We start from the raw sequence: 569,265 nt of genomic DNA, 5'->3' as shown, positions 1-569,265 counted from the left end.
CTTGTACCATTAATTGGCATCCTCCATTTCAACAATTCAAGTTGCCTTTGCTCAACCAAAGAGAATATTCTATTTCGCTTTAGCTACGCACAACCGCTTCTGCACTTCACTTTGTTTAACACTCTGAGCATTCATGCATGAATCATTCTCCTATTTGCTATTTGGATAATCAGAATCATAACGCATAGAAAGAAAAGTTTTCTGATCAAATGTTACATTACCAGCCATGGTGAATGAATACCATAAGATCATAAGACCATAAGACATAGGAGCAGAAATTAGGCCATTTGGCCCATCGAGTCTGCTCCGCCATTCAATCATGGCTGAATACTGCGTTATATTATTGATTCATTGTGTTTTGTAAATGATGGCCTATATACTTTAAATATTATAAAGCAGAACAAAATGTATTAACTATAGGCCTAAGGAAAATACGTATAAATCATTGTGTGCAAGTGAGGAAAGGAAGACTTGCATTTATATAGCACATTTCATGATCTCTGGATGTCCCAAAATGTGTTACAGCTGATGAAGTAAGTTTGAAGTGTAGTTATTGTTGTAATGTTGAGACTTGTAGCCATTATTGTAATATAGCCAATAACGACATTACATTTTTGACTCATCTTAATTTGAGTTACAGAATTGACCAATGTTTGCATTTGGGCCTCTTTTAAGAAGCAAAAATGCCAATCCTTCAACAGAGCAAAGAAGAGTCTACTGATTGAGATTCCAACAGTTACGGGCCAGTTGAACAAGGAACATGTGGAATAATGTGCTGGACGTCTTCAAATAAAGAGGATAGCATGAAAAAGGACATTTAACCCATTGTGCCCATGATGATTCTTTGCAAGAGCTATCCAATTGTTTCCATTTCCCTGCCCTTTCCCCATAGCCCTGTAAATTTTTATCTTTCAATTATTTATCCAGTTCCTTTTTGAAAGTTATTGAACCTGCTTCCACCATCATTTCAGGCAGTGCATTCCAGATGGATAGTTAAAAAAATGTTCTTCTAACCTTGCCTCTATGTCCTCTAGTTACCTATCCACTGCCACTAGAAACTTTTTCTCATCATTTATTTCAATGAAATGCCTCATGATTTTGAACAATCCAATCAAATCTCCCCTTAACTTTCTGTGCTTTAAGGAGAACAACCACAGCTTCACTAGTCTTTCCATGTAACTGAAGTCCCATATTTCCGGCACTATTTTAGTAAATCCCCTCTATAACCTCTCTAAGACTTTGACGTTCTTGCTAAAGTGCGGTGCCCACAATTAGACACTATACGCCAGCTGATGCTTAAATAATGTTTTATAAAGGTTTAGTGTAACTTCCTTGTTTTTACACTTTATGTCTCCATTTATAAAGTCAAGTACATTTTTAACCTGTCCTGCTAACGTCAAAGATTTTATATACATCCCTATGTCTCTCTGTTCCTGTATCCCCATCTCCCATAAAGTTGCACATTTGATATTCAGGAGAACAAGGTTTAAAAAATGGGGGAGGCCCAGGTGAACAAGTGTAATTCAGCACTCAATTTAAAGTCATACTTTGTATCATAATTTTTAAATATTATTTTGATTTGATACATATAGTATAGCAAAACCTTTGGCAACTTAAAAGACACTGTAGCAGAGGGTTTTTTTAAACACCTGAGATTGCAATACAGTCTAAGGTGCTGCGAAATGCAAAACTGAATTGCTACAGTGCCACCAGAATATATAGAATATTTGTACCACATCAAGTTTATATGGGCAGTTTCCACTATAAATTTGGACATAAGAATTTAAGACACTCCTTAAAACCTACCTCTCTGGTCAAGCTCTTGGTCATCTGTCATAATTTCTCCTTATGTGGCTCTTTTCAAATGTTGTCTGATTTTGTAAAGTGTCTTAGGATGTTTTACTATGTAAAGGCTCTATATAAGTGTAATGGAAAATATAAATTTTCTACAACTAGGATCGTTATATTCTGCCATCACCAAAACCAGGTTTCAGTCGAACTCCTGACTCATTTAAAGGTGATGCAGTTGCAAGATAATTATTAATGAGGAGGATCATTTGACCAGTATTAATTGATCCATTCAGAAAAAACCTGCAGTCACTTCATTGCAGCATCCAGTTGTTTCTTAAAAGCACCCAACGTTTTCATCTGCAGTACTCTACTGAGAAGTCCATTCCAAGCAGAGCTGAATGAAGAATTCTTTGAGCCCTGGGTACAAAGAATATTCCAATTCTCATTGCATCCTCTACATTACACTCCCTGCTCCTGATCCATTAATGTAGAATCTCTGGTTTGTACCCTTCTTACAGTAATTTTAAATGTTAAATTATTTTGATCCAGCAATTATATGCAGTTATTCTGGACTATGGTGAGCATTAAAAGTGGCCCCATATTTGGCTGGGGTTTCTGGGCAAGGGATAAATAGGTCCAACGGTTAATCAGTTCCTGATTTCAAATGTTGATCTTTCTTGTGTAAGAACTTCCTGATATCAGTTCTAAAGTTACCAGTCACTAGATTTAACATTTGTCTGTCCCCTTGTTTTACCCTATAATTTAATTTGAAGTAATATTTCAGATGTATTTTATATTTGCTTTCTTAAATACTTCTAAACAATCACGACTTGCTTACTTCCTATGGATAACATCACATAGAAATACAACATGGAAACAGATCATTCAGCTCAACCAGCTTGTGTTGTTTTTTTTCCCCACTTGAAAAGAAATCCTAATTCCTTGCTTAGCTAGATCAATATTATAATATTATGATATTTCAGGTTGGTGAACCTTAATCAGAATTCATGAAGGGTCACCAACCTGGAAATGTAACTTTTTTTCTGTCTTCACAGATGCTGTCAGATCTGCTGAGTATTTCCAGCATTTTTAATTTCAGATTTTCAGCATCCACAGCACTTTTTCTTGTATTAGTGATTAATTTACAAAGGTAATAGGACAAGTAAAGAAATAAAAGATGAATCTAGAGGAGGAATAATTGTTTACAGCAGAATAGCAGAGGGGGAGGGAAAGATGGAAGATCTGGCGAGGAGGAGAATGTTCTCATGCTCCAGTAATGTGTTGAAGGATGGTTGATAGACTGCAGGAGTGCCAACCACCCCTCCAGCCATGGACTAGTGATGAGACCTTCATCCCAAGCACCAAACTCTTCCACTCCGAGACTGATACATTACTGGCACAGTGGTACAGTGCTTAAAATGTAAAGCTGTTAAACTCGACGTTAAGGGCAGAAGGTTCTAAAGTGACTTAGAAGAAATAGAAACAGGAGTAAGCATTTGGCCCCTCTAGCCTGCTCTGGCATTCAATAAGACCATAGCTGATCTGATTGTGGCTTAACTCCGCTTCTTCATTCCCACTCCTAACCACCCCCCCCCCACCCCCCACCCAATAACACTTGACTCCCAAAGAGATCAAAAAGTAATTATTGAGAAATGAGGCACAGTTCCTTGTATTTGTGTTGAGCATCACTGGAACAGTGTAGGAGACCAAGAACAAAGAGGCCAAAGTCAGAAAGAGATCGAGAATTAAAGTGGCGAGTGGTCTGAAGCTGAGGGTCACACTTGTGGTTTGAACAGAGGTGTTCATTGACTGTAAACCACGATGGGAAGTGCTGAAGTTGTCAAAGGCATTACATAAATGCAAGTCTTTCTTTTCAGCAAAATGATCACCCAATCTGCTTGGTCTCCCTGATGCAGGAGAAACCATATTGTAAGCAGTGAGTACAATATACTAAGTTGGAAAAAGTACAAGTAAATTCCTGTTTCATCTGACAAGATTGTCTGGGGTCCTGGATGGCGGGAGAGAGGAGGTGAAAAGGCAAGTGTTGTACCTCCTGTGCTTGTATTGGAAGGTGCTGAGTAATGGAAGAGGGTATTGGAGGTAGAGTTGTCATGGGTGGTGCAGAGGAAACAATCCTTTCAGAATGCTGAAAGAGAAGGGGACGATGTATCTGGCAGTGGCATCATGGTGGAGATTGCTAAAATGGCAAATCCATTGAATGTGGTGGCTGATGGGGTGGAAGGTGAGGACAAGGGAAAACCTATCATGGTTTTGGAAGGGAGTGGGAGATGTGAGGGCAGAAGTGAGGGAAATGGGGTGGATATAGTCAAAGACCCTGTCAACCACAAAGGAGCGGAATCTTTGGCTGAGGACAGAAGATCTTTTGGAATCTCTGGTTGCACATATTTAGCACTGAGTGAATTACCCGTTAATGAAGTGGGTGCATTATTATTTTTCTGTTCAGTGTTTATTCATTTGCACTTGTGTGCAAAATTAAATTTCATGTTCATCTGCCCATGTACAGGGAAATCAGTAAACTTCAAACTTGTGATGCCAAATAACGGGCAATAAGAGTTGCATTATCTTCCTGGCCACATTTGGATAACAAAATTCCACAGATATGGCAAAAAACCGGACTCATGGTGTCTCGATTTTTTAGACATTTCTTAAACAACCATCGCAGTAGAAATGAGGCATCCACAAAAAGGAGGTAATTTTCATAATGCACTTGCAATTTATTTGGTTAACAGCAATGATCTGACATCGTGGTAATTGTGGAAAAACCATCTCGAGGGAATAACAGTGTTATCAACTGTGAGCTCAGACTTGGAGCATTTGTGCTGCTGCATAGGAGCTGCTGTCAATCAATCCAGGGCCCGCCCATTCACGGCAACGCGGTTCCGCTCGCCACCGTTGTACAAAATGGCGAAGATTGCCAAGACGCATGAAGGTAATGGGAGATCATTTAGGGGTCTATTGATCAGATTTTTTTTGCGGCGAGTTAGAGTTATAAGAATGTTTCTGTAAGCGTGTTTGCGATTCTTCATATAGCGAGCAGAGACTTGGGGTGGAGGAATGTGGCCGCCGCAGTTTGCTGTGTGGTGGTTCGAATGGGTCAGGAAATGGCGTCTCTCTCAGAGCGCAAATGGGGCCGAGGGAGAGGCCTGGACCCCCAAGCGCTCCCCTACACTCACATAGCACTGACTAGTCTACAAGATGGGCGTATTTAAACAGAAGAATCCTCACCACGCTACGTTAATGGGCTCTCAGTGGCTGAGTTTTGTAGAGGTTTGATTCAGGCGGGGATACGCAGTTGGCCTGCGGCCTTGTCAATAACAACTATCCACCAACGCCGTCAGCTTCAAAAGCGAGCAGCTCTTTGCATCTCTACAGAGTTGCTGGATTTAATTTTGAGAGTATTGGAAAAGTAGATCAGATTTCAACCCAATCATCCCGAGTTGTTTTACGTCGCTACTCACGTGTTTTACTAGTGAATGGTCTTGAGTGCCATTCTTAAAAGTATCAAAAAATCATAATATCAAAACTTTGGAGTCAAACACACAACGAGGCAGCCTATTTTTACATTCATTTGTCTTACTCTTAAGCTTTGTGAACTGTTTGCAAAGACTAGATTGCTGTACACTGCATTTTTCTGCATCATCACTGTTGCTGCAATGAGGCAGCTTATACAAGTACTTAGAGTTCTGCCCCTATTTGACAAATTGCTAATGTTTTCAAAGTAAATGATGGGTGTCAACACACTCAAGACATTAAAATAAAACTTTGCTTATAATGACATTTGGTCCCTTCAACACATAACTCAAGAAGAGTGTTCAGTCTAATTGTTATCTTGTATCTCTGTGAGCCGTAAGTGATATAAGAACAGAAAGTACTGAAAATGCTCAGGTCTGGCAGCATATGTGAAGAGAGAAACAGAGTTAATGTTTTCAGTTAAATATGACTTCAGAATTGGATAGTTATTCTCTGATCTATGAAATACATGTGAGGTTGCATCTTATTCAGTTGTTTAGATTAATATGGGTTAACATAAGATAGAGACAACAATGGAGTTCTTTAATACAACTTTTAAGTATATCAGTTACTGGCAAAATCTAATTTGAAATGTCGCTATCTTGTTTGGATTAAAGGTTGAATGAATGGTCATAAATGGTGTTTGAAAATTGGTGAATTTTCTGGTTTTAAGTGAAGGTGATGCTTGATATGATTGGAACCTACAGGTTATATCAGACAAATTTTTGTTTTGTTAAGGCATTAGTAATACTCGATACTTTAAAAATCTGTATTCATGAGAATCATACCTGTTTGAGGTACTATTATCTTGCATTTCATTGCAGCATAATTCACACCTGATTTCTTTTTTAGCAGTTTTATTTTTGATTTTGCCTTAATACTACCATAGTTTTAATGCTGAATTACTACCTTGATTGTGGACATGACAGTTTCTGAGAGTTAATTTTTTTGAGACGTTTTCAGCTCACAAATCTTGACTAACAAATAATACTTGAGTAGTAAAGTTCCCCAGTGATAGAAATGTTTTACTCTGTAACTACCAAAATAAACTATTAATTTCTTAATGTGTATTAAAATGTAAATACTACTTATTCTGGTCCTTTTTTCTGTCAGATCTAAATCAGGTGCATTGACAATAGATTTTACCTTTTCCATTTCTACATCAGCAACCCTAACTACTTATCTCACTGAGCATACTAATTGCTTCTGAATAATTAACATTAATATTAATAATTAACAAGACTCTGCACCCTATAAATGGAGGGGAAAAGCTTCATAATAATTACGATGAATTGCGTTCAACGGCATGTCAAGGATCAAAAAACAGTGTTACAAGCATTACTATTATACAGGGCGCCTCACTGCATGCTATTTTATCCTCTTCTATCTTTTCTCCCTTTTTTTAACACTGTCACATACTATTTTTAGTGCACTTTTAGAGGCTTTGGATTTGTGACATATACTATGGTTTCACTTAATCATTTAAAATGCAAAACATTAATTCCAACTGCTGTGCAGTAAGATTATATTTACATTCGTTTTGACATCTCCAACTTTTCCCACCTTGACTTTTTATATTGCAGATTTGTCAATTCAGTTGATGACTTCCCCACCTGTACTTTATGCTGTACTTGACTGTCCCCAAATTCTGTGTATCTACAATTTATCTCAAATTTGTCCTCAACTCTGATCTTCAAAGGATTTTTAAATTTTACACTATTTTATTACGCTCAAATCTTAGCTTGATTTGGGACCAATACTTGTTTTGTTCAGTTTGTTGACAAAGAGTAATATTGGAATAATAGGATTACATGGGATATACAGCACAGAAACAGACCATTCAGTCCAACCAGTCCATGCCGGTTTTTAATGCAGCACTTGAACCTCCTCCCATCTTTCCACACATAAATCTATCATAACTCACTGTTCCATTTTCCCTTTTATTCTGGTTTAGCTTCCCCTTGGATTCATTTATATTATTTGCTTCAAGGGGAGGTGATAGCATAGTGATATTGTTGCTGGACTAGTAATCCAGAGACTCTCGGTAATGCTCTGGGGAATCCCGCTGCGGCAGGTGATGGAATTTGAATTCAATAAAAAATCTGGAATTAAAAGTCTAATGATGACCATGAAACCATTGTTGATTGTTGTAAAAACCCACCTGGTTCACTAATGTCGTTTAGGGAAGGAAATCGACTGTCCTTACCTGGTCTGGCCTAAATGTGACTCCAGACCCACAGCAAAGTGGTTGACTCTTAAATGCCCTCTCGACAAGGGCAATTAGGGATGGGCAATAAATGCTGGCCTAGCCAGCGATGCCCACATCCCATGAATGAATAAAAAAACACTCCCAATGGTAGCAAGTTCCACTTTCTCACCACTCTAGGTAAAGAAGTTTCTTCTGAATTACCTATTGGATTTCCTGGTGTCTACCTTTTGTTCATGGCCTTTACTTATGCTCTTCCCCTGAAGAGGAAACATTCTCTCCACATCCACTCTGCCAAAATCTTTCATTTTTATAGACCTCCATTAGGTGACCCTTCAATCTTCCTTTTTCAAGAGAGAAGAGACTTTGTTTTTTTCAGCTTTGATGTTGGTCCAACTGGCAGTTGTTCATGTATGAGCTGGACATTGAGTCAGGAGCAGAATCAGTACTAATCATTCTAATTAATTGGACTAAATATGAAGGGTCAAATAATTCTTCTTTCACAGATTCTTCTATAATTCATAACAGTCTGCTTTTTGTGATGTGAGCTAGTGCCTGTTTTGGCTTTCTGTTTATTCGGGGAATGTGGGTGTTATTGGCAAAGCAAGCATTTTTGCCCCATCCGTAATTGCCCAGGAGAATGAGGTGGTGATGATCGACCTTTTTGAACCACTGCAGTGTCTGTGATGAAGGCGTATCCACAGTGCCATTAGTTAGTGTTCCAGGATTTTAACTCTGCAACAACAAAAGGTATGGTAATATATTTCCATGGTGTGTTTGACTTGGAGCTGGTGGTGTTTCCATGTGCCTACTGCCCTTCTTCTAGGCAGTGGAGGTTGTGGGTTTAGAGGGGGCTATGGAAGGAGCTTTGGTAATTTGCTGCAGCACATCTTGTAGATCGTGCTGTTTACAGCCATGGTGCGCTGGTGGAAGAGAGTGGGAATGTTTACGGTGGTGGATGGGGTGCTAATTAAGTGAGCTGCTATGTCCTTAATGGTGTCGAGCTTCTTGAGAATTGTTGGAGTTGCATTCATCCAGGCAAATGGAGAGTATCCCATCACACTTCTGATTTGTGCCATGTAGCTGGTAGAAAGGCTTTGGGATACAGGGAGGTGAATCACTTACTATTGCAGCTGCAGTATTTATGCGGCTGGTCCAGTTAAGTTTCTGATCAGTGGTGATTCCCCTGGATGTTGATGGTGAGGGATTCAGAGATGGTAAAGTTGTTAAATGTCAAGGGTAGTGGTTAGAAACTCTCATGTTGGAGATGGTCATTACTCAGTACTTGTGTGATGTGAATGTCACTTGTTACTTAGCAGCTCAAGCCTGAATTTTGTCCAGGTCTTGCTGCACGCGGACATGATCTGCTTTGTGTTCTGTTGCAGATAGAATTGAATGTTGTATCAATAATCAGCAAACATCCCCCCTTCTGACCTTGTGATGAAGGGATAGTTATCGATAAAGCAGCTGAAGATGGTTGGAACACTGCCCTTAGGAACTCCTGCCATGCTTCCTGGAGCCAGAGATAATTGGCCTTTAACCACTATAAACATAGAAATGTAGAAAGGTTTACCGCACAGGAGGAGACCATCTGGCTTATCTTGTCCATACCTTCTAAAAATGCGAGGTGGCCGAATCCCATCATGCAGCCCATGGTCCATATCCCTGTAGGTTATGGCACCTCAAGTGCTATCCAAGCGTTTTTTAAATGGGATTAGGGTTTCTGCCTCTACCACCATTTCAGGCAGAGAGTTCCAGAGCCCTATCACCCAATGGATGAAAAAAATTGCTTCTCAATTCCCTTTCTAATCCTTCTACCAATTACTTTAAATGTATAAAACAAAAACAGAATTACCTGGAAAAACTCAGCAGGTCTGGCAGCATCGGCGGAGAAGAAAAGAGTTGACGTTTCGAGTCCTCATGACCCTTCGACAGTTCTGTCGAAGGGTCATGAGGACTCGAAACGTCAACTCTTTTCTTCTCCGCCGATGCTGCCAGACCTGCTGAGTTTTTCCAGGTAATTCTGTTTTTGTTTTGGATTTCCAGTATCCGCAGTTTTTTTGTTTTTTACTTTAAATGTATGTTCCCTGGTTATTGATCTCTCTGCTAACAGAAATAGACCCTTAGTATCCACTTTATCTAGGCCCTTTGATTTTTTTTATGCTGGGTATGATTCGAGACAGTGGAGAGTTTCCTCCCTGATTTCCATTGACCTCTAATTTGCTAGGGCACTTTTGTGCTGCAGTTGGTCAAATTCTGCCTTGTTGTCAAGGCCAGTCACTTTCACCTTTTGTTCCTGTTTAAGCCAAGGCTGGACTAGGGTCTGGATCAAGTGACCCTGGCAGAGTCCCAGCTGGGTTTCTGTGAGCAGGTTATTTAAAAAAAGAAAGACTCACATTTATATAGTACTTTCAGGACCAACGGACCATCGGACGTCCAAAAGAGCTTTACAAGCAATGAAGTATTTTTGAAATGTAGTCACTGTTGTCGTGTAGGAAATGCAGCAACCAATTTATGCACAGCAAGCTCCCATGAGCAACAATGTTATAATGACCCAATAACTTGTTTTTGCGATGTTGATTAATAAATATTGGCCAGCTAATTCCCATGTTGTTCTCTGAAATGTTGCCATGGGTACTTTTATATAAATATGAGAGAGCAGCCAGGACTCAGTTTAACACCTCAACTGAAAAACGGCATTTCCACCAACTCCGCACTTCCTCAATTCTGCACTGGAATGTCAGCCTTGATTTTTGTGCTAAGTCCTGGTGTGGGACTTGAACTTACAATTTTCTGACTCAGGCAAGTGTGCTAAAAACTGAGCCATGACTGCACCTAAATACAGCAAAGGCTACGAATCCAGACAACATCAATCTAGTGCTAAAGACTGACACTCTGGATCCAACTGTGCTCCTAGCCTAGCTGTTGCAGTACAGCTACAACAGTGGCATCTACCCAAAATGGGAAATTACCCGGGATGTCATCGAGGTCTACAACACAGAAAAAGACCCATCGAGTCTGCGCCGTTCAAACAAGGACCTAACTATTCTAACCCCATTTTCCAGCACTAGGCCCATAGACTTGTATGCCATGGCATCCCAAGTGTACATCCAAATACTACTAAAACGTTATGAGGGTTTCTGCCTCTACCATCCTTTCAGGCAGTGAGTTCCAGATTCCCACCATCCTCTGAGTGAAAAAATTCTTCCTCATAACCTCTCTAAACCTCCTGCCCCTTACCTTAAATCTATGCCCCCTGGTTATTGATCCCTCCACCAAGGGGAAAAGTTCCTTTCTGTCTACCCTATTTATCTCCCCTCATAATTGTATACACCTCAATCATGTCCCCCCTCAATCTCCTCTGCTCCAGAGAAAATAACCCCAGTCTACCTAATCTCTCCTCATAACCAGAACTCTCCAGCCCAGGCAACATCCTGGTAAATCTACTCTGCACTCTCTCTAGTGTAATCACATCCTTCCTATAATGCGGATTCCAGAACTGCACGCAATACTCTAGCTGTGGCCTAACCAATGTTTTATACAGTACCAGCATAATCTCCCTGCTCTTATATTCTATGCCTTGGCTAATAAAGGCAAGAATCCCATATGCCTTCTTAACCACCTTATCTACCTGTCCCACTACCTTAAGGGACTGGTGGACACCAAGGTCCCTCTGATCCTCGGTACTTCCCAGGGTCCTACTATTCATCGTGTATTCCCGTGCCTTGTTTGTCCTGCCCAAGTGCATCACCTCACACTTATCCGGATTAAATTCCATTTGCCACTGATCAGCCCATCTATATCCTCCTGTAATCTAAGGCTCCTCTCTATTTATCACCCCACCAATTTTCGTGTCACATGCGAACTTACTGATCAGCCCTCCTACATTCAAGCCTAAATCGTTTATATATACCACAAACAGCAAGGGACCCAACACCGATCCCCGTGGAACCCCACTGGACACAGACATCCAGTCACAAAAACACCTTTCAACCATCACTTTCTGCTTCCTGCCACTCAGCCAATTCTGGATCCAATTAGCCAAAAGCCCATGGGCTCTTAACTGGTTATCAGCCTTCTAATGAGGGACCTTATTAAAACAAAAACAGAATTACCTGGAAAAACGCAGCAGGTCTGGCAGCATCGGCGGAGAAGAAAAGAGTTGACGTTTCGAGTCCTCATGACCCTTCGACAGAACTTGAGTTCAAGTCCAGGAAAGAGCTGAAATATAAGCTGGTTTAAGGTGTGTGTGTGGGGGGCGGAGAGATAGAGAGACAGAGAGGTGGAGGGGGTTGGTGTGGTTGTAGGGACAAACAAGCAGTGATAGAAGCAGATCATCAAAAGATGTCAACGACAATAGTACAATAGAACACATAGGTGTTAAAGTTAAAGTTGGTGATATTATCTAAACGAATGTGCTAATTAAGAATGGATGGTAGGGCACTCAAGGTATAGCTCTAGTGGGTTTTTTTTTATATAATGGAAATAGGTGGGAAAAGGAAAATCTTTATAATTTATTGGGAAAAAAAAAGAAGGGGGAAACAGAAAGGGGGTGGGGATGGGGGAGGGAGCTCACGACCTAAAGTTGTTGAATTCAATATTCAGTCCGGAAGGCTGTAAAGTCCCTAGTCGGAAGATGAGGTGTTGTTCCTCCAGTTTGCGTTGGGCTTCACTGGAACAATGCAGCTGGCCAAGGACAGACATGTGGGCAAGAGAGCAGGGTGGAGTGTTAAAATGGCAAGCGACAGGGAGGTTTGGGTCATTCTTGTGGACAGACCGCAGGTGTTCTGCAAAGCGGTCGCCCAGTTTACGTTCGGTCTCTCCAATGTAGAGGAGACCACATTGGGAGCAACGAATGCAGTAGACTAAGTTGGGGGAAATGCAAGTGAAATGCTGCTTCACTTGAAAGGAGTGTTTGGGTCCTTGGACGGTGAGGAGAGAGGAAGTGAAGGGGCAGGTGTTGCATCTTTTGCGTGGGCATGGGGTTGTGCCATAGGAGGGGGTTGAGGAGTAGGGGGTGATGGAGGAGTGGACCAGGGTGTCCCGGAGGGAGCGATCCCTACGGAATGCCGATAAGGGGGGTGAAGGGAAGATGTGTTTGGTAGTGGCATCATGCTGGAGTTGGCGGAAATGGCGGAGGATGATCCTTTGAATGCGGAGGCTGGTGGGGTGATAAGTGAGGACAAGGGGGACCCTATCATGTTTCTGGGAGGGAGGAGAAGGAGTGAGGGCGGATGCGCGGGAGATGGGCCGGACACGGTTGAGGGCCCTGTCAACGACCGTGGGTGGAAAACCTCGGTTAAGGAAGAAGGAGGACATGTCAGAGGAACTGTTTTTGAATGTAGCATCATCGGAACAGATGCGACGGAGGCGAAGGAACTGAGAGAATGGGATGGAGTCCTTACAGGAAGTGGGGTGTGAGGAGCTGTAGTCGAGATAGCTGTGGGAGTCGGTGGGTTTGTAATGGATATTGGTGGACAGTCTATCACCAGAGATCCACCTGGACCCCTCCCTCTGGATTCTTACCTTCTCTCGATCTTTTCATTGAGAACTGTTGGCGCGACATTAGTCGTCTCAATTTCTCTGCTCCTCTCACCCATTCTAACCTGTCTCTCTCTGAACTTACTGCACTCCATTCTCTCAGGTCCAACCCTGACATTGTCATCAAACCCGCTGACAAGGGTGGTGCTGTTGTTGTCTGGCGCACTGACCTCTACCACGCGGAGGCTGAGCGTCAACTCGCAGACACTTCCTCCTACCTCTCCCTGGACCATGACCCCACCACTGAACATCAAGCCACTGTTTCCAGGACTGTCACTGACCTCATCTCCTCTGGGGATCTCCCTCCCACAGCTTCCAACCTGATAGTCGCCCAACCTCGGACGGCCCGCTTCTATCTCCTACCCAAAATCCACAAACAGAACTGCCCCGGTAGACCGATCGTCTCAGCTTGCTCCTGCCCCACAGAACTCATTTCTCGTTATCTTGACTCCCTTCTCTCTCCCCTTGTCCAGTCCCTTCCCACCTACATCCGTGATTCCTCTGACACCTTACGTCACATCAACAATTTCCAGTTCCCTGGCCCCTACCGCTTCCTCTTCACCATGGACGTCCAATCCCTCTACACTTCCATCCCCCACCAGGATGGTCTGAGGGCCCTTAGCTTCTTCCTCGAACAGAGGCCCGAACAATCCCCATCTACCACTACTCTCCTCCGTCTGGCTGAACTTGTTCTCACGCTGAACAATTTCTCCTTCAACTCCTCTAACTTACTCCAAATAAAAGGTGTGGCTATGGGTACCCGCATGGGCCCCAGCTATGCCTGTCTCTTTATGGGGTATGTGGAACATTCCTTGTTGCAGTCCTACTCCGGCCCCCTTCCACAACTCTTTCTCCGGTACATCGATGATTATTTCGGTGCCGCTTCATGCTCTCGTCAGGACTTGGAAAAATTTATTAATTTTGCTTCCAATCTCCACCCCTCCATCATTTTCACGTGGTCCATCTCTGACACTTCCCTTCCTTGACCTCTCTGTCTCAATCTCTGGTGATAGACTGTCCACCAATATCCATTACAAACCCACCGACTCCCACAGCTATCTCGACTACAACTCCTCACACCCCACTTCCTGTAAGGACTCCATCCCATTCTCTCAGTTCCTTCGCCTCCGTCGCATCTGTTCCGATGATGCTACATTCAAAAACAGTTCCTCTGACATGTCCTCCTTCTTCCTTAACCGAGGTTTTCCACCCACGGTCGTTGACAGGGCCCTCAACCGTGTCCGGCCCATCTCCCGCGCATCCGCCCTCACTCCTTCTCCTCCCTCCCAGAAACATGATAGGGTCCCCCTTGTCCTCACTTATCACCCCACCAGCCTCCGCATTCAAAGGATCATCCTCCGCCATTTCCGCCAACTCCAGCATGATGCCACTACCAAACATATCTTCCCTTCACCCCCCTTATCGGCATTCCGTAGGGATCGCTCCCTCCGGGACACCCTGGTCCACTCCTCCATCACCCCCTACTCCTCAACCCCCTCCTATGGCACAACCCCATGCCCACGCAAAAGATGCAACACCTGCCCCTTCACTTCCTCTCTCCTCACCGTCCAAGGACCCAAACACTCCTTTCAAGTGAAGCAGCATTTCACTTGCATTTCCCCCAACTTAGTCTACTGCATTCGTTGCTCCCAATGTGGTCTCCTCTACATTGGAGAGACCAAACGTAAACTGGGCGACCGCTTTGCAGAACACCTGCGGTCTGTCCACAAGAATGACCCAAACCTCCCTGTCGCTTGCCATTTTAACACTCCACCCTGCTCTCTTGCCCACATGTCTGTCCTTGGCCTGCTGCATTGTTCCAGTGAAGCCCAACGCAAACTGGAGGAACAACACCTCATCTTCCGACTAGGGACTTTACAGCCTTCCGGACTGATTATTGAATTCAACAACTTTAGGTCGTGAGCTCCCTCCCCCATCCCCACCCCCTTTCTGTTTCCCCCTTCTTTTTTTTTCCCAATAAATTATAAAGATTTTCCTTTTCCCACCTATTTCCATTATATAAAAAAAAACCCACTAGAGCTATACCTTGAGTGCCCTACCATCCATTCTTAATTAGCACATTCGTTTAGATAATATCACCAACTTTAACTTTAACACCTATGTGTTCTATTGTACTATTGTTGTTGACATCTTTTGATGATCTGCTTCTATCACTGCTTGTTTGTCCCTACAACCACACCAACCCCCTCCACCTCTCTGTCTCTCCGCCCCCCACACACACACCTTAAACCAGCTTATATTTCAGCTCTTTCCTGGACTCGAACTCAAGTTCTGTCGAAGGGTCATGAGGACTCGAAACGTCAACTCTTTTCTTCTCCGCCGATGCTGCCAGACCTGCTGAGTTTTTCCAGGTAATTCTGTTTTTGTTTTGGATTTCCAGCATCCGCAGTTTTTTTGTTTTTATATTTTTTGACCTTATTAAAACCCTTGCTAAGAGTTCAAATCTCACAATGGTAAACTATGAAACAATGTAACTTCATCTGAATAGGAACAGATGGAAACGTGTTTGTACTCGAAAGAGTTATATGCAAAAGGCTGCAAGCTTAAAACCCTTGCTGAAGTCCAAGTAGACTACGTCAAATGCATTGCCCCCATCTACACACCTGTTCACCACTTCAAAAAATTCAATCAAATTGGTCAGACATGACCTCCCCTTAACAAAACCATGCTGACTGTCCTTGATTAATTCCTGCCTCTCCAAGTGTAGATTAATTCTGTCCCTCAGAATTGCTCCCAATAGTTTCTCCATCACTGAGGTTAGATTGACTGGCATGTAGTTCCCTGGTTTATCCCTTCCTCCCTTCTTGAATAATGGTACCACATTGGCTTGTCCTCCAGTCCTCTGGCACCTCCCCTCTGGCCAGAGAGGTATTGAAAATTATTGCCAGCGCCCCTGCTATCTCCTCCCTTGCCTCACTCAACAGCCTGGGATACATTTCATCCGGGCCTGGAGATTTATCTACTTTTAAGCCTGCCAGCACACCGAATCTCCTCCCTTTCTATTCTAATTTCCTTAATTATATTACAGTCCTTCTGCCTGATTTCCATGCCCACGTCGTCCCTCTCACTTGTGAACACTGACACAAAGTATTCATTTAGAACCCTATCTATGTCTTCTGGCTCCACACACACAGATTACCACTATGGTCCTTAATGAGTCCTACTCTTTCCCTAGTTATCCTCTTACTCTTAATGTACTAACATTTAAAATAATTTTGGATTTTCCTTTATTTTACCTGGCACTGTTTTTTCATGCCCCTTTTTTGCTCTCCTAATTTCCTTTTTAAGTTCCTCCCTCCACATTCTATACTTCTTTCAGGCTTCCGCTGTTTTGAGCCCTCGGTATCTGCCATAGGTTTCCCTTTTTCTCTTCATCCAATCCTGTATATTCCTCGACATCCAGGGTTCCCTGGATTTGTTGGTCCCACCCTTTATTTTTACGGGAATATGTTGGCCCTGTACTCTCCTTTTTTCCATCTTGAATGAGTCCCACTTATTAAAATTGGCCTTCCCCCAGTTTAGAACTCTGATTTCTGGCCCAACCTTGCCTTTTTCCATAACAACCTTGAATCTAATGGAGTTATGATCACTAACTGCAAAATGCTCCCCCGCTGATACCCCTGCCACTTGCCTGGCTTCATTCCCTAAAATTAAGCCCAGGACCTTCTACGTACTGGCATAAGAAGCTCTCCTGGAACGCTTTTCAAGAATTCTGCTCCCTCTAAACCTATCACACTATGACTAACCCAGTTAATGTTGGGGAAGTTCAAATCCTACACTATTACTACCCTATTATTTTTACACTTCTCTGAAATTTGCCTCCATATCTGCTGTTCTATTTCTCTCTGACTGTTTGGGGGGCCTATAGCACATGCCCAGCAATGTGATTGCTCCTTTTTTGTTTTTCAGTTCTACCCATATGGCTTCATTTGAGGAGCCTTCTAAGATGTTATCCCTCCTTACTGCTGTAATTGATTCCTTGATCAATATTGCGATACTCCCTCTTTTACCTCCTTCCTTGTCTCTCCTGAAGAAGACCCCATACCCTGGAATATTGAGCTGCCAGTCCTGCCCCTCTCAACCATATCTCTTTGACAGCAATGACATTATACTTCCATGTATTAATTTGTGTCTTCAACTCATTTGCCTTATTCGTCAAACTCCTTGCATTAAAATAAGTACCATCCAACCTTGCCAAACTTCCTTGTGCCTTAACTGGCCTATAATTTCTGTGCCTTCCAGACTCACTTGCTCTCTCTCCTAATTTTGGCTGTGCATCTCCCCCTGCTGAGCCTCCTCTCAGGATCCCATACCCCTACCAACTTAGTTTAAACCCTCCCCAGCAGCACTAGCAAACCTCCCTGCGAGGATGTTGGTCCCAATCCGGTTCAGGTGCAACTCATCCGCCTTGTACAGGTCCCATTGTCCCAGAAATGGTCCCAATGTCCCAGAAATCTAAAGCCCTCCCTCCTGCAACATCTCTCCAGCCACTCATTCATCTGGACTCACCCCCTATTTCTATACTCACTAGTGCGTGGCACCGGAAGTAATCCAGAGATTACTACCTTTGAGGTCCTGTTTTTTAATCTGCTTCCTAGCTCCCTCAATTCTGCTTGCAGGACCTCATCCCTCTTTCTACCCATGTCGTTGGTACCAATATGTACCACAGTCTCTGTCTGTTTGCCCTCCCTTTAGAATGCCCTGCAGCTGTTCAGTGACATCCTGGCACCAGGGAGACAACATACCATCCTGGAGTCACATCTATGGCCGTGACTCAACAAACAAACGCTTGTCTGTTTGTTCCCTTACTATTGAGTCTCCTACCAATAATGCTCTTCCCCTCTTTTTCCTCCCCCATTGTGCAGCTGAGCCACTCACAGTGCTATGAGCGTGGCTGCACTCCCCAGAGGAACCGTCACTCTCACTGCTTTCCAACACAGAAAAATGGTTGTCGAGCGAGATGCACCCTGGGGATTTCCTGACTACCTGCCTGACACATTTCTTCTGACTGATGGTCACCCATTCCCCCTCTGTCTGCACTTCCGTAAGCTGTGGAGTGACCACGTCCAAAAACGCGCTGTCCACGAAACTCTTAACCTCGCGAATGCACCTCAGTGCCTCCAGCTGGTGGCACTTCCTGCACACGTGGTCGGTCAGAGTGCAAGGAGTGTCTAGGACTTCCCACATGTTGCAGGCGAGACATAACATGGGACTGAGTTGGAAAACAAAACCTTTACTTTAAGTTAAATACAGTTTTTAAAAAAAGTTAAATTATTTATGTACTTTAAGTAAAAACTAGAACTCTTACCTTTCCTTAGCTTGATCTGTTTTAAACTGGAGAAAAACACTCACCCACTACTCACCAATCAGCTCTCACCTTTATGCTGACGTCACTTTTTGAAGTTTCCCCACACACACTGGCTCTGACTTCTCCACCGCTCTCTCGCGCTGTCTTGTGACGTCACTCTTGTTATTTTCAACAAGAACTGACAGCAGGACACTCTTCCTGTTCACAAAAAGCAGGACATATCCAATCCAGCCAATTACCATCCCATCAATCTATTCTCAATCACAGGCAAACTGATGGAAGGTATTGTCAACAATGCTATCAAGTGACACATACGCACCAATGTGTCCTGTGAGTCACAAGGTTCGGGTTCAAGTCCCACTCCAGGGCTTTAGCACAAAAATCAAGGTCTGATAACCCAGTGTTGTCCTGAAGGAGTACTTCACTGTCAGAGGTGCCGCCTTTCAGATGAGGCCTTACAGTTACACCATCTGCCTCCTTGGGTGCTATATAAAAGGCAAGTCTTTTTTTTACCCATTGCTCTCAGTCATTTCTTGATGTCACATGGAATGAATTAAATTGGCTGAAGACTGGCATCAGTGCTGAAAGAGATCCCAGGAGGAGGCCAAGATGGATTATCCACTCGGCACTTCTGGCTGAAGATGATTGCAAACACTTGCCTTTTCCACCCACCTGCTGAACTTTGTCATGATTGACGATGGGGATATTCATGGAAAGACCTCTTCCTGTTAGTTGTTTCATTGTCTACCATCATTCGTGAATTGATGTGGTTGAGCTGCAAAGCTTTGATCTGGTTTGTTGGAAGTGGGATTGCTTAGTTAGTCTATATAGTCAATCCCTTTTAGAACTGTGGTAGTGCCGCACGACACAAAGGAGTATGTTCTCCTTGTGAAGGCAGGAATTCGTCAACAGCAAAGAATTTTACGGTAGTCACTTGTACCGCTGCCATCATGGACAGATACATCTGCAACAGGTAGATTGGTGAGAATGAAGGCAAGTTGGGATTTCCCTTGTGTTGTTTCTCTCACTTCCTGCTGCAGACCCAGTCTGGTACCTATTGTCCTTCAGGACTTGGCCTGCTTAGGCAGTAGTAGTGCTACCAAGCTATGTTTGGTAATGGACATTGAAGTCTCCGCCCAAGGTGCATTCTGTGCCCTTGCTACCTTTAATGCATCTTCAAAGTCGTGCACAACATGAGAACGCTCAGATTTGTTAGCAGAAGAAGGGCAGTAAGTGGTAATGAACAGAAAGTGTTCTTGCCTATGTTTGATTGCCATGAGATTTTGAGGTCCGGACTCAGTGTTGAGGATTCCAAAGGCTTAATGGCTGTGTACTACAGTGCCACTCTCTCTAGCAGGTCTGTCCTGCTGGTGGGACAGACTGTACCCAGGAATGGTGATGAACGAATCCGGAACATTGTCTAAAAGGTATAATTCTGTGAATGACTATGTCACGCTGCGGCTTGACTAGCCTTTGGGACAATTCTCCACATTTTGATGGAAGTCTCCAGATGTCAGTGAGGATTTTACAAGCCGTGAGCCTTTGTTACAAGGATGAGAAATTTATGCCATTTGGTGAATTTCCAACTTTTCAAGAATGGAATTCTTCCCTTGGAAATGATTTTCCGATCTCCGTCTTTCTGTACCTCAATCTTGTGCTTTTGACCAATCCCTGAAGTACGGGCAGCCCAGGCACAATTCGTGAACTCCAGAGTGAGAATAGACCAGAAAACAATCGCAGCTCACGCCCAGACCTGACTCCCAACTGTCGCTATTCAACATTGTGCCAGCTTGGACATGGCTGCCATCACTTATCCCACCGGGAGGGCATGCTTTGCTGCTGGCTGCTTGGTGGAGCTGCAGACTCCGGCAAGTGTGGTGGATGGTGGGGAGGGAGGAGAGAGCAGCTGACCATACAATAGCTGACCTCTTGTTGTAGTTAATTGCAGCTGTTTTTCAGTCACAATGCCCTGGACATCAAGGGGCGCGGCTGAGTATTGCTGTAAAGCTGTTGGAAAGGCCAGGCTGCCAAGTGAGTGGGAAGGGAGGAGGGTTAGGGAAGAGGGGTGCTGAGTGGAGGCAACGGAGTTGGGAAGAAGGGCTGCTGAGTGAGTGGGGATGGAGGTTAGGAATAGAGGCTGCTGAGTGAGTGGGGGAGGGCTTTGGGAAGAGGGACCGGTGTGGGTCGGGGTGAAGGGTGGTTGGGATGAGCGACAGCTGATGAGTTGGGGGGGGCAGGAGTTTGGATTGAGGGGTTGATGTTTGTGTGTGGGGGAGGGTGATTGGAAAGAGGGGCTGATTATAATGTGTGTGTTGGGGGTTGGGTGGGGGTAGAGTGGCTTCATTGAGTGTTCTGTCACTAGGAAATATAGAGAGCTTGGCTGAAACCTTCAAGGGTATATAAAATAATGTTTTTACAAAGTACTTCAAAAAACAGACTTTCATTTTTATATGATGTATTATATTTTGAACTTTAATATGCAAACTTTACAAACTGAATGTTATGCTGCTGCTTAATTGTTTTTGCTGGCATCTGGGGTTACCTTAATTTTGAAGAGTTTTTATTTTCGTTCATTGGATGTGGGCTTCACTGGCAAGGCTGTTATTTGTTGCCTATCCCTAACTGCCCTTGAGAAGGTTGTTGTGAGTATAAATGGGGTCACGCTGGAAAATAGTTTACGAAGCACTGCAGTAGTCCTTTGCTTCGCTTCTCATGTACGTAATCTAGTGACAGTGGCAGGTAGCCAAGTGAGGCTCTTAAGGCAGTAGAGCCCTCTTTTTTGATTTTGCAGATTTTACATGCAGAGGAAATGACTTCATAGTGGGAGGTCGGAAGCTCAGCAATAGCAAATGAAAAGACTGCCGTATTTCCATATTGCAGCTTTGCCATTGAGTTCTTAAATAGCGGAAACAGATGTCTCTGATGTCTGTATGCATATTATTTTATAGCCGCTCCACACACATGAATGGCAGCTGCGATGCCTTCCTGCCGCTCCATTGATTTAGCCATGCCGGCCTTCATTGTAAAGAGCTGCGATTATTGTGCTCTCGCCTTGGGAACTCATTCATCTTCACTAATTAGATCGCAGTGTGGAGACATCCTGTTAATTGGCTGCTTCCTGTAAAATTAGGCCATCGGACAAACATCTGAAGTGTAAAACAAAAACAGAATTACCTGGAAAAACTCAGCAGGTCTGGCAGCATCGGCGGAGAAGAGCAAAGTTGACGTTTCGAGTCCTCATGACCCTTCAACAGTTCTGTGTTGAAGGGTCATGAGGACTCGAAACGTCAACTTTGCTCTTCTCCGCCGATGCTGCCAGACCTGCTGAGTTTTTCCAGGTAATTCTGTTTTTGTTTTGGATTTCCAGCATCCGCAGTTTTTTGTTTTTATATCTGAAGTGTAAATGTGTGGGGTTGAGAACCAAAAATGATTCCCATTCAGCCCCAATGTATTTTCCATGGACAAGTACAAAAGTGTCAGTGGACCTTCGAAAAATTATTGATTCACTTGTAACTACTTTGATTTTTTTCCTTTTCCAAAGATATTGAGGCACAGATCAGAGAAATCCAGAACAAGAAGGCAGCTCTTGTTGTAGAAGGTGATGCCGATGGAGTTGGTCTTGATTCAACTGGTTACTATGATCAGGAGATCTATGGTGGAAGTGACAGCAGATTTGCAGGATATATGACATCAATTCCTGCAAATGAACAAGAAGAGGTGAATAACTTTGCTTAAAATACCTATATTCAGTTACAATCTATTGTATTAACATTGTTGTTCAATCACAATTCGTTTCCAGACCTTTTTTAAATTGTATTCACTGAAATAATTTACTAGTTGAAGTGCTATTTATGAAAATTGGAAACAGATAGTGTGAGGCATGCCATCTTAATTGATATCCTGAAATTTTAATTTTTTCCAGAAAAAACAGAAAATAGTCTTCTAATTATTTGATGGTCTGATGGACCACTTGGAGTGATTTTTTCACTCTTTGGTTTACTGTCAAGCTTGAATTGGGACATACTATATGGGTTAATGTTTAATGGAATTTAACAAAAAGGTATTTGGGCACCTTCGGTTTGTTTGCTTTGCTGAATGATAGACCGTGATCAAATGACAAAGTGGGACTGTATCCTGACCTGATAGTAGGAAATGGTGAAGAATAGTAATTTTATTCAGCCCATGTTTTAAATACAATTTTAAATAGTTATCATAGCTGTTCTCCAGAACAATCCAAAATAAAACCCACTTTATTATTCTTCCTACCAACCTTTTATAACTATAACTTTGGCAGTATTTAAACTTTCTAAGATGTTTTGCAACCAACTTTGCAAGTATTTTGATCCTTGGCAGAATCCTGGATATTAGCAATATCTCTCAGATGAAGTTGACATTGTAGAGATATGATAACCAATTGTTCCTTGCACCCAATTGTGCAAAAGATTCTGTTTTTAAGGAGGAATAAGAGCAAAACAAAGCTAAACAAATGCTTTTTTGTTTAAAAGCTGAAGTAAAAGGAAAATGGATTCATCACCAGAAAAGGAGTATTTCACTTTATATTATATATGTTTGCTTTCATAGGATGATGATGACTATTCGTCTCCAAGTTTGCTTGGTCAGAAGAAGCCTGGCTATCATGCACCAGTGGCGTTACTGAATGATATACCACAGTCAAATGAACAGGTAGAATTGTGTTCCACTCAATTTTTTGTGATTATTGACCATTTCTTTAGTGCTAGACTGAGAAGCAAAAACTTCCTTTGCTTCCACTTGTTGGAAATTCTTTTCAATATTTAAATTCTGTGTAGATTGGCAGATATGCAAACCTGTCTACCATAAACCTGCAAATGGAATGGGCAATAGATGTCATTCTTTTTCAGCGATGCCCATAAAGAAAAAAAAGGTTTTGTTTTCATCTTTTTTGGAAGTTCAGCCTCTCATGATGAGAAAATTTCCATTCAGGCAAGATTGCTCAAATCATTTACAAATATATCGTTCTTTATAAAAACTGTTGGGACTATTCGCATTTTGGATACTTGGTTTCTTTATGAGCAGAATATTTCTATACAACCTTTGATATATTTTCCAGTAAATAAATGGGCTGTGAAAAATGGTAATTTGAGCCAGCATATTAGATAAAATTTAAGATTTTGTAAGTTTACTGCTTAATTTAGTTATTTACACCTGTTTTTACTTTGTGTATTTAGTATGATCCATTTGCTGAACATCGGCCGCAGCGAATTGCGGAACGGGAAGATGAGTACAAAGCACGTAGGAGACAGATGATTATTTCCCCCGAACGCCATGATCCGTTTGCAGATGGTAATTTTTTCAGATTGTGCTGCTCTTCAACGAGGGTGTATAACAGTTCAGCCCTTGAACTTTATTTACTATGCTTATTTTACAGTTTGAACTATTTAAAGCATCTTATTTTGAGAACTTGTTAAAATTAGATTAAATTATTAAAGACACTTCAAATCTTGCATATCAGTACACAAATGCATGCAGGTATGCAACATGTGAAGGGTTACTTTTACCTGTGTTTTGTTGTCTACACAGCAGGCTGTTGAATCAGTGTAATTGAAAAGTTAAGTACTTAAAATGTGTTCGGGAGTGTATGCCCATTGCCTTCCACATTAAATTCATGAGACTTTCTTTTGTCTTAAAGGAGACTTGTTGGCTAAATTTTTTGTTCTTTTATGGAGTGAAAGATTGCTCATGGGGACTAGTGATAAGTTATTTTTTTCTGGAAGAATATAACATTTGTAAACCATACAAGAACAGCACTTTCAGCCCTGGTCTTTTGTGGAAGGCTGTGGTACATGTACAAAAATAATTACCTGAAAGATTAACTTTGAAACAAAAGGCCTTTCCAAATATATACTGAGGTTTGCTGGCCCACCAAACAAGCCATCTCCCATGGAACACCTTGCAAATGGAAATTATTAAATTGCTTTTACCCTGCCCCGTTCATTCGGTCTACCAGTACTGATGAGATCAATTTCATACGGGTTCTTATATTCAATCTAGATGGACATCATCTTGTAGCATCTTCTAATCAGTTTTCAGTTTAATTATTTGTGAACCATGATTCAGCCAATCATTCTGAACAGTTGTCTCAAATCCAACTACAGATATTAAAAATCTCAAATTTGAGACTGGTCTGCAGTTGTGAAACTGGTTTAGGTGCATTGCTATCAAAAAAAGTTATTTTGGACACTTTTAATAATGCGGCACAACTTACTGCTAGAAAGCTGTGTAGTCCAGACATTAAATAATTAATTGTGCGCAGCTGTGTTTGAAAACTTTTCTGTAAAAAAAAATCTTAAATTAACTAGGTTGAATTTTTCAGAAAGCTTTCAATTGATGCATTGTGGTACAAGCTGCACACTTATGAATTGGCTTGCACATTCATCCATTACAGTAGTTGACAGAGTAACATTTCAATTTTAACAATCAGAATTTAATGCAAACTGTTAAATTGAAAGCTGCAAAATCTCTCTTTTGGACAAATTATTCAAAATTTTGATTTTCCCCTCTACTCCTTTACAGTTAACTAAAATGATTGGGCTTTTGTTTATTTTAAGTGGCAGTTTCCTCTAGAAAATGTTGCAAAGCATGGATTGTTGCAGAACTTTTTGAAGTATATCAATCCTTTGCTTCTGAGTGATATTCTCTTGATGAAAATAACACTTGAGTTTCCCCAATAATCTAGCACCTTCACCATGTAAGACATATAGATCAGGAGATACATTTCCAACCTTTTCCATGTTAGCTGGAGCCAGACTTGGACTCCTGACATTGGCCTCTGCTCCTGGGCTAGGGAGAATGAAGAAGTCAGTTATTACTCGTGCTTCTCAAAGCTATTCACTGACCTCACTGAAAAGCCCACATAGTTGAACATCGGATGATAACAGGATTGGCCTTTTTGCCACCTCCCACCTGTCCTTCCCTTCAGATCAACAGTAGACCTACGCATAATGAGTGGCCACCTGAGTGTGGTACAGCAGGGTATGCCTGTGGAACCATTCTTCTCCAAGAGTCTGTGGGTTTCCATAAAAAATAGAGAAAGAATGTTTGGAAACGGGAGAATCTGGCTGTTCCACAAGACCATAAGATGTAGGAGCAGAAGTAGGCCATTCAGCCCATCGACTCTGCTCCGCCATTCAGTGAGATCATGACTGATCTGATAATCCTCAACTGCACTTTCCTGCCTTTTCTCCATAACCTTTGATTCCCATACTGACTAAAAATCTGTCTCTCTCAGCCTTGAATATACTTAACAATCCAGCCTCTACAGCTCTGTGGTAAAGAATTCCACAGATTCGTTACCCTCTGAGTGAAGAAATTCCTCCTCATCTTTGTCTTAAATGGGTGACACCTTACTCTGAGATTATGCCCTCTGGTCCTAGGCTCTCCCACAAGGGGAAACAACCTCTCAGCGCCTAATTCCAGTTCTTGGTAAAGACAGATTTCCTTAAGTTCCTTTCTTTATCACAAATCTAGGTTGGAGCTTGTCATCCTCTGAATTAATTTGGAGTGGCCTTTTAGAAACTATTTTTAATGGTAGTTAGTTAGATGCTAGTCATGTGGTTGCTGCTGGGAGGCATAGTGGGCCAGATGGAAGTTTTGTTTTTTTCAGGTGATTGAGTTTACATTTAACAGTGAGACAGGAAGTATTGCTCTATGTAGTACATTTTCAGTTTAACTAGTGATGCAGGTTTAATTGAGAGAGGTATCAGACCTACAGTATGTATGTTTTATCAGGGATAGAATCTGACATTTTTGTAACTGTAATTGCTCTAAATATGTTTGCCGGAATTCCACGGGCCCATACTAACTGTCCTTAATTTCTTTCCTACAGCAGTACTGCTATGACAGTCCTGTCTGCATTCTTAAGGGTGCAGTGCAACAGATCGTGTGTAGGTTATGCTGAAAAAGTAAACCAAAAGGAAATCCAATGAAAATGGCAGTATGCCAGTGTAGCATGTTTTTAGACAAACCCCAACAGCATAATCCCAAATAAAAGTATCCTGTTGAAGTAACTTTTTATGCTTAAATAGTTGCATTTACAATTATTTTTTTAATATGGTTAATATTAAACAGGTAAAATTTGTTTTCTCCTAAGAAGTTTGTTAGTACACATATTGAGTGAGATTTTAAAAACTAACACAAGGTGTGATGTTTTGAATTTTAAAACCCTTTCCAAAGTGTTACTAATGGTAAAGAGATAATTTTCTAGGCTTCTGTTCTGCTGCTTGAAGTCAGAACTGCTGATGGACACACAGGCCCGCCAGTGTACGTATTCCGGAACATCAACGAAGGAAAACCAACAATAGTGGACACTTAAATGTGTTTTGATGTCTTGCGTATGATTTGCTTATAACTGCACTTAGGCATTTATTTTTAGATTGTTGTAATTATTACTGTTTGTATTCAAGCAGGTTAAATTGACCATCAGGTTGCTTCTCTGTAAGTTGCTGTGATTTGAACAAATATAAAAATTGAGAAGTCAGCAATTTTAAACTTAAAAGTTGAACCAAAATAAACTGTAGATTGTTAATGCAAAAATATCACAACTAGATAAAATGAAATTGACTTTTCTCTTATGTTTGCACTAATTGTTTTCTGGTCTATTCTCACTATTTTTGTCCCTCAGGTGGAAAGACACCAGATCCTAAGGTCCATGCCAGAACTTACATGGATGTTATGCGAGAACAGCATTTAACAAAGGAAGAGGTAATGCACTTTCTTGGGTTGAAATGTTAGTTTTGCATATGTGTAGCACCTCATCTATCCATGTAAAATGGTAGCAACTTGGTTTTATGTTAAACTTTGGTTGATCTTTGTGTTTGTTTATTTCAGCGGGAAATAAGGCAACAGCTAGCTGAGAAAGCTAAAGCTGGAGATCTTAAGGCAGTCAATGGATCAGCTCAGCAGCCTGCTAAACGCAAGCGTCGGTGGGATCAGACAGCAGATCAAACTCCTAGTGCCACACCCAAGAAAGTATCCAGCTGGGACCAAGCAGAGGTGAGAGGGAGGGCTAACCTTCCCCCTAACATAAAAGCAAAATACTGCAGATGCTGGAAATTTGAATTAAAGCAGAAAATGATGAAAATATTCAGCAGCATCTGTGGAGAAAGAAACAGAGTTAATGTCTCAGTTTGCTAACCTTTCATCAGAATTCTGGCCTGAAACATTATTTCTCTTTCCATAGATGCTGTTGGGTATTTCTGTTTTAGTTTTTTCCTCTTCGCCTTTCTCCTCTTAAGTGATTCCACAAGTGTTGACAGTCCTTATTCATGTGAGGGAGGTTTCGTCATATGTGAACCATGGCAGAGTATGCTGGTGGGTATTTGAATATTTGAAGGTCATAAAATTTGAGCCAGATTGTGTTGTCCTTGCGGAGGTTGCTGAATAGTGACCAGAGCCATAAAGCTAAGCTAACTTTTGTCCAGGCTTGATGCACTTACGTGCAGATTAACTAACTCAGAACGTATCAGAGATTGAAACTGACTTCCTCCCAGTTTTAATGCCTAATGTGCCAATGGGCGGCAAACTTATTCGCTAGCCAGTGGAAATGGTAAAAGAAGTTTTGTATGGTATACTCCTTTCATGCTTTATTAACATGATCTTTTAGGCTCAATAAGGTTTATTTGTAACCAGTACTTCTGTTTTCCCTCCCCAAATCATTTTGTAGTCTGAACCTTCTTTGATCCATCCATCCTTAGGTTGCAGCTACAGGGCCCAAGTGGGCAGGGCAGGGGGTGTAGCGAGTATTACTTGAACAGGAATGTAGTTACTTTATCTATTTATCCTTATTTTCTTTTGAAATACTCTTTAAAGATTTCTTTAATGGCGGATAGATTAATTTCTCCTCTCCTCTTAAAAACCCACCAGTTTGAGGCTGAACTTGGTGGACTATTTTCTCAGGTAATTAGACAATTTTAAGTATAAGTTTAAATTACTTCTTAAGTCGAATGCATTAATTACCGGAAAAAAATGTCAACAGTTGTTAGCTGGTTTCCTTTCAGTTTTCATTTATCAAATCAAGCCAAACTTTCTAATTGTTGAGCCAACCATTTAGCAAGCTGCGAGAGAATTACTGAAGCTTCATCACCCTCACCTCCAGTAGTTTTTGTACTTAGCGTTCATTTTTACCTACGGGAACTACAATGCTCTGTCAGGAGACCATGATTGATACAGCAGTGTTCCTCTTTGGTTCACAAACCAGGAGGGTGACCTGCTCTTTCGCTTTTTCACCTCCCAGCAACCTTCAGGTTACAAGTACCTTTGGAAACACCAATGTAAATCCCAGCGTAAATTGAGGCGCTGGTCAATTGATAATCCAATTGCTTCCATTTGATTGCTAAATCAACCTTTGGATGCTATACTTAGCTGCAGATTCAAATTCTTACACTGTAAAGCAAGCAATTTGTGAAGTTCCTATTTTTACGATCTGTGTTATTGCGCATTATCCAGTGAAAGTTTATTTGGCAATAGTTAATAAGTCCACATTGATAAATTTAACTTATTTACATATTTTCTTTTGTAGACTCCAGGCCATACTCCTGGACACACACCTGGACATACACCTGGACACACTCCAGGGCACACCCCTGGTCACACACCTGGAAACACTCCTTCTCAGAGCCGCTGGGATGAAACACCTGGTCGTTCAAAGGGTAGTGAGACTCCTGGCGCAACCCCCAGCTCCAGAATGTGGGAGCCCACTCCTAGTCACACACCAGCAGGGGCTGCTACACCAGGACGTGATACACCTGGGCATGCTACACCAGGTCATGGAGGCGCGACTTCCAGTGTGCGCAAAAACAGATGGGATGAAACTCCAAAAACAGATAGGGGTGAGATTAATTTTCTGTGAGCAAAATTGCATTTCTTCTCTAGTGATTCATGTTGAAGTAAATTATTAAGGAAAATATGGCTGTTCAAACTTCTCTGGAATATTTTTGTGCATATTAGTTTGAGATCATAAAGATTTCAAAACTCAACGCAATTACTTTAATTGAGTGTACTAACATATACTGATAGAAACGGAAATGATGGAATTAATACCATAATATGTCCTACTGTGAAAAGGCTAAATATTTTTTCGGTTATTAAGATGTAAAATTATCAAGCTGGTGGATTCCTTCTGGAAGTCAGCATATTGGGAAAGTCTCATGCATTCAGTTAATTAATTCAAAGCGTTTTTTTCTTTCCAGTTTGAGCTACTTGCATGTCTCCCAATTGCCTTGACTCCTTGTGGGGATATTACCACTGAACCTGATCCTACCAACTACTGCCATAGATACTAATGCATTTGAAACAGGGGCCATAGGTTAGAAATTAGTCATATGAAGTTACAATGAATTTTCTTTTCCCTAACCAGCGAAATTATTCCAATTAGAGCTCTGAACTTTTTTACAATTCAGATCAACCAATTCATGGTAGATTAGGGATCAAATCTGGGACTGTCTTTGTTGACCTTCAGAATGGTTGACCTACTCTTTGGATAACTTTGCCGAAGCATCAGACAACCAAAATGTTTGACTGCAACATAACTTATCTTTTTCAGCTTTTTCACCAAAGTCAGTTAGTCACTAGCTGTCACAAGGCTGATGATTCTTTTAAAAAATTGTGTTCAGAAATGTAAGCATATTTGGCCATTCAAAAACACATCTCTAAATGGCTTGTGAATTTGGTAGTTGTAAAATTCAGATGTTTAGATTTTCTATACTAAAAGAGATAGATGGAAACCAATTAAAAAGCAAAATACTGCAGATGCCAGAAATATAAAATAAAAACTCAAAATCCTGTAAATACTCAGCAGGTCAGGTGGTAGCTGTGGATACAGTAACAAGAGTTAATACTTAAGATTAATGAAAGGTCATCGACCGGAAACGTTTACTCTGTTTTTCCTTCCACAGTTGATGCCTGACCTGCTGAGTATTTCCAGCATTTTCTGGTTTTATTACATGAAAACCAGTTGTCTTTTCCACAACAACTGAATTATCCCAGTAAGTTTGGTGGTTTACTAGGACTTTACGGTAGTACAAAACTTGAGTATTGCTGAAAAAATACTTTATGAATTGATTTTCTTCAAATCAATTAAGTTGTCTTTTCCAAATAAGATGTTAATTTTGTCCAATATTTTGCTGAGAGTATCATCATGATATAGATTTGAGAAATAAATTGAATACGTATGTTATAGTCCCCAAAATTAAAGATCTAAAAGGACCAGAGCAGAAGCACAATAATATTGGAAGAATTAAAACTATAGCCGGAGAAACAGTTAAGTTAGTCTGACAAGAGAGCAGACAGAGTTGATCTTAGTAAGAGGGAATTTTCATAGTGGATGGGGGCTCTATTTCTCAAAGATTTGAATGAAAGAGAAACGTATAAAGCCCGCTTTGAGTAACATGAAAATGCCAAAACTTGAAAATGTGCAGTAAAATGTGATGTGCTAAAGTCTGTTCTTAATTGTTTCTCCAAACACTTTTTTTAAAAAGGAAGAAAATCCAATTGTATTTTTGAACCGTGTGTTTCTTACCTGATCAAACTAATATTTATACTGTGAGTGCTTTTAAAATTTCATGAAAATAGGCATACATCAATATACTCAAAGGTTATTAGGTCCATCATAGTTCCATTGTTAGTGCAATGTTGCCCCGCCCCCTAACAAATTGCTAGTGATGCTAATATATGTGTAAGGGGGAAAAAGGTGTTAAAAACTGACCAATTTGTGAAAAAAAATCTCTTTAAAAGTATTTCCCTGACTCCTTAAGACAACCAAACAAACTTGGAGAACTAGGTTACCCATGATGCATCACTAATTGCAGTTAACTATACCTTTCTCTGAAATTATTGCTGCCAAATCAGCAACTTTGAACCAGGTTCCCTCAATTGCTATATTTTTCAAATGTCATACAACTGATCCATAGATACTTATAGTTAAGATAACTTTATAAAATTACTTAAATCACATTATTAGTCCTGCAAAGCCACTTGCTCCTTCTGACAGAATAGTTTCCAAGCACATTCAGCCCACCAGCCAAGCCTTTTGCACTCTAGTTCTTTGAACTCAAGTCTTAAACTACAAACTCAAGGAACCAGAAATGACATTTGGGACTTCATGATTAAGTATTCTTGGTTATTGATTACTCAATGGAGCTGCAGGATTGAAATCTCCGTTGGTATATATTGATAACTGAGATAGAATTGATGAATGGTACTGTAGTAATTAGAAGAAAACATTTCTAAATATTCTGTACAGATCAACCAGCATCTGAAAGGACAAATAATATTTTATATGGAGTTCATTTATCAGAGCTTAGATGATCTTAAAGGAAAGTTTCTATCTGACACGTTAACTCGTCTTCCAAGGATGGGGACAGCAGCTGTGTTTCTCGTAGTAAAATAAAAATGTAACCGACATTACAACCCATTCCAACAGTAAATAAAGATCACCCATGCTCAGTCTATCATATCGCTCAGGAGGCTATCCAGCTGTATCTTGAAACTGCTTGTGTTATCTTTCCGCTTTGTTTTTAACTCAACCATCCATGTCTCTGTTTAATTGGTATCAATTGGATTGGTATTAATGATTCTTAAACTAGTTGTAGATTTTTACTTGGTTTGTGCAAATAGAGTAGGTGCCATCATGTTAATATTGAATAATATTTCTTTAACAGTTATTGTGACTTTTTTAAGGTGATGTAGAACAAGAAATTTTCCTGAATGGTTTCTGCTTTCAAAGTGTCAATCTTGGGTACTTGTTCACTATTTAATTTCTTATTTAGAAACGCCGGGACATGGCAGTGGCTGGGCTGAAACACCACGGACAGATCGTGGAGGTGACTCTATAGGTGAAACTCCAACCCCTGGTGCAAGCAAAAGAAAGTCTCGTTGGGATGAAACACCAGCTAGTCAAATGGGTGGCAGTACTCCATTGCTTACCCCTAGTGGAATTACACCAAAAGGCACACCGGCAATGGCTATGGCAACACCAACACCAGGTATGTGGTGATGAAGCAAAAGCTGTATTTTCACTGAGTATACATTTATAGAATACTTCTGATATAAAATGCTGTATTTTTAATTTTATCAGATAGTTAGACCGTAGTTCAGTAACCACCAGTGACCCTTTTGGTGCTCTCCCACATGGTCTATTTCCTTGTCTGAGTCTAGATGATGGAGGGGAGGGAGGCAACACTGTTGAGGTTGGTCCTGCTCTCATCCTTGTGCAAACGCACACTTGTAATGGGGATTGAGCTAGTGGTATGATATTGGCTCAATAAATTGCATTATTTAACAGTTAAGGAGCATGGAATAAGTTAGTTGAACTACCAAATCAATTTATTTCTAATTTAAAATTGGAACCAGCAAAAAGTATGGTGTAAGGTCAGGTGCTTTACAAAAGATCATTTTTCAATACTGATATTTAAAGAGATAATATCATAAACAGTGGCATTTAAGCATTTTTTCCCCCTATCAAATAAGAACAAACTCTGGGAACTAAACTAAATTACAGATTGTGGAAAGGACAGAATTCTACAAAGGTATTGTACTCTGTTAATAAGAGTAGAATGTATTTAACCTTTCATGTTCAGGTAAACTTTAGAGAAAAGTATTTAAATATCTAAATAATTCAACTTTTTAGGTCATTTGATGAGTATGACACCTGAACAACTACAGGCATGGCGTTGGGAGCGTGAAATTGATGAAAGAAATCGCCCACTTACAGATGAGGAACTGGATGCAATGTTCCCTGAAGGCTATAAGGTAACGCAGTGTAAACCTGATGCGCTATCTGCATTCTGTAATGACATTTCATTTTTAAATTCATTACCGGATGAAGCTGTGTCCTCTTAGAACTTATTCAGTGGAGGAGAGAATACTGTTGAAGTTACCTGAGCCAATGACAGGAATATCTGTCATAAATAAAAGTGTATCTTTATTAAGGATGAGTACTGTTGTTCACTTGGTATTGTTGGTAATGCACAGGTTGAATAACATTAAATTAAAAACACAGTTGCCAAATAAAACTGTGCAGATTGAAGCTAGTATTGCTTGACATTGTGGGCTAGTTATTCAGATTGCTAATTTTTTACTTAAGTTGCTGCGCTCCCACCAAAGAGCTTTTCTTCCTATATTTTGGGGGGCTGCCCCATCCAGGTGTCGCATTCTGGCCTATAGGCAATTAACCTCAATCTAGGCTAGCTTTCACTCAGTGCTGCAATATGCACCATGTCCTAGGTAGCCACCATTTGAATCATAACTTTGCGCAACTGGCTGTCCATTTCTTGGGTGCATCAGTTAGAGGCAAGCTGGTGGCATTAACTATACGAGCAGATTTTGAATAATGGCAATTGGGTGACTTTGAGAGATTGAGATTGGGGGGGCTGCATTTTCTTACAACAATAATTACTTCTAAATGAGGCTTCTATAATTTATTCATTCCTGGACAATGGTGTTGTTCTATTTAAGGGTATATCTCTGGGGAAATGGGAGTTGGGTTTTGAAGAGGGTGCAAAATGAATGCCAAGTGAACCACTCAAATGTGAGCCTAACCAAATACTATCATTACAGTCTTCATTCACAGCAGAAGAGTGATATGACTCAGTTGTAAGTGGTGTGTTGTTGGCAGCATTTTGCAAAAGGTATTCAGTATTTTCTTCTCAGTTCAGTAACTGCCAATGAAACGGTGAAGAATTGATTTGTAATGATATTGGCCCTGGTTTTAAAATTTGAATACATGGTCACTGAGTGCTGTTACCCCAAAAAACATTGAAACTGAAACTGGTTTGTGCAGAGGAAATGTTGTTAATCTTATTTTGTTATATCTAAGTATTACCATCATTTATTCAGTGAATATAAATAGCTTTCTTTTAAATGCTCTCAGGTTCTTCCGCCTCCAGCTGGTTATGTCCCAATCCGAACACCCGCTCGTAAACTGACTGCAACCCCAACACCACTTGGAGGCCTAACTGGATTCCACATGCAGTCTGAAGAACGCTCTGCAAAGAATATGAATGACCAGCCTTCTGGAAACCTTCCATTCCTGAAGCCTGATGACATCCAGTACTTTGACAAATTGCTGGTAATTGTGGTTGAGAATTTTGTAGCTGTCGGATTTGCCCCAGTATAAACATGCGAATTACAGATTTTATCTGATAAAGAGTTTATAGCTTGTAAGTTACACTGATACCATACAGGTTGTATGATTGTCTTTTTGGAAGTGAAATAACCTCCTATTCTTGTCATGGTGTATATGGTTTGCACATAAAAATGCAGACTCACGAACTGAGTTGGAAATAATAAGTGTGAAACTTTCAACAGTTAAAATCCTTTTGTGTTGTCAGAAGGATGCTGTTGTTACGTCCCAGAGCACTAAATATGTAAGCGCTGCAATATGGTTACATCATCGAGATGAGAAAATTATACCAACATAATAACTTTGTACATCTTTGCAGCATTTGTCATATAAAGGACAACTTCTGCCTCGAGTGCTTTGTAAAATGGTCACTAAGCAGGAGGGGGAAAGTGAGTTAAGGAGTGGTTGTGAACGCACAGTCAAAGGCAAGACTTAAAAGGAATATTAGCAGATAGGGAATAGTGGTGGAGAAAGCTGGAGTCTGTAGTGAAGGGTGTGTGTAGGAAGATACAGTTCGAGGCAATTATTATAGATGTAGGTTGGCAAGACCAAGGAAGAATTTGAAGACTAGGATCTTATCTACTGGAGTTTGGTAAGGATGGAGCTGGTAATGGTGTTTGAGATGCTATATTCTGAACAACTTGTGTTTATGGAAGTAGCAGACAAACCTATCCTCAAGGTGATAGAGGCATTGGTTAGGTTCTTGGAAAGAAAGGCATTGGTTAGGTTCTTGGGGAGAAACAAAATATTTAGTTGGAAGAAAGCTGTTGCAGTAGTAGTTTGGATGTATTTTTTCTCCCTGATGCCCTAGTTTATTTGGTTGTATGTTTCGTCTCTAATCCAGATTGCTGTGAGTTTAAACTGCACTCCGGGTTATATAATCTAGGCTGACACAGTATTGAAGGAGTGCTGTGCCTTTCAGTTACCTTTTGTCAAAGCTGAAAAGCTCAAATTTCTCATGTCTTTGCTCATAGCTCAGTCTCTATTTTGACCAAATGAGAATATACAAAAGAAAATGCACCATGAAATGTTGGTTATTTGTACAATATTTCACAAGCCTGGTATGGATCCATTTACCTTTCAATCTAGGAGTGCTATGTACTGGCACACATTTTTGAAAAAATGTTGAGATAAGAATTCCAAGTGAGTTCTGTAGCTTTTCATGAAGGAAGTTTTGAGAAATCAGATTTAAAAGTTGCAGCACTGGACAGAAATATTTGTCATCTGTATTCATAAGGTTGAAGTTGATGAATCGACATTAAGCCCAGAGGAGCAGAAGGAAAGAAAGATAATGAAGTTGCTTCTGAAAATAAAGAATGGCACTCCACCAATGAGGAAGGTAAGCATAATTTCATTGTGTGTTTTAACTAGCTGTGTTATACTGGAGCAAATATAATTTTTTTTCTCTTTTTCTTTCAAGGCTGCTTTGCGTCAAATAACTGATAAAGCCAGAGAATTTGGAGCTGGTCCCCTGTTCAATCAGATTCTTCCACTGCTGATGTCCCCAACACTTGAAGACCAAGAGCGTCATTTGCTGGTTAAAGTTATTGATCGAATCCTGTATAAATTAGATGATTTAGTTCGACCTTATGTGCATAAGGTATGTTTATATTTAAGTTAAATTTTTATTATGAACAGTTTAAAGATATGAGATCGTAAAACATAAAAAAAATCTCTGTACATGGACAGCACTGGCAAGGTGCATTTATTACCTCTTCCTAATTGCCCAAGGTGATTAGGGAAATCACCTCCATGAGCCACTGCAGTCCTGTAGTGGTGTTTCCACAATAGTTTTAGGTAGGAAGGTCTGGAATTTGCCCAACACTGAAGAGACAGTGATAAATATTCTATTGGGATCATAAGTAAATTGGAGGTGGTTATGTTCCAATGACATTACTGCTCTTGTCTTTTTCAGTGATAGGAGTTGTAAAACTGGCACGTGCTGTCATTGTAAGCTTAGTGAGTTGCTGCAGTGCATCCTGTGGATAGCACACAGTTAAGTCATAGTTGCAGCAATGCTGAACCCATTGTGACAAGGCACTACTGAGCCATTTCTTAGGTATCGTGTAATCATAAAAATTTACAGCACAGAAGGAGGCTGTTAGGGCCATTATGTCTGTGCTAGCTAACGTGTAGCCATCCAGCCCAATCCCACTTTCCAGCTCTTGGTCTGTAGCCTTATAGGTGGCAGCACTTCAGGTGCATACCCAAGAAGTTTTCAAATGTTATGAGGGTTTCTGCCTCTACCACCCTTTCAGGCAGTGAGTTCCACTACCCTCTGGGTGAAAACATTCCCCTCAAATCCCCTTTAACCCACTACCCTAAATCTGTCACCTGGTTATGGACCCCTCAACCAAGGGGAGTAGGGCTTTCCTATCCATTGTATCTAGACTCCTCTTAATTTTATACATTTCAGTTAGGTCTCCCTGTAGTCCTCTCTGTTCCAAGGAAACAACCCTAGCTTATCCGATCTTACCTCCTAAATAAAATTCTCCAATCCAGGCAGCCCTCTCATAAATCTTCTTTGCACCCTCTCCAGTGCAATCACGTCTTTGCTATAGCGTGGTGACCAGACCTGAACGCTATGGCCTAACCAGTGTTTTATCCAGTTCCAGCAAAACCTCCCAGCTTTTATATTCCATGCCTTGGACAATAAAGGCAAGTATCTGTATGCCGCCTTAACCACCTTATTTACTTGTCCAGTCACCTTCAGGAATCTGTGGACGTGCATTCCAAGGTCCCTCTGTTTCTCTATACTTCTCAGTATCCTACCATTTATTGTGCATTTCCTTGCCTTGTTACCCTTCTCCAAATGCATTACCTCACACTTCTCCAGATTGCCACTGTTCTGCCTGTCTGAGTAGTCCTTTGATATCTTCTTGCCATCTACATCTTTCTTCATTATCAACCGCACGGCCAATTTTTGTACTGTCTGCAAACTGCTTAATCAGACTCCTTGCATTCAAGTCCAAATGTTTGATAAACATCACAAAAAGCAAGAGACCTAGTACCGAGCATTGCAGAACCTGCAGAGTTTCTTGTTTATTGCAACTGCACTTGGCAAGCAGTAGGTATTCCATCCTACTCCTGACCATTGTTTTCTCAATCACGGAGAGGCTTTGAGCAATCAGGAGGTGAGCCAAATGGTACAGAGTACCAAGCATCTATCTTGTTCTTGTAGCTTTGGATGTGTTACAGCTGGTTAATGATCAGGGTCTCTCTCGCACTTTCTTCCTCCCTCTCCCTTCTGATTGTTGGTGGGGATCTTGGTAATGATAGATAGACTTAAATCTTAAAACTGAATTGTTCTATTTTAAGACCTTTGCGCAAAGGAGGAAACCAAATTGATTAAGTTACATAATTAGACTGCAGTATCACCCTGTTGTATTCTTTGCAATGATTTTGCTCTGTATTCAAAAATGCAAATTTCAAATAATTTTTTTAAGTTCTTGGTGGCTCATTTACCAAATACACTTTCCAAATATTAAGTTGTGTCACCTGGACCAAAAGGATCATCGTTTTGATCTGTACTTTGTGCTGAAGTTCCAGATATCAGCCAGAAAGGAAACTGGGAGGGAACAGTTAACCTCAATGTCCCTGAGATAGGAACTGGGGAAATTAAGTTACAGGTGTTAAATAGTTTTGAAATGATCACTGGAGAATGCATTTGTGTGGATATTGGATGAAGACAGAATGGAGCTTGTCTGATTGCCTTCTAACATGTAAAAAGATTGGCTACATGGTTGAGATATCAAAGGCCTGCTGGTGCCTTTTGTGTGACCATGTAAGCATGAATCAATGCTGCCAATGTACAGGCAAGAAAATTGGTGTTGAGGGGATGGGTGAATTTATTGCTTTTGAAAAGAACTGTTGGATTCTAGGACTTTGTGTTTGGAAGTGAGAAAAGTACAAGAGCTGTTTATGATCTTTGTACACCTGGCATACAGCATTTTATTTCCTGAACTCTTAATTACTAAATTTTTTGTGGTCCTGCAAGGGAGGGGCAAAGATAACAGTCATATAATAGGATCCTTTAATGTGCTGTCTCATCGAATTATTGGTCATGTGGTCATGAGCTCTTTCTAATCTGGCTATTGAGTGGCAGTGAAGAGTATGCGCTACTTCAATATAATTGCTTTATTTATTAATAAAGATGAGTTGACATATTTTTACAGATTCTTGTGGTTATTGAGCCATTGCTGATTGATGAGGACTATTATGCCAGAGTGGAAGGCAGAGAAATCATCTCTAATTTGGCAAAGGTATGTATGGAGTCACTTACAATTTCTGTTGAATCCGGTATCCAATTCTCAAAAGAATTGATCTGCTTGTCTGTTGGCCTAATGTGTTTTTCCTTCTGTTCTGTGTATTTTTAGGCTGCTGGTCTTGCCACAATGATTTCCACGATGCGTCCTGACATTGATAACATGGATGAGTATGTGCGTAACACAACAGCTAGAGCTTTTGCTGTTGTTGCATCTGCTCTGGGTATCCCATCACTGTTGCCCTTCCTTAAAGCCGTGTGTAAGAGCAAGAAATCGTGGCAGGCTCGGCATACAGGAATCAAAATTGTGCAGCAGATTGCCATCCTTATGGGTTGTGCCATCTTGCCTCATCTGAGGAGCTTGGTTGAAATTATTGAACATGGTATGTATTGATGAAGTAAGAAAAGGTCTACAAATTTATCTGATCTGACAATAATAACTTTTGAGAAGCCATTTAGTAATCTGTACTTTAAGTAAATAATCTGATTTGAAATTTATAAATTTCTACATACAATCTACACTGCAAACTATATTTTTTATGGTTTTAAGTGGAGACTTTAGTTGAGTATGTCATAAGTTAAAAGGTTGTGTAAGTTGATCTTATGAATTGCTCCTTTTTTCATAGGTTTGGTTGATGAACAGCAGAAGGTTCGGACCATTAGTGCTCTGGCTATTGCTGCCTTGGCTGAAGCTGCAACCCCATATGGTATTGAATCATTTGACTCTGTTCTGAAACCATTGTGGAAGGGTATTCGTCAACACAGAGGCAAAGTAAGATTGTCTTCATGAGCATAATTTTACAACTCATTGTGTTTTTAACTGTTGACAATGAACAGATGTTGCTATATGATAACCAATATTCAATGGAATAATTGTATGCAAGTGAAAGTTATCTACCACCAAAGAACTTAAAGCAGTCAACCTTTTTTGATTTATATTTTTAGTACCTGTGATTGATTTCTCATGATGCGAAACAAGAGATGTGTTTATCTCTTTATTAAGATAAAGCTATATTAATGTGTCCAGATGCAAAATTTAAGCATTGAATTTGAAGATTTTTGAGATCTTCCCCATTTCATGCAATGAAGCAGCATGCATCAGAAATCTCTTCATTGATGTAGCCATTGGGATTTGTTAACCTTATCATACACTCCTCGTTCCACATAGAGAACCTTTGCAACATGCTTTCCCCAGTAGCAAAGCCACCAAAGGCAACGTTACCAAGTAAAAATTAGAATTTCTCAATTTTGTGATTAGAAGAGATTTGCATCAATGCTTCCACATCAATTTCTAACCATCTAATATGACTATTGTCTGTTCTAGGGTCTAGCTGCCTTTTTAAAGGCTATTGGATACCTTATTCCTCTCATGGATGCTGAATATGCTAACTACTATACTCGCGAAGTGATGTTGATCCTTATCCGAGAGTTTCAGTCTCCTGATGAAGAAATGAAAAAGATTGTGCTCAAGGCAAGTTTGTAATAATCAGATTGAGGATATTTTTTTGAATGTGCTCACTAACAACTTTCAGTATGATTGTAGATACTCAAGAAAACTAATGCTGTTCTAGGCTTTCCTTCTGTAGTTTAATTTCTTAGTTTTCAGCCCCTGGATGTGATTCTTTGAAATTCATTGTCCCATGAAATGTAATTTTTTTTGGATTGGGTGCCTCTGGCAAGGTCAGCATTTATTGCCCAAGCCTAATTGCTTTTGAGAAGGTGGTGAGCTGCCTTCTTGACCCACTGCAGTCCATGTGGTGAAGGCGCTCCCACAGTGCTGTCAAGTTTGGTGTTCCACAATTTTGACCTAGTGATGATGAAGAAAGACCTACATTTATATGGCACCTTTCATAACCACAGGATGTCCCATGGTGCTTTACAGCCAATTAAGTACTTTTAAAGTGTAGGCACTTGTAGAAAATGTGGCAGCTAATTTGCACACAGTTTATGTGGTGTTGATTGAAGTATAATTATTAGCCACAAAGCCATGGATAACTCCACTACTCTTCTTCGAAATAGTGCAGTAAGATCTTTTACATCCACCTGAGGGGGCCAGGTGGGGCCTCAGTTGAACATCTCATCTGAAAGACAGCACCTCCAACTGCCTCAGGATTGCACTGGAGTGTCAGCCTTGATTTTTTTGCTCAAATCCTAGAGAGGGAACTTGAACCTGCAACCTTCTAAGAAGCACAAGTGCTACCAACTGAGTCACTGAGGAAAGGCAATTTATTTCCAAGTGTAATTTGAACGCAGTGCTGTTCCCATACCCCATTTTTATTCTTTCATGGGATTTTGGTGCCACTGGTAAGGTGCCTGAGCCTAATTGCCTTTGAACTGAGCGGCTTGATGGGTCATCGCAGACGGCAGTTAAGAGTCAGCCACATTGCTGTGGGTCTGGAGTCCCATGTAGGCCAGACCAGGTGAGGGATGTTAGATTTCATCCACTAAAGGGAATTAGTGAACCAGTTCGGTTTTTAAAACAATCAATGTTAGTTGTCATGGTCACCATTACTGAGACTAGCTTTATACTCCGGATTTATTACTTGAATACAAATTCCATTGGCTGCTCTGGTGGGATTTGAGCCCGTGTCCCCAGAACATTAACGTGGGCCTCTGGTCCCAGCGACATTACCATTACATCACCGTCTTCCTCCTGCTGTGTGTGTTCTTCTGAGTAGTAGAGGTTGGGGTTTTGGGATTCTGTCAAAGAAACCTTTAACAAGTTGCTGCAGTGCATCTTGCAAATTGTACACAATGTAGCCATGATGTGCTGGTAGTGGAGGGAGGGAATGTTTAAGGTGGTGGATGAGCTGCCAGTCAAGCCAGTTGCTCCATCCTGGATCAGGTTGAGCTTTCTGAGTGTGATGGAGCTGCACCCATCCAGGCAATCATATTCCACCACACTCCTAACTATATCTTGTTGTTTATGGAAGGGATCTGGGGAGTGAGGTGGTGAGTCATTCATTGCAGAATTCCCTGCTTCTTGTAATCACAATAATAATGTGGCTTGTCCAGGTACGTTTCTGGTCAATGGTGAGCCCCAGGAAATTAGTGGTGGGATATTTGGCAATGATAATGTTAGTGAATGTCAAGGGGTGGTGGTTACATTATCTCTTGTTCGGAGTATTCATTGCCCAGTACTTGTGTGGTTTGAATGTTACTTGCCGCTTATCAGCCCAAGCCTGGATGTTGTCCAGATTTTGCCACATGCGGGCATGGGCTACCTTCTTAACAAAGCTGTCAGATGTGGCTCATTGGTAGCACTCTAGCCTCTGAGTAACAAGGTTCTGGGTTCAAGTCCCACTCCAGAGTTTGAGCACAAAAGACAAGGCTGTCACTCTAGTGCAGTACTGAGAGCCGATGAGATTTTAACTCAAGGCCCCACCTGCATGTTCAGGTAGATGTAAAAGATCCCATTACATTATTTCAAAGAAGAGCAAGGGTGTTTTCCCTGGTGGTCCTGGCCAATATTCAGCCCTCAATCGCATCATAATAACAGATTATCTGGTGATTATCACTTTGCTGTTTCTGGGAGTTTGCTGTGTGCAAATTGGTTGCTGTGTTTCCTACAATTCAACAGTGGCTACACTTCAAAAGTACTAAATTGACTAAAGCATTTGGAACGTCCTATGATTATGAAATATACTGTATAAATACAAGGTTTTCTTTATTAAGTTGCAAATGGAACTGAACACTGAGCAATCAGCAAGGAATATCCCCACTTCTGACCTTGTGATGGAGGGGAAGTCACTGATGGACATAGGCCATAACCTGAGGAACACCTGCAGTGATGTAATGGAGCTGAAATGATTGACCTGCAACAACCACACCCTTCTTCCTTGGTGCTCGATATAACTCCAGCCAATGGAGAGTTTTCCCCGATTCCCAATAACTTCAATTTTACAAGGACTCCTTAAAGCCACATTAGGTCAGCTGCTGCCTTGGTGTCAAGGGCAGGCAGACACACTCATCTCTGGAAATCAGCTCTTTTGTCCACATTTGGACCAAGGCTGTAGTGGGGTTTGGAGCTGTGAAATTCTGAGAACCCAAATTGAGCATCAGTGAGCAGGCTAATTATGAGTAAATGTAGCACTGTCAGTGACCCCTTTCATCACTTGGCTGATGATTGAGAGTAGATTGATGGAGTGGTAATTGGCTGAATTGGATTTATCCTGCTTTTTGTGGAAAGGACATACCTGGGCCATTTTCAACTTTATTGGGCAGATGCCAGTATGGAAGCTGTAGTGGAACAGCTTGGCATAAAGTGCGGCTAGTCCTGGAACATATGTTTTAAACACTATAGCCGGGATGTTATCAGGGCCTGTTGCCTTTGCTGTACCCAGTGTTTTTTATCATATGGAGTAATTTAAATTGGCCGAAGACCGGTTTCTGTGACGATGGGGACCTTCGTAGTAGGCCAAGATGGATCTTCCGCTTGCCACTTCCAGAAGGTGGCTGGGGAAGAAACCTAATTTTACGCTGCAAGTTGTTATGATCTGGAATGAATTACCTGAAAGCAGCAGATTCAGTTGTAACTATTAAAGAAAATTGGATAGATATTTGAAGAGGAAACATTTCTTATGCAATAGGGAAAAGCTGGGGTGTTGGGTCTAATTGGATACCTCTTTCAAATAATTAGTACAAGTATGATGGGCTGAATGGCTTCTTTCTGTGGGATATGATTCTGTGAGAATGCTATTTCATGAGATGTCCTGAATTGTATTTGTACATTTGGGTGAAATAGGTTTCTCAGTACCTGAATTTATATTAGTTTTGGGGCATACTTTTTTTTGGTTAGAGATAGACAAAAGAATCAAATTCCCTTTTGGTGTAATTTAAATTTGCACAATTGTACAGCCAAGTGAGGCGAATATACTTTTACTGTTTTGAAAACATAAGTTCAGCATTCTTAACTGCTAATACTGTCTTTGCTCTGAATAACTATATTTTTTATATGCTGCCTACCACTGTAGTTAGTCAGTGTTATTGTTGTAACTATACATGGTCAAGACCTTTTTATATCGCACATGATATATCCTCATTATTTATTTCAACCCATAGAGTATCAAATTTAATGTTTCTCTGTAAAACGGGTTTAAGTCTATTAACTTATTAGTTAAACCAGTTGTCAAGAACTACGGTGACTTCCGGTAATAACTTGTACACATTATTTGTAGGTGGTGAAACAGTGCTGTGGCACAGATGGTGTGGAAGCCAACTATATCAAAACTGAAATCCTTCCTCCATTCTTCAAGCACTTTTGGCAACATCGAATGGCTTTGGACAGAAGGAACTATAGACAGGTAAGAGAAATTTTTGTTTTGGTACAGGTATTCAGCAGAGTCCAGGAAAATATATTCAACAAAAAACATACCAAACTAAACATGAACAAGACACCATGGATGAATAAAGACCTAAGGGAAAAATTAAATGTAAGGACAGCAGGCGAAAGTGTGACAAGGGAGAATACAAAGAGATTAGGAGAAAAGTCAAATAAATAGTTAGGAAGGCAATGAGGATCTATGAAATTAAATTATCAAGGAGTATAATACAAGTAGTAAAGTATGATAAAAACAAGCATATAAATAGGAAGTTGGGCCACAAAAGGATGGACAGGATAAAATCACAGGCCATGATAGCAAAATGGCAGAAATATGAAATAATTATTTTTGCTTCAGTAGGGAGATGGCTCAGCTAGACGTAGCTTCAGAAATAACAAAAATGATATAACCACTTTTAAAATGAAAAGAGGAGAAATATTAAATTAATCAACTCAAAAGACGATGTTACCAGGTCCAGATGAATTGCATCCACAAATTGTAAAATAATCTAGCTAAGAGATAGTTAAGGCACAATTACACGTATTTAATAATTCCTTAGAAAAAGTTGCAGTGTCAGAGGACTAGCAGATAGCAAACATTATACCTGTGTTTAAGAAGAGAAATAGAATATGTCCAGGGAACTATAGTCCAGTCAGTATAATATCAATGGTAGGAATCCCTGACAAAAGAGAAAATAAAAAAAAATTGAGACACATAAAATACAATAATTAATAGTAAGCATGATTTCAAAAGAGGTGGTGTTGCTTGACTGACATTGAATTCTTTGAAGAGATAACAGAGAGAGGGAGTAGACAAGGGTAATTGGAAGTAATTTATCTAGATTTCTGGAAGGCCTTTGATAAAGGTGCCACATAATAGACCAATGAATGAGGTCGGAGCATGCAGCTGGCTACAAAACAAATCAAAGAGTAGGGCTAAAGGGTAGCTTATTCAGTAGTAGAAGGTGCAAAGTGGGGTCCCACAGGAATCAGTACTGGGACCACTGTTCAAAATTTATATTAACTACTTGACTTTGAAATCAAAAACAATTTCTATGTTTGTGGATGACACCAAATTTGGGGTGAGTAATCAATACTGAGGAGTGCTGCAACAAATTACAAGAAGGTATTAATAAAACTTACAGAATGGACATAGAGTTGGCAAATGAATTTCAACATAGATAAGTGTGAGGCATTATTTTTTGGTTTATTTGGAAAATAAAAATCTTAATGTGCTTGAAAATCAAGAGTTCTGAGAGTTCAGTCACAGATCACTGCGAGTTATGATGCAGGCCAATAAGGCAAAAAAGCAAAACAAGTACCAGAGTTTATTTCTAGAGAAATAGAATTGAAATGTGGAGAAGTGGAATTTGTGTTGAACCTTGGTTGGGTCACACTTGGAACTATGTGCAGTCCTGGTCACTTAGAGGCACTAGAGAGAGTGCGAAAAAAGTATGATACCAGAACGGGAAAGGATGAACAGGCTGAATTTCTCCCCTTGAAAACAGACTGGGGTCTTCAAAATTTTGACAGCTTTTTCTAGAGTAGACACAGAGTGTGTTCCTACTTTTGGGGAAGAGCAAAACCAGAGGTCAGCAATGTAAGATAGTCACCAAAAAATCAAATAGGGAATTTGGAAGAAATATCTCCACCCAGAAATTGGTAAGGATGTGGAACTTTGATAGCAGTAGTTGAAGCATCTAAGGGGAAGCTATTTAAATAAATGAGGACAGAATAAGGTTTATGCTTGAGTTAGATGAGGAAAATGGGAGGAGGTTTAAGTGAAGCATAAATACCAGCATGAACTGGTTGGGTTGACCAGCTTGTTCCCACTACATATTCTGTGTAATTCCAAGCGTTTCCAGTGGAGGTGGGTAAGTAGAATTGCTAGCTATCAAAGTCAGCACCACTTGTTCTAAATGGGAAAACAAATATTGATCCCTTTAAATAGGTCATTTCAGTCAATTATGATGAGCTGGACCACATGGACTAGTAAGGCCCCGGGTACAAATCTTGCTGTGTGGTGATCTGCTGAAGAGTCTAGGCAGCAGCAGAGGTGTTAAAATGGGTTGGGGAAAAAAATAAGCTGGAGGGATCCGATCCCCCATTACGATGCAACAATTCCCTGTTTGAAATACTTGTGTACAAATAAATGGCGGCTTGGCTGTGATGCTGCCTGTCCTCAAGTAGCTTGCAAACACATGCTATTATAGCTATTCTAGTGAAGTACTATAGGACCGTGGAACTGTACTTCAGCAAAGAGGCAGCACATGGGAAGGACATAAATGAGAAGGAAGTAAAAATGCTGGTCCAGTAATAATCTAAAAGTCTTGACCAGAAAGTCACTCTGACCTATTAGATTGAATACTTCATAGCACTTAATTTCTGGGAGGTAGAATTGTGATACTGCCATGTAGTCTTTAAGTCACAAAAAAACATTGACCCAGATCTTCTGGTCTCCAGATGGTCAGAGACCGGATGTCCCTGGATGATGCACTAGGTGACCCGTTAAGTCCCAGCGCAAGGATTCCATGGGAATTGCTCAGGAAATTTCAACTTAACGGGCAATTATCCAGCTCTCCCAGACCCTCCGAAGAGGTCTCCAACACTGGTTTAGTGTTGGCTTAGTTACCTGAATAGATACCCAGGAAATTTTAGACAGGAAAAAAAACTGTTCTAACTCCTGGGCAAGAATAGAACTGTCCCCCGCACCCCACCCCTGCTTTTCAGTGTGTTCATGAATGAAGACTTACAAAGTATAGCTAGTGCTGTAAAAAGGGAGCGTGGCTTGGTTTCTCCTTAAGATCCTGCACCACAAAGGAGGATTCCCATACAGGCATGCTCTGCATTTTTCAAAAGGCCTGGTTCGAAGTCCAGGCCAGAAATGCGAAGCTCTGGTACTGTGCAGAAAAAAATAGAACAGAGTGGCAATCCGACAGCGCTTGCCACTTCTCGGAAGGTTCGGCCCATTGTAACTGGGCCAGAATTTGTTGCCAGAAGTCTGGCGTACTTTCCTGGGTGATAAATGTGTGGATTGCAACACACAATAAGAGGGGAAATGGAAATTAAAAACAAGCCTTTATTCGTAACCACCAAATTCTGTGTTGATTTGATTAGAAGCTGGTTGAACTGTCATTTGATCCATATCCCATGATACCCTGGCCTAATTTTTTAAAAATTGATCACAATTTTGAAAATTTTAGTTGACTCACCATTTACAGCCTTCAGTGGGTAGGAAATTTGATTTCCATGACCTTTTCTTTGAAGAAAATGCTTCCTGATTGCACTGCTAAAGAAGAACATAGGAATTAGGAGCAGGAGTAGAGCCTGCTCCACTATTTAGTAAGATAAATGTCTCTAGCTCCAATTCTGAGATTGTGCCCCCAAGTTCTAGATTTCATCCATCAGAGGAAATAGTTTATTAATTCTTTTGAACATTCTTATTATTTTGAACAGCTCAATTAGATTGCCCTTCAACTGTTAGGTTGCATAAACTTGGCTTGTATTCTCTATCTTCATAATTTGACTCTTTAAGCCCTGGTGTAATGCTAGTGCATCTGGGCTGTAATCCCTCCTGGCCAAAATAACTTACTGAGGCGCAATGCCCAAATGTGAATGTGGTACTCCGGATGGGTCCTGACGCATCCTGAATCGAAGAACTATTTCCTCTTCTTTGCATTTCAGACCCTTTGAGATGAAGACTAATGTTTCATTTGCATTTTCGATAACCTTTGGCACCTATTCACTAACTTTTGGCTATTTTGAGTACATGGACATTCAAACCACTTTATTTTTCCTCAGTTCCTCCTAGGCTCTCATAATTTAGAAAATACTCATGGGGCAGAATTCTTGTGGCACAGATTGAAATTGGCAGGTATGATGTGGTGGGCATCACGGAGACATGGCTGCAAGGGGATTAGGACTGGCAGCTAAATATCCAAGGATATACATCCTATCAAAAAGATAGGCAGGTTGGCAGAGGGGGTGGGGTTGCTTTGTTAGTAAGAAATGAAATTAAATCGATAGCAAGAAATGACGTAGGGTCAGATGATGTAGAATCTGTGTGGGTAGAGTTGAGGAACCGCAAAGTTTAAAAAACCATAATGGGATTTATGTACAGGCCTCTGAACAGTAGTCAGGATGTGGGGCACAAGATACAGCAGGAGATAGAAAAGGCGTGTAAGAAAGGCAAGGTTACAGTGATCATGGGGGATTTCAATATGCATGTAGACTGGGAAAATCAGGTTGGTAGTGGATCCCAAGAAAAGGAATTTGTGGAATGTCTACGAGATGGCTTTTTGGAGCAGCTTGTGGTGGAGTCCATTAGGGAACAGGCAATTCTAGATTTAGTGATGTGTAATGAGGCAGATTTGATAAGGGAGCTTAAGGTGAAGAAACCCTTAGGAGGAAGTGACCATAATATGATAGAATTTACCCTGCAATTTGAGAGGAAAAAGCTGGAATCAGATGTAACGGCATTACAGTTGAATAAAGACAATTACAGAGGCATGAGGGAGGAGTTGGCCAGAATTGACTGGGAGATGAGCCTAGCAGGAAAGACAATGGAACAGCAATGGCAGGAGTTTCTGGGAGTAATTTGGGAGACACAGCAAAAATTCATCCCTAGGAAGAAGAAGCATACTAAAGAGAGGACCAGGCAACCATGGCTGACAAGGGAAGTCAGGGACAGCATAAAAGTTAAAGAGAAAGCATATAATACGGCGAAGGGCAGTAGGAAACCAGGGGATTCGGAAGCCTACGAAGATCAACAGAGGACAACTAAAAAAGAAATAAGGAGGGAGAAGATTAAATGTGAGGGTAAACTAGCCAGTAATATAAAAGAAGATTGCAAGAGTTTTTTAGATATATAAAGGGTAAGAGAGAGGCAAAAGTGGACATTGGGGCCGCTGGAAAATAACGCTGGGGAGATTGTAGTGGGGAACAAAGAAATGGCGGAGGAACTGAATAAGTACTTTGCATCAGTCTTCACGGTGGAAGACACAAATAACATCCCCAATGTTCAAGAGAGTCAGCGGGGGCAGAGGTGAATATGGTGGCCATTACCAAGGAGAAGGTGCTAGGAAAACTGAAAGGTCTGAAGGTGGATAAATCAGCTGGACCAGATGGATTACACCCCAGAGTTCTGAAGGAGATAGCTGAAGAGATAGTGGAGGCGTTCATGGTGATCTTGCAGGAATCACTGGAGTCAGGGAGGGTCCCAGAGGACTGGAAAATCGATAATGTAACCCCCTGTTTAAGAAGGGAGTGAGGCAAAAGATGGGAAATTACAGGCCGATTAGCCTGACCTCAGTCGTTGGTAAGATTTTAGAGTCCATTGTTAAGGACGAGATTTCAGAATACTTGGAAGTGCATGGTAAAATGGGGCAAAGTCAGCATGGTTTCATCAAGGGGAGGTCATGCCTGACAAATCTGTTAGAATTCTTTGAGGAGGTAACGAGTAGGTTAGACAAAGAAGAGCCAATGGATGTTATCTACTTGGACCTCCAGAGGCCTTTGACAAGGTGCCGCACAGGAGGCTGCTCAGTAAGATAACAGCCCATGATGTTAGAGGTAAGGTACTAGCATGGATAGAAGATTGGCTGTCTGGCAGGAGGCAGAGAGTGGGGATAAAGGGGTCCTTCTCAGCATGGCGGCGGGTGACTAGTGGAGTTCCGCAGGGGTCAGTGTTGGGACCACAACTTTTCACTTTATACATTAATGATCTAGATGAAGGAACTGAGGGCACCCTGGCTAAGTTTGCAGATGATACACAGGCTGAGAGACAGGTAGTATTGGAGAGGATTTGGACAGGTTAGGAGAATAGGCAAAGAAGTGGCAGATGGAATACAACGTGGGGAAGTGTGAGGTCATGCACTTTGGTAGGAAGAATAGAGGCATAGACTATTTTCTACAAGGGGAGAGAATTCAGAAATCTGGAGTGCAAAGGGACTTGGGAGTCCTAGTCCAGGATTCTCTTAAGGTTAACTTGAGGGTTGAGTCAGTAGTTAGGAAGGCACATGCAATGTTGGCATCTCAGGAAGGATGTTCTGGCCCTGGAGAGGGTCCAGAGGAGGTTCACGAGAACGATCCCAGGAATGAAAGGCTTAACATATGAGGAACGTTTGAGGACTCTGGGTCTATACTCGATGGAGTTTAGGAGGATGAGGGGGGATCTGATTGAAAGTTACAGAATACTGAAAGGCCTGGATAGAGTGGACATGGGGAAGATGTTTCCACTAGTAGGAGAGACTAGGACCCGAGGGCACAGCCTCAGAGTAAAGGGAAGACCTTTTAGAACAGATGAGGAGAAACTTCTTTAGCCAGAGAGTGGTGAATCTATGGAATTCATTGTCACAGAATGCTGTGGAGGCCAGGTCATTGAGTGTATTTAAGACTGAGATAGATAGGTTCTTGTTTGGTAAGGGGATCCAAGGTTACGGGGAGAAGGCGGGAGAATGGGATTGAGAATCTTATCAGCCATGATTGAATGGTGGAGCAGACTCGATGGGCCGAATGGCCTAATTTCTGCTCTTATGTTTTATGGTTCCTGGGGCAGAGAGCTGCCTCAGGGAGATGAAGATATGTGAAAAAATATAATTAAAAAAATAAAAATGTAATGAAACGTCCCCTCATGTGACTCTGGCACATGAGTAGAGACATGTTATTAATGAAAAAAATAAAGATTTTATTTGATTTTTTTTTTTTTGCTTTTGGACATCTCATCCTGCCCGTGGATGAGGTTTCCAAAAATGTGCAAAGGCTGCTTGGCCTTTTCGCCTGCCCGCTAACCATAAGGTTGGATAGGCAGCGATAAATTAATTTTAATACCTTTCTAATGGCCTTAATAGGCTTTTTAATTGTCAGCGGGCGTGCTACCGACTCTGGCTCACCAAAATATCACGCAAGTGCACAATGATGTCACGCCTGACATCAACCCGTGTCATTTTATGCTCGGCTGGGTTGGGCACATGCCCGCTCGCTGAGCTAAAAACTTTACCCATGATTTTCTTGGATCCAGAGTGGATATCCTCACATTTCCTTACAGTGAAATCACCTGCCACAATTTTGACCACAAACTTAATTTGACGGATCCTTTTGTCACTCCTTGCTCCCATTTACAAATCTTGCTGTGCTTCATAATTTAGTGTCACTTCAAAAAGATCTCCCACTTATAATCTCTTACGCAGAACCTTATCAAATGACATTGGCAGTCCATATAGACAAGATTCACAGATGTTTTTCTGTCCAGCATGTTTGTGACCTCAGAAAATTCAACAGGATTAGTCAGACATGACCTACTGTTCACTGATCCATGCCAACTCTTTGATTAGCTCATACTTGTTCAAGTATTAAAGTTGAAATAACCTGATTTCTCTCTCCTATTGCTCTTAAATAATGAAGTGACATTTACAGTTTTTCCACTTCAAAAGGCACGCATCCTGAATCAAGAGCATTGAAAAGTAATGGCTGCAATTTCCCTATCTTTGTCTCTTAGTACCCAAGGATGGAAATCACCAGGTCCTGGAAATTTGTCTACTTTAAATCCCATTATTTTATCTATTATCATGTTATTAAATTATTAAATATGCACACTATTTTCAGCAGTATTTTATACCTTGCATTCAACAATAATTTGATTGTAAGAAGTCAATCATAGCGGTTAAAAGACTGAGTCAACTGATCACTGTAGAAATACTGCTTGGTGGCCTCAATGCCCCTGTGAAAAGGAGAGTAAAATTCTGCCAGAATTGCTTTTCCATGATTTCTTGGGATTGTGTATGTTTGTGCCTCAGATGAGGCATGGATTGAGCTTGGAATAGTATGTTAACACTTATTGTTTGGGTTAACATGTGAAGACTGGCCTTGTAATGGTATTGCCAGTGCAACTGTAGCTGAGCAAGATTCATTGCTTCAGAAAGCTGTGGGAAGATATAGGTTGAGAGGAAACTTTTGGTAACCTTTCAGTTGTTAATCCATTCTTTTATATATTCTGGAAAGGATCTGACAGTGATCAGCTTTTAAAGATCATCTGTTGACGGTTCAGGTAAGGATTTAAATACAGCAATCATGTTTAAGGTACATGCAATAACATTGTTGATATTTCTCTTCTTTACAGTTAGTAGACACCACAGTGGAACTTGCAAACAAAGTTGGAGCAGCTGAAATAATCTCTAGAATAGTTGATGATTTAAAAGATGAAGCTGAGCAATACAGAAAAATGGTGATGGAAACCATTGAAAAGATTATGGGTAACTTGGGAGCTGCCGACATTGACCACAAACTGGAAGAACAGCTTATTGATGGTATCCTCTATGCCTTCCAGGAGCAGACTACTGAGGTGTGCATCTATGATCAGATTAAACTGCAACTTTCTGCACATTTTGAGTGATTGAATGGAAAACTTGTTTCTTTCAAATAGCCATGCAATTATGCTGGCTACAAGTTTAATTTCTGCTCAGTTTGACTTGATTTTGCAACAACTTTTTCAAACGTTAGAATGCATTTTCACTTTGGTCGGACTTTTTTTCAATGAACAATTGTATAGGTTCAGTAAGATCAACCATGATCTTATTGAATGGTGGAGCATGCTCAAGGGGCTCAGTCCTGCTCCTATTTCATATGTCCGTAGGTCTTTTTGTGTATTATTTCCTTTATTACATTTGCCCTAGTATTCATGACCCTTGTGTTTTTCCAGGATTCTGTAATGTTGAATGGCTTTGGTACAGTGGTAAATGCATTAGGTAAGCGAGTGAAGCCCTATTTACCCCAGATTTGTGGTACAGTGTTGTGGCGTCTAAACAACAAATCAGCCAAAGTGCGACAGCAAGCTGCAGATCTAATCTCTCGAATTGCAGTTGTCATGAAGACATGTCAAGAGGTATTTAAACTTTTTAGTGTAATATTTGACTTATCTAGCCACTCCGGTGAATTTCATTTCAGCTGTATCTTGACTTTTTCCAATCCAAATCATGTGAATTAATATATGTTATTTTTATTTGTAGGAAAAACTGATGGGCCACTTGGGTGTTGTGCTATATGAATACCTTGGTGAAGAGTATCCCGAGGTTCTGGGTAGCATCTTGGGAGCACTTAAAGCTATTGTAAATGTTATAGGTATGTATATTACATTGGTAAATATACATTATAGTATGTAATGGTAAATATTATTTAGGGAGAACTAAAACATTTTGGATAATTAAAATTAATTTTTAATTGTTTTCCTGAAGATAGGTGAAGTTAAAAAGTCCATTGCAAAATATTTTTCATCAATTTTGATATACAGGTATGCATAAGATGACTCCACCTATTAAGGATCTACTTCCACGCCTCACTCCAATTCTGAAGAACAGGCATGAGAAAGTTCAGGAGAATTGTATTGACTTGGTTGGACGAATTGCAGATCGGTAATTGGCATTATTACAACTTGTCTAAATAATAGTAAACTGCATAGTTATGTTTTTGTCTTGTCAAGTGTAAGAGTCAAACCATACCATTGTTTCTGTTCTTATCTGACCAAATGTGAGCATGCCAGAATATAAGAATGGAATTTATATCCAGGTAACCTTAAATAATTTAAAAGAAAATCCCAACAAGTTATGGTCTGTTGTGTCTTGAAAAGTTGAAATGTGTAGAAATGCAATTCAAACTGGTTTGAGATTGTAATTTTTTTATACTGATCAGAAATTATATAGTGATGTCAATTCACTGTTTCTAAACATCACTGGGTCTTTTCTTCAGTGGTGCAGAGTATGTATCTGCTCGTGAATGGATGAGGATCTGTTTTGAATTATTAGAACTTTTGAAGGCACACAAAAAAGCCATCAGAAGGGCAACAGTAAACACTTTCGGCTACATTGCAAAAGCTATTGGGTAAGTTACATTTGAATTTGTTACGGCAAACAGTGGAGCACAAGGTTCTGCTCATTCTTTTTTGTTGACTTTTTCTATGCAACAGTAGTTATTGTTTGTTTCACTTAAATTAAGATTACTAGATGCAACTGTGTAAAAGCTGAAATGAGTGATACAAGGCCACTGTGCAGCAGCAAATCTCTGATTCACTATAGAGGACCTAATATTGTTTTTCTTGTGTTGCATCATTCAGTAACTAAAATAGATTTATGTTGGTATTTGAAAGAAAGTGTTTGATTTCTGTAATGATCTGCAGAAATGGTGTTGATATTTCTAGTATTGTTTGACTATGATTTGCCATCTGTATAAGTAGCACCTTTCAGGTGGCATCTCTCAACTTGTTTAACTTTCTTTCAGCCCACATGATGTACTGGCCACACTATTAAATAACCTGAAGGTTCAAGAACGCCAGAACAGAGTCTGTACCACAGTAGCTATTGCTATTGTGGCAGAAACATGCTCTCCATTCACTGTGTTACCTGCCTTGATGAATGAATACAGAGTTCCTGAACTGAATGTCCAGAATGGTGTGCTTAAATCTCTTTCATTCTTATTTGAGTACATTGGAGAAATGGGAAAGGATTATATTTATGCAGTTACACCATTACTTGAAGATGCTTTAATGGACAGGTGAGTCCAGTTTTGAATGCTGATAATGACAGATATTCAAGTAGTCAGTGACCACTGTTACTCAGACATAGAGCAAACCTCTTCATTCAGAATGGAGGTCTTAATTTTGTTTTCTTGTGTTATCTATAGTCTAATATAGATCTCACATTTTGCATTTGAAGTTGAATTTGCTAACAAATGCAAAATGTGTAAAAATAACTTTCTTATTAAAAGCCATTTAAATAAGTAATATAAGTTATTTTAAAATAATTAACATTCTAGGGAAGGATTATATTCCAGTATTATACATGAACACCTAAAAGTCATGCAGCATAGACATTGAATAGGCATCTGTGTCATACTCAGCAGTTAAATGAGACATTTGATAGCAAAATATAGTTACACACATGCAAGTAAATATTGTGTTTTGAAAACTGATGAAAAAGATAAATGGCTATACTGTTAAGTTTTAGCGACAAGTACTGTTCATCTTAAAATTTAAAAATGCATGCAAGTCTATTGAGACATGGAAACAAAGGAACGTTGGACTTAGGAAAAGGAGAAGGCCATTTAGCCTCTCAAGGTTGCTCTGCCATTCTTTAGGATCATGGCTGATCTGGTTGTGTCTCAACTCCACTTTGCTGTCTGCGCGCGCGCCCCCCCCCCAACCCTTGAATCCTTTGTTTATCAGAAATCTGCCTTAAATAAATTGAATGTCGCAGGCTAGGTACAGTACTGCGCAAAGTTTACTGATGCTCCCTATAGTCGTGTCCTACATAGAGAGTTCTGATTTCTTCTAAGATAGTACTCCGAAAGGAGGAGCAATCTGGGCTGTTGTGCCTTTATTGGTGAGTCTAATAACCAGCTCATTTGCTCACTCGTTCTTTCAAGCTGAGATGAGTATTAAATTGGAACAGGAATGGGAATTCCTTCAGTAAATCAAGGCATTATTGAAAAGTTTCCAATGCGATGCATTTGCCTTTCTCTGCTGAGTTAGCTGAGGCAGCACTCGGGAACTAGAATTGATAAATGACATTCCCTGCACATGATGCAGGATCCCACCTCGTGCTCCTTAATATAATTAGGATGGGATGGATGCTGAATGTTAGCCTAGCCAGTGATGCCCACACCCTCAGAATTTTTTTTTTAAATAGGTAACATCCTCTTCCTCTGGCACTGTGATCTCAGTTTCAATCCTACTGTCCCAGAGTAGCTAGTACATCAGTTTCTCCTCAGTTCCTGCAAGACTACTTTGGTTGTGTGGCAAGTTTCCATCCTTGGGGCCCTCTTCTATTCCTCATCCATATGTTCCTTCTTGGTGAAGGGGAGAGATGTTATATATGCACAAATAATGTCAATTTTTCCTTCTTCACCACCACCTTTGATGACGTGCCAGTTACTGTACTTATCAGACTGTCTGCATCAATTTGTGGATGATCCAATATTTCTTGGAGTTTGACTTTGAGAAGATTGCAGACATCCTTTTAGACCCTTGCCAGTAACTCTTTTCCTTAGTTACCGATTAACCCCCTTTCCAACTCAAGTTTAATCTTATACACCACCTCCATGTTCTGCCCTGAGCCACATCTACCGTTCATTAAAAAGAATGTTGGTATCTCCAAAGCATCATCCATCTCAACCGTGCTGTGGCTGAAACTTTGCAAGCTTCATGAGTTCTAACTTCCTTAAACTTTAACTCATGCAGAGTTCCACCACCTACATTCTTGCCCATTTACAGATTGGCCCAATCTATTGACCTCTATTGGTTTCTGTCCCTCAGCTGATCTCCCTGCCCCAAACTTCCCCTACTAAACTTTCATTGCTATCTTCAAATCCTTCCTCTTCATTATTTGTTGAGAAGATCGACATAAAATCTTTTTAATTAACAAGGCTAACTAATTGAACAATTTCGTTAATTCTCTTTCCTTTCATCTCCCAAACAAACTTGTTAATGGGAAATGGGGGTTTCTTACAAACAAGCATATGCTCCTCAATACAGTTTTAGTGGAAGATGTTTTTATAGCATCTTAGATGTTGAAGCATGAATTTTAAATGTTTTTGTTATAATATACATAGCTAAGAAACTTAAAGCACATGTAATAATTTTAATGACCAATTAATATTTGTTGTTTTTCCTACGGTAGAGACCTGGTTCATAGACAGACAGCAAGTGCAGTTGTGCAGCATATGTCCCTGGGAGTATATGGATTTGGCTGTGAAGATGCACTGAATCACTTGTTAAACTACGTATGGCCCAATGTTTTTGAGACATCACCACATGTTATTCAGGCAGTTATGGGAGCATTGGAAGGTTTAAGGGTTGCATTAGGTCCTTGCAGAATGCTACAGTATTGTTTACAGGCAAGTTCACACACTACTTCTCACCTTGTACTTGAATGAGATTTGTTCTGCATGCAAATGCTTGTCGCCTACTGCTTTCCCATGACCTTGATGTAATGACCTGCAGCTTCTCTTGTTGAAAGCACGGAGTGCAAACTTTCTCCTAGGTTGCCCCAGAGAACCTGTAAAAGTGACTTCAAAGAAGGTGCACAAGAGTAGCCAAGGTCCCCAATTTTTCCCTCATTCTCTAGGGAACTGCCCAGCCCCCTCAAAGTAGTAAAGCTAAGGTTAACAATTTGCCTTGGATGCAAATCCACATCCTAATATTTTGTGAAGCATTACAATCTTGGCTGAAAGTTACAAATTTATTTGTTTTGAAACTAATGTCAGATTAAATTGGAAACCATATAAAAGCAATCCAGGTTAACTAACTCAGCCTTTCACTGTTGGGCAGTCCCTTCCTCAGACAAGCAAAGCTATTTTAAGGAACTAAAGTGTGATAAATTGAAGAACTGAATATTGTTTATACCAAACACTCTCCCAATCTGATTTGATCCACTAGTACACCAAGTTCTCCTTTTTAAAAACAATAAATCCACTTTGTAGTTGCATTGAAAATGTTTGCATTATTGAGCAGAGGGAAGTATACTCCCAGAAGTTTTCTTGCCTTAAATTTCACAACTGTTACAATCTCCATAGAGACCAATAACATTTAAAAAGTAATTTGAACTTCCAATTAATAACTGAAAGAACATCAAGGTTTCATGTTTTAAAACTTTTACTGTAACAAATGACTAAACACAATATTGACTAAACACTTTTCTTTTTGTAGGCAACTTATACTTTAAACCACAGAGAGGAATGTACCCCTTTAATGCTCATCAGCCATCACAATCTCTCCAGAATTACAGTCCTTTTAACAAACGGTCCACAGTCGCTCCCAGCTTCTACGGCGTTCCTATATCCCCACTTCACCAAGTAGTAACTTCAAGTGACTGTCTCCAGACACATTCCTCAGTTTTCAGAGAGTTTTAAAAATCCACTACCAGCAGGAAAACCTGCTCTGATGATTCTTTCCCCTGGCCACGCCAAAACAAATCTCTCAGAATTTATAAAAGGCTGCCATGTCTCTCTTCGTCTGGAGAGCTCCTCCCTCCAGCATCTGGCTGTGGTAGTTCGCAAAGTCAAGCAATCTTTTCTCTCTATTGACCACACAGAATCTCTGCTGTCTGACTGTGATATTCATTGATTTGTAGGGAAGTCTGTAACCTGATCAAAAGTGGCTTCCCCTGCCCTCTTGCCCATAGCAACATGAAACACAACCTTGCATTGAGGTAGAAATGCTAATTAGCTATCTTTGTTCCCAGCTCCCTTTCATATTAGAAGTAAATGGATGGCTTGCAGTACAACTGTTTAAAACCCCATACCAACAACACCTTCCTAGGACTTTGGGAGAGTTGGAGTCTACTCATGGGACTCTCAAAGACTACTTACTGCCATCATCTTCAAGCGTAAATAGCTTGCATGTTATTCTCAGTAAAACAATCTAAGCCTTCCTTTGATCTCTAACAATCAAACCACACAGACTTACTGTCAGGCAGACTCCAGATCAGTTCACTTGACCATTTCATTTACTCTAAGTTTAAAGCTGCAGCCCCAAAATATAATTATCTTATAAGCCCTAATGCAATAAGTATTTGTGTTTAAACACGTTTCCCCAGTACTAATATCCCTATTGGTACATCAGCAGAGTTGTAATGTTTTCCTTCTTTGTTGATAGGGCTTGTTCCATCCTGCTAGGAAAGTACGTGACGTGTACTGGAAGATCTACAACTCCATCTACATAGGCTCGCAGGATGCCCTTATTGCACACTATCCAAGGATCTTCAATGATGAAAAGAATACACATGTCCGCTATGAACTTGACTACATCTTATAAAATGGGGTTAACATTCTCTGCATAGTCTTTGTTGTCTGCTATTTTGCTGAATTGTTATTCCCCAATCTTATGCTGTGCTTCAGATGTGACGTGATGAGAGTTTGAAATACAAATATTATCATCTTGTTGGAGCAGATTGTAAAGTAGTAAGTGGATAGGGCTAGTAGCACAATTTTATTTTAAATGGGACTTAGTCTTCTTGTCTCATTACTTGTTCTTGATGTTAAGTAACTAAATCTTATAGTGACCAACAGGATGATGATTGCTCAATTTACAATTCATTTAAATTTGTCTTTATTGAGATTTAGGTTAAATTCCTTGTGTTAAGGGGTTGTTTCTAACAAAAAATAAACATAAAAAGTCTAAGTCCAGTTTATATTTCTCAAGTTATTTTTGAGGCTTTTTTTAAGTAAGTTTCAAATCAGCTGGTTTTCAAGCAAGGATCACATTATCTTCTTTAATTTTTGTATGGTGGTTTCATTTCCCCACTTTCTTTACATGACCAAATGCATCTTTTCTACTTTTGCTAAAATATAATGGTTCACTTTGCACAGCTTTTTCTACAGTTTGTGACAAAGATCTTCAGAAAATATGTAAGATTACTAATTGTGCAAACACTGTCCTAATCGGGGGAAAATAGAGATCCCTACTCTGAAGTAAACCATCTGCAATCAAATTGACAGGCTGAAAACCATAAGTGAACTAATCCTTTTCTGAAATCCGTGTCGCTGCAAGCTTTTCAATGGCTGTTTATCCCAGTGGAGAGTTAGTGTCCTAACCATGTGATAAGCCTTCTGTGAAAACTGCCACTGTTAAGAACAATAAGGAGACTTACACTGTGGTTCCTGCCCATGAAGCTAAAAAGTAGGTGGAAAAGCAAATGGTTACCAGCTATAAAAAGCTCCACGAAGGTTATCTTTGATCCAGGTATTTTCGGATTATCTTCTCTACATTTTTCGTAACAACTTGTTAGCAGTGACATTGTGTTGGCTAATTCTTCCAGGTATATGGAGGTAAATTCATGAAGTACTGTTTCACTGCCATTAAATCTCTCCAGCTTATGTTGTAAATACTTTGCGTTCTCTACTGTGTAATATTTATAAATCCTTTGGTTACATCTAGTAGCACTACCCCGGTATAAATTTCAGGATTAATGTCATGATCCCACTCTGGCATATTGAAATTTGACGTCTAAATTCAACAACTTGTGAATCTAGCCAACATGATAAACTCGTCACTCGTTAGTTATGTGGTCAGGTTCACATATGATATCCACAACTAGCACGCTTGTACCTTCTGTTTCGTTTAAAAAATTTAGTGTAGGTAAACTTGGTGTTTTAATAAATACGTCTCTCTGTATTGATGCTTCCTAGTGCTTTTTTATTGGTGCAAATATTGTAGAGGTTTTTGTTGAGAATATGGGAATAAACATTTTTTGAAAAACATCTGCAGATTTTTATCAATATTTAATGCATTTTTACTTTCTCATGTCACAGTTCTCTGTGATTCTAGATGGGCAAAAACTAATTGCTCCCTATTTTTTGTTCTAATCCTTTAATCTTCCTCATATATAGTATATGTGAAGTCCCTCATGACTGAGTCTGTTTTGCTCAAGTAACTTTTTATTTTTATACGAACCTCAATATGTGATAGTGAAGGACAGCACAGTTGAGCTGAATAATGCTTTTAACGGGTGCTCATGTATATGCAATTCCATCAGGAATGAGAAACCTAACTGTTTTATCTTCACCCATTTAGTTGGAATATTGAGGCAAATTGTAGCATTTTATCACCACTACTTTAATGGAGGTCTAAATTGGTAAAGGTGACTGAGTACATGATGCATTCCCCTACTGAGCTGTTGGAGGGAGGGGGAAGGGCTCCACTTGTAACATTTTCAATTGAATCATTCTTGTGATTTTAAAAAAATTGTTCTTTGCTGTACTATATAACTTCAAATTGAAATAACCCAACTGTTGGGAGTCATGAGAATGCTGTTGGGAAAAACTGAGTAAGTTAATTTTTCAGATGTATATAATTCATTTGTTAGGCAGGAACATTGTCATACTGAGTTACCATCAAAAGTCCAGATTTGAAACCAATTTTTAAATGGAGTCTTTTGTTTGTGAGTGCTCCAATTTGGGGAGGAAATTTCAGGGCTGTTATGTCCACTAATGCAGAACATGCAGTAGTATTAACAGCAAGCTCACGATCTGTTGTGGTGAAGAAAAATAATGCCATTGCTGTTGTGCATCACCAGATGGGTGGAATACTGAAAAATATCATCCTCCAATTTTACCTTTTCCAAGTTATTTCTGTCAATTTCAGTGAATGTTGATTGTGTTGAGACTATAAATACAAAACTGCATTGGCGCAGGAAATATTTCAACCAAATTGTCACAGAGGCAAAAGAGAAGAATATAATCCATGTTATACACATATGCACAGGGGGTCAAGATTGTTGACCTCTGCATGGAAGAAATAGGTTCTATTTTGTGGTTATAGGAATTGTGGCATTTTGGCTAAATGTTTCTCCTTACTGTTATTTTAGGTTAAAACCCATTAAACATGGCATATAACTTGCCATTTATGCTGTATTATAGATTTATTGTAAAAATGGACCTATTTAAAAATAAGCCTTAATCAGGAATGTCTATATATGGAAACAAATAGAAAGTTAAAAATTGTTATTTCAAACATTCTCTTTTCAAAATAAGTAATCCAGTTCATACTGGTGGCTTCTGAGGTGAAATTTTGCATTGACATGTTAAGTTTCTTCATCTTTACCTATGTCTTGTGATGGGAAATAAAAAAAGATAGAATGCAGCCCAAGAGAAGAAACACTCTTTCCACCATTAACTATTGAATGTCTAAGGGCAACTTGTCATCCTTCCTGAGTACTTGATCAGCTATATGAGTAAAATATAAATGGTCATGCAGGGTTTGGGTCAGTGAGTCATGGGGCTAAGGAATGGGTTATCAGATAATGGGAAGGGGAGCCCAACACCTGAGCAGATTGAGTTGAGTGGTGTGTGAAAATTATCTGGGAGGGAAGATTCATGCAAGATGAAAAAGACTAGCTGAGCAAATTGGGACCCAACTTCACGGAAGGGCAAAAGGCATCAAAAATAAAATGTAGAAAATAAAAGAGCTGCCTAATAAAAAAATTGTTCCAGTTTCTCATGTAAGGCTGACTAAATCAGTAAAATTAGAGTCTCGCTACACTATTAATTGGATAGTTCTTTTTAAAAATGCACTGACCATTCTGTTGTGACGTGTACAGGCTGTTCTGATCAATTGTACTTTAAAGGTCAAGTGAGGGTATTTGGATCAGGGCATGCAAATATAATTCATTCCCCATTTTAAAGCCGTACATTAAGCTCTTATTTTTGTATATCGTAAAATCCTGTACAGTTTATTGGAAACCAAGCATTTATTATTGAGAGAGTCTCGGCTTATTGGGTAGCACTTGCGCCTCTGCAGCAGGAGGTTTCAATTCCCACATAGAGCCTTAAGCACATAGACCAGGCTGACACTCCAGTGCAGTACTGAGAGAGTGTTATACTGTCAAAAGCTATCCTTCCAAAGAGATGTTAAACTGAGACCTGGGTGTGTCCTGTCTCACCAGCAGGGCAGAGCCACCAGAGGTGGTGGCACAGTGATATATAGTCAGGAGGGAGTTGCCCTGGGAGTCTTCAACATTGACTTTGGATTCCATGAAATCTCAAAAATGAGCAAAGAAACCTCCTGCAGATTACCATCTCTCTCTCAGCTGATGAAACAGTACTCCTTCATATTGATCATCATTTGGAAGAAGCACTGAGCATGACAGCACAGAATGTCCTCTGAGTTGGGGACTTCAGAAGCAGAGTCAGGAGAAATTATAGGGAATGAGGAAATGGCAGAGAAATTAAACAAATATCTCTGTCTTCACAGTAGAAGACACAAGCTACATACAACTAATAGAAGATAACCTAGTGGCTAAAAAGAATGCAGAAGTTATGGTAATAAATAGAAAGAAAAAGTACTGGAGAAACTTGAGCAACTAAAATCTGACAGGACCTGATGACCTCAGCTATTTACAATCTACCTTAATGAAGAGACAGAGCAATATAAGTTTGTTGATGATACAAAGCTAGGTGGGAATGCTAGGGGGTCAAAAAAGGTGGAAAGAGATATGGGCAGGTTAAGTGAACGGGGAACAAGGTGGCAGAGGGTGTATAATGTGGGGAAGTGTGAGATTATTAAATTTGGTTGTTCTCATCTTTCAAAGGGATGTGGGCATTGCTGGCACAGCCAGCATTTGCTGCCCATCCTTTTCTTCCTCTTTAATCTGTAAATCCCATTGTTCCCACGTGTCTTTGGGATTTACTTTTCCCATAATATAAAAATCTTTTACATTGTCATTGTGGTCAGCCCTTTTGGGAAAAATCAACGTAATAACCTGCCTTCCTTATTTTGTTAATTGTAAGCATCCTACCACATCTCTTTGAAAACCAAACACTTCTCCACTTACCTTAAAATGCAAATTTTATTCACACCCTATCTGCTGACATTACCTTCGTTCACTCATTAGCATTCCAAATGCCCTTTTACACCTAACTTTTGATAATTTCAACCTTGTGGCCTATCCATTTTTAATTAAATCAGCCACAGAGACAGAACCATCCATACATACACAAACATAAGACTACAATACCCCACAATAATACTATGAAAAAAATGATACTTTTATGACAGTGGTAATCCTCAGGATGTTGATGGTGGATTCAGCAATGGTAGTGCCATTGAATGTCAAGGAGAAATGGTTAGATTTTCTATTGTTGGAGATAGTCATTGCCTGGCAATTGTGTGGTGCGAAAGTTACTTGCTACTTATCAACCCAACTCTGAATGTTGTCTAGGTCTTGCTGCATATGGACACAGACTGCTTCCATATCTGAGGAGTTGCAAATAGAACTGAACATCGTGCAATCATCAGTAAACATCCCCATTTCTGGCCTATGATGGAAGGAAGGTCATTGATGATGGTTGGGCCTAGGACACTACTCTGAGGAACTCCTGCAGAGATGTTCTGTTACAGAGACGATTGGCCTCCAACAACCACAACCATCTTCCTTTGTGCTAGGTATGACATTACAAACTGGAAAATTTTCTCTGATTCCCGTTGACTTCAATTTTGCCAGGGCTTCTTGATGCCACACTCGGTCAAATGCAAGTGAAGGGCAGTCACTCTCACGTCCCCTCTTGAGTTTTGCTTTTATATCCATGTTTGCACTAAGGTTGTAATGAGCTCAGGTGCTAAGTAACCCTGGTAGAAACCAAACTGAGCATCAGTGAGCAGGTTATTGATAGCACTTTACTATCAAGAAAAGGCTGACGGGGTGGTAACTGGAATGGTCTTGCTTTTTGTGGACAGGACATATCTGGGCAATTTTTCACGTCAGGTAGATGCCAATGTTGTAACTGCACTGGAACAGCTTGGCAAAAACCACTCCATCTTCTTCCAAACCTGCTCTGCAAAGGCTCATTCCAGAAGGATGTGGACAACAGTCTTTTCCCTACCACAGCCACCTCGAGGGTGATGTTCGGAGGGGCTGAGACTCCAAGAGTGTAGGAAAGGTCTGATGGAATGGTCCTTTTCACCACTAGCCATGCTACTTGGTTCTTGTTTGAAAGTTCTGGTGATGAGGCATTCTGCCAAATAACTGACAGTCTGTTCAGGGGACCATCCAACAGGATCTAGCATGTCCTTTTCCTGCAAGACCTCAAAAATATTACATACGCACCACTGCCTGATGGCCAAAGGTGCTTTTCTGCATAAGCTCCTTCACGAGGGATAGGTAGTATAGCATGGTCCATCTGAATGGAGCATTCCATGGGAATGTGACGAGACCCATCCTTTGCATTACAAAAACAAAAATACCTGGAAAAACTCAGCAGGTCTGACAGCATCTGCGGAGAGGGATTCAGTTGACATTTCCAGTCCGTAAGACACGGACTCATACGGACTCGAAACGTCAACTGTATCCCTCTCCGCAGGTGCTGTCAAACCTGTTGAGTTTTCCAGGTACTTTTTTTGTTCTAAATTTCCAGCATCCGCAGTATTTTGTTTTGATCCTTTGCATTACCAGGGATAGGTAGAACCTCAGCACGTAGCAATACTTGGTGTTTGGGTAACAAGGGTCCACGCACAGCTTGATGCAGCTGCACACGAAGGTAGTCATCAGGATGAGGGTAACATTGGGTACTTTTTTCCCCCTTGTCTAGAGATTTGTATAGTGTCTCTGTGGACACAGTCTATTTTTGACCTACAGACAAAGCGGAAGATGTTTTGGGTGATCGTCACGGTGCAGGAGTGGTTTTTGGGTCAGATCTCCAACATGTACAGCAACAGCAAGAGCGCCTTGTACCTGATGACCAAGTTGTTAACTGCAATGGAGAGGGAGCGTTTGTCACTCTGACATGTCCAGTTTTTGTTTTCAAAACATTTACATCTACTGATGTCCAATGAAAGTCCATTGTTAATGTGTTTTGTATTGCTGGTAGAGACTTAATGTAAAGAAAATTCTTTTAAGTAGATGTAACTACAACAATAGATATGATTCTGTGCGCTTTAAAAAATTGGCAAAACTATGAAACCATACAATTATGTTTGAAACTGGGTACTCCATTATTACTTTTGCCATATTTACATTGCTGAACCCATGTAATTATAGTATATAGATGGATTTTTGAAATCACCTGCTGATCCAGAGCTTCAACTGCTAGGAGCATATATTGCAAATTTCGGGCAGGTTGGCAAAGCATCCTGCAGGATTTTATGCCATAAGCACAAATTCATACAATTTACCTTAATATCTCTCAATTTACTTTGACTGGCTTTCTGAAAAACAATTTCAAATGCAATTTAGAAATCCGCCCATTATGTTATGTCAGTTGGACCACAAGATATCACATTTGTGAAATTCATGACTACAAAAAGGAAAATATTGACACAATGGGGTAGATTTTCATCTGGATTCATTTTGAGGCTGAGGCAGCATGCTCCCAAACCAAGGGGGCTGAATATGATCAGGAATTGGTCCTTGGGCCTCATCTAATATTTGCCTCCTCAGCATTTTTGAGGGGGAGGGTGGGTGTGATGGTCAGGATTGTGGAGTTAGGGAAGCACACTTGCTCTTCCTGGCTCCACAGAAAAGTTAAAAAAATTAGCTTTACTTGACATCTGCATAGACCATTGAAGAATCCAGAGTTGGACAGGCTTAAGCCTGCTCGACTCATTGGTAACAAATTTTACATTCAGGTCATTCAACAGGTGTTCAACTAAATAACATATTCAAGGGGCCTAACACCCATTTTATGAAAGCACTGTGGGCACCTCTAAAATGTGCCTCACAAATTTAGCAGTGGATCCAATGCCTGCACAGATTGGGCATAGACCGTCCCATTACTAAATTGGTATATTGTGCCCTACCACACTCACAAATTGAGTGCAACACCTACCAATTTCAACTTCAATGGCTTTTCCAGATAAAACTGTTGACTTACAGTTTTTACAGGCTTTGCTGACGTTCAACTTTGTGTTTGACAGTGAGCTAGGAAATCCGTTTCAAAATCTTTCCAAAAAATCATCAATATCCCTTAAATCAAAATAGTTCAAAACCATCGAAGAAGAAAAGGTCTGCACAGACCTGATAGCTGAAAATTGTGTGGATTTATACCCACAGGAGAGAAATAGCCCTGTTTTGGGACATTTGGAGACAAATCAACATTAAAAACAATGTTGAGACCTGATCAATACTTCAGGAAAGCTTGTGCTGTAGTAGATAAGGTATTTATCATTAGGAATAATTATCTTGCAAAAAAGTCAATCATTTTTGAACCGATTGCACTGAACTGAAAGCATAAGGAATTGAAGAGCTTGTAAAGTTACTCTGTACTTAAAATACTGAATTGAAGAATTTGGAAATACAGTCAAAATGAATTGATAATTGAAAAACAAACTCCTAACTTTGGAAACAATAAACCGCTACTTGCTTGTAAAGATACCAAAGAACTAGAGGAGTGAAATCAGGAACAAGAACTAAGGAAAATCTACCAGTAAAGGGCTGGAGACCTCTGACTCACTTAACCATAACCAAACACATTTTATACCATAGGAATAAAGAGGAGCGGCTGTTCACAATGGAGCCAAATATATAAAGAATTCAACGAAGGGAAGTAAATCAACTAAATAGTCATATAATTCTGTGGTTTAAAATATATGCACACTTGAGACAGTCAATTGATGTTAGAGTTTCAGAAGTGAAATAAGGGCTAATTCATTCCGCCTACTCCTTACTCTAGGACAATTGAGAACAGAAACCATGGAGGGAATAGCACATGAATCATGGATTGTGCAGTGGAATGAAAAAACTGGTCCATATTGAGAGCTATAAATGTTATACAGAAGAGAAAGAATTTCTATGTAACTGTTTAGTACTGTTCTAGCTAAACCAGAATAAGGAACTTATTAAATAAGAATGTTTAGGAGATGCTACAGAGCATTAAAGGCAATGAAGTTTCTGCAAGAGACGGTACAGTTATTTGAACTGGTTACTATGCAGTCAGCCACTTGATATCATCCTGACCCACAAGGCTTTTTGTAAAGTTAAGTATGTTAAGAAAATTGCAAGTTCCTTCCATATTAGTAAGGACCAGGTTGACAATGAAATAATAAGCACTCTTATACCACAGACATATACCACATTTTCTTAAAGACTCCATTCAGCAATGAATAGAGACTGAAATTCCAAAAATCACTTGAGATGAAGATTTTGCAAATGAGAGCTGAGATCAAGGACATGACAAGTTAAATCTGATAAAGATTGTAACCCAGTTTGGAAATCACGCCAACCCAGAGGAAGATAGCAACTTGTGAATTCACCGGTGAGGTTGAATCGCTGATCTACCTGCAGAAGTATATCAAGGCCAAGTTAATGTAGATAATGATGATATCTACTTGAAAGACTGCCTTGGTTGCCTTTCCATCTTTTATAATTTAATAAAGGCTTCATTCTATCACAGTGAATGAATTAAAATCTGTCTTAGTATTTTCAGCATGTCACATTTGGAGGGCAGAAGTACCAATGAACACACAAACATGAACAAGGGGAAGATACAAATGCTTTACAATGAGACAATGACCTCTCTAATGAGATAGTTTGAAACAATTCTGTTTTATGGAATTGTTACCAAATAGGCTTCAATCTATACTTTTAATTACAAGAAGTTATGGATACAACCTACAAAGTACCAAGAGTAAGTAAAAGCAACAGGGACTTCCTTACAAGTTCTAACATTATACATTGAAAAAAGCTTACATTGACAATAAACTGTTATCTCATAGCTTGGTAGCAATTAATGGGTGCATGGTGCTTTGAAATGTAGGTATATTGATTGTTCCCAGGAAACAACCATTGAAATCTTGATCACATTTTTTTATACCCAGTTACATCACCCCCTACAGCATGTCCCACCATTTAATTAGAACATGGCTGATCTGTACCTCAACTCAATTTATCCAACTTTGTTCCATATCCTTTGATAACATTATCCAACAAAAATCAATTGATAGCAATCTTAAAAGTTTCAATTGATCCAGCAGCCACAACCCTTTGAGGAGGAAGTTCCAGACACCAAAGTTGGGTTAAAGCAGCTTGATAGGCGTGCTCTCTTCTGAATGTGCACTACGATTGGCAAATTCTGTCAAATTGCATGACTTGACAAGGTACTCTTTGCTGTTAACATACAGTAACTTTAAGTTATCCAATAAGTTTTGAGAATGAACAAATTTAAAAACTTTAAAAATACTTATGAAAAACTGCCAGAATTGTTCTTGCAACCCTTGGTAACGTTTTTGGAATATTAAATGCTCGGTTGTACCCAATTACTCGGCAGCAAATGACAAGTGCAGTGGCACATTGTGAAAAGCCAGGATGGAAATGCCAATAATTTTGCCCTGGCTTTATATTTATCTTATTTAATTTGACATGGAAACTAAAGAGATAACACATGAGCCATACTATGAATTAATTATTTACTGGATAACATAACATGCTCTTGTACAAAATTCCCTGAGTACAACAGTAACTGGCAATACATCGGCTATGAATGGAAACATGCTGGGCGAAGAATTCAACCTCATGGTGCTCATTTCCTGGTTGGGGTGGGTGGGGGGTGGGGGTGGTGGTGGCTGTGGCGACAGCGAACTGAATTTTAGGCTGTGATTTCTTGCACCCGACCTTCCCTGGAAGTGTGTTGACTGCCAGGTTGGAAACCAGCACCTTCCAAATGTTCAGTGCACCTGCTGCACACAGGTGTTAGGCGCCTTGAATATGCAATCAAAACCACCTTTGGCTTTAGTACCCAAATCAAAAATCATCATCAAATTTTATATATCAATTATGCCCTGCTGATCCAGATATTTTCTATTCTAACTAATGGTGTTCAAAGGAACAGCTGGAAACTGCCAAGAAAAAGATTAAGTAAACTTTCTTATTATTACACTTCTGTTTCTGTGGAGCCAGAAAAAGCAGGAATGCTCCCAGCTCCATAGTAAAAGTGTGGGCTATTCCAGCCAGGTTTCACTTCTCTGTTGCCTCCTAGGATCTAGTTACAAGCTAGCTTATTGGCATTAGTCAAACATCCTAAGGCCCTGACCAGCAAACTACATCGTCTATAGGCAGACAATTGCCTTTTTCAAACTAAAATTTATAACTTCATTTGTATTTAATATGCACTAGCACAGCTGATGTGGACTTGTCAATATATGACAGTTGTAATCTTTAGGACATCTACAATTGTCTTACAGTACATCTGTATTGGAGACTTTTCTGTTGTCAGAACAAGTAGAATATGGTGATATATCTATCCATTCAGTATGATAAATATCAGCAAAATAGTGAACAATCTTTTTCATGCATAACTTGTGTAATATTGTGAGAAATAAAATGTAATATCTAAGATGATGACAGTTTTACAAGCTTTTCAGAATTTTTTACATATACTTTGCAGTACATTTTCATGGTATTGAGTTATATTTGTTTATTTAAAATAATTGTATATTTAGATATTTTCCCAGGTTCTCCTAATTTTGTAGTCTCAGGCTGGTACTATAACAAGCTAAATGATTATATTCATGGCTTATTTATTTTACTCTCCTTTGGAGCCCTTAGTGCAGTGTTAGGTTTTGTGTTTAACTAAAAGCTTGACTTCCTGTGGTTGCAGTAACTGGTGTCATGGGACTTTTATTTTTCTGTCAGTTTACTACATAAACAGAATCAATATTTCATGAGGTTTCTACACTGTTTCAACATTTAAAACAAAGTTTGACCAAAATCATTGCTGAAGGTTATGACATCTGAAACAAGCATCGGTGGAACTTCCAGCAGATCTGGGTGTTTAATGTATGTTCGCCACCTACTGAGTTCACTTTATGATCCGAATCTGCCATTTGCTCTCTAGAAACCCACACTTCCTCCATCTTGTGAATGCAGACAGGAAAGGAAATGAGCTCCAGATTTAATAGCAATTCTTAAATTTCAAATAAACATATTGTTGGGAAACCATAGAACGAGTGACATTTTGTGTAACATTCTAGTGAAAGTTACATAATTCCAGCATATTAAAAATATAAAGGCAATCAAATCTGCATTAGTTTTAATATATGATCATTTTAGTAAGAATGTGTAGGCTGATATGTAAATTAAGAGTAGATTTAAATGTCAAAGTAACAAATTATGGCACTCTTACTGCATGACTGCATACCTTTGAAGGCAATTACAAATGTATAAGTCACTGCAACTAAAACTATTGAAAAAAAGTAAATTTAGTAACAATTAATGGGGAAGCTTCATACAACAGGCAGTATAATTTTTCTTCTAATGTTTAGAAAAGTCAAAATAGTGTTATTAAAAATTAAAAAGCATATTTGTAGCAGCAAGAAGACGGGTACATAAAAATTCTTTGTGTAACCCAATGTTGCCTTCTTGTGCCTGAGTCAACCACTCTAGTCAGTTGCCACAAGGGTGCTTATTCTTAATTGTTTAAGTATGGAAATCTATAGGGTCAGAAATTTTCAATTATTTTTCTACTATATCAGAATAATCACAGTATCTCATTACGTGTTCAGGACCACATTGTGTAGTGTGTTTATCGGAAAAGCCACATTTCTGTTTTATTTCTACAGCATTTTGTTTACTTTTTGAATACTGTTGTCTAAATGGCAGCACAATGTTGCAAGAATTTGCTAATCAAAGATGTTATGGAGCAAACTGCTCAGTCGTCAAAAAAAAAACTTTTCCCAAACCAGCAGGCTGATTGTGCACCAAAGAAACGTAATTCTAAGCAGCTGTAGCAGAGATTAAATGAGAATTTTGTGATTTAAACTTATTGTGCAATTTGTACTGGTGGACAAATATCAGAACTGGAGAACTAAAAAAATTCCCAATGTTCTTCTGCCTCCACAATTTTCCTCAACAGTGAGGACTGGCCCTTTCTCTAACCACCATTAATTCCATGTTTTGATCAGCTCAGCTGTGGTCAGCAGATTCAGTGAATAAACAGCTGTACAAACATTCAGCCTTGAAATGATTAGTATGCTGGCTACCCTTAAATATAATCATTTTAATTGGTGGAAGCAAAGACTTTTTTGAAGAAAGATTTCAATAAGCTTGCTCAACAGCTGAAGGGGTAATGAATCACCCTGTGTGGTAGAAAGCCCCAAACTGCAAGATTCTCTCAAACATGCATGTTGGACTCTGACATCATCAGGTTTCAATCTACAATTTCAAGCTGACAGCTGAGTTGGGAAACAGTGATACAGTAGCTTCTCCGTCATGTCAAACATGCTGCAAGCTGGATTGAAAGCCAGAAGGGGTCCAACAAAGTAATTAAAACAAAAATGTAAGTTTCCTATTGAACTAGAGCTCATACTTCTTCAGGCCCCAAAATGAAACCTTGGGCCTCCCTTGCCTTGATCTTCACCCCACCAACAGCAATTGTGATAACTTCTGAAAACCCCTGCCTCACCACTTACCTGTCTGGTGAGGACTGTTCCCACTAATCCCTGGTGGCTCTCTCCTGCCATCTGAATCTCTTGTTCCGACCTGTTGACCAGACAATGATTTCTGCCATTTTTGTGAATACTTAATGTGGTAAGAGAGTCAAAAGGCTGAATCTTCATTATTGGCTTGGGAAACGTGAGTCGGGCCATTTCACGACGTCACATGCCTGAGTTCTGAATGAATCCACATGCACATGCAAGTTTCACCCAGGGAGTCAGGAGCAGGCTGGAGTCAGGTCCATCGCTTCCCGAAACAGGCCCGAGTTTGGCAATGGAGGCGGGCGGATTCCAAGGCCAACAGGTTAGAAGGCCTGCCTCTATTTACTGGGGCATTGGCCCAATTCTATGGATATGACCATTAATCCCCCCATCCTTCACCCCTCACCCACCCCCCATTCCCCCACCATACCTCTCACTCTGTATCCATGTTGGACGGAACTCATGAGAGCTATAGCACTGGGAAGTTTTTGAAATGCTTATGAATTGAATTTTAAAAACAGACAATCATCCATTCAAACCTCATTTGAAACAATTGTTCGGTTAGGAGCTCATAAAATTGGCAATCAATGCACAGCCATTCAAATTCCACAGGAAAAAATACTCAGTTCTCTCAATCAACTACCCTGAGAAATTCCTGCAGTGATGTCCTGGAGCTAAGATAACTGACCTCCAACAACCACAACTATCTTCCTTTGTGCTAAGTATGACTCTAACCAGTATTGACTTCAATTTTGCCAGTGCTCCTTGATGCCACACTCCAATAAATGTGGCCTTGATGTCAAGGGCAGTCACCCTCGCCTCAGTTTAGGAGTTTAGCTCTTTTGTCCATGTTTGAATCAAGACTGTAATGAGGTCAGGAGCTGAGTGGCCCCGGTGGAACCCAAACTGGGCATCAGTGAGAAGGTCATTGCTAAGCAAGTCCCACAGGATAACACTGTTGTTGACACCTTCCATTACTCTACTGGTGATCGAAAGTAGACTGATGGTGCAGTAATTAGAATACCTTTAAGACGGGGGTAGATAGATTCTTGTTAGGCAAGGGAATCAAAGGTTATCAGGGGTAGATGGGAATGTGGAATTAGTAACTCAAACAGATCAGCCACGATCTTATTGAATGGTGGGGCAGACTTGATAGACCGAATGGTCTACTTCTGCTCCTATTTCATATATTCATATGTAATTGCTCCTAAATCTGTCAAAATAAACAAACAGCAATTCAAAAACCTCAAATTGTCAGTCAAACAAAAATAATAGTCCCTTGCCCAGCTGTGTAAATAACTCTTGCTGAGCTAAATACATTTGTGGGTTTTGGAGCTCAGCCAAGCATTCATAATGAGATTCCATTGCACAACAGTATAAAACAGTATTTCCAAAACATTTTATAATTGTGACCCTATTTTGAGGCTTGAAAATCGCTGTAACCCTGGAATGTGAGCCGGGTGGATAGATCTATGAGAGCTTGAGGGGAGCCATGAAGGGCTGTGAAAGAAGTGCGGGGTGGGTGGAGAGCTTTGAGAGCAGGGAACTATTTAAACTTTTGGTTTTTAAGTAAAAAGCACCTACTTTTTCAGTGGCTTTTTTGGAACAGGAATCAGGCCTCAAAGATCAGTCAGATAGGCCACACCCAAACCAAAAGCACAAGTATTTAAAGGCGCCTCGCAGTTGTTAATGTTTGTTCAAAGCTCCACAACAGCCATTTTCACTCGGTGCTTGCGACTCCAAAACTGTGCCTTGTGACCCCAATGGGTGTCATGACCCACAGTTTGGGAAGCCCTAGTATAAATAAACCCTCTGGAGATCAATACTATGGTGCCTTTGAAGTTGCCTGAGCAGATGGCCATCTGTACATTTTTTCAAAGGTTCAACAGGTGGACTTTCAATCAAAAGAGGTCAGGCATCAGTTTGGCTATTTCAAAGGCACAACAGATGCCTGCGCATTAAGTTAATGTAAACATCACAGCACAGGGTCCAGGTGACACATTGATTTCAGATTTTTAATACTGCTGAATATAGAAGAGCTCCTTATCCACCAGAGAAAGTTCTCTAATGCATATGAAAACTACACAATATTGGTCAATTTAATGGCCATTCACCCTTTAAGGATAAAGCCCTATGCTCAATCACTGCCTTAAAAAATAATTAACTTATGATACAATATCTAATTATGACAGTTCAAGTTTTCTAGAACTTTTAACCTTACCTGTCAAATGGTTTCCAATTCCACAACAGGCTTCCCTCAAGGTTCACACATTGACTAATCTGACAAGTTTACCACAGGCTTCGGGAACCTAGCTACCTCACTGAAAATATCAATCTCAGGGAAATTTAAAATTGAGCAGGCATCTAAAAGGCTGAATCTGACATGATTTTGAGTGATTGTGGGTCATCACCTACCATGATTCCTGTACTGATCAAAATGGTAGCTGGTGAGAATTGGGTGAGAAATTTAAATTTAAGGCACCCCTGGGGCAACATCTGGACCAAAATCTCTCCATGTGAGTTTTCCACTTGCCCAGGTACCCCAATCCCTGGCAATTATCCTGTCCTATTTAGAATCAGGGCCATTGTTTCCTGATCATTTGACTTAGGTAACTATTTGTTATACTCTTTAGGGAAGCTCAACACCAGCATGCCACTTACTTTTAATTTGAAGTTGAAATGCCCAATCATGACCCAGGATAATTATTTTTTCTTTCTGGAAGTCTAGAAAAGGAACTTAAAAAGTGAATTTATTATTTAACATGGGAAATTGTAAACATCTGTTCATAAAGCTGATGATAAAGAGACTCTGTTCTCTTGCGTTTTCTCTAAAGTGAATTTTTTTTTACTTCCAGCCAGGTTTGCTCAATACAACTTTGTGCTGTTGACAAAAAATCATGTAATAATTGAAATGTTCAAAAATGTATATATTTCTCAGTATAAATTTCTATTTTTGCAATTCTACCAATATGATTATTATAAAATATTCAGAATCAGTGGAAGATACCACAAATTCTGTGCTTGGAAAAGTATTTATAATAAATTGCAAAGTAATAAACTGTAGGGCTCGCTTGATGGCTCCAGTGAGCAGCTGGGCCATTTAAAACCAGGCAAGTTTGAGTCCTGGTCTGCGTTAACTAATTTCAGATGAAGTGGCAGGACTGGTGCCACAAATTTCTTTAACACGCCTGTGGCTTAGGGAGGCACATTAGTCAGTTCATATTCCTCATTGCTATCCAATGTATCTATGTAAATGACAGAAGAGGTTAGGACTGTGATGCTAACAATTTTGTTAAGGTTCACACATAAACTGGGGTGGCTATTCCTTTTGAACATTAATTTTCAAAGAGTCACAAGGGGGAAAAATGAGACAAGAAAAACATTGATAATTGTATGTCTGACAATAACAACTTCTATTTAAAAGCTATATTGTCTAACAGGGCTTTGCAGAAACTTTATCAAATTTGACACCGAGACACATTGGAAGTTAGTTGGACAGGTGAGCAAAGCTTGTTAAAAGAGATAGGTTTTAAGGAACATCCTAAAAGAGAGGAGAGATGTGGAGAAGTTTAAGGAATTCAAGAACTTGGGTATAGGCAGTTGATAACACAGCCCCCAATGGTGGAAGGATGAAAATCAAAGAATTGGAAGAGTGCATTATCTTGGTGGATTGTAGGGTTGGCCTAGTTTACAGGGATGGGAAGGGGTGAGGCCATTGGGGGCTTTAAAGACTAGACTGAAAAATTTAATATCAAGATGTTGCTGGAACCACTACCCTATATCTACAGTCCTCTAATTCTGGCCTGTTGTGTATCCTCAATTTTAATTGCTCCACCATTGATGGCCATGCCTTCAGCTGCCTACGCCCCAAGCTCCAGATATCTGCCCAACACCCCTCTGCCTCTCTAGCTTGCTTTCCTCCTTTAAGACAGGCACTCCTTAAAACCTACCTCATTGACCAAGCTTTTGGTCATCTGGCTTACTATTTCCTTATGTGGCTCAATGTCGTACCTTGTTCTATAATGCTCCTGTGAAGAGCCTTGGGATGTTGCATTATGCTAAAGGCGGCATATAAATATAAGTTATTGTTGCTGTTGGATCAGGAGCCATTGTAGATCAGTAAGTACAGGGTTGATGGGTGAACAGGACTTGGTGCAAGTTACTTTCCAGGCAGCAGAATTCTGGATGAGCTCAAGTTTACGGAGGATGCAAGACAGGAGGCTGTCCTGGACAGCATTGGAATAATTGAGTTTGGATGTAACAAAAACATGGGTGAAGGTTTCAGTAGCAGATGAGTTGAGGCAGGAGCATAAGGTGGGTGATGGTACAGAGATGGAAGTAGGCAGTCTTTGGGACTGACAAGCTCAGATGGGACAGTGTGGGTGTTGCTTTTTCTTGTAGATGCAAAACAATATTAACATGCTGGATTCATTTGATCTGCCATCTGAAACTAACAAATCCATTCCAATCTGCAAAAGTTCCCAATGAAACAATAATTAACCAACAATTGAACTGAGATCTATTTATTGAACAACTGATGTTGTGACTTTGAAGGGACAAAGGTCATTCTTAGCTGAATACTAGATCTTTAATTGCAGGCTATAATAAATTTGTCTTTTAAAAAGAGCATTTAATCTATCTTATGAAAAACAATTCCACAGTAGATCTGCTATGTTCTTTTTAAAATGTACTATATTATGCTTACTTCAACAAGTTGGAAAGGAGATTTATTTTTTGTTTTCCATGAGAGGTGGGCAGGGGCTTCAACTCTGGCATATGGTAATGGCTGGTGAGTACATGTAAGTCGTTCAGGAAAAAAGGCCATGAGCTAGTCTCATACCACTTGGTGCATTTTAGTTTGTCCATGACCTGATCCATGTAGCTATGCCATCTAGATCAGGGAATTTTATACTTGGCATGTCAGATTTTTTTTCAAAGTACTTCAATGTTTGGATCTTGTCTTGCCATCTGACCTTCATTAGTTGTTGCAGGCAGCTTCAGTGAAAGTGATCTATTTTCTTAAAGTGACAAGCCTCTGTTGTCACAAGCATAAAACAGGTTGTCAGAACAACTCTGCATATGTTGAACCTGGTCTGCAAGCTATTGCCTATCTTGTTCCAGAGTTGCTCACTGAGTTTACCAAAAGCTAAGCTTCTGATACAAATGTGTGATGAACAAATCTTGAAGAAGATCTTTTATGGCACATTGACAACTTGGAAGCAAGTTCATGGTAGACACCAAAAGAGATATAAAGGCAATTTAAAAGCTAAGTCCAAAACAGGTGTCCTTAAGTGAGAAAGCATGATGAAAAACCATCCACAATTACACCTATTACTAAGAGGTCCATCGCATTTTTGATGCTGCATGTAAACATCAGCTGAGAATGTTTCATTTGAAAAATCAACCTGGTGTATCCAGGATCTACTGTTCAATCTATGAACACTCATTGCTGGTAAAAGTGGATCTCATTGGTCACCAAAGAACTCATTGCAGAAAAGGAAATTTTGCCTGTTCTCTTGAATGGCAAAGGATAAACACCAATGTGTATAACTATAGCCTGAGGTAAAACTATGCCTAAAAAGTTTTGAGATGGCTCCTTGGGCCACCCAGGAATTTTTAAAAAATCTTTTACTTAACAATTATTTTCTCCTCTCTGCACTTTCCTGAGAGATGTTTGTGGTTCACAATGCAATCTTCTCTACATCAGGGAGACCAAACATAAATTAGGTGGTTGCTTTGCTGAACACCTCAGTTTCATCCACAAGAGCAATATTGAGCTTCCTGTCATTTGCCACTTTAATTCTCCATTCCACTTTGACTCTGACCTATCTATCCTTGGCTCAAGGTTCAGCAATTAATCTTTCTACTCAGCACTTTGTAGTATCTGGCCTGAATACTGACTTCAACAACTTTAGACTTTAATTTAAATGCAGTTGCTGGTCAAATAAGATGAGTGGCACCTGTTCACATAGGGATGAGTGAGGGAACAGATTGGTTCTTGAGACGGGGATCCCAATTTGGTACACTGCTGGCAGGTGATCTGAACTCCTAGTCTTGACCTACATTTTCTTCCATCAGACTCCTGGTCCCCGAGAGCTTGTTCTTCTTTGGTAGGTTTTCATGCTCCCTGTCTCCAACTTGGTTAACCTGTGTCAACTATTCACACAGTCACTAGATCTCATTAAAATCATTTATTTCTCTAATTTCTCACATGATGCCTCCTGTTACCTTATGCTGCTAGCCATGTCTTGTTCTCCACCAAATCACTCTAATACCACTCATTCTTTTTCTCTTCTTGTGCCTTTGCTTCCTCCAATCTCAAATATTCCAGATCTTATCCAGCCAGCCTCCCACCTTCCACCCTTCGTAAATTTGAGTTGATCCTAAGCTCGACTGCCTGAATCCTAACTCACATCAAGTCCTGTTCACCCATCAACCCCATGTTTGCTGACTGACACAAATTCCAAGTCTCATCCTTGTGTTCATAACTGTAGCCTCACCCCTCCCTATTATTGTTAACTCCTCCAGCCTTGTAACCCTTCACGATCTCTGCACTGCTTCAATTATGGCCTTCTATGTATTCCTGATATTCATGACTAACTATTGGTGTCTGTGCCTGCAGCTGCATAGCCATTATTTTCTGCAATCTTCTCCCTAAATCCCTCTAACTCCCAATATATCTCTCATTTAAATCGCTTCTAAATACTCATTACTTTGAACAAATGTTTTCCCAAATATCTCTTTATTTGGTTCAGTGTCAAATTTTATCTGATAATACTTTTGTGAAGTACCTTGGGATTTTTTACTACATTAGAAGTGCATTATAATTGCAAGTTGTTGTTCTATCTGTTTCTTTCTTCCCAATTTACTTCCTTTGCTCCTCCTCATAAGTTGATTGTTTGTAACATCTTCCAGCTTTCATAAAGGATTGTGCTTGAAACACTTTCTTTACGGATGTTTTCTGTTTTTGATCATGGCAATGAAGATGCCAATAAAGTGTACCAACTCTCTTCCCCTTTTCATGTAGATTGGGAAAATTAAATTGGCAGAGGTACCATGAGCAAGAATTTAGAGTGTATTCGGGATAGTTTCCTAGAACAATATGTTGTGGATCCAACCAGGGATCAGGTTATTTTGGATCTGGTAATGTGTAATGAGGCAGGTTTAATAAATAAGCTCAGAGTAAAAGATCCCCTAGGAAACAGTGACCATAACAGGGTAAAATTTAGCATTCAGTTTGATAGTGAGAAACTTGGGTTGTAAACAGCTGTGCTAAACTTAAATAAGGGTAATTACAAAGGAATGAGGGCAGAGTTGGCTGGAGTGGACTGGGAAAGGAGTTTAGCAGAAAAAACGGTTGATGAACAATGGCAGATGTTTAAGAAAATAGTTCTTGACTCACAACTAAGATATATCCAGTGAGGAAGAAGGATTCAAGGAAGGTGATAAACCAACCAAGGTTAATGAAGGAAGTTAAGGATAGTATCAAAATAAAGAAAAAACATACAATGTGGCAAAGGTTAGTGGTAAGCTGGAGGATTGAGAAAGTTTTAAAAACCAACAAAAGATAACCAAAAAATAATAAAGAGGGAGAAAATAAACTTTGAGGGTGAACTAGCAAGTAAAAACTTCTCTGAAGAGCTCCTTTAAAAATATAAAAAGTAAGAAAGAGGCCAAAGTGAACACATGTCCCTTAGAGAATGAGGCTGAGGCTGGGGAAATAATAATGGGGAACCAGGAAATGGCAGAGGAGTTGAATAAATACTTTGCATTAGTCTTCAGGGTAGGATACGTTAATAGCATTCCAAAAATACTAAATAATCAAAGGACAAAGGAGGAGGAAATAAATATAATAACTATCACTAGAGAAAAAGTACTAGGGAAACTAAAGGCCAATAAGCTCCCTGGACCTGGTGGGTTCATCCTAGGATATTAAAGGAAGTAGCTACAGAGATAACGATCTTCCAAGAATTCTTAGATTCTGGATAAGTTCCAGAGGATTGGAAAACTGCCAATGTAACACCCTTATTCAAAAAGGGACAGAGACAAAAAACACGTAATCTATAGGCCAGTTAGCTTAACGTCAGTCATTGGGAAAATGTTAGAGTCTATTATGGAGTATGTAATAGCAGAGCATTTAGAAATACATAATATAATCAAGCAGAGTCAGCATGACTTCATGAAGGGGAAATCATGCCTGACAAATTTATCAGAATTCTTTGAGGAGGTAACAAGCAAGATAGGTAATGGGGAACCAGTAGATGCAATATATTTGGATTTCCAAAAGGTGTTCGATAAGGCACCGCAAATAAGGCTACTTAATAAGATAAGGGCCTATGGTGTTGGGGTAGTATATTAGCATGGATAGAGGATTGCCTAACTAAAAGAAGACAGAGAGTTGGGATAAGGGGGGCATTTTCAGAATGGCAACCTGTAATTAGTGGAATGCCACAGGGATCAGTGCTAGGGCCATTATTATTTCCAATATATATTAATGACTTGGATGAGGGAAGTGAATATACTATCGCCAAGTTTGCGGATAACACAAAAATAGGTGGGAAGGCGAGTGATATGGATTACACAAAGAGTCTACAGAGGGATATAGACAGGTTAAGTGAGTGGGCAAACAATTGGCAGATGGAATATAATGTGGGAAAATGTAAGGTTATGCACTTTAGCAGGAAGAATAGAGAATAGAGGAGCTGAATATTATTTAAATGGAGAAAGACTACAGAGAGCTGCAGCACAAAGGGATTTGGGGGTCCTGGTGCATGAATCACAAAAAGCTAGCATACAAGTGCAGCAGGTAATAGGGAAGGCAAATGGAATGTTGGTCTTTATTTCAAAGGGATTGGAGTATAAAAATGGGGAAGTCTTGCTAAAACTATACAAGGCACTAGTTAGATCATACCTAGAATTCTGTGAACAGTTTTGGTCCCCTTATCTAAGGAAAGACATACTGGCATTGGAAGCAGTCCAGAAAATGTTCACTAGGTTGATCCTATATGGAGGAATTTTCTTATGAGGAGAGGTTGAGTAGGTTGGGCCTGTACTCATTGAAGTTTATAAGAATGAAAGGCAACCTTATTGGAACATACAAGATTCTTAGGGGGCTTATCAGGGTAGTGCTGCGAGGTTGTTTCACCTTGTGGGAGAGCCTAGGATCAGAGGGCATAAACCCAGAGTATGGGGCCGCCCATTTAAGACAGAGATGAGGAGGAATTTCTTCTCTGAGAGGGTAGTGAACCTGTGGAATTCTTTGCCACCGAGTGCTGAAGAGGCTGGGTTGTTAACTATATTCAAGGCTAAGATGGACAGAACTTTAGTCAGTAAGGGAATCAAGGATTATGGGGAAAAGGCAGGAAAGTGGAGTTGATGATTGTCAGATCAGTCTGATCTCATTGAATGGAGGAACAGACTCAATGGGCCTAGTGGCCTACTTCTGCTCCTACGTCTTATGGTCTTACGGTCTTTTATGCATGCATTGCAAACATCGATTTGCAGTTTCTAGTGATCTAGATCACAATATGTGACATATCTGAAGTGTACATCAGTTTATACCAGCTGGGTATAATTTCAAAGATAACTTTTTGTACTATAATATGAAAGATTGTCATTATACAGAAAAGTGAAACTGATATGAACACCACAGGGAGCAAATGCACAAACTGGTTAATATTACAAGTACTGTACACCATTATGTGCTGCACAAAGACTGCATTGTATAACTGCTTATGCATGAAAAATATTCTGCTTCTGACACTAAACAAGTAACTTTTCATGTTCACTTTCCTACTGATGTTTTATAATTCATCCCTATGGATTGCACCTTGATGTGGTGGGAAAGTTATGTTGCTCTGATGCCCCTGAGCTGTGCTGGTACGAGTGTACCACCTGGTAGAGCCATCAGATTTCCTGGTGGGGAATTGTGAGTCAGGCTCATGACATCTTATGAAAACAACCTAGAGATAAGCTGAGTCTATTACAGGCTTGCAAATATAAACACTATCTGTGGAGAATTATGGACTCCTGAGACTCTAAGTAGTGAATTAACTGATAGTTTCTCAGTCAAAAGCAAAATACTACAGATGCTGGAAATCTAAAATGCAATTTTTAAAAAATGGTGGAAGTACTCATCAGATCAGGCATCGACCTGATTTACTCTGTTTCTCTATCCAGAAATTTTGCTGGATCTGTTGATAATGTCCTGCATCTTCTGTTTTTATTTATGATGATTTTTAAATCCAATTGTTACTCTACTTTGCTTTGGTGACAGATTGGACCTTGCACTTTCAGGCAGTTTAGCAATAGTGTATTGCGATTCAATGTGTATCATCTGTGTAACCATTTGTCACAAGGTTCAGCTCCTGTGGTGATTGGTCCATGATTACATTGGATATTTCACTGTTAATTATGTGTCTTACAAGAGTTATCTCACAAGTGTGTAAGACCCATAAGAAAGAAACATTATTGATGAGGGAGAATATTGATGTTTGCTTGAATTTGTGAAAGAGTATTCATAGTTATAACATTAATGTTCAATTTATTTTATGGGGTGTTGTGTCATAAGTGCTGGACATAATTGAGAAACAATTTAAATTATCTTAGCTATGATTAGATAGTTTTATGGCCAGCAAAGGTATCACTGCTAAACATACTTAAATTTGTAATCTCACTTAGATTTGCGTTTGCACTTCAGCTCCTAGCCAGAAACTTGTTTGCATTGCTTGGCTGTTGCCTGGCTGGAAGTTATCTGCCCAGTTACGAGAAAGCTCTGCGTATGCCTGGATATATTTATGGGCAGACCCATCTCCCCAAAGTTACAAAGTTATATCTTTAGAGGCCATTTAAACTAAGGGGTATAAAATAAGCCTAAATCAAAGAAAGAAAGATACATGACTAGCACCTTTCATGACTACAGGACATCCCAAAGTGCTTTACAGTCAATGAAATACTTTTAAAGTGTAGTTGCTGCTGTCAAGTATGTAATCATGATCATTTTTTCCTCAGCAATGATACAATTAACATCTTGAGTTGCCCACCTTGATCTTGAGTTAGGCTGGGGTGCTGGATTTACAACCAGTTTAACATAAGTACAAAACTGCAATTGTTCAGCATCCATGATCAATTTACAGTGTTAATGCCACTTTAATGACATGTACTGAAACATATTTTCATGTTACCAAAGGATACCCTTATATTTCTTGCACTGATACCAAATATCTAGCTAACTCAATATCTAACCAACAACACCACTAAGTCACTCATGATAACTAGATGTTGAACTTATGATGATTTCAACCAGAGTTCTTCATGTTTACCTTGTCAATTGCAGTGGATGTTACTTGTTACACTAGAATTGGCCTATTTCTGTTTTATTGCAATCTGAAGATTGACCGACAAAGGCAAAATGATAAACCAATTTTATATTTTATATAATCTTTTATATCCCAATTTCCCCTCCACCCTTGACATGTTAAAGGCCCCACTGCTGCCCAATCAGCTGTGCTGCTATGGACATCCAGTTATTCAACTATGATAACATGCAGGAGTTGCATCTCTCCCAGGGAATCTGGGTGGTGGGATTTTAGGATCACTTGAAATAAGGCACTTCACTCAGCCAATAGCATTTGGCATTTTTTTTGGTTTGCAAACACCTCAACTGCTTATGTGGGATGAGGGACTTCAGTGCAATGTATAGACTAGGGAAACTTGGATTGTTCTCCTTAGAGTAGAGAAGGGTACAGGATAATTATTAGATATGTTCAAAATTATAAACTGTTTTGGTAGAGAAAATAAGAAGAAATTGTTCCTACTGGCTGGAGGGCCAGTAACCAGGGGACTCAGATGTAAAATATTTGGTTGAAGAGCCCGAGGGCAGATGAATTTTTTAAAATCCCAATGAGTTGTTATAATCTGCAATGCACTACCTGAGAAACAGATGCAATCGTAACTTTCAAAAGGGAATTGGATATATCATTAAATATGAAACTTTTGCAATGCTATGGGGAAAGAACGGGCGTGCGACTAATTTCAAAGAGCCTGCACAGGCACGATGAGCCGAATGGCCTCCTTCTGCGCTGTATGATTATGTAATCTGCAACTAAACTGAATTGTTTCGGTGTCATTCCGATAACATTGCAGCTTTTCTGATTCTTCAACGACCAGAACGGCGTCCCTTTAAGCTTTGCTTTACAGTAACCCTTCTGGCGCTTTGTTTGCAACTCATGCATTTTAAAAGATGCAACTTGGGCGGCTGCATGCAGAATGGGGTGGGGTAACGCGGGGAATCCCAGAAACAATCGTCTGAATGAACGGATTGTCATCAGCCAGCTCGATGCACCGAGTGGCTGTTGAAGGGGTGATGTGAAGACAGAATGTTGCAGCGCTCGCGTTCGGATGACATCAGTTGATGGAATCCTATCGGGCTCGGGCTGCTCGCGCGACTTCCGCTCCGAGCGAGGGAGGCGGCGCGCGCGGGGGGAGGCCGTTGCTTTCTAGTCAGTTTTTTAAAAAAAAATTGTTTTTCATCATCAGCCGGAGAGGGGAAGTTTACTTAAAAAATCCACAATTGCCATCGGTGCTACTGTGAGCGTGCAGGACGCGCTGTGGGGGTGTGTATGTGAGCGGCAGAGGAATGGGTGTCCTCAAGCTGACGGAGCAGGTAAGAAGCCCGAGGATCCGGAGCAGGGGAAGATGGAGGGAGGGAGGGAGGGGGTGAAGATGGAGGAGAGGAGAGGGAGGAGGAGGAGGAGGACGACGACCTGCCAACTGGCACAAGCGCCGAGCTGAAAGGAGCATTGGGCCGGGACGTGAAGCACAAACATCCCCGATGCCCGGGACTGGTCTCTGCCTCCGACCTCCTCACCCTCCCCTGGAGCCGAGAGTTCCACTACGGGTCCGGGTGGAGTGGAGCGGCGGGGTGGGGGGAGGCGGGTTAGGTGGAGGTGCGCGCGGTGGGGGGGGGGGGGGGGGGGGGGGGGGAGGCGGGTTAGGTGGTTGGGGGACGGTTTCAAGGCGGCCGGGCACCGAGCAGCCCTGTAAGAAGCTACGTTAACCGTCGCACTTTAAACTAAAATTAGCTGCAGAGCTGGGCTGGCCGGTGGAACGAGAATAGCTGGGGATGGGTTTGATGCATTTTTAAAATATTTCTATTTTTAATGTGGAGTAATGCTGTGCCACGGCTTCTTTTTGCAAGGAAAGGAGCTGTGTTGCTTTTATGAGAACTGCCACTTCGGACCCTGCTGGGAATATAAAAATACATTTCACATATTTCTCCTTGTTTTGTTGTTTAACCTCGAGATTGAAATAATATCACAAGATTGTCCCATTTGCAGCAATGTAGTTAGATTAGTTCTGCCATAAAGATGAAAGCTTTTCATGAGCAATCAGCTGTTGGATCTAATGGGGAGGGGGGGGGGCAGTGGGGGAATGGAGGGTGTAGGAAACACTAATTGATTTAATCGCTTTTGTCCTTATTGTATCTTAGCAATTAAAATGTTTTCCCTGATGTAATTGCTTATTGATATATGTCAATTTAAGATGTCCGCTTCAAAAGAGTATGTGAGAAAAGGACAATGATAAAATCTCGAAGATTTATCCCTCCCTTTACCCTAGACTAAAATGTCAGTTATATTTTAGATGAAGCCTGTTCTGTAATTTACTTCATCTTGACTTCCTCATTTGAAATGTTGCGAAAACTGAGATGCGGAGTTTTTAGCATTGCAATCCCAGCAAGCGGAAGGAACTGCAGTGGGGGATTATTATAGCATTGAGACATATAATTTAGAAACAATAATGTATTTCAGTTGATTTTTTAAAAAACTTGTTCTTGTTTACATTACGTTCCAATTTAAAGCTTTGTAATATTGTTAGATACAGTTAGGAGTTGGAATGAATTGTCTTCCAGGTGCTTCTAATTTGACATGCCCCTTGTTAAGCGTTTCGGATCATTTCTTAAAAGCAAAATACTGCGGATGCTGGAAATCTGGAATAAAAAAATGCTGGAAAAAGTCAGCAGGTCTGATAGCATCTGTGGAGGGAGAAACAGAGTTAACGTTTCGAGTCTGTATGACTTCTTCAGAGCTCTGAAGAAGTCATACAGACTCGAAACGTTAACTCTGTTTCTCTCTCCACAGATGCTGTCAGACCTGCTGACTTTTTCCAGCATTTTCTGTTTTAGTTTTGGATTGTTTTTTTGTTTGGATTGCAGATTATTGTAAGCGGTCTCCTATGTTAATAAGAGCAGTTCTTTGTAAATTACTTTTTGCATTGTGTACAGTTGGTGCAAATCGCACTGAAAGCAAATACTGCAGAGTAACACCTTGCGATCAGAAATATAAAGTTTATTTTAACGAATTTGAAGTAAATTGTTTAAGTAGGCATTGCCGCCATCAGTTGTTTAACATTGTCAAATTTCTATATATAGTCATTGTGTCACATGCTCTGATGTAAAATTTGACAGCTCTTCGTATTTATATTGTTCTTCTGGTTGAAGCAATCAGATCAATAATAAAAGCAGAAAATGGGTGACTTGCTCAGCTGGTCAGCCAGCACCTGTTGAGAGAAGCATGTACATTACTGTTTTGGATGTGGACCCTTGGCAAAGTGCTTTGTGAAGGATCCACCTCTGAAATGTTCGCTCATCTGTTTTCTCTACAAATTCTGTCTCACCTAAGTACGTCCAGTATTCTCTGGTATTTGTTTAAGTTTTTCCGTGTTTGATATAAACAAAGCAGATATCTGTAAGCAAATTCTAATATCATTAAATAAGGAAAAATGCATTTGTAGAGTGACTTTCACAATCTCAGTATGTGCCAAAGTGCTTCACAACCAATTAAGTGCTTGAAGTACAGTCATTGTTGTACTACAAGGAACTACAGCAGCCAGGTTTTGCACAGCAAGGCCCCGAAACACAATTGAAGTAAGTGAACATGTCACCTGTTTTAGGAGCATAAAACTTTAATTAGTTTTACCTCCTATTAGTTTTAACTGTTACCAACCATTAGTTTTAACTGTTTGTCTGTACATATCATTGAAATGTATTTTAGTGTTTGTGTGACAACAACATTTCAGTCTGAGCTTTGTTACGTATGTAGTCTACCTTCTAAGGTCGGTCTTCTGAGAATGAAGGAATGGAGTTCTGAAAATTGGAAGCTTTTCATGTTCCATGATTTTAAATAATTTCCAGATGCATTCAAAAGCATCATGTAAATTATGTTTATATTCTTACATTATCATGCATATCCAAAACAAAAACAGAATTACCTGGAAAAACTCAGCAGGTCTGGCAGCATCGGCGGAGAAGAAAAGAGTTGACGTTTCGAGTCCTCATGACCCTTCGACAGAACTTGAGTTCGAGTCCAGGAAAGAGCTGAAATATAAGCTGGTTTAAGGTGTGTGTGTGGGGGCGGAGAGAGAGAGAGAGGTGGAGTGGGGGTGTGGTTGTAGGGACAAACAAGCAGTGATAGAAGCAGATCATCAAAAGATGTCAACAACAATAATACAAAAGAACACATAGGTGTTAAAGTTGGTGATATCATCTAAACGAATGTGCTAATTAAGAATGGATGGTAGGGCACTCAAGGTATAGCTCTAGTGGGGGTGGGGAGAGCATAAAAGATGTAAAAAAATAAATAAAATAAATATTTTTTTTTCTCTTTTTATAATGGAAATAGTTGGGAAAAGGAAAATCTATATAATTTATTGGAAAAAAAAGAAAAGGAAGGGGGAAACAGAAAGGGGGTGGGGATGGGGGAGGGAGCTCACGGCCTAAAGTTGTTGAATTCAATATTCAGTCCGGATGGCTGTAAAGTGCCTAGTCGGAAGATGAGGTGTTGTTCCTCCAGTTTGTGTTGGGCTTCACTGGAACAATGCAGCAAGCCAAGGACAGACATGTGGGCAAGAGAGCAGGGTGGAGTGTTAAAATGGCAAGCGACAGGGCAGTTTGGGTCATTCTTGCGGACAGACCGCAGGTGTTCTGCAAAGCGGTCGCCCAGTTTACGTTTGGTCTCTCCAATGTAGAGGAGACCACATTGGGAGCAACGAATGCAGTGGACTAAGTTGGGGGAAATGCAAGTGAAATGCTGCTTCACTTGAAAGGAGTGTTTGGGTCCTTGGACGGTGAGGAGAGAGGAAGTGAAGGGGCAGGTATTGCATCTTTTGCGTGGGCATGGGGTGGTGCCATAGGAGGGGGTTGAGGAGTAGGGGGTGATGGAGGAGTGGACCAGGGTGTCCCGGAGGGAGCGATCCCTATGGAATGCCGATAGGGGGGGTGAAGGGAAGATGTGTTTGGTGGTGGCATCATGCTGTCCTTGGCTTGCTGCATTGTTCCAGTGAAGCCCAACGCAAACTGGAGGAACAACACCTCATCTTCCGACTAGGCACTTTACAGCCATCCGGACTGAATATTGAATTCAACAACTTTAGGCCGTGAGCTCCCTCCCCCATCCCCACCCCCTTTCTGTTTCCCCCTTCCTTTTCTTTTTTTTCCAATAAATTATATAGATTTTCCTTTTCCCACCTATTTCCATTATAAAAAGAAAAAAAAAATATTTATTTATTTATTTTTTTTACATCTTTTATGCTCTCCCCACCCCCACTAGAGCTATGCCTTGAGTGCCCTACCATCCATTCTTAATTAGCACATTCGTTTAGATAATATCACCAACTTTAACTTTAACACCTATGTGTTCTTTTGTATTATTGTTGTTGACATCTTTTGATGATCTGCTTCTATCACTGCTTGTTTGTCCCTACAACCACACCCCCACTCCACCTCTCTCTCTCTCTCTCTCTCTCCGCCCCCCCACACACACACCTTAAACCAGCTTATATTTCAACTCTTTCTTGGACTCAAACTCAAGTTCTGTCGAAGGGTCATGAGGACTCGAAACGTCAACTCTTTTCTTCTCCGCCGATGCTGCCAGACCTGCTGAGTTTTTCCAGGTAATTCTGTTTTTGTTTTTGTTTTGGATTTCCAGCATCCGCAGTTTTTTTGTTGTTATTATCATGCATATGCCTTTCTAACCCAGCTAAGAGGGTGCAGGATGACCAGTCCCATACTGTTGACAACAGCACATTTCAGTGATTATTGAGAAGGACTGTGCTGGTTTTGTCATTTTTTATTTTAAGCCTTCCTTGTGCAAGTTGCTTGGTTGCCTCTCAGCATCTTTTATTGTTAGTATGGGTATCGTTCTGAAATAACTTGGGGCATTGGGATGCAAACCCAAAACTCCAGAAATTTAAACAAGTAGGAGTAGAGTTTCCACTTTGGCTCAGTTGGCAATCTGGGTGCAAATTGCATTTGAATTGTGCTAGTTTTCTGAATTGAATTTTTTGCTCAAATCACTGCTGAAACTTATTTGCATACCATTAAAGGTAAGATCTTTTATGAACCAGTGTAATTGGGCAGCATTTTAGAATGCAGTTGCATATTTTTCAAGTATTTAAAAATATTCCTTAATATATGTAAGAGTGGAAACTTGGTGCAGATTTACAGATATGGTTGAAAATGGGATTATCGCAAAATAAAAGCATCACCTGCATGGAACTGTAAACCATTTATTTGTCATTGATGTATAATATTTAAAATTATATTATTAACAATTTTAATATTTAAAACCTATTTAAAAGGTGCTTCATTCAAACATCATGATTGAATCTTTCCGATCAAGTTTCTCCCCCTGCCACAGTACTGAAACAGCTCTTATCAAAGTCACAAATGGCATCCTATGGGGAGATAAACTAACCCTCCTCTTCCTTCTTGAGCTGTCTCCAGTGGGTGGGACTGCTTTTGTTTAGTTCCATTCTAATCTAACCATAGTCAGGGAATTAATTGAAATGGCTTAAGAATATAAGAAATAAGAGCAGGAGTAGGCCATTCGGCCCCTCAAGCCTGCCCTGCCAATAAGGTCATGGCTGATTTGCCTCAGGCCTCAACTCCTCTTTCGTGCCAGCTGCTCATAGTCCATCTCTTCTGGCTCCTGCATCATTGCCTCTGGTGTCCCCCAGAGAGCCATTGTTGCCCTCACCCTATTTCTTATCTATATGCTGCCCCTTGGTGACATCATCTGAAAGTATGGTGTTATTTTAAATATGAGCACCGACAGCACCAGCTCTACCTCAACACCACCTCACTTGACTCCTCCATTAAGTTTAAATTATTAGACTTGTTACGGATAGCAGGAGGTTTAACTTAAAACAGCTCTGATTTCTCTCCTCACCACTGCTCTGTAACCAGAAGGATTTTTAATTTTTGGTTTCTCCCTTTATAAGTGGTTGTGTTTTTCCCCAACCCTTCGGTTATGGAGTGATCCAATCCTCTACTAATAACCCCACAGCAAACTCAAGATAGGGTAAAAAAGAGGGGCAGTTCATTTTACACATACACAAAACACAGGAAGGGGTTTTGCAACATCCACCCCTTTTTGCATTCATATAGTAAAAGAGAGATAAGGGAAAGAAAGGGGTTCAGGGCAAAGACTACATTTAAAAATGAGAATTATGATTTCACCTGAGTCCAGAATCAAAAAGTCTAATGATGCATTCCTTCAGGGGTTAGCAAGCTGAAACTGTTGCAGGGTGATCTGCTTTTCCAGAAGCAATGACTTCCACGATGGAAGAAGGCACTTAGAGATCACAGAATCACAGTGCAGAAGAGGCCCTTTGGCCCATCGATTCTGCACTGACATGTGAGAAACACCTGACCTACCTACCTAATCCCATTTATCAGCACTTGGCCCATAGTCTTGAATGTTATGACGTGCCAAGTGCTCATCCAGGTATTTTTTAAAAGATGTGAGGCAACCTGCCTCCACTACCCTCCCAGGCAGTGCATTCCAGACCATCACTGCCCTCTGGGTAAAAAAATTTTTCCTCACATCCCCCCTAAACCTCCTGCCCCTCACCTTGAACTTATGTCCCCTCGTGACTGACCCTTCAACTAAGGGACGGTGGCTCCCTATCCACCCTGTCCGTGCCCCTCATAATCTTGCACACATCGATCAGGTCACCTCTCAGTCTTCTCTGCTCCAATGAAAACAACCCAAGTCTATCCAACCTCTCTGCATAACTTAAATGTTCATCCCAGGCAACATTCTGGTGAATCTCCTCTGCACCCCCTCCAGTGCAATCACATCCTTCCTATAATGTGGTGACCACAACTGCACATAGTACTCCAGCTGTGGCCACACCAAGGTTCTATACAACTCCAACATGACCATGATAGGGTCCCCCTTGTCCTCACTTATTACCCCACCAGCCTCCGCATTCAAAGGATCATCCCCCGCCATTTCCGCCAACTCCAGCATGATGCCACCACCAAACACATCTTCCCTTCACACACACACACCCCCCCCCCCACCCCCCCGTCGGCATTCCGTAGGGATCATTCCCTCCGGAACACCCTGGTCTACTCCTCCATCACCCCCTACCCCTCAACCCCCACCTATGGCACCTCCCCATGCCCACGCAAAAGATGTAACACCTGCCCCTTCACTTCCTCTCTCCTCACCGTCCAAGGGCCCAAACACTCCTTTCAAGTGAAGCAGCATTTCACTTGCATTTCCCCCAACTTAGTCTACTGCATTCGTTGCTCCCAATGTGGTCTCCTCTACATTGGAGAGACCAAACGTAAACTGGGCGACCGCTTTGCAGAACACCTGCGGTCTGTCCGCAAGAATGACCCAAACCTCCCTTTCGCTTGCCATTTCAACACTCCACCCTGCTCTCTTGCCCACATGTTTGTCCTTGGCCAGCTGCATTGTTCCAGTGAAGCCCAACGCAAACTGGAGGAACAGCACCTCATCTTCCAACTACGCACTTTACAGCCTTCTGGACTGAATATTGAATTCAACAACTTTAGGCCTTGAGCTCCCTCTTCCGTCCCCACCCCCTTTCTGTTTCTTCCCCCTTTTGTTTTTTTTTTCCAATAATTTATATAGATTTTTCTTTTCCCACCTATTTCCATTATTTTTAAATCTTTTATGTTCCCCCACCCCCACTAGAGCTATACGTTGAGTGCCCTACCATCCATTCTTAATTAGCACATGCGTTTAGAAAATATCACCAACTTCAGCACCTCTGTGTTCTTTTGTTCTTTTGTCTGTGACATCTTTTGATGATCTGCTCCTATCCTAACACCCCCCCCCCCCCCACCACCAACTTAAACCAGCTTATATTTCCCTCTCCTTGTAAAGAAAGATCAGTTCTGTTGAAGGGTCATGAGGACTCGAAACGTCAACTCTTTTCTTCTCCGCCGATGCTGCCAGACCTTCTGAGTTTTTCCAGGTAATTCTGTTTTTGTTTTGGATTTCCAGCATCTGCAGTTTTTTGTTTTTATACGACATGACCTCCCTACTTTTGTAATCTATGCCTCAATTGATAAAGGCAAGTGTCCCATATGCCTTTGTCACCACCCCACTAACATGCCTCTCTGCCTTCAGAGATCTGGACGATGAAATGGTCCTCTAGGCACAGATACAGAAGTTCAGATGTTCCACTAGTACACAGTGTAGATGGGGCCCAGGTAATTTAAAACCTGGACAGAGCTCTGGTTCTATTGCTGTTCTGTTATGTGGCAAATAGCACACAGAGGCTCAGGCTGCTAGTCTGGAGTTCTGGGCATCTTGGGTTAAACAGCAACTGAAGATAAAAACCCAAAAGCTGTATAATTAAAGCAATTCAAACAGCTCAAGTCTCAGTCATGTGACAGGGTGCTTTTGGGTTGGGCTATGCAGCTAACAAGGCCCCTTGTTAAAACCCGCTATGTTTTGAGCAGGTAACTGTAGAACCATTAGCACAATGTTGGAGATGAGTCACAAATAGCTCTGCCTTTGTCCATAGCTGGCTAGTGCAGATGTCTCATCTGCTATCCTTTGTGTTGGCTTGGCTGGAATGTTTATACAGTGCAAGGAGTGTTACATTCCAGAGATTTGAGCCGTTGGTCTTTGTCCATTTTTAAACTGCTCAAACTTACAGAACTACCATCATATGGTCAGCAGTGGCCATTTTATCAGTCCAGCAATTAAACAATTTAAACAAGAGAATATGGAAGAGAAACAAATTTCTTTTAGATTTTTTTCCTCTCTTCTTCGTGCTGTCTTGGCAGGACAGGCTGCTTACCTGACACCCAGTGCTAGATGAGTGGACATTTTCTTCAATTAAGCATTGGAAAGACTGAAACCATTGTTTTTTGGCCCTCGCTCCAAACACCATTCCCTATCCACCAACTGCCTGAGGCTAAACAAGACTGTTCTCAGCCTTGGCTTTATAATTCACCCCGAGATGATCATCTAACCACACATTCATGCCATCACCAACATTGCCTGTTTCCACTCTAACTTCACCCCTGCCTCAGCTCGTCTGCTGTTGAAACCCTCATTCATACGTTTATTATCTCTAGATTTGATTATTCCAGTGCACTCCTGGCTGGTCTCCCACATTCTACCCTCCATCAATCTTGTGCCCGAGTTGTAACTCTTTCGAATACAAACACGTTTTCCATCTGTTCCTGTTCAGATGAAGTTACATTGTTTCATAGTTTGCCATTGTGAGATTTGAACTCTTGATCTTGGGGTTACAAACCCAGTACCATAACCACTTGGCTATTTAGGCCAAGTCATGCCCAAGTCCTGTTCACCTGTCACCCTTGCATTCTGCTGAATGTTATTGGATCCTGATCAATCAACGTCTTTGATCTTAAAATGCTCATCCTTGTTTTCAAATCCCTGCATGGCCTTGCCCCTTTCTTTGTAATCTCCTCCAGCCCCACAGTCCTCCTAGTATCTACACTCATCTAATTCTTGCCCCTTGAGCATCCCCAATTGTTATTGTTTCATCGTTGGTGGCTATGGTTTCAGTTGCCTTGGCCCTAAGGTCTGGAATTCCCTCCCCATATCTCTCCATCTGTTTACTTCATCTTCCTCCTTTTAAGACGCTGTTTAAAACCTAGTTTTTTGACCAAGCTTTTGGTCATCTTACCTAATAACCCTTAAGTGGCTCAGTGTCATTTTTTAATAATGTTCCTATAAAGCATCCTGATATATTTTTCTTACACTAAAGATGTTATATTTTAAGAACCTCCTTGGGTCCTGCACATGGGTGCAATTAGCATAAACCTGTTCTGGTGATTAATTTGATTTAAAGGTGTGACCAGTTTGTTGGCAGGACCAGCTTCTAGTGTGATGTTTCAGCACAAAAGATTTTGGTAATTTTATTTGCAGTGGTTGACATTTGCACTTGAAATTCCTGAATCTTTTGTATTGGTTGGGCCAATTTTTTGAATTGTGCTTAAAAGTGTAAACTAGAGGAAACTGTATGCCATACTCTACCTTGCCACTTCACTGAAATACTGCACTGTCAGAGGTTCCATATTTCAGTTGGGCAGTTAAACTGAGGTTCTATCTAACCTGCTGAAGTGGCACTATAGGAAGAGTAGAGGAGTTCTTCCAATGTACTGGTCAGTACTTATTCCTAGGAGAGCCTTGTAAGTTAAAATAGATGAAAGCATTGAATTATGAGTGAGTAAGTGACCTCTTTGTTTTAATTGTCCACCTACCTTGTTTCTGCAAGGTAGGTGGGATTAAATTCGACCCTATAGCGTCTTTCATCTACTTTATTCGGGAAGAACAAAACAAAAAATGAATTCAAGTATAACTATGAATGAGAGGTCTAACTCATACCTGCGTATGATCATTAATAATTAGAACATTTACTTACAGTTAACTGTCAGAAAGACACAAACTTGCATGTCCAGAAACCAATAGAAAAGCACCAGCTCCCTTTAAAAAGTCACTAACCAATGCTCCAAGACATTGGATTCCCCATGTTATTCTCTTCTCTCACCAAGAGAACTTTGCTGGTGTCAAATCATTTTTTCCACTCCTACTTGTGTCAAACCTCAGGTTCACTTTTCAGAATTTGGGCAATGCCTGATTCTTATGCTGCAGTAATAACAAATCCAATGACCTCCAACTCTTATCCCCTCTGTATTTTGACAATCTCCAGGACCTTCACCCAAGTCCTGCCAAACCCCAGGATCATTCCCCCAATGCCACTAAGCTGAGGACTGCCCCTAGGTGAAGCTAAACTTCATTGCTCTTCCCAAGTATTGCTAAATACCAGATATCTACCTTGAACAATGCGTCTTATCTGCCATTTTGTTCCTTCTGCATTTTAAAACTGCTAAGGGATTAAAAATAGTGTAGGTGAAGGATATAAAAAAAGTCACATTTTACAGAATTGTGGAATTAATTTCCAAAGCACTAATACTCATTAAAAACAAAATTTGAGATATTCAGTCATTACAAATTAGTGCTGCTGATACTCCTTATGTAACACCCTATTCTATAAAATCATCTGCATCACAGAGAAATACCATGAAAGGTACACATGTATTCTCTTGCCTGATTAAGAATGGTACAAAAACAGGACTTGCATTTATATAGTGCTTTTCACGACCACCGGATGTCTCAAACTGCTTTATGGCCAATGGAATACCTTTGAACTGTAGTCACTGTTGTAATGTAGGAAACACAGCAACTGACTTGTGCACAGTCCCACAAACAGCACTGTGATAAAGACCAGATAATCTGGATTCTGTGATGTTGAGTGAGGGATAACTATTGGCTAGGGCACCTAAATAGTGCTATGAAATCTTTTACATCCACCTGAGAGAGCAGATGGGGCCTCAGTTTAACATCTCAGCCAAAAGATGATACCTTCAGCAGTTTAGTGCTCCCTCAGTACTACCTTGATTTTAATGCTCAAGCCCTGGAGTGGGACTTGAATCTGGGACTTTGTGAGAGTGGGAGAGGTGAGAGTGCTACCAACTGAGCCACAGGTGATGCTGACTATGGCTTCTTGAAAATGCAGTCTAATGTTTTTCCATTAAACTACTACTACATTTTCCTTAGTTATTCAAGTTTGGTGGAGAAGTCAATTGAACACATATTGAAAGGACATGATATTGCCTTTTGTGCTTACCTGATTTTAAATGGAAAAATATAGCAATATGAAAAACTATAGCAATATGATTGAGCCTTGTTTTTTTTTTATTTTCAAATTTTCTTTGAGTTTTTAGAAAAGCATGTTTTCTTGTGATTTGACATTGATGCAGTACAAGGTTCCCCAAATGGCCAACATATCAGCTCTGAAATGGAGTTTGTACAGCAGCTGTTCCTGGTTGTTCCAGCAAAAGTCTGCTCAAGCATTTCCCCCTCCAGAACAGACAAGTGTCTTTTTCAATTGCATTGCAAGGGTTGAGTTTTTAAAAAATAATGTTATTAAAGTTGATTGTGATTTAGGTAACAATGCTTTTCGTCCTCTTTCCTTTTTTCCCATCCCCAAATAAAAACACATTCCTTTTTAAGAGGCAGTAGTCAGAAACCAGGACTTTGCCCCCCTTCCTGCATGGATCCTTTGTGGATCAGTGCCTGGGGGCTGCCTGCTATTTTCTCTCCCACAGATCAGCTTAGATTGGGATTGCTTTAGAAAATTCAAAGTGATAATGCTATAATGCTGTATATACGTAATTATCCAATTGCTGCACTCCTTGAACTTTGATCATTTGTCCCAGAGGATGGAAAGGATTGATGGAAAGCAGTTGGGTGAGTTGCTGAGGATTACTCTAAGAATCCTGGGAATGATGCTCCTGAAAAATAATATGGCCACTAAACACACATTCTCGCATGTAACCTTGAAATGTTTGTACGCATCTCTATGAATTTTTTAGATAAACAATTTATATCTGTGTTTATGATTTGTATGTCATGGCTAGATTGCTTCATTCTACTAACGATTGATGCTGTAAGTGCCCATGGTTTTATTTTCCATTTAGTTTGGATGTATCTGTACCAATTTGGCATGTTCAACTGAAACTAATACCTCAAACCTACAATAAAGTATTTCTTTGTAGAGAGTAATTTATCACTCTTTTGTTTGTGCCATATTTGCTTGGACACTGTAGGATATTATTTCTTTTAGGCTGTAGTAGAAAAACAAAATGTATGATTTAGCTGTGGCTTAAATTTTTCTTTTAAGTTGAACAAACAGATGCATATTCTGTCACTCAATTTAGGTTTTTTTCATGTTTTAGAAAAATGGTAGGCTCTTTCAGGATGTCACATCTAAGGTTGCGACACAAGATGAGAGCATATGGTGTTGGGGATAACATAAATTAGCATGGATAAAGAATTGATTAGCTAACAGGAAGCGGATAAATGGATCTTTTTTGGGTTGTGGGCAAGCTGTAACTATTGGAGTGCCACAGGGATCAATGAAATGTGAACTTGTCCACTTTGGCAGGAAGAATGGAAAAGCAGTATACTATTTAAATGGAGAGAGATTGCAGTTACAGTGGGATTTGGGTTGTTCTGGTACATGAATCACAAAGTTATTATGCAGGTACATTGACTGATTAGGAAGGCAAATGGAATGTTGGCGTTAATTGCAAGGGAAATGGTATATAAAAGTAGGGAAATTTTACTGCAGTCCTATGGTACCTTGGTGAGACCACATTTGGAGTACTGTGTACAGTTTTGGTCTTCTGATTTGAAAAATGATATAATTGCATTAGAAGCAATTCTGAGAAGGTTCGCGTAACTCATCCTGGGATAAAGGACTTACCTTAGGCAGAAAGATTGAACAGGTTGGGCCTATACCCTTTGGAGTTTAAAAGAACGAGAGGTGATCTTATTGAAACATATAAGATACTGAGGGGACTTGATAAGGTGGATATTGGGAAGTTGTTTCCTCTTTTGGGGGAGACTAGAATTAGGGGACACAGTTTAAAATTAAAAGGTCTCCCATTTAAGATGGAAATGAAGAGATTTTTTTTTCTCTGAGGATTGTTAGTATGTGGAATTCTCTTCCTCAAAGCACTGGAAGCTGGGTCATTGAATTTGTTCAAGCCTCAATTAGATAAATTTGATTGACATATGAGTCAAGTGTTATGGGGTTGTGGGAGGGGGGGGTGGTGGGGGGTGGTGATGGACAGACAGGAAAGTGGAGTTGAGACCACAATCAAATCAACCATGATCTTTTCGAGCCTGCATTGCCAATATTTGGGCCAAATGGCATACTCCTGCTGCCATCTTGTAGTATATATGGTAGAAACCTGAATTTTAAAACGAAAGTTGGTATATGACATTGGCTCAGATTTTGCATTAATATTAAGAGTGAGGTTAATAGCCCTCGCTGATATAATGGAGTAAAATGGCATCCACACATGCAGAGTTTAATACTGTAATCAGGAAATTGCTGTCAGGGACACCTTGCCCTTCCACAGGATATGCTATCACTATCCTCATTGATGATTTCAGTGCAGAGCTCAAAGTCATGGTGTGAAGTTGGGTTCTTCACCACTAGTTTTCCACTAAAAGGTGCCAAAAATGTTAGATTTGGTGCATTCAGGATCACATGAATTTTTAATGGCATGGTAAGTGATAATTAATGCCCAGCTATCTCTCTAGCCTTGGTTGAATAACCTCTGTTTCTCACCTTGCTCACAGATGCCATGGATAACCTGTAGAGGGCACTGTGCTGGTTCAGATGCCAGATTTGAGATTATCTCCACTCAGCCATGTAAAAATGTTTCAGGCAGCTGTTAGCAAGGTGAATAGTAAGCACTGTTCTTTCATCACTGACTGCAAAATCTGGGCCAACATAATTATCTGGGTGAACTCCTCCAGTAGTTTCAGGTATTGGACAAAGCTGGGGAATTAAACAAGCAAATACAATCAAATGAAAGTTTTATGAAATTATATAAAATAGCTTTTTTGCCTGTTAGGCTTTTTATTTGCATGTTTCTGGATTTTATATTTGAAAAAGAATTAATTTTTAAAGAGCTCGATGTGAATGCAATGATTCCCTAAATTTGCTATTTGAGGTTTTACTGTGCCATTTTTGAATTTTAGAGAACTAAAAACCTAACCGTTTTAATTTTGACATGTATGTTTCACAAGAATTGTTAGGGTGGCACAAATGGAGCATAACATTTGCGTTTATTGAAGGATAAGTTTGAAACCTGAAGGAGTGAGGGTACGAGCTGAAAAATGTATTCCTGTGACATAAAAGCGGAATGGGTTTTTAAGGCGAGAAGATGTTGGGTGTGTAATTAAAGAATGATTAGAAAGCTAAAATGGGTCATTCAAGTACATTTCCTGAAGTGTGAATACTTATCATGATCTTTGTCATGAATACTTGGCACAAAATGGTATCCACATCTATAGAACTTCACACATATAACCTCCCATTGAAGAAACAGAATGGTGGTTTTGCGAACAATTAGTGAATTGTACATCTATTACCTTAACAGTTATTCATGGTTTATTTGTAGATGATCAAAATTTTTAAATCAGATTTGAATGAACAAAAGTTTTGGTTTCTTATGATCAGTCTACACACAGGTGCACTGAACTGGAGTGCTGAATGTGCTGATCGATTGCTAATTTGATTGGAATGCAACTTTGAATCTGACAGCTCATATTTGAACTGAGTGGAGTGGGTCTTGAACTGTATTTTGTAATGGTATTGTCACAGGACTAGTATTACAGTGTAATGTTCTGGGACCTACATTTGAATCCCCCAACTGCAGATGGTGAAATTTGAATTCAATAAAAATCTGGAATTAAAAGACTGATGATTGTTATAAAAATCCACCTCATTCACTAATGTCCGTTAGGGAAGGAAATCTGCCGTTCTTACCTGGTCTGGCCTATGATTCCAGACCCACAGCAATTTGGTTGACTCTTAACTGTCCTCTGACCAAGGACAGTTTAGGGATGGGCAGTAAATGCTGGCCTAGCCAGCAACACCCACATTCCCTGAATAAAATAATATATAGTGAGAGTTTTCATACATATTTTTATTATGTTTAATATGTGGTGTTGTCTCCATAGTTTATTGGCATAATGTTCAATGATCCATCAGTCCCTGAGAGTCCTCTGTTCAGGATAGATGTGGACCAGAGAGGGTCAGTGGCTAAAAAGGTTCCCCATTTCCTCCTCTGTCCATTTCTAATTGCATCTCTGGCAACTATTTCTTCAGAAATCTGGAGGAAAAAAACAAAAGTTATATTTTTGTATTCTACCTTGTGAATTTTCTAAGCTTAAGTTGCAGTCTAAAAGCAAGTACTTGGCAGTTGCATGCACCACTTCCTGAAACAGATAAAATTACACTCAAGATTTAGCTAGCAGTAAACTTGATTTGCTGCAGGATTCTGTTTCCCTTTTGAAAAGATCTAGAGAAGGAGCAAATGGTTGCTGAATTGAATGAAGCCTTGCAAGCAACAAAGATGCAGAAACTTCCTGTTGTTGAGCCTTGTGGTTCATTGCTGACTTTGAATGAAACTGATGCTACATACAGCCTATAAAAGAAAACATTTCCTTCTAAAGTGGAGCATGATGGAATCTGTATTCTGTTGCTTTAACATAATACTTGTTTGTCTAGAAATTGTTTCGTTTTGTGAAGGACAATTTGTATACATGATTATAAACCTGTCATTTGATGTACTCCAGCTTTTTTCATGCTTTTTATTGTAGAGCCCACTAAGTATATTGGCCCATTTAAGTTTTGGTCACTCATAGGAAAAGTAATGCTATCATTGTAAAAAATGTTTATTGGTACACAGTGATATTCTGGATAAGTCAATAAGTACAGAAGTTTGTCTTTGAGGAACTTGCTTTGGTAAGATGTGTAGAGGGTTTGCGTACTATGTGAACTTGCATGTGGTAGACACTTTCTTCCCAACCTTCTCCTCCCAAATTTTCATTTGTCTCCATGTTTTAATATATACCCTCATGGTACCAACTGTACCTTTCTTCCAGCATGCTTGACAATCCAACTGCTGAACTGCCTGTTTTAAGTCTGCCTTGGTTGTCCCAGAAAGTTTTTCTGTTCAGCAGCAAGCCTGAAACCACCCTGCTTGGCTTCTGCCAAAAGCTTGTACCTCAAATGCTTACTCTATTTCCTTCCTGTTTGTCTGAATGAATCATCACTGCTACCACCAGTGAACTTGTATTGATATAGTACCTTAAACATAATGCTCCACTGAAACACCTATGTTTTATTATGGAACAAAATTTGACATCCAGCTGCAAAAGCAATATTGGACTAGATGATCAAAAGCTTGGTCAAAGAGAAAGGGTTTAAGGGGTGCCTGTTATGACTACAGCTGATGTTAATTGCTGCGTAAACTAAATCCTATAGGGAAGCTTGGCTTACCAAGATAACAGATAATTAAGATAAAAGCAAAATACTATGGATGCTGGAAATCTGAAAGAAAAACAGGAAATGTTGGAAAAACAGCCAGTCTGACAGCAGCTGTGAAGAGAAAAACAGAGCTAACGTTTTTAGTCCGTATGACCCTCCTTCAGAGCTTTGTAGTTCTGAAGAAGGTCATACGGATTTGAAACATCAACTGTTTTTCTCTCCACAGATGCTGTCAGACCTGCTGAGTTTTTCCAGTATTTCTGTTTTTCTTATGGGCCATACTGTTTTTTTTTGTGTATTTTGAAAATGAGAAGAAGTCGTACTGATCTCAGCAGCAAGAAATCCAGCAACACTTTTGAGATTTTATAAATTAAAAGTAAAAGTCTTGCTAACAAGAGTAGAAGAAAACTTAAGCACACAAGATTACAGTTACACAGTTAAACTCGGTCTTACAAAACATTCCTCCAAAAAAGACTCCGTACTTGTTAAAACCCACAAGTAAACACCTTCCAGGCAGCATTCCCTTATAGATGTTTAACTGTAAAAAGAAATCCAGTAATATTATCCAAGGCAAACTGCTGTAACTTCAATAACCTGCAACACTCTTTTACTCTGCTGTGAAAATACAAACTTCAGAATTAAACTGCCTTTTGCAGCCCAAGACTTTCTGGCTTGACTGGATGGTTGATTTAATATGCATCCTCACTCAGCCCACAATAGCTCCAGTTGCTACATCTTGCAGCTCCAGCTCAACAGCCAACACTAAAATACCTTTTTTCCCCTTTCATCTCAAGTTCCGTTGTTCTCACACCTCTTTGAAACTCAAACCCATCCATATATAAGATCTTTCATGTTTCCTTCTTAACTTTGTTTTCAGGTCAATAAAATATGATATCCTCCCTTCTGTTTAGCTATGGAACTCCTGAAAGATCAAGCATGTTTCTTGTCGTCTCTGACTTCCCTTTGACATTCAAGCAAACTCTCAATTTATCTAAAAATGCAAATATTAGATCTAACCTATTCACTTGTCCCTCAAACCTAACACTGCTATCCTTTTCATGTTTTTAATTACCCCCCCCAGACAACCTGTCTCCTATTAATCTCTGCCCAGCTTAATTAAATCATATACACGCACACGTGCGCACACACATACATATTATAGGGAGGGAATTCCAGGGCTTAGGCAACTGAAGGCACAACTACCAATCGTGGAGTAATGAAAATTGGGAACACTCAATAGATCAGAAATTAGAGTGCAGAGATTGGTAGTGAGGTGGGGGGAGGATGCAGTTGGAGATGGGGTTGTCGGGGTGAAGGATATTATAGATTATAAGGGGCAAGGCCCTGAAATGATTTAAAAGCCAGGATCAGAATTTTAAAATTGGCTCCTGGTCAAGCCTCTAAAGTAGATTATCAAACACAGGAGGTGAGTCAGTAGGTCTTGATGTGTGTTAGGTCATGGGCATTAGAATTTTGAATGACCTTAGGTTTACAGAGGGTACAATGTGGGAGGCAGATCAGGAATACATTGGAATAATCAAGTCTGTAAGTAACAAGGACATGGATGAGTTTAAGCAACAGATAAGTGGAGGCTAAGTTGAAGTCAGACAATATACCAAGGTAGTCTTAGTGCGGATGTCTGGTAGGAAGCTCACCTTGGTCAAATATAACATCAAAGTTACAAACAGTCTGGTTCAGCACTGGACAGTTGCTAGGAAAAGGAATGGAGTCAGTGGCCAGGAAATGGAGTTATGACCGGGACTGACTCTTGTTTTCCCAATATTTAATTGGAGGAAATTTCTGGTCATCCAATACTGGATGTTGGACAAGCAGTCTGACAACTTAAAGACAAAGAAGTGGTCAAGAGAGGTGAGGAAAAGTAGAGCTTGGTGTTGTCAGTGTACATTTGGAAACTCTTGCCATGATTTCAGATGTTGCTGAGTTCAGCTTGTAGATGAGAAAAAGGTGCGGGCCAAGGCTGTATCCTTAGGTAACACCAGAGGTACTGTAAGGGAACGAGAAGAGTAGCCATTGTAGGTGATTCTCTTGCTATGACAGGATAGATACGAATGAAGGCAAGTGCAGTCTTTCCCAGCTGGACGAGACTGGAGAGGCATTGTGGTATAATTTCATGGTCGGCTGTTTCCAAGGCTGCAGACTGATCAAGGCAGAATAGTTTATCTTTTATCACAATCAACTATGATGTCATTGCGAATTTGGTAAAAGTAGTCTCATTACTATGATGAGGTGGAAACCTGGTTAGAGGGATTAAAATCAATAGTTCCGAGGAAAATGGAAACGGATTTGGGAGGCGATATCAGGTTCAAGGACTTTGGAGAGGAAATGGAGGTTCATGATGGGTTGGTAGTTTGCAAGGATGGAGGGAGTCAGGTTGTTTTTTGACAATGTGATGATGACAGCTTTGAAGGATGGGGTCAGAATCTGAGGAGATGGAAATGTCAACAATGCCAGCTAATATAGGTGTGAGTATGCCCTGTCCTACAAGTATGACACACCCACCAGAGGTGGCACAAACTATATAGTTGGGTGGGAGTGGCAACATTAATTCTCAGCCCCTTGAAGTCTCATGACATTAGGCCAAACTTGGGCCAGGAAATCTCCTAATTACCACTTACTGCCTTCCCTCAGCTCAATTAATACTCCACATCAAACACCACTTCGAAGAAGCACTGTGTAGCAAGAGCACAGAACGTACTCTGGTTGGGGCAGGAAGGTCTCCAATGTCCAGCACCAAGAGTGGCTTGGTAGCACCATTACTGCCTGAGCCCTGAAGGACGTAGCTACCAGACTGGGTAGGTGGCGAGGGAACCAACATGAGGGAATTTCGTACTTGACTTCATCTTCGCCAGTCCACCTGTTGTAGTCACTTCTGTCCATTACAGTATTGGTAGGAGTGACCACTGCACAGCCTTTGAACAGATAAAGCAGTTTCTTCACACTGAGGACACCCTTGAATGTGTTATGTGGCACGGTCACTGTACTAAATGGGATAGATTCAGCAAAGATCTAGCAGCTCAAAAGTGGGCATTCAGATGTACTCATTTCACCACAATCTGTAACCTCATGTCTCAGCTTATTCCTCACTCTACCACTCCATCAAGCCAGGGCATCCACCCTAGTTCAAAGTGAAGTGTAGGAGAGCATGTCAGGAGCAGGCTTAAAAATGAGATGTCAACTTGGTGAAGCAATAACACATGTATGTTAAGCAACATGCTATAGAAAGAGTCAAGTGATCTCAATGAAAGAGATTGGAGTTCTGCAGTCCTGTGACATCCTTTTGTGAATGAAGATAGACAATTAAACAACTTATGGAAGGAGGAAGTTACACAAACCCCCACCCATAATGGTAAAACCAACAACGTGAGTACAAAAGACATACTTGAAACATTTGCAGTTCTCTTCAGCCAGAAGTGCTGAGTGGATGATCTATCTTGGCCATGTTCTAAAATCCCCAGCATCTCAGATGTCTTCAGCCAATTTAATTCACTGCATATGATACCAAGAAACAGCTGAAGGCACTGGATACAGCAAAGACTGTGGGCCTGAAAACATCCAGGCTGTATGAAGGCTTGTGCTCCAGAACCAGCTGTGCCCCTAGCCAGCTGTTCCAGTATAGCTATGGCAGTGGCATCTATGTGACAACGTGAACGTTGCTCTAGTATGCCTGGAGTTTAAAAAGCAGGAAAAGTCCAATTCAGCCAATCACTGTCCTATCAGACTACTTTCTGTCATCAACAAATTATAGAAGGTGTTGCTGTCAGTGCTATTAGGTGGTCCTTAATCACCAATAACCTGCACACTAATGCTCAGTTTGGGTTCTGCAAGAACCACCCTGATGCAGACCTCATTACAACCTTGGTTGAAACAGGGGAAAAAGAGCTGAATTGCAGAGGAGGATGACTGCTTTTGACATCAAGGTAGCATTTTACCTAGCATGGCGTCAAAGAGTACTGGTAAAATTGAAGTTAGTGGGAATCTGGTGAGGTGGCAGGGCAGCTCTGTTGTCCTGGAGTCATGTCTAACACAAAGGAAGAGTTGGTTGTCCTTGTTAGAGGCCTATCATCTGAAACCATTGTTGCTGCAGGAGTTCCTCAGGCCAGTGTCATAGGTTCAACCATTTTCTACTGCTTCATTGATGATCTTTCTTCTATCATAAAGTCAGAAGTGGGGATGACTGCTGATGACTGCATAAAGCTCAGTTCCATTCGTGACTCCTCAGATACTGGAGCAGTCTGAGCCTCCATGCAGCAAGCCCTGGACAACAGCAAGTCTTATGCACACCACAAGTGCCAGGAGTGACCATCTCAAACAAGATAGAGTCCAACCACCTTTACTTAACATTCAACAGAATTATCATTGCTGAATGACCCCTGGGGACATTCTGGGTATTACCATTGACCAGAATCTTAGCTGGACTAACCATATAAACACAGCCAAGAGCAACAGGTCAGAAGCTTGGAATTCTGCAGTGAGTAACTTGCTTCTGATCTCCCCAAAGCCTGTCCATCATCAACAAGGCATGAGTCAGGCGTGTGCTGAAATATGCCCCACTTGCCTGGATGAGTGCAGCTTCAACAACACTCAAGAATCATCCAGGACAAAGCAACCTTTTAATTGGCACCCCATCCACCACCTTAAAGGTGCATTGTGGCTGAGATGTGTATTTTCAAGATGCCCTGCAGTAACTCACCAAGGCTCCTTTGACAGTACCTTCCGATCCCACAATCACTACCACCTAGAGGAACAAGGGCCACAGGTGCATGGGAACACCATCTCCAGGTCCCCCTCCAAATTACACACCATGCTGACTTTGAAACATATTGCCATTCTTTCACTGTCATTGAGTCAAAACCCTGGAACTCTTTACCTAACAGCGATGTGCAGTTCAACCTATATCACATGGACTGCAGCAGTTCAAGAAAGTAGCTTTCTACCATCTTAAGTGAAATTTGGATGGTCAATAAATGTTGGCCTTGCCAGTGATGTTCACATTCCACGAATGAATAAAAGGAAAGGCTAACATAGGAGTCAGGGAGGGAAGTTGAGTGATCAGTAGTTTAGTTGAAGTAGGGTCGAGAGAGGCAGAGGCGTATCTTGTCAACAAGAGTTCAGAGGGCATGAAGGGGAGACAGAAGAGAAACTAGAGCAAGATGTGAGTTCAGACCAGGGATAGAGGGATTCAGTTGTGTGCACTGTCCAAGGTAAATTGGTTCCATGTTTATAAGTTTGTCTGATTTTTGTGCACGGGTTTCATCTGTGTCAGTGAAGGTTGGCCTCTGGTATTTTGTTGACGTGACCGTTTTACATCTGTAGGCCAAGCGAATTTTGTGGGTTGTTTGTGTTGCAGCTGTTATTGCTTTTTTCACAGCGTCCACATGCGCAGAGGGTAGAGGTCAGCTTTGGTTACCTGCCTGTCTTTTTTTTTGTTTCTTTCCCCTGCCCCTGTCCTGGTCAGAAACACAGCAGTTATAGTAGCTGTCACATTTCAGGATTTTTTTCGCCTAGTTTTTCCACAGAACATAGTTGGAAAAATAATTAGGTTTTCTGTAATACAGAATGCTCTGGAGTAATTCTGTTTTAACTTCCAGTTAAAATGGGAAATGTAATGAATTTGTGGTATAAGATGCTAAATTGTATTAATTTACAATAAATTTTGATCACACTATTGCTTCTTGTTCACCTAATGTGAAACAAAGCATCTTAATGTTTGGCATCAACTCTGATCTCACCAACAGATAGCTTAATCTCCTTGCAGAGAGATTAAAAAAATATTTGTTTAAGGCATGAATATCTGTCTTGGGTCACAAGGCCATGTGATTATTATTGTAGGTATAGGAAAGCGTGTGTCATCTCCCATAAAATATGTTCAGAGCAATTAAAGGAACAACTGCTATCAGTAAACCCAAACAGTATGGCAGACTCGAATGCTGCCAGAGGTGAATTTGGCTAACTTGGAATAGATCATGACTTGTGCAATAGTTATAGCAACAGCTACTTTTGGATTTTCAATTCTTCTTCTCTTTCATTTCATCTCTCCATTACCCCTGACTAAAAAAAATACTCTGCCTTTAATTCAAACCAGTGACCTCTACCACCTAAAAGGACAAAGGCAGTGAGTGTATGGGGACACCACCTGCAAGATTACTGAAAGCTGAAGTGCCTCATTATATTTGTATCAGTAGGTTGTGAACAAGCTACAGAATTGAAAATAAATTGCTGTTTCTTCATCGTTGCTGGGTCAAAATCCAGGAACTCTCTTCCTAACCTCAGTATGGGTATATCATCACCCCACAGACTGCAGCAGTTTCAAGGGTGGCTCACCACTGCCTTCTTGAGGGCAATTAGGAACAGCTAATGATACTCTCAGCCCGTGAAACAGGGATTCTTGTTTATTCGATCAGACTGGTAGTAGGCATGCCAGGCAATGACTATGCCCAACAAGAGAGAATCTGACCATCACCCCATGAAATTCAATGGCATTAACCACTGAATCCCCCACTATCGACATCCTGGGAGTTACTATTGACCAGAAACTGAACTGGACCAGTCACATAAATACTGTGGCTACAAGAGCTAGTCAGAGGCTGGGAATTCTGTGGCAAATAACTCACCTCCTGACTCCCCAAAGCCTTCCACCATCTACAAGACACAAGTCAAGAGCGTGATGGAATATTCTCCACTTGCCTGGATGAGTGCAGTTCCAACAACACTCAAGAAGCTTGACACCATGCAGGACAAAGCAGCCCACTTGATTGACACAATATTTACCATCTTACACATTCAGTCCACCACTGATGCATCATGGCAGCGGTGTGTACCATCTACAAGGTGACCTGCAGCAACTCGCCAAGGCTCCTTCACCTTCCAAACCCGCGACCTCCACCACCTTGAAGGGCAAGGGCAGCAGATACATGGGAATACCATCACCAGCAAATTCCCATCCAGTCCACACACCATCCTACCATTGCTGTTCCTTCATTGTCACTGGGTCAAAATCCTGGAACACCCTCCCCAACAGCACCTTGGGTGTACCTACACCACATGAACTGCAGTGGTTCCAGGTGGCACTCACCACCACCTTCTCAAGGGTATTTGAAGACGGGCAATAAATGTTGGTCTAGCCAGCAATGTCCACATCCCATGAAAGAATAAATAAAATTGTGGTTGTCACATCTTTGCCACGAGATATAGAGGTTGACACTTCTGTTGATTTAGTTCCTTTATGGTATTAATGTTGTAAGCAAGGCCTCAGAATGTGTGCAATCTAGTTAAGCTGGTGATGATGGATTGTTGCAATTTCACTTAAGAATGGGTGTTTTGGTTGGTGATGGGGCCTAACGCATGTAATTCTAAGTGTAATTGAATACAAACTGCATAGGTATTTAGTGAAGTCTCAAGTCTCTGTAAGAATACTTTGGAAACCTATTCCCGAGTGTTTCAAACATATTTTAAACCACTTTTTAAAAATGCATGAATTTCTGTTTAGGCGCATTGAGCTTGGTGTTAAACTATTACGATTCCTTTTTGATGCAAATTTAAAGAATAAGAGATCTTGTGTGGCATTGCATGTTGGTTTGGAGCCTGGAATGTACTCCTGGTGCTAGCTGTGAATACACAGCAACCTGAACAAGATAGTGGCTTCTCAGTTGCTGTAATAGGTTTGATGAAGAAAACATTGTCACCCGGTATGAGGTAAAAATATTACATGCATTGTGATACTGAAAGTTTAAGTGCCTCATTATATTTGTAGTATTCACCTATTATTTTGTAAAACATGTATAAGGTGCATATAATGTCAGAAGAAATGTATATCTTCACTTATTTATGTTGTAAATCTATTATCTTCCACCACAGGTGCAAGTGCTTTTTATTTTCCATTTTTCAGAAGGGAAGCCCTGATGAAACTGACTCTGCTTCCTGCCTTTAATTTTCTAGTGACAAGCATCTTGCTCAGTGGATCATTTGCCATGTTTCATGACTGACTGACAAATTCTGGCTGTGTTGTCTGAAGTCAACATTGAAGTGTCTCATATCTCCCTTTGGTCCTAGTGCCAACATTGAACACTTTGTGACAAAAAAATACTCTTTCCAAATGACATGTATGAGCTCATAGTTTTTATTGGCTATCACTCATACCTCATGGTAACTGTAACTTTTCTGCTTGATTTATATATGATGCAACTTGTCACATTGCATTCTGAGTATTGTGGGTTTGGGTGAGGGTTAAGGATATATATTATTTTTGTCTCACCTTGTGTGCACGCTCTCAACCACCCCAAAGTAAAAGTTTTGAAATTTGTCTCCTAAGTTTTAACACTTTAAAGAAAAAAAAAGCAACTTATCAAGAAGCGCTAGCAGGTAATAAAAGATATCTTGTTAGTATGGATGATTCATTGGCACTCATGCATCCCAGGAAGTTAGGAATACTGCACAATCTTGGACTGCACAATAAAAGTTCAACTCACAATCAGGAAAAAAATAGCAGATGCAACATTTCTAAGGTGACCAGATTTCCCACTGTGGCAAACTTACATTGGATATATTGTGTGTCACAGTTACTTTCCTAAGCACCTTTCAATACCAAATTCTGTTCAGCTTGATATATCTCATATATTCACCAAGGTGTCAACCATGAATAGATTGGTAGCATTTTCACCTCTGTGTCAAAGGGTTTCTTGTTTTAGTCCAATTCAAGGACTCAAGCACAAAAATCACGGCTAACACTCCAATGCACTACTGAGGGAGTACGGCACTGTCGGAAGTGTCATCTTTAAATTAAACTGAGGCCCTATCTGCCCCCTCAAGTGCATGTAAAAGATCTTATGGCACTATTTTGAAGAGCACAGGAGTTATCCCCAGAGTTCTGGCCAATATTTATCCCTCAATAAATGTTATAAAAATTATCTGGTCATTATCACATTGCTTGTAGGAGCTATTTATGTGAAAATTGGCTGCCATGTTTTTCACATTATAACATTGACTATGCTTCAAAAGTACTTCATTGTAAAGCGCTTTGAGACGTCCAGTGGTTGTGAAAAGTGCTGCATAAATGCAAATTTTTAAATGAAAATCATTTAGCTTCATCTCCCCACAGAAGAGCGCACAACTCTAACAATGTTGCCTATGCCCATTTCTCTCTGTCCTGTTGCTTCTTGGCGAGCCTTTCTCCCAGCGCCTTTACTAACTGTGCCATCTCCTCCTGTTACCCAAATCAGTTAGTATCAGCTGCTTTTTATCACAACTTGAGAATGTACTCAATTGTCCCAGCATTCCCAACATTAACAGCTCTTACCTTGACCAAAATCGCACTTCATTGGAGGCAGTTGATGGTTTAAATGGCTAGCTGCCTCCATAAACCCCATTTACCCCACCTTCACCATTGCAAAAATACAAAGTGCTATTTTTGGGGTCGTGACTTAAGATTTTCAGCCATTTCCATTATTTTCACCACGATGGAGAGCCTCTCTGTTGTGGCGAAAATCTTGGCAAGAGTCTGTCGGGCACAACTTAAGGGGAAATGGATTTGTAAGAGAGGCTATGGCAGGAAGATCTCAAGAAAGAAGAGGAAGGAAGAGCATATCAATGCTGGATAGCTTGGAAATTGAAGGTTATTGGCAAATGAAATGACTGGCATAGGATAGAGAGAATGGAAAGACTACTATGAGCCAGGCACCTGCCTTTGGGCAAAGCGCACACGATGATGATGAGCCTTGTGTATGATTTTTCTCCCCATTTTCTAAGCAAAAGATGTAATCCTAACCAGTAGAAATTGAGGAAAATGGAGAAGAGAATTAAAATTAAAAAGCTTTTGAAATAACATGCAGCAAGATTGTCACTTGTGATTATTCTGCAAGTGACAATCTACAAGGTATTGTTTTGGATCCTGTTACGTACTTCATATAAAGAACTTTGGTTTTGGAGGGGAGGGTTAAATTCAAATAATGAATTGTAAATTGTTGTTCTTGTGCCCAACTTTCAGTTTGTGGAAATTTTATGACATGTTGAAAAAGAATCAGAACGGCTACAGCACAGAAGGAGGCTATTCAGTCCTTTGTGTCTGTGCCGGCTCTCTGCAAGAGCAACTCAGCTAGTCCCACTTCTCTGTAGCAAAATCTTTTCTCTAGATTATCCAGTTCTCTTTTGAGAGTTATGACTGAATCTGTCTCCACCATACTCTCAGGCAGTGCATTTCAGACCATTCGCTGTGTAAAAACAAAAAGCTTTTTCCTCATGTTACCTTTGGTTCTTTGCCATTCACTTTAAATCAGTGTCCTGTGGTCCTTGACCCTTCCACCAATGGGGATATTTCTTCCCATCTACTCCTCCTCTGCCCTTTGTGATCTTGAACACCTGTACCTAATCTCCTCCCAACCTCAGCTTCTCCAGTTGGTCCAAGTAACTGAAATCCCTTATCTCATCACTGGAACCATTTTCTAATCTCTTCTGCACCCTCTCTAATGCCTTCGCATCCCTCTAAAAATGTAATGCCCAGAATCTAACATGATATTCCAGTTGAGGCCAAACTTGTGTTTTATAAAGGCTCACCACAACTTCCTTGTTTTTGTACTCCTGTTAGTCAGAATATAAAGCTCAGGATCCCATATGCCTTATTTACCACTTCCTCTAACTGACAGGCCACCTTCAATAATTTATGCCAGTATAATCCCAAGTCCCTTTGCTCCTGCCGCCCCCCTTTTAGACTTGTATCCTTAATTTCATATTGCTTTTCTTCATTCTTCCTACCAAAATTTATGACTTCACACTTTTTTACATTAAATTTCATCTGCCACATGTCTACCCCTGTCTATGTCATCCTGAAATCTATCATTATCCTCCTCCTCACATTTTACAGTACTTCCAAGCTTTGTCATCTGCAAATTCTAAGATTGAGCTCTTACTCCCAAGTCTAGGTTAGTAATATAGAACAAGAAAAACAGTGGTCCCAGTACAGACCCCCTGGGAAACCTTACTGTTTATCTTCCTCTAGTCTGAAAAAAACAGAAGTTCATGACTACTCTCCTTTTTATGCGCCAATTTCATAATGACGCTGCCACTGTCCCTTTTACACCATGGGCTTCAACTTTGCTGACAAGCCTGTTGTGTGGCACTTTATCAAAAATTATTTGGAAGTCAACCACATTTATGCATGTGACTGTTGATTTTTGTCTCAGATTATCCTTTCTAAAAGCCTTCCCACCATTGAGGTTAAACTATTGATGAGCTTATTCTTGCACCCTTTTTGAACAAGGGTGTGACATTTGCAATTCTTCAGTCCTTTGGCACCACCCCTTATCTAAAGAAGATTGGAAGATCGTGCACAGTGTCTCCACAGTTTCCACTGTTGCTTTCCCCACTATGCATGGATGCATTTCAGCTGGTCCTGGTGACTTACCAACTTTAAGTACAGACAGCCTTTCAAATACTTGGATATATTGCATTCTCTCTTACTCTGACTTCACCTGTTTCTTACTCTAGTGCTATCTGTCTCTCCTAGACCTTTGTGCATGTTCTTTTTCCTTTCTATTGGTTCCCGGACAGCTGCTGAGTTGGTTTAAATCCTCCTCAATAGCACTAGTCAATTACTCTGCAAGGACATAGGTTGCACCTCAGCAGAGTTGGGGGCCAATCTGGCCTGTACAGATGCCACCTCTTCCAGAACTGGTCCCAATATCCCAAGAATCTATAGACTTTTCTCCTAGACCATTTCTCCAGTCAAGCATTTTATCTGCTCTATCCTTCTATTTCTGTACTCAGTAGCCCATGGTACCAGGAGTAATCTGGAGTTTATCATCTTTGAGGTCCTGTTTGCTAATTTCCTCCCTAGCTCCCTAAAATTCACCTGCAGGATGTCATCCCTCTCTCTGCCTATGCTCTTGATACTGATATGGACTACAACTGCTGGCAGTTCATCTCCCGCCCCCACCCTCCACGGAGTGCTCTGCAGCCACTAATCTACAAATATGCAAATTGGAAGCTAGAGTATTCAGCCCCTCAAGCCTGTTCCACCATTCATTAGGATCATGGCTGGTCTGATTGTGGCCTCAACTCCACATTCCGCCTACCCCCGATAACCTTTAACTCCCTTGATAGTCAGGAGTCTATCTACCTCTGCTTTAAAAATATTTAGTGACCCTGCCAACACCACTGTCTGTTGAAGAGAGTTCCAAAGATTCACGACCCTCTGAGAGAGCAACCTTCTTCTCATCTCCGTCTTAAATGGGAGATCCTTATTTTTAAACTTGTCCCCTATTTCTAGTCTCCTCCTTTCAGCATCCACCCTGTCAAGTCTCTTCAGGATTTTAGATGTTTCAATAAGATCATCTCTCAATCTTCTAAACACCAATGGATGCAGGCCCAGCCTGTCCAACCTTTCCTCATGAGATAACCACCTTCCCCCCCCAACCAGTCACAGGTAACAGTTGACATCTTTGACCCTGGCACCAAGGAGGCAACATACCACTCTGGATTCATGTCTGCAGGGTTGGATGGAGACATCTTTTAGATTTGAGTTTGTTCAACATTTCATCAGTGATCCAAACAGTGAAGACAAACCAACTCAGATATGGAAGCATTTTGACGCTGGTTCTGAATGTAATTAAAGAGAAGGGCAAAATAAATTGGGTATTAGAACCAAATTCTGCACTTTGGATGCTAAAGAATTGAGACAATGATCTTATGGAGATGATCTGAGACAAAAAAAAATAAAGATTTGTTAGAATCACTGAGTTGCTTTTAAATGATGCTTTAAAATAGTTTAGGTACTTACCATGAAAATGAGTTAGCTTAAATGTTAGTTCTCCATTGACTATAAATACTATACAGTTTGTTGGACTATCTCATCAACCGGAAAGCACCACACATATATTGCATTAAAAGTCTGCAATACCATTTTTGGTTGTGAACGGAGGAAGGTTTATGAAACACACAGCTGCAAGTCAGCCATTCCCAAACACAATTGGTATTGTTATAACACTATTTTTAATATCAGAAATGAGTTTATTTATTCAGTGGGCTGAAACCACCAAGATAAGTTTTTGAAAAGACTGAACAACAGCATTTTGGAGCTTCCAAGATGGCCAAGCATTCACACAGTTGTATCCAACAAATTTCAAAGCCATCAGCAAAGTGCTGGGCTGAGGCCATCAACTTAGATGTGCATGAATGACCTATCTTCTGAATCACTCACAAAGCATCCAGACATAACCTATGTATTCAGCTGGGTGCGGACCAAGCCGTTAGACTCAATCACTTTAGACAGTGAAACCCTGGCTGAGAGGGGAATTCCACCAGCCATATTATTGTTTTTAAACAACGGACCTGAAATTAGTTTGTTAAGACCATGTTTGGGCAGACTGACCAATCATTTTAGATTTTCTGTCCCAGAATTCGGCTTATTGTCCTGCATCCTGGGTCTGATCTTCCTGGGGCACCATTTATCCCGGTTTTTCTTGTCTGAATCTTTTGTGTCTGTGCATGCGTACTGTGCTGCTCCATATGTGTAGACCCAAGTCCCCACAGCCACAAGGGACCACGGCTGGCACTCTTCCCTGTGGGTTGTTCAGTTTTGGTAGGTGGGTGGTTTGGGTTGGTGGGGGGTGAGGGTGGTCAAAGGGTGTACAGCAGGTGTTTGGGAGGAGGGGTCCCAGCAATGGAGGAAATCTCAGACCCGAGTCCTGGCTCGAAACTGAACCGAACCCCACCCACTCACCCTGCTTGTGCACTACCTGTTTTTTGACCAGCCGTATGCTGCAGGCAGCTTCTTAAATATGAACCCAATAGCTGCTGATTCCAGAAGAAAAGACAGAAATCATCCGTCAAAATCTTTGAATCGTCTTGACACAGAATCAAGAAAGACCATCGAGCCCAGTCTGAAACTATCCAAATCATTAATCTGCAGGGTCCATATCCATTTGATTTTATTTGCAGTCTTCAACAAGTTATCCTACCCTCCCAATTTGTAACTTACTTCTGTGTGCCCGTGTGTACTCTTCAGTGTATTGGTGAGTGGGAGTTGGAGCGTTTTTATTATTTTCTTTGCATCAATTGTTAAATGCAATAAATACTCTTCCCTTGAAGAGTAAAAACTTGAAGGAAATCTTGTCTGTGTGTGTCTTTTACAGTCACAGCACTTAAAACAGTTAACCATTCACTGAATTGGTAAGCAAATTCTTTTTTAAAAAAATCTGCTGTGGTCAACTGAGAGGTGGAAAGTGAGGGGAGCCATTCTACCATTTTTCATCTGGCTGTTACAGTATGCAAACAGAAGTCATCTTGCTTGTCAACTGTTGTTGGTGTTACGAGCCTGAGAGAAGGAATAAAAGGAAACTTACTTTTTTAAAAGCGAAAGTCGGGCCCTCGGCGTAAGGAACTACAGTTCCTGGTGGGCCTCAGTGAATGGCCGCACAATGGCGCAGTTGGTTAGGATCCTTGTTGTAAAGCCAGTAAATGGTCCTGCGCATGTGTGTTCTTTTCCATTTTTTTTGTGATTTAAAGGGAGCCCTGCATCTGCACAGAAGAAGAAATGAAAACAAAAGTGAAACAGGAGAAATAAGACAAGGGACTTTAGAATAATGCCATTACACAGGGAGGCTCAGAAGAAGCTGGTCCTGAGAGCGGGAGCTGCAGAGAGCAGCTTTCCCAGAAGAAAAGCAGAAAGTCCCAGAGTCCAGGGGGTGGGACCATCATCAGTAAAGTAATGGAAGGGTCATCAACCGTGCCATTGAGCAGCACTTGCTTAGCAATAACCTGCTCACTGACACCCAGTTTGGGCTCTTCCAGGGCTATTCAGTTCCTGACCTCATTACAGCCTTGGTTCAAACGTGGACAAAAGAGCTGAACTCCAGTGATGAGATGAGGGTGACTGTCCTTGACATCATGGCCGCTTTTGACCGGGTGTGGCATCAAGGAGCCCTAGCATAACTCAAGTCATTGGGAATTGGGGAAAACCGTCCACTGGTTGGAATCATACTTAGCACAAAGGAAGATGGTTGTGATTGTTAGAGGTCAGTTATCTCTGTTGTAGGACATTACTGCATGAGTTTCTCAGGGTAGTGCCCTAGGGCCAACCACCTACAGCTGCTTCATCAATGACCTTCCATCATATGGTCAGATGTGGGGAATGTTCACTGATGATTACGCAATGTTTGGCACCACTCGCGTTTCCTCAGTACTGAAGCAGTTCATGTCCAAATGCAGCAAGACCGGGACAATATCCAGGCTTGGCATGTGGCACATAACATTCGCACCACACAAGTGCCAGGCAATGACCACCTCCAACAAGAGAGATTCTAACCATTGCCCCTTGACATTAAGTGCCATCACCATCTTTGAATCCCCCACTCTCAACATCCTGAGGGTTACCATTAACCTGAAACTGAACTGGACTAGCCATATAAATACTGTGGCTACAAGAGCATGTCAGAAGCTGGGAATAATGTGGCGAGTAACTCACCACCTGACTCCCCAAAGCCTGTCCACAATTTACAAGGCACAAGTCAGGAGCGTGATGGAATACTCTCCACTTGCCTGTATGAGTACAGCTCCAACAATACTCAAGATGCTTTACACCATCCAGGCAAAGCAACCCGCTTGATTGGCACCCCATTCACAAAGATTCACTCCCTCCACCACCAAGGCACACTGGCAGAAGTGTGTGCCATCTACAAGATGTACTGCAGGAACTTACCAAGCCTCCTTAGACAGCAGCTTCCAAACCCATGACTGCGACCATCTAGAAGGAGAAGAGCGGCAGACACGTGGGAACACCACCACCTGGAAGTTCCCCTCCAAGCCACCTGTCATCCTGACTTGGAACTATATTGCCATTCCTTCACTGTCATCGGGCCAAAATCCTGGAACTCCCTCCCTAACAGCGCTGTGGGTGTACCGGTACTAGATGGACTGCAGTGGTTCAAGAAGGCACCACCACTTTCTCAAGGGCAATTAGCTATGGGAAATAAATACTGGCCGAGCTACTGATGCCTACACCTCAAACAAATAAATAAAAGTTATTTCACAGTCTTCCTTGGGAATGGGGCCATGCATTGTGACTGGGTATTGTTTTTAATTCCTGATATCCTGTTACCTTTTCTAATTCAAACTAAATAAATCTAGATTTTTATTTTGTTTCACTTTACTGTAGCTGCTTTGTTTTTGTTAAATACATTCAGTATTACTTGCAAAAAGAAGCATATTAATTCATGTGCAACCAGTCATTTTGAGACTACCACTCAGAAGGAAAAAGCAGATTAAAATTTTCAGATTGCAGTAAAAATTAATAATTCTGGCACCTGTAATACTGGAGTTTATTTTAATGTACACAAGGCCAGTTGGGACAAGTTTTACTGAGACACTATTCTACTTATTGCTATTTTTAACAAAATGGTATATATTTCTGCAATTTGCAATACCAATGTTGTACCCCTTATTTGACAATTGAATAACATGTAATGTACAGCTGAGACCAAAACTGAGTGCTTAAGAATTTTAAGAATTATTGCCTCAGCGATAGCTTAGGGCCATGTAACTTGATTTCATGGGCTAAATTTGAACCTTGAGTGTAAGGGAACCAATAGAAATTTAATTTGGTTGCCACTGCCAGTTCTGAATGGCTATGAATTGACACTCCTGAACCAAAGGAATGTACAACTCATCCAGTTAATTTATTGTCTGAGCAACAGTTCACAAAAGACTCTTCACAGGTGCTTAGGTCTTTTTGATTTTTTAAAAAGAAATCAGAAATAGTGCAGGCAGATCTCCAGCATGATCTGCTATTAAATCATTTTCTAATGTGGCCAGTTTCTGAGGTCTATTGTGCTGTATGGGGCAGCCTGTATAGAGGATGGAAAATGCAAATGAGAGCTACTCTTGGCTGTCACTGTGTAACTGCAAGTGGATTTTGAAGGAGCAAGGCTGTTGGATTTTTGGCTGTGAATAATGACTAACATAAAGAGCAGGGTGATGAATTAAAATTTAGCCTTTGTTCTCCAGTTATAAGTGTCACTGTGTCAGGATTGTTTCCATTCTGTAAAGGTAAAGATTTGCAAATCTGGCCTATTAAGTTTGTAAATGAAGAGATTTAAATGATTTTATAAAGCAAGGCTTGTTAAAGGATGAATTAGATGTGTACATGACTCACTAGTTTCATGTACATATATATAAACTAATGAGGCACCTCCTGCACATTCCTCCAAATTATTTTTCAGCTTTTATTTTGCATATCTTATTTCTATTGTGGAAAAATAGCCAATATTGTGTCATTTTGTGACCTACACAAGTGAAGAATGCCTCTGGTAATTGAACTATGGTGGCATGGTATTTCAAAACTATTACAGTTCTGCTTCTTGGGTCAAGAATACCTCTTCTGCATCATCTAGTTGGGTGGACTGCTCTGGCCTGATTCCATTCTTACCTAGCCATTAGTAGCCATAGAATCAACTCCATCTTTCTCCCTGATCATTGTCCACAGCTGAACCAGACCATTTGCAACTTTAGTGTCCTTTTTGACTCTGAGGTGAGCTGACAACCACATATCTGCTTATTCAGCAAGACTGCCTACTTCATAACATCACCTACCTCCATCCCAGTCTCAGTTCAGCTGTGGATGGAGCTCTCAACCTTACCTGTGTTACCTCTAGGCTTTCCTGGTTGGCCTCATGCCTTCCACTTTCTGACAATTTGAACTTATCCAAAGCTCTGCTGCCTATATCCTAAATTGCTTTGAGTCTGATCACCAATCACCAATGTGTTCACTGAATATTTAATGTTGGCTGCAAGACTAGCAGGATCTCAGATTTGAAATTCTCGCCCTTTTGTTTAAATTCTTCATAGCCTTCATTCTTCCTTGTCTCTGTAGCTTCCTGCAATCCTTTGAGAACTCTGTATTCCTCCAACTCTGGTCTCTTGTCCATCCCCTACCCCTTTTGTTCTTCAGTTGCTGGTGTGGCTTTAGTGTCCTTGGTCTGAAGCTCTATAATTCACCCTCTCCGCCTCCCCACCTTTCTCTCCTCCTAATGCCCTTGAAATCTACCTCAGAGTTTTTAGTCAGTCCTCCAGTGTTTCTGTTCTGATGAAAGGTTATCGACTGGAAACAGTAACTCTGTTTTTCTGTTCGTAGATGCTGTCAGACATGCTAAGTATTTCCAGTATTTTCAGTTTTTATTTCTGATTTCCAGAGACTTAAATATTTTGCTTTTGCCCCTGTATCTCCTAATTTATACTCTGTCAATTCTTGTCTGCTTTCATTCCTGTGTTATAGGCATGTTATTGTAATTTATTTTTAAAAGTTTTACATTTCTAAAAAAAACCTTAGTTGCAGCAGGGGCGATTTTGAAGGTAGAAAACCTAGTGCATCATAACAGAGTTATAAAGTTGCCATCCAGTTACAATTTTGCCATATTAAAACATTTCAGTGAAGATTCAACATATAAATTGAGGACAAGTAAAATTTTGGTAGTATGACATGTCTCCTGGCCATAAAGCAAGTTTCTTTCTAGCTTTGTAACTGTAATTTAATTTATAATCCCAATTTTAAAAAAAATTATTGGATTACAATGTCTTTGTTCCTGCTGCTCCCCGTTAGATGTATAGCTCCTCTGAGATGGTACTCTGTTTAGTTTCTATTTCTACTACTGTGATTACTTTTCTTTTCGTATTTGAATAAATGTAAATAAGATTAATGATTACAATCTTTCCATTGCTATTTTAGCTTTCCACCTCAGCTGAATGAATGTGTCAGTTTCTACAAACTCCATGCATGTGAAATGTTTCCATTGGCCACATCTGTGGTGTAAACGGCTGCTTGTAAAATGGCACAGTATCTTCACGTAGAAAATGGGCATTATTTGTGGATAACCCATTTGTTCTCAATATTAAAGTTAGACTTGGCTGAATAAAAATATGGAAAAGCTTACGATACCAGAAAGTGCTTAAAATTTTGTTAACTGTCTCTAAAATATTTGCAAGAATCTATTCAGAATGACAGATTGCAGAGCACTAATGATGCTGCTGTGTTAATTGGAGGGAGCAATGGCGGTTGAGAGAAGAGAATGCTTTGCTAACTTTTGCCTTCAGTGTCTGCATCAAACACCCTTGGATCAGAAATAAGGTCAAGGTGGGTACAGTTGCAGCGATAGGTTCAGTTCAAAAAGAGTACCTTTCACAATATTGTGACATTTCAGCAACACTGTGGCCTCTGCTTTGTCAATTTTGTGCTGAATCACATGCTGCATTAGCATCCAATACTTGCCCATGAAGTTGAAATCCTTTAACCTGGTTTCAGCGTAGAACCCAGGTAAATTGATTTTGTCATCTATTTCTTTGTTTATTTGAAGAAAGGGAGGGATAATATACATTAGGACATTGGTAATTGTTATATCTTGTGGTTTCCGGAATTTCAAAACAATCACACTTTTGGACACAAAACGCTGGAGCTTTCTTTGATATATTTCACAGATCCCGCCATGTGCTGGGGGCTGATACATTGTTGCTTGGCACCCGACAGTAGTACAACAGTGAATGAATGTAGCATTCTGGATACATATTTATATATATATGCACAGTATGGTCCCTAACTCTTTATGAATAAATAACAATGTAGCATCCTTTTTTTTATAAAACTGTTAAACATTTATGTTATGTCTAAACTAAAGATTAACAATTGAGTTTTATAATTAAACTGAATGCCTTAAGAGTCTTTTATAACTCGTTTTCTTTTCTCAAAAACATAATTCACTATCGCTTTGGTGGTAGGATGTTATGCTTCTATCTTGTGGATTCGGCATTCGTCTCTGTGATGATATGGCATGCTGATGGTGTGCACACAGTTGCTGATGTTGTGTCACTTGTTATTGATGTTGCTGGTGTTGTTCATGCCCTTTTCTGCTTTTCCAGTTCAGGTGTAGCTCAAATGTGGACTCTGTGTTTCCCATTTGCTTACTGGTTTCGGTCTCGATGATGTATGACCCTGGAGTCTCTGCTTCACCAACAACTTTTGCTGGGTTTCAGGTTTTCATGATTGGATCCTATACTTGTACAGTTTGCCCTCTGAATAATTCTGGCAAGGATGTTGAAATGTTGACTTCCTTCTACATGTGCATCATTAAGTTGTTGTCTTACGCCCTCCAAATGACCAGGAGGAAGTATCTTGCTTGGCAAAGTTGTAATGTACTTTCTGCCATATAGTAGCTCTGCAGGCGACTTCATCTCAGCCTTGAGAGATATAGCTTGGAGTAGCAATAAGACAAGGTTTGGGCTTTCTTTTATCTTTTGGCATTTCATGAGGGTTCTCTTGATCTCCTGTATGTATCTTTCTATAAAGCCAGGTCCCCTCAGGTAATGTGGTGATGATGTTGAACCCATAATGTTCAGCCAGTTCCTTCAGCTTTTCTGGAGGTGAATTGGGTTTCATTATCACATATTACTCTTTTAGGAATCCCTTCCCCTGTAAGATGAACTTGTACTGCTGAAATGATTGTTGTAGCTCTCAAATCTTTCCTCTTTCTGACGAAAGGGAATTTTGAGTTAATAGTCTGCTATTATGTGATGGCATTCTTGATTGTGTCTGAATAAATTGGCTCCACGGTATGCCATGGTCTGGGTGTTACTTCAGTAGTTATAATTTCCTCTTTGTGCTGTGTATTCTTAGACTTCTGGCATTCACCACATGTAGTTAACATTCTTTTGATGTCTTTGATCTGGCTCTGAGCTTACACTTTTCCATTCCCAGTTGGCTTTCGTGTATCTTCTGGAGAAGTTCTTTCTGCATCGTTTTGGGTACAGTGCTTCTGGATTTGGCCAGCGGAACACTGTCTTCTGATGAGATGTCATCTCTGATAGACCGATACTGTTGTATTGCTGTCTGTGTTCCCTACGTCTCATCAGGCCATCTTTGGATAATTTTGAGATAACACCTGTCTTTGCTGGCCTCATCTCTAATTTGACTTGGTTTCAGTGATGTTAAGTTCACTAGGTAATGGTTCTTTATACGTAGATCTTTTATCTTGTGTTTCTGCTGTGGCGACAACTGAGATAGGGAATTTGTTAGCATAATTTCTCTTCCTGACTTGTAGTCATGTGAAATCATAACTCTGAACCCTCACGAGTAACCTCTGTAGTCTTTGCTGTAGATCTGCTCTATTGGACAATAATTACTCTCCACAATGAATTTTCTCCATTAGAGATCTGTATGGAATTTCTCACATCCATACACAACAGCCAAAAACTCTTTCTATTTTGGTATATCTGGTCTCGACTAATATTAGGACTTTGGATGCAAATGCTATCAACTTTCCATCTTGTACCTGGGCCGCGCTCAGTCCTTTTATTAGAAGCATCTGCTGGCAGATTGATAGGATCCTTTCTGTTGTAGTATGAAAGACTTGTCTCCTTGCATACTACTACTTTGAATTTGCTGAAACTCCTCTCGCATGATCACTGGTACTTGACATTCTTTCTCATAGGTTTGCTGTGTGTTCTGACATGTGGGCGTAAAATAACTTATGTACTGGCTCAAGCTGAGGGAACTTCCCAGTTCTTTCTTTTCTCTTGGAGCTTTCATTTCAGAAAGCTGTGACTTTTTCAGGACTCTGCTTGACTCCATCAGGTGTGTATGTGTTCCAAAGAACTGGCATTCTGTCACCTTCATGCGTTTGATTGCGTTTGGCTTGGTCCCAGTTTTCCTGTTTGTCTCCATGGCTTTATGTAGATGGTAGTCATGAAAAAGATCATCTACACTATAGATTTGGCTGTCATCAACTATGCTGACTGCTCCTTTACGTCCTCTGTATGTCTCATCCATGTTCTGCTCGGACACACCCTGGCTCACTTTAAGGCCAAAAGGTAGACTCAGAAATTTGTACCATCCAAAAGATGTGTTAGATGTGTTGAATGTTGATAGTGAAGATGCCTCATCAAGCCTCATGTTCCAGTAGCCATTTCTGGCATCAAGCTTACTGGAAAATATTTGGCTTGATCTCTTCCAGTGTTGGAATAGTATAATGATTTCTCTATTATTGCTTGTTTAAGATCTTTTATTTTGTCCCTTGCGCTCTCTTTCAAGTTTTCCTTTAGTTCTGTTGGTACTTTGTGTGAGGGATGAATCCCTGCTTTCTTCTCTGGATCAATAGTGATGTGATATTCAACATCTTCAAAGCATCCAACTGTCTCATCAAAACACTCTGGATGCATTAGGGCTAGATTTTTCTTGCTTCTGATTGGAGGGTGCTTTTCAGTGGGTGTACTACCTTCCAACCCTCAATGGTGCTTCCTTTATCTCATTGTTTGCTGAGATCAGCTCTTCGCAACTACTCAACCATAGGATAGCAGGACCTTCTGTTTCTCACATGGAATTTAATGTCGTTTCCTTCGCGAGTCCCTCTGATTTTGGTTGTTCCAAGCTGTCGAATCTCAGTTCCACCATTTGCGTTAGCATGGTGTTGCTTGTTTTTAGGGCATGTTGGGTGGCCATTTCTTTCAAATTTTCAGGAAAGATTTTCTGGTATAGTCTGATAGGGATGATGTTACTCTGTGCTGTGGTATCCAGTCTTTGCTTTGGTTGTGGGCTTATTTCTCATGTTCCTGATCTGAACGGTTGTCTGAATTTCTTTGTGAACTGTCACACCTAGACATTTCATGCAGTCGTATGGTTCCCATGTCTGTTGTGTCCTCAAACTCATTGTCATCTTTCAGGGTATGGATATTTGATTTATTTTCTTTCTCATTCGCCCTGTTGCTCTGCCTCTGGTAACTCCTTCACCATCTTCTTTCTTTTTATAGTGATTGGGCTTTCCAGAAGCTCTGCAGTTTGATCTATATGCGGGACATTTCCTTCTGTCTCTGAACTCGTGGTCATCCCCAGTTCTTGCACATTTTTCTCTCCGCTGTTCATTCTTTTGTTGCTGGTTTACTGCATCAAGCCTGCAGCCTTTCCCTTTGATTTCAGAATCAGAAATGTTACAGTACAGAAGGAGACCATCCGGCCTGTGGTGTCTGTCTGCACCAGCTCTATGAATGAGCAATTCACCTTGTGCCATTCCCCTGTGATCCTGCAAATTTTTCCTTTTCAGATAACAGTCTAATTTGATTAATTTTGAATGCCTTGATTGAACCTGCCTCCATCACATTCTCAGACAGTGCATTCCAGAACTTAATAGCTTGCTGCGTGAAAAGTTTTTTGCTTCTTTTGCCAATCTCTTTAAATCTGAGCCCTCTCATTCTCGATCCTTTCACAAGTGGGAACAGTTTCTCCCCATCTGTCTGGACCCCTCATGGTTTTGAATACCGCCATAAAATCTCCTCTCAGCCTTCTCCAAGGAAAACAGCCCCAACTCCTCCAATCTATTTTCATAACTTAAGTTTCATACCCCAGGAATCACTTTCATGAATCTTTTCTGCACTCTCTCTAATGCCTTCACATTCTTTCCTCAAATGCAGTGCCCAGAACTGGATGCAGTACCTCTGCTGAGGCCAAACTGATGTCTTGTACAAGTTCAACATAACTTCCTTTCTGCCTTTATTAATAAAGCCTAGGATACTGTAAGCTTTATTAACTGTGTTTTCAACCTGTCAGTCACCACCAATCACTTATGCACATATAGACCCAGGTCCCTCTGCTCCTGCATTCCTTTTAGAGTTGTACCCTTTATTTTATGTTGTCTCTTCATGTTCTTCCTACCAAAATAAATCACTTCATATTTCTCTGTATTGAACATCATCTGCCAGTTGTCCACCCTTTCCATCAACTTGCCTATGTCCTGTATGAAGTTCTGCACTATTCTCAAAGATCACAGTGCTTCCAAGTTTTGGATCATCTGCAAATTTTGAAATTGTTCCCTGTACACTAAGGCCTAGGTCATTAATATATATCAGGAAAAGCAAGGGTCCCAACACTGACCCCTGGGGAACTCCACTGCGCATCGTCCTTCAGCCTGAAAAATCTCCATTAACCAGTACACTGTTTCCTGTCACTGAGCCAATTTTGTATCCATGCTGGTACTGTCCATTTTATTCCATGAGTTATAACTTTGTTCCTAAGCCTGCTGTGCGGCACTGTGTTGAATGCCTTTTGGAAATCCACGAACACCACGTCAACAACATTGCTCCAAGCATGCATTCTTGGTATTCCCAGCCAGCGGCAGCTTTCTAAACCCAGGAACAATATACTCCTTCATGACCCACAGCCTTCAGCAAATCCAGGAGCCATCATTGAAATGGAGGGCAGTGTTTGACCCTCCATGGCTACTTCAACTTGCATACTTAGAATGATCCCGCAAATAGCAGAGATGAAATTGAATTAAGCTGGTCTCCATCACATCTGCTGACATTAATTGACTGCAAAACCTGAAAATCAAAGTTGAGGCAATGGCTGTGTTTAAAAAGCCACTGAAAAACATGCTTCACATACAGCTGGATTTCCCATGTGTTATTGGTCTCATACACTGTCAGTGTGACTGAACGTGAAAATCGAGGCCAGCGAGATTAGGATGTGTTTTTTGAGGGAATCCCAATGACTGACATTGAAAGGAAAGGGGACAGTGCCTGAGGAGATGAAACAATTTATATAGTCAGCTAACTTCAGGCCAGGAAGGGAAGTTAGGTGATCTAGTGTTTTGAGAATGTGCCAAATTTGCAGGAAATGTGTCTCATGGATAAGAGGAGCTTGAAAGGGGATTGAGGTTAGGGAGAGGAGCTGGAGGAGGAAGGAAGGGAGGGTGGGAAAATGCAGTTGTGAAAAATTTTGGGTGCAATTCGAGAAGGCAGTGAGCAAGGAGAAATGGGATTGAATTAGATGTGGTTCTTGAAGTATCAGAGGAGTAAAGGGCAAGATCAATATGTGATTTTTGTGATAAGGGTCACATTGTCAGTGCACCAGTTTGGGCAGATCCAGTGATAGAAAGTATGACCTGGTGGGGAGCTTTCAGTAAGGTGTCATGTGATCCAAGTTTCAGTCAAATCCAAGATGTCAATGTAGTTATTCTCAATAAGATAATGGATGACGAGGACTTTGTGACTGAATGGACATTCTGAAGGGAAATGTGGAGGAGGTGGTGATTATTTATGTGCTAGCAGAGTGCAGGGTAACAATGGTGGGTGGAATGATTAGAATGGAATCAGAATGGTAAGTTTAGTCCCAGCAGAAAGGTAGGTTTGGTGAGAAAGTAGGCTGGAGATGAGTTGTTCATGGAAAAAGTGCTGGGTGCCTTGATGGGCCCTTTGGAAAATGACAGTAGGTGCAAGGGGATAAGCCAGTGGTCTTATCCAAATGGTATTTAAACCTGGAACAGTGGGTGAAATTTTACTGCTCCCCCTGGGCGCAGGCTGGCAGGCAAGGGGGGTGGTGGGCTGTAAAATCAGATCCCATGGTGGCAGCAATGACTTTGGTTGGATTTGTTTTCATGGGCACCAGTTGTCTGGTAGATCGGTAAAATGCCTATGCTATTGTGCAAACAAAGATGGTGTTGAATGGATAAAGTCTGCAGTGTAATCCCATGGAACTTAATCCTGTCCTTCCCAATAATCACGTGCATATATTTTCTGCAGTGTACCTGGAAAGCAATTAAGGCAGAAATCCTCATTCTGCCTCCTTGCCACAACAGTAAAGAAGTTGTGCAATAGTTCACCTAATTTGTTGTTACAATATAGGCAATTAAGTTCATGGAATTAGCTTTTGTTGTTTGGGATCATTAAAAGATTACTTGTACAGTCAAGCTGTCTTAATATCACTGGGTGGTGGAAAGAGAAATACATTGCTTCATGCTCATTATAGTCTGTGTTATGGTCTGTTTAAATGAATGAAGCATAGCCTAGTTGATTCATAGTTTGTAGAGTTTGTTCCAGACTTTGCTAAAAGTGCATCTGTCATTGCTATTTAAAATTTGAGCAACTGGTAAGCAATGTTCCCTCTAACTTTTTTAGGATTGTGTGGGTGATTTATTTAAGTGTGCGGCATCTTTAAATGTTTTTATATGACAGCACATGCAGTAACTTAAAGGAGCCACCTTGTGCATAGGAGCTTTGCGGTTGTTGTGTGGCTGTGCAGCTTATAGGGAACATTGCTGGTAAGCTAAATTTTACCTATTAGAATAAAGATGCATTTGCTCCTTCAAGTGCCAAATATTTCAAATTTTATACATGATTCTGCAAGGATTATTACTACCTGTATTGTGATGTTTTGGTGATATTCAAGTTCTGTGTAAACACCTGCTAAAACAGTTTTTTTAGAAACTAGAAACAGCATTTGATAGAATACAGGACCTCTAGTTACAGGGTGCAAAAATGCAACAGGAGTAGGTCATTTTAGCTGTTCAAGCCTGAACTTCCTTTCAGTGGGATTGTGGCTGATCTGTGACCTAATTCCATATTACAGTATGTCACATAATCTTCTATATGTTTAGTGAACAAAAATATATCAATATCAGATTTAAAATTAATACCTTGCTTTAGTTACCAATTGTAGAAGTGTTCCAAACTTCTACCACCCTTCCCATGTAGAAGTGTTTTCTAAATTCATTGCTGAAAGGTCTGATTCTAATCTTTAGACTATACTCCCTCATCCTATACTCAACATCAAATGGAAATAGCTTCTCTTTACCTACCCTATCTGTTACCCTTAATATCCTGAAAAAACTGTGATCAAATTGTAACCTACTTACTTCCAACGAATACAACTCAAGTTTGTGTAATTTTTTTTGAAAAATACACTTTATTCATAAAATATCTGGAGGAACATACCAAAACTTTTCAAAATCACCATCACAAAAGTACAATCAGATTCAACATTTACACATGGATCCCAAGGTGCATCAATACAATCAATGAATATTACAATTATTTCAATCACAGTTACAATACAGACAATCAGACAGTGGTATTGGAGTTGTCAACATACATCATGTTGCACTCTGAGGTGCTTCAATACAATTATAATACAATTAGTATTCACTGCATACATTCATTTTGAGCTGTACAGCCCGAGGAGCTCTCAACAGTTCCCAGCCCTCGCTGCACTGTGGCAGAAAGGTCTTAGACAGTGACCTTTCCCCATTGCGCCTTTGCGGCAGCTGCCCCAAGCTTTAGTGCGTCCCTCAGCACGTAGTCCTGGACCTTGGAATGTGCCAGTCTGCAACACTCGGTCAGGGACAACTCTTTGCGCTGGAAGACCAACAAGTTTCGGGCAGACAAAAGAGCGTCTTTCATTGAGTTGATGATCCTCCAGCTGCAGCTGATGTTTGTCTTGGTGTGTGTCCCTGGGAACAGCCCGTAGAGCACAGAGTCCTGTGTCACAGAACTACTCGGGATGAACCTCGACAGAAATCACTGCATCTCTCTCCAGACCTTTTTTGCAAAGGCACAATCCACAAGGAGGTGAACAACGGTCTCATCCCCACCACAGTTACCTCAAGGGCAATGTGCAGAGGGGGTGAGACTCCTGGCGTTTTGGAAGGATCTGACGGGGAGGGCCTTTCTCACCACCAGCCAAGCAATGTCTTGGTGCTTTTTGGAAAGTTCTGGCGATGAGGCATTCTGCCAAATGACTGACAGTTTGCATGGGGAACCATCCCACAGGATCCACCCTCTTCTTTTCTTGCAGGGCCTCTAAGACGTTACATGCCGACCACTGCCTGATGGACTTGTGGTCAAAGATGTTTCTCTGCATAAATTTTTCCACGAGGGACAGATGGTACGGCACGGTCCAACTACTTGGAGCATTTTGCAGCAGTGTGGCCAGACCCATCCTTTGCAACACTGGGGACAGATAGAACCTCAGCATGTAGTGACGCTTGGTGTTTGCGTACCGAGGGTCTACGCATAGCTTGATGCAGCCGCACACAAAGGTGGCCATCAGTATGAGGGCGATGTCAGGCACGTTTTTCCCCCTTTATCTAGAGGCTTGTACATTGCGTCCCTGCGGACACAATCCATTTTCGACCTCCAGATAAAGCGAAAGATGGCTCTGGTGATCGCCATCGCACAGGAGTCTGGAATGGGCCAGACCTGTGCCATGTACAGCAATAGTGAGAGTGCCTCACACCTGATGACCAGGTTCTTTCCTGCAATGGAGAGGGAGCGTCGCTCCCACATGCCCAGTTTTCTTTTCACCATAGACACTCGCTCCCTCCAGTTTCTAACGCATGCCCCGGTCCCTCCGAACCATATCCCCAGCACCTTCAGGCTGTCAGCCCTAATGATGAAGGGGACAAAAGATCGGTCAGCCCAGTTCCTAAAGAACATGGCCTCGCTCTTCCCACGATTTACCTTGGCTCCTGAGGCCAGTTTGAACTGGTCGCAGATGTGGATCAGTCTGCACACCGAAAGTAGATCCGAGCAGAAGGCGGCGACATTGTGCATGTACAGGGAGTGCTTCCACTGCCTGGGATCGTCACTCCTCTTATGCCTGGATCCTTCCTGATGGACTCAGCAAAAGGTTCTATGCAACACACAAACAGGACAGGGGAGAGAGGGCAGCCCTGCCTGACTCCAGATTTAATAGGAAAGCTTTTTGATTCCCACCCATTGATTGAGACTGCGCAACTGATGTTAGTGTAGAATAGTTGGATCCAATTGCGAATTCCCTCCCCAAACCCCATTTTGGAGAGCACATCCACCATGTAGGTGTGTGATATTCTATCAAAGGCCTTCTCCTGATCCAGGTTGATGAGGCAGGTGTCCACACCCCTGTCCTGCACATAGGCAGTCGTATCCCTGAGCAGCGCGAGGCTGTCAGAGATCTTCCTGCCTGACACGGTGCAGGTCTAGTCAGTGTGAATCACCAATTCCGGAGTGGACTTGACCCGATTGGCGATGACCGTGGACAGAATCTTATGGTCCACATTCAACAGTGAAATGGGTCGCCAATTTCTAATTTCCTCCCTTTCCCCCTTGTGCTTGTAGATGAGGGTAATGATGCCTTTCCTCATTGATTCTTCAAGTTTGTGTAATTGTGCCTTGTAATTTAACCCTTGAAATCCAGGTATCTTTCTGGTAAATCTAAGCTGCACTTCCTTGAGGGTTAATGTAGCCTTTCTGATGTGGTATCTAGAACTACTGGGAGTACTCCGGGTATGGTCTGACAAGGGCTTTGTATTACTGAAGTATGATTTCTACCCCTATGTATTCTAGCTCTCAAGCATTCCATTAAACATTTTGGCTATTTTTTGTGGTATTCATGATATTTTAATGATCTGTGTTCCTGGACCCCTGAAGTCTCTTTGGACCACTATGTTTTTAGCTTTTCACTATTGTTGCGACCAGCAAGGACACGTGTCAGGACTCGCCCTTTCTTTCCCATTCCTTAATTGATGCAACAGAGTTTTTTGTAATTTTTAAGGATTTGTTAATTCAGTGTACTTAACCATTTGCATGCTGATTGCAAAGATCTCAGTCCAACAGGCTTCCTTGAATTTAAACACAAAGTGGTTAGTTTTTTATTGAGCTAAAATCCACCCAGGTAAAGAGATAAAAAAAAAATGTAAAAGATAAACACACGTTCCGACCTTCGCAACACATACGTGCACACACACAAGCATGCAAGATTATAAAGTATACGATAGAGGAGGTTAATTTTTTGAAATTAAGAATTAATGACAAAAGATTTTTAAAAAATGAGAGAGTTCACTGTTTGAGTCCTTCGCTGGTGTTGGCGGCTGAAACAATTTATTTTTCATGGTGGTCTTAATTCCAGTGGTGTTGAGGTCAATGTAAACTTCAATTTCTGGAGGCAGTCTTTTAAACTGTAATCTGTCTTTTCCAAAAGTCGACGATGTTGCACCTAAGGTTACTTTTGATTGAAATTCTCTATTTCTGTGAGGAATTTCACAATGTAACAGAGATATGGCTCTGAACTTGAGAACATCAGTGAGAGAAATGGTTACTGCTCCAATAGACAATTCCTTATAGACTGCTCAAAAGCAGCCAGGGTGTTGTAATAAAAGACATTTGAAAATGGTTATCCTGATCACATGACCGCTTTCCTCATAATGAGTTGGGTATTCCACAGAAAGTAACTGATTAGCTCATGACTTGACTGATATACCTTGGCTATTGTGTAATGGCCTAGGCCTATTCTTTAATGTCCCATCCATCACTTCTAAATAGACTATTCTTCCCTGTGATGCACTTTCTACATAGCCATTGTCCTAGTGGACTTTATTTTTGCCAAAAAGGTAACTATATAGAAATGCAAATAGTGAGAGCCAGTTACTGTTTCAGTTAACCTTTGAAGTAATTCCTGATATCAGCAGGTGTGAAATTCCATAGGAGGATTACCTTGGCTGTCCAAATTGTAATTGAAACTTCCACAAACGGATCCACTTGTAATTAATACCAGACATGTCACCTGACTTGTGGCAGCCATTTTAAGTCAGTTTCTGTTTATTTTAAACATGTCCTTTTAAAGAAGTTCAACAGATATTTGACCAGCCAATGAAATTAAAGATTCATATTACATATGCAGACGTCATATCATCATGACAACAATTTAGAAAGTATCCTGTTCTATCAATTTTAGGCCCTAAGTAGATGGACCTCACGTTTGCCAACATTGAAATCCATTTGCCACAGTTTTGGCCATTCATTTAATCTATTCATATCTTTTTGTAATTATATATTTCAATCTACACTGCTTACCATCTTTTTGTCATCGGCAAATTTTGATATTTGGTTGTCTATCACATCATCTCAGTCATTAATAAATACCGGCATTTGCAGGGCACCACTAGTTACATCCTGCCAATTCGAGTAACTGCCTATTATCCGGAATCTTCTTGTCTCCCGTTCAACAAATACCTAACCAGGTCAATAATTTGCCTTAATTTCCTTGGGCTTCAACTTTACGGAAAGGTCTCTTATTAAGGATTTATCAAATGACTTCTGGAAGTTCATATGAACAACGTCCATAGATGTCTCCTTCTTAGCCACCTCTTCAAAAAAAATTGATTAGGTGTGTCAGGGAGGACCCCTCCCTCACAAATCCATGCTGATGTTCTCTGATCAACTGAAAGTTTTTAAGGTGTTCAGTTACCCTATCCTTAATTATATACTCTAATAGACAACAGCTGTTAGGCTTAACTGGTCTGTAATTCCCTGTTTCCTGTTTGTCGCCTTTCTTTAATAGCAGAGTGACACAGACAATTTTTCAATCCAAAGTAATGGTTTCCGAATTGTGAGAATTTGCGAAATTTATAATTGGGGCATCTGAAATGTTCTACCTACACCCTTTAAAACTCTGAGATGTAAAATATATGATCCTGGAGATGTGTCACTGCTCAAGTTCTGTTACTATCTTAATTACTGTTGTTTTGCTCACATTAATTTTGGTGAGTCCCTATTCCTGATTCAATATTAGTTTTCTTGGGACACCTTTTAGTTTTCCCTTTACTGGCACATTTTTTGACAGTTAGCCCCTATACATTTTTGGGGTTTTGTTTTGGAATTATAATTTATAGGATCTTTTCCACCTGAACCCACCTCCCCACAATTTACTAGTTCAAAGACCTTGTGTCCCGCCCTATTTATCCTTTCTATTAGGGCCTTGGTCCAAGAGCGGTTCAGGAAGAATCGGTTCAAACAGCACAGTTCCTTCCTGTGCCATCGTCCTACGAAATTAAACCCCTCTTTCACTAGTCCTTTAGCAACATGTTCACCTCCCTAATCTGTTTATCCCTATGCCAATTTGCATGTGACTCGGGTAACAATCCAGAGACTACAACCTTGGAGACTTATTCGGTTTGGCTCCTTGTTCCTGGTACTCTGCAAACAGGACATATTACCTACACTTTCCTACGTTGTTCATCCCACTGCAATTCACAACAATTGGATCCCCTCCCTCCTCTTTCAATATCCATAATGTGTGGCTGCCAAGGCAGACTGTGGGCTCCTCATCACAAAATATTCCAGTGATCAAGAACTGACATTTTAAAAAGAATGAAAAATTTGCATCTAAATTCTGGTAAACTATATTTTTGGAATGCATACTGACTCAGACAGATCCAGAATAGCAATCCAGAAAGCCTTCTATAATTGCAGACAAAATTAGAACATGGACAAAAGAGCTGAACTCCAGAGGTGAGGTGCAAGTGACTGCCCTTGAAACCAAAGCAGCATTTGACCGAGTGTGGCATCAGGGAGTCCTAGCAAAATTGGAGTCAATGGGAATCTGGGGTAAAACTCTCCGCTGGTTGAAGTTACACCTAGCAGAAAGAAAGCTGATTGTGATTGTTGGAGGTCAGTCATCTCAGTTCCAGGACATTATTGCAGGAATTCCTCAGGGTAGTGCCCTTGGTCCAACCATCTTCAGCTGCTTCATCAATGACCTTCCTTCCATCATAACGTCAGAAATGGGGATGTTCACTGATGATTGCACAATATTCAGCACCATTCACGACTCCTCAAAAACTGAAGTAGTCCATGCCCAAATGGAGCAAGACTTGGACAATATCCGTGCTTGAGCTGATAAGTGGCAAGTAACATTCGCACCACACAAGTGCCAGGCAATGATCATCTCCAACAAGGGAGAATCTAGCTATCACCCTTTGACATTCAATGGCATTACCATCACTGAATCCCCCACCATCAACATCCTGTGGCAAGGAACTCACCTGACTGCCCAGAGCCTGTCCACCATCTACAAGGCACAGTATGAGTGCAACTCCAACAACACTCAAGAAGCTTGACACCTCATCTAGGACAAAGCAGCCCCCTTGATTGCCCCCCCCCCCCCAAACATTCACTCCCTCCACCACCTATGCACAGTTGCAGCAGTGTGTATCTATCTATAAGATGCACTGCAGGAGCTCACCAAGCCTTAGACAACACCTTCCAAACCCACAACTGCTACCATCCAGAAGCACAAGGGCAGCAGACACATGGGAACACCACCACCTGAAAGTTCCCCACCAAACCACTCACCATCCTGACTTGGAAATATATCGTTATTCCTTCACTGCTGCTGGGTCAAAATCCTGGAACTTCCTCCCTAACAGCACTGTGAGTGTACCTACACCACATGGACTGCAGTGGTTCATGAAGGCAGCTCACAACCATCTTCTCAAGGACAACTAGGGATGGGCAATAAATGCTGGTCTAGCTAGCAATACGCACACCCCATGAATGAATGAAGTTATTTATCATGATAGATAAGCTAATCCCAAGGCAAAGTATTAATTTTTCTCTAGAAGATCAGTATGAATAGTAAACATTGGGTATCCAGTTGATGTATTAAAGCTACAAGCAGCTTTCTTAGTATTTCGTATAGGATTTAACAATTTAATATGTTTAGCATTCTGTAGCCACTCTGCTGCAATCTATGCAGTTCTTTCTATTTTTCTATTCTGATGACAGAAAGCCAATGGACATGTTGTGGTACTAAAGTAAGATAAACCGGCCCAGAGGTTTATAATTTTCTGAAGCTATGTTTGCAACTTACAAACTCATTAAATTCTTTGATTCGTTAGTGTCTGTTATTGTAATTCATTTCTTCCTATTATTTTTGGTGTCAGTGTACTACAATATTTCCATGAGAACACATACATTTTGAAAACAAAGCCTCTGACATGCCAGGGATGAGAGATTTCAATTATGTGGAGATGCTAGAGAAGCTCAGATTGTTCTCCTTTGAGCAGCAGAGAAGGTTATGGAGAAATTATGGAGGGTGTTTGGAGATATGAAGATTTCGATCAGGGTGACCTTATTTATGTGTTTGTCCTGTAACTGAGCCCACTGTCCCGTGTCCAGGGTTGCATGCATCTGGGACACTGTTTTTCCCTTAATTCAAACCTTTAAACCTTGTGCATGCGTAGCTCCCATTCGTACCCTCCCATAGTTCTGACTACATGCTCATAAGAGCTCTGGCAGCAACCCCTCCCTCCCGCCCCACCCCACCAGCTCTAATGGACACCCATGGCAGAGTGTCCCTTATTTTTCTCCTTGAGAGTTGGCCACCCTGGTTTCAGTGAAGCTAAATAAGGAGAAACTGTTTGCCCTGGTAGGAGGGTTGATAACTAGAAGACAGTGATTTAAGATAATTGGCAAAATAGTTATCTTGGAAAGATGAGAATTTTTCTATGAAGTGAATTGTTACATCTGAAATCCATGACCTGAAAATGTCGTGGAGGCAGATTCAATAGTGATCTTCAAAAGGGAATTGAATATAAACCGAAAGAGAAATTAACAGGGTAGTGGCACTAATTCAAATGTCCAAGAGCCTGCATAGTCATGATGGGCTGAATGGATCTTTCTATGTATTATTCTATGACATTACTTGGTCAGTGGAAATAGAAGTAACTACCTAATCTGTACTGTCCTCTGAAGAGGATTTTGTGGTTTTAAACCAACTTTTACAATGGCCAGGATTGTGTTCTTGGAATTGGACGTTACTATTTTGAGTCATAAGTATTAATTCAGTTGTATTGCCTAGGCTGCAAAAGTTTCAGTTCTTTTAACTCTTCAAAAAGTAACAGGTAATTGCGATATCGAGCTTAAGGCATCCTCAGCTGTTGATGTAAAAACAGAAAGTGCTGGAAATACTCAGTAGGGCTGGCTTCATCTGTAAGATACAGGGTTAACATTTCAGTCCTGTGATCTTTCATCAGAACTTTGTCAGCTGTTGATGTAGACGTTTTAATTGCTGAAACACAACTGAAAATATAAATATATAAAAGAATTTATGACTTGGGATATATAACTAGATAAGCAGTGGATAATTCATTGTGACTCCCTGCTGATAGAAATGAATTTGTAGTTTAGGAAGGTAATCTATTTTGAATTATAATTTGAAGTATGTTTAAACTTTCCAAATATGTGCTGTTTTTGTTTGAGCTAATTCTTGCATAATTTTGTATTAAATTAATGTGGAGCATATGGGTTTTGAGTTCTGAGATAGGCAACAAATAAAAATTTCAATTTTTCATTGCTGTGCAAGTTCAAAATCCAACTTAACTTTTAATTTCTATTGTGAATTTCTTCTTTGTATGTTTCAGATAAATCTGTGAAAATACTTGCTATATAGTAGCTCAGAATGGGACCACTGCTGACTTTGTTGAACAATAAAGGCAGATGGTGAAAGAGTTTGAATATTTCCAAGAATTATGCTTGTGTCAGTTGTATATGCAGTATAATGTACCTAAGCTATGCTATTACATTATATATGGTAAAAATATTTATTCTATGCTGAATGTTTGTTTGGTGTATGGTTACAGTTCTGTCCATATTTCCAAATAAATCTTATGCATTCACACGGTTGGTCACAGAATTATTAGTTCAATTTAGCTTTCACAATTTTAAAAAATATATCCTATCTGCTTTAATTCTCCGATATTCTGGTTGACGTTAACTTCTCTGTCCCATCAGTGGTTCACTGCACTTAAATTGCCTGGTCTAATTGCCTACACTGTGCTAACTGTACATATATTTTTATAATCTACAGTCAGACATGCCTATATTAAGAATGCAAAGAATGCAGCTCCACATCTCCAGAATTAGATGATGTATGTTAAACAGCTTGAATTTCTCCTTCTCAGTTTGATGGATTCTGGAATCTTCTTTGTGGTTTCACATTGCAAGTGACACTTACCTTGTTCATTTATAATGCATATGTAGGATTTGTAAATTCCTGAACGTTAGCAGTAGCTATGAGAGTAATAATTATAACCCTGATTTTACATCATTGATACGGTGTGGTCTTGTGCAGAGTATGCAAAAGTTCAGTGACCATAATAATTGGTGGCAGGGATGAGATATATGAATTATTGACTGACTTAAATAGGAAGTCTATTTGAAATAGTATAAGTAGAAAAATAATTACATCAACAATATCACCAGTCTTGATGCAATTTGACATCCATGTATGGGGCTTATACTATCTGAGCACTAAGACCATTTTTAAAATACACCAAAATTCCCAGTAACCTTTCCTTTCTATCACATGACCAAATTAAGTGTGGAGAAACTTCCAATGGTTTGTTTCACTTTGTAGCAACATCATTTGTTCGCTATAAAGATAAAATAGTTGTTTGTGCAAAGGCAAACGCTATGTTTTACACTTTTTTAACATACTAAGTACTTCCATCTTTGAGGATAAATTTTGTCTGCAAATGAAGCTGTAATGTACTGCCTTGGATTATTGTGGTATACTCCACAGTCGTTCTTTATCAAGGGGGCCATTTAATTTCTTAATGAGGTGATCGAATCCGCAGTAGTGCAAATGAAAATGTTTATATTTATCCAGTGGGACGAGTTGCAGTTTTACTTTTGGCAATATGGGCAGTTGTATTGTATGCACAGGCTTGACTTATAAATGAGGATAAATTCACTGAAATTATTTTCTTTTTCCTGTCCTAAACAATATTATCTCGTTCTTGGACTTAATCTAATTTTGGTGACTGATGAAGCATGGATTAGTAATACATACATTACATTGTTTCTGCAAGAGCATTGTACAGATAAACAGCAGTACACTTTGTAATCAAAGTGACATATGACTCCGATGAGATGTTTTTTGAATTAAGGATGCTATTCTCATAGACTGCTGCTGACTAAAATATGTGTAGTTGTGTATTTATGTTTTCAACTTGTAGTTTGTAGCGTTTCTAATATCTGGAGCTTCAGAAATTCTCCTTTTCCAGAGGTGTTGATGGAGAATTACCAGTAGGATTGCTAGCTGTTCAAGATTATCCTGGTGTCTCTAGGGATTAAAGATTAATATCCTGGAGACTGTTGTGAGCATCTGGGGTGAAAATTCATAACAGCATTAAAAAAAATTTGGTTTACCTAATTTTCTTTAATATTTTTAATTAAAATATTGGAGATGAGATGAAAAGCTATTGACAGCATATAGTTGAAGAAGAGAGTTCATGTAAAAAAGCCCTACAAGAATACAATGCGTAGGAACGGAATTGGCAACCCAAAGGGTAACTCCACGTTAAATCTTGAGCCTCTCCCAATGTTAGCTGCCATTAGGCAGGGAAAGTTCATTTGCAAGAAAGTATTGAAAATTCAACTGATTCACAAATTAAGCTGTTATTCTGCAGAAAGGGTCAGTTAGCAATCTAGGTGACTTTGTTGGATATTGCAATGTTTTTATTGCAATTATTTCAGTATACTAGAAATTACTTTGTATCAAATCATCATTGGCATCCTCTACGTATGATGATGGACATGGAGCAAATCAAACTGGATGGAAATGGGGTAGCTTTATATGGTGCATTGTGCTGATGGCTACCTCGCTGTACAGAAAATCCTTCGGTATATGTCCGTCTTCCATCCTGCACACATGCCCAAGCCAGGGAACTGACCCCTGCTTAATGAGTGCCAGTTTAGGAGATTTGATTTTGAAAGGACTGTTGCATTTGTGATTTTGTCTTTGGCGACTTGAATATTGCTGCTTGATTATTGACTTTGTCCTTCCATGAAATGCCCAGATTGCACCACAGCCAGCAAAAATGAAAGTTGTTGAGCTCCATTTCTTGATAGCAATAAGTCATCCATGTTTCACAACCATACAACAAGGTGCTGAGAACATAGGCCTCAAACCAGCAGCTTGGTCCTAAGAGACAGCTTGACATTATTCCATGCATGTTTCATGAGTCAGCCAAATGTGGTAGCTGCTTACACGCACAGAGAATTGAGTTCTGCACCAGGAGACAAATTGTCTGTCATCGTGGACCCTCCTCTTCCTTCAGGCACCATGCCCTAAGAGGACATTAGCGATCATGGATTTCACAGAATCACAGAATCTTTAGAATGCAGAAGGAGGCCATTCAGCGCATTGAGTCCTCACTGGCTCTCTGAAAGAGCATTCTACCTAGTCCCACTCCCTTGCCTTATTCTCATAACCCTGCACATTGTTTCTTTTCAGATCCAATTCCCTTTTGAATACCTCGATCGAACCTGCTTCCACCACCCTCTCAGAAATCTCATTCCAGACTCCAACCACCCTCTGGGTGAAAACATTTTTCTTCACATCACTCTTGATCCGTTCTCTGATTATTTTGAACCTGTGCCGTCTAGTCCTTGATGCTCTCTTGAGTGGGAATAGTTTCTCTCTATTTACCCTGTCCATACCCCTCAGGATTTTGAATACCTCTATCAAGTCTCCTCTCAGCTTCCTTATCTCCAAGGAAAACAGTCCCAACTTCTTCAATCTATCCTCATAGCTCCAGTTCTTTATCCCTGGAATCATTCTTGTGAATCTTTTCTCTAGTTTCTACAATGCCTTCACATCCTTCAAGTATGGCATCCAGAATTGGACGCAGTACTCCAGGTAAGGCCTAACTAGTGTCTTATACAAGTTTAACATGACCTCCTTACACTGGGACTCAATGCCCCTATGAATAAAGCCTGTGATACTATATGCTTTATTTACTGCTCTCTCAACATGCCCTGCCATCTTCAATGACTTATATACTCTGTTCCTGCACCTCCTTAGAGTTTCTCCCTTTGTTTTATACTGTCTCACCATATTCTTCCTGCCAAAATGAATCACCTCACACTTCTCTGCATTGACCTTCATCTGCCACTTGTCTGCCCAATCCACCAACATGTCTGTCCTTTTTGAAGTTCAATCACAGTTGACATTGCCAATCTTTGTATCATCTGAAAATTTTGAAATCATGACCTGAACACCACAGTTTAGGTCATGAATATATATCAGGATGAGCAAGGGTCCCAACACTGACCCCTGGGGAACTCCACTACAGACCTTCCTCCAATCTGAAAAACAACAATTTGTCACTACTCTCTGTTTCCTGTTACTTAGCCAATTTCTTATCCAAGTGCCTATTTCTTATCCAAGTGCCCACTTTCCCTTTTATTCCATGAGCTAGAATTTCACTCACAAGTCTGTTGTGTGGCACTGTATCAAATGCCTTTTGGAAGTCCATAAACACCATGCCAACAACATTGCCCTTATCAACCTTCCCTGTTATCACCTCAAAAAAAAACTCCAGCAAGTTAGTTAAATATGATTTTCCCTTAATGAATCCATGCTGGCTTTCCTTAATTATCCTGCTTTTGTCTAAGTGATCATTGATTTTGTCCCAAACTATAGTTTCCAGAAGTTTCTGTACCATCAAAATCAAACTGGTCTGTAGTTGCCTGCTTTATCCTTGCACCCCTTTTTGAATGAGGGTGTAATGTTCACAATTCTCCAGTCCTCTGGCACCACCTCTGTTTCTAAAGAAGACTAGAAGATTATCACTAGTCCCTCTGCAACTTAATTTCCACTCTCACTTCCCGTGGATGCATCTCATCTGGTTGTGGTACCTTATCAATTTTAATTAAAGAGAGCCTTTCTCAATTGTAAATTTCTCTCTCACCTCAGCCTGGGTAGCATCTTCCTTTTTAAAGACAGATGCAAAGTACTTGTTTAATACCTCTGCTATTTCCCTTGCCTCCCCATGCAAGTCCCCTTTTTTAAATCCCTAATTGGCCCAACTCTTTCTTTTCCCACCCTATATTTATTTATATACATAACAGAAGACCTTGGGATTCCCTTTTATGTTAGCTGCCAGTATCATTTCCTGCTCTCTCCTTTTCTTTTAATTTTATTCACTTCCCCTCTGGTCCTTCTGTATCCAGCCTGATTCTCCGTTGTATTTTCTACCTGACATCTGTCATACATGCACTTCTTTTTTTCATCTCTCTTATTATCCAGGGCCCTCTGGATTTATTTGTCCTACCTTTCCCTTTCAAAGGACTATACCTTGATAAAAGCAAAATATGGCGGATGCTGGAAATTTGAAACAAAAACAAAATTTGCTGGAAAAACTCCAGCAGGTCTGACAGCATCCGTGGAGAGAAAGCCAGAGATAACGTTTCGAGTCTGTATGACTCTTCTTCAGAACTAAAGAGAAATAAAAAATGTGGTGAAATATATACTGTTTAAGGGAAGTGGGACAGGTGAAGCTGAATAGAAGGTGGAGGCAAAGGAGAGATTGTGAAAGATGTCATAAACAAGGTCGAAGGGGTGTTGATGGTGGTGATGCTGGCTAAAGGAGGCGCCAATGGTGACATTAAGAGTAGAAAGCAGAATGAGTAAGTGACAGGTGGCCCTAGTGGGTGTGGGGTGGGAGAGGGGACAGTGTGGGGAAAAAAGATTGAAATAGACTAAAAGGTGGGGATAAAACAATGAATGGAAATAAATTTTTAAAATAACAGAAATAGGTGGGAAAAATATATATACAAAAGTTAAAAAATAAATATTTGAAAAAAGAGGATCAAAAAGGGGAAGAGAGAGTTCATGGTCTGAAGTTGTTGAACTCAATGTTAAGTCTGGAAGGCTATAAAGTGCCTAATCAGAAGATGAGGTATTGTTCCTTCAGTTTGCATTGAGCTTCACTGGAACATTGCGGCAGGCCAAGGATGGACATGTGGGCATGAGAGCAGGGTGGCGTGTTGAAATGGCAAACGACAGGAAGGTCTGCTTCATGCTTGTGGACAGACCGAAGGTGTTCTGCAAAGCGGTCAGCCAGTCTGCATTTGGTCTCTCCAATGTAGAGGAGACCGCATTGGGAGCAGTGAATGCAGTAGACCAAATTGAGGGAACTGCAACTTGAAAGGAGTGTTTGGGCCCTTGGACGGTGAGGAGGGGGGGAAGTAAAAGGGCAGGTGTTCACCTCAAAACTGTTAGAAGTGATGAAGTCAAATTGTACAATACAATGCACATTGTCATGAAAGGAGCAGATGAGGCTGAGGAGCTTTGTGGTCTGCCAATTTTCCCCAAAATCTTGGAGTCCTGTGCCACTGATGGTGTCAAATGCTTTAGTGCTGGCATAGGGAGAAGGTCATATTCATTGTAGATTTGCCAGTGTGGCAACTGTGTTTCCTGATTACTAGGTCTGCAAGTAGATGGAGTCTTTTCAGCATGACCCTAATCAAGGCCTTCCCAGTGACATTAAGGAGTGAGACACCTCTGCAGTTGTTGCAATCTCCTCTGTTGCCTTTGTTTTAGTATAATGTGATGATTTTTGTGTCACATGTCCTGTGAAATGGATTCCACCTTCCGACAAGAAGGAGAAGGTCATGAAGGTGTGGCAATAGGTAGGACTTTCCATGCTTGAGCAGTTCGGCTGGAATTCCATCCTTGCTGGGTGCCTTTCTGCTTACTAAGCAATCAGTGGCCTTTTCGAGCTCAAGTGATAAACATTGTTCATCTAAGTCAACCATGATGGGACAGCATCAAAAGCTGACTGGGAGATGGGAGAAAGTGTTGGTGATGTAGAGCTCATTAACAGCACAAACCTCAAGAAGATCTTGACTGTTGTAATTGATTTTGCCCATCCCATGATGACGGAGTCACTTTGACAGTGAATCTTTGTCTGATCCAACATATGCATTAAAATCGCCTAGGATGAATAACTTCTCACCATTTGGAATGTGCTTCAGAATATTATGTCCAGAGTCATAAAATCAATCTTTGTCTGAGAAGCTGGCATTCAAGATTGGTGCATAAGCACACATGAGGTTGATAGTGCCTCCATCAGATGATAGACACAGAGAAATGAGGCATTCAGAAGTTGCTACTGGTGACTCAGTTGACTCTGTCAATCTGCTGACTGCAAAGCCTACATGTAGCACATGGTGGTCTTCTGCATTCTTGCCTTGCCAACAAAAGGTGTAGTTAGCCTCATAGGTACAGTCTGTTGGCTAATCTGGTTTCCTGTAGAGCGGCAGTGTTGACACTTGAGTAGGTCAGGTCAGTCAGTGCCATCTTGCATTCACTTGCTGTGGACTGCTGTTCACTGTTCATATCTGGGAAGATAATTTTGTCATTCCAGCTTCCAAGCCAGAAAATTCTCCCTTGCTTTCCATGCTTGTCATGAAACTATAATATTTTTCATAATATTATTGTAGGCTTATGAATGTGAGTGTGGATGGTTCTGTCTGTGTGACTGATTTAATTGAATTAGAGTCAGATAGCCTGCAAGGTTGAAATTACCAAAAAAGTTAGGTGTAAAGAGACTTTTGAAATGGAGATGGATAAGCTAGGATAAGGGTTTCACAGATAAGAGGTGAATGAAATTTGCATGTTATGGTAGCTGGAAAGGTGTTTGGGCTTCAAAGGAATGGTAGGATGTTTATAACTAACAAGATCAGCAAGGCCAAGCAGTATGCTCATTTTTCCGAAAGGTACTGACCATATTGACAACATGAAAGATTTGTATATTGTAGGAAAAGTAAATTTCCAAAGACATGTAGAACAATGGGATCTTACACATTAAAGAGAAAGAAACATATAAAGAAGGATGGAAGGCCATGCAGGGTGTCGCTGTGTAACATCTTGAAAGGTACACTGTGTAAAGCAGCCCGGGGGAAAAGCCTTTAACCACTTTTGCAGAAGCCTGCTGTGCCCAGTAACTAAAGTTGTGTTAAAAAGCCTTTGGAATTCCACTATCAAGTGGGTACGTGTGGTAACCTTGCTGGATTGCTTATTTAAATTTAAAATCTATTTTGGATTGCTGTCTTGAAGGGGGTGTGTAGTTGAGAGTCAGGTTAGTTAGGAATTTTGGGATTTGTTATAATTTCAAGTAACTGTAATCTTATGTTTGTGTTTGAATTCTTTTCTTTTGTTAAAAAATATTTTAATTTTTTAAAAAATCCCTATAGTTGTTCATGGACTCACTCCTGAATTCAGTGCACAAATCTTCTCATAATAAATACAAATTGCAAAACCATTGTGATAGCGTGACAAAGTTTCCCTTGTGGATTTGGTCTGCCAGGCACATATTGCCTACCACATTATTACATGCTTCATAGCCTAAGCATGATTTTAGGAAGTACAGACATAACTAGCATTGGAATGCACCACCCCCCCCAACCACCACCACCTTTTTGCCCTTTGTAGGCTGATATCCAGTAGAAAGACTATGCGTCTGGGGCCTGGTCCATTGCAGGAGTTGCCAGAGGTGCTTGCTTGAAAGAAACAATAACTGCCTAATGGCACTCTATTCCAGATTTTGTTTGGTTTTACTCCCTTAACCTTCAACTCTCTTTGTTATTGTTAACGTTAAAAGCTTTGTAGCAAAGTCTTCAGAATTGTGAAGCATGCTTTCCTATAACATCTAAGGGCCTGTCAAATTCTATCTGGACATTTGTAAAATAGCTGCCCCAGTTCTCGATTATGATCATCTCCTTTTTTTCTTTCTTCTCCTCCATTCTTGAAGGCATCACACCCTGCTGGCTATTAACTTTATCAATCTGTGTGTCTTCCAGTGTCTCATTCAGGTGTCCTACTTCATGTGTAATGCTACGTATCATTTAATAGCTTACCAACACTGAGCATTGTCAATCTGTTCAATGGCAAAAGGCATCACAGCTGAGCCTGATCCACTTACCCTAAATTCATTCATCCAATTTTCCATCTGCTACTTGTCTGATGCTGGACCATTCTGCACGCAGCCAGAGTGTTGTATTTGATGCCTAGATGACCTTCTGTGCCACCATCAAGATTGCCTATTTCCACCTGTGTAAGATCGCCTGACTCCACCCTGTCTCAGCTAATCTGCTGCTGAAATCCTCAACCTTCCCTTTGTTATCTCTAGACTTGACTGTTCCAACACTCCTGGCTGGCTTCCCACATTCTACCCTCCGAAAACTTGAGGTGTGCTGCACATATTCAAAATCACATGAAATTCCACTCACCCATCACCCCGTGAACACTAACCTGCATTGGCTCTTCATTAAGTAACGCACTTTAAAATTCTCATCCTTGTCTTTAAATTGCTGCATGGTCTTGTCTCTCTCTCTTTCTCTGTAACCTCTTCCAGTTCTCTGAGATTGTCAGCCTTCCTCCAATTTGGCCTCTTGAACAACCCAATTTTAATCTCCTCTACCATTGGCAGTTGCACCTTCAGCTGCCTAGGCCTAAGCTCTGCTGTTCCTTCCCTAACTGCCTCTGTCTCTCTTTCCTTTTAAGATGCTGCTTAAGGCCTACATCTTGGACCAAGCTTTTGGCCATCTGCCCAAATATCTCCTTATGTGGCTTGGTGTCACATTTTGTTTGACTCTCCTGTGAAGCGCCTTGGCATTCTTTACTACGTTAAAAGCATTATGTATAAGTGTTGTTGCAGAGGGCATTGAATGATGCCAGATCATTTTTATAAAGTCAATATGCAATAGCCTGTCCATATAAGGTGTGAATTTTCTGAACTTTTAATTGTGTTTTTGACTGTGTTCTTGTCACTGAACACATTTTTTTTACCATGTTGAACAACTAGTGCTGAATTGGTTTTATTAACTTCAGACTTGAATAAATATAAATTTTTGTTTTGTTTTGAATGTTGAAAACTTGATTTGAAAATCAGATATTCCATGCAACTGTTCTTTAATACCATTTAAATAACTGAAGTAGAGACAATAATTCATTTATTATAGAAAATTGTGATGCTGCACTAGCATTAGCACTGCTTTGTAATAGATGATAGAATTAATTCTGTTTATTGTTAGCACTTTTTCTTTTTTAGTACTCCCTGTCCTGCATGTTTGATTCTGAAGCTGTGATTAATAGGATAGCGCTGGATTGAATGCTCTTTGTTTTATAGTTTCTAGTTTCAACTGTGAAATCAGAATTTAGGATGTAGAGCTATGTAATTGGTTAAAGGATTGGCATTCAAAATATGCTCTTGATTCCAGATGTGGCATTTTCTTTAGAAGTCGTGAAAATTTGTGTTACCAGTGTATGCTTCCACTACCCCTAGTGTTCCTTCCTAAATTGAAAGCATCAGAACACTAGATAAAGTTACTGTTCTCATGACTGTTGAGGATTTAGGTTTAAAATGTCAAAAATAACCATGATATAAACCCTTGAAAGATACATAGCTCACTATTGACAAAATGGCATTGTTAATATATGCAGTGAAGTTTATTTTTTAAGCTCGGTGTTCTGAATAAATAAACTGCTTGCATTTCAATGACAAAATTAGAAATGTATTTGTGGCGTTCGTGACGTGGGCTGTTTATGGACACAAACTAGTGTGTAGTTCTCATTTTAAGGTGGAGTAGCCTGTGGAAGAAAGCATACTGTAATTATGGAGCAATATTGAAACATTTGTAATACTTTTTACAATCTCCATGGAGATGGAAAACTTTTCAAAAGTTATTTGAATTTCTAGTGACCAAGTGGAATGACCTCACAAGTTTTCCAGTTTGAAGACTTTATATTAATAAATAAACTGAAAGAAACATTGTTGAAGCACTGTTCAGTAGACAGCTTAGACTCTAAACTAGAGAAAAGATCCCCCCCTTAAATTTTTAAAATGCTTGAAAATCCCCCTCCATAGTTATAATTTACTCTGTCCTTTAACTGGTCAGTTCATTCTCAAGGAACCAGTTTTTCTCAGCTCCTGATGGCTTGCTTCCTTTTTCCTTTTCTAGCCAGATAACTTCTAATACCTGAACTGACTTTCACATTGAGGGTTACCCAGGAGGTTCCTCCCTTTAGCCAAAGCTAGGCAAATCTTCCAGCCTCATTTAAATCCTCATGAACTTGGTCTCTTCAATATGGGCATGAACTCACTGTCTCTGTCTCTTTCTCTCTCTGTCTCTTTCTCTCTCTGTCTCTTTCTCTCTCTCTCTGTCTCTGTCTCTCTCTCTGTCTGTCTCTCTCTCTCTCTCTCTCTCTATCTGTCTCTCTCTCTCTCTCTTTTGTCATTGTAAGTCACTCTAAGCTGCTCTCTTATACGTACTAGGGACTGACTATAGAGCAACATCTGTTGAGACGCAAGAGCAGGCTTTCCCTTGGCCAGAGAAGATGCATAGTCCTGGAAAACCAGAAAGAATTGGTGTTATGGGGGAGGATAGTAAGAAAAGGTACAGAGGGATAATCTAAAATGTCTTCCCTGAATGAACTATCCTTTGGGTATGCAGAAATAAAATTTAAATGCTGTAAGTTATATTTCATATTTTACTCTTTTGTAGGTGTCTAGCTATACTTACCCACCAACTGCTGCATTACCCATAATGTCCACAGTACAGATTTCTCTTTTAGCAGAGTTCAAACATAGAATTCCATCAGAGAAAATGGATGCATATCTTAATGAATATTTGTTTGAGGTATTTCAATGGTACAGTACTAATAGGCCTAACTAACATTTGGTTCGGCAACTAATGGCATTAAATTTAAGATCCTAGGAGCAAAATATAAACCACTATTTTTATCCTGCAACATTAAGTCAGTTCCAAGGAAGTTTATCTTGGTAAAGGTACAATAGTGAAAAGAAAAATCAGTCAAACTCACTTTTGTGTAAGTGGACAAAATCAGACCATGATAGAAGTGGGGGAAAAAATTAATCTTCAAGATCACCCATTTAGATGTTACTGTAAAATAGCCTTGGGAGTAAATCCAATTGCCGAATTTGTGTGAATGTGCGTTCTCAGGTAGTTTTTTCTGTTACGACCATGTGAGGAAGGGAGAAATGATTCCCCCCTTTTCTCCCACTCCAGGTGTGGCCCTAACAGGGTTTTGTGTGAATTTAGAGAGGATGTGCTTTTCCAATCCTGTAGGAGTCCCACTATTTATCCTTTCAGATTGTAAAGAATTAGTCGGACAGTTTTTTTGTAAGGTAAACAAAGAACAAGATAAGGTTATCGAAGCTATCTCCCAAACTTACAAAAATAGGTAAATTGCATTCGGCTGGGCGTGCACATTCACATACAAGAGGATAGGCTTATAGGATATTTTACAGTTCATGAAAAGTAAAACAGAGGAGTGTATGGTTAACTGGGTCCTTGGCAGGTGGTGATTCCAAGTTGTGGCCATTTTGTTCAGTTGTCTTCCTGGGTGTAGTTGTATGGAGCAGATTTTCATGTTTTATTCCAAAAGGTGTCTCAGTAGATTTCCATTCTCGGTATGGTTACTTTGCAAAACCGAGCAACACTTCTGAGAGAGAGACAGGCAGAGAGGGCTTCCACAGCCTGTTTTCGTTATAGCATTGTCTTTTGTTTTCTCTCTCTCCTTTCTCAAGCAGTCCTTAAAAGCACCTTGCTGGGTGTATATTCCAGAGAAACCCAATTAGTTCATTTCTGATGAAGTTATTGTTTCAGAACAGGTAATTGCATTTTGATGTCACCTCAGAAACATTTGAAAAGTCTTAGGATAGTGTGAAGCCAACAGGGGGATGGGGTCTTTCATGCTCCCTAAAGGGTTGTGTCTTTTTTTCATCCCATTTGGCGGAATGTGTGATTGTGTGAATTGCCACAGTCTAGGCAGTTTTCCATTGTCTGGAGAGAGTGTTCCTGTGTTTATTAAAATTCCAGCCAGAAGTTAGAGATTGTATATTTTAAAAAGCACATCCTTGTAACAATTAAAATCAAACTTGTGAGCTTCCATCATTATTGATGGGAGACAATACCAGATTGGAAAATTCGGTCATATTCCATTCTGAAATATTTCAAGATCCGTGTGGTTAAATATATTTGAAATACCTTAGAGTGAAATCCTATACATTTGTCTTCGTTTTCTTTGACATTTAAAAAAAAACCTTAGAGGATTGATCTCTTAATTTTTTCAACGTTACAGTATATCTGCTGAAAGTTGGACTACTTCAAGCAACACAAACGATAGAAAATAAATATTTTGTTCAAGTACATCCCGTGAAACATGCTTTATGTCTACTTCAGTATTGTTGATGGAAGCAATAAGGAGAAAGTAATACAGTGCAGCATCTTAAATCCGGCTGCCCAAAAGCCAGAGTTGTCTGAAAAGCGGACATTTTTAGAATGTGCCATGTATCAATTTTAATTTAGTAAAGTTTATAAAAAGTTAACAGGACAATTCAGCTTGGCATTGTGTGGCACCTGACTAGATATCCCCTTTGAGATTTGCGTACTGGTCTGGGCCCGTTCCCATGGTCCAAATGACTCTTGATCCCACCTGACCTGGCTTGACCTGAACTGCCTAAGGCCTGAACCGCCCGACCCAAAATTGGGCAAGATCTGAAATTGGATTGCTTTGGTCCCGAGGTTGCCTGTTTTGACACACTGTACCTGTACTTGAGTGGTCTGAAGCAAAATAATTCAGACCCTACAAATCTGAAAGGAAAAAATATCCTGGAAACTATCAGGTGGTCAGACAGTAACTGTGGAGAGAGGATTTGCCATTTCAGCTCGATATTGACCCTGTTTCTCTCTCTTTAGATGCTGTCCTTCCTGAGTATTTATAGCATTTCCTGTTATTTTGAATTATAATTAAAGGTCTGCTTTGGTAATAATCTTTACTATTTTAGTTTCACATTAATGAATTTTGGAGTACTTATCGGCAAGTTGTTACATTGTTTTGGATTATTGAGGCACCTTTTAATGTACTTAATTGAAAAGAAGGAGGCATTATCAAGTAGCTGTCCTGACGTTTGGGACATATAATATCAGTTTAATGCAGCAATGTTCTGTGCTGTAATTTTTGAGCGCTTTATTACAGATAGTTGATTCATTTGAACTTGTGCACATGTTTTCTAAATGATGTAAAATTACCAAATAGAAAAGAAATGTGTTTTTCTCTCTCTCTCCTAGCCTCCTTTGGTCCAGGCAATATTTAACGGGGATCCTGATGAAGTGCGGATGTTGATTTATAAAACCGAAGATGTCAATGCTTTGGTAAGTCACTTTTAAAGTTTTGCCAGAAATGTGGTTCCAGAACACAGTTTTTCTTTACTGAACAGTTCATAGAATTGGACCCATAAATCTGGGTCATTCTGATGAGTGCTAGTCAACTTCGACTAGCTGGACACCAGAGTCAAATGTTGCACAATTTGCATGCCCAAGCACATGTTGGCAAGGCCTGGGCATTTCTCAATGGTTGCATTTGGCTGACATTTATCCTTCATTCCAAGAATAGTTTACCAAATACTTGAGTAAAAAACATTGGAATTATATTTCTCTCTATACTGTGTGAGGTTTGCGTTTTGAAACTTAATTTACAATGACGTGTATAGATGTCCCTGTAACAAGTGGGTCAAACAAATGAACCTATTTATCACTATATAGGGCACCATTGTATGCAAGCCATTATGCACACAATTCACTTGCGTGTAACGCTTTATCTTACCTGAGGGCAGTAAACTCAATTTCCTTGACCGGGATAAAAGCAAAAAACTGCGGATGCTGGAAATCCAAAACAAAAACAGAATTACCTGGAAAAACTCAGCAGGTCTGGCAGCAGTGGCGGAGAAGAACAAAGTTGACATTTCGAGTCCTCATGACCCTTCAACAGAACTGAGTAAAAATAGGAGAGGGGTGAAATATAAGCTGTTTTAAGGTGGGTGGGGTGGGGGGGTGGTGGTTGTAGGGACAAGCAAGCAGTGATAGGAGCAGATAATCAAAAGATGTCACAGACAAAAGAATAAAGAGGTGTTGAAGGTGGTGATATTATCTAAAAGAATGTGCTAATCAAGAATGGATGGCAGGACAGCAGGACACACAAGCTCTAGTGGGGGTGGGGTGAAATAAGACTACCAGGGCATAAAAGGTATAGATTTAAAAATTAATGGAAATAGGTGGGAAAAGAAAAATCTATATAAATTATTGGAAAAAACAAAAGGGAGAGGGAAGAAACGGAAAGGGGGTGGGGATGGAGGAGAGAGTTCAAGATCTAAAGTTGTTGAATTCAATATTCAGTCCGGAAGGCTGTAAAGTGCCTAGTCGGAAGATGAAGTGCTGTTCCTCCAGTTTGCATTGAGCTTCACTGGAACAATGCAGCAAGCCAGGGACAGACATGTGGGCAAGAGAGCAGGGTGGAGTGTTAAAATGGCAAGCGACAGGGAGGTTTGGGTCATTCTTGCGGACAGACCGCAGGTGTTCTGCAAAGCGATCGCCCAGTTTGCGTTTGGTCTCTCCAATGTAGAGGAGACCGCATTGGGAACAACGAATGCAGTAGACAAAGTTGGGGGAAATGCAAGTGAAATGCTGCTTCACTTGAAAGGAGTGTTTGGGCCCTTGGACGGTGAGGAGAGAGGAAGTGAAGGGACAGGCGTTGCACCTTCTGCGGTTGCATGGGAAGGTGCTGTGGGAGGGGGTTGAGGTGTAGGAGCTGATGGAGGAGTGGACCAGGGTGTCCCGGAGGGAATGGTCCCTACTGAATGCCGATGGGGGGTGAAGGGAAGATGCGTTTGGTGGTGGCATCACAACATATCTTCCCTTCACCACCCCCCCCCCCGGCGGCATTCTGTAGGGATCGTTCCACCCTGGTCCACTCCTCCATCACCCAATACTCCTCAACCCCCACCTATGGCACCTCCCCATGCATTTGCAAAAGATGCAACACCTGCCCCTTCACTGCCTCTCTCCTCACCGTCCAAGGGCCCAAACACTCCTTTCAAGTGAAGCAGCATTTCACTTGCATTTCCCCCAACTTAGTCTACTGCATTCGTTGCTCCCAATGCGGTCTCCTCTACATTGGAGAGACCAAACGCAAACTGGGCGACCGCTTTGCAGAACATCTGCGGTATGTCCGAAAGAATGACCCAAACCTCCCTGTCGCTTGCCATTTTAACACTCCACCCTGCTCCCTTGCCCTGGCTTGCTGCATTGTTCCAGTGAAGCTCAATGCAAACTGGAGGAACAGCACCTCATCTTCCGACTAGGCACTTTACAGCCTTCCGGACTGAATATTGAATTCAACAACTTTAGATCTTGAACTCCCTCCTCCATCCCCACCCCCTTTCCGTTTCTTCCTCCTTCCTTTTGTTTTTTTCCAATAATTTATATAGATTTTTCTTTTCCCACCTATTTCCATTATTTTTAAATCTATACCTTTTATGCCCTGGTAGTCTTATTTCACCCCACCCCCACTAAAGCTGTACCTTGTGTGTCCTGCTGTCCTGCCATCCATTCTTAATTAGCACATTCTTTTAGATAATATCACCACCTTCAACACCTCTTTATTCTTCTGTCTGTGACATCTTTTAATTATCTGCTCCTATCACTGCTTGCTTGTCCATGCAACTACACCCCCACCCCACCACTTCTCTCACCCACCCTCCCCCCCACCCCCACCTTAAACCACTTTATATTTCACCCCTCTCCTATTTTTACTCTGTTCTGTTGAAGGGTCATGAGGACTTGAAATGTCAACTTTGTTCTTCTCTGCTGATGCTGCCAGACCTGCTGAGTTTTTCCAGGTAATTCTGTTTTTGTTCCTTGACTGGGAATTGGTTGAAAAGGTTAAATATACAAGATTCATTTGAAGAATTCATGATAAATAGTTTAACTTTAATATGATATGGCATCAGCCTTTTTCTCTTCATCTAGCTAGTTTCAGAAGTATTGATTTCTTGCTTGTGTGTGGTTTCATGGTAAAAATTACACTCTGCCACCATGACCAACTAATATTAATGTTTAAGCCTTAGATGTATGATGGCAAGCCATTTAAGTATGTGAGGCATCAAAGCCAAGTTGACCCCTTCCCTCAAACAGCATTCACAAACATCCTTGCAGCAAAGGTAATTGAAGAGCAGTTCAGAATTGGATGCCTGGCTGACAGTTTTCCCTCCTTCACTAAATTTGAAATGATGAGCTATACTGTAGCTCCACTGTTACTATCCAGACAGCGATTTACAAAATCAGCAAGTAAACTGGAATCTTTCTCTCTCTGCTATAACTATTGTGAGCTTGGCTTAGTTGGAAATCTTTTCACTTCTGAATGCAGGAGGCCATTCAAGTTGAGAAGTTCGGGGATGGCTGTGAAAAGGAATCTGGAGGTGGGAGGGGACAATTTGGTCAGGGGAACACCTGTTCTCTGCAACAATGAATAGGAGTTCTAAGGGCTGTGTTGCTAGCTCGATACTAGGGATAAGGACATTCCCTCACAGTTGGAGAAGAACTTGGAGTGAGAAGGGGGGGGTTTCCAGTTGTTGTGTCCCAAGTGGGAACCAACGATATAGGTACAATGAGGAATGAGGTTCTGTTGAGGGAGTTTGGGGAGCTATGGTCCATCGTAATAAGCAGAAACCCAATGATAATTTTTTTTCTTCATTCTTTCATGGAATGTGGATGTCACTGGCATGGTCAGCATTTGTTGCCCATCCCTAATTGCCTTGAACTGAGTGTTGCCAGGCCATTTCAGAAGGCAGTTAAGTGTCAACCACGTTATTGTGGGTCTGGAATCACGTTTAGGTCTCCACCACACTCTCAGGCAGTGTATTCCAGATCTTAACCAGTCGCTGTGTAAAAACGTTTTTCCGCATGCTGCTATTGCTTATTTTGCCAATTACCTTAAATCTTTGCCCTCTGCTCCTTGATCCTTCCATCAATGGAAACAGTTTCTCCCTATCTACTCTGTCTAGACCCTTCATGTTTTTGAATACCTCTATCATGCCTAAACTAAAGCCTATATTCTCTGGAGTTTAGAATGTGAGGTAATTTCATTTGTGATGGGGTTTGGCAGAGCAGATGCTGAAGGCTATTTCCCCTGACATTAGAGCCTAAACTATGGAGTATAGTTCTGGGTAGGGGTCAGGAATTTCAGACTAACATGAGGAAAGAATCCTCATTAAGAGGATTGTGAAATTTTGGAATTCTCTATCCCAGAGGGCTATGGCGGCTCAGTTGTTGAATATATTAAAGACTGAGAGGGATAGATTTTTGCACTCAAGGGGAATTGAGGAATAAGGGGATTGGGAGGAAAATGGAGTTGAGGGTCATGGAGCAGCCATGATCTCATTAAATGGCAAATCAGACTTGCAGAGCAATATAGCCTACTCCTGCTTCTAGTTCTTATGCTCTTCCTTGAAGTTTGACATTAGCAAGGTGTGATGAATCACTGCATGAATAAATGTAAAATGCTTTCTTCTTCAATGGTTTAACTTGGAGATGTTGGGGAGTCTAATTTTTTATGCATTGAATCAAAATCTGTGATAATTAACTCTGTAGTAAAGGCTTAATAATTCTTGGTAACTTTCGTATCCTAGGATTGGGCTAAGAGAAAAGGCTGGAGAACTGGGACTATATTGTGTTGAAAAGAGATGCTTGAAAGGGAATCTTACATAGTTACATTAAATAGATAAAGTAATTCTATTCCAATGCTTCAAGGGAAAAAAGATCTTGCATTTCTATAGTACCTTTCACATCCTCAGAATGTTTCACAGCCAGTTAATTCCTTGAATTCTAATCATATGGCCAATTGTGGAAGTCAATTGCATTCAGCGAAGTCACACACTCAGCAAAGGAAATAAGTGACAAGTTAATCAATTTTTGATGTAAAGGCTGGGGTAATTTTTGTCAGGTCCCAAGGAGAAATCCCTGAACTTTGCTAAATAGTATTTGAGTATGCCACACAGCAGAATAAGGAGATTTATTAGCTGAGACTAAAGCTAGTTAAAGTATCAGTTTAGGACTGATGTTAGGAGAAACATAATCGATGGAATGGTTATCTTGAAAGATGGAGCAGTAGAAACAAAAAGATTAAATTCAACAAGAACCTGTTGAATGCTATTAAGGGGCTGTAATCAAGTCTATTTTCTTGAGATGATGAATATAGGTGGTCTGAATGGTCTACCTTATTTCTAGCTAAAGGTTCTGGATTATTTCATCCCACCCTCCACCAAATTCTCACCTCCCCATGCTCTGCGCCATTTCCTTAACTGAAAGTTAGGGGTGGGGTGTGCGTCATACAGTCTGCTATATGGTGTTTGCCCACACAACTGTTGCTCCCTCCCCTTAATTGATAAGAGAAAAGACGTGTCCAACCTGCAGGAATTTACATGGCTATTTTCTGTAATGCTGCTTAATTGGTACACCATGAATGGCAAATCAAAATTCCAGCCTAACTCTGTTCTTGCATGTATGATTTAGTTTTATTTTCTGTTTACATGAACTTTAGTTTGATTTAGGAACATGACGTAAGTCAAACTGACGATCTTTCACAGAATTATCAGTAATTGTTCAAAGCAGTTGTGATTCTTTAAGCTTTTAACTTTAAAAAAAAGAACCCAGGTGTTGTGAATATCTGTTCCATAATTCATTTGTTTGAGGTGTAACTTTTAGTTTGAGGAAAATATTTTTGTGTTGGAAATTAAAGTGGTAAATCTAAGATAAATATAAAAATCTGATTGATTTGAGAATTCAAACAGACCTGGGGTAATTACAGTTCAAAGTGTTTAGTTAGTAAGGTCAGGGTTGGAAGTGAGAAAACTTAAACAATGGATGACTCATCTCTAAGTTTGTGATAGAGCATGGCGGTCTACAGTTAGCTCAATAAAAGTTGTAAATTAGTTATGTCGCTCCCAGATGAAAAGAAGATAAAACAGATCGTGAAAAAGGGGAATTCCTTGGTGGGACCAACAAGTCTGGATAAAGGGCAGTTAACTCCATTAGAGGATTAAAAAAAAAAATTCATGAGTCACAGAATCAAAGGGTTGTTTTGAAGGTAAAAGATAATTGGTTTACATTTCTGCTTAGAACATACCAAGTATGCCACGTTGTCATGGAGATGGGCTGTAGAGGAAGGGAGGTTCCCTGAATTTTTTTTTCCCCTTTGTCTTTGCTCACAGAAGTAGGCAGCCAGCAGTTCAATTTGGGAATGGACAGAGACCGTTACAGCTCATTTGAGTCAAGGGAGCAAAAGAGATAAATATTAGCCAGATCTGTACCTTAAGCAGAGAAAATACTAACCTTATTGTCCACCGCATGGAATGTAGGGATGGGGGAAGAGCAAGAAATCAGTAGTAACCCTAATCCTAAAAAATAAGCAGTTATGTTAGAGAAGGCAGTGAGGCTCAAGTTTGAGCTGAGGATTCCACAGTTGTGAGGTCTCATGGAAAAGCTAGAGAGTCATTTAACCAAAAGCTAATGGAGCCCCATGAAATATTGTGCCTCGGGAGAGCAGCTGGAACACAGAGGAGAAATCAAAGTGAATTCTGGAGGGCTGTGGTGTACTTTTGGGTTGGTTCCAGAGGAAGTGAAAGAACCTTCAAGATCTCAATGTATAAGGGAACTCTTGTGGGAAACTGAAAAGTAGAACAGAGTTTACGACTTATATGTGACAAAACGTAGTATTGAGTTAGTGCTTGCTTTGTTAAATTTTATATCTGTAATGTTTGTTTTTGCTTAAAAACATCAAATTATATGGCATGGTTCTTTTGGTTAACTACTGAGTGTTTGGATTTCTCTTTAAACATTAAAAGGTCTGTACAGGGATCTTAACACAGACTAGGATCACCTAATGAAGAACAACACTGGTCTATAAAATATAGTTCCAGATTATCACAGAATCACAGTGCAGAAGAGGCCCTTCAGCCCATCGAGTCTGCACCAACACGTGAGAAACACCTGACCTACCTACCTAATTCCATTTACCAGCACTTGGCCCATAGCCTTGAATGTTATGACATGCCAAGTGCTCATCCAGGTACTTTCTAAAAGATGTGAGGCAACCCGCCACCACCACCCTCCCAGGCAGTGCATTCCAGACTGTCACCACCCTCTGGGTAAAAAAGTTTTTCCTCACGTCCCCCCTAAACCTCCTGCCTCTCACGTTGAACTTATGCCCCCTTGTGACTGACCCTTCAACTAAGGGGAACAGCTGCTCCCTATCCACCCTGTCCATGCCCCTCATAATCTTGTATACCTCGCTCACGTCGCCCCTCAGTCTTCTCTGCTCCAAGTCTACCTTCATAACTTCACTGTTTCATCCCAGGCAACATCCTGGTGAATCTCCTCTGCACTCCCTCCAGTGCAATCTAATCCTTCCTAAAATGTGGCGACCAGAACTGCACACAGTACTGCAGCTGTGGCCTCACCAAGGTTCTATACAACTCCAACATGACCTCCCTACTTTTGTGATCTATACCTCGATTGATAAAGGCAAGTGTCCCATATGCCTTTTTCACCACCTCACTAACATGCCCTCTGCCTTCAGAGATCTATAGGCACATACACCAAGGTCCCTTTGTTCCTTAGAACTTCCTAGTGCCATGCCGTTTATTGAATACTTCCTTGTCAAATTACTCCTTCCAAAGTGTATCACCTCACACTTCTCAGGGTTAAATTCCATCTGCCACTTATCTGCCCATTTGACCATCCTGTCTATATCTTGTTGTAACCCAAGACACTCAACATCCCACTGTTAACCACCCGGCCAATCTTTGTGTCATCCACAAACTTACTAAGCTTACCTCCCACATAGTCATCTATGTCGTTTATATAAATGGCAAATAATAGGGGACCGAGCACAGATCCCTGTGGTACGCCACTGGACACTGGCTTCCAGTCACTAACGCAGCCTTTTGTCAGCACCCTCTGCCTCCTACAACTAAGCCAATTTTGAATCCACCTTATCAAATTACCCTGTATCCCATGTGCATTTGCCTTCTTTATAAGTCTTCCATGTGGGACCTTGTCAAAGGCTTTGCTGAAATCCATATAAACTACATCAGCTGTACTACCCTCATCCACACACCTGGTCACCTCCTCAAAAAATTCAAATTTATTAGGCATGACCTCCCTCTGACAAAGCCATGCTGACTATCCCTGATCAAACCTTGCCTCTCCAAATGGAGATAGATACTCTCCTTCAAAACTTCCTCCAATAGTTTCCCTACCACTGACATGAGACTCACTGGCCTGTAGTTCCCTGGCTTATCTCTACAACCCTTCTTAAATTGACTAGTCAGTGTGCATTTACAAGGAGTCTCCTCAAGAATTTTTAGTTAAATAATTAACCATAAAACTAATTTACATTTGTAACAAGTCTGTGCACCAACACAGTATATCAAAGTTTGATAGAAATCAAGATTATACGCACAGTTCCCTTTGGATTCCCATTTCGATTGGCTATTCTGAAGGGAAAGGGAAGCAATAACAGTGAGTGGTTGATTAACACTTCCTTACTGCACAGTGGATACATTGCGAAGGTTTACTAAGCCTTTTCCCAGTGATTTAGTTGTGGCATTGGTGGCTGCCCTTAATCTGGTGATTCGGAAAACAAACTTAAGAGAGAATAATGTTACAATCCCAGGTGTAAACCAAAATAAGCAAATTTACTGAATGACCCTCCAGTGAAGAGATTACCAAGGTTTGTCTTTTTAAAAAAATTCTTTTCACCAGATGTGGCTAGGCAAGCTATTGTTGCCCATCCCTAATTGTCCTTGAGAAGTGGTGGTGAACCGCCGCCTTGAATTGCTGCAGCCCATGTAGTGTAAGTACTCCCACAGTGCTGATAAGAAGGAAATTCCAGGATTTTAATCCAGCAACAGTGAAGGAACAGTGATATAGTTCAAAGTCAGGGTGGTATGTGGCTTGGAGGTAAACTTGATGTTGTGGTGGTGTTTTTGTAGCTTTTACTTTAACACAAATTAGAACCAATCGCATCATTCCCTGCACAAATGTGGCACAACATAACTACACAGTTCCAGAATATGCTGTTCTTAATTCACGTAGGGTAGGTCAGGAGTCCTATCCAACAATGGCTTTCACCTTTGAGTTTCAAGGGTACAGTTATCACCAGCAAGGCACGCTTCTAAAAACCCTCTCTCCCTTGGGTCATGGTAGCCTTAATTGTATAGCTCTCCAGAGTTGTTTTTCAACTGACCAACCAATAACACCCCAGTTCACCGTTTGGCCACTTCTGGGGAAATACCCAGCTCATTAGTTCTCTGAGCTTTTCACACAGCTTTCCATATTTTAGACTATTTTAGCCAGCTCACACAGTGCCTCCAAGAGGTCTTGTCGTCTTTTCTGCCAAACAGAAAACCTGACCTCCTTCTCAAGAGTGATTTGCTTCTCTTCCTCACAAGAATTCCCTGTGTTCCTCTTTCTGCCTCTGTCTGTTTTCTTTGTGTCTTCATTTTTCACCTTCACCCTCCAGCTTCTCTGTTTGTAGCTCTCCTTTGTGTCTGCCAGTGACTTCTTAAAACTTCTTTCCTGTTGGTTCTGCTTCCAGGTCAAGGGTTGCAGGTCACATGGACTGATATTTCCCATTATCCAAAGAAATTAAATTGATCCCTTTACAATTGATGCAAGCTCTTAAAAGTCCTTTTCAAATATTCTTAAAAACAATTGCAAATTCCACAGACCTATTAAAGAAATTACAAATGTTCCTTACTGTATTGCTTCAGGGTCAAAGGTTATACAATAAAAATTGAAATGGATGAATAAATACATGGTCATCTATGCTTTCGGCAACATTACCAGTTCAAACCCATTTCTGCCAGGTTTCCTTTAGCTGTTAAATCCTGTTTCAGAACCTAGGATTAGAAATGCACGGTACCTGTACTTTGTTTATGTACCCTGTTTGTGGGGATGAATACAAAGATGTTCCCTACACATGAACAAATTGTGCAAAGGAACTGATTTGGTGCACCTGCACTCTAAACTGATAATTCACTTGCACTTTAACCTTGGATAAGACATTTAACCATGTTAGCTCAGGAGTCCAGTCCATGATTAGCAAGGTCAGTTTTTAATCCAAGTCACCTCCACCCCACCCCAAGTTATTTACTAATGGCATTTAGAAGAAAAGATTGTGCAGGTACCTAGTTTTAATTTGCTGGATTGCGATTTTTTTCAAAAGGACTCTGAGAAGCGGACACCACTACACGCGGCCGCCTTTCTCGGTGATGCTGAAATCATTGAGCTCCTCATCTTATCAGGTAAGTTCACCAGGATTTCATCGCTATAGTTGTACTACCTAATTCTGAACAGCAAAGTAGGGAAATTGGCATCAAGTTTTCTTTTTAGCTTTCTGAGCAGTATTGGAAATGCATACAGCATTGTGTGGAATCAAACCTTGTGTTTATTTAAAATTAAGGAAATAGTTGATCGATGTATCCTGCAGTTAACACATGTTACTTTTAATTTCGCCTCTTCCCGCTCCACCATGAAGACGTTACAATCCTGTTGGAAGAAGGCTATTAGCTTTATTTCCTTGTATTATTGGACTCATGTTGTATAATATGGGGGTAAGCCTCTGCATTTCCTGAGGATCTCATACTTGAAAAATCTCTACAATTCCTAAGGTATCTGGATCCACCACCTTTGGTGGTGTGGGGCTAGATTTTTGTAGAGTTGGGGAGACGCTGTGGACCTTCAAAAATGGTGGCCAGCTATTGATTTCTGGCTTCCTGGCTCTCTTCCCAGCATGCCAATTTTTCTCAGTGCAGGATAAGAGTGCGATCTGGTCCCAGGTCGTGAGCTCGAACCCTGCGCTCCTGACCTGGCTGGCTCCATAGCACTCGCGATTTTCGTGTAGTTGGGTCAGCTTTTCATTGAGTCATGGTTCACGCCCCTCAGAGATTTTGTGAATCAAAGCCTGGATAAGGGAATCTTTTGAAAGGTAAGTTCCAGAGGTCTTACCCGTGTTCCCCATGCCGACCTATGTTCTGCACCCGTCCCCAATAGTTACTCATGCCCTCCAAGACCAATTTTCCCCCCTACCCACCCTCAATGGCCAATCATACCATCCATGTCAATTTATGCTCCTCCACCCACCACAATAACCACTCAGACCCTCCATGCCACCTTTGGTCCTTCAATGCCCATTTACTCAGTAAATGCTTTGTACAGACCAATCAATCCTATAGTAACAATGCCATGTGTGAAAAAAGCTTTAAAAAAGTCATTCATTCATAACTTTATTATAAAAAAAATTTCCTTTTATTACAGCCCTTTAAAAAGTGTCAATCAACCAGCTCTTTAAAATATCAATGGTGGAAAATGCAAGCTTTTTTTATTCTTTCACAGGATGTGGGTCTTGTTGGCTGAGCCAGAATTTATTGCTCAAGGCCAATTGCCCTTGAGAAAGTGGTGGTGCGCTGCCACTTTGAATCACTGTAATCCTTGGCTTGGGTACACCCACAGTGCTGTTAGGGAAGGAGTTCCATGAATTTGGCTCCACGACACTGAAGGTCTGGCAATATAGTTCCAAGTCAGGATGGTGTATGGCTTGGAGGGCAACATATAGATGGTGGCGTCCCCATGCATCCTCTGTTCTTTTCCTTCTAATTGCTGGAGGTCGCAGGTTTGGAAGGTGCTGTTGAAGGAGCCTTGGTGCATTGATACAGTCATCATGGAAATGGTATACACTGCTTCCACGGTGCATCTGAGTAAATGTTGCAGGTGGTGGATGGACTGCCAATCAAGTGGGTTGCTTTGTCCTGGCTGGTGTCAGGTTTCTTGAGTGTTTTTGGAGCTGCACTCAGCCAAGCAAGTGGCGAGTATTTCATCACACCCCTGATTTGTGCCTTGTCGATGTTGGCAGGCTGAGGGGAGTTGGAAGTTGAGTCAGTCGCCGCAGAATTTCCAGCCTCTGACCTGCTCTTGCAGCCACAGTATTTATACGACCGGACCAATTCAGTTTCCAGTCAATAGTAACCCCCAAGATGTTGTAAATGGGGGATTCAGCAATGGTAATGTCATTGAATGTCAAGGAGAGCTGGTTAGATATTCTCTTGTTGGACATAGTCATTGCCTTGCACTTGTGTGGTGCGAATGTTACTTGCCACTTATCAGCTCAAGCCTGAATATTGTCCAGGTTTTGCTACATAGGGACATGGACTGCTTCAGTGTCTGAGGAGTCATGAATGGTGCTGAACATTGCGCACTCATCAGCAAACATCCTCACTTCTGACCTTATGATGGAGCGAAGGTTATTGATGAAGCAGCTGAAGATAGTTGAGCCTTGGCCACTACCCTGAGGAACTCCTGCAGTGATGTCCTGGAACTGAGATGATTGACTTTCAACAACCAGAACAAATGATCTTCCTTTGTGCTCGGTATGACTCCAACCAGTGGAGAGTTTTCCCCTGATTTTCATTGACTCTAGTTTTGCTAAGGCTCCTTGATGCCACACTCAGTCAAATGCTGCCCTGATGACAAGGGCAGTCAGTCTCACCCCACCTCTGGGCTCAAGCATGGACAAAAGAGCTGAATTTAAGGCTGAAATGAGGCCCGAAGCTGAGTGGGCCTGGCAGAATCCAAACTGAAAGTTATTGAGCAGGTTATTGCTGAGTAAGTGCTGCTTGATAGCACTGTTGATGACCCCTTCCATCACTTTGTTGACGATCAAGAGTAGATCGATGAAGTGGTAATTGGCTGGGTTGGATTTGTCCTGATTTTTGTGCCCAGGACATACCTGGGAAATCTTCGTTGCCAGGTAGCTGCCGGTATTGTAGCTGTACTGGAACAGCTTGGCTAGCAGCACAGCTAACCCTGGAGCACAAGATTTCAGTAGTATTGCCAGAATGTTGTCAGGGCCCAGAATGCTGTATCCATGCCTTCAGCTGCTTCTTGGTATCATGTAGAGTGAATCGAATTGGTTGAAGACTGGCATCTATGATGCTGGGGACCTCGGGAGGAGGCCGAAATGAACCACCCGATCAGCACTTCTGGCTGAAATGATTGCAAATGCTTCAGCCTTGTCTTTTGCACTGATGTATTGGCCTCCCCCTTCATTGTGAATGGGGATATTCGTGGTCCTTCCTCCTCCAGTTAGTTGTTTAATTGTCCATCCCATTCATGACTGGATGTGGCAGGACTGTAGAGCTTAGATCTGATCCATTGGTTGTAGGATCGCTTAGCTGTGTCTTTCGCATGCTTCTTTCGTTGTTTGGCAAGTAGCCCTGTATTGTAGCTTCACCTCATTTTTAGGTGTGCCTGGCATTCCCTCCTGTACTCTTCATTGAGCCCAGGTTGATCCCTGACTTAATGGTAATGCTGGAGTGGGCGGTATGCTGGGCCTTGACTGATTGTGGTTGAGTTCAATTCTGCTGTTGCTGATGGCCCACAGCGCCTCATGGATGCCCAGTCTTGAGTTGCTAGGTTGGTTTAAAATCTCTCCCATTTATCACTGTGGTCATGCCACACAACACACTGGAGGATATCCACGGTGTGAAAATGGGACTTTGTCTCCACTAGGACTGTTTGGTGGTCACTCCTACAGATGCTGTCATGGACAGATGCATCTATGACAGGTAGATTGATGAGGATGAGGTCAAGTAAGTTTTTCTCTCTTTATTGATTCCCTTACCACCTGCTGCAGACTCAGTCGAGCAGCTATGTCCTTTAGCACTTGGCTAGCTCGGTTAGTAGTGGTGCTATCGAGCCACTATTGGTGATGGATATTGAAGACCCCACCCAGTCCATTCTCTGCCCTTGCCAACCTCAGTGCTTCTTCGAAGTAATGTTCAACATGGGAGTACTGATTCATTGGCGGATGGAGAGCAGTAGGTGGTAAACAGCACAAGGTTTCCTCACCCATGTTTGACCATGGCCTTAGGACTAAATTAGGTCCAGGGTCGATGTTGAGGACTACCAGGGCAACTCCCTCCGGACTGTATACCACTGTACTGCCACCTCAGTTGGGTCTGACCTCTTGGTGGGACAGGACATACCCAGGGATGGTGATGGTGGTGTCTGTGACATTGTAAAGTATGATTCCTTGAATATGACTGTTAGGCTGTTAGACTAATCTATGGGACAGCTCTCCTAATTTTGACACATGCCCCACGTGTCAGTAAGGTGGACTTTGCATGGTTGATAGGGCTGGGTTGTTTCCGATGCCTAGATTGATGCTGAGTGGCCTGGTTGCTTTCATTCCTTATCAACTTTTCCATAGTGGAATGATGTAACTTAGTAGCTTGCTAGGCTATTTCAGAATGCATTTAAGAGCCAATCACTTTGCAATGGGCCTGGAGTCACATGTAGACCAGACCAGGGAAGAATGGCAGATTTCTTTCTCTAGAGGTCATTAGTCAACCAGATGGGTTCTTAGGAAACCTTTCCACTTCTTTTTCCTTATGTAACTAACCATTGAGCAATTGAGAAATAGATCTTAGAGTGTAAAGCTGCCAATTGAGCAATGTTTTACTTTGGGCGCAGCTATTTTGTCATACTAATGGATGTCTGAGCTCTCAGCTAAGAATGCACCGGACCATGGAAAGATGATGATTTTAAAATTGAGGTGGTGTTTGACCAGGAGGCAGTGTAGGTCAGCAAGTACAATGTTGATATGTCAAAAGGATTTGGTGCGATTTGGATGCAGGCAGCAAGAGTTTTGGACGATCTCAAGTTTGCAGAGGGTACAATATGGAAGTAAAAGAAAAATACAGCGGATGCTGGAAATCTGAACCGAAAACAAAAAGTGCTGGAAAAACTCAGCAGGTCTGACATTGAGTCCCTATGACTCTTCTTCAGATCTAAAAGGAGGTAGAGATGTGGTGAAATATATACTGATTAAGTGGGTGGAACCGGGGAAGCTGGATGGAAGGCGAACAATAGGTGGAGGCAAAGGAGAGATGGCAAAAGATGTCATAAACAAAAGGTTAAAGAGTTGTTAATGGAAGTGGTACTGGCTAAATGAGGTGCTAATGGTGACATTAAGAAAGCAAAATGTGATAATGGCTGGACCAGGGTAAGCACTCTGGAAAGTGACAGATGGCCGTAGTGGAGGTGGAGTGGGGGAGGGCACTGTGTCGGGAAGAAAAATCGGAAATAGGCTAAAAGTTGGGGATGAAACAATGAATGAAAATGGAAATAATTTTTTAAAATAATAATAATGAAAGTAAGTGGAAAAATTAATTAATTAATAAAAATTACAGAAATAAAAATGAATATGGAAAAAAAGGGGGGTGGGGATGGAGGAGAGAGTTCATCGTCTGAAGTTGTTGAACTCAGTGTTAGGTCCGGAAGGCTGTAAAATGCCTAATCGGAAGATGAGGTACTCTTCCTCCAGTTTGCGTTGAACTTCACTGGAACATTGCAGCAGGCCAAGGACAGACATGTGGGCATGGGAGCAGGATGAGGTGTTGAAATGGCAAGCGACAGGAAGGTCTGGGTCATGCTTGTGGACAGACTGAAGGTGTTCCGCAAAGTGGTCACCCAATCTGCATTTGGTCTCTCCTATGTAGAGAAGACTGCATTGGGAGCAGCGAATGCAGTAGACTAAATTGATGGAAGTGATGCTGCTTCACTTGAAAGGAGTATTTGGGCCCTTGGAGGGTGAGGAGGGGGGAAGTAAAGGGGCAGGTGTTGCACCTTCTGTGATTGCATGGGAAGGTGCCGTGGGAGGGGGTTGAGGTGATGGAGGTGTGGATCAGGGTGTCCCGGAGGGAACAGTCCCTACGGAATGCCGACTGGGTGGGGGGGTGAAGGGAAGATGTATTTGGTGGTGGCATCATGCTGGAGATGGTAGAGGATGATCCTTTGAATGTAGAGGCTGGTGGGGTGAAAAGTGAGGACAAGGGTAACCCTATCATGGTTCTGGGAGGGAGAGGAAGGTGCGAGGGCAGAGGTGCGGGAGATGGGTAGGACACGGTTGAGGGCCCTGTCAACCACAATGGGTGGGAAACCTCGGTTAAGGAAGAAGGAAGACATGTGAGAAGCACTGTTTTGGAAAGTGGCATCATCAGAACAGATGCGATGGAGGTGAAGGAACTGAGAGAATGTGATGGAGTCCTCACAGGAGTCAGGGTGTGAGGAGCTGTAGTTGAGGTAACTGTGGGAGTCGGTGGGCTTGTAATGAACATTGGTGGACAGTCTGTCACCAGAAATTGAGACACAGAGATCAAGGAAGGGAAGGGAAGTGTTGGAGATGGACCATGTGAAAGTGATGGAGGGGTGGAAATTGGAAGCAAAATTGATTTAAAAAAAAAATTTCCAGGTCCAGGCGAGAGAATGAAGCGGCACCGAAACAGTCATCGATGTACCAAAAGAAGAGTTGTGGGAGCCTGAGTAGGACTGGAACAAGGAGTGTTCCACATACCCCATAAGAGACAGGCATAACAGAGGTCCATGCGGGTACTCATAGTCACACCTTTTATTTGGAGGAAGTGAGACAAATTTAAGGAGAAATTGTTCAGTGAGAGAACAAGTTCAGTCAGATGGAGGAGAGTGGTGCTGGATGGGGATTGTTCAGGCCTCTGTTCAAGGAAGAAGCAGAGAGCCCTCATTCTGGTGGGGAATGGAAGTGTAGAGGGATTGGACGTCCATGGTGAAGAGGTAGCGGTTGGGGCCAGGCAACTGGAAATTGTTGAAATGATGTAGGGCATCAAAGGAATCACGGATGTAGGTGGGAAGGGACTGGACAAGGGGAGAGAGAATGGAGTCAAGATAGGAAGAAATTAGTTCTGTGGGGCAGGAACAGGCTGACACGATCAGTCTACCGGGATGGTCCTGTTTGTGGATTTTGGGGAGGGGAAATTTTAATTAATTTTTTCCCCCACTTATTTTCATTATTATTATTTTTAAAATTTATTTCCATTTTCATTTGTTGTTTTATCCCCAGCTTTTAGCCTGTTTTCAATCTTTCTTCCCATCCCCCCCCCCCCCCCCCCCCCCCCCCCCCCCCCCCCCCTCTCAAGGGCCATCTGTCACTTTCCAGAGTGTTTACCCTGGTCCAGCCATTATCACATTTTTGCTTTCTTAATGTCACTATTAGCACCTCATTTAGCCAGTACCACCACCATTAACAACTCTTTGAATTTCTGTTTATGACATCTTTTGCCATCTCTCCTTTGCCTCCACCTATCGCTGACTTTCAATCCAGCTTCACTGGTTCCACCCCCTTAATCAGTATAAATTTCACCACATCTCTGCCTCTTTTTAGATCTGAAGAAGAGTCATAGAGGCTCAAAATGTTACCTCTGCCTCTCTCTCCACAGATGTTGTCAGACCTGCTGAGTTTTTATAGCATTTTTTGTTTTTGTGGTAGAATATGGGAGACTGGCCAGGATCATGTAAGAATAGTAAAGTCTGGAGGTAACAAAGGTATGAATGAGAGTTTGAGCAGCAGAAGAGCTGAGGCAAGGTTTGAGTCAGGCAATGTTACAAAGGTGGAAATAGATAGTCTTCATGATGGTGTGGATATGTGGTTAAAAGCTTGTCTTGAGGCCAAAAATGACAGGCTGCAGTCTGGTTCAGACTCAGTTGTCAAGGAGAGTGATAGAGTCAGTGGTGAGGGAGCAAAGTTTGTGGCATTCTTTTAATTCAACACCTAAAGAGATGAATGAACTTTACAAATGTAAGTTCTTTATAAAAGACAAATAGCAGCTGAGTCAAGGAGTCTACATATCCCTTTGTTACTGTACAGAAGCTTGATGCATCATCTTGGCAGTTTGAGAATACAGGTATTGAATTGGAAATTTCCACGTCCATTCAAATAAAGCTCCCAACAGTAACTTGCAATTACATAGTGCCGTTAGCATAGTAAAATGCCCCAGGGCACTTCACATGAATATTATCAGCCATAATTTGACACCTTTCATATCCTTAGGATGTCCTAAAGTGCTTTACAGTCATTTAAATACTTTTGAAATGTAGGCATTTTTACAAATGTCAGAAAATACAGCAGTGAATTTCTACAAAGTCAGGTCCCACAAAAACCGATGTGATATTAGGCTGGGTGATAACAGCTTTGCCAAAGCTGCAAGTTTTAAGATGTGATTTAAAGGAGGAGAAGAAGGTGATGAGACTGAGTGGTTCAGGGAGAGAATTCCAGAGCTTGAGGCGTAGTCTGCTGAAGGCACACCAGGCAATAATGGAACAAAGGAAATCTAGATGAGCAAGAGACCAGAATTGGAAGAAAGCAGGGAGATTTGAAAATAAGAGGATCTTAAAATCAAGATGCTGCTAGTGTAATGTAGGTCAGCAAGCATTGGTGTGATCATTGGGTGGCACTTTGTTGCAAGTTAGGATATGGGCAGCAGCATTTCGGATGAGCTCAAGATTAGTAGGAGCCTGACCAGGAACACATTGGAAAACTTCAAAGAGCTAGTGTGATCACTACAGGTTCAACATGACCCTCAATGCTGATGAACTAGTATAGAGACAGCAGTTTATAATTCATGTCTGTGCCAATTTGAATTATATATTCAGGAACCTTTTTGTTGATGCCACTTGCTCTAATTCAATAACTTTAAAAGAATTGTAACATTGTAGCTTTAAAGAGGAACAAATGGTGGTATCCTTAATCCAAGGGACTGTGGATGAGTCTTAGCAGTATGTATGTTTATTTTCAATACGCAAAGTAAAATTATTGTATTTGCCATTTTTATTTTACAGGAGCCCGTGTTAATGCTAAAGATAACATGTGGTTAACTCCACTTCATCGTGCCATTGCTTCACGGAGTGATGTAAGTTTTCCAACCTGACATTTTGGGAATGTTCTTTGGAGAACATTTTGGAAGGAAATTTGAGGGACTCCTTAATTATCAAATTAAATATTTTTGAATTGCAGAACTTTGGTTGCTATGATTGGTGCACATATAAATTGACTTTACCACTTAATATAAAATCATTTCTTATTTTTATGTCACTATGTTTTTGTTCTACTTTTGGTAGGTTAAATATTTCTGAATAAAGTAATTTGTGGTAACTACAAGTTAGTTACTTTGGCCTCTATTTCATACTTCTGAGTGGCAAACCAGAAGAAACTTCTAATTTTGATACATAGTGCAGATGAATGCATCTGAATAAATTATGTGATTTACCTTGCATGCATTTCAAGCACAGGCTCAGGAGAATCATGAGACAATGTACCCCAGTAGTGTAGGAAATATTCCAAGTATAATTTCCCCCCTCATGCCAGCTAAATCATTTGGTTCATAATGGCATGATATCATTTGTAAAGTATGGATCCATTAAAAAAAATCAACTCTTTGAAGGACCATTAAGGTCTCCTTATGTTTGGTGCCTCCTCTTTCTTGGACCTTCCCTATAATACAATAAACAGGGTGTATGTAAAACTGGAGGTTTTTATTCCAGCGTTGAAGACATGATACAGTTTGTGTTCACTACGAGTGATGTAGTAAAAGAGCAGGTGCCCAAAGAACATTTTTGTCTGTGAAGTTTATTGGCTTATGATCAAATGCTATTTGGCATGGAGCTTGCACTTGAGTGATACCACAACTCTTGAAGCAAAAAAAAAACCATCCTTCCCATTTTTTCCTCTCCATCTTGCCTCCCTTTTGGAAGGTGGAGACTCATTATAGTGCACAGTTTATTGAGCACTTGAGACTCTCTTATACTTCATCCATCCTTGATGTGTGAGCCAAGGCAATGAGCATTGGCAAGGTTTGATTTAAAGTGACCATTATAACCAATCCCATTCCCACCCTTGCTTGATGTGCACGTGAACAACAGGGGTCATTGGATAGCAATCGTGAGCAGGAATGGTGGCTCTTTTTATTTTTAAAAAGCCTCACGGTTCAGTAATGCTGAGGGAAGTTATTGCAACACCATTGTTGTTTTAATGAATTACAGCCAAGCCAACACAGACAAATCAACTAATGATCGGATTAATCTTTCTGCTCCACCACCCATCTTTGAATCATGAAATGGTTACAGAACAGTAGGAGGCCATTTGGCTCTTCACGTCCATGCCAGTTCTCTGCAAGAGCAACTCAACTATTCCCATTCCCCTGCCCTTTTCCCATTATGTCTTCAATTTTTTCTCTCCAAATGATTATCCAATTCCCTTTTGCAAGCCATGGCTGTATCTGTTTCCCCCACTCTCCAAAGGTGGTGCATTCCAGATCCTAAACACATGGTGTGTAAAGAGGCTCTGTGGCCTGTGGGTTCTCAACCCTTCCAATGGGAGCAGTTTCTCACTATCTACTCTAACTAGACACCTCATGATTTTGAATATCCCTATCAGAGCTACTCCTAACGTACTCTTCCCTAAAGAGATTTTTCCAGTTTTTCCAATCTATTCACAAAACTGAAATCCCTTATTCTTGGAATCATTCTTGTAAATCTTTTCTGCACACTCTCCAATGCTTTTACACACTTCCTAAAACGTAGTGCCTAGAATTGGACGCAGTACTCCAGTTGAGGCCGAACCAGAGTTTTATGAAGGCTCAACATAACTGCCCTGCCTTTGTACTCTTTGCTTCTATTTACAAAGTCCAGGATCACACATGCCTTGTTAAACACTGCCTCAACCTGCCTGCCTTGTCACCTTCACCGATTTGTGCACGTACATGCCCAGGCCTCTCTACTCCTGCACTCCTTTTAGAATTGTACACTTTATTATATCTCTTCTCATCCATCCTAAAAAATGCATAATTTCACACTTCACTGCATTAAATTCCATGAAATTTGTGTCGTCCTATTCTGCCAGTCCATATCCTCTTGAACTCGATCACTATCCTCACAGTTCACAATATTTCCAAATTTTGTGTCTTGCAAATTTTGAAATTGTGCCCTATACTCCCAAGTTTAAGTTACTAATATAGACCAAGAAAAGTAGTAGTCATAGTACCAACTCCTGGGAAGCATCACCACCTGGAAGTCCCTCTCCAAGCCACATACCATTCTGACCTGGAAATATATAGCCATTCCTTCAGTGTTGCTGGGTCAAAATCCTAGAACTCCCTCCCTAACAGCACTGTGGGTGTACCTACACCAATGGACTGCAGTGGTTCAAGAAGGCAGCTCACCACCACCTTCCCAATGGCAATCAGGTATGGTAAATAAATGCTAGCCTAGCCAGCGATGCCCACCTCCCATGAATGAATTTTTAAAAAGCCTCACTATGTATTTTCTTCCACTCCAAATAAAAAAAGCAAATGTCCATGACAACTGTCTGCTTCATGTCATTCAGCCAACTACATTGCTGCCACTGTCCCTTTTATTCCATGGGCTTTACCTTTGCTGACAAGTTTGTATCTGGCATTTTATCAAAAACCTTTTAGAAGTCTGTGTACACCACGTCAACTACATTGCCCTCATCAACCCTCTCTGTTATGTCATTAAAAAGGCTTGTTTCTAAAAACTTTCCCGCCACAGAGGTTAAGCTGACTGGCCTGTGGTTGCTGGTCTTATTCTTGCACTTCTTTTTGAACATAAGTGTAACATTTGCAATTCTTCAGTCCACTGGCACCACCCCTAATCTAAGGAGGATTGAAAGATTATGGCCAGTGCCATCACAGTTTCCACCCTTAATTCCCTCAGTATCCTTGGATGCATCTCATCTGGTCCTGGTGACTTATCAATTTTAAGTAGAGCTGACCTTTCCAATACCTCTTTATAACAAATTTTGGCTTATCTGGTGACTTAACTACTTCATTTTTCAGATGCAAAATACTTAGTTAGTGCCTCAGCTATGTCCTCTGCTTTATGCATAGTCCCCTTTTTTGGTCCCAAATTGGCCCCACTCCTTTTCATGACCCTTTACGTTTTATATGCCAGTAGAAAGTGTTTAGATTCTCTTTCATGTTAGCTGCTAGTTTCATAGTCTTTCTCTGCTTCTCTTATTTCTTTTCTCACTTCTTCTCTGAACTTTCTATATTCAGCCTGGTTCTCACTTGTTATTAACTTGACATCTGTCATACACTGCCTTATTCAGCTTCATCTTGCTCGCTATCTCTTCCATCATCCAGGGAGCTCTGGTTTTGTTTGTCCTATCTTTCCCTCCTCATGAAAATGTACCTTGACTGTATTCAAACTATCTCCTCTTTAAAGGCCATTGTTCTGTTACAGTTGTGCCTGCCAATCTATGATTCCAATTTACCTGTGTCAGATCTATTCTGACCTTCACCCAACTAATTATTTTTACTTGATTGCTCCCTATCCTTTTCTATAGCCAACCTAACCCTTATCATACTGTGATCAGTGTCTGCTAAATGTTCCCCTACTGACGGTTGATCCACTTGACTCGCCTCATTCCCCAGAACCAGATGCAGCAAAGTCTCCTTCCTCATTGAGCTGGAAACATGCTGATCTAGAAAATTCTCCTGAATGCACTTCAAAAACTCTTCTCCCTCTTTGCCCGTTACTACTATTATCCCAAACTATGTTAGGATAATTAAAGTTCCCCCATTATAACTACTCAATAGTTTTTGCATCTCTCTGTAATTTCCTTGCAAATTTGTTCCTGTACACCTTTCCCATCAGTTGGTGGCCTCTAAAGCATGCTCAGTAGTGTAATGACACGTCAATTGTTTCTTAACTCCAAATAAATAGAATCACAGAATTTTAATGGTACAAAAGGAGGCCATTCGGTCCATCATGTCTGCACCGGCTCTCCAAGTGAGAATGATGACCTAGTGCCATTGCCCTGCCTTTTCCCTGTACCCCTGCACATTGTTCCTATTCAAATAATCACTTAATGCCGTCTGGAATGCCTTGATTGAACCTGCTTCCACCACACTTCCAGGCAGAACAATCCAGACCTGAACCACTTGTTGTGCGGAAAAGTTTTTTCTCATGTCACATTTGTTTCTTTTGCAAATCACTTTAAATCTGTGCCCCCTCGTTCTTGATCCTTTTACAAGCAGAAACAGCTTAGATTCTGTCTTTGATCCCTCTAGGACATCATATTTTAAACTCCTTAATGAATACTCTCACCCCTCCTCTTCTTTGCTTCCCTATCTTTCCCGAATGCCTTAACTCTTGGTGCTCTTTTTTTATTCTGAATACTGAATCTAGAACCTTTTTGATTTGTGTGTCTCTGTACTACAATATATGATATATTTAACACTCAGCCATCTTAAAATTCCTGTACTCCTAAAATGTAATTTATGTGACATGTACCATCAATGAGAGGACTGGTGTGCATTTTAATTCCCCCTGTTTCCTAAAGACGCCCATTCTTCTTGGGATATTATTTGTATAGTCACAAGGTATCATCTGGTACTTCACCCAAATACTTGTTCCTTAAAAGTGAATGCTGCAAGGCAGTTGAATTGCTGCAAATGTGAAAATTGAGCATAATTCTTTATTTATCTGATCACGTGCATTTTCTGGAAGAGTTGCTGGGTAAGGAGTGGAAATCTTGACTAGTATTTTAATCCTGTTCTTAGCCCTGGGTATCAAGTTAAATGTGCACCTACTGCTATCCTGGCTGAGATCGGCAACCACAGCACAGTCAGGAATGATAGCTGAATCTTATTAAATTCCATACAAATATAAGTAGTGATGAGGGAGGCCCTTAATTTAACATGTTTATCTGTCCACTTAAACTTACAATGCCCCCACCTGACTGACTCAAAGTACCTTAACCACGATGCTACCACACCCTATGTTATTGGGCTAGTAATCCAGAAGACTGGATGATGGATCAGCAAACATGAGTCCAAATCCCACCATGGCAGGTGGGGAATTTAAATCCATTAAGCATATAATTATGCAAAGACAGGTGGCAGGTCAGAAGGTTGGAAAGAATATAAAAAACAGGAAAGAGTGACTGAAAGATTAATGGAGGGAAAAATTAGTGTATGAGAGAAAGCTAGTTAGTAATGTAAAGATGGATAGTAAGAGTTTCTATAGGAAATAAGGAAAGAGTTAAAAAAAAAGTGTGCATTGGTCCTATAGAAAGTGCATCTGGGAATTGATAACGGAAAGTAGGGAGATAGCGGATGAATTAAACCGGTATTTTGCTTCGGTCTTCACCATAGAAGACACAAGTAACATCCTGGAAATAGCTGTAAATCAGGAAATGGAAGGGAGGGAGGAACTTGGGAAAATTACAATCAGCAGGGAAATGGTATTAAGCAAATTGTTGGGGCTGCAGGCTGACAAATTCCCAAGTCTGGATCGACTTCACCCTAAGGTCTTGAAAAAAGTGGCTAGTGAGATAGTTGATGCATTGATTTTAATTTTCCAAAATTCCCTAGGTTTGGGGAATGTCCCATTAGATTGGAAAATAGCATTTGTAACTCCTTTTTTCAAAAAGGGAGGGAGACAGAAAGCAGGAAACTACAGGTCAGTTTGCCTAACATCTGTCATAGGGGAAATGTTAGAAGCTATTATTAAAGATGTTCTAGCAGGGCACTTAGAAAAATTCAAGGCAATCAGGCAGAGTCAACATGGTCTTGTAAAAGGGAAATCATGTTTAGCCAATTCATTGGAGTTCTTTGAAGAAGTCACATGTGCTGTGGATAAAGGGGAACTGGTGGATGTACCGTACTTAGATTTCCAGAAGACATTTGATGAAGTGCTACATCAAAGATTATTACAGAAAATAAAAGCTCATGGTGTAGGGGGGTAATATATTGGCATGGGTAGAAGATTGGTTAGCTAACAGGAAGCAGAGGGTGGGCATAAATGGGTATTTTTCTGGTTGGCAGAATGTGACGAGTGGTGTGCCACATGGATCACCACTGGGATCTTAACTTTTTACAGTTTACATAAATGGCTTGGATGAAGGAACCGAAGGAATGGTTGCTAAATTTGCCGATGACACAAAGATAGGAAAGTAAATTGTGAAGAGGACATGAGAAGGCCTCAAAGTGACCTGGATAGGTTAAGTGAGTGAGCAAAGATCTGGCAAATGGATTACAATGTGGGGAAATGTGAAATCGTTCATTTTGGCAGAAAGAATAAAAAAAGAAACTTATTATCTAAATGGTGAGAGATTGCAGAGCTCTGAGATTCAGAGGGACCTGGGTATCCTAGTGCATGAATCCCAGAAGGTTAGTATACTGGTACAGCAGGTAATTAGGAAAGCTAATAGAATGTTATCATTTATTGTGAAGGGAATTGATTACAAAAGTAGGGAGTTAGGCTTCAGTTGTACAGGGCATTGATGAGACCACATCTGGAGTATTGTGTACAGTACTGGCCTCCTTATTTAAAGAAAGATGTAAATGTGTTGGAAGCAATTCAGACAAGGTTTACTCGACTAATATCAGGAATGGGAGAGTTGTCTTATGAGGAAAGGCTGGACAGGTTAGGCTTGTATCCACTGAAATTTAGAAGAGTCAGAGGCGACTTAATTGAAACCTTTCTGATCCTCAGGGATCTTGACAGGGTGGATGTGGAGCAGATTTTTTCTCTTGTGGGAGAATCTAGAACTGGGGGTGCCTGTTTAAAAATAAGGGGCCAGTCATTTAAGACAGAGATGAGGAGAATTATTTTCTGCAGGTTGAGAGTCTTTGGAACTGTCTTCCTCGAAAGGCAGTGGAAGCAGAGCCTTTGAATATTTTTTAAGAAATAGCTAGATAGATTCTTGATTAACAAGGGGTGAAAGGTTATAGGGAGTAGTCAGGAGTGTGAGGTTGAGGCTACATTCACATCAGCCATGATCTTACTGAATGGTAAAGCAGGCTTGAGTGGCCTACTCCTGCTAATTAAACAAATCTGGAATAAAAATCTGGTATCAGGAATGTTGACCACGTAACAACCAAATTGTTGTAAAGATCCACCTAGTCCACTAATGTCCTTTAGAGAAGGAACTTTGCTGTCCTTACCTGGTTGACCCACAGCTATGTGGTGGCTCTTACCTTCCCTCTGAAATGATCTAGCAAACCACTGAGTTGTATTAAACTGCAACAAAAAAGTGTACTGAGAACAAAACCAGATGTATCACCTAGCATCAACTCAGGCACCAGAAATTACAAAGGCATACCCAGCCAAGGTGACCCTGCAAAATCATCCTGACTGACATGTGGGGACTTGTGCCAAAATTGGGGGAGCTCTCCCACGTTGTCACCGATCATTCCTTTCAGCCAACGTTCCAGGCTCCTCCATCAACATCCCTGGGTATGCCCTTTCCCACCAGTAGGACAGACCCACCAAAGTGGGCAACACAGTGGTTAACAGTCAGGAAGGAGTGACCCTGGAAGTTCTCAACATTGACTCTGGACCCCATGAAGTCTTATTGCATCAAATCAAGAATGGGCAAGGGAACCTCTTGCTGATTACCCACTACTAAGTTAATGAAGCTGTACTCTTCCATGTTGAGTACCATTTGGAGGAAACGCTGAGGGTAGCAAGGGCACAGAATGTAACTGACCCATCAATCTTATACCAAGCATCAACAAAGAGATGGCAGGTGTTGTCAACTGTGCTGTCAATCAGCACCTACTCACCAATAACCTGCTCATCAATGCTCAGCTCCTGTCCTCATTACAGTCTTGGTCCAACCATGGACCAAAGAGCTGAATTCAAGAGGTGAAGTGATAGTGACTACTTTTGATATCATAGCAGCATTTGATGGAGTGTGGCATCAAGGAGACCTATTAAAATTGAAGAAAATGGGAATTGGTGGAAAACTCTCCACTGGCTGGAATCATACCTAGTAAAAATAAAGTTGGTTGTGGTTGTAGGAATCCAATCATGTCAGCTCTGGAAATTGCTGTTAGAGTTCCCCAGGGCAATGTTCAGTTCCATTTGCAACTTCTCAGATAATGAAGCACTCTGTGACCATATTTAACAAGATTGGGGCAATATTCAGGCTTGGGCTGGTAAGTGACAAGTAACATTCAGACCATGCAAGTGCCAGACAATAAACATTTCCAACAAAAGAAAATCTTGATTTTCAATGGTATTACCATTGCTAAATCCCTCATCATCAATATCTTGAGGGTCATCATTGACCAGAACCTTAACAGGATAAGCCACATAAATACTCTGGTGAGAAACTCACCATCTGACTCCCCAAAGCCTTTCCCCCAATTACATGGCCCATCAGGATTGTGATGGGAATATTCATCATTTGCTTGGATGAGCGTAGCCCCATCAACACTCCAGAAGCATGAAACTATCAGAATAAAGCAACCCACTTGATTGGAGTCTCATTCACCACCTCAAACGTTCACTCCTTTCACCACTGGCACACTCTGGCTGCATTGAGCACCATTTTCATGAGTACAGATTGGTTCAGTATGGTGGCAAGACTTGTATTCTACGACTGTGTATGTTTCTGAAAATGAAATAGTGAGCTATAGTTGTACTTGCCATCCCTCATAGATTTTATTCCTCAAAGCAAACATGACTTAAGTGTGATAGAAGCAAAAAGGAAAAACAGCCTAAATGCCTTCTGCTTACCTTGGATTTTCATTTGAGTGTGATTCTCTCAAAACAGCAGCAGATTTATCAAATATCCTTGGTATAAGCATTGAGAACTGCTGAAATTATTTGAAATTGAAGGTGGCTTTTGAATATAAATTTTACTTGAATCGTTTTGTGACTTGTGTGTTCATCACTAATGGCAACTTTTGGAACTGATTTAAATTGACTTTTTTAAACTAGTTGTTCCTAATTTAGTTTTTATTCACATTCTGGCTTTCTATGGTTAGCATCTGATAAGAGAGAATCTGTACCGTGAATTTCAGATTAACATAGGAACAGGAGTAGGCAAATTAGCCCCTTAAACCTGTTCTGCCATACAAAGATATTAGGGCTAATCTGTGACCTAATTCCAAACATCTATTTTTGCCCCATATTCCTTAATACCTTTGGTTAACAAAAGCCTATCAATCTTCGATTTAAAATGAACAATTGACCCCCCATCAATTGCAGTTTGTGGAAGACAGTTCCAAACTTCTACCACCTTTTGTGTGTGGAAGCATTTTCTAATTTCATTCCTGAAAGATTTGGCTCTAACTTTAAGACTCTACCCTCTCGTCTTAGGCACCCCAAACAGAGGGATTTCTTTCTTTCTACCCTTACTGTTCCCCTTAAACTTCTATAAAACCATCCTTTAACCTTCTAAATTACAGGAAATACAACCCTGGTTTGTGTAATCTCTCCTTGTAATTTAATCCTTGGAGTTCAATTATCATTCTGGCAAATCTACGCTGCACCCCCTCCAAGCCCACTATATTCTTCCTAAGGGGTGATGTCCAGAACTGGTCACAGTACTCCAGGTGTGCCCTAATTAGTACTTTGTATAAATGTACCCCGATGGTTGTTCCCCTTCCTTTCCCAATACTGGTGTCAGTGCCCCATGAAATAGAAACCTCTCTCTCTCACACCACTCCTTCAACCATGTGCTTACCCTGTTAATCTACTTACCTCTACATTAATTTGCGTGTGGGTAGTGTTATAATCTAGAGTAACCCTCGAGGTGCTGTTTTTTAATTTAGTTCCTAGTTCCTTGTACTCTCTGAACAATATCATTACCTTAGATGAATCTGATAATTTGATTGAGGCACCACTGTTCGAGCCACACCAGGGTTTGAAAACACTGACCTCTATAGCATTAGGATATATTTAACTTTGAAGTAAAACATTTTGGAAATATTACATAGAACTGCGACAGGTTTTGGAATGGTAAAATACAGCTTCTGTTCGGCATACTTGTTTTTTTATTGTGGAGAAACATTGCAAAGGCTAGCCCTTAATCAGTTACCAGTATTTATATTTAATATTTGGTTGCAGTTAGGCCTTCAGTTGACATCATTATTCTGGAAGTAGTGAAACACTCTTGTAGATGCATAGTTTAAGTCATGCTCATAGACCCAGCATATGTATTGTAAACTGGATAGCAAACAATTCCTTGCTTTTTTTGTTTTAAATACGTGGCATAGAGATAAGCCTCTGTGATAGATAAAAAAAAGAGGGAAGTAAATGAGCAGTGCTACTGATTTCTTACAACTGTGAAATAAAAACAGATGTGAAATAAAAAGATAAAATTCTAGAAATACTCACAGGTCTGGCAGCATCCGTGGAGAGAGAAACAACTAATTCTTCAGGTCAGTGACCCTTCGTCAGAACTGGGAGTGCTTAGCATCAATGGATCAGTCTTTGAGTTTTAAAGTAAGGCAGGGAAAGTGGAGGAGGACAGGAAGGAAGGACAAATGGGAAGGTCTGATAAGGTGGAAGGCAGGAAAGATTAAATGACAAAAGAGATGATAATGCAAGGCAAAAAGTGATCGTAATGGGACAAGTAAAGAAACAAAAGTTGTGTCTCGTGGAGGTGTAAACAGGGGGAAAAGCAGAATTAGCACCAAAAGCTGTAACCAAAAAAAAGGGTGAAGATTATGAAATTGTTGTACTCGATGTTGAGTCTGAAAGGCTGTAGAGTGCCATCTTGATTTAAAATGATCATTCTTTATTTAAATAGCCCCATGGCCCTGCTTTTCCCTATCTCTGTAATCATCTTCAGTCTCATAACCCTCGCAGGTATCTCTGCTCCTCTAATTCTGACCTCTTGAGCACCCCGATTTTAATGGCTCCACTACTGATGGTCACACCTTCAGTTGTCTAGGCCCTAAGCTCTGGAATACCCTACATCTCTGCACCTCTTCCACACTTTTTCCTCCTTTTAAAATACTCCTTAAAACCTACCTCTCAGACCAAGCTTTTTGTCATCTGCTCTAATATCTCTGCGGCTCGTTGTCACATTATGTTTTACAATACTCCTGTGAAGTGCCTCGAGATGTTTTCTATTAAAGGCGCTGTATGAAAATATAAGCTGTTGTTGAATCAAAAGACTGTTACTTCTCTAAACACACCCAGTTCTGTCGAAGGGTCACCGACATCACCGAAACATAAATCCTGTTTCTCGCTCCACAGATACTACCAGATCTGATGAATTTTTCCTGTATTTTCTGTTTTCATTTCAGATTTCCAGCATCAGTACTTTGCTCTTGCAATAGATGTAAAGTTGGGTTGGTTTAGGTAATACAATGTCTTGTGTTTTAACTACCCTTGTGTCTTAAGAAATGCTGATTCTTTCAGGAAGCAGTCCACGTTTTGATCAAGCACTCTGCAGATGTTAATGCCCGTGACAAAAATTGGCAGACACCATTGCATGTAGCTGCTGCAAACAAGGCAATGAAGTGTGCAGAAGCAATCATTCCATTGCTTAGCAGCGTCAATGTTTCTGATAGAGGAGGCAGGACAGCCTTACATCATGCTGCACTCAATGGACATATAGAGGTATGTCAAACTTTCCTGCTATTGCATAGTTTGAAAGTGAGAAAGTGGAAATGGAGATTTGCACTTGCAAGTAGATGCTTATGCTATAGTCAACAGTTAAGGTTTTCAAGCCTGCATTTTCAATCCTTTAAAGATTTATGTAATTAACTAAGAACGTAGGCTGAACTGATTGATGCTGTTGTAGGGTAAAGTAAAAATCTAGTGAATTGGAAGAGCTGCAACTATAACAGAATGAAAGAAAGGGAATATGAAGAAACTTGCAAAGGATAAGCTCAGAGCATAAGTCTTTATAAATATGAGGAAGAGAGTAGGAAAGGCAGTTGCAGGGAAGACTATAATGGATAATATGAAATTGCAGACTTGTTACTGCTAAGTCTGTAATTATTCACAGTGGAGTCTGTATTTCACAGAGGATCTGTATTCACAGTGGATCTGTAATTATTCACCATTTTTCACAGTGGAGGTAGGGAACAAAAAATATCAATGATACAAGCAAATCTAAAAATAAATTAAAAGGAGCATCTTTAGTGGATTTAATGTAAGTAGAAAGATGGTAACAGAGAAAATAATGAGACTTAAGATAGACAAATCTCCAGAACCTAATGGTCCCCTCTTTGCATTTCCTAACAGGCCAGGGAACTGCAGCCAAATTACTCAACAAGGGGGCATGTAAATTAGATTTAGTAATGAGCAATGAGTCTGGTTTTGTTCACAGCCTAATGGTGCGTGAATGCTTTTCTATTAACGATATAATATGATTGAGTTCAGTGTCGTGTTTGAAAGGAAGCAATGCAAAACAGATACTAATATTCTAGATTTTGGTAAGGCTATCTTCAGTGGGATGAGACAAAGACCCTCCAAAGTAAACAGGGCAAGTCCGTTAATGGATAAAATAAAGAGGATCAATGGGGCTTGTTCAAAAATTTAATGTGATGCAGAACCAGTGTATACCCCTAAGGGGCAAGAGCTCTTTTGTTAAAAAGAGAGCAATGGACAACTGAAGAGGTAAAAGACAATCTGAAACTAAAAGAAAGAGCATATAGAAATGCAAAAAGTAGCACAGAATCTGGTGAATGGGCAAGATAGAAAGAACAGCAAAGGGTGACAAAACATTAAGAGCTCAAAAAAAGGAGCATGAAAAGTTTGCAAGGGATGTCAGAGTCAGTAGCAAAATTCTTACAATTCTATCAGGAAAAAGAGGGTGGTCAGGAGCAAGGCACGCCCCTTGAAAATGATGCCTCGTTAAAGCATGGATGATCATGTGAAGAGGTGCATTAGCTTGGAAAAGAATCACTGAAATGTGAAGTATATGTGTATTAAAACATTTATTATGTGATGGTAAGCTTGGTGCTGCAGAATTAATTTGTGTGTGTCCCCTTGTTGCACATTTGGACCTCTGGAAGTCAGTATCCCGATGTGTTTGTCAATACTATAAACAGAAGTAAGGAGAGGTAAGAAACCTGAAACTGGCAAAACAAAACCAAGGAATGTTTGAGGGTGCTAGTTGCATGCAATTGATTTTTAAAAGGGTCTGCAGATGTGATACTTATTCCCAATAATTACCTTGTGCCAAGTAGTTAGAATTTTCATTTTGGGTTATGGAGTATGGGAGATTTATTTCTAATAGACAAAAACATCTTATTTATAGATTCCAAGTTGGAGACGGTGGTATTGTGATAATGTCACTGGATGAGTAATCCAGAGGCCCAAGCTATTGCTTTGGGGGCAGGGGTTCAAATCCCACCACAGAAACTGGTAAAATTTAAACTCAATTAATAAAATCTGGAATTGAAAGCTAGTTTAGTAATTGTGAGCATGAATCTATCATCGATTGTCATAAAAACCCATCCATTTCAATAATGTCCTTTAGGGAAGGCAATCTGCTGACCTTACCCAGCATGGCTGAGATGTTACTCCAGATCCATAGTAATGCGGTTGACTCTTAACTACCCTTTGAAATGTCTAGCAAGCCAATTCAGTTCAAGGGCAATTAATGAGGTATTTGTGCTATTCTCTCTGTCTAAAGTAGGAAACTCTTTACCTTCTGCATTTGTGTTTTTTTTTAATGTTATTAGATGACTGCATCACCTAATAAAAGGGTTAGTGAGAATGAAAAAGGAGTCCCTGAAAATCAAAAAGTAGCCCTTGAGAAAATCTCAAGAAGAACCCTTGGGGTCAGGGGGTGGGGTGGGGGAGGAAAATATATTTTGACCCTTGCTGGAGAATATCTCTGCTATTTATATGGATTTTCATAAGACTTTTTGATAAAGTTCCTCATGCAGGACCTTTTGCTAAAGTTGACTCCCATGGAACTGAAGACAAATTGTTGAGCTGGTTCGGAAATTTGCTCAACTGCAGTTGACAGAGAGTAGGGACAATGGGTAGGTTGAGACTAGTGGTGTCCTGCAAAGATCTGTGTTGGGGCCTCAACTATTCACTGTATTTATTAACATCTGAGATGATGGGGTAGAAAACCACATTTCCAGATCTGCTGATGTTACAAAATTAGGTGGCATTATAAGCAGTGTAAATGAAAGTGCAAAATTATAAGCGATATTGGTAATTAAAGTGAATGGGGAAAAACTTTGACAAATGGATTTCAATGTAGGCAAATGTGAGACCATCCACTTAGGACCTAAAATGGTTAGAACAGGGTACAATGTAAGTGGCAAAATAACATAAGAAATAGGAGCAGGAGCAGGTCATTCAGCCCTTCTGGCCCGCTTTGCCACTAAATGAGATCATCATGAGAAGATGAGAGCTTCTACTTGAATAGAGTTTTCCAGCACTATCCCTGTATCCCTTGATATTTTTGATATGTAGAAATATATTGATTTCAGTTGTGAACATACTCAACGACTGAACATAGCCCTCTGGGGCAGAGAGTTTCAAATATTCACCATCCTCTGAGTGAAGAAATTCCTCTTCATTTCAGTCCTAAATGGCCTGCCTCTTATTCTGAGACTCTGTCCACTGGTTCTAGACTTCCCAGCCCAGGAAAACATGCTTCCTGCATCTACCTTGTCAAGCCCTGTAAGAATTTTGTATGTTTGAATGAGATCAGCTCTGAAAGCTAGGAACGGTGGCAGTCCAAAGATACTTGAGGGTCCAGGTACGCAAATCATTAAACCATCATGGACAGGTACAGAAAATAATCAAAGGCCAATGGAATACGAGTTTTTATATCACATTGTATTCCCTCAAATTTAGAAGGTTGAGGGTTGATTTGATTTAAGGATTAGATTTGATTTGATTTGAGGAAAAGATAGGGTAGATCAGGAGAAACTATTTCTTCTGGTCAGTGTGTCAAGCACCAGGGGACATAGGGTGGGATTTTCCAGCCCTGCCCACTGCTGGGATCATCTGACCCCGCCAAAAGTTAGTGGACTTTGGGCTGGGCCGCCGCATCTCCTGCGTTGAGTCCTTCCATGACAGCACCAGAAAATTCTGGTCATGTCTAACAATTGCAGCCAGACCGTTCAGGAGTTAACTTGGGAAATACTTCTGCACATGTAGGGTGGTAGAGGTTTAGACTTTTCTTCCATAAATGGCAATTGATGCTAGATCAATTGTTAATTTTAAATCTGAGATTGGTAGGTTTTTGTTAACCAAAGGTATTAAAAGGACTGGGGCAGAGGTGGGTTTGTGGTGTCAGTTTGCAGGTCAGCCATGCTCTTATTGAATGATGGCTCAGGTTCCAGGGACTAAATGGCCTATTCCTGTTTCCATGTCATAATTTTCCAATGTTCTCTAGATTCAAGAATGTGCCTTTATGTTGTAAAATTACAAATGTCACTCTCTCATTTAAGGGAGGGAGAAACCAGATTACTGCAGACCTGTCAGTTTAACATTAATTGTGGGGAAGTTATAGAATCGATCTTTAAAGATAAAGTGGCCAAACACTTGGATAAGCATCAGTTGATGGAAGAAAGTCAGCGTGAATTTGTAAAGAGTAGGTCATTTCTGAGTAATTGCTGGATTTTTTTCAGGAGGTCACCAGCATATTGGATAGGAGGGTCTGTGTATTTGCATCCAAAAGACATTTTATAAGATTCAGCACAAGGGATTATTAGCTGAAACGAGAGTTTCATGGGCTAGTAATTGGTTGGAAGGTAGGAAACCAAGGATAAATGAAAGAGACATGGATAGAGTAAATAGGGGAAACTATGGCTGATGGACTTCAATGAGTGAAACTGACGTCACCTACTTTGAGTTTGAAAAGGAGAAATCAGAAATTTTTTAATGGCTATAAATTAGGAGCTTTGAAAAAGCCTGAAAAACGCTGATCATTCAAGGCTACCTCAATTATACCTGTGATAGATGAAAGCAAGTTGTTCCACAGGCTTTTTAACTTAAGCCATAGGTAAGTCAAAGATTTAAAAGCTTTGTTTTTCAAAAAGTATTTGGATTCTGAAGAGTCTAACCAAGCCATCATTTTCCGAAAAGTTAATATCATTCTCTCAAATCCAACCTCCATCCCAGTTCACAGAGACACCATTTACCATCTGCCTGCCAAACCCTTTTAAAAAGACGCCCTCTTTCATTTGGTCAATTTACACTTGCACTCTTCATCGTTGTTCATCCTGCCCCCTGCAATTTAACCTAGCATCCTACTCTTCCTCCAAGTAAACAGCTTTTCTCCTTCCATTCTGGCATTCCCAACACCCAAGTTCTTTACGGCACATTTTTTCTTCACTCCATTTAAATTATTTTTGCCATGTTCCCTCCCTATCCAACTTGTTTACTCTTTCCTGCACCTCCCCGAGGACTTCTCTGCTTCTGCCTCTTTTCTCTTGCCTTCATTTCTCTCACCTTCAATTATTTTCCTTTCCTCTCCTCCCAGTACTGATTCAACCTGCATATAGCTACTACTAGAGAGATTCCCAGCAAGGACTCCTCCCTCATGAGAATCCTTGTCTTAGCAAGCAGGATTTGGGAAGAAACAGCATTGACAAATCTGGGCTTGATTTCTGATGATTCTTGTTGGCAAGCACTAATTCACTGAAGTTGTCTCCAAAGTGTCCCCTCCAAAATGCAACTGAGAACAGAGTCCATGAAAAATGTTTAGCTATCCTAATCCAGAAGCTTACTGAAGCCACCAGTTGCATCTCTTACAGCACCTTAGTTGATAAGCAGTTCAGTTGAGACTGGCCTGTGGCACAAGGAATGTTTGCATTTATTTAGAAATGTTGACAACCTTAAGAAATCCCAAAGCACTTTACTATCAAGTAAGTACTTTAAGTGAAGTGTTGTCATTGTCATAATTTTTTGTAAAATGATAAAACAAATTCTCATTATTGGTTTATTTTACAATTAGAGCTGGATCCAATGTCTTCATTTCATTATCAACCATAAATGTTTCTTTTTTATATTTAGGAGTGACTATACCTTGATTTTTTTTTCAAGTGGGTATTTGTGATTACAGATGTAACACCTGAATATCGCAGTGGCTTTCCCAGTGGTTAGCATGGTACCAATTGACAATAAGCCATGTAAATACCAAAATAATGCAAACCTACTTTGGGTCTAAAGTTCTGCTGGTGCTAAAACATTAAAAATGTATATATATATTACTTATAAAATTCTGCTTGCATGTACTTTCTTCCTTTGATATTTTGACTTTTTTATGTCAGTGCAGTGTGTATCTCATAAAATGGGAATTTTGTAAATTTTGTCTTTTTGTATCAACAAGGCTGGCTTGCACATAATAGATGATGCAGCGACATATGCAGCTTTTTCATTTACTGCATTTCCTGGATGTTTTCACACTGCCAGAGAATTCTCCTCAGCATCATTCACCTTACACATTGGAAATTTGTATCCAACATACCAACCGTGACTTTAGAAAACTTGTATTTTCATTAAATTAAGTTTGTGTTTGTACTGAAATTCAAATCCACATGATTGTGATGATTTTGAATTTTTAAACTTTTACTGGAGCATTTTTTGTTTTCTTCTCCCTTCTTTTCTCTTTCAAGATGGTAAATCTCCTATTAGCAAAAGGGGCCAATATTAATGCTTTTGATAAGAAGGACAGAAGGGCCTTGCACTGGGCAGCTTACATGGGTAAGTCATATTATGTTCAAAATATCTCTTTTGAATGATTAGATTAATTACACAATATTTAATCTAAATATAGATAATAATGTATCAAGTATCATTTATGGGTGAAAGATTAAATTATCTTTTGATCAGACTTGGCACCAAGTATCATTTATGGGTGAAAGATTAAATTATCTTTTGATCAGATTTGGCACCACCCCATCCATTTTGTCCTTTTTACTTGGACATGGATTCTTCCATGAATTCTGTTTCTTTTTTGATTATCACCTGGATTGAAATGCAGGAAGACATGGCAGATTTCCTGAATTTTGTTCCATTTTCAGGGGAGGCATACCACATTTAAAAGATAAACTTGAATAACCTCCATGTTTATAGAAGTATTCTGATTCATTTCATGCCATGAGAAGAAATTCAGGTTGTAACATTAAATTACATTGTGAAGTATTGCTTTGCGCAGTGCATTATGGGCAACCTAAAAGATGGGGCCAGAGCTTCTGAGGTTAGGCAATCACAGTCAGATTGCCACTCCACTCTTTTTCACTTACCCAGGTTGGGAGTTGCGCATTTCTTGCCTGCTTTTCCAATCTGGGCCTGGTGAGAAATGTGCAGCATACCTGTTTTCTGAGGTCTAAGATGCAGGGCAGCGGTGTCAGGGGAAGTGCAGTCTCGGCCCCTTTTTACAGCACCAGCTGTCTAAACCAGGTAAGATTAGAGGTCCCTGTGTTTAAATGCACTTTGAGAAGCCAGGGATAGGTAAGTCTATAAAGTAAGTGGGTGGGGCTTGGATGGATCAGTAGTGGGGGGAATGGAGTATGATGGGTCTGTGGGGTTGGTAGGATGAATCCGTGGGGGGTCATGAGGTCAGTCAGTGGGTGGTGGAATACTTGGGGAGGTGGCGGAGGTAGTCGGGGATCCAATGTGGGTTGAGGGGTTGCCAGTAGTATAGTTAACCAGGCGTTAGAAGTGGTTTTAATCCTCCGAACCTTTCCTGGGTAACTATTCTGCTGACAGTCTGAACCATCCGAAGTTTCCAGTTTAAGTTAGAGTGTTGAATGGTTCCAGAAATTTTAACTTCCTGGTCGATTCCCGTGCAATCCTTGGGTCAGGATTTCTTGGGTGGGGAGTGTCTGCCACCGGATCTTCTGGAGTATCTCTGTGGTACCACCCCACCCCCCTGCCATTCACCCCAGGGACTAAAGTTCTGGGCCATGATTTCATGCATTCTACTATTTTCTAATCAATCTGATTCAGAATTTTGACCAGTAATGTGGGGTGAGTTCTGATCCCCTGACTTTGAATGCTCCTCTACCAGCTTCAAGCCTGCAAGACACAAGCCAGGAATGTGATGGAACACTCTCCATTTGCCTGGATGCATGCCGCTAGAACAACACTCAAGAAGCTTGATGCCAGTTGGGATTCAGCAGTCCACTTAATCAAACCTAACTAGCCTAAACATCCACCTTCTTTAGAACTGGCTGCACTGTGCATTCATCTCCTTTGGTACCATGGCTGCAGTGTGCATCATCCAAAGGATGCACTGCAACAGCTTGTCCCAGCTGTTTTGGCAGGACCTCCCAAACCCACAGCCTTCACCAGCTAGAAGGACAAGGGCAACGGGTGCATAGGAACGCCATCGCCTCCAATTCACACGACATCTTGATATGGATATGTATTGTTATTCATCACTGGATCAAAATTCTGGAATTCTCTACCTAATAAAATTATGAATTCATCTCCATCTACGGACTGTAGATCCATCGCTATTTTCTCATGGCAACTAGAGATGGGCAATAAGTGCCAGTCTTGCCAGTGATGCTTACAGCCTGAAAATGAACAAAATAAAACAAAAATTTGAATTTGCTGTGCAGAGAGCCTTCATCTATCTATCTGTCCTATGGATCTTTATATAATTCTATTTATATTCTACTTAACTTGAGAAATTTAAATTAAAATAAATGCCTAGATTTAGAAAGTCATTGAAACTTAGATTATTGAGGGTTTGATGTATTGTCAGTCCACCATGTAAAAGCTCATGAAAAGATGATGTATTTCAATCTATGTATAATGTGAATTTTTTTTTACTGTAGGTCATGTTGAAGTAGTTTCTTTGTTGTTGAATCATGGAGCCGAAGTTATTTGCAAGGATAAGAAAGGTTATACACCACTACATGCAGCTGCATCTAATGGACAGATTAATGTGGTTAAACTACTGATTAATCTTGCTGTAGAGGTAAGTATTGTTTTCTTGCAAAATGTATGAAGCTAGCATGTTTATTTTCTCTGGAAGAAGTATAATGAAAAGTTACACAATTAAATAGGTGAGGAGCTAGCTGGTGAACAAAAGCAGAACAGAAGATACATTTCTAGCACTGGTATGTGTCTTGCCCCCAAAAAGCATTAGCTAGGCTCAGTAGTAATATATAGTCAGAAGGTTGTTGGTTCAAACCTCACTGAAAATTTGAGCATATGACCTAGCTTAAAACTGCAGCACTGAAGGAGTGCTGCATTATTGGCAGTGTTGTCCTTTGCATGAGATGGTAAACTGAGGGCCCAGTCTGCCTGTTCAGATGGATGTAAACAAAAATATTTAATACTGTTGGAAGAAGAACAAGGGGGTTTGCCTGGTGTCCTGGTTAATATTTATCTTTCAGCCAGCACTGCCAAAAATAATGAATTGGTATATTATTTTCTTGTTGTACAAAAATTGGTTGCCAAAAACAGTGATTACACTTCAAAAGTAAATAATTGGCTCTGAAGTGCTTTAGTATGTCCTGAGGATGTGAAAGGGCTATTTCATGTAAAATTGTTCCTTTCCTACACAAAGACGAAAGATAAATTTTAAAAATATGTTTTTTAAAACTACTGATGGCTTTATTAAAGCACCATTAAGAAGAAGTTGTGCAGTTTTTTCAGGGAGGGGAGTAGAAACAATTGAACTGCCATTCCAAATGGGGTTTATCATACAAATAACAGATGGTACCTTTTTGGAAAAATTATCAGTGATGGATATAGAAGATGCAGTCGCATAGGGCAGAATCGTCCCAGATTTGCATTAAATGCAGTAGCGAGCAGGTAAAACGATGGGGAGGATCTTCCGGTTGGCAAGCAGGGGTGGGGCCTGCTCGCCATTGCATAAAATGACGTGGGATGACGTCGGGTGAAACTCCCGACATCACCCCGCATCATTTCCATTTTCAGATTGGCGGGGACGCAGCTGAATCAGCTGTGTGTCTGCCGACCTGTAAACGGCCTATTGAGAACATTTAAAAAGTACTTAACATCATTAATTGACCTGCCTGCCCAACCTTAGGGTTGGCGGGCAGGCAGGGAGCCCTGGCGGGCTTAAGGAAAAGCACGAAACCTCATCCATGGACAGGATGAGGTTTCATGAGGGTTTTTAAATATTTAATAAAGGTGATGGACATGTCCCAACACACGTGACAGTGTCACATGAGGGGACATGTCAGGGAAATTTTGATATTGTTTCTTTAACATTTTTAAATTTGGAGCTGATCTCCCTGAGGAAGCACTCAGCCTCAGGCAGATCAGTTTTCACTTTTGTGCCCATGTGCGAAAGAGCACACTCCTGGTTGAGGGAATCCCACCCCCACCCACGCAGGAAGTGCGTAGTGCTTCCTGGCCAACATCACACTGGGCGTGGCCTTAATTGGCCTGACTATGTAAAATGACGATGCGCCCCCAATTGGGGGCGCCGATTGGAGGCGCGCCCGCTCTTGCACTCTCCCCCCGCCCCGACGGGGAAAATTTTTCCCAATGTTTTACCCGTTGGCCGCAATGGCGGCTTTTCACACCATATCGCCCCAAACCTATCGCATTAATTATGCATTCCCAGGAAACATGCTGTTTCGATTACAGGTGGGCTCTCATTCATCTGTCATGCCATCACCTCGTCGCTTCATCCCTCCAGGCACCATATTTAAAGGCCAGTTGCACACGCACCTCTCAGTGCTTCCAGCCCACATCTGTTGCATGGAAGATATGGTCCTGAAAGGCAAGAAGACTGCAGCCCCCAGGTTTAGTGGTGTGTCCCATGAGCAGCTTTTGAATACCATGGAGGCCAGCCTTGTTGCTCTCTACTTCTGCTCTGGCCGAAGGATGGGCAGCGGCATCACCAATCCAGCTTGGGAGGCAGTGGTCAGCACCAATGACCTACAAAAGAGGACAGCCACCCAGTGGCGCTACAGGATGAATGGCCTCATCCGTTCCGCCAAGGTAATTCACTCTTCTCATCACTCGCACACTCTCAAACCCATCACAAATCCACAGGGATGCCTAACAGGGCAACACCACTAACACTCACACCCTCACATCTCCATCAGGCTCATATCCTCTCGAGCTTGCATCTTCATACATGGCTCCGCTGGCCACACATTGTTCAGTGCCATGCATCCTGCTCACACTGTCTCCATCTGTTTCCATGTAGGAGAAGCCTGCTCACATCAGCAGGGAGAAGTCCCAGACCTGGGGTGGAGTGGCCCACATTAGGCCTCTCACTCACTTTAAGGAGCGTGCCATCGCGCTGACTGGTGAGGACATGGACCCTGCCAACAATGACGGTGAGGTCAGTGGTGAACACCCTCCTGAGGAACCTGCAACACATCATTCCTCTCTCATTGCAACTGTGAGTGCTCTCTCTCCTACTTTTGACTCTGCTGCCATGCACTAAATATCCCTACTTTGATTCACAGGGAGCTCTGCCAAGCGACTGACACCCTCAGCCAGCCAGTCCCTCAGCTCCATCCATGTCCCTGCCTCCAACCAAGAGGACGCCTCCTCCATTGAAAAGCTGGAAATAAGCAGCCTGAAAGACCCGGCACAGTGCTTACCCACACCCTGCACCAGCACAGAGACACACGCCTCAGTGGGACCTAGATCTAGAGCAGGCTCAGGTTTACAATCTGTGGTCACTGCATGGACACGTGTCCACAGCAGGAGGAGGCAGATTCAGCCCAGCTCCCTGGCACTCAAGGACTGCTGGGAATCATGCATCAGTGAGGTCCAAGTCAGATGATGAACCTCTGGATTAGGCCTTCCAACTCATTCTGGAGAGTCAGCAGAAAGCGGGGGAATATCACGCAGGGTTGTTGGAAGTCCCCAACAGAGTGGCTTGCGAATCAAGGAGTGCATCCGCTTGTTGACTGTTAAGTGGTGTCCACATATGCACGTTTGGAAGTGTCATGGGGAGGATGGGGAATGCCATGGAGACCCTGGTCCAGCTGAACGCAGAGATACACACAGACCTGCACTCCATGGTGGGAACCACGGTTGTGTTCCTGCAGTGGGAATGCGAGAGGGAAAGGGGGCACCTCAACATTCCTCCAGGTGCTTTTTCCACTCAGTGAGTCGGGTTGGTGCTCTCAGGCACCCAAAGGGAGGAGAACCAGCTGTTGGATACCCCTGAGTCATCCACTCAGGAATTTTAGAGGCTGTCCACTCCCTCAGAGTTCTCTTTGCCTGTGAGACCCTCAACATCGTCCTCGGTCACTGCAGATGGAGCAGCCGGCCCCCAAGTGAGTCTGGAGGGGGAATTGTGTGTGGGGCAGGGCCTTTTAGAGCCTCCTGCAAGCATCCCCCATCCACATGGATTCTTTCCGTATCACATGCATCTCAATGTCCTGAGCATTTTCAATGCTGCCTGCTTGGGTTTACTTTCAGTTGTCCAGCTGAGCTGACCTGTATCTCTGCCCATCCACTGATCACGCTCCATTGCAACACCTGATCTCGTCCACCATAACTCCCGTTTCACTTTCAATTTAGTCAGCATGGTACTAATTCGGTTTTACTTTCACTCCCCATTCTATACTCTCCCTCAGTCAGCCATTTCCTTTCCCCATCACTGTTGACCCCACCCGGCATCACCTTTCACCTCTCTTCCATGACCTACCAGCCTCAACCCGTTTCTTTTACAGATGTCCTGGTAAACGTGCACGCTCCCTTTCTTACGAAAATCCCACCTCCATCTACATTCATCTCCCCGACCTCCTCCTTCCCACCCCCAGGGTCTGTGCCTGCCTCAGAGTCCCCACCAACCACCCTCACCATCCTTTCTACTGCTACAGACGAACCCTCACCCTCCCACCCTACTGCCTCACTCTGCCCTCAGTCATTCTCACCATTCCCTCATACCATGGCCTCCTTCAGTTCGTTCCCCAGGAGGCAGTGATGGACCCATCAGACCCCTCCATTGCACGTTCACTTCCTTCTGGAACCCCTTCCTCCCTCTGGACCCCTCCAACTCCCCAAAGAACCCTTCTGCCCCCTTAGTCCTCCCACCCCCAAACTCACCCCTGCTTAGTCCCTCTTCCTTTCTGACTCCCTCAGACAGCAAAACTTCTTCTTCCACCCTTAGTCCTTCCCTCCCTCCAACTCCTTCCTCCAGCCTCAATTTTTCCTTCAGCCTTACACCCTCCCCTTCCTGACTCCCTCAGTCACCATTACTTCTTCCTCCAGCTTTACTCCCTCTCCTCTCCGCATTCCTTCCTCCCACTGGACTCCCTCCCCTTTCTGCACTCCTCCGAACTCCTTACCTTAAACCTTCCACACCCCCTCTTACATCCACCTCCCCATTTGCCATCGTCTCCCCTGTTACACTTCTTATGATGTGTTCTGCACCGGTGTGTTTTCCTGCCGACGTGGGTGGATGATCCAGAGAGAGTGGATGAGTCCAGCGGGCTGGCCTTATGGTGATATGCTGACGTATTACAATGAGGTTCCTGATGTCTGATGGTGGGGAATGTGGCCCGCCATCAGCAGACTGAGCGGATGATTGCAAACTGGTTTCACGACATCGTGAAAACAATTTTACACCTTCTCACCATCTTGTCCACTCATTCCAGCGGGCATGGAAAATTCTGCCCTAGTCTTTATTAATCTGACACCCATTGCTAATGCTGACACATGCACTCATATGAACCTACACCACATGTTCATTCACTTAGTTCAGTAGGCATTCAGTAGGAGATATTTCATTCATTTGTATTAAGAATTGATGATGATGTTGGCCAAAATAAATTAATTTGAGCGTGTGAGCTTTCTGCAAGATTAAGAGCTTAGCTGCTAATGGGAATTGTGTTAAGGGACTATCTATTTGTCAAAATATCTCTCGGTGGCTTCATGTTCCAGTCTGTGAAACTGGCTGTATTAAATCTTTGGGTTATTTTGGTTCAGCTTTGTGAATCTCCATGAGATTTTGTACTAATTTAGCTGTCTGACATGTCTACTCTTGAGGTGCAGTAATTGGCTGGTTTTAAGCCGTTAGTTTCCAACTGGGGGAGATGATATTGAGGCACCCGTCTTTTTTATTAATGTCTGTACATTTGACTGAAGATAGTTACTTAACTCATGTTCATAAAAAGAAGAAAATAAACTCTCATATGTTTTAAATCCTTTTAAGGAACCTGAACTTATTTTTTTAAACAAGTTTAGTGTTTTAAGTTGCACAAATGAAATTAGAAGTAAAGAATCAATTTATCTCTGAACGAAAGGAGTATTGAGGTAAAATTTAAATTTTAGACGCAAATGTATAATTTGCCATTTTTGCTCCTTTAATATGTCCTCATTTAAAAAAATTCCCAAGACCCGGTCAGATCAGTGCCACATGGTGGCTTGTTAATGTAGGGCAGGATTAGTGTTGAGTGACTTCTTTCTTTGTCATTCATTCACACAACCTTACCCTGATATTAATTTCAACTGACTAATGTTGTACATTGCACACTTGAGTTACTTTCCCATATGGGGCAATCTCTGTAAATTTAATGTTGTTAGATTTAAAAATGTCACAGCAAACTTCTGCTGCAGGTGATTATGATGGTCCTAATAGGTTTATTGCAAATACTAATGCTAAGTTCCTCTTCTGTTTTCTACACTTGTACAAAATTTATTTTCTATGGTAGATTGATGAGCCAAATGTATATGGAAATACAGCACTCCACATTGCGTGCTACAATGGACAAGATGCTGTAGTCAACGAACTTATTGACTATGGTGCTAATGTGAATCAACCCAACAACAAGGGATTTACTCCTTTGCACTTTGCTGCTGCTTCAACCCATGGTGCTTTGTGTCTTGAACTATTAGTAAATAATGGAGCAGATGTCAACTTCCAGGTAAATGTAAATCTGCATATTGTCTTTCAAAGGAAAGATTTTTTTAAAATATTGAATTATGTATGGAGAGCAAGTTGAATTGAGCTATAAGTCTTGAGTCTAGACCTTGTATCTTTTTGAAATATGAAGGCTAGTGATAATTGTGGAGCCCCCAAATGTCTCATCCAGACTGAAGACTGATTATTGCACAGCACCACATGGATGCTAATGGGACATTGTGCTCTCCTATAATCCTAAAAAACATGCCTGAAGAACTTTGAGTGTATTTGAAGTTTGTTTTTTTCCTCAAAAGAACCAAGAATCTAGGCCTCCCTTGATGCCTCAGATGGTAAAGTCTGTATGTAGCTGAGTTAGACAGACTTGTTTTTATTTTTTACCCACTTATTTTATTTCTATTTTTATTTAAATTCATTTTTATTCATTGTTTATCTTATTTTCAATCTTTTTTCCACTACTGTCCCCTCCCCCCATCTGTCACTTGTTCTTGTTGTTTTTTCTAGAGTGCTTACCCTTGTCCTGCCATTATCACATTCTGCTCTCTAACCTTAATGCCACCACTAGCACCTCCTTTAGCCAGTCTTACTATCATTAACACCCATCTGTCCTTTTGTCCATGACATCTCTGGCAATCTCTCCTTTGCCTCCACCTATCACTGGCCTTCTATCCAGCTTCATCTGCTCCAACCCCCTTAAACAGTATAAATTTCATTACATTTTACTTCTCTTTATCTCTGAAGAAGAGTCATAAGGACTTGAAACATTAACTCTTTTTTTCCTCCACAGATGCTGTTAGACCTGCTGGGTTTTTCCAGCATTTTCTGTTTTTGTTTTATACAGACTGGGTTTGCCATTCTGTGTTGAGTCAGTTCCATTGACGTCTGCAGCTACAGCATTTTTGCTTAGTTTTCCTTTGGAATATTTCCTATATAAATTGAAATCTGATTAGTTTTGAAACCTTTATCTCGTAGGTGATATTAAGATAGTATATTGTACAAAAAAGGAAATCTAATGGTTTTAAATAAGTATTTTTAAGCACTTCAATAATTCCTATCAAAATTTCTATCCCATTAAAAGTAAAGAACATTCCCCTATCCACAAGAAAAGTTATAGATTATTAACTGTCAGACTTTATACATACAAATTTGAAAGACAGCATATTCACTTTCACTAAAATTTCCCATTTCAACGTGCAGTGATATAGGGTTCAGCACAAGGTTGGAAAAGTATTAAGAGTCTTTGATAAGCCATGTTTTCTTTTGTGCAAAGAAGAATCTAGTGTGTGCAACATCTGGTGAGTTGGTGAACTGAGCAGCTTCCTGAAGAGAAGCAAACATCAGGCCTATGCAGGGTCACTCAAGGAACTGTGCTTGGTTGACACTCTGTTCCTCATGTTAAACAACCCATTTTCTATATTCAGACTTCTATTAAATGATGTTTTCTAACTAAGACACAAGCATTTTGTATGTGTTTAGAGTATTGATCTATGTTACCTATGATCGGATTCAATAGAATGATTATTGGAAAATTTTTGTTATCTTTCAGAGTAAAGATGGCAAGAATCCATTGCACATGACTGCTGTCCATGGTAGATTCACAAGGTCACAAACGCTCATTCAAAATGGTAAATTTCAATATTTTTTGCATTAGAACTTGTTTTAGAAGTTTCATAAATCATTGCACGTATGACTTTTTTGTAAGAGCCAGCATGGCTAAAGTCCAAATTTGAATATTAAAACTAAGGACTGTGCTCATGCTTTCGACTGTTGGAGTTGGAAAAAGAAACTTGATCTTAACTTACTAAACACATAGCAGTTGGAACTAGGAAAATTGTTCTGTTGCTCACAGTTTATATCCTTAAAGTTTTGCTGTTATTGCCTCTCCATCCTAACAGTTCTATATCAAAGCTTTTCCTAATGATTTAGGTTTTTAGTGGGGAGAGTGAATAAATATTTAGAATCTTTTTGATTAAATATTTTTACTTTTGAATTTTAATTATTATGAAATCAAAAGCATGTGTAATGAAGTCCAAAAGATTCTTGAAGAATATCCAAAGAGATGCTCACAAAAAGAGAATAAAGTGCAAGTTATGCTATTGAGTATTTAAAAAAAAAATCTTTCCTGTGCCTAGTGGCGCATGACACAGACAAAGCATGCGTTTATGTCTCTTTTCCGAGCTAGTTTTTCCTTGAATACAAGGCTAGCCTATCGCCAGAGGCTATAGCTTGAGGGGCACCACTCTGCATCATGCATTTCTTACCAGGAGACTCTCATGTTCTTACTGCCTGCCATAGATGTGTCAATTGATAATCATTGGCCACATTATAAAAACACTCTCTGTGGCCATCAAGTCCTGAAGTGGGACTTGAACCCGTAGCTTCTGGCTCAGAGGCCGCGACATTACCATTGTGCCACAAGTCTTCCCCCAATATTCCCAAAAATAAGGTACGTGGTTAAAATTGTTCATATGTGCAGGATACGTACAATAAGATCTTTTGGAAATGAAAATCCACATGGGAAAATTACATTTCTGTTGCATTTGTGTCTTTGACATGGCATTCCGACAGTAAGGTTAATGACTAAAATTTTTTTGATTTGTCTTTGGAATATTATTTATAGGTTAGGATAGAAGGGGAAAAAAGGCAAAGTGACTGCCATTCCTTGCAAGTATCATACAGGTGTTGCCCCATTTAAATCATGTTCTAATGGCATGTTTTTTTAGCACGGTTGGTAAATTGATTCTCCAATAGTGCTGCTGTCATTTTTTGTTCTAGTGCAGATACTGAGCACACAGTCTTTTGTTAAAAGCAGACTGCTGCTTCCCTGCCTGTCCCTGCTGTTCGCCACGTCCCTCCATAACCCCCTCCCGGGCCAGTTAGGTTCAAGGTAATCCGTAGGTTTTTAGCCTAAATTTTACAGGTCAGGAATCTAACCCACCTTTATTCTATGTTTTCTTATGGGAAAGTGATTTCCATTTAGTACAATTCAGTTTTGCACATCATTTTTAGGAACAGATTAGGAGTGCTAATCAAGGGATAGCTGTATATTTAAATAAGTGTGGAATTCAGAATTTCCAGATTATTTTAATGAAGAAATAACCTTTCAGAAAACAATCAGTTCGTGTCTCACAGCTGCAGAAAATGCACTTATATTTATCTAGAGGGTATTCTTTGGTTGGCTGCCATTGCGGTGAGTACAGATTCCCATCCCATTCAATCCTTGATACTAATCTATACTCCAGTGTCCCTAAAGTTTAACAACGGTCAGGGTTTTGGCTGACCACTTTCTTTTTGGAGAACTGAGACTATCTTGTCTCATTTATCCTTGGAAATTATCTGGAGGAAGTACTTCTGATAGGTTTTGCAACTTTCCCTGTTCAAATCACTGAGTTTTCACTTGAATCAAATGTGGAACAACTCAGTTTATATTATACCTGAATTAAAGATTTATTTTAATACTTCCAGTGTATATTAACTTCCTTGTAACCCCTACCTTCTGTTTTCAGTCAAACTGTTCTCATGGCAAGACTTCAGATAGCCTGCTCTCAGTTGACACTGTTTTCTGTGGCTAGCCCCCAAGAGTATACAAGTGTGTTTCTTCTTTCAGTTTCCCTCTACAGCAGGAGAATCTGCAGTCTTACCTGGGGATTCCCCCTCTCTGCTCTACGCTTGGTGCAGCTCAAATTGGATAAGGAATAGAGAAGAGATTTTACAAATCTATGACTAACCAATTGTCCTCAAAATTTCACACATCTGCACCAACCTCATCAGGATCCTTAAATGCGGTTTAGCTTGAGATTTAAACTCAAAATCAGTTTACAAGACCTGTGTGTATACCAGTTGATAAAATATTAACATTGATTCAAACTTCTTCACTCTCACTGTTTCATATTTAGACTGAAAGGTTCAAGTTGTATCCTTGACAATAAAAGCTCGGTGACATAAACATGTTTGCCATGTGCACAGTGGATTGGCTTTTCTCACTGATAAATGTTAAATCACATGGAATGTAATACATCTTCGATAATTATTCGAAATAGCCCTTGATTCTGAAACTGCACCGGATCTGGTTACATGATAGACTTCTTGCTCTATTTGAAGTAAATACATACTGAGGAAAGGTATGTGAAATAGTCTTTCTTTTGTTCTGTGCAAAATACTTCCGGCATGAAGAAAAGCTGCAAGCAGCTCTCTTACTTCCTGAACACTTGACATTATGGATAAAAATGATGTTCGAGGGGAAGTGCTTCAAGTATAAATATGCTCACCACACCTCAGTTTCAATTTCCCACTAGCCAGTTTAAGAAAACTGTTATACCATTTTCCCTGAATGGCTTGGGAGTACTTTAAACTGGAATACCCTTCCCCACTCTTAGTTCATCAAGTGAAAGGTATACTTGAAAATGAGCTGATGGAATTTTGGAAATGGACATATCTAATCAGTTGAGATTGTAAATAGGTCTATATGAGCAAATAATCAGCCACATCAGCCCTGAAAATATTACTCTTTAAGTTTCAGATTGTATATATGTGTGTGTATATTTGCTTTCCCACCCCATCATAAGTGTGACCATATTTTGGCTTCACCTGAGTGCCTTGTGTTTGTTCTCTGTATTCCTTCCTTCAAGATTGCATGGAGTGTTCAAACTCGTAAGCATTTTTACTAAATTATGTTTGTTTTTCTCAAATATGTTTTTTCATCACGTCTTTAAAAGAAGACTTTGGGCAGAATTTTGCCGTTGGCGAGCAGGGGGCGGGGCCCGCTTGCCAATGTGTAAAATGATGTGGGATGACATCAGGCGGAACCCCCGATGTCATCCCGCCCCATTTAAATTTTCAGGTCGGCAGGTCGCAGCAAAATCAGATGCGGGCCTGCCGACCTGTCAATGGCCAATTGAGGCCATTGACAGGATCATTTAGACAATTAAAGGACCTGCCCGTCAAACCTTAAGGTTAGTGGGCAGGCTAGGAAGCCTAGTGGCAAATAGAGAAAACATGAAACCTCATCCAATGGCAGGATGAGGTTTCATGTAGTGTTTTAAAATTTTTAATAAAGTTTTTCTGTAAATTATGAACACGTCCCATCTTATGTGACATTGTCACATGACGGGGATATGTTAGGGAATTTTTGTTTTCTATTTCTAATATTTTTCAAAGTGGAAGCGATCTCCCTGAGGCTGCACTTAGCCTCAGGGAGATGTGCGCTCTTTTGTGCGCATGCGCGAAGGAGTGCACTCTCGCTTTTAGGGATTCCCCCTGCTCGCACAGGAAGTGCATAGTGCTTCCCGCCGGACATCATGCTGGGCGGGCCTTAATTGGCCCGCCCAAGTAAAATGGCGGTGCGGCCCGCTTCGCTGGCGGGGATTGGCTCCCCGCCCGCCAAAAATTGAGTCGGGCCCAACCGCCTGACAGGCAGAAAATTCTGCCCTTTGCATTTGAAGTCAGCTTTAGAGGAACCAAATGATTTTAGGAATATCCAAGTTCACTGTAACATTGTGTGGCAATATAGTGCTGCTTTTGTTTAACAAATTGAAGTAAATTTTCTGACGAAATTCAAATGACACAGTTTCTCTATTCAAATTTTCAGCTCACCAATTGTTTTTTGTATATAGCTGGACAGGTAACATCATCTTTGGGCAACAATGACTCTTTGTAGACCTCCTTCCAAATTGGTGTAAATTGCAGAAGATAAAGTAATAAGTCAATATAACTAAAAGCAAAACCAAGAGCTCATTCATATTTTATCCAATGATTGAACAAAGTGTTCAAAACCTGAAATATAAAGGAACTGTTCAGGAACTGACATTTACTCACAGTCCAACAAAATAATGACAGGCAATTGGTTGTATCAGAACAAGAAACTATTGAATGAGCATTTCCTAGCTGACCAATAGTCCTTTTTCTGCTGCCTCCTGTTGGAGTGAAGCAGTTACTTAATGTTCTAGTTTTTAGCTTTCTATTAGATGTAATATCTAATATATACAGTATTATTTGTAGGTAGACTCTTGAATATAAAGTCTATAATTATCAAAAGATGTGTGATTTGACATTTGATAAAATATTAATCAGAACTTTGGACTTGCAAGCAATGATCTGTCAGGATTTTAGATGAAATTCAGAATATGGGAAAGATTTATGATTGTATGATAGTACTTTTAAGGTACTCTTTTGGACAAGGGGGACATCAAAAAAACTTGTGGGTGCCAGGCAACTTAATTATTTCTCCCCTCTTCCTTTAGCATGAAGTAAAATATTCAGAAAGTAATGCACAACTCAGAAAAAATTTGCATAGCATTGCTTAACAGATGGATTTTACATACTGGGTTCGCTTTACTGCTGAAATTGGTCACAAATTAAGTGCAATGGCGTGATATTTTTCTTGTCAGTGATATGTTAAAGAATTAAATTAATCTTATGTTCAAATTAGGAATATGACTGGAGCATGGATTGTTTAATAATGCCACCATTGAAGATGGTAAATAGAGACAAATGTTTCCTTGTGAAAATGGGAGGTTGAATATTGGAGGATCACATTGTTGAGCAGTTTGGAGCCCTGGCAACATGAGATTGGCCAGGGTAGAGGCCTGGAAGCAAACTACACCACAGAAACCACAGCGGTTCAAGAAGGCAGCAGCTCAACACCACTTTCTTGAGGGCAGTTAGGGATTGGCAATAAATGCTGGCCTAGCCAGTGACACTCATGTCCTGTAAATGAATGGAAAAAAAAAGCCAGTCCAAGTTTGTTAAGGACTGAGCATGGTCATAAATATTAAAAGGTTCTGGGGTGGGTTAGGGTTAAGAGTTGCAAGCGGCGAAAGGATACATTAAGTGGCTACGGGTATAATTATAAAAGTGTATTTGAAGATAAGGGGAGAAGTAGCAAGGCAGTGAGGTAAGGAAGGAAATTCTTGATTGCAGGGTATATTGGCTGTAGACTTTACTACTAATGGTTTGATGAAAGAGAGGGATGCATATTAGGCCAGAATTGGAATATTGGAGGTGCTAGCTGTGGAACAAGAATGAGAGAAGATTCCTGAGGTAAAAGGGAGGGAGGCCATGGATGAATTTGAAAATGAGAACAAGTATTTCTAAATTAATGTGATTAAGGAAAGGAAACCAATGGGGATTGTCATGACTAGGGTTACAGGAATAGGTGCAGAACTGGATATGAGTTCTGATTGAGTTAGATTTTAAATAAGATTAAGCTTGAGAGGATACTGAATATTACATTTGGATATTGAGTTGAGTGATGAGCAAGTTGTAGATGAGATGGTGGAGGAAATGTAAGCAGGCGATATTTGGGACACGGTAGACTTTCACACCGATTTAACCTGCATAATGGTACAGCACCAAAATATTTGGTGTAAGTTATCTGTATAATCTGAAAATTAAGCTTTTTTTTAAAAAAGTGTTTTTTTTCTTGAAGGTGGTGAGATAGATTGTATTGATAAAGATGGCAATACGCCATTGCATGTGGCTGCCAGATATGGACATGAACTCCTGATTAATACCTTGATAACCAGTGGAGCTGAAACAGCAAAGTAAGTTTCCAAAGAAGCACAACATACTGAATGTCTGATTGCATGTCATTTTAAACTGCTTTTAACATTTCAGTGCTAACAACAAGTGTTCATTTTCTATTTGTTAGCGTGGCATGTCGGTTTGCTGCAGTATCAAACTGCAGAAAAGTGTGCCACTTCAGTTTCCTCCCCCATAGCAGCTCCAATTAATCACATTTGTTAGAATTATATGACTTAAAAAGCCAATATTGTTTCATTCTGCCCAGTTTGTTTTCTCCAGAGAAAGCAAGTTCACTCTGTTGGTCCAAAATCAGTTAATTAGTTGCTTAAGGAAGTTCACGTCAGCTTCTCCATGCAACAGTTCAGTTTAATTTTTCTCCTACTTGCCAACCTACTTGCTATTCTCAGTTCCAGGATCTTTTTTTTTAAACTGAGTGTAAAGTATTTTTGTTGCAACATATGTGGCAAGATGGGAAGTTTTCTATTTTATATATTTGCTCTAGTTTTAGAATGCTTTATTGCCCTGTTATGTGAAATTCTGTGGCTGTCTTGCTAAGGTTTGTACATTTAACAAGAATGTCCACAAATAGAAAAAAAACTGATCTGAAAACTTATTACTTTATAGGACATAATTGTGATGTTTCTTTCTTAGATGTGGCATCCATGGTATGTTTCCATTGCATTTGGCAGCATTAAATGCACATGCAGACTGCTGCAGGAAGTTATTGTCATCAGGCAAGTATATTAAAAACAATGTTGGACCACTTTAATTCCATCAATAGCCATAATTTTGTTCATTGCTGAATGACTTCCTGCACTCTGCTGTCCTCTAATACTCGTCTCATTATGATTGCAATTTTGCAAAACACATGGCTTTCCTGAGTGGCTGTGTGTCGAAAGTTTCAGTATCCTGTATTGTTTTAGAAATCAATGGCTGATCTGTTTATCTTGGCATTAGTGAGGTGATGCTGAATACAGATTGTTAACCCTTGCCCGTTTCCACATGATGTTTAAAAAGCAGCTTCTGCGTCAATAAATAATCCTGTTAATTTTACTATCTCAAACACACTAATAAAATATTTTGTGAATCCTGCATATATTTCAGAAGTAATGTTTGCTGCTTTTTCACGCAAGTGTGATCAACAGACAGGAATTCCAGCCCAAAATTTAATATGAAAAGATTTTTGACCCCTTATTTTCTCAGAGGCAGGGAAACTGATGATGTACTCTTGCTTTAAAAAACGTTTGTGTTCTCAGTAGATGTACCATCAAGTAGGTATTGAGTAAAAATTAATGCAATTTAACTGTATCCAAAATTACCTATTACTTTAAATTTAGCTGTTGTTTCTTTCAGTGACATCTTAGTTTTCTAAGGTTTATGGACCTTTTGAAGAAAACCAGTTGCTTGGGCAGTGTATGAACCTTTTCCTATGCTAATTGATTTCTGTCTTTACAACATTTCTTGCGGTCTACTAGGACAAAAATATAGCATAGTGTCATCATTTAGTAATGAACACGTGCTGTCTGCAGGCTTTGAGATAGACACCCCTGATAATTTTGGAAGGACTTGTCTTCATGCTGCTGCTGCAGGAGGGTAAGCTCATTTTTGAACATGCATGCATTTCTCAAATACAAGTTATTTTGCTTTTCTCTGTTGGATTCCTTTATTCATTATTCATTTAACTCCTGAATTTAAAACAATGCATTTTGAAAAATGACATTTTGTCAAAGCTTTTTGCTTTGCATTCATCAGGACAATTCACAAGAATACAATGTAAGGTAAAGCAACAAATTTATACTGTATGAGAAGAAAGTGCTGATTGGTTGACAAGTGGACTCTGATTGGTGGAGGAGTTGCCATCACCTGGTGCATTCTCCATGGTAACTGCTCATCAATCAGAGTCCACTTGCCAACCAATCAGTACTCCCTTCTCATACAGTATAATTTTGTTGTTTTCCCTTGCATTGTATTCTTGTGAATTGTCCTGATGAGTGCAAGATGAAAAGCTTCAACAAAATGTCTCTTTTTTTCAGCAAAGTTCTGCACTGCAAAATGACAATGGAACTTCTCAGAACTCTTACTTGAAAATCTATACTTAAAGTGGATGATTTAATATTTACAGGTGTTTTATCAAAACTTCTTGCAGCTCCATGTAATGTTTTGTTCTCATAATCTTACTGGGTTAGTTTGTAATTTAGTTTGGGTTTTGACCTCATTGAGAAGACATTTTTGAAATTAAATTGGTTATGCACTGTTTCACTCTAAAATACTATATGTTTCATCACACAGCAATGTTGACTGTATAAAACTACTACTAAATAGTGGAGCGGATTTCAATAACAAGGACAAATGTGGGAGGTGTGTAGCTTACTCTTGACTTTTGTAATAAATCCAGCCAACATAGTTGATGTTGTGGTTCTGCAGAACACAGTAGCTGGCAGGGTCTGCAGCATAATTTTTTCTTGTGTTTGCTTTCTCGACAGTTTATAGTTTTGTATAGAGATAATTTGAATAGTTGCATTTAAAATTGAGAATGTATCACATAAACATGTATTAATGATTTGTTAGCACAAGTTAAATGGTAGTTAAGTCTGGATATTGTAATTGAAGTGTTTGATTTTCTTTCCAAAGTTCCTTTAAACATCTATCAGATACTCTTAGATCACAGTATGTTTAAAGGAAAAATCCTGTCTTGTGGTTTGGATATTGCTGAAAATATTTTTAAAATCCATTTCTATGTAATGTTGTTTTGCAGGACTCCATTGCACTATGCAGCTGCGAATTGTAATCACCAGTCTATCATGACACTGGTGTCAACGGGGGCCAATATTAATGAAACAGATGAACGAGGCTGCACTGCTTTGCATTATGCTGCAGCATCTGATATGGACAGAAAGTAAGGGCAGCAGTTTATTTGTGGTCTGGAGTTATGAGCTGCAGCACTGTCCTGCAGCTGATGACTCCTGTACTGAAACTCATGATCAACAAAGTCTTCAGTGCTTACTGAATATACACGCACTTGTCATGAATTGACTTTGAAGTAAGTCTACTTGATTTTTTTCACAGCTCACAGGGCCAGAAAAGCCCTTGTGATACATTTTCAATATAAAATCAGCTTCAACTACTTCAAAAATATAAAATTACTTGAAATTTAATCTGATAAAATTTGGTTTTGGATATTTTGTGATAATTATAGAATTCATTTGTCAAAACAACATATTATGGGAGAAGGGGGAGGAACTGCAATTTAAAAAGTTCTTAGAAATCTTCCCAAATGTTTTTCTAACGATAAAAAGAATAGGTTAACAATGGCTATATTTTGAAATCATAGCTAATTAAATTAAACACCCTAAATCTTCTGAATGTTTTGATTCTTTCACCAAGGAAAAAAAATATCTTGGGGAATTCAGATGCAAATGTCGAAGAACTTGATAACACAAATGAGTCGAAAGAGAAAGAGGCCTCGTTGTAAGTTGAAATTTTCCAGACATAACGGTTGAACTAAAACTTCTGTGGTGGTGGTTCTTGCTGCTTCTTTGGGCTTCAACGCTGCAATTTTTGTTAAATTCTGAGTGTGATTTGCTGTAAATTGAAACTAAAATCATTTGCTTTAAACTTCAATGTGATGTGTTTTCTTTTTATATCTGGAGTGTTCTGTGCTTTGATGATGCATTCTGCCAGTTGCTCACGTCTGTCTGAAATGGGTGCACTGCTGAATTGACACGTTTATAAGAAAGTTACTGTCTTTAATTGCCTGCTTTAACGGATCTATCTTTTTACATTTTCCATGGGTTTACCTTACACACATGCATGCACATGTACAGACATGTCAACCAGTGATACCATAACATTTCATTTTCCTGTTGTTTTGAAATTGAATTCAGTGAAAATAATGGGGTTCTTCCTGCACCCAGTTACTGGTGAGTAAGGAGGGCAATGAACAATGCAATCTAAAAGTTAAGCCTTTTCATTAAGAGATTGTTTTTTTAAAAAATTAAAATCTTTAATTGCTTTCACTGAATTTTATTTCAGTGCTGCTCATAATCTTTGTTGTGGTTAGATCTGTAGACGTAATGTGTATGAGATAAGAAGTATAAATTTTTTATGTCATCTTAAGTCTTCAACAAACCTTTCCTCTAAATGCTTAATTGGTGTATTTTGAGAGCAACAAATATTTTGTGAAGTACAGTTTAAAATATTGGAACTGTGTCTACATACTGAGCAACTTTTTTTTGTAGGCTTTGTCTGCATTACAGCAAATCTGTTTATATTTTCTTGATGATTATTGCCACCTATGCTTGTGTATAAACTGCTGAACAGCAATTTAATCTTTCCATGATATTTTTCAATTGTTTTGAAACGGGACTGAAGCCAATGTCTTCGGTCCCCACCAGCAACTCCTCTTCCTTGTCGCCGACCCCCTCCCTCTTCCTGGTCACTGCCTGATACTGAACAAGATTGTTTGCAATCTCAGCGTCATATTTGACTCCAAGATGTGCTTTTGACCACACATCCACTCACATCTCCACCTCTGTAACATTAACCAGCTCCACCCCTACCTCAGCTCATCCGCTGCTGAAATCCTTATCCATGCCTTTGTTAATCTGACTTTACTATTTTAACTCACTCATGTCTGGCGTCCCACATCCAACCCTCTGTAAACTTGAGGCCAGCCAAAACTGTTGCCCATGTTCTCACTCACAGGAAATCCTATTAGCCTATCATCCCTGTGCTTCCTACACTGGCTCCTGGTTTAATAGTACGTCAGTTTTAAAATTTTCATCTTTGTTTTCAAAAACTCCATGACTGGCCCCTCCCTATCTTTGTAATCTTATTCAGCCCTACAACCCTCCAAGATATCTGCACTCCACTAAAACTGACCTCTTGAGTGTTGCCGATTTTAATCGCTCCATCATTGGTGTCTGCCTAGGCCCTAAGCTCTGGAATTCCCTCCTTAAACCTCTCTGCCTCTCTTCCTTGCTTTTCAGCTTTAAGGAACTCCTGAAAATCTACCTTTTTGACCAAGCTTTTGGTTATCTACCCCAATATCTCCTTGGCATATTTTGTTTTACAATGTCTTTTAAGCATGTGGGACATTTTATTCTGTTAAAGATGCTGTAAAACATACAAGCTGCTGTTGTTTCAGTTTATTTTCTCCAGTAAATTTTAGAATCTAGGAAGGCTACCTCTAAGCCACTGGAGAGGGTTTTAAGTGTGCTAAGAGTATAGGGACATAATATGTATTTATATGGCACCTTAAATGAAAACCGACTCAAGGCATTTCACAGATGATAGCACATGCCAGGCCAGGATTGGAAAGTTTAGAAGGAGTAATGAAAACCTTGTTGAAGGATGGGGTTTGAGACGATTTAAAAAAAAACGAAGGTTGAGAAGAACCTAGATTGCTAAAAGTCCTGCTACTGATTGGAAAAAGGACTGAATTGTGGCTGGGAGGGATCCATATCAGGCCAGGGCCAGAAGAGCAAATTATTTTTGGTGGGAGTAGGATGTCCGGCTGGAGGAGATTTGGATAGGACAAGGCTATGAGACTAGAAAATAAACATGAGAATTTTGAATCCCATGCCTTTGGAGATGGGGAACCAACAAGGATAGAGTGATGGAAGAGCAGAACTTAATGTTGAACGGTAATTCTGTAGCAGATTTTTAGACTTTGGGCTTGTAGGAGGATGGGGGAAGCGAGACTACTGAGGAGATCATTGGAGTAGTTAGGTGTGAAGTTGACAAAGGCATGTCATGACCATTTCAACAAAATAAGGATTGAATCGGGGCAATGCTTTAGAGTTAGAAATTTGGCTTTGTGATGGAAAGGAGATGGAGTCTGTAAATAAGCTCAATATGGAATCCTTACTTACAAAAAGAACAGTTTGATCTGAAACTTCCCAGCAGAAATGTAGATGGACTCAGCCAGCACATTTCAAGTACTGAGGACATTCCAAAGTGCTTTACAGCCAAAGAGCTACTTTGGTAGTGTGGTCATTGCTTTGTTTGGCAAACATAACAACTAGTTTGCTCAATGAGATAAGTGACCAGTTAGTCTGCTTTAATCATGTTAGTTGAGAGATGAATATTGGTCAGGGCACTGTGCGAAATCCCCTGCTCTTTGAATAATGCAATGGGAATTTTTATGTCCAGCTAAGGGTACAGATGAAGCCTTGGTTTGATGTCTCATGAAAGGCAATGTAATAATTCCTCATGATTGCACTGAAATGTCAGCCTAGATTTTGGGCTAAAGTACTGCAGTAGTTGGAACCCATGATCTTTGAACCAAGGCTGGTACCTTGGGAAATATTGATGCATTTGGGTGAGTATTAACTGGTGCATTGAACTTAGAAACTTTCCTCTCTGTTATGGAAGCTAGATTAAATTGTGGCTTCATTTGTCATAATAGTTTCCTCCCTTGTACTTATGAGATATTGTGAATATTTGATTCCATAATTCATGTGTTTTAGAGGTTTAACTTTAGGAGTATTACTTTTAGGTTGGAGATTAAAATGTTAAGTGTAAGATAAATGGAAATCTTGATTCAGAACCGAGTAAGTAACATTAAAGTGAATGAGAGTATGGGTTAATTGCAGTTAAAAAGTCACCTGTGTTTATTCACTTCCAACTGTGACCTAAAATAAACTTAAGCAATGGATGACACACCTTTGAACTTCTGAGTGGAACCAGGGTGTCTGGAGATGGTAATTATGTCCATTAGAGATATGAATTATTCATATAGGTCACAGAATGCAAGGGCTTAGTTTTGAAGGTAAAAGATAGTTCATTTACATTTCTGCTTAAAACATTCCAAGTGTGCCACATTGTCATAGAATGGGTTGTGGGAGTTAGAAGGTTCCTTTATTTAATTTATCTGGGTGTTCCTCACAGAAGGCTGGTGCGGCTTTGGTCTTGTGTAGGCAGCAGCTCACTGAGTTGGGGGAGCAAAAGGAAATAAATGTTAGCCAGGCCTGCACCTTAAGCAGAGAAAATACCAACTTTATCATTCACCACACGGAATGCAGGTGGGGGCTTGAGCTCAGTTTGGAATTCATGAGGGGAAGTGAAGTTGGAAGGTTTGCCTAGCTTGAAACTAGAGGGATGAAACCTACAATGATCTTCATAGTGAAAGGCAGTTAGCCTTGTGGTAGAAATCAATGAGGTTGAGCAGTTAGCTTGGAAAGAGCTGTACAGAAGCTGTGGGAGCAGACTGGGAAAAAGCAGTTTATGTATGTGCAAAGCCATCACAAGGAGCTGAATTGTCCACAGTCGTGAGGGCTTTAAAGAAAAGTTGGAGGGTCACAGAATGCAAGGGCTTAGTTTTGAAGGTAAAAGATAAGAGGACAATGGAAGGGAAAAAACAAAAATCACCCAAGAAGCAACTGGAATGGTTTATTTGAAAAAGGGTCAAGATGGGTTGGGGTTTTGTCAATTCAGATGCATCTTATCCAATACTTGCTCAGATTGGATTATGCACTACAGGTTCATTGTCCACATTTGATGTGGGTGATGGTCCCTTTGTACCATTGTAATTTCGTCAAAAGTTAATGTAAGGATCCCCATAAAGCTTGTCCCTTGGAGAATTTCTGGAACATTGAGGAGAAATCAAGGTGAATTACAGGGGTCTGTGGCATACCTTTGGGTTGGCCCCAGAAGCAAATGAACTTTCAAGATTCTTGTAACATATAAGAGAAGTCTTTATTAGTGGTGCTTGCTTTGTTTAATTTCTCTTTAAATGCAGTAAAGTTCGTTTTTGTTTATATGCGTGAAATCTTGTGGCATAGTTCTTTCAGTTAATTGCTGGATGTTCGTAATTCTCTTTAAATGTTAATGGTCCCTATCAGGATCGTAACACTATAAAATAAAAGAAGCAATCTGCAAACTAAATTCTTCTTGGGTATGGGTCCACAGCATTTAACTATTTATAAAATACTATCTTAAACTAGAGGAGACCACAAGGATGGCAGATTTTGGAAATGGAAAAACCACATTGGCGTTGTAAAAGGTGCTCTTCTAATATTGGAGCTTAAATTGTGTGGGCAAAATGGTGTTCATAGAGCATTCTTCGTCATTTTGTATTTGCATGGAAATGCATGATGATAGCATGGATCACAAAATGTGCAAGTGTTGAACCTCCCAATACTGACATTCCTCAGCATTACAATGGTACAAAGGGACCATCACCTACATCAAATGTGGACAATGAACCTGTAGTGCATAATCCAATCTGAGCAAGTATTGGATAAGATGCATCTGAATTGACAAAACCCCAACCCATCTTGACCCTTTTTCAAATAAACCATTCCAGTTGCTTCTTGGGTGATTTTTGTTTTTTCCCTTCCATTGTCCTCTTGGGTAACAACCAAACCAAACGCAAGGCACCACTTCAAATAATTTGGCTACATGAAGCTTGAAAGCTGAATAATTTTTGGCAGCTTGCTGTTAGGGCAAATATTACCAAGTACAATAATGTTCTGCTTTATGATCTAATTCATGTTTTTCAAATATAATATAACATAATATAATCCACATAATATGACTGTATAATCTGCCTTTCATAATTGCTTTTGGTATGTGTTTCTGAAAGCCCATATTTTGAACAAATATTGGCCCGTAACTTCCGAGCTCCCAGAGTCGGATTTGGGGGTACCAAAAGATGTGCTGGGAAATCCCTCTGGGAGGTTCCCAGGTAAGGGTCTGCACAGCAATTGCCCAGAAGTGCACACTTCCTGTGGACAATTGCACTGTGTTGGAACCTTCCGAAAATGCGGTTTAAATCGCAAACTTCGGATGGTTCCGCCAGGGTTATACGAATTAAAATTAAACCTCTTCTAACTTCTGAGTAACTATCCCACGGGACTCCCCCTCCCCCCGACCTCCAACACCCCTACTCCCCGATCCCCCACTCCCCGGACCTATGACATCGTCCACCTCCCCCGACCTCAAGACACCCCCACACCCCCGGACCTTCGACTTTGGACCTCAACCCCACCCCCCAAATCCTATCCACTTACCTTAGACATTTATCTTCTCCCTGGCCTGTCAATTTCCCTGGCTCTTTAAACGCACCTGCTTTACAGCAGCAAGTGCTGTAAAAAAAGGGGGCATTGCCTCACTGTATCTGCTGGAGCTACACTTCGCTGGGGCCTGTGATGAGTCTTTCAGTGCAGGCCCCAAGCAGCTCTGGCGAACAGAAATGTCAATGTAATTTTCAAGATCAAGTAAGTAGGTATTTATTTTTTCTAATTCATGTGGGCCAGCAGTTTCTGATGCTAGTCAGATGTTGCAGCTCAATAGCTTTCTACAGTTTTTTGGGGTCTGTTGGTACAAATTGTTGCTGTTCGGTTTGTATTAACTGTTAATGGGCTGTAACTTTTGAGCTCCTGGGTATCGTATTTGCAGGGGGTTACCCCAAATATGCGCAAGGTGACCCCCACACGGCATTTGCCCAAGAGTGTAAATTGCCCTGCACTGGGAAGCATCTGAAAATTGCGATTTAACTTGTAAACTTCAGATGGTTCCAACAGGGCTACATCAATTGTTATCCAGAAAATGATAGAAATAAAACCTCTTCTACCTTCTGGGTAAATACCGCACTGATCCACACTGACACCCTGTGGGACCCCCTCCACCCCTGCCCAGGGGTCCCCAGCAAGCTCACCCCTCCCCACCAAACAAGGGCTAACCCTCTCCCCCAATCCTACCGACTTACCTTCTACATTTACCTTCTCCTTGGCCTGTCAAGGACTTTTAAATTTGGCTAGACATTTAACTGATCTAGTTTACGGCAGCTAGTGCTGTTTAAAAAACAAGGCATCATGGCATCCTTGTATCTGACAGAGTTACACCCGTCACTAGGCTTGGATGCTGCACTGCCTGGATCTTGTCCAGCTTGAGTCGAAAGGTAGGGCGAGATAGGATCGAAAAAGACTTACGGTAAAAAAACTAGGAACGGATTGGCAATCTGACTGCCACTCTGAGGAAGTTCAGGCCCAATGTTTATGCAATTTGTACTTCATCTTATAGCTTTTAGCTTGTCATTTTATCACACGTGCAATGAATTGTCATATGCATGACGTTGAATTTTTTTAGAATAACTGATTTGAGGAACTGTATTCAGGATGTTTGATATTTTCTTTAAATTCTATAATTCAAGTTGTTTATAGTGGTGCAAAATGTTGAAGTTTTAAAATGTTGTGCTACCAATTACCAGAGGGTGGTGATTCTCCACCTAATGCATTCTTAACTGTTGATGTGGTTGGAACACCCAACATGCCTGTATAAGTTCATAAGGTAAGATGTTTTCTGCAGAGGAAGGAAGGGGAAGACCATCAAGGTCAAGTCAAAACAACAGATACTACTTCCACACATTCTGGTGGCTGGAGTAAGCTTATTGCTTGATTTTTCTCCTTGTTTGGGAATTACAGTTATTTTCTGTTGTAGGGGGAGGAGAAATGGATTATTTGGTGGCCAAATTTGTAATATCTATTAAGAGAAAGCTGAATTTCTTATTGTCCTGCAGTTTTTTTTCCTTACTGCCCTTTTATAATAAGTATTTGGCTTATAAAATAGTCATTTAATTAAAGAAATACATAGTTTACCACTTTAATTTGAATTAAAATGTTCTACAGGTCAGTATTACCTGACCACAGCTAAAGCCTTTTTTGTTAATTAGATATGCACAGCCTTTGAAATGATCATGTTTTTCAAAAATGAAAATGAGATATTTTGAGGAGTTGCTGTATCAATTTGTATTGACACATTTGTTGATGTCAGTACACCTGTGATTCCCTAGGGTGTGGCTGAGTCCAAGATATCCAGGGTCAAGCCTGGATAAACCGACTGCAGCAGCACTGCTCTGTGTGACGTATTGGGAAGGTCCGTGAGCGGGCAGAACAACAGGTTAGGTGGATTGGCTCACCAAGTTTTTGCAATGTGACCAGGTTCTCAAAAATGTATTTAATTTGGAGGCAGCTAACTTGCTTATGCTGAAGGAGGCGAATGTGTCTAACAATTGTAAGATTGTATTAACACTGAGCACGAGTGATGCTGCAAGGTGGGGTTGGGAGAGGAGAGGAGATAGGAAAGGGAAGAATACAACACTGCTTAATTTGTTATCCTTTGTCAAATGTGTTCCAGCTGTTTGCAATATTTGCTTCACAATGATGCCAATCCAGCAATACGAGACAAGCAGGGCTATAATGCAGTTCACTATGCTGCTGCGTATGGGCATAAGCAATGTCTGGAACTGGTAAGCGATTTAAAAAAATATATATTCAATGTAATCTCTTCATTAATAGAAAAAAGCTTTCAAATGTTGATTGAAGCCTGTAAATGTCATTTAGCTAGATTTAATGTTGATTGCTTGACTATGTTGAGATGAATACAATATATTTCTGACGACTGCGGTTTGTTTGAGAGCATATTTACAACACTTTTTCAATTGGTTGTAATAAATTGCAACATAACAGCAATTTTAAAGAAAAATATCACCCAACCCATTCATATAAATTATATAAAAACAAAAAAACTGCGGATGCTGGAAATCCAAAACAAAAACAGAATTACCTGGAAAAACTCAGCAGGTCTGGCAGCATCGGCGGAGAAGAAAAGAGTTGACGTTTCGAGTCCTCATGACCCTTCGACAGAACTATGCTTGATTTCTTTGGGTTGAGACTTCCTTGAGCAATTTTTACCTTTTTTAACCAACTTAATTGTCCTTGAACTGGCCTCAGTTACTCCAATTCCAATATTAATTCAGACTTAAACCACAAGTCTATAAACAGCAATGAAATTCAGAGGAGCCCATCATAAACAGACTTCCACATGTGTTTACAGTTTGCCTAGTACAATGGAATAAATCTTTTTTACATTTATTTTTCATGTGCAAGTGCCTTCTGGCAACAAATTGGCAATAATTCTCAAATATACCTATATATATCCATCTTACAAATTCCTTATGGAATAGTGTCCTCCCTTTAGCAGTGTTTCAGGATATTTTTGATTATTTGAGTTCTCTTAATGAATAGATCATCTGAACAAATGCACTTCAGTAGCATTTTCAAAATGTTTAAAATTACATTGGGAGTGTCTTGATCTTCTTGCATGCCACGGAAATGAGCGTGTGAGGGAATCTCTCATTTAGAAACAGTGTTACATATTTTAAGCTTGTTATAGTCTGAGTTAGGTACCTTAAACTCGCACCAATAAGGTGGATTAGTAAAATTAACCACTTTTGTGGGCTCTGCTATCTCCTGCCTTGCTTTCTTTTGAGAAAGAATGACACAGAGACTGACAAAATTGGACAACTCAGGAATATACAGATTTCACAAGGGTAGGCTGAAAGGTAGTATATGTAAAATTTTAACTCTTCAGGTGAAAGTTTTGAAGTCCCAGTCATTTCATATTGATCTTCATGTCATATGCTGCAGTTACAAAAAAAAGAACTAAAACTCAACTGAGGCCCAGTCAGAGACTGATAAAGAATGCTCAACTGTTTTTTAAAAAAAAATATTCAGAGCAATAAAAGTTCAAGATTTCTGACTTGTGAATGCAGTTTTCTAATTTAGAGGCCACAGCACTTCAATGTAAAAAGGCAGAAAATGTGCTAATTTCGTACAGTTTAAGTATATAAAGTCATTTGACATTCTGTGATTGAGAAACCCAAATGTGAAAGTATGAATGGAATGCATGTAAGTGTCATTCTTTTATTGGAATTCTTGCACTGATGACAGCTGAAAAACAGATGTTAATAGCGGGGATATATTGAAAATTAATACATAGTTATAAATAACTCAGTGCCAGAATGTACAGCATTACTTGCCAAGGATGCATGAGGATCAATATGAAATCGTGTACATTCTATTGTCATTTTTCAAAGAAGTCACTGAGCATTTGCACGATTACATTTTGATCAAGCTACATTATATCAACTTTACTGTAAAGTTGTCTGCTATCACCTTTTGGAACTTTGTTGTTGCTAAATATCCCTTTTAAATATTATACCGATTTGATTCTTTGGCATCAATGTTGTCTTTCCAAAAGTTGTCCCTCTGACTGAACTTAGGAACATAAGGAATAGGATCAGGAGTAGACCATATGGCCCCTGAGACTGAAGACTGTTTTTCTGCCTCAACTCCACTTTCTCACTTGCTCCTGGTACCCTTTGATTCTCTGAGAGATCAAAATTTTGACTATTTCAGCCTTGTATATACTCAATGATGGAGCATCCACAACCTGCTATGGTAGAGAATTCCAAAGTACCACAACCCTCTGACGAAATTTCTCCTCATGTCCATCTTAACTGATCGACCCCTTATCCTGAGGCTGTGTCCCCATGTTCTAGATTCCCCAGCCAGGGGGATTACCCTCTGTGTCTACCCCATCAAGCCCTTTTGGAATTCTAAACTTTATAATTACCAAAAATTCATGAAGTTTATCTTTAATTTATATAATTATAGGAATCCGTTTGGCAAGGGGAGGAGAGAAGACAGATAAATGTGGCTAGATCAGTTTGGTTTAAGTTAATTTATTTGCAAACATTAGGCTGGACATTGAAACAAGTTTATTTGGTGAAATACTTGCATTATATTCAATTCAATTGTTTTAAATTAATCATTTGTAAAACAGCATTAACTTGTATTTAAATTGCTCTTTTAACTCGACAAAAAGTCCCAATGTGCTTAACAGGAGTGTTATCCCAAAATTTGACACTGAGCCACGTAAGATATTAGGGCAGGTGACTAAACATTTGATCAGTGTCGTAGGTTTTAAGGAGCATCTTAAAGGAGAAAAGAAAAATAGAGAGGCAGAGAGGTTTAGGGAAGGAATTGGAGAGCTTGGGGCCTTGACAGTTGAAGGCATGAACCATTGGTGCAGCGATTAAAGTTGGGACTGCTTAACAGGCCATGATTAAAGGAGAGCAGATATCTTGGAGAGTTGTAGAAATGGAGGGAGAAGACCATTGAGGAATTTGAAAACAAGAATGAAAATTTTAAAATCTAAACATTGCTTAATTGAGAGCCAATGTACATCAAGCACTGGGGTGAAAGGGACTTGATGCGCTTTAGGACATGGACATCAGACTTTGGATGACCTTACGGGAGTGGGAATAGAATGTGGACCATCAAGAACTGCATTGGAAGAATCAAGTTTTGGGGTGACAAGGGCATGAAAGATGGCTTCAGCAGCTGATGAGGTGAGATGGGGTCGAGCCATGTTATAGAGGTGGATATAGGTGGCTTTAGTGGTTGGAAGGATTTATGGTTGGAAGCTCATCTCGGAGTCAAATAAGATGTCAAGATTGCAAACTGACTGGTTCAGCCTCAGATAGTTATCAGGGGGAGGGGTGGAATCTGTGGCTAGGGAATGAAGTTTCAGGCTTCACTCTTCCTAATATTTAGTGGAAAGTTCAGGACTAGATGTCTGGCAATTTAGAGAGGGTGGAAGGGTTGAGTGAGGTGATGGTGAGGTAGAGCTTGGTGTCACCAGCATACTTATGAAAGCTAATAGTGTGCTTTTGGATGATGTCATTGAGGGGCAGCATGTAGAAGAGAAAAAGGGGGCAGCCAAGGGAGCAGGAAGAGAAAACAATGCAGCTGATTGTTTGGCTATGATTAGATAGATAAGAATTAAGTGGAGTCCCAACTAGCCATACAGTGGTGGAGAAGTGGCTGGAAGAGATGTGGTTTGGTTTAAGTTAATTTGACAATCTATGACAAAGACTGTAAAAAAAAAAGTCAAGCGGGGAGAGTTTACCTTTGTCATAGTCCAGATGATGACAATTTTTCTGATTGGCTGGCAGCTCTTGCAGTCCCAGCAGCATCAGAAGAGTGGTGTGTGCTGCTGGGACTGCAAGGAGGCCCATGAAGAAGTGTCATGGACACCGGACAAAGTGAGCCTGGGGTTTCTTGGGTGCGAAGTGATCAGGCACCCTAGGGAGGTGGGCAGGTTTTGGAGGCCAGACGGGGAGGCACAAAGGGGGAAGATACAACCTTTGGGTGGGGGGTGCATTTCCCACAATGTGCACAGGGCACCCCCAAAGGAGATATTCTCCCTTCCTTCCTGTTCTTTCACCAACTTTGGTAATAAAACAGCCTTCCTACTCATCTGCCTTCCACTGCCCAGTGCATTACAGCAGTGGATGTGGTTTGAGGCCCATAATTGCCATTTAATTAGATGGTTAAGGGCCTCAATAGGCCTAAGTGTAGGCAGCCTACTGGGCGCCTTACCCAACCCAAGTATTATAAGAATCAGGTCAGGGGTTGGGCAGGAAGGCAGTGCGCTACCCACCTGACTTTTATTTTATGTGCTCCCCCCCCCACACCCTCAACTCCCGAGCTATAAAATTCCCATGGTGTTTAGGGAAAGATGGGAACAGATTTGGACAAAGGCAACATGTTAAAGGATATTGGAGAGAAAGGGGAGGTTGGAGATGGAGGCAGTAGTTGCAAGGATGGAGGGGTCACGAGTTGGTTTTTGAGGAGAGGAGCAATGGCAGACATAGCAACATGGGGACTGGAGTAGGCCATTTAGCCCCTTGAGCCTTTTCACCATTCAGTGAGATCATGGCTGATCTGCAGCCTAACTCCACATAGCCATTTTTGCCCCATATCCCTTAATACCTTTGGTCAACAAAATCCTATCAAGTTAGTTCTAAAACTAACAATTGATTCTACCATGAATTGCCTCTGTGGATGGTAACTTCTGCCACCCTTTGCATGAAGAAATGTTCCCGAATTACATTCCTGAAAGGTTTGGCTTTAATTTTTAGACTATGGCCTCTAGTCCTAGACTCCCCAAAAAGAAGAAACAGTTTCTCACTATCCGCCCTATTTGTTCCCATTAATATCTTGAAAAGTTTGATCAAATCACCTGTTAACCTTCTAAGTTCCAGGAAATACAATCCTAGTTAGTGTTACAACCTCAAGGAAGACCATTAATGTTTAAGAAGAAATTCAAACTTTCTTAGTTACTAACTGAAAGAATTACGCCACAAGATATCACATGTTAATTTAAATTTAGAATTAAACAAAGCAAGTACGACTAAGTTACCACTGTACTTCATAAACCCTTATTATTTAAGCCCCAAAACCACAACTGGACACTACCTATTGCATTTCATTTCCACCCAAGAATACCTGTGTTACAGTTTCTCGAGGGTTCCTCCACTTCTCCTGGGACCAAACCGAGCTGTGCCATGTCTTTCAGGAATTCACTTTATTCCCCCTTTGTGTTCCCGCTATTCCGAGGTATGAGGTTTCTTGGGGTCCTTCCACTAGCGTTCTGCTATGCCACCTTCTGTGGACACCCTGCTGAAGTATGGGCCTCACTGAACTCTTGCTTAGTGACTCCAATTCCAAAATACCTCTGATTTCTGAGAGTCCTGTGCTTCTTGTCCACAGCTGTTGGCAGTTTTCTCTCTCTGCCTCTTAAAGCTGCTTCCAGGCTCCAGATAACATTTTCTGTTGGAAAGCATACAGGTCAACCCAAAACCAAAACATATCCCCCTGAAATCTATCCCCACAACAACCTGGGATATCCCAGATAGAGACTTTAATTAATTGCTATGACCAGGATGGGAAGGGTGCACTGTCTCTAGTCCCACTACTCCACAGGTCACAACATATATTTAAATGATGTTTCCAGCTAGTTAATATGGCCACATATGTGTTTTCCCTATTAATCTCAGAATGACCATGTTTCTTCAATAAACAACAAAATTATTGGTTTATTATAAAATCAGTCTTGTCAAATAGAAAAGCAAAGCTTACTAACATATAGTATGAAATATGAAGGTCTTTCGAAATATCCTCAGCTTCACACACAACACATATGACACAATAATAAAATAAATAAAAACAGAAGACTTCTGCCGAAGGTTAAAAGTCAGTGGTTCAAAGGGAAAGGAATAGATAGTGGAGTCCTTGAAATGGTGTCTGGGTTATACGGTTGAGGTCTCAGTGCCGATTCACGAAACAATTGATGACTCTTGCATTGCTTTTCAGGCAGGCTTAAGGAATGCTTGAGGGTACTCAATCTCAGCACGTGGAACAATTTAGGAACAGCTTATATTCACTTGCAGCTGTGGACTGATTCTGGACTTCAAAAAGGCTGCTGACTTCCTTACGAAGCAGTTGGCCCTTCTCAAAAGCTAAACCAAAAAAATCCACTTTAAACACATTTTTTCCAGGCATTATTTTTTTCAGAGCCATAAAGTGCCATGTGACCCTCCCACCCCCCAATCTTTTCACACAGCTCATCAGTGTCAAGAGGTTTCGGCTTGCTAACAATTGTTTAATTACCTTTTCTTGTAAATGGATGTCTCTTCCCAGAAAAGCAATCCGTGTACTTAAATTAACCCTTTAAGAAAGTGTCTTTTAAAACACAAATTCTTTCAGAACATTTAGTCCTTGAAGATGAACCATTTTCTGTGATTGAAGTGTTTGTGACATAATTAACTTCAATTTTAAACCTGTTTTAATGATTGATGCACCTGGAGCCCAAAATCTCTTTGCTCTTCCACTGTTTATTGCTTTTCCCTATTTAGTAAGTATCCTGTTTAATTTTAGGATTAAAGTGGAAGGCCTCACACTTGCCTACATTGAAATCCGTTTGCCACAGTTTTGCCTGAAATTCATTTAATCTATCAATCTCTTGTAATTTTATGGTTCTATTCACAATACTTCCAATATTATTTGTCCTTGTGTCATCAGCAAATTTGGATACTTGGCTTTTTGTCCCATCATGACCCTCGCAGGACATCACTAGTCACATACTTTAGTTAAAGATTTCTTATGAGGGACTTTATCAAGTGTCTCCTAGAAGTCTATAAAAGTAGCATCCATAGACATTCCCTGTCCATCACCTTAGTTACCTCTTCAAAAAATTGAATCAATTTGTCATGCATGACCTACCCTTTACAAATCCATACTAGCTCTCCCTGATCAGCTGGAAATTTTCAAGGTGTTCTGTCATCCTACCTTTAATTATAGACTCTCTCAATTTCCTAAGAACAGATGTTAGGCTAACTGGTCTAAAACTTCCTGGTTTCCCTTTCTCACCTTTGACAAGCACAATTTTTGAATCCAAAGAAATAGAAGATTTGGAAGATTATAGTTATGGCATCTGCAATGTTTTCACCTACTTCCTTTAAAATCCTGGGATGGATCGCTTATTTGGGCCACATACTGTAACTTGTCCTTTATTTACATGTTTTACTAACATGTTTCCTATTTCTCTATCCTGGTTTAATTATTTTACATCTCTTAGTTTTCTCTTTCTCTGCAGTGCCTAAAGCACAATTACTGACTGTTAGTCTACTCTCTTCCTTGGGTTTGATTTTGAACTGCTATCTTTACTACCCTTTTCTGCCTTAGCCTTCCTCCACCACCCTCAAGATTTACTAGCACAAAGTTTTCAGTGTCTGCCTTATTTATCCTTTCCACTAGGACCCTACCAGTTCAGGTGTAAACAGCCCCAATCATGCACTTCCTTCCTGTTCTAGCATTAGTGCAAGTGTCCCAGGAGATGGAACCTGTTTTTCCACATCATTCCTTCAGCATCATTTTCACCACTCTAATCTGTTTATTCCTATGTCAATTTGCACAAGACTCAGGTAATCCAGAGATTACACCCTGTTCTTTAATTTAACTGAGTTCCTAGTACCCTGTAAACAGTACTTGCTGCCTCCTCTTTGTTATCTTGTTGGTCCAATTATTAGCACAACGAACGCCTCCTATCCTCTCTCATATCCTTACCAGCTGGTTTGAGATGTCAGTCATCCTGGCACGAGGTAGGCAACAAGTCATGTAGGATTCTCAATCCTGTTTACAAAGGATATGCTGTCCCCACACCACTCGCCGCACAGTTATTGAATCCTCTAACACAGCCACATTAGGCTTCCCCTCCCTGCCTTCTCCCCCTTTAAACAGCCTCCTGCTTCCAGCTGCCATAGTCTGCATTCTGGCTGTCCTTCTGATTTTTCTTATATATGGTAACCCTCACAGACAGCAAGTAAATTGCACTTGTTGATAGGATCAGTTTCTGTTGTTCCTTGTTCTCTATCCCACCTGAGTTCCCTTTGATCCACATACTATTGGTCATGCCAACCCCATCTGAGCCTGTACTTCTCCGAGGTGTGACTGAAATTTGGAGTAAACTGTCCAGAGATTGCTGCCCCTCCCTTGTGTATCCAACTCATGCTCCAGCTCAATGACTGTGAGTCAGAGGGATTCAAGATGGAGATATGGACTGTTTGCTTGGCACAATCTCGCTGCCCACAAACTTCCATATACTGCAGATCAATCACACAACATACTGTGCCATATCTTAATCAAAATTACTTATGTTACTTACATCTGGTTTTTAGTTTAAGTTTTTCTTTTTGGACATTAACTTGCACTAAGCAGTAAACAAAGTTGTTAAATACTTCCTCAAGCTTGCATAAACCACTCCAAGGACTGGAAGCAAAGTGCAGCACCTCTCTCCCCCTCTGCACTAATTTCTACTTGCACCAAATTCCCGACTTTGATGTTCTGTTAATTATGCACTCTCTTCACAACTGCTCTGTGCTACCACTGATTTGAAAGTGGGGGACAATACCTAATGAGAGAGAACTATTAATGATATCAGTAAAACAGCACTGTTTCTGTGATTTATTGCAGACACTGAATGTAAATATTGTCTTAGAGATTCCACTACTTTCCAATTGACCAAGCGAGCGTGAAAGATTGATGAATTTTAATTGCATGTTATGTCCAGCCTAAATCAAGTTTAGTAATCTTTCATGCTGGCCTAAAAAGCAGACGACTCTCCCACTACAAAACTGGCCATGCCCTCAGATCACATGTATGAAGATAACAAGTTTTAGTTAATTGCAGCCCTTCAAGGAGGCTCTTCAAATTAAGCTTTTTTAGACGTAAAGGCACCAGTAAGCATGCTTTCAAATTCTTTAACTATTAAAGATCAACTTACTGAGAAACTGCAAACTGTGCACAAGTGAAACTAGTAAATAAATCTGAAGAGATTTTTAAATTACATTTTCAGTGATTTAAAATGAAGTTATTCACAGGTGGGTGGACTAGACATCTAATTTAAAAATGCTTATTATTTTGTGATAAACACATTTGCAACTGCACCAGATGTTACCACTCTTAAATGGATCAAAGAATATTTTTTAATTGAAGAGAGAGAAATAAACAATCATGACCTATTACTCTGTCCAATTGCACTAGTTAATAAAGGATTTTATGTTTGCCAGTATGCAAACGTGTTTGAGCAGAAACTTGAACCGTAACTTCCTTTTGGAAAACCAGTGCAGTTTGTGCCTTGATTGTTGATAGTGGGGCACAGTTTCCACGCAGTCATCTGTATTTCTTAGTGGTAGCAAATCACCTTGACCATTTCTGAAATGAAGTTGTTCTGAGTCACCAAGTTCTCCACAGTTTCATTTGTGGTTGATGGAGAGTATTCAGTCACACTCCTGACTTGTGCCTTGTAGATGGTGAAAAAGCTTTGGGGAGCCAGGAGTTGAGTTACTTGCTGCAGAATAGCCAGCCTCTGATCTGCTGTTGTGGCCCCAATATATAAGTGGCTGGTACAGAATTTCCTGGTTAATGGTAACCCCCAAGATGTTCACAATACAGGATATGACAATGGTAACATCATTGAATATCCAGGAGAGATGGTTAGATTCTTTCTTGGTGAATATGGTCATTGCCTGGCACTTGTGTGGTGTGAATGTTACTTGCCACTTAGCTGAAGCTTGAATGCTGTCCACGTCTTGCTGCATATGGACATAGACTGCTTTAGTATCTAAGGAGTTGCACATTATGGTGCTGAACATTATGCAATCACCAGTGAATATCCCCACTTCTGACTTTATGATAGAGGGAAGGTCATTGATGGAACAGCTGAAGGTTTTGGGCCTAGCACACTTATCCTGAGGAACTCTTGCAGTGATGTCTTGGGATTGAGATGATTGGCCTTCAACAACCACAGCCAAGTTCTTTTGTGCTACGTATGACTCCAAACAGTGGATTTCCCCCCTAATTCCCATTGACTTCAATTTTGCCAGGGCTCCTTGATGCCATACTCTCTTAAGTGATACCTTGATGTCAGGGGTAGTTACTCTCACCTCACCTCACCTCTTGAGTTTGGCTTTTATCCATGCTTGGACTAAGGGTGTAATGAGGTTAGATGTCAGGTTTCCCTGGCAGAATCCAAACTGAGCATCAGTAGACAGGTTATTGCTGTGCAACTGCTGCTTGACACCTTCCATCACTCTTCTGATGATCAAGAGGAGGCTGATGGGGCAGTAATTGCCGGATTGGATTTGTCCCCCTTTTTGTGGACTGGGTATAGCTGGGCAATTTTCCACATTGTTGGGTAGATGCCAATGTTGTAGCTGTACTGGGACAGCTTGGCTAGGGGGTACAGCTAGTTCTGGAGCACAATTCTTCAGTGCTATTGCCAGGATGTTGTCAAGGGCCTTAACCTCTGCAGCATCCAGTGCATTCAGCTTTTTCTTGAAATCACTAGGAGTGAATCAGTTGGCTGAAGATTGGCATCTGTGATGCTGTGGACCTCAGAAGGAGGCCGAAATGTATCACCCACTTGGCTCTTCTGGCGGAAGATAGTTACAAATGCTTCAGCCTGGTCTTTTGCACTGCTGTGATGGGTTCCTACATCATTGAGGATAGGGATATTTGTGGAGCTGCCATCTCCATTTAGTTGTTTAATTGTCCACCGCCATTCACATGTAAGTAAATGCACAAAGCATGAGGAGTAAGGTTGGCAAGCTGCAGGTGCAGCCAGTTGCATGGGAATATGATATCCTGACACAAGATCTGGCTGAAAAACAGGCAGGACTGGGTACAAGGTATTCTGGAAGGATCAGAAAGGTATTGATTGAGGAGAATATTTCAGTGCTGGAGATTTTCTCGGCCACCAACTGGTTGGAAAGATATAGAGAACAAAGTTACAAGGAAATTTGCAATTAAGTGCAAAAACTAATAGAGTAGGTCTAATGGGAGACTTGAATTATCCTTATATTGACCAGGACAATAGCATTGTGAAAGTCATAGAGGGGGAAGAGTTTCAGGAGAATTTTCTACGTTAGTTTATATGGAGGAGGCATTGTTGGATCTGCTTCTGGGGAATGAGTTGAATAAAGTGTCAGTAGGAGAGCATTTAGGGAACAATAATAGTATCTCATAATGTTTAGTTGTCTGTGAGAAAGGACAAGGAGCAATCCAGTGGAAAATGCTTATTTGGAGGATGGCCAATTTCAGTAGGGTGAAACAGGTCTGTTGCAGATAAATTGAAATCAAAGATTGGTAGGCCAAACTGTAATGGAACCTTTAAAGAGGAAATGGTTCAGGTACACATCTTGTGGCATAGTTCTGTCAGTTAATTACAGGGTGTTCGATTTCCCTTCAAACATTAAAGGTCCCTAACAGGATCGTAACACAAGTGATGCTTCAGTTGTCCGAACCTTAGTTCCAGAACCAATCAAGTACTGCGTTCAGTTTTGTGCACTAAAGCTCAGAAGCGATGTAGTGCCCTTGAAAAGGAGTATATGTACAAATTCACTAAAACAAAACCAGTGCTTTAAGGGTTAAATTAAGACCAGTTGCACAAATTTGATTTATACTTCCTTGATTTTAGAACATTGAAAGGTGTTTTAATTGAGGTGCTTAAAATGATGAAGGTGGGTTCAGAGAAAATGAAATTTGAAATTTTCAAGACTGAGATCAGTAACTTTTTGACTGATTCAGCTTATGAAGAGATATGAGACAAAATACATGAATGGAGTTGAGGTACATGATTTAATTACATGGCAAAAAAGATTTGAATTACCAAATGGCCTACTTCTGTTCCTGTGTTTCTATGGTGCCTAGCTGACCTTGAAAATCTTAACTGAAAATGGAAACTCATTGCTCCAGATGTAAATTTGAAATAGCTTGTTTTATTGGCCACATTTAAAAATTGGCACTGATTTTTTTGAGAGTTAAGTTGTGAACATGTTTAAAATGTGAAACCAATAATCATGATTCTTGCTGATTGGTCTTTTAACTTAGTGGAGGTTGCTACGTGTGCGCAGCTTTCATTAGTGCAGCAGCCACTTGAACAAGTAAAGCTGTGACAAACAAAAGCTATAAGAATTGTTACCTTTTATTTTGAGATGTAATATTTAAATATTTTGAGGATTGACAACCAAGCACACCAGTAAAAAAAATCATGTTCACATGGTTACTGTGGATTGATTGGGTAAATTACACAGGAGGCTCTTGTTGATCAGTATTGGAGAAAATGCAGATATAATTGTAATCTCAAAGTCACCACTCAATCTATGAAGAACACAGTCAACACTCAAGAAGTTTGACACCATCCAGGACAAAGCAGCCCGCTTGATTGGCAGCCCATCGACAAACATTCATTCTCTCCACCACCAATGCACAATAGCAGCAGTGTGTACCATCTACAAGATGCACTGCAGGAACTCACCAAAGCTCCTTAGACACCATCTTCCAAACCCAGGACCGCTACCATCTAGAAGGACAAGGGCAGCAGACACATGGGAATACCACCACCTGGAAATTCTCTTCCAAGCCACTCACTATCCTGACTTGGAAATGCATCACTCTTCCTTCACTGTCGCTGTGTCAGAATCCTGGAACTCCCTCTCTAACAGCACTATGGGTGTACCTACACCACATGGACCACAGCAGTTCAAGAAGGCAGCTCCCCACCACCTTCTCAAGGGCAACTAGGGATGGGCAATAAATGTTGGCTTAGCCAGTGATGCCTACATCCCATAAATGATGAAAAAAAATTAAGCAATTGTTGTTCAGCCTTGATTATTTTTTTCCAGCAGCAATTGATTATTAATAATTGTGTTGTAAGAGCAATCAGCAAAGTAAATACAATTCACCTTTAATGTTAAAAGATAGGACCACCCTGAAAATAATTATTTTTTCCTACAAAAATGCCTATCTGGTCATTTACTTGATTAAATGTGCTAATTAAAATCAATAACCAGCAGAGGTAATAGATTTTATTGTTCAGACTGAAGTTCATTTCCACATTGTCATTGTCATTTTTTTTGTGTACATTGTCATTATTTTAACATCTACTTTTTTAATTAGATTGCCAGCAAAAACTCCTTGGAGTTTGTAAGTAATTGTAAAGTGACTGCATGATGCTTTTACTCTGTTTTTCATTGGAATGAATTTGATCATTCATGGAACATCTTTTTGTGCAATTTTCATGCAGTTAATGCATGCTGTGATTTTCTGCTGTGCTAAGCTACAAGATGTCCAAATTTCACAAATATTTTCTAAATGCGAACCCTTAATTTTGATTTTTCTTTTTGGAAAATGGTGCGGGTGCAATATTTATCTCAAAACGACAAAAATTAATGGGTTTTCAGTGTTCCCTGATATGTTTCTGTTGTACATAATTCTGACGCCAAGGCAATAATATTGTGAATTATTGTAATTAAATGCAAATGAGATATTATAAGAGGGTAGATTCAACAGTGCTTCACTTCCTGCAAGGAGCCACAATTAAAAAGAGCACAAGTTGGAGATGAGTTGCAGCACTGGAGCTGCAATTCATGTACTCTGAATATGGCTCTGTGTGAGAGATAGCATTATTTTGTGACTAAATGAGTGTGACCAGCTCCAGGAAAGTTATGAATGTGCTTCTTTAAATCATACCTATTGGTTGGTTGGACCTATTGTACATATGAAGCAAAATATATTATATACAAATACAAATATTGGTGTGATTTATTTTTGGTAAAATTAACATCAAAAAGTATACTTAGGTATTCAGACATTAGAAATAAGTGTTTGGAATTTAAAAGCTTATTTTAAAAAAAAATATAGAATTCAAGTCCTGGACACTTGTTCATTAAACCTGAATGTACAGTTTTTTTTGTTTATTTCCGAAAAGAAGTTACTTATCCCTGGTATTCTTACTTTCCCCAACCTTGCATGCAGAATAGGTGTTGATGGTTAATACAGGTTAATTTTCTTTTAAATGTTGCATTTTTGTTCTGTTGCCTGAAAAGTGATGACTTTTCATTCAGATGTCTTTTTTTTTGCTGAAGCGAAGTTCATTCTCATTTATCTCCAATAACATGTTCAAATATCCACAGTTTCAGTTTGAACAGCAGGAGCACCTTTAATGCTTGGTTTGGGCATGTGTCTAAATTTGTTCAACCTGCAGTCTCAGCACTTAAAGATTTTTCACATGTCTGCATTGACAACTTTCTGCTTGTGTTGGGTTGCCTAATTAAAACTGAGCTTTCAAATTTGCATTCTTTTGCATGAAGATACGTTTATAGGTTTAAATTTATATTGATAATTTTTCTCTAGGTGTAACAGTGTGAAATATTAGTAATGCAAACAAATAAACCATTTGCATGGGGAATTCTACAAGCCTATGAGTGACTGTACTTTTAATACTAATTTTAGTTGAGTTCAGTTCAAACTTTATTATTTTGCAGGAATGTCAGCTGTCTGTTTTTGTTTAACACCTTTATTGTGTTTGCCTGTAAAAAAAAATTTAAATATTTCTATGGTAGTTTTTTTTTAACAAAGATTTTTTTTTATAGCTTATGGAGGCTACAGGGCACAGTTTTCATGATTCTGAATCAGCAGCTCCAAAGAGCCCTTTACATTTGGCTGTAAGTTGATTATTTTGATTCTGCTGGGCATTGTAAAAAGGAACATTCAGTATAATGTTACTGCACTTCAAAATTCTTCACTAAATTTTTCTTCTCCACTTTGATTTATCTTCTTTCTTAGGCCTACAATGGCCATCACCAAGCACTTGAAGTACTTATTCATTCCATTATTGACCTTGATGTAAAAGACATGAACGGACGTACAGCCTTAGATTTATCATCCTTTAGAGGTCACACTGAATGTGTTGAAGCCCTCATTAACCAAGGTGCTTCCATCCTAGTAAAAGATAGTGTGGCTAAGAGAACCCCACTTCATGCAGCAGGTACTTCTACATATCTTTTATTTTTTCAGTTAGCTTATGGTAGAATTATATGTATGAAAGTAATTTTTTGGTGTAGTCTAGTGATATATGATCAAATACAATGTGGAAATTCATGTTTGCTTAGCTATGAGATCACGTAATTCTGCTAAGAAAGAAAATTGCAGAACAGTAGTGTTATTTGGAACTTTAAACAGATATTCTGCATTTCTGCTTTGTCATCCATGAGGGACAGTGAGAAACTTGATAGGACCTTTTCTTGGGGAATATAAATACATTTTATGAAGTTCATGGTTGGGTGGATAATACAGAATCTACAGCCTTTTCTTGTTCCATGCTTTGTCTTCTAAGTTGGGGTAGTTGGTAACCTAAATTATACCCATTTCATAACACAGACATCATCCTTTAGAGTGAAGGTGTCAATTTAATGGCTGTTTTCTACAATTGAGTCATGCCTATTAAGACTCGGGCTGAAACTCATTTTGCACTTTTATTATTTAATGGAAATTTGCATTTCATTTGTTTGTATGGTTGGATGGCGACACAGATCCCAGATCTGAGAGGATAGCTTACCCATCCACTGTGATCCAATCCAATTTTCATTAATGTTGCTGCAATATCTGTTTATATTCTTCTGGGTTATTATGCCAGTTTTGTTGAAGGGAATGCGGGTGAGTTTCTCTAAGGTCTTCGCCAATGGCATTCTGTGATTGGTTCTGAGACAAGAGTAACCAAGTGACTTGGCCAATTTCTCTTTCCGCTCCTTCCACCTTTTACTCTAAATCCATTGGTCTAATTGAGATCAGTGTTTCTCCATTGGAGAATCTTTGATGCTACCTTGCTTATTACTACCTCTGTGTGATCAGATGTGGAGTTCTATGTGCCTATTTTTTTAAAAAGTCCAATCGATAAGAGCTTCCGTGAAAAGGATTTCCAAGTTTGCAGTGGGAAGGGTTGATATTTGTGAGCATTTTTCATTAGATGCCTTTGAGGTTCTTTAAATTTCTTAGCTATTCTGGATTAATTCTGGCATTTTACTATGTGCAAAGGTTTTGCCAGGGATCTGGTCTTGAAACCAATCATCAAACTTTGTGGATTTGAGAGGGGTAAGCTGGAAATGCACACCTAGTTCTTTATCGGATTTTTCATACTTAAAAAAAAACCTCTCGTCTAGGCACTGTTCAGGCACTAAGATAATGGCAACTGCATTGAGTCGCACATGTTCTATTACAAATTTCCACAGAGAAACATTCAATATCAAGTAAGTTAATTTGTACATAATTGGCTTTTTTAAAGGATGCTTAATATGATGCACTTTTTCAACCACAGATGTGATTTTGAATATCCTTGATTGAACTTGCAAATATATGACATATCAAATATTTAGCACGTACAGTAAACCTTTGACGATTGGTTTACATTTATTTTTCATCTTTTCATAATCAACATTCAGAGGTTAGAATTCACATTAAATTGGCAGCTTCAGATTACCAAAGCATCAGTCAAGTTGCATACATCTAAATGGTATCTTGATTAATATCTAGTATGTATATATCATCACTGAAACATTCAATGTTTCTCCAGATCCCAATTTTATTTCTATAAAGTGCTGAAATATGCTCCATCTTTACCATGAGGCATGATGCAGGTATTAATAGTTAAACAGAAATATAATGGTGAACATGTCGTCATGAAGGAGTTTATTAAATTCTATGGTCAGGATTTTACATTCAGCGTGCAGGGGCAGGCCCGACATGCCGGAACATAAAATGACGCACAATGACATTGGGCATGTGTCCGACGTCATTGCGCTGTGTGGCAATATTTTGTTCAGCGGCTGCATGCCGGAGTCAGCTGCGCACCCGCTGATAATTGAAAGGCCTATTAAGGCCATGAACGAACTAATTATTTTCAAATTTATGCTGCCTGTCCAACCACAAGCGTGATGAGGTTTCCTAAAGCTATTACAACTTAAATAAAAACTTTCCTTGTAAAATGAAAACTTGTCCCATATCATGTGACACAGTCACATGAGGGGACGTTTCATTAAATTTTTACTCTTATTTATTTATATTTTTAACAAGCTCCATGCCTCGGAGATTGAAACACTCTTTCACACACATGCGCGGAAGAGCGCTGGACCTTACTCCCCCTCCTCCCCCCATCTGCACAGGTAGAACTCACACTATCGCTTGCAATCCACATTGGGCAGGCCTTAATTGACCCACCTGTGTGAAATCGCAGAGTGGAGCCGATCACGGGTGGCGGTTGGCTCCATGACCACCCCCTGCCTGCTCCCACCAAGCCCGCCCAACCAATGTAAAATCCTGGCCTATGTCTAAGTGATCAGACCATTTAATAAATGGAGGGAGGAGGGAATGGACTGCTGTGGGTGGAAGGAGTATTTTTTCATACTAAAGTTGCATTTTACAAATAATGTACAGAACTATAATATTTCCTTTTTGCTGTTATTTTTTCAAACTCATGATGCAGTCTTATCCTGGGTGTATACTTTGTGTGGACAGATTAGCATAACAAAGGGGTAAATTTTTTTTTTGCTTCTGTTGTATAGTGTCCAATGGTCATACAACATGCTTGCGCATGTTAATAGACGGTGCAGGTGGCTTGGATGCGGTTGATGTGACAGATGGCCAAGGACAGTAAGTAGACATAATGATTTTATTTCAAACTACGTTTTCCCTGATAATGTTTTGGAGCCTTTTTTCTGGAAGTGGTTTTTAATAATGTTCAGCACAACTGGGATTTCACCTCTCTTACTCCAAAAAGAGTCATATATGTCATAGAATCCATAGCATATTAAAGCATAGAAGGAGGTCATTCGGCCCATTGAGTCTGTGCTGGCTCTTTTGAAGAGCAGTCCAATTGGTGCCACTTCCCTAGTCTTATCCCTGAATTTTTTTTCTCCTTTAAGCAGTTATCTAATTCACTTCAAGGCTACTATAGAACTTGTATCCATCACCCTATCAGAAAGTTCATTCCAAATCCTACCCACTCATTCTTTTGCCAATAATCTTAAATCTGTAACCTTTGTTTATCAACCCTTCCTCCATTGGAAGCAGAAACTATCTAAACCCCTCATTATTTTAAATATCTTCAACAAACTACTCTTAGCTTTCTCTGTTCTAAAGAGAACAGTCCCAGCTTCTTCACACTATCCACGTAACTGTAATCCCTCAAACTTGGAACTGTTCCTCTTGAATCTCTTCTGTACCCTTTTCAAAGCCTTCACATCCTTCCTAAATATGGTGTCCAGAATTAGATATAATACTCCAGCTGGGGCCGAACTAGTGTTCAGCATAACTCCCTGGCTTTTGTACACTCTGTTACTATTTATAAAGTCCAGGATCCAATATGCTTTATTAATTACTTTGTTAACCTGTCCTGCTGCCTTTAAAGATTTGGTCTCTCTCTTCTTGTATCCTGATTAAAATCTCCACAATTTGGCATGTATTGTCTTTTCTCATACTTCCTACCAAAATCTATCACCTCTCACTTTTCTGTGTTGAATTTCGTACACAGTGTGTCCACCCATTCCATCAGGAAATCTATTACTATTTTCCTCGCTGTTTACTACACTGACAAATTTGTGTCATCTACAAATTTTGAAATTGTGCCCTGTACCCCAAGGTCCAAGTCATGAATGTATACCAAAAGTAGCAGTGATCATATAACTAACCTTGGGTAACTCCACTCCACCTCCCTCACATTTGAAGACAGCAATTCACCACAGCTTCCTGTTTACTCCTTAGCCAATTGTGTATCCATGCTGCTACTGCCCCATTATCCCCCAGCTTCAATTTTGCTAACAAGTCTGTTATGTAGTACTTTATATCAAATGCCTTTGCGAAGTAGATATCCACAGCATCGACCGCACTGCCTTCAAACACCATATTTGTTAATTTGTTCAAAAAAACTCAAATTAAGTGTGTCAGACATGATTTGTCCTTAAAAATCTGGGCTGGCTCTCTTTGATTGGCTCATACCAGTCGAAATGGTTGTTAATTTTCTTCCAGATTCTTTTTCTAAAAGCATCCTACCACTGACATTAAACTGATCTGTAATTGCCAGATTTATCCTTCCCTCCCTTCTTTGGATTAAGGGTGTAACATTTACAAGTCTCCAACCTTTTGGCATCATCCCTGTCTCTAAGGAGGTTTGTAAGATTATGACCAGCAACCCCACATCTTCTGCCCCTACTTCCATCAACATCCAAGCATGCACCCCATCCAGCCCAGGTAACCTATCCACTTCAAGTATTATCAGCCTTTCTGGTACCCCCTAACTATTTTTATCTCATCTAGTATCCCAGCAACCTCCTCATATGCCATAACTTAATTGCTAATTCTTTGCTTCTGCGTTTTAATTCTTTTAATATATTCCTAACTTAAGTGATATGAGATGACGGGTTAACTATTCTCTTTCTCAAACAATCTTTACTAGGACACCAATGATGCTTGCAGTTGCTAATGGACACATCGATGCTGTCATTCTGTTACTTGAAAAAGGTGCAAATATCGATGCAGCAGATAAACAAGGCTGCACAGCCTTGCATCGTGGGGTGAGGCATCCATTTGAAAATTAAATGTAGATGTAACTAGTTGAAAAGATCACATTTCAGTTTATTCAAATTTAAACCAATTCAGAATCTGAAGAGCTAAATGAAGTTTTAAGGCAAATTAAAATTCCTAAATTGTCTCCTTATTTATATATTTTTAGTGATAGGATTGTTTTCATTGGTTTGAATATTTATTTTAAGTGGCAAAATTTTCAAAATTACTGGAAACATGTATTATTTAATCCTCAAATGAGTTCACTATGATTATTTGCATCAAATGTAAAATAATTAGCCTCTGATCTGCTGGGATAACTTTAGTATGTATTCCACTTCAGAATAAATCCCATAGCGGAACTGACCCTCCATTGCAACAGTCTTTAAAATGTGCCCTTTTGGATCTAATTGCCATTATCGAGACTTGGTTACAGCGTGACCAAGGTTGGGAAATAGATATTCCAGGATACACAACATCTTGAAAAGATGGCAGAATGAGAAAGGAGGAAGGGTACCCCTGCGAGTAAAGGATTACATAAGGATGTTAGTGACAAAGGATCTTGGCTCAGAAGATCAGTAAGTAGAATCAGTATGGGTGGAGATTAGGGATCAGAAAGTGTCAGAAAACGCTGTTGGGAGTATTTTAAAGGTCCCCTAACAATAGTTATGTTGCTGGACAGAGCATTAAACAAGAAATTATTGGAGCTTGTAACAAAGGCAATGTAATAATTGTGGAAGACTTTAATCTTCAAATTTTTAAAATTCATTCATGGAATGTGGGTGTCGCTGGATAGGCCAGCATTTATTGCCCATCCCTAATTGCCCTATTTACTGGACAAGTCAAATTGGCCAAGGTGGTCTGGAAGAGGAATTTAGAGATGGTTTCCTGGGGCAGAATTTTTGCCTCATCAGGCAGGCGCATGCCCAACCTGAATGGGAGTAAAATGGTGTGTGATGACATCGGGCGAGCGCCCCAACATCATTGCGCACTCTTGTGATATCTCACTCGCGGGTTTGCGCGAGAGGTGGCAGCGCACCTGCTGACAATTAAGAGGCCTATTAAGGCCCTTAATCAATTAATTAAGTGGAATTTTTTGCTGTCTATCTAACCTTTCGGTTGGCGGGCGGGCAAATAGGCCAAGCGGTCTGTATTTTTTGCGATACCTTATCCATGGGCAGGATGAGGTTTCTCCCTGTGATTTAAAAAAAATAAAAACTTTTAAAACTCATTTTTAACATATCCCTGCTCATGTGACAGAGGGAACATGTGTTCCTTTTTTTGGTAACTTTATTTTTAATGTGAAACATCACCAGCTCCCTGAGGCAGCTCTGTTCCCTCGGGGAGCTTTCTGTGAGTAGACCAGTGCACATGTGCTGACTTCTGCACTTGCTCCCCTGGCTGTTAATTGACCAGCCGGTATGAAATAGCAGTCAGAGCCCAACCAAAGGCAGCGTACTGTAGTGCGGCTGCATCTGAGCCCGCCCAACGAGGAGAAAATCCTCTCCCTGGAATAATATGTTGTAGATCCAACTCGGGATAAAGCAACTTTAGATCTAGTATTATGCAATGAGGCACAATTAATTAATAATCTCATAGTAAAAGATCTGGGAAATAGCACTATTGAATTCCATATTAAGTTTGAGAGTGACATATTCAAAACACAAACAAGCATCTTAAACAAAGCTAACTGCATAGGTATGAGGGGAGAGCTGGCTAAGGTTGATTGGCTAAATAGATTATAAGCTCTGGCAGTAAATAAACAGAAACAGTAAAAGAAACCATTCAAAATGTTTAACAAAAATACATTCCATTAAAAAACAAAAATTCAGCAAGAAAGAACCATCTGTGGTATACTAGTAACATAGAAAATAGGAGCAGGAGCTGGCCATTCGGCCCTTCGAGCCAGCTTCACCATCCATCATGATCACGGCTGATCATCCAACTCAATAGCCTGCTCCCGCTTTCTCACCATATGCTTTGATCCCTTTTGCCCCAAGAGCTGTATCTAACTCCTTCTTGAAAACATACAATGTTTTGGCTTCAACTACTTTGTGATAGTGAATTCCACAGGCTCACCACTTTCTGGGTGAAGAAATTTCTCCTCATCTCAGTCCTAAATGGTCTACGCCGTATCCTCATACTGTGACCCCTGGTTCTGGACTCCCCCATCATTGGGAACATCCTTCCTGCATCTACCCTGTCTAGTCCTGTTAGAATTTTATAGGATTCTATGAGATCCCCCCTTATTCTTCTGAACTCCAGCGAATATAATCCTAACCGACTCAATCTCTCCTCGTATGTCAGTCCCGCCATCCCAGGAGTCAGTCTGGTAAGCCTTCCCTGCACTCCCTCTGTAGCAAGAACATCCTTCCTCAGATAAGGAAACCAAAACTGCACACAATATTCCAGGTGTGGTCTCACCAAGGCCCTGTATAATTGCAGCAAGACATCCCTGCTCCTGTACTCGAATCCTCTTGCTCTGAAGGCCAACATAGCATTTGCCTTCTTTACCGCTTGCTAAACCTGCATGCTTACCTTCAGCGACTAGTGTACGAGGACACCCAGGTCTCGTTGCACATTCCCTGCTCTCAATTTATAGCCATTCAGATAATAAACTGCCTTCCTGTTTTTGCTACCAAAGTGGATGACCTCACATTTATCCACATTATACTGCATCTGCCATGCATTTGCCCACTCATTCAGCTTGTCCAAATCACACTGAAGCATCTCTACATCCTCCTCACAGCTCACTCTCCCACTCAACTTTGTGTCATCTGCAGATTTGGAGATATTTCATTTAATTCCCTCATCTAAATCATTAATATATGTTGTGAATAGCTAGGGTCCCAGCACCGATCCCTGCAGTACCCATCTCAATACACTACCCCCAATGCGACGTGCTTTAATTTTACATGCTAATCTCTTATGTGGGACTTTGTCGAAAGCCTTCTGGAAGTCCAAATAAATCACATTCACTAGCTCTCCCTCATCAACTCTACTAGTTATATCCTCGAAAAATTCCAGTAGATTTGTCAAGCATGATTTCTCTTTAGTAAATGCATGCTGATTCTGTCTGATTCTGTCACTGTTTTCCAAGTGCTCAGCTATTGAATCTTTTATAATGGACTCTAATAACCTCGCTGCCGCTGAAAAACTAATTTTATAAGTATGGAGTGTAATTCACTCATAGGGCAGAATTTTCTGCTTGATGTGCGGGGGGTGGGCCCCACCAATGCATCCACTATTTCTAGGGCCATTTCCTTAAGTATTCTGGGATGTAGATTATCAGGCCCCTGGGGATTTATCGGCCTTCAATCCCATCAATTTCCCCAACACCATTTCCCTACTAATACTGATTTCTTTTAGTTCCTCCCTCTCACTAAACCCTGTGTTCCTCAACATTTCTGGTATGTTATTTGTGTCCTCCTTTGTGAAAACAGAACCAAAGTATGTATTTAGTTGGTCAGCCATTTCTTTGTTCCCCATTATAAATTCCCCTGTTTCTGACTGTAAGAGACCTACATTTGTCTTCACCAGTCATTTTCTCTTCACATACTGAAGGTTAAGAATAGTATTAGACTAAAAGAAGAGGCTTATAATTGCAAAGGATAGTAATAAGTCTGAGGATTGGGAGTGCTTTAGAAACCAGCAAAGGGCTACCAAAAAGTTGATAAAAAGGAAAAGAAATGGAATATGAGAGTAAACTAGCCAATAAATAAATGAACTATTGGAAGAGTTTTTACAAGTATATAAGAAAGAGGAGAGTAGCTAAAGGTAACATTGGTCAATTAGAGGCAGAAACAATAGAAATTATCATGGGGAGTGAAGAAAGGGCAGAGACATTGAACAAATATTTTGTGTTTGCCTTCACAGTAGAAGACACTAGTTGCATACCAGAAATAGAGGGTAACTGAGGGGCTAATAAGAGTGAGGAAGTTAAGGTTATTAATATTAGCAGATAAAATGTGCTGGAGAAACTTAAGGGGCAAAAATCTAACAAATCTCCAGGACATGATGGCAGACATCCTAGAGATCTCAAAGAGGTAGCTGCAGAGATAGTGAATGCACTTGTCTTGATGTTCCAAAATTCTCTAGATTCTAGATCAATCCCAACAGATTGAAAGTTGGCAAATGCAGCATCACTATTCAAGAAAGGAGGTAGAGAAAAAGCAGTGAACTACAGACCAGTTAACCTGTCATCAGTTGCCGGGAAGGTGCTGGAATCTATTATGAGAAAAGTCTTAACAATGCCCTTAGAAAATCATAGTATGATCAGACACAGCCAACATGGTTTTACAAAAGAGAAATGCACTTTTTGAGGATGTCAGGTAAATAAAAGGGAACCAGGAGATGTATTATTCATGGATTTCCAAAAGACATTCAGTAAGGTGCCACATAAAAGGTTAATATGCAGCAATTTGTGAAGGCTCCTTCAACAACACCTTCCAAACCAGCAACCTCTACCACCTAGAACAAGAGCAGAAGAAACATGGGAACATTACCACCTCCAATTCTCCTCCGAGCCACACACCATCCTAAGTTGGAGTTATTTCGTCGTTTCCTCCCAATAACATTGTGGGTTTACCCACACCACATTGACTGCAATGATTCAAGAAGATAACTCAGCACTGCCTTTTTAAGGGCAATTATGGATGGGCAATAAATGCTGACCTTGTCAGTGCCACTCATGTCATGAATAAACAAAATGTGTGCGCACAGATTGCAGTGAGCTGCCTGACACCTTTATCCTTCAGCAGTCTGAGCAGCCTAGTTTTACAAACCACCAGACAGCCTCAGTGGATGGCTTTTGGGTGATATTGGCTTGCTCAAAATGTGATTCCAGTGCCTGACTAACCTAGGAGTGTCCATCAATATGGGCCCACAAGGGTCTTCCCAATACTGGTGGTATGCCATGCCCTGCACAACTGCATTTCAAAGAGGAGTGGAACTGGCTGCAGGTGTAGAGCACCCAGCATCCTTAGAAGAGGATGACAAAGAAGAGGGGGGGCCCGTGGAGTGTGACCATCCACAGGTGCTGCTGATATCCACTGACCTGCGTGCCAGAGAAGCCCACAAAGCCCTCATCCTTGAACATATTCAGTGCATCCCAGCATTGCACTCGTATGACCTGGAGCCCAGTGGCAGACAGTATAGCCATACCCATTACTCCCTTCCAACACAAATGTAATTGCTGCAAAGAACCACCACCCATAACATTCTCAGCCTTGCATTGTTATCCAAGGGTCTCATTCCACTTCCCTACTTTAACCTATCAAAAATAACATGGAATGGAACAGAAACAACACCATGACACTCAAAAGGGAACAACATTGCATACTATTTTGATATAAACGTTTTCCATGTGGCACTAACATTGAATTAGGCACCCAAGTGATTCCCTTTATGCAACTAAGACTATTTCCACATCTATTTTCTCTTACAAAAACAAAAATTGCTGGAAAATCTCAGCAGGTCTGAGAGCATCTGTGGAGAGGAAGACAGAGTTAACGTTTCAAGTCCGTATGATTCTTCATCAGAACTAAAGAGAAATAGAACTGTGGTGAAATATAAGCTGTTTAAGGGGGGTTGGACAGGTGAAGCTGGATAGAGGGCCAGTGATAGGCGGAGGCAAAGGAGAGATTGCCAAAGATGTCATAAACAAAAGGTCAAAGGGGTGTTGACGGTGGTGATATTAGCTAAAGGATGTGCTAATGGTGACATTAAGGGTAGAAATCAGGATGAGCAAGTGACAAATGGCCCTAGTGGGGATGGTGTGGGGGGAGGGGTGAAATAGGCTAAAAGGTGGAGATAAAACAATGGATGGAAATAAATTTTAAAAATAATAATAGAAATAGGTGGGCAAAGAAAAATATATATGTAAAAAAAAATAACAATTACTAGAAAAAATGGGATCAAAAAGGGGGTGAGGATGGAGGAGAGAGTTCATGAGCTGAAGTTGTTGAACTCAGTGTTAAGTCCAGAAGGCTTTTTTTTCAATTTTGCTTTTATCTATTCTCTCTTACTTCTGTGTAATTGCTACCCCTGCGGCTGCAGCAGACTGTAGGCAGCCTGCTCATTTTCAAGCTTCGAACACATTAGATGCCATTGGAGAATGTCCTCTGGGTTGTGAAGCCATAGGGGTCCTGCCAAACACTTTCCTAGTTGTAACTGTGCAAGGGCAGCCTCAGTCATGGGAAGTGGGGGGGGCAGCAATTGTGGCTCCGTCAGAGGGGTCAATGACAAGTTGTAACCTGAGGATGGCTTGAGGAGCATTCCCAAAGGCATAATCCCTGTCTCCCTCTTCCCTCTCAGGACCCACCTGCACTTCCTTGCAAACCAAGTATGTGAGAACACTTGGCTGCATTTGAATATAGTGTTCAGCCATCAAGGCAAGTGTTTGATCAATGCTTCTCAAAGCCACTACCATATGAAGGATATTGCTGTGTGCTTCCATCCACTTGCTGGATTGCCATGTATGACTCTCCATGAGGTTGGCCACTTTTTCGGTGAAGTGGTCATGTGTTCAAATACCCGAGACATCATGGCACTTGTGGCCAAGCTGGACTCCTCCATCTTCAGCACCTTTGAGCATAGCTGGAGGTGACCTCAGGTTTCATATGGAGACCTCCAAAGCTGCCCTGGCCTCTGGCACCTGCTGCTGCTACTCACAAGTGAAGTGCTCCTCATCTTTTACCACCCATTCTGTCTGTGATGCTGGACCCACTGAGATGAATGTATGTGTGCTGAGTCATGTAACCATACCTTCTCATTATGATGCTGCTCCTCTGAGGATCGCACTGTCTCTTGCCTCACCCCTTGGTGCATCTTCAGCAATGCTTCTGCAGGGGATGAAAGGCATTTATTAGTACTGCACATAGGGACGGTTTAATCCCTAGCATTTTAATCCCTAGCAGACCATATATAATTTACTGATGACAAGTCCTCCATGAATAACAGGTCAATGCTAAGTGACAGTGTGATAACTTCATGCTTTCATCCAATCTCTGTGCTACCCCATCTCTACAACCGCCTACACTGCTGCTGTCCTGCCCATTGCCATCAGGATGGGGAAGGATGTGACTTCACCCCTGCATCTTTGTCTCTCCTGTGAGCTGTTGGCTCTCTTCTCCTACAGTGAGAAAAGGCAGAAAGTTAGGACTATTAGGAGCACATTGTTCAGCAAGATCTGTCATTATGGGATGTGAGTGTGCTAGGACAGCACACTGAGGTTGAATGTCAGTACTGTCAGTGGAGATGGAGAGTTAAGGTGGAGCCTGGGAAGGCATTCTTCTGTGTAGACACAAATTATGTATTTAATTGGTCAGCCATTTCTTTGTTCCCCATTATAAATTCCCCTGTTTCTGACTGTAAGAGACCTACATTTGTCTTCACCAGTCATTTTCTCTTCACATACTGAAGGTTAAGAATAGTATTAGACTAAAGGAAGAGGCTTATAATTGCAAAGGATAGTAATAAGTCTGAGCAAACCACACTGCACACTGAGCAAGTGCTACCGGTGTAAATACTGATCCTTTATTCATGTTTCTAATGCTTCATTCTACCCACTCCCCCTCACTGGACAGTAATCCCCAAAGTGGGCTTTTAATCAATCTGCTCTCTTACAGAGCATCCAGAAGACTTGTTGTTTGGAGGATTGGGTTCCTGACATACTGGTATACAACCAGTATTGGGTCCCTGACCCTGAAATGGTGCCACTGTTGCGCCAAGGGCTAGCTCCGTTAGATTTTGCACTCTGACTGCCTTCAATCAGCTCCATTTTCCTTGAGAATGGTTGGGCTTAGAGGTTTGCTTTTGTGTAAATGCTGCAAGTACTGGACTCAGAGTGAATCTGTTGGTGTCATACTGAGAATGTGTGTTAGCTTGACTTTAAACTACTGTGGGAGTACGTTGTTAAAATGTTGCTTCTTTTTTATAGGTTGTTACTGGTCATGAAGAATGTGTGGAAACATTATTGGAACATGATGCATTTATTCTATGTCGTGATTCCAAAGGAAGGACCCCTTTGCATTTTGCAGCAGCTTGTGGTCATGCAACTTTATTGTGCAATTTATTGCAGTCAGCACTTTCTATAAGTTCCCTAACAAATCTAATAGATAATCGTGGCTATACTCCTTTGCACTGGGCTTGTTATAATGGTAAATAATTTACTGCAATTGAAAATTTACCTTAAAAATATTAAATATATGATTCATCAGATTTTCATAAGCACTTCAAATAAATCTTATAACTGAATACCTGTATATTAACAGAAAAAAGTTAACAAACCTATTCGTTTATTGAATAATCTGAGAGTGAGTTACAAGATTATTAGCTAATTTTAGGGTTCAGGTCCTCTGAAATTCAAGATTAGATTAAGATCTTTGACTCTGTTTTATATGTGTCAAAGTAACAGATTATGTGGAGTCATCAAAAAAGTGTGGTTTAAAATTGATTTTAACATTTCTAGGAGAAAGTGTCAAATTCCTAGGACACTGATGAGGAAGGTTTGTACCACACTGAGTTTATTTGAAAATAACTTGCATTAATTCATAGAGATGCTCCTCATAAATACTGCATTCTAATTTTGTAAAGTATTTTTGGTCATATAAATTTTAAAATTCAGAAATGTTTGTTTTGTTAGGTCATGAAAGTTGTTTGGAGGTCCTGCTGGAACAAAAAGAATTTATAAAATTTGGGGGTGCTCCTTTTACTCCTTTGCACTGTGCTATGTAAGTTAATTATAAGGTAATCTTTCTAACCAAGGTGAATATTAATGTGCTTTCGCAGGGGAAATTAAATTACATTATTTACTTAGATTTGGAATATGTCAAATTAATTTTCTGACCAGCATCCTCTGGCATTCTCTTTTTCTGAGTAATCAGCATCTGTCGTTAAATCTTAAACCAAACTCATAATCAAACTGCAGTACATTGTACCTAGCATACACCTTCACCGTGTATGCTGCCTTTATGAAGTGAATGAAACAGAGAACATAAGAGGGAAGAATGAGTTGAAAGATCATAGATTTGAACCTCTATTCTACCACTCTGCAGTTCTGTTTAAACAGCACTAGGCTGCTCCATTATATTGTAGATGAGTCATTGGACCTTTTCCTGCTTGTCTTTTATTTTGTATGTTGCCCAACCAGCCTTTTTGCTTAAGCAGCACAAGAATGTGATCATGAATTTATATTAAAATTACATTAAGGCAATCATTTATGTATATTGTGGCATTATATTTTGCTGTCAATTTCGTATTTTAATTAATTTCGCCTAACTGGAACAAATTGAATTGATATTAAGGAATTAAAAATGGGTACAGAATTCATGATTTTAAAAACAAGAACTTGGATTTGAGTTTATTTCAGTCAATTTTTGAAGCCTGTAATCTAGAAATGAATTCTCAAAGTATTAAATGTCCGTGAAATAAATTATTTAAGAAAAATCTACAGTATTAGGACTCGAAGAAAACCTCTCCACTTTCTTTGATAATATAAATGCCATGTTCCAATCCTAGGGTGAACACGGGGGATTGGACACGACACGTTTTTTAAGTCTTTAGTTAAATGTAATTTGTAGTCAATATTTATGCATATTAATATCTAATTTTTGCATTCACACATTTTCTTTAAGGTGAAGGTCTCTAGTGGCCGATGACTTAGGTTGTGTTGTCATTCATTATGGCTCTATTAATATTTGAAGTTATTGAGTACTTCACAATGTTCTTAGTAGATATTAACTGTTCAGAGTGTGCTGTTTTATGCTGCTTTGTTTAAAAATTTTTGTTTTCAATTCGGAGTCATTTTCAGGAATGAATAGTCTAAAATTGGCATGCCTTTTTTTTTACAACTTTAGCATATAGCTAAGACCAGTTGTTTGATTCAGTCTTTCCTCTCCACCCATAAGTGGAGCATTTTATGATCATAAAGTTCAATGTTAAATTAGATCTTCACATACTTTTCTACTTTTTTCTGTTTGCTGTCCTTTTTGTTTGAATAAACTTTTTTTTTTACTTTTCTTTGTGCAGTTCAAAGGGATCTATTGCAGAACATCAAAGCGTCTTATCACTGTACTTCTGATGAACTGTTTTCGATTGGGTCACATAGTGGGTTATCACTTTTGAACTCTTGTTTAGAATGAGGTTTAGCCTAATAGTTTGGAAGTCCTTTCTGTCTGTTGGTTGTAAGGATTGGTAGTGAAATAAACTTGAATAAAATACCACAACACAAAACTGCCCTAGACTCACCAGTCAATTTCACTGAAACAGTTGTAGGAAATGAACAGGTTAGCTTGCAGAATGTACTTTTGAGCTTTTATCTGGTACAGAATTGAAGAAGATTTACCCTATAATCTGACTTGTGAATATTTGTTGCTGACATTAGGTTTTAAACTGAAGAAACTATTTCCTAGCAATCACATCCTGCACTTTGAGTGTAATATATATATATATCTTAACATTATTCCATGCATAGAGGAGATTTGGAGTATTTAAAATGAATGGAATTAATAGATACATAGGAATATGTAGATGTTAGAACACAGACACAGGACACTCAGCTCAATCAGTCTGTATTATTGTTCCCCTCCTTGCAAGTAAGTAGTTTTTCCCTCAAACACAAGACTTGAAAATTAATTCCACAGCCACTCGATCATTTCTGTGTGAAGAAAAATCTCCTTTCTATTCTACATCTCTTGAATTTAATTTTGTTTCTCTGGGCTCGTTCTTGAAACTTAAATGACTGATTACAAACTGCTTCTGTTTACCCTGTCCAGCCTTTTTATGCTTGGTGGACTTTTTTCAAAAATTCACAAGATGTGAGTGTTCTTAGTTAGGCCAGTATTTATTGCCTAATTTGTAATTGCTCTTGAGAAGGTGCTGGTGAGCCACCATCTTGAACCGCTGCAGTCCATGTGGTGTAGGTACACCCACAGTGCTGTTATGAAGGGAGTTCTGAGATCTTGACGCAGTGACAATGAAGGAACGGCAATATAGTTCCAAGTCATGATGGTCTGTGGATCGGAGGGAAATTTGCAAGTGGTGGTGTTCCCATGCATCTGCTGTCCTTGTCCTTCTAGGTGGTAGAGGTCAGGGTTTGGAGGGTGCTGTTGAAGGAGCTTTGGTACATTGCTGCGATGCATCTTGTAGTTGATACACTGCTGCCACTGTACAACGTTGTTGGAGGGAGTGAATGTTTAAGGTGGTGGATGGGGGCCAAGCCACTGTTTTGCCCTGAATGGTGTCGAGCTCCTTGAGTATTGTTGGAGCTGCATTCATCCAAGCAAGTGGAGAGCGTTCCATCACACTCCTGACTTGTGCCTTGTAGATGGTGAACAGGCTTTGGGGAGTCAGGAGATGAGTTACTGTCCAGAGAACTCCTGGCCTCTGACCTGCTCTTGCAGCCACCATATTTGTATAGCAGGTCCAGTTGAGTTTCTGGTTAATGGTAACCCCTAGGATGTTGATGGTTAGGAATTCGGTGATGGCAATGCCATTGATGTCAAGGGGTGATGGTTAGATTCTCTCTTGTTGGAGCTGGTCCTTGCCTGGCACTTCTGTGGTGTGAATGTTACTTGCCAAATGTCAGCCCAAGCCTGAATGTTATCCAGATCTTGCTGCATTTGGCGTGGGCTGCTTTAATATCTGAGGAGTCGCAAATGATATTGAACCTTGACCAATCATCAGAAAGCGTCCTCATTTCTGACCTTATGTTGGAGAGAAGATCATTGATGAAGCAGCTGAAGATGGTTGGGCCTAGGACACTACCTTGAGGAACTCCTGCAATGATGTCCTGGGACCAAGATGATTGATTACCAACCACCACAACCATCTTCCTCTGTGCTAGGTATGACTCCAGCCAGTGGAGTGTTTTCCCTCTGATTCCCACTGACTTCAGTTTTGCTAGGACTCCTGAATCCACACTTTGTCAAATGCTGCCTTGATGTCAAGGGTAGTCACTCCTCATCTCACCTCTGAAGTTCAGCTCTTTTTGTCCATGTTTGAACTAAGGATGTAATGAGGTCAGGAGCGGAGTGGCCCTGGCAGAACCCAAACTGAGCTTGAGTAAACAGGTTATTGCTAAGCAAATGTAGACATGGCCCTCACAAAACTAAGAGTGGTACTGCTAAATCTAGACCCCCCCTGGTTGTCTAGAGGAATACAGGGGAAGATCAAACAGAAAAAGAAAGCGTATGATAGGCACAAAGAACTAAGCACAGCAGATAGCCTAGACGAATATAGGAAGTGCAGGGACGAAGTAAAAAAGGAAATAAGGAAATCAAAGTGAGGGCATGAGAAAAGATTAGCAAGTAAAGTTAAAGATAACCCAAAGATGTTTTACCAATACATGAATGCTAAAAGGTTAGTTAAGGAAAATGTGGGAACTATCAGAGATGAAGATGGAAACTTGTGTGTAGATGCAGAGGCTGTGGGAAGGGTTTTGAATGAGTATTTTGTCTCCATGTTTATAAAGGAAAGGGAGGATGTAGATATAGTAGTCCAGGAGGAATACTGCGAGATATTGGACAGGATAGTCATAAAGAGAGAGAAAGTGCTCCAAGGGCTGAAATCCTTGAAAGTTGATAAGTCACCAGGGCCAGATGGATTGTTTCCGAGGCTGCTGAAGGAAGTTGGAGGAGATAGCAGATGTTCTGAGGATGATTTTCCAATCTTCACTAGATACAGGGGAGGTACTGGAGGACTGGAGAAATGCAAATGTAGTTCCATTGTTTAAAAAGGGATCAAAGGAAATGTCAAACAATTATAGGCCAGTAAGTCTTACATCGGTGGTGAGCAAATTAGTAGAATCAATCCTGAGAAATAGGATTAACTGTCATGTGGCAAGGCATGGACCAGTCAGGGATGGTCAGCATGGATTTGTTAACGGAAAGTCTTGCCTCACAAATTTGATTGAATTCTTTGAGGAATTGACAAGAAGGGTTGATGAAGGTAGTGCAGTGGATGTTGTGTACATGGATTTTAGCAAGGCATTTGACAAGGTCCCACGTGGCAGATTGGTCAGGAAAGTAAAAGCCCATGGGATTCAGGGTACTGTGGCAAACTGGATAAAAGGTACCAGGAAACAAAGGGTAATGGTCGATGGATGCCCTTGTGAATGGAAGGTTGTCTCAAGTGGTGTTCCACAGGGCTTGGTGTTGGGACCCTTGCTGTTTTTGTTATATATTAACGATTTGAATGTGAACATGGGGGGTACGATTGGGAAATTCGCAGATGACAAAAGATTGGCTGAGTAGTGGATAGTTTAGAGGACAGCCATAATCTCCAAAACGATATAGATGGGTTGGTGGAGTGGGCGGCAAAGTGGTAGATGGATTTTAACATAGAGAAGTGTGAGGTCATACATTTAGGGAGGTCAAACAGTTACAGGGGTTACACAATAAATGGGAATATTCTAAGAGGGGTAGATGAAGTGAGAGATCTTCTCGTACAAGTACACAGGTCCCTTAAGGCAGCAGTTCAAGGAGACAAGGTTGTAAAGAAGGCATATGGGATGGTCTCCTTCACTGGCAGAGGTATAGAATATAAAAATAAGGATATAATGTTGGAATTGTATAAAACACTGGTGAGGCCACAACTGGAGTATTGTGTGCAGCTCTGGTCACATTACAGGAAGGACGTAATCGCTCTGAAGAGAGTGCAGAGGAGGTTTACAAGAATGTTGCCAGGGTTAGAAAAGCGTAGCTACGAGGAGAGATTGGATAGATTGGGGTTATTTTCCTTAGAACAAAGAAGGCTGAGAGATGACTTGATTGAGGTGTACAAAATTATGAGGGGAATAGATAGAGTGGACAGGATAAAATTGTTCACCTTGGTGGAGAATTCTAGAACCAGGGGACATAGATTCAAGATAAGTGGCAGAAGGTGTAGGGGAGACATGGGGAAGAACTTTTTTACGCAGAGGGTAGTGGGTGTCTGCCCAAGTTGGTGGTAGAGGCAGAAACTATAAACTCTTTTAAAAAGTAACTGGATCTGCACCTTAAGTGCTGTAATCTGCAGGGCTGTGGGCCGGGTGCAGGAAGGTGGGATTAGAAAGGGCACCTGGGTGTCCTTGGGCTGGCATGAACAAGATGGGCTGAATGGCTTCCTTCTGTGCTGTAACTTTTCTATGGTTCTGTGGTTTGAATGCTGCTTGACAATACTGTCAACGACACCTTCCATCACTTTTTTAATGATCGGGAGTAGACTGAGGGGGTGGTAATTGGCTGGTTTAGATTTATCCTGCTTTTTCTGGACAGGACATACCTGGATAATTTTTCACATTTGCGGGTTAATTTCAGTGTTGTAGCTTTACTGGAACAACTTGGCTAGGGGCACGACTAGTTTTGGAGCACAGGTCTTCAGTATATTGCCAGAATATTGTCAGGATCTCCTAGCCTTTGCAGGATCCAGTGCCTTCAGTTGTTTCTTGATATCACATGGAGTGAATCGAATTGGCTGAAGTCTGACATCTGTGATGCTGGGGACCAGTGGAGGAGACAGATGGATCATCCATTTGGTACTTCTGGCTGAGGATGGTTGCATATGCTTCAGCCTTGTCTTTTGCACTGATGTGAGGCCCTCCCCCATCATTGAGATATTTTTGGAGCCGCCTCCTCTGGTTAGTGGTTTAATCGTCCACCACCATTTACAACTGGATGTGGCAGAACTAAGAGCTTAGATTTGATCCATTGATTGTGGGATCGCTTAGCTCTCTCTATTGCATGCTGCTTTTGCTGTTTGACATGCAAGTAGTACTGTGTTGTACCTTCACCAGGTTACATCTCATTTTTAGGTATGCCTGGGGCTGCTCCTGGCATGCTCTCCTGTACTCCTCGTGAACTAGTGTTGATCCTCTGGCTTGATGATAATGGTGAAGTAAAGTATATGTCAGGCTGTGAGATTGTGGTTGAGTATAATTCTGCTGCTGCTGATGTCCCACCATGCCTCATGGTTGAGTTGCTAGATCTGTTCAAAATGTATCTCATTTAGCATGGTGGTAATGCCACACATCATGATGGAAGATATCCTCAATGTGAAGGAACTTCATCTTCACAAGGACTGTGCAGTGGTTACTCCTACAGATACAGTGATGGATAAATGCATCTGCAACAGGTAGATTGTGAGAATGAGGCCAAGTAGGTTTTTCCCTCTTGATGGTTCCCTCACCACCTCCTGCAGACCCAGTCTAGCAGCTATATCATTCAGGGCGTGCTCTGTTAGGAGCGCTGCTACGGAGCCACTTGGCGAAGGACATTGAAGTCTTCCACTCAGAGTACAGTCTGTCTCCTTGTTGCCCTTAGTGCTTCTTCCAAGTAGTGCTCAATATAGAGGAGAACTGATTTATCAGCTGATGGAGGGCAGCAGTGCCAAATTGGGAACATCCCCAGCAATTAGGAGGGAGGAAGGCTGGATATATGTGCTTGGGGAGGTCTTGGGTATGTGAGGGGAATTAAATGGAGTAGGGGAAGGTCAGCTGCAGTGTGGCATGTACCAGATGTGGGTGCTTGAGGTTGCAGGGGAGCGAGGTCAGTGATCACAGCAGAAGAAAAGAAAGAAGCTATGATCAGGAGAGAAAATACCAAAAGGATTGAGGGACTGGGGGGAGCATTCCTGCTCTTCTCAGACCATGTGAAATGCTGTAAAAAGGCACAATTCCTTGAGCTGGCTGCTTCCTCCTACTTTTCACTGCGGGGCTCCCAAGCTCTGGAAAAGAAATACAGAAATTGTTCATTTTAAATCAGGCTCCCAATTGCACCATCACAGAATTACAACATTTTACAGTGCAGAAGGAGGCCATTCGGCCCATTGAGTCAGCACCAGCTCTCTGAAAGAGCCTTCTACCTCGTCCCACTCGCCTTATCCCTGTAACCTTGCACATTCTTTCTTTTCAGATAGCAATCCAATTCCCCTTTAAATACCTCGATTGAACCTGCTTCCACCACCCTCTCAGGAAGTTCATTCAAGACTCCAACCACCCTCTGGGTGAAAAAATGTTTTCCTCACCTTACTTTTACTTCTTTTGCTAATTATTTTGAATCTGTGCCCTCAAGTTCTTGATGCTCTCTTGAGTGGGAACAGTTTCTCACCATTTACCCTATCCATACCCCTCAGGACCTTGAATACCCCTGTCAAGTCTCCTCTCAACCTTCTTTTCTCCAAGGAAAACAGTCCCAACCTCTCCAATCTATCCTCATTGCAACAGTTCTTCATCCTTGGAATTATTCTTGTGAATCTCCTCTGTAGTCCCTCAATGACTTCACATCCCAGAACTGGACACAGTACTCCAGATGAGGCCCTAACTAGTGTCTTATTCAAGTTCAACATGACCTCACTACTCTTGCACTCAATGCCCCTATTAATAAAGCCTCAGATACTATATGCTTTATTAACTGCTCTCTCAATATGCCCTACCATCTTCAGTGACTCATGTACATATATACTGAGGTCCCTCTGTTCCTGCACCTCCTTTAGAGTTTCTCCCTTTATTTTATACTGTCTCACCATACTCTTCCTGCCAAAACGAATCACCTCACCCTTTTCTGCATTGAACTTCATCTGCCACCTGCCTGCCCAATCCTCCAACATGTCTATGTCCTTTTGAAGTTCAAGACTATCCTCATCAGAGTTGACATTTCCAATCTTTGTACCATCTGCAAATTTTGAAATTGTGACCTGATCCCCACCCTTTTTCTTCCTTTCCTGTCTCTCCTAAACACTTTGTACCCAGAAATATTTAATGCCCCATCCCACCCTTCTTTGAGCCAGGTCTCTGTTATACCAATAATATTATAATTCCATTTGTTAACCTGTGCTTATAGTTCACCAATCTTATTAACCACACTCTGTGCATTCACATGCATGCATATTAACCTTAATTTAGGCTATTTTACTTGCCCTCCTATTCTGACCCCATCTAGTGACTTAGTAATGCCTACTCTGATTCTATCAAACTCTCCAAGAATTCTATTTACCTTGATACTACTCTCTGACATATCCTCCTTGTCAGTTAATACTTCTCCACTTCCCACTGCCAGTTTTTCTCCTCTCCACCCTGAATTTCCCCTTGGGTTCCCATCCACCTGCCAATCTAGTTTACCCCTCCCCAACAGCACTAGCAAACCTAAAACTCCCTCATTCACTAAACTCCAACATAAGCACTCTAATGCACCCAGAACAGCACTCCAGTGCAGGCCATGGGAGTCTAAATAAGTTACAAAATGCCTGGGCTCTGCATGTGGGATACGTATGCCACAAAGCTCCCCACCATGAAAATGACAACCAAGATGTGTACACTACATTAAGGATGTGATTCCCATTTTAAAATTTTTACAAATCCTCTTGTACCTACTGTGGTGGTGGCGGTGATGCATGTGGTGGGGTGCAGGTTGAATATTGAGACCACTGTGTACTTTACTGTCTCCTTTACTGGTTTCTTTTTGTCAAGTATAATATTTCCAAGTCCTTTTCAGTGGATATCTTAGTTGTAATCTGCACTGCAATGGGCCCTAAAATACAATTAATTAAAAAGTAAATCATTCTGAACAAAATTTCAAAACTGCCAGTGAACTTTATCCATTTCATTGCTTGCAGCTTCCAAAAGTTTTCTTCTGCAAAGGGCTATTTTGACCCCACACCCACCATTCCCCCATTCAACAGTTTCTCCTCAATCCATGCCTCTTCTTCGTCCCCTCCCACTCCAACCTTGGCCAAGATATCCTTCACTTCTAACCTGGCTCATTATGAAAGCTGCGTTTAGTCTTGACTGCCTATGTGCAACACAATGGTAGAATGACTGCCAACTGATATTTACTGGGTATTCTGTCTTATACTACTTGTCCTGGATTGTGAATTCACTAAACTAACATTACCATATTTTATTTCAATCTTTTTTGGGGGAGAAAGAGCTTGCACTTGTGTTTTTCTTTACATTGCCATTGAACATTGGTTTTACTTTGATCAGTTTCAGAGGACATACGTTTTTGAAAATATGTTTGAATCCCATATCAGAAAGAACTTTTTGCTCAGTAACGTTTGGAATAAATTGCCAAGTGTAGTAGAAATTTAAATGTTAAAGATGTTCAAAATATAGTTGGATGCTTTTATGGAACTTTACAGTACAAGTCCAATAAGCTTTGATAGGCAAAATGGTCTTTAATCATCCGTGACTACTTCTATACATAGATTTTCAGTAAGATAAGTTGGCATAAAGTAGTGTACAAGGTCACTGTGCAAGTAGTGTATAAGATATATTACATTCCAGATCCTAATTGTTGCACTGTGCTTTTGCTCTATCAGCGTAATCAAATATTTTTCCTTTGCTTACAGAATAAATGATCATGAAAATTGTGCAGAAATGTTAATAGAAGCTTTAGGTGCTACAATTATTGATTCCAGAGATGGCCACGGAAGGTATGAGAAACAAATAAAACTTATAGTTGCACAGTGCTATTGTTTTAAAAATTCAGTATTCAGAATCATTTGAACTTCTGCATGAGATATTAAAATCAAACTGAAATTTATTGTGATGCTCAAAAAATATTACTTAAGATATTGCACTAAACAAATTGGAACCCCAGTCCCCCTTAGTTATTCTGGAATTTTTTGTGATCTCAGTAGTTGGGATTATAAGGGTATGGACTTTTGGGCGAAGGAGGGAACTTCACTTTGTGGATTTTCTGCACTTTTTACAACATTTGCCTCTAACATTATGATTACTTAAAAATGCCATTTGTATGATTCTAGTTTCTTGACAATAAGAATGGTGTTGCGGTTCCACCTTATAATTTTGTTTTTGGATTTGAATGTTTTTGAATGTTACTTTTGAAATTCTACTTTGTACTGTAATTGTGTCAAAGCATGGATCCAAAGCTCTGAAAATGGCTTAAAAGCTTTTGAGTTGGAGGAACTGGGTGGCATTAATCTTGAACCTCTGGACCTTGTTGCAGATACAGTCCAGATTTTTTTTTATTCATTCACAGGCATGCGGGCTTCGCTGGCTGTGCCAGCATTTATTGCCCATCCATCCCTTGAGGAGGGGGTGGTGAGCTGCCTTCTTAAACTGCTGCAGTCCATGTGGTGTAGGTATATGGGACAAATATCCCATGCACCTACACCATGGGACAAATATCTTCTATGTCTGCTAGCTGTAAGAGCCCTTTCTAAAATGAGTTTGAGTTTCAGTCAAGTTCCATGTGGACATTGGTCCACCATGGAAACCTAGAACAAATTGGCCATTTCAATCAGGAAGGCCAAAGGATGGCTGGTGGTGGAAATGAGAAAAATGTCACACTGCTGCAGGAAGGGTCACCTCTGAGATAAGGTTGCAGCTGAGCTATCTTATTGGAGCAGAGTCGGAGGAGTTTTATATTACATCTGCCTGAGATATCCATGACTTTGGAGTTGTTGATACTGACATTGTGTGTCTTAATTAGAAATCCCTCATATTAACTTCGTCCAGCTTTAAGGGGAATGAACAGTTGTGAGGAAAAAGACTGATTTGTACATCAAGGGGTGAACCACAAATGGCACTGATTTTCAACTACAAGTCCGGGCAAACAGACATTGTCCAAAGAATTAACCAGTTGGCATATATGATTGGACAAGACAAAGCCTAAATGGCACTGTTACTGTGACATCTTAAGGAACGATTTTGTTCATTAGAGCTTTTGTAATTAAATTACTGAAGACCATACATTTTGAAAATAACTTGGTCTGGGATTATATTTTTAGAACCCCACTTCATGCAGCTGCTTTTACGGACCATGTGGAGTGTTTGCAATTGCTGTTAAGTCATGGTGCACAAGTGAATCCTGTTGATAAGTCAGGGAAAACTCCGTTAATGATGGCAGCAGAAAATGGACAGTGTGGAGTTGTAGGTATGGAACCTTGACTTTTCTCTGCTTTCCAAAATAGTTTTAGTGGTAAAGCAGACAATGAAATGATTTTTTACTTCTTTAAAAGCATTTCTGCCCAAAGATTTCCTTGAATAGTCAAGACCACAGGTATGTTGCATTGTCCAAATAATTTGCATCTTTTCGCTTAGACGAGCCATATGGGTCACTACATGTGATGTCAGCGTGAACCGTGTTTTCACTGTAAGTTGTTCTTGTTTCGCGTTAAACTGTTCCCCTCCCTCCATTGGTAAGAAAAAGTATCTAGGAAAATGTAAAAGATTTATTCAAGAAACTCCTGATTTTATTTCACATCAAATATGTTGTAGCCCCCAGTATGTTACCACCTGTTATTGATCACTTATTGCTTCAATAATTAATTCCAATTGCACTGAAATGGTTAGATGTGGATTTGTGATCTTGATCTCAAATTCAGCTAGGCTGTGAAGTGGAGGTAAGATGTTTCCCAAAATAAAAAATGGCAAATTAAGATGTGGTTTGAGAATGACATTGAATGAAAATAGAATGCTGTGTAGCTTGTAGAGCAGAAAAAAATGTTACAAACAGATAATTTCCAGTAATAAAAGCAGAAAATTCTCTAAGCACTCAGCAGGCTGGGCAGCATCCATGGAGAGAGAAACCAAGCTAATAGGCTGAATTTTACCCATCCTGGTGGTTTTGTGTCAGTGTGTGGGAGGTTAAAAAAGCAAAAAATGCTGACTTGTCAGGAAGCTGGTAGGACCCTGCCAACTTCTGCAATTGACTCGTATATATGTTAACATGCAGGAAACCCTGTGGGACAAACAGCTCTGCGATTTAACATATATTAAAATATATTTGACTGTATCTTCAATCTTGATTTCTGGCTTTAACTGCCAGCACACAGATTTCCCAGGTTGTCTGAACTTGCCAGGTTGAAAGTGAGAGGACAGTTTGGATTGATGGTCTGGAATTGACAGTTGCTTCTTTGCCTAAATGAAAGGCTTTGCTCACAGGACTTGTTCTGAGAGTGTGCTTTCACTACTTTAGAGGGGATTCCCAAACCTTTGGTGGCAATTTCTGCCTTCTTCTCAGCCACTTGCCATTTCACTGGATAGACGGATGAACTTAGAACTGCAGCTGACAGGAGGCAATACTCCCAACACAGAGTGTAAAAGTAGAGGATGAGCTTTATAGGCATGATTATGCGCCAATGCTTCAGGAGCCTCAGACTTGCATGGTAGGTCATGCTGGCATTTGCATTCTCATGGAACAGGACCTGCTGGTAGACCAGCTGGTCGCACCTTGTCCATGACGGTCAAGGTGACTGTAGCCCTGAATTTCTTTGCCTCTGGCTATGGATATGCTGGTAACATCTGCAAAATCTTTCAATCTGCTGTGTATAAATGCATCTTCCCGATGACTACTGTCATGTATGCTATGGCTGCCACTTATATCCATTTTGCTACTGATGAGTCAGTTAGAATGGGTATTCACCCTGCTCTGGCTGGATTCCCAAAGCGCAGGGAGTCATGGACTGCACACACCTGGCAATCAGGGCATCCTCCGATCAACCAGAAGTATTCATAAATAGAAAGGGATTCTATTCCATTAATGTTCAGCTGGTATATGAGCACTGCAAAATTATCATTCAGGCCCATGCAAGATACCCAGAAAGCTGCCATAATGTTTTCATTCTGTGCCAGTCAAGTCTGCCACAGATCTTTGCACCTCCAAGCAGAGTCAACATATTGTTCCTTGGCAGCGATGACTACCCTCTAAGGATGTGGCTGATGGCATCTGTGAGGAGGCCTACTATTGCAGAGGAAATGTACAGCTGGAGCCACATGAGCACAAGAGTGATCATAGAGCAAATGATTGGGTTGCCAGAGATGTGATTTGGCTACCTGGACACATCTGGGGCACCAGCAAGGGTGTTTAGAATTGTAGTTGTCTGCTGCACTTGCACAACAGAGGACTAGAACTGGAAGAGAAGGAAGGTGAGGGCCACTCTGCATATTTAGAGTAATAGGAGGAGACTGATGTGACCAGGTACCTGCAGCTACAAACTTAGCTGCCAGGAATGCACAAGACTAACTCAATCAGGCATACTTTATTGAACTGAGGCAGTGCACACATTTAGCACACCAATTCTGAACCTACAGTTCCCATCCCAGCCCCATAGTCAACAATCCATCCTTCTCACTGATACCCATTGTTTGTCTTTTACTCCTGTCATACCATTTTCCTCAAGGCTTTTACCTCCCTTTCCCATTACTTCTATGTGATGCTATGCCTATGACTTCAGCAAAGCTGGAGGAAAGCCACACTTTCCCTTATTTTGACTGTATCCACTGAGTTTAGAGCCCTGCCAAAGATTGCCCTACCTGCACTTGTACAGGGGCAGACTTGGCCATCTGGGCAGGTAACAGCATCTGGGGTTCTGACTGAGGGGTGTGGGAAAAGGTGGAGGGGTGGTGGAGTGGGAGAATTTTGATAAGAGTACTTAATTCTGTGTTCTTTCTCCATCTTCCCTCTCGTGGCCCACCGACACCTATCCTGGTAGCCAAAAGCTGGACAGCGCTCCAGTGAACGAGATGAGGCTTTGCTGCATGCTGTTTAAGCTGGCAGACATTGTACAAGCCATTGGTCAGGGCCAGCATGCACTGAATTGCTTGCTGCATCTGATGCAGATGGAGGTAGGCATCCGTGCCAAGACTTGAGATATCATGGCACTCATAGTGGAAACTGACTCCTCCAGTCTCTTTCCAGTTGTGCACAATGCCTCTGCAAATGCTAACAGAGCCTCACAAATTGTCTGCTGCTGCTCCAGAATAGTCCTCTTCTTTGATGATCTTGCTGCTCAGTATCTGCGTCCAGCTTAATAGTGCTTGGACTGTCCTGCACCCTCTGATCAGGACTGTCCACTGTTGTCCCCATTTCTAACACCTGCTCCTGCTCACTTGTGATGTATGGCTCACCATGTGACAACGCTATGATCTCTCTTGGAGGCCTCACCTAAGTATGCATATTTGACCTTGTGGAGGGTGTGCATGAGTTGGTGCTTTCTAAGATGTGCAGTGACCTTTGTGGAGACTTACTCCTCCACCAACACCAGCTCCTGAGGGACACTTGCAGGAATTGTGGGATGAAATACGTAATTAGAACTGACAAAGTGCAAGGTGAAATTTGAGTCTCCCTGATACCTGTCAACAGGTATTAGGGAAACCCCAACCTCTCCATTGAAAATGAGCATGCATTCCAAGACTCTGTTTATTTCCAGTTCTTCGTACTCTGCTGCAGCCATGGTGACTATGAGTGGAGTGTGTTACAGTCCTCATAGAGACTGAACTTTTAAAAAAGAAATTTGAACTTCCAGTTAACAGCTGAATAGATGGCATGACAAGATTTCACATTTTAAAACATTTACTGTAACAAAGACTAAAAGCACTATTGATTAAAGACTATTTTTATAGACAATGTAAACTTTAAACTACAAAATAGAACAAAGAACAAAGAAAAGTACAGCACAGGAACAGGCCCTTCAGCCCTCCAAGTCTGCGCCGATCATATTGCCTGTCAACTAAAACGTTTTGCACTTCCGGGATCCGTATCCCTCTATTCCCATTCTATTCATGTATTTGTCAAGCTGCCTCTTAAACACCACTATCGTACCTGCTTCCACCATCTCTTCTGGCAGCGAATTCCACACACTCACTGCCCTCTGCGTTAAAAAAACTTGCCCCGCACATCTCCTCTATAGTTTTCTCCTCTCACCTTAAATCTATGTCCCCTAGTAATTGACTCTTCCACCCTGGGAAAAAGCTTCTGACTACCTGCTCTGTCCATGCCACTCATAATTTTGTAAACTTCTATCAAATCGCCCCTCAATCTCCATCGCTCTAGTGAGAACAATCCGAGTTTCTCCAACCTCTCCTCATAGCTAATAGCCTCCAGACCAGGCAGCATCCTGTTAAACCTCCTCTGCACCCTCGCCAACGCCACCATGTCCTTCTGGTAATGTGGTGACCAGAATTGCATGCAATATTCCAAGTGTGGCCTAACCAAGGTTCTATACAGCTGTAGCATGACTTCCCAGCTTTTATACTCAATACCCATGCCAATGAAGGCAAGCATTTCATATGCCTTCCTGACTACCTTATCCACCTGCGTTGCCACTTTCAGTGACCTGTGGACCTGTACACCCAGATCCCTCTGCCCGTCAATGCTCTTAAGGGTTCTGCCATTTACTGTATAATTCCTGCCTGTATTAGACCTTCCAAAATGCATTACCTCGCATTTGTCCAGATTAAACGCCACCTGCCATTTCTCCGCCCAAGTCTCCAACCGATCTATATCCCATTGTATCCTTTGACAATCCTCTTCACTATCTGCAACTCCTCCAACCTTAGTGTCATCTGCAAACTTACTAATTGAATATTTAACACAACTGAAAAATGCACTTCACAGGTACATGTTATATTTTCTTTTAAGTAGACATTCATTTCTCTCAGAAATGCTGCCAAAGGTTTACTTCTGTTCTTTTCCTTTCTTAGTCTGTTAACTTCTAACCCTAGAACTGACCTTCATGATGAGAGTATTTGTGGAGATCCACTCTCTAGCACAAGCTAGGTGAATCTTCAAGTTTTATTTTATCTCCTCACAAATTTGGCCTTTTCAGTCCGAGCGTGAGCTTCCACCTGCTTTGCGGCACAGTGAACCATAGTGACTTTCAGCCTCTAGCTGCTTTCTCTCCCAAACCCTGGCAGACTTACTCATCTGTCTGTGATATTCAGTGACATTTTAGAGAAGCCTATATGTTTCTTCTGTACCTTCCCACCTTGAAGCCTATCACCATAGCAATGTGGAAGAGGTGATCATAGTGGTATTGTCGCTGGACTAGTAATCCAGAGACCCAGAGTATTGCAGGGGTTTAAATCCCGAATTCATTAAAAATCTGGAACTAAAAGTCTAATGATGATTATGAAACCATTGTCGAATGTTGAAAAACTCATCTGATTCACTAATGTCTTTTAGGGAAGGAAATCTGCTGTCCTTAGCTGGTCTGGTCTACATATGACTCCAGAGCAGCAACGTGGTTGACTCTTAAATGCCCTTTGAACAAGGGCAATTAAGGATGGACAATAAATGCTGGCCTACCCAGCGATTCTCAGATCCTATGAATGAATTTATTAAAAAAAATCACATGGGCCTTATATCCAGTTAGGGATGCTGATTAGCTACCCTTGAGAGCCCAATTCTCTTTCATTTTGGAACTAAGTAGACTGTTTAAAGCACAACTGTTTACAACCTGACACCCTGAACACTTTTCTGGAACTTTGGAGACTCACAGTTTACCCTCTGTTAGCATAGAGACTGCTGCCATTGTCTCCATGTGAAAACACCTTGCACCTTCTTCCCAGACAAACAATTTGGGCCCCCTTTAATCACTAATAACAAAAAAAAACCCAGGCTTGTTGTCAGGCAGATTTCAGAACAAGTCACATGACCCCTTCATTTTGCTTAAATTAAAGAAACAGTATCAATATATAACAATCTTATAAGGCTCATAATTATTCTCTGCCTCTCCCTGATGTTTTACACCCTTGTCTCCTGCAGGAGAGAAAGAAGAGAGTTGTGTGTGAGAGAAATGGGACATGTTAAGAGAATGGAATGACATTGTGGAGGGTGACTATGAGGGATGGGCATGAGGGAGCAGTAGGTTGAAGGTGACTGTCAGTGGTGCTTGTCCTGATGGGGTAAGGAGTTGCCTTGAGAGACAGGAGTGGTCTGAGGAGTTATGTGCAACAGAAGGCAGGGAAAATCAGTAAGCACTTGAATGTGGGATGCCACTCCCCTTGTCTGCCCTAATACGGTCGTTGGACCTGTTGTGGCAAAGTATCCATGTGTGAGAGACTGTACTCTTGCTGCTCACCACCTCAGCCATGACTGCATGGTTTCAGAGCCAAGCTTTTCCCTCTGGTCTGCTGGGCGAAATTTCTCTGTGGGCCCTTAAAGGCCACAGTGCATCCTCCAGGGATGCTTCAGAGAACTTGGGGGGGGTGGGTTGGGGGGGGGGGGGGGGGGGGGGGGGGGGGGAGGGGGGGGGGGGGGGGGGGGGAGAACTTCCCTTGAGACTGTCACTCCAGTTGTTGTGTCTCAGTTACTAGTTGTGGATTGCTTCCTTCTGACCTTGCCAGAATCTCCTTAAATGCTTAGGATTGAGCCCCACTGAGGACCATGCCAGCAGCAAGGCCTGCCCCTGAGGGAAGATCCACCTCCTGTATTCTGTAGCAAATCAAAACATAAGATACTGAGGAGGCTTTTCCACAGGATAGATGCTGAGAGGATGTTTCCCCATCAAGGGAGTCTCGGCTTATGGACGACAGATAGGAAAGTGGAGTTAAGGCCACAAACAGATCAGCCCTGATCTTATTGAATGGCGCAGCTGGCTTAAGGGGCCTAATGGCTTACTCTTGCTCCTACTTCTTATGTTCTCCTGTAGATGACTGAAGAAGAGATGCCACTAACTCGCCAACTGGTGGACTGGGGCATTGCTGCAGCCTTTAAATTCAGCCTGTTGTTTCTAAGCACCAATTTTGGAATTTCTCTTCAAGGAATACATCATTGTAAATACCATATATGCTAACTACTCCTCTTTGGAGCACCTTTGAGGATTTACTTTTCTTTAAAAAAGTGCACAGAAAATATCCCTAGTGAGAAAATTGTGCTGTTTAGCAAAAAGTGAACTGAAGAATTAGAGGGGCATCTGCCAAACAGCAAATATGTTGCTAACATTGGTGTCTATTATTGTTAAAAGTGTAACAAATACTTGGTTGACACTAAAACCAAAAAAGCAAAGGGCATACAGGTCTTGATCTGTGCCTCAAATGACCAAATTCCACTGAGTTTGATAGCTTGAATTTTTAATTTGACAATTATGCTGCAATTGGAGCTTTAACAATACCTTTTAATAAAAGATTTTCTATTATTTTTCCATTTCAGAGATCTTGGTAAACAGTGCGAAGGCTGACTTAACTTCAGAAGACACCAACAAGAATACAGCTCTTCACTTGGCATGTAGCAAAGTAAGAACAAGAAAAGGCCATTTGGTATCTTATTCTAATGTTATTGTGGATTCTATCCAGGAAATTTAATCTTCAGAGGTGACAAGCACTTAATAAAGCTTCAAATGAATTATTTTCTTCTCAAGCTCCCTACATTAAATTGTAAAAATCTAAAATTTCGGTCTAGTACTGATCTACGTTATTCAAAACAGATCACTTCATGTTCCATAAATTACGCTTCTGTGGCCCTAATGTAATAGCATCCATTATCCGCTGTATTCCAAATTATTTAGCCATCTTTATTAATCTTATTGTTGCGTTTTTCAACCTGTTCTTAAACAGAAACCTCGGCAGTGCTTAAGAACAGTATGGTAAGTTCTTGTTGATTTGATCTTCTGTCAAAGCCATTCCAAGGGGAAGTTTGTGTTCAGTTTAGATAGCCTTTATTGCAAGGGAGAAGGAGTATGTAATTAGGGGTGTCTTGCTACAACTGCACAGACATTAGTGAGGGCCCACCTGGAGTACTGTGTACAGTTTTGGTCTCCTTATTTAGTACTTGCGTTCAAGGCAGTTCAAAGAAGGTTCACTGGGTTGATTCCTGGGATGAAGGGATTATTTTATGAGGAAAGTTTGCGCAGGTTGGGCCTATACTTATTGGAGTTTAGAAGAATGAGAGGTGATCTTATTAAAATATATAAGATTCTGAGGGGGCTTGACAAGGTAGATGCTAAGAGGATTTTTCTCTCATGGGGGAATCTAGAAATAGGGGTACAGTTTGAGAATAAGGAGTCTCCCATTTAAGATTGATACGAGGAGGAATTTCTTCTCTGAGAGGATCTTTAATCTTTGGAATCCTCTAGCACATAGAGCAGGGGAGGCTGGGTCAACGAACATATTCAAGGCTGAGCTGGATAGAATTTTTGATCTATGTGAGTCAATTTTTAAGGGGTGTTGACAGAAAGTGGAGTTAAGGCCACATTCAGATCCATCATGACCTTATTGAATGATGGAGCAGGCTCGAGGGGGAAAATGGCCTACTCCTGCTCCTATTTCTTATGTTCTCACTTGGACAAGTGTGGATTAATTAAGGAAACCAGCATGGATTTGTTAAATGCAGATTGTGTTTAACCATCTTGATTTGAGTTTTTTTAATGAGGTAACATTATAATGAGTGAGTATGGCTTTGAACAGAGTGCTGGGAGTTGTGAGTGAAGGAATCTTAATCTTCTTCTAAAAATCTAATTTTGTTTGTATTTAACATTTAATATCTAACTGAAATTTACTGTTTAAATTCTAAATTTCATCTAGCCTTAAGCAAGGATGTACAAGCTCTCCACTGGAGAACAGCTGAAGTTAGTCAATTAAGGAAACTAGCTTAAACTGTTTTTTCTGTACCTGGGGCTCATCTAACTCTTTAGTTTCAGTGTATATAAATGTAGGCATCTCGGTGCCACAGCACCAATTATGATTTTGAACAAGAGTGCTGGGAGTGGGTGAGTGAGGGAGTTAGGTGAAGAGAGAATGGAGGTGCTCCTATGCTTTTTCTAACATTTTCACCATGTATGAATTGGTTCTTACTCTAATACAGGGGGAAATGCTAGCTGTTTGGTGAGTATCTAGTAAGTGGTTAAAGTCTATTCTGTTCCTAAGGTTTAAAATAGTACACAAACTGGTGGTAAGGTGAATAAAATTTATAAAAAAGTGAAAATAATTAATTGAGCTAATTAAAACACATTAAGGATGGCAGGACAGGTGATGTGTCACAGCTACAGCATGTGGGAGCTCCTGGATGCCAGTACAATCCAAGGCAAATGCACTTGCAGCAAGCATTTGCGGCTCAAGAAGCTTCAGCTCAGAGGTTGGAGGCCTAACTCCAGACACTGCAATGCAACAGGGAGGGGAAAAGTTACCTGGATGCTTTGTACCAGGAGGTGGTCACCCCACCCCTCGCCCCTCCTTTAGGATAGGGTCGTCTGATTTGGTCAGGGACAGGAGGGTGTGACTGCATGTGAGGCAAGTAAGGAGTCACAGAGGGTAGGAGTGCAGGAGCCTTAGTCTTTGCAATTGTCCGACAGGTTTGAGGTTCTCTAAGCTTGTATGGATGAGAGTGGGGGCTGCAGGCTGGATGAGCTCACTGACCACGGCACCATGGTACAAGAAGCCATTCAAGTGGAGGGAGCAAAAAGGAATGTAGTGCTAGTAGGGACAGGATAGTGAGAGGGAGTGACACTGTTTTCTGCCAGAGTCCAGAAAGTGGTGTTGCCTGCCCGATGCCAGGGTTTGGGACATCTACTCAGGGCTGGAGAGGAACTTGGAATGGGAGGAGAGGATTCAGTCATTGCGGTCCAAGTAGGTACCAATGACATAGGCAGGACAAAGAAAGAGGTTCTGCATAGCCAATATGAAGAGCTAGGCATCAAATTAAGAAGCAGATCCTACAAGGTAATAACTTCTGGATTATTACCTGAACCACTTGCAAATTGGCTCAGGCAAATAAGATTAGAGAAATGAAAGACTGGTGTGGTAGAAATGGCTTCCAGATCATGGGGCACTGGCGCCAGCACAGGGGAAAGTGGGGGCTGTACCATTGGGACAGTCTACACCTGAACCATGCTGGGACCATAGTTCTAGTGAGCTGCATAACTAGAAGTAGAGAAGATTTTAAAGTAAATAGTAGTCAAGGGAGCAAATTTGGAAAGATGTGGTAAATCAAAGGGGCAAGAGAGAAAGGTACTAATGTGAAAAATGATAGACTGTTACAGGAATAGATAGAGAGTAAAAATTGAAGAGTAAATCAACAAATAAGGATAGAGGATGCAAAAATAATAAAAGGACAAAACTAAAGGCTCTATCTGAATGCACATACATCTGAACAAGAACAATGAGCAGGAATAAGCCATTCAGCCCCTCGAGCCTAATCCGCCTTTTAAAAAGATAATGGTTGATCTTATAGTAACCTTCAATCTGCATCCCACCTACCAGCAATAACCTATCACTCCCTTGCTTATCAAGAATCTATCCACCCTTGGCTTAAAAATATTCAAAGACTCTGCTTCCACCGTCTTTCCAGGAAGAGTTCCAAAGACTCACAGCCCTTTGAATGAAAAAATTCCACATCATCTCTGTTTTAAATGTGCAACCCCTTATTTTTAAACAGTGACTCCTAGTTCTAGGTTCTCCCACAAGTGGAAACATCCTCCCCACATCCACCCTGACAACCACCGCACCCCCCGCCCCCCCGTTCCAGCTATTAGTCTGGTAAACCTTCTCTGAACTGCTTCTAATGCATTTACATCCTTCCTTAAATAAGGTGACCATTACTGTACACAATACTCCAAATGTGGCCTCACCAATGCTCTGTACAATTGAAGCATAGCCTCCCTAATTTTGTATTTGATTTCACTTGCAGTAAATGATAGCGTTCTATTAACTTTCCTAATTACTTGCTGTTCTTGCATTCTAACCTTTTCTGATTCATGCACTCAGACACCCAAATCCCTCTACACATTAGAGTTCTGCAATCTCTCACCATATAGATAATATGCTTCTCTCTTGTTCTTCCTGCCAATGGATAATTTCACATTTTCCCACATTAAACTCCATTTGCCAGATCTTTGCCCACTCACTTAACACATCTATATCCGTTTTTAGCCTCCTTATGTCCTTTTCGTAACTTACTTTCCTACCTATCTTTGTGTCATCAGAAAAGTTGGCAACCATCCCTTCAATTCCTTCATCCAAGTCATTTATACAAATTGTAAACAGTTGAGGCCCTGATCCCTGTGGCATGCCACTTGTTACATCTTGTCAACCTGAAAAATATCCATTTATGCCTACTCTCTGCTTCCTGTTAGCCAGCCAATCTTCTATCCATGTCGATGTGTTACCTCATAAACCATGAGCTTTTATTTTCTACAATAACCTTTGATGTGGCACTTTATCAAATGCCTTCTGGAAATCTAAGTACAGTACATCTATCGATTCCCTTTATCCACAGCACATGTTACTTCCTCAAAGAGCTCCAATAAGTTGGTTAAACATGATTTTCCTTTCACAAAACCATGTTGGCTCTGCCTGATGACCTTGAGCTTATCCAAGTGCCCTGCTATGACTTCTTTAATAATAGCTTCTAACATTTTCCCTACAACAGATGTTAAGCTAACTGGCCTATAGTTTCCTGTTTTCTGTCTCCCTTTTTGAATAACGGAGTTACATTTGCTATCTTCCAATCCAGTGGGACCTTCCCCAAATTAAAACCAATGCGTCAACTATCTCACTAGACACTTCTTTTAAGATCCTAGCATCCGAAACAAAGCCAATGAACTGATAGCGCAAATGGAAATAAATAAGTACGATTTGACAGCCATTACAAGACATGGCTGCAGATTGACATAGATTGGGACCTGAATATTGAAGGGTATATGACATGTAGGAAGGACCAGAAGCTGGGAAAAATTAGTGGGGGAGGCGGTGGCTCTGTTAATTCATGATAGTATTAGCACGTTAGAGAGGAATGACCGAAGTTCAAGAAACCAGGATGTAGCAGTGGTTTGGGTTGAGATGAGGAATGATAAAGGCAAGAAGTCACTTGTGGGTGTGGTGTACAGGGCCACTAACAGTACACAAAGTAGGATGAAGTATAAAGGAAGAAATAAGAAGGGTACGGCGATAATCATGGGGGATTTTAGTCTAGATATAGACTCGGAAAATCAGATGGGCAAAGGTAACCTAGATGAGGAGTTCGTAGAATATTTCTGGGATAGTTTCTCAGAACAGCAAGTTCTGAAACCAACCAGAGAGCAGGCTATACAAGACCTGGTATTGTGCAATGAGATAGGATTGATTAATTACCTTATAGTGAAGGCGCCCCTTGGTAGCAGCAATCACAATATGGTTGAATTTTGCATTCTGTTTGAGGAAGAGAAGAGTGGGTCCACGACTATGTTTTTAAATTTAAATAGGGGCAATTATGAGGGCATGAAAACTAGCTAAATGAACTGGCAGATTTGGTTAAGGATTAAGCCAATAATGATGCAGTGACAGATGCACTGCAGGAACTCACCAAGCCTCCTGAGACAGCACCTTCCAAACCCATGTCCACTACCATCTAGAAGGACAAGGGCAGCAGAGTCACGGGGACACCAGCACCTGGAAGTTCCCCTCCAAGCCACTCACCATGCTGATTTGGAAATATATCGCTGTTCCTTCACTGTCGCTGGGTCAAAATCCTGGAACTCCCTCCCTTACAGCACTGTGGGTGTACCTACACCACATGGACTGCAGCGGTTCAAGAAGGCAGCTCAACATCATCTTCTCGGGGGCAACTAGGGATGGCTAATAAATGTTGGTTTAGCCAGCAATGCCCAGATCCCACGAATGAATTAAAAAAATTTTTTAAAGTGATATTTCAGAATAGTACATTGCAGCAAGAAAGGAAAATTCCAAGGGGTGGCCCCACCATCCATGGTTAACTAAAAAAGTTAAATGTAAAGAAAAAGCATAATTGCGCAAGGATAGTGGCAGGTCAGAAGGTTGAACAGAATATAAACAGCAAAGAATGACTAAAAGATTAATAAAGAGGGAAACAATTAGAGTACGAGAGAAATCCAGCTAGAAATATAAAAACAGTAAGAGCTTTTACAGATTTCTTTTAAAAAAGCATGAACAAAGTGAGCATTTTTCCTATAGAAAGTGAATCTGGGGAATTAATAATGGAAAACAATGAGATGAGAGATGAATTGAACAGGTATTTTGTATCGGTTTACACCGTAGAGAATACAAGAAATACCCCAGAAACAGTTGTAAATCAGGAAATGGAAGGGAGCACGGAACTCAAAATTACAATCAACAGGGAAGCGGTGCTGAGAAAATTGTTGGAGCTGCGGGATGATCAGTCCCTGATGGACATCATCCTAGGGTCTTAAAAGAAGTGGCTAGTGAGATTGTTGATGCGTTGGTTTTAATTTCCCAAAATTCCTGAGATTCAGGGAATGTTCTATTAGATTGGAAAGTAGTGAATGTAACTCCTTTATTCAAAAAGGGAGGGAGACAGAAAGCAGAAAACTATAAGCCAGTTAGCTTAACATCTGTCGTAGGGAAAATGTTAGAAGCTATCTTTAAATATGTAATAGCAGGGACCTTAGAAAAATTCAAGGTAATCAGGCAGTTGTCAAATGGTTTTGTGAGGGGGAAATCGTGTTTAACCAATTTACTGGAGTTCTTTGAAGAAATAACATGCTGTGGATAAAGTGGAACTAATGGATGTACTGTACTTAGATTTCTGGAAGGCATTTGATGGTGCCACATCAAAGGTTATTGCAGGAAATAAAAGCTCATAGTGTAAGGGGTAACTTATTGGCATGGATAGATGATTGACTCACTAACAGGAAGCAGAGAGTAGGCATAAATAGGGCATTTTCTGTTTGGCAGGATGTAACGAGTGGTGCGCCTTAGGGATCAGTGCTGGTGCCTCAACTTTTTACATTTTATATAAATGATTTGGATGAAGTGATCTAAGGTTAGGTTGCTAAATTTGCTGATGACTCAAAGATAGGTAGGAAAGTAAATCATAAAGAGGACTTAAGGAGGCTACAAAGGGATATAAATAGATTAAGTAAGTGGGCAGATGTAAAATTGTCCATTTTGGCAGGAAGAATAAAAAGGAAGCATATTATCTAAATGGTGAGAGATTGAAGAGCTCTGAAAGACAGAGAGATCTGAGTGTCCTAGTGCATGAATCACAAAAGGTTAATATTCAGGTACAGCAAGCAATTAGGAAAGCTAATAGAATGTTATCATTTATTGCAAGGGGAATTGAATACTGAAGTAGGGCGGTTATGCTTATATAGGGCATTGGTAAGACCACATCTGGAGCACTGTGTACAGGTTTCATCTCCTTATTTAGGGAAGGATGTAAATGAGTTGGAAGCAGTTCAGAGAAGAGTTATAAGAGTAATACCCAAAATAGGCAGGTTGTCTTATGAGGGAATGTTGGGCTGACTAGGCTTGTATCTGCTGGAGCTTAGAAGAATAAGAGGCGACTTGATTGAAACATGTAAAGCCGAGGGGTATTGATAGGATGAATGTAGGAAGCATATTTCCTCTTGTGGGAGAATAGAACTTGGGGTCACTGTTTAATAATAAGGGGTCACCCATTTAAGACAGAATTTTTTTCTGAGGGTCGTGAGTCTTTGGAATGCTCTTCCTCAAAAGGTCGTGGAAGCAGAGTCTTTGAATGTTTTTAAGGCAGAGCTAGATAGATTTTTGTTAAGCAACAGGGTGAAAGTTTCTCAGAAGTAGGTGGGAATGTGGAGTTGAGGTTACAATCAGATCAGCCATGATCTTATTGACGGGTGAAGCGGGCCTGAGAGGCCAAATGGCCTACTCCTGCTCCTAATTTATATGTTTGTATAAGGAGGTTGATGAGGTTAATATTGTTGGCACGGCCTGCATGGATTACCTATGGCAGGTAGTGAGACAACCAACGAGAAAAAAAGCCACAATCCTCACCAATCTATCTGTCACAGATGCATCCCTCTGCAACAGTATTATTAGGAATGACAACTGTACAGTCTTTGTAGAGACGATGTTCCATATTCACACTGAGGACATGCTCTGTTTTATTGTGTGGTACTGCCACCATATGAAATGGATAGATTCTGAACAGATCTAGCAATTCAAAGTGGGCTATCCATGAGGCACTGTGGGCATAAGCAGCAACAGAATTGTATTCAACCAAAATCAGAAGCGTCATGGATTCGCACATTTTTCACTCTATCCTTACCATCAAGCCAGGGGAACAACCATGGTTCAATGATGAGTGTAGGAGGGCATGCCAGGTGTGCCATTAGACAGACCTAAAATGAGGTGTTCACCTGGTGAAGCTATAACAGAGGACAATATGCATGCTGAACGGCAAAAGAAGCATGCTTTGGACAGAGCTAAGCGATTCCACAGCCAACAGATCAGATTATAGCTCCGTAGTTTTGACACATCCTAGTGTGAATGTTGGTGGACAATTTAACAACTAACTAGAGGAGGAGGCTCCACAAACATTTCCATCCTCAATGATGGAGCCCAGATAATCTGTGTAAAAGACCAGACTGAAGCATTTGCAACTATCTTCAGAAAGGAGTGCTGAATGAATGATCGATCTCGATCTACCTTGAGGTGCTCAGTATTACAGTTCGATTCACTCCACATGGTATCATAAAGCAGCTGAATGCACTGGATACAGGAAAGGATGCGAGCTCTGATGACATGCCAGCTGTAGTGCTGAAGCCTTGTGGTCCAGGATCAACCTTGCCCCTAGCCAAGATGTTCCAATACACTGGCATCTATCCTGACAAAATTACCTAGATGTGTCCTATCCACAAAAAGGAGGACAAACTTAATCTAGCCAATTACTACCCCATCAGTCTATTCTCAATTGTCAGCAAAGGGGTGGAAGGTGTTGCGGACAGTCCTATCAAGTGGCACTGACTCCACAATAACTTAATTGCCAGTGCTCGTTTTTGGTTGCGCCAGGGTCACTTGGCTTCAGACCGCATTACAGCCTTGGTCCAAATGTGGACAAAAAAGCAGAATTCTACAGGTGAGGTGAGGGTGACTGTCCTTGACATCAAGGCAGTGTTTGACCAAGTGTGGTATCAAGGAACCCTAGTAAAATTGAGATCTACTGGTTGAAGTCATACCCAGTGCAAAGGAAGACTTTTGTGGTTAATGGAGGCCAATCAGCTCAGCCCAGAACTTTGCTGCAGGAGTCCTACGCCTGGCAGCTGCTTTATCGATGTCAGAAGTGGGGATGTTCACTAGTGATCGGACGGTGTTCAGTATCATATGCAACTCTTCAGATAATTAAGCAGTCTGTGCCTATATGCAGCAAAAGCTGGACAAAATTCAGGCTTGGGCTGGTAAGTGGCAAGTAACATTCATGGCACACAAGTGTCAGGTGATGACCCTCTCCATCAAATGAGAATCTAATCATTTTCCCTTGAAGTTCAACAGCATTACTATCACTGAATTCCCAACATCACATCCTGAGGGTTATCATTGACCAGAAACTGAATTGGACCAGCTGTACAAATACTGTGACTACAAGAGCAGGATAGAGGCTGGGACTTCTGCAGGAAGTAACTCACCTCCTATCTTGAAGCCTTTTCATTATCTCCGAGGCACAAGTGTGATGCAATACTCTTCAGTTGTCTGGATGAGTGCAGCTCCAACAGCACTCAATCTTGATACCATCCAATACAAAGCAGTCCACTAGATTGGCACACCATGCTCCACCTTAAACATTCACTCTCTCAACCACCGAAGCACAATGGCAGCAATGTGTACCATCTACTAGTGCACCACAGCAACTCACCAAGGCTTCTTCGGCACCTTCCAAACCCATAGCATATACCACCTAGAAGGACAATGGCAGCAGATGCATGGGAACACCACCACTAGCAAATTCCCCTCCATGTCACACATTATCCTGACTATATTACTTTTTATTCGTTCATGGGATGTGGGCACCACTGGCTAGGCCAGCATTTATTGACCATCCCTAATTGCCCTTGAGAAGGTGCTGATGTGCGGCCTCCTTGAACTGCTGCAGTCCATGTGGTGTAGGTACACCCATAGTGCTGTTAGGGAGGACTTTCCAGGATTTTGACCCAGCAAAAGTGAAGGAATGACGATATAGTTCCAAGTCAGGATGGTGAGTGGTTTGAAGGGGAACTTGCAGGTGGTGGCATTCCTTTATGGAAAAAAATCATTGCTGGCTCTGTATGTTGTGATACTTTAGAAATCTCTAGATGAGTCCAAAACAGTGGCTGGTATTAAAATCAGTGGAGTCATTTGTGTGTAAATGGCCTGCCCTGTAACCTTTTTTCTCCTAAAATGGCTCTTGAGAGTGCAGCAACCTCAGATGACAGCTCCATTTCTGAGAGATGGAGAATACAGTACTGACACCAGGGTACTTCCTGATGTATGGGAGATATTTTTGTTTTTGTGGTGTGTATGAATGTATTGTTTCCAAATTTGCGTAAGTCTCCTATAAAAATTGGTAGAATCATGGAATGGTTACAACAAAGAAGAAAGCAACTTAGTCCATCATATCCATACAAGCTCTCTGCAAGAGCAATTTAGCTAGCCCCACACCCCATCCTTTCCCCACAGCCCTGCAAACTCTCCCTCTTCACCATGCTTATCCAATTCCCTTTTGAAAGCCATGATTGAATCTGGCTCTACCAAACATCCAGGTAGCATATTCCAGATCCAAACCACTTGCTGGTAAAAGATTTTCCTCATGTCACCATTGATTCTTATGCTGATCACCTTAAATTGGTGACCTCTGGCTCTCAACCCTTCCGCTAATGAGAACATCTACTCTGTCTAATAACTTCTTGATTCAAAATCATATCTTCTCTCGACCTTTTATTGTCTGAGGAGAACAAGGCCAGCTTCTCCAATCTATCCCTCGCACCTGGAATCATTTTCATAAGTCTTTTCCCTCCAAAGCCTTCACATCCTTTCTGAAGTGTGGTGCTTATTTTGGACAGTGGAGGCTGAACCAGGGTTTTATAAAGATTCATTGAACTCCCATGCTTCTGTACACTGTGCCGCTATTTACAAACCACAGGATCCCATTTGACTTTTTAACCACTAACCACTTTCTCAACCTGCCCACCACATTCAACCTTTGAGCCCAAATACCCTCAAGTCTCTCTGTTCCTGCACCTGTTTTAGACTTGTACCCTATATCTTATATTGTCTCACCTCATTCTTCCTACCAAAACATATAATTTCACAGTTCTCTGCATTGAATTTCATCTGCCACATGGTTCCCCCCCCACCCCACCCTCCAATTCTACCACCTTATGTCCCCTAGAAGTCTATCACTATTCTTCTCACAGTTCACAATACTTCCAAGATTTGTGTCATCTGCAAATTTTGTAATTGTGCCTGTACATCCAAGTCAGAGCTACTAATATATATCAAGAAAAATAGTGGTCCTGGTACAACTCCACTGTATATATTCCTCCAGCGCAAAAAACGGCTTAACACTAATGTTTCCTGTCACTCAGCCAACTTGGTATCCATGCTGCCACTATCTCCTTTATTTCATGGGTTTCAACTTTGATGACAAGCCTACTATGTGGCATCTGATCGCACTTTTTGTTCATGGTATGAGAGAATACTGGCAGTTATTTCGCAAGTACAGAAGATGCTATCCTAACCATGTCCTTGAGGAATTTTTCACTATCCTTGCTTTCTGACCATTTAATTAACTATTGTCATTTTAATATCTGGTTTCTCTATTGATTTGCGTTTTTCTCAACTTCTTGATTTCTAAAACATGAGCGAAAGTCTTGAAGTTGTTACTCAGCTGAGCACACAGGGAAGAAAATTTATATTTACATTTGAAGCAAGAGAACCCCTTTTAACCTCTACTGGTGTTACTTGTCTCTATTACACTGAGTTGTCACTTTTTTCAGTTCTCCATTGATATCTTTTAAGCCGAGTTAAATTACATTTATCTGAATGAATTATTATTTTAAAAATGATATTTCTGATGCGATGCTCTTTTCAGATTTACTTCAAGTCATTGTAGAGACTTTACTGGGCCATGGGTGGAATGGAAACATTCCTACATTATTGGAACTGACAGTATTTGGATATCCCAAATAAAATTATGTTTCTGAATTAATTGGCTAACTAAATACTTTTTAAGTATATTTTTAGCAAACTATTTAAATATGAATTTCTTATTTCTGTTGGAGCCTCAGGTTTGAGATGTAAAATTAGAAATTACTCACAGTTAAAGTTTTGCTTATTCTTGTCTTGATAACCTTGTGGGAATGAAATGTTGATCTAATCCTCCTATGCCAGTTCCATACACTACATACAAAAGCAAGGTTATTATGATGTAAGTATAATGGTCAAATTTGAGTTTAAAATTACTTTGCATAATGTACAAATGCTCAATGCATTTGGCTTTCATCACTTTGCCAGCTATTTTAATAGATTTAATCTGTTTCTTTTGAAGCAGCTGACAAAGCCATGTCATATGAATATGTTCGGGGGTTCATGTATTAATGCTCATCAAGACTTCTTTAACAGCACCCCTCAGATCCACCAGTTCTACCACTTAAAAGGACAGGGCAGCAGACTCATGGGAATACCACTGCCTGCAAGTTCCCCTCCAAGTTACTCACTATCCTGCCATGAAAATATATTTCGTCATCACTGCTGGATCAAAACCTTGCAACTCCCTACTTAATAACACAATGGGAGTACTTACATCACAGGAACTGTGGAAATTCACCACCACCTTCTCAAGGGCAGTTAGGGATGGGCAATAAACCTTGGCCTTGCCAGCCACACATCCCAGGAATGAATAAATAGAAAAAAACTGCACAAAATAATTTCTAGGCTTTAACTTTTGAAGAGTAAAGTGTGCAAAAGTTATGGAAGACAGCAATAGAATGCAATCCAAAAGAGGAATGTGATTAAATAATTTTAAATGCAGAAAGAATGTAACCAAATTTCCACCTTGGGTGTACAGATTCATCCTACCACCTGAGTTCACATGATTATCAACTGTCAGAATCAGTGAGACCAACCTGCTGTGTTACTCTGAAATTAACTTATTTTATCAGAGCTCAAACCTCATTACCCCAGTGAGTGTATCTGACAGTACCAGGAGCAGTGGATCGTTTTGCATTGTGAAGAATCCCAATTTAGTGTTTATGAAGAATTATAAATGTTTGTAAATGGAAATTCAATGAAACATGTTCTAGGCAAACTTTGCACAGCTACAATTAACCAAAATGTCTTTAAACTGAACAGAATAGCACAAAAGAAAGTGATTCTTAGTATATTGCAAAATTACCCAGCAGTACAACTTTATTTTGCAATGGAATATCATAGCTTCGCTCAACCCTGCAATATTCTTCTTCTTGAATATTTCTTTTTCCAAATATGTTAATTGACACTGTAATATGAATTTAGGGGTGATTGTACCTTACAGTTTCTCACCCAAATGCCCATTATTCATGTGCGAATTTGAACAGAGAGTGCTGGGAGCTAATTTAACTACGGCTTAATCATGGAATACCACTGCCTGCAAGTTCCCCACCAAGTTATTCACCATTCTGCCATGAAAATATATTCCCTCATCACTGCCGGATCAAAACCTTGCAACTCCCTACTTAATAACACAATTGGAGTACTTACATCACAGGAACCGTAGAAATTCACCACCACCTTCTCAAGGGCAGTTAGGGATGGGCAATAAACGTTGGCCTTGCCAGCCGCACATCTTTTTCTTTCTAATTCCCAAACATATGCTTTTTTCAAAGGGGCACTGGCTAGCAATTAGAAGTAGAAACCTATCTGACTTTATTTGCTGAGACCAGGAGTGCTGATGCAATGTCTCCAAATGCTGTTCTGTCAAAAATCAGCTGATTCACCACATACAGCAATTGATTATGGAACTTTCTGGTGCTAGATGCTGCAGCTTTTGGGAAGAAAATTATAAAATATTCAATGCCATACACATAGGAAGTAAAATCTGAGTAGGGCTGCAATAATTCAGATTTCGTTTTGGAGAGTTAGTGGAATTTCAAAGCTTTTGATTCAATTGAAGTTGAAACTGAGTGAGAATTGAACTGCAGGAAGTAGAAATTTGTCTGGGATATACCAGGATGAGCAAGAAATGAAGCCAAAATAAAAACAAAAATACCTGGAAAAACTCAGCAGGTCTGGCAGCATCTGTGGAGAGGAGCACAGTTAACGTTTCGAGTCCACATGACTCATGCTTTTTGCTTTTATCTTTTAAGAAATGAAGCCATCATGATTCAAATCCAGCATATGATCAAGAAAACTTCATTAAATAAATAAAGCTTCAATGCAAACATGCACACAGAGTATGCACACTGTTTAATATTATGAATTATGCTAATTTCTGGCAGGGTCATGAAAAATGTGCCTTGTTCATCCTTGAGAAGATGGATGGTGCAAGCCTTATTAATGCAACAAACAATGCACTGCAAACGTAAGTAATAATTATTTCTCAGTAAATTTGTAAAGAAAAAGAATTTCAAAATGATCGTGGCTGTTTTGGAGAGGGAAAGCTATTTTGGGGAGAAGATGGTGATTTTTTTCAGAATGCAAACAAACCTAAATGCACATGGGAAGTTGGGCAGCGGTAACACTTGTAAGCAACGATCTATAGACTTAGTTTGACTTAATTATAAGGTTTGCACAGTACCTTGTATCTGCTTTATGTTGCATTTTACTCCAAGTTGAGCTTCTGACCACATAGCCAATCAATGACCAAGACCACCCAAGCTGAACTCTGCCCTTGTCTCAATTGCTGCTGAAACCCTTATCCATGCCTTCATTACCTCTAAATTTGAATATTCCAATGCTCTGCTGCCTGTATTCTAACTTGGACTAAGTCCTGTTCACTCAACATTGCTGTGCACATGGCCTATGTTGGCTCCTGGTCCAGCAACACCTTGATATTAAAATAATTATTCTTGTTTTCCAGTTCCTTCATGGCCTTGTCCCTTCTATTCCTATAACCTCCTCCAGTCCTACAATCCTCCGAGATCTCTGCGCTCCTCCAATTCTGGCCACTTGCTCATCCCCAATTTTAATTGCTCCACCATTTGCGACTTTCAGCTGGCTGGCCCCTAAACTCTGGAACTCCCTCCCTAAAGTTCTCAATCTCTCTACCTCTCTTTCTCCTTTTAAGATACTGGTTAAAATCTAAGTCTTTAGCCAAGCTTGGGATGTTTTCCTACATTAAAGGTGTAATATATATAAATATATATATATATAATATCTATTATTTTTATATATAGATGTGCATATATATATATATATATATATATGTATATAATATATACACAAGTTGTTGTGTATAAACAAACTCTTTACTTCCAAAACTTTGTAGTTTTTGTTTAGTTTTCATCAGGCCCATTGCGAATATGGACGTTGAGGATGGGGTAGAAAAGTTTTTAAAATTATGCAGTTGTGACGTCTGAATGTTGCAGTTTTTAAAAATTGGTTCTCAGGATATAGCATTGATGACTAGGCCAGCACTTATTGTCCATCACTAGTTTCTCTGAGAAAGTGATATAGGGCCACCTCCTTGAACTGCTGCATTCTGTGTGGTGAAGATGTGCCACAATGCTGTTAGGTGGGGAGTTCCAGAACATTGACTGAATAATGAAGAAAGAACAGTGAGAAATGTTCAAATCAGGATGGTGGGTGACTTGGAGAGGGAACATGGGTTGAGATGATGCTACTGTGCAACTGCTGCCCTTGTCCTTCTAAGGAGTGGGGGTTGCAGGTTTTTGAGCTGTTGCTGGAGAAACCTTGATAAGTTGCTGTGTTAAACCCTGGAGATGGTATTCAATGCAATTACAGTAAGCTGGTGGTGAAGGGGATTGATACTTAGGCTAGTGGATGAAGTGCTGATCAAGTGGACTGCTTTGACCTGAATGGTATTGAATTTGACTTTTGTTGCACAGGAATACCACGATCTGCATGTTTCCCTCCGAGTCGTACACCATCCTAACTTGCATTGCTTTCATTCTTCATTGTTGGGTCAAAACCCTGAAACCACCTATCAAACAGCACAATGGGTGTACCTACAGAACACTGCCTGCAGTGGTTCAAGAAGGCAGCTCACCACCACCATCTTCTCAGGGCAGTTAGGGATGGTAAATAAATGCTGGCCTAGCCAGCAATGCCTACATCCCATAAACAAATAAAAAAAATGTTGGAGAGGTGAACTTTGCAATGTTGACTTTGTTGGTTGTGCCATTGTTGTGCCCTGACTCAATGCTTAGGCCAGAGCTGAGTGGTCCTCCCAAATTGATTTTTTTTTATTTTTAACTGGTTTCCTAGACAACATTGATGCAGCCTGGAGCTGCATGTCAACTAGGCTGAGTAAGGGTGCCAGGTTTCCTTTTCCAAAGGACCTTATTGAACCAATTGAATTTTCACAATAATCCACATTTACTGGTACCAGCTCTCTTTGTTTTACTTTATTTTCTTTAAACTGAATTCAAATAGTGGAATTTGAATTAATGTTCTCTGGATTCTTAGACCAGGTGTCTGGGTTACTAGTACATAACCTCGATGCTACAGTGCTGGTAAATCAATAACAATTTCAATTATATAGGGCTAGAATTTTACCCCACCGTACACCCCCCCCACCACCACTGGGGCCAGGATCAGAGGCAGACAGGGCCAAAAATTACTCCCGCCAGCCAGCACGCCAGTTCCCCAGCTCCATTCCACCTCGAGACCATTTGTATGGAGGTGGAATTGGGACAGGAAGGCTACCCCTTGCACAAGGTGGGGGGAGCCAATTGGTACTAATTAAGTCCAAATAAAAGGAGGATGATTGGAATTTTCCTGTCGGCCTCCAGTTTTCTGCACTAACAAGGGCCTGTTTAGTTGCCTGGAGGTGGGCACCCCAAGGATGCCCAGGGGGCCATTGCTGCAGGCAAACCTAGAGATCTACCCTGCTTGCAAAGTGCGAGAGCAACCAGAAGCTTTCCTGTAGAGGGATTCTCCTACAACGGTGGTGGCCTGGCTGTTGAATCACTTTTTAATTAACATTTTAAGAATGTTTGAGAGAGGTGCCTCCATGTTGAAGCACCGTCTTTGTTACTTACCTTCCATTACAGCCTGCTGCTCCCTTCAAGCTGAAAGGCCTCTGGCTATTCAGCTTTGAGACTCCACCACTACCTTAATTGGACAGAGAATATGTCTCCATGCCAATTAACTGGGGATGGCCCCATGAAAACCCAATAAATTACTGTTTTCTGTGCCCCCCCAATCCTCCACCCATGGAGGTAGGTTCAGGACCTAGAACCTGTCCCGATTTCGGTTTCCCACCCCCAAAGAGAAAATCCAGCCTTATAACTTCAATATAGTAAATATCCCAAAATGCTTCACAGGATTCTTGATGCTGATCTGACATAGAAGGATTAAGGGCAAGAAGTTTTGATGAAGCTTTTGGAGGATTGCAGAAGGATATAAATCTGAGCTGCCATCCCCTTATACAATTACTGTCTCATTTCGTCATGTGCTTTGCGAACCCAGGTTGTTTCGATATACTTGTTTACCCATTCTCACACATGGGGGTGAAGATTTATCTCTTGTGTTAGTAATACTTACATTTACCCTTCTGTTAAATAATTTTATTTTTAAATCGTGACAGATCAGCACCACCCAAGTATGAAGTTGGGGAAACATAAATTTGGCCGATCCTTATTGGTAACTCAGTGTTGGCCTTGACTCCTTGGTAACTTGTATTTTAAATGTACACTTTCAGACCTCTTCACATAGCTGCTCGGAATGGGCTTAAAAAAGTGGTGCATGATTTACTAAACAAAGGGGCAAGTGTTCTTGCTGTGGATGAAAATGGTGAGTATGGATTAACTTATTACTAATGTTGCTGCCTTTAATTTATTCAACACCCCACCAGAAGTAACAATTTAATACTACAACACTTCTAAAAGTCTAACTGAAAGCACTCATAACTTTGGCATGACTTAAACAGTAGCAGCAGACGTATTGAATGCAACATTTGAGTTTGCTGTCTTACCTCCCTGTTTGTTTTTGCATAAGACTTATATACTAACCATTCCCTTGTCTGCTTTTGTGCCCAGGTCACACCCCAGCCCTGGCTTGTGCTCCTAACAAAGATGTGGCTGACTGTCTGGCACTCATTTTGGCAACCATGATGCCTTTCTGTCCTCCCAGCACAATGACGTCCTTCAGCATCAGTTTAATAAAAAATGACAGTATGAACGCACCTCTATCCTATGATTCCCCTAATACGGGTAGCAACATTAATTCTTTCAACAAACAGTTGTATAACAGTGCAGAAAAAATGGATAGGGGCCAGGAAGATGATGACGAAAATGATTCAGACTCTGAGACATTCTGATTTTAGAAAGTTTAACATGCATGGGAAAAGTCTTGATTTGTTGCTCAGTTGAAGGATTGTAGATTGATCAATCAATCACTGCATATTAAAAAAGCACTTACTTAAAGGCACTTTTCTTACAGGATTTAGGAGGAAAGGAGAACCTTGGAGTTTTAATTCATAAAGAGGACAATTGAGTAGGGCAAGTGATTTGCTATTGCACAAATCTGCCAGAAATTGGCATTTTCACTGTCTCTGGGACATTTTATGCAAATTTGTGGTACTTGGGCATCAAATCTTGCTACGTGCAGTAACTGTGGAAATTTATGGGATACCATGCTGTTCCATGCCAAATTGCTTGCCCTACAAATAAGATATTAGAACTTTGACAAATCAGCACAAACATGCATTTGCACTTCACTAAAAACTTATGTTGTAGAGTTGCTAGTGACTAACCATATACCTGAGCCATTAACTACTGATAAACCATGAATGACCTGTTCCAGATTGCAGTGTCAAGTATTCATGGGTTCCAAGAAAACTTGATGGCACCCTTTTATTTTAAATGTACCAGCGACTTAAGGCTAGTATTCTGTTAGCATGTAATATTTCATATCTTTTTATACAGCCTCATTGGCAGCCTTTAAACAATGCATAGAAATTTTGTTGAAATCTACCCACCTGTAGGATGAAGAGAGAGTAACTGCCACAAAGAACAGTTCTGATAAAATCTACTTCATCTGCCAAAGCTTATGTGTTAAATGGACCCATTCTCTCACCTGTGACAGGGACGCAGCAGGTGGAATGACAAGTTCTTTTTGTGTCTGGCCAGCTACGCCAAATGGACCAAATGTGCTACAGATTGAGACTGTTGCTGTTTTTGTTCTCTTAAAATTAAAGCCTTTTTAAAATCATCATATATTTTCACAGCTACATTGAAGTGGCGTGTTTTAGTAAGCAATGCAGTATTTGAAAAACAAATAAAATACGTCTCACATAAGTGAGATCAGATATTGTTAGATTATAAATCAGCAAGATAAAGCTTCAGAATAATTTACAAAACCTCACATGGGAACTATTACATTGCTCTCTGTGGTGGCTGAGCAATTACTGCAACCTCGCGATTTTGACTAAAAGCACTGAAAAACTTAAAGAAACCTTAATTATCTTGTTACAGTAGTACTGTATATCGCTGTCCAAGCAGATAAATTTCAGAATAGAGACCTCTGATATGAAATTGCTTTAACGCAATAAGTACCATATCGTATTAAAGCACTGAAATTGAAGGAAAAATGCCAAAAGTGATAGCCGTATATAGAGAAGATAAGTGTTTTGTTAACCAACTTTATTAAAAGCTTAAGGCTACAGTATAATTTTGGACCTGTTTCTCCATTTTGTTCACTGAAATGGAATCAGCTGGTGATTTCTATGTACTGTAGCTGTTTTATAAATACATTTATTGTTTGTGTTTTTAAGGTGACTTATTTGAATCAGTGGAATACAAAATTGATACACTTTTGAGTGCATAAATTTGAGCAGGCATTGATGTACTTTTAAACTTTTTATAGTTTTTAATATAAGCATAGATAAAAGCCTGACAAAATAAATACTGGAACTTTGAGATCCATTACATTGTGATTGGCAATCTTGGTAGCAAATGGTTTCACTTGGGTTGAGTTCAAATACAATTTTGGTTTAGTTGCATTATGAAATAGTTAGTGCCTTTCTGCCCATGAGTATTTCCAGATGGTTTCCAAGTATCTTACAGAATTTTGCTAATAGTAATATCCAAGCAATAATGTTAATTTAAATTTTAAATTTACAATGAATGTAAAATTTTCTTTTTAAAGGTTCAAAAACATCTGAATGAAGAGTGGTTTGTTCATTAAACCATCATGGATTGTTTTTGCAGTGTTATAAAATATTTTAAATGAAGTCTTGCTTAAAAGACTTTGCTGATCATAAATTGTTATTATTTGGAAAAGGGCATTTAGAAATTCGACAATCTGACTGTGTATTTTAAAACCATAAAAACAATTATTTGTGGAAGCTTATGCAGTGGTCTATCCATTTAAAAAGCCTATATCTTCCATTTGGTAATCTTGTCTACTTATATGCTTTAGCATGTGCAATATGTCTTGTTACAGTATAGTACAGTATCATGATACAGTGACAGTGTTATATTTTGTTTTATGCAGTGAATGTGTAACAATCTAGTGAAAAATGAACATGTATGGTAAAAGCAGTGGTCTATGGAAATTTTACATATTTGGTCTTATAGTTAAGGAAGGGGTATAAACCTTAAGACTTTTTTTGATGTACTTCAAGACTGTCAAAGTATAAGAAGTAAATCCAAATCAATCTAAATCCAGCCTGGACCTCAAGCACACTTGCTCTTAGACTTTTGTGAACTACTGATGCTTCAGTGATGTATAGAAGTACCTAATTGTAAACTACTTTTTTTATTAAAAGCATTCAGATGCTGTATATTTTTATGAAAATAAAGGGTACAGACACTGATGCAGCACATTGATTTACGTTCTCTTTCTTAAAATGCTTTCTGAACTTAACACCTGAGCAACTGTAACCTATGATATCTATTAATTGATCCTTTCAACTTTTCGTTGAGAAGCATTCTGAAGCCTTTTATAGCCATTCATTTCCACTTAATGCTTAGTAATTTAAAAAAACTATTTGGAGTTAATTTTGAGGTCTCTTGTCAGCATTAATGGGATGGTGACAGCCTAAAATGGGGTTGGTAGCCTTGCCCCACACAATAATGTCGACAATGCAGCCAATTCCATTTTAAAAGGGGCCTATTGTTGGTTGTCCAGAGAGGCTGCCTACTTCAAGTGCAGACACCTGTCAATATAGAAATTGAGGTTCTCTGACACACATAAAATTCTGGTACCCACTTGCGATCAGATCTGTGGATGAAGAAAGAAGCTTTATAAAAGGAACCCTTGAATTACTTTTGTGGGTCCCAGAAGAGAAAGAGTGCTCCTCCAGGGCCCACAGGAATAATCTGAGTCACTGTTGTCTGGGCCCCTACTCTCCACAATTGTGAACCCCCCCACCCCCCCTTACACTTGAAACTTATTGGTGAGATATTTCATAATACCTGTTTTGCAACTGGCAGCTTGACTGACACATTTAAATGAGGCCAGAGTCTCAAAATCATGGCTCCACTTTATGCCAGAATGGGTGGCCAACTAGAGCTCACCACAGGTTGACTGTCCAAAAGTCAAAACCTGCATCTTGTTTCTTGGCTTTAAGTATTTTGGAGTCCACCAAGGTCTGACTATTGGTTTGTTTCTTTGTATAAAAGAAAAAGCTTTGTTGCATTAAACATTTTCTTCTCTTTTGAAAGTGATAATTTATCTTAGAGTAGGCGATCATGAGAGCCAGCAGTCATTGGTTTCTAGCTTAATTTTCCATTCTTCACTTGTTAGTCTGGACCGTGAGTTTCAGGAAGCTCTGTTGGGGTCACAACAAAGAATTGTTAATCCAGCAACAAAACCTTCCACTCAGATTCAAACCTGAATGGTTTTAAACAACAAATTTTAAGAAACAGTAACTAAGAATAGTATTACATTAAATAGTGAGCGACTAATACAATCTACGTTTCCATGAGGTCTCAATCAAATTGATCAGATTTATAATCTGTTGTAGATGAGCTTCCAACTACCCGAGAGCTGTCTTGCCTGTCAATGAGGTAGAGAACAGAGGGGCAATTTTGGCTGTATGCTAAGCAGTAAATGTCTTAACTTACTATTCTGGTTTAGCTCAAGTTTGATGCAAGGCACATAACAGAAATCTTTCTACCTCTACCTTAAAACTAGTCAGTGATCCCGTTTCCATTGCCTTCTGAGGCAAAGTGTTCCAAAGTCATACAACCCTCAGAAGAAAATTCTCCTCATCTTTGTCCTAATAGGGTGATCCCTAATTTTAAAACAGAGCCCCCTAGTTCTGGTCTCACCCACAAGAGGAAACATCCTTTCCATGTCCACCTTGTCAATACCATTCTGGATCTTATATACTTCAAACAAGTCACCCCTCACTCTTCTAAACTCCAGTGGAACACCTAAATCCCTCTGCGCCTCAGAATTCTGCAGCTGTTCTCTGTTCAAATAATACTTTGCTTTTGTATTCTTCCTGCCAAAGTGAACAACCTTACATTTTCCAACATTATATTCCATCTGCCAGATTTTTGCCTACTCACTCAACCTATCTACATCCGTTTGCAACCTCCTTATGTCTTCTTCACAACATACTTTTCTACCTATCTTTGTGTCATCTGCAAATTTAGCTACCATGCCTTTGCTCCCCTCATCTAGGTCATTAATGTAAATTGTAAAAAGTTTAGGCCCCAGCACAGACTCCTGCAGGACTCCACTTGTCACATCTTGTCAATCAGACAAAGACCCATTTATGTATACTCTGTTTTCTGCCTGCCAGCCAACCAATCTTCTATCCATGCTAATATGTTACCCCCTACACCATGGGTTTTTATTTTCTGCAATAACCTTTAAGGTGGCACATTATCAAATACCTTCTGGAAATCCAAGTACAGCTTGTCTACAGGCTCTTCTTTATCCACAGCACAGATTACTCCTTCAAAGAACTCCAATAAATTGGTTAAACATGATTTCCCTTTCACAAAACTATGCTGACTCTTCCCGATTACCTTGAGTTTCTCTAAGTGCCCAGTTATAACCTCCTTAATGATTAACTCTAACACCTTCCCCATGACAGGTGTCAAGCTAATATAATTTTCTGTTCTTTGCCTCCCTCCCTTCTTGAATAGAGGGGTTGTATTTGCTACTTCCCAGGCTGATGGAACCTTTCCAGAATCTAGCAAATTTTGGAAAATTAACACCAATTCATCTACTACTTCATTAATCGCCTCTTTTAAGGCCTTAGGTTGAAATCCATCAAGGCCCGAAGATTTGTCAGCCCGCAGCTCCATCAGTTTGCTCAGTACTGCTTCCCTAGTGATTGTAATTTCACCAAGTTCCCCTCTCCCTCCAACTTCTTGATTTATAGCTGTTACTGGAATGTTTTTGGATCCTCTATAGTGAAGACATAAGCAAAATATTTGTTCATTTCATCCACAATTTCCTTCTTATCTACTATTAACTCCTCATTCTCACTCTCTAAAAGACAAAAACTCACTTTACTTACCCTTTTCCTTTTTAAATACCTGTAGAAACACTTGCTATCTGTTTTTATATTTCTAGCTATCTTCCTCTCATACTCTAATTTATTTCTCCGGACTAACCTTTTAGTCATTCCCTTCTGTTCTTTATATTCTGACCAATCATCTGACCTGCCACTCATCTTTGCACAGTTATATGCCTTTTCCTTAAGTTTGATACCTACCTTACCTTCTTTAATTAACCATGGATGGTGGGTCCTCCCCTCAGAATTTTTCTTTATAGTAGGAATATACTTATTTTGAATATTCTGAAATATCCCCTTAAATGTCTGCCACTGTTTCTCTATTGATCTATCTCCTAGCCTAGTATCCCAGTTCACTTCAGCTAGCTCAGCTTTCATGCCCACATAATTGCCCTTATTTAAGTTTAAAATACTTGTCTTAGATCCACTCTTCTCGCTTTCAAACTGGATGTAAAATTCAATCATATTGTGGTCGCTGCTACGTAAGCGTGCCTTTACTCTGAGGTCACTCATTAATCTTGTTATATTACACAATACCAAGTCTAATATAACCTGTTCTCTGGTTGGTTTCAGAGCGTGCTGCTCTAAGAAACTATCTTGAAAGCATTCTATGAGCTCATCATCCAGGCTACTACTGCCAATCTGATTTTTCTAGTTTATATGTAGATTGAAATCACCCAGGATTATTGCCGTCCCTTTGTCACAAGCACCCAATATTATTTCTTATATATTTTATCCTACTGTTCAGGCACCTATAGACCACTACCTCTAGTGACTTATTTTCCCTACTGTTTCTCATCTCCACCCAAACTGATTCTACACCCTGATCTCCTGAACCAAAGTCATCTCTAACTCTTGCACCAATTCCATCCTGGATTAACAGTGCTTACCCCTCCACCTTTACCTAGCTTCCTATTCTTCTTGAATGTCATATACTCCTCAATATTCAGGATCCAATCCTTGTCATCATGCAGCCACATCTCCGTAATGGCTATCAGATAATATTTATTTACTTCAATGTACTATCAATTCATTCATTTTAAGAGTGCTATGCACATTCAGACACAGTCTTTAGTTTCGTCTTTTTGTTATTTTTGTAACTTCTAGTCTTGACTTTTGGTGTATTCTTAGGTTTTAAGTCTCTGTCCCTTCCTGCTATTCTATGACCCTTATTTACCATATTACAGTTTTGCTCTCCTGCCTTGATTTGCTACTCCTGCCCAAGCTTAATTCCACACTCCCCCCCTCCCCCCCCCCCCCCCCCCCCCCGTTTAGTTTAAACCCCCCTCTCTACTTCCCTAGTTATGCGATTCGCAAGGACGCTGGTCCCAGCAAAGTTCAGGTGTAGACCTGAACGGTACAGCCTTCACTTTCCCCAGAACTGGTGTCAGTACCCAATGAACCTACTTCTCGCATACCAGTCTTTGAGCCACACATTCATCTTTCTAATCTTATTTGCCCAATGCCAATTTCCATGTGGCTCAGGTAATAATCCAGAGATTATTACCTTTGAGATTCTGCTCCTTAACTTGGTATCCAGCCTCTCAAACTCACTATGCAGAGTCTTTTCCCTTGTCCTGCCTATGTTGTTGGTACCTACCTGGACTACAATGACTGTATTCTTCCCCACCCAATGCAAGTTCCTCTCTAGACCTAAGCAGATGTCCCGAACCCTGGCACCAGGCAGGAAACACAGCCTTCTGGACTCTTGCTGTTTGCTGCAGAGTACAGTGTTAATTTCCCTCATTATACTATTATCTACTACCATTACATTCCTGTTTGTTTCCCCAGCTTGAACGGCTTCCTGTACCATAGTGTCATGGCCAGCCTGCTCGTCCACATTGCAGACCTCGCTTGGCCACACAGGTTATGAGCATCTCAAGCCTGTTTGACAATGGCACAGCCCAAAGCTCTTCCACTACTGTTTACTCGGTCCCTTGACCTGCCTGGCACGTGGTCAGATCCTCCTATCCATGACCACTGACCAAAATAAATGATCCTATGCTTAGAGGCATGACTGTCTTCTAGAACAAAGTGTTCAGGTATTTTTCCCCATCCCTTAAGATGCGTAGTGTTTGCCGTTCATCTTGCAGATCAATAATCCTGATCTGGAATTGCTCTAGCTGCTTACACTTACTGCAGATGTGTTTGTCATGGATCGCCATGCCGTCCAAAAGCTTCCGCATTCCCACAGATGCAACTTAACACCTGTTCTGCCATTGTTACTTATGTTATCTAGTTAACTTAATTTAAATACTCTCTTAATTAACTTGGAATAATTCCTATGTATAACACACCTCTTTCCTCATACACCAAATTCCCATGTATCTTATATGTTTCAATGAGATCACATTTCACTCTTATAAAACCCAGAAAATATGGACCCAATTTACTTGACACCTCATCATAGGGTAGCTCTCTCATCTCAGGGACAAATCTGATCAACCTTTATTGTACTGCGTCCAATACAAATATATCCTTCCCTAAATATGTAGGCATTGTTGATAGCTTTACAAATGTAAGCTCCATAATCATCAGCAATCTGTCACTTGATGCTGAAATTAATGCATGTGTTGGAAAAGCTGCAGCTGTTACGTCCAAGCTGAGAGGACATGGAACGGTGAGTCTACCAAGCCTGCGTCCTTAGCACGCTCCTCTGCAATAGTGAAACCTAGACAGGTGTGATCTCACCAAAACCCTGTATAATTGTGATAATTGTGGCAAGACTTCTTAATTCTTGTACTCCAATCCATTTACAATGTAGGCCAATGTGTCATTTGCCTTCCTTATTGCTTGCTGTACCTGCATGCTAACTCCTTGTACAAGTACACCCAAGTCCATCTGAACATCAACACTTATAAGTTTGACGCATTTCAAAAAAGTATTCTGCTTTTCCATTCTTACTCCCAAAGTGAATAACCTCAAATTTCCTTGTATTATAAACCCTCTGGTACATCATGCTTGTCCCACAACCAATCCAAAACCATGTGTAACTCTCATCTTTCTCTAACTTTGTTTCCATTTCCCATTATTCCCTGTCTGAGCTCATTTTGAGCTTATCTTGTCTGAGACACCCTAACCCTGTCCACCCCATATCTGCTCCCTCAATCCTATTCCTTCCAAATTGCTGATGGTCTAATTTCCAATTCTCATACCCCTGTTAGCTGATACTGTTAACAGTTCTTTCCGTTCAGGTACTCTCTGTTCCCCTCAAATCTGCCATCATCCCCCCTCAAAACACCAATCCTTGACCTCTTGGCCCTTGCAAAATCCAATCCCATCTCCAACCTCCCTTTCCTATTCAAAATTCATGAATGGTATCTTTGCCTCCAAATCCATGCCCCTCTTTACTGCAATTCCCACATTTGAGTCCCTCCACTCATTTTCACCCCGTGTCATGATCAGAAGACATGAAGAAATGTGTACTATATAGTCATCCTGGCTACTTTATAAAATTATTTTTCTTATAAAATGGACAAATGGCTTTACTGATAAAATGGCCACCACTGACCACATGAAGGTAGCTCTGGAAGTTTCCGAGCAGTTTAGAAATGGACAAAAGCAAACAGATCAAACCCTGGAATGTAACACTCCTTGCATTGTATAAACATTCCAGCCAAGCCAACACAAAGGGTAGTAGACAAGATGTCTGCACTAGCCAGCTATGGACAAAAGCAGGGCTATTTGTGACTCCTCATGCCCAACGTTGTGCTAGTGGTTCTACAGTTACCTGTTCAAAACACAATGGGTTTTAACAAGAGGCCTTGTTAGCAAAAAAAGCTCATCCCGAAACCACACTGTCACATGACTGAGACTTGAGCTGTTTGAATTGCTTTAATTATACAGCTTTCAGAGCCCATCTTCAGTCTGCTGTTTAACAACTGACTGGCAGGCCACACAGAAGCAACCTCTGGCCTGGTTGGACAATTGCCCCCATCTAACCTGATTTTGCTGGGAAGATTTTACACTATTGCCTACAGAATTGATTCAATCTCTGCGAGCCTACTTCACCTTGGCACATCAGCACCACCGGAAATGCAAATCTTACACCACAAGCCAGCTGAGCTCTGTGAAAGAATTCCTCTTTGGACTTTGATTTTGGACTCACGTGAAACCATAATTCTTATTTTTGTTGTGGTCTCTGCCCTGAACCCCTTTTTCTCCCTTATACCTCTTTTATTGTACAAATGTAAAAAGTGGGCAAATGTTGCAAAACACCTTTCCCATGTTTTTTGTGTGTGTGTGTGTGTGTTTAAAATAAACCAACCCTCTTATTTTACCTTATCTCGAGTTTGTTGTGGGATTATTAGTAGAGGATTCTATCACTCCAAAACTGAAGGATTGTGGAACATACACCACCACTTATAAAAGGGGGAAATCAAAAATCAAAAACACCTTTCTGTTTACGTATGGGTAGTGAGTGGAGAAATCAGAGCTGTTCTAAATTAAACTCCCTCCTATCTGTAACACTTTTCTTAGTACTGAAATAGCTATTGTAAAAGTCAAAAATGACATCTTATGTGACTGTGTACGGTCAAGTATTCCTCCCTGTCCTTCATGACCTTTCAGCAGCCTTTGACACTTGACCACATCATCCTCTTCCACTGCCTCTCCTCTATTGTCCAGTTCTAACCCAATTCCATTCTTATCTACCCAGTTGCAGCTGGAAAATTACCTGCAGTGGCTTCTCTTCCTGCTCCTGCATCATTACCACTGGCGTCCCCCAAGGATCTATCCTTGGCCACCTCCCCGTTTCTCAGCAGCCTATAACCCCTTGGCAATGTCATCAGAAAAGACAATGTTGGGTTTCACATGTATGCTGACAACAACCAGCTTTAATTCACCACCACACCTCTCAAACCCTTCACTGGCTCCAATCTGTCACACTGTTTCTTTGATATCTGGTACTGGATGAACAAAAATTTCTTCAAACCATATTAATATTGTGAAGACCGTTGCTTGCCTCAAACTCTGTCCTCCAGCAACTGATTTCATCCCTCACCCTGGGAGCGGTCTGAGGCTGGACCAGGTCATTTGCAACCTTGGTGTCTTATTTGACCCCATGAACTTCTGACCACACATGCATACTATCACCAAGAGTATCAACTTTCATCTCTGTACCGTTGCTCAACTCTGCTCCACTTCAGCTCATCTGCTGCTGAAACCCCCATCCATGTCTTTGTTACTTCTAGACCTGACCACATCAATGCTCTCCTGGCCAGCCTCTCATCTTTCACCCAACATTAATTTGAGTGCATGCATGTTTTGGATGATCTTATGACCCCATGCTCATTGATCTCAGGGCTCTTGGTCTGGCAACATGCTAATTTTTAAATTTTCATCTTTTTCTCCAAACATTCCATCTTTCCCTCTCCCTATCTCTGGAGCCACCTACAATCCTTCTGCACACCTCCAATTTTGGCCTCTTGCCGATCACCAATTTTAATTACTGCATCATTGATGGGCCTGCCTTCAGCTGTCTAGTCCCAAAGCTCTAGAATACCCTCCCTAAATCTCTCCAACCCTCTATCCTCCTTTGAGACAGACCAAAAACTACCTGTCTGACCAAACTTTTGGTGATCTGTCTTCACGGACGAAATTTTACTGCAGGTGGGCGCAAGCCCGACCCGATCGGGTGTAGAATAGTGTGCAATGATGTCAGATGAGTGTCCCGATGTCATCGCACACTCACATGATACTTCGGTCGGCGGGCACACGCTGGAGTCTGCAGCACATTCGCTGACAATTAAGAGACCTATTAAGGCCATTAATCAATTAATTAAATGCTATTTTTCGCTAGTCATCCAGCCTTACGGTTGGCAGGTGGGCGAATCAGTCAGGTAGCTTTTGCATTTTTAAGGAAACCTCATCCACAGCAGGATGAGGTTTCCAACATTAATTAAAACAAATAAAAAAAGTTTTGACAGAATTTTTATTATGTCTATGTTAATGTGAGAGTCCTATGTGGAGACATTTTTTTCACATTTTCCACATCTTTATTTAAGGGTTTTATATTCTTCAGCTCCCTGAAGCAGCTCTTTGCCTTCAGGGAACTTTCATTACGTGCTCCCCCGCACATGCGCACACTTCAGTGCTCGCCCTCCTCCCGCCCCCAACCCGACAGCGCTGAGCTTCTCAGTGCACCTTTCACACTGGCTGGCCATTAATTGGCTAGCCAGCGTGAAATCGCAGTCAAGGGCCGATCATGGGTGGCAAACCCTTTCCCAGCCACTTCCAGGCCCACCCGCCATGCCTGCCAGACAACCCGAAAATCCTGCCCCGGATTTTAAGTGTCTTGATGCCAAATTTTGTTTGATAATGTTCCTGTGAAGCACCTTGAGATGCCTTACTTGTTAAAGGCACTATATGAATACAAGTTGTGATCTAGGGGAGGTGAAAATCCAGAGAAAAGCCTGGGTCAGTTTTGGTGTTGGGAAGATTTTAGAAACAATAATCTGGGGGAAAGTCACTTGGATATGCTGACTCTCATTTTTGTCCAGACATGTATACTTTAAGGGAAAACTATGTTTAATTGACTTGGTTTGAGTTTTTTGATGATGATGGTAGAGAGAGGATGGATGAAGGCAACGTAGTTATGTTGTGTACAGATTTCCAAAAGGCATTTGATAAAATATCACACATCAGGCTTGTTATCAAAATTGAAGCCCATGGGATAAAAGAGGAAGTAGCAGCATGGATACAAAATTGACTAAGGCTCAGAAAACAGAGTTATGATGAATGGCTGGTTGTTGGGCTACAGGGAGGTACACAGTATAGTTTATCTGTGAAATCATCTGAAGCATCAGCTTCGATATGTACACTAAGGACAGCACTCTGTTGATCCCTCCACGGCCTCTACGCTGTTGGACTACTTGTCTGATATCCAGTGTTGGATGAACAGAAATTTACTCCATCTAAATATTGGGAAGATGGAACCCATTTTCTTCAGTCCCCATCACTAACTGCATTCCCTTTCTACCAACTCTATCCTTCTCCCTGTCAAATTTCCTCAGGCTGAGCCAGACTCTGAACCTTATTGTATTTGATTCCAAGATGAGCTTCTGACCACAGATCTGCACCATCACTAAGACTGCCTATTGCCATCTCCATTACATCAGTCAACTCAGCCACTGCCTCCACTTATCTGCTGAAGTTTCATCAATGCCTTCGTTACCTCGAGTCTTGATTGTTCCAATGCATTCCCAGCTCCCATCTTTTAACCCATAGACACTGAGGCCATTCAAACTCTGCTGCCTGTATTCAAACTACCCAAATCCCAGGAACCTGTCAACCCTGTGTTCATTGACTTATATTGGCTCCCAGTTGAGCAATGCATTGATTTTGAAGTGCTCATCCTTGTTTTCAAATCCCTCCATGGCAATGCACCTCCCTATCTGTAACCAGGCCCACAACGAGATACTAGGTCAGATGACCAAAAGCTTTGTCAAAGTGTAAGTTTTAAGGAGTGTCTTAAAGGAGGAAAGTGGGCTGGAGAGCCAGAGAGGTGTACATAGGAGTAGGCAGTTTGGCCTGTAGAACCTGCTCTGCCATTCAATTAGTTCATGGCTGATCATCTACCTCAATGCCACTTTCCCACACTATCCCCATATCCCTTGATGTCATTACCGTCCAGAAACCTATCGATTTCTGTCTTGAACATGCTCAATGATTGAGCTTCCACAGCCCTCTGGGTTAAAGACATCCAAAAATTCACACCCCTCTGAGTGAAGAAATTCCTTCTCATCTCAGTCTTAAATGGCTTACCCCTTATCCTGAGATTTTAGACTCACCAGCCAGAGGAAACATCTTATCTACATCCACCCTGTCACGCCCTGTAAGAATTTTATAAGTTTCAATGAGATCACCCCCCTCTCCCAGTCTCCTCAATCTCTCCTCATACAACAATCCCACTACCCTAGGGATTAATCTGGTGAACTGATGTTGCACTCCCTCTATGGCAAGTATATCCTTCCTTAGATAAGGAGACCAAAGCTGATGCACATTACTCATGGTGAGGTCTCACCAAGATTCTATATAATTGCAGAAAGACATCTTTACTCTAATCCCCTCGTGATGAAGGTCAACATACTATTTGCTTTCCTAATTGCTTGCTGCACTTGCATGCTAGCTTTTAGTGACTCACGAACAAGGACGCCCAGGTCCCTTTGGATGACTGCACTTCTCTACCTCTCACCGTTTTAAGAAATATTGTAAATTCTGTTTTTTCTGCCAAAGTGAATAACTTCAAAAATAAAAACAAAATGCTAGAAAAACTCAGCAGGTCTAGCAGCATTTGTGGAGAGAGAAACAGAATTAACGTTTTGAATTCACATGACTCTTCCTCAGAGCCTGAGTCTGAATAACTTCAGACTTATTCACATTATATTCCATCTGACATGTTCTAGCTCATTCACTTAGCCTGCTCAAATCCTCTTGAAGCCTCCTTGCATCCACCTCACAACTTATGTTCCCACCCAGTTTGGTGTCATTAGCAAATTTGGAAATATTAAAATTGGACCCCATATTCAAATCATTTAGCTAGATTGTGAACAGCTGTGGACCTAGCACTGATCCTTGCAGTACCCAATAGTAACAGACTGCCATCCTAAGAATGATCCGTTTATTCCTACTCTATGTTTTCAGTGTATTAACCAATTTTCAATCCATGCTAGTATATTTCCCCCAATCTTATGTGGTGTAATTTTATTTACTAACCTCCTGTGTGGTACCTTTTCAAAAGCACCACATCCACTGGTTCTCCTTTATCTCTGCTACAAGTAACATCCCCAAAAAACTCCAACAAGTTTATCAAACATGATTTTCCTTTCAAAAATCCATGTTGACCCAACCCTATTATACCATTCTTTTCTAAATGTCCAGTTATCACATCCTTTATAATTGATTCTAACATTTTCCCTATTACTAATGTCAGACTAACAGGTCTATAGTTCTCCATTCTTCCTCTTTGTTCCTTCTTAAATAGTGGGGTTACATTTGCTACTTTCCAGTCTGCAGGAACCTTTCCAGAATCTATAGAATTTTGAAAGATAACTGCCAATACATCTACTATTTCTGTAACCAATCTCTTTCAAAACTCTGGATGAAACTCATATGGTCCAGGGGATTTATCAACTTTCAATCCAGTTAATTTTTCAAGTACGACCTCTTTACTACTATTAATTTATTTTAGTTTTTCAGTTTCACAAGTTCCTTGGTTGCCTAGTATTTTTGGGAGATTTTCTGTATCTTCTTTCGTGAAGACAGACGGAAAGTACATGTTTAGTTTCTCTGCGAAGAGAGGGGATTCCAAAGTTTATGGCATAGGCAACTGAAGGTGTAGACACCAATGGTGGAGTAATTAAAATTGGGGATGCTCAAAATGCCAGAATTAAATGAACGCAGATATTTCTGAGGCTTTCGGAGCTAAAGGGTGGAATTTTCCGTGCCCGCTGGCGGCAGGTGGTGTGAGTGGACAATAAGACATGATCGGTTTCATGATGGCGGGAAGGCAGGTCACGATTGTCCGTTTTTCCCACCATCAGTTATCAGGAACCTCACTGTAATACATCAACATATTATTATCAGGCCATCCCACCAGACTCTTGCACCCCCATTGGATCGTCCATTCACGTTGGCAGGAAAGCATGCCAACATGTTTCACAGCAGCACAGAGGCGACATGCACTTGGTGGTCTGCACTTTGAGTGCACCGCAACAGTCTGCACAGCTCACCAAGGTTACCTGTTGCTTTGCAGGCACCAGAGGGATCAGGGTTAAGTGCCGCCCTGCCTTGGAGGTGATTTTTGAGGGTGAGGGGGAGTGGAGGGGGCAGGTGCAGCCTGCCGTTGGGCCAACTGGGGGTGGGGGTGGTGATTAAGGGCAACTCTGCCTTTGAATATAGCGCAGAAGCATTCAGGATGGGGGGTTAGGGTGGATGAGGGAAGTGGCCACGCATTCAGGAAACCTGTGGAAAGTGACCATTTCTCTGCAACTAAGACAGTTCATGTGCAGCCACATTGATATGATTGGGGCGGACTCCTGGCTTATCTGCCCACTCAGGCAACATAAAAGCATCAAAGTGCCCCCAAAGGTCCACCACCCTCCCCCACCCCCCCACCCTCCGCTCACCGCCCCCACCCCCCCCCCACCACACCCCCCACCCTCTCCCCACTGCCCCCCCCCCACCCTCCCCCACCCCCCGGCCTGGCCCCCGCCCCCCCCTGCACCCCGCCACCCCCCACCCCGCCACCCATATCCCACCACCCCCATCCCCCAACCCGACAGGCTGCCAATTCATGAACACTTTAGTGGACTGCAGAGCAGTTGGACTGCACACGTTGTACAATCTTCTCACCAAAGCTGGCCATGTAGCAGTCATTTCTGGTAGCACTCACAGCTTCTTGCAACGTCAGCATCCCAGTTTGGGCCAGCCACCCCCATGGTTCAAGCTAACATGACAGCCGTGCAGCGCACTAATCTCTGGTCATCCAAGTGGTGGCCAGCATTCTCTGGGAAGCATTAAGGTGCTGTCATACTTTACCAGGACAGGTTCTTAGTACACCCATGCTAACCACATGTCTCTCTCTTTTATGCTGCCGGAGGAGTACATCAGGATCGTGGAGCCTGGTGACCCAGCCATACACCTGATGGCCTAGGGAGCACGAAGAGGGCGGAGGAGAGAGCGACTGAGGCTCCTGGCTGTGCAGAGGCAGGACCACAACCTCAGGAAGAAGGAGCTGCTGGGACTCCTGCACACACCATCCAAGAGCTACAGCAAGCCATTGCACGCTGGTGCCTCGCGACACCCAGAACCTATAGACGCCGCCTTTCATTCCTGCAGATGACCGAGAACCAGTGTTGACGAAGACTGCGAATATCTAGGGAACTAGTCATTCACATCTGCCAGTTACTGCAGGATTTGGCGCCACGGGGACATGTAGGGTATCCACTGCCAATGACTGTTAAAGTGGCCATGGAGCTCAATTTCTATGCCAGTGGCTTGTGTCAGGGCTCCACAGGTGACCTCTGCTATCACAAGCCTCCACCACAAATGCATCCATGAGGTTGTGGGTGTCAACTTTGTGAGGGCACACAACTTTGTGTATTTCACCCAACACCAGGCCAGCCAGGGTGCTAGAGCGATTGGATTTGCCCAGATCTTGGGTTTATCACAGATGCAGGGTGCGATTGCCTGCACTTACATGGTGCTCAGGTCTCAGTCGCAACACACAGTGGACTACATCATGTGCAAGGGCTTCCATTCGCTGAATGTGCAGCTGGTGTGCGATGGTTTCCAAGGTTTGTGCATGACGTCTACACCCTCAGTCAGTCACAGATCCCTGGAGTCTTCCAGGGTCCACAGAAGCTGCAGGGATGGCTCCTCAGGGACAAGGGCTACCCACAGAGAACATGGCTGATGACACCCATGCAGCAGCCTCAGACTGCAGCAGAGTGACGCAATAATGGGGCTCATGCTGCAGCTTGCACCTTGATGGAGCAAACCATTGGGATGCTGAAGATGAGGTTCTGGTGCCTGGACCAGTCTGGTGGAGCCTGCAATACAGTCCACAGAGGGTGTCACACATCGTTGTCACCTGCTGCGCCCTTTACAACCTGGCGCTGCAATGGGGTGAGGAGCTGGCTGAGGAGGAGATAGAGGAGCTGCATGTCTCCTCTGATGAGGAGGGTGCTGGTGGGCATGAAGTTGAGGAAGTCCTCGGAGGTGATGGTGACCAGGGTGAGGCTGTCGCACTAGCTAGATGAGGTAGGTATGCTCGGGAGGCCCTCATAGCTGCTAGATTTGTGGATGATGACGACATGCAGTCAGATGACCCCATAGTTCTTCACCTCGCATTTGTGAACAATTGACTCCAGTCTGGCTTATGGCAGCGCGAATACCCTTGGTCAGAATGTTCCTGTCATGGAGAGGTGGTAGAGGCCCTAATAATCACTCGATTACAGGAGGACATTGACAACATACATTGAAGACCCTCCATAAATCTTCACACAGCCTCTGAGAATGTCTGATTCCTGTCTGGCCGAGGGCAGCTCACTTGCGCTCCATGATCAGGGTCATATTATAGAGACGCAGACATGAAACTTTAGAAGTATCTGATGCTTTGTTCGCCTTCAACACCTGAGCCCTTCAGGAGCACAGCATCAGTGATCACAGATGCAGAAGAGATTGGGGCCAGCCCCTCCTTAAAGGTACTGAGAGCATACAGAGAGAACGAGAGAACCCTGTGGTGCCTGCCCACTACAATCTGGCAGCAATGACAAGCACCTTCGAGGTGCAGACATCAATAACGTCTCCAGGAAGTGTGAGGCTCGACCATCACTCTGGACTGAAGGCTATACAGAGCACAGGGAAGAGGCCCTGGACTGAGACACCTGCCTTTATCTTGTGTAGAAAGGTTTCACATCTGAGTGACAAGAACATTGCTCATCAGAACAAGGAGCCATAGGCAGGGACACATTCTTGGGAGTTTATTGACAATAGTGAACAGTATGTACAAGTGATTAGCACCTGTGCCCAGGCTGTGCGACTAATTCTTCTTAACCGTCCTAACTCTGCCTTGGTGCTCCCAGGACATCCACAGTGGAGGTGGAGGCAGCCTGCTGACTGTGATGCCCTGTCTGTGATGACTTTGGTGGGTGTCCTATGGGGGGCCGAGACTTGGAGGGCCCCAGCCTGCTGTGCGGTGGTGGCACCCTCCTTGGCCTGTGGAGCTAGAACTGCTGAGATCACAGGGAATTGGATGGGCCGGACACTCTTGGAGTCACCTGGTTGGATGGGCCTGGAGGCTGACTCCTTGAGGAGCAGGGGTAGCTGGAGTGATATTGAGCTGTCCAGCACCCCTCTCGCATACACGCGGTTGGAGGCCAACAATGGTATCAGTGATGGAATTGGGCCCGTGCAGCAGTGCAGGAGCAACGTCCTGGACCAAAGTCTCCATGGTGGCCACCATCCTACTAGTGTTGACCCTGGTGCAATGACATGCTGGCGCTTTAACCTCAGCCTGGAGGCGGATGGACTCCTCCATCATGTCTTGCAATCTGAGGAGTGCAGCGGACATCCCTTCCTGATGTTCCTGAGCTTGCCTTTGCAGCTCCAGCAACTGTGACATGACCGAGTCCAGAGGCTCATCATCTGACTTGGACTCAGCAGATTTCTGGCCTCCAGCTTCGAATGCTGGACACCTGGGAAGTCCCTGCCGCTGCCTGCAGTGGATCAGACAATGCAATGTACTTACCAGATTGTGATCCCAGGACTACTCTAAAGCTAGGTACCACTGAGGTGTGTGTGTCTGCGCTGGTGGAGGGTGTGGGTGAGCGTTGTGACGGGACTTCAGGGAGGGTGCCTCCAAGTTCCTCTTTAGGGGTTTCTACGGGGCTTGATTGGAGGCCCTGGGTCATGGACTCTGTCAACTGTTTGGCAGATGTACCTGCGAAAGCAAGGGGAGATAATTAGTGCATGGCAGTGGCCTGTGAAAGAGGACACATCACTCACAGCACGGTTGTTTGATGGATGTTGCACTGCTGGATCCTCACTCAGTAGAGCAGCACCAACCTCACCATCAGCACAGGAATGGCCCAGATCTTCGCCAGCCAGCTGAGTGGCTCTGTTTTCAAAGTCCATGAGGATCGTGATTTTGGGCATTTGCCAGTCTGTACCTCTCTCTATCTTGTCGTGTGCCAACATGTCCTGCATGGATAGAGATGGAAAAAGAATAAGCAGGACGTCTGCTGGGCCAGATGATAAGTATGCCTGGCCTGTGTGGGTGGTGAGTGGTCCCCTGGATGGGATGAGGACAATGATGATGAGTGTGAGAGAGTGAATGGTGATGTCCATTGAACCTGGCAGTGGGTGAGGGCCCTGTGGATGTGTGATGGGTTTGTGAGTGTGTGCGTTAAGAGTGATAAAAGAGTGACTTAACCTGGTGGAATGGAGGAGATCATTCATCTTGCGACATTGGGTGGCTGTCCTCTTCTGATGGGCATTGGCACTGACCACCTGCTGCCACCATCTCCTAAGCAGGATTGGTCATGTTGCTGCCCATCCTGTGGCCAGAGTGGGGGTACAGGACATCCTGGTGGGCCTCCATTGCACCCAGCAGTCACTCAAGGGACCTGTTATTAAACTGGGTGGGCTGCAGTCTTCTTGCCTTTGAGGGCCATGTCTCCTGGGCAGCAGTGGTGAGCTGGAAGCAATGAGCGTTGTGCTTGTGGCTGGCCTTTAAAATGGTGCCTGGCATGATGTAATGGCAGGGTGATGACGGACGGGTGAATGGGCAGCCCACCTGCCATGGAAACGCCGTGTTTCCCGAAGTGCATAAATAATGTGGCTGGCTCGGGTGATACAGCGCAAAAACCCGCCAACCTGCCATCACTGTCAGTGGGCAACACACCATTTTACCCTCCCACTACTGCCCTTAGTGCAGATTTGGGAAAATCCCATCCAAAGGAAATAACAGAGATATGGAAGGGAGAAGCCATGAAGGGATTTGAAAACAAGGACGAGAATTTTAAAATCAGGACATTGCTTGACTGGGAGCCAGTGTATGTCGACTAGCACAGAGGTGATAGATGAATTGGACTTGATGTGGGCTAGGATACAGGGAGCAGAGTTTTGGATGACATCAAATTATGGAGGGTAGAATGAGGGAAACCAGCTTGGAATACATTGGAATAGCCATGACTAGAGATAACAAAGGCATGGATGAGAGCTTCAGTAGCAGATGAACTGAAATAGAGCAAAGTCAGACAATGTTACATAGGACATCTTATTGATCACGCAAACATATGGTTAGAAGTTCATCTCAGTATCAAATGTAATACCAAGGTTCCAGAGAGTTTTGTTCAGTCTCAGACAGTCGCCAGAGTGAATAATGGAGTTGGTAGCTAGGAAATGGAGTTTGGAGCAGGGACTGAAAGCAATAGCTTCTATCTTCTCAACATTTAATTGAAGGAAATTTCTACTTATCTATTGACAAAGGATTATATATAGTAATGACTTCGTACATGGCACAATTTCAAAATTTGAAGATTGCATGAAAATTGGAAATTTAGTAACCAGTGAGGAAAATAATAAACCTTGAGATTGTGGACAGGCTGATGGAATGAGCAAACACATGGCTGATGAAATCCAACAGAAATAATTGTCAGATGATACATTTTGATCAGAAAAACGAGGAGAGATAATACATACAAAATGCTACAAGCTTTAAGGAGATGCAAAAAGAGAGAGAGCTGGGGGTGTTGCTACAGAAATATTTTAAGGTGGCAGGACAGATTAACCAAGCAGTTAATAAACCATTTGGGATCCTGGGCTTTATAAATAGAAGCATAGGATACAAAAGCAAGGAATTTATGTTAAGCCTTTGAAAACATTAGTTCACCCCCAGCTGGAATATTATGTCCAGTTCTGGGCTCCACACTTTAGGAAGTGTTCCGAATATCTAGATCATGATTCATGTGTTTTAGTTATAGGAATTAAAGTTTTAACTGTGGAAAATGGGGTAAATGCAACTAAAACAAATTTGGACTATATTGCACTTAAAAAGTTGGGGCCATGTTGATTTAAGAGGTTAATAGCCAGAAAGGTAAGATCATTAAAATGGCAGGTGGCTTACTTAGCTAAGGAACTGGAGACGTGATATCTGCAATCCTTGCAGTACGGACAGTCCAGAGAGATGTTTTTATTTTAGGAGTTAGAGCTAAATTAGTTAAGCACGTGAAAACTCTGAAGGGTTGTAAAATTCAATTCTTTCATTAGAACAATGAAGGAATTTTGAATGAGGAGTACTTAACCTAAAGGCCTGTTCAAGGACATCTCAGAGCTTGCTATGTCATCATGGAAGCGGGTAGAGCTGGTTTCAATTTATCTGGGTATTTATTGAGAGAATTAGTTGCAGCTTGGACCTGGTGTGTGCTGTTTACAGCTCACTGAGAGAAGATAGCTAAAGTAAATAAAAACAGAAAATGCTGGAAAAACTCAGCAGGTCTAACAGCATCTGTGGAGAGAAAACACAGTTAACATTGGGTCCTTATTACTGTGAAGAAGAGTCATACGGACTCAAAACGTTAACTCTTTTTTTTCCTCTGCACAGATGCTGTTAGATCTGCTGAGTTTTTCTAGCATTTTTTGTTTTTGTTTCAGATTTCCAGCATCTGTAGTATTTTGCTTTTAGCTAAAGTAAATGACAGTTAGACCTGCACTGTAAGCACAGTAAAAGCTAACTTCATCATATGCTGTGTGGAATGCGGGTAGGGCTTATTCTTGGTTTGAATTTTGTGAGGGAACAGAAGCTGGAAGATTGCCTAGCTTGAAACAAGAGGAAAAATCTACAATGGCCCTCACAGAGTCTTGTGGTAAAAGAAGGCACCCAGCAGATTAGCTTGGAAGTATTGAGAGGGTAACAGAACAATGGACTGGGGCATCCAGAGTCAAGAGATAGTAAATGAAAGTCTTACCTCTGAGAATAGCTGGAGCGTGGGGGAATTAAAATTAATTTCCAATGGACTATGGCATGCTTTTGGATGGTCTCAAAAGAAGTAAATAATGTTTTGTCGCCTCCCAAATCCATTCCCATCTTTTCCAAAATTCCACATTTGAATCCCTCCGGTCAGGTTTCCGGCCTGCCAGAGTACCAAAGTGGGTCTTTTCAAAGTCATAAATGACATCCTATGTGACTGTGACAAAGGTAAACTTTTCTTCCTCATCCTTCTTGATCTGTCCGCAACCTTTGATACGGTTGACCATGTAGTATTAGGGTGTTCAGTGTTGAAAGGCTAATGTGTGGGACTGAAGAAACAGTACCGCCTACCTAATAATTTAAGACACACATGACCAAGACTTGAAGGAGAGAATGCTCATGGCTTAGACTGAAGAACACCTAATCTTGTACATCTGTACATGGTTACTTTCATCCAATAAACCTGTTATAGTTCTGACATACCTACGTCTCAGCTGTCATTCCTTAGCCAGTCACAACCAACATACAACATGATGGCCGCTGTGCAGGACCCTGAAATCTCCGAAAATCAACTTCAAAAAGTTTGCAAATCTAACTGAAAAATGGCACCAAAACTGAAGACTTTGGTAAGACAGTTGAAAATCGCCACCAGAGCTCCATAAAATATGTGGAAGCAGAGGCAGAGAAAAAAAATCAACTGTTCAGCTAACCAAGGACTGCACCATAGCATGTGGTGGTCTGTGAAAAAATTCTGATGCAGTAGCAGAGCTGGGGAACCTACCAACAATCGAGGAAGGTGAGCAAACATTGAAAAAGGCTGAAAATTTTCAATTTAACTTCAATTATCAGACAGCACTGTGCAAATTCTATTTTTAGCGAGCACAGGTTTTGATATATCCAATAGTCTGGGTCCAAGGTCAGTGCGATTACACTTGATGACCATGAGGCAGCAATCAGAAAAAAAAATGTGGTTGTTTAAACATGATTCCCCAGCAGGAGGAACACAGTGAACAGAGTTCAATAGTAACTTCCAGTGATTAGTTTAGAAACTGTGCAAAGTTAAGGAAAGGTTATCAGCAAAGGGTCAGCAACTGCAGTGGGTATCAGTAAAAGGCTGGTTGGCATGGGAAAACTCCATTACTGCAACAGAAGTTTAAAAAAATCAGGGCAAACGTCCTAAAAGCTTAAAACAGCTAAGGATTCCAAATTCACATTGCCTGACCATTTTGGACATATGGAAGGACCAAATAAAGCACAGGGTTGGGCACTATCGAGGAAGATATTTTTAAGATTCTGAATTGTTTCCAGATTGGACACTAAGTTTGAGGCTGAACAAGTCAATACATTATTGTACTCTATTGGAGCAATTACAGATTATGTTCTAGAAATCTTAAAAACCTTTGATTTTAATTTATGCAGTAACAGGATATTAAAAAGCACCAAATTCAACAAAAGGGTCCAGAAACCAGGTGAACCTTTATCAACAGCCTGTATCAACTGGCTGAAGGTTGCGAATATGGTGATCTTGAAACTGAGCTGATTCAAGACCGCTTTGTAGTTGGGGTAACTGATGAAACCCTATCTGACCTACTGCAATCCAAAGAAGACTTAACTTTGGAGAATGCAATACAGTTGGTGAGACAAATATAGTTCCATAAACAAAATAGAGCCATACCCAGAGCAGAAGAAAAACTGTAGCTCAGAAAACCCCCAATGTCAGTACAACTTATTAAACAAAAGAATGTCAAAGACACTCCAGAGAAGAGGACACTTAATGGAGCAAAGGTTCAAGACACCATCAACCCATGACAGTGCTGTGGCACCAAAAAGCCCCAGAGGTGTGAACAGTGTCCTGCAAGCACTTCATTGTAAAAGGTTTGGACACTTTGGAAAAATATGCAGAACTAAAACCTCTAGATACACAGGTTATCAATGAAAGGTGAGATCAAAGATCTTAGATGCACATTCTGGAATGCAGACAATTGTGCCAATGGACACATCACTAATTTCAAATTGGATACAGGAGCAAGCATGTGCAACAAAGAACCGTGGCTAGTAACACAGTGGCTGGAGACAAGTGAAACCCAATTATATGGTCCAGGAGGGATCAAACTACAAGTTATAGGCATGTTGCAGGCAACGCTCCAGTACAGATGTCAACAGATACTGGAGGCATTATATGTTATTTGCATCAGGAATTCTCTCTTCCGAGCTGAAATGCCCATGTAGATCTCAACTTCATCAAGACAATGGATAACACCAATCAACAGCCATTCAACTTTGATACAAAATTGGAGCCCCCAAACTGTCCATCTGCACCAAAGATCTGGATTGGGATTTCAGCACAGAATTTTTGACACTCATTAAAGTGGCTGATAATCCAGCCCTTTGTCAGGAACTTGTCCAGGATACAGAGTAAACTTGTTCTCAATGAAGAGGAAACAAACCAATTGGATGAGTACCAACGAGTACCTGAATGTGATCATGATCCTTCATCACTTTGTGAGTCGGCTGAGAAGGTGGAAGACGAAACTCAAGTGACAGAGTACACTGTACAATACCACATTTATCTGACAGTGCTGACCCCTTTGTAAGTGCAACCCACACCTCCCCACCCATCACAAGTGCTAGTCAAGGATGCAAGCAGTCAAACAAGTCCTAATCAGAAACAGAACTGAACAAGACAATCTCAACCTCTTCCACATTGGAAGACACTGACCTTGCTGCTACTCCAGGGTTACTGGAATTTGAGGGAAAGCAAGATGTTGATCAAGTGCTTTCCTCACAGCTTCCCATCCTAAACAATTATTTCCAAAGGCAGCAGTCCAAGATTACCCAAGAATCCACGAACAAGAGACTACAAGGAGACATCACTCCAGAAGTAAATAAAGATAGATAAAATCATCAAAAGGCACCAGGGTCAACTCAGTAGACAAGGGTAGGGAACATATCAAACGCAAAGAGAGTGATAAACCCACAAAATCCAACCGTGAGAGAGAAACATTGGGAGATGTTTAACAGTAAGGAGAGGAAAAAGATGATCAAGTCTGGGTCCAGATAGGAGAACCATCCATTATACACTTGAAGAGCTAGATGTTGTGTCACAAACTCACAATGTACCAGATACTGCAACTGTGATTGAAGACCAACCAAGTCAAAGCAAAGAAGTCCAAAGGGAGACTACTGATCTTCCAAGTCTGACAAGAACACTATCAGGAAGAATTATGAAATTTCCAGACCGATTAAATCTATGAAGTCAGAGACTTGAGGGAAGATGGGGTAGTATGTAAATAGAAACGTAAAATACAGATGGACAAAGACATGGGGGGAGATGTAGTATTACAGTCTTCAGGGTTGAATGAGTTAATATATGGGATTGGAAAACAGTACTGCCCACATGATGATGTAAGACACACATGACCAAGAGTCAAGGGAGAGAATGCTCATGGCTTAGACTAAGGAACAGCTACACTTATATATCCATACATATAGTAACATTCATCTAATAAACCTGTTTATAGTTTAAACATACTGATGTCTCAGCTATCATTCCTTAGCCAGTCACAACCAAAATACAACAGACCATTAAAATAAAAACAAAATACTGCAGATGTTGGAAATCTGAAACAAAAACAGAAAATGCTGGAAACTCAGCAGGTCTAGGAGCATCAGTGGAGAGAGAAACAGTTAACATTTCGAGTCCATATGAGCCTTTCTCAGCTCTGAAGAAGGGTCATATGGACTCAAAACGTTAACTCCGTTTCTCTCTCCATAGGTGCTGCTAGACCTGCTGAGTTTTTCCAGCATTTTGTGTTTTTGATACAACAGACCACATCCAGGGTGACCAACTATAACATTTTTTATGGGATCATCTTGTAATTTTGCTCATTGTCCCAGGTTCCTTATTGTTTTTTTCTTGGGACTATATTTTCCCGTATTTATAGTTATTTGTGCAGCCACTCTCCTGCCACTGGCCACAAGGTGGTGGGGGACTGGAACCTACGCAGAGAAATTTGCACAACTGCCATCTTTATTGGGGGCAATGTGCAGCAGGGAACATGTGCAGCCATCCTGGGCCAGGTAGCTAGATCAGAGGGGATTCACTGAGTCTTCTGTCAATGAGGAGTATGGTAAGCTTGACTAGGATCAATATAAGTACATTAAATACTAAAGCACAGATTTTCATGGTTAGATGTTATATTATTATAGTTTGAGAAGTATTGTTTTGGAAGCTTGTTAAGGCATTGCCCCCCCCCCCCCCCCCCCCCCCCCGCCTTCAGTCACCAGCACCAGTACCCCCATCAAGGTGTCCCATATTTTATTTCATTAGAGTTGGTCACTCTGGCGCTAGTTTTCAGATGACCTGTTAAACTGCGGTCCTGAAATAGCTGTGCTCTTTCAGGTGGACATAAAGGAATCCATGGCACTATGTTGAAAAAGTGCAGGGGAGTTATTCCCTGTGTCCTGACCAATATTCACCAATTAACATCACTAAAACAGATTATTTGGTCATTATCACATTGCTCTTTGTGGGAATTTGCTGTGTGCAGATTGGCTGCCACATTTCCTACATTACAACAGTGAACACACTTCAAAAGTACTCCATTGGCTGTAAAGCCTTTGGGATGTCTAGTGGTCATGAAAGGCACTATATAAATGCAAGTCTTACGTGATGAAGCACCACATGCAGTTTTAGGCGATTGGAACACATGCTCAAATTTCCAAGCATATTTAGAGTTGACAACACTAAAATCACCTAATCCGTTAAATTTGAATCAGCCTTGTGTAGGTCAGGAATTATATTGAATTGTTGATCGCTTTAACCAGGGCAGACCTTACCAATATGGCGGGTAGAAGGTCGTGTCCCCTCTGGCGACATAACGTCGATGACGTTAATACGCCGCCTTGTGAAGTCAACCTAACGTGATAACTGAAAGATAAAAGCAAAAAAAAGCGGATGCTGGAAATCCAAAACAAAAACAAAAACAAAAATATCTGGAAAAACTCAGCAGGTCTGGCAGCATCTGCGGAGAGGAACAGTTAACGTTTCGAGTCGTATGACTCTTCATCAGAACTGATAACTGAAAGTTCTCGTCCCCGTCTCTTAATTTGACAAGCCTGGGCGCTGCTCAACTGATTGACAGAACCCTCCACCAATCAGGTGGCGGTTCCCCAGACAGGGCGGCAGCAGGTTAGGTAGCACCAGCTCAGTCGAGAGCGCGGCGATGGCTGGCGGGCTGATGAGCTGGTTGCCTGCAATATTTCGGGGTTTTCTATTGGCTTTTCTGGGTCTCGGAATATGGGACGTGTTGTTCGTGTATGAAGAGAACAAGTGCAGCATGACCTACATGTTCGAGTACCCAGAATATATTGTAAGTTGCTTCAGCTCCGACAGCTGAATGAAAGATCCTGGAGACTCCTGGTTTGTGCAGACAGTAGTTCCCTGCCTGACAGTGCAACAGGCCATTGGGGTTCTGCTTATACAAGTTTTCTCTGTGCAAAGTGTTTTGCCAAGGTTTTTAAAATTTTGCTCGCATTTTAAGATGCCGTAATCCCAATAAACTTTCTAGTTTAATAGCCTTTTTAAGACAATACATAAATTCAGTATTACCTTTTCCTAGGTTCTGATTGGCACCTATCCACCTTTTCTTGCACTATTCAAGAATAGTCTTTTTTACTCTGTCATTGTGCCATGATTTTGCTATTAAAATAATTGACATTTATAGCATAGAAGGAGGCCATTTGGATCATCATGCTGGTTTGGCGTCCACTTTCCCATACCCGTTTAAATGCATCTTCTAAATGCTATATGGTGGTTTCTGTTTCCACCATTGTTTCATTGTAGGGCTTACCATTTCCCAACAACCAACCCTTCATTTAAAGTAAAAAAAAATCTTTTTGTCTTTTGATACATTTGTGCTTTTTAGGTACTATGTCATCAATGCCCCCTAAACTTTCAACACTTTCGTTAGGTATCATCTTAACCGTTTGTTCATATGCAATGAACCCTATTTTCTCTCTTGGTCCACAGTGAAAGTATCTCATTGTATTTTTGTGAACTTCCTCCATGTCATCTCCATGACCTTAATGTCCTGCCTTAAAGTGATGTGCCCATAAGCAAACACACTTCTTCCTCTGGTCTAGCCAATTATTTCTCTAGATTTTTGCATTTGTGCTCTGGTCCTTTCTATAAAGTCCAGGATCACCTTCATGCCAAATTGAGCTGCTCTCCCATATATAAAAAAGAGAGATATTTTTATGTAGTGCCCTTCACAATCAAAGGCTGCCCAAAGTCCTACACAGCCAATGAAGCACTTTTATGCTAGACACTTTTGTAGGAAATGTGGCAGCCCATTTGTGCACAGTAAGCTCCCACAAATAGCATTGTGATAATGATCAATTAATCTGTTTTTGCAATGTTGATAGAGGGTTTAATATTGACTAGGACACGTGGGATAATTTCCCTGCCCCTCTTCAAAATAGTATCATGGGATCTTGTACATCCATTTTAAAGATGCTGTATTGGAACCAATAATTATTCGGTGAAGTTGCATTCTTTTGTTAAGCCCAAAGCTAGGTAGCAATGTGATCACAACTTGAGTTCTGATGATTGCGGCTGATGAACATTAAAAATCAATATCTCCAAATTGCAAGACACAGAAGAAAATAACCTATCTTACAGGCCAGACTTTTAATGTTATGCTGTATTTTCATTTTCAAGTGACCACTCAAAAATAAGATTGGTCAAAAGGGACACCAATTATGTGGGTTCATTCCCTGTACCAGCTGTGTTAATTCATGGAGGCCTGCCTCCTTTGATGTGGAGTGGTGCCCCATCAACTATATAACCACATCTCTCTCTAGCAAAGTGAGATACCTATGGTCCCTTGTAGACTATGGCTAATTACCGACCCACTAACCAAAAATAAAAGTGGCAATCCCAGTCCTAAATTGAAGCCTATTTTATCTATCTCCCCCCACCACAGCCAGAAAGATCTTTGAATCAACATATCAGACCTCATTTTTCCCAGTGCAGCAGATGCCTTTAAATCTTAGTTAAGTTTTCATGCAAGACGAGATAACTGCTATCCATGTATATATTGCAAGAAAAAGAACATTATTGGAAAAACTATTTCAATGTTCATTGGAGCTGAGAAGATTAATGAGAATATAAATGTTCAGAATATTGAAAAGATTTGAGATGGGAAAACTGATTATTTACACTAAGCGCATGGATAATTAAGCATACATTTAGGTCTATCATTAAAATGGGGGAATTTCAAATTGTTATCGGTGATGAGTATTGAAGCCAAGTGAATTACTATCTTTGCAAGGGAATAACATAAATATTTGAAGGAGGCGGGAAAGGGAGTTGGGATTAGTACATCTAAAGTGCAGTTAGCAATTGGCATACGCTCAATGGACCTGTGATGTTAAAGATAAAACTTTACAGTTGGTTTTCATAATTGAAGTGGTGTGTTTCTTTTTGTTCCTGCTCATGGTGCATTCACTTCATTTGAGCTTGAAGGGCGAAACTTAGCAACTTGGAAGCAGGATCTGAAATGATTGAACATAATGCAAATTATGTAGATACACACGTGTAGTATATTGTTTTTCAAATAATGCTCACACTTAAAAAAAAAAATTAATTGTCTAGGAGTTCTACTTATTTGATTTTTGATTCAGCTGAGTCCCTCAGATATGTTATAGCTTCCTAATCCTCTGAAGGCAGCAGCAATTCAGCAGTTATTTTCAAAAGATTTGATAAATTGAAAATTAAGGACTGTGGTCTTGAAAATGAAAGTGAAACACAGACAGGTTGGTGGGGTTAAGAATATAGAGAGTCCGAGTAAATAGATTGAAAAATGTAGCTAAGGTTTGCTGAATGAACTGTGTTGGGCCATCTTTTGTTCTTAATGACTTAGTCCGGGGTTCAGAAGGAATATCATTGCAGTTTGCTTACAGTTCCAAGTTTGGGGACTTGGTAAATTGTTAACTAGATTGTGACAGGATGGATTTCAAAGGAATTACCAGATATGTGTCAAGTGCAGTTAAACACAAATATATATGAAGTAATACACTGGCGAAAAATGAAAGTTAATGCTAAATGGTAACATTCTCAGTAGGGTGGAGAAACAGAGAGCTCGAAAGGTGCAGCTTTTTGAAAGTAGGAAATACAGGTGTGAAAGAGGTAAATGAGCTTCTGAATTTATCTATAGTGTCATTGGATATAAAAGTGAGGGAATCATGAACCTGCATGAGACATTAGTATATCACAGTTCGAATACAGTGTAAGGCTGTGGTTACCCATTATTTAAAGTTTATTGAAGACATTAAAAGCTGCAGTTTAGTTGCAATGAAGAAATAAGAAATTTACAAATGGATATGGACAGGTTAGGTGAATGGGCCAAAATTTGGCAGATGGAATTTAACGTGGATAAGTGTGAGGTTATCCATTTTGGTCAGAAGGATTAAAAAGGCAACTTATTATTTAAATGGAGAGAAACTTCAGAATGCTTCAATGCAGAGGGATCTGGGTGTCCACGTGCATGAATCGCTGAAAACTAGTATGCAGGTACAGAAGGCAAATGGAATTTTGGCATTTATTGCTAAAGGAATAGAGTATAAAAATAGAGAAGTGTTGTACTAAAAGGCAAGGCTCCTATGCTATCACTCTTTTTCTGGTGGTCGGAAGATCTACTTCTGAGGTTAATCACTGTATTCTAGTAATTGCCCAAACTGCAAGTTGCTTTTTCATGCAAATTGAGTGCGTCTGCCTGTATGTGAAGGGAAGCCTGCTCCCTCCCTCAAGGCAAATGGAATTTTGGCAGAGTATAAAAATAGGGAAGTGTTGTACAAGGCATTGGTGAGACTGCACCTGGAGTACTGTGCACAGCTTTGATCCCCTTACTTGAGGAAGGATGTAGTTGCATTGGAGGCGGTTCAGAGGAGGTTCATTAGATTGATTCCAGAGATGTGGAGCTTGTCTTATGAAGAGAGATTGAGCAGTTTAGGCCTATACTCTCAAGAGTTTAGAAGGATGAGAGGAGATCTAATTGTGGTCTATAAGATGCTAAACGGGAAAGACGAAGGATACGTGGAGCAGTTGTTTCCCCTTGTGGGGCATTCTAGAATGAGAGGCCATAGTTTTAGGCTAAGGGGTGGCAGATTTAAATCAGAGATGAGGAGGAATTGCTTTTCTCAAAGGGTTGTGAATCTCTGAAATTCACTACCTCAGAGTGCAGTGGATGCCGGGACGCTGAATAAATTTAAGGAGGAGATGGACATATTTTTAATTAGTAACGGGTTGAAACGTTATGGAGAGAGGGTGGGAAATTGGAGTTGAGGCCGAAATGAGATCAGCCATGATCGTATTAAATGGCGGGGCAGGCTCGAGGGGCTGAATTGCCTACTCCTGCTCCTTGTTCTTATGTAGATGGGAATTAAAAGATACAGTTACAATGAGGCACTTGGAAAAACTGTTTGTGTGTTCAGTGGGGCTGAGAAGGTTAACAGGAACATAAGTGTTCAAAATCTTTAAAAGATTTGTGTTGGAGAAAACGATTATTTCCACTAAGTAGCAAATTGATAATTAGGCGTAAATTTAGGGCTAACATTAAAATGGGGGAAATTTAGAATTATTATCAGTGATGTTTTGAAGCCAAATGGATCACCATCGTTGAGAGGGAATAACATAAGTATTTGAAGGAGGAGGGAGGGAAAGGGAGTGTGCATTAGTACATCTAATGTGCAGTTCACGATTGGCACAAGCAAATTGGACCATAACCTGTGCTGATGCACAACAACAATTTGCACTTACAAGGCACCTTAAACATAGTATAACATCCTAAGGCAGTTCACAGGAGTATTATCAAACAAAATATGACACCAGCCTAATAACACGACATTAGGCCAAATGGCTAAAAGCTTGGTCAAAGACATGGGTTTTGAGAAGTACCTTAAAGGAAGAAAGTGAGTTAGCGAGGCAGAGGCAGAGAGATAGAGGGGGGGATTATGGAGTTTCAGGCCTAAGCAGCTGAATGGCAGAATGATTAAAATTGGGGATTCTCAAGAAGCCAGAATTACAGGAATGCAGATATCTGAGGGTGGTAAGGCTGAAGGAGGTTGCAGAGATAGGGAGGACATGGACGGATTTGAAAATGAGGATGAGAATTTTAAAATTGAGTTTTTTCCTGGGAGCTAATGTAGGTCAATGGGCACAGGAGTGATAGGAGAATGGGACTTTTTCATGACTCATTTGTTTCAAGTAAAGTATTCTTAATTTAAATTTTCTGATGGCTGCACACTAAATTTCTAGTTATTTTCTTTCTCATTTCAAACCACTGGATAATTCAAATTTTCAGGGTAAAAATTAGTCTATTTTACTTCAAGCAATTGTAGGACTGGTAAAAAGTTCTCGGTTAGTGGTGAAATCTAGTATTTTCTGCATCAGTGTGTTTGAAATTAATCTTACTGTAATAGATTGGCCATTTAGTGCATTTTCTCCTCTCAGCAATATACAGGAAACAAAACATTTAACAAACTGTTTACTGTAGAATGAATTAATGATTTGCTGTTGGTCCTATCACTATACCCAATCTTGCATTGTCAACGAGGCTGATTCAATATATCTATTTAAAAGTGTAAAGAATTTATTTAGATATTCTCTGTACCTGTCAGGAATAAGTTCACTTAATCATTTAAAGAAAAGCTACAGATTTCTTTCAAATCTACCACACAGTGAATAATCTTTCCAATGTGTTTTTTCAAACAATAAAATATTATACCTTCAGCATTGTATCAGGAGTCCTATAACATTTGCATTCCCAATCTCTTATCTGCTTTAATCTAGGCTTTAATACAAAATTTACAAAGCAGTATTGTGTTTAAAATTATATTTTTGTTTCTACTGTTGGCTTAGTGTCCCCAAGAACACTTATCAGACTTTCAGGTTCTAATTGTGATTCATTACTGAACGTGTGGATATCTGGTGAAGATGGGATCAGGTTTGCCTGGGATGGTGCCCATAATTCACTGGCATTAATCATGTGAGCATTGAAAAATTGTGATTCCTGGAGGCCTTTTGCTGCTCTGCATGAGTTATTCTGTTCAATAGAGGACCGTAAGGGTGGAAGCAATCCTCACAGCTGTTTACCATTACCGGACTACCCATTTAAAATTTCCGATTTATGACCTGACCTGTTGATACTTTGCAATTTTTCAGTATTGCAGAAAACATTTTCTATTCAATTTCTGAAATGACTATTTTGTGTATACCCTATCAATGAATCCTTAAGTTGTAGATCATTTACATCATTGTGACATTGACTCTTGTGTATATGTTTATAAGGACAAGTCAAAAATGTGAGCGCTTCAGTTTGAACCATTGTAGTTTTAAGAAACAAAAAACTTATTATAAAATGAAGAGATACAACCCCAGTTAATTTTCCTCTGTTTTCTGTGAACAGAAAATCAAGCTTCCGAATAGACTTACCAGTAAGTATCCAAGTTACGGCCTGTACCTTTATGGAGAGGGAGACTCTGCTGAAGCGCACAAGAATCTAAAAGCCACAGGAATCCCTGTTCTGTTTCTTCCGGGAAATGCTGGGAGTTACAGACAAGGTACGCTTAAACTTGTTAATCAGTTTTTAATCATTCATACCCTAATGACTGCACAGTCTGATCTTCAAGAAAGGTTGACAAATTAGCCGAATGGCAGATAGTAAACACAATTTTTAATGAGTTAAAGAGCCTCGTAAATGGATCAGAAGAATCTAGTTAGAAGCTCAGTTTTATTTGTATGTTATTTGTTTCATCTGAATATTTACAAATCCTTTTCATTTTGGTCTTGTGTTTCAGTTCGTTCCCTGGGCTCTGTTGCACTAAGGAAAGCTGAGAATATATATAACAAGTTCCACTTCGATTTTTTTAGCATTGATTTTAATGAGGAGCTTGTTGCACTTTACGGTGGAAGCCTTGAAAGGCAAACCACGTTTGTACATGCATGTATAAAAGTCATTCTTAAACTTTACAAGGTAAGCTTGGAACAAGATATTTCCTTTCAAAATACTACACTGATGAGAAACTAAAATGTTTTGGCATTACTCACCCTGGAACTTATTTTAAACTTGGTTCTTACTTCAGTAGATCATAAATTGTACATCACAGAAACTGGCCCTTTGGATAATCAGGTTCGCATGGATGTTTTCTTCATGTGAACCACCTTGTCTAGTCCCATTTTCCTGCACACTTCCCATACTATTTAATATTTGTCATTTTGATAGGAGCCATCTAATTCCCTTTTAAAAGGATTGATAGACCCTGCTTCAGCAGTGATTTACGGGAGAGAATTCACATCCTAACCACTCTATAAAATATGATGGGGCAAAATTGATCAATGCCAGTCATGCAAAACAGGCTGACAGTGAATCAAAGATAAAAGCAAAAAACTGCGGATGCTGGAAATCCAAAATAAAAATAAAAATACTTGGAAAATCTCAGGTCTGGCAGCATCTGCGGAAAGGAACACAGTTAACGTTTCGAGTCTGTATGACTCTTCAACAAGAGGCAGACAGTGAATCAACATTGACATCCAGTGTAAAAAAAATTGGGCCCAGTGTAAAACAGCCTGTTAATTGGTTATAAACCCATTTTACCATCGTTGACCAATTTCGCTCCCATTTTTTTCCAGAATTTTTCTTTAATTCCTTTTGTGATTATCTTAAAGTAGTGCCTGTTTGCTGCTTTCTTATTGACCAGTGAGAACAATCTGTCACTATTTTAATTCTTAATAATCTTGAATACAGTAATTCAGGTCAGGTTTCTCTTTATTCATTCCTGGGGAGCAGGCAATGCTGGCAAGGCAACATTTATTACCCAGTCCCAGTTGTCCTGAGAGCATTGAAATCAACCATAAACTGTGGGGCTGGAATCACATGTTGATCAGATCAGGTCAGGTGGCAGGTTCCCTCACCTAAAGAACATCACTGGAACCCCTGGGTTTTTACAAAGGTTTAGAAATCAAATGACCAGATTTATTGAATTGAAATTCACAACTTCCTATAATGGGGTTTGAACTCGCAACCAAAAAATGCCCCGACATCTTGAGTTTCACTCATAGCTATTATCTCTTGATACCATCCAAGTAAATCTGCAATGCAATTTTTCCATTGCTTTTGTATTCTTTCTAAAATGTGGTTGCCAAGATTATATGTAATGCTCCAATTGCAATCTAACATCTTGGTCAAGTTCATGGCATTACCTTTTTGCTTTTGTAGTTTGTGCTTCTAGATACAAAATTATGGATTCTGTTTGCTTGTTTTATTGCCTTATTTACTTGTGCACCTCCTGTTTCCCTATTTTTCTAAAATGTATTACTTCACATTTTGCTACACTAGACTGCACCTGCCACCTATCTGTTCACTTTGTTATAAAAGTAAAATATTGCGGATGCTGGAAATCTGAAACAAAAAAAGATAGACCTGCTGAGTCTTTCCAGTATTTTCTGCTTTTGTGTCCATTTTGTAGCCTATCTAGGTACTGCAGACCCTAAACTTTGTCACAATTTGAAATTTGCTGTAACCAACAATTGTTGTTATTGCTCCCTCATTTCCTAAGTCTGGATTATTTATTAGAAAGTAAAAAAATAGTGGCTCAGTGGAATATCAAACCACAATTTTCTAGCCCGACACATTTATTTTTACTTTAACTCTTTTCCTTTTGCCCTCCAACTATCTAACCATGTTTTCATATTCCACAAAATGCCATATATCTCACATGCACTTTGTTATCGAATGCTTTTTGAAAATCCATGGCCAGAATTTTCGGCTTGGCGAGTGGGGGAGGGCCCCGCTCGCTGAGGCATAAAGTGACACGGGGTGACATCGGGTGTGTGCCCCGACGGCGCCGCACGTCATTTAGATTTTCAGTTCGGCGGGTGCACAGCCGACTCGGCTACGCACCCACTGAACTGTCAAAGGCCTATTAAGGCCATTTAAAAACTCATTAAACTAATAAACTGAGCTAAAAACAAAAAACTGCGGATGCTGGAAATCCAAAACAAAAACAGAATTACCTGGAAAAACTCAGCAGGTCTGGCGGAGAAGAAAAGAGTTGACGTTTCGCGTCCTCATGACCCTTCGACAGACACTGTCACATGTGGGGACATGTCTTAAAATTTTTTCCTTTCTATATTTAGAATTTTAAAACTTAAACGAATCTCCCTGAGGCACCTTGAGGGAGATTTCTGCACTCTTTCGTACGCATGCTCCGATTCAGGGAACCCTCCCCCTGCCTGCACAGGGAGCGCTCAGTGCTTCCGGGTGCGTGTCACGCTGGACGGGACTTAATTGGCCTGCCCATGTAAAATGGCGGCATGGACCTGATCGGGTTTGCGCCTGCACCTGTCCCCGCACAACCCCCCTGATGGGGGGAAAAATTCTCCCCAGTGTAAACTGTGTTTCCATTATCTCTCATATTCTGCAATAGATTCTATTAAAAGTGTTTTGGATATTTTAAACAATATAAACCTCAAATATAATTAATTAATAAAGTACTCTCATGCGTGTTATTTGATTGGCAAATTATTTTCCAGTTTCTGTTTTGAATGTTAATTTTCAGTTCACTCAACATGCAGTGTATTGATCAGGTAGTACTGGTGGATAACCCCTCTACCTCCACCCTGCCACAAGATTTACAGGTCATTAAAACCTGGATAAAGATACACTGCAGTTTGAAGACATTATTGCTCCTTCTGTAGAAACCCTTCATTACACGGCATATGATTTTTGAAATAGGTTGTCATTTCCTTTTTAAATCTGAAACCCACAGTTAAAAAAATTATTTTGCCCATTGTTTTTCCTATTTTAAAAAAGGAACTGCTTTGTATGTCCATCCTCAAACATCCAATCCATATACTATTTCCTGGTTGGGAAAATCCAGCCTTCATCGAAGTGCAGCGGGCATGCTTGAGTGATGTGGACAAGAATTGTTTCCTGTTCTGTTTTCTTTTTGTCTCCCTACCCCTAATGAGACTAAGTCTAACCTTCTCTTGCTGTAAAACTTTAAGGAAATGTTTGAGTGGGACAAAGGAACAAGAACTGGAGTAGATCGATCAACCCCTCAACCCTGTTCCACAATTCAATTCAATTCTAGCTGATCTATGCTTCAACTGCCTTTGATCTACATCCCTTCACATCCTTACTCAACAAAATAGGTATCAATCTCGGTCTTAAAAATTTGACTATAAACTTGGTGTTCATGTGACCCTTATGATCACAGAATCCTTATACACATCAGATTCTCACAAAATGTCAAAATAATTTTATGATCCAATTGTGTTAAATTACATCTGTTAATCTTTTGCTGCAATACTTAAGCTGCCATTGTGATATAAGATGAAAATCTAGACTTTCCACATTTGATACGTTGTGCTACATTTCTGGTATATTTAGAGACACAATGCACTGTTATGGGAGTGATTGTCAATTAAAAGTTAACAAATGACTCATCTGCATCAAGGATTGGGCATCTCCCCAATTCCATATCAGGAGACTAACTATCCAAAGAATGCATAGTTGTGTTTGTGCTGGTTCTCTGCAAATGTAATTCACCTAGTCCCACTCCCCTGCCTCTTCTCTCTAGCTCTGCAATTTTTTTCTCTTCAAATAATTATCCAATTCTCTTTTGAGTGCCTCAATTGATTCTGCCTCCACCACACTCAGACACTGCATTCCAGATTTTAACCATTCGCTGCGTAAAAAATGTTTTCTTCGTGTCACCATCACTTCTTTTGCCAGTAACCGTTAAATCTGCCCTCTGGTTCTCGATCTTTCTGCCAATGGGAACAGTTTCTCCCTAGCTACACTGTCCAGACCCCTCATAATTTTGCATACCTTTAGCAAATCTCCTCTTCATGTTCTTTTCTCCGAGGCAATGCCCATCTCCAACAAGAGAGAATCTGACCATCTCCCCATGACATTCAATGGCATTACCATTGCTGAATCCCCTACTGTCAACATCCTGGGGGTAACTATTGATCAGAAACTGAACTGGACCAGCCATATAAATACTGTGGTTAATAGAGTGGGTCAGAGGCTGCCAATTCTGCAGCAAGTAACTCAACTCCTGTCTCCCAAAGTCTGTCTGCCATGTACAAGGCACAACTTAGGAATGTGATGAAATACTGTCCACTTGCCTGTATGAGTGTGGCTCCAACAAAACTCAAGAAGCTCGAAACCATAAAGGATAAAGCAGCCCGCTTGATCAGGACCTCATCCACCACCTTAAACATTCATAATCTCCATCATTGACACATGGTGGCAGCAGTGTGTACCATATACAAGATGCACTGCATAAAATCACCAAGCCTCCTATGATAGCAGCTTCCAAAACATCACCTCCACTACCTCGAAGGGCAAGGGCAGCAGATGCATGGGAACACCACCATCTCAAGTTCCCCTCCAAACCACACATCATTCTGATTTAGAACTATATCGCCGTTCCTTCACTGTTTCTGGATCAAAATCCTGGAGCTCCCTTCCTTATATCACTTTGAGTGTACCTCCACCAGATGGACACAGTGGTTCAAGAAGGTGGCTCACCATCAACTTCTTAAGGGCAATTAGGGCAATAAATGCTAGTCTTGCCGGTGATGCACGCTTCCCATGAAAGAATGAAAAAAGTCCAAGCTTCTTCAGTCTATCCACGTAACTGAAGTTCCTCATCCCTAGAACCATTCTTGGAAATCTTTCCTGCCCCCTTTTATAATACCTTCACATTCTTCCTAAAATGTGGTGCCCAGAATTGGATACAGTACTCCAGTTAAGGCCAAATCAGTGTTTTAAAACGGTTTATCATAAATTCCTTGCTTTTGTATTCTGTGCCCCTGTTTATAAAGTCCAAAATCGAGTATGCTTTATTAACTACTTTCCCAACCTGCCTTTCCACTTTAAATGATTTGTGCACATATAACCCCAGTCCCTCTGCTCCTGCACCTGCACTTTAAAATCCTACCCTTTATTTTTTATTTCCTCTCCCTGTTCTACCACATTTCTCTGCATTAAGTTTTGTCTGCCACTTCTCTACCCATTTCACCATCCTGTCAATGTCCTGTTAAAGTCTATCACTATCCTCTTCACCATTCCCAATACTTCCAAGTTGTGTTAAACACAAATTTTGAAAAGATGCCTTGTACATCCAAGTCTGGAATATTAATATATATTTAGAAAAGCAGACTTCTAATATTGGCCCTGGGAAACCTTACTATATACCTTTCTCCAGTCCGAAGAACAGTCGTTCACAACTATTTTGTTTCCTGTCACTCAGCCAGTTTCATAACAAAGCTGCTACTGTCCCTTTTATTCCATGGGCTCTAATTTTGCTGACAAGCCTGTTATGTAAATGGAACTTTGTCAAATGTTTTTTGAAAGACCAGATGGACACATTAACCACATTACCCTTGTCAACCCTCTCTGTTACCTCATCAAAAATCTCAACCAAGTTAGTTAAAAATGATTTTACTTAACAAATCTGTGCTTTAATTAACTTACCTTTATGCAAATGCTTTTCAATGTCCTGAAGTATAGTTCCTAAAATCTTCTCCACCACCAACGTTAAACTGAGTGGCTTGTAATTACTGTGTCTATCCTTGCACCTTTTTTTGAACAATGGCGTAACATTTGCGTCCTTTTATCTAAGGAGGATTGGATAATTAAGGCCAGTGTCTCCCCAGTTTCCACCCTTACTTCCCTCAGTATCCTTAGATGCATCTCATCTGGTCCTGGTGACTTACCGACCATAACTACAGCCAGCCTATCTAATACCACCACCTTATCAAATTTTAGTCTATCCAGCATCTTAACTACCTTGCCTTTCACTATGACTTGGCAGCATCTTCTTCCTTGATAAATAGGAATTTTGGAGTCCTTTTTACATTAGCTGCTATTCTCTTTTCATTGTCACTGTTTGCTTCTCTTAGTGTTTTTCACTTTCCGACTGAACCTTTTGTGATCAGCCTTTTTGTGAATTGATTATCCACTTGACATATGTCATATGCGTCCTTTTTGTGCTATTTCTTTTGTCATCTAGGGAGCTCTGGATTCGTTTGCCCTACCTTTCCCCCTCATGGGTATGTACCTTGACTCTACATGAACTATCTCCTCTTTAAAGGCAGCCCGTTGTTCTGTCACAGTTTTGCCTGCCAGTATTCTATTCGAAATTACCTGGGCCAGTTCCATTCTCACTCTGTTAATGTTGGCCCTCCGCAGTTAATTATTTTTACTCTGGATTTCTTCTTGACCTTTTCCTTAGCTGACCTAAAGATTAAGGCAAACAAGTGTAGCTTTGGAACTGAGTGCATACCTGGTAATTTGGTTAGTGGGGGAGTTTGAAGTGCTAATCTTATTCTTGAAAAATCTAGCCTAGTCTGGAATTAGCAGTAACTGGAAAGTACTGTGTAAGTTTCTTTCTTTCTTCCAGCCTTAGGCAGGCTAAACATACTCTGCTGAGAGAGCTGAGTAGTTAATTAATTAACTGATTGAATATGGTTTCCTCTGGTTCAGTTTACTATAAATCCAGGGCTTGGCCTAAATAGCCAAGTGGTTATGGTACTGGGTTTGTAACCCCAAGATCAAGAGTTCAAATCTCACAATGAGAATCAAGAGTTCAAATCTCACAATGGCAAACTCTGAAACAATGTAACTTCATCTGAAACAGATGGAAATGGGTTTGTACTCAAAAGAGTTAGTGATTCCTCGAGTGAAGCTCAGCGCAAACTGGAGGAACAACACTTCATCAAGAGTTCAAATCTCACCACGACAAACTATGAAACAATGTAACTTCATCTGAATAGGAACAGATGGAAACGGGTTTGTACTCGAAAGAGTTACTGTTCACGCAATAGTCCTCTCCTTCTTTGCTTGGCCTAAATAGCCAAGTGGTTATGGTACTGGGTTTGTAACCCCAAGATCAAGAGTTCAAATCTCACAATGGCAAACTATGAAACAATGTAACTTCATCTGAATAAACAGATGGAAGCGTGTTTGTACTGGAAAGAGTTACTATAAATCCAGGTTTCTTTCGTGCAGCTAAGGCAAACGAGTGCAGCTTGGAATTGAGTGCACACCTGGGAGTTTAGTGAGTGGGAGGAGGTGTTTCTTTCCTCCTGCTTTTTCTACCTTTCTCAACCTGTTGGAATTGGTTCTTAGTCTACTACAGGGAAAGGAGCTAGGTATTTGTCAAGCACCTGATAAGTAGTTAAGATATGTTCCAGCCGAAGGTTTAAAATAGTATTCAAACTTGTGGTAAAGTTAACAAAATACATAGAAAAGGAAAATAAATAAAGGAATAATATAATTAAGTAATGAATTAAAACACATTAAGGATGGCAGGACAGGTGATGTGTCATGGCTGCAGTATGTGGGAGCTTGTGGATGCCAGTGTGATCCAGGACACAAACAACTGCAATAAATGTTTGCCGCTCAGAAGCATTGAGCTAGAGACCGACCTGCAGATACTGATGGAGGAAAGTTACCTAGATGCTTTGTACCAGGAGACAGTCACACCACTTAGGATAGGGTCTTCTGATTTGGCCAGTGGTCAAGGACAGGAGGGTGTGATTGCAAGTGAGGCAGGTAAGGGGACCCAGAGGACAGCAGTGCAGGAGCCTCAGCCTTTGCAATTGCCTAATAGGTTTGAGGTTCTTTCAGCTTGTTTGGATGAGGGGAAGGGTAGGGTGGTGCTGCAGGGTGGATGAGCTGACTGACCATGGCACTGTGGTAAAGGAAGCCATTCAAGTTGGGTTGAGCAAAAAGGAATGTAATGGTAATAGGGGGCAGTAAAATGAGGGGGATTGACATTGTTCTCTGCAGCAAAGAGCGAGAGTCCACACAGCTGTGTCAACTGCCTGATGCAGGTGTTTGGGATATCTGCTCAGCGCTGGAGAGGAACTTACCCAAGGAGTGGGAGGATCCAGTTGTCATGGTCCATGTAGGTACCAATGACATAGGTAGAACTAGGAAAGAGTTTCTGCATAGAGAATATGAGGGGCTAGGCACTAAATTAAAAAGCATGACCTCAAAGGATTGTTACCTGAGCTTTTGCAAAATGGCATAGGACAAATAAGATTAGGGAAATGAATGCATGGCTCAAAGGCTGGTGTGGGAGAATTGGCTTCCAGTTTGTGGGACATTGGCACCAGCATTGGGGAAAATTGGGGCTGTACCATTCGAATAGTCTACACCTGAACCATGCTGGGATCAGTGATCTAGTGAGCTTTATGACTAGGGAAGTAGACAGGATTTTAAACTAAATAGTGAGGTCAAGGGTTCAAATTTGGGAAGATGTAAATTAAAGAGCAGAGACAAGACAAGAGAGACAGGTATTAATGTGGGAAATGATAGACTGTAACAGGAAGGGGCAGAGTACACGGAGTACACATCTAAGAGTAAATCAGCAGATAAGGCTAGAGGTTGCAAAAATAAAAGGATGAAACTAATGGCTCTGTATCTGAATGCAAGTAGCATTCAAAACAAAACAGATAAACTGAAAGTGCAGATAGAAATAGGCAGGTACGATCTGATAGCTATTACAGAGACATGGCTGCAGCATGACATGGATTAGGACCTGAATATTGAAGGGTACATGACATTTGGGAAGGACAGGAAGCTCAGAAAAGGTGGAGAGGTGGCTCTGTTAATTAATGATGGTATTAGCACATTAGAGAGGGATGATCTAAATTCATGAAAGTAGGATTTAGAAACAGTTTGGGTAGAGGTGAGAAATGATAAGGCAAGAAGTCACTTATGGGAGTGGTTTTCTGGCCGCCTAACAGTAACCATTTGGTAGGCAGGGTATAAGGGAAGAAATAATGGGACTTGTCAGAAAGGCACAGGGATAATCATGGGGTACTTAAATCCAGATATAGACTGGGAAATTCAGATGGACAAAGGTAGCCTAGAAGAGGAATTCATAGAATGTTTTCAGGATAATTTCTTAGAACAGCACTTCCTGGCACCAACCAGAGGCTATATTAGACCTGGTATCAAAAAGGGAGGGAGACAGAAAGGAGGAAATTACAGACCTTAAAAGGGTGAGTGTGGAGAGGATGTTTCCTCTTGTGGGAGAATTTAGTACTAGTGTTTAAAAATAAATGGTCACCCGTTTAGGACAGAGATGGGGAGAATTTTTTTCTCAGCCTTTGGAACCCTCTTCCTTAAGAGGTGACGGAAGCAGAGTCTGAATATTTTTAAGGCAGAGGTAGATAGATTCTTGATAAGCGAGGGGGTGAAAAGTTAACGGGAGTATAGACAGGAATGTGGAGTTGAGCTTACAATCCAATCAGCCATGATCTTACTGAATGATGGAGCAGTCTCAAAGGGCCGAGTGGACTACTGCTGCTCCTAATTCGTTTGTTCGTATGCTATGATGCTGTGGTCACTATCCCCCAAATTTTCCCCTACTGACACTTGATCCACTTGACCAGTCTCGTTCCCAATAACCAGATCCATCGACGCCTCCTTCCTCGTTGGACTAGAAACATAGTGATGTTGAAAATTCTCCTGAACCTTCTTTAAAAACTCTTGCCCCTCTCTGCTCTTTATACTGTGACTATCCCAGTCTACATTAGGATATTTAATGTTCCCCATTATAACTACTCTGTAATTCTTTCACCTCTTTCTAATTTCCTTTTGTTGTTCTATATCTTTCCCACTAGTTGGTAACCTATAGTATACACCTTGCAATGTAATGGTACCTCTGTTGTTTCTTAGTTCCATTCAAATAGATTCTTTCCTTAACCTCTCTAGGACATCCTTGCTTTCCAGCACTGTAGTCCTTAATCAATACTGCTACCCCTTTTCCTTTTTTTCCTTCCCTTAGTTGCCTGAACATCTTGTATACTGCAATATTTAGTCTCCAGCCCTCTTTTTTGAGCTAGGTATCTTTTATCACCTCAACATCATATTTGCATGTGGCTATCTACACCTGCAGCTCACCAGCCTTATGTACCACACTCCGTGAATTCACATGTGTGTAGAGTAAGCCTAATTTACATCTCTTCCTCTGACTCTACCAAATACTTTACTATTTCCTATTCTCATGCTATTTGTTTTTCCCAATTATCTGCACCTTGCTTTTCCTTTCTAATATTACTCCTGGTTCCCAAACCCCTGTCAAGCTAGTTTAAACACTCACCTCTAGCACGAGTAGATTGTCCCATAAGGCCATTAGTCCCAGCTCTGTCCAGGTGCAACCCCTCTGGTTTGTACAGGTCCCATCTCCTTCAGAACCAATCCTAATGTCCTAGGAATTTAAAACCCTCCCTGCTGCACCATCTCCAGCCAAGCATTCATCTGCTCCATCCTCCAATTCTGTACTCACTTGCGCATGGTATAGTGTTGCTTGCTAGTTTCTTTCCTAGCTCCTTAAACTTTGCCTGAAGGACCACATCCATGTTTCTACCTATGTCGTTGGTACGGATATGGACCACTGGCTGTTCACCCTCCCCTGGCCTCAGAGTGCTTGGTAGCCACTCAGTAACATCTTTTACCCTGGCACTAGGGAGGCAGCATAGCATTCTGGATTCATGTCTGTGGCCACAGAAATGCTTGACTGTTCCCCTAACTATAGAATCCCCTCTGTCAATATTACTTTACCAATCTTCCTCCTGTTCACCCTGTACAGCTGACCCAGCTGTGGTGTCTTGGACTAGATTCAGGAAGCACTTTTGAGAAGAACCATCATTCTCACCAGCATTCAGGATGGAATACTGGTTGGAGAGTGAGGTGCACTCAGGGGTTGCTGCACTACATGCTTGGTCATTCTTTACTACCTGGGGTCACCCTTTCCCTCTCTGCATACCCTTAAGCTGTGTGATGGCTACATCTATAAATGTGCTATCCCCAAAATTCTCAACATTGTGGATGCGCTGCAGCAATACTAGCTGCTGCACATGCTCCAAAACATGGGGCTTGAGCTGCCGCAACTATTACGCTTCTTACATATATAGTTACCCAGGACACGAGAAGCACCATGGATCACAGAATTGTTACAGCACAGAAGGAGGCCATTCAGCCTGCCGTGTCTGTGCCAGAATACCTACATAGAACAGAATGCACACTCCATGGATCAGAGCTGCCCTGCTATGTCTCTATTGGATAATTAAACTTATTACTTAAATAAAAAGAAGACTTACCACCTACTCGCCAATCAGCTGCTTTTCCAGTGCTGATGCCACTTTATTTTATAGGAAGGTTAACTGAAATGTTTTTTATTTAACTTTTAATATCCAAAAACTTTAGATTTTAATTTACTAAAAACTTCAGACATCTTTAGTTTTACTATCCCCGACTATTTAACTTTTAACTTTATCCCCTATATCTGATTGATTAATTGAGCACTGATTTCATTGATATGATAAACCTAAAGCCGATTTGATAATTTTACTTTTTATACTAATTTGATCAAATGTAAAACAAATAGCCTCTATTTCCTCTATTACAATCTAGTATCTTATTTAAACCATTAATTTTAATTAATGCCTCTAGACCTGTTCTGGACTAATAATCTTATTAATCTGCTTACTGATATAATTAGTGCAATTGAAATTTTTAGTTTCTTGGCTCTTATTTTGAACAAATACCCTAGTGTAGAGAGGGAAAAAAGAGAAATATCAATCAATCACTTCCTAGCTTTCCTGAGACGTCCCACTTTGTTTTTTTTTTCTTTTTTTCGAACATGGCAGCTCCGGTCTGAACCATCCTAGCCCACTATATTCAATGGTCTCATGTTATCCTGCTGTGTCACTGTTCTTTATACCCTCCAGTCTTATTGTGTTCCTGCTGCTGCTCTCGTTCTGCTCTGAACTACCAGGCTTTTTGTACCCATTGGCCTCATAAGAACCTATATAGGAGCAGGAGTAAATCATACGGCCCCTCGAGCCTGCATTGCCATTCAATTCAATCATGGTTGATCATTGGCTTTAACTCCACTTTACTGCCCAGTCCCCATATCCATTGATTCCAAAATCTACAGCCTTAAATATATTCAACAATGGAGCATCCACAAGCTTCTGGGGGTGCAGAATTCCAAAGATTCACAACCCTTCGAATGAAAAAATTTCTCTTCATCTCAGCCCTAAATGATCGATCCCTTATTCTGAGACTATGTCTCTTTGTTTTAGATTTCCCCAGCCAAGGCAAACAACCTCTGTGTCTACCTTTCAAGTCCTTTCAGAATCTTGTATGTTTCAACGAGATCACCTCTCATTCTTCTAAACTATAGGGTATAGGCCCAGTTTACTTAGTCTTTCATCATAGGACAGTCCTCTCATCTCAGGAATCAATTTAGTGTATCTTTGCTACCCTATCTCCATGCAAGTATGTTCTTCCCTGAATGTGGAGACCGAAATTGCACACATTATTCCAGGTGTGGCTTCACAAAGCCCTGTACAATTGTCACAGAACTTTGTTATTCTTGTACTTCAATCTCCTTGTAATAAAGGCCAACATACAATTTATCTTCCTAATCTTGCTTTATCTGCATGCTAACCTTCTGTGCTTCTTGTATGAGTATGCCCAAGTTCCTCTGAACATCAACATTTCAAGGTTCACACCTTTTAAAAAAAAAATCTGCTTTTCTATTCTTACAACCAAAATGAATAACTTCACACTTTTCCACATTATACTCCATCTGCAATGTTGTTGTCCACTCACTTAACCTATTTATATCTCTTTGTTGCCTCTTTGTGTCAGCCTCACAGCTTACATTCTCAACTAGCTTTGTATCGTCAGCAAACTTAGATACATTGCTTTTGGTCTTTGTCCAAGTCATTAATATAGATTGTAAATGGCTGTGGCCCTAAACACTCATCTTTGCGGCACTCCACTAGTTACAGCCTGCCAACTGAAAATGCCTACTCTTTGTCCATTAACAAATCCTTTATCCATGGATATCCATTTATATATTACCTGCAACACCAGGAGCTCTTATCTTGCATATTAACTGTGGTATCTTATTGAATCCTTTTGGAAATCCAAATCTACAACATCTGCTGGTTTCCCCTTATCTACCTTGCTAGTTACATCCTCAAAAAACTATAATAAATTTGTCAAACACAACTCCCTCTCATAAAACCAAGTTGACTTTGTCTGATCTTACTATGATTTTCTATAAGACTTTCTTAATAACAGATTCTATCATTTTCCTGACGTCTGGTGTTCCTTGTTTTCTCTCTCCTTCCTTTCTTGAATTGTGGAGTCACATTTTTTAACTTTCAATCTGCTGGGATCATTCTAGAATTCAGGGCATTTTGGAAAATCATAATCCAGCTCATCCACTATCTTTCAATTACCACTTTTAGAACCTTAGGCTGTAGGCCATCAGGTCTTGGAGATTTGTCTGATTCTAGTTTTGTAGGTTTCTCCAATACTTCTCTGCTGACATTAATTACCTTAAGTTCTTCACTTTTTTAGCCCCTTGGCTATCCTCTATTTGTGGTATCTAATTTGCATCTTCTAATGTCTCATTGTTTTCCTGTTGGTGGTCTCGCTCTGCTCTGCCACCGCTCTTTGTATCCACTGGCCTTGCTGTGTTCCTGTGCTGGTCTCACTCTGCTCTGCTACTGCTCTTTATACCTGCTGTTGTCACTGTGTTCCTGCTGCTGATCCTGCTGTGCTCTGCCGTTGCTCTGTCTACCTGCAGGTCTTGCTATGTTATTGCTGCTGGTCTCACTTTTGTTAAGGACAGGAGGGGGTGTAATTTAGAAGACCTGTGATTTGTCTTCTCGCTACCTGTCTGTAAATAGGTATTTTTGATTTTTGATTTCCCTGTTTATAAGTGGTGGTGTATTTTCCCCAACCCTTCGGGTTTGGAGTGGCCCAATCCTCTATTAATAACCTCACAAGATAAAGTAAAAAATAAAAGATGTAGTTTATTTTACACACACACAAGACGTAGGAAGGGGTTTTGCAACATTTGCCCCTTCTTGCATTCATACAATAAAAGAGGGATAAGGGGAGGAAAGGGTTAAAGGAAAAGACCACAGTAAGATACGAATTATGTTTTCACGTGAGTCCAGAATCAAAGTCCAGTGAGCAATTCTTCTACAGAGTTCGGCTGGCTGAAGACTGGTGGTGTAAGATTCGCTTTTCTGGTTGTGTTGATGTTCCAAGAAGAAGTAGGCATGCAGAGATTGAAACAGTTTTGTAGCTGGTAGTACAAAATCTTACCAGCAGAGTCAGGTTAGATGGGTGCCAGTTGTCCAAGCTGGCCAGAATTTGGTTCTACGTGGCCTGCCAGCCAGATGTTAAACAGCAGACCAAAGATGGAGTCCAAAGGCTGTAAAATTAAAGCAGTTCAAACAGCTCAAGACTTGGCCATGTGACAGGTTGGTTTCAGGTTGAGCTATTCTGTGAACAATGCCTCTTGTTAAAACCTATTGTGTTTTGAGCAGGTAACTGTAGAACTATTAGCACAATGTTAGGGATGAGGAGTCACAAATAGCTATGCCTTTGTCCAGAGCTGGCTGATGCAGCCATTTCATGTACTATCCTTTGTGTTGGCTTGGCTGGAACATTTATACAATGCAAGGAGTGTTACATTCCAGGGGTTTGACGTGTTAGCCTTTGTACGCTTTTAAACTGCTTAGAAAATTCTAGAGCAACCACCATGTGGTCAGCAGCTGCCATTTTATCAGTCCAGCCATTTGTCCAAATGTTTAAAAGAAAAATAAATTTTTGAAGTAGCCAGGGTGATGTAGATGTATATAATATGTTTTCCTTCATGTCTTCTGATCATGACACTTAGCTCTGCTGCTGCTACTTTTGCCACTCATCTCATTGCGGAACTGGACAACGGAGACTTTTAATTTGGAGAATGTCTTCCCTGACTGATGCTTTCTTTTGAGATTCCTTGGGTCAGAGGGAAAAAGCTAAAAAAGATTGAAATCTCATAATTTAAAGGAAGGCAGTGAAATTATTGTTTGTGATCTACAAAGTAGAAGGCTCAAAAGTTATGATTTTGGGAAGGGAGTAGTATGAGTGCAAGTAGTTTGTAATCATCATCACAATTAGTTTCTTATTGTGTTCTCATAAATTAGAATAAGCACATTCCGTAAGGTGCTTTGGGTCAGACACCTTTCTCTGCTTGTGGTAGGTCCTCCACAATTCCTTTTGTGCCCGTAATAGATGTCTCAGAGTAACTTTCAGTGTTGTATGACCCACTTTTAATTGCTAAGGTATGTCACCTTTAATAGTAGAAGAATTTAGTGTCCTATATATATTATAAATATTTATTCTCTCATATCCTGTTATTCATCATTACATCTTAAGTTATATTAAGGGTGAAAATAAATGTAGGGTGAGCATTTCAGTGAAAACTGCTACACTCTGTTATCTTCTTGACAAAGATACTAAAAAATTCTTGCGTTGTGGTAAGGATTTTAAATTGAAGATATTTCTCTTTCTATGGAGATCCAACGTTCTGGATTTCTAGGTTCAACATGAAGCTTTTTAGTTCAGCAAATTTAAATGCTGGACACAGCAAGAGAACTAACATGGTTGAAAACATGAAAGCACTAACAAGGCTTTATATTATAAACCCCTGGCAGAATTAGAACTTAAGATAACTGGGACAAACAAAGTACACTTGACTCATCAAGTTTTCTCCCACTCCACAAGACATGCATGATTACTTTACTTCAATCATGGACACCTCCCCCAAACCCATTAGATAGTGGATGTTGGTTTTTGAATCCCATGCCTGTTTGTCAATTTTTGCAGTAAAGATTTTGCAGTACCTAGCCAGCTTTTGCAGTGGAACAGTTCTGATGTTTGCTTCATGTAGTAAAGGGAAAAATGGGCAGAAATAGTCTGCCCTGGGGAAGCACCTCACCTGTTTGTTTTTCACAAAGAGTAAGCATACTGGCTGTGGGAGAGTTCAGAGTGTTCCAAGTGAAGAAAGTAGTCATCCACTAGGGCATTGCAAAGAAGAATACTCAAAACGATGAAAACTTTGGATATTACTCACTTAAAAATGCAATTTCAAAGTAAAACCCTGAGGGTAGGGGTGGGTGGTGGTTTGGGTTAAGTGAGATTTAGAAAACTATAGAAAAATGTTGAGGAAATAGAACAGTGTAGGAAAGTGGGCAGTGGCAAGCAAAGCAGGACAGGGAGTTTAACAATAATTGTGCATCAGTAAGAAAGGTCCATGAAGGGAATAGTAGTAAAACGATAAAGTAACATATTTTTTATCTGAATGAGTGAAGCATCTGCAATTAGATAGATGAACGTAGCACTATTAGAGATGAATGGTTTAAATCTAATTGCCATTACAGAGACATGGTTACATGGTGAAATAAACATTTCAAAGTACACAGTGTTTCGAAAAGCCAATGCAAAGGAAGAGGGATAACCCTCATAGTAAGGGACTGCATAAGGACATTAGTCTTTGATCAGAAGATAATGAAATAAAATCAGTATGAATGGTGATTAGGAATAGCAAGAGTTAGAAACGCTGGTGGGGGTAGTTAATAAGCCCCCTAACAGTCATTATAACATTAGAAGAGCATTAAAAAAATTATTGGAGCATGTAACAAAGGCAATGTAATAGTCGTGGGGGTCTTTCATCTTCATATAGACTGCACCAATCAAATTTATAAGGGTGCTCTAGAGATTGAGTTTGTAGGTGAAAGTTTCCTGGAGCAATATGTGTGGACTCAACTGGGGATAAAGCTATTTAGATCTAATATTGTGTAATGAAGCAGGGTTAATTAGTAAACTCATAGGCCGGAATCTTCTGTTTGGTGTGCGGGGGTAGGCCCTGCATGCTGACGCGTAAAATGATGCATGGTGATGTCGGGCATGCATCCCGACGTCACCACGCGTCATTCCGATCTCCCTGTTTGGTGGACACACATTGGAGTCGGCTGCGCACCCGCCTAACTGTCAAAGGCCTGTTAAGGCCATTTAAAAACCAGTTAGTCCTATTGAGAAAGCTGCCCGTCCAACCTTAAGGTTGGCGGGCAGGCGAAGAGCCCAGGAGGCCTTCGCATTTATCATGAAACCTCACCCCTGGCAGGATGAGGTTTTATGAAGGACTTATTAATGAAATAAAAACTTGAATCAAAATTCATAAACATGTCCCAGCTTATGTGACACTGTCACATGAGGGGACATCTCTGAATAATGTTTTTTTCTTTCTTCCAATGTTTCATAATTAACTTAATCTCCCTGAGGCAGCTCCATGCCTCAGGGAGATTTCTGCTTTCTTTCATGCGCAGGCACGAAAGAGCGCAGGCCCTGACTCTCCCTCCTCCCCGTGCATGCACAGGTAGAGCTGAGTGCTTCCGGCTGTGTGTCATGCTGGGCAGGCCTTAATTGGCCCACCCACATAAAATGGTGGCACGCAGCCAATCACGGGCAGTGATTGGCGCCGCGCCCACTCCCGAACGGCCTGCTTGATGGGGTGAAAATTCTCCCCATCGTAAAAGACCTACTGGCAGCTAGTGATCGAAGTACAATTAAATTCCATGTTAAGTTTAAAAGTGAAATACTCCAATCATAAACCAGAATCTTGGAACTTAAACAAAGTCAGTTACATAGGTATGAGAGGAGAACTGGCTAAGGTTGAATGAGCAAATAGACTAAAAGACATGGCCATAAATAAACAGTTCAAAATGTTCAACAGAAATATATTCCATTAAAAGCTCAGCAAAAAGACTCATCCATGGCTCACTCAAAGTTAAGGATGGCATTAGATTAAAATAAGAGTCTTTTAAGGTTGAAAAGAACAGTAGCAAATCTGAGGATTGGGAGTGTTTTATAAACCAGCAAATGTCTACCAGAAAGTTGATAGAAAGGGAAAAAGTCAAAAATGAGAGACCGTATCCAATTAGCCAATGCGTCCAAAACTCAAAACACCGTGTCCAACACATATGATTCTGCGATTGGACAACATTTGCGAAATAATCCTCAGTGGCTTAAGAATTACGCTGACAACCAATTTAAGATCATCAGTCGGGCTTGCATTTACGTGTACTGGAAGCTACATATATTAATGCACAGGGCCTTGTTCTTTGCAGACAGATAGAATATATACGCACATTGCACCGGTTTCAGCTAAACAAAATAAATAATGGCCATTTGCTGACTCATCCCTCAAGGCAGTGCCTTGAACAATCAGGACCAAGCTTCCTGATTTAAATTTCAAACAATGCTTGGCACTTAACTGTCAATCACCATTAACTGGCGCATTCTCTATGGCAGCTCCTCTACCATCAGAGTCCATTTACCAACCAATCAGCACTCTCTTCTCATACGGTATAAATTGTTGTTTTCCCCTTATATTGGTATTCTTGCGAAGTGCCCTGATGAGTGCATGACAAAAAGCCTCAACCTATTTCTTTTTTCAGCAATATTAACAAAGCCTTAACAATGCACTTGGAAAATCATTGTATGATTCATCAAAGTCAACATGGTTTTGCAAAAGGGAAATTGTGTTTGAATCTATTAGAATTTTTTTGTAGATGTAACTAGTAGGGTAGATAAAGGGGAACCAGTAGATGTAGTGTACCTGGATTTCCAACAGGCTTTTGATAAGGCTACAAAAGGTTTTTGCAAAAGACTTATAGGTAAGACAAGGGCTCATGGATTTGGGGTAATATATTAGCATGGACAGAGCATTGGTTAAGGCACAGGAAGCACAGAGTGAGAATAAATTGGGCATTTTCAGGTTGTCAGACTAACAAGTGGAGCGCTGCAAGGATCAGTGCTGGACCTTAAGTTATTTACAATCCATATTAATGACTTAGAGAGTAATGGATCTATGTTTGCTAATGACACAAAGCTAGATGGAAATGTAAATGGTGAGAAGGACATGGAGTGGCTGCAGAGAGGTATAAACGGGTTAAGTGAGATGGCAGATGTGTGCAAGTGTGAAGCTGTTCACTTTGATTGTAAGAATAGAAAAGCAAGATATTTTTCAAAAGGCATGAAGCTTTTAAATGTTGATGTTTAGTGAGACTTGGGGGTGTTCACACAAGGAGCACAAAGTTAGCATGTAGCAATTAGAAAGGCAAATGGCATGTTGGCCTTTATTGCAAGGGGATCGGAGAACAGCAATATAGACTTGCTACAATTGTACAGGGCTTTGGTGAGACCACACCTGAAGTACTGTATGTAGTTTGTAGTTTTGGTCTCCATATTAAAGGAAGGAGGTACTTGCATTGGAGATAGTGAACCTTTGCTGCACTATAATAGCCCCTGCATTGAGAGAGTTGTCCCATGATGAGAGACTGAGTAAATTGGACCTAGACTGCCTGGGGCTTAGAAGAATGAGAGGTGATCTCATTGAAAGATGCAAGATTCAGGGTAGACACAGAGATTGTTTCAGCTGGCTGACGGATCTAGAACATGGGGGAACAGACTGAGGATGAAGGGTTGATCGTTTATGACTGGAATGAGGAGAAATTTCTTCACTGCAAGGATTGTGAATCTTTGGAATTCTCTACCCGAGAGGCTTGTGAATGTTCCATCTTTGACTATATTTCAGGCAGGGATAGACAGATTTTTGGTCTCAGCGAATCAAGGGATATGGGAAGTGGGCAGGAAAGTGGAGTTGAAGCCCAAGGTCAACCATGATCATGTTGAATAGCAGAGCATGCTCAAGGGGCCATATAATCTACTCCTATATAAAGTGTTCTTGTGGTCTTAATGTAATAAAACTCCCAAGGCACTTCTCAAAAACATTATAAAACAAAATGTGACACCAAGCCACCTAAAAGGATATAAGGTCAAATGACCAAATGCTTGATCAAAGAGAGAGGTTTTTAGGTCTTAAAGGAGGAAAACAAGATAAATAAGTGGGGAGCTGTAGCAAGGGAATTCCAGAGCTTGGGGCCTTGGCAATTGAAGGCATAACACTATGGTGGAGCAGTTAAAATTGGAGATACTTAAGAGGTTAGAATTAGCTGAGCACAGCGACCTTAGAGGTGTGTGGTGCTGGAGTTTACAGAGGTAGGGAGGGACGAGGCCATGGAGGAATCAGAAGACAAGAATGAGTATTTTAAAATCAAGATTTTGCTTGACCGGAATCCAATGTAGATCAGCAAGTACATGGGTGATAGGTGAACAAGACTCAATGTGTTAATACAAAATTCTTCTAATTTGACATTAATCAGCATTCATACCTTAGAATATTCAGAATATAAATTAATGTCACATTGGTATTGTAAGTGGTATTTTTTGAGGTTTGGGCTGAGGCATAGATTCGACTTTGCTCTTGTCTCATAATTTTGTTCAACAACCTCCTTCGATCTATTTACTTGTCCTCTCAAATCTTTATATTTAGCCCTTTTAAAGTTTCATACCTGACTGTTGGCCTTTGGTGTTTCTAGCTCCTAAAATATTCTGTGAACATTGTCCTCCCAGAGTTCCAATTCCTGTATATTGTTTGGGTCATTAACAAATACCAGGTCAAGATGAGCACTGACTCACAGGACTCAATTTTCCTAGACCCTTGGAGGTGGGTTAGGAGACATGAGTGAGAGCAAAGTTGGAAAACACCATGTCAGCTTGGCTTATTGACGTATTCCTGCTCCTGAGCAATCTTGCCAGAGGCAGGGTTAATGCAGCAGTGGCTATCTGCCCGCAGCAGCTGTTGGAGCCCAGCAGGTAACTGGAGGAGTCCTCCTGTTGGCAGGGCGGTGGTGAGAGGGGCCATTGATGCCTCCTCTTCACCACCCTAGCATGAACTTGCTGGGATGCGACAGCCATAGCTGCAAATTCAACTCATCTTGTAGGGGGATCCCCCTCCGCAATGATGGCCTGACAGCTGTGGCCAGCGTGATTTTAAATTTTTCACAATGCTGCAGAGTGCATCCTTTTTGAGGGATTCTTGTAGTCACTTGCCTGTCTCTGCAGCACCCATGTCTGCTGTTGGGATTGCTGGCTGTAGGTCATTATGGCCCCCTTTCTGGACCTCCCACTCCCCTGGTCTGCCTGCTATCCATATTTGGATAGGGCTTCTGGAGGCAGCCTTGTTATTGGCTGCTTTTGGGAAGATTGTGATCGGCATCCCTCCACTTCCATTTCTTGGTTCTGGATCTGGAATTGAGGCAGACATCGGGATTGTGACCCACCTAGAAAATTCTGCCCTGATTCCCTTGACACAGTGGATTGTGAAGCAGCCATGTATTATATTGCTAACTCTGACTCAACTCTTTGAAGTAGCGTTATCACTAAGATTCCAGCGCAATCTTGCCAAACCAGTGCAAAAAAAAGGTGGGTAAGTTTAAATGTAGGTGAGATGCACCTGAATTGTGCTTATTTTCTTAGATGCATAGGTACCTGTTGATATGTTTTAAAAGTTTTTTCATATCAAATAATATTTAAATGCCATGTACATCAATGAAACTAATAAATGGTTCAGAATGGTTTTTGTAACGTAATTTTCACTGAACTGAATTCAAGTTACTCACGGGTGGGGGACTCTGCACCTTTATTAAAAATGCTTATTTTTTGAGATAAATCCATTTTTGTGTCTATTAGAAACAATGCAGCAAGTTGTCACTCATTCATCAGGGAACACTTTTTAATGGCACGAAAAAACAACTATGTTTTATTACACTGTCTGATTTTATGTTGGTGATTATGCAAATTAATTTTTGCAGAAACTTGAAACCGAACAGAACCATCACAATTTCAGGCACATTTTGCCCACAATTTCCAAAGCAGAAGCTCTGCCGTTTGGATTTTCCCAATTTGTATTAGGCTGATTGTAATGTCTCATTAAAATAATTTTCCAGTTCTTATATGTACTTCCTATTTCTTCACAGAACAAACTTAATTGTGCTGACCTAGTGTAGCGTACTGCTAGTTTTAGCTCAGATTTTTTTGTATTAAAGGCTTTTGACCAAAATGGTTAATTTTGTAGCTTTTCAAACTGCACAAGATCAACTTTACTCGCCTTCTTAATCACACATTTACCAAACCAAAAAAAAGGACATTGCTATCCTTGTGACATCTTCTCTGTTTGTTGTGGGGAATTGACTTTAAATTCCTGTTTATTTATTGCATAATAAAATGGTTTAGCCTGGACCTCAGTTGTCGTTAACTAGCTTGACAAAAGTTGATGTCTTCAACCTGTTTTACCCTATCTATATGGCATTGAAAGTACTCTGTGTACCACATATCCGGGCTTCTGAAGTAATAATATTTCTGGGTCTGGGAAATTCCACTTACTAGCCAGTCCAAAAAATATTGCTATTTAATTTGATAATTTGGCCAAGCAAATTAACATTTTAACTTGCAATGCCAGTGAATTATTATATTTTCCCAGTGTTTTGTTATAAAGCTCTTTGTTGCCTAATTTAGTTCATGATAATTGATTCCCTGTGCTATAAATAATTCCTCCTGTAAGACTTTTATGGTTGACGTTCAAATTATGGTTATGCTGAATTTGTCTCTCTATTTTTACTCACGTATTTTCCCAGTTTCTTGTTATAAAACTCTCTGTCGCTTAATTTAGTTAATGATAATTGATTCCCTGCACCATTTATAATTCCTCCTGTAAGACTTTTATGGTTAACGTTCAAATTATAGTTATGGCTGAATTTTAAAACAGTGAAGTTTCAAACCAAGTTGCAAAGAACTTTCTAACATTTCTCAATTATTGACAGGATGAAATAAAATGCCTGTTTGTTCTCAGAATGTCTACCACATTCCACGCAAACAGCAACAATTTGCTACTGAAAAATTTTAGAAAAATTATTCACAAATAGAAAGAAAGCAGTTATTTCCTGGCACTTTCCTTCTCTTCAGATAATCTGAAAAGGTTGCTGAGGTAACATGGAAAGGAATGATGTAGATCCAATCCAGGAAAACTTCCACAGTAATAATTAGCCTGAAATTCTCAGAGGACCCATTCAGATAATTTCCCAACCGGGGATACCCAAGCAGTGCCCTGAATGTGACAGGTTAATTTTGTAGCCACATATTATAGCAGTGCTCCCCAGGAGCAATAGATGAACCAGTCTGTTTACTAAAAGCATGGGTTAGCGTATAAAGGTATCCCACTTTGTTATTCCTGCAAAGCAATCTTAAAGTGGCGCACCTAAGCGGCAATCTGAAACTGCACATCCCAATCGGCAAGGTTTCCTAATTTAAGGGAATATCTGGCTAAGGTTAATTGGGTAAATAGACTTAAAGGTATGGAAGTAAATGAACACTGGGAAATATTTAAAGAAACAATTCAAAATGTTGGACGAAAATACATTCCATTGAAAACAAAAGCTCAGCAAGAAAGACCCATCCGTGGTTCACTCAGGAATTTAAGGATCACATTAGATTAAAAGAAGAGGCTTATGATATTTCAGAGAACAACAGTAAGTCTGAGGATTGGGAGTGTTCTCAAAATCAGCAAAGGGCCACCCAAAAGTTGATAAGAGAAAAAATTGAATATGAAAGTAAACTAGCCAGAAATATAATAACAAATTGTATGAGTATTTATATGTATATAAAAAGGAAGAGAGTAGCTAAAGTTAAGGTTGGTCCATTAGAAGCAAGGCAGGAGAAATTGTCATGGGGAATGAGGAAATGCCAGAGGCATTGAACAAACGTGTGGGTCTTCACAGTAGAAGATATAAGTTTCATTCTAGAAATAGACAGTATCTAGGGGTTAAAAAGGTGGAGAAATTAAGGAACTTAATATCAGCAGAGAAAAAGTATTAGAGAAACTTGAGCAACTAAGATCCGGCAAATCTCCAGGACTTGATGACCTTTACCCTAGAGTTCTAAAAGAGATGGCTGCAGAGATGGTGGATGTAGTATCTATGATTTTCCAAAATTCTGTAGATTTGGGAACAGCCCCATCAGATTGGAATTTGGCAAATGTTACATCACTTTTCAAGAAAGGAGAAAGAGAGAAAACAATGAACCACAGGCCAGTTAGCCTAATATCAGTTGCTGGAGAAAATGCTGGAATCTATTATCAAGGAAATCTTAACAATGCACTTAGAGAAGCATAGTATGATTACAATAAGTCAACATAGTTTTAGTAAGGGAAGATCCTGTTTGACAAATTTATTCGAGTTTTTTGAGTATCTAACTGGTAGGGTAAATAAAGGGGAACTGGTAGACGTAGTATACCTGGATTTCCAAAAGGCTTTCGATAAGATGCCTCACAAAAGATTAATAGGCAAGGTAAAGGTTCTTGGAGTTGAGGGTAATATATTAGTATGGTTAGAGGATTGGTTAACAGCAGAGAGTGGGCATAAACAGAGCTTTTTAAAGTTGGTAGGCAGTGAAAAGTGGAGTGCTGCAAGGATCAGTGCTGGGACCTGAGCTTTTTTTTATTCATTCAAGGGATGTGGGCATTGCTGCCCACCCCTAGTTGCCTAAAGAAAGTAGTGGTGAGCTGCCTTCTTGAACAGTTGCAGCCCATGGGTGTGGAAGAGAGTTCCAGGATTTTGACCCAGCAACAGCGAAGGAATACCAATATAGTTCCAAGTTAGGATGGTGAGTGGCTTATAGGGGAACTTCCAGGTGGTGGTGTTCTGATGAGCTTGCTGCTCTTGCCCTTCTAGATTGTGGTGGTCGTGGGTTTGGAATGTGTTGTCAGATGGAAGCTTGTAGTGCATCTTGTAGGTGGTAGACACTGCTGCTTCGTGCATCAGTGGAGGCAGTGAATATTTGTGGATCAGGTGCCAATCAAGCAACCTGCTTTGTCCTGGATGGTGTCTAGTTTCTTGAGTGTTGTTGGAGCTGCACTCATCCAGGCAAGTGGAGAGTATTCCATCACACTCCTGACTTATGTCTTGTAGATGGTGGACAGGCTTTGAGGAGTCGGGAGGTGAGTCGCATGCTGCAGGATTCCTAGACTCTGACTTGCTCTTGTAGCCACAGTATTTATGTGGCTAGTCCAGTTCAGTTTCTGGTGAATGGTAACCCTTAGGAAGTTGATAGTGGGGGATTCAGCAATGGTAATGCCATTGAATGTCACGGAGCGATGGTTAGATTCTCTCTTGTTGCCTGGCACGTGTGGCACAAATGTTACTTGCCACTTGTCAGCCCAAGCCTGGGTATTGCTGTGTTTGGACATGGACTGCTCCAGTATTTGAGGAGTCGCGAATGGTGCTGAACATTGTGCAATCACCAGCAAGCATCCCCACTTCTGACCTTAGGTTGGGAGGAAGGTCATTGATGAAGCAGCTGAAGATGGTTGGGCCTAGGACACTACCCTGAGGAACTTCTGCGGTGATGTCCTGAAGCTGAGATGGCTGACCTCCAACAACCACAACCATCTTTCTTTGTGCTAGGTATGACTCTAGCCAGTGGAGAGTTTTCTCCCTGATTTGCATTGACTCCAATTTTGCTAGGGCTCCTTGATGCCACACTCGGTCAAATACTGCCTTGATGTCAAGGGCAGTCACTCTTAACGCACCTCTGGAGTTCTGCTCTTTTGTTATGTTTGAACCAAGGCTGTAATGAGGTCAGGAGCTGAGTGGCCCTGGCGGGACCCAAACTGAGCATCAATGAGAAGGTTATTGCTAAGCAAATACTGCTTGATAGCACTCTTGATGATCCCTTTCATTACTTTATTGATGATTGAGAGTAGACTGATAGGGTGGTAATTGGTCAGGTTGGATTTGTCCAGCTTTTTGTGTACAGGACATACCTGGGCAATTTTACACATTGCCAAGCAGATGCCAGTGTTGTAGCCGTACTGGAACAGCTTGGCTAGGTGCACGGCAAGTTCTAGAGCACAAGTCTTCAGTACTATTGCCGGAATATTGTCAGGGCCTATAACCTTTGCAGTATCCAGTGCCTTCAACTATTCTGATATCACGTGGAGTGAATCAAATTGGCTGAAGACTGGCATATGTGATCTGGAGGAAGCTGGGATGGATCATCCACTCAACACTTCTGGCTGAAGATTGTTGCAAATGCTTCAGCCTTATGTTTTGTGCTGATCTGCTGGGCCTGCCCTATCATTGAGGATGGGGATATTTGTGGAGGCTCCTCCTCCAGTGAGTAGTTTAATTGTCCACCACCATTCATGACAGGATTTTGCAGAACTGCAGAGCTTAGATCTGATCCATTGATTGTGGAATCGCTTGGCTTTGTCTCTCGTTTGCTGCTTATGCTCTTTGGCACACAAGTACCCCTGTGTTGTAGCTTCACCATGTTGACACCTCTTTTATTGGTATGCCTGATGCTGTTCCTAGCATGCCCTCCTGCACTCTTCATTGAACTAGGGTTGACCCCTTGGCTTGGTGGTAATGGTAGAGTGGGGGATATGCTAGGCCATGAGGTTACAGATTGTGGTTGAGTACAATTCTGCTGCTGCTGATGGCCCACGGAACCTCAAGGTTGCTCAGTCTTGAGTTGCTAGATCTGTTTGAAATCTATCCCAATTGGCATGGTTGTAGTGCCACACAACATGATGGAGAGTATCCTCAATGTGAAGATGGGACCTTGTCTCCACAAGGACTGTGCGCTGGTCAATCCCACCAATACCGCCTTGGACATATGCATCTGCGGCAGGCAGATTGGTGAGGATGAGGTCAAGTATGTTTTTCCCTCTTGTTGGTTCCCTCACCACCTATCGCAGACCCAGTCTAGCAGCTGTGTCCTTTAGGACTCAGCCAGTTCGGTCAGTAGTGGTGCTACTGAGCCACTCTTGGTGATGGACATTTAAGTCCCCCACCAGAGTACATTCTGCCCTTGCCACCCTCAGTGCTTCCTCCAAGTGGTGTTCAACATGGAGGAGTACTAATTGATCAACTGAAGAGAGGGGGGGGGGGGGGGGGGGGGGGGGGGCAGCGGTACGTGGTAATCATCTGGTTTCCTCACCCATGTTTGACCTGATGCCATGAGACTTTTTGTGGTCCACAGTTGTTGTTGAGGATTCCCACTGTGCTGCCACCTCTGCTGGGACTGTCATGCTGATGAGGCAGGACATACCCAGCGATGGTGATGGTGGCGTCTGGGACATTATCTGTAAGGTATGATTCCGTGTGTATGACTATGTCGGACTGTTGCTTGACTAGTCTGTGAGACAGCTCTCCCAATTTTGGCACAAGTCCCCAGATGTTAGTAAGGAGGACTTTGCATAGTTGGCAGGACTGAGTTTGCCATTGTTGTTTCCGGTGCCCAGGTTGATGCCGGTTTGTCCAGTTTCATTCCTTTTAGACTTTTTGGGGTTTGATACAACTGTGTGGCTTGCTAGACCGTTTCAGGGGGTGTTTAAGAGTCAACCACATTACTGTGGGTCTGGAGTCACTTGTAGGTCAGACGAGGCAAGGATGGCAGATTTCCCTCCCTAAAGGGCATTAGAGAACAGAGACACAGACGCTGCCAATAGATATGGGCAGCAAGGTAGCAGATGTAGTATAATGTAGAGAAGTGTGAAGTTATTCACTTTGGTCATAAGATCAGAAAAGCAGAATATTTTTTAGAAGGTGTGAAACTTGTAAGTGTTGATGTTCAGAGAGACTTGGGTGTGCTTGTACAAAGAATGCAGAAAATTAACATGCAGGTGTAGCAAGCAATTAGAAAGGCAAATGTCATGTTGGCCTTTATTGCACGGGGATTGGAGTACAAGAATAAAAAAGTCTTGTTACAAATGAGCTTTGGTGAGACCCCCATCTGGAATATTGAGTGCAGTTTTGGTCTTCACATTTGAAAAAGGATATACTTGCATCAGAGGCAGTACAGCAAAGGTTCACTAGATTGGTCCCTGGTATGAGGGGGTTGCCCTAAGATCAGAGACTAAGTAAATTGGGCTTATATTCTCTGGAGGTTAGAAGAATGAGAGGCGATCTCATTGAAATCTACAAAATTCTGAAGGTGTTTGATAGGGTAGATGCTGAGAGATTGTTTCTGCTGGTTGGGGAATCTAAACCATGGGGACACAGTCTCAGGATAAGAGGCCAATCATTTAGGACTGAGTTGAGGAGAAATTACTTCATCCAAACGGTTGTGAATCTTTGGGTCTGTTTTTAACTGGTAAGCAAACTTTTTGTCTTTAAAATAGAGAAGCCAGGTTAAAGCAAGATGGACCGTAGCAGCAAAATAATAAATTGCACTTTATGTTGTGTTAACACATTACCAAAGAGCATGTCATCTGATTTACAATGAGCAGTGCCACAGAAGGCTGCTGTTATATAGAAAACAATCTTGCAAATTGTAAGTCACATTTTAAATGTGTCTCATGCAGATAATACTTAGCTTATTGGCCCAAATTTTCCATTTACCTATCAAGAAGCACTTTACCTACATTTACTTACTTTATGATTTTTCACTTACTCCATTCCCTTTCACTGCATCGCTCACAAACTTCTGTCAATATTCTCTGCTTCATTATGAGCTAGCCGTAGGAAATCCACTTGTATCTATACAAATGTCTGCCCAGAACATTTAATGGAAAGAATGTGAGTAATCTGGCCTGTGCATGTAAACAGCAATCTTCAGAGACTGAAATGTGTGCTTCTGTTTACTTATCATCCTGACAGGGAAGGAATTTAATGTAAAGTAAGTTAACGGTAAAGTAAAAAAAAGTAAAATGATCATTTTAAAGTTTAGTCTTGCTACACTATTGCAGAACTCAGTAAATCACTTGTCAATAGCTCAAGCTTGAACTTGCTGTTTAATTGAGGGTCATAATGCTTCTCTATAAAGTAATACATTTCCCCAAGACTATTGGCAGGAGGGGAAATTTTAATCATGGTCACAGTGAAATCAGAACTTGATCCTTTAATGTTGCAGCTTCTTCATTCATCACCATCAGAAAACCAAACTGGTTGAGTTGAGTTCATGTAATAGAAATATGTACCAAATTTGTGGAATGAGTGATATAAATATAATATAAATATATTATAGTATGATATTAATATAAACTTTTTATATTAAGTAAATCTTTCCATTTTGCATTTCTCCAGTTTCAGCCTTGTTTAAAATTTTCAAGGATCAATAGGCCCCTAACAAAAAATGGTTATGATTAGCAATTTCATGTAATTTCTGAGCAATTCTGCTCCAGCAGCACCCCCCCCGGACTTTGAATGATCAGTGACCAACTCAATTGGTGCTGCTGTTCAATCAAACTTATATATTGTGTGTATGGGATGCAGGTGTCGGCTCCTTTTATGGCTGCATTTGCTACTTGCAACTGACAGCTTTCTAGAAAGTTGGGTTACAAAGGGTAAGTCTCACATATTAACTTGTGTCTCAACAGTAATAGAGAAACTAAAAATTCCTCCCTCCCATCGCGCTAAAATGTGCATAACCAATTTACTGTCATCTCTTCTAGTTTTCCCAAAATCATTTACCCACAATGTTTACTAGGAAGTTAACTTTGATCTGTTTGTGTCCATAGGATCAAAAAGCTGCACCCTGCAGTGTTGCTATTGTGGGCCATTCAATGGGTGGCATCATTGCGAGAGCATTATTCACTTTACCCAACTTCAAACCTACACTGATAAGTCTTATTATAACACAAGCTACGCCTCATATTGCGCCAGTCCTACTATTGGACAGCTACCTCATAGGTAAGTCTGACGTGATCTCATTGCTGGTCCAAATTCAGTTCATTTGTACAGGTGTTTCCCTCAACAAATTTGAACATGGGAAGGGTTTATTGAAATCAGTTTTCCTTTAGTTGTTTTAATTTTTTTGGTTGCAACATGATGTACATGACATTCATGGTGTAGAAGCAATAGTGAATTTTAGTGAGTTATGCTAAGTGATTGAGGTTGTGCAAGACACCATACTACTGTTCTCATTCACTGTATTAGTGCTTGACAGGTTTTAATGCGATCACCATGAATTTGACAGTAACCTAGTTTAGGTGGATTTGAGCAGAAAGCTTACAAATGCTTGGCATGCAACGAATGTGGAATCTGCTTTGGATGGCTCATCTAACAGCTGGTAGTCAGCCAAGAGCAGATTTTGAGGAATATTTCCTGTATTAACCTGAGACGGCAAATTAATTCCTTTGGCTGGACTATCCTCCCTACTACTTCAGTTCAGACTGCATGAGGGGGTTGTCCTGCTACCACTTTTGTGTGATTTATCAATAAGCTGCAGTCAGGGGAAAGGAAATAAGTGAAGAGAGCAAATGCAAAGTGAGATTGAAATGGGAGATTTAATAAATGTTATGATCCTGAATTGTTAGTCTGTATGCAAATAAATAGGAACTTGGAAAGGTGTGTAAAAAAGGTTCCATTGTTTTCAACCATTTTGTAACTGGGGAAGCAAATGGCAAATATAGAAGAGAAATATTATAATAGAACATGAGCTCCTGCTCTTTATAGTAATATTAGAGTACAGTCATTTACACATTTGCATAGTTAATAGTAGTTTTGATGTTTTAGTCATGCTTGAACCCCCATTTATATGTGATGATATATATAGTCAAATATGTCTCCAAAGTGTTTGCAAACTCAATTGTATATTTTCTGTGGCCCTGATCCTGTAAAACAATATGTTGTATTTATGTTTATCAATAAATTTAGTGTGGCTGTTGTTTAAAATGGCAGTGCTACATAGCTAGCTGTAGGATGAACAGAGAAAGCACATTGTAATGTTGGGTAGTGAGTAAGAGAGAAAATGAAGAATTGCAGATTTTGACGTGGTCAAGAATAAATGAGGTATAGCATAGAGTAGTGAAAGAATATTGAGTAGAGCAAGGAATAAGAAAAAGAGAACCTTTCATGCCTGCAGGATGATCCATATTGTTTCACAGCCAATGAATTACCTTCAAAGTGTTGCTCAGTGGTGGCACTCTTGCCTCTGAGACCAAGGGTTGTAATTTCAAGCCCCATTCCTGAAAATTGAGCACTTAATGTCGGCTGACACTTCGGTGCAGTACCATGGGAGTTCTCTCCTGTCAGAGGTACAGTCTTTTGAATGAGATATTAAACCAAGAACCAGCCTGCCCTTCTCCAGTAAAAGATTGCAGGGCGCTATTTGAGAAAGAGCAATGGCATTCTCCTGGTCTGGAGGCCAATATTTATGCCTCCATCAACACCTAAAACTGATGACCTGGTCATTGTCTCCTGGCTTTTGTGGGAGCTTGTGTGCACATATTGGCTGCTGCGATTCCTACAATACAACTTTCACTACATTTCAAAATTACTTCATTGGCTGTAAAGCATTTTCATAGAATCATAGAATGGCTACAGCACCAGAGGTTACAGCCACACATTCAGTCCATAGTGTTTGACTTGGCCATCTGAAGGAGCAATTCGCCTAGCACCATTCCCCTGCCTTTCACCCTGTATCCCTGCAAATTTTTCCTCTTCAGATAATGATCCAATTCCCTTTTAAAAGCTTGTTTGATCCTCCCTGCACCACACCCTAAGGTAATGCATTCCAGATTCTAACCACTCACTGCATGAAAAAGCTTTTCCTCATGTCGCCCTGATTTCTTTTGCTAGTTACCTTAAATCTGTGCCCTCTGGTTCTTGATCCTTTCACCAGTGGGAATGGTTTCTCCCTATCTATTCTGCCCAGACCCCTTATAAATTTGAATACCTCTATCAAATCCCCTGTCAATCTTCTCTTGTCCAAGGAGAACAGTTCCAATTTCTCCAATCTTTCTATGTAAGTGGTTCCAAGGATTAGGAATTTCATTCTCATGAATCTTTTCTGCACCCTTTCGAACACCTTCACGCACTGTAGCATCCAGAACTGGACTCAGTACTCCAGTTGAGGCCAAACCAGTGTTTTATAGAGGTTTGGCATAACTTCCTTGCTTTTGTACTCTTTTGATAAAGCCCAAGATGCTGTGTGCTTCACTAACCGTGCTCTCGACCTATTCTGTCTCCGTCAATGATTTATGCACATATAAAGCCAGGTCACTCTGCTCCTGCACCCCCTTTAGAATTGTCTCCTTCATGTTGTATTGTATTTCTGCGCTCTTCCTACCAAAATGAATCACTTCACACTTCTCTACGTTAAATTTCATTTGCCACTTGTCTTCCCATTCCACCAATCTACCTATGTCCTTTTGAAGTTCTTCACTATCTTCCTCATAGTTCACAATACTTCCAAGTCTAGTATCATCTGCAGATTTTGAAATTGTGTCTTCTACACCAAGGTCTAGGCCATTAATATATGTCAGGAAGATCAGAGGCCCTAACACAAATCCCTGGGGAGCTCCACGATAAACCTTCCTTCAGTCCGAAAAACAATCATCCACCAGTACTCTTTGTTTCCTATCACTCAGCCAATTACGTATCCATGTTATTACCGTCTCTTTTATCCATGAGCTCAAACTTTGCTCTCGAGTCTGTTGTGTGGCACTTTATCAACTATCTTTTGGAAGTCCATGTACACAACATAACAACAGTACTGCCATCAGCCTTCTGTTACCTCTTCAAAAAACCCAAAAAAGTACATGATTTGCCCTTAACAAATCCATGCTGGCTTTCCTTAATTAAGCAACATTTGTCCAAGTGACTACTAATTTTGTCCCAAATGACCTCAAAGCTTGCTCGCCACCAAAGTTAAACTGACTGGCCTGTGTTGCTGGGTGGATGAAATTTTTTTTTTGTAGTAATGTAGTAAAACACTGCAGCTGATTTGTAGAATTTGCTAATTTTGTGTTTCAAATATTGTTTTAATTTTCATTTTATTTTTAATTTATTATGTATTAAATGTAGGACCAAATGTAGGATGTTTGATAGAGTTACATTTGTGTTTCTTGCATTTGCTGAGATCCAGTCAGAGAAATGTTAATTAATGGAGCCATGGATGTCACATATCGCTAATTATAACTTGTTGCTTTTTTCGAAGGTTATACTATTCCTTTTGAAACTTAAAATACAGTATCATGTAACCTGATTGAGGAAAAATGCAGTATGAAATGTGTGAAATGGACTATTAATTAACTAAAAACATTCATTCTTATAGACTTTTACACCACTGTGAACAATTACTGGATTCTCAAGGAAAAAGATTTAAGAAATATCACCATTCTTTCGATGGGAGGTGGTTTCCGTGATTACCAAGTCCGGTCTGGTCTAACCATTGTGCCAAGCCTAAGCCTTTACAACAATACTCTAAATGTTGTGGTAATATAAAGTTTTTTTTAAAAGATTCTATATTGTTTGCTGTTGCTAACAGTGATGTGCTCATATTGATGCTATGTGCTCATATTGATGATATTTGCATCTTTGTTGCATTGGCAATGCTACATTAGCTTATAGGGAAGATTCACATCTTCAGGAGTTCATTGTTCTTGCTCTTATTTTATATTGCTGTACATTGCAGTTCTTCAATTATTTGAGGGTGCTTTAGCTCCAATGTTAGTGATGGTTGATGCTATCTTGCTAAGAATCTGCTTATATTTGTGTCTGATTTTTCACACAACAACTTATTGTATAAAAGTTAAATTAATCTAACATTACAACAGTAAAGTTGAATTTGTACTACTTTAGGCTTTTCTGACCATGTTTTTCTAATAGTAGTGGGCAACAACAATCCTTGCCAGGAAAATAACACGAGATTCAAACCTGCATAAAATATTTGAATACAGTTAGGTAGTAGTACTTTGGAGGTTACTGAAGAAAATTAGGAGTGAGTTAATGCTGCGTTTTGTTTCCTAACACTGCCATGTTCAAAGGATATTGCTTGGTTGAAAAATAGTATGCTGTGAAATTCATTAATATGTCTGGTCAGGGATTGTCTTGAAAGAAATGACAATTTGAGAAAAAACATTTCAACCTACAGTGCACTGAAAAGTTATTGGCAAATTCAGCATGTTTCTGCTACTGTATTCTTTGTTTGACTAAAATAGTTTTTATAAACTTCCCAGGTTAGCAGGTTTTCTCATGATGTTTTTTAATTCTATACTGTGTTACTTCGGCACTGTTACAAACTGGATTCTGTTAGTTTAGTGCAGCCTGTTCAGTTGGACGAGATTTTTCTTACTTATTTTTATTATGCAAACCCAGTACATTTATCCAACTTTGTTTATATTGGTCTAATAGTTTTTCAGTATATGACCATGGTTAACCTTTTGTTGCACCTTCTGGAAGTTCTGATGTAACTTTGAGGCCTGCATATCCCATGTCCAAATGCAGAAACTTCCTCTTAATAATAAGGAGGCTGGAAATTTTTAGGTAAATGAAATACAGTACAAGAATACCTTTTGCACTTTTACCCACCCTGAGGTTAGTTCTCTTCAGACTCTGTGGTAGCTAGCTCATGTTTTTTAAAAATTCTTTCACAGGATGTGGGTGTCGCTGGCTAGATCAACATTTGTTGCACATCCCTAATTGCCCTTGAGAAGGTGGTGGTGAACCGCCTGCTGTCTTGAACCACCACAGTCTATGTGATGTAGGTACACCCACAGAGCTGTTAGGGATGGAGGTCCAGGATTTTGACCCAGCGACAATAAACGAATGACAATATCTTTCCAAGTCAGGATAGTGTGTAACTTGGAGAGGAACTTGCAGGTAGTGGTGTTGCCTTGCACCTACTGTCCTTGTCCTTCTAGGTGATAGATGTTGCGGGTTTGGAAGGTGCTGTCAAAGGAGCCTTGGTGAGTTGCTGCAGTGCATGTTGTAGATGGTATATACAGCTGCCACTGTGTGTTGGTGGTAGAGGGGGCGAATATTTAAGGTGTTGGAGGGGTGCCAATCAAGCGGGCTGCTTTGTCCTGGATGCTGTCGAGCTTCTTGAGTGTTGTTGGAACTGTGCTCGGCCAGGCAAGTGGTGAGTATTCCATCAAACTCCTGACTTGTGCCTCATAGATGTTGAAAGGCTTTGGGGAGTCAGGAGATGAGTTACTTGCCTCAGTGTTCCCAGCCTCTGACCTCTCTTGTAGCCACCGTATTTATACTGCAGATCCAGTTCAGTTTCTGGACAATAGTAACCTTCAGGATGTTGATAGTAGAGGATTCAGCAATAGTAATGCCATTGAATGTTGAGGGAAGATAGTTAGATTTGCTCTTGTTGGATATGGTCATTGCCTGGCACTTGTGTGACATGAATGTTACTTGCCACTAATCAGCCCAAGCCTGTCTGTTGTCCAGATCTTGCTGCATATGGTCACAGACTGTTTCAGTATCTGAGGAGTCAAAAGTGGTACTAAAAGTTAAGCAATCATCAATAAACATCCCCATTTCTGACTTTATGATGGAGAGTTGTTCATTGGTGAAGCAGCTAAAGATGATTGAACCTAGGACATGACCCTGAAGAACTCGTGTAGCGATGTCCTGGGACTGAGGTAATTGACCTCCAACAACCACAACCATTTTCCTTTGTGCTAGGTATGACTCCAACCAGTGGAGAGTTTTCCCCTGATTCCCATTGTGGTTAGCACAGTTGTGGGACTTCAGTTAAGTTGATTGACAGGAGAAATTTTCCTTTGCGCAGAGAAAAATATAAGGGGAGATTTACTAAAAGTGTAACCAAAGGGGACAGATTTAAGATAATTGACAAAACAAAGTAAGGTGATAGATGAGTAGGCATTTTTAATAAAGTGAGTTGTTGTAACTCCCTGTTATAACCACAACAGATGTTGCTGAGCAAACCAAATCCCAGAGAGAAACTTGGCTTACAGGCCATAGCTTTTTGTATTCTGAAAACGAAAAAAAAAAATGATCTCAGTAGCAAGAAATCCAGGGACACTTCTGGGATTTTATAAATTAAAAGTAAGAAGAAAAAAAACTTAAGTACACAAGATTACAGTTACACAGTTAAAAGTAGTCTTACAAAACATTCCCCCAAAAGACTCCCTACTTGGCCAGGCCCGCAATGTAAATACCTTCCAGGCAACACTCCCTTATAGATGTTTAACTATAAAAGTACAGTGATATTACCCAAGGCAAACTGCTGTAGCTTTAATAAAGACATACTACCCGACCCCTTAAACTCTCTTCCGCTCTGCTGTGGAAATCAAAGACTTCAGAACAAGACTGCTTAATGCAGCCCAAGGCATTTCTGGCTTGACTGGGTGGATGATTCAAATTGCATCTTCTCCCAGCCTAGAGCTGTTCCCAGGGGCAGGATTTTGAGTTTGGCAGGCCCTGGCATGGCTGGGGAACACACCCTGACCATGATTTCATACTGGTTGGCCAATTAACGGCCAGCCAGGGTGAAAGACACACTGAAAGGCTTAGGGCTGCCGGGATGGGGGAGGGAGGAGGGTGAGTGGTGAAGTAGGTGTGGAGGAGTGTGGGAGGAAAGCTCCCTGAAGGCAGAGAGCTGCCTCAGGAAGCTGAAGAATTTAACAGCAAAAAATAAAGATTTTAAAAACTGGGAAAAATGCCCATGCATCAGAATCAGTCACTGGAACACATACCTGATGAACATTCTGTCCAAACATTTTCTCTTGTTTTTAAATAACTTTGGAAACCTCATCCCACCCTTGGATGAGGTTTCCTCAAAAAAGCAAAGGCCTCCTGGCCGATTTGCCTGCCTGCCAACCTTAATGTTGGACGGGCAGCGAAAAATCACCTTCAGTTACTACTTCAATGGCCTTAATAGGCCTCTTGATTGTTGGCGGGCAAGCTACTGACTCTCGCGTGAGCCCGCTGACCGAAGTATCGTGGAAGTGCGTGATGACATTGGAACGCTCACCCAATGTCATCGTGTGCTATTTTACACTCGAGTGAACCACCAAGCTCTCCACAGTAACTCTAAAATACCCTTTTCCCCCCTTTCATTTCAGGTTCCATTGTTCTCTCACCTGTTTGAAACTCAAATCCTTCTAAATATAAAATCTTTCATGTTTCTATTTTCTTTCTGCTTTTGGATCAATAAAATGTAATATACTGTCTCGTGTTTACCCATGGAACTCCTGTAAGATGCAAAAATGTTTCTTGTTAACTCTGATTTCCCTTTGATATTCAGACAAACTCTCAACTTATCTAAAAGTGCAAATATTATATCCAACCTCTTTAACTCTTTTGGAGTTAAACCAATAAACTAAATTACCACAATGAGGGATAAAATAAACACAGCCCCTAAATTAGGGAACTGCAAAACCAAAGACAAAGTTTAAAGGAAACTTACAAACATCAAATCAAAATGTGATTAAAGGGGCGATAAAGCTCCCCTGTCCCCGTGGTACCCACGGGCACGGAAGGCCTCGACGATGCCGACAGACACCGCTTGCTCCCTCTCCAGGGACACGCAGCCATGAATGTAGCCACGGAAGAGGGGCAGATAGTCAGGTATGATGACACCCTCGCTCGCCTGCTGCCTGGGTCTGTAAATGACCAACTTGGCCAGGCCCAGGAGCAGGTTCACGAGAAGCTCCCCCTCCCTCCCGGCACCCCTCCGCACTGGGTGCCCATAGATCAGGAGCGTGGGACTGAAGTGCAAACAAAACGTCAATAGAACGTTTTTTAAATAACTGTAAAGGGAGTGCAGCCTACAACACCCTACATACATGTGGTCCACGGACTCCACAGGTCTCGGGAATCCGTGAATGGACATATCCTTCAGTTATACGGGACTGCTGTGTGCAACACCCTTCACCCCAGGTCCCCGATGGAATGCGGGGGGGCACCTCCGTAGAGGGCCCTCCAAAGGGGACCTCCACCGCCGGACGGCAACAAGGCATGCCAGGGAAAAAAGGAACAGTGTCCGTCAGCAGCTCCTTATGCTGCCGGCTGACGACAGATCCCTTGTCTCGGACCCGGAGGGCATCAGGGCCATTGCTAAATCCTATTGCACTGCCCTGTTCTCTCTGGACCTACCCAGCAAGGATGCTCGCAGAGTTTTGTGGGAAGACCTGCTGCAGGTCGGCCCAGAGGGCGCCGGAAAGCTTGACTCCCTATAAGTCTGGGGGAGCTGACCGGCTCCCTCGCCAGCCTCTCCAAGGGCAAATCCCCGGGCTGGACTGGCTGACTGTGGAGTTCTTCGGGGTGTTCTGGGACGTCCTGGAGAGCGACTACGTGGGGGTCCTGGGGGAGAGTATCGCAACTGGGGAGATGCCCCTTTTGTGGCGCAGGGCATTCATTGCCCTGCTGCCTAAGAAGGGGGATCTCCGCCTACTTAAAAATTGGCGCCCGGTCTCCCTCCTCAGCACGGATTATAAAATCTTCGCCAGGGCCATATCTTCTTGCCTTGGCACCGTACTGGACCACATGACCCACCCTGACCAGTCCTATACTGTCCTTGGCCGAACCATATCTAACCTATTTACTTGTACCTCAAGCCCACCATAATATCTTATTACAAATGCACAAACCTGACACCTCTATTCTTTCTTAATATAATGAATTTGCACTTCAGTCCCAGGTTTCTAGTAACCTTTCCCCAGCTTAATTAAATCATTTATACACACACACACAGACACAGCCTCCTTCACAGAATAACACAATATTCCCCAAAACATTTTTAAATATCCATTCTCACACCCCTTGAAAGGGTGGAGGAAGCGGATTCTATTTTTTATTCATTCATGGGATGTGGGCATCGCTGACTACATCAGCATTTATTGCCCATCCCTAATTTGCCTTGAGAAGGTGGTGGTGTTCCAACTGAGTGGCTTACTAGACCATTTCAGAGTCATATGTAGGCCAAACCAGGTAAGGACAGCAGTTTTTTTTCCTTAAAGGACATTAGTGAACCAGATTGATTTTTATGACATTTGACAATGGTTTCATGGTCGTTATTAGACATTTTTAAAATTCCAGATCTTTATTGAACCCGAGTCCACCTGACCCTGGGTCTCTGGATTATGAGTCCAATGACAAAACCACTACATCACTGCCTCCCCTTAAACGTAGTAACTTTCAAAAAGGAATCAGATCCATACTTGAATAGGAAAGATTTTCTGGATTACAGAGAAAGAGGAGGAAAGTGGGAGTAATTGGTTAGCCCTTTCAAAGATAGCACAATTGGCCAAATGACCACCTCGTGCTGTGAGTTTCTTTGAACCTCAGGAACTATGCTGCTCTTGAAGGCTCACTGACTCATCAGTGTTCATTTTTTGGTTTCTATATCCGACCTCAGCCTGCCCACTTGGCATGACAGTAGAGTCACACACAGTGGCAAGCGTCTTCATTGTAAAGATGAGACTTTGGGCTGGATTCAGTGTAGCCTGTCGTAGAGGCTATCAAGGTGGCTGGGCCCAATCGCGGGAGAGGCTGCACATCAGTCTCCTGCAGCATGAAAACCTCCAGTGCTTAAGTGGGAGGTGGGAAAAGCCTCCACCAGCTCATGGCGGGCTTCCAGTTAGGTTTATTATTCAGCCGGCTGACACCAATTATCTCTGAGCCCAGCGGAATTAGTGGTGGCTCGGGGATTATATACGAATGGTACGGCTTTCCCATGCCTATAATAGGGGTCGGGACAGGTCCCTCTTTCATTCAGTGCCCGATTGAAGGAGCTGGCATCGGGCAGGGGATTGGCTGAATGCCAATCCCTCCACTCCCTTGCCTTCTACGCCCCTGCCCCCCAACTCTCGTGACCTCCATCCCACTCTCACCTGCAGCCTGGATCCCTCAGTGATCCTAGGTCTATTCAGTCACGATGTTGCCTATACTGGAGAGCTGCAGGCCTCTGATTAGCTGGCAGCTCTCGGTGGGCAGGATTTCCACCTGAATCCTGGGGAAAACTGATGCAGGCCAGTTAAGTGCCTGACAGGCATTTAATCTGGTTGCGCTTCCCACTCAGAAACAATGCAGATTTCCCACTGGCTCCCCAACCAATGGATTGAACCGTGCTAGTTACATTAAATTCCATCCTTTGTCTTTGCAAGATCTGTGTGCCGGTCATTCCTATTAATTCTATTGTGGACAGAAGAGTCAGTGACAGACAGGTTAGTGAAGGTGAATTCAAGCTGATTATTCCCTCCTTTTGGTTCCCCAACAGCTGACATGGGGCCAATCTAGAAGCCATGTCCTTTTGAACTCAGCCAGCTCGGTCAGTAGTGGCACTACCAAGCCAAACTTGGTGATGGCCTTTTTAATGGCCTTGCTTCCTCCAGGGCTTCCTGCAAGTGATGGTGAACACAGTTTGGAATGAAGATTGGTAATAACCAGCAGAAAGCTTCCTTGGTCTGTTTAGACCTAAAGCTGTGATATTTCATAGGGTTCGGAGTCAATGTTGACTACTCCCACCCATGATTTCAGGTACACCTGTTCTGCCCGTTGAATAGCAACTACCCAAGGATGGTGATTGAGGAGTCTAGGATTTTGGCTCAAAGGTATCACTCTTTGAGTATGATTTTGTCAGTTTGTTATTTGAATTATCTATGGGACAGCTCTCCTAAAAATTGGGTACCAGTTGCCGGACATTAATGAGAAGAACATTTTTTTAAGTTGACAGACCTAATATTGTTGAATCTTGGCCTGATCCTATTTCTGTTTTGTTGTCGATGGGGAGAAGTCAAGAATATTTTTCATACAGAGGGTCATTGGGATGTGGAGTGCCCGAGCTGGGTATTGAGGCAGAAATTAGGGCATCAGTAAAAATGGAATTGGAAAGGAATATTGGGAAAGGACATGGGAAAATGGGATTAGTGTAGGTAACTGCTACTGAAGAGCTCATACTGGCACAGGCATGATGGGCCTTATGGCTTTCTGTGCTGTAGCTTGATTTGATGATACGTTAAATATATCAACCGTAATCAAGTGGCAATTTGGTTATCTGACTGGAGATAATTGCATTTTAAAATCTGGAGACTGAGAAAGCATGTGAAGGCTTGCACATTCTAAATGACATGCATGGTGTTTTGACACAAGTCAGGAGCTGCATTACATTGACTGGTGTACACAGCTTTGTTTAAAGCCTCTTGGACATGTTGCAGCTCTTCCTGTGTGTCAGGATTTTTTTCACTCATGGAGAGAAATCAGTCTTCCAGCAATGTGACTTTTTTTTATAATATGCAAGTGTCTAGACTGGAAATACAAGAAGTATTTTGTGTTTCAGGGAGGGTTTCTGCAAAACAATTTTCCATTTGAAACATGGAATAATCTTTCAGTTTCACACAATACTTTATGGAAGGATGCTGGCAGTCTGAAACATTTCTAAACTGTTCTTGTTATGGGTCTGTATAGTTAAAGTTAATTTGGTCACTATTACTTTCTCAGATTTCCATAAAAATATTGTTTGTATTGGGAGATTGAAGGGAGACTACAGCAGTAGCTTCACTTTATGCCTTGCCATTTCAGTTTGTTTCCCTGACCATACTAGTTACCATATTGACCTCACTAGTTTCAATATATTATAAACAAAATATCCTTTTATACTCTTTTTATTATTTTTCTGTTGTTGTACAGGATCAATGTGCACCTCAATCATATTATTGTCTGCCTGCCAGTAAGGTGTTTTGTGAAGAAAATGGTTTATTGCTAGTTTTACTTGAGAGTAATTAAGCTACTCTTTGAACCCTTATTACCTTCAATTTGTTCCTCACTGTTACTAGAAGGCCCCAGGATGGGGGTTTTGTCATTTCCCACAACACAATTTCTTGAGCTCAGCTGTGCTATCAGGGGACTGTATCAAACAAACATTGGGTATTTCTTGGTGGGGGAATAGTGTGTTTTGCTGCAGCTTTAGAAAGGCATTTGCTAAAGCCTTTAAAGGTATACAGAATAACTTGACAGTGCTTTTTATTTCATAGACATCAGCTGTCCCAAGGGCATGGCTCTCAGTAGATCACCTCTGCATAGTTTGGTAAGTATAAAGAAAGACCAACCACTGGCAAGGTCCTCATTATATGAATATATAGTGTTACAGACAGTGGAGAGAGACAAACTTGACCTCTCTCTCCTGTCCGTCTGACTGTAAGCAGAGGTGTTTTTAATTTTTGAAATAGGCTGTGACTTGTTTCCCCAAACCCTTGGTTTGAGAGGTCAATTTTTAAAGTGACTCGCAGCAAACTCTCTTCAGAGTTAAATCAGAAGAATTGTTTATTCATGTATTCAAACCCAGGGAATGGTCGCAACTTCATACGCACACACACACACACACACACACACAAGCACGCAATATGGTGATAGGAAAGAGGAGTTTTTACAACAATGAATAATTTAAAAACAAAAAGAACCACAGATAAGCATATCAGTTGACATCATTGCCAGAGTCTGGAAAGTCAGAGTTCAATGAGGGCTCTTTCACGGAGGAGTCATAGTTCAGACAGGGTCAGCTAGCTGAAGCAGGAGTTGCAGAATTACTTTAAAGTTAATGGTGACGCAGCGAGATGAGGTTGGTATACAGAGATTTGGTCTGCTTGGCAGATGACGACAGGAATCTTCTTGAGAAATGGCCTTTGAGGAAGCTTGGACTTGATGCAGGCTGTTGGTCAGCCTGGAGTTCTGCTGTGACATTTGCAGGCTGGAGGTTAAATAGTAAACAGACTTGAGAGTCTAGAAATATAATATTACAAATTTTCAACAGCTTAGGTCATGTGTTTTTGCCCATTAGTGAGTCAGTCGCAGGCCAACAAGCTGTTTCTATGCCTCTGGTCAAAATCCATTGTTCACCTTCGGAGATAGATCATGACTATTAGCACCTCTGTGGATATAATGAGTGTTGATGGCTCTCCCTTTGTTATAGGACCAGGCTGGGCACCTCTCACAATGGGAGGTGTGAGATTCCACAAAGATGAGGGTTGAGTTTTTGTCTAGTAACTGCTGTGGAAATTTCTAGAAATTATAGCCAACTTGTGAATCATATAACCTGCAGCAGGCATCTTTTGGTTCAGCAAGTCCACTTTTTAAATAAACAAAAAGTAAGGTTTCAACAGTTTATGATCCCTTTCATGTGTTAGAGATTTGACAATAAAAAGGCTGAAAAAGGCCCAAGTACATCTCTCCAGCCAGTTACTATTCTTGGTTACATTGCTGTCAGCATCCTTCCATCTATATAAAATGATGAAAATGCAGCAAATTCATTGGAGATAGGGTAGCTTCATATACTACACTTTTGCCTACGGATGAAGAGTTCAGTTCATGAGATTCGCATATGAAGTGGTTGTCAGGTGTCACTGAGAGTTGTTTTCGGTGTTGGTGCCTGTTGCCAAGCCGCTGTAGCCACTGATCGTCATGTCGCACATGCTGCCCCGCAGATGATATCACCATTTCCCTCTGTGTCCTTCCATGAGATGCCCAGAATGAGTTGCAAACAGCGAAGATGAAAGTTGTTGAGCTCCCTTTCTTGATAGCTATATGTTGCTCTTGTTTCACAGCCATATAGCACAGGCCTCATAAACAAGCATCTTGGTCCTAAGAGTCAGCTTAAAAGTTTTTCCATGTGTGTTTCGTGAGTCGGTCAAAGGTGGTAGTTGCTTTCCCTATGCATGTGTCAAGTTCTGTATCAAGAGACAGATTGTCTAGTAACATGGATTCAATGTAGCAGGATTTGCTAACCACCTCAAGCAGGGTGTTATTTAGTGTGATCAAGGACAGAGATGTGACACCCTGTCCCATAACCATGGATTCCTTGATGCTAATATTTAGTAAGGGAAAATAGTTTACAGGCCTGGGAGAGACTATCTGTGGTGTTTGTGTTTAATGTTTATGCTTTTTTTGTAAAAGGGCATTTTAGTTATAAAGAATTATTATATAAAACCTGACAGGATGTGCTCAGTCCTGGGGATGTATTGCCCTTTGGTGGAGAATAAGGAATAAAGGAACCTTCTGTTTTTCATACAGGAAGTTGGAGTTCAGAAGCAGTTAAGAAGTGACAAAACACTTATAATGATGACGACGATGGGATCATCATTATTAGGGGCTTTTGATCCAGTTACTGTGGACTTTGTGGTTTATGTTGAGCAAATGGAACAGTTTTTCATTGCGAATGAGAATGAAGAGGAAATTCAGGCCTCAGTGTTTCTTACAGTCCTCGGAATGAAAAATATCACTTGACTGAGAAATCTCATTGCTCCTGACAAGCCAACAGATAAAAGCTTTAAAGAGCTTGTAGATGTTTTGAAAAAACAATTCGATCCCAGACCAGCAATTATTGCCAAGAGATTCAAGTTTCACTGAAGAGAACAGCATGACAGTGAGTCAGCTTCCCAGTTCCTGGGTGAGTTGAGAAAATTAGTGGAACATTTTGACTTTAAAGGTTACCTGGAAGAAGTGTTGCATGATCACTTGGTTTGCAGACTAAGAGATGAAAGAATTCAGCGTGGATTGTTAGCGGAGCAAGAATTGACACTGAAGAAAGCATTCGAGATTGTGAAAAGCATAGAAATGGCAGAGAAACAAGCTGGAGATTCGAAAGCGCATTCTAACAATGCCAAAGTTAAAATAGTAAAGTCAGGGTATACTCGCTTTCAAACATGTTACCGCTGTAATGGAATAGGACATAATGCAGAAGCTTTTAAGTGGAAAACTGCAGATTGTCGTTACTGTGGAAAATAAGGACACATGCACACATACAGCGTGCATGTGGATCAATGGCTGATCACAGTAAAGCAGTACCACCAAGAAAAGGCCATCACGAGGAGCACACAAACAAGTCACGCTTGAAAACAAACATGCAGTTTAAAAAAAACGCATTACTTGGAAACAAAATACAAAAGTAATGAGTCCAGACGGGATTGAAAATGAAACTAACAGCGACAGTGAGGAAGAGCAATTCTATTGCATTCAGTCTGATCTGAAACTAGATGAAGGACTAAAAATTGGCATTGCCTTAAATGGTTGAATTGGAGGTTGACACAGGCGCATCTGTTTCAGTTGCTTCAGAGGAGACATGGGAGAAAATTTTCAAGGAATGCCCATTGGAGAAAACCCTCCTCTAGCTTAGCACCTAAATTGGTGAGCCTGTGAATATACTTGGAAAAATGTCTGTTCAAATTAAATATGGAGATCAAATAGCAAGGTTGCCACTTATCATTGTGAAAGGGGATCATACATTGCTTATGGGCAGGAACTGGCTAAAAGAAATTCGGCTGGACTGGAATAAAATAAACAAAGTGCATTGCAACCCCATGTTGCAATCCTTGCTAAACAAGTATACTGATGTCTTCAAAGAAGGTCTTGGAGTTATTCAAGATATTGAAGCCAAACTTGCTGTGATGGCCGAAGCTCCTCCAAAGTTCTTCAAACCACGTTCAGTTCCCTACTCAATGCAACAGAAAATCGAGCAAGAACTAGAACAACTTGAAACTTTTAGATAAAATTGATTATGCAGAATGGGCAGCTCCAATAGTTACAGCAGTGAAGGATGACGGGTCTATCAGAATATGTGGTGACTATAAAATCACCATTAATCCTTTCCTGGAAGTGCATCATTACCTGTTACCGAAAATTGAGGACCTATTTGCTGCTCTAAATGGAGGTGAATTATTCACAAAGCCTGATTTATCAAAGGCATTTTTGCAAATGCAGCTGAGTAAAGATTCCAGGAAGTATATAACCATCAGTGCGCACAGAGGTCTAAATCAATACAAACGACTACCATTTGGAAGTGCGTCATGACCAGCCTTATTCCAGCAGGCCATGGACAAAATACTGCAGGGCCTCCCTGGTGTAATCTGCTTCCAAGGTGACATGCTCATCACCGGGAAAAACCTCCCAACTTGTTTAGAGAACCTAGGCAGGGTCCCGCGTAGACTGGAAAAATACGGCATCCGCTGTGAGAAGTCCAAATACTCGTCCCTGAAGCCCTCAGTGGAGTACCTGGTGCAAGTGATGGATGAAACTGGCCCCTCAAACTCACCCAGAAAGTTGGAGTCAGTGGTGAATGTTTAGCCCAAAAATGTTAAGGAGCTTCGGTTGTTTTTGGGACTTGTGAATTACTACGGCAAGTTCATTTCCAGTTTGGCTACCTACACAGTACCACTGAATAACCTGCTGACAAAGAATGCAAAATGGGATTGGTCTCAAGCCTGACAGGAAAGTTTCAAGGAACTCGAGCAAGAGCTCACTTCTGCTGAAGTCCTGGAACATTTCAATGAAAAGTTACCTGTCAGCCTGGCTTGTGATGCATCTGGATATGGTGTTGGAGCTGTCATCTCCCACAGATTTCCTGATGACAGTGAAAGGCCCATTGCATATGCCTCACGCACATTGTCCAAGGCAGAACACAGGTAGGCCCGAATTGAAAAGGAAGCTCTTGGACTAATCCATGGAGTCAAAAAGTTCCTCCAATATTTTTATGGGCATTAATTCACATTAATTACATACCACAAGCGTTTGATCTGGTTGCTTAGCCCGAAGTCACAAACCCTGACACTTGTCATTGCATGCTTACAAAGATGGACACTGATCTTATCTGCTTTTCAATACAAAATTACATTTCGCTCGACTGAGAATCATGGAAATGCGAACGCGCTTTCCAGACTTCCATTACTCCACACTCCACCACCCGAAGTGAAGTCGCTCCTTTCAATGTGAACCAGATAGACATGTTACCTGTTAAAGCGGATCAAATTCGACTTGAAACGCTGAGGGATGCTGTGCTCTCCAAAGTTTACCTGTACACACAGAATGGTTGGTGTGTACCTCAAGAAGTACTGAGGTACTGAGCCACTGAGCTTAAACCTTACGACATGCGTAGATTTGAGATGACTTTGCAAGACGGTTGTTTGTTATGGGGAATCAGAGTTGTTGTTCCCCCAAAATTCCAAACACGAGTGTTAGAAGAACTTCACCTCAGTCACATGGGAATCGTCAAAATGAAAGCATTAGCTTGTCTACATGCATGGAGCCCACACCTGGATAAAGACATTGAAGGCATGGTCATTGATTGCCTTCCATGCCAAGAAATTAAGTCCTCTCCTGCACCTGCTTCGTTACATCCATGGGTGCTTGGCCTGACCGCCCATGGCAGAGACATCATGTGGACTTTGCCGAACCACTTCTCAGACATACATTCCTGATTGTGGTGGATGCCCGCACAAAGTGGCCTCATGTTATTCCCATGAAGTCGACGGCTTCAGCAAAGACCATTGATGCTCTCCGGAATGTATTCACTACCTTTGGATTGCCGGAGCAGATTGTGTCTGAAAATGGCACACAGTTCACATCATGTGAATTTCAGACATTCCTGAAAAACAGTGGTATCAAGCAGATTCTCATCCTGCCTTGCCACCTATCCTCAAATGGTGAACTGGAGCGCTGTGTCCGGACATTCAAAGTGGCCCTATTGCAGGGGAGGACGCAAACAGATTGGAAGTTGAAGCTGAAGAACTTTTGATGATGTATCATAACACTCCATGTTCAACAACAGGTGTTTCCCCCTCTGAGCTGATGTTTAGAAGACGACAGTGTACCAGAATGGGTTTGCTGTGCCCAGATTTGAAAGGAAATATTGGTTCAAAGCAATTTAATCAGAAAAGGTCACATGACACAGGTAAACAAGCTCGTGAGTTTAATCTGGATCAGTCTGTTTGGGTCCAAAATTACTGTGGGGTATCAAAGTCGCTCCTGGGAAGAATCATCAAACATCGAGGACCACTGACCTATGATGTTGAATCTTCCTGTGGAACCTGGAAGAGACACTGACCAGATTAGATAAGCCAAATCCAAGGAACCAAATTTCCAGGGATCTCCATTCACAATGGAATATTTTGGAAGATTTCTGGGAAACATCTGCTTCAGTTGGTGAAACCTGACTTGATTCAAATGACAAACCTGTAGCTGCAACTGCTGAACCTGAACAAAAACAAGTGGAACAGCAGAACCTTCCATTTCAAAACAAACAAACTGAAACACCCAAACCAACGCTCCTCTCTAGACCAAAGTGAATCTGCAAACAGCCTGACTGATTTGTTCCTGGCTAGAGGGGCAGGAGATGTGATGTTTGTGCTTAATATTTATGCTCTTTTGTAAAAAGACGTTTTAGTTAAAAATAATAATTATATAAAACCTGGCAGTAGGGTGTGCTAAGTCCGGGATGTATTGCCCTCTGGTGGAGAATAAGGAATAAAGAAACCTTCTGTTTTTCATATTGGAAGTTGGAGTTCAAAGGCAGATAGTTGTGTATGTATTCTTAATTGTTAAGAAGTGGCAAAATACTTCACTATGAGTCTTTGTTGCTGAGTTTCCATGTGAGCAACTAGCGCAACATTATCAGAGTGCAGGAGTTCTCTGATAAAGATGTGCTATATTTTTGTCTTCACTTTCAGTCTGGACAGTTTGTAGAGCTTGCTGTCTGACCTTGTATGCAGGTAAACTCCTTCCATATCTGCTGGGAAGGCCATGGTCAGAGCATGAAGAAGAAAATACCAAACAAAGTGGAGGCTAGGACATAGGCAGCCGTATTCCACTCCATTCTTCACCCTGAAACTGTCAGAAGTGCTCAAGTCAAGCTATGCAGTGTATGTTGTCATAAAAGGAGCGGATGAGATTGAGGAGCTTTGGTGGACAGTGAATTTTCCCCAAAATCTTGTCGAGTCCCACCTTGCTGATGATGATTAATGCTTTAGTGAGATCTATGAAAGCAAAGTAAAGAGGCATATCCTATTCCCTACGCTTCTCTTGTAGCTGGGGTATATAAAAGTTATGTCCATTATAGATCTGTCAGCACGGAAACCACAGTGTGCTTCTGAATACACTCAGTCTGGCTTGATTTGAAGCAACTTGACTTCTGTATGCCCCAGCACAAGACTCCACAATGTTGCAACACCGTATGGTACAACCAAGATTGATAACAAATTTTTATGTTGTTGCATTGCTTGGTTTGGTGTGTCAAATTTTAAAGGTTTTTGTCTCTTTTACTTTTCGTTAAGATGAAATAAGTGATAGAAAAAAACTGTACATTCATAAATTTTTGAATCCATTTAAAATGTTTAGTTTTACTTGGATTATTCAACTTTTCTCTGTGCAAATGTGTAGTTTACTGTAAACCTGCTGCTTTGCAAAATTTATTCTTCAGATATGAATTGTAACCTAATTAGAGTTCCAATTATAGCAAGATACAAGATATGACTGTTGTTTTCTTTGTTTTCTCAGGTGCAAAGAACTGGTCCTAGCCACTATTAGAGCTTTTTTTGATCTCGTTGATCATCAGACTAATCAGGTAGACTTGTTTTTATGTGAAGTTTTATTCAGTATTAATAATTGTTACATGAGTTTTGTTGATCCATAGACTTGGATTATTACTATAGATGATAGTGTATAAGCCGACTTTTGAAGCCTTGAAAGGTCCTTCCAAAACTGGAATTGACTTAAAAGCCGAGTATAAAAGTGAACCACTGGTGTGGGTGTGATTGCCATTTTGAAATGTCATTGGCATCCGACACGAGGAGTAGTTATGTCTTAAACTCCCATGCACCTTTGCAACAGCGCCTGTATTGCCTGCTTAACGCCTTGTGCCCAGTTATAAGGTACCAGTAAGTAAAACATGCATTTGTGAGATGAAAAATTGAGGCCGACTATTAATTCGTGTACAGCACGTCGTGACTGAAAAAGGGGATGGGGGTCAACTTATACGCCGAGCATATGCAAAAACTTGATTTTGGCGCTGGAAAAATGGGGTCAGTTTATACGTCGGTCGACTTATATGCCATAATTTACAGTAACTCCAATGCTATAAATAGAGCCATTTGAAGCTCATTATTTAATGCTCCAAACTATATGTAAATTCCAGAATGAATCCATAATGCACTACTGCATCAAGGTATTTTCAAGGCATTTGCTTACCATGTGTTTTATTCGAAAAAAATGTCTATCCTCTGCTTCCTTGGGTCTTTGTATGCTGTAAATATCCTTTTTTTCCCTGCTTGTTTTGTATTTTTCCATCTTTTTGCTGTGGCAAATTGCCCAGCTTCCCCATGGTGAAATTTCAGTGGGCATAAATCATGGTCATGAACCTGTGCTTCAACAGCAGTGTAATTGTTGGTCAGTTTTTGATCCTGTTATTTGAGGGAAGAATGTTGGCTGTGACACCAGGAGAATTTCCTATTTTTTGAATACTGACATGGGATTGTTAACTGTTATTTGAACCACAAAGACAGGGTTTAATAGGTCTGATGGCAGACGAGGACTTTGTTTAATATTGCATCAATCAATAAAGCATCATCTGCACAGGGCATCAGTACTTAGATTTAGGACATAGGATTTAGGAGCCATTCAGCCCTTCGACCCTGCTTCACCGTTCAATAAGATTATGGCTGATCTGCTAGTGATTTCAACTCCACTTTCCTGTCTGCCTCCCTCAGCCCTTGACCCGCTTGTCTTTCAAAATTTTGAAAAAATAGTGGAATAAAATTTCAGGCAAGTTACTGGAAATAAAACAAAATGAAAAAATTATCAGCCTTTACAATAGAGAAAACATGGTACTTTGAATTCCTATAGGTTTGCAATTCAGTTGTAGACCTAAGAAACGAAATGGGACTGAATTTTTAGTGGGCCATGGTTGGCAAGGCTAGAAACAGGGGGCCCGAAAAAGGGTAGAAATTCTCATCCAGCTGAATCCATGGCACGTTCCTGGCTGTATGGGATTCGGAAGGTGAAAGATTGATGTTAGGAATTGTTACCTGTCCAGCCGTGGCACGTAACCAATTAAGCTCCTTAAGGGCTTAATTAAGGGCACCCTTCTGATGCCAACCAGATTTTCGATCTGGTGTACAGAGTGCCTATTTTGTTAGGAGGCTATCCGTGAAATCTGGTGACTTCCCAGCTGTAAGGCAAGCAGAAATCCAAGCCAGAAGGTTCAATGTGTTTGGTTGCCTTTGCTCTGAGGATTAGCCGCAGTCACGGAAGTGCCCATTACAGTAGGGGGCTTTCCCCCGATCTCCAAAGGCCTAACCCTTCAACTTGTGTCCCAGCGCCAGCATGTGTGGTTTCCCAACCTGCATTTCCTCCCGATGGCAGGACTGGGAATGAAAATTCATTGCATAGTGTCTTTGTAATTATTTCATGATCTCCAATACTGTTAAATAGGATGGAAAGGTCTGGTTTGCAGTATCAAAGTCTTTGTTAAGAATTCTTTGTTTTTAGATGGATGTAATTGTGATAATATTGTTAATAGAAATTCAAAATGACTACAAGTTTAAAAAAATGTCATTAGCCTCATGGAAGAGATAACAGAATTAGTTCAGAATGTTAGGATTCTCTTTTGTTTAAAAAAAAACCTTTTTTGCTCTTTTTGCCTGCCCACAAACAGTTAGGTTTTGTCTACAGGTAATGCAAGTTGTAAACATTGTCGGGACTGTGTGTAGGGTCTTGAGTTGTCTAGGGCCAATGTTGCAGTGCAACGTGTTCTGGTTGTGTTCCCTCATGACGTTCCAGTGAATTTCTGGATGAGGTTCACCTTGGTTTTTTTCTTTGTAGTGCGTGTTGATGAGATGAGGCTGTGGAATACTGCTCTGCCTCATGGTCCTGCAGCTCTCACGCAAAGATCGTGGACATGCTACTTGACGCCACAAGAGGATGGTACTGGGGACACTCAAGTGGTCCAATTGAGTGGTTCCCAGTGATGTCCCACATTGCCCTGCCTGCCAATTGCTTCAAAGTCATTGTACTCCGTAAGATGGAAAAGGTCCTGAGCAACACCACCCTTCCCATTCACAAAGACCTGAAAAACCCATCAAGAAAGCACTTAAAATCACGCCTACCAATCTGGGAAACGGCAACTGATATTGAGTCAGCTGGTAACCACCTATCGAGGTGGACAGAATCATGCGAAGCATGCAGCATAAAAAGCCAGCAACTTGTTACTGACCTGACAGCAGAGGCCCCTGGCTTCAACCTCTCTTGAAACCAATGGATAGTGCTCAATCAAATCTGCATAGGGCATGAATGATGCAGCCATCTACTCCATAAGTTAAAGATGAGGGTTGACCCTAACTTCGATTGTGGACGAGTCCCAAATCATGGAACAGATCACATCAACCTGCCCACTGATATCTGTTGAGGGAGACATCTCATTTCTCCATTCAACATCTCAGGAGGCCATTGAATGGATAGCCAAACTAAGTATTCGGGTAAGCTGTTCCTGTAATTCAAATGTAGTAGTAGTAGGGTCTTGAGAGTGTTAGCAGCGGTCACTTGTCTTTGATTGAATCTTTGCATTATAAAGAGGCCCCTCCCTATGGATCTGAAATGATAGGAATAATGCACACTGTGGCTTTACCAGGTTTATATTACTTTAGTAACTGATGAATTTTAATTGGACTACTTCATGGCTATAGAGTTGACTTTGTAAAATTATGCTACATTATTGTAGGCCTGTTCAGTCATAAAATTACTAGTGATTTCTTGATTTATATTTTTTCAAAAACTTAGTTGTGACTAATTGATGGTTTGTTTTTAAGATAACAACAGATCTAGAGAGGAGGATGTCTGTTCTTCACCATCATTTTGTCAACCATTCAGAAAAAGACTCTGAGGAAAATCTTGAGTCTTCTATCTCATTCTCAGGTTTGAAGCGGTACATTGTTTAAAATGAGTGATTTAGCCAAATATATAAAGTATGCTTAATATTTGCCTTTTCAACTTGCACTCATCAGGACAAACACAAGAATGCCAAATTCCCAATAATCACAACAATTTATACCGCAGGAGATAAGAGTGCTCATTGTTAGGCAAGTCAACTCTGGTCAGCTAAGGCATTGCCGTGGAGAAAGCAATGGGAAACTATAGGCCCCCCAAGCTCCCGGGTAACATATTCTTTTCGTTTGTAGAAAATGGGTCCATGCATATGGATGTATGTCACTTCTAGCCAGTGTAGATTGAGCTTGTAATGTAGCTAATCTTTTATCTTAAATTGGTTGTTAATGTAGCTATTAGCACACTCAGGCTTGTTCAGCAAGTACTGCTCAATCACAGAATCACATCTAACAATAGAGGTACAACAGAGTACAGATTGTACTCAATGAGCTCATGCTTGCAAAACCCAAAACAAAATGTCTACATGTGATTCTGTGATTCACAGCACTTGCTGAAGAATCCTGAGTGTGCAAATAGCTACACCAACAACCAATTTAAGATAATCGATTGCGCTCAATAACGTAGCTAATTTATACTCGCTAGAAGTAGCATATATTCATATACAGGGACACTGTTCTCTGTAAACAAAAGAAAGATGTTCAAGTCTTGCATCCAATTTTTAGTTACTCTGGGGCTTGGGGAACCTATATTAGTTCTCCGTTGCTTTCTCCATGTCAACGCCTTGGCTATTCAGAGTCAATTGCCAAACAAACAGGACTTTTTTTCTCCTGTAGTATAAATTGTTGTGATTGTTTGAAATTTGTCATTCTTGTGTTTGTCCTGATGAGCGCAAGATGAAAAACTTCAGCAACATGTCTCTCTCTTCAGCAATATTCAAGCTCTGTACTGCCTTGCAACTGTTTAATATGTGTATTTATTTTAGATTCATCTGCTACATGGAGTGAAATAAAAACATACAAATGGACTTATATCAGTCCAGAGGTATGGGATACTGCCTTTATTAATCTTTTTTGGCATATTCTGAACATGTTTTTGATTTTGAAATTATTTATGTGCCAAAATATGTTTCAGTTTTCTGCATGGGAGCCCAAGGCAACATATTTTATTTTACCGCTTCCAAGTGAGAGGGAACCCTACAGTAATTTATATTGTCGAACTACAAACTTGGTAAGGAAATATGCCTTTTTTGATCAAAATATTTAATTATTAACACCTTTCGCTGAAGTATTCATTTCCATAAATAGTAAATTATGTCAACATTTAAAAAAATATATTGTTGGAAAAAAAAGAGGTGGGACTATACATCACATTGGAAAATATGCTGTATTAAAAAGCTATTTCCAGTTGATTATTTGCAAACCATTGTTTGTGAATATGCTTTTATATTTTTATAAAAATGTAAGTATACTTTGATAAAATGTATACTTTTTTTTAGCTCAAACAAAAACAAAAATTGCTGGAAAAACTCAGCAGGTCTGACAGCATCTGTGGAGAGGAAGACAGAGTTAACATTTTGAGTCAGTATGACTCTTCATCAGAACTAAAGAGAAATAGAAATGTGGTGAAATATAAGCTTGTTTGGAGGGGGAGGGGGCGTGGATAGGTGAAGCTGGTTAGAGGGCCAGTGATAGGTGGAGGCAAAGGAGAGGTAGCCAAAGATGTCATAAACAAAAGGTCAAAGGGGTGTTGACGGTGGTGGTATTAGCTAAAGGATGTGCCAATGGTGACATTAAAGGTAGAAAGCAGAATGAGCAAGTGACAGATGGCCCTAGCGGGGGTGGCTTTGCGGGGAGGGGATCGAAATAGGCTAAACGGTGGAGATAAAACAATGAATGGAAATACATTTTAAAAATAATAATAAATTTTAAATTTTGGATGGAAATAAATGGATTCTAGGTATTACTTTTGTGCCTCTTCATAGACTCACACACCTCAGTTTGCATTTTAAAATACTTTTATAACCTCAAATGCATCTGGATTTTTGAATTGACAGGAACCCAGTAACTGGATCTATGGCTGTATGAAAATTAACCAGTCTGTTTGGTAAGTAATTTTTGACAACAGATTTTTATTTGTGAGTCTGCTTTTGTGTGCACAATTATGTTAAGGTACAGTATAAGTACTTAAATTTTGTCCTTAAAAACGAAGGGTGAGAACTTTAGAAGGATGGACCCTACGTTGTCACTTCCTACAGTTTCCTGTTGAAACAAGTCTTCTATTTTGGGAATATAAAAATTTGCAACCAAGCCTTTATGCTCGACAATGTCACCCATTCGGTGTGCCATTAGCTTGTAAAAATAATTTTAACCGTGTATGAAGCTCCTGTGGGATTGACAATTGCATCTGAGTGAAAAAATTGGGATCTGGATCCTGTTAAACACTAACAGCAGGTCCTGAGAAGCCCATGAGCTGACAGTTTTGTAGATTTTTAGCTCATGCATGATAAAGCTGAAGAAAAACTAATATTATGATAATGGAACTACTCAAACACTAGAAGATTAATTCTGACATTGAAATATATATGCCGAAAGCACAATTTTGAATAGAAAGAAAAATATTTAAAAGCTGTGCTCACCATTTTGATGCATTTTTGAATTTTCATGCAAAATTTTGTATTGGAATCTGTGTCACTAGTCACTCTTGCATGTGACCTACTAACCAGACTGTGTGTTTATCAATATAACTAGGTAGGTATAATGAGACCCAAAGTTCAAACATATAACTCTTGTCACTGTGCTCCTTAGAGGAATTCACCACCAGCATCTACACTATCTTTTGGTCTTCAATAAGCAGTAAAACAGACTTAAAGTGTAAATCACTCAACAAACTATTGGAAATAAAAATGGTTAGATGAGCAGTAGCCAACCCAAACAGATGTTTTACAGAAAATGGAGACTGCACTATTCACTTCAGAATCGAAACAACAAATGTGCTTTCCCAGTGCCAACTCTTAACTTAAATCTAATGTGTGAAACACAAGGCGATTACTTGTTATGTGATGGTTCACTGTCATGGAGTCTTCTGACTACCCTATTCCAGGTTGTAACAGTTTGAATGCTGTCTGTTAGTATTGCAGCCAAAAACATAACTCCAGTTTCTTAAAGATATCCCAGAGCAAAAGGAGATTAAAACTGTATTTCACTTAACTCCATTTGATGATTAAATATTCACAGGGCTCAGATTAATGTTTGCCATATGAATGCAGCTATCAAATACACATATAATGTAAACAGAAAACCTGTAATTGAATGGAATGACATGACCCATTAAACATTTTCAAACACTTAAAAGACTTGTTAGACAGGGCGCCAACAGTAACATGACAGTGGCAGGGATCCACATCAGTGTTTCGAAGCCTTCCAGAACAAAGTTTGTGGCTTGATCTCAGATGTGCATATCAGCATAGTCATAGCTATGTATTCTCTGCACCTGTAGAAACCTCGTAACTGTAACCATTTTAATCATCCGTGTGCTGTAACCAACAAGAAAGACACCAGCAGATAATCTATAGTACACAATTAACACTACTTTGTCAAATTTTGCCATCCCTTTTCTCCCTTGCAAAAAAATCTCACTTCTTCCCTGTCTTTTTTCTCCCCTGTTTGCTCCCAGAAAAAGATTGTAGAGGGAAGTAAATGCATCCATGGCTAAAAGATTGTAGAGGGAAGTAAATGCATCCATGGCTAAAAGATTGTGGAGGGAAGTAAATGCATCCATGGCTAAAAGATTGTAGAGGGAAGTAAATGCATCCATGGCTAAAAGATTGTAGAGGGAAGTAAATGCATCCATGGCTAAAAGATTGTGGAGGGAAGTAAATGCATCCATGGCTAAAGGATTGTAGAGGGAAGTAAATGCATCCATGGCTAAAAGATTGTGGAGGGAAGTAAATGCATCTATGGCTTGCTGAATGTTAAATTGGATCTTCTTTGAGCTTTTCATTGAGGATTATTGATGCAACTCAGATTATAATCTTTGGTATAGACTGCCCTGCCCTTTTGTCTGGAAGAAAAATATTAAAAACACGTGAATTATTTTAAGGAGACCTGCTTTCCTCTTCTTTATAATGTCCTTACTGTTCAGTTCCAATATGTGCATATCCATTGTGTGAACAAATATTAGTATTGAAAAAATACAAATATTTGCAGGCATTCCATAATTTCCTTCAATAATCAATATGGATCACCTTTTCATAAAATGTAATTGCATAAACAGTGAAATTTCAAGCTAACCAGCCAGATTTATAGCATTTTAGATTTGATAGCCAGGGTGTTTTAGTTGAAAATGGAAAAGCTTTTTCTCTTGTGTTTGGAAATCTTGGATGTGACATTTGGAGTTAAAGACCAGATTTTGGTATGTTGGCTTTGCCAAAATACCCAATGCGTTTGACTCATTTTGGATTATTGGCAAATGTACAAGCATTTCTTCTGGCCCTTGACTGTGTAGGTATTGATAGGAAAAGTGTAACACAACGCCTCCAGAGGGCAGTATATAGTGGTGGTTGACGATGCAGAAGTACATTGTATTGAGAGGAATGTTCTCACCATTGATTTTCTCGGACAATGAGTTTGTTTTAAGGACTGCTTCTCCTAAAGACACAAGAAGTCAAGCCTCAGTAGACTGGTGCTCTTCCTAGCAATGGCTAAAAGAGTGGTCTGGACAGAGCTTTGTGTTCAAGTTGCCTGTGTGCCTTTTCAGGTGCTTTTATTTACCTTTATGTTGTTCTGACCTGAGGAAAATGACTGCAAGGTGCTGCTCTACCCTTTATTTATTACAGCTTTGTTCCAGGCTCAACCAGAGACCTGTTCAAGGATGGGCCTGAAAACATATTATTGGCTATTTCTGGATATCCGAAAGAGTAAAAAAAAGTGTAGATTGAATATCCGGGACATGAATCTGATGAATAATTTATGTGCTGGTGAATTTCATTGTGCTCCGAGCCAGTGTTTCTCCATGGGTATCTGCAGCCATTTTACTCATCCTCAGCAGCTGCTTATCTTGTACAAAAGCGCTCGGTTATATATGTCTTAAGATACTGGCTTGGACACTTCACCGATATGAAGTAATCCATAAAGTTCCAATATGCAAAATTCATTTGGCATGGAAAGCAGGATTGCTGCCTGTAAATTAGGCATGTTCATTTTTTCTGCGGTGACAGGCCCACTGAGAGCCAGTCTCATCTGCCAATGTACTCAGATCTTGTGTAATTTTGTGTTAACCCACAGTAGCACTGAATGGCTATATGGACTTAATAGGTCAGTCAACATAGACTGCAGCAGTTCAAGAAGGTGGCTCACCACCACCTTCTCAAGAGCAATTAGGGATGGGCAATAAATGTTGGCCTAGCCAGTGACAAAGATGGTTGATATGTATAGATTGGAATGCCCATAGAAGAAAGTGTGTCTCTGCTGCACCCAGAAAGGAAAAAAGACATGTAACGCCTTTTCAAGGCCTCAGTACATCTCCAAGTGCTTTTCAGCCATTTTGAAGTGTAATCACTGTTGTATGTAGGGGACATGTCAACCAATTTGCCCACAAACTACAATGTGATAATGACCAGATAATTTGTTTTAATGATGATGCTTAAGGGATAAATATTGGCCAGGGTACTGGAAAGCGCATCACTGCTCTTCTTCAAATAGTGTCATGGGTCCTTTTAGGTCTAATTGAGAGGGTAGGCAGAGCCTCGTTTGAGCATCGCATCCAAAAGACTTGATCTCCGACTGGATACGACCTGGGTTTTGTGCTCAAGTCTCTGAAATGGAACTTGAACCCACAACCTTCTGACTGAAGCTTAGTAGTGCTACTACTGAACCATGGCTGAGACCATAGCTAGGTTTAGATATTCCCAAGTGTGGCTGAAGGGAAGATATCAGCATTTTGCCTTTAGTTGACTTTTCTACCTGCAGTTACAGAAATGGCAGGATGTCAGAAGAAAATGGAACATACCAAATGAGGCCACAAGACAGAAAGAAAAGTACCAATATTTAGTTGTTATAGAGAAGTTTGCAAACAGCACATCGATATTAGTAGCAGTTAGTGGGTGGATATGGTGAATGGAATCCTGGCACCAAGGATGATTGTGACCTACTGATGAGCTAAATTATTTTTTCATTTTTCATGGGGATTCTGTGAACGGATGTTTAATTTATACGTGGCCAGAGCAGAGTAGGAAATGATGGTACCAAGAAGAAGGAATATATATTGTATGACCTTTTGATGTAGTTATTTTGGGATTTAAGATGCTTCCATGATTTGTTGGCACCTGTCAGTAGAGCTAGCACTCGGCATAATCCTTGTTATTTTCTGACTTACCTTTTGTTTGTTTTTTATGATAGTGCTGGGAAATCGAACCCTTTCCCTTTTTATGCTCTCAGTGACCACTTGAAGCACTCCACTGTTAGGTATGACATGGACTGGTTGCATTGCAGGTCTAATGCCTGCATTGCTCATGTAGCTGAATCCCAATGCCAGAAAGGCACCCCTACTTGCACCAGTGCATGTTCCAACACAGTGTATAATCCTTTATTTTCTCTTTTCATCCTTTCCTACCCCCCTCCTCCACCCCAGTTTTACGTATGACTTATATCAGATATTTGCAATAATGCATCATTGGAAGATTTCTAAGCATGTAATTTTTTTGACTGCACTTGTAGATGTGATGATGCTTCCATTTTTCCATACAGTTTGTAATGACTGTGGTCCGTGCTATGTTTTTCAGGACTATAATTTTAAATAGCTGTCAACAAATATAAATAATTATTAAACCTGCATTATGCAAGTTTCACATATAAACTTTGCTTAATTCTGATACGCTTCACATTTAAACACAACCTGAGTGTAAAGAGCACATTTCGACCACAGGGATAGTTCTTTGAGGATGACAATAATAGATCTTTCAGAAAAAAATGATCTGTAAGGCGGCAGGGTGCCTTATGTTGAGATAATTCTAGTTTATGTCAAGATTACTGAGAGTTGGGGAGAAAAGTGTTCCTTGCATAGCTCACCCCAGGTACTAACCATTATCAATGTGGAAAATATTGGACCATTGAATGTTAGGCTCTCATCGATAGTGGCTCATTATTTTTTTTCATTCTTGGCTGTGTCAGCTGGGCCATGTGACAAGTAGCAGAAGTGATTCATCCTAGGATGATTTTACACATCTTGTGATCAGCCTAAAAAAGGTAATGTCAGTACCTGGAAGCAAGTCACTTGCCTACCATGCAAGTGGTTGTTTGGTGTAGAGCCCAAAATATCCTGAGCTCTAAGAAGGCAAAAAGAAACTTTCAAAAATGAAGCGGAGAAAGTACAGCAATTCATTTGAATAAATGTCCCATGATTGAAAGCTGAAAAATCAGTCCTCGAAGTGGTGAAACTAAAAGTTTTTAATAAAAGCATTTAGCTCAATTGGCCATGCCAAGTTCAAATGCTACTTTTGACTGTCATTCACCATTGTATTTGCTTAGAAGTTAGTTGCAACAAGGCTCCCTGAGAGAAGAGAAGGATAAGTAGGGCCTGCACTGCTGAAGTAATCTCAGTAAAGTGAGGAAAAGATCCAGGGATGGTACTATTCTACTGCTCTTTACCAACGAATAATATGGATTGAAATGGAGACAGTCCTAATTTGAAATCGGAATATCATTTAGAAACTTAAGTAAAACTTCTCAGCTATGACTCCCAAATATGTTAGAAGTTGAGACTTAGGGATACATGAGTAATTGAGAATGAGAAGATTGAGTTCAGATTTAGAATTTAGGACAGTAATTTTCACCTCTACCATAACTGAAGCTTAGCATTTGAGAGGGAATACTAATATGACAAATATAATAAATTCAAGGAATTAACATTTTAAATTATAGGGTCAGAGTTATTTACTCACTGACTCAGTCCTTGTTTTATTTGAATTCATCAAAATTACTGATTTAATCTAGTGTGGCATATTTCTACAAGAAATCAAACAATACCATTGTAATATCTTAAATGATGCTCAATTACGTTTAACTCTTCTTTACAAACCTATTATCATTTTGGTCCCATGATTACAGACTATCAGCTTGATGCTGTGGAGATGGTTTACATTTTCTGATAGCTGGTATCTGTGGTGTTTGTGTAAGGTTTTGTTCAGGTTGTTCATGCTGTGTGTAGTTGTATCTTCATTATTTCTGCAGATGCGCAATAAGCCTAGTTTTACTGGGCATGTACCTCAGAGGAACCACGCCCACCACCACTACATACATGGATATCATGGCACATTTCCTGCAATTTTCCTTTTGATGGACAGGAATTGTAAGCGATGTGTCGGTGATTTCCTTGTGTGTTGGTGGTGAAAGTTGCTTACAGCCAGTACATAACACAAAAATATTTCCTTCCTATCGAAATAAAGGCATTGATAAGGTTCAAAATCTGGAAGAAAATGAAAGTTTGTTAGATGCTCTGAAGATTTGAGAAGTTACATATTATTCAGACTGATCAGGTTAACTTAATATGGTTTATTATTGTGTGTAACTAGATTAAGAACTTAATCATCATTAACAACTGACAATTCTTTACACTTCCAACAAATACAGAGATAGGATTATATAAGAAGCAGCATAGGTGCCAAGAAATACGTCAGGAATTAATGTTGATTCACAAAGCAGAAATAAAATTGTATATTCCAAATAAATCCTTAACCCTTATCTTGTGCATTCTGTTTCTTTTCATGTTTGACATTTAATCCTGAAGGGAATGTAGTGAATTACCTAATGTGCATGATTAGTGATTTGCTGTGGCTACTCTCTTCTTTGCAATTTGCATATTATTTTTTAAGTTACTTTGTAATGTCTGCTTGGGAATGTTGCATGAGTTCTCTGATCCACTGCAATAAATGTCAACCTCTTCTAATTTTGATTTTTATCATAAACATTGTCTTGCAATTAAATTTCCCATGCAGCCAAGAAAGCATTGACTTGACCGGGGAAGCAGAATTACTGAAAATGTACAAGGTAAGCTTAGAATTTCTTTGGAATTATATTTTTACTCAACCTCGAGGGATTTTCTTTCAGTCAGCATTTTTGTATGATACTGTGTACAGTTCTGACACCTTTTTTTCTCAGGGTAAAAGTCTGATTTTTTTGGCTTTCCTGCTAAGCAATTCTGCCTTGACTGTTATCCTTCATTATGTTCCCATTGGTTTTCACAATGGCTCACTCAAGCATCACCATCTGCTTACTGAATCAGTAAAATTAAATTCCTCTTGGTGAAGGCTTATGATTTTAGAATGTAAAGATATTGATATTTGTGGATTGCTAGTGGCATTTCAAGCATTCAGTTTATGTATACCCTTAGTTGAACACTGAAAACAGGAATGTTTGCATTGTACAGATTCTGACCAAAACCAACTTGGAGTTTGTAAGAATCTGCTTCTGAATCCCTGTACTTGCTTTATCCTTCCAATTTTGAAGTATCTTTTTCTAAATATATGACCAAATTTTAAGCTTTAAAATATTCCAGTGCTGCTGTATTCGGCTTCAAGACTTTTTCTGTCATTTTACTATGTGCAAATTGTATTTGTCAAAAGTGTCAGTTGGAAGACAATTTTAACTGGATTATTCTATCAACTACTGGAACCATATCCAGCATTAGTTTATTTGAGTCAATTATCTGGTTAATAAATCTGGATTGACATTTTAACTAATTGATAGGTCCTTCAACTAGGATTATCATCTTTGATTTTCTGAGATTGCTAGTTTAATTATAGTACAAGGCCAAGCATATCTTCTAAATCCTAATCTGTTGTTTGTCCTTCAGATAGTGAACTTCAATCTGGATGAGTACCGTTCTTTCTCTCATTTTATCATTCATATATCTAAGGCTAGTGTTAATAAACGGGTAAGTGAAAACAAAATGACATATACACAGTCTTGTCTGCTTCCATAAATAAGAAATATTTCTATTTTACCTCCTTCACTGCTGAAATCATTGCAATTTTTATTGCTTTTGTTTTTATTTATAACTAGTGCTAAATCCATATGCTTATATAAAAGCAACAAAAGCACTAAATATGACACTGGAGAGTTGAACACAAAATTAATAGATCAGAGTTCAGATTCCGCCTCTGCTAGTAGTCTTATCCACATTATCTGGGGGAGGGAAAATGGTTCAGGAACGATTGCTTCCCACTCGCTTAAAACAAAGTTCTTGGCAGATTATAAGAAACCTATGAAATGTTCCAACTGCATTTTGAAAGCTCATAATATTTAGCTTCTGTTATCATGCCTGGAAGATTATTCCAGATATTTCTCTTAAACAGAAGCTAATTCTTTCTAATGACTGTTTGAAAAATTTGTTTCATTATTTTAAATTTCTGTCCTCTGGCCCTGCTAGCTTGTTCGACATTGAAGTAATATTCTGCTTTCACCCCCCCTAAGCCATTTAATACTTTGTATACCATAATGAAATCTCCTCATTGAATCTTGTCTCTCTAGTATAACTCAGATGTAAAGGTATCTCACGCTGCATCGGCTTTCTACCAACTGCAGTATAACTGCTGGATCAACTAGGACTTTTAAAAGTAATTTTTAACGCTTTCGTTGATAGTAGAGCATCACCTATCCTGTTCAGTGATGGCTTTCTTTAAAACCTGACAAACATTTGAACACTGCTGTGCAATGCTTTCCTTAGTTTAGCATGTGCTGTGGGGCTTGCTGTATATCTTAGACTACTGGCTCTATTACTTTCAGCAGGTACTGGCCTCAAATTGATGTCTTTTGTATGACTATACCGTAGTGTTTGTCAATTCATAGAATTACATGCAAGCAGGGAGTCCGTTAGCACTGATTATATGTAAGTACCTCACCTTAGTAACTGTTATTCACGTGTGAGCCTAGGCAGTGAATGTCATCCGACTATTAAATTGTGTGGAGCATCATGATAAGACTCAATTCTGTCTTTGCCCAGTGCCAGCTTGCACACACCTTCAGCAAGAGTTACTGGAGCAGGAAATCTGACAAATTTTCATAGGAACAGGAGTAGGCCATTCAGCCCTTGAGCCAATTCCACCATTCAGTTAAATCATGGTTGATCTTTGAGTTCAATCAACCTGCCTTGGTTCCATTGCCTTTGCTTAAATTGGGTACTAGGGTCAGGTGTATTGTTGCTATCACTGCCTCACCACAGACTCACCTAAAAATTCCTTGTTTTATGGATCAGCTACTCACTTGATAAATCTTCTGAGCCGTTGGGGGAGCTCATGGGTTCATCTTTAAATTAAACTTGAATATTTAATTTTGTGTAAAATGTGTCATGATATCTTTTGGCAATTTTATTTGTTTCATTGAGCAGAAAGAGAAATAACTGGGATCACAAACTGTTAATGTAAAAAGTGCATTCCAGAGTCTACAGTTCATGAGTTCCAAAGAGAAAGCAATAAACCCGCAAGACTTCAGCAGCAGAATTGTCAGATATTTCATGAATTATTTGTGTTGCTCCTGTAAGGAAGAAGATATTGCATCCAAAAATTGAAAGGTGCAATGTGTTGTAAAGTTTTTGATGTGGAATGTTGCTGAAAGTCTGTGTGTGTGTATCTAATTCATGAGACTTCACATTATTGAGGCATGTATTGGATCATGTCGGAGTTGTCAGCTGTTCTTAACAAAAGTAACTAAATCTGTCCCCAACTGGCAGTTGCCTTTATGCTGCTTGAGGACAGCAGTTGACTGATGGTATGATAGTTCCATGCACTGCTTTATAATTTTTTCAGTTTAGTTATCCTTACTTTGATCTATGTATTTTGTTTCAAGAATAAAAGTTGTAGAGCAAATTCCCTAATTATTCAATGGTTTTTATAGTTGTTTCCAAAAACAGTCTTTCATCTCTGTTTATGTAAGATCTCCGGATATTCATATATGTCAAAGAGCCTGACCTTAAACTGAGATTTTTTTTATCGTCATATTGCAAAGGTGAACCATCTTGTGCTTTTATGTACGTATTATATAAGTATATAAAACAGTAGAAGTGCTTCACATCAAAGCTGAAGGGTTAAGTTTCCACTTTGTTGTACCATGAGTAAGAGAATAATTAAATTTTAAGTTCAAAGAATATATATCCATACTCCGTTCTACGTAGTTTCAAATAATGTAGTTTTGTTGCTAAGTAGTTAACAAATTACCACTCATTTTTTCATTGTATGTAGTGTGCACCTCTTTGTTAGGTAGTTGGGAACCTGGTGCAAAAATGTTTTTTGTAACCATCTGCATTGTTATGGCCTGGGCGAAACAATGAAAAGGCTGTTTCCCCATTCTCTGAAACTTTTGGCCTAGGTCTTCCCCCCAACCTCACTCTTGGAATTGCGCCATTGTTTTTTTTCCTCTGGATGCTCACTTGCTGTCAGATTGAGGGAAGATAGACTGCAAGCCAAACTGGACACACTCGATGTGCATGTTGTGGTTGACATTCAGCATCATCCTCCTGCATGTTCAATGACAGCAGTGCTCTCACTCGCACATCTCACACATCTCTGACTTGGAGAGCAGAGCCCCAGGAGGTTGACTAGGAGCCTGATGGCTCCGATCTGAATCGCCACTACCACATTCTGGATCCCCCGGTGCTCACTGAAGCGCTCATTGGCCTCGAATATGATGGTAAAGAAGAGGGTCAAGGCCAAGAAGTTGGCCAGTGGGACAAGTGCCCATGCCCGTGAGACTTGTTGACAGTAGATACATTGTTTTCATACTGTGCTCAACCCCAGGGATGTAACTGGTGCCTGTCTCGGAGCCTGCTCAATGTAAACAGGTCCTGACCTTGGCTCATTATAGAGTAATCAGGAAAAACAAAACCGGTCTAATTGGTTCTTTCCCTTATCATTGGGAATGTAGATTTATTTACATTGTGTTTTGTTTATTTTTCACTTATAAGTAGGGTGTATTTCATGTTAATGTTGCATATTGGGTTAGGAATGCATCTCCTGATATTACATTTAAATGGGAAAAATTGCTTCAATATATATAGTTTCGATTAACATAGTGGCTTCCAGGAATGTATCTATTACTTATAATGAGATATTCCTGTAGTTAATTTTGCCATCCATCATTCTGTCACCCGTAGGCACTCCACCTCTTCCCCTGCTGTAGTTTTCAATCACGGAATAGAAGGCGTGTATCTGAGAAACTTAATCATCCTACTACTTCCTGCCCTATAGCATCATTTGGCTAATAATATTATATCACCCAAAGGAGTCAAATTTGGAATGTCATTTGAGGCTGTGATTTTAACTGGAGTCTTCAACCTTTTATTGCTTGTGATACTGAGACACCTATGTGCCCTTTGAGAATCATTTGCGAATGTTTTTGTGTTGGATACAAGGTGGTAAAAGTGTGAACAGAATGTAATTTCTAAACATTGAGTTTATGGTTATTAAATTCTATAACTTTCGTGTTGCTAATTCTTTTACAGTTCAGTATAGACTGTGAATTCTTGACAGCAAAGTCCAGAATGATGTCCACCCCAGTAACAAATGTCCTGTCTTTGGGTACATGATTTTCTTTTTCCTCCTCTATTATGTACTTATACTTAATTAACTGTACTCATAAACTGCTATGAGAAACTAACTGCATTCCTTCCATGTAGGTGCCTCTACCAACAGAATTGTTATAAACTCTACGGGTCTAGTGCATAAGATACAGCTTCAGGACTTTAACCAGGTATTGCGCTGTATTACAATGAGAATTGTGCAGCATGAAGACTTATTTCAGCGAGTGATCAAATAGCTTTCTCAATCCTCATATTTGTCTCTCTCCCATTTAGATATATCAGGCTTTTAAAATCCATGTAAGGAGTCAATGCCAGTTCATCCATGGTAAGCTATCATTCTAAAGTAAGTTGTGTCAGTGTGTGTCTTGTAAATTGTTGAACTTCACCTTGGCACTCAGGCATCATTTCACCTCAGGAGGCATTCTAAGTGCACAGGTGTGCTCAGAGATTATATATCCATCAAAGATTCATTGTCTTCTTTGCAAGCTTTGAATTGCAGTGCTTGAGAAATTAACTATTCTCCAAAAAATTTCTGTATGGTTTGGAATATTGTGCAGAATGTGAGATACTGGAAAAAGGATATTTATTTTATAAGGGAACTCTTGAATGTTACTATAAATGCAGAGGCACTATGTATTACATACCATTATAAAATGTGAACTTGACACTAGACCAACATGCAAAGTATTTCTTTTTACTGTTGCTTGTACTTGGTAAGGTTTCCCTTCATAGTCTTCTGCCAGGGAAATTTCATAGGAGGGGCGCTTCAGTGCAGTTTATAGTCACTTTGAGCTCTTTGTCTGTTGCTCCTTGGATATTAATGGACTGCCCAGCTAGGTGAAGTCCTGTATGATGTCAATATTGTTTTAATTGACAGTTTCATCTGTTGGTTGTTGGTGGTCTCGTGTCATCATATTTTTTGTTTGCTTGGCATTTATGATGAGCCCCACTCTCTCAGCCTGATTGCTAATTGAGTTGATCAGCTGTTGCAACCTTGCTATGCTGTTTGATAGGGCAGCAATGTCATCACCAAAGTCCAAGTCTGTAAGCTGAATATCCCTGATCCATTTCAATCCAAGATTGCCCTTAGTTGATTCCTAAATGCCCAGTCAATGGCAACAACAAAAAGAGTAGGAGAAAGGATGCAACCTTGCTTGGCACCACACAGCACATGGAACCAGTCACTGCAACCATCCTCTGTTTTGACACAGAACCTGAAATTCTCATAGATCTTCTCAATAGCTGAAAGCATCCTCGATGGGATGCCATATGAAGAGAGAATTTTCCAGCGTGAAGGTCAGTGTAGGCTATCAAAAGCCTTGGTGGAGTTTATAAAGCTGATGGCTGTTGTAAGGTTGTATGTTGTCTCAAGAAGAGGCCTAGAGGCTTGTATGGTTGAACAATAATAGTTTATTAATAACACATTGCTATATACATACAAACATATATATATATATATATATTTAGGATACAGTCCTGATTAGGTTGTATCTTCATGCTGACTTCTACCAGACTCATGATGACACTCTACTATTTCTACATTATGTGGATGGTACTGTTTCCCCAGTCTTATATTAACCCTTATAGTCCTGAACATCCTAACCCCTAATACTACACCTCTCTCCCAAGTCTCTGACTTTACAGAATCAGATGGCCTGGAGGCATTACGACTTTTCTAGATCTCGTTCTTTTCAAGTTTGGAGGAGTGGTAGCCTCAACTGCTTTGGGCTGATTTTGTTGGTCTGGAGTTAAAGTTGTATTACTTGGTGTTTATGTGCTCAGGTGTCAACATCTGGTTCACTTCTTGCGCTCCTTGGTGTTGTGTTTTCCCTTGTCGACAACCTGTCTTCCTTGATCGGATACCATGGGCTAAGCCCCCTCCTTCTGTAGGGAATGTTCACTCCATTCGCTAATAGAGTGGGCTCAGGTTTTCTTTTATAGTGGGGTCTGCCATGTTCTTCCTTTAAGTTTGTATGTTCCTCATCCTTGAGCTCAGCCTGCAGTTTGGCTTCTAATGCTGCATTTTGCTTCTTCATGTGTGCTTATGTCTCCCTGAGTTTTATCTTGGTGAGTCGGTTGCTTCTCTCCTTCTGCAGGATCAACTTCGTATTGTGCTGTGAGCTTGAAGCTCCAGCTTTGTTGTTGTAGTTTTTCCTGGTCCTGTGACAGCAACTGTTTGACTCTGAAGCTCAGGCCAACCTTCTGCTGCTGCTCCTTCTCCTCTGTATCTTCTGTTTTAATTAAGTTGGTGTTAATCTGGAGGTTTGGCTGGCCTGACCAAAAAAGAGCATTTTCTGCTATCTGCAAAGGAGCTGGAATAACTGCTTCTGCAAAGAGTGAGGACAATTCCGAATTGAAGTCGCACTTGAGATCATCAGCACTGGTGGACCTCTTGGAAGTCTCCAATCCGATGCAGTTGACTCCAGTTGTCTTGATGACTTATGCCATTTTGAGAAGGTTGAGGGCAACATTGACACCTCTGCTTAGGAAATAAAAGGGTTGCTTAACAGATGACATACAGAGTTTCAATTATTTGCTTGTTGCCATACCAGAGCGGCTCGTGAATCATGCCTACGACCAGTAGTTGGATTCCTCTGGGACCATACAGTGGTGTGTCTCATCTGTAGCCAGAGGTCTCTTAGCCACGGTTCCTGATCTGACAGGACCTTCACATTAGCTCCTGTGTCTAACTTGAAATTCATGAGGTGACCATTTACAGATACGTCAGCAGCCTAAAATATGAATCTTGGATCATTCATTTCTCCCAAGAAGCATTGTTGGTCTTCTCCTTGGTGTGGCTCACCTATCTCATGGACTCGTTTGGGATACTCCACACTTCTCGAAGTTTTGGACTTGCGCCTCTTCTCAAAGTGTCCCAGGTAGTTACAAGGAGAGCACTGTATGGTGATTGCTGGACACAGCTCGTACCTGTGAGACCTTTTAGTGCCACAGCGCTGACATAGTCTGTCAACATATTATGTTTTGCTTAGGTATTGCTTTCCTTGCCCTGTAGTCTTGTTGTCTTTTTGTTGCGTTAAGAGCTGGACTCTTGGGGTTGCTCTTTACCATGGTTTAACTTCACCATGTAAAATGGATCCGTTTTGCAGGCAGACTTCTGATTGTCTGATGATGCAGATGGCTTTTTCCAAAGTCTAATCGTCTTTAGATAGGAGTATGTCCAAAAGAATGACATTGTCTATTCCGACTACTATTCGGTCTCTTAAGAGCTCCGACTTAAAATCACCATAGTCACAGCCTTCAGCCAATCTGTATAACTCATTTATGAAGGAGTCTATGGTTCCCCTGGCTTTTGGACACTCTTGTTAATTTTGCTCACCCCAAAATTTTATTGCTTCTTAGTTTAAAGTAGGTATCAAAGGACTTCATGACCTCTTCAAAGTTATTGGAAGATTAATTTATTCCTTGACTGGCAATTATATTGTTGGCTATTGGACCTACTGAATATAATAGTGTATCCATTTGTTCTGCCTCTGTTTTCTTGTTCAAGACTGATGCTATCATATATCTTAAAAATCATAATGCCCAATTTTGCACCTGGGCTAGCCCTTCCATCTTCCTTAATTGTTCTGGCAGTGTTGATTTACCATCCATGGCTGTTTTCAGCACAGGGGAAATACAGCTTTAATTTTTTCTTAAATGGCGATGCGGTAATTTTTTTTTTTCGCTTCTTGCACTTTGAGATTTGGCACTCTCCCGTTGCGGTTACAGAGCCGGTTTAAACTTCAGTGATTCTGTAGAAAACCTTTTGAATGAATCATTTTGGCCAGCTAGTTGCTTTCCGAAGCTTGGAGAATCAAACTGAAGCAGATTTTTTTGCTCTGACTTATTTTTCAAACTTTTTTTCTCCTTTTGTTCACATGGGGTCACGAACTCTGGATCCATGCTGCAACATTCTTCAAGTCGCACTCGTTAAAACAGTCGGTCTGCTAGTGCTACCTGATTATTACACCGATTTTACAGGCTGATTTCAGCCAGCTAGTTGCTTTCCTAAGCTTGGAGAATCGAATTAAAGCTGATTTTTACTTTGTTCAGCCTTCTCTTTAAAAGGAAAATTTTTTTTTTCACTCGTGTGTGGGGCTGTCTCTGGATCCGTGGTGCAGCGATCTTCAAACCACACTTGTTAGAACAATCGATCTGCTAGTGCTGCTGATTAATGCACTGAACTTAACAGCTTATTTCAGCTGTCTTTTTTTTGTAGCTTGCTCAACCTGTTGCTCTCCGGCTAGGTGCTTTGACTCTGCTTTCAATTGGGTCTCGCAGTGGACCTCCATGTGCTCTGTTGGAGTCCTCTAATGCTGCACAGTGGATCTTCCTTCTGCCCTTCAGCCTTCATGTCTATAAGGGAGCTTCTTAGGTGATCTCCAGCTATTTATTCAAGGTCTTCAAGTTAGGCACACTTCTCTCAGGTCAGACTGCAGTTTCTTTACTTCTTCATTCTTAGGGATTTTGGGGTCCTTCAGCTGCTGCCACCATTTTATAAGGCTGTATGTTTCATAAAGAGGTCTAGAGGTTTTTGTGGTTGAGCAATAACTGTTTATTAATAAAATGTATCTATATGCATATGTATAGGATACAGTCCTGACTAGGTACTATCTTCATGGTGGCTTCTATCAGACTCACTAATACACTCTGCTACTCCCATGTAACTCTCTACATCATAATGTTGGTGGTACTGTTTCCCCAGTCCCGCATTAACCCTTACAGTCCCGAGCACCCTAACACTACAGTGACCAGGGGGCTTGATACTCTTGGCAGTTCTCAATGATGCACCTTAGTGTAAAAATCGGTTTAGCATAAAACCATTTTTTTGGTCTGAAGGTTGCCGGCTCTTCTTGAAGCCTGCCATCCACTATCCATTGAATACGGTTAAGATCATTTCACAGGCCTCATCAGAGTCTTCAAAATTGTTGTAGACAAAACCATTGGCCCCCTCCTCAACAACTATTTCTTAAGTCTGGGGTAGCACCAAATTTCAAGCATTAAAGTGGGGTCACGGGGGAAAAAGTTTGGGAAGCACTGTCCTACAGGCTACCGGAAGAATATTGAAACCACAACAGAGGTGCAACAAAAATCCACTAGAATTAATGCCAGAGGAGTGAGAAGTTACAGTTATGAAGAAGGTTTGAGAAATTGAGGATTTTTGACTGGAGCATAGATGGTTAAAGGTGGTGGTTGTCAAAATTATGAAAGTTAAAAAGTTAAATGGTGAAAAATTGCTTCCCATCATTAGCAAATTTGTAAAGAGGAGGAATTAACTAAGGATTATTATATAGAAAGAATATTTTCATGCAGAGGGCTTTTAGAAAATAGAATTCTTTACCACAATTGGCTATTTAGGCAGGGGTTATAGCATCATTTGAAAAGGAAGAATATATAATGATATGGGATAGGGAAATGAGATTTTAGCTTCTGTTGAAGAGCAAACAAAGACCAAATTCACTAAAAGACCTTTTTTGCTGCAGTTTGCATAACTCAATAATTTTTTGCTTTTCTGTATTTATCCATAGCGGTACATCGTAATTCATCCACACAATAAGCATTGTTTTTGTTACTTTTAGAATATTCAATTTTTTTGTATTTTATTGTTAAGAATGACACTGATAACTTGTCCGTTATCCTAAATATTTTGATGGCTTACTAAAGTAACATGCATTTATATACTGCCTTTACCTTGTAAAGGATCCCAAACCTGGAGCACTAGGTCTGATGATGAAAGACTTGGTCAGAGAGAATTAAGGAGTATTTTAAAGGAGGAAGGAGAGAAAGAGGGGTGGAAAGATTTAGGAAGGAATCCCAGAGGTTAAGACCTTAACAGCTATTGGAACAATTAAAATTGAGGGAAGTACAAGAGGCCAGAATTGGGGGAGTGCAGATATCCCGCAGCATTGAAAGGCTGGAGGAGATTACAGCGATAGAGAGGGGTGAGGCTATGGAGGGATTTGAAAACAAGGATGAAAATTTTTTAAGTGAGGCCTTACCAGACCAGGACCCAAAGTAAGAAGTGTGTAAGGGGTACTGGGTGAACAGAATTTAGTGTGAGTTAGGATATGGGCATCAGAGTTTTGAATTACATCATCGTCATGGAGGGTGGAAAATGGAGGATGACTAGGGGAGCATTGGAATAGTAAAATCTAGAGTAAGAAAAGAATGGATGAGATATTTATAGTGATTTTGCACTATTTAGTAATGCATTAATGGAGATTATGACCCTTCAAGGCCATCAATCTGAACTGTTAACTCTGTTTCCCTTCACAGTTGCTGCCTGATATGCTTGGTATTTCCAGCATTTTCTGTTTTTATTTCAGATTTCCAGCATCTGCAGTATTTTGCATCAATTTTGCTTAATTTTATTTGTCTTCATTGTAAAGTTTGATATTATTGTGACTTTTAATTATAACACTTCAGTTCTTGTTCAGATTGTGCACATTATCTTCCCTTTGTCCCAAATTACACATCATACTTTAAGCAAGAGGCTGAACAAGAGACCATCTCCTGGGCCAAGGGTCTACAACCTTAATGACAAGAAGGGCCATTAGTCAAAAATGCAGTAATCTTAAGAGCCACAATGCCGTTACTCAAACTCTAATAATAACAAAAAAACAAGGCAGACACATTTGTAGATTTTTATGCAACACCATTTCACTGACCCTTGTAAACAAACTTGTTTAAAATCAATGAAAGCGGACATTTGATTATCGACAACCTTGTAACGATTTTTACAAGTAGTTGCTAATTTGAATGATGCTCCCTCATGTACATTGTTAATAGAAGTTTAAAACAACAGAACAAGCTATTTAATTAACATAACTCCTCCCTTAAGTGAAAAAAGTACTCTTACTTTAATGCAATTTTTGCTGCTAGATTTCTTTGGAGAGTCATTTGATATTTGGACAGTATGCTTTCATTTTCATTTCCAAGCAAGACTGAACTTTCATCCTTCAGTTAGCTTCTCAATTTGCTTTTTATGAAATTATTGCTTGAAGATACTTGCACACACTGGAGCTGAATTTATACCCTCAATCCTGTGACTGGTGATATCTGTTGCCATTTTCACTATTCTGTCCCTCACAGTCTTCACAAATAAAGGCATGTCTTTAATTTTTGAACAATTTCATTTTGGTTTTTAAATCACTGTGACTTTGATAAAACATTCCTTTATATATTCACCATCTGTGACTGGCTATCCTTGTTTCAGTTTCTTGAGCTGCCACAGAACTAGCAGTCGTTGACCTACTTGATGATTCCACATAGCAAGCATGTTCCTATATTTCTCGGCCTTTTTCAAACTTCTACAGCAGGATAACTTTTGGCTAAGGCAGTGAGCTTTTTTTAGTGAATTATCTCTCAAGATTGGATTTCTTCTTGTTAGTGAATTTCTCATTATAAATGGGACACACAGGGAGGCCAGCCGAATTTGGGATGAATGTGGATGAATCAATCCATTCATCTTAAAATCCCCGATTTTTCTCTTCAACTCTTCTCCTCTTTGCAGCCATTACCAAAGCAACCTCAAAACAAGGGCCAGAGTAAGTCTGTTCTTTCAATGATTTAACTGCCTGCCTGCACATGATGTAAGTGCTCACCAACAAAGCCTCAGCACCAGAACCAGAGTGAGTGCGCGCTTTTATTGATTAAAGTACCGGCCTGCATGTTTTCACCAGCACAGCATCAAGAGCACTCTGTTAAAATTGACCAGTCAATACCCTATTTGTACATCTACCCAATCGCGGAACACTTACCATTAATACCAATCAGTCAGGTTCAAATTGTGGCGACCAATCAGAATGTGCCAATTTAGGCGAACTGTTTGAGTCAGAGTGAATGCAATGGTTTATTGATTAATGTGCTAACCTGCATACATGATTGGATGGTGGGTGATAGTACGGGTAGCATTCGAAAGACAAGAATTTTCAGATAGCTAAGGGTCCTTTTCCATGTTTCTACATTGGGAGCACATTGGGGGAAGAATTTTCTGAAAACATATTGCAGTCAACATTTGAAAGATGTGTTGGTTGGGAACAGCACATTAGACCCCGGGGAGCTGCATGTTGCTGACCTCTGTCCTAGGCCTCTAACTATGGAACTTGCGACGTAGATGTGAGAGTCTTGGCAGGTTGATTTTTTTTCCCTTGTTCCTGGCCCAAAGTGTTTAGCTGTGGCTTACTACTTATTAACTGAATGGCACCTTGTGGGTGAGAATTTATGATCTTCCAAGATCAGGATTGTATTGTTTCCTATCTGCACTCATGCTCAGGTGTCAATAAAACTTCTTCTATAATTTAATACAAGGAAGATAGGCCACTTTCTTTCAACATCAGCTCCAGTTACCATGCTTATTACTCTCATTTTGCAGCAAAGTGAGAATCCTGACAAAATAGCAAAAAACATAGGTGGGCCTGCTGAAACTGGGAAGGAAGCAAGACCGTACAACAGAGCCATTGTTGTTCGAGGGGACAGCAGAGAACCTTTGAGTCCCCACTGATGTTCATTCATGACTTCCTTAAACAAACATTTAATCTAAATTAATGACTTGAGGAACAGATGATTAACAAATCCTGGAGCTGCCCACTGTCAAGTCTGAATCGTTTTTGCCATTTTTAAGAGAAAGTTATTTTACCATGTAACATCTTCAAATTGGTTATTGTTGCCATATGTTCTGGTTGATGAAGATGTTTGTTTTTTAAATGTGTTGGTTACATAAGGTTCTTTCTAATCTGACAGGGAAGACAGAGGACGTGTACAGGTTTCATGTACCATGGTCGCATGAAGATTTTGTTGTAACAACAAGGCCAGTATTACTTTATAAACAGCTCGAATTAGGACTATTTAAAACTTAATCTTAAGGTTTTCATATGTAAAGTTTAGAAAAGTCTGGTTTCCTTTCCTTCCTCTCATCTTTTGTTTCTCTTACTTTTGTATTCTTTTTGTCTCCTCACTACTCAAGGTGACTTGGAGCTAGATGGACTCTGACTTCTGCGGAAATTATCTTGTTACCTCTGCCTGGGTACAAAATAGGATATCGGGGTAGGAGGAAGGAAGATCATAACAGGGGCTCAGATTGGAATAGATTGGGAAGTGTTGAGCCACCGGAGTAAAAATCAGGAATCTGAGGTCTGATTCAGGGGAAAAACAAAGTGGCTGCATAAGACCAAGGGGCTGGATTTAGTTGCACCTCTACCTTAGGCAGGCTGGATTCTCTTGCAGTTGCTAATGCATTTGCTCTGGAGCTATAAGCAAGCCTGGTGGTGTTCCCAGAGTTGACTGCAACATGTACAGATGAGAGAGAGAGAGAGAAGTTGGGGGCCTCATCTGGAAGGGAATAGGGAAGGCCCAGCCCTTAGTAGGGCCGGGAGGAAGCAGTGACATCCATGGCTGTTAAAACAGGAGAGCCTTGGAGGAATTGTGGGCAGTGAGGAGATAGAGTGTAAATGCTAGGATGGAACTGTGGGAATGTGTGTCAGGTAACAATATGAATATTAGTACATTAGCAATCTTAAACCCAACACGAGCTAATCATAGGTGAGATTTTGTTTACACTGATGAATCATTTCTCTGAAATTGTATAACTAATGATCAATGCCGCATTTTTTTTACATACGTTACTATATAGCATTACAAGTATATTATTACAAAATCCTAAATATACATTAAAAACCCTTTCAAGTTTTGAAAAGAAATTTGTCTCGTAGATGCAAAACTAAACTTTAAACCTTCTGCCTGGCAATATCAATTTTTTGCCTGATACAGGTTTTAAAATATAAAAGCAGTGTGTATGTTAACTGCAATTACATTTGATTGCTTTCTAAAAATATTACCATTATTTAATACACTGGAACAAAAGCACACAATTAGTGTATGATTTCCTGTTGCTGACTTTCAAACCATTTCAAATTTGATTTTATCGACAGTATTACAGAATGAAGGGGTGTAAAGCACTTTACATGGTGCATCTATAGATTTTTTTCGCCAACTACGAGGGTGGAGTGGAGTTGTTTTGAGTTAATGAAGATGACTGATGCAGTAGGAATTTGGCATTTATTGACCTTATCAACCTGTAAAATGGAAAGTATGGGCAAACCATTTGGGCCTAATTGGGACTGAAAGTGTCGGAAGTGGGAGTTTGCTAGCCTGCCAACCCTGAGTTCCACTTATATTTCAGGGTGAGAGGGGTTGATGAAACAATTTTGTCTGAAATGTTCTGCTAAGATTTTTTAATAGAAAGTCACTTCCCACAAATGGCTATGTTGTTCAGCTAAATACTAGTATTGACATTCATCTGTAGCATGTTTAAAACAGTGTTGTCCAATAGAATTTTGATGTTCATCAAGCTTGTGGTGACCAGGTCACTGTGTTCGCTACATGATACGAAATGTATACAATGTTAATAAAGCAAATGCACAATCTTTTGAAAATATTTTTTGGTTTTAAACCATCAACAATCCAGACCGATACACTCACAACAGAGCCAGGATAACAGCTTCAAAAAGGGTTTTGCAAGCTAACTGTTCGTCAAAGTAGTCCTGCTGAATACACTGTCAAATTGTGATGACGATCTGTTATCTGAAGCGTTCTGTTTCTGACATTGTGCTCCAGTTTATTTCGAAAAAACTAAATTTCTTCAGTTGTAAATTATCTCTTTTTTTATCATAATTGATACGTTACGAGACTCAAGGCAGGAATAGAATTGAAGAATTTCTATGTTTTGTTTTCAGCGCTTTTGACTCTCCTTGCTTTCTCAGTCACCTACCATTTCCAAACACAGCGTCGGGACATTTAAAAACCTTTAGCTCATGACCAACTTGATGTAATCTCTCCTTTTTATGTCAGTGTCACCCTGTTCCTTTTAGTTACTCGTTTTAATACATTTAATAAGATGAAGGCTGAATACATTTGGATGTTGCTGCACCACCTAACTTGCTAAAATTGCACATTTCAACATTGGCGGTCATTCAGTGCCCTCAGTTGTTCACTCACCTCAACTGTTTTGAGAAAACTGCCAACTACAATCTAAACTAAACCAAAATTCTTGAGTTAGCATCCCCTGTATTATTAGATTCCCCAAGAAAGTCTCTAGAGCAGTCAGACTGCTCTCCCTCCAAAGGCTGGCCCTGCTTTCACAGCGCTTCACAGATTGTCATTTAAGAGAAAGTAACAGATGGCAGACTATTTATCTTGTTTCATTGAGCAAGTGGCCCTTCAGCTTCCAGGTCACTAGAAACCTGACAACTGAGCTATATTCTGATAAACGTGGTCATGATGTGACCAATATGTGACTCCTGCCGAACAACGATGTGGCTGATTCTGCCCTGCTCAGTTAGGCACAGACGTCAAATAACGGTTTAGCAAGTGACACCCATACATATACCCACCTCTGCAACTTTAACACAGCTCCATATTGTGTAGCTGTATTCATGAACAACATCAAACCGTCACACATGACAAATGGCGAGCATTTTGGACAACACTGGTTTAAAAGATGTTCTTTCACTTGCATGCAAGAAGCAATGCTTCATCACTTTTAAAGAAGTTTTATATTTTGGATGAAAGACGATCGAACCTTGGGCTGGATTTTCCCATTGGATCACAAACCTGATTTGAGACTCGATTCCAAATCTGAAAGCAGGAAGTGGCCACAGTGAGACATCCCTCGCGATCTTCCCACACGCAACCAATTAAGGCGCCGCCTCCAGGGACCAAATTCAATTCAGAACCGGGTGGGCCATTGAAGTGAGAGGCCAAATCAGAGGGCCTGCTGTGATGTGAAAAATGGAGTTCCTCTATCACATTATAAAAAGCAAAGAATACCCTCATGGCCATGGCTGTCGGGGGTGGGGGGATCCAACTCACCTGCATTCTAGCAGGTCTGTGCTGTGGTAATAGAGATGAGGACTTGATGTCCTTCTGCCCCCGGCCTTCCACCAGGAGACCGCCTCTAGTTCAGTTCCAGGCTCTGTTCTCAGTTGGGGACCTGGCTACTGTCAGGAAGATCCCAGCAGTGTCAGCATGCCTCACCCAGTTGGCCTATGCTGCTAGGCAGATAACTGACAAGATCTCTTGGAGGCAGGAGTGCATTGGCTGGCCTACCTAAAGTGCCGTTTGCTGATTTCACTCTAGGTTCCGCCTCCTAACTCACCTCCATAGAATACTGCTAGATCTGCTGGAGTGTTTCCAGCATTTTCTGTTCATTTTTCAGATTCTATTATCCATTTTTCTAATTGATTCTTTCCCCTCATCAGATTCCATTTCTATTTGAAAGTGCACATGGAGATCCACATATCCTGTGCAGGAAGCTCTAATATTTCTCCTATATTGGCTCCAGTGATTTGAAAATTCATAAATGGGAATGGTGTCTAATGGGCCAAAGGGACTTTTAAATTTCTCTAAAAATGAAGCATTGGTTCTTAACAGTGGATAAAGTTGGCACTGAATTTATTTTTAGGTAAGTTGGTTTTCTGTATTGAATTCTAATATGACTGTTTTAATTTCAGTGTACCATCTTCCACTGTGCTCTTTGCCAAACTTCACAGAGCAAGACCTGAAAATGATAGCTCTGTACCAGAATTGCAACTTCACACTGCTAGAAGTTGTCAATATGAGGTAGATAACAAGCTTATTTTGATTTTGTGCTTTTACCCTTTTATGAAGTAATTTTATCCACTTAAGATGTAGTTTGGATAAGGTAGAACATTATAATATTGTTGGGGTCTCCTGTATGCTGGATGACTTTACTCTGCAAAGGGGCATTGTTGCAGCCTTATAGAGCAGCAAGGAAACTACTAAGGGGAGCAGGAAGCAGCCTGAAGAGGTTGTGGAAGAAAACCCGATACTGACTTTGAAGGTTGTTAAATAAGCTCTTGCACAGGAAATGAAAGGATATGGGGAGCGGGCAGGAAAATGGAGTTGAAGCCCAAGATCAGCCATGATCATTTTGAATGGCGGAGCAGGGTTGATGGGTCATATGGTCTATTCCTTCTATTCCTTATGTTCTTTTAAGCTTTCACCTGCCTTGTATTAAATCATCCCTGTCAATCACAGATTTTCTAGTTTCTGCCTCTGAACGAAATATGTTTCCTAAGCTTTCTAAGAACACAGTGTGTACAGACAACAACTTTAGGTTAACCAGATTTTTAATAGCCAAACATTTCATGTTTGAGTTTGTTTGCTTCCGTGGTGTTCCTCTTTAGTGCAAAATGTAAAGCATATGGTCTTAAACCTGCTGTTACAATGGGCTGGAGTTTCACGGAGTTGGGCATACTCAGCAGACTTCTAAAAACAGTAGACGGAACCCTATTCCAGGATTCCAGCCCCCATTCCAGCCCCCAGTTTTCACCAGCATGGGAGAAGGGTGTGGGTGGCAAGCCCACACACTGCATCCCTGACCTGGCCGGCTCCATTGCAGGGTTGGCATTTCCTAGTCCACCTCCAACAATTTTCGTGGAGTCGAGCCAACTTCTCAAGGACTTGTGGTTCATGGCCCCTCAGCGGAGTCATGAACCATAGTCTGGATCTGGAACCCTTTTGAAATATAACTTCAAAAGGCCTTACCCATGCCAACCCATGCTCCTCCACCCATCCAATGGCTTCTCATACTCTCCATACCAAACCATGCCCTGTCATACCCTCCATGCTAACTCATGCCCCTCAACTCTCCCCAATGGCCATCATAACCTCCGTGGTCCCTCATGCCAACTCCAGCTTCCATTGCCATTCACTCAGTGTACACCCTATACAGAATCATTGAACTCTACAATAACTATGACATGTGTGGAAAAGCTTACAAAAAGCAGCCTTTCATAACTTTTTTTTAATTGCTCTTACCACAATCAACCAGACCTTTAAAGTATCGATATTAGAAACTATAAGCGTTTGACACCTCTTTATAATGTGTAAGTGAACATTGCACCATTGACAAAATAGATCTAAGAGTAAAAAGCTGTCAATCAAGTAATGTTTTCCCTAGTGTGTTTCAGTTACAACAAACTAATGGGAGCCTGGACTCTTAACCAAGCCTCATAATGCATACACCATTATGCCAACTCCAGCATGCACCCGTCCCTCCCTGGAACAAAAATTGTAATTTCTCCTGAAGCAGGCTGAGCTAGGAGATTTCCAAACTTCTGCTACCAACGCATTATATTTATAAGCTCAGAAATGTGCAAGCTGGCTGTGTGCTTTGTGTGCATGAGAGGTGACCCTCTTGTCCCTGCACCTGAGTCCAGACGTACAAACTGCACTAATTCTGCAACTATGTGGACAGCCTGCCCTGAATGCTTACTGTCACCTGCAGTTATTGTAGCGGCCTGGCAGGAACATCTGATGTCTTATCACCCTGAGAGATGGCACCACCACCAATCCAAATTCCTGCCACGATCTTGCTGCTGGCAATCACCCAACATGAAGACTAATTTCTTTGTCAACAGACCTAATGATATGAGTTAGAAGTCTTGCCTCATTGTTGTGTCTAGGTGACCCTGAAGCTTGTTGAGGCCAAAAATTCTCAGTTTTCTGGAGCTTCATCCCAGTTGTGTTGTTCAATATTAGGCCCTCTAGCTCTCATCCCTCACATTCTTACATCCCCCCTCCCCTGGGTACATGCTCTGTGCTATGTCCCATTTTGGTGTGGAAACCCAGCCATCTTGGACAGCAGTTTAAGCATAAAGTCCAAATCCCTAGAATCATGCTGTGTGTCCACCTGATGCATTCCTGCTAGTGCTCTGTAGTAATCCCACAGGATGTGCTTGGGCTGTTACTTCAAAGGAATAAATAATGAATCATGATGCAAGCAGGTTCATTGAAGACTATCTTGGTTTCCTCTAGCAGAACTGACTTTCAATAGATTGAGTGTCTTGGTAAGGTACTTAAGCGTAGACTTTGTTACCTGAAAATGAATGAGAGAATTGAATGAGAAGAAAGATCATTAGAATATTGTAATGAACTCTGAGTTGGTGTGAATCCTCCACCCACCTAATATGTAACACCTTTTAATGGCCTTTCCAACGTACGTTATGGCAAATCTACATGGCTGATTCTTGAAGTTTGTATTGTCTTTTAAAAAAAAAACTGGCATTAGACATTGTGAAGTAAACAAATAGATTAGGAGATTGAGATGATCTGAATGAGGTGTTTTAAACTAATAAAAGGAATTTGTTAGATAGCTAAGGAATGATTCATATAGTTGATGAATCAGTACTCCTCTACTTGGAGGAAGCACTGAGGGTGGCAAGGGTGCAGAATGCACTCTGGGTGGGGGACTTCAGTGTCCAACACCAAGAGTGGCTCAGTAATACCACTACTGACCAAGCTGGCTGAGTCCTAAATGACAGCTGCTAGACTGGGTGTGCAGCAGGTGGTGAGGGAACCAACAAGATGGGAAAACGCACTTGACCTCATCCTCACCAACCTGCCTGTCACAGATGCAACTGTCCATGACAGTATTGGGATGAGTGACCACTGCACTGTCGTTGTGGAGACGAAGTCCCGCCTTCACATTGAGGATACCCTCCATTGTGTTGTGTGGCACTACCACCGTGCTAACTGGGATAGATTTTAAACAGATCTAGCAACTCAAAATTGGGCATCCATGAGACGCTATGGGCCATCAGCAGCAGAATTGTACTTGAACATAATCTGTAACCTTGTGCCCCAGCATATCCCCCACTCTACCATTACCATCAAGCCAGGGGATCAACCCTAGTTCAATGAAGAGTGCAGGAGGGCATGCGAGGAGCAACACCAGACGTGCCTAAAAACGAGGTCTCAACCTGGTGAAGCTATAACATAGGACTACTTGTGTGCCAAACAGCAAAAGCAGCAAATGATAGACAGGGCCAAGCAATCCCACAACCAACAGATCAGATCTAAGCTCTGCAGTCCTGCCACATCCAGTCGTGAGTGGTGGTGGACAATTAAACAGCTCACTAGAGGAGGAGGCTCCACAAATATCCCCATCCTCAATGATGGAGGAGCCCATCACATCAGTGCAAAAGATAAAGCTGAAGCATTTGCTGCAATCTTCAGCTAGGAGTGTCGAATGGATGATCCATCTTGACATTCTCCTCAGCATTACAGATGCCAGTCTTCAGCCAATTCTAGAAATAGGAAGATAGTGCGGCTGAACACGTGGCTGAACAGATGGTGGAGGAGGGAGGGTTTCTGATATCTGGATCATTGGGATCTCTTCTGGGGCAGGTGGGACCTGTACAAGAAGGACGGGTTGCATCTAAACTGGAGGGGCACCAATATCCTGGCTGCGAGGTTTGCTAGTGTCACTCGGGAGGGGGGTGGGAACCAGACAAATAGGTCAGCAGGTGAAATAAAGGACTGGGAACCAGTGAATATGGCCAGTAGAACTAAGAAGAAGGGCAGGCAGGGAGAAATTACTGAACACATTGGGACTGGGGGTCTGAAATGCATTTGTATAACAGGCAAGGCAGATGAGCTTAGAGCTTGGATTAGTACTTGGGACTATGATGTTATTGCTATTACAGAGACTCGGTTGAAGGATGGACAGGATTGGCAGATAAACATTCCAGGATTTAGATGTTTCAGGCAGGATGGAGAGGGATGTAGAAGAGGTGGGGGAGTTGCACTGTTGGTTAAGGGGAATATCACAGCTGTACGACAGGAGGACACCTCGTTAGGCTCATGCAGCGAGGCAATATGAGTAGAGCTCCGGAATAGGAAGGGTGCAGTCACAATATTGGGGGTTTACTATAGGCCTCCCAATTGCCGGTGGGAAATTGAGGAACAGTTATGTAGGCAGATTTTGGAAAGATGTAAAAGCAATAGGGTTGTCGTGGTGAATGATTTTAACTTTCCCTATATTGACTGGGAATCACTTAGTGCTAGGGGTTTGGATGGCGCAGAATTTGTAAGGTGCATCCAGGAGTGCTTCCTGAGACAATATGTAGATGGTCCAACTAGGGAAGGGGCAATACTGGACCTGGTATTAGGGAATGAACACGGCCAGGTGGTCAAAGTTTCAGTAGGAGAGCATTTCGGGAAAAGTGACCATAATTCAGTAAGTTTCAAGGTACTGATGGATGAGGATAACAGGAGTCCTCGGTGCTTAATTGGGGGAAGGCTAATTATAACAATATTAGGCAGGAACTGAGGAATCTAGAGTGGAGGCGGATGTTTGAGAGCAAATCAACAACTGACGTGGGGGGCTTTCAAACGTCAGTTGATAAGAATTCAGGACCGGCATGTTCCTGCCAAGATGAAGGATAAGCATGGCAAGTTTCAGGAACCTTGGATAACGAAAGATATTGAGAGATTAGTCAAAAAGAAAAGGGAAGCATTCGTAAGGGCTAGAAGGCTGGGAACAGATGAAGCCCGTGGAGAATACAAAGAAAGTAGGAAAAAACTTAAGCAAGGAGTCAGGTGGGCTAAAAGGGGTCATGAAAAGTCACTGGCAACCAGGATTAAGGAAAATCCCAAGGCCTTTTTTACATATGTAAAAAGCAAGAGGGAAGGCCCACTCAGGGACAGAGGTGGGAGTCTGTGTGTGGAGCCAGAAGAAATGGGAGAGATACTAAATGAATACTTCTCATCAGTATTCACCAAAGAGAAGGACTTAGCGGTCGATTTGTCTAGGTAAGAGTGTATAGATAGCCTGGATCACGTTGAGATCAAAAAAGAGTAGGTGTTAGGCGTCTTGAAGAATATTAAGGTGGATAAGTCCCCAAGGCCAGATGGGATCTACCCCAGAGTACTGAGGGAGGCAAGGGAGAAGATCGCTGGGGCCTTGACAGAAATCTTTGTATCCTCACTGGCTATGGGTGAGGTCCCAGAGGACTGGAGAATGGTCAATGTTGTTCCATTGTTTAAGAAGGGTAGCAGGGATAATCCAGGAAATTACAGGCTGGTAAGCCTTACGTAGTGATAGGGAAATTATTGGAGAAGATTCTTCGTGACAGGATTTACTACCATTTGGAAGCAAATGGGCATATTAGTGAGAGGCAGCATGGTTTTGTGAAAGGGAGGTCGTGTTTCACTAACTTGATCGAGTTTTTAGAGGAAGTGACAAAGATGATCGACGGTGGAAGGGCAGTGGATGTTATATACATGGATTTCAGTAAGGCCTTTGATAAGGTCCCTCATGGCAGACTGGTACAGAATGTAAAGTCGGATGGGATCAGAGGTGAGCTGGCAGGATGGATACAGAATTGGCTTGGTCATAGAAGACAGAGGGTAGCAGTGGAAGGGTGCTTTTCTGAATGGAGAGCTGTGACTAGTGGAGTTCTGCAGGGATCAGTGCTGGGACCTTTGCTGTTTGTGGTATACATAAATGATTTGGAGGAAAATGGGCTAATTAGTAAGTTTGCAGACGACACTAAATTTAGAGGAGTTGCAGATAGTGAAGAGGATTGTCAAAGGATATGGCGGGATATAGATCGGTTGGAGACTTGGGCAGAGAAATGGCAGATGGAGTTTAATCCGGACAAATGCAAGGTAATGCATTTTGGAAGGTCTAATACAGGCAGGAATTATACAGTAAATGGCAGAACCCCTAAGTGCATCGATGGGCAGAGGGATCTGGGTGTACAGGTCCACAGGTCACTGAAATTGGCAACGTAGGTGGATAAGGTAGTCAGGAAGGCATATGACATGCTTGCCTTCATTGGCATGGGTATTGAGTATAAAGGCTGGGAAGTCATGCTACAGCTGTATAGAACCTTGGTTAGGCCACACTTGGAATATTGCATGCAATTCTGGTCACCACATTAGCAGAAGGATATGGAGGCGTTGGAGAGGGTGCAGAGAAGGTTTACCAGGATGCTGCCTGGTCTGGAGGTTATTAGCTATGAGGAGAGGTTGGAGAAACTCGGATTGTTCTCACTAGAGCGACGGAGATTGAGGGGCGACTTAATAGAAGTTTACAAAATTATGAGTGGCATGGACAGAGTAGATAGTCAGAAACTTTTTCCCATGGTGGAAGAGTCAATTACTAGGGGACATAGATTTAAGGTGAGAGGAGAAAACTATAGAGGAGATGTGCGAGGCAAGTTTTTTATGCAGAGGGTAGTGAGTGTCTGGAATTCGCTGCCAGAGGAGATGGTGGAAGTAGGTATGATAGTGGTGTTTAAGAGGCAGCTTGACAAATACATGAATAGGATGGGAATAGAGGGATACGGACCTGGGAAGTGCAACATGTTCTAGTTGATGGGCAATGTGATTGGCGCAGGCTTGGAGGGCCGAAGGTCCTGTTCCTGTGCTGTACTTTTCTTTGTTCTTTGTTCTAAAGGAGAAGGCATGAACAAGAGGACTTGTTCTTAAATTGAAACTACAGTAGTTAAGTGAATATTGAAAAAATAATCTCCATACAAATGGTTGTGAAAATGTGCTTGAGAAGTAAAGGTATTAAAGGGATCTGGAAAAAGCAAGAAAATGGAATTGATGAAGATAGAGCTATTAGGGTAATGTAATGGACATGCATGATTGACAGAACAAATGACCTATTCCTGTTCTTTTTGAGTGAGGTTGAAGAAATCAGAAAAATGTTAAAATATTCATGATAATATGATAATTGCTAAGACTGCACTGTTAAGATTTATAGAAGGGTTTATAGGAAAATAGTTCTGGTCATTTGGTTTCTTTCCCTTATTGTTCCTAAAATCTTACCCACTGCTGATGTTAAGTTGACCGACCTGGCATCACGAAGAATGTCATGATACCCTTTCCTGAATAAGGGTGTCACATTTGTCACTTTCCATTCCGTTGGCACCTCCCCTGTATCTCGGGAAGATTGGAAGATTATGGCAAGCCCTTCCACTATCTCCACTCCCATTTCATTCATCAACCTGGGATGAAAACCATCTAGATCAGGTGACTTATTCACTCTAAGCTTAGCCAGCCTTCCCATCCATTACATCCATCATCCCCACTTTTAGCAATATTTTGTCAGCATCCTCTTTACTCAGTAAATACCAATACAAAGTACTCATTGGACTGGATTTTATGGCCCCCTACTGGGTGTGTTTTCAGGGGATTGTTGGGGGGGGCAGTTAAAATACAAGAGGTGACAAGCTCATCACCTTCCTGCTCACACATATGATGGGTGCGTGGGCGCTAAAATAGGCAGTCCACCTGCCATTTTTAAATAAATAATAAGGGCAATTGAGCATATTACCAAGCCAATTGACCTGTATTTCACACTGCTCATGCCATAAAATGGTTGGCATAGGCAGGTGGGATTGGGCTAGCTGTTTTGAAAATAAAATTATGTAAATGAGGGGGCATAGCATGCGGAGGCACCCTTTATGCCTACTGCCCGACCTCCGAAACCTGCCCCCATGCCGCCCCCCCCCACCCCCCACCTTGACTGCCCAATTCTCCCCACCCAAAAAGCCCCGACTTACCTGGTTCCGGCATCCATCTTCTCTTCTCCGTGGAGATGCTTGCCATCCCAGCGGCTCCCACTACTTAGTTCTGACACTGCTTGGACTGCTAGAGCTGCGGGCCAATTTCTTAGAATAGTATGTTCCAGAGCCAACCAGAGAGTAGCCTGTTCTAGACCTAGTAACGTGCAGGTTTAATTAATGACCTTATGCTAAAGGAGCCTCCTGGTAGTAGTGATCATAATATGCTTGAATTTCACATTCAATTTGAAGGAGAGATGAGTAAAAAGTGTGGGTCTAAGACTAGTATCCTAAACTTAAATAAAGGCAAATACAAGGAAATGAGAACAGAGTTGTAAAAGTGAACTGGGAAAATAGGTTAAATGGTAGGACAGTAGAGAAACAATGACAGACATTTAAGGAAATATTCCATAACTTTCAGCAAAAATATATTTCATTGAGAAAGAAAGACCCTAGGAGAAGGATGCACCATCTGTAGCTAACTAGGAAAGATAAAGATAGTATCAAATTATAAGAAAAAGCGTACAATATTGTGAAGTTTAGGGGTAGGTTAAAAGATGGGACACATTTTAGAAATCAGCAAAGATTAACAAAAAAGAGACAGAAATTAAAGTATGAGAGTAAACTAGCTAGAAATATAAAAACAGATAGATAGTAAGAGGTTTCATGAGTATTTGAAGAGGAAAAGAGTAACTGAAGTGAGTGTTGACCCTTTAGAGGGTGAGACTGGAGAATTACTAATGGGAAACAAGGAAATGGCAGATGCATTGAACAGGTATTTTGCATGTCTTCGCTGTAGAAGACACAAAAAACATCAAAAATACTTGAAAATCAATAGGTTGAAGGGAGGGAGGAACTTAAAACAATCACTAGGAAAAAGGTACTGGGAAAAGTATTAGAACTAAAGGTTGACTAGTCTCCTGGACCTGATGGCTTTCATCCTAGTGTTTTAAAAGAAGTTGCTGAAAAGATAGATGCATTGGTTGTCATCTTGCAAAATTTGTTAGTTTCCCAGGAATTTGAAAATGGCTAATGTAACACCTCTATTCAAGAAAGGAGGGAGATGGAAAGCAGGAAATTATAGTCCAGTTAGCCTCACATCTGTCATAAGGAAAATGCTAGAATCTATTATTAAGGAGGTATAGCAGGATATTTAGAAAATCGCAATACAATCAGAGTCAACATGGTTTCATGAATGGGACATCATGTTGGACTAATTTATTAGAATTCTTTGAGGATGTAATAAGCAATATGGATAAAGGGGAACCATAGATGTGGTGTATTTGGATTTCCAGATGGCATTTGACAAGGTGCAACATCAAAGGTTAATTCATAAAATAAGAGCTCATGCTGCAGAGGATAACATATTAGCGTGGATAGAGGATTGGCTGGTTAACAGTAGGGCTAAATGGGTAATTTTCGGGTTGGAAAGCTCTTACTATGAAGTGCCACAGGGTTCAGTTAGGGCCTCACCTATTTACAATCTATATCAATGACTTGGATGGAGGGGCTGAAGGTGTGACAACTAAATTTGCTGTTGTCGCAAAAATAGGTAGGGAAGTAAATTGTGAAGAAGACATAAGGAGTCTGCAAAGAGGTATTGATAGGTTAAGTAAGTGGGCAAAAATTTGGCAGCTGGAGTATAACGTGGGAAAATGTGAACTTTTCCACTTTGGCAGGAACAGTAGAAAAGCAGTATATTACTTGAATGGAGAGAAACTGCAAAACTCTACGGTATAGAGCAATCTGGCACATGAATCACAAAGTTGGTATGCAAGTGCAGCAAGTGATTAGGAAAGCCCATGGAATATTGACATTTATTGCAAGGGAAATCGAGTATACAAGTAGGGAAGTTATGTGGTGCAGGTCATTGGTGAGACCACGTCTGGAGTAGTGTCCAGTTTTGGTCGTCTTACTTAAAGGGTATAATTGCATTAGAAACAGTTCAGAGAGGGGTCATTCAACTGATACCTACGATGGAGGGGTTATCTTATGAGAAAAGGTTGGTCAGGTTGGGCCTGTATCCACTGGAGTTTAGAAGAATGAGAAGTGATCTTATTGAAACATATAGATCCTGAGGGGACTTGACAGGGTGGATGGTGAGAGAGAGGATGTTTCTCCTTTTGGGAGAATCTAGAACCAGGGAGCACACTTTAAAAGTTAGGGGTCTCCCGTTTAAGACTGCGGTAAGGAGAATTTTTTTCTCTTAAGGTTGTTAGCCTGTGGAATTCTCTTCCCAAGAAAGCAGTGGAGGCTGGGTCATTGAATATGTTCAAGTCTGAGCTGGATTGACTTTGATCAGCAAGGGAGTTGAGTGTTGTGGGGCAGACAGGAAAGTGAGGTTGAGACCACAGTCAGATCAGCCATGATCTTTTTGAATGGCAGAGTGGAATCAAATGGCTGAATGGCCTATTCTTGATCCTAATTCTTGTGAGTTATACCTGGTTACTATTTACATGCCGGTAGAGGATATTTATGTTCCCTTTTTATTGTTAACTGTCATTCTAATCTCTCATTCCCTCTTTGCCAGTCTTAACTTCCTCTTCACTTTCCCTTTCAACTTATTACATTTGGCCTGGTTTTCACTTGAAGAATTCACCTGACATGCATCACCCACCTTTTTGTTTCATCATAATCTCTATCACCCTTGTCAATCAAGGAGCCCTGGCTTTAGTTCCCTTACCTTTTCCCCCTTGTTGGAACGTACCAACCTGTACCTGAAATATCTTCTCCTTAAAGTTCACCATTGTTACACTGTTTTTCTAGTCAAAATTTAGTTCCATTTTCTCCTGGCAAGATCCCTCCTCATCCCAATGAATGGGATAAATTGTCCTCTACCCAAGTGTTCCCACGGACACTGGTCCGTTTGGCCCACCTCATTCCCTAGTGCTAGTGCCCCTTCCTATTTGGACCAAGAACTTACTGGTCACAGAATCACAGAATCTTTATGTTGCAGAAGGAGGCCATTTGGCCCATTGAGTCTGCACTGGCTCTCTGAAAGAGCATTCTGCCTAGACCCACTTCCCCTGCCCTAACCCCATAGCCCTGCACATTCTCTCTTTTCAGATAACCATCCAATTCCCTTTTGAATATCTTGATCAAACTTGCGTCCCCCACCCTCTCAGGAAGTTTGTTCCAGACTTCAAACCACCCTCTAGGTGATGACATTTTTCTTCACATCACTTTCACTCCTTTTGCCAATTATTTTGAATCTGTGCCCTCTAGTTCTTGATGCTTCCTTGAGTGGGAACAGGTTCTCATTACTTACCCTCTCCAAACCTGTCAGGATCTTGAATACCTCTATCAAGTCTCCCTCAGCCGCCTTTTCTCCAAGGAAAACATTTCCAACCTCTCCAATCTATCCCCATAACTATAGTTCTTCATCCCTGGAATCATCCATGTGAATCTCCTCTGCTCTCTCCAATGCCTTCACATCCTTCCTCAAGTATGGTGCCCAGACTGGGACGCAGTACTCCAGATGAGGCCTCACTCGTGTCTTATACAAGTTCAACATAACCTCCTTACTCTTGTACTCAGTACCCCAATTGATAAAGCCTCAGGTACTATATGTTTTGTTAACTGATCTCTCAACATGCCCTGCCATCTTCAATGACTTATGGTCCCTCTGTTCTTGCATCTTTTAGAGTTTCTCCCTTTATTTTATACTGTGTCTCCATATTCCTCCTGTCAAAATGAATCACCTCACATTCCGCCATCTTCTTTTCCTTTTCTCTAACATTACCCAATCAATGTTTGGGTAATTAGAGTCCTCTAATGTCATCATTCAGTTGTTCTTGCACATCTCTGATTTCCCTGCCAATTTGCTCCTCTGTCTCTCTCTCTCTCTCTCTCTCTCACACTATTTGGAGGCCTATGGAATACCCCTTGTAGCGTGATCATATCCTTCTGCTTCTCACCACTAATCAAATGAATCCTGTTTTTGCCCCATCCAGGACGTTCTCTTTTTCCAACACTACAATGTGTTCCCTATAATCAGTACTGCTATCCCCATCTCCCTTTTTCTCTTTTTCTATTGTTTCTGAATACTTTGTGTCCTTGAGTATTAAGCATCCAGTCTTTACTATTTTTAATCTACATTTCAGTTATTGTCACTACATATATTCCCAGTCACTACTTGCGCAACTAAAATCATTTGCTCGCTCTTAGTTTTATTCTTAGGGTTACATCTGCCAGATAATGCTGAATATTTGCAAAGGATATTCCCATTCTGACTTCTTCATCTGGTGTTGCAGTTCACCCAGCTACTTTGATAGGGATTGAATATGTTAGATATGAAAAGAATTATTCTCATTTTTCTTGGCGAGAAAAAACTATTCACTAAGAAACAAGAAAATGCTTTAGAATCAAGTAATGCTATACGAAAACATACTAAAACATTACACTAACTTTGTCCCATGTTTGACATTCTCAGTATGGTCCAATCCTGTGAAATAGTTTGAAATCCACTCAGACTAAAGGAAAAATTTGAATTCAAAATCTTAAAACTCAGCTTCATTCCTGGTGAAAATATGCATTCACTTTGACAAACAAGTTCTAGGATAGCCTTTCCAATACAATTTGCTCGTAGAATCCAAATGATCTATTAAGGTGAAACTTTGAGTAAAAGGAAAGCTAATATTTTGTACTGCATTTAGCAATTAAATAAATTACTGAAGATTAAGGGCTTCAGTAAATACTGCATCTTTCTATTCATAGCAAACACACAGGAATTGAAAGGGGAAGAATAGGAGTTGATATTTCAGTTCATTTAGCTCTGCTGCAATTAGTTAATGGTTTAATGAGAGTTATTATGGGCAGCTCGAGATTGTGCTCACAGATGGTGAAACCTTTGCAGTGTGCAATTGTCTTCATTGTATTATGCTGAATATTCGTATTGGAATAAGCATTACAATTATCCATTAAGATTTCTTTTAAGCAATGGTGTTTCTCATTTTCTTGTTAAAATCCTTATTGAAGAGGACATAATGATTTTACTGGTCATGAATTTGTACGGTGTAGTGAAGAGTATATCATAATTGCCGTTTATACAGGATATCAGTCCTAACAACATAAAATTTAAAAAAACAAGGTTTCATAGAACTAGAATAAAGCCCTTGTCGGTGCTAATTAAATAATTGTAACATAATTAAATGACCTGAGAAAGGGCTGTTCAACAGTGCTCCTATTCCTAACAGAAATTGAAAGCACTTAGTAAAGGACTGAATTTACAGTAATCTGATTTTAAATATACAAAATATAGATGTTTCCTTTTCTCAAAATTATGGTGCTCAATAGGTCCACTGAATTTCACAGGAAGTGAGTAACTAAATTTCCTTAGACAGTATGTAGTTCTTTCAGGTCAGTCTCCTGCATAGTGTTATCACCATGTACACGTCAACATAAATTGTGCAGGGATAGATAAATAACAGGAACTCATCTTTGTAACTGACTTTTTAGAAGAATCCTGATTAGTAAGAGATATTTATAGATATAGTTCTTCACAATTCCCATTACAGTTTTTGGTCCTAAGATGTGTTAAGTTATAACAATTGTAAATGCAGGCTGAACCAAATTATTTCAAAATGAATGCCTGGTGAATGAGAGCTGAACCCTATTAAATATTAATATTTAAAGAGCAACACAGGGACCCAATGAATGGCTACAGTATGAAGAAGTAAATCACTATTAGTATTTTGAATCAAAATAATTTCTGTATTCAATCATTTTAAATTTTTAAAAACTGTGACATTCATTTATATCTTTACCTGCTTTGTCAGAGATTCTTATTTATTTCTCCATTTCAAATCAGAATTTTGTTTCTTCTGTTATAGATAACCATCAGGACATCTTTCCTTGAAGTACTTGGGCAGGTAAGGTGATTATGGTTTAGTTTACATTCTATCCTGTTTCATTAGGGTGCTGTGAACACCACCTGCATATGTATAAATAATGTTTAAAGATTTACTGTTCAACATTTGTGTAGAAGTCATTTTGCTGAAAATTCGTGTGCTTTCCGTTAACGGGGACAATATTCCTAGGCTTAGCGCCCAACCAGCATCTGAAAAACCATGCAATGTAGAAGCAAAAAGGGCACCTATCCTTTTCTTCTTTTCTGTGCCTGAATAGCAGAGTTCTGCTGTATGGTTTTTCAGGTATTTAAACTTGAAGGAGGTAAATTTCATGCAAATAAATCGTATAGACCTGTGCACACAGAGTTCAAGGCCAGATTTTCATGAAAGAGAAGGACAGTTTTGGGACAGTTTCGAATCCACAAACCCCTCTCAGTTAAGGAGGCCCTCACCTGCTATAATTTTTGTTCCAGGTAGGTGGGGGCAGAATGGAGATGGGCCCGCCAGCTCCAGATGCAGGCCCGATGCAGCAGCGGAGACAGGCAGATGTTGAGACAGTAGGTTAGAAGGCCAGTCTCTGTTTATTGGGAATTGGCCCAGTTGTGATCATGTCTATCAGGCCCTTAAGCTCCCCACTCCCAACCCTACCAACCCCCATGCCTGTGACCTACCTCCCATGCCCCCTGACAAGAAGATATAATAAGGTTATTGGAAATTATTTTAAAATAGAGTTCTATTGGGGGTCTGTGGCTATGTGTGTGTCTTAATCGGATTAAAGCCAGCTAGTCTGGGTGCTTTGGGGCGTTAATTAGATAAACGTAAGGAGGGTAGAAGGTAAAGTGTAAATTTACATTTGTTAAAAGAAACCATTCAAGACTGCGGGTGAAATCTTACACCTAGCTAGAAGACGCCAAGCAATGTGTTTATTTTTTTCAGCTTACTAATAAAATTGGTGGGATGAAAGAATGTCATTGTTAGATGAGGTAGAGTTAAAAGCCTAGTGACACAATGGAAAATTTACATTCAAAGAGAAGGATATATATAAGGAGAAAGGAGATTGTGTGCAAGGCAGAGGCATTTTAAAATCCAACAAGTGTGAGAAGCCTCCAGCCTGTAAGCCTCAAGTCTGCCTGCAAGGACCCAGAGCTGAAAGAAACTCCTTTTGAATGCAACTGTCCAGGTTGTGCTTTGCCGGAGGTCTGTTAAATCTATGAGTTTTACTAAGATAAAAGCAAAATACTGCAGATGCTGGAAATCTGAAACAAAAACAAAAATCGTTGGAAAACCTCAGCAGGTCTGACAGCATCTGTGGAGAGAAAGACAGAGTTAACGTTTCAAGTCCATATGACTCTACATCAGAACAGATCTGATACACCATTCTGATGAAGAGTCATACGCACGTGAAATGTTAACTCTGCCTTTCTCGCCACAGATGTTGTCAGACCTGTTGAGGTTTTCCAGCAATTTTTGTTTTCGTTGTCCATGAGTTTTACTGTTGCCTTACGGGGGTGTAATTGAGAGCCAGATTAATTAGGGGATTTCTGTAGTTATTGTAGTAGTAATTTTGTAGACATATGTATGTGTTTACAATCTTTCTTGTATGAATAAATGTTTAATTTAGTTTTATAAAAAGCCTCTTGAGACTCAGTGGTCTTATTACTACTGAATTCAAAGCCTGCATCTCAAAACATACAAATTACAAAAATGGGTTATGACAGTTGTTTCAAGTTTCCCTTTGGGATTTGAACAACTCAACCTTTACCATTGGCTGTGTCATAATACCCCATGCACTCTCATATCCGCGTGCCCTTCCCATGCTTCCATACCCCTTCCATTGCCTCCATATCCACTTTTCCAGTATCTACTATGTACAGAACCACTGAGCCAATGGCAAATCTAGAAGCCTCTGAAGTGACCCTAAAACTGATAACATAAGCAGAGGCTTTGACAAGATGCTTTGAAAAAATCTGCTCAGCTTACAACATCTTAAAAGCATGAATTAATCACAGCTTTTCATCAAATCAGTGTCAGGCTTTAAACTGAATAATGGGGGTGTACGGGTGGCGTAGGGAGGTGGTTGCGGAGGCTTCACATGAGGGGAGATTTGGAAAGTTGAAGAGAAAAGTACAGGGTAGCGATACAGGTAAGAGTGTGACAGGAAGTGACAGAGCATACAAACGTAGGAATACACCAAGTAAGGTCAAAGTAGGGAAAAATGGTAAAAAAGACAGAAGGAAAGGCACTTCATCTGAATGTATGCAGCATTCTTAACAAAATGGATGAATTGATGAGACAAATATAAATAAATGAATGTGATATGATAGCCATTAAGGGACATGGTTGCAAAGTGACTTAAATATACAAGGATATTTTAACATTTTGGAAGGACAGGAATAAAATAAAAGGAGGTGGGGTTACTGTTAATAAGGGATGAGATCAGTACATTAGTAAGAAATTATTTTGGTTTGGAGGATCAAGATGTAGAATCAGTTGAGTGGAGATAAGAAATATCAAAGGAAAGAAGTCAATGATGGGGATAGCTTATAAGTCCACTGACAGTAGCTACACCATAGGGCAGAGTATAAATTAATAAATAATGGAGGCTTGCAAGAAAGGTATGGCAATCATCATGGGAGATTTTAACCTTCATTTTAATTGGACGAATCCAGATTGGCAAAGGTAGCCTGGAGGATGAGTTCATAGAGTGCATTCAGGGCAGTGTTTCAGAATAATATGTTCTGGAACCAACCAAGGAACAAGCTATTTTAGACCTGGTAATGTGTAATGAGGCAGGATTAGTTAATCACCTCATAGTAAAGGATCCTCTTGGTTAGTGTGACCATAACATGGTAGATTTTCACATTCAGTTTGAGGGTGAGAAATGTGGGTCTGAAAGTAGTGTCTTGAACTTAAATAAAGGCAATAATGAGGGTATGAAGCCAGAGTTGACTAAAGTGCAATGGACAAATTGGTTAAAGGATAAGATATTAGAGAAGCAGTGGCAGACATTTGAGGAGATATTTCATAATGCTCAACAAAGATATATTCCATTGAGAAAGAAAACCCTAGGAGAAGGATGCACCAGCTGTGGCTAACCAAATAAGTTTTGGATGGTATTAAATTGAAAGAAAAGACATACAATACTGCAAAGATTAGTAGTAGACCTGAAGATTAGGAAAATTTTAGAAACCAGCAAAAGATGACTAAACAAATAATAAAGAGGGAGAAATTGGAGTATGAAAAATATAAAAACAGACAGTAAAAGCTTCTACAAATATTTAAAAAGGAAAAGAATAGCAAAAGTGAGTGTTGGTCCCTTAGAGGATGAGGCTTGGGAATGAATAATGCGAAACAAGAAATGGCAGAGACTTTAAACAAGTATTTTCTACCTGTCTTCACAGTAGGTGACACAGAAAGTATCCCAAGAATGGTAGAAAATCAAGAGGCAGAAGGGAGGGAGGAACTTAAAACAATCACGGTCACTAAGGAAAAAACCCTAGGAAAACTAATTAACTAAAGGCTGACAGGCTCCCCGGACCTGATGGCTTGCACCCTGGGATCTCAAAAGAAGTGGCTGCAGAGATGGTGGATGGACATGGCAGGCCTGTGATTTCTTGAATGGATTTGATGTTTTTGAAGTTGAAATGAGGGCCTTGTAAAGCAAAGGGTTCAAACCAGGTTGAGAGATTTCCTGAGTATAATATCTAGGAGGTTGCATCTCAGATGAACTTTGAAACTGGAACAGGTACTTTGGCTGCTTGATGGTTTGCAGACGGTTTCAGAGTCTGGTTCTCAGACTGGGTGATGACTGATGGATCTGCTGGGTCCTGGGGTAATAAAGGCACAGTCCCGGTAGCCAGTTTTGATCACATGACCATTGGGTTCACTTTTCTAAGGCCCACCCTGTCTGGTTTTGGATGGGGGAGGCCATCTTGATACAATGGGAAGTTGTGAGTGGAAATTAGGTTTCAACCTCCCCCTTTGTCCAGTATGAAACATGGAGACAGGCGATCTTGAAACTCCATAGTCCTTAGTTGTTGGTCCATCCTTAAACAATGAGTTGTGTGAATTCCATAGATGGCTGTGAGGTACCCTCACCCATGTTCATATTTAATTTGGTATTCGCTACTGATATTGTCTATAGTCCAAATGCCAAAAGTTATGATTTGCGGGAGCCATCTTAACAACTTGTTTGTGTCCAGTTTTTAAACCTATTGACTGAAAGTTCATACTATGACATGTCTGTACTGGGCATGACAAGAATGAGAGGTGACCTTATTGAAACATATAAGATTCTGAGAAGTCTTGACAGGATAGATGCTGAGCGAATGATTCCCCTCATTGGGGAATCTAGAATTAGAGGGACACAGTTTAAAAATAAGAGGTCTCCATTTAAGATGGAGGGGAAGAAGAATTTCTTCTCTCAGAAAGTCTTTAGTTTTTGGAATTCCCTTCCCCAGAGAGCAGTGGAGGCTGGGTCATTAAACATATTCAAGGTTGGATTAAACAAATTTTAGATATTAGGGGAGTCAAAGATTATGGGGAGGAGGCAGGAAAATGGATTTAAGGACACAATCAGATCAGCCATGATGCCATTGAATGGCAGTGCAGGGTCGATAGGCCAAATGGCCTACTCCTGCTGTTTCTTGTGATCTTTTATCCACAGACCTCTTGTGTAAAGATACACACAGGCATCAAGAAACCACATCGAAGAGTGAATAACAAGGTAATAGAGATGTCAATCAAACAAGGCTTGCAACCGCATGCAAGCTGTGCCAGCATTGCCTGCTGAGCTAAGTGGACCTGTCATTCTTGGAACTCTGCCAAGAGCAACCAAATGAACAGAAGCAGGCATCTGTTTTTCCAAAACCTGTCTTTTTACCATTGGTACCCTAAATATTGATATTATTTTAGTCCAAATTCCAGGAATCTGGCATTCATGTGTCAGCTTCTAGCTTTGCAGTACTCAATTAAATTCCCTAACCTACCGGGCAGACCGCTTTTTGGATAATTAACTGAGATAGAAGATCACAAGTTCAAGTCCTCACCTGAATATGAGCACATTATCTCCTGCTGCTGAGGGACTGCCACATTGTTGGGGATGCCATCTTTAAGGTGAGACATTAAATCTAGGCCCTATCCACTTGTTCCAGTAAACATATAATATTGCATGGTAGTAGTGGAAGAAGAGTATAGCATTTCTTCTGATGATTTGGCCAGCATTTATCTCTCAACAAACATCAGTTTTGCTAACATAGCAACCAATTTGTGTATACCAACATCCCACAAACTGTAAATTGGCTGCTACATTTGTCTGTATAACAATAGCAAGTACACTTCAAAAGTAATTAATTGGCTGTGAAACGAATGACATGCTGAGGATATGAAAGACATTATTTAATGCATCACAAAGCATATTTGTTCCCCATCCAACTTCTTGCTTTGTGTCTACATTCACTTTATGAAGAGTCAGGTTGGGGGGAGGGGGCGTTTTGCTATATTAAATCCTTTTAGAAGTGCAAATCAGAGCTCTTGTGAGCTCTGTAAAATGCTGAGCGTTTACTTTAGTTTGTACATGATTGCAGTGAATCATTTAAAATCATAAAATTGACTCATCAACGAACAGACACTGCTAATGGTTAACAAGCTAAGAGTTGTTTGTAGGTGGTCCAGTCCCAGGCTACAGTTTCTATTTAAATGATTTTTTTGAAGTCCAAATTAAGGCGACGTTAGTCATAACAATGGCTGCATATATACTGCAGCTGCCAGACTCAAACCCGTAACTGCAATTTTGATCCTGACAAGTTTTACCCTATTTACATTGCTCAGCTCCTATCCGGCTGGTATTCTAGTTATGCTGCCTGGATTAAGTTCTTTGCATTTGTGTAGACACGTGCACAGGTCCTCTCTTAACCACTGAAATTTAAATATTGAGAGAAGAATCCCTGATTTTAAAACATTTAAACTGATGTTAAGTTGGTTTAAAAATGCTCAAAAGGTTTAGTGGGAGCCTACTGAGCTCTTTGCATGTCAGAACAAATTGCTCCAGATGCTTTTATATTTGCTTTCTCAAGCAGCCAACAATTCATTCGGAGTTTAGCATTATTCCCAACAGTACTAAATATGTGGATCCATCAATACAAGCTGGTTGTAAATAAAATGGCTTGTCTGGGAGGGTGATGCACAATTGGATTTAGGGGCTGGAAACAAAGGTAGATCGGTGGGCAATATTTTTTGATTACATTTTTGTTAAAATCTGAATCTTCCTAAACTGGGCTATTATCCAGGTGAAGTAAAGTTAGTTGTATTTAATATTACTGCAGTTAGCAAAATGTTAGTATGCAGTATGTAGATAAGAATGTTTGTTTCTGAAGTGAACTCGCATTCTGCGTGTTTCGTGCTGTGACTTTGAACACTTTATACAATGGTATTGATTTACATTTACTCTTTCAATTCTGAATTTGTGAATCTCTTTTAGTCAATAGTACTGTGTCAATACTTCACAATTTAATCATTCTTATACATAATTTTGGCAATTTAAGACACTTAAATGTAATCAATTTATTTAAAGAAGTAAGTAGTTGAAATATTGAACCTTAGCCCCACAATACTTTTTTAAAAAGAACAAAATACAGAGTTGAAGTGTAAACAGTAGTGATTAGTTCCTGTTTAAGTTGTGGGAGTGTATTAGAGGCTTCCAGTAGCTTTCCCAGATTGGTTGGTTTTCTGTTTGTAAACCCATTACGTTGGACTAATGATTTAAAAGGGTTTTTGGCAACATTAGTGAACATTGTAACCAAGAAGACTGCAGCTGGTTCATTCTGACAAGTGGAACTTGGTTACTGGCTGGGATTTTGAAATATGAAAATCCCTTTTCCCAATAAGTGACAATACTTTGTGGAAGAGATGGTTTTGCATGAAGTGGCTGACTCCTTTTCTGAAGAAAATGTGAAGAAGCTCACAGCATTGTTCCAGGAGTGGGACTGCAAACACAATCAGCTTATCAAAGAAAACATAACATCAAGGGAAAAGTGCTGTAGGTATCTTACACCGTTAAAATTGCTGGAATAGAAATGTGGAGACTCGCTGTAATAGCAGAGAATGAAATGGCACTGCTGAGAACAAAAGTCTCAAAGTACAAAATGGCAAGAGAATTGATACCGAAGGAGGCCTCTGAGTTCCATATCTATCCTCTACATGCATGGGCAGGTGAAAGGAATCTGAGTATCACCCTTCAAGAGGACAAAAATGCTGATTTACATGAAGATAACTCGAAGCAATTTAAAACCACTTCCAGTGCAACCAGATTGCCACTACAATTACCAAAGGTGCCATTCTTGTACCTGAGGGAGAGATACACTATTTCCTCATCCGTTAGCCAGACCTCATTAGAAAATCGTTTCTATACTGTTGGCTCTTGCTGCTTTTCCCTTCGAAAATCTTTGTGCAGTCCAGTAAAAAGTGGTGGCTCTTTGCCTAAATTACCCAGACACACAAGAATGCTTTAGTCTGCTTTTCCAAAGAAAGAGCCTGTAACACAGTTTTTAGAAATTGCTAAATACAAATTTATACTTTGAACAGTGCAGTCTAAATATTTTGAAAAACAACTTTCAAGATTCAGTGATAGTTATTTTAAACAATAAGGAATAATACAAACTGTAGTTTTTGTAAAATATGTTTTCTTTATGATATTAACTGTGTATGTAGTTAAAGAAAGCAAGATTGATCATATGTGAAGCAATGCTGCTGATTGTTTTTCTGCATATATGAGGGACAGCTGCTTCCTGTAACCTGGGATTTCAAACGAAGCAGGATGATATGGCTTTGACTGGACAAACCTCTTCAACAGATCTTTGCTATTTGCATACCTGGATTTACTTGTACTTTTATCAATGCAGTTTAATATTGTGGTGTTTTGTAATGTATAAGATCTTTTTATAATTTGATTTGGCCTCAGATTGTAGCAAACATCAGAAAGCAAGAAAGAAGTACTGCCTATACCCCATTTAGTGATTTATCAAATCTTAATCACTTCTCCAGAATGAGCAGTGGCATAAAGTTGGACTGTATATTGCCGCAATAAACTGGAGGGAGGTTCACAGAAGACAGAGCTAGAGTGGTGGAGGGAGGGTTGAGGGTGATGGAGCAAAGGTTGAAGGTGACTGAGAGAGATGGCTTGCAGCTCCAGGGATCCAAGTGTGGCAAGTGGGGAGGGAGTTGCAGCAGTTCAAGTTCTAATCCTCCTCTCAGACAGGCAGAGCAATGCTGCTGGCTTGCAAGGAATGGATACCTGTCCAGGTGCCATTTAAGTATAGTGCCTGGACCTTCGACCACCATGAAGTAATGGCAGGATCGGTGACTTCCTGCCTGCCCCTTTCAGACAATTGGCCAGGCACCTCGAATGTGCCTAGCTGATTGGCTCGCTGCCTCGGGATTGCGCATAGCCAGCCGTCCCGCCTCCAAGCGGAAGTTCTGCTCACTTCCAGATCTGCTGTCAGGACACTTTCCGCTGCAACAAAATTCCGTCCATAATGTTGTTTGATCTATCATATAAAAATTTCAATGTAATTGTGTTATATTTAACAAAATATCAATGTAGGCTCATGCATTGTTTCATTCTTAGCATTTCATCTATGGAGAAAATTTTTATTTCTGTTTGGGTATGCTTGGAGCGATCTTGTACTTTTTGAACTGTTAGCATAGGATAGATTTCATTTTCTTTAAAAATGCTTCAAAATAATTGTGCTGAGTGACTGGGGTGAATCTGCCATCTTTCAATTTTCCCAAAAATATCAGAGTTAGTTAAGTAGTTACAAAGATGATTTAAATTTCTACTTACAAAACTAATTCTCCTGATTTCTCTTTGTAAATGTGGTTGAAGTTAATAATCTTATATTGGTGTTGCACACTGCTCCTAGTGTAAGCTTTGATAATGCAAGTGGCCTGTGTGAATAACAAGATTCATTGATCTGCTGTGCCAGAGGTTGGGAGCACTGATCGCCATCCTTCCATCTTAAAGTTCAGCTCTATTTTTAAAAATATTTGATTTGTGAGCTAGTCTGACATAGAATGAAAAATTTATCCTACAACAGTGATTTTTTTTTGCAGGAGGAGAATTTGAAATACCAATGCATATAGGAACATATTTAAATTGTTTATCATTTCAAAGAAGTGCAGCTGTATGTTCCTTGGAGCTATTAGATTAAAGAGGCATTTTTTTTAAAAGAGCTGTGATAAGTATGGTTCAGGGAATCATACAGTACAGGCCTATCATGCCTATGTCAGTTCTTTGAAGAGATATGCAATTAGTTCCCCTCGCCTGCTCTTGTCCCATAGTCCTGAAAATTCCACCTTTTCAAATGTATATCCAATTCCCTTTTGAAAATTTTTATCAAATCTACTTCAGCTACCTTTTCAGGCAGTGTCTTCTAGATCATCATATCCCATGGGTTAAAAAAAATTCTCCTCATCTCCCCTGGCTTTTTTTGTCAATTATCCTAAACTTTCCACTATGTGCAGCTCAAAAACATACCACATTGTAGAGTCACTTGCTTTATGTGAAGGGAGTAGATTTTATTTTCCCAAAATATTTTTGTTCAATGTGGTGAAATGAAATTGCATCAGTGTGTTGGTGGACAGGTTGGATATTAAGTCTTTTGGCAGGGATATTGATCAAGCAGACTGTTCTGCCTGGATGGTGTCAAGTTTATTGTGGCTGTATCCATTAGGTCATTCTCTTGACCTGTGCTTTGCAGATGGCAGGGAAATTCTGAGGGGCCAAAAGATGTGCCACTTAGCAGACTGCTCTGCTCTTGTAGTCACACTGTTAATATGGTTAATCCAGTTAAACTTGACCCCCCCCCCCCCCCCCCCCACACACACACACACACACACACACACACACACACACATAATGTTGTTGGAGGAGGACTTTGCATTTAGCAATAGTGGTACTATTGAAAGTCAGGGGAGGTGATTGGACTTTTTTTTCTCATCTCTACAATCCTGACGCACATATTGACTTCGCGACTCACTGTTCACTTCTTCCACAGCTGGCTTTTAGAATCCTTTCAGTATGTGGTTTCTGCCCTGACCCCTGAGAACACCCTGGTCAGAATCACCGATATTCCCTAACTTGACTGCAGCATGTTATCTTTCTTTGTCCTGCACAACTTGTATTATTCAACATGGTTGACTATGCCATTTTCCTAAATGGACCCGCCCTTCCATAATTCAACTACTTGTCCAACAGCCAGCATATATCTAGAAATGTTGCCTTGTCTCAAACCTTGCGTTCCACACAGATCCATTTTTGGCTTCCTCCTCATTCCCATCAACATACTGGCGATGAGAGATATCAAGGGCAGAGTTTTTAAGTTACCATGCGGGTGCGTGCCTGAACCGATCGGATGTGAAATCGCACGAGATGACGTTGGATGAGTGTCCCAATGTCATGCCACGTTTGCACGAAATTTCGGCCAGCGGGTGCGCGCAAGTGTTAGAGGCACGCCCGCCGACAATTAAGAAGACGATTAAAGTTGTTAAAGTTCCAATTGTCCCCGATTTTTCATGGTCCATCCAACCTTACCGTTGGCGGACGGACGAATCTGCCAGGCGGACTTTGCATTTTTGATGAAGGCTCATCCAAGGGCGGGATGAAGTTTCCATTATTAAATTAAAAAAAAAAATCTATGGACAGCATTTTTATCATGTGTATATTCACGTGATTGATTGTGATGCATGGATTTTTTTTCATGATTTTAAAAACTTTATTTATTGGTTTTGAAGTCTTCAGCTCCCTGAGGCAGCCCTCTTTAGGGAACTTTCATTCAGTACTTGCCCATGCTTACGTCAGCACTCGCCCTCCTCCCACCCCTACCCTGGCAGTGCTGATCATTTTGACGGGTGTTTCACACTGGCTAACCATTAATTGTGTAATCTCTCCTGGTAATTGAAGCCTTGTGGTAGACCTACATTGTGCTCCCTCAAAAAGCCAATCTATCCCTTCCTAAGATGTGATGCCCAGTATTGCTCACAGTACTGCAGGAATGGTCTAACCAGGGCTATGTACAGCTGATGTATGACTTCTACCCCTTGTATTCTAGTCCTCCAGATATAAAGGCCAGTATCCCATTCACCTTTTTAGTTACTTTCTGTACCTGTTCATGACATTTTAATGATTTATGTACCTGGACCCCATGTCTCTCTGGATTTTCACTGTTTCTATCTTTCCCCATTTAGAAAGTACTTTGTTCTATCCCAGGGTTGTCCAACATATGGTCTATGGGTCACAGTCCGGCCTGCCAAATGTTTGTATTCAGCTCACCAACTGCTGCGGCAATCCCTTTAAAAAAGGTACCATGCTGTTACCATAAAATTTGAATTTCTCCAAGTATTCATGGATTTTCCCACCAGCTTTTCCTGACGCTGACATTTAAAAGTGAAGAGTGGGAACATGGACAGAGTCTGTGCTACTTGGACCATGTTGGTGACTGGGACAGGGATTGAGAACAGGGTGCAGTGCCGAAAATTCCCACCACCATGAAGAAAGCAGTGAGTGAAAGAGAGAGAGGATGGTAGGGGGTGTGAAAGAGAAGGAAGGAGGGAGATTGAGGGGGGGATAGGGGGAAGAGAGAGGAATGGGGAGGGGAGAGAGGGATGAGGAAGGGGGAGAAAGGGAGGGAGGGGAATGAAGGGTGGGGTGAAAAAGGAGGGATGGGGGAAGAGGGGGAAGATGGAGTGGGGGAGAGAGGGGGATAGGGAAGGAGAAAGTGGGCAATAGTCACTGTCACCCTCCACCCCCAAACCATAAGCACTTATACAACCCCTTCAGCAGATGACCTTCCAGGACGCACTCGAGCAGCACTGAGCCTCGAAAGTCCATTTTCAGACTGCACCAACTTGACATGGGCAACAGCAGTCTGGGCTGGCTTGCTGACAGGCAACAGCAAGGATAGTAGTGGAGAGGCAGTGGTAGGAGAATGAATGTTGTCATTCCTGGGTCGTGCCTCTGTTAGGGCATGAATTGCTGTGAGACACCCGCAAGTCCCTTTGAACGCTGGTACCTGCAGCCTGATGGTAACAGTCTGAACTCCATGGCAACAAGCTGAGATTGCATGACTTCAGTCTGAGCTTCCACTGCAGCACTCAGACACTGGGTGGCTTTTTCTTGAGCTGAGGTGTAAACTAAGACATTGGCCATCAGATGCTTCATCATGGTTGGGTTTGCAAGTGTTCTCACTTCCGCACTGGAAAGGATGGACTCCAAACTCTGCACAAAACCCTATGCCAAGTTGGTGCCAGATTCCTCCACGCCCCTTGACAGTGACATCAGGCTTTATGGCAGGTGTGCCAATGCATTAAACATGCCCATCAGCCATTTTCTCTAGACCACCCCATAGACATCCTCATCTATGTCCTCTGTAGCAGACCTTGTTTGCGACCTTGCCCTCCAGGGAGCTGACACCTACACTACCTTTCCCTCTCCCCTGGCTGCAGGTCACTCATGCCTGGTGACTCACCTTACGCAGATTCTGCCTCTATGCTACCCTCTAAAGTATGCATAATGCAAGTATCTAAGTTGATGGCAGTGAATGTGAGGTCAAATGACAGTGTTTCATCATGTCAATCTTCTCTTCCTGTTGCACTTCAAGTTCCTCCACCACTGCCTGGCCACGTGGCTACTCTCGGGTATCTGAAAGGAGAAAAGCACAAGGATATGGTTGCAGTAAGGAAAAGGAGAGAAAGCAAAAGCGTACACCATCTGCAGCTTGTAAATCACAAGAGATTGTGGCACGAGAGGTGGGATTTGAGAAGATGGATTAGGGAGGAACATTCCATTAACTTCAGTCCCTCAGCACCATCGCTGGCCACAGTCTCAGTTGTGGCCACTCCGATGATGATCAGTATCATCATCTCCACGGAGGTGAGAATACAGAGCCATGTCTGCACCCATTTCCCCCCACCCACTCCCGGTCTTTGCTGCTAATATCTGCGCTCGTGCATCACCTTGTCCTGCAGGAGAGGAAAAATTATGTCAGTGAATGTGATGCAATCTTTTTGGGTCATGTGCCTGTCATAGTTGAATAGCAGACAGTGTGCACAAGGAGTGAGATGCAGCAACGAGGCTTGCAGCTGTGCCAAGTGTTATGAAGGTAAAATAAAGTTATAAATATAAAGTATGAGTTATGGTTGATCAAGATTGCTGGAAGGTGAGTGAAGTGATGTGGTGAATTGAGCAGTGTGTGAGGCTAGCGGTTCAGTTGTGAGGACATGACATTTGAATATACATTGACTGACCTTGACCAGGCATGAGCCACTGAACGTCTTTCGGCACTGTGTCCAGGCAGTGGTCCCTCTAATTCCCCTTTGTTGTTCGCATTCTGATTCTTGCACTACACAATCTCTTTAAGGAAATACCTTGCTTGTGGGTGGCCTGTTTGTCCCTATCTGGCACATTCCTGATTGCTGCATGGCCATGCACCCAAGCAGCTTAGAGGGAACATTGTATCCAGGTTCTTGGAATTACAGTGCTGACATCGGCCTCGATGGTTGTCTGCTCCCACTGTAATTGCAGTGCCTCTCTGGAGGGTGTGCTGGTCCCTGTAAATAGAGGGCCATCCTCCTTCTGTTTTATTTCCTGCACCAAGGTGCTCATCTGAGAACCTTAAAGCGCACTCTTTGCACTGTTATGCTATTAGTCAGTGTTCTTCCTGCTCAGAATGTATTTCCCAACCATTTCCAGTACCTGCTATAGCCAGAATGCACCTCCCCTTTAGTTGGCGCAGGTTGACTTAAAGTGGCATTAGCTTGCACAAACTTGAGCCCTCCGCTGAGGAGCCTGAGCCACTCAACAACATGTTTAACACTGGACCACATGCTACATTTAACTTAGCAGGCAGTGCAAAGTTTGCGTGCTACCTGCATCAGAAGGAATCAATGCAAGTTAGTCATGCATGGTGATCCCTGCACCCATTTTCAGGCCTTATCCAATTTTTCCCAGGTTAACTTGTAAAGTAATAGCTATTTGCATTCCATACCTAGTGGTGATTCTGCATGCATTCAGCCACATAATGTACTATATAAAACTGTTGTAGTTAAGTTCAATAAAGAAATCAAAAATCTACTCGAGCCTGGTGTCTCAATTTTTGTTTTCCTGTCACCAGCTCCTTTTACACATACCTCCCATTAGGAGTACCAGAGATCATATGATAATGTTTGAAAGCAACTGAGCTGAAAGGTTAACTTGTTTTTGAAGCAAAGGACTCCATTGTAAATACCAAGCACTTTGTTGGATACCTTGATGTGCAAGATTGCAAAGATACTGGCACACTGCAAAATCAACAGTAGTAGGCTTTGCCAGAGGGGCAGTGTTTTCAGACGTAGACGGGATTCAATTCTTTGCACACTCCGGTAGAAAGTGAATTGAGATTATTTACCATGGTATTACTGGCAGCTAGCATATTTGTGGCATTGCAGTTTTGTTTTAGGTCAATTGTCCTTGTCGTTTGCTGATGTACAGGACCATGATACCATACATCAAGACATACTGTTGAAAATTTATTGGCCAAGTCAATCAATGTATTATGAATCCTGAATGTTACCATCTATCTTCCTTGTTTGTATCCCAAAATAATTTGAGTCAGGTTAATACTGGTGTAGCCAGTATTCCTGCTAAGCAGCATTCGTGTGCAACTGCATAGCAGTCAGGAAGGTATCGTGCAGGCTTTGTTCCTTGTTAAATACCATACCTGCAGTCGCCACACAAAAATATTTGAAGATACTGCATGCAACAGCAAAATTTTACAGGACATATTGAGGTGCAGGAACAGGAGTAAGCTTCTTAGTCCCTCTAGTCTGTTCCGCCATTCAGTGAAATCATGACTGATCTGCAACCTAACCCCATTCACCCATGTTCTTGCTTAATACCTCTAGCCAACAAAAATCTCATCAGTCTCAAATATAAAGCACAACTGATCTATGTGAATTGCCTTTTGTGGAAGAGAATTCCAAACTTTGCCCATCCTCTGTGTTCAGATATATTTCCTAAATTCACTCCTGAAAGTTCTGGCTCTAATTTTTAGCCTATGCCCCTGCTCTTCCTAGACTTACCAACCAGCAGAAATAGTTTCTCTCCTTCTACCCCTCTATTCCCCTCACTATATTGAAAACTGATCAACTCACCCCTTACCCTTCCTAATTCAAGGCAATGCAACCCTGATTTATGTAATATCTCCTTGTAATCATACCCTTGAAGCCCAGGTATCATTCTGGTTATTTATTTATTGAGATGTGCATAGTCACAGAGCCAAGCAATAGCCTTGTCAGTAGTTAGATGGACTTCTTTTCATCATTCTGGTGAACCTAATTTGCACTCCCCCTAAGGCCAGTATATCCTTCCTAAGGCTTGGTGCCCAGAATTGCTCACAGTATTCCATGTGTCATCTAGCCAGGACTTTGTATAGCTGAAGCATGTCTGCTATTCTTTTATATTCTAACCTTCTAGGTATAAAGGCCAGCAGTCCATTTGTGAAATGTTAAGGATGTATTGATTTGGACCCCCCCAAGTCTTTTTTTGCCTCCACTGTTTCTAGCTTTTCCCTATTTAGAAATTACCTTGTTCTATTCTTTTAGGGTCCAAAATGGATGACCTCACATTGCAATCCATTTACCACTGTTTGGCCCATTCACTTATCGCTTTGTAATTTTATGCTTTCATCCACACTGCTCAAAATCCCTTCTATCTTTGTGTAGTCGATAGATGTAGATATGTGACTTTCTTTCCTATCACCTAAGTCTTTAACATAGATCCTTGCAGGACACCAGTAATCACATCCTACTGATTAAGGTACCTGCCCATTACCCCAGTGCTCTGCCTTTTGCCACTCAGTCATTTTTTAAAAATTTGCCTTCAATTCCATGGGCTTCAACTTTAGCTAACAATGCCTTATGAGGCACTTTATGACATACCTTCTTGAAGTCCATATAAATAATATTCATAGACATTATCCTGTCCACTACCTCTTCAAAAATTCGATCAGGTTCATCAGGCATAACCTACCATCCTCAAAACGATACTGGCTCTCTGTTCAATTGAAAATTTTAAAGATGTTCAATCATCCTGGCCAGGATTTTCAGGTCTTACCTGTGGCGGGATTCGTTGTGGGTGGGACAGAAAAGTTGATGGACCAACCAAAGGCCCTTTGACTTTGGATGGAAATTTCCTGTGGGACCAGAAAATCCCGGCCCCTACCTTTACTTATAGGCTGTAGCAATTTCTCGACAACAGATGTCCAGCTAACTGATCTAGAATCCCTTGAATTTGCCTTCTCATCTTTCTTAAATTGCTGAGTGACATTTGCAGTTTTCCAAACTAAAGGTACAATTCTTGAATTGAGAGAACTATGGAAGATTATAGTTAGGGCAAGTGCAATGTTCTTACCTACTTTCTTTAAACCATGGGATGGAAACCATCTAGCCCTGGACATTTGTCATTCTTTAGTGCCATTCTTTTTCATATTATTGTTATTCCATCTTGATTCATTTTGGTGTATCCCTGTCCCTGAATCAGTATTAGCTTTCTTGGAATTTCCAGCAAACCAACCACTTCTGCTATTGTAAATACTGATGTAATTATTCAGAATTTCCACCGTTTCCTTACTTTCATTGGCAATATGACAGTTATCCGTTTTCAGGGGGCTTATGTTGTTCCTGACCACCCCTGCTTTTCTTAATATAATTGTAAACACTTTTGTGCTGATTTTGATACCCCTTACAAGTTTCTTTTCAAACTTCCTCTTTGTAAGTCCTACTATCAGTTATGCCACACTTTGCTTTGTATCTTTCCTAGTCACTGGAATTTAGGCTATTTTTTGCATTTCTATATGCTTTTTCTTTTAAGTTGATGTTGTCTTCTATCTCTTTAGTTGCCCCTGGCTGTTTTCTTTGGCAAGTAGAGAACTTGCCCTTTGGGGGCGTACACTGGTTTTATGTCACAAATTCTTTTTTGAACATCATCTACTGTTCTTCTGTCATTTCACCTATTAACAAATTTGTCCAGTTTAGCGTGGACTGTCCCTGTCCAATCACATTGAAGTCAGCTTAATGAAATATAGTACTTTGGTAGCTGTTTTGTGTTTCTCCCTTTCGACCACTTCATTGATCTCAATCATATTATGATTGTATTAGATACATTTTTATGCACCCTTAGGCTGTTAACTAAATCCATCTCTTTGCTCACTAATAAATCGAATATGGCCTACCCTGTTGTTGGTTCTCAGGCATATTGTTGCAGAAAACTTTCCCAAACACACATAAAAATTCATTACCTTTCTGACATGTGCTAGTCTGTTTCTCGCAATCTATATGAAAATTAAAATCCCACGTTAAAAGTACTCTGCCTTTTCTACATGCTTCTCTAATCTATGCGTTCATGCAATCTGCCACTTTTCTGCTGCTACTAGGGAGCCTATATACTACTCCCACTACAGTCTTAAATCCTTTTCTGCTTCTAAATTCTACTCATAAAGCCTTCACTGCCTGCTTACCTCTCACTATATCTTCTCTTATCATGAAGTGATTTCATCCTGAATCATTGAGGCTATCCCTCTGCATTTACCATTTTCCCTATCTTTTCTGTAGACTTTTTAACCTGGTATATGCTTTGACTGTCCTGCAGCTACTTCTCAGTAATGGCTACCATGTCATATCCTCCAAGTTTTAACCTTAAGGATTTTCTGGGGGCTTCTGAGGCCATCTGTTTTTGTCAGTTTATTAGCATATAATCTGTGTTACCCTGTACTAAATATGTATCCTAGCACTGTTTTTCTTCAGTTAGCTGGAATTTAGGACCAGGGTCCTAGGAGTTGTCAGTATTCGCAGAGGGTTCCCTCTGAATATTTGAAAACCATTGATAGGGCGATGACTGGAAGCATTACTCATTTGGACTTATAATAGAAAACCTATTGATGCTAGAGGGATGATTTCCATGGGCTTAGCACCCAAATGGTGCCTGAAAAATGAACACTGCACAGGAACATTAGACGCTAATCTTTTACCCCCATTTTTAACCTGAATAGCATTATCCCACGATTTTTTCTTGCTCTCTCCGGTTGTTCCGCCTGATTGAGCACAAAGCAGACACAGCAATATAAATTTCATGAAAATGAAATGTTGTAGCCTCCTGAATATACGCTTGCTGCTACATGAAGATGCCATATGAAGATCAGGAGTAGAATGTTCCCAAAAAGCCAGATGTTGCTGCTATTTGTATATTATCTGACTCAAACAACAGGCTAGCTTTGTTAAGAAGTGTCTTGTTTTTGGTCTTTTAATTAAAGATGATTTTTTCTACTTCAGAAGTTATTGGACGATGTGCAACTCTCTTCATAGACGTAAGCTGTGTTTGATACAGCAGCTGGTTCTTCTTGTCAGATGTTTTATTTCAGAGCAAATGAGCAATAACCATGGGTATATATTACATGACAAATGGTACAATATTAATGAAACACCTATGATTTCTACTTTAGCTATCATTGGAGATTTAATGAAACTGCAGGTGATTACAGGTCATCTGATTGTTGCTCCTTACCCCTTGAATCAACCTCAGTTAAGACTCGATGAGAGATCTGTACCGACACATGCATGAGGTATTTGGTGTGGTCCATCTGCGCATTTTGGTGCCAATTCCTTTCTCTGGCCACACATTCTGGAACATTACACTCGTGTTGCCCTCTTACACCTCCCATGTAGATAATCATCTCTTGTACCATCTGATAACTTGAGACAAAAATGTTACCCTGAAATGGGCCTTTGAAGATTTAAGACATGTCTGAACTTTGCTGTCATGAACATTAAGGGAAAAAACATTTTATTATTAATTATTATTAATAATAATGGAAATGAGTACTTATTTTACTGTTGGTAGATTGCTAAGTTAATACACAACCACAGAGCCTGAATTCATGAAAATATTAGGACAAGGTGTGGCCTTTCAGCCCTTCATGCCTGTTCTGACAATCAACTCTTGACCTATCAGCCCCTCAACTGCCTTTGATACATACCCATTGACACCCTTTACCGAACAAAAATCTGTTGACTTCAGATTTGAAAGTTTTAATTGAGTTAACATCCGCATCCTTTTTGAGGGTGAGAGTAGTAGATTTGCACAACCCTTAGTGTGGAAAAAGATAAACCTTGCCAGTTCAGAACATTGTGTGCTTTAAATTGCTGCTGGCTATTGGAACCACAGACTGTAAACAGATCTGCGTGTTGATAAAACTTCATGCCGTAGTTGTTTTGAAAGGCTCACTGTTTGTAATAATAGACCTATAAACCATTTATATGTTTGGGAGCAAGGTTTCTTCAGATACTGCATATGTATAAGTCACAGCAGCCATATTTCTTCAGCCGGCATGGTAGTATATTCTAAACAAAACATGAATATGTAATTTCAAACAAAGCATTAGTTTAAATATAGTTATGTTTACTAATGTTTCATTCATGAGTTTGTTAAAATAATATTCCTTTTGCTGATATTGATTCTCAATCTCCACTGTTCCCCTTCACAAACCATGAGAACCCATTAGAAATACCTTCTTAAAAAGCCTTCTTGTCCACCACACCAAACCCTAGCCAGCTTTTCTGAGTCATCCTCCTTATTTTATTTTCTTTCTCAAACTAATCAATTTCAGTCATCTTTCTCAAATTTATGCTCTCCTGCCTTTCTCCCAACAGAGAAACTATCTTGAGTGCATAATAGCCACCCCCTCAATGTCACCACCCCCATAGCCTTTACTGCAGTGTCCCGGTCACCAACAAAGCCACCCCTGATTGCTTCCTTATATGGCACAGCACCCATATCTCCCTGCCCTCTTTCAACATCACTTACTTCTGAATATATCCTGGAAAAAAAAATCAAAGGAAAGTTACTTAATAATGCATACAGTTCAGCCTGCATGGTACAACTTAATTAATTTATGACAATACTCTAGCGTGTTATTGTTCAGCATATTGGCAGAGTTTAGCTCATTTCACAGTAAATATATTGCTCTGATGAAGGCTTTGGAAACCTATGCTCATAGATAAATAGTCCAAGCATTGTACTACTTAGGCACAAACTGTAAGACACTCTAGGCAAGGGGACAGACCATTTGTGAATTTAAACCACAGGTTGATACTTGAGCCAGAGCTGCCCATTATGTAGAATATTCACATACACTGACAAACTGCAGCTCCAGCAGCAAGCATTGTAGTTAGACTTTTTTTTCAAATTTGCCAGTTTGAAGACCTTGATATTGGTCTAGATAGAATAGATTTGGATAAAGAATAGATTTATTTTGAGAATTTCACTATCTAAGATTTCATGGCTGCAGATGTGCCTTTGTCCATCAGCTGTAAACCATGATAATCCCCCTTTGGGAGGGGAGGTGAAAAGAGATTTTATGTAGTGATCTGAGTTCCCACTATGTCACAGTGACATCTGGTAGAAGGCCCATCAGTATAAGGCTTTGCATCACTGCAAGTCCAATAAACACACTTTAACGGGTTTGTAAACAAGCAGAGGATACAGATCATTCACAAAATTACAAAATAGGCTTTGCTTATACAGCAATGCATAATCTTCCAAAAAATTCTGTTGACAGTCCCAGAAGTAAACAAGTATCATGCAATTTTTTTTCATCAATTATTCCAAAAACTACTGGAGAATCTCATTCCAACCTTGATCTTAGAAACTGAAGTACTTCAAGAGTGTCAGTATTGGCTCAGTAATAGCATTCCCACATCTGAGTCAGAAGGTTGTGGGCTCAAGTCCTACTCACAAGACTTAACGCAAAATCTAAGCAGAAACTCCAGTTCAGTATCAAGAGAATGCTGCACATTTGGAGGTTTTGTTCTTTGGCATCCATAATTAGCCATAGCCCATGAGGGGCCATAGCTACCATCTCTGTTCACTGCAATTCTGCATGCCGCTGTCATTCCTCCCACTGTCCAGTTTCTGATGTTGTTCACCCATCCAATCCTTAGCCAACCTGGCCTGTCCTTTTCTGATGTTTCATCTTCTATTATCACCAACGCCTGACTCTCACCCTGCCTCTTCCAGTGGTCATACTTTCTCAATTTTCTTCACTTCAGCTAAAAGCCCATGAGATGCTGGGACTCTAGTTTTCATTGGTTCTTCATTCCGTCCAGCTGATTCTAAAGGCTCTTTGCCAGTTCTCAAAAGCTGTAATCCCCTTCACATCAGCCTGATTGAGGGTTCAACTCTCGCACCTATTCAGCACAATGCTCCAGACTAGGAAATTTGCAACTTGGTTTTTCAAATGCAAAAGTTCTTTTAACTAAATGCTAAACTTGTCTGCTGAGTTGAACATAAATAATTTTATGGCACTATTTCCAACAAGAGCAGAGTTCTCCCTGTTGCCCTGGCCAATATTTATCACCGACCATCATTCCTAAAACAAATTAGCTGGTTATTTATTTCATTGCTGTGGGTAGGAGCTTTCTTTGCACAAATTGGCTGCCATGTTTCCTATGCTGAACAATGACTACAATTCAGGAGTACTGAATTGGCTATAAAGTGCTTTGGGACATCATGAGAGTGTAAACACACACAATATAAATGCTAGTTCTTTATCTTTTTTCCTTCACCTATGGTCTCTCATCAGAAGTTGCAGTTTTCTTCTTTTGTGCTTGCTGCTGCTATTGCTGCTATTGCCTTTAACTGATAACTTTTCAGGTAGGTGAAAAATTCAAAGTGCTGGTTCAAAGCACTGTTAATTTAGCAATTTAATTGGTAGCTTTGTGTTATTTGCTAGTTCAGCATAGGTGTTTCCTATTAACCAGTTGAGAATTGATAGATTTCAAATAAGGCATGATTTGATAGAATATTCCTGAAAAGAGAGACATGTTGCTGAAGCTTTTCATTTTGCGCTTCCCAGGACAAACGCAAGAATGCCAAATTTCAAACATTCATAATAATTTAGACTACAGAAGAAAAGGGTGCTAATTGGTTGGCAAATCAACTCTGATTGGCCGAGGTGTGTCATGGAGAAAGTATCAGGGAACTAAGTCTTCCAAGCTCTGAGGTAATACATCAAAGGCACAAGACTTTAACATTTATTTTTGTTTGCAATGAATGGGTCCCTTTGTATGAATTTATGTTGCTCCTAGCAAGCATCAGTGAGCCATGTCATGCGCTTGACTGATTATCTTAAATTGGTTGTTAGTATAGCTATTTTCGCACTCACATTCAGCTACACTAACGACCAATTTAAGATAATCAGTCGAACTTGTAACGTGGCTCATCTACGCTTACTAGAAGTGATGTGCATTCCTACAAAGGGACCTGTTCTTTGCAAACAAAAGGAACGTGTTCAAGTCCTGTGCCTTTTTTGAAATAACCGGGAGCTTATGGAGCCTATAGTTCCCTTATGCTTTTGCCATGGCAGCACCTTGGCCATTCAAAATCGACTTGCTAACCAATCAGCACCCTTTTTCTCCTGTAGTAGAAATTATTGTGAATGTTTGAAATTTGGCATTCTTGCGTTTGTCGTGACGAGTGCAAGATGAAAAGCTTTGGCAGCATGCCTCTCTTTTTAGCAATATTCAAGTTCTATACTACCAAGCAACTGCATGATTTCATTACTCAGTCTTCTACTAATAATCATTACTCATTGGTGGTTCTGAAAAATCAAAGTGCATTTAATTCTTAAACTTATTTTAATTAGCCAATCACTAATTTTTGCTTTTGAACTTAAGATGCCCTAACAAATGCGTATTAGATCCAGCATTTTAAAATATCCTGTCAGATGGATTGTCTAATTTTGGATGCATTTTGCAATGTCATAGTAATAAATCTAACATTGTCATGAACTCTGTTATGTTTCATCATTGAAAGAGATGTGCCTTTTTCCTTAAAACAAATGATTTGACAAAAGTTAGAATTATCAGCCGTATGTGTATGGCTGCTATGAACATTGTTTTAGTATTTAATCTATATTTAATTTTGATTATCTATCTTCCTGAGGTTTATTTGGAGAAAACCAGTTTGTTGGGATAACTAGTTTGAGAGCTAACAAAACCCCATTGATAGGTAGATTTGCTCCTTACTGTTTTCCTCCCTCAGCCACTGCACCACGTGACTTCTCACCTTCAGTGATTTCAACCTCCATCTCAGCTCACCATGCTCTCTCTTCTGAATTCACTGCCCTCTCATCCTCTCTTAATCTCTCCCTCCATGTAGACTCCACAACTCATTCACTATCATCCCCTTGACCTTGCCATTTCACATCGCCTTGCTACTCCTATCAGATCCCACCCTTCACTTCCTTTTATCATGCTCCACTCACATCTCCCTTCCACCTCCCAACGTTACTTCCTTCTGTGTCCATCCCTGGAAAAATTTATCCTTAAATTCTCTTTCAACAGCACTTTCAAAATCCCAACTGTGTAGCCTTTGGCCCTCCATTCATCACAATATTTTGGCAGCTACAAATTGGCTCAACCATACCATCACCTCCACCTTTACCTTAGTCCCCATTAAAACCATTACCCTTTCTCACCCTGGCTCCTGGTACGGCCCTCATCTCTGCTCCCGTAAGTTCAAGGTACACACAATTTAATAGATATGGCGGACAACTGGTTTAACCAACCAACTGATAGATTTGGCTGGACCGCTAAAAGCACCAATGGCGCCTGCTGTTTTCTGCTAAAACTGCACTCAATTCTAGAATCATCCCAGAAGCAAAAGTAACCCCTATATTTATTTCTGTACTGCGAACCATGTTCTTAAACTCCATCCTCAACACAATAAGTGTGAGGAGCAAAAGGTTTCTTTGTCAATAACATTGAGACCATCCATTTAGTTGCCTGTCATCGCTTCCCTCCCTTCCCTTAGCTATCAGCCCAAATGTCCTCTGTTCATGAGGTCCTCATGCTCCCTTGACCCCACTCCCTATAAACTACTGACCACTCAGCTTCCCTTCTTGGTCTCTATGCGAGCTGATTTTGTTAATGGTACTTCAGGTACTGTCCCTCTCTCTTTCAAAACTGCTGTCACCATCTTATCCTCAAAAAACACCCCTTAATTCCACTGTCCTTGCTAGCTACTGCCTCATCTCCGCCCTCCTTCTCTTCTACAAAATCCTTGAATATGTTGTCACCGCCTTCTAAATCCATGTCTGTCTTTCCTGGAACTTTCAACTCCTGCCACAGTACCGAAATGGCTCTTATCAGTGTCTCAAATGACGACATCTCTGACAAAGGTAAACTATCCTTCCTCACATTTTTTAACTTGTCACGGTTGAGCATACCATCCTCCTCCAACGTCTCTCCGCTGTTGTCCAACTGGATGGAACTGCACTCATCTTGTTCCATTCCTACCTATCTAATTGTAGCTAGAATATCACCCGCAATGGCTTCTCTTCCTGCTCCCGCACTTTTAGCTTTGATGCACCCCAAGGATCTATCCGTCCTTGGGCCCCCTCCTATTTCTCATCTGCATGCTACCCCTCAGTGATATCATCAAAAGCATGGTTAGTTTCCAGATGTACGAGGCCAATTCCTACCCCTACCTCACCATCACTTCTCTCGACTTCTCCACTGTCACTAACTTAATAGACTGCTTATCTGGTTATGGATAAACAGAAATTTTCTCCAATTAAATATTGAGAGGACCGAATCCATTGACTTTGGTTCCCACTGCAAACTCCATTTGACTGTGCCGACTCTATCCCTCTGAGGCTCAACCAGACTGTTCACAACCTTGGTATTAAACTTGATCCTGAGCTGAGCTTCTGATTACATATCTGCACCGTCATCAAGACTGCCTATTCCCACCTCTGTAACATTGTATGAATTCACCCATGCCCCAGCTCATCTGCTCCTGAAGCCCTCACCATTACTTTGTTACCTCAAGTCTTGACTATTCCAAAGCACTCCTAGGTAACATCCCACATTCTACCCTCCATAACCTTGAGGTCATCCAAAATTCTACTGCCCATTGTCCTAACTAATACGAAGTCCCATTTACCCATTATTCCTCTGCTCACCGACCTGAACTAGCATCAGGTTAAGTTACGTCTCAATTTTAAAACTCTTGTCCTTGTTTTCAAATCCTTCTATATTCTTACCTATCCCTACCCTAATCTCCACCAGCCCTACAATCCTCCAAGATATTCGCCTCTTGAGCATCACCAATTTTAATCTTTCCATTATTAGTGGCCGCACCTTCATCTGCCTGGTCTCTAAGCTCTAGAACTTGCTCACTTAACCTTTCCAGCTCTTTCCTGTACATCTTTCCTCCTTACGACCTACCTCTTTGACCAAGCTTTTGGCCATCTGCCCCAATGTCATCGTATATGGCTTGGTGTCAAGTTTTCCTTTATAATTCTTCTGTGAAAGAGCCTCAGGATGTTTTATTTTGTGAAAGATACTCCATAAGTACAAGTTGTGGTTGGTTGGAGCTTCAAATCATGGCCAAACAAGTACCTCAGGTGAAGATGGATATTTAAAAGTATTTTTGGGAATATAGTGGTATTCTGTAAAAAAATGTGTGTGTGTGTGTGTGTGTAATTAAATTGGAGAAGGTTAGTAAAGACAGCTTGTCTGTGGGAGCAGAGAGATGAAAGATAAAGGCGCTAGATGCATGCATTTGTAATAAGAGGCTAAGGTGAAGTTGAGCGTATGAGTAAATAGGTTGGGTTTTAAAATTTGCATTAGATGAAAGGTAAGGACTTGACTTTTCAGCTGTTACATTTCAAAGGGAGTTTAGAAGTTACAAGGGACTTCTACAGCTTACAAAGGTTTCATAGGCAAACAAGGGAGGGTTATTAAATTTTATTTGATCTGAAAGTGGAGACAATAGGAAACATGAAAGATTTTAATATTTTGGAAAAATTAAGTTCAAAGAGGTGCGTAGAACAATGGAGTCTAAGATCAAAGAGGGAAAGGATACTTAAGGAAAGATGTTTCGTTGAGTTGTTGGCTGTGTGGGGGAGATATCCTGACTCGAGCTGAGAAAAGTTGTGAAGTTGAAGCAGCCTTCCAGTTTCAAGCTGGAAAAGCCTTTGTTTTCAGAGAGCAGTCTGTTTCTGAGCCTTTCTTTCTGGGATTTCTACAGCAGAGTGGAAGAGAGCGAGATGTGTGGTATACCTTATTAAAGTAGCAGCAGTTTTTGCATTAAAATCTTGGTTAAAATTTTGGTTAAAATCTATAAGGGAGCTATTGCCAAATAGTTTACTTGTGTTTCTTGACCAAGTGGGAATTTTTGGGGAATGTTTTTCAAGATTCTTTTAATGGTGTAATATTAATCCTGTTTGCTTAAGCTTCTTTCTTCTTCTTAATAAATCTTTTCATTTTAAAATCCTAAAAGTGTTACAGGGATTCTATGCTTCTGGGATTAGTAGCTTTCCCCTTGTTTTCAAAATACAAAAAAAAAGTTATGATCAGTAAGACAAGTTTCCCTCTGGGACTTGGTTTGCTCAGCGAATAACATCGGCTGTGGTCGTAACACTCATCGACCATAATAATAAAAGCAAAATACTGTGGATGCTGGGGATCTGAAATATAAACAGGAAGTGCTAGAAAAACTCAGCAGCCCTGACAGCAAGTTCCAAAGAAGAGTCATATTGGACTCAACATTAACTCTGTTTCTCTCTCCATAGATGCTGTCAGACCTGCTGAGTTTTCCAGCACTTACTATCTCATCAACCATGTTCTGGCTATCTGAAACTGACTATTTAGCCATTTAGTAAAGCTATGTGGAGCAACGTGTGTTAATTTTATACTTGCTAAATGCATAACTGCAGCTTTTGTGTTCAAATATAATCTTGAATAAGCTTACTAAATGAATTGTTGCAATTTTTTTCAGCTGATCAGATTCCATGGTATATACCTGCCCGTGTATGTTGTCGCAAACATTCTATTAGCATTTGGAAGACAATTAATGCATCTTTATTCTGAAGGTAACAAACAAGTAAACACCTGTAATGCTTTTTTAAGTAGCCAATTTATATGTAAACAAGATTCTCACGTGATGCTCCACATAATATGTAACATCAATGTGCTGCAGCTTACAGGGACAAGAAACTGGTGCAGACTCCTATGCTGCTCACTTAGCCACATTTGCTTTGCAGAATCTCAATCGTATTATCTTCTCAATATGGTTTCTAACCATTTCTTAAATTAGTTCAGTGTTCTGACCACTGCCATTATTTGCTAGCAGCCCATTTCAGCTGTTGAAAAGATTATAGGACAGGTTTGGATGGATGACAACTGTAGAGAAGCATAGCAAGATAACCAGGCTTTTTTTTCTCTTGAATGAGGGCAAAAGAATGGATGGAATCTCCATTTTGCCACCTTGGCTTACCAGAAGGCGGTATGCAAGAGGATGGCATTAGTAGATAGTCCAAAAGCAGCTTGTCCATTTCACCATATTGGATACCAGAACAATATAACCTGGGAAGGACATGAGAGGGCAGTATACTTGGAGCAGAAGGCTGGAAAAAGATAGAGATAGCATATTCCATTCACTTTAGCAAAAGAGCATTTAACTCTGAAGCAGAAAGCTGGCATTTAAGCCCATGTAAACCACTTCTGCATTTGTCGCAGTGTTTCCAGACAACTGACTAGAAACTGGAGCACTAACTAGCCCTGCTGTCCAAAAGCAAAGTGATCAGATAGTTTCCATCTTTAGTGGACGGTGGAATGTATGGTGGCTGGAAGAGGAGTACTTGAAGGAAAAGTGTATACATTTATTAAAAGTGTGATCATGACTCTAAATTTGTCAGTTGCAAGGAACTTTTATTCAAACTACAGTTACCTCTCCAAAATTCAGCCTCTTTCAATTAGAAGTTTGAGAATTTCATATCTATTTTCATTAGTTCTTACGGGTCTGGGTTTCTTTTCTTATTGCTTGATTGGTTAGCTCAATATGGCTATGAGAAGGCAGGGTATTCCAGTTCAGGTAAGGGAAAAATAGTGTGCATTCTACCTGAATGATGTCTCCTAATAATCAACCACAGGGACAGTAATATGGCCTTAGGTAAGTCTATAGACCACATTTCCCAGCTGTCCTGGGAGAATGAGTTGGCACTGTGTCCCAATATAAGGCCGAGAAATGGGAAGATTATGTGAAAGATATAGGTTTGAGTGGGACATTAACACCAACCTGGACTGGCCTGAGTGTATATTCTATGTAATCCTATGTAATATACATGGCAATATGAAATTACACACTTCCCTATTTTTAATAATGGGCTAGATTTTGCAGTCAGTGGTGAAGCGATGGCACTTGCTACTGAACAAGAAGAAAGCTACCCATATAGATGTAGCAATCTCTGGCAAGGATTTCCCCTTTCCCAATAGTAGTTTAAATCTGACGCCAAGTCAAGGGGATCTCCAGACTCCCCAACAGCAATAATATCAGCATATGTGGTAAGTAGCCAACCACAAAGTACTTTCACAGACTGCAAACCAGAAAATTTTCATATAGCAAAATAAATGATTGACTGGATTAGAGTTTTTCAGGGCTCATAAGGATGTTAAGCAGTAATTATGAACTTAGAATGCTGTTTAAAAACTCAATTACATCTCAATTAACAAGGTGTAACCTTCTTGTGGGTTTTTACAGCTAGACTAACAACATAAAAATGGAAGTTTTTGTCAATTTGCTGATTACTCATGAACTGCAGTCTCAGGGGACTTTAACATGCATCCACTGGAGAAACTGGAATCACAGACAACGGCTTTTGGATTTCTGTGTTATTTTGCGAATTTTAGAATATAATCATTTTCTGTTTGTAGGTCACTGTTTGGATTTCAACATTGCCTTAAATGCGGCAGCAAAACCATACAAAGTTATTCCATTTGTCAATCTTTCTGTGTTTCTTTTAAGGTAAGCAGTTGAAATTCGGTTTTGAAGTGAATGAAAAATATTTGAATTTTGATTTGTGTTCTGAATTTTGTTAAATTTCTAGCTTTGTTTCTACTTGCTAATTGAGATCGAGTTTTTTTTTTTACAGATATGACTGGTTTAAGGAGATATGGTCTTTACTAATGCTGCCTGAAATTGACATCCTTACTTTAAATGAAGAAGGCAGCTGCTACCCAATGATATCTATTCTCCTTTTTTTATTTGGAACAGCTATTGCCTATTGGAATGGAATATTCTTGCGTTTGTTACTTAAACAGCTTTCCTTCTTGTGGTCAATCTTTCACAGGTAAGGCTTCTGTCAACTGAACATGTGCAGTGGATGGGGAAGGGAAAAGAAACTTCTGTTTGTAGTTTTTCATACATGACTACAAGATTATTTAAAATTAACACTGTATTCAATGCGGCACGTTTCCGATATCGAGAAGGAATGAGAGCTTAGTTGAGTATCATATTCTGGGAGGATGGCTCCTTTGCTCTTTGTTCAATCACATCTCAGCTTTCATACTTCCTTCTTTGGTATACATTCCATGTGCACTGATGGAGTGTTTCAGTGCCAGAACATGCTCTAGCGGTGGGGAGGAGGAGTGCAATCAAAAAGAGAGCTCCACTCTTTCAAGCTTGCAATGACACCTAAGCATCAACCTTCATGACATTGCTATTGTGTGATCTTGCTCGCAGCAGGTTAACTGTTGAGTTTCCTACATTACAACAGTGACTACACTTAAAATACATAATTGACTGTAAAGGGCCCCCACTGGCAATCAAAAACCCAGTCCTTGGTCCCGAAGGGATATGGGGAGCAGGAGGAAACGTGGAGTTGAGGCAGAAGATCAACCATGATCTCAGTGAATGGAAGAAGAGGCTTGAGGGGCCATGTGGTCTGCTTGTTCACCTGTTTCTTATGTTCTTAATTGGAAATGAAGGATTGAGCAAGAGTTGATAGTGACAAAGAAGGCAATAAAAGGTGTATGAACCATACAGAGAAAGAGGAAAACAAGAAGAAAGGAGATCAACAGGGAGGCAGTTAACAACGGGAGAAGAGAGAAAGAAATATTTTTGTGAGCAATGCCATGAGAGTTCAACTAGTAATGGGTCAAAACTGCTGAATTCTGCTTGTGTGAATGAGGTTTAAACCTTTGCATTTATCATGTTTGCTGCAATAATGAAAGAATCACACAGGATATGATATTGAGCCATCAGTACGATCACTTGAGTTATGCTGGAATTTCTCACAACCTAGGTATAAACAAAAGGATTTGAATTCTTCCTATGCCCATAGCATACCTTTGTTTTCCATTCTGAATAAAGCTATTAGTTTTCTGGGATGACTAAGGCATACAGTTGCTCAATGGATTGCAGTGCATTGTTGATTTCCTGTCATTTTTTGTCAACTCTTGGTAATGTACCTTATTGTTAAATTCAAGCATTTTAACCAATCTTAGATCTGTTGATAAGGTTAGTTGACAGGATGATGAAGGACAGGCCACAGACTATTCTTCAATGACAGTTCTTCACTTTTTACTGGAGCCTCATGCTAGAGCTTACATTAGAGTATACCCATCCACGCTTAATAACTAGGACTCTTAGGATGTTGTTTATGTATGTAAAGAAGTAGATTGCTTTGGCAAGAGTTTTAATTGTGCCACTTCAACTTAAGGTTCCATAGAAACCATGAGGCAACATGAGACCAAAGATTTGCTAATTCATTTGGCTAATGCATAGAACAATTAAGAAAATTTCTGTTCTGTTACTGAAGTGAATTATTTCTATCAATTTAATGATTAGGTGTACAAAGGAAAACAAGATGTTCTGTTGTGTAACAGAACTGGGACAAAATAAGCCAAAATAACTTGTTGAAATCATTTGAGTTTCACAAAGTGGTGTTAATGGCAAGACTTGCTTTTCGGGAAACAAAAAGATCTAAATGTTCCGAGTAGATTGAATAAGAATTACATATTAAGCTTAATTTTTACAGATGAACACTGCTCTAGTGTATTTTATTGTTCCCATCTTGCAGGCCATGTATTATTAAAAATGAACATAAGCCACTAAATTTTCGAAGTTCCAGTATTATGATTCTCCTGCTCTTTATCACCTGGATCACCTGTGGTGCTGCGGCCCTCATACTTGGTTACATTCTTTATATTGTTAAGGTAACATTTGTTTATTGATTAGCTGTGCCATTAAATCATTCTTAGATGATCTAATGTTCTTGTAAAATTGTCCAAGGTAATCATCTTCATTTTGTAATGAAAACTGACCTGTTGTCATACCATGGCATTTATTCAATGAAAAATATACGCTTCTAAGCCACTTTTGAAAAATCAGAATTAATGTATTTCTTGACCAAGCATTGCATATTGCATTAGGAAGAGATGCATCACTTAATTCTTGTTTATATAGTCATAAAGCATGATTAAGGAAGATAAGTGACTATTTCCCCATATTTCATTGTTTAGCAATTCTGCTCCATTTTGATGTTGTTTATGTAATGCATGATTCCTCAACAGAAGTTGGCCGTTGGACCAATTTCCAAGCATCTCCCAGTCTTGATTTGCTGGGAGTTGCCTCATCAGTGTATGGCCCATCCAAAATTGATTTGGCGCTAATGAGAGTTTGTGGGCAGTGATGCACAATATTGAACAAAGCATGGGCTGCAATCTACAAGTGTTCAAATGTGGCTTAAGGTAAAACGAGTAGCACTTTTCAACTTGTTTTCACCTATAAAGATTTGCCATGGCTTCTCTCTAGTTTTGTGGTGCTATATCAGATTCTGGAAGTGCTAAAGGGGAATGAAGATCCGTTACATCATTGCACTACCTCACTTTTCACTATAATTTCTGGAGGCCAATGGAAGTGTAACACTCTTAAAATATTGATTGAAGATGGGACTGGCTTGCAGATCATTTTGTGGTGTTCAGAGTGTCAGACCCAAAATATGTGCATGGGAAATGGAAGCTTCCAAGGTTATTAGGTAGCAGTAAGGTCATGGAAAGGTCACAGAGGTGGAATTTCACCCATTAATGAACTGTTCATCATTTTCTTTCCCCTGCTTTCACTTGGGCTCTTATGAGCCTTTGTGCCACTTATACAGCAATTTTTACATACAACATTCATATATTTCACAGTGGAGATTGCCTTAAATGAGACATTTGAAAGAAGAGGAGCAGCAGCAAAGCGGTTATGCCCAGCCCAGCAATTGTTTTGCATCCACTGCTGATAGAGGTGATTATGGCTCACTTTGGGACACGTTTTATACCGCCTGGTGAAAGCGACTAATAAACTATGGCTGGAATTTTCCATTCCCATTGGCGTCATGGTGGCATGAGTGGACATCAGTGTATGGCCCAATCAAAATTGATATTGACACAATGAGAGTTTGCGGGCACGCACCTGCAGTGATGCGCAATATTGAATAAAGCATGGGCTGCAGCATGGGCTGCAATGTACAAGTGTTCAAATGTGGCCTAAGGTAAAACAATTAGCAATTTTGGAAGTCCAAAAATTGGCTTTATGACGTCATAAAACCAGGTTGCAACTGCCCGCTCCGCAAGTCAATGGCAGGCGGCCTTTCCTGCTGTGCACGTCAGGAACATCATATTTGTACATCTGCATCTAACTATAAGCCCTGCTCACTGGAACCATCCCCCCAGGTCAAATTTATCGCCCACGTCGCCAAGAAAGCACACCAACCCGGAACACGTTTAGGCAAGCGCGAGGTGCAGAAGACAGGACTTAGCATTAGGGCATTGCTCGCATCACGAACATCGAGGATCAGAAGATGCTAGAGCCCTACAGTGATTGGACCCTGGAGGGACACGTGCATCGTATGCTGGGTGGATTCTGATGGACATGGCTCCGCCATGAAGCAGCTTATGGAAGGTGGAAGGTCACCGTTGATGTCTGGGGTATGCTTCAGGACACTAGTGTCTTGACCATCATCGTCTACGGATAATTGTCGAGGGGGTGGAGAGGAAGGTGTAGTTTTGACTGGGAGAGGGTGTACCAGGGGTATGAAGTTGGGAGGAGGGAACGAGGGAGTCAGGGTGTTGAGGTTGGGATGGGGGTAATGAAGGTGACGGGGGGGGGTGCATGAGGTTGGGCGCGGGGAGTACAGGAGAGGACGGTGCAACTGGGAGATTGTGACAACTGAGGAGATAGCTGTAAGGGAAGGAGTTTGGGGGGGAGGAATGAGTTTGTCAGGGGGAGGAGAGAGGAAGGGGTTAGTGGAGAGGAAGGAGTAAGTGGGGGATGTCCAGGTGAACATGCAAGGGAGGGGTCTGTGGAGTCGATGACTGCCTTCTGGGAAGCGAAATGAGGGTGGGTGTGGTAGGGGGGATGGTGGGAATGAGAGAGGGCAGAGTGAAACGGTAGGGCGGGAGGGTGAGGGTGTAACAGTAACAGTAGAAAGAACGGCAAGGGTGGTTGGTGGGAACCTGGGGACAGACATAGACCCTGGGAGTAGAAAGGAGGAGGCCAGGAGGTCAGTGTGGATGGGGATGGGATCCTCTGGAAGATTGGGAATGTGCATGTTCACCTGGACAGAAAGGGGTTCTTGCTGGTAGGTGACAGTGGAGAGGTGGAAGTTGATGCCAGTGGGGTCAACAGTGATGGGGGAAAGGATGTGGGTGACTGTGGGAAGGGAAAGGATGTGGGTGACTGTAGGAAGGGAAAGGAGGGGGAGCTGAAGACATAATTCAGAACAACTTGTAAAATCAAAAATGAAAGGAACCTCGTGTTGGGCAGGCACAGGTGTTGCATGGGATCAGTGGGTGGGCAGAGATGCAGGGCAGCTCAAATGGACAACTGGAAGAGAACCCCAGCAGGCAGCATTGAAAATGCTCGGAACAAAGGCTCCGCATGTGTGGGAGAATGCTTGCCTAAGGCTCCAAAAGACCCTGCCACACATACACTTCTCCCTCCAGAATCACTGGTGGGCCAGCTGTGTGCAGCTAAACTGCTAATGGGGGGAGATGTAGTGGAGGACTTGTGAAGCCTGTAAATGAAGGTGAAAGACACCATTACACATTATTCAGTGAAGGTGAATATATTTTCAGAGTGACAAAATGTGTTCACCCATGCAGCCACTTTTGATCAGAAATTCTTAACTTTTCTAGACTACCGCTCCTTCTCAGTGCTGCCCTGACATCCGCAGCAGTGGTGGAGACAACCTGTGAAATGGTTGGCCCTGTTGTCTCTGATGACTTCGACATGGGTCCTCTGGAGAACCGAGGCCTTGAGGGCCCCGGCTTGCTTTGGCTGTCCTGCTGTGGGCCGGCTGCTCCCTCTGCAGTGACAGAGGATGAAGCTGAGGGTCACGGGCAAAGGGAACTCGGAGGGAAAGGACAGCCTCTGAGATTCCTGAGTGGATGATCCAGGGGTGTCCAGCTGCTACTCTTCCCTTCGGGTGCCTGAGGGCCCAGCCTGACTTCTTGAAGGGAAGGAGGGATGCTGAGGTGCTCCCTTTCCCTCTTGCATTACAGCTGTAGAAATTCAACCATGTTTACCGCGATAGAGTGCAGGCCTACCCACATCTTTGCACTCTGCTGAACCAGCGTCTCCATGGCATCTGCCACCCTTCCCTTGGAGACCTTCATGCACGCACATGTGGGCATCACTTCATCAGAGAGCAGGCGGACACACTCCTCTGACTCACGAGCCGCTCTGCTGTGGGCTTCCAACAGCTCATCCTGACGTTTCCCTGTCTTCTGCTGACTCTCCACAATGAGTTGAAAGGCCGAATCCAAAGGCTTGTCATCTGACTCAGACCTCACAGATGCCTCTTCCCCAGCAGTCCTCCATGTGTCAGAGAGCTCGACTGAACCTGCCTCCTCCTGCTGTGGACACGTGTCCATGCGGTGACCACCAGATTGTGAACCTGAGCCTGCTCTAGATCGAGGTTCCACCGAGGTGTATCTCTCTGGGCTGGTGGAAGGTGTGGGTAAGTGCTGTGACGGGTCTTCCAGGCTGTTTATTCCCAGCTCTTCAATGGAGGTTGTGTCCTCTTCGCTGGAAGTGAGGGCTTGGATGGAGCTGAGGGACTTGCTGGCTGAGAGTGTTGGTGGCTTGGCAGAGCTCCCTGTGAACCACAGTGGAGATAATTAATGCATGACAGCAGTGCCAAAAGCAGGAGAGAGAGCACTCACAGTTGGATTGAGAGAGGGATGACGTGGTGCAGGATCCTTACGTGAGCGTTCGCCGTTGACCTCACCACCTTCGCAGGCATGGTCCACGTCTTCAGCAGTCAGCACGATAGCACGCTCCTCAAGGTGAGTGAGGGGCCTAATAGGGCCACTCTACCCCCGGGTCTGAGACGTCTCCCTAATGTTGTGAACCAACTTCTCCTGCATTAAAACAGATGGAGAGAGTGTGAGCAGGATGCATGGCTCTGCATAGAACCTTTGTGCGGTGACCGGAGCCGTGGACGTTATGAAGATGCAAGCTCTGGAAGATATGAGCCTGATGGCAGTGTGAGGGTGTGTGTGAGAGTTAGTGCTGTTGTCCCTTGAGGTGTGAGATCCCTGTATATTTGTGATGGGTTTGTGAGTTGAAAGTGATGAGAAGAGTAATTTACCCTGGCGGAATGGATGAGCGTCCTCTTCCTGCACTGGGTGGCTGTCCTGTTTTGCAGGGCATTGACGCTGGCTACTGCTGCAGCTGCCTGTCATGCTGGATTGGTGACCTTGCTTGCTGACCTTCGACCAGAGTGGGGGTAGATGACATTGCAGAGGGCTTCTACTGCATCCAATAGGCGTTTCAGGGAAGTGTTGCTAAATCTGGGACAGCATGTTTCCTTTCTTTGGCAGCCATCAGTTCCCAGCAATTTCCTATCCCTTGAAGAGTGCTAGCTCTTTGCAGGAGTGGCCTTTAAATATGTCACCCCATTTACTGAAGGACAGAGGTGATGTTGGGGTGGGTGAATCAGATGCCGCCCGCCAGCGACCTGATGTGTTTCCTGAGAATGCATAATGAATGAGCCAGGAATGGGACAATATGGCATGAAAGCCCGCCATTGCAGCCAGTGGGTAAACATCCTTTTTCCTGCCTGCTACCCAACTTAGTGCAAATCTGGGACAATTCCCCCCTATGGGTTTGATCATGGTTGCATATGCTAAGTAAGCAATTACATTCTGTCTGAAACTGCGCATGAAGGAATATAACCAAATGCTGGAAGGTTTACATTTCACATAGCCTTTACTATTTTGTATAATTCTAGATGACCAGCTCTCAAATGGCTCCTTTCCAGGCTGAAGGGCCGAACTTCTTCCTGTCTTTCCTTATAACTTTCCTTATAACACCGGCCTCACCGATCAGCCTCACAGTTCTTCTATGCAGTGCTCCCAGTACTTGAATATTCTTAGCGTTTCGGCACCCAGAACTGGATGCAGTATTCAATGTCTGGTGTGACTAGAGCACTGTGTAGTTTGATCGGAATTTCCTTTGACTTGTTTGCACTATTTTGACTTTGAAGTTCAGTGTTATATTGGCTGTCTTTATTGTTCTTCATTGACTTGGATATGTCTTCTTTGACTTGAGCATCTGAATATCATCCTCTGTCTGCTCCATCTGTTTGAGCTTTGTCTGTGTTTCAGCATCATTCATGGAATTCATGTTACCTTCCTTTTCACAGCACTTTACACATGTCTGCATTGCATTCCACTTGTCATTGCTGTACACACATACATATTTTGTCCAACCCTTTCTGTAATTTCAGAACTGCTTCCTACGATTCCACTCCCAACCCCACACTTTAGTTTGGTATCATTGCAAATGTAATCACTTTGAGATCAAGTCATTTACTCAATTATAAGCAGTAGTAGTCCTAACACCAAGTCCTTGGATACCTCACTCTAATCTAGCCCCCCAACCTGGCACCTCTAATGAATACTCAAGTACTTTCTAAATGTAAGGCAATCTTTTATTCATTCCTAGAATATATCCTGACAATCCATAATTTGAGTTAGAATATTAATATTTTTGTGTGAATTCTGCAAAATGTTTATGGAAGTCTAGATACACCATATATGAGGGCATCCAACAGTATAGTAGTCTTCAGGGTTAGTCAAGCAGGATGTTCTTCTTCTGAATCACTTTGGCTGCAGTTTATTAGGTAATTATTGTACAGATAATCGTCAAGTTTACTCCTGAATTATTTTATATGAAATAGAAGTTGCCGTGACGGTTTTGTCCACATCATCCAAAACTCTGTCCTGACTCGCAACAAGTCCATCACCCCTATACTCACTGATCTACATTCACTCTTGGTTTCACAACGTCTCAGTTTAAAAATTTTCTTCCTTGTTTTCAACTCCACCCAGTGTTACAAACCTCTGCAATATCTGCCCTTGTCGAGTTCTGACCTCTTGAGCATCCTTTATTTGATATTTCTGCAATTGAAGGCCACGCCTTCAGCTACCAAAGCCCTAAAATCTGAAATTCCCTCTTAAAAACTCTCTATCTCTCTGTCTCTCTTTTCTTCATTAAGGCACTCCTTATAACCTACCTCTGACCAACCTTTTGGTCATGTGCTCTAATATCTCCTTATGTGGCTCGGTGTCAAGTTTTGCTTGGTAACACTCCTGTGAAATGCCTGGGGTGTTTTTACTTCATTAAAGGCATTATTATAAATTTAAACCTTTTTGAACATGTGTGTCATTTTAGCCTGTTTCCAATCTCCAAGTACCTTTACTGTGCCTTCTGCATCTCCTTTCCCATCCTTTTTGGACATGGCATTACATTAGCCTGTTTCCAATTCAATGGCACCATTGTAATATTTAACAACTCCTTCAAGATCACTGCTGATGCCTCACAGCTCTCTTACTTTCTATCTCAGTATAGGATAAATCCTATAATATAAATAGTGGTTTCCTCTACATTGGAGAGACCAAACGCAGACTGGGTGACCGCTTTGCAGAACACCTTCGGTCTGTCCGCAAGCATCACCCAGACCTCCCTGTCACTTGCCATTTTAACACTCCACCCTGCTCCCTTGCCCACATGTCTGTCCTTGGCTTGCTGCATTGTTCCAGTGAAGCTCAATGCAAACTGGAGGAACAGCACCTCATCTTCCGACAAGCACTTTACAGCCTTCCGGATTGAATATTGAGTTCAACCATTTTAGATCTTGAACTCCCTCCTCCTTCCCCAACCCCTTTCCATTTCTTCCCCCTCCTTTTTGTTTTTTCCAATAATATATGTAGATTTTTCTTTTCCATTATTTTTAAATCTATACTTTTTATGCCCTTTTAGTCTTATTTCACCCCACCCCCACTAGAGCTATCTGTACCTTGCTTGTCCTACCATCCATTCTTAATTAGCACATTCTTTTAGATAATATCACCACCTTCAACACCTCTTTGTTCTTTTGTCTGTGACATCTTTTGGTTATCTCCTCCTATCACTGCTTGCTTGTCCCAACAATCATCCCCCTCCCTCCCCCAAACCAGCTTATATTTCACCCCTCTCCTATTTGTATTTAGTTCTGTTGAAGGGTCATGAGGACTTGAAACATCATCTGCACTCTTCTCCGCCGATGCTGCCAGACCTGCTGAGTTTTTCCAGGTATTTTTTATTTTTTGTTTAGGATAAATACTGTCCACCCCTGAGGATTTTTTTTTTGTTTTCAATCCTTTTAGCCTGTCTTGGATTCCATTTCATCCCTGTATATCATTAACTCTGCTTATGTTATCATTATTTGTACAAAGGACATGTTGCTCATGTTACAATTTATGAATACTTGGAGGATGTAAGCATTTAGAATATTAAATCTCATCTTCTTTCAACCTCTATTTGTATATTTTAAAATTTTCTTCTTTAAGACTGCCTTTTACTGTTAAGTTTCTTATCTAGAGCTATGTCTTTTTAATGTCCTTTACTCTCTGGATATCCTTTTGACCGGAATCTAAATTCCACTAACTCCCTTCACCTTTCTCCCCTGATTTGTGAAGCTTCTTTTTCCTCCTCGTTTAATTTTAGTTTCTTCATTCATTTAGTGTCATGCTTGTTTAGTCTATTTGCTCTACAGGACCATGTCTTGGTAGGTGTTTCATTTCTCTACTTGGCTGTTGTTGAGCAAAAGAAACTTGCTTACACTGTTCGTTTATTTCTTTGAATTTAACCTTTTTAAAATGATATACCTAACTCACTATTAAATTGTCAATTCTGTAATTGTTATCTCCTAATGTGCCTTGATTTTCATTTACAGTATGTTGTCTGGATTACCTATCATCAAGTCAAAATGTGTGCTGCATTCCCTCCAACTGGGTCATGAAACATTATCTTTACCAATTTGGATGCTGAGCCATTTAGAATCATAAGAATCAAATAATGATATAGCACGGAAGGAGGCCACTGTGTCTCTATCAGTTCTTTGTAACAACTATCCAATTAGTCCCACTACCCTTCTTTTTTACTGCAGCCCAGCAGTTTGGGTATTCCTCATTTATATTTAGCTAATTAATGTCACCCGTAGAAAAAGTATTACATTAAGTTTGAGAAAGAGCCAAGGTTTTCAAACCGAATTTTTAAACTTGTGAAGAAATAAGTTGTAAGACAAACATGTGACATTGGACTGAGCTATTAGCCAGTAAATCTCCAGAAAAACAGTGGGAGCTATTCAAAAAAGTATTAGTACAATATGTAACTATTGCACACCCCAAAACTTATGCAATCAAGCAACTCGGTCAAAATTTGAGGTACGGTGAAGTATAAAGCTAATGGAAGTGGCTTTCACAAATGCACAGAAAGGTGGTAATCCAGCAGACTGGAATTAATACAGAAAAAACAAAGGGACACAAAGAAATTGTAAAGAGCTACAACTATGAATGTAATAGAAACTAGCAGGTAATAGAAAGACTAGTCGTAAAAGCTTTTGGAAATATATTGAGTAAGAGACTGACTAAGGGGGATGTGGATCCATTAATGACAGAAGCTACAAACATTCATGAAACTGCGTTGTATTTTAGGTTTTCCTTTTTTCTTGGCCACTCAATGTTTACCTGTTTCTGGCATCCATTTCCTGTATGCATCTTTCCGTCTTTGTGTCCACATTTGCCTGGATACTACATTCTGCTCTACAATCACTGTTGTCTCAGATCCAAATTTATCCCAACTCTTCTTTCCCACCTACCTACTTTAAATTGATCTCTTAAACTATATTCGAATGACTCACTTTTCTTGTTTCCATTTTATTTATATGCAAGCTGTTGATCCTCTTTGTCCAAAAAATGTTCCCAGTTATTATAAAGGCCGCATCATTACTTTAAATTAATGCTTTACTTGGGTGCTGCCCTTTTGTTTCCCTCCGGCATCCCATTTTAAATTAAGTTCTCTCCTGTTAATTTTGTTTCACTCTGATTCTCTACATTTTAAATACACTTCTCTCGATTGGTGGCCTTTTAATTTTGAAATGAATGTTCCTTTTTAACAGACCCCGCTTTGTAATCTGCTTCTAGCTGGTGATGGCATTTTACTTTTCCTCAATCAGGTGCTCACCTTTTTATAACCTTAACTCCCCTTTTCAAGTTATCTGATCTCTGCTGCTTCTTTCTGCTGATTCAAGGATTTTAGATGTTTGATGAACGATGAAATGCTGCATCTTTTCAGTTAAATTATTTCGTTATCATGCCTTTAAAATGTCAGAGGTTCTGGCAGAGAATCTAGTCTTCCTTTGTTCTTTTGCCTTTTTCTGTGCTCTTCGATTTCTGTATATAACAATGTTGTTGCATTGCTTCAGACAAATCTGAGAGCCCTCCCAAGACGTACCCATGTCACTCAAGTGGAAGAAAACAGAGTTAAACAGTAAAGGACATAATTTAAAGAAAAGCATGCAATTTTCCAAGTACCTTAGCCAACATTTCCCTTCAACCCATACCACTCAATGCAGATTAACTGTTAACACCTCATTATTGTTTTATTGTTCACAGGCCATTATTGCTACAAAATTGCTGCCATGTTATGCGAATACGATGGTTATTGCATTCCATAAATAACTCATTGAGTAAAAACTTTGATATCTTTAAACATAATATACTATGTAAATGACAGTATTATTTGTATTTTATTATGTGATTCATTTCAGCCATTGCCATAAATTTAAACTGTATATTTAAGATTTTTATGTGTATGTATTTTAAATTAAACAATTTGACATCATTATTGTATCAAATGTTGGTAGATAGCAATTAGTTATAACTAAGTGCCCAATTAATTAACTTGAATTTTCCCCTAGGTCTTAAGCCTGCAATCTTCAGTGTGCACAATGAAAGGCATTCTTAATTTGGTATGACTAATTTTTATTTTTGGTACTTTATTATGTTAATGTATAATTTGTAAGCATTGTCTTTATATGGGATATTTTCATCATTTTCTGGCAAAAACAAATGTCTGGTCAGAGCCTCTAACTGCATTATCCTTAAAAATGTGCCAGAGTAAGTGGTGAGCTGGCATAATGATTTTATTATTGCTGTTTTACAGCCTAACATAACCCTCTGATGAAAATCTGTGTGTAACAGCTCTTTGGTCAGCAAGTTTGATCCTGCAGTTAATGAGAATAAATTAGTTTTCTTTTTGTAAAAAAAAACCTTTATTTATTCACTTGTTCTATTTATAATTAAAGAAAAAGTCCAGAATATAAAACGGTTTTACTTTTTCATTATTGTAGTTAATATTGCCATATTTCAATATTGCTGGAAGAATTTTGAAAATATATTAAGTTTGAAGGAATAATCTTAAGTTACCAACTGTATGACACACTTGTTCTGAAATAATAATATGTAAAAAGAACAAAGAAGAATATGGAGATGATAATTCACATTTTCACCTTTAAAAATATTTGACAAATTTGGATCTGACTTCCATAATTTCAATTGTTGGAAAAACAGGAGGCTCCAGACTATTACTTGGATCACACTCATTTAATTAAGAGAACAGGTCTTGTAAATGTAAGAATCACGTCAGTAGAGGATGCCACATATTTATTTTGTCAATTCATTTACATTGCTGCTTTAACCAATGCACTTGTTTTTATCTTGCTCTCCACCTCAGTGCAGGAAATGTTCATTTTGACGTGATGTGTTTTTATTCATTTATAGTTCAGAAGTTTTTATCCTTTTATACAGGTTTATACTAGAAAAAGCATTGATTAAGCACAGCTTTTGATCTAGGTATGGAAATTAAATTGTCATCCTCACTCAGATAAGGAATAGGGTGCATAGAATTGGGAGTGGGGAAAATCTTGAGCCTGTCACTTGGACAGTCTGCTGATGGAGCAGATTGCCTAATAGTTGTCGAACCGGTCTGATTTTTAGTTTCATTTATTGGACATGAGGATCAAGTGAATTCTGCAAAGGGCGGGTGATCCAATCGGCCAGTTTACCACCAAGGAGTGATGGTGAAAATTGTCCCCATTAAATCTGTCGGCTCTGTCAAGTGTAATCTATTCTACCATTTTTGCAGCATTTATATTTATTCATTTCAAGTGCTTATTTTCAAAATTATTTCTTCTGGTCATCACCATTTTGTATCATCTCCTTGCATGTGATACACCTGCTTCTGGATGTGCCAGCTGAGATCAATGACTTAAAAAGGGAGGGAACTGCTGGGGACACTTCATTTTGGAATGGAGTACAGCAACAATCAGTGTACTTTGCCAACTTGTACCTATGTAATTCATAGTACTCAGCTATATCACTGGTTTAAAAAAATACAACTTCAGAGATTTGTTGAGATGGCTTTTAAAATAGCATGTTAAAAACTAAAACTTGTAAATGCAGGCCAAAAATTCAACATCTCCAAATGAAGTTCTTAAAGTTTTATGTTCAAGTTAAGCAATGTCAGTGCTTAGGAATGGAATATTTTTCTGCTTTTGGTAATCATTGACAGTTCAGATATAGAACAGGCAGATTCAGAACCTTAAATTCAGCTTCAGAATCCCACCTACATAATTCTTTTTCTCATAGAAGTCATATTTATGACAATTCTGAGTAGTGCTGTTAATTTAAAGCCAACTTCTGCCAAAATAAGGGCAAATTTGTGATGTTAGATAATACTTGCAGGGAACCCAGATCAAGACTTCCCAAATTCATTTCATACTAGATCTTATGACTAATAAAAGCAACCTTTCAAACTCACCTTCCAGAAATGAGAGGACACGGCACTTCTGTTACTGAACTCAATTGTTTACTAGTTCTTGTTTTAACAGGTAGTAACAATATTTTGGACAAATATTCATGGAAATCGTGGCAAGGAACTTAGTTTAATGCAAGTTTAATGTACAGTAGCTATTAAATGTCAATTGTTTGAAAGCAGAAGTTATTGTCTACTCTTCCAAAAAAAACCACAATGTGTTTATTGAAAAGCTTTAGCATAACTCTAAACATTAACTATTGTGAAGATTACTTTTTAACATTTTGTTTGAGCCCAACCTGCCTCTGGATTCCCTCGAGGGGGCTCCTCACATTGCTTCGGTTTGACACTGCATGAACTGTACAGGCAGAGCAATGTCAAGTGTGCTTTCCAAAATGCAATAGGGATACATTTTGGACAGTGCAAGTACTTTGTCTAACCTTAGTTTACATGTTTAGAAAGCAGGGCTCTCTGGCCATGTTTGTATCTGTACATAGTCAAATCTTTCCCCTAAAACTGAAGCAGATCCAAACAACGCTAATAGGACTTGACCAGTAGTTGCAGTGCAAATACGCCATCAGATTCATTTACCTTAGTTCTCTTACTTCTCATCTAGAATCACCTTGCAGTAAATTTAGGGAGAAACAGATGATAATTTATGTTGTATTATGCAGGGCTGTTGTTGCAGCTAGAGAGATCATCAAATGTATAATTCTAAAATTATATACTATGAATAGAAAATCACCAGCAAGTTACTAGCTTTAATGAGCAGGTTTTTTTGGTTTCAGTTACTGCTCAGAATTCATTTTTAGTTTATTTGCAAGTATTTCAGAAATACTGAAATTTAACCTCTGTCAGTAACTCAGCGTCGTTCATGTTCAATATTTTTGTTATATTTCCTTGTATAACATTTCTGGCTGTGTTTTTTTTTAAATTCTAACAGGCAACAAAAGTTCTATTTTTCAGGCACCATATCAAGAAGATATGAAGAAAATTACAAAAGAAGGAGGAGACAAGTCTGGAATGAGAGAGCATGTCCTGAAAGAACCAGAACAGCCAGGCTCAGATAGATTTAAACTGCTTTCAGTTTCAGATGTTGACAGCGCAGTGGATACCCTTCAGATTCACATTACAATCCTACATTTATTGAACTGGATTATTCTATTTAGTGCACCCTCATTCATTTACTGGTTTAAAAATCTCAGGTAAGATCTTTTTGTTAACAATTTGAGTAGCCATTGAGAATATTAACCTTTCTAATTAAAAAATTATTCGGCATTAAGGGTTAAAGGGTGTATTCTTTTGATCTGTCAAAATTATTGTGTCACTGCCATTACATTTTTATTAAGCTGAACTGAATAGCTTGGATTGGATTTAAAGCAGAAGTGAGTAGTACATTAATGCTGATGTGAGAAGGCAGTCTAATAAGCTTGTTTTTTAAAGGGAATTTAATTTGTAGGGGAAAGCAATGTACACAGTGACATGGCATGTGTCACCTACTTTGTTTGTGGTACTTAATGTTTGGGTACATTACAGCACTAATAGTGACTGTGGAGAAAATTACATCCTACACGCTTCCACACATCCCTAGCTAGTTGAGGCAAAAAGCCTGTGAAGGGGTAACGTTTGTATCAATTCCATCCACACTGCACAATCACACTCATCTATGATCATTGCACCCAAGTGGTTTGTCCGGTATGTAAATATATCACTGCAGATATCTAGTAGTGCTTTATGATCTCCCACTGTGTTCCATAATGAAAGATAGACCAAAATGAAAACTATGCTGGAATTCCCCATCTATTCAAAGTGAGCAAAGCCATGCTTGAAGTTACGCCAATTTTAAAACACTGAATCTAAATTCTAAAATGCTTAACCGACCAGAAGAGAGGGAATTCCGAAAATGCACTATTACTAGGAAATAGTACAATGTTTTTATGTATTAGTAAAATTACTGTCCACTGTTTTCATCAGTCATCAAGTCAGTAACATTCACTGATGATCTGACACTAAAATATGAAGTTAGTTACTTAAGCTTGACTACAAGGCATTGTTGTGTAAAGATTTCACCCTATATGGGGAATTTACTCAAATTGTTCCTGTGGTGTGGTCTGTTCACACTGTCATCTCTGTAAACACACATTGCCATTGTGTCATTGGCATCTATACTATGCATTTCTTAAGTTAGCAAACAAACTAATTTTGTACCTAGAAACAATTTGGCATTTTTTAAAGAGTTAAAAATATAATGAAAGAAGAAAAAATGTGCTACAAACCTACATTTGTGAAGTACAAGACTTGTATAGACCTAAAACCACACTGCTCTCTTTATGTGTCTCTAAATTGATGTGTATCCTTATCTTCTATTAACAACGGTTAAATATTATTTGCCACAAGGTTAGTTTATGGACGTAAGAGCAATTTCATGGCTAAGGTAAAAAATGCAGTCTGATTGTTCAGCTACTCTTTTAATGTGCAGTGGATTTATTAGTTTGATTTGCCAGTTCTTTTCTCTCTTTTCCTTGTTTTCAGATATTATATTAATAGTATAATATTTTGTTCCATTAAACAGGTATTCCAGAAGGCTTGATCCTGACCCTTGTGGTTTTGTTGCAATTATTCTGGTGTTCTCCATGGGAGTTCTCATTAATTCACATTCAACTTCAGTGAAGAGAAGGTAATTTTATGTTGCTTTTACATTTTTATAACTTGTTAGCAAAGTACATAGTGAGTTTCAAGCTGATATTTTCATGATTTCCTGCTTTCATTGACTATTTTGATGGAGGATAACAACCCCTGTGCAACTCTTCAAAAAATGCGAACATATTAAATTTGACAGCCAGGCATTGACGTGGGGGTGTAAAGACAGCTAGCTAATAGCCTGTCTAGCAGGGGATGTTGTTAACACACTATTGTAGTTAGTCCTATTATATAATTCATCTTTCAAAACCAGTTTCTCAATGTAATACAGCAGTAGAGTGATGCGAGATTAAATGATATGGATGTTGTCATCATTATTTGCTTGCCCCATGCTAAAAATGTAAGTGTGAACAAGAAAGGTCAGTTGTCATTTTTATCCTGTAAAATACTTAAATTGAGTCATTATCTTCAGAGAACATTGGGAAGACTTTGATCAGAAACAGAATTGCATATGATGACAATGCAAAATTCCAAATTAGGCTAATTATGCAATATTGAAGGATAGTGGTTTTCAAGCTATTTTTGTTGAAGGAACCCTTTTCAATTGGATCGGTTATGACAGACCACCCTGTTTAAATTACAATACCATATAATGCTCATAATATGAAAGTGCTGTATGTAAGTACTTGTAAGAAAACAGGTATTTACTTTCAGCTCATTGTAGAGTCTGCCGATCCTTGGCAGGAGCCCAGAGGTAGCAGGAGCCTGGAGAGGGCAGAACACAAGGAAAGTACTAGGGGAGCAGAGAACATCACAGCCTAAATGATGATGAAGTTTCTTAAAACAGATATGTTTGTGATATGAATCTGGACTCATAAGCCATTCATAAATAGGAAAATATATTAATTTTAGCCAAGCATTTTACTGATATTTTTTGAGACAGTGGCTCTGTTTGCATATTAGATAACCCATTTTGTACAGGTAAAACTGAGCTTGATTAATTCTTGGAAACAAGAAGCCTTGAACGTATGAATGTTCCTTTGCAGTAATGTACTAATGCACAAATCAATTAGAAAGTTCAAGAGATATGTGTGAGCCAGCATTTATTGATCATCACTAATTGTTCGTAAGGTGCAGCTGAGCCATCTTTTTTAGCCACTGTCGTGAGTGTGGTGAGGGTATTTCCAAAGTTCTGTTAGGAAGGGAGTTTCAGGATTTTAACCTAGTGTAATTGAAGGAACGACAATATATTCTAAGTCAGGAGGTGGTAGCATTGCCACTGTCTTTCCTTGAAGTGCTGCCCTTGTCTTTCCTGGCAAGGTCGCGGGTTTGAGAGACACTGTTGAAGAAGTCTTGGCAAATTGCTGTAGTGTAAATGGTTCACATTGCTGTCATAGTGCGCCAGTTGTGGAAAGAGTAAATGTTTAATGTGGATGGGGTGCCAATCAAGGAGGCTGCTTTGTCTTGGATGGTGTCGAGCTTCTCAGGTATTTTTGGAGCTGCACTCATCCAGGAAACTGGAGAGTATTACATCACAATTCTGACATGTGCCCTGTAAATGGTAGAAAGCCTTTGGGGATTCAAGAGATTATTCAGTCACTGCAGGATACCCAGCCTTTGACTTATTTTTTGAGCCACAGTGGTTAAGTGGCTCATCCATTTAAGTTTCTGGTCAAAGGTGAACCTTCAAAATGTTGATGGTGGGGGATTCAGCAATGGTAGTTCGGTTGAATGTCAAAAGAAAGTGGGTCGACTCTCCTTTTTGGAGACGGCCATTGCCTGACGTTTGTGTGGCACAAATCACTTAACAGCCCAAGCCTGAACCTTGCCCAGGTCTTGCTGCAAGCTGACATGAACTGCTTCATTAACTTCAGGAGTTGTGAATGGAACTGAAGATGATTAAGCCTCGGATGGTCCCCCGATGAACACTTGCAGCGATGTCCTGGGTTAAGAGGCTTGGCCTCCAACAGCAGCAACTATTTTCCTTTGTATCAGATGTGACTGCTGTCAATGAGAGTTTCCCCCCGATTCCCATTAATTTAAATCTGACTAGACTTTCTTGATGTTGCACTTGGCCAAATACTGCCTTGATGGCACTCTCAGTTCATCTCTGAAATTTAGTTCTTTCATCTATATTTGGGCAGAGGTCTGTAATGAGGTCTGAAGCCTCAGAACCCAAACTGAGCATTGGTGAGTAGGTTATTCATGAGGGTAGGTGCTGTGTGATAGCACTGTCAATGACACCTTCCATCACTTTGCTGATGATTGAAAGTAGAGTAATGGGGTGGAATTTAGTGATGGCAATGTGGGTCCTGCCCACTAGTTGGAGAACACACATGGAGCAGGAGTAGGCCATTTGGCCCTTCAAGCCTGCTCCGCTATTCAATAAGGTATTGACTGATCTGATTGTGGCCTCAACGCCACTTTCCTGCCTGTCCCCCAATACCATTTGACTTTATGCCGATCAAAAATCTATCTAACTCAGCCTTTAAATATTTAATGACCCAGCCTCCACTGCTCTCTGGCTAAGAGAATTCCACAGACTAATGAACATCAGAGAAAAAATTTCTCCTCATCTCAGTCTTAAATGGAAGACACCTAATTTTTAAACTGTATTGCCCAGTTCTAGACTTCCCTACAAGGGGAAACATCCTCTCAGCATCCACCCTGTCAAATCCCCTCAGGATCTTATATGTTTCAATAAGATCACCTCTCATTCTTCTAAACTCTAATGAGTATAAGTCTAAGTTGCTCAACCTTTCCTCATAAGCTAACCCCAGGAATCAGTCCAGTGAACTTTTTCTGAACGTTTCTAAGAACTGGTGGGAGCTCCAAGTTGCCTTTTCATGGGAGGTCCACACTATTCTGAGATAATCAGGCACTTAGCTGGACAGTGTCAGGCCTCCCACTGAATTAAGGCTCCAATAGGGTGAAAATTCCAACTTCAGGAGCTGCTGGCCAATCAAAGTCCGGCAGCACTGCCAGTTGCATTGGGCCTACCCTACTGGATCCTCCGGAGGCAGTTAATTGAGCAGGGTGGGGTTAACAGAAAGTGGGGTGCTGGAGTGGGGAGGGAAGTCTGATGCAAGGGTTGGGGCATGGCTTTCAGTGGCACCCCCTACCCTAACACCAGATCCTTCGATTGGGCCTGTGAATGAGGTTACACCACCCCCCCCCTCCCCCCATCAATCAGGGTTTGCTGGGCAGCCTCTGCGGATGACAAGTTCCCGCGCACCATTAATTGAATACTAGTGGTGGTGGGATAAGGCCTTTAAGTGTCCACTCAAGGGCCTCAATTATCCTCTGGGGTGGGAAGCCTTCCCACCCTGGACTTGATCAGAGGGAGGTGGGGAGGCAGGGGAATTTCCATCCCATAACCTCCTGCCTGATCACGTGGCACCACCATGCCTTCCCCCCCACCACCCCAGCCTCTGAACTGACCTAGTTGGGGGTGGGGAGGGGCTTTAAATTCTGTACATGGGGTGGTAATTAATGGGTTGGATTTGTCCAGCTTTTTATGGACAGAACGCACCTAGGCAATTTTCCACATTGTCAGGTGTTGAAGCTGTACTGGAACAGCTTGGCTAGAGGCAGGGCTAGTTCTGGAGCTCAAGAGCTCAACACTATATTTGGAAATGTTGTGAAAGCCCATAACCCTTTCTGTATCCAGTGCACTCAGCTGTTTCTTGCTATCATGTGAAATGATTCGAATTGGCTGAAGACTGGGTTCATTGGTGATGGGAATCTCATCTACTCAGTTCTTCTGGCTTCAGCGACATCAACCTTGCCTTTTATATTCACGTGCTGAGTTCCGTCATTATTGAGAATGGGGAGGTATGCAGAGCTTACACCTTCTGTTAGTACTTTAATTATCCACCAACATCCATGACTGAATGTGGCAGAAGTGCAGAGCTTTGATCTAATCCATTGGTTGTGGAATCACTTGGTTCTGTCTATGGCATGCTGCTTCCACTGATTAACATACATGCAGTCCTGTGTTGCCACCTCTAATGGGTCTGTCCCAGTGTTGGGCAACCTAGGCTAGTGAGTGGGCTGCATGATTGGCTCCCCTTCATCTCAGTGCGCCGCAAGATTGAAATCAGACATGTGCGCTAACCATGACTCAATAAATAAGAATTTGCAAGACATGCCAATTGAACCGTAGCAATGCTTTGATTGGACACTGAGAGAGTGCACAGCTCTCTCAGTCAATGTTGTGTGCAACCAGCACACTGCTCATTTCATGTGCCCTTGCTTTACGTGTGTATCACTTTAGTAATACCAGTAGGAAAAAACCTATGCAGATGGAAACCAACAGAATCTGGCGGCTCTGCGCATAGACAACGGTCAACAAAATGCTCCGTTGGCCTCACTCAGAACCCTGATGGGCCGCATGTGGCCCGCGGACTGTAGGTTGCCCACCACTGGTCTGTCCTGTTGCTGTGACAGGACATGCCCAGTGTGGTGATGGTGGAGTCTGGGATTTGGCTGAAAGCACTGTTGTAGGTACAACAATATCAGGCTGTTTTTTGACTAGTCTATGGGCCAGCAGTCCCAATTTTGGCACAAATCCCCAGATGTTAGTGAGGAGAATTTTACAGGGTTTGCAGGGCTAAGTGTGTCTTTGTCGTGTCTGTTGTCTAGCTCAATGCTGAGCTATTAGTTTGTCCTGTTTTATTCCTTTTATAGTTTTTCATGGAAGTTATAAATCATTGCAGTACGTTGTCCAACAAAAGGGTAATGGCTTATACCTAAAATCTCTAATTATTGTGATAACCACAGCAGATGTTAATTGCTGCGCAAACCAAATCCCAGAGGGAAATTTGGCTTATGGGCCATACCCTTTTTTTTGTTTTCTGAAAACGAGAAGAAAACGTACTGATCTCAGCAGCAAGTCCAGTAAGACTTTTGGGATTTTAAAAATTAAAAGTAAAAGTTTTATTAACAAGAATAAAAAAGATTCAAGCACACAAGATTACCATTTCACAGTTTAAATTAGCCTTACAAAATATTCCCCCAAAAGACCCCCTACTTGGCCAGATCCACAAGTTACCTTCCAAGCAACACTCCCTTATAGATGTTTAACTATAAAAGTCCAGTAATATTACCCAAGGCAAACTGCTGTAGCCAAGATTTTCTAATAGAAAATTCTACTAGCAGTCCTTGTTGACTCTTTAAACTTTGAAAATCTTCTTCACCAATTGTAAGATTATACAAGAAGAAGGGATCTGTGTCCTCAGTCAAATGGAAGATTAAATCCTTTTTGTGAACTGGATTAGAAGAGGATTGCCATCTTAAAAGGTCACATGACCTTTTAAACTCTCTCCCACTCTGCTGTGGAAATCCAAAATTTCAGAGCAAGACTCTTTTTAGCAGCTCAAGACTATTCTGGCTGATTCATATTGTATTTTCTCCCAGGCTAGAGCTATTTCCTGGAGATCTTCCTCACACAGCCAATAGCCAAAGCTATAGCTAACAGCTACCAGCCATAGATAACAGCTACCCCTAAGCTCTCCACAGTAACTCTAAAATACCTTTTTCCCCCTTTCATTTAAGGTTCCATTGTTCTCACACCTCTTTGAAACTCAAATCCTTCCAAATATAAAATCTTTCATGTTTCTATTTTGTCAATGCTTTCAGGTCAATAAAATGTAATGTATCCTTTTCTATTTACCTAAGGAACTTCTGCAAGGTGCAAACATGTTTCTTGGTACCTCTGACTTCCCTTTGATATTCAAACAAACTCTCAACTTATCTAAAAATGCAAATGTTAGATCCAACCTATTCACTTGTACCTCAAACTTAACTCCTCTATCCTTTCATGTTTTAAACCCCCAAGACAACCTGTCTTCTAGTAACCTTCACCAACTTACACACAAGTGCGAGCATGCACACACACACACATACACACACACATATGTGTGAACAGCCTTCTTCACAGAGTAACACAATATTCCCCAAAAATATATTTTTAAAAATCTATTCTCACATTATTAATAAGTGTCCTGCCTATAATTCTGATCTAAAGTGGAGCATCAATTTCAGTCCAACAGTCGACTTTTAGATGTATTGCGGTGATAAGGAGCAGTCATATTTTATAGCTATTGAATAACAGACTTTTGTTCCCCTGTGGATTTCAAGGTTGAGAATATTCCATTTTGTAAATGCACTTTGCACTGGTTTTATAATTCCATCAGGCTATGCACCATTGATTGTTTAGAGCAAAGGTGGGGAGCCTTTTTCTTATCATGGGCATTCACACACAGCCAAAATCATTTGCGGGCCACGCACATAAAAATCAACAGTGTGGGTAGAGCTTTAGTATATAAAACTGCATTGGCAACTTGTAATCTAGTGATTTGAGCTTTTCCCACAGAACAGCAACCATAGTCAATGATAATGTTTCTCAGAATTCCTGGTGTCATTCTTTTGTTTAAACTAGGTGGCAAGTTTCCCAATCCAAAAGTCTAACACTGTCCTAAAGTTCACCTGGGACTTAATTGTTTTCACGCACCATCGTGGTCTGTTACAGAGACAAACGAGCAGCCACGTTGTCATGATTAGTTTGTACAGATCTTACTAAAAATAGCATCTGAGACAACAAATAAAAACAAAGTCATTTAGGCAATAGAAAGATCTAGTACTGCATTCAGACTCTACACAAAACATTTGAGCTAATCTTGCTGCAGGCTGGATAAAATTGAGCAACAGGCCGGATCCGACCCATGGACTGTAGGTTCCCCACCCCTGGTTTAGAGCCCTCTGCAAGTGCAGACTGTGCCTAAAAGAACTATACAGTTGACTCACTGTCCTGTTGTTCACTCACATGAAAAGTCAGTCATGTCTGCTCAAAGCCATCAAACAGTTCAGAATGTATAAAGAGTCTTGGGAAGAACTCATACCTGGGTGAGTTTTTCCACCAATAATTCTCAGGTTAATATTTTCTCCCCTCCTGTACCTTCCTGCTTGAATATAAGTTGAAGGTTATTTGCAGACACCCCTAGCTCCAGCCATTTAGTCAGGCAGCACGGGGTCTTTGAATTTGAATTCAACTGAAACAATGCTGGTTCCCCTGCCATCAATATTACATATTGTACAACTATCGGCATAGCTCAAAATGAATTGTAGTGTCCCAGCCTATTTACAGCACTACCTCACTCCAGTTATTGTGTCCTAATCAAGTCCTATTGCCCTTGGTCAGTATCCTGAGGGGCTACCATTGACCAGAAACTGAACTGGACTAGCCATATAATTACCATGGCTGCAAGAGCAGGTCACAGGCTAGGAATCCTACGGTGAGTAACTCACCTCCCAACTCCCAAAGCCTGTCCACCATCTACAAGGCACAAGTCAGGAGTGTGATGGAATACTCTCCACTTGCCTGGATAGGTGCAGCTCCAACAACACTGAAGAAACTTGACACCATCCTGAACAAAGCAGTCCGCTTAATTGGCACCCCACCTACAAACAATTCACTCCCTCCACCGCCAGCACACTGTGGCACCAGTGTGAACCATCTAGCAGATGCACAGCAGGAACTCCATAGATAAGGCTCCATAGATAGCACCTTCCAAACCCACAGCCACCACCATCTAGAAGGACAAGGGCAGCAGACACATGGGAACACCACCACCTGGAAGTTCCCCTCCAAGCCATTCACCATCCTGATTTGGGAATGTATCGCCATTCCTTCAATGTCGCTGGGTGAAAATCCTGAAACTCCCTCCCTAAAAGCACTGTGAGTGTACCTACATGGACTGCAGCAATTCAAGAAGGCAGCTCACTGCCACCTTCTCAAGGGCAATTGGGAATGGGCAATAAATGCTAGCCTAGCCAGCAATGGCCACATCCTATGAATTAATTTTTAAAAAGTTGCACTTTGAGATTTTTTATGCAAGCACCTTTAATTTAAATGCAAAAAAATGATATTTAATTCTCTGCATAACTAATAAAAGCTTTTATTTTTCATATTAGCAAGCTACTGAAACACACAGCAAGACTGCAGCCCCTCTTGGCCATTGCCATGGCGGCCTTCGGACTAGTGCACTTGTACAGGGTTCCTTACTTTGTTACATTTTCATTGGTTTTACATGCACTTGGTTGCCTGGTATAAATTACCATGTAACATGATGACTTGCTGATTTAACCCATTATACTTGCAGCATCTCACAAAATGTATGTTTTGTATTTTTTAAAAACATAAATGGTGCTAACTAATTGTAGTTAGTCATTATTGGCATGCCTTTGCTGAATTGTTACATGATGTAACTTGTTAAAAGTTCCCAGTTTTTGGAAAATTCAAGATAATTTACGTACAGTTCTGTAACATTTTAATTTTCTTGCTATAAATGAAACATCCAGAGTATCATATCTTCAAGTCCTCTTCAAGATGATGCTCTGAATTAGATTGCTGTCAAGGCACATTGCAAAATGCCTTGTGGTAGCCTTTTTTAAATTGACCATTTCAGAGCTTTTGTACGTAACACCTTTGACCATATTCAGATATCTCCAAAGAGATTTGAATATGATTTGGTTGCCTATAATTATAATTTCAGTTTAAGAGGTCCAAAGGTGGTTTTGAATTTTTGGGATTCTAGCTTAAACTACCCTAAATAAAGCGAACCTAAGAGAACAAAAGCAAAATAATGCAGATGCTGGAAATCTGAAACACGAACAGAAAATGCTGGAAATGCTCAGCAGGTCAGGTAGCATCTGTAGAGAGAGAAACAGAGTTCATGTTTAAAGTCGATGATATCCATCAGAAATGGCAAAGGCTATAGATGTAACAGGTTTTTTAAAAAGTATAGAAATGGGGACAAGGAATAAAAAGAATAACATGGAAGATTTGTGAAAGGGTGAAATGCAGGAGAGATTAAATGACAAAATAAATGATGGTACAAGGCAGGAGGATAGTAATGGGACAAGTGAAGAAACAAAAGACGGGTCTTGAGGAGGTGCAAATGGCAATGGCTGAATCATTATCAACAGCTCCTGTCGAAAGAGAAAGTGGGAGCAGTAGCTATGATCTGAAATTGTTGAACTCATGAACTCAATGAGTCTGGAAGTCTGTAAAGTGCCTAAACGAAAGATGAGATGCAGTTCCTCTAGCTTCCTTTGAGCTTCATTAAAACGGTGTAGGAAGCCAAGGACAAAAAGGTCAGAGTGGCATGGAAAACTAAAATGACAAGTGAACAGAAGCTCAGGACAGAAACTAATGGACTGAACAGAGGTGTTGAGCAAACAACCACCCAGTGTAGAGGAGACCACATTATGAACAACAAATACAGTGTTCTAAATTGAAGGAAGTACAAATAAATCACCTGGCACTTGGACAGTAAGAGCGAAAGTAAAACGGCATGCGTTGCATCCCCTGTGCTTGCACATGCAGGTGTTGTGGGAAGGGGTTGGGTTGTTGGGATTGTCGCCAAAGAAGCTCAACGAACAGGACCTCATCTTCCTTTTCAGCACTTCACAATTTTCTGGACTCAAAATTTTAGATCAACAATTTAACAGCATTATCAAAGATCTAATTTTTTTTTGGCAGAAGGTTCTGGTATTGATTCCGTTGTTGGCATTAACGCCTCTTCTCGACCCATCTTTTGTTTCTTGACTTGTCTATTACCATCAGCTTTTGCCTTGCACCATCATCCCTTTTGACAGTTAATCTTACTTTACTTCCATCATCATTTTGATCTTGCCTCCCCTACTCATTTCCCTGCATCTGTACTTGCTTAAAACCTGTTACAGCTCTAACTTTTGCCAGTTCTGATGAAAGGTTATCGACCTGAAATGTTAACTCTGTTTTTCTCTGCACAGATGCTGCCAGACCAGTTGAGTGTTTCCAGAATTTTCTGTTTTTTGAGCATCCTGACCGGAAGTCTAGACTTTTAGCTGTACTGAAAGCCCAGCGCACAAGCTTCAACTCCCCTCATGTCAAATTATTCTACTTTTTAGCCAAGTATTTTAATGGTGCACTATATATTAGAAGAATAATGCTAGAGTCACTTTAGCTATGGGGAATTCTGTAAACTAAACTATCTGCAATGGGAGACATCAGTATGGGAGCCACAAAGGGTAATAATGCAAAGGAATAAACAGGGCTCTAAAATTATACCTTGAGATTCCAGCATGCAAAAGTAAAATGTTCATCTGAAGTTGTTCTTTCTACCATTTTAATAAGTCATTAAACATTTTAATGTATCCTCTAAAATAACAGAAAAATCTCAGATGACTGTATTTAGCTTTTGTATGCTACTACCCAGTGCCATAATTTGAGGACTGAGGGCATTTCAAAACTTGAGAGTATTGCTTAAAGTGGCTTCAGATAGTCTTGGTCATCAGTTGAAAGTACAATATGATTGGAAGACCTTCCCCTTGTCTAATACTACAACATACTTTGTGCAAAATAAAGTTGTTATCTTTGCCCTTGCGATGCAAGCATGCCAGATGGACTTTGAGAATGTAATATTTGCAATCTTATTCTACAAAACAGGAAGTAAAGAGTAGTATTGATGATGTGCGCAAAAAGTCAAAATTTAACAAATGTCTATGATGACATGTTTGAAAGCTCTTTATTATAAATGTTTTAAAGTTTAAATATTTTGATACCCTACAAAACATTCTTTAAAATTGAGTTATCATATTTCCACGTGTTTTCTTGCCTGTGTTGAGCTCTTTATTTACTCCTGGTGGTGAGGATGGGCAGTAGCCTACTCTCTGACTCCACAAGTCCTGCTTAGTAAGTGCTCAAGGCACAGATGAAATGTGCACAACGACCCCCTCTTGTCTGCAGTGTCATCTCTAACCATATATACACATGTGCAATGGACAGCTAACATTGAAACATTTGGAAAATAATTAAGGCATCTAAAGCTGTGCACTTATTAAAATAGAAAACAACATTGGACTAGTATTACATGACAGATTGCACATTTCATAATAATACAGGTATTTACAAAGAATGCAAAAGACATCTAGAAACAGGAATCATTGAAATTCCTGTTTCCTGAAAATTGGATAGAGGAATTTCATTTAACTCATGGTTTCATCAAGTTGAATCCAGTTGTGCTCTATTTATAGATCTGATTGAAATTGGGAACTCATTATGCTAAGAATCTCAGGTTGGTCGGGAAGTCTAATGACTCCATGCTGCATGATGGTATCTTAGCCTACTGTGCCACCAGTCCATCTTCACTACTATTTTAAGTGATTTCAATTTTTTTAAAATCAACTGCATATATTCCACTAACTTCTTAGAGAGTGCAGTGTCATTGCTCCTAAGGACAGTTCCTGGAACAACAGGCACAGGCTTATTATAAAAATTTTGAATTTTTATTGCTTATACTTAGAAAATGGCAGCTTCGTGTTTGGATGAAAGGTAAAGCCATTGTCACACAAATTTCTACCCATTTTACTGACATCCAACTAGGGGAAAATAGTGATCCTGTTATCATCATAACCTGTAGCTGGCTTTTGCACCAAAGTATCAGTCAATCAACTAGCCAATCATCTACAGGTTTGAAAGTCAGTACATAAGTTTTCCTGTGCTTTGACCGTAATATCACTGTTGTGACTTACTAAGACACAGATTTGCAATGGAACCAGTTCCCTGTGCTTTAATCATTTGAAAGGGTATTTGTGAAAATTGTGTGATGCAAACATTTTTGTAAACTATTTAGTGATGTAAACTATGTTAATTTTGGAATAAGGTTGTATCAGTAATGTTTGCAAGGTTTATACAATCTAATGATGTACAGTTTCTAACTGTGATATGTTTTGTTTGTGGACAATCAGTTGTGGTATTAGTTCATACTTAACCAAAAGTCAGTAATGCCATTTTTAAGAATTAAACCTAATTTGAAAACATTAACTGCTGCAGTGTATTTAGTACTTTCATTGTATAATTGCCTTGAAAACCAGAAAACATGCCTCAAAGCTTCAGTGGGGTATTGTTTCCTAAGAAGTTTCAGGAAGAAGTTGGATTTTTGTGGCATATCCATTGAGCTGGTGGGTTGAAATGTGACTTTTCTCAGCAGGTGCAAATGTTGAGTCACAAATGTGCCTTTTTCTATTGCAACACCTACACAAGGAAGCATATTTTGTCCATTATTTTTTCTCATTATTTTAGTTAATCTGGGTGTTAATCAAAATCATAGCCTACATTTTGCAGTCGCAAAGAGGCGGCACTCACTACTGACTGCGGAAATAGCAGCTCACAAAGTAATAATGAGCTCTAGAATATTGATTTCAATGTGACTTTAAATTTGATGCCATCTAAAGGGAATTTGTGACTTCCAGAAACAGTGAGTAAGCAAGGAGGCTGAGCAGCCTATCAATTTAAAGAATTCTCAGACAACAAACCAGAATGTCAAAAGAGCAGGTTATAATTCACTTTTTAATTAGTTTACAGAAAGCAGTTTAAAAATTGGGATATACAAATGGGCCTGAAGTTGAAAGTAAAGTAAAATTTTTTAAAATTAATTTTTGTTTAAAAATCATGGCATTTTTATCATGAGATAAAGGGAATGACACTCCATGCTTGTAAAATTAGTTTTTCAAGGGCAGGGGGAATTATTGTTTAGCATGCTGTTAAAAACTCAGTTATACTTTATTCCAGAAGAATTAACATTTTCAATAGTGAGCATAGTGTGGAAAAGTTGAAATTCACCCCAAATCATTGATTCAGCAATGATTGTATCAATTAAGAGTGCAACGCTGCACCCATCATGAAGAAGCAGTGTATCCCTGACAGCAACTTGAGGATTTCCATGTTTAACATTGCATGTGCTGTCAATTTTGCACAATGAAGAAAGTGAACTCTGAAAGTTTTGCTGTCATTACAACTGCAAGTTCTGGATGTTTGTGCCTTTGCTGACTTTTTTTTACACCACTCTCTACAAATCCCTCAATTCAAGCACAAGTGGTCATCAAACATTGCTGACAAATAGATATAGAACTGATCGACAGAGAGTAAATAATATCTTATCTTTGATGCTGAGAAGACTGAATCAGGAACTGTTGAGTAAAATTGACCATGATAGTCCTCATCAATCTCTACTCTTAAAGTTGTAATGTCCTTTTTGATTACAAATATTCAGCTCCTCGGTTTTGTTGTTTTGAAGGCAACAGATCGAAAATTATCAAGAAAATTAGGAGCTAATATACAAAGAAAAAGCTAACGCTATTTTTTGTTTAGTCAGACTTGCATTTATATTGTGCCTTTCACAACGGAAGGATGACCTGAAGCACTTCACAGCAAATTTAAAGTTGTTTTGAAATGTAATAATTTTGTAATGTAAGAAATGCAGCAACCAATTTACACACAGCAAGGCCCTACAAACAGTAGTGTGATGATGACCAGGTAATGATCTTAGTTGAGTGATAATTATTGGTCAGGACACAAGGAAAACTTCCCTGCTCTTTGAAATTTTGCATGGGATCTTTTACTTCCACCTAAAACGACAGATCGGCCTTTGGTTTAATGTCTCATCCTAAGGACAGCACCTTTAATGGTGCAGCAGGCCTTCATTACTACACTCAGATATCAGTCGATTTTTGCTGAAGTTCTAGGAGTGGAGATATGAACCCATACACTTGCAACTCAGGTGAAAGTGCACCCATTGGTTCATGGCTGACAATCTAATGATGAAAGAGTTTTCTGCTGCCTCAAACTGAGATATTGTAAACAGGAAATAAAAACCGGCTGTTGATGGGAAAATTGAAAAGACTTCATTTTGACAAGTAGCCAACACACAAAACTCCTGATGCACCTGCACTTTTAATAAGAGCCTACTGGTTTCCTTTGTGGCTGGCATGGCCTGTGTTCAGAAAACAAGTCAAGTTATGTGGTTAGAGCATACCTGTTTTTGAAATGTTGTTTGAGTTAGCAGACTGGGGAATTAAATTAATTCATTATTTAATGAGTTGATCCATTAAGGGATCCATGAGATAAAACTAGCTAATGTGATTAAACCTATAAGAAGAAACATATAATTTGACATAAAAGCCACGGTACTTGATTTTTAGTTCAAGTTTCAGCTTCTGGAATTGCAAATTTAACACTGCAGCAAACAAGAGTATTGCCTCTTCAACATTCAAACTTTACATTTGGACACCTACAAAAGATAGTCATTGCAAAAGTCTTTGCAGTTGTATGAAGTATAATCTAAAGATATTTTTGCCCCTATGGGTGGTGCATATACTGAATCATATTTTTGGAAGAAAGAGATGATTCTCTTCAAAGTAAAATCATGCACTGCTTTATCGGCTAGAACCTGGCTTAAAGTACTTTCACAAAGTAAACAGGTGCCATCACTGGAGCTAGATTTATGCAACTGTTGAAATTCTGCTCTATGTTGATTTCTTCTAGGTTGATAAAACACATAGTTTCAAAGCAGGACAAATAGAATTGTCTGTTACTTATAGAATTTCGGGTGATGCATCTACATCTGGACATCATCCAAGCGAATAAACTAACAAGGGAAGTCACTTGAGTTTACTTGTTGCTTACTCTGTAAGTGTACACCAGTTCATTGAAAATCTGTTTGAAAGGCAGCATGATCTCAAACATTGATTATTAAACAACCATACATTCAATAAGGTTTTTCTCACAGAAATTCTGAAATAAAAATGGCATTGCACAAAATACCTACATACTGATTGATGTAAGTGGCAAAATTACATTCAACAATAATGAAAGGAAATCAGTGGATTAAACGAATGTTAGGATGATAATTTTCAGTTGAATTAAGTAAACATATGCTCTGATGTGACTCAGATTCAGAGCGGAATCTCAATGGAATAGACCCGCCCACAGCAGGGAAACAATAGCAGGTGGGGATCCCATTTCTAATTGGAGTGGATTTTGCTGTGGCTCATTAACTCAGGCTGGCATTAACACCTTGCTTCCAGGTGTCCTGACGAGAGAAGGTGGGCAAGATGATCCACTGAATCTGTCAAAGGAAGGATTTCTAGTTAATGGTACCCCAGCAGAGGTCAGAATGGCTAACAAAACATTGATTCTTGAGGCTTCAGTTATCTTAGGAATAGAAAGAGACCTGAGAAAGCTGTTACCCAAGTCTTCCTCCATTTCTTACCTGGATATCATGCTGCGGGACCTAAGAGACTGAAATGAGGTGGCTAGCCTCCATTGATAGCCACCTTGATGGCCATTAGCAATGTATGCCCACCTGGTTCTCTGGGAAAGAGGCCTTGTTCTGCAAGGCTGCAGATGTTCAGCAATGATCTGCCATGAAAGCCTAAGCGTTCTGAAGCACTGTTGCTCTCACATGTTGAAAGCTAATCCTCAGCCTGTACAAGCTGTGTTGGGGTCTTGCCTCCTTTGAAGTAGATCTGTATGTCCATCCTCTCCATCCTGTGGGGTGACATGTGGCTGAGGAGAAGGCAACCGGTGCTCTGGTTGGTGTCATTCCTGGTGTTTTTTGTGTTGCTGCTCCTTTTGTTCCTCATCAAGGATGCAAGATAAATCTTCATAAGCTGCATCCTATCCCACAATGAAAGCTGGCAGGTGCAGATCAAGATGACTGAAGTGTAAGATAATTGAACTTACTTCAGAGATGTTGGAAGTTAGTTGTCAAGCAGTAAGAACACATTAAGAAGAAGTGCTGTGAGCACCAGCCTCCCACTCAGGCATGGCTCAGTGCTTTTTAGTATCACTGTTTAAAGGCTTCTCAACCTGTCAGATTCACTGTAGAAGCACTGCCCACTGTGCTATAGACTCATTGACCCTGGCGGGATTCAGAGAGCTCAGGAAATCTGTGTGCCAGCTGTTCAAGTAAGAAAGCAAGGTTAAATTCAGAGTTAATTAACTGCTTGCATATTATGACATCCTACAACTGCATGGGCACTGCCCCCCGCCACCCCCACTCACCTGCAATCCTGGCCAGATCAAACCTGGAAGTGGGAGGCATGTTGAAGAAACGACCTGCCATCAGTTTCGGGGCATTACACCTGTGCCTGCACCTGTACTGGCCTCACCTTGGCTGTTAAAATTCTGCCTTTAGGGTGTATCAACAGTCAGATGATATCTCTCTTTCATAACCTAATCAAGAGTTATTTGAGCACCAAAGACATGAAAGTTTGATTTATTCTTTGATTTTGAAGAGTCAATTATTTTTACCTTGGAGTGTGCATAAAGGCATTCATGTCCTCATGAATGTAAGAACTCCCCTCAAAGAAGGAATGGGACATTAAGGAGCAGGTTATTGAGAGTTACTTTTGTGTACCACCAAGTAGCAGGTTACAACACAATGCATCAGAACATAAGAAATAGGAGCAGGAGTAGCCATTCAGCCCCTCAAGCCTGTCCCACCATTCAAAAAGATCATGGCTGATCTGCCCCAGGCTTCAACTCCTCTTTCATGCCAGCTCCTCGTAGCCCGCAACTCCCCAATATTTCAAAAATCTATCTACCTCCTCTTTAAATACTTTCAGTGATCTAGCCTCCGCAACTCTCTGGTGTAGAGAATTCCAGACATTCACTACCCTCTGAGAGGAGAAATTCCTTTGCATCTCAGTTTTAAATGAGCATCCCCTTATTCTGTAACTATGTCCCCTAGTTCGAGATGCCTCCACTAGTGGAAACACCTTCTCAACATCCACCCTCAGAAGTTAAGGGTCAAGCCCCCTCAGAATCTTGTGCATTTCAATAAGATCACCCCTCATTCTTCTAAACTTTAATGCATAAAGGCCTAACCTGTTTAGCCGTTATTGATAAATCAACCCCTTCGTCCCAAGGATCAGCCTAGTGAATCTCTTTTGAACTGCCTCCAATGCTAGTATATCCTTTCTTAAATATGGGGACCAAAACTGTACACAGTACTCCAGGTGCAGCTTCACCAACACCCTGTACAGTTGTAACAAGACTTACCTAGTTTTAAACTCCAACCCCCTAGCAATACAAGCCAAAATTCCATTTGCCTTCTTAATTACTTGCTGCCCCTGCATGCTAACTTTTTGTGTTTCATGCACAAGAACACCCAGGTCCCTCTGTACTTTACTTTTTTGGAGTCTCTCTCCATTTAAATAATAGTCTGCCTTTTGATTCTTCCTACCAAAGTGCATGACCTCACACTTTCCTATATTAAACTCCATCTGCCAAGTTTTCGCCCATTCACTGAACCTATCTATATCCCCTTGCAGATTCCTTGTGTCCTCATCACAACATGCCCTCCCACCTATTTTTGAATCATCAGCAAATTTGGATACCTTACACTCCTCCAAGTCATTAATATAGATAGTAAATAATTGAGGCCCTAGGACTGACCGTTGATCCACTAGTTACATCTTTCCAACCTGAAAAATTCCCATTAATCCCAACTCCCTGGCTTCTGTGTGTTAACAAATCCTCAATCCATGATAATAGGTTACCCCCAAAACCATGAGCTCCTATCTTGTGCAATAACCTTTTATGTGTCACCTTATCAAATGCCTTCTGGAAATCCAAACACACTGTATTTACCGGTTCCCCTTTATCAACTATGCTTGTTATATCCTCAAAGAATTCTAGCAAATTTGTCAAACATGTTGACTCTGTTTGATTGCGTTAAGCTTTTCTAAATGTCCTATTTCTTCCTTAATAATGGACTTTAGCATTTTCCCAACAACAGATGTTAGGCTGACTGGCCTACAGTTTTGTGCTTTTTGTCTCCCTCCCTTCTTGAACATGGGCGTTACATTAGCGGTTTTCCAGTCTGCTGGGCCACTCTTGGAATCCAGTGAGTTCTGGAATATTTTGACCAATGCCTCCACTATCTCTGCAGTCACTTCCTTTAAAACCCTTGGATACAGGCCATCAGGTCCTGGTGACTTGTCTGCCTTTAGTCTCAATAGTTTGTCAAATACTTTGTTCCTCGTGATAGAGGCTATTATAAGATCTTTCTTCCCATTAGCTCCTTGCTTATCTGATGTCTTTGGGATATTTATAATGTCCTCCACCATAAAGAATAAATATTGGTTTGAATTATCTGCCATTTCCCTGTTCCCCGTTATCAATTCTCCAATCACATCCTCCAAGGGTCCCATGTTCACTTTAGCCACTCTCTTTTTATATACCCATAGAAGCTCTTGCTGTTCGTTTTTATATTTCTTGACAATTTACTTTCATAATCAATTTTCTCCCTCTTTATTAGCTTTTAAGTCACCTGCTGCTGGTTCCTAAAAAAATTCCCAATCCTTGGCCTACCACTAGTTTTAGCTGCTTTGTATGCCTTAGTTTTTGACTGGATACTCTCCTTGACCACCTTTGTTAACCACAGGTGGCTCACCTTTCTCATCCAGTCATTCTTTTTGACCAGGATACATTTTTGCTGAGTGTTATGAAATATCTGCTTAAATGTCTGCCACTGCTCATCAACTGACCTTCCCCTTAGTCTATTTTCTCAGTCTGCTTTAGACAACTCTTTCTTCATACCTCTGTAATTGCCCTTATTTAAGTTGAGGACACTGGTTTGAGACTCGAGTTGCTCACCCTCAAACTGAATTTGAAATTCTACCATGTTGTGATCACTATCCCCTAGAGGATCCTTAACCACGACATCTTATATTAATCCCACCTCATTACACATTACTAGATCTAAAATAGCCTGTTCCCAGGTAGGTTCTGCAATGTATTGCTCTAAGAAACAATCCCTGATGCACTCTACAAATTCATCTTTCATGTTACCCCTGATTTGTCCAGTCAATATGCAGATTAAAATCACCCATGACAATTGTAGTGTCCTTCTTACACTCCTCCATTATTTCCCAATTTATACTTTGTCCTACAGTGAGGCAACTTCGGGGCCTATAGACAACTCCCACCTATGACTTCTTTCCCTTGCTATTCCTTATTTCCACCCAAACTGATTCCACATCATGATTTATTGCACCTATATCACTACTCACCACCACACTGGTATCTTCCTTTATTAACAAAGCTACCCCACCTCCTTCTACTTTTTGCCTATTTTTCCAGAACGTCGGATACCCTTGAACATTGAGTTCTCACTCTTGGTCACCCTGAACCAGGTCTCTGTAATAGCTATCAAGTCATATTCATTTATTTCTATTTGTACAGTCAACTCATATATCTTGTTACAAATGCAGCGTGCATTCAGATAAAGAGCCTTAAACTTTGACTTTTACCATTATTGCTCATATTGGTTCTGATTTCTGCTGCACTCTTCGTATATTTTCTGCCCTTTCCTGCCACACTTTGATTATCGTTTGCCTCTTCACTACCCTGCACCTCTGTTCCCTCACTTAATTTTGATTTTTTAAACTTCCCTTCAATTGAATCCTCCTCCCATTAATTAATTTAAAATCCTACTAGTTATATGATTCACTCTAACTTGATGTATATCAATAATGAAATTAGTTAATCTCTTCAGATCTCAAAATAATGCAAAGGGACCAATAATAAGAATTAAGTCTGGTCCCAACATGGTTCAAATGAAGCCCATCCTAACGGAACAGCCCTCTCCTTCCACAGTACTGGTGCCAGTGCTCCATGAATTGGAATTCATTTCTCCCATACCAATCTTTGAGCCACACATTTACTTCTCTAATCTTATTTACCCTATGCCAATTTGCACGTGGCTCAGGTAGTAATCTGGAGAATGTTACCTTTGTTGGTTGTGCTTTTTAACTATTCCCGAGCTGCTTGTAGTCTCTTGGCAGGACCTATGTCATTGGTACCTAACTGGACCATGACAACTGGATCCTCCCCCTCCCATTCCAAGTTGCTCTCCAGCCCAGAAGAGATGTCCTTAAGCTTGACACCAGGAAGGTAGCCTTCGGTAATCTCTGCAGTCTTTAGCTGAGACATAACAGAACAAAACTATTGGTAAACCTATATGATGTGTTTTGCCTAGTGTTTGTCATTCTGTGGCTTTTCGACCAACAATTCCATGGATGTTGATTTGAGCATCCTAGTGCAGTTCAGACCAAATGATGTGCAAGTGAGAACTGAAGTAACAAACCTTTTTTTAACATCAAATGCAATGGGCAGAATCATCCCAGATTTGCACTAAGTGCAGTAGCAGGCGGGCAAAAGAGCATTTTACCCGTCGGCCGCAATGGCAGCTTTTCACGTCGTATCGTCCAAGTCCCATCTCATTAATCATTCATTCCTGGGAAACACATTGTTTCGCTGGCGGGCGGCCTCCCATTCACCCGCTATGCCATCACCTCGCCATTTCTTCACGCTGAGCACCATACTTAAGGCGCAGCCATGTGCACACCTCTCAGTGCTTCCAGCCCAGGACTGCTGCACAGAAGACTGCCGCACTCTGATTCAGTGACGTGTCCCTGGAAACCCTTTGGGACACTCGCCATGATGTCCTCCAACCCCGCTTTTGGCGAAAGCCAGCAAGCAAGGTGACAAATCCAGCATGGGAGACTTTGGCAGCGGTGGTCAGCGCCAACATCCTGCAAAAGAGGATGAATGGTTTCATCCATTCCACCAGGGTAAGTTACTCTTCTCATCACTCTCAACTCACACAAACCCATCACACAGGGATCTCACACTTCATGGGACAACACCACTAACTCTCTCACACACCCTCACATCTCCATCAGGTTCATAGCCTTTTGAGCTCACTCCTCATCCTGTCCATGGCATCGTTCACCACACAAACAATTCTACACAGTGCCATGTGTCCTACTCACACTCTTTCCATCTGTTTTCATGCAGGAGAAGCTGACTCACGACAGTGGGGAGTGGTTCCAGACCAGGGGTGGAGTGGCCCACATTAGGCCCCTCACTCACTTTGAGGAGCGTGCCATTGCGCTGACTGGTGAGGACAAGGGTTGTACCTGCGGCGATGGTAAGGTCAGCGGTGAACACCCACGTGAGGATCCTGCACCACACCATCCCCCTCTCAACACAAATGTGAGCTCTCTCTCCTGCTTTTGACGATGCTGCGATGCACTAATTACTTTGGTTCACAGGGAGCTCTGCCAAGTCCTCAGCTTGCCAGTCCCTCAACTTCATGCACATCCTCACCTCCGACCAAGAGGACACCTCCTCCATTGAAGAGCTGGAAATAAGCAGCCTGGAAGACCCGTCACAGCGCTTACCCACACCCTCCACCAGCGCAGAGACACACCTCGGTGGAACCTAGATCGAGAGCAAGATTGGGTTCACAATTTGGTGGTCACAGCACGGACACGTGTTTGCAACAGGAGGAGGCAGGTTCAGCTGAGATCCCTGGCACCCAGAGGACTGCTGGGGAAGGGGCATCGATGAGGTCTGAGTCGGATGATAACCCTCTGGATTTGTCCTTTCAACTTATCCTGGAGAGTCAGCAGAAGGTGTGGGAATATCATGAAGAACTGTTGGAAGCTCTCAACAGAGTGGCATGTGATTCGGAGGAGTGTGTCCGCCTGCTATCTGATGAAGTGGTGCCCACATGTGCATGTATGGAGGTCTCCGTGGTATCGATGGCGGATGCCATGGAGACCCTGGTCCAGCAGAATGTGGAAATGCGTGCAGGCCTGCACTTATCATGGTAGCCATGGGTGAGTTCCTGCAGTGACAACATGAGAGGGAAATGGGGCACCTCAACATCATTCCAGGTGCTCTTTCCCCTCAAGGAGTCAGGCCAGGGCCCTCAGGCACCTGGAGGGAGGAGGAGCAGCAGCTGGACACCCCTGGGTTATCCATTCAGGAATCTCAGAGGTTCTCTTCTCCCTCCAAATCCCCTTTGCCTATGACCCCCTCAACCTTGTCCTCTGTCACCACAGAGGGAACAGCAGGACCACAGGAGGGCAGTCAAAGCAAGCTGGGGCCCTTGGCTTTCCAGAGGACCCATGCCAAAGTCATCGGAGGTAACAGTGCCAATCATTGCACAGGCTGTCTCCACCCATTTGCAGATGTCAGGGCAGCACCTAGAAGTGTTAGGCCTAGAAAAGTTAAGAAATTCTGATCACCATTGGTTGCACGGGTGAATACATTTTGTCACTTTACAATCTGAAAATATATTCACTGTCACTGAATAATGTGTAACATTGTCTTTCAGCTTCATTGACTGGCTTTGTGTGTCCTTCTACTGCATCCTACCCCCCCCCCCCCCCCCCCCCCCCCCCCCCCCCCCCCCACCCCCCGCCATCACAACCCCAGTACACATTCCTCTCCCAGTCAAACCTACACCATCATCTCCACCCCCTTGACAATCATATGTAGCAGACCATGGCCGAGACACTGAAGTCCCAAAGCAGACCCTTGACGGTGACCTCCCACCTTCCATGAGCTACTTCGCGGCAGAGCCATAACCATTCTTCCTCCAGGGTCCCATTCCTGTAGGTCTGTAGCATCTTCTGCTCCTTGGATATCTGCATTGTGAGCAAACTAAGTCCTAGTTTCTGCACATCACTTCTGTCAAGATGTATTATTCACCGGAGTGTTTTCCTGCTGACGTGGGTGGTAAATTTGATGTGGGGGGCGGGGATGATTCCAGCAAGCTCGGCTTATAATGATATGCAGATGTATTACAACAAAGTTCCTGATGTGCAATGGCATGAAGTGCAGCCCCCATTGATGGGTGGAGCGGATGATTGCAAGCTAATTTCACAACATTGTGAGACCAATTTTTGGCTTCCCACCATATTTTCTGCTCACGTCTGCCATGATACCCGACACCATTGGACACAGAAGATCGCGCCCAATGTTTTAATGTGTTGGTTGATAGTTTTAGCAGTCCAGACGTTAACATATCCCAGTGATTCAACATTCTGCTTATACACCCAAATACTGGGTAACCAGAGTTAATATTATTGCCTATAAGTTTGCATTCAGGTTTCAAGCTTACAACTGCCAAGAATTTCAACCCGACCATTGTGTGCTGTGGTCAGTGATCAGAGTCATCCAGCCACTTGTACAGCTGCACAAAGCAGAGAATACTTCAAAGTAATGAATAGGTGACTAAGTATGATGACAGCCTCAAAGAAATAGATGTCCTTATAACTTCCCCATTTTTATTGGCTATATTTTCCCATGGCATGCATACAGAACCCTTTTAAGAATTTTGACCATAGCACCGAACTATGAGTGATCATTTTTTTCCTTGTAATTTGAAATCAGGTAACATGACCAAACAATATCAATACCTATTATAATTAAGTTATCCTTTTCAAACCTACATATCAGAAATGTTTATGTAGGATTGCAACTTGTTTCATAGAATTATCTGTTAATAATACATAATTACCCAAAATTGCAGTGTGTGCATTTATTGTCAGTGGATTAAACAAATGTTTGGATGAACATAGTCTATTGAATACAATAGACTGGTGCTCTGTGGCATGATTCAAAGATTTAACTTCTCTGATTCACTGAGTCTTTCTACAGAGGAACAATTACTGTTTTGGCATTCTGGATGCTGTCAATAGATTCTGCTTAATGGTGTCACATCACAAGCTCTCTCTATTAAGGTTTAGCTTGAGGTTCGTTTAAGTTATGAAGCAATCAATAACTTCTTCAAGTGGCAACGTGCAAAGTTTGGTTGCTAGCAAAGGCATCAGGAGATAAAACTCGAGTTACCTAAGGAGTTGGGTGTGTGACATGCTCAAGTTAAAGGATTATCCTTGTAAGGCATGTGCATATTCCAGATATCCTTGTAAAACATACAAGGGTATATATTCTGCTTTAGCCATATGTTAATAAATACTTTTTATAGTAGCTTGGGTAAGGGACATGCCAAATTGAAGAATGAAGCAAACTAATGACCTTGTTCAAAGACAGAAAACCCTGGAAAAAGAAATGTTATATGACTATTGATCACAGATCTGGCAGTTGTAGGGATTTGGACTCTATACTAAACCCTAGAGTAAGAAAATTCTTGTTGAGGAATAGCCAAATTAACGAAAAGGACAATCGATAATTTAGAATGCAATATTGAACAATAAAGATTGATACTTAACCTTTCATCAGCCAAGACATCGCACAATACACAAGGTCAATGCGTATCAACCTGTCTTTCCTGTGGATCCCGAGACATCTGGGTCTTCTCTTCTGGCCCCTCCAGTCTGTCAAGGTAACACAAGTGCCTCATGCCTGGTACCATTCTAGTAAATCTCTTCTGCACCCTGTCTAATATCTTGATGTTCTTCCCTTGTGGTGCCCAGAATTGGCTACATATACCCCAGCTGAGGGCTAAACGGATTTTATAAACATTTAGCATAACTCCCTTGCTTTTGTACTCTACGGCCTGAGTTTTCACTCCCGGGCCGAGAGCGCAGAGTTGGGACAATTCCCAGCTCTGCAAACTTGACCCAGGAAAAAGCACCCCAGAAGTTCAGATTTTCATCCTAGGTGGATGGGTGAAGATGCAAGTTTTGGCAGGCGAACCCAGAAAGAGTCCGGAGTGGGATGCAAAGGCAGGCTGGGTGGAAGGCCTGCCATGGTGCTCTAGCACTTTGTCAAAGATCTCAAAAAGTTAGTAAAACAAAAAACTCACCCTTCACATCCATTCACCTCCCCATACCCCATTCATGCCAACCCATGCTATCTTATGCCCCCACCCACCCCCAGGCCAACCCTGCCCCCCACCCACCATTTGCCCTTTCACTTACCATGCCAATTTATTCAGTATCCACCATGGCCAAACCTCACAATCCATGCTGCGATTTAAGAAATTCTCAAGTATTTTTGATACACTCACTATTTCAAGAAAAAACACTGACATTGATTAAAAGCATATTTAATACATTTAGCTTTGTTTAATCCTATGTGAAAACAAGCATCTATATTCATAGACACACTTCAAAGAGTTAATAACCACCTGGAGCTGTCATCCATCTGTGAACTGACAGGTACCCCACGTGATGCTGATATGTTATGAAATCGTCATGCAGCACTAATGCTGTAATTATAACCCTCAGGCTAATGTCAACAGACAGTGAAATAGCAAGCAGTGGCAAGCACTTTTTTTTTAACATTGCAGGCTTTTTTTCTATTTTTTAAAGGGTAGGACATTTAGATGCTTTGACAGCTTGACAGTTCTTTTGACAGTTCCAATGAGTTTATGCACTTTTATGCACATTCATGTCCACTTTTAACAAGCCCAAAGGGCACTTTACATCTTCCAAAGAGCACCTGGCCTCTCCCAAACATGTCGAAGGACTATATCCAAAAGTCTACCCTCCCTCTCCAAAAGGGTACCCCACCTTTCTAAAGAACTCTGGCAACTTTAGACCTTCTCCCAGCAGGTCTAAAGTGTACAAGTCATGTTTTGGACATTCCATTAGCTATAATCAGGGAATCCTGAAGGCAGCTGCACTTTAAAATTTAAAATGAACCATGGATGTGCACATTTGAATCCCCATACCCCTGCCTGTGAAACTGGCAGAGCCCAGGTTTAGGGGTGGGATTTCCAGATCCAGGCCTCTGCCACCATTTTTGCTAAGGTGGGAGAGTTGTTACAGACAGTGATGAGAGAGAACTGAAACCCAAGTTCCCTTCCCTTACTGTCCATAATCAGTGTGTGCTTTGAAAAGAAAGAGGTATGCGTCTTTTAAGCCCCGAGTATGTGGACAATTTGAATAATCAGCAGCAAGCTATTCATGGGTTTAAATAAAGAGGATTCTTTATTCATGCATTCACTCCAAAAATGTAACACTATATCACACACTCACCCACTCACACACACTCAAAGAAAATACAGTTAAAAAGAAAAGTGCACTTCTACAAGTTATAAACAAAACAATAGCTCATAGTTTACATGATTGGCTCATCTTGGAAAACACACAGTGCAGGACTGGTGAAGAAGAGGTTTTTCACTCATGAAGTGTAGACAGGTGGATTAAATAGCCAAAATTGAATACAAGAGATGTTGCAGGAGATGGTGAGAGGAGGACCAAGGGACAAGCAGTCAGTGGCACCTAGAGGAGAGTGTGAGAGGAGGACCCTGGGGTAGGCAGTCAGCAGCACCTAGAGGAGAATGCAAGATGAGGACCCTGGGACAGACAATCAGCAGCACCTAGAGTGCATGTATGCATTGAATACCAATTGTGTTATAATTGTATTGAAGCACCTCAGAGTGCAATATGATGTATGGTGATAACTCCAATCCCATTGTCTGATTGTCTGCATTGACCATATTGAAATGATTGTAACATTCACTGATTGTATTAATGCACCTTGTGATACATGTGTAAAAGTTGTATCTGATTGTACTTTTGTGATGGTGATTGTGAAATGGTTTGGAATGTTCTTCCGGATATTTTATGAATAAAGCATATTTAAAAAAAAAAAAATCAGCAGCACCTAGAGGAGAGTGTGAGAGGAGGACCCCGAGCCAGGCAGTCAGCAGCACCTAGAGGAGAATGCAAGATGAGGACTCTGGGACAGACAATCAGCAGCACCTAGAGGAAAGTATGAGAGGAGGACCCCGAGTCAGAAGTCAGCAGCAACTAGGGGAGAGTGCAAGAGGGGGACCCCGAGCCAGGCAGTCAGCAGCACCTAGAGGAGAGTGCAAGAGGAGGACCATGAGCCATGCAATCAGCAGCACCTAGGGGAGAATGCAAGATGAGGACCCTGGGACAGGCAATCAGCAGCACCTAGAGGAAAGTATGAGAGGAGGACCCCGAGTCAGGTAGTCAGCAGCACCTAGGGGAGAGTGCAAGAGGGGGACCCCGAGCCAGGCAGTCAGCAGCACCTAGACGAGAGTGCAAGAGGAGGACCATGAGCCATGCAATCAGCAGCACCTAGAGGAGAATGCAAGATGAGGACTCTGGGACAGACAATCAACAGCACCTAGAGGAAAGTATGAGAGGAGGACCCCGAGTCAGGTAGTCAGCAGCACCTAGAGGAGAGTGCAAGAGGAGGACCCCGAGCCAGGCAATCAGCAGCACCTAGAGGAGAATGCAAGATGAGGACTCTGGGACAGACAATCAGCAGCACCTTGAGGAAAGTATGAGAGGAGGACCCCGAGTCAGGTAGTCAGCAGCACCTAGGGGAGAGTGCAAGAGGAGGACCCCGAGCCAGGCAGTCAGCAGCACCTAGAGGAGAGTGCAAGAGGAGGACCATGAGCCATGCAATCAGCAGCACCTAGAGGAGAATGCAAGATGAGGACCCTGGGACGGGCAATCAGCAGCACCTAGAGGAAAGTATGAGAGGAGGACCCCGAGTCAAGTAGTCAGCAGCACCTAGGGGAGAGTGCAAGAGGAGGACCCCGAGCCAGGCAATCAGCAGCACCTAGAGGAGAATGCAAGATGAGGACCCTGGGACAGGCAATCAGCAGCACCTAGAGGAGAATGCAAGATGAGGACCCTGGGACAGGCAATCAGCGCCACGTAGAAGAAAGTATGAGAGGAGGACCCCAAGTCAGGTAGTCAGCAGCACCTAGGGGAGAGTGCAAGAGGAGGACCCCAAGCCACGCAGTCAGCAGAATCCATCACCTAACATCACAGGAGAAACATAAGTTCATTGATGGTGAGAAACTGTTGTTAGGGAGCATCATCAAGTAGCTGAGAATTAGAAAAGCACATTCTTTTTAAAAGAAGGGGATACTTACATTTTAAGTAAGAAACACAAGCAGTAGGGAAATTAAGTTAAGTCAAGGCCAGGTAAAATAAAGTTGCATAAGTAAACCAAAGTAAAATAAAGTTAATGCAAATGAAGTAAGTTGAAGCCATGGCAGGACAGCTCGCTCATGTGGAATGCATATCCTGTAATATGTGGGAAGTTGTGGATGCTACCAGTGTCTTAGATGACCACATGTGAAGGAAGTGTTACCAGCTGCAGATTCTTGAGCTCCAGGTTTCGGAGCTCGAGCAGTGGTTGGAGTTACTGTGGCATTTTCTTGAGGCTGAGAGCTATGTGGATAGTATATTCAGAAAGGTTGTCACCGCAGCTTAGGAGCCTGGAGACAGAGAGGGAATGGATGACTGCCAGGCAGTTCAAGAAAATTAGGCAGGTAGTGCAGGAGCCCTCTGGGGCCCTGCCCTCCAATCGGTTTTCCATTTTGGATACTGGTGAGGACATTGGTTCCTCAGAGGAGTGTATTCAGAGCTAAGTTTGTGGCATCACAGGCAGCTCTGCTGTATTAGAGAGGAGTAAAAGAGGGGAAGAGCAGTAGTAATAGGGGATTCGTTATTTAGGGGATCAGACAGTTGTTTCTGTGGCCATAGACGTGACTCCAGAATGGCATGTTGCCTCCGTAGTGCCAGAGTCAAGGATGTCACGGAGCAGCTGCAAAACATTCTTCTGGGCGAGGGTGATCAGCCAGAGGTCATGATCCATGTTGGTACCACTTACATAGGTAGGAAAGGGGATGAGGTCCTGAAAGCAGACTTTAGGGAGCAAGAAAGTAGTTTGAAAAGCAGGACCTCTAATGCAGTGATCTCAGGATTACTCCTAGTCCCATGTGCAAGCGTGTATAGAAGTAGGAGAATTGAGCGAATAACACGTGGCTGGAAAGCTGGTGTAGGAGGGAGGGATCAGATTTCTGGGGCAATGGGACTGGTTCTGGGGAAGGTGGGACCTGTACAAGCCGGATGGTCTACACCTGAACAGGATTGGGAGGAATATCTTCACAGGGAGATTTGCTAGCGCTGTTAAAATCGATTGGCAGGGGGATGGGAACCTGAGGGCAAATTCAGAGCAGGGAACATGAGATGGAGAATTAGTGAATGACTCTGAAGACAAAAGCAGCACAGATTAAAAAGTGTACAACACAGGAATTTGGCAGTGTTAAAAGGTATCTATGTAAATGCAAGACACACAATAAATAAAGCTGATGAGCTGAGGGCACAGATAGACACCAGGCAGCATGATATAACTATAACAGAAACTTAGCTTAGGAGGGCAAAAATGGAAGCTCAACATCCTTGGATATAGAGTTTTCAGGCAGGATAGGGAGGGGGATAAAAAAGGTGGGGGTGTAGCACTATTGTTAAAGAATCAGTTACAGCTGTGAGGAGGAATGAAATACTAAATGAAAGATAAAACGAGGCCATGTGGGTTGAGCAGTGAAATAAAGAAGGGGCAGCCGCACTACTACTAGTATATTATTGACCCCCAAGCAGTGGAAAGGAATTAGAAGAGCAAATATGTAGACTGATTTCTGAGGGCAAAAACAAAAGGGCAATAATCGTTGGGGACTTAACTACCCAAATATCAATTGGGATGCAAACAGTGTGAAAGGCACAGGGGGCAGAAAATTCTTGAACTGCATTCAGGATAACTTTTTTAGCCAGCACGTGACAAGCCCAATGAGAGGGGGCACAATTCTAGATTTGGTCTTAGGAAATGAAGCTGGGCAAGTGGATGAAGTATCAGTGGGGGACCATTTTGGAGATATTAACCATAATAGAGTTAGATTTAGCATTGTTATGGAAAGGACAAAGATAGAACAGGAGTAAAAGTTCTCATTTAGAGGAAGACAAATTTTACAAAGCTGAGAGGTGAGCTGGTGAGAAAGGACTGGATACAATTATTGGAAGGGAAAACAGTTTCAAATCAGTGGGAGGCATTGAAAGGCAAGATTCTACGAGCACAGTGTGGACATGTCCCCACAAAGGAAAAGGATGATACTGCCAAATCTAGAGCTCCCTGGTTATCCAGAAGCATACAGGCCAAGATAAAGCAGAAAATGAAAGCTTATGACAGTCACAAAAGACTTAATACTGTAGAAAGCCGAAATGAGTATAGAAAGTACAGGGGTGCTGTAAAAATGGAAATTAGGAGATCTAAGCAAGGATATTCAAAAATATTGGCAGGTAAAATAAAAGAAAACTCTAGGATGTTTTACCAGTACATTAAGAGCAAGAGAATAACTAAGGGGTAGGTAGGGCCTATCAGAACTGTACATGGTAACTTGTGGGTTGATGCAGAAGATGCGGGCAGGGTTCTCAATGAGTACTTTGTCGTCTTCTTCACTGAGGAGGGGGATGAGACAGGCATTCTGGTTAAAGAGGAGGATTGTGAAATATTAGATACAATAAGCATAGTGAGAGAGGAAGTACTGAACAGACTGGCATCCCTGAAAGTGGATAATTCACCAGGGCCAGATGGATTGTATCCCAAGCTGTTGAAGGAAGCCAGAGAGGAAATAGTAGATGTTCTGAGAATCATTTTCCAATCCTTACTGGATGCTGGTGAGGTCTTTGAGGAGTGGAGGTCTGTGAACATTGTATCATTATTTAAAAAGGGATAGGCCAGAAAATTATAGGCCAGCCAGTCTGACTTGGGTGGTGGGCAAATTATTGGAAACAATTCTGAGAGACAGGATAAACTGTCACTTAGAAAGGCACGGGTTGATCAGGGATAGTCAGCATGGTTTTGTTAAGAGTAAGATTGTGTCATGCTAACTTAATAGAATTTTTTGAGGAAGTAACAAGGATTGATGAGGGAGTGCAGTGGATGTTGTCTACATGGATTTCAGTAAGGCATTTGACAAGGTCCCACGTGGCAGACTGGTCAGGAAAGTGAGGTCTCATGGGATACAGGGGAAGGTGGCAAGTTGGATCCAAAATTGGCTCAGTGACAGGAACCAAAAGGTAATGGTCAATGGATGTTTTTGCAAATGGAAAACAGTTTCCACTGGTGTTTCACAGGGCTTGGTTGGGTCCCTTGCTGTTTGTTGTATATATTAATGATGTGGACTTAAATGTGGGTGACATGATTGGGAAATTTGCAGATAACACAAAAATTGGCCATGTAGCTGATAGCGAAAAGGATAGCTGTTGACTCTAGAATGATATCAATGGTTTGGCTAAGGGGGCAGAGAAGTGGCAAATGGAATTCAATACAGAAAAGTGTGAGGTAATGCATTGGGGGAGGCAAACAAATGAAGGAAATTATTGAGAGGGGTTGAGGAAGTGAGCGACCTTGCAGTGCATGTCCAGATCCTCAAAGGTGGCAGGACAGGTGGACAAGGTGGTCAAGAAAGTATATGGAATGTTTTCCTTTATTGGGCGAGGTATTGAATACAAAAGCAGGGATGTAATGATGGAACTGTATATAATGCTGGTTAGGCCACAGCTGGAATTTTGTGTACAGTTCTGGTCACCACATTACAGGAAGGACATAATTGCTTTGGAGAAAGTGCAGAGGTGATTTACAAGAATGTTGCCAAGGCTTGAAAATTGCAGCAATGAAGAGAGATTGGATAGGCTCAGAACAAAGGAAGCAAAGGGTGAACTAACTGAGGTGTACAAAATTATGAGGAGCCTAGATAGGGTAGGCAGGAAAGACTTGTTTCCCCCAGCTCAGAGGTCATTTACCAGGGGGCAGAGACTTAGGGGACATGAGGAAAAACTTTTTCTCCCAGAGGTGGCATCTGGAATTCACTGCCTAAGTTGGTGGTTGCGGCGGAAATGCTCAACTCATTTAAAAGGGACCTGGATCTGCATCTAAAGTGCTGTAACCTGCAAGGCTATGGACCAGGTGCTGGAAAGTGGTATTAAAATGAGCAGCTAGTTTATTTTTTCTCTTTTTGGCAGGCACACATACGATGGGCTGAATGGCCTCTTTCTGCACCGTACCTTTTCTGTAGCTCCATGCAGGATACACATGAAGAGATGGACTTCCAGCAGATCTTGTAGTCTTGTTACCAGGAGGATGTATTGTGGACTTAAAAAGGAACAGGTTTGGAGACCTTATGATGATACCGTATCCAGTTCTAAAGGCATAGGTGTTGCTGCCCTTTCTGCTGCTGCTGTTACTGCAGTTGAGCCTTGCAGACAACACTCATAAATTAAAAGAGAGACCATAGCTGCCATACCCTATAATTTCTCACAGTCCCCTTTTCCAAATACGATGTGTTTCAATGGATGAGCCACAACCCGAGCTATTGTTTCCAGACATTCAGCCTGGAGATTTGAGACAATCACCATCTTGGTTTCAGAATGACCCATTCAGGTCAGGAAACACCTTTTGGATGGTTTCAGGAAATGAATAGTGGCATCTCTTAGTCTGGAATGTTTCTGTCTTTTTGAGACAGTGTGGTAGTATGAAACCTCACACCAAGTCAGGTGACTCTCAACGACCATCCTTTGCAGCATTTCAATGTCCATTTTTAAAAGAAAAATCAGTTCCAGAAGATTCCAGACTGATTACAGTTCATGTTTTAAACATTACAGCTAGTACATGCCTTTACTGGGCATGGCACTACCCTCCTCATAGTTAACATTTCAAGTTTTATTTCATTTATTTTTCTTTATCCTTTCATGAGATGTAGATGTCAATGGCAAGGACAGCATTTGTTGCCCATCCCTAATTGTTCTTGAACTGAGTGTCTTGCTAAACCATTTCAGAGGGTAGCTAAGAGTTAAGAACATTGCTGGGGGTCTGGAGTCACATCTAGGCCAGACCAGGTAAGGACAGCAGATTTCTTTCCCTGAAAGACATTAGTGAACCATATGGGTTTTATGACAATCAATGGTAGTTGTCATGGCCACCAATACTGAGACAGCTTTATATTTCAGATTTATTAATTGAATTTAAATTCTACCAGCTGACATAGTGGGATTTGAATCATGTACCCAGAGCATTAGCTTGGGCCTTGGGATTACTAGTCCAGTGACATTACCACTGCACAACCATCTTGCCTAATTTTGAGACTTTGAAATTATGCCCTGTGTACTCAAGTTAAGGTAATTAATAGCTTTCAAAAAGAGAAATGGTCCTAATACTGACTCCTGGAAAATATCGCTGTAAATTTTGTTCCAGTTTAAAAAATAAGCATTCCCCTCTGCTTTCTGTCCCTTATCCAAACTGCCACTGTCCCTATAATCCAATGGCTCTTAAATTTTGCTAACTAGTCTATTAAGTGATACCTAATCCAATGTCTTTTGAAAGTCCTTATACACAACAACCAAACAACCCTCTGTTACTTATAAGCAAATTATTGGAAATTTGATTTTAAAACTTAAATGTTGCTTGATGCTCCATTGTGTGCATATATGTGGCCACAAAATAAAAAAAAGATATCCTGGTTTATATACTGCAATAATTTCTCCTGAACAGCTAAATTTAAATATCACCCAGCATAAACCTTGTATTGTGCAAATTGACTGCCACATGCATTTACATAGCCGTGGCTGTAGAATAATGGGTTATAGTTATGGGGTAATGAGATAGTGATATGAATCATGATGTAACAGTGTCATCAGCACTCATATGCTAGAAACCCTTTCAGAGAGATGGAATAGCTGTACACAAGAGAGATGTGCTTACCTCGTGTAGATAAAGTTGTTTTGAAGAAAATTACCTGAGTCAGATCTAAGTCCCTCATGAGTAGAGGGAAACCTTCCCAGTATAGATTAGGCCACAAGATAAACCACAAAACATGGTAACACCAACTTAACAATGATTTACTGCCATTGACAGAACACCCATGGGGAGAAATTGAAAGAGGTCATCTTCAAAGGAAGAATCTGAAGACCTACCTTGGGGAGAGGCACACTGAGAATCAGTAGCCATGTCAGCACCAGTCACTGTCCCTTTGCAGTCATTTGAAAACCTCGAAGATCCAGAGAGGCCAGCATTAGAAGTTGTGGAATAAACACTTGCTGAGGAATTGAGCAGCATTGGGTTTGAATGCCAAAGAGTAGAAGGACCAGGCTAGTTCATTCCTCCACACAATGGGGCCAACAATGTCCTCCTGAGACAGTGAGAAGAAGCATCCTAAAATCCTTTGATGCATCCTTCAGCCCAAAACAGAACCTCATAATCAAGCGTGCATGTTTCAGAGATCCTCAAGGCCAGGGGAATCTGTCAAATTGTTTCTTACAGACCTGTATAGACTAGCCAGTTGTTGTGGGTATGGTGCATTGAAAGATGAACTTGACCGTGACCACATTATCATCAGAGTCCGCAACAAAAAGCTATCAGATTTTTTAAAAGCAAAAGATGATCCAACACTCGATCAAGTGGTTCAATACAAGAGGCAGGCTGAACATAGAGAGCAAAATTGGGCTATTATCCGTCTCGATACCAAGGCTTCAGTTGAGTTTGTTAGTTGAGTAGGCCCAAAGGCAGTAGCTGCGCCCACTTGAAAGCCTGCAAAAATGGATGAAAGGGTGGGAAAACCTGCAACAGTCATCTTGAGATACGCACATTATGGCACTAAAAAGCAACATAGAAGTCAAGATTGCCCAGCAGGGGCAACCTTGTTCCAAAACATTGGAACTATCTTTACATTGTGGAAAGACAGGACACTTTAAGCAGTTCTGTAAATCTAAAAGTTTCATTAAAGGATGAAATAAGAGATTGTCTATGTAATGCAGACAATTCAAGAAATTGAGAATAAGGGAAGAAATGAGGTTACAGATTTCCTAGGACAAGTAAAGGATCATGAACAAGTCACTTTGGAAATTAAAGGCTTTAAAACCAACTTCAAGCTTGACACCAGAGCTGGTGTTACAATACTGGCTGATCATTTGGAACAGCGCAAAACAGTACACACCCAGCCATCAAGTATTAAAGTGCAAGGTCCAGATAGTACAGACCTTTGGATAAAAGGTCAGATAACTACCACCCTTCGCCACAAAGGTTACCAGATTGTTGCCAGCCTCTATTTAATCTACAATCAAAGCATATCTTTACTAAGCGGAGATGTATGTGTACAACCGGGCATTCTGGAAACAGTAAATGAAGTCCTACAGCGGGACAGCTGGTTACCTTTCATGGCGGAATCTCCAGAGTCAGGTGCAGAACAGACGACTTTCCATTCAGCAGCAGCTGATGAGCTTTATTCATTGAGCGGTGGATCATTCCCTATCACAGATCCACCATCTGCTGTTCCAGAGATGAGATTGAGATTGTAGATCTCATGGTTCTTTTTGAAGATAGGCCGGAATGTATGGAAACATAAGGTACTGCAGCAGATGGTGACCATCCGCAAGAGGACCTCCTAGAACTAGCTTGGCTCTTTGCTGAAGAAGGTTATGAAAAAGGAGCTGTTGTAGTAACGAGTGATCTGTTGGAAGACGTGGTCCTAGAGATTGATACGCTGTTTGAATCTACTGCTGAAACATTTGAAACCTCTGTTGTTTCTTTTGAGGAGTCAGCTGTGTTTGTTGCCAAAAAGCAGAATTTGTATATTTATCTCACTGAACCCACCAATGAGATGCACTCTTTATCACTGGATAACCATAGAGAGTTGTACAGGGAGAACATTATGATTCCATAGTGGATCACACTGTCAGTGTTAGTAGGGCCTATCAGTTTGGGTTAAAGTAAATTGACGCCCACACTTCAATCTCATCAGAAAATCTTCCTTCCACTAAAGTGCTCAGCGCAGAAGTAAAGGCCAAAACTATGGAGTTGCTACAGTTGAAGAGTCCTATCCAAGAATATTCCATTGCTGAATGTCATGTTGTCTTATCTTCTCGTGCTGACACAGTCACCCCATTGCCTACAGTGGAGCAGCCTTGCCTGGAAACAAGTTGGCAATGTTACCACCACCTACAGAAAGTGAAAATAGTTCCCTAAGTGTAGTAAGGAAGTCATATCTTCTTCATTTTCTGCAATGTCTACAAGAATTTTATCATTCTTCTTTGCCCAGATTTATTCAAATCTCAGATATTGAATATCCTTTTCATCCTCAATGTAGCAGTGAAAGATACAACTGTGCAATTCTTCATTGGAGTTGAAGATACTTCATTTTCTCAAGCCTTTCTCCAGTGTGCTAAGAGGAAGCAGAAGATTCCTGCGCGTGTGCGAGTCTGTCCTCTACCTGTTCTAGAGAGGTGTGATTGTTTATGTCCTGAAGTCTTCTCTCTTGGTTCAGTCTTTCTTTGAAAAGCTTTCTCAATCCTTACAGATCAGTCATTGTGGAGGTCACACATCAGTTACCAGCAGTCATGGAAAGCTGCTGTACAACTTCACCGATGTTGTTGTCTTCCAGGGAAAAGATGAGCAGCCATACTTGTCCACAACGCCCTCCCAAAGAGCCGAGAACACTGTGGGAGTTTGAATCCTTTATAACAGTGGCTTGGGGGCGGGGTGGGTGGTGAAGATTAAGAGTAGGAGTTAGATAGAATCTGTAACTTTAAAGGAGGTTACACAAGTTCAAAAGAGTAATGTAAATAGTTTAAGAAATAGTTTAATATTGTTATTAAAAAGTTGAGATTATTCTTGCGGGAGATGTAGCATAATGGGTTAATAGTTATGGTAATGAGGTATCATTACCATAACTATCGTGTATCATGTAACAATGACATCATCAGTCATGTGCTAGATAGTCTATGAGAAAGGTGGAGTGGTCTGTAAACAAGAGAGCTGTACTTACCCCATAACTTATCATGCATATAGAGTAAGTGAAGCAGTCTTGAAGAAACCTATCTGAGTCAGATCTAAGTCACTCATGAGTAGAGGAAAACCTTTCCAGTATAGATTAGGCCACAAAATAAACCACAAAACAGTAACTGCATTTCAAAAGTAATTTATCGATTTTGAAATGCTTTGGAACATATTGAAAATGTGGCATCTGCTATAATAAATGTACATTTTACAATGCTGGTTCTCATTTCTTGAGTTAACTCTTCCTTAAAATAATGGAGATACTTTCATTTGTACCATTAGTCCCTATTTTCATTAGAGACAAAATTACAATTAGATTTTACGCTTAGAATGAATAGATTTTAAACTTGATTATAATATTAACAAAATTCTGAGTTTTTCAATACTGCACTAGGTTCTTTCCCGGGAATAAAGAGTATCCAAATAATTTACCTTTATATCTGGCACCTGTAAAATATCCAGTTACCTCTCAGTTTTGAATTTGAGATAAGTGATTGAAACTTTCCAATAAATATAACCTTAGAAATGTATTTGTTCCAAGACAAATTATAATCGCCACTTCCTATGCACCTGAAGTGATAGTCCTCCATTTTTATAGGAATTTGCCAAACCATTGGAGATCCCCATATTAAATTAATGTGTACTATCTTTTCCATAACCTTATCCCCTACCTATGTGGAGTTTTCCCATAAACCTGGTTTGAAACAATGGCAAGTGCCAATGTTATAAAAGGTTTCTGCAGAGTTCCTTACAAAATAAACAACTATAGGAAGAACATAAAGATTGTATTTATTGCTGTTTAATAATAATAATCTCTATTGTATTTATTCACAAGCACTTCTAAACTCAGCTAGTACAATAAAATTATTCATGTGATGTAGGCATTGCTGGCGAGGCCAGTATTATTGCTCGTCCGTTATTGCCCTTGAAAAGCTATTGGTGGGCCACCTTCCTGAACCATGGCAGCCCACATGATGAAGGAACTCCCACAGTACAGTTAGGTAGAGATTTCCAGGATTTTAACCTAACAATAGTGAAGGGAAAGTGATATATTTCCAAGTCAGGATGGCGCGTGATTTGGAGAGGAACATGCAGGTGGTGGTCGTGTTTCCATATGCCTACAGCGCTGTTCTTCTAGGCTGTAGAGAACATGGCTTTGAAAGGTACTGGTACAGAAGCCTTGGTGTGTCGCTGAGTGCATCTTTTAGAGTTTACACGCTGAAGCTGCAATGAATCAGTGGTGGGTGCAGTGAATGCTTAAGGTGATGGAAGGGGTTCCAATCAAATGAGTTGCTTGTGTCCTAGATCAGCCTTGTTCAATGCCCGGTCCACGAACCATAACCCGGCCTGCGGACTCTGTTCAAACTATAGCTAAGTTGAAGTAACAACAGGTAAGGCGAGCCTATCAGCAGAAAATTTGGGAGAAAATCAATCTCTGATTAGAGGGGCAGCGAGCACTGTGAAGGTGAGTGGCTGTCCCTTTGTTTTCAGAGTGTGTGCTCTCTCTTGCCCTCCTGCCCAGACACCGCCCCCTGAAGGAGCACAGGATCAAGATGGAGGAGCGGGGTGGGGAGGCCGTGAAGAAAAATAGAGTCACATAACTCAAACAAAATATCAAAATCTGCAAATACACACAGGCTGAGCTGGCTGAGAACATGAGACAAAATCATGCTGCTTCCTGATGGTGCTGGTCACTCTGCAGCCTGTTCCAAGCAAGGGAAGCAAGCAAGGGTTCAGCAGAGGGGCGGTGAAAAGGGTGACAAGCAGGAAGCAACAAGTGTTCAGCAATCAGGAGGAAGTCAGGAAGGTCTGCGGAATGGTGGAAGTCGGGAAGGCCCAGGAGCAGGTGGAGGCCGGGAAGATCAATTGAACAGGAAGCAGCGACATGCTCTGCAGAGCAGGTGGAGACCAAATGGAAGGTGGGCCTGATTGCCATATCCTAGTTGATTCCTCTTGAGGTAAAGTGTCCAAGCTTCGTGGGCCTGAGTGGGGAGTGAGTCTATGTGTACATGTGTGAGTCTGTGTGTGAGAGTGAGTCTGTGTGTGTGTATGTGTGTGAGTCTGTGCACATGTGAGTCTGTGTGTGTAAAATTGTATGTGTGAGCCTGTGCACGTTGTATGAGTCTGTGTGTGTGACTCTGCATGTGAGCGAGTGTGTGTGTGTCTGTGCGTGTGTGTGTGAATGCGTGTGTCTGCATGTGTGAGTTTGTGTATATGTGAGTTTGTGTGTGTGTGTCTATGTGTGTGAGTCCGTGTGTGTGTGAAATTGTGTGTCTGCATTTGAGCAAATCTGTGTGAGAGTGAGTCTGTGTGTGTGTGTGTGAGTCTGTGCGTGTGTGAATCTGTGTTTGTCTATGTGTGTGTCTGTGTGTATGTGAGTTTGTATGTACGAGTCAATGTGTGTCAGTGAATCTGTGTATGTGTGTGTACGTGATTCAGTCTGTGTGTGTGTGTCTGCGTGAATGTATGTGTGTGCATGTGTGTGAGAACGAGAATCCCGAGACTCACTCCCTCCCCAAAAATCTATCCACAAAACAGGCCAGGAGAGAAGGGAAACCTAGGCTTCAGACCATTGCTTCTGTATGAATTCCGCCGAAGCCAGCACAGTGTGTGTGCAACCAGAGGTGAATGTAAGGTCAGTGTTATTTAAAACCAACTCCTTAGCTCAGGCCCGGTCCTCATCCCTTCCCTGGTGACCAGGACGTGGGGCCTCGTCAGTCTCTTACTAACTCTGCTTCTTTAGTGAAAAGGCAAAAAAGGTTTATTGGTGAACTCTGCTGCTTGGCACTTTTTAATAGTCATTTTTATTAATTTATTTGTTTTAATTTTTATTTCTTTTTTGAAATCATCAATTTATTGCTTTGACATTGATTTTTTAAAATCATGTTTGATGTTGTGTGAAACCTTATATAAATGAAATTTGATTATTGGCCCCTTCAGTGAGAAAAAAATTGAAATGTGGTACCCCAGCTGGAAAAGGTTGGACTAGCCAGTCCTCGATGATGTTGAGCTTCTTGAATGTTGTTGGAGCTGCATTACTTGCTGCAGAATTCCCAGTCTTTGACCTGCTCTTGGACACAGTATTTTTGTGGCTCCTCCTGTTAAGTTTCTGGCCAATGGTAACTCCCCCAAGGTGTCGATCGTGGAGAATTCAGTGATGATAATGCCCTCGAATGGTGATCAGAGACGGGAAGCACTGTTAGATATCACGCAAATATTTTGTTACAAATAAGTTATGGATTAAAATTGAACATGTTAAATGGCTATCTGGAGGAATTAACACCATTTCAGAGCGCTGAATGACAAGCCTGGTTGCATTTTGCATGAGCGAAGTACTGCGAATGTCGGGATTCTGCGTTGAAAACAGAAAATGTTGGAAATATTCAGCAGGTTAAGCAGTAAGAGTTGAGAGAGGAATAGAATTAACATTTCACGTCGATGATCTGCTGCCAGGCCTGCTGAGTACTTACAGCATTTTCGGTTCTGAATGCAGAATTGCAGGTTTCGCCAGTCCTTGTGCCTTAGCTGGAGGGAAGTTCGAAATTCAATGTCGAACATGTTGCGCCGCCTGTGGGGACAAAAGCACAACCATGCGGACATGGTTCCTCTCGCACCGCCTGATTTGTCCGTGCGGTTCAATGACACCTTTTTCTATTTCCCCGTGTTCCCAAACTTGCCTTTACTGCCGCTCACAATAGCGGCCAGAGAGAACACCGAGGGGGAGTGGGTTCCTCAACTTGTGAATGAGACCCATCCACTAAAATCAGTTTAACATTAAGAGGTATTTGTGGGAAGTTCTGGCAGTAATGGAACAACACAGCCAACTGGAAACAAACAACCCCACCAGATAAGATTAGGGTTGCATTGCGATCGGAAGCTCCTTTCTGATTGTCTAATCTTTTGAGTCGCTCATTTATAACAATACATTCTTTTGAAATTACGCGTTTCGATTTATGAATGCGAGCTCAAGGTATATTCATCCATTGGCTTGTTTAGAAGGCTTTGCTTTGGTACGATTTCAATTGTAATGTTTTGCAGTGTTGCGGATTGAGCCGGGCCGTGAGCACTGGCCCTGGTTCTGAATGGGATCTTTCCCATAGACTTACCTGAAGAAGTGACTTCTTAATAAGTGTATTTAAAAACTGAACACTGGGCACACCCAAGGAACAGAGTCAGTGTTCAGATTCCCAACAGCATGTTCTATATTAGCACTTGAAGCCCGATTTCTGAAGCAATTTATTTGTGATAGCTATTTTTCCCTCCAATCGCAGTTTCCAAATGTTTCTTTAAGCAGGAAAATCAATTTACTTTTTTCATCCATTTTGCTTGTCGGCACACACATGAATACATTCTGTCTGTGAGCAACATTAAACCTCGGCGCTCCACCGCCTAAAATTCCCATTGTGCTCTTGATGTCAGACAGAGAATTAACCATTCACTGACGATTAGGAGGAACCTGAAAAACAAGAGAAAACTTTGATATCAGGTGGGCTGGACGGGTTTTATAAGTCACTGTTCGGTCCTGCAAATAAAATAGCACCTGATACAGCGTAAACAAGTAATAGTTACAAGCAGATGATCATTAAAGCAGGTATTCACCAAAACAAGGGAAAGGACTTCGACCCGGCAAGCGGGTTTTCTAATGGGTCCATCTATCTCAAGTGCAATGTCGAAATGTATTTTTTTCTGCAGAATTCCTGGAAGATTAACCAGGTCTTAACATGCAGTTTGGAGCTTTAGCGTATCCCGAAGCGATCATTTCTGACTATTATTGATGCAAGTCAAATATATTAATACAGAACGACTCAATCGGTGTGGAAAATGGAGAAAAAGAAACAAACATCATCCAATCGGTTTAGCGTTGAGATCTCTCCTAGAAATGACTTGCTATTTTGCTTATCGGCATTTCTATAGACTCTGTGGACAGAAAAGATGCAGAAATTCCCCTTCCTGTTATTTTTATTGAGCTCCTCAAACTTGCTCAAGCACCACTGTCAACCTGTCAAGAATCTCTTGTCTCAGTTCGGACCATCACAAACAAATGCACCGTAAACCAAAATTATTCTGTTATTTCCGCAGCTTATGCGGCACTGCATTCTAGTTGATGCTGTGTAACTTTTCATTAGCTAAATGCAAATTTCAAATGAGAAGGTGAGAATTGTTCGAGCCCACAGAAAGTGCCACCATTAGCACGGCCATTCAGGACACTGGGATATGTAGAATCGTTCTACTTGCAGTTCTGGCAAAACACAACATATGGCTTGGGATATCGGTTGCCGCGCTGGCCACCCACGACTTGCTTGCACATTAAAATGAATGGGGTGAGGGAGAACTGCGGGCTGACGAAATAAGAAGTGATGAACCTCTCCCATAGGGGTGAATAGCTCAATCTGCTCTAGTGTATAACGGTAATCGTTGGTGCGGCTACAAAAGAAAAGGCAAGAAAGGTGCAGTTCGGTTCCTTTATTTTCACTCAAGGTCTTATGAAATGGTACCTCAAGAAGAAAAATCAGCTTTGGCAGAGATTAGTGTCGGTTTTAGGGAGGATACTAACTTTTTAAATGGCGACATGAATAGATAAACCTCGCTAATCAAACTTGCGTTAAGGAAGAGCCTTGGGAATCAATTTTCAGAATGGGTCTATGTGGAGACAAAAAAAAAGTCAAGAATGCGGCCAGTAACTCAATCACATGCCGTTTTCACCACGGTTTCCAAAGCGCAGTCTAATAATGTTTTGACTTGAGAGTGTGACTGCATTTGTGCTTCTACCTTACAGTCGTTGCGAAGTCCAGCTGGGTGTACAACTGAACTGGGAAACAGTGACACTCAGAAAAATGCCCAGCCCACGAAAGCGCAGAGGTTTGAGGTCTCTTCTCGGGAAGCCCTCTCCACCTCCGTTTGAATTCCCAAAGCGTACACGACAATCCTAGACTGCAGTGAAACCAACAACCTTAATTCTGCAAAATACATTTCCCAAGCGCCTGGGTGATCTGGTTAACCCCTTGAACTGTGGCTTCCTTCAGATTTAAAACCTGAAACTCAGGTTTGAAGTTACCAGAAATTAAAAACTTGCATTTATAAAGCACGTTTCAGATCTTCAGGACTTCACGGTCCATTTTGAAATGTAATGTTTATGGTTAAGAGAGGATTCACCTGTTTTCGGGACGTTGTTTGAGAAACACATGATGCTCTTTAAAAGACGGTGCTACGGGATGTCAACATTTCATCCAGACAGGGTCTCCTTTTAATGTCTTATCTGAAAGGCAATGCCTTCACAACTCAAGTAGCCTATATTTTTTTATCGATTATGTAACCACATCTTGCACCGAGACCTGATCCACGACTTTCTGACTCGGAGGTGATATCATTGGGTTAAGCTGACTCCGGTTTAGCCTGTAGATTTTATCAAATGTTGCCAAAGTTTGGAAATAGCTATTAAACAGGCGCTAAATTTCAGGTTCGAGAACCTCCCATCTGGATCAATGTGGTTAAGGATCATATTTTATGCAGATACATAATTATTTCCGTTTTGAATGAAATTGGGGTTAGTTTATCCCCTCGAGTTTATCAAACCCATTGAAATATTATTACTCTGGTACACTCTGCTAACGTCACTGACACCCACACAACTACCACGGCTATAAAATGGAACTAGCTGCAGTACTGTCAGAGGCATTTCCAAGCTGCACAGCGCTAACTCAATTCTCGTCTTGAGCGTAAAGATATTCCGTGAGTATAAAGATCTTCCAGCCTCGTATATATCTATTTTGTTTGAAACGTGTACGATATAAACCCTTCTGATTTTTCTCCAGTGGCATCCACGCACTACCATGCTCAAAGTGCAGGCTTTTACTTTATGCCTAAGTATCTCCCTCGTGACTTTAGCCCATACAATTCCCTTGGAGTCTAAAGATGCCTGGAAATCTTTGGAAAACCCAAGAAACAGGGAGCTGGTAAGAGTTTAGTTTTGCATGAGTTCAATCAACCTAGGTCTGTTTCTCGGCTCGGTAAAATGCAAGTGTCTGTTATGTTAGTTCGCTCTCTTTTGGTCTGATTCATGGTGGTCTATTTTGTTGGATTAAAATAACTTTTGTTACTAAGACTGGGAATGTATTCAGATGTTGTCCGGCAAAGTATTTTACTGTCGAATTATGTTTAAGATTTTAATTTGTTAACTGAATTGCCGTTTTTAGTAAGGTATGTCTACCTGTATTGTCGAGGAAAGAAACGGCTAGTATTTATCTAATACATACACAGAGGTGTTTACTTTGATAGCTCTAATGTGTCAATATGAAAGATTCTGAAACTTGTCACCTGATGAAGCGCCTCCTACTAAATAGGAGAAGCTAAATCTTCAGTTTGTGGGAGGCAATCTGTGTTGTATAGATTCACTGATTAAATTATCCCAATAGGATTAAGATTCACTGATCCGACTGAGGTAGATCGGCTGTTGTCATTCTTACGCAATGGCAGTATGCCAGAGGGAGAATATTTCTGTTACAACACAATTCTGTGACTTTTTTTATTTTTACAAAGGCTGGACCTTGAGTTATCTGTGTTAAGGTGGTAAATATGCATTGGGATCATCCAGATACCATGTACACAATAGACCTGCTATAAAGACATCGCTACCAGTCTCCTATCTGATATGCGAGAAGTGTAGCTCACCTACCTCGTTGTACTGCAATTGGATTAAGCTCAAACATACAGTTAATAATAAAACAGCCTGCAAATACGTGGACATTAATTAACTTAAAGTGGAGCTTTGGTTTTGTTCTCTCTAGTTTTTCAGAACACTTCAAGCTTATTTTTCCGGGAGAGGGTTTGATGTTGGGAAAATCTCGAAATCTCTAAGGATGGACAATAGGAGACCATTCGCAACAGCCGCTCTTTACCCGGACCACGTCGCATCTGCCTTTTCAGACTATGAAGGCCAGAAAGATTCCTTTGCAGCATTCTTGAAAGGATGACTATAATGACATCTGATAAAATTATTTGATTATCTCAGCAGTAGCCTAGAATTAATCGTGAATCAACTCACTAAAGCCACAATTTCCTTCACGTTACGTCGTCACTTGTCGTCTTTTCCTTATGTTTCAATATTTTTTATTTACATTACCTTAAGCTTATCGTGTAGTGCTTGATGGTCCTTCTTCACCTACCAAGCGCTCAACTAGAGGTGGTCATTTCTATGTTTAGATGCTATTTTGCTTCAACTTATGCCTCTTTATTTTCCTTGAAAGGGCCACATTATACAAAGTTTGCATCCTTTCATTGTGACATTTCAGTGCAACGAAGGCCAGAGTTTTATTTGTCCGGCTGTAAATAGATGCTAAGCAAAACCAGGGCAATGTAAATAAAGATGTAAAATCATACCAAATTTGTCCTTTCTCTTTCTTGGTCTCTCTTCTGTTTCGTTGCATTATACTGGCTTGTGTTCCCAAGAAACAACGCGTAAAATATTGGCAACAGACCCAAGCTGTTCAAATATCTTGGTGGGGAATTTAATGATGATATCAACATATATTGAGAGATTACACATTGTCAGTTTCGAACAGGTTCAAATTATTAAATGGAAAGATTGATATTAGTAAAAGTATTCACCGAAAATAAGAATGAAGGGGCTCCTGATTGAAGTAATGGTGGTGAAAATCCTTGAATCTTTTAAGAACCAATTGGATGTTTCAAGGCAGCAGGGCTTTTGGGTCTCAATGAATCAATCCAAATGGGCTAAATCGCCTTCCAAATCCATGACTGTCTAATGATTCTATGATCTGTAATAAAGTCAACTGAAATAAGTAAAGGTTCACTTACTCATTGCTGGTTTATCTTATGAAGAAAGGTTGAACAGGTTGGGCCTATACCCATTGAAGTTTAGAATTGAAACGCATAAGATCCTGAGGGGATTCGATAGGGTAGATACCAGGAGGAAGTTTCCACTTGTAGGAGAGACTAAGCCAATGGATATAGTTTAAGGATCAGGTCTACCATTTAAGAAGGAGATGAGGAGAATGTTTTTTGCTCACCCGGGGAATTCTCTTCCTCAGAAAGCAGTGGAGGCTGGGTCATTGATTTTATTCAAGGCAGAGTTAGACAGATTTTTGATAGACAAAGGGAGTCAAGGGTTATGGAGAGCAGATGGCAAAATGGATTTGAGACACAACCAGATCAGCTGTGATCTTATTGAATGATGGAGCAGGTTCAAAGGGCTAAATGGCCTACTCCTAAGTCCTATTATTCTTTTTAAGTACTTTTATTAGTTGGGGGAGGGGGTGGTGGGGGGAAGATGTGTGAAAGGAATCCATAGTACTTTAGTTACCTATTTTATTTCTAAATAAACACAATTAACAAATTGTCAACCGTTTCCAGGTTAGAGTGCAAATGCAATGGTTTATAATATTGTATATTATACATCTTCAATGTTCTCAATTATTCCAATTGCCACAGGGTCTGCCTCAGGCTCATGATTCTGAGAGATATCTCCTCCATAGCACTCAGAAGATGCAGATGTCCTTGTCTGCATCAATTCTGCTCTGCTCCTTTCTACTGTGTTCCACCTTGTTCTGCAAGAGAGAGGGCATAACGTCTCTTATAGTGTAACACTGTATTGGGTGATGTGCCTGCCATAGCTGAATAACTTGAGGAAGTGAGGGGTGGGTGAGACTGGCAGCGTTGATACATGTGTAAAGATGAGCTGGAGTATCTGGAAGTTACGCATGAATCTGGAGTGTCTGTGAGTGCTGCTGGGGACTGTTGGGCATGATGCATTAAGCAGAGTGGAAGTTGATGTTGCAGGAAATGTGATCTGAAGATGCATTCACTCATTGACCAAATGTATGAAGTCATGAGACTTCTTGTGCCATCACTGCCAGGTCCTCAGTCCAGGCTCTGAGAGTTCACCTTCCTGGCCACCTGCTTCCACTCTTTTCTGGAGGGTCCTTGAGGATCTCCTGCCCCCCACAGGACCAGGACAAATAGTTCTTTGAGGATGTAACAAGCACTGTGGATAAAAGGGAACCAAGAGATATAATGTATTTGGATTTCCAAAAGGCATTCGATAACGTGCCATACAATAGGTTACTTGTTTGGTCTGGCTTACATGTGACTCCATGCCAACAGCAATGAGGGCAATTAGGGATGGACAATAAATGCTGACCTGGCTAGCAACACTCACATCCCATGGACAAATAAAAAAAATTACACACAACGCCATGAGTTTTTGTGTAATATATTAGCATGGATAGAGGTTTGGCTAATAAACAGAAAACAGAGAGTTGGGATAAAAAGGTACTTTCCAGATTGGCAAACTGTAACTGGTGGAGTGCCACAGGGATCAACTCTTTACAATCTATATTAATGGCTTAGTGAAGGGACATTGTAGCCATATTTGCTGTGATGCAAAAATAGGTAGGAGAGCAAGTTGTGAGGAGGACACAAAGGGATATAGGTAGGTTAAGTGAGTTGGCAAAAATTTGACTGATGGTGTATAATGCAGGAAAATGTGAAGTTGTCCAATTTGGGAGGGAGAATAGAAATGCAGAATATTATATAAATTGAGACAGTACAGAGGGATCTGGGTGTCCTCGTACATGAATCACAAAAATGATAGCATTGCAGGTGCAGCAAGTGATTAGGAAGTCAAATGGAATGTTGACCTTTATTTCAAGGAGAATGGAGTATGAAAGTAGGAAAGTCTTGTTACAACTGTACGGAACATTGATGAGACCACACCTTGAGTATTGAGTACAGTTTTGTCCTCCTTGTTTATGGAGGGATGTACTTCCATTGAAGACAGTTCAGAAAAGTTTCACTAGGTTGATTCCTGGGATGAAGGTTTGTCTTATGAGGAATAGTTGAGCATGTAGGGCCTGCTGGAGCTTAGAACAATGAAAAGTGATCTTACTGAAACATCAAAGATTCTGAGGGGGCTTAACAAGGTAGATGCTGAGAGATATTTTCCCTAGTGTGCGAATATAGAACTAGGGTGCACAGTTTCAGAATAAGGTGTCTCCCATGTAAGACAGAGATGATGAGGCTTTTCTTCTCGCAATGGGTCATTAATCTTTGGAATCTTCTACCCCAGCGAGCAGGGGAGGATGGGTCATTGAATATATTGAAGGCTGAGTTAGACAGATTCCAGGTCTACTAGAGAGTCAAGCATGTTGGTGACAGACAGGAAAATGGAGTTGAGAGCATAATCAGATCAGCCATAATCTTACTGGATGGCAGAACAGGCTCGAGGGGCCAAAGAGCCTATTCCTTGTCCTCTTTATTCTGTTCTTCTGTTTCACCATCTTTCAAGTCAAGAACTGGGATACTCAAACTGGCCTGAATCAATGCAGGTGCAGCAACAATCAAAGGGTTGAACACCAAGCAGGATAGCAGTCTGCTTCGTCTACAACAGGACTTGATGTTCACTCCCTTAGTGGTTGCAGTATTTCCAATCTACAGGAGGCACTGCAGAAACTCACCAAGGTTACTTCAACAGCACCTCCATATGTGATACTTATGCCACTGAGGGCATGAGCAGCAATTATTTATTTATTCTTTCATGGGATATGAGTGTCGCTGGCAAGGCCAGCATCTATGCCCATCCCTAATTGTCTTTGAGAAGATGATGGTGAGCCACCTTTTTGAACCACACAGTCCCTGCAGCTGTTCAGTACAATTGAAGGGCTTGCTGGACGATTTCACAGGCAGTAAAGAGTCAGCCACATTGCTGTGGGTTTGGAGTCACATGTAAGCCAGGCCAGGAAAGAATGGCATTTCTTTCCCTACAGGATGGGAACACAAACTCCATGATTTCTTCCAATTCACACACTAGCCTAACATGGGCATATTGGCATTCCTTCATTGTCATTAGGTTAAATCCTGAAATTGGTTACCTAATACCTGGTGGTGCATCATCACTGTTAGGACTGTAGCAGTTCAAAAAGAAGGCCTATCACTATCTTTTTGGATGAGACTTTAAACCAGGCCCCATCTATCCTCCGAAATGGATGTAAAAGATGCCCCAGCAGTATTCAAAGAAGAGAAGGGAAGAACTCGTGGAGTCCTGGCCAACATTTAACCCTGAACCAACACCTAAAACAGATTATTTGGTCATTTGTTTCATTGCTATTTGTGCTAGCATGTTTGCTGTGTGCAAATTAGATAATGGCCCAAATCTTCTAGTATCCATATTGTCAAAATTGGAAGTTAAGTTGGGAGCTGCATGTCAGGATCCTGTGAAAGTCCTGACGCACACACATACGCTGTAATTGCCAGGGAAATTGAAACTTCAGAAGGATTGATTTCTGCTGCCCAGGACCCACTACAAAATTCTCTGACCCTGAGCTCAGTGTCAGAGACTTGGGCTAGTTTTGCAGGGCTTACCTACATAATTTCTCTGGAAATGTTATGCTGGTTAATATCTGGTCTAACTTGTCAATCAGCCAGTGTAACTGAACTGACCACCACAAAAGGACCAACCTGACACAAACCCCAACTAACAAGAACCTATCTCCCACCACCACCCTGACCCAACTCAATTATCCCCCTGACCTGACTCTCCCACCACTACCCCTCTGACCCAACCCAACAGCTCACTCACTCACCACATAGTGGTTTTCTAGAGGTGGGTTTCTAGAACAGTATGCTGAGGAACCAACTAGAGAACGGACTAGTTTAAATCTGGTATTGTGCAATGGGAAAGAGCCAATTAACAATCTTGTTGTAAAGGAGCCTCTAGGGAAGAGTAACCATGATACATAGAATTTTACATTAAGTTTGAAAGTGATGTAATTTAATCCAAAATTAGAATCTTAGATCGAAACAAAGGAAACTTGGGCAAATTGGCCGTGGTAGGTTGGGAAACTACATTAAAGGGTATGATAGTAGTCAGGAAATGGCATTTAAAGAATTAATACATGGTTTACAACAAATTTACATTCCTTTGAGGCACAAAACTCAGCAGGAAAAGTGATCCAACAATGGCTAAAAAGAGGAGTTAAAAATTGTATTAGATCAAAGGAAGAGGCTTATAAAGTTGCCAAAAAAGGTAGTAAGACAGAGGATTGTGAGCATTTTAGAATTCAGCAGAGGACCAAGAAACTGATAAAGAAAGAGGTAATAGAATATGAAAGTAAACTAGTTAGCAACATAAAAATGGAGTGCAAAAGCTCCTATAGGTATATAAAAAGAAGCAGATTAGCAAAGACAAATTGTGGGCCTAATACAGGCAGAGGCAGGAGAATTTATAATGGGGAATAAGAAAAATAGCGGAGTAACTAAACAAATACCTTGGGTGGAATTTTCCATTCTGGAAGTTCGGTGGCAGGTGGGAAAGTAGGTGTGATTTCCACTGGACGGCGGGTCGAATGAATCCAGGTGATCTTTTGCCTTTCAGCTCATTAATTACGTATCAGTGAGGAACTCATCGAATCTCATGGTGGTGCAGGTGGGGGCTTGTCTGCCCTGCCTTTACCTCATGGGAGCGAAGGTCCTGGCACCATATTTAAATGGCACCCAGACAGACATTCACTCTCTGCAGGCCAGGTGTGTTTTGTCTTTCATGTTTCAGTGGCACCAAAAAAAAAGCAAACCCTCCACTCCATGATTCAGTGAGGTCTCCCTGGAGATTCTCCCTCAGGCCATCCAGGAAAGGCGGCAAGTCCTCTTTCCTCAGGATGGGAGCCAGAGGTCCTCCCACCTGACCATGCCAGCTGGGAAGAGGTCACCAGGGAGGTTAACGGCAGTTGGCAATGAAAAAGGACTACCCTACAGAGCAGGAAAAGGACGAATGATCTAATGCACTTCGCCAGGGTAAGTGAAACTTCTACTCACTCCAAACTCTCATAAGGGATCTGGTAGCCTAAGGGTTAAAGTCCACAGGGATGTCACACACTACCAGCAGATGGGACATCAGAACTGAATGTCTGCCAGTTACTTTTAGCTCATATCTCATGTAAGTTTTTGCACAAACAGCGTCTTAATCTCTTACTGCAAAGGGCGCAGCACACAAACAGGCATGCATGCTTCTGAAATGCTCTTTCATCCGTAGTGCTCACAGTCAATCCACCTATCTTTCTGCAGGACAAGATTGCCCACAACAGAAGGGAGAGAGCCAAGACTGGAGGGGGGACCCCAGAGCTGAGGGCACTCTCCTTCTATGAGGAACAGATGGCAGAGCTCGCTGTAGAGGGTAAAGGTTGTTCCTGTGCAGAAAGCGAGATGGGTCTCCCCCAACAAGCCAGTGAGGGTCCATCCAGTATACATTGGCCACATGCAGACAATGACTGAGTGACCTATAATGTAGGAGCCTGCCTAGTCAATCACTAATTATCTCTTCTCTCTATTCCAGTCACCAGCAAGAAAAGGCCAAGGATGTCCTCAAGCAAGGGCCTCCGCCCCAGCCACCAGACCAGCTCAGTTGAGGATGCTGAACACTCATCTGATGAAGATCTGTCACTGAGTTCACTTGTACACTCCACCAGTTCACATACACACACCTCGGTGGGACCTAGTTCTAAAGTAGGTTCAGATTCACAATCTGGTGATCACCTTCCCAACACGGGTCCACAGCAGGTGGAGGCATGGCAGCCGAGGTCACCAACACTCGGAGGACTGCTGGAGATGAGGCCCTTGCTGAGTCCAAGTCCAATAAGGAGCCTCTGGAATCGGCCGTGAGAGAAATGTTGGAGATGCAGAGACAGGCAGGGGAACAACAGGCAGAATTGTCAGATGCCATCAGCAGGCTGGAATGAAGGATGGAGGGGTCCATCCACATCTGTCTGATGTTGTGGCTCCGGCATGCAAGCACATCGAAGTCCCCACAGGAAGGGTGGTGGCCGCCTTGGAAACCACAGTCCTGCAGTTTCTGCTGGGTTTGTGCTCAGACCTACACACCGTTGCTCTAGCCACAGGTGTGTTCCAGTAGTGGCTAGGTGAGAGGGAATCAGGGTACCTCAAACTCCCTGCAGTGCCCGTCTCCTCAAGGAGTCAAGGAGGGGCCCTTGGGCAACCAAAGGGAGGAGGAGTACCAGTCAGACACCCTGGGGGCATCCAACCAGGATATTGCCTGTGACCCCATCAACTCCAGCAGGTCAGACCGAGGAGGGTGCACCTGCCCAGAGCAGGAGACCCTAATCAGGCTGGGGTCCTCCAGGCCTCGGGCCACTGGAGGATGCCCGCCAAAGTCATCTCAGACAACAGGGCATAGCAGTCATCAGCTTGCATTCACCTCTGCTGTGGATGTTGGGGCTGCACCTGGATGTAGTGGTAGGGTACAAAAAAAATTAAGATGTTTTGAATGCACAATGGTTGCACAGATGTTCATTCATCATATATATTCTTCACCATTGTACATATAGTTTGCATTTATCTCTCACCAAGTCTCAGGTATTCAATGGCTAATCAATGTGATGCAAGGTCCAAAATGTACCCACCAACCACCCCTCAACCCAGCCCCTCCCCCAACCCCCCAGTTAGCTCCCATCTGGATCCTCAGTTCCATTAACTCTCACTCAATCTCATCACATTGATTAGCCTTTATTTCTATGTCTGCAACATTAACAAAGGTACTTTATATGTGAAAATAATGGCTGGACAATACACACGATCCTTGGATCACAGGCAAATATTATTTAGCCTCAGAAAAATTACTCATCAAGGTTAGTGATTATGCTGCTGCTGTCGCACTGAAGTTTGTAGTTTGTGGATGTACCAAGTATTTGTCATGACCAACATTAGAATCTTTTCTCTAAAATGTATTTTGCAAAGGGGTTTATTTTATGGCAGTGAATTTTTGAGAAAAGTAGCATTTATCGTTGGGCACCAGAGGCTTTCATATCTTCCTGCAGCTTGTTTTCATTTCCGTGTTTAAGAGAATGTTGTTCCTTTCTTAGTTCCCACTCTGCTCATGCATGATGTTGAACGATGGAATTTGGTTCCACTTGGTGACATTGGAAATGTCTGCCGGGGGGAATGAATGTGTGATGTCAGAGGTATGCGCTCATCCCGATGAAGCCGTCTACTTACCTGTGAGGACCTTACTTTGCTCCTGAATGGCTGCCTAGTGGTGCTTTATGGAATCTTTCCTTATAGGCACAGTACACAACTCGATATGGAACTCACTGCATGACTGTGCACTCATTGACTTAGGGTAGATGGAAAGGATTGGCCTTTGTGAGATAGACAATGTCAATGACTGGAATGGCTCATGTCCTGAGTTTTCAGCAGGATCTATGAAGGGAAGAAGCTGTCATTGGCTGCTGTGTCAATACTGACTGGGCCACATCGCCCCCAAATGCCAAGGCAATGCAGGATTAGGATGTAGACTTGACAGGCTTCTGAAAAATGCAGGTTAATGAGTGTTTGTAAATAATCAAATGATGATCCTGCTGAACCACTCTCTCTGAGGACAATGTGGGTATAACTCACAGCTTTGGGTGCATGCTGTAGAGTAACAGGTCACTCGTGTCCTGATGTCCGAAGGCATATTGGGGCTTAGTAGCAAGATGAGGCCTCTGCATTATTCATCCATGAGAGCTAACGTTTGGAGAGACGGTGCTGTTGGGATGTTGCTCCCTCTTGAGATGGTCAAGCGCTAGCCATTGATGAATGCTTTTCCTGTTAGAGCTGCTTTGCTAAGCTGCTGTCATACTTGTGTGCAATGGTGTTTCAGCAGCTTGAAGGCTTCCATGCCCACTGAGTTGTCGACAACTTGGTTGCACTGTAGTAGTTGTTTAAGGAGGTGTGCTAGTGGAGTGCTTAATACATTCCATAGGAGCCACATATTCCCAAGGCTACTGCGCCTTCCAAGAATAACCCAATCATTAGCTATGAAGATGACTTATACTGCTTCTGTGATCATTGTGAGATTCATGACCTTTCCTGATATGTTTTTGCTGACAATGAAGGTTTTGTGTGTCCCCTGCATTGAAGCCTGAAGAGAACTTTGATTGTGAAAACTTGGCTTCACTTTCTTCCTCTTGAAATCTTGTAGACATGAGATTGTTACGTGCAAATCTGCCATGTTGTGCTCGTGCAATAACACCCTCATATGGGTCATTTGAATCCTTGCCCTCTTCAGATTCATCCCCTTCCAAGTCCTCTGCATCCGAAGAGAGGTCGAGCTCCTAAATGTCTCCCTCTGTCAACACGTTCCCCCTTTGCAGCATTAGATTATGCAGGGTGCAGCAATGATGTTGCATGACATTGTCTGGAGTGAGTAACGGAGAGGCCTGCCCGACCAGTCCAAACATCGGAAACGCATTTTTAAGAGGCCAATAGTTTGCTCTGTTAAGGACCTTCTGGTGGAATTTGCAGTATTGTGTTTCTCCTCAGATGCGCTCTGTGGCTAATGAACGGGCATTATTAGCCATGTCCCCTTATCACTGAGGAGCCACCTCTACGTGCCCAAGTCCCTCAAATATTTCTGGCGCATGGGTGTGACTCAAAGTGTAAGACTCATGTGAGCTCCCTGGGTATCGAGCACAAATATACTAGATCTGCTTTCTGTGATCGCAAATCAGCTGACATCCAGAGAGTGAAATCCTTTTGTTAATGAATTTCACAGGCTGCTGCCAGGGAGCAGGTGTCTTTTCTTTGCCCATCTTCTCCTGTACTAGTCAGTCTTCTGCAGCAATGGCTGCGCTGACCCATCTCTGCTGCAGCCGGGATCGGAAGTCCAACTAAAAAAATAAATCGCAAAAAGTTCATGTCATAGAAATCTATGCTGGCAGCAGCAAATATGTGGGCAGCACTGACACTGACTTGAGCCAATGTGTTGACTGCATTTCAAAAGTATTTCATTGGCTGTCAAGCACTTTGGGATGTCCTGAGATCATGGAAGGCTCAATATAAATTCAGATGTTCTTTTCCTGAGTACATTTTGGCAGGGGCAATAAGTGCTGTGTTGCCAGCATCACTCAGTCCACATCCCAGGAACAAACATAGAGAAAAAAATAAATAGTACAAGTCCCTTCAATTGCACCTACACATTCCATTCGAATCACCGTTTGTTAAAGAAAGGATTTTGCCTACTTCGTCTGTTAAACACAGAGTTCTGACGTTTGCAGTTTGACATGTTAAGTTTAATAGTTTTGAAGAAATTGCAGAATAAATTATAACAAGATCATGTCAACAGTTGAACCGGGCCCTGCTCACATTAATTTATAAGAAAGCTAAGGAATATTTATAAATTAATGTACAAACTTTCTTCGATGTTGACAAATGAAGTTCTCCCCTGTGAGATATGCAGCGATTAGATTGAATCGATTGGATGGATGAGAGATCAGAGCCTGGAGGGTCACTGTGCACCCGGAACGGATTCGCGGCGCTCGAAGTTCCACCGGATTGTTTATGTGAACGGACCAAGGGAGCGAGTGTCACCCTGTAACCCATCGGGCTGCGAGATGTCGGGTTTCAGTCCCGAGCTCATCGATTACCTGGAGGGAAAGATCTCATTCGAGGAATTTGAACGGCTCCGAGAGGAGAGGAAAGCCTTAGAGCGGGTGAGAGGGAGGGAGGGAGACGCGGACTCGAGAGTCTCTCAGGTCACCCGGAACTTGAAGCATCCTTGTGATGTGGACGGGCACAGCAAGATCCCAGAAACAGCAGTGAGAAAAGTGATCAGTTTCTCCACAAAGAGATTTAACGAGTCAGACACAGCACCTATTCAGAGAAATGACAAGTTAAAGTTTCAGGCATTGTCCTTTGCTAACCATCGCCCCAAGAGAACTGCCCTTACATTTTGATAATATAACGGGACCTCTTATGTCCCACCCTAAAGGACCGAGGGGAGCAGGTGTATCTCTTGTTTAAGGTCTTATTGCACCCCAAGAGTTAAACAATCCTTCAGTACTGCACTGAAGTGTCATCTTAGATTATGTGTTTGAATTGCCGCAGTGGGGGTTGAACCCACAACCCTCTGATTCAGAGGTGAGCAGGTTACTAGGGAGTGGCGAGAGGCACTGGAGACAGACAGAACCACCTGACAAACATAAGCCTCTGTCAGAGACCACAGCCACGAGATACTCCAGCTCACTGCACGCGTTTTTGTATGTGTACTTTACATACTCCCCTCGTCCATGCCCAACCACAAACTAATTATTTTTCTCTTGATTACACATGTGCACACATATATTCCCTCTCATATGGTCTGGACAGCAGAACACTTATCCAGACTGTGGCCTTGTCAGACAGACAGTGACATGCTCATTTAAACAGTGTGACTGAAGATCACCAGGTATACATTCGCTATGTATATCTGCCAGTGAAAAATGCAAATTAAATTAATCAGATACACACTCACTTAGACCAAAGTCCCCAATGTCACAGACTTAACAAGAAAATCTATTGACCAAACATCCTCACTGACACAATGGATGAGCATGCCTAAATGGGCATCAACATACGAACACATGAATTAGGAGTTGGAGTAGGCCCCTCGAGCCTGCTTGCCATTCAACAAGATCATTCTGAATGTAACCTCAACCCCACATTCCCACCTATTCCTACTAACCTTTCACCCCCTTGTTTATCAAGAATCTATCTAGCCCTAACTTAAAAATATTCAAAGACTGCTTCCACCCCTTTTGAGGAAGAGAGTTCCAAAGACTCAAGACTCTTGACTAAAAAAGATTCTCCTCATCTCTGTCTTAAATGAGCAACCACTGATTTTTGGACAGTGACCCCTAGTTCTAGATTCTACCATAAGAGGAAACATCCTCTCCATATCCACCCTGTCAAGACCCTTCAGGATCTTTAAGGTTTCAATAAAGTCGCCTATTGCTCTTCTACATTCCAGTGAATATAAACCTAACCTATCCAGCCTTTCCTCATAGGAAGAAAGAAAGTTTAGAGCAGCCAATGAAAAATATGGGCCTCTATACTGTAGAGATAATATTTGTCCTGTAACCTGGGTAAGAAGAATTTAATGATTCTCATTGTGAAATCAGGGTACTGATCATTCATATATTTTATATAAAACACACCAGTGGTTGATTTGAAACTCTGATTGTTTTGAGAGAATGTTTTCGGTTCACCTTTGTAGACAGATTTTTATTGATTGATCAGCTGTCTTCTTGAACCGCTGTAGTCCTTTTGATGTAGGTATACCCACAGCACTGTTAGGGAGGGAGTTCAAGGATTTTCAGTGATGGTGAAAGAATGGTGATATAGTTCCAAGGCAGGATTGGTGTCTGACATGGAATGGAACTTGCATGTGCGATATTTCAGCCTTCTGTAAAAGGAGGAAAGGTTCTCTATTGGAATATTTTTTTATTATTACAGATTTTTTTTTCCTGGACTAAGGAGGTCCCTTGTATTTTGGATGAAAACAGAAGATGGGAGGACAATATGAAATATTACGAATTTAGGAATAGGAATAAAGCTTGCTTTTGGGTTATAAGCATTTAGTGCTGAATCAGAAATGTAACTGAATGTAAATGACTTGGTAAATGGAAATTTTGCTCAGGATCACCTGAATTGGGTATCATTAGTCTGAGGTAACTATACTACAGATTGCTGGTGATGGGCTGCACTGTGAAATTTTTATAGTCAGAGGTAGGAAAATAAATAGGCAATAGAAAATGCATAAGTGTGATTTTAACATCCTTTCATATATGGTTTATTTTTGCCATGAGTATCATACGAACATACGAATTAGGAGCAGGAGTAGGCCACTCGGCCCCTCGAGCTTGCTGTGCCATTCAATAAGATTATGGCTGATCTGATTATAACCTCAACCCCACATTCCTGCTGACCCCCAACAACCTTTCACCCCCTTGTTTATCAAGAATCTTTCTAGCTCTGATTTGAAAATATTCAAAGACCGCCTTTTGAGGAAGAGAGTTCCAAAGACTCACAACACTCTGAGAGAAAAAAATTACCCTCACTTCTGTCTTAAATAAGCAACCCCTAGTTCTAGATTCTCCCACAAGAGGAAACATCCCATCCACATCCATCCTGTCAAAACCCCACAGGATCGTAAAGATTTCAATCATGTAATGAGTGTTTTTTTTTTAAGGAAGCCATAGGTGATGGAGTGACTGAAGATGAAGCAGAAATCACTGCAGTGGAAGATCAGGATGGCCTTTCCAGGGCCTCTCACAGCCGAACTAAACAACAGGCAGACGATTCAGGTGCAGTATTAATCAAATTTAGAAAAGGGTTTATTTTTGTCAGTGCCATCTTCTAGGCAAGCAATTGTAGGTGCTGTGATGGCATGTAAACAGAATGAAAACTAAAAATATTTTAGCTTATTCAGTTAAATGCTAACATTTTATTCATTGTAAATTACTAATTGATAAAGCATTTGGCAAACCAAATACAGATTTAGCAAGTTCTACTCCTATGTTATGTGGGTTATATCCATCCTGATGTCTTGCATTTAAAACAGCAACTTGCATTAATGTAGTAGCTTTAGCACAAAGAATCATCTGAAAGCATTTAAAGGAGGCATAGTGATAAAAATGGATGCCGAGCCTGCTTTTAGGAAATGTGGCCTTAAGAGCTTTGTCAAAACAGTTGGCTTTTATAGAGGCTTTTTGTAAAGAAAAAGGAGTCAATGACATGGTTTAGAAAGGGAATTCTGCAATGTGGGGCCAGGGCACCTGAAGGTGACAAGAACAAGAAGTTTTAGATAAGACTAGCAGAGAGTTTTATGGGAAGGCAGAGTGGGGTTTGTTGCAGGGAAACAATGCAGAAAACAATATTTCTACTTGACTGTGCATAACTTTTGGAAGGTAGATGGTGGTCCTGAGTCATATTTTATGGAAATGCTGTTAAGGTATAAAATTTCCATTTAAAGACATTTTGACATTGGTAGCTTCTTACGTCGACCCGTATTCCTGTTTAGAGTATTAGCCCATCTTCCCCCGACCACCTCTCCTCCACCCCAGTAGAACAAAAACGTTCATCACCTCTAGTGTGTTCTCAACCATCTCTCATTGATAGAAATTTTGCTGGGATAATTATGTTGCTATTTTCAGCATACCATTCAGGCCCATCTCTGCTCACTTTATTTACTCGAAAAGTAAAATTTGGAAAATGTTTTGTGAAATCAGACAATATTTTCAACATCAGTGGACATTCTCTGATATAACATTAGGGTTGCTTGACACCTGAAGCCTTGCACTGATCATTCTGGGTGGATAAGATTGATGTCAATATCCAGGAACATGCATTTTGGTTACGTTTGTTGTAGCTATTACATATTTTTTTTATTCATTCACAGGATGTGGGCTTTGCTGGCTGGGTCAGCATTTATTGCCAGTATTTAGTTGCCCTTGAGAAGGCAGTGGTGAGCTGCTTTCTTGAACTGCTGCAGCCCATGTGGTGTAGGTACATCCACAGTGCTGTTATCGGGGGAGTTCCAGGATTTTGGTCCAGTGAAGGAGCAGCAATATATTTCCAAGTCAGAATGGTGAGTGACTTGGAGGGGAACTTCCAGATGGTGGTGTTCCCATTTACCTGCTGCCCTTGTCCGTCTTGGTGGTAGTGGTCGTGGGTTTGGAAGGTGCTGTCAAAGGAGCCTTAGTGAATTCCTGCAGTGCATCTTGTAGATGGTACACACTGCTGCTCCTGTGCGTCGGTAGTGGAGGGAGTGAATGTTTGTGGATATAGTGCCAATCAAGGGGGCTGCTTTGTCTTGGATGATGTCAAACTTCTTGAGTGTTGTTGGAGCTGAACTCATCCAGGCAACTGGGGAGCATTCCATCATGCTCATGACTTGTGCTTTGCAATGGTAGACAGGCTTTGGGGAGTCAAGAGGTGAGTTACTCGTTGCACGATTCTTAACCTTTGACCTGCTCTTGTAGCCACAGCATTTATATGGCTAGTCCAGTTCAGCTTCTGGTCAATGGTAACCCCCAAGATGTCGATAGTGGAGGATTCATTGATGGTAATGCCATTGAACATCAAGGGGCGATGGTTGGATTCTGTCCTGTTGGAGATGGTCATTGCCGACACTTTTGTGGTGTGAATGTCACTTGCCACTTGTCAGCCCAAGCCTGGATGTGGCCCAGGCCTTGCTGCATTTGGACATGGACTACATCAGTATCTGAGGAGTCACGATTGGTGCTGAACATTGTGCAATCATCAGTGAACATTCCTACTTCTGACCTTATGCTGGAAGGTAGGTCATTGGTGAAACAGCTAAAGGTGGTTGGGCCGAGGACACTACCCTGAGGAACTCCTGGAGTGAAGCCCTGTAGCTGAGATGACTGACCTCCAACAACAACAGCCATCTTCCTTTGTGCTTGGTATGACTCCTACCAGTGGAGATTTTTTCCCTTGATTCACTTTGACTCCAGTTTTGCTGGGGCTTCTTGATGCCATACTCGATCAAATGCGGCCTGATGTCAAGGGCAGTCACTCTCATCTCACCTCAGGAGTTCAGCTCTCTTGTCCATGTTTGAACCAAGGCTGTAATGAGGTCAGGAGCTGAGTGGCCCTGACGGAACCCAAACTGGATGTCACTGAGCAAGTTATTGCTAAGCAAGTGCCGCTTGATAGCACTGTTGATGACCCTTCCATTACTTTACTGATGATGGAGAGTAGACTGATGGGCAGTAATTGGCTGGGTTGGATTTGTCCTGCTTTTTGTGTACAGGACATACTTGGACAATTTTCTACATAATCGGATAGATGCCAATGTTGCAGCTGTACTGGAACAGCTTGGCTAGGGGCGTGGCTAGTTCTGGAGCACAAGTTTTCAGTACTGTTGCTGGAATATTGTCAGGGCCCGCACAAGTTTTCAGTACTGTTGCTGGAATATTGTCAGGGCCCATAGCCTTTGCAGTATCCAGTGCCTTCAGCCGTTTCTTGATATCACGTGGAGTAAATCGAATTGGCTGAAGACTGGCATCTGTGATGCTGGGGACCTCCTGAGGAGGCCGTGACGGATCATCGACTCGGCACTTATGACTGAAGATTGTTGCAAATGCTTCATTTCATCTTTTGCACTGTTGTGCTGGACTCCTCTATCATTGAGGATGGGGTTATTTTTGGAGCCACCTCCTCCAGTGAGTTGTTTAATTATCTACCACCGTTCACGACAGGATGTGGCGGGACAGTAGAGCTTAGATCTGATCCGTTGGTTGTGGGATTGCTTAGTTCTATCACTTGCTGCTTATGCTTTTTGGCATGCGAGTAGCCTTGTGTTATAGCTTCACCTCATTTATAAGTATGCCTGGGGCTGCTCCTGGCATGCCCTCCTGCACTCTTCATTGAACCAGGGTTGATCCCCTGGCTTGATGGTAATCGTAGAGTGGGGGATAAGCTGGGCCATGAGGTTACAGATTCTGCTGCTGCTGATGGTCCACAGCGCCTCATGGATGCCCAGTCTTGAGTTGCTAGATCTGTTCGAAATGTATCCCATTTAGCATGGTAGAGGTTCCACACAACACGATGGAGGGTATCCTCAATATCTCAATATGAAGGTGGGACTTTGCCTCCGCAATGACTGTGCGGTGGTCACTCCTACAAATACTATGATGGACAGATGCACCTGCGGCTGGCAGGTTGCTGATGATGATGTTGTCAAGTATGTTTTTCCCTCTTGTTGGTTTCCTCACCACCTGCCGCAGACCCAGTCTAACAGGTATGTTATTTAGGACTTGGCCAGCTTGGTCAGTAGTGGTGCTACCAAGCCATTCTTGGTGATGGACATTGATGTCCCCCCACCCAGTGTACATTCTGCGCCCTTGCAACCCTCACTGCTTCTTCCAAAGTGATGATTTGTCAGCTCAGGGAGGGACAATACGTGGTAATCAGCAAGAGGTTTCCTTGCCCATGTTTGACCTGATGCCATGAGACTTCATGGGGTCCGGAGTCAGTGTTGAGGACTCTCAGGGCAATTCCCTCCTGACTGTATACCACTGTGTCACCACCACTGCTGGGTCTGTCCTGAGGGTGGGACAGGACATACCCAGGGATGGTGACTGGGACATTATCTTTAAGATATGATTTCGTGAGGATGACTATGTCAGGCTTTTTGCTTGACTAGTCTATGAGACAAGTCTCTCAATTTTGGCACTAGCCCCCCGATATTAGTAAAGAGGACTTTGCAGGGTTGACAGGGCTGACATTGCTGTTGTCATTTCCGGTGCCTGGGTCGATGCTGGGTGGTCCGCCCGGTTTCATTCCTTTTTTGTGACTTTGTAGCAGTTTGGTGCAATTGAGTGGCTTGCTAGGCCATTTCAGAAGGCACTTATGAGTCAACCACATTGCTGTGGATCTGGAGTCACATATAGGCCAGACAAGGTAAGGACGACGATTTCCTTCCCTAAAGGACATTAGTGAACCAGATGGGTTTTTACGACAATTGACAATAATTAGACCTAATTAGACTTTTAATTCCAGATTTTATTGAATTCAGATTCCACCATCTGCTCTGGTGGAATTCAAACCCAGGTCCCCAGAGCATTATCCTAGGTCTCTGGATTACTAGTCCCCAGTGACAATACCACTACGCCATCGCCTCCCCTATACTTTGTGATGGAAAGGACCCCTTAGTGAAAAGCTACTGGGGGAACTTCATATACCATCAACAGGACTTTGGAGGACTTGCATTGCTCAGGAGGTGAGCATCTTTTACTGCACAGCTTGCAATTGTAGACCAACATAAGAACAGGAGTAGGCCAGTCAGCCCCTCAAGCCTGTTCTGCCATTTAATGAGATCATTGCTGATCTGAATGCTAACTCCATTTACCTAACTTGGTTCCATGTCCCTTAATACAAATGGGTAGCAAAAATCTATCACTCTCAGATTTAAAATTATAAATTGAGCTTGCACCTACTGCTTTATGTGGAGAGAGTTCAATACTTACACTACCCTTTACATGCAGGAGTGTTTCTTAACTTCTCTCCTGAATATTTCTGATTTTCAGGTTATGTACCCCTGCCCTAGACACTGCACCAGCGGAAACACTTTCTCTCTCTCAACCCGATCAATTCTTTTCAGTATCACCATTGGTGGTATACTGCACAGGACAAGGTTTCAATATGTAAAGATATAACGCAACAAATCAAATCACTTCTTAACTTTATATGCTCCAGGGCATCAGATAATATTCTGCATAAACCATGTAAAAAGATAACCTTAAGATAGTTTTAACATCAGCACCAGTCAATACTGAGTTATACCTTTACACATTGTAACATTGACCTGTGCAGCATAGCACCAATGATGGACCAATTAAAATCAAGGGTGCTCAGAGAGCCAGAATTAGATAAGCACAGATCTCTTGGAGGTTTGTGGGGTAAAGACTGAAGTGAGGCCATGGAAGGACTCGAAACAAGGATGGGAATTTTAAAATTGAGGCGTTGCTTGACCATTAGCCAATGTAGGTCATTGAGCATATAGAGGCTTTGGGTGGACGGGACTTTAGTGCAATAAGGACACAGGCAGCTGAGTTTTAGATGACCTCAAGTTTACGGAGGGTAGAACTTGGGAGGTCGACCAGGAACGTGTTGAAATAGTTAACTCTAACAGTAACAAAGGCATAGATGAGGGTTTCAGCAGCTGATTAAGCTGAGGTCGTGGCAGTTTGTTTTGACTATTGCTTTACTACAAAAATGATGCCTATTTATTTCATGCAAGGCCTGGGAGGACGGGTTGGAAAGAGCGTAGTGTTGAATCTTAAAAGCAGGAAAAGACCTCCTCAGCTGATTAATGTATCAGCTTTATGGATAGGAGCCATCTCTGCAATAGCCAGGGTCTTTCCAGCTGGCAGGCTAACCCTAAATGCAACATGGACCTGAAAATTCAGTATGGCTTGGATATTTCTAATAACTCGATCAGTATTGATTGTTACCTTTGGGGCTGAGTCAGTGCTGCTATTTGCTGAAGCATACCAAAAAAACACCTTAACCCGGAACTGATCAACCTTATGCAAATCCTTTCTTTGTTTCTATGTGCGCACATCTCTTCAGAGTTCAATGTCACTACAACTTTCCCAAATTTAAAATATGTATTTTGAAAATTATTGTACAAATATAGTCTTGAGTTTTACTATTTGCGCGCTTCTAAAGTAGGATTGATTTATTTGCTGAAGCAGTGAGAACTGCTTGCTAATATATAGTGGTAGTGATCTGCCTAGGATAAAAGAAAGACGTGCATTTATATAGTGCTTTTTACAACTGCTGAATATCTCAAAGCATATTACAGCCAATATGTACACTTTTTGAAGTACAGTCACTGTTGAAATGTAGAAAACATAAGGACATGTCCTCTGATCATTTCTCCATCCCTCACAGTCTTGTGTTTTCCTCTTCATTTGCTTGTAAGAGTCTCCCATTTTCAATTTCAATGAGCAATATGATTAGGGAAAAGAATATATCAGGTGGTTTCCTGTTGCCTTCCTCGTGTGCTTAAAGGAAATACAAGTTCTCTTCCCAAAGGAAAACCAACCATTATCCCTCAAGCTTTTCCACCATCACCACTGATGATCCATTGTTGTCCATGGCGCATAATTCTGCGCATGGGACCCTGATCAGGGCTTTGGGAGATTTGCAAAAGGACAGGAATAACAACCCCGAGGTCTCAACTGTCCTTGCCACTCTTCTGATACGCACTTAAACCTGTTTCCATTCAAACACCGTGCGTATGGTCTACAGTATACAACTGGAGATGAGAGAAAATTGGTGAGCCCTCCTTTTGGGCAGCAAAAGAATTTTATATATTTTTTTCCTGAAATGGTATGGGGGAAGAATTTTACATTGCATGCACCTTGCCCTATAATAATATGTCCCTTTGATTTGTTTAGACATAATGTTATTTTTTCAGCTACCCTTTATCATGGGTGGTTTCATGTCCATGAAAATCATAGAATCTTGCAACACAAAAAGAGGTTATTTATCCAGTTGTGCTAATGCCAATTGTTTGAAAGAGCTGTCCAATTTAGTCCTATGCCCTAGCTTTTCCTGCATAACTCTGAAAATTAGTTCTCTTCAAATACATGTCCACTTGCCTTTAGAACATTCTTGTGAGTCAGATTCTACCACCCTTTCAGGTAGTGCTTCTGAGTGAAATAATTTTTCCTCACCCCCCCTCTAGCTCTTTTGCAAATTATTTTAAATCTGTGACCTCTGGTTATCGATGCACTTGTCAGAGGAAACAGTTTCTCCATACTTGCTGTGTCACAACCTATGATAATTTTGAATGCATCTGTTAGGTTGTCCCTTAACCTTCTCTACTCCAAGGAGAAAAGACGCAGCATCTCCAATCTGTCCATGTAACTGAAATCCCTCATACCTGGTTTCATCCTGGAAAACCTTCTCTGTATCATCTCCAAAGCATCGATATCCTTTCAAAACTGTGGTGCCCAGAATTGTACACAATACTCAAGTTGAGGCCTAATCTGTGATTTGTAAATGTTTTGTGTGATTTCCATGTTTTTGTATTCAATACCACAATTTACAAAGCCTATATGTTTTATATGTTTTCTTAACTGCCTTATCAACTTACCCTGACACCTTCAAAGATTTGTGAATATGCACCCCCAGGCCTCTCTGCTCTAAGCATATATATTCTTTTGACTTATTATTCTCCTTAACTTTGATTGAACTGAGGGTCTGTCTATCATCATCTGAGTCAATTGGCAGTTTCTGGAACTTTCCAGTTGTTTGTGCTGCATCATTGCCTGAAAGTTCATCGTTGGAGGCTGTTTGTTGTTCAAAATGTTGGTGAAGCTTCAAAGTTGAACCGAAGTAGTTTAAACTGATGTCAGTAGACGCTGCACTTAAATGCACTTTGAGCCTTTCAGCTACAATGCCCCAGTTCCCAGTGGAACCATCTTTTCAGTATAGAGACACCTGGCACAATTTTTTTAATTAAATGTATTCATTCCCCTGTGGTCCTCAGAACATATCCCCTGCAGACTGTTTTATCAGAGAAGGAAAAGTGCAAACATCGAGCACTGGAAATGGGAAGTCATAATTAGATAAAGCAAACTTGTGACATATGTATATAATCTACAAATTTACGCAGCCTTGTTAAATGGACTTTGCTTGTTGCCTGTAGTAGTGCAATGGTTATAACATTTTTTATTCATTTATGGGATATGAGTGTTGCTGGCTAGGCCAGCATTTATTGCCCATCCCTAATTGTCCTTGAGAAGGTGGCTATGTGCTGCCTTCTTGAACCACTGCAGTCCATGTGGTGTAAGCACAGCCACAGTGCTGTAATGGAGGGAGTACCAAGATTTTGACCCAGGAAGAAATTATGATATATTTCCAAGTCAGGATAATGAGTGTCTTGGAGGGGAACTTCCTGGGAGTGGTGTTTCCATGCATCTGCTGCTCTTGTCCTTCTAGATAGTAGTGGCCATCGGTTTGGAAGGTGCTATCCAAGGAGCCTTGGTGAGTTCTTGCCGTGCATCTTGTAGCTGCTACACACTGCTGCCACTGTGCATCGGTGGTGGAGGGAGCGAATGTTTTTGGATGGGGTGCCACTTAAGCAGGCTGTTTTGTCCTGGATGGTGTTGAGCTTCTTGAGCGTTGTTGGAGCTGCACTCATCCAAGCAAGTGAGGAATACCCTATCACACTCCTGACTTGTGCCTTGTAGATGGTGGACAAGCTTTGGGGAGTCAGGAGGTGAGTTACTCCCTGCAGGATTCCTAGCCTCTGACCAGCTCTTGTAGCCACCGTATTTATATGGCAAGACCAGTTTAGTTTCTGTTCAACGGTAACCCCTAGAATGTTGACAGTGTGGGATTCATTGATGGTAATGCCATTGAATGTCAAATGATCATGGCTAATGTTATTAAGACTAAATATGAGACCATTTGAATGAAAGAAATAATTTGCATTTATGTAGCACCTTTCACATTTTCAGGACATCCAAAAGCATTTCACAGTCTATGAATTATTTTGAGGTCACTCTTGTTATGAAGTATCAGCCTGAAGCTATCCTGAGCCAATTTCTACCGTTTCTCTGTCTTGCACTGGTGCAAGGGAGGCATCAGAAGTGTATTTTGTACATTGGAATAGTCTTAGCACTGTAAAACGGCAGATGATTTTATGATACCTGAGTAACTCTGGTATAGGAATATGAAAAATAGTGAAGAAGCTCAGTTTCCTAGAGCACGTAAAGGCCAAAAATCTGATGATAAAGTACTCTGGGTGATGAATTGTAAACTGTCCTGTTTTTACTGTAACTGAAGTTATGAATGTTCAACTTCTTTAAAACAAACATGAATACAAAATAATAATTTGTTTATTCTGCAGAGGAAACCTCTGATGGTGTCAGCAAGTCTGTCCACCGAGTTTTTGCTTCAATGTTTGGTGATCATGTCAGTGATGATGATGAGGAGGAACAGGAACAAAGTGAACAGCTCTCTGCTGGAGAGGTTTTTGCCTTGGAAATGGAGCTACACCGAGAACATAAGAAAATGCAAAGGGTGAGCAGGTCATGACGCAGCACACAGAAAATATTACATTGACATTAGTTGAGTTCAGGAAATATTTTCTGAGGAAAATGATCCCGTAATAAATCATTAGATTAGGTCCATTTCTTTCCTGAAATATTTTCTTTATTCAGTGAAACTTTGTCTAATTGTTTTTCAGGCTTTTTTGTGCAAAATGGCTTGAATGTGGCAGAAGGATGGCAGATGATTTTAAAGAGAGACTGAGTCCAGTTTGCTGATGCATGAGACTTTGTTCTCCTCTTGTTGATTACCATGTTAAATGGTGACTTTCTGGTTTGTAGAAGCTGCAGGAAGCATTTGCCTGCAGATGAGAGTTTAAATTGTGTGTGCAACCGAAATTAAGTTGACACAACATAGTTGTTTACGTTAAGGCTCTTTTATAGATATGTATATAGGTTCAGGCTCCAAAAAAATGGTTTAAACATGAATGGTTTTACTTTTTGAAATAATGAGCTGTAAGGTCAAGATATTGCTCCATTCAAAGCAAACCTAATGCATTTTAATACAGCTGAGTACAGATTTTTCTGCATTTTCTAGATATTAGACATTGTTCAAATAACAGGTTTAATGAATGTGACATCAATGTTACCAGTAAGTAATCTAAAGTTGATACTTGACAAATTCTATGCTAATGTATGGAGAATAATGGATACCTATGAGTGATTAAACATAAGTAATTCATTAAGATTTCAAAAAATGTCATAAGCCATAAGGCCAAACCTAAGCATCTTAGTGCTGAGTTGAGACCACTGTATATTTATTATTCTTTGCACATAGGGAATGAAGACTGTGCAGTATGCAGGACAAGCGAGATTAGGAAAGGGGAGGAGTGAGAGGTGAAGAAGAAGGGGAAGGAGAAAGTAAGAGAGGGGGTTAGGATGGGGTAGAATGGGTAGAAGAGTGAGACAGGGAGTTGGGGAGGGAGAAATGGTGAACAGAAAGAGAGGAGGTGGGTGGTCAGCTAGTCTCTTCAGTGGCGAGCATGGAAAGATTGGACAAATCTGGTTTTGACATGCAAATGTTACTCAGTTGGGAAGTTGGGGAAATGTTATCTTCTGATGCAGAGAATAATGCTCAGTGGGTGGCACCATTCACCAGTGAAGCTCATATAAAGGGGCAGATCAATGCACCATAATGCTATTCAGTGGTGGGGGTCAGGGTCGGGGGGAAAGGGAAGGCTGGTCTATACACTGGGTAGCTGAATGATTGATAGTTCTTTCCATAAAATATAGCTGAGTGGAAGGGAGTACACTCTAAGTAACCACTGGTAAGTTGGGGTGGTTCATCCACAAATGTTAGATTGCAGGATGATGGGGTATGCACCCCAAGTTGGGGTCCCATCTACAGATTGCTGAGGTGGGCCAGGCTAGGCCACTGGGCTGGAGATCAGTAACATTGTTGGCCCAAAAGGCGGCAGAGCCACGACAAAAGTGTGCTTAGCGTAAACAACTGTGTTGTGTCAATTTAGTTGCCGAGGTTTAGATGGACTGTCAGTCACAGAATCAGAAGATCCAGCAAAAACTAATGTCGTATACTCGCTTCGTGCCTCTCTGCTTTCAAATGCACTGCATTGGAGATCAATAAGAGCAGTACAAATAAGTAAAAACTGGGATGATCTGTGACATCATCAAGTTCAATCTCTGATCTATACTGAGCTAGCTAATGTCGGCTCAAGAATTGTCCTTAGTCCCCTGAGATTCATTGAAGAAAAATAAATCATCTCAAACTCTCGCTCTAATTGCCTACTCGTTACTTTTGCTGAACATGTCTGTGTGTAGGTGCAGACAAGGTCTGGCTTAATTATGATACCTTCCACAGCTGGATATCCTGCTGATATCATGAACTGAACCCTTTAATCTGAGTAAGATGCAGGAGGGATGCCTGCTTCTGGAGCAGTACCCAGCATAAATCACTGCCATCATAACAAATGGGGCACAAGAATTATTGGGTAGGGAAGATAAAGAAAGAGGCTGGCCAATCTATGCAGGATCTCAGTGGGATTAGTTGTTTGTTACAATGAAATGTTATTGCTAACTTATATTGGGAATACATGCTTTATTGATAGAGTTGGCAGGAATCTTTATTCCAGATTTTACAAAAGCAAATTAATTATCCAAGCCCGTTTTTGTAGAAACTCCCTCTGTAGAAACTTTGTATTGATACTCTTTAATAGAAAGGCCAGCTGAGGTAACCCTTTTATTGTTGTATTTTGGTAATATAAAGACACAAACATAAAATGTGTCATCTTCGTGGAAATTGTTTCAACACCGCTTCCACTCCTACCTAGATGATAGCCCAATGTCAACTACGTCATTGTGTTGGGACAAGCACAATCTATACATTTCACACCTCTGATGTCAAGAGTATATTGTTCTCTTGTGTAGAGTGATGGTATTATTCTTCATTGTCTTCAGTTTAACCTGAGATATCACTGGTGATCAGAAAGTATGGACGTTCTAGTTGCGAAAAGAAGCAGGGCCAACTATGAAATACTGAGGAAGCTCATTTGAGTGTAATTTGGGAAGGCTGTTGGGTTGGAGTAACAGAGACAGTGGAAGAGATTTGCTGTGGCTGTTAGGCAGAGGCTTTGGTGGAGTGTAAAGCACAAGCCAGCTTACAGTGTAGAAGAGGCAACAATGCTGCTGGGCCAGAGCTCTTGAGCCGAGATTGGTCCCATGGCCCAGGATCACCCGAAGTCCTCGTTTTTTTTCCAGGGTTTTTGGGATTGATAGGGTATTGTAAGGCAACGTTCATAAATTAATTTTGTAGGCAGGAAGGATAGCAGGATCTGGACAAAGCAGAATTTTACTAAGAAGCCCTGCATCAGAAGCAGATGTTTCCCCAAACTTCCCAACTGGGCAACATTTGCACATCATAACCAGATTTGTCCGATCTTTCCATGCTTCCTACTGAAGATGCTTTCTGACCACCCATCTCCTCTCTTTCCCTTCACCATCTTTCCCTCCTAACCCCCTGTCTCACTCCTCTGTCCCTTCCACCCCATCCTGTACCCCTCCTGCTTCCTCTCCTCTCTGTCCTCCTCTTTTCCCTTCTCCTTGCATCAGTGCAATGCCATGCAGCATTGAGTATTCAGAATTGCGGTGAATGTTCAAATAAACAGTAGTTTATTGACAACTATGTAACACTAAGGAGAATGTGACATAAGTTTAAAGGTCCATAATGTAACACAGCATTACTACAGATATCTATTTATTTAATTTCATTGCATTTCTCCTGCAAATGTTGTGGGCATGACACCAAAGATTTTTGATGCAGTTGATATATGTCACTTTGTCCAATACGAAATAATTATGCTGTAATTTCTGTAAGTTTACAGATTGATCTAAATTTAGTTTCAGTCTACTGCTAGCCTGCATGTGGGTTTGAGTGATTTAAAATAGAGAGCAAAACTTGAATGGCTTTTCAACAACATTCCATCTCTGAAATAAAATAATGGTGTGATTAATTATAATTTGACAAAAAGTGATGTGATATTGTACAATCTTATTTGACAAGGATTAGTATCCGATTCCTTTAATTGAATGCCACAAAAATATTGCTATTACATGGATTTGTTATACAATTTAAAATAACTGGGACATGAGGTACTGTGAAAGCCAATGTTTACACTGAGTACTAATGCTTGTAGAAATGTAAACTATTATGTACTATTATCAACAATACTGTAACATGATTTGAGACGTTAGTTTAAATTTTGGAATTTGTGGAGTTTTGACATTAATCTGAAATTTCTCCTTGAATTACAGCTTAGGAATTTTTCAACAAAACAATTGCCCCATATTTTGAAAATACTTAGATCCAGAATAATTAGGAAACGCTAGACCTTTTGGTATCTTTGCAAATATTTTATTGTCTGTTAGATTATTTATTGTAAATTATTTAGATAGTGAGGCCAGTTCGGGACCATGATATGTACTTTTGGTTGCTGTCTCTCAAGAAGGATACAGGTGTATCTCAAAGGCTTTATATAGGAAGAACGAGGAAAGAGGTTCTGCTGAGGGAATACAAACAGCTTGGGGCTAAATTAAAGAGCCGAACCAAAAAAGGTAATAATCTCCGGATTACTACCTGAGCCACAAGCTAATTGGTTCAGGGCCAATAAGATTAAAGAGGTAAATGCATGGTTCAAAGATTGGTGTGTGAGAAATGGGTTCAAATTCATGGGACATTGGCACCAGCACTGGGGAAAGAGAGGGCTATTCTGTTCGGACGGGCTCCACTTGAATTATGCTGGGACCAGTGTCCTGGCAAAATGCATAACTAGCGTTGTAGATGGAGCTTTAAACTAAATAGTTGGGGGGAGGGTTCAGTTGCTTGGAAATATAAAAAATCAAAGTTTAAGGCGTGGGTAAGAGTGCAGGTTAGTGACGAGGCTGATTGTTACCAAAAAGTGAAAGGAAGGGACAGTGTGTGTGAACGCCATATTGCACCAAAGAATCATATAAGAGTAGGGAAAATTGACAGTAGGGCAAACTGAAAGGCTTTGTATCTGAATGTGCATAGCATTCGGAATAAAACAAATGAATTAACAGCGCAAGTAGAGATAAATAGGTATGATTTGGTGGCGATTACTGAGATGTGCTTATAGGGAGAACAGGTTTGGGAGTTGAACATCCAAGGGTACTCAGTGTTTTGGAAGGATAAGCAGGAAGGAAAAGGAGGTGGTGTAGCTTTGTTAGTAAATAAAGAGATCAGTGAGGAATTATATAGGCACTGGAGAGCAAGATGTAGAGTCAGCCTGGGTAGAAATAGGAAATAGCAAGGAAAATAAGTCCCTGGTGGGAGTAATCTATAGGTCCCCAAACAGTAGTTCAGCAGTAAGGCACAGTATAAACCAGGAAATACTGGGAGCATGTAGGAAAGGCATGGCAATAATCATGGGTGATTTTAATATGCATATAGACTGGACTAATCAAATTGGCAAGGGTAGCTTCGAGGGAGAGTTTATTGAGTGTATTAGAGATTGTTTCTTGGAGCAATATGTTGTGGAACCAACCAGGGAGCAGGCTATTCTGGATTTGGTTTTGGGTAATGAAGTGAGATTAACTAATGATCTCAGAGTAAAGGATCCTCTAGGGAAGAGTGATCATAGCATGCTAGAATTTCAAGTTCAGTTTGAGAGCGAGAAACTTGAGTCCCACAATAATGTTCTGGAGTTAAGCAAAGGTAACTACATAGGCATGAGGGCAGATTTGGCCCTAGTGGACTGGGAAGGAAGACTACAACATAAGATAGTTGATGAACAGTGGCAGATATTTAAGGAGATATTCAATTCCTCCCAAGTAAAGTATATTCCAAAGAGGAAGAAAGATGGTAAGAGGGGGAAAAAGCATCCAAGGCTAAGCAAGGAAATTAAAGATAACATAAAGGCAAAAACTAAGGCATACCAAATTGCAAAGGTCAGTTTCAAGCTGGAAGATTGGGAAACTTTTAAAGATCAACAAAGGGTTACTAAAAAAAATAATAATAAGAGCAAAGCTAAATTATGAAAGAAAACTAGTGCAAAATGTAAAAGCTGATAGCAAAAGCTTCTACAAGTATGTAAAAGGAAAGAGAGTAGCTAAAGTGAACGTTGGTCCCTTGGAGGATGAGACTGAGGAGTTAATAGTGGGGAACACAGAAATGGCAGAGATGCTTAATCAATATTTTGCCTCAGTTTTCACAGTGGAGGACACTATTACCATCCTAATAGTTACAGGTAGTGCAGAGGGTATAGAGAAGGAGGAACTGAGAACAATCACCATCACTAGAGAAAAAGTACTGAGCAAACTATTGGGATTAAAGAATGACAAGACCCCAGGACCTGATGGCCTACATCCCAGGGTCTTAAAGGAAGTGGCAGCAGGGATAGTGGATGCATTGGCTATAATATTCCAAAATTTCCTGGATTCTGGAAAGGTTCCAGTGAATTGGAAAATGCTAATATAACACCCTTATTCAAAAAGTGGGGGAGGCAGAAAGTAGGAAACTATAGACCAGTTAGTTTAACGTCTGTCATTGGGAAATTGTTGGGATCCATTATTAAAGAAGTAGTAATGGGGCATTTGGAAAGTCAAAATGCAATCCATTAGAGTCAGCAAAGTTTTATGAAGAGTAAATCATGTCTGACTAATTTGCTAGAGTTCTTTGAAGATGTGACAAGCAAAGTGGATAATGGGGATCCTGTAGATGTGGTATATCTGGACTTCCAGAAGGCCTTTGACAACGTGCCACACAAAAGATTAATACACAAGATAAGATCACTCGGAGTTAGGGGTAATATGTTAGCTTGGATAGAGGATTGGCTAACCAACAGAAAGCAGAGAGTCGGGATAAATGGGTCCTTTTCTGGATGGCAAGCTGTAACTAGTGGGTTGCCACAGGGTTCGGTCCTTGGGCCCCAACTATTTACAATCTATATTAATGACTTGGATTCAGGGATAGAAGGTAATATAGTTAAATTTGCAGATGACACCAAAATAGGCGGGAAAGTGAATTGCAATGAAGAAATAAGAAATTTACAAATGGATATGGACAGATGAGGTGAATGGGCCAAAATTTGGCAGATGGAGTTTAAAGTGGATAAGTGTGAGGTTATCCATTTTAGTTGGAAGAATAAAAAGGCAACTTATTATTTAAATGGAGAGAAACTTCAGAATGCTTCAGTGCAGAGGGATCTGGGTGTCCTCGTGCGTGAATTGATGAAAGCTAGTATGCAGGTACAGCAGGTAATAAAGAAGGGAAATGGAATTTTGGCATTTATTGCTAAAGGAATAGAGTATAAAAATAGGGAAGTGTTGTTGCAGCTGTACAAGGCATTAGTGAGACCGCACCTGGAGTACTGTGCACAGTTTTGGTCCCCTTACTTGAGGAAGGATGTAGTTGCATTGGAGGCGGTTCAGAGGAGGTTGACTAGATTGATTCCAAAGATGCGGGGCTTGTCTTATGAGGAGAGATTGAGCAATTTACGCCTATACTCACAAGAGTTTAGAAGGTGAGAAGAGATCTAATTGAGGTATATAAGATGCTAAAGGGGATAGACAAAGTAGACATGGAGCGGATGTTTCTCCTTGTGGGGCATTCTAGAATGAGAGGCCATAGTTTTAGACTAAGGGGTGGCAGATTTAAATCAGAGCTGAGGAGAAATTACTTTTCTCAAAGGGTCGTGAATCTGTGGAATTCACTTCCTCAGAGTGCAGTGGATGCTGGGACGCTGAATAAATTCAAGGAGGAGATAGACAGATTTTTAATTAGTAACAGGTTGAAAGATTATGGGGAGAGGGTGGGATTGGAGTTGAGGCCGAAATTAGATCAGCCATGATCGTATTGAATGATGGTGTAGGCTCGAGGGGCTGAATTGCCTACTCCTGCTCCTAGTTCTTATGTTTAGAGAAGAGTAAACAGGATGATTCCAGACTTTTTAAGTTTTGAAGAAAGGTACAAGTGACTAAATTTATATTTGCTGGAGAATAGAAGTTTTAGAAAAACTATGATACTGATTTGAAAATAATGAAATATGTAGATATGCTTGAAGGAAGCAGCTATTTAACTTAAACAATGAGAGTTGGAAAAATTGGCACAATTCCAAAGTTTACAAGCCATAAGAAAAAATAAAGATTGAAAAAATAGTTCCCTATGAGGTAATAAAAGTGGGGAATTGGCCTTTGGAGAAGTTCATTTGGGGTCAGTTAAGACTATTAAATCAGAATTAGATTAACATTTGTTGAGAAGGAGATTTGAGGGTTTTGAACAAATTAAGCTCTGTTTGATGTTATTTTCGGGGCGGGGGGGCGGGGGTGGTAGGCAAAAGAACTTCATTTTTCTTGAAATATGGATTTTGAAGAGGTGTCTATGCCCAAAGTCCATGGTATAGAATGACCATGGACTGAGCTTGATGGGGCTATATGCACTCTGAACTTCATGGTTGTTCAAACACTCAAAGATGGAAAAAAATGCTTCAATCTTGATATTCTATATAACACAAAAAATGGTACCTATGAAGACTTGGGAATTTAACTTTTATCTTTTTTGCTTTTCTTTCTCCCCATCCCCTCAAACATTTTAGGAGAGGCGCCCTCGGAGTAAACTCCCTAAAGCTTTGCGAGGTCTCATGGGAGAAGCTAACATCAGGTTTGCGCGAGGAGACCGAGAAGAAGCTGTGATGATGTGTATGGAAATCATTAGACAAGGTACAGGAGTGCTTGGTTTACACACTGTTTGAAGGTCAAATCTTTGTCTGCAAAGTTATAGATCTCCAAACCTATTGAAGTTACTGTGAAAGATATACCAAAGTATGAATTCAGAATTTTTAAATATATTTGCTCATAGAATGTAAGCATAGCTAGCAAGGCCAGCATTTGTTGCCCACCTCTAATTGCCCTTGAGAAGGTGATGGGTAGCTGCCTTCTGATGAAAGGTCATTGAGATGCTGCCAGACTTGCTGAATAGTTCCAGCAATTTCTATTTTGATTTATGAATTTAAAATGTTGCCATCAATTAGTGAAATTGTTAGAATTAATTGAGATTTCCACGACCATTATTGGCCCAGACCTTCTGGTCGGTGGTAATGCTCTGTGCATTGCCATTGCCCACAAAGCTTTCTGCGCCCTGACATAACTGCCCATTTTCAGTCGAGACTTCCAACCTCAGCTGAAGCATAAGTGGGCTAATGGAGCCTCGCCAGGGTAAATGCAGCAAGTGCAGGAGAGTCGAAGGAAGGAGAGGACATGCCTCCTTTCCAAGGCACTAGCTGCTGTAAAAAAGGTAAAAGTCTTTTAATGAATGAGCGTAGTCTAGTGAATGGTTGAGTGAGAGAGTGGGTTGTTGGGTCGGAGTGGTCAGTTGGGTTGGAGGCGGGGTGGTCAGGTCAGGTAGGTGGTTGTGGGGTGGGGTGATTGTTGGGAGTTGGTTGTGGTGCTCAGTTCAGTTATGCCGGCTAATCTCTGAGTTAGACCAGGTATTAACCAGTGTGACATTTCCCGGCTAAGTACTGGGTAAGTCCCACATATCTGGCCAAAGTCTCTGACACTGAGCTCAATGTCGGAAACATTCATGGAGGGTCCCGGGCCGTGCAAATCAAACCACTGGAACTTTAAACTTCCCGGGCAGTTATGGTGCACGTGTATGATCTTCCTCAAGGTTCTTACACTCAACACAGACGTAAGCCCGGATTTCATTGCTCTGGATATCGGAAGATTTGGGCCCTTGTGTTTACGTTCTCTAGAATTCATTCAGTTTATTTGATTCTTTTCCAACATTCAGAAAATTTTTGTTTTATAATCTCTGGAGCGAATTTATAGTTCATGAGCACTGCACATTTATATACTTCGCCATACTATTAAATTGCGCAGTCATACTGTGCCTAAAAATTGATATACAGATCTGCATTGCATGTCCAGCATTCAACGCATAAGAATCCAAGAAATAGAGGCAAGCGTAGACTATACGCCACTCCCTTGAGCCCACTTTGCCATTCAGTACGATCATGGCTAATCTTCTGCCTCAACTACACTTTGCTGCCCGCTCCCCATATCACTTGACTCACTGAGAGACCAAAGATCTGACCATTTCAGCCTTAAATATACTCAAAGATGGAGCAATCACAACCCTCAAGGGGGTAGAGAATTACAAAGATCCACAAGCCTCAAGTAAAGAAATTTATCCTTATCCCAGTCCTAAATGATTGACCCTTTATCCTGAGACTGTGCCCTTGCGTTCTACAGTGATGAGAAGCTTCCACCTTTTGGCAGATTGCCAACATTATGTCTCAGAAATCCGGCAGTTTAAATATATGTTCCGATCTTCTGGGGTAGCCCAAAGTATTAAGCTTAAAAAGAATCACAACTCAGCTGCCACTCAGTGCGAGCACAAATTGACTGCAGTATTGTGATTGGAGCAGCAGCGAATGCTGGAGAGACAGAGGTGCACCTCCAATCACAGATTCTAGCTCCCCTGTGCTTGCTGGTCCAGCTTTTCCAATCACAGGTGCCCCCCTCCTCCCCTGCTCCAGCTCTTGCTGCTCCTCCAGAGTCAGAATCCATGATTGGAGGAGCAGCAAAGAATGGTTACTGTGACCGGTTCTGCTTCTGCCATACAGGTGACTTTCAGCTACACTGTCAGCAATCTCTTTTCAACCAGCTGCTGGATGGTAAGTCTGCTTGTTCGACATCCTCCAGCCGGCAGGAGAAGAAGCAGAGAAAGAGAAAAGATGAGGAGATGTCAGTAAATCCGGAAGATCTCCACCAATAACGAAGCTGGGAGCAGTCCTATGGGTGCCACCACTCATCCTTGCATTAGTCTGGTCCTGGCTGTCATCCACACAGGCAGGGCTTGGGTTCTTGGTTGACCTTTCACCTTTTTGTACTGACAGAACCCGGATGTGTTTTGAGGATGACGTTTTGAAGGGAGGTGAGAAATGGCGAAAATTTACAGAAGCACCGTTAAATGGGAGAGTTGGGGACCCGGGTCTGGGCCTGGTGCCCATAAGGGACCCGCCGGTTGCCATTTACTATTCAGCTTTTTCCACCTCAGATCAGTATCATGATTTTCAGAACATGTGACATTGCTGTTCACCAGTTACTTGTGAGATGTTCCTAGTAGTTGACAGTATTATATAATTTGATTTGCCTTCTTATCTGTTTTTCTGCTTATCCTGATTTGCTTGGCTTTCCAGTTTCCTATACAGAATGCTGTTTGGTAATCTTGAATTACCCTTGTAAATGACAGCCTGAGCAGCGTTGCCACAATGCAGATAGTTTTGGTGGATTTAAGGATATTTTGATTGCTAATTTGTCCTGCTGTTAAATGCACATAAAATATAGCAAGATTTTCAAGAAAAGCAAACCAGACAACATAACAGTTGCCTTTGATTTTTCTTCTGAAATTTCTTTCTGGCTTCTGAGGGTAATTGAGTGTGAATCCAACATTTTAACCCGACTTATTAACTATGACTATCTGCATTCCAGTAGTCTCTCAGCTATATTCCCAACAGAATGTTTCACATAGTATTTGATCATCTGTGTTTCTATTCTTTTGTTGACAATCTCTGTCCATACAGCTTATCAAAAAGTTTAACTAACACAGCATCAAATGCTTTGTTTGCGAAGGTGATTGTTAATTTTTTTTACACTCTAATGCCTACATTATAAATGCCTTTCATGATTTTTTAAAGATCTAAATTGTGTCATCTTTTAATATTTCTGCAATAATAAAGCTGTTTCAGTTCAGTTATTTCTATCAATTGTATGCTATTGGTTGCAACTGTTCAGAGGAGAAAAACTGCTCCTTCCTGACAAGCACTTTTTTTACATTAAAGACATAGATGCATGTTGTTCTTGCAGCATGTTGGATTTAGTCACTCCTTTTATACCTAGGATCCAAACCAGTCAGTTAAGACAGTGTTTGTAAAACTTTGACACTCAAAGATTTATGAATACATTTAAGATTATATTCTGTTGTTAGTTTGGACTTCACGCCGTATTACTTGCACTAATTGCATTGAATGTTGAAATGCTGAGGTCAATTTTATACAAATGCATTGGTCCACAATCTTGATGTGGTAATAGAAGATAAACAAAGGAAAAATCAATGTCTCTACCCACTTGAAGTCAAATAATTCCACCCATTTGAAATAACCTAGAAGCATTTGAATTGACTACAGATCATAAAGTGCTTTGATTACATGATATCTTGTCACAAAAGACCTTTTTGTCTTCACCACTCATATACCAGGTTCTGGATTTCCCAGCCATGGGAAACAATCTCTCAGCCTCTACCCTGTCAATCCCCTTCAGAACCATTGTATGTTTCAGTGAGATCACCAATAATTTTTCAAAACTCCAGAGGGTCTCGACTCAACCTTTCATCATAGGACAACCCTCTCATCCCAGGAACCAATCTAGTGAAACTTTGCTGTATCACCTCCAAGGCCAGTATATTCTTCCTTAGATATGGAGAACAAAACTGCACTCTAGTACAGTCTCTAGGTGTGATCTCACCAAAGGTTTGTACAATTGCTTTTTCTTATACTCCAATCCCTTGTAATAAAGGCCAAGATGCTATTTGGCTTCCTAATTGCTTGCTGTGCCAGGGTGCTTGTGTTCCTTGTACGAGTATGCCCAAGTCTTGCTGAACATCAACATTTAGATGTATCACGTGTTTAAAAGAAATATTCTGCTTTTCTATTTTTACTACCAAAGTGAATAAATTCTCACTTCCCCATGTTGTACAGCAAATGCCAACATGTTGCCTGTTCACTTAAACTGTCTATATCTCTGTAGCTTCTTTGTGTCCTCACAGCTTATATTCCCACCCAGTTTTTAATCGTCAGCAAACGTGGGTACATTACTCTTGGTTTCTTTGTTTAAGTCATTAATATAGATTGTAAATAGCTAAGGCTTCAGCCCTGATTCTTGCAGCACTCCATTGGTTATAGGCTGCCAACTTGAAAATGCTCCTTTTATCTCTACTCTCTTCTTTCTGTCCGTTAACAAATGACTTCCCCATGCTAATAAATTACCCCCAACTTGATGAGCTCTTACCTTGCATATTAACTTTTTGTGTGGCACCATAACAAATGCCTTTTGGAAATCCATGTATATTACATCTACTGGGTCACCTTTATCTATCCTACTGGTTACATTAAAAAAAAACTCTTCATAAATTTTTCAAACTATATCCCTTTTGTAAAACCATGTTGACTTGGTCTGATCATAATATGATTTTCGAAGTACACTGTTAAGACTTCCATAGATTCCAGCATTTTTCTGATGACTGCTTTCAGGCTGACTTCCCTGTAGTTCTCAGCTTTCTCTTTCTCTTCTTTCTTGAACAGCAATGTTACATTTGCTACGTTCCAATCTATTGGGACTGTTGTAGAACCTAGGGAATTTTGGAAAATCAAAACCAGTACATCCACTATCTCTGCAGGGGGAAGCAGTGGCATAGTGGTATTGTCACTGAACTAGTAATTGCTGGGTCAAAATCCTTGAACTCCCTCCCTAACAGCACTGTGGGTGTACCTAAAGCACAGGGACTGCAGCAGGTTTAAGAAGGCAGCTCACCACCACCTTTTCAAATTAGGGGTGGGCAATAAATGCTGGCCTTGCCAGCGATGCCCACATCCCGTAAATGAATAAGTAAAAAATAACCCAAGATAATGCTTTGCGTACCAGGGTTCAAATCCCATGGCAGATAGTGAAATTTGAATTCAAGAAAAATCTGTAATTAAAAGTCTAATGATGACCATGATACCATTGTCGATTGTCATACAAATCCATCTGGTTCACTCATGTCCTTTAGGGAAGGAAATCTGCTGTCCTTACCTGGTCTGGTCTACATGTGACTCCAGACCCACAACAATACGGTTGATTCTTAATTGCCCTCTGAAGCAGCCTAGCAAACCACTCAGTTATTGTAACAAACCGCTACGAAGTTTATAAGAAATGAAACCGGACAGACCACTTGGCATCGACCTACACCATATGGACTGCAGCAGTTCAAGAAGGCAGCTCAACACCACCACCTTAATTACAATTAGGGATGGGCAATAAATGCTGGCCTAGCCAGCGACGCCCAATCTCCATGAATGAATTAAAAAAAGCTACCTCTTTTAGATCCCTAGAATTCAGGGGCCTTTTTTGTTTTGGATGTTAGTCCCTTAAGTTTCCCCAATACTTTTTCTCTGGTGATATTAATTATCTTAAGTTTCTCACTCTTATTAGCCCCTTGGTTATCCTCAATTTCTGGTATGCAATTTGTGTCTTTTCCTGAAGACAGACACAAAATATTTATTCAATGTCTCTGCCATTTCCTCATTTCCCATGATAATTCCTCCTGTCTCTGCCTCTAAGGGACCAACATTTACTTTAGCTAATCACTTTTTCATGTACTTGTAAAGGCTCTTAATAAAGAAAGAAAAAAATAGAATGAGTAAACTAGATAGGAACATGAAAATTGATTTTTAAAATTCATTCACAGGATGTGGGCGTTGCCTAGCCAGCGACACCCACACCCAGTAAATGAAAAAAAAAGAAAGTCAGTTTTCATGTTTCTGGCCAGTTTATTCATTCTATTTTTTTCACTCTTCATTAACTTTTTGGTCACCATTTGCTGGTTTCTAAAGCTCTTTCAATCCTCAAACTTACGATGATCCTTAGCAACATTAGCAACCCCTTCTTTTAATCTAATACTATCCTTAACTTCCCTAGTAAACAACGGATGGATCTTTCTGGCTGACTTCTTGTTTTTTAATGGAATATATTTTTGTTGAACATTTTGAAGCATTTCTTTAAATGTTTCCCACTGCTTATTTACTGCCCTACCTTTTAGTCTTGTTAAGGGGAATACAGTAAGAACTTACTGAAAGGGAATTACTCCAAGCAGTCAGTGCCATCAAGTACATTAACAGTTAAGGGCTACCAGATGAGCTTTGCACACCCTTAGAGCCTGCAAACACCAGAAAGACCCTGGGAACTAGACTAGAGACGGAGGATGGAAACAATATAGATTAGGTGTCCTGGGAACTAGACTGGAGACAAAGATTGAAAATATGATAGATTAAGTGCACTCTTCAGCAAATAAGGAAAGGCCAGATGGCTTTAGCTTAGACTGGGGGAGAAAGCTTTGCCTGGGTGTAAGGGGATGTATGTACCTATATGTTGACATGATTGGAATCTGAACAATGTTCTTGTATGTGACCAGTAATGTATAAATATGCTGAACACTTGTAATTTAACAGAGTGCTACCTCATGCTCCTTGAGGTGGCTCTCTCCTTGCAATTGCTCGAATGAACGATCGTAACCTGTACCTGAGCCTCCTGTGGTTCGTTCATCAAAGTTACTACAACAGTCTATTTACCCAATAAACAGTAGCCAGCTCACCCCTCATACTCATGTTATTTGCTTAAGTTTAAAGGCAGATTCTTCAGATGGCAGGGTTTCCTGCCCTGCCACCTGAAGTATTGATGGGAACCTCATTCCTGCCGATCACAGCAGTCCCAAAGCAACTTAATGCTCCAAGGAGTGTTAATTGGCTGGAGGTTGGATTTCCGCCCATCACTCGGGCAAAAGTCCCACCTCATAGAGCTGCTGGCTAATCCGAATGGCCAGCAGCTTTGTAGTCTCAGTAGTGCAGTGGCCAGGACTGGGGCTAGAAGCAGCCCTCAGATTATAAGTCCCAGAGTCCAGGACCAGATGACTGCTAGAGAGGGTGAGGTCTCAAGATGGAGGGGGAAGGTGAAACCCAGGGGAGTAGTGAGAGAGGTCTGGGTCCTTGATGGAGAGGAACTGGGGAAAGTGGAGCACCCTTGGGGGAGGGGGATGGGGGCAGATCTAAGGTGGGGTGCAGGAGGAAAGGGGCCCTTGTTGGAGGTGCCCCTCCCTTCTGCCCAAGGCTTAAGCTGCCGATCTTCCCCCGCTATCTTCCCTCTGGTCCTGAACTCCCACCAGCTACGAAGTTGAGGCAACCCTTAAGTTGCATGCCTGCGTAGAATTGTGTACAGGTCAGAGGAGGGCGATGGGTAGGCCACCTGGTGAATTTTACACCCCCCCACCCCCAGCCTGCAAACTCACCGGTGGGGTAATGTAAAGTTCTGCCCTAAGGTTCTTGTTTGTGATTGGAGTATACAGCGTTCAAACAATATGGAATTCAGTTGTATTATGACCACTTTTTCCTGGAGGATCTTTTGCTATGAGATTACTAATTAACCCTGTTTTATTATGCTGGATCTAAAATAACTTTATCCATTGTTATAATTGTTTAACTGCTATTAGAAGACCTATAAACTACTCCCATCAGCATTTTCTGACCCTTGTTAATGCTAATCACCACCCATGCTGGTTCCATATCCTGATCATCTGAGACAAGATCTGTTCTTACTGCTGTCCTTACATCAGGGCAACTGTCTTAGAGTGGCCCAGACTGCGGAACCTTGATGTTATATTTGATACTAGGGTGAGCCTTTGACCACATCTGCTTCATCTCTGGTGCTGTTTACTTCCACCCCTTTAACATGGTCAGACTACACTCTTCCCTCAGCTCATCCACTGTTGAAACCTTCATCCATGCATTTGCTACCTTTAGACTTAACTTTTCTAATGCTCTCCTGGTTGGCTTCCTATCTTCAAACCTACGAAAACCTGAGCTCATTTGAAACTCTGCATCCTGAATCCTAACTCGAACCAAGTCCCATTCACCCATCTTCCCTTTGTTTCTGAACAATATTACATATTCTGATTATTTCATTAAGGCCCTTCACATATAATCTGGATAGAGATTGATTAAAATAATTTTTCTGGTATCTAAACAGTTGGAATGTAAGAAGTTTTGTGATGTTCTGAGTAGTTTACTATGATAGACTACCTAGCAAAGACAATGAAGTAACTTCATTTACTGATCAAAATATCCTCGCTTTTGATATATATTTCACCACTTTGTTTTCTTTTTTCTAGCTCCTCTTGCCTATGAGCCCTTTTCCACTCTTGCAATGATTTATGAAGATCAAGGAGACATGGAGAAATCATTGCAATTTGGACTGATTGCAGCTCACCTGAATCCAAGTGACCCAGAGGAGTGGGTGAAATTGGCTGAAATGTCCCTTGAACAAGACAATATCAAGCAAGCTATTTTCTGTTATTCAAAAGGTACTGTAAGTTTATCTTAGATGGAAATTAGACTTGAATGGCTACTTCAGTCCAGTGCTTTTGGTCCCAGACTAGCAACCCAATGGTTGTCAACTCAAATCCCACCATTTTAAATCGTAAAATTGTAGTCAATAAATCTAGTAATTTATGGGCTGACACCAAAACAATAACCACAAAAATTACCAGATTGTCATTAAAAACACAACTGCTTAACTAATGCCCTTTAGGAAAGGGAACTTGCTAGTTCTGTTCAAACTGGCCTACATATGACTCATGCACTATATGGTCGATTCTTTAATGCCCTCTAAAGGGACCCAGAAAGCCACCGAATTGTAAACAATAGGTACCAATTTGGATCGTCTTATTGTCATTGATCCAGACACACGTCAGGATAAGGCTCAGGTAATTCCAGTCAACCTTGCGAAGCCCTCTTCAACAACACGGTACCCAGTTAGGAGAGTCGCCTCACTTTACAGTTAATCAACAGACTGATATTTCCATACACACAGAGTTATATCTATCAGCCAATTTCCCAGAGTTTTCTTTTGCCATCCCTGGATATGCCCTGTCACATCAGTGGGATAGGAACAGGAATAGACCTTTTTGCCTTGAGCCAATTTTGCCATTCAGTGAGGTCATCTTTGAATTCTGACCTAATTCCATGTTTCAGGAAAGATCCACCAGAGGTGAGGGCAGAGTGTACACTCAAGTGGGAGAAGCCTGATTGTCCTCAGCATTGACTTTGGGCCCCATGAGGTCTTATGGCCTCATGTCAAACATGGGCAAGAAAATCTGCCAATTGTTATCTACCACCCTCTCCTTCAGCTGTTGAATCAATGCTCTTCTGTGTGGAACATCAAGACCTCAGGGAAGCAAGGGAACGGAATATACTCTGAATGGAGGACCTCAATGACCGAGTTGGCCGAGTCTTGAAAGACGTAGCTGCCAGCCTGAACCTGTGTCAGATAGTGCGAAGCATCACAAGGGATTAACATACTTGACCATGTTTTCAGTGACTTACCTCTTTCAGACATGTTAGCCTGTGATTATGTTGTTAGAAGTGACAACTGCACAGTGTTGTATTCACTACGAGGGCAGTCTTTAGTGTGTAGTGTGATGCTACCATCATGCTGAACAGGACAGCTACAAGATCCAGCAGTCCAAAACTGGCTATCTCTGGGATTGCTGTGGTCCATCAGACCAGCAGCAGAATTGTACACAGAACAATCTGTAACTACGTGGCCCAGCACATTCCCCTACTCTGTGATTATCATCAATCCAAGAGGCCAATCCTGGTTTAATCTGGGGTGTAGAATACTGCCAGAGCAGTACCAGACAATGTACAGAATGAGGTGTGGCCCCAGTAATGCTGCTCCACAGCCTGCTAAGTAACAAAGGAAGATGCTGTAGGTAGAGTTAAACAGTACCGTAGTCAACAGATCAGAGGAAAGCTCTGTAGCTGTACCATATCGTTGTGTGTAGTGGTGGAGTACCAGGCAACTGATTGGTGGAGAGGCTTCAGGAAGGAACATCGCCATCTTCAACCTTGTGGAGCTCAGCAAGTGACTGCAAGAGATGAGGCTGAAGTATTTGCATGAATCTTCAGCCAAAATCTGAACTTACTCAACCTCCTGAGTTGAGTAGCCTAATATCTGCTACTGCTGTTATAAAATGCCTTAGAGTTTTACATTTTTATGGCAGGTCTCTGCGAACAGGTTACTAAATTTGCAGCACTTTGTATTTTTATAATAAGTCTTTGAATATTAAAGATAGTCAGTTTAGATATTGGAGATATATGATTAGATTTGTTTTTATGTATTAGTGTGCATGGCTATTCAAATTATTTTTGATTACTGGCTTTGTCCAGACTGCCACAAATTCAAGATTTTTCATGTATCTGACCATGTACTCTAAATCCTTCATGCAGCAACAGTGGTCATTTTTCTGACACCTGGTTTCAATTGCAAGATTTATAGCTCTGAGTTCCAAGGTCAATAGCAGGCAAACCTATAATCCTAGCTTTTCTGAAGTACTTGGTTCTTATTAAATGTAGAAAATCCTGGTCTAGCTATTGCTCTGTTTACATTTCTGAAAGCAGAATTATTGCTACACAAAGTGTGATTTTTTTTGTAATTCTGCAAACCTGTCCTCGTGAAAATTAAATTACATGAAAATCAGTATTTATTTTCATTGTTGCATGATAAGATGGTTAAGTTTTAGAATGATAATCAAAAGGCGGAGATAGGAATGTATTTAATTTCTGCTAGAATTGACCAAAGGAATTTGTGATGTATTGAATAAGTCATACAACATTTCTGTTATGTGTAAATCTTATTCCTGTAACTCTATTAAACCTACTGAAAAATTGTTGGACAACTTGTGTGGGAAAATATGGAAAAAAATTGAACTGAAATCATATCACACATTTCCTAATTATTTAGGAATTTATTCATGAATTTCACATTTGTAGATGTATGGAAATAAAGAATATATGGTTTAAAATGTGTAATCTTAAACTTTAAAAAATATTTATTACACACATAACTGATTTGTTTTTAATATGTAGCCATAAAATATGACACGACAAACGTTCGGTATCTGTGGGAGCGTTGCAGCCTATATGAACAGTTGGGTGAACACAAGCTAGCTATGGATGGATATAGGCGTATCCTGAACATTCTGCCACCTACTGATGGGGAGCACTTCATGCAGCTAGCCAGAGACATGGCAAAGTAAGTTTTCACAGACTTGTGGGTTTTTGTTTTTTTCAAAACGCACATTGGTATAGTACTTTGCTCAATAAACTCATAGGATTTATACCAGCTGGTTGGCTTCTTGATCATTTTGTGTGACTTGTATTCAGGGAGACCACATGAGAATGTGTAAAAATAAATGTACTTTTGACAATAGGAAACACATTTTTACTGTCATATTAAAAAGTCACTGTAAAGTCCTTGTGAAAAAAAACACTTGTTTTTGTGCAACACAATTTGTTTATTCTTTCATGAGATGTAGCATCGATGGCAAGGCCAGTATTTGTTGCCCATCCCTAATAGCCCTTGAATTGAACTGCTTGTTAGGCTATTTCAGAGATCAGTTAAAAGTCAGATACATTGCTGTGGTTCTCAAATCGCATGTATTCCAGAGCAGGATGGCAGATTTCCTTCTCTAAAGGGCATTAGTGAACCAGATTGGTTTTTATGACAACCCATGATACTTTCATGGTGACTATTACTTAGACTAGTTTTCAATTCCAGATTTATTAATTAATTTAATTTAAATTCCAACAGCTGCTGTGATGGGATTTGAACTCATGTCCCCAATACATTAGTCTGGGCTTCTGAATAACTAGTTTACCATCATGCTACTGTCTTCAGTGTTAAGTGTGCTAACAACCAATTTAAAATTATCATTCAGGCTCGCAATGTAGCTCACTCATGCTTGCTAGAAGCTACATTTATTCATATGAAAGGACCTGTCCTCTGTAGGCAAAATGAATATGTTCAGTCATTGCACTTTAAAAAAATAAACAAAAGCATGGGGGCAACACCTCAACCAATCAGAGCTGACTTGCCAACCAACCTGCAGCCTTTCCTCATGCAGTATAAATTGTTGTTCCCTTTGGAATTTGGCATTATTGCACCTGTCTTGATGAGTGTAAGACTAAAAGCTTCGACAGCAAGTCTACTTTGGTTCAACAAAGCTGCAATTATTATCCATCACTAGCTGTTCTGTGAGGCTGAGAATGGGTCTTCTCCTTGAACCTTTCACAGTCCATGTGGTGCTCCAGCAATGGTGTCACGCGGGGAATTCCGGCATATTGACCCAGCAACAATGAAAGTACGGTGATGTATTTGTATGTCCACATCAAGGTGTGAATTGGAGGAGAACTTGGAGGTGTTGACATACCATGACATTACGCTTTGTCCTTCTGATTTATTACTCCCACTCTGCTCTTCGGCCTCCTCTTTGCATCCCCAGGTCCTGCAATTCAGCCCATAGAGGAGCCTGCAGCCATTTTCTGTCTCCCAGTTCCTCCTGTGACGTCATTCATCATTACCCTGCAGCATCTGCCCACATGGTTTCTTGTGCTGTTGACCTACACATCTCCCTGAACTGCTCTTACTGTCCATAATCTCTCCCTATAGCATCCTCTTTTCTTCATGGTGTTGCTGCTCCTCTTGTTGTTTGTCTCCACGCCCGTTGCTCCTTGTCCTGCAATCCTTCCTTTGTTTCCTGCACGATGTTGCTCTCACTTCCTTTTCTGTTGACCATCTACATTCTTTTCCTGTCAGCTGCTTCTCTGCTGTCACACCACTAAGTCTGCACCTGTCTCCCACTGTTTGACATCACATATGTTGCATTTCTCACTTAGCTTAGAGTCTGGCCTCTAACCCTTTATTCAGTTGGTCTTTGAACCTGGCACCCCCTTCAGCTCCTGACCTGCACCTCGCTTTTATTGGGCTAGGAAGCAGCAATTTAAAAAAAATAATTTCTAGCACTAAAATTTGTTCATCACTTTTTAACCACTTTACTCCGTGTTAGGAATCAACTTTAATGAAACATTATGATGTAAATGAACCTGAATTGTAAATCCATCACAATTCCTTCTCACACTCTTCTTACTGGAGATGAAGGGAATGTTTGACTACATTTTTAAATTTTAATAGCAATCATTTTGGAACTAAGTTTTTAATTTGTAAATAAAGCCATAACATATAACCCTTTCTTTCAGGAGCTATTATGAAACCAATGATATTACATCAGCTATTGGTGTGATGGAAGAGGCTCTCAGCAAACATCAGAGCCTGGTTTCTGCTGAGGATGTTAACATGGCAGCTGAATTGTACCTGTCAAGCAAACAGTATGATAAAACATTGGAGGTAAGGCATGTGTGAACAAAGGAAAAGATGGATAAAGTAATGCTTTCCTTGTATATTTATCCCACTCCATCTATTTTACTCCAGACCAGTAGCTTTACTGAGTCAGATAACTGATAAACTAAGCTTAAACTTTTTCAGTTTAAGTGTTTAAGTGGCAAAGTATCTATTTAAAAAGTTGAAAATATAGTCACTTCTGTAATTTGAATATTCTTTTGCTATATCAATAAAATTAAGTCAAAAAGTGACAACTGAAATTATTTTTCTTTTATTTCTTCCCACCCAATTTGCTTGATAACTTAAGTGCTCAAGAAGAGACTTTACATCAAATGTCAAACTATTTTGCTTTGTATTTCAGCCTATTTAGTGGTTATAAATAACAAAAATGCTGTTCATCCCTTTCAGCTAAATTGCATAACCTGCTCATGTTATGTATGTCAATGAAACCTATGTGCACACCATAATAGATTTGTAATTATTACACAGCATCATATCTGAAACAGTTATGTGAAAAAGATCTTGCAAACTACAGCCTGTTGCGCACTGAAATCTTGAGAAACCATCTGGAATCTCAAATAATTTATCAATATCATTTCAATCTCAAGTTGTCATTGAAGGACAAGACATCAAAAATTCTGTAATCAGACCTTGTGGATTTCTATCTATTTGTTGGTAAACAGCATACTCTATAGATATTATCTAAAGTTAGAGATCTTTATTTACGTAAATAGATGTTTTTATTTTTAATTGAAGCTTGTTTTTGAATTGTCTGACCTTCAACTTTTTATATGTGTCTGTCTGACATCATTTCTGGCTGTGTCAAAATTTCCTACAACTTAACCTTTTATGTGGATTAAAACCTTAGCTCAGTTTTGAACGGTCTGATATTGTTTTGGCCGCCTTTGCCTGCCTACTTGACATCAGGTCTTGGGTTTAGTCAAAGTTTCTATAGCTGAATAATACTGTAAAATTGAAGTCATATTGTTCAAATCTCGCCAGTATCTACGTGCCTTTGATTCAACTGCATAAGCCTCCCTATCAAGGTGAACCTGATGGGACATGATCTTTGGATTCTGCTTTACCCTGAGCTAAACTTTCAAGCCCACATCCAGTCCATCATCTTCAGTACATTTAAGCATTGCCAATGCTTAAAACCCACTGCTGCAGAAAGTCATCACACACGACATCCTCACCTTGTGGATTTATTTCTCCTGTGCCCTTTTGCAGCCTTCATAAATCCAGCTAACCTAGAACTGTAGTCTTCTTGTACATCAAGTCTTACACTTGTCATGACTCACTGGGCACAGTGCGCTGTAATATCAAGCCCCGTTGTTCCCAGAGCCGTGACAAATGTGAAAAGTTTGACCAAACTACCAGATTGCTCCAGTTCTACCTAACTGTTTAATTTAGGTTAACAGAATACAAGCATATGGTTTGTAAACTTAATAAGTAAACAGCTGTTTATTGAACAAATTGTCTTTAACTAGTGGCAAAAAAAGAAATATGAACTGCTGACTTCTAACTCTATAACTTAAACTCTACCCCTTCTTAAACCCCTATACACAAACACACATACATACTCACACGCACACATACACATAAGACACACAAAACATGGATTTTAAGGGTGAGATAAAACAGTTCAATAGCACAAATCTGGAATACAGGATTAGATAGGTTGATTTTGATTGATGTATTCCCAATTCCTTGCAGTTTGTTGTTGATAACTCAAGGTGGTCTCCCAGCACTTTCAATCTGTGGTTCACTGGTTGAAAAACTTGCTTTCTAATGTCTCTTTTGACGATTTTTCCCCTTTTCCTCTTGACAGGGATTTTCAGAGAAACAGGTAACAAGTGTGAGGGATAGCCAGCTGGCTATTATGGCAGAATTATTGGAATCTTACAAATATAGAAGAGAGAGGTTTCAGGTCTTCATTCTTTCCAGGCTAGGAGCTGTTCTGTCTGCACTGTTACCACATAAAACCCTGGTCAGGAGCCAATTAAAAAACTGTCGTTAGGCAGTTCCCCCCCAGTCCAGAACTTTTTTCTGGCACCGTCCTGTTCCCTTATGGCACCCTATCTTCCAGGATAGCAACACTGTAGATATTCCTCATCCTGTTCCAGTGAACATGTCTTTCCGCTGCAGCCATGGTAGTTTTTAAAGCCACAGTCCAATTTTAAAGCCAAAAAAGTCCAAGAAAAATAAAAAATAGGTTCTTCACACACACCTTCTCTAAAGACTTTTGGTTCCCATATATCTACCAAATTAACTTTAAGATCCTTGTTCTTATTTCCGTATCCCTCCAGGGCCTTGTCCACCATACCTGGGGAATCTTCGTCAGCCTTTTAATCTCCCAATGTGCAAAGTTCTGATTGTAGTTAACTGTGTATTCCACACTCCCTCTGATTTTGCATGAAAACTACGCTTCTAGCAATTATTTCTCTGCTGTTTGGAATTTTCTTTTTAAATTTTTCTCCATCTGCGAAAGTCTGCTAAAAACCTAACTGCATTCTTCCTCTCCCCTTTTCTGAAAGAAAAATTGATTTCCCTTTCTGTGGTCCACACCTGTTCTCCTTTATATTGCTGCTGACGTGTTCTTGAACGTCACGAGTGTGAAATAAATAAATGCAAATTGTAGATGTTATCACTCATTTTATGGAATTTCATTTATTTTTCATTGAATTGTTTTAATTTTCTTTGCTTTATAGATTATAACTAAGTTTACTGAAGTTGTGGTTGAAAAGGTTTCTACAAAACAAGATCTTTCAGAGGAAGCTGCAGAAGGTAAAAGTATTTTGCACTGTAAACAACTTATGGTGTGTTATGAAGTTTACAGGCTCATAGATAGACATATAGGTGAACTGGATTAAATATTGGGGAGACTGAAGCCAATATTTTTGGTCCCCGCTCCAAACTCTATTCCCTAGTTATCGACTCCATCCCTCTCCCTGGCAACAGTCTGAGACTAAACCAGTCTGTTTGCAATCTTGGTGTCAAATTTGACCCTGAGAAGAGCTTGCAAATACATATTCACACCATCATGAAGCCCACCTACTTCCACCTCCATAACATTAGCTGACTTTGCCCCTCTCTCAACTCATCTGCTGCTGAAACCATCATTCATGCTTTTGTTACCTCTAGACTTGACTATTCCAGTGCACTCCTGGCTGGTCTCCAACATTCTACTCTATGTAAACTTGAGGTCATCCAATACTTTGCTGCCTGAATCCTGACTTGCATCAAGTCCTGTTCACCTATAACCCCTGTGCTCACTGACTTACATTGGTTCCCAGTCAAGCAACATCTTAATTTTAAAATTCTCATCTTTGTTTTCAAATCCCTCTCTCCTCCCTGTTTCTGTAATCTCCTCCAGCCCTGCACCTGCCCAAATTCTTGCAGTCATCTAATTCTGGACCTCTTGAGCATTCAGATTTTACTTGCTCAACCATTGGTGACTATGCCTTCAGATGCCTGGGCCTTAGCTTTGGAATTTACTCCCTACAACTTTCCTCTTTTAAGACATTCTTTTAAACCTACCTCTTTGACATAGCTTTGATATAGCTCTATGTGACTTGGCATCATATTTTGTTTAATAATGCTCCTGTGAAGCAACTTGGGTTGTTTTATTACATTAAAGGCACTATATGAATGCAAATTGATGTTAGTGGTGCAGTGGGTTAGTCACTGGTCTTTCACCATAGTGATCTAGTTTAAATCTAACTCGGTCTCTGGTGATAGACTGTCCACCAATATCCATTACAAGCCTACCAACTCCCACAGCTACCTTGACTACGGCTCCTCACACCCCGCTTCCTGTAAGGACTCCATCCCATTCTCTCAGTTCCTTCGCCTCCGTCGCATCTGTTCTGATGATGCTACCTTCAAAAACAGTTCCTCTGACATGTCCTCCTTCTTCCTTAACCGAGGTTTTCCACCCACGGCCGTTGACAGGGCCCTCAACCGTGTCCGGCCCATCTCCCGCGCATCCGCCGTCACGCCTTCTCCTCCCTCCCAGAAACATGATAGGGTCCCCCTTGTCCTCACTTATCACCCCACCAGTCTCCGCATTCAAAGGATCATCCTCCGCCATTTCTGCCAACTCCAGCATGATGCCACTACCAAACACATCTTCCCTTCACCCCCACTGTCGGCATTCCGTAGGGATCGTTCCCTCCGGGACACCCTGGTCCACTCCTCCATCACCCCCTACTCCCCAACCCCCACCTATGGCACCACCCCATGCCCACGCAAAAGATGTAACACATGCCCCTTCACTTCCTCTCTCCTCACCGTCCAAGGGCCCAAACACTCCTTTCAAGTGAAGCAACATTTCACTTGCATTTCCCCCAACTTAGTCTACTGCATTCGTTGCTCCCAATGCGGTCTCCTCTACATTGGAGAGACCAAACGTAAACTGGGCAACCGCTTTGCAGAACACCTGCGGTGTGTCCGCAAGAATGACCCAAACCTCCCTGTCGCTTGCCATTTCAACACTGCACCCTGCTCTCTTGCCCACATGTCTGTCCTTGGCTTGCTGCATTGTTCCAGTGAAGCCCAACGCAAACTGGAGGAACAACACCTCATCTTCCGACTAGGCACTTTACAGCCTTCCGGACTGAATATTGAATTCAACAACTTTAGGTCTTGACCTCCCTCCTCCATCCCCCTCCCCCCTCTGTACCTTCCCCCTTCCTTTTGTTTTTTTCCAATAAATTATATAGATTTTTCTTTTTTCCTCCTATTTCCATTATTTTTAAATATTTTTAAATCTTTTATGCTCCCCCCACCCCCACTAAAGCTATACCTTGAGTGTCCTACCATCCATTCTTAATTAGCACATTCGTTTAGATAATATCACCAACTTCGACACCTATGTGTTCTTTTGTTCTGCCGTCTGTGACATCTTTTGATGATCTTCTATCACTGCTTTTGCCTACAACCACACCACCCCCCTCCACTTCTCTCCCCCCACCTTAAACCAGCTTATATTTCAACCCTTCCTGGGATTCACCTAGTTCTGTCGAAGGGTCATGAGGACTCGAAACGTCAACTCTTTTCTTCTCCGCCGATGCTGCCAGACCTGCTGAGTTTTTCCAGGTAATTTTGGATTTCCAGCATCCGCAGTTTTTTGTTTTTATATTTTTTTCTAACTCGGGGCTGACTGTCTCTTCTGTCTACTTACCGTAAGTGTCCTAAATGGAATTGATTCCAAGTCTCACTATAATTAATGAACATGGGACCTACAGCATAAAACTTTCCCCAATTCAGCACAAATTGGCAATCTCCTTTAGAGAGGTAATGGATTGATGGTGTGGAAAATGGGAAACCCGTTACTGTGTGTAGTAAGCAATATTCCTCTGATGTTGGCGCTGAGCAGTGTTGTTGAATAAGTGAAGGAAACTTTACTGTACACCTGGATGTGTTGTTTCTGACCTAGCAATACTTAATGCTGACACTGGGGGCCTGAAGTAGGAAGAGTCCATTTCCTCATCTTGCTTACCATTTAAACCATCCTATATATTTAAAGAATGAAAAATGTTTCCCCATATTATTATCTAGCTTTCCTTCAATGTTCCCATTGTATTTGTTAACAGTGTGGTGCAGAACTTTGCTACACTGCAGCATTATCTTTTGCATACAACGCATTTCTATAAAAGTTTTGCACTGTTTTGAGTGCAGCTGTTTCTTGTGTAAAATTGTACACATTTTCTAGTAGCTATATATAGATAATTTGTAGTTTTTTGTGAAGCTCTACAAAGTTCTGTTTTTCTTGTACAGAAAAAATCAAATACCCTGGTACCATTTTAACCCTGTATTTACAATAGCAGTTAGTGTGAAATCATAGGTGAAATGCATGGAAATCCAGATGCTTCTTGAGTTTCTAAAATAATAGTGCATTTTAAGTGTCTTGGAGAGCCAGACAGAAAAATTCTGAGAGTTAAGCACCAACTTCTATTTGTATAGTGTCTTCAATGTAGAAGAAGCCTGCAAGTGCTTTACAGAATGGAGGGGAGGAATAAAATAAAGCAGGAGTCAAAGGGTCAGACATTAAGCCATGGAAATATTAGGAGTGGTAAGAAAGATATGTTAGGGTATGATGGTGTGCTGATGAACTGAAGCACAGTTTACCAGTATGTCTTAATTCCCCATGTAGCAAGTTTCCAATTTTGACTATACTGCTGGGAAGTGGCAGAAGGTTAGAGGGTGACTCACTTCTGGTCACTTTGAAGATCCAAGTGGTCACAATGTTTTTAATGTGAGAATGTATTGGCTCTTTGCAGCCTAGGCCTAGATCTAGAGCATGCTGCTCAGGGGTTGGAAATGGGAAGAAAATAATGGAGTGTGGAGAAGAAATGGAACTGTAATGAAGAAGGTAATTCAAACAAAAATATTCTCTTTATCTGATTATAGACGTTACTTACAACTGTCAGATCCCAGAATCAGTTCCCATAGATATCCGAGTCAAGTTGATAGTGTGCTTGATCCATCTTCATATCCTCAAGCCTCTTGATGTAAGTTTCAACGCAGCATGATTTTTATACGAAATTACAACCAGGTTAGGACATAAGTAAACGTCAGGTTTTCAAAATAGCTTTTGCAATAATTCAGTTTAAATGACTGATTCTGCATTTATTACTAATATAAAAGAAAATGGACTTGGGGGAGATAGTGGCGTAGCGGTAATGTCACTGGACTAGTAATCCAAAGGGCCCAGGCTAATTCTCTGGGGATGTGGGTTCAAATCCCACCAAAGCAGCCGGTGGAATTTGAATTTGGTTAATAAAATCTGGAATATAAAGCTAGTATCAGTGATGGTGAACATGAAACTGTAATCAATTGTCATTAAAGTCCACCTGGTTCACCAATGCCCTTTAGGAAAGGAAATCTGCCATCCTTACCTAGTCTGTCTTACATGTGGTTGACTCATAACTGCCCTCTGAAATGGCCTAGCAAGTTACCCAATTCAAAGGCAATTAGGGATTGGCAACAAATGCTGGCCTTGCTGGCAACACCTGCATTACTTGGAAGAGTAAAGAAAAAAGAACTTCAACTTGTTTTTTTTTTGCTTTATCTATGTGAAGAAGCCAGTGCTTGGAAAGGGATTTTTTTTCATATTTTTATGTGAACCATCAAACACTTATGGTGCAAGTTATGCATAGTCTCTGAATATTGTTCCAACGGTACACTTGAACCCCACTTGCATCAGTTTCCCATAGCAGCTATAATGCCTGCTTCTGTCTGACTGCTAGTTCAGTGCTAATTGGTGCTAGATTACAAACAAGTTTGCTGCTGTGGATTCATTCAGAAGACGAACGAGATTAAAAAGATATGAACAGACTTCAGTTCAGACTTTTTCAGCAAGCAGTGGGAAATGTGGTCCAACAATTCAAGCCAGGTGATGTCTAATCCCAGATCTGAAAGGACAACCTTTTAACCTGCTGCTCCATTTAATTCTTTCCTTTTGCAGTTTTTTGAATACCTGGAAAATTTAATTTCCCCCAATAAAATATATTCAGCATGCTCTAATACACATAATTTGGTTGTATTATTCTTTAATATACAACCAGCGTATAATTTTTATTGATACATGTGTATATAATGTTACCATTAAACATGAACAAAAGAGCTAATGCCATTTTTTAGACAAAAAATTGCATTTTCTTTAATGAAGGGATTCAGAGTTTTGATTTGGATACTAAATTGTAATCTTAAACATTGGATTCTTGCTAGAAGCATTGGATTGTAGCTTGCTAGAGTTGAAATTTACCCAAAAGCATTTGTACTTCATCTTGGTTGCAATTGAGAGTAATTGTAATTCCTATAATTCCCATAGACCAAACCCATTTTTGTAAATTGGCTTTGTGCTTTTCATTCAATTAAGAAGAGTCCTTTTAAAATTCAAAGAAGACAGAATTTAATTAAGCTTTATATTCAACTTAAAGAAAATAATGTTAAGAACTGTTTTAGCTATTGTTAACTAATGGAATCACATTTTTTTTATCTTAAGCTATTGATGACCAACTTAATGGAACAGAACCCTGAAGACATGGGAGACCTTTATTTAGATGTGGCTGAGGCTTTTCTAGAGATTGGCGAGTATAACTCTGCGTTGCCTCTTTTGAGTGCCCTTGTCTGTTCAGAACGGTACAACCTTGCAGTTGTTTGGCTTCGTCATGCAGGTAACTAGATTCAAAAACTGATCATTTGAACCTCATTTATTTAAAGTAAATCTTTTTATTGTATAGTGAAATTCATTGAAAGGACCATAAACTGAGGAAGTAGGCTTGAGTTAAACATATTTTAAATAAACAGTATGCTGCATGTTACAGAATGAGATCAGTCCAGTTTCAAATTGCAAGGAATTCTATGTTTTCATGTTTTTATATCCAATTGTAGCTTGCCTGGGCAGCAAAAACTTTTTCACACAGCGAGTGGTTAGAGACAGGAATACACACCCTGATTGGTCAAGTTGCCTGGTTTTAATTTCAACAATGCTTGGCAGTTAACTGTCAGTCACCAGCACTGGTGCATTCTCTGTGGCAGTGCCTTTACCAATCAGAATCCACTTGACAACCAATCAGCACTCTGTTCTCAAACAGTATAAATTGTTGTTTTCACCTTATATTGGTATTCTTGCAAAGTGTTCTGATGACTGCAAGATAAAAAGCTTCGACTTGTTTCTTTTCTCAGCAATACTCAAGTGTTCACTCTTGAGCATTGGTCATCATGTATCACCGTGACTGCAGTGGATTGGAAATAAACAGGAACACGGCAGGATTTTTGCTGTATGGCGGGAAACTGAAGTTGAGTCTGTTTCAGTGGGGAAGCAGTCTTCTGCCCTGAGTTTCATGGGGACACTCCTCTGGTTGGCATGAAGATGGGTTTTGCGGTCAGTGGCTGCAGGAGCGGGAACGGAGTTGGGACTACTCAAGGGCGGGCTTGATTGAAACAGACCGTGGCAGCTATTACTGTAGCTGCCGTTCCACTGCTGTTACTTCAGACTGGAAGAGCATAGAAAGCTTTGAATTTAAAAATGTTTCAGGAGAGGCAGACGCTTGGAATATTCTCAGAGGCGGACCTGGGTGTCCTTCTGGAAGCCGCAAGGGAGGAGGGAGATCCTCTTCCTGGAGGTGGCATGAGGAGGCCACTGCCCAGACAGAGCAGGCCTGGATGGAGGTACCTCACCCAGTCAGCAGAAGGAGTGTGGTCTGCAGAAGTTGGATCCATTGTTGGAAGAGGTTCAGTGACCTGATACGCTCTAGTAAGGTAAGCTTAACCCCCAACCCTCAGGACAGACCTCTGGATATTCATCTTCCAGCAGGCTCACCATCTGGAGTGTCTGGGCATGCTGCTCCTGAACATGGGATGAGTGTGTGCCCAGGCTACTTAATGACCCCTCAAAATGGCTGAGTCATAGTGTTGCAGAGGACTTTTCAGCACTGACACATGCAGCCTCTAATGAATAAGCACAGTTGGCGTTGGCCACAGATGCTCTTTTTTGTTCTTACAGGAGAAACAGAACCATAAGTCTTAGGAGAAGGCACAGACTGGTGGAGAGGCCCCTCACCTTCACGTGATAACCGCTATTGAAGGGAGATCCATGCAAGTAGCCAAGATTGCAGACCATGAGAAAGTCAGCCATGGCAAGGCAGGCACTCATGGTGGAGATGATGAATAGGGAAGCCTACTTCCTCATTAAAGGGGTGCATTGCACGTTACTACTGAACAGTGATAAAAGCAAAATACTGCGGATGCTGGAAATCTGAAACAAAACAGAAAATGCTGGAGAAACTCAGCAGGCCTAACAGTATCTGTGGAGAGAAAAACAGAGTTAACATTTCAAGTCCGTATGACCCTTCTTCAGAGCTCTGAAGAAGGGTCATACGGACTCTAAACGTTAATTCTGTTTCTCTCTCCACAGATGCTGCTAGACCAGCTGAGTTTTTCCAGCATTTTCTGTTTTTGATTCTGAACAATGAGTTGCATTGGGAAGCCTCAGCATTGCAGAAGCTTCTGCTGTCCAGGGCTAGCTCTCATGGTTTCCTCTTGTGTCTCCCGCAAGCAGACATCGAGCCAAGGAGGCCACCTCCTTCACCATTACCAGGCCAAGAGCAGCAGCAGCAAAGCTCTGAAGAAGTACTGCATTACCTTAAAAGTGCATCATCCTCCAGTGCAGGTACACTCATCTCAGTGAGTCCTCACACATGGTTAGATAGGCACTTGGTGAAAAGCATGCACGAGCATATAAGAGGAGGTGCCAGAGGCAGAAGCAGCTGTGGGCAGTCCCCATCTGAGGAGGGAGACCAGACACTGCCCTATTCAGGAGTCACTGGAAAGGAGGCTATATCTGGATCAGTAGTAACAGATGTGTTCCCACATGTTAGAGTTCCCTAAAGCAGTGAGGGATTATGGACAGAGAATGGAGGCCATCCAGCTCATGTGCGCCGCCGTGGCTCAGGGCTTTGAGCACATGAGCTTCTCCATTGAGAGCGTGGCCAATCTCATGAAGAGCTGTATGCGGCATCTGTTGGAATGCATGCAGGAATTGTGCACTGACGTACACAGGATACATGCCACACTATGGACCAATCAGAGGTACTGATGGCACAGGGTTGTCTCGAGGGGATGCTAATTGTGCCGCGGGTGGTGCTCCCTTGCAGCCACCCAGAGTGTCAGCCAAGGGTTGAGGATGCCTTTGAGGAGGATGGGGGTTCCACCGCTCACATGGCGGCATCGTTATCTTCAGTCTCCTTGGTATCTGGTAAAGGGAGCATCTGGTAGTAGGGCTCGGATTGAGACTTCCCTCACAATGTTCAGTATAGCAGCCTTTGCTCTCATGGACTCCACAAAGAGGACAACTGCCGTGCATCTCAGCTGCAAGCAGAGACAAGAGAGCAGGCTGCCTGCACCTCTTATACCACAAGGGAATCACTGTGTAAAAGTGGGAGAGCTTGGAGGGCACCCATTGCATAGAGCACTGAGTGAGATACTGGAGTGTCGTCTTCTTGTAACTGTGCACTGTTTTCCTTTTTGAGCACAATGTAAATAGTGGCACTTGAAGTCCCATGTGTGAGTCTCCTTTCTGCCTCCTCTTCTATGTCCTGCTCCTTCTCTTCCTCAATGAGCTGTGTCCTTCAAGGGCCACACTGTCTTCCAAGTCCACACTTCTTTGTAGGGCCATATTAAGGAGTGCACAGCAGACCACTGTAATGAGTGAGAGGCCTTGCAGGTATGCATATTGAGGGCGCCACCCGACTAGTCCAGGCGCTGATGGCCTCCTAGTGAACAGATGACATTGACTGGATTGGCTCTGTGCCTCTCTCTGGGACACTCATAGGGGGGTGAGGAGCCATCTGTTAAGGGATATCCCTTGTTCCCTAGAATCCAACCATGGACTTTCAGGGGATGGAATGAAGAACTGTGGCAGCCTGGCTTACAGGATGATGAAGGAATCATGGCAGCTTCCAGTAAAGTGACCGCACACATGGAGGAAGCTCATTTGGTTGCAGACCAGATGCATGTTGAGGGAGTGCAAGCCCTTCCTGTTAATGAATCTGACTGGCTGGCCACTGGATGCCTTAATGGTACGTGGATGCAATCGATGATGCCCTGTACCTTGGGGAATTCTGCGATGGCGGTGAAATGCATTGCCCTCTGTGCCTGCGATGCTGCATCCATGTGGAAGTGAATGTACTGTCCAGCTCTGACAAATAGGGCATCAGTGACCTGGATTCAAGCCCCATTCCAGCAACTAAGCATATAATCTAGGATGACATTCCAGTGCCTTACTACAGGAATGCTGCATTGTCACAAGTGATATCATTTAGATGAGATGTGTAACTGAGGCCCATGGTTAAGTTGACGTTCCAGATACTATCACATACATTCTGGTTTCCTTTGTCCTGACTAACATTTGTCCCTCAATTACCATAACAAATTAGTTGGCTATTCATTTCATTACTACTGATGTTATCTTGCATTGTGCAAATATCTTCAGTGTTTGCCTGCATAAGGACATTGACTACGCTTTTGAAACTGTTTATTCTGTCTAAAGCGCTTTGGGATGTTTCTGAGATATGAAATATAAATGGAAGTTTTTATTTTGAAAACCGTTCAGGTTTACCTTCAAGCAATTTTGAGAACATTGCTAACAATCTCGAACAAAAATAGAAAGATAATATCAATTATTTACATTTGAAGGAAATATTCAAAAGGAGGGAATAGCTATGGCACCAAAATGGTGCCAATCATCAAACTTTACTGCTGTGAGACAACCCCACTTCTCATGCTATGTACAGCTTCCCTTTTGTAACGTGTAGTTAAGCTAGCCTTGTGCGAGACATATAGGGCAGAATTTTCCCCCTGCCGGAGGGGATGTTCAGGAGCAGGCGCTTGCGGGCACACCTCCGATTGGCTCCCCCAATCAGGGACGCACCGCCATTTTACATGGGCTGGCCAATTAAGGCTCGCCCAGCGTGACGTCCGCCAGGAAGCGCTATGTGTTCCCTGTGCGGGCGGTGGGGGGGATTCCCTAAGCCGAGAGTGTGCTTTTTTGCGCATGTGTGCAAAAGAGCACTCTCACCTCCCGGAGGCTAAGTACTGGTTCAGGGAGATCGTGCCAAATTTAAAAATGATAAATATATAAAAATAAAATTTCCCTGACATGTCCCTTCATGTGACACTGTCACATGAGTTGGGACATGTCCATCACTTTTAATTAAACTTTTAAGTTTTTAAAAACCGCCCGTGGATGAGGTTTCATGCTTTTTCTGAAGTCTGCCAGGGCTCCCTGCCTGCCCAACAACCTTAAGGTTGGATGGGCAGGTCCTTTAACTAGTTCAATTAGTTTTTAAGTGGCCTCAATTGGCTGTTGACAGGTCGGCGGGCGCACAGCTGATTTGGCTGCACTCCCGCCAACCTGAAAATTGAAATGACTCAGGGGTGACGTCAGGAGTTCTGCCCAATGTCATCCAGTGTCATTTTACACATCGGCAAGTGGGCCCTGCCCCCCTCGCTCATCGACCTCAATAACCTGCCCATAGTTAATTTCCTGTGGAACTTAAACTGTCAGTTGAGACATTTACCGTATTGCATTCTGTTAATATTTTCTTTATTTGTGCTTGTGTCCTGCTTGGTTGTAAGGGCATGTGGAAAACTACAATGGGGAGGGAAATGAAAAAAATGGGGAACAATTTTGAGAAAAGGAAAGGTACTATGCTCAAATCTAATTTTCTAACTTCAGAGTGTTTAAAAGCCTTGGGACACATGGAGCTGGCAGCAGAGAGCTATGCTAAAGTGGTGGCAATGGCACCTTTGCACTTGGATGCACGTATTTCCCTGTCAACCTTACAACAGCAATTAGGGCGACCAGAAAAAGCTCTTGAGGCCCTGGAATCAATGCATGATCCAGAAACACTAACACATGATGCGAATGCAGCTCAACAGGTATGAAATGTAGTATCTGGTTAGTTACTCACCTGGAATGTCACATGCGTTTCCTAAAATAATTTACTGGCGATATATTGGATGTATTAAACTGGCAGTGAATATTTAGTTTGCCACTGTGGAAATTTGCTTGGTACAGTGGAAAGGATTTTGAGCCTCAATGAATTTCGCATATTTGCCCATGCATAAATTCCAACATAGCATTATTTAGATCACTAAATAGAAACATTACAGCACATATTTGGTCCACTAAATTGAGCTTACAGCATAGTGTATAGTGGTAGAGTTGGCAGTCCATCCATCAGCCTCTCAGTTTCAAAAGATATCAAGTGAAATTCACTGCTACTAACTTACACCTCTTGAAATGCAGAGCACGTTGCTAAATAATGGTCGTAATTAAAATGACTATTAATCACATTGTTGAATAAATGACTCACAACCAAAAGGTTTTTGATTCATGCCTGCTTGGCAATATTAGTGTTTGTTAGTTGGTGGGATTTGCAATTTTGTAGGGCTGCTAAATTAAATACATTCTGCGATTGAGGTATCCTGTCTAAAGAAGACAGTGATACTGTCTGTGAAAATGATTGCTCCTGCTGAGTGATCAAAGTGATGACACTCATGAAGAAAATATCAAAGCACCTGTAGAATGGCTGGGGTGGGGAACAGAGCAAAGAATAGTACTTTAAACACCAGTCACTTATTCTGTAGAATATCTAATGTTTAGTATAACCCGTGAAATAAAAGATTGTCAATAAACTATTTGCAGACAATTTTCTGCAGGAGAAATTGGGTAGGGTTTCATTCTTTCTTTCCTTCCATTAATGCTTTTAATTGTCAGATTATCTAAAACTCAAGTAATGTCTTCTATTACATCTAGGAACTGAAGCTGTTACTCCATCGCTCTACCTTACTGTATTCCCAAAAAAAGCTGCCTGATTATGTGGATGCTTTACTTGCAATGCTAGCAATGCTTTTAAAGGTGAGTTGCAAATTAGCTCTTGTTTCACAAATTCTCAGTGAGAGAATCTTTGCAAACAAAAATATATTGTTATGATCTCCAACTGAGATTACCACTAGACAAGCCTGATCCCAGGGTGGAACCCAGCTTGATAGATCCTAACTTTTAGTTGTTAATTTAGATATGTGGAGAGGGGCTACCGAACAGAGTCACCAGAGTCTAATGAACTTTTAACAAAAGTATAAAACATTTATTAAACAAGAAAAGATGAACTATGTTACAATACTCCTTCACCCACAATTATACCTTTACAAATATATACAGATTTGTAAGGATAACACAAGTTACAAAAGCTTTCTTATACTTTAATCTTCACAGTCCATGTAAACCTATGGTAACCTGTGATCAGACACACCACACTCTGAAACCAAGTGACAAGTGCTGCCCCAAACAGATGCTATGGATCTCTCCTCAACTGCCCCGCCCCCCCCACAAATGCTTGCCACACCGTGAGCCAAACAGTCTCACTGAACTCTGTCTTTCATATGAGAGTTTCCAATCTCCACTCTCCAAGAACTCGCTTTGGAATCTTCTCCCAAAACGATGCTTTCTCTCAGACACCTTTCACTTCCATGGTTTCGAACTCTCCTTCCAATGTTTCTCTTTCCTGGGTCACCACATGCTGTCTCCCACAAGTAATTTCCAGTATTATTATTGATTTGTGATCAGATATAGGAGCCCTGTATGATTTGCCTTTCCCTGGCCAGGGTGTTCTTGCTAACTGTCGTATCTCTATTGCTAACACAGAGCACAGAGCACGACACCACATGGTGTCAAGCTGTCTTCCATGGACTGTCTCTCACTGACTCAGCTGTTAACAGGACACCAATGCTGCACATGTCCATAGCAAAGAATTACAGACCTTCAGCTGTCTCTTTGGATCTTCTGACTTCTCAAGGGTTTATCTCTTTAAGCTTATAGCTTTAAACTTGAAGCTTGGAGCCTTTCTTTCCCCGTCACTCTTAACTTTTCTTAAAAGGACCTTTTGCCAAGTTCCTGTCCTTCCTTTGACTAGAAGGTCTGCTTGGGACTTTCTCCGGTTCCACTCCCCTGGATTCTTGGGGGCTTTCTTCTTTAGCTTGGGACTTGCTATCTGCCCCCTTTGCTCCAGTCTCCTCTAGCAGCTATCTTCACAACCAACTGAACTCAAACAACTTCCAAATCAAACTGCTGTTTTTAGTTTCTTCTGTGTGCCTGTGGGATGGGCCTGCCTCTCTGGACCCTGTTGCTAAGCAACAGCCCAGGGTTATTTCCCCCCTGTTTGCTTTACTCAGCTTAGTGTCATAAACCACTCATTAGAAATGCAGGCATTTTTTAAAGTGAAACTAAAACTCAATTCGACCTTTCTTATCACACAGATACAGAAATGCAAATCAAACCTAAATATTAAAGCTAAAACTCATTCCTAACACCTACAAATACCAATAACTAATTTAAACTATCTCTATTTCCTAACAGATGCAACTTGTAATATCAATGTAAAATAGCCTTTTTTACTTGCACGTTTGCTCGAGTCCTCTTAATATTGCACCTGTTCAAGTCTGTAGTAATTAGCATAGTCAAAATTGCAGATAAGTTCAAAAGGCTAGATGATGAGAATCTTTGGTATAAGTATATACTTCTGTAAATGCCATTTTCTTCAGCTCATAACCTTCATATTGGAACTAGTAAAGATTTAATGTCATGTGAGCCTACAACTGATCAAATAGAAGCAATTAAAAGTTGTGCTGCCAATTCACATAATAGTTCATATTAGTATTTATCATATCCGCTAGTAAACACACATCATTTTGTTTTTGCTTAAAATAGTACACTGTATAATAATGTAACAATATCTAATTTTGGTTGGAGTGGAGAGGCTTTGTAAAGATCAAATTAAATAATGGATTTATAGATAGGGATGGTCCCATGATAATCCTGCCCTTTGCTCTGTGTTAGCAATAGAGGTACAACAGTTAGCAAGAACACCCTGGGCGAGGGAAAGGCAAATCAGCCAGGGCTCCTGTACCTGATCACAAATCAATAATAATACTGAAAATTACTTGTGTAGGTATCTAGTGGAGGTAAGGTCGAGCTTAGCTGTTATTTTCCTTGTGGTTGCTGACACTTGCTTTCAAGCCTGACGTGAATAATATCCGATTAGGTGAGATATCACAGGACACTTGTAGAACAGTGAACCTTTAATGTGCCGAGATCTTCGGAAGAGAAAAGGGACAAAATTGGAATAGAAAGAAGTGAAGACAAAGCAAAAGAATAATTAAGTTGCACCATCAAGTTCTCTCTAACATAGTAAATATTTTATATTTAAAGGAATTTTTTGTCCTGTAATATTATTTTCCAATTATGGAGAAGAATTGGAGAGCCTGTCTCTAGAACTTTGGTTGGCTGCTCAGAAGTGAATTAGAATGGCCTGGGTTGACTGAGTAGTTTAATTTTTTTTCACTTTCTATTCAATTGCAAAGTAGGAGATTACAAGTTTAACAGTAAAACTAGCAAGCATTTACCAGTTAACTATTGCTGGAAAGGAACAACTAACTGTGATGTACAGAAGGGCACATTTATGACTTAATAACACATAATTGTACAGTAAATCAACATGCTTGTATGCTGATAATATTGTCTGACAGGATAAAATGAATATGCAGAGTTGAAAAAAACAATTGCTTAGGCATCTTGCATTGAAGATGAATGTTAACTTCTCAGTTTGACTCCCACACACTGCAGGATACTAAAATGCCTCAGAATGTTGCTTTTTAATCATTATTGTTCATTGTTTTAGAGTGACAGAAAACTGCCAAAACTGGGAGATAAAAAATAATGCCAACAATTTGTAATCTTTTGTTTAGATTATTGATGAGATGACTTCATCTTTAAGGGGAATCTTTGGAGTAGCAACTACATTACCTTAGAGAATTAGCTGTTATTGAGTTTTCTTTTTGCAAATAAAAATGATTTACAAAAAAATTGTGTCAAAGTGAAGAGAAATTAAATTGTTTTTTATTGTAGGTTGCAATGAACAGAGCTCAAGTTTCTTTGGTTTCAAGGTCCAAAAATGCGGAAAAACACCTGTACCTTGTAAAGGACTCGAGAGATAAAGTTAGTGACATTGATGACCAGGAAGCTGCATATTTGGATGTTAAAGGTAAGGAATGAAACTTATAACCATATAGTGTTTTGACTTAAAACCACTTTCCCAGACAAACTAGCCTGGCCCCAATCTACAATGAGATCCATCACGAAACTGATATAATCAACTGTATGTGTTAGTAGGCCATACAAAGTGAGATATTCTACAACTGTATGTGTTTGACTATGGCAGTACTCTGTCCTCTATAATTCTCTACATGATATTTCCATTCTAATTTTCAGAACTTTGTCCTAATAATGCCAGTTATGTTGATGGATAGTAATTTCATTACTGTGTTCTATGGAAATTGACAAACTGTCAGAAAATGCACTGAACTTGAACCTGATCATTGTTCATTTACCACTTCACTGCAGAAATTAGTTAAATGTTGGAGAAAAAAGGTTATGTATGTTTTTAGATCAGCCAGACATTGATCCACTTTAATAAAAAACAGAAAATGCTGGAAAAGCTCAGCAGGTCTGGCAGCATCTGTGGAGAGACAAGCAGAGCTAATGTTTCAAGTCCAATATAACTCTTCTTTCCAAGAAAAAGTCATATTGGACTCAAAACATTAACTGTTTCTCTCTGCACAGATGCTTCCAGACCTGCTGAATTTTTCCAGCATTTTCTGTTTTTATTTCAGCTTTCCAGCATCCAAGCATTTTGCTTTTGTTTATCCACTTTATTTGTTGCAGTTTACTAAATAATGAATTCTATTATGACACGGCAGTTGTTAAAGGCTGAGTTATTTAAAATCCTAGAGGGAAAATTTAAACAATTGTCATAACCTATATTTTCACTTGGTATGTCTGAGATGCAGCTCTAATTTCAGGAATAAGTTCTTGAGAGATTTTTATGTCACACTAAATAAGACCTTTATTAATTTACAAAAAATTAAACATATACACATTGCTACAAATTACTACTATCATAACTTTTAACAAATTCCCAAACTAATCTTCACTAAGGCTACAACAACCCATAGACTTTAAGCAGACACCAGGCAAAGCATTTTCACTTTACAAATTCAAATTGAGGTTCCTTTTAGTTTGGTTCCTTTGTAGACAGTTGTAGGCTTACTGCTGCTTTGATGTTACACACAAAACCTTCTCAGGTTATACCCAGCCTTTCCCTTTGAATGCAAATTCTCATTATATCATCAGGCCCTTTGAACTCCACCTCTTCTAACAATAAAACCACTTTCATAGTACCAATTTTATTAGTAATATAAACATCTTGCTTGGTGTCTCCTAGTTAGGTGCAGGATTTCACTCCCCTTCTTGAGTGCTCTATTCAAAAAATGCAAATGTACCTTTACCTCAGTTTACATCTCAAAACTACTGTACATCAAAGCACCCAGACTAACTGGCTTTAATCCAGTTAAGGCATGTACAGACACACCCACATACCAAAATTCAATTTAAAAAAAAAATTTCCAATAACATTATTTACATTACTAGCTTCATGACAATTCCAATAGATTATTTTGGAAAGGTAAGTGGGGTTTGTTTGAGATTGAATTTGCTCCAAGGTAACACGTCTAGTGATAGTAAGTTAGAATCCAAGTAACCTTGCGTGGCTAATTCAATATTTAAGCCAATAAGTCTGGAGTATTGCCATTGATTGACCAGTCAACTTTGCTTACGAACTGGAGCAGGAGTAGGCCATTCAGCCCCCTCAAGCCTGCTTCACCATTTAATGAGATCGTGGCTGATCTGATGGTAACCTGAAATCTGCATCCCACCTAGCCCCGCTAAAGTATCACCCCCTTGCATACGAAGAATCTATCCACCTCTGCCTTAAAAATAGTCAAAGACTCTTCTTCGACCACCTTTTCAGGAAGAGAGTTCCAAAGACTCACGACCCTCTTGAGTAAAAATATTTCAACTCATATCTGTTTTAAATGGGTGACCCCTTATTTTTAAACAGTGACCCCTTGTTCTAGATTCTCCTACAAGAGGAAACATCCTCTCCACATTGACTCTGTCAAGACCCTTCAGGATCTGATATGTTTCAATCAAGTCAGCTGTTGCTCTTCTAAACTCCAGTGGATACAAACCTAGTCTGCCCAACCTTTCCTCATAAGACAACCCACCCATTCCAGGTATTAGTCTGGTAAAACTTCTCTGAACTGCTTCCAATACATTTACATCCTTCCTTAAATAAGGTGACAGTACTATACACAGTACTCCAACTGTGATCTCACTAGTGTACAACTGAAGCATAACCTCCCTACTTTTGTATTTAATTCTCCTCGCAATAAATTACAATATTCTATTAGCTTTCCTGATTACTTTTGTACCTGCACACCAGTCGTTTGTGATTCGTGCACTAGGACACCCAGATGCCTTATTAATGGGACATGGAGCGGTAGGGTTGTCATTAGTAGCTTTAATTCTTCCCATTTGACACCAAATTCCTTGCAAGCCAATGCCCTAGTTGTTGAAGTCGTCCTAAGTGGACAAGCAGTAGGAAGCTTACCAGCCAACTTGTGTACCTCTATTCTTGTGTCAACCTACAGTTATGTTAGGATAAGGTGTGTTTCTATGGGGAGGGAGTGTGCGCACCATATCACAAAAATAGATGCATTTGTGGAAACGCTTAAGCATGGTGATGGGCATCAGATGCCCAGCTGACCAAATAAATGTTAGCAGAAACGTCCAGCCTGTTGTGTAGATTTTGAATCGGACAGTTTCATAGCAACACAGACTGGTTATAGAATCATGCATGTGCACCTCCCAAAAGCTGCTTTCAGTGGTGCTTTTCCAGAACTCATCAGGAGTGGCCTAGCAAGGAGAGAAAGCATACTTGAATGTGTCTATGGCAGCAGCAAAATTTATGTATCCCTTGCACTGTTTTCAAAGTTCCCCTTCTGTTGTTTTCAGTCGTAACTCTAGGCTACATAGTACTGTTTCCTGTAATTTACGATATCCATTGGCCCGGTAAGACGTGAGATTCCATTTGAGCAAATTAATTCTGAATATTTTTAAATGTTGAACCTCCAGATAAGTGCATTATTTTGCTGCACAAATTAAGGGGAGCACTTTGAACAACAGTACCCAGACACTTTTCTTCTCTTTAAATGATACATTTTTAATGGACATTGTATAATTTGCATATATTGATACATTATTTTGGTTTTGTTTAAATTCTGCACATTATAAACAGTAAATACTTTTTTCCCCCAATTCTGAACAGGTAACTTAAATACTTCTGTGTCTTTTTTAAACCAGGGAAAACTAGTGTACTGAATAAGGATGACTGGTGGAATTTATTGTTAAAAGCTATTTACACATTGTGTGACCTCAAACGTTTCAAAGAAGCTGAACTCTTGGTTGATTCATCCTTGGAGTACTACTCATTTTATGACGATAGGCAGAAACGAAAAGAGTTGGAATACTTTGGCCTGTCTGCTGCTGTTCTGGACAACAACTTTAGAAAAGCATACAATTACATCAGGTACTCCAGATCAATCCATTCTCAACATCAACATCTTGTGAATTCTAGTTCACAATCTACTGTAGCCTTTTGATGATGTGAGCACTCACAGAAACTCATTCTACATAAAAGAAAGAACTTACATAAATACAGTGCCTTTCACCACCCCTACCCCAGAGGGTTGTGGAAGGTCAGTCATTCAGTTATGTTTAAAATAGAGATTGACAGATTTCTAAATACCAATGACATAAATGGATATGGGGAAAGTGTGGGAAAAAGGCATTGAAGTGGCTGATCAGCCATGATCGTATCGAAACAGCGGAGCAAGCTTGATGGGCTGAATGGCCGATTCTTGCTCCTATGTTCCTATGCCCCCCCTGGTCATTGACCTCTCTGCTAAAGGAAATAGGTCCTTCCAATCCACAGCTCAATTAAATCTCCCCACAGTCTTCTCTGTCCCAAAGAAAACAACTCCAGCTTATCCAATCTTTCCTCATAAAGTTCTACAGTCCCAGCAAAATCCTTATAAATGTACCCTTTTCAGTATGATCATATCTTTCCTATAATGTGGTGACCAGAACTGTACGCTATATTCTGGTTGTGACCTAACTAATATTTTACACAGTTCTAGAATAAGCTCCCTGCTCTGGTAATCCTTGCCTTGGGGCTAATAAAGTAAGGTATCCAATATGCCTTCTTAATTGCCTGCGGCATCTGCATGTTAGCTTACAATGACTTATTGATGAGGACACCCAGGTCCCTTTGTACATCTGCACTTTCTAATCTCTCAACATTTAGGAAATACCCTGAACATCTGTTCCTCCTACCAAAGTAGATAACCTCACATTTTTCCACATTATATTTCATCTACCATGTTCTTGTCCACTCACTAAGTCTGTCCAAATCGAGTTGAATTGCTCTGCATCTTCCTCACAACACATTTCCACCTAGCTTTATGTCACCCATGAACTTGGAAATATTACATTTGGTCCCCACAACCAAGTCATTGATATATAGTGTGGACAACTGGGCCCGAGTACCGATTCTTGCGGTATCCCACTGGTCACAGCCTGCCAATGCGAGAATGACACGTTTATACCTATTCTCTGTTTTCTGCCTGTTAACCAATCCTCAGTCCATGCCAGCATATTGCCTCCTATCCCATGTGCTTTAATTTTGCGAACCTCCTGTGGGGGAGTTAATCAAAAGCCTCCCGAAAATCCAAGTATACTACATCTAACGACTCGCCTTTGTCAATTCTGTTAGTAAAATCCTCAAAAAAATTCCAACAGGTTTGTCAAACATGATATCCCATTCATAAGTCCATGTTGACTATGCCCATTCAAATCATTATTATCCAAGTATTCATTTATCACATCCTTTAGATTCTAGCATTTTCCCTACTACTGATGTAAGGCTAACAAGCCTGTGGTTTCCTGTTTTCTCTCTTCCTCCCTTCAACATACTGCTCTAGAAAACTATCCCTAACACACTCCAGAAACTTGTCTTCCACAGCTTTTGTGCTCATTAGGTTTACCCAGTCTATATGAAGATTGAAGTTACACATGATTACTGTATTACCCATGCTACATGCTTCTCTAATCTGATTAATATCATGCCCCACACTAACACTACTGTTTGGTGGCCTATAAACGACTCCTATCAATGTTTGCTGTTCCTTGTTGTTTCTTAGCTCCACCCAAAGATTCCACATTTTGTTCTTCTGATCTGAGTTCCTCCCTTACTAATCTCTTGATCCCATCCCTTATTATCAGCGCAACACCACCTCCTTTTCCTTTTTGCCTGTCCTTCCTAAATGTTGAATATCCTTGAATACTCAGTTCCCTTGGTCACCCTGTAGCCATGTTTCTGTTATGGCAGTTAGATCATACTCATTTATCTCTTTGTGTCGTTGTTTCAAAAAAAACACAAACATAGATTTAAAGTAATTGATAGAAGGATTAAAGGAGAGCTGAGAATTTTTTTTCAGCAAGAAGGTGTTGGGTTTCTGGAACTCACTGCCTGGAAGTGTGACAGAGACAGAAACTGTCAGTGCATTTTAAAAATACTTGGATATGTACTTGAAATGGCTCTCACAGGACTTTGGACTAAGAGCTGGAAGTAGGATTAGGCTGGATAGCTCTTTTTTTGCATGACAAAGGCATAATGGGCTGAATAGCCTCTCTCTGTGCCATAAACCTTTTGTGTTTTAACTAGTGACCTTTGAAGCTCCGGTACTTTTCTGTTTCATCTTCTTCCTCAATTTCCATGTCCCAGACATTTCATTTTGACTCGACTAAATGAATGAGGCTAAAGCTTCATTAATGAAAGAAATAATCATGAAATAAATGAAAGTTAAGGAATTCATTATATCCACTAGAGGGCTGACTTGCATCACTTTCATAGAGTAGATGTCTTTTCACTGCGTCTGGACAATGTGCTGTATGTGCAGTTTGCAGTGGCATGATTTCCATGTACCTTAATGCTGCAACTACTTCAATTCTTAAGCTATGTGGTTTTGGATACTAGGAACAAATTGCCACAACACATGCTATTTTTTGGATTTTAAAAATATAACCTATGTGAAATGGTTTGTTATATAAACTTGTCTTTGCCCAATATTCAAAATTCCAGGGTTCTCTTTGTCAAGAGAATAACATCATTTTGGATCAGCCCATTGAAAATTCTAACTCTGAAGAAAAATTGAAGTGGAAAAGCATTTCTAAACTTCTATACTGGCTCATGATCTGACAATGGCTCAATTTTAAAATTCTCATCCTTTTTCTCTTATTTCTCAATGGCTTCGCTCCTCCTTTTTTTTTTGTAACCTACCCCAGCCCTACAAACCTTTGAGATCCTTGCACTCCTCCAATTCTGGCCCCTTGTGTATCCCTAGTTGTAATTGCTGCACTGTTGATGACTCTGCTTTCAGCTGCCTTGGCTCTTAAGCTCTGGAATTCCCTCCCTAAACCTCACCACCTCCCCCCTCCCTAAACCTCTCTGTCTCCCTTTCTCCCCTTTTAAGAAGTTTCTTAAAACCTACCTCTTTGGCCAGGTTTGTGGACAGCTGCCCTGATTTCTCCTTCTGTAGCTTGGTATCAAACACATTTATTGATAGCACCTCTGCTAAGCACATTAGGATGTTTTACTACATTCAATCTGTTATATAAATGCACATAGTTATTGCTGTCAAAACTGATGTCTTTTGAATTTGGGCCAGCTGTCCATTCTGAATGTATATCAAGTGCACATGTAATATAACAAAGCTATGTTGAACACCTCTGCCCTGAAGTTTACAATAAATGTTCCCTTTCATTATAATTCGTCCCTGTTCCTAGCCTAACGATTTGGAGCATCTAAAATCATTCAGATAATTTTTAAAAAGCAATTGAAAGGTCTTTCTCAATCTGACCATGGTCTACATTTTTGCTTCAAACCACTTGTCTGTTAACTGGCAACATAACTGCTACAAATAAAAAGCCAGACTCTCTGGGGTACAAGTGAAATTTTCCTCAAAGTTTGAAAACTAAAATAATCCAAGCAATCTTCATTTCACCTGAACATTTTCTGCATTTATGAAAAATTAATGCAAGCAAATCAAGAAGCCCATTTCCAGCCAGTGTCCTTGGATTTCTATTCACGGAAACTGCAACTTGAAATAATGATTCCTCTTATATATTACAAACTTGATGGTTGTCAGTTTATTTTAAATATAAGATAGTAATTACTGCTGTTGCCTCACTAATTAGATGTGCTTTTTTTCTTTCAACTTTGGTGAAAACTGGAATTTGAACTTGGAGTGGTAATTGGAGGGAGCCTTGCAAGGTACTGAGTTCAGTGCAGTACCGGGCCTATATGCTCATTACAAGCTAGGCTATTCAAAGGTTGAACAAGCTTAAAGGTGTACACCTATCAATGGCCAAATTTTGTTTGGTTCCTTTAGTACATTGCAATTTAAAAAGTCACACAGAGACATTATAAGGAGCACTGACTGTTCTGAATGGTTTTCAATAAAGAAGATAAGCTGATAACCATCAAATTTCATAAATTGGCATTGGTTGATTTAATAAAGAGCTACAGGTGAAGTCTTTCTAACAGTGCTCATTGTCCTTATACTGTCTGAGTCAATATTCTTTGTATTAATTTTTTTAGTCCTAGTCCCCCTCCTTTCGCAAAATTGATCATTTGGTTGAAATATGCTTTGATTACCTGTAAAATAATAATGTTTACAAAGTATTTAGTCTTTAAGAAACTATTTTTTTTGTTTGTTTGCTAAATAATTGCCTTTTTTTTTGCTTTCAAGGGTCATGGTGATGGAAAATGTGAATAGACCTCAACTGTGGAATATCTTTAACCAAGTTACTATGCACTCTCAAGACCTGAGGCACCACCGTTTTTGCTTGCGCCTAATGCTGAAACACCCGGACAACCATGCACTCTGTGTACTTAATGGACACAATGCATTTGTGGCTGGAAGCTTCAAGCATGCTTTAGGTAATAGGCATTGATAGTTTTGTAATATATAATTGTTTGTTGGTAACAAACCATTAATATGAATGCATGCAGCAATTATATTGCAATTATTAATCTTTCTATCTGGACATCACCATGCATCAATGATGTTGGGACTGGCTGCTGATTTCACAATGTTGGGATATAACCATATCCATGAACCTGACAATAACTGGCATAATTCTTTCTTTGGCCTCAGATGATTTTTATAAACAACTCAAGCTTTGCGTCAAACTTAGCTTTAGTGGCTAATAATAGTTCACAAACTGTGGCCCACTATCTGTTTCCAAAACCTCAGTCAGCTTATTGCCTTGTCTATTTCTTCAATTGACTAAATTTCTGGAGGAAATAAGAATAATCTGCCTTGTAATTTTTTGATATAGTGCCAACCAGTGGAGGAAGTAAGAATAACAGGCATTACTGTTACTATCGCATTACTAACTTGCTGCAGCTCTATATCTACTTTTCTCTGTATTTATCAATGTGTCTCTGTATCAATGTGTCCTTTTGTTGTAATATGTCCACCAATATCAGTTGGTCGCCTGTGACATTTCACGAGGTGTTAAAATCCTGTGTCGTCTTTCGGTGAACTACAGTTAAAAGCTTGGTGTGCAAATGTAAGATTTTTAATAAGAAAAATAGATTAGAAAATATATATGTATTCAATCCTCATTTTAAACTCAGATGTTTTGTACTTGTTTTTATTTATAATTTTCTGTGATTCTTTATAGTTTTATATATTCTCTGTGCACACTTATAATGGAGCCTACCTATGTAGGCTTGTCAAGCTTTAATTACATAAGCTTTGGCAATTTAAAATTTAATTTTTTGCAATTTTTTGCACCTTATGGTTTTGTAGCAGAGAAATCCCTTTACTGCAACCAACTCTACTCTGCTTCCCAAATTACTATAACTGTACTATAAATCACCCTGAAAAGCCAAAGTACAATATAAAAATAAGAACAACATGTATGACTTTAAAATGGGAACTGAATTATGTGCGTGGTCCTGTTGACTCCTGATCGCTAACCCTGCTTCACCTGATGAATACATTTGGTGTCGACACCCCTATAACGCAAATAATAACATATTAAAATGATGACCGCATGCTCTATTTTAAAGATAACCATTTCCTGTGGGGTTTCTGATAAAAATGTCAACAGTTGGCTGTCACCATACCTTTAATATCTGTTGGTGCTGCTTTAGCAAGATTTCCCATTGTAAATTGAGCAATGTCACAGTATCATGCCATTAGAATCAGTACCACCATGTAGAGCTCTAAAGCTTGAACAAGCTCTGCTGTCCTTCAATACATCACCCAGCACAGTTATTATAATATTTCGGCCTCTCTGTTGGACTAGGAATAAGGTTAAAAAACATAATGGACTGGACCTTGCAGTCCCAATGAATGCTAAGATGTTAGCCACAACTTCCAGGGAGCCCACACACTCAATCTGGAAGTTGTGGTATGGCTAAATGAGTTCTAGAGGAGCCCACACTGATTGCCCTGCCACGACCTGTCAGTGCTAAAACTTGGGTTGATTGTCCAGCACTTGCATAGAGCCTGCTCAGGAGTGTAGCCCTTTAAATCAACAGGAGTGTTCCTATTGTCCTGGCACCCTCAGCTCCACTGAACCCTGGGAAAACAAGTACCCATTGCAGTCGATGAAAAAGGTAGGTACTAGCTTTGCACACAGTCAACGGCGTACAACTCCTCTTTACTGCTAACCACAAGATCCAGGCCAGTAGTCTTTATTTGCTTCGTTCAGCAGTGTATGATGGTGTTTCCATCTTTTGTTGTTTCATCTACTGGCTTCAGGTTCTGCTTTTGATTCCTTACTGCGCCTTCATTCCAGCAGTAACTCCTGAGTTGTAAATATTCATTTATTCTCTCTTGCTGTCTGTAATTTCTACCTTATGCTTCTTTCCCTGCTCAATGTTCCTTGTTCCTGGCTGCTACAAGAAAAATTTGATGCCTGAAAATTTAGTTCCTGGCGCAACCTTCTACAAAGTTACTCTTCCTATCTTAATAGCCTACTTACTACATTCCCTCTGACCCCCTTTAATAAATATCCAACCCCAGTATGCCTATCTATACGAGTGCTTTATGTCAGTAAATAACAAATCCAAATATTTTTTTTTGTTCTCCTGGATATTGCTGGATGGCATTTGAGCATTTAGAAAAAAAATGTCTATGTCGTTCTAAATCATATGAGTGTAATATGTGTGTGTATGTGCATGTATCTCTACACAACACTTACTACCCTTCATCAATCTGAGCCAGATCCATTAACCCATTCTCTTTGTTTTCTGTTTGTCAGCCATTGTCTATTTATGCTGCTCCCTTTCCTCTCATAACACGTCTCTTGTGGGATAGAAACCACATTGATTCCATTAAATTATATTGGAAATTATATGATAGAGAGATAGTGGCGTAGCAGTAATGTCACTAGACAAGTAATCCAGAGGTCCAGGCTAATGCCCAGGGGATGAGTTCAAATTCCAAATTCCACCACAGCACCAGGTGGAATTTAAATTCGATTAATAAAATCTGAAATTCAAAGCTAGTCTCAGTAATGGTGACCATGAAGCTATCATCAATTATAAAAGCCCATCATGAATGTCCTTTAGGGAAGGAAGTCTGCCTTCCTTACCTGGTCTGGCCTACATGTGACCCTGGACCACAACAATGTGGTTGACTCTTAATTGCCCTTTGAAATGGCCTAGCAAGCCACTCAGTTCAAAAACAATTAGGGATGGGCAACAAATGCTGACCTTGCCAGTGACGCCCATATCCCATGAAGAAATAAAGAAAAAATATATATAATTAATATTTTTAAGATAGTATAAATTGTTCCTAAAAGCAATCATTTAACTATATCTTGTTTCTTCCCATTTTAAATTTCAGGTCAGTATGTTCAAGCTTTCAGGATTCAGCCTAATGAACCCCTATACAGTCTCTGTGTGGGCCTTACCTTTATCCACATGGCATCTCAGAAGTTTGTTTTAAAACGACATCCTCTTCTGGTGCAGGTTTGTCAAAGACATTGAATCCAGATTTAAAGCTTACGTTTCTTCTGAATGAAAATCTATCTATTGAACTATTTTGATCCGCTATTTTATAATTAGAATGTGCTCTTATCTACTGCAGCAAAAATTATCACTTTTGTTAAAACTTTAAACGTTTCAAGTCTGAAGTATGGTGAGCTATCGATTCTCTTCTGTACAATCTCTGTAAAGAATGCTGATAAACAATTTAGAAGAGATATGAAAATGTAGTGAAAAGGTGATTTTTAATATTAATTTTGTACACCAAGATGTATCACATCATATGGCTGCTGGTTATGGAGTGCTGAGTTGAATTTAGGATAATGACCTGCGTGTTTAAAATTTGGAATTTGAGATATTCTACTTTCAAATGAAGAATCCATGAAGCAAGTTCAGTTTAATTGAGAGAAGGGAGGAAGCAACAATATTAAAGGCAGGGAAGCATTGTAGGGAATGTGAGAAATTTGAAGGCAGGGAATAGCTAAGTAATTTTTCTTTACTTCTTGCTCAAAGGGCAGTCATCTAACAAGTCATTTAAACATGGAGAGAAAAGTGCAATAGAAGCAACTGTACTGCACCATTGATCGATATTGCATCAAATGTGCTGGTCTTGCTAGTGGTGTGATGTGTGTTTGAGTTACATCTAAAATTAAAGGTTAACATAACAACTACAATTTAAAATTATATAATGCCTTTAAAGTCTGGGGAAAAAACACCCAAGGCCCTTAACCTTGGGCCATGGAAAAAGAGATTACTGCAGGGCATGACTAAATGTTTGCTTGAAAAAATGTATTTTGCAAAGTTTTCACAGTGAGGTAAGAATTCAAAAGACTGAGGGATCTGCGTAGTTCGAGGAAGCAGGGTCAAGGCAGCTGAAAGTTGTGCCTTCTGTGGATTGGCAAAGGGCACGGAGTGAGATTAATAGAATGTGGAAAAGACATAATGCTGGAGAAGTTTGGAGATGGGATGGGTTGACCCGTGAGTCATTTGAAGACTTGAACTTGATGCTTCGTAGGAAATTTGCGAGAAGGGAGAATAGCAATTAAACTAGGTATTGCAGATACTCTGCTGCTTTTCATTGGATTTGTACTTTTTTATTCTAGGGATTCTCCTTTCTGACACGGTATATGGAACTTCGAGGCCCATGCCAAGAAGTATACTATAATATAGGACGTGCATTACATCAACTGGGGCTCGTGCATTTTGCAATTCATTATTATGAAAAGGCACTGGAGCTCCCACCTCTTCAATTAGAGGTATGTAGTATGTTAGAAATCTAAATAGATAAAACTTTTTTTTTCTTATTCACACAATGGTACTTACACAGGGTAGAAGGTCCAGACAACCAACAGAGGAATCCATCAGTTGTGACTTTAATTTCAGCAATTAGTTGGTACTTTGAAAGGCTTTGGACTTCCACATGGCTCTGTAGGCAAGCTTAATATGTTACAGCCATACAGACCCAGGAATGGCACAATTTCATCCTTGGACTTTGCCGAGGTTATCTGAACTCAACCGGGCAGCAATGTTGGCTTTGTAGCCCCTTGCCTGCAGATAGGAAGAGGTAGCCAACTTTCCCACTGAATGCTATCCTATGATGTTCCTAGTAATATCTCGTGACTCCAGTTTGCAGAGGACAAAATTAGCTCTATTGTATGGACACTGATTGTCTAAACTTGCAGCCAAAGGCTGGTCTCTTGGGAAAATAACTAGAATTGATACCTGCAAAATCATTACCCTAGCAAGAGTTGGTGTCACCCAGAGAGGGGGGGTTCTGATGTCAATAAATATCATATTATTCTGATTTTATTTTTTGTGCTCGTTTGCTCCACAAAAGGACTTAGGAAAAAAATGTGTTTAAATTTGGAGGTTTCGTTTGAAAGCAAAGTGCATTCACACAAATGTGTGTTCTTTTAAATAAGGACACCAAAATAAAAGGTCGTTAAAATGCTAATCTTTGCAGTTGTTTTGCAAAGGACCATGAACAATTCATTAGCTTGCCTTGGTAATTGATATACTCCTCCCTAGCACTATATTAATGGGTCCCTGGCTCTGTGTGCTTGGCTGGGATGGTCTAGTAAAGACCCTACCCCTGGGTTGTGCACAAAAGGAATCGAAACAAAAACAGAAAGTAACACAGCGTTATTTTTTTAAACCGCAAACTGCGAGGGCAAGTTTTCCTCAAACTTAAATAGTTAGGATGCAGGCTGACGGTTAGAAGTTCACCATACTCATACTGTGGCTGAAAGTGTTAAATTATGAAGACAGGCTGCAGAGTTGGGGGCCAATCCAAATATTAATAACTGAGATTGATAGAGTTTTGTTATACAAGTGTATTGAGGGATATTGAAGCAAGGTGGGTAAATAGAGTTCAGATACAGATTAGCCATGATCTAATTGAATGGTGGCAGAACAAGATTGAGGGCTGACTCCTGTTCCTAATTGTTCAAAGAAGTATTTTATTTTAGTTGAGCAAGCTGACCTACGAATGTGGGGAAGTGTAGTACCGTTGTTATTTAGTATCATGAGAAGGTGACCAAATTAGTGAGTTCAACTATCACTTTGCTCTATGTGCCCACTTGCCATATGTGCAATATGCAGATTAACTATATGTATCTGGTCTAGGTCTGCCTTCCAAAAATTGAAATAGAATGTATGAGGGCATCTTGGAAAGACACAGTATCCAGTTTGTTTATCAAGATGTGACACCATGTTATGTCCCCTGAATTACACTGTTTTTTTAAAAAAAGGATATTAGACAATGTAAGTGAACTCTGCTGAATATGTGGGTGTGCATTAAAAAGTGCCTGGTATTACTAAACCTGAGAAGATAGCTGCAGCTGACTAAAATTTGACTTTTATCCAAGTTATTGCAAATAGGTTATCAACAGATCTGTTCATTAGAATCTTGAAAGCCATGGTCCTGTGTAGTCAGCATGTAGCCACACAGATGTCAATGCAAAATTAGCTGCCATTAGAAAATGACACTCAGGTATTTGAAATGATGGATTATATTTCATTGATCAGAGTTACATCCAAGCCTTTGTTAATTTTGTACTTTTTGTTTGATTGTTTCTGCCCTTGTATTTGTATGCTAATTCACGATACGGTAAAATATCTGGTGCCACTGGCAATAATTAGGGTCTTGTGAAGAAAACTGGTAAAGATGGGTGACAACTTACTGTCAAATACAATTAACCATCCTGCAATAGGATAAAAACAATGTCAAATTATCATTTTATGCACTCTATATTTAGGCAGCAGGTGGTAGGCACTCTGTACTAATGTGCTTACTGTTGGTAACAGCTTTCTTTAATCATTCATTAATGGGGTGTGGGCGTCATTGGTTAGGCCAGTATTTGCTGCCAATCCCTAATTGCTTTTGAGAAGTTGGTTGTGTGCTGCCTTCTTGAACTGTTGCAGTCCATGTGCAGGGGGAGTGACAAAGTACCTGATCCTGGAAAAATCACAAACACAGATTTTGTCCTTTTCCATGCCATAGTGCATTAGAGCCACTATATCCTCCTCTTATTATACCTCAGCTTTTTTTTTGTTGTACAAATGACAAATTGATTTTAAAGTGATTTAGTTTAAAAGAAATGTCTTTTTTGTTGCAGGGAATAGACGATGATCAAGTTGATCTAAGACGAGACATTGCTTATAACCTATCATTAATTTATCAGAATAGTGGAAACATTGATATGGCTCGAAAACTTATATATACACATTGTGCTGTATAATTGAGAGATTATTTAAAGGGTAAAGGATACACATTGTGCTGTATAATTGAGAGATTATTTAAAGGGTAAGGAGTAGCTTGCATCTTTTATGTATATAATCTTATTGTTTTCAACTGTTGTTTTTTATTATTATTTAAGACCATTAAAACATTTATGAAAATTCTCACATGAGTTTTATAATTTTGTTGCACATAGTGTATAAAGGAAATCTGTTGCCTGACAAGGCAGAACTTCTACCACTGAACTGTAATTATCCCAGTATAGTGCAAATCAGTGCAAGATCTGAGACGAGACTGTAGATTATACTGCTTTAAAAAATATCTTCCACTCCTCGTGTGTTGTTAGATCTGCTATTATTTTTAATTAAGTTAGGTTGGGTTCACTTTCATCCTCCTGAAATTACTAAATTTCCAGTA

The 569,265-nt window shown here is 40.8% G+C and overlaps 4 protein-coding genes across 15 annotated transcripts; all 4 read left to right on the top strand.

Annotated features, from left to right (window-relative positions):
• The first annotated feature begins 4,615 nt into the window (after nt 1-4,615).
• Nucleotides 4,616-60,294, top strand: sf3b1 (splicing factor 3b, subunit 1). Of its 2 annotated transcripts, XM_041200472.1 has the most exons (25): nt 4,616-4,741; nt 21,940-22,115; nt 22,980-23,081; nt 23,606-23,720; nt 27,058-27,137; nt 27,264-27,428; nt 28,954-29,263; nt 32,201-32,416; nt 33,061-33,182; nt 34,303-34,500; nt 35,792-35,893; nt 35,975-36,154; nt 38,730-38,816; nt 38,931-39,201; nt 39,445-39,590; nt 40,143-40,289; nt 43,996-44,121; nt 52,255-52,476; nt 52,834-53,016; nt 53,141-53,252; nt 53,422-53,542; nt 53,877-54,008; nt 54,405-54,677; nt 56,801-57,017; nt 58,777-60,294. In XM_041200472.1, exons 1-25 carry the CDS (start codon nt 4,714-4,716, stop codon nt 58,933-58,935), a joined length of 3,990 nt encoding a protein of 1,329 aa, XP_041056406.1. In that variant the 5' UTR covers nt 4,616-4,713; the 3' UTR covers nt 58,936-60,294. The 2 variants fall into 2 exon arrangements, with proteins under 2 accessions (XP_041056406.1, XP_041056407.1); XM_041200473.1 differs by lacking the exons at nt 4,616-4,741; nt 21,940-22,115 and adding an exon at nt 23,279-23,360.
• Nucleotides 60,295-84,475: 24,181 nt separating this feature from the next.
• On the top strand, nt 84,476-279,466 carry LOC121284983 (serine/threonine-protein phosphatase 6 regulatory ankyrin repeat subunit B-like). Of its 7 annotated transcripts, none has more exons than XM_041201024.1 (29): nt 84,476-84,685; nt 149,746-149,829; nt 159,740-159,818; nt 168,223-168,293; nt 179,569-179,769; nt 185,748-185,835; nt 187,920-188,062; nt 193,746-193,958; nt 195,501-195,579; nt 201,381-201,495; nt 202,127-202,209; nt 203,005-203,068; nt 203,765-203,833; nt 204,231-204,371; nt 204,860-204,943; nt 212,615-212,726; nt 225,625-225,651; nt 227,100-227,171; nt 227,293-227,494; nt 230,064-230,151; nt 231,953-232,070; nt 239,999-240,218; nt 240,704-240,791; nt 250,384-250,467; nt 251,788-251,933; nt 258,933-259,015; nt 272,959-273,041; nt 276,345-276,436; nt 276,682-279,466. In XM_041201024.1, the coding sequence occupies exons 1-29, from the start codon at nt 84,659-84,661 to the stop codon at nt 276,960-276,962; spliced, it is 3,237 nt and encodes a 1,078-aa protein (XP_041056958.1). In that variant the 5' UTR covers nt 84,476-84,658; the 3' UTR covers nt 276,963-279,466. The 7 variants fall into 7 exon arrangements, with proteins under 7 accessions (XP_041056958.1, XP_041056961.1, XP_041056962.1 ...); XM_041201027.1 differs by having other exon boundaries at nt 202,951-203,068; nt 278,792-279,466; XM_041201028.1 differs by having other exon boundaries at nt 202,951-203,068; nt 277,629-279,466.
• Nucleotides 279,467-303,806: 24,340 nt separating this feature from the next.
• pgap1 (post-GPI attachment to proteins inositol deacylase 1) lies at nt 303,807-492,957 on the top strand. Of its 5 annotated transcripts, XM_041200459.1 has the most exons (29): nt 303,807-303,968; nt 310,065-310,218; nt 310,456-310,631; nt 339,964-340,135; nt 343,503-343,663; nt 352,177-352,229; nt 359,462-359,528; nt 362,767-362,872; nt 363,825-363,883; nt 363,974-364,069; nt 364,896-364,945; nt 371,832-371,883; nt 372,689-372,769; nt 376,331-376,406; nt 376,505-376,578; nt 376,682-376,733; nt 385,151-385,217; nt 388,918-389,026; nt 402,621-402,659; nt 429,508-429,601; nt 431,442-431,532; nt 431,660-431,857; nt 433,589-433,724; nt 443,801-443,851; nt 446,662-446,900; nt 448,268-448,372; nt 479,779-479,923; nt 491,395-491,535; nt 492,367-492,957. In XM_041200459.1, exons 1-29 carry the CDS (start codon nt 303,822-303,824, stop codon nt 492,550-492,552), a joined length of 3,177 nt encoding a protein of 1,058 aa, XP_041056393.1. In that variant the 5' UTR covers nt 303,807-303,821; the 3' UTR covers nt 492,553-492,957. The 5 variants fall into 5 exon arrangements, 4 of the variants coding, with proteins under 4 accessions (XP_041056393.1, XP_041056394.1, XP_041056395.1 ...); XR_005944544.1 differs by lacking the exon at nt 479,779-479,923 and having other exon boundaries at nt 492,367-492,500; XM_041200460.1 differs by lacking the exon at nt 491,395-491,535.
• Nucleotides 492,958-502,897: 9,940 nt separating this feature from the next.
• Nucleotides 502,898-569,012, top strand: gtf3c3 (general transcription factor IIIC, polypeptide 3). Its single transcript, XM_041201147.1, has 18 exons — nt 502,898-503,076; nt 505,593-505,707; nt 514,797-514,969; nt 523,062-523,185; nt 531,446-531,637; nt 534,204-534,369; nt 536,373-536,520; nt 539,226-539,301; nt 542,929-543,029; nt 544,526-544,697; nt 549,761-549,963; nt 550,844-550,945; nt 553,991-554,126; nt 557,345-557,570; nt 561,853-562,043; nt 564,970-565,094; nt 566,213-566,365; nt 568,727-569,012. Exons 1-18 carry the CDS (start codon nt 502,978-502,980, stop codon nt 568,847-568,849), a joined length of 2,625 nt encoding a protein of 874 aa, XP_041057081.1. The 5' UTR covers nt 502,898-502,977; the 3' UTR covers nt 568,850-569,012.
• Nucleotides 569,013-569,265: the final 253 nt, after the last annotated feature.

This window comes from Carcharodon carcharias, chromosome 12 (assembly GCF_017639515.1).
Source record: "Carcharodon carcharias isolate sCarCar2 chromosome 12, sCarCar2.pri, whole genome shotgun sequence".
NCBI classification, from domain to species: Eukaryota; Metazoa; Chordata; class Chondrichthyes; order Lamniformes; family Lamnidae; genus Carcharodon; species Carcharodon carcharias.
This window is presented reverse-complemented; position numbering and strand designations above follow the sequence as displayed.

Coding starts and splice junctions, on each gene's coding strand:
- LOC121284983 (XM_041201021.1), top strand. CDS start 84,659: ATGGGTGTCCTCAAGCTGACGGAGCAG. Junction 227,172..227,292: donor AGAGCCCTTTACATTTGGCT/GTAAGTTGATTA, acceptor CTTCTTTCTTAG/GCCTACAATGGCCATCACCA. Junction 251,934..258,932: donor TGGACAGTGTGGAGTTGTAG/GTATGGAACCTT, acceptor TTTCCATTTCAG/AGATCTTGGTAAACAGTGCG.
- sf3b1 (XM_041200472.1), top strand. CDS start 4,714: ATGGCGAAGATTGCCAAGACGCATGAAG. Junction 53,017..53,140: donor TCATGAAGACATGTCAAGAG/GTATTTAAACTT, acceptor TTTTATTTGTAG/GAAAAACTGATGGGCCACTT. Junction 54,678..56,800: donor GAAGATGCTTTAATGGACAG/GTGAGTCCAGTT, acceptor TTCCTACGGTAG/AGACCTGGTTCATAGACAGA.
- gtf3c3 (XM_041201147.1), top strand. CDS start 502,978: ATGTCGGGTTTCAGTCCCGAGCTCATCGATTACCTGGAGGGAAAGATC. Junction 505,708..514,796: donor ACAACAGGCAGACGATTCAG/GTGCAGTATTAA, acceptor TTTATTCTGCAG/AGGAAACCTCTGATGGTGTC. Junction 566,366..568,726: donor TCCCACCTCTTCAATTAGAG/GTATGTAGTATG, acceptor TTTTTGTTGCAG/GGAATAGACGATGATCAAGT.
- pgap1 (XM_041200459.1), top strand. CDS start 303,822: ATGGCTGGCGGGCTGATGAGCTGGTTGCCTGCAATATTTCGGGGTTTT. Junction 363,884..363,973: donor GGACTTATATCAGTCCAGAG/GTATGGGATACT, acceptor AATATGTTTCAG/TTTTCTGCATGGGAGCCCAA. Junction 389,027..402,620: donor CTAGAAGTTGTCAATATGAG/GTAGATAACAAG, acceptor CTTCTGTTATAG/ATAACCATCAGGACATCTTT.